At 39.2% G+C, this 576,716-nt stretch overlaps 2 protein-coding genes and 1 long non-coding RNA gene across 4 annotated transcripts in view; 2 read left to right on the top strand and 1 right to left on the bottom strand.

Moving 5' to 3' along the window:
* LOC101177612 overlaps positions 1-80 on the top strand; it is an 11,471-nt gene extending 11,391 nt beyond the window's left edge. The window contains exon 4 of the long non-coding RNA XR_178545.2: positions 1-80. This exon is cut by the window's left edge and continues 178 nt beyond it. This is a non-coding gene — a long non-coding RNA (uncharacterized LOC101177612).
* Positions 81-93,037: 92,957 nt separating this feature from the next.
* Positions 93,038-106,852, bottom strand: ZNF330 (zinc finger protein 330). 2 transcript variants are annotated; one of them, XM_003257746.3, is made up of 10 exons: positions 106,638-106,852; positions 105,277-105,402; positions 103,255-103,274; positions 103,084-103,154; positions 100,923-101,002; positions 98,053-98,179; positions 97,480-97,584; positions 96,259-96,305; positions 95,100-95,217; positions 93,038-94,025 (listed from the first exon to the last, which is right to left on the bottom strand). In XM_003257746.3, exons 2-10 carry the CDS (start codon positions 105,394-105,396, stop codon positions 93,751-93,753), a joined length of 963 nt encoding a protein of 320 aa, XP_003257794.1. In that variant the 5' UTR covers positions 105,397-105,402; positions 106,638-106,852; the 3' UTR covers positions 93,038-93,750. The 2 variants fall into 2 exon arrangements, with proteins under 2 accessions (XP_003257794.1, XP_003257795.1); XM_003257747.3 differs by lacking the exon at positions 103,084-103,154 and having other exon boundaries at positions 93,042-94,025.
* An 87,251-nt stretch (positions 106,853-194,103) lies between these two features.
* Positions 194,104-479,277, top strand: RNF150 (ring finger protein 150). Its single transcript, XM_003257744.3, has 7 exons — positions 194,104-195,258; positions 370,730-370,980; positions 387,923-387,994; positions 389,563-389,645; positions 411,122-411,218; positions 422,904-423,114; positions 470,797-479,277. The coding sequence occupies exons 1-7, from the start codon at positions 194,775-194,777 to the stop codon at positions 470,913-470,915; spliced, it is 1,317 nt and encodes a 438-aa protein (XP_003257792.1). The 5' UTR covers positions 194,104-194,774; the 3' UTR covers positions 470,916-479,277.
* Positions 479,278-576,716: the final 97,439 nt, after the last annotated feature.

Here is a 576,716-nt window from a genome sequence, read left to right as displayed (position 1 = left end):
AATCAGTATAACTATAATGTTACATTCATGAATAAGACAAAGGCTGGGACCCAAAAAGTGAGATAATTCACTCAGACCTCTTCATTGTTTTCCCAGTTGTCATCCTTTGCACCTAGTTCTGTAATTAAGAGAGTCTTCTCAGCTTTTTCTTAAATCATGTCTTTTCCTCTAGTATGGCAAATTTATAGTATTTTCCCCCACTTGAAAATGTTTCCTCTTTTTTCCCACTGTCCAGTCCCCCCATTAACCCAACCGTCTCTCACATACATACCAATTTTAGGACCCAAACCTCTCAGATCTCACCCTATTCACAAATCAAAACTTTATCAGACAGATCTAAAACACTTCCCCTGAAGGCATTTTTAATCACGAATAAAGTGTTATCACTTTCAAGGATAGTATAATTTGAATGGACATCAAAGTCTTAAGATCAACAATACACTCTGCTATCAAAAAGTTTTAACCATAAGCTAGTGGTTAATACAGTCTTAGAGGGAAGAGGGTAAGGAAAGCAGACATTGTCTTTCCTCTTTCCTAAACTTTCCCCAGTTCTAGATCTACCTTCTATCAATTTTGCTACTTTGGTAATCAAACTCTTAGCATAAATTCTACCAAAGCACACTTTGGTTTTTAACTTTCATAGTATAAGGGATAGAACAAGTATCTCTTACCTAATAGAAATCCACTTAATGGAATTTAAAATCAAAGAATGTGAGTGAGCCACCAATTACTTAAATACCAACTTGAGTATACTGAATGTAAACTTCCAGTGTTGCCATGTGGACTCTGCCATCTTGTCCCTATTGCAGGTCCCTTATCTATCAATGGCTTAGAAATGACCAAACTCTTAACAATCAGAACTTTGCAAATATTAAATAAAAACTGTTTTACAAACACCCTAAGAGACATTACAAATCAAGCAAACTGAAAATCATTTTATAGAATGCGTAACCCTCCATGGTCCCAGCAGAAAACAGGTGGCATGCTAAAATTGGGCAATTTAAGGAGGATTTAATTAAATCCTAGGATTTAATTACAATCCTATTTGTAAAGATGTGGGCAAGATATATGGGAAACATGAAGTTTGATGCAGAACCAGCAGTTAGTAACTATGAAGTGCTTCTACCACCTGTAGCCTGAGGGGCAAGGTAAGAGAATGGTTATCAGAACCAAGACGGAGAGAATTGTGTAGACAGGGTTCCCTTACCAACACTATGATCTTCAGTCAGGATGCAACAAGCTCCTGGAAATTCCAAAGGTAAGATAAACATCCTAACCTCTGTCTCCTCCCTACTCACTATGAAGTATATCCCGTAGGCTAATCTCAACTGGAAACCAGAAGGCTAGAAATCTTATTGATGTGATGTCCAGGGATACAGAGCATATGAAGGATGCAGAGAGTGGGTCAAATGGAAGGAATGTAGCAGAACGTGTAAATTTGAGTAAGTATTTGATCTCTTTGAGCCTACGTTTTTCAATATTTGGATTCCAACAGCCAGCCCAGTGCTGACAGAGTCAGCAAGTTCTTGAGTGGGATTGTGTCCATTAAATAATGTATATAAAATAGACAAGCTCTATAGCTCCTTTCAATTACAACCTTCTCCAATTACTGTTTTGTTGATTGTCCTCAAATATTATTAAATAATCATGCCCTGACCATAATAAAGAAGACTTCATCATTGCTGAGGATGAATTTCACACCCCAATCTTTAACTCTATGTTCTGCTATCTCTTCCATCTAAAAATACAAAAACTAATTGTTCAGGTGTTACACAATGAGATGTCTAAAGAGAAGAAAGACTAAAATATTTAGGTGAGGACATGAATGCAGGATAGTAGGGGAGAAAAATTGCTTTGATCGTAAAGTCAGGCACATTAAGGATATTTGAAGGTCATAAAAGTTTAACCTATGATATATCATAATAAGGAGAGATGGGAATAACTTCTAGAAATATTCCTTTAATTTTTCAGTTCCTTATTTCAGTAAATTTTTTGTGTACTGCTCTTGGTACTCAAAATGGTACTCATAGTAGATGCTCACAACAGTTTATTAAATTGAAAATTACTGCAAATATTTTATCAGAAATACATGATTTTGCATTTACTTATATAATTTAAAAATTGTGCTACTTATTTTATTTTCCCTCAATGTTTAACTTAGACATTTTCAATATCTCCCTTAATAAAAGATTGTATTTTTCTAGCAATAATTTCATTTCTTAGCAATTATTACAAACATAGGTACAAACTGTATTGCATAGTGTTGTTACAGAAATAAGCCAACAAGAGCCCTGTACTTCTTTCCAGAGAGTAGTTTCAAAACAGCTTTCTCCTCCTTAAGCTCCTTCATTGGTAAAGAAACACCACAAAAACGTTTTGAGTCATCCAATTCACTTTGTAATCAGGTCTCCAGTGCCATAAACTGTGAGTACTTGCTAATTTGCCCCTGAAGATTTATTCATGAGATATTTTTCCTGAATTTACCCCATTTGATCTTGTCCTTTTTTTCCTCAACAAGCCAAATCCATCTGTTCTCTTAAAGTGCCTGTAGCTGTTAAGTGTTTGTATTTTGGGGAAAATCCTCCCTTAAAACTCCTTCAATTGTTAATACATCTATGACTACTTTTCTGCTTTTTTGTTCCCCTTTCCTACTCTTCTTTCCATTTATTTATTTGTATTCTTTAAATAAATTTTCTTTCTGCAAGTCCTCAAGGCAGTACTCAATAACATAAAGGGTATATAATTAATTGGTAGGACTGTCAGAATTTAACAAATTTGTTCCAATATTTTTTCCATAGAATACTTTTCTCTTCCTCACTCTTTAAACTCTTGCTCTCAGGAACTCCCTTCTGATGGGAAAACGATGTTCCAAGAAACCTAAAATGACTTTCTCTGGCTCTCACTGCTATTTCAGTTGCACAGCTGGGATTAGATCTCAGGAGCTCTGACTTACAATTAGGCAATTTAACCTCAATTCTATCCCTTATAGTAAACAGTAAATAAGACCCATATTTCACTTAAATATTCCAATCTGAAAAGAATAACATGCCTGATATTGTTTCCTTGAAACACTTGGTTTATAAAAACATGGGAAGGATTTTCTATTCTGAGTGAGTGTGTCAGCAGCTCTGAAATGAGAGCTGATAAATTGTCCTTTGAAATCATTAAAAATGCTGTTAAAAATGTATATTTGACATCTTAATAGGAAAATGACAAAATAAAATGTCGTATTCCTGCTTGTCTACCTAAGGTTCCGTACGGCACACTCTAAATGATGGTGACTAACACCTGCTGTCAGGCATTGCCTTCATATGCTACAAAAATAACTTCTCTAAATATTCTAAAGAAAGTTAGAAGTGTGTGTCAGCCATCTGTCTGCCTTAATTGGTTTTTCATTAGAGTCCTACCATTTCTTTGAGTTGTTATTCCTATTTTGTCCCTCTGTTTCCTTAAACTGACCTTTGGGTAGGTTGGGAGGGCCAGCCATGGGAACACATCTAGTGCACTGGTAGCAATTGCAGCCAGGCCCAAAGTTAATGCCCCTTTCATGTGCACATTCAGAGTCCCTGTGTGGAGCTTTGCACACTTTGTTTCTCCAGAGTTTTGCAAAAGAACCGGCAAGGGTCGGATTCAACTAGCACCTCCCGGCTAATCAAGCATCAGACCCCCTGCTAGGTGTTTCCCATGAGATGCCATCACAGTCACCATAAATGGAAAGAGGAGGTTGAGCAGTAGCAAACTTTTGAACTCTGTATCCAAGGGAGTCAATATGGCAATCCATAGAAGTATCACCTGGCTGTGCAAATATAAGGTCTATTTCTCATGTCTCCTCCTGGCTTGCAAAAGTACTTTCAAACCTCTGCATCCTTAGTGCAGAAAAGATCAAAGATACTCAGATTCAAAAGATCCCTGATAATCTGAAAGTGAAAACAGACTTAAGAGAAATAATGAAGTTAGTAATCAAGAACTTAAAACTATCCACATTTGATATAAGGTTCCTAAAGTAGAACCACAACACGTGCAACAGGAACAGTGTGAAACAGTGCAAGGATTCACAACAGCTAAAACATAGATCCTTAACCATACTGCCAAAGGATGTGTCATCACCAGTTTCCTACTGAAGAGGAATAAGAAACTGATATCCCAATCCATTGTGTTTCCTTTGTAGTTTGGTCTATATAAGCATACACAGTTCTCTTGAAAGGCTGATATTCCAATGTTCTCAATAAGTCCTTCAGTGGTCCTTGTTAAGTTCATTATAAAAGATCCTCTTAGTATTGTTACAAAGAGACACTTGCTATTGGAAGAACTAACCTGAATATCTTACCTGAGTATTAGACATAAAATTCAGGTGACCAGTGTGGACCAATCCAGGCCAACGCCTCAAAACTGTCTAGATGCTACACATTTATGCCACTCTACTGAAGGAAATCAGGGATAGAACCAGGCTACTTTTGTCTAAACAATGTTTCTTCTCTAGTACCAAAGAGAGGAAAAAAACAGCACAGCTCTCATTGCATGGCTCTTCCTGGCCAAGACACTGTGGTAAGATGGGATAATTAAAAATGGAGAGAGGGAGAGAAAGGGAGAGGGAGAGAAAGGGAGAGGGAGGCTGAAGAGGTCTAAAAGTAAGTAGTCTGGTTTATGAGCAATTTTTAAAGATAATGAGAGGGATTCTTGATGAAAAGAGAGACGAGAGGCATTTTACACTTTTAAGTGTTTGAACTTAAAGAAAAGGTATTTAATAAATACATGATGGAGTATAATCCAAACCTAAAAGACTGCAATGTTCTGGAAGAATTCACCCTCATAAATGACTATATATTGCATTTTAAAGTGTCTTACCAAAGCCTACAGACTAATATATTTCAAGTTAAATGTGCAGTTGTATGAATTGCAAAATAGCCATAAATAGGAGAAATGGATTTTGACTTAAGTTTTATGGCAGTGAGGGGGATTGATCTAGCCTAACACATCAATACCCTTTTCCTTCTGCACTATACAAAGAATGGATTACATCCATCTGCTGAAAAGCAATGGCAGTATCAAGAGTCAGACAGGACTGCATTCCAAAAACTCTACTACCTATTAGCTGTAAGCATTGGACAGGTAATTTATCATTTGTAAATAAAAATATCTACTTTCTAGGAAGAATTAAAGCAGATAATATATGACATGGCTCATAACACCATGCCCAAACATGGTAGTTCAATACATGCTTTTCCTTTTCCTTTTAATCTCAGAAATTCTTAAAAGAGAGAGAGACTAATCAAGGAGTGAGCAATGCCTTATGTTTCTATAAACTTCAATTCACCAATTACTTACTGAGCTCTCAGGAGGTGCCCTGCCGTGGGACTCTAGAGACTAAAGAGTAATGTTAAGTGTAACAAACATAACCCTCTTACTAGCTTGGGTTACAAATATGGTTGGCTTGATCCCATATACCCACATTGGCAGGATGCCCAGTAACTCTCTCTGGAGAATTCTCCTCAGCGCCAACCTAAATTGCACAAGCATCCTAGAGACTTACTAATTTCAAAAGTGGTTAGCCCAGCTTCCAAGCCAAGAAAAACACTGAAATGCCTGATCAAATCACTGATAACTATTGATCAATGGTCCTACACAACTCAAAGAATGGGCATCATTTTTGGTAGTCATGCCAATGCTGCCAGACTTCTGCACAGCCCATCACACCTACACCCCAATGTTACAGTCCTCTCTCATACATGAACAGAAGCCAATGTTTCTCAAAATACAACACCATGCCAAGGAGTATTGGATTCATAAGCACTCTGTGTGCGCTATCTTCTATTTCAGAGATCAAAGGTTTATAGTAAGGTCAACAAACAACCTTATAGTAAGGTCAATAAATAACAAATTGGTAGGCCAATTCTGGCTCACCGTATGCTTCTTTATGACAACGAGCTTAGAATGATTTTTACATTTTTAAATGATTTTTTAAAATATCAAAAGAAGAATTTTTTTTAATATTGTACTTTAAGTTTTAGGGTACATGCGCACAATGTGCAGGTTTGTTACATATGTATCCACGTGCCATGTTGGTGTGCTGCACCCATTAACTCGTCATTTAGCATTAGGTGTATCTCCTAATGCTATCTCTCCTCTCTCCCCCCATCCCACAACAGTCCCCGGAGTGTGATGTTCCCCTTCCTGTGCCCATGAGTTCTCATTGTTCAATTCCCACCTATGAGTGAGAACATGTGGTGTTTGCTTTTTTGTCCTTGCGATAGTTTACTGAGAATGATGATTTCCAGTTTCATCCATGTCCCTACAAAGGACATGAACTCATCATTTTTTATGGCTGCATAGTATTCCTTGGTGTATATGTGCCACATTTTCTTAATCCAGTATATTGTTGTTGGACATTTGGGTTGGTTCCAACTCTTTGCTATTGTGAATAGTGCCACAATAAACATATGTGTGCATATGTCTTTATAGCAGCATGATTAATAGTCCTTTGGGTATATACCCAGTAATGGGATGGCTGGGTCAAATGGTATTTCTAGTTCTAGATCCCTGAGGAATCGCCACACTGACTTCCACAATGGTTGAACTAGTTTACAGTCCCACCAACAGTGTAAAAGTGTTCCTATTTCTCCATATCCTCTCCAGCACCTGTTGTTTCCTGACTTTTTAATGATGGCCATTCTAACTGGTGTGAGATGGTATCTCACTGTGGTTTTGATTTGCATTTCTCTGATGGCCAGTGATGATGAGCATTTTTTCATGTGTTTTTTGGCTGCATAAATGTCTTCTTTTGAGAAGTGTCTGTTCATGTCCTTTGCCCACTTTTTGATGGGGTTGTTTTTTTCTTGTAAATTTGTTTGAGTTCATTGTAGATTCTGGATATTAGCCCTTTGTCAGATGAGTAGGTTGCGAACATTTTATCCCATTTTGTAGGTTGCCTGTTCACTCTGATGATAGTTTCTTTTGCTGTGCAGAGGCTCTTTAGTTTAATTAGATCCCATTCATCAATTTTGGCTTTTGTTGCCATTGCTTTTGGTGTTTTAGACATGAAGTCCTTGCCCATGCCTATGTCCTGAATGGTAATGCCTAGGTTTTCTTCCAGGGTTTTTATGGTTTTAGGTCTAACATGTAAGTCTTTAATCCATCTTGAATTAATTTTTGTATAAGGTGTAAGGAAGGGATCCAGTCTCAGCTTTCTACATATGGCTAGCCAGTTTTCCCAGCACCATTTATTAAATAGGGAATCCTTTCCCCATTGCTTATTTTTGTCAGGTTTGTCGAAGATCAGATAGTTGTAGATATGCGGCATTATTTCTGAGGGCTCTGTTCTGTTCCATTGATCTATATCTCTGTTTTGGTACCAGTACCATGCTGTTTTGGTTACTGTAGCCTTGTAGTATAGTTTGAAGTCAGGTAGCGTGATGCCTCCAGCTTTGTTCTTTTGGCTTAGGATTGACTTGGTGATGCGAGCTCTTTTTTGCTTCCACATGAACTTTAAAGTAGTTTTTTCCAATTCAGTGAAGAAAGTCATTGGTAGCTTGATGGGGATGTCATTGAATCTATAAATTACCTTAGGCAGTATGGCCATTTTCATGATATTGATTCTTCCAATATTGATTCTTCCAACATTCCATGAGCATGGAAAGTTCTTCCATTTGTTTGTATCCTCTTTTATTTCATTGAGCAGTGGTTTGTAGTTCTCCTTGAAGAGGTCCTTCACGTCCCTTGTAAGTTGGATTCCTAGGTATTTTATTTCTTTGAAGCAATTGTAATTGGGAGTTCACTCATGATTTGGCTCTCTGTTTGTCTGTTATTGGTGTATAAGAATGCTTGTGATTTTTGTACATTGATTTTGTATCCTGGGACTTTGCTGAAGTTGCTAATCAGCTTAAGGAGATTTTGGGCTGAGACAATGGGGTTTTCTAGATATACAATCATGTCATCTGCAAACAGGGGCAATTTGACTTCCTCTTTTCCTAATTGAATACCCTTTATTTCCTTCTCCTGCCTAATTGCGCTGGCCAGAACTTCCAACACTATGTTGAATAGGAGTGGTGAGAGAGGGCATCCCTCTCTTGTGCCAGTTTTCAAAGGGAATGCTTCCAGTTTTTGCCCATTCAGTATGATATTAGCTGTGGGTTTGACATAGATAGCTCTTATTATTTTGAGATATGTCCCATCAATACCTAATTTATTGAGAGTTTTTAGCATGAAGTGCTGTTGAATTTTGTCAAAGGCCTTTTCTGCATCTATTGAGATAATCATGTGGTTTTTGTCTTTGGTTCTGTTTATATGCTGGATTACATTTATTGATTTGCATATGTTGAACCAGCCTTGCATCCCAGGGATGAAGCCCATTTGATCATGGTGGATAAGCTTTTTGATGTGCTGCTGGATTCGGTTTGCCAGTATTTTATTGAGGATTTTTGCATCAATGTTCATCAAGGATATTGGTCTAAAATTCTCTTTTTTGGTTGTGTCTCTGCCCGGTTTTGGTATCAGGATGATGCTGGCCTCATAAAATGAGTTAGGGAGGATTCCCTCTTTTTCTGTTGATTGGAATCGTTTCAGAAGGAATGGTACCAGTTCCTCCTTGTACCTCTGGTAGAATTCGGCTGTGAATCCATCTGGTCCTGGACTCCTTTTGGTTGGTAAGCTATTGATTATTGCCACAATTTCAGAGCCTGTTATTGGTCTATTCAGAGATTCAACTTCTCCCTGGTTTAGTCTTGGGAGGCTGTATGTGTCGAGGAATTTATCCATTTCTTCTAGATTTTCTAGTTTATTTGTGTAGAGGTGTTTGTAGTATTCTCTGATGGTAGTTTGTATTTCTGTGGGATCAGTGGTGATATCCCCTTTATCATTTTTTATTGCATCTATTTGATTCTTCTCTCTTTTCTTCTTTATTAGTCTTGCTAGGGCTCTATCAATTTTGTTGAACTTTTCAAAAAACCAGCTCCTGGATTCATTAATTTTTTGAAGGGTTTTTTGTGTCTCTGTTTCCTTCAGTTCTGCTCTGATTTTAGTTATTTCTTGCCTTCTGCTAGCTTTTGAATGTGTTTGTTCTTGCTTTTCTAGTTCTTTTAATTGTGATGTTAGGGTGTCAATTTTGGATCTTTCCTGCTTTCTCTTGTGGGCATTTAGTGCTATAAATTTCCCTCTACACACTGCTTTGAATGTGTCCCAGAGATTCTGGTATGTTGTGTCTTTGTTCTCGTTGGTTTCAAAGAACATCTTCATTTCTGCCTTCATTTCGTTATGTACCCTGTAGTCATTCAGGAGCAGGTTGTTCAGTTTCCATGTAGTTGAGTGGTTTTGAGTGAGTTTCTTAATCCTGAGTTCTAGTTTGATTGCACTGTGGTCTGAGAGACAGTTTGTTATAATTTGTATTGTTTTACATTTGCTGAGGAGAGCTTTACTTCCAACTATGTCATCAGTTTTGGAATAGGTGTGGTGTGGTGCTGAAAAAAATGTATATTCTGTTGATTTGGGGTGGAGAATTCTGTAGATGTCTATTAGGTCTGCTTGGTGCAGAGCTGAGTTCAATTCCTGAGTATCCTTGTTAACTTTCTGTCTCGTTGATCTGTCTAATGTTGACAGTGGGGTCTTAAAGTCTCCCATTATTATTGTGTGGGAGTCTAAGTCTCTTTGTAGGTCACTCAGGACTTGCTTTATGAATCTGGGTGCTCCTGTATTGGGTGCATATATATTTAGGATAGTTAGCTCTTCTTCTTGAATTCATCCTGTTACCGTTATGTAATGGCCTTCTTTGTCTCTTTTGAACTTTGTTGGTTTAAAGTCTGTTTTATCAGAGACTAGGATTGCAACCCCTGCCTTTTTTGTTTTCCATTTGCTTGGTAAATCTTCCTCTATCCTTTTATTTTGAGCATATGTGTGTCTCTGCATGTGAGATGGGTTTCCTGAATACAGCACACTGATGGGTCTTGACTCTTTATCCAATTTGCCAGTCTGTGTCTTTTAATTGGAGCATTTAGTCCGTTTACATTTAAAGTTAATATTGTTATGTGTGAATTTGATCCTGTCATTATGATGTTAGCTGGTTATTTTCCCCATTAGTTGATGCAGTTTCTTCCTAGCCTCAATGGTCTTTACAATTTGGCATGATTTTGCAGTGGCTGGTACCGGTTGTTCCTTTCCATGTTTAGTGCTTCCTTCAGGAGCTCTTTTAGGGCAGGCCTGGTGGTGACAAAATCTCTCAGCATTTGCTTATCTATAAAGTATTTTATTTCTCCTTCACTTTTGAAGCTTAGTTTGGCTGGATATGAAATTCTGGGTTGAAAATTCTTTTCTTTAAGAATGTTGAATATTGGCCCCCACTCTTTTCTGGCTTGTAGAGTTTCTGCCGAGATATCTGCTGTTAGTCTGATGGGCTTCCCTTTGTGGGTAACCCGACCTTTCTCTCTGGCTGCTCTTAACATTTTTTCCTTCATTTCAACTTTGGTGAATCTGACAATTATGTGTCTTGGAGTTGCTCTTCTCGAGGAGTATCTTTGTGGCGTTCTCTGTATTTCCTGAATCTGAATGTTGGCCTGCCCAAAAGAAGAATATTTTGTGACATGTGAAAATTATATGAATTTCAGTGTCCATAAATAATGCCATATTGGAATACAGTAATACTTAAAAATTGTTTATAGCAGCTTTGGTGCTACAATGGCAAAGCTGGGTTTTGAGTTATTGTGACAGAGATCATATGGCCCACAAGTCTAAAATATTTACTACCCGGCTCTTTCAAGAAAACGTTTGCTGACCGACCTCTAGGTTAGATACTTAGTCCCTTTCCTTTCTATAGGCCCCTAGGCCCCTTATTCAAACTAGCTCATCGCTCTCTCCTGAGAGTTCTGCAAACCTAGGGAAGATAGAGATTTTGATAGGCATGAACATCACAGAAGTAGGAGTGTTACACTATTTGCCCAAGACAGACATACCAATCCACCTCACATTTGCAGAACGAAAAGAGTCAGTAGTAGGGACTATAGAAGTGTTTCAAGGGTGCTTACAGTCTCTGCTTACCTAAAGAAGCAGACAGCAGCTTCCTTGAAACAATATGTTGTAAGTGTTCCCTTGTATTAGATCCCTGCCACTTCTCATATCCAAACATGAAATATGAATTTCATGTAGACTAATGATACTAGAAAGGGCCGTGAGCTCACCTAAAGAGAAAAGCTGGGCTAGCCAGCAGGAAGACCCTTAAAGATCCTTTAGTTTAATATAATCCTAAGTTAAAAAAGAAAAGATTAAGATAAAAATATGTTCATCATAAAGTTTATCACTAAGTCCTGCTGCTGATGCTCAGTAAATCTCAGTTGAATTCGGGAGGTCTCATTCATTAATTCCTTCAGCAAATGTATTTGAGAAACTACTCACATCAGACACTTTACTAAATCCTGAAACTCTAGCAGTTACTCAAACAGATTAAGCAGCAGAAGAAATCACTGCCCTCAGAGCTCATGTTTAAGTTGAGGAGCACAGAAAATTTTATATATAATATATACATTATATATATATGTGTGTGTGTGTATATATATGTGTGTGTGTGTATATATATGTATATATAAAAAATATAAAATATGTTAAATGGTGACCAGTGCTGAGAAGAACAATAAAGGAAGAAAGGGGAAGAGGAGTGAGAAGAGTGGGTGCAGCTTTAGAGCGAGAAGCCCATATCTGAATAAGGGCATGAAGGGAGCAGGGATGAATGGAGAGGATACCTCAAGGAGAAGCATTCCAGGCAGAGGAAAAGCAAGGGTAGAGACTGGGGCAGAAGCTCACCTGGTGGGAATCTTCTAGTGGAAATGTGTGTTCCTATTCTATAAACAGCAGAGGCCAATGCAGCTACAGCAGAGCCAGGGAGGCATAGAATCAGTGTATGATCTTAGAGAGTTAGGATGGAGGAAATAGGAGAGAGAACAGGTCAGTCCCTGAGAACCACTGGAGGATTTTAGGAAAAAAAAGTAGGGACATTATGTGAATTATATTTAACAGGATCTTTCTGGCTGCAGCTGACTGTGAGAAGACCAAGAGTGAAAGCAAAAAGATCAACTGGGAGACTCCTGAAATAATCTAGACAATGCTTGGGGGTGGCTTAGACCAAAGTAGAAGCAGTGAAGATAACTCAAAGTCGTTGAATTGTGGACAGATTTCAAAGGTAAAATGGATAAGATTTGCTAATATGTTAAATGTAGTACGAGTGAAAGAGAGAATTCAAAGATGACTCTAAGTTTTTTTGCCTGAACAACTGGGAAAATGGAATTCCCAGGGAATGAGATGGAAAAAACTTGAGGTTTGGGGTAACATTGAGTTTAATTTTGGATATAATAAGTTTGAAATGTCTATTAGCCATCTGTGAAGAAATAATCAAATACACAGCTATATATACAAACCTGTGGTTCTGGGAATAGTTCCATCCTGAGGGTAGACGTTTGGAAGTCAGCTACATGGAGGTGGCATGAAATTCTTGAGATCAGAAGAGATTATCCAGGGAGTGACCACAGATAGAGAAAGGAGAGGCCACAGGTCTATGTCCCAGTTTTCCGGCAGAACACAGTGCAATGTTAAACCATTGCCACACCTCGCCAATGAAACTAGACCACACTTACCCAACAGCCCCAATTATTTGGAAAAGTCTTGAAATACAGAAAGGAGTAGAGCAGCCCTAGAAGCTGTTAAGGTGTCTCAAAATTTATTCACTGTAACTCCCAGGAAAGTTCCATGGGACATCACCCGGGGCTGGCTGCAGCCTTTCAGAAGCACATGCAATGACAGCAGCTAAATACGACTGACGAAAGTAAATCAGACACAGCTTAAATAACCATGAAAGCTAAAGTTTGGACTCCCTGGTGCTTAGCCCATTTCTCTTTCTGATAAATAGCTCTACCCCTTTATAATTGAGGTAGCAAATAGTTGTAGCCCTATCTGGGCTAGCCTGAACTGTGGGTCTGTTAGTGCTCCTTAAAACTACTATTTTGTTCAGGGTGTATTTAAGAGGACTGAGTACTCAGTGGGGAAATTTGCTAGAGGCAATACTCAGCTTCTCCTCAACTACCCAAGCAAATCTGCGCTAGCACCAAGCTCACACACTGGTTCAGGACCACCAGCACTGTGCAGGAAACCCTCTTCCCCAAAGGTGGTTCAGTGACCACTTAATGTTATTTCAGCATGACCCTTACATATGATGACCATGTGATTAGGTGTCTAACCTAGGATACTTTCTAGTGTCAAAGGGGATGCTATTACAACAGGTATCAACTGGGACTGTGTAGGCAGGAAAGGATTCGTAGTCCTAGCAATTCACACCCTCACTTACTCCACTCTCATTCCAGGAAGCTTATGAAAGAACTTCTTCCAAAAACATAAAATAGTGCCTGAGATGACTTCTGGTAAAAACAACTTTGTCTGAGACCATTTTCAGAAATAGTTTAGCATGTCTTACAGATGTGAGGTCCTGTACAAGTTAGTGACCAGCCATTCTTTCATCTATCTCTGCCTATATTTTACAGAGCACCTGTTCTGTCCCAGGAACAAGTGACACGGATTTATAGAAGGGAATCAGTATTGGTTAAGTTCACGTTTAAGTATGTTAACTCACTTAATTCTCACAAAACCAGTGAGAAGTTAACCCTCCTTGACCAGTGAATTCATGAACGCTCAGGGAGGTTATGGAATGTGGCTAAAGTCATACAGCTAGCGGGTGGCAGCAGCAGGATTTTATTTCATCACTGGCTGCTAAGCCTGTTCCTCTTTCCTTGTGCTACACTGAGGGGAAAGATGATGAAAGACTCATGAAGGACATGAAAGGAGCTCATGAAAGATGATGAAAGACTCCTGAAAGACAGGAGTCCATGTCCCACAAGATGGCTCAGGCTTTGGCACAGTGTTTCTTGCCACTTTGGGAGGCTGAGGCAGAAAAACTGCTTGAGGCCAAGAGTTCGAGACCAGCCTGGGCAGCAAAGCAAGAACCATCTCTACAAAAAGGAAAATCTTATTTCAAAAAAATGCGGTTGAGTCCACGTGAGAGACTACAGTACTTCCTCTTTCCTATTTCCATAACAAATCATTTCAACATACAATCAGATTAAGAAAACTGCTGTGAAAATTCACCATGTGACCCCTTCCCCACCACCCCACTAAAAATACAGGAAACCCTCCCTGTGTCTCCTAAAATATTCACGGAGGAATCTTTCAGATGGCACCATAGGCAGTTTGATCTGCAAAGACAAACCCACAGTCACTAATACCACCTTTTAACAGCCAGTAGTTTCTTCCCTAATTAAGAATGTACTCTCCCCACCACCAGATTTCTTACTAGTCTAAGGTTTAATCATCAGCCAGCATTTGCCAGTGCTGCCCTAAGGTGGCTGGCCATCAGAGCCACGTGGGAGCATCACTCCTCAGGCTTCACTGCCAGAAAGGCTGGCACCAGAGTTCTGGGATTGGACTAGGGAATCACTATTTTTAACAGGTCCCCAAAGTGATTCTGATGCAGTCAGACCACAAACATTTGGCTTTTGGAAATCAATAAGTACCATTAGAGAGAAAGTTTGTATGAAAAAAAAATATATCACAAGTGTGGTTCTTGCTATTTCTGCCAAACTGCCATTTTCTCCAAAGTACTTCTTTCTGGTAATAGAGGAAGACAGCTAAATCCAATTAAAACTTTCTGTGATGCTACTGAAGCCCATTGTGATGGTTAATTTTATGTATCAACTTGCCTGGGCTGAGGGATGTCCAGGTGGCTGGTAAGATATTATTTCCAGGTTTGTCCGTGAGAATGTTTCTAGAAGAGATTAGCATGTGAATCAGTAGACTGCATAGATTCCCTCACCAATGCAGGTGAGCATCATTCAATCTCTTGGGGGCCTGAATAAAAATGTGCTCTCTCTCTTTGAGCTGGGACATGCAGCTTCTTCTGCCCTCAGACATTGGCACTTCTGGCTCTCAGGCCTTTGGTCTCAGACTGAATTATACCACCAGCTTTCCTAGTTCTCTGGCTTACAGACAACAGATTGTGAACTCCTTGGCCCCTGTAATATCATAAGCAATTTATATAATAAATATCTATATCAATACAGATATAGATAATTAGTTTTATTTCTCTAGAGAACCTTAACTAATAACATCCATTGATATTAAAATCATTATCAACCTGATATATATTGGTAAATTAGAGTATGTCTCATCATATTATAGCATAATGATAAAGTCTTAATGCATTTTCTACTTTGGCAATTTGGGGTCTAGATAGCCTTCTTACAACTCGATGTAGGACATAGTTTAGATTCTTGTGTGCAGATAAGCCCTTATCACCTTTTCAAAAAGTATTCTTTATAGCATTAAGTAACAGATGACCTAAGTATTTTTAAAGTTTATAATTTACCTTTAAATCTGTAATTTGTACATTAAAAAGTTCAGGAATTATAAAGGCCCTGGAATTAACATAAAAACAAATATATTTTTAGAATAGGGAACAATCTCTTGATTATGATTAAAAACAACCTTATTTTTATCTCTCATCATTTTATTGTGCCTTGAATTCATGTGGGATCTTTAAAGATGTTAATGCCTAGACCCTACCCTCAATGATTCTGATTTATTTGGACTGTAGCACAGCCCGAGCATTGGGATTTTTGAAAGTTTCCCAGGTGACATTAATACACAGCCAAGATTGAGAAGTGTGCTTTGCACACGATGGAGTGGGAGTACTCTGCAACTGAACCAAGGCGTGGGCAAGTCCCTAACTTCCCAGCAACTCTCAGAGGATGCAACCTTCTGCTCACCTGTGTGAAGCACAGTCTCAATGAGGAAGTTTGACAGTCCAGTCTCTTGGAGAAACCCAGCCTCTAAATTTCTCTATTTATCTTTGTTTTTAATGTCCTCTCCAGCTCACATGGCTCAGGTGGTGGAAGAGTGGCCAGTGAGCCCAGTCCTGCTCTCTGCTCTCTCTGCTCATCTGCTCCCACAATACAGAATCAGTATTCTGCTTGGTGAAGGCTGGGCTGGGAGATAAAGAGGTGCGCATAAAGAGAGAAAAAAAGTTAGCAAAGTTACTTGGCTGGGAAGTTTCTTTGGGCTTTGGGGGCCTACCAGATGGTTAAAGCTGAAGTCTTGGCTGAGTAGACAGATGCTAAGCTATCCCTTTCCTAAATGAGGCTCTTTCAAGGTCTCTTCAGAGATTTCCTTGTTGGGACTTCCCTCACCTGCAGTTTCCTTGGTTGCAACTCCTTTCCTGGCTACTTTGCATGTCCACACTAGCAGTCCCTACTGGCCTCTTTTTTCTGTGGTCTCTTTTCCTCCCTGTTGGTCCCCAGGTAAAATCTCTTCCCCCTGGCACACATCTGGTCCAGGGAAGCACTGGCGCAGCCCTTAGAGCATGCTCTCAGGGCTCTACCTCAGGAACACTTAGCCCTTTCATTGTTCTTCCCGGTTCCTGGACCCAATCAGATTCAGTGCATTCTGTTAGATTTATCAGGCTTCCCAAAGTAGGGGGCACATTTCAGAGCCCTCTGGGACATCTACTTGAAGTCCCTTCACTTTCTCAGGTTGATGTGTTTAGAGCTAAAATGAAGCCAGTGGGCTGAGAGGGGAGGGTTGGGGCAGGAAGAACAAGAAAGTCTAGTTGGATATGATGTCTCAGGGGAAGAGGTCAGTGTGTAAAGGGGCCTAATAAGCCAAGGTACCTGCAGGGGGTGCCCACTAGAAGGCTTTCTGCAGAATGAGATGTGATCTAATTATGATTCAAAGAATAGTGTGGACAGTAGGCAGACAAGAGCAGAATCAGATATAAGGCATCACAGATACCTGCTCCCATGGCCCCTGCTGATGTGTAGGGCATTTCCCCAAACCTCTTCTACAAGTCAAGAAGACTCTTTGCTCCTTCCTCCTTCCTTTATCCTAACCCTCTGCCCAAACCTGAGAAAAATATGACAGAGGCCCATTGCAGTTTAGAAGGCCTTTATGCTAACCCCAAGATTCTCATTTAGGAAAGAGTCCGTAATGGTTTCACTGGAGTGAAGCAAAGGCAACCGTACAAATATAATCAGCCCACTGAAGGTTTTGGCCTACAACATAAGAGTTTCTTCTGTTTAGCACCATCAAACAGTCTCATGACTGCACATATCAATAACCTTAAGAAGTTACCTTCTCCCCACTTGGACACAGGGTGGGGAACATCACACACCAGAGCCTGTCATGGGGTTGGGGGGAGGGGGGAGGGATAGCATTAGGAGATATACCTAATGTAAATGACGAGTTAATGGGTGCAGCACACCAACATGGCACATGTATACATATGTAACAAACCTGCACGTTGGCACATGTACCCTAGAACTTAAAGTATAATAAAAAATAAATAAATAGAAGTTACCTTCTCCCTTTTTGGAGGCAATTTGACCACATCTATTAAAACTTTAAGTGCTCATAAAATTTGACCTTGCAATTTTACATCTGGCATCCATCCTACAGAAACACTGAAGTTTGTGCACAGAGTTACAAAGCACAAGAACATTCACTTTGCATTATTTGTAATAGTGAAAATTGAAAACCTTAACGTTTCATCAGTATAATGGTTACTTAATTCATGATAATCCATATTACAGATAGTTATGCAAAAGAAGACCAATTTGAACTCATATTAACAGTGACAAGATTTATGGTTAAGTGGGGGGAAAAACTAGTTTCAGGATAATATGTATGGCAAGATCCCATTCTTGGAGAGAAAAAAAGATATATGTGTACAGTGTATGCACCTGTGTCTGCAAATGCCCACAACAAAGCCATCAAACTATTAACAGCAGTGGCCTTTGAGAAAGGGAGTGTGAGTGGAACGAAGAGGCCAGAGAGAGAATACAGACTGCTCAGCACTTCATAGTGTGATTAAATCTTTTGTAATAATAATGCATTTGTACATTTCCTATGTGTCATTTTTTTAACTAGAAAAAATAAACAATGACAACAAAAAAACAAGAAATACAGAAATGTGGTTGGCCTAAAAATCTTGGGTATTACTTCTTAATTTTAACAAAAATGTTCTTACAATCCTAGTCTGGTTGCTATTCCAGCCTTTCTAAATTCCTGACCTTCACTGCTCATCAAATTCTAATTAACCTTGTGGTTCCCCAGAGCCTTGCAGGTGTCCGGACCGGCTGGCGTCTCCTGGAGCAAACCAGCCCTCCTTCTTGTGGTAGGCAACTGCCTGGGTGCTAACTCCTCGGTGTCAGCATTGTAAATGATTCCATTGGTCTTCTAGGAGGCAGGAACTTCGTAGACCTCAGTGAACAATAACAAAGTCAATGCTTAACAGGACTTGTCATGCATGGAAGGAGCTGCGGTCGCCACCACAGTGGTCACAGGACCCCAAGTGTGAAGGGCTGGCTCCGACAGTGATTGCTCTCTAAAACAGGTCAGGGTTTGTTCTGCCTCAGTACAAACAAACAGTGCCCTCTTCTGCCCAGCAGCAAAACTTCTCTTCAAAACCATCACCTTGTCAGAGTATCTGGAACTTTCACCCTGTCAGGTTGTTCACTGCAAAATGAGCCAAAGAAACTGGAAAATAACACCAATGAGGGAGAGGTCATCTGTCGGAAAGCTGTCACTCTGATTCTGCCCTAAATTCATGTCCCAATTTTACAAGTATTCTATTTTAGCCACAGAGAAGATGAAAAGATTTAAATAATAGAGTAAGTTACATCTATCAAACTGGCCAAAAAAAAAAAAAAAAAATTTGAGTGCTTAAACTTTGTATTGCTGTGATGAAATATTATCCATGGCATGGAATATCAGTTCAAGCTTTCTGAGAAACAGTCTGGCAGCTGGTTACCATTTTAAAAACATCCTTTATTACGTTTTAGTTCAATAATTATTTATTTGGTAATATTTCATGAAAAAAAAATAGACCCAAAGACAATGAAGTAATTTACATAAAGATGTTTAGAGCCATGTCATATTTCATTATTATATACTGAAAAACTGGAAAAACTCAAGTACAAATGGCAAGCAGTAAATAAATTGTCATATGAAGTACAACATAGTATTACAATGCTTTACTATAAAGCCGTTATGAATTGTAATTTCAGGCCAGGCGTAGTAGCTCACGCCTGTAATCCCAGCACTTTGGGAAGCCGAGGCACGTGGACTGCTTGAGCTCAGGAATTTGAAACCAGCCTGAGCAACATGGCAAAACCTCGTCTCTACAAAAAATACAAAAATTGGCCGGGTGTGGTGATGCACACCTGTGGTCCCAGCTACTCAGGAAGCTGAGGTGGGATGATTGCTTAAGCCCAGGAGGTTGGGCTGCAGTGAACCTAGAGACGACCAATGCACTCCAGCCTGGGCGGCAGAGTGATACCCTATCTCAAAACAAACAAAAAAAGGTAATTTCAGGGACTGACATAATACATTTACTGTGTATATGATACTGGAAAAACATAGAATATAAAATGATGCTCATACTCTTACTATAATGCAAGTGTATACAATGATACAGGATTTTAGAGTAAACAGAGTTTAGTATTCACTCTTATATCTAAAGATAGTTCAGTATGAAGCAATAAAGAAAGGTAGGAGAGGGAAAGAAGGCAAGACAGAAAATAAAATCTATTAGCTATTGTTTCATGCCTCATTTCTAACTGCCTCATCTCAAAGTATCATTTTCTCTGTTTTGGAAGCCAGATAAATCTATTTTACTTCACTAATAGTTTTTAAAGAGAGAGCATATCACTTATTAATATATAAAAAAGCAAAAATAGCTTTAGAAAGGGCTGCCAAACTCCCTTTGTCTTCTCTTAAGCACACTTCACACTTTTGGCTCATACAGATAGAAGCTTTAAAATATTCTAGGTTCAATTATTAGTATTTATAATCTCTAATCTAAAGCTAAAAGACAAGTTTACTCAGAAGTTTCAGGAATATGAAAATCAATGTAAAATGACAAAAAGTTTCATAAAACCCCTGATAAGGCTAAAATATGACAGCTTGATGGAGACATCTCATATTGAGAGTTCAGGCAAAAACAGTGAGCTTTTGTAATTCTCACTGTTAAATTCACAATATATTCTCAATTCTAGCCTGAAGATATTTAAAGTATGGGCTTGAAATCTCTAACAAGACACAAACCTTTGCAAGAGCTCAGCACTCTCTTCCATAAGGACCAGGGTCAAAATTTACCCCGTGTTAAGAACCACACAAGGAGTTTGTTAAAACCTCATATTCCTGGGCCTCCTTTGCCAGAGATTCTATGTAGGTCTCTGACAAGGCCCAGGAATCTTTTTTTTTTTTTTTTTTTTTTTTTTTTTTTTTTTTTTAACGAAGGCCATGGGAGCTTCTGATGCAGCTGGCCCCTGTACTTGGATAACTATTGGTGTAGTAAACAGTAGGGTTCCTTAATTAACCTCCTTGAAAATTTGTCAGTCAGTCCCTTTGGAGCTGGGATCCAGACACTATGTTAGAAAACACAGAATTCAACCAATTCTTAACACCCCTGTTACCGGATCCCTAGTCCATGCCCCACTGCCTCTCGCCTGGCCCTTGTGATGGGCTCCTCACTGGCCTCTGGTTCCTTACTCTTGCTCGTCACACAACAGTCAGAGCGGCCATCTCAAAGCCCAAGTCAGACCATGTCACTCTTACGGATTCCTAACTGTTATTTACAAGGCCCTGCATAATCTTATCTCTAGCTACTTTCCTACCCTCATTGCCTCTTCCCTTTTCTTTCTCTACTCCAGCCACAGTGACCTTCCTGCATTACTTCAACGTATTAAGTGTGCCACAGACTCAGGGACTTTGCACTTTCTGATCCCTTTGACGGGAATGCTCTCCCACTCCTGCTTGTGCTTTCTTCTCACTGGCACCCTGAAGAGAGGCCCTCCTAGTCCCCTAGTCCGTTATCCTTTGTCCTCTTATTTTTCTTTTAGGCGTTTGCCACATGATGCATGATATTTTTAATTGTATCTTTGTGAGAGGTGACTTTATCCATTTTATGCATGACTCAGTCTCAGCAGGTAAAGTGGTGTGTGCCATGTAAAAGGTGCTCAGTAAATATCTGATGGATGAATAAATGTAGGAATTTCACATGTAGAGTCTTTGGGAAACAAAATATAGGTAGAATCTTTTGGAGTCTACTTGTAGAATCCAACTTTACATAAAAATAAGAAACGCATAATTTGCCTGATCTGTGACATTTCTAGATTCCTCATTGGGATTTTCGTTTTAAAAAGGAGGTACTCACTCTGGGCTACAGAAATCGACATTCACATAACCCTATTCCTGTTCTGAGTCATCTTACTGTGCTGGAAACTCAAGTGACGCATATTAAAAAGAAGAAAAATTGTCCAACCTCTTTTTCATGATTGCTGTGGTTTGAATGATTGTGTCCCCTCCAAATTTTGTGTTGAAATTTAATCCCTAATGTAACAATAGTAAGAGGTGTTACCTTTGAGAGGTGATTAGGGGACTCTGCCCTCATGAATGAGGTTGGCACCCTTGTGAAAAGGCTCAGGGTTGGCCAGGCGCAGTGGCTCATGCCTGTAATCCCAGCAGTTTGGGGGACCAAGGCGGGAGGATCACCTGAGGTCAGGAGTTTTGTTTTTTTTGTTGTTTTTTTTTTTTCTGAGACAGAGTCTCGCTCTGTCTCCCAGGCTGGAGTGCAGTGGCGCAATCTCAGCTTACTGCAAGCTTCGCCCCCCAGGTTCATGCCATTCTCCTGCCTCAGCCTCTCTGAGTAGCTGGGACTACAGGCGCCCGCCACCACGCCCAGCTAATTTTTTGTAATTTTAGTAGAGACGGGGTTTCACCGTGTTAGCCATGATGGTCTCGATCTCCTGACCTTGTGATCTGCCCGCCTTGGCCTCCCAAAGTGCTGGGATTACAAGCGTGAGCCACCGCGCCCGGCCGAGGTCAGGAGTTTTGAGAGCAACCTGGCTAACATGGTGAAACCCCCTTTCTACTAAAAATACAAAAAATTAGCCAGATGTGGTGATGTGCACCTGTAATCCCAGCTACTTGGGAGGCTGAGGCAGAAGAATCTCTTGAACCCTGAAGGTGGAGATTGCCGTGAGCTGAGATCACACCATCGCATTCCAGCTTAGGCAACAAGAACTCTGTCTCGAAAAAAAAAAAAGAAAGAAAGAAAGAAAAGAAAAGAAAAGGCTCAGGGTTGAAGGAGTGCTCTCTTAACCTTCTATCCCTTCTCCACCGTGTGAGGAAACAGTGTTCCTCCCCTCTGGAGGATGCAGCAACAAGGCGCCATCTTGGAAGCAGAGAACAGCCCTCACCAGACATCAATTCTGCAAGTGCCTCGATCGTGGAATTCTAAGCCTCCAGAACCATGAGAGATAGATTTCTACTGTTTATAAATTATCCAGACTGTGATATTTTGCCATAGCAGCATAAAAAGACTAAGACAATTATACATCCTCACTCTCCAGGTTTAAAATAGATAAATTCAGAAAGAATTTCAAATATGATTTTTTTTAATGTTTAACAGGTTTCTTGATGCTGCTGTTTTTTTACAGTTCTCTGAATGACTATTACGAAGGTATATGAAGAGGTAGATGCTTTAGGAAGCTAGTGAAGCCAAAACCCCAGAGCTTCTCGCTTGCGTAGACTCCTGTGAGGGCTGGGAATTTCTGTCATGGAATGTTCCAGATGAGGAGGGGAAGCCCAGCTGCACTCAGGACACATTTCTATGTAAGCAATTCTAGTACATTGTGCAGAAATATCTAGAAGCAAGGCACCCAAATCTCCGAGCTTCCAATAATTTATCAGAATTTTTCTTCTGATGGTGAGTATTTACTCTTGTCCCCAATTTCGTATTTGTTGTTTTTAAATTCATTTTTCTAAAGGGGGCCTGTGTTATATACAGTTTTTATGTGGCAGTTGATCTTGCCGTCCTACTAAAGTTGGAAAGTCCTTTGGGACTGAGATTGTGTTTTATACTTTCTCTGTTTCCCATGCCTGGGATACAACTGAGCTCATGGAGGAAGCCAAGCTAATGTTCTGGCCTTCAGTTCCCTGCATGGATAAAAACTGGTTTGGGAGGTTGTAAAGCTTTTAGGGAAATTACTTGTCCCTTTGTGGTACTTGAGTATTTAGAGTGCCATACCAAACATACTGCTTTAAAACTAAAAGAAGGTTTTTTTTTTCTTAATTGTCAGTATTTGCATTGTAATATTTATTTTGAAAGATTCTGCACTTTTATTTCAATTAAGGATTAAAAGTGTGGTTCTTCTGATTCCACAGTTATTTATTTTGAGTAAATATATATCTACAAGGTAAATTATAGAAAAATATCCAGGGGCTGGGCACAGTAGCTCATACCTATAATCCCAGCACTTTGGAAGCCCTAGGCAGGCAGATGACTTGAAGTCAGGAGTTCGTGCCCAGCCTGGCCAGCATGGAGAAAACCTGTCTCTACTAAAAATTCAAAAATTAGCCAGGCATGGTGGTGGGCGCCTGTAATCCTAGCTACTAGAGAGGCTGAGGCACAAGAATCGCTTGAACCCCAGAGTGAGCCAAGGTCGCACCACTGCACTCCAGCCTGGGTGACAGAGTGAAACTGTGTCTCAAAAAAAAAAAAAAAAATAAGGAAAAATATCCAGGAAGATTCATTTTTTAAGAAGTGAGAAAAAATCAGGAATTTTTAATGAAGATCTAATTTGCACTTAGTTCTTTATAATGGAGACTTACTGGCTTACATCTCTTATTTTATATAATTTTACTTACCAGTAATAAAATAATGTAAAGCATTGTTTTGATTCCAAAGGAGCATGAAGCTGTTTAGAATCAAATTTGGAAGAAAAAGGTACTGAGTCTGTCTCTGACCATTCATGAGAGGTTCAGTCTATGCTATTAAGATGCAGTTCTGGAGCAGGTGTGATGGCTCATGCCTGTAATCCCAGCACTTTGGGAAGCTGAGGCAGGAGAATTTCTTAAGCCCAGGAGATTGAGACTAGCTTGGATAACATGGCAAAACTCCATCTCTACAAAAAATACAAAAATTAACCAGGCCTGGTGGCACACACCTGTAGTCCCAGCTACTTGGGAGGTTAAGGTGGGAGGATCACCTGAACACCTAGGGAGGTCAAGGCTATAGTGAGCTGTGATCACAGCATTGCACTCCAGCTTGGGCAATGTAGTGAGACCCTGTCTCAAAAAAAAAAAAAAAAAAAGATCCTGTTATGTAGAAGCATTAGTAACTCAGTGTCAATTAGGAGTTTAGAAGTTCATGAGACTTAGACCTTGTGTATACAATCCACAAAGTCAAAGGCTCTGTAAACATCAATAAATGCTGCAAACAATCTTGTGTCAATCAGTCCTGCTAGATTTCTCCTGCTACCTTTCTCTACCAGGAGAAATCTAGCAGAGAAATCACAAGGAGATAAATGCCACAGCAATGATCAGTAGTGAGAGAATTGTGACTAAAATTCTCTATACTTCTCGTGCAGACTACCAATACAAAAAGCACATACTTGTAATTTCTCAAGGAGGACAGTGGCATAGATTGTTGACTAAAAGCTAGAAATTAATAGATCAATAATATGGAAACTTGGGGATAGATTCCACAGATTCCATCCAGATGGAGCCATACACAACAAGAAACTGATGAGAGAAAAAAAATTGTAAGAATTAGAAAACTCCAGTCAGAGATATGGTGGCATGAAATCTTCCCTGATTGTTTTACTGGGGCTCAGTTTTTCCATCAGCTGTTTCACATGACAGCACATTACTAGGAGATCATTTGAGAGGGCCTGGATCAAAGAAGCTTGTGGCAATTGCTGTTGGCAGTCTCTATTGGCATTTTGAAATGACAGCCTCTCTGGTAACTGTCAAAATCTGGGTTCATGTCTACATTGTTATGTTTAAGCCAAAGGCATTCTTAACCCAAACTCGGCCCTTGTCACCATCTCTATTACCAAGGCCTCCCACAAGTTTTATTTTACTGAAGGGTTTGGAAAGGCATTCACAAACTTATAAAGACATTAGTGTTTCATAAGCTACCTGGTGACTTCTATAATATTTCCATCTGCCATCTACCTCTGTAACCTGGCCAAGGAATTTTCAACCAATTGCCTTTTCAAACAAGGAATTCTAAAAAGCAATGATTGTAACTGTTTAATATACAACTGACAAAACAGTAGCTTTCATTTTTTGTCAGTCCACTGATATAAGAAGTGCATGTATGTATATGTGTGTGTACGCAGGCATACACACACGTATATTTCTCAGAAACAAAGTCACTAATGAAATTTGACTACCTCCATTCCACCCTGCTGTTTTCAATTACACAAACTCATTAGCTAAATTATAAGGACAAGATAGCTCTAGAATTGCTACAACGATGATTAAAGTGAAGGTCCTGTGTTCACGAGGGTTTGGGGTAGGAGGAAATGGCCTGATAGAGTACTGGTGTGAATAAAAAAATTGGTATTATCACTCTCAGTACAATGTGGCAATATACATCAAAAAATATAGAAGTATGTGTACATTTGACTTACCTAAAATACCAATTCTCGATATTTACTTTAAAGAAAAATTAAATATATGGACAAACATTATCTACATTACTATCTAAATGTCTAACTATATAGTGACAATTAAATAACTAATAGTACATTCATATAATGAAACAGCACTAAGTTATTACAACATTGGTATAAAGAAATATTTATTAACGTATACAGTCATGATATATTAAGTAAAATGAGAAGATTACAAACATATGCATAATAGAAACCCTTTTTATTTAAACACACACACACAGAGTTCTGGAAAGATATAAAAAATGTGTTAAAGTTATCTTTGGGTGAGAAAATTATACTTTCTTTTTTGGGAGGACTTTGTGTGTGCCTCTATTTCCTAATTTTTTACATTAAAAACATGCTGCTTTTATAATTATGGAAACAAAAGTGATGGGATCAGGACAAATACATTAAATCCTAAATATTTTTAATCCCACCCTTCTTTCACCTCCTAAGGAGAAGCAATAATAAAAAAGAGGTGCCATGTGAGAAAAGCATCTAGAGAGGCCCACCAAGCAGGAGCACAGCTAGGGGTCAACAGGTGTGGAGCCCACAGCAGGGCAGATCACCAAAGGCTTTGCAGGCTCAGAAAGAGGAGCCCTGACTTTCAAAGAGTCATGGGACCCTTCATAAGCTATTCTAAGCCTTCCACATCCAGGGAAAGCATTTCTTACAGAGGAAAAAGATAACAAAGGAGCTCAAGGAAAAGAGGTCCTGAGGAAGTAAAACTCCACATTAAAGATGAGGCTGTCCTCAACACAGCCAAAAATGATTTTTTGAGACATCCTATTAGATTATGTCACTCTTCCATTCTAATCTCTCTAACAGCTCGTCTTTCAACCACAGTGAGCCAAATTCGTTACATGGTCCCACAAGGTCTGACACCTGACAATCTTTCTGACTTTTTCTTCTTCTGCGATCCCTGTCTCTTACTCCACTCCAGACTAGCCTCCTTGCTATTCCTCTAATATACCAAGCACAACCTCACCCTGGAGTTTATGCTGGCTGTTCCCTCATCAAGAGTGTTGTTCCACTCACTTCCATTTGGTTAACTTCCTCCCTGCCTTCAGATCTTTGCTTAAATGTCACCTTTAACAAGTCCCACTTTTACCACATTTAAAGATGCAACCGTCTTTCATATTAACCCCATCCCGTACTTCCAATTGCCCCGTCCTGCTCTATTTTTTTCATGGCATAATCACTTTCTATCTTCCAACTTATTTATTATGTTGATTATGATTTGTCTGTGTCCTTGCTACCAGGGCAGAGCTTTTTGTTTATATAAGCGCTGACATATCATAAATATCTAGAACAATGCCTAGTACTCCATTGTTCTTAAAAGATAATTTTCATTAAATAAATGAGTGAATAAAGCTGCATGCTTATTTCAAGCTTCAACTTTGAGTTAACTTAGAATCTGGTTACCTTTAGGGAACCATGTAAATTAAGTATAAGAAAATCTAAAATAATTATAAGGCTTCAGAAAGGTTCTGCTGGGGTATTTGGAGTTATAATAGCAAATAAATATTCAAACTGTTGTATGCTATCCATTAGTGTCATTCTTAAGCTCTCATCTCTAAGATCTTATGTTGTAAAAAATAGCTTTTAATTTGATATCTAGGTTTTGGTTTCATCATCTGTAAGATGAGGAGATTGCACTAAATCATCATTATAATTTCTTCTAAAGGTTTGGAATTTCACACTTAAGAATTTCAGGTATTTGTCCCAATATTATGGACTGAAATATTGCCAGTCATAGCCCCTCACAAAATATATTGACTAGCCTTTTTTGGTATAAAACTGCCTTTCATTCATATTCTCCTTTTCTGGATTCTTCTAGAAAACACAAAAATTCAAATGTATGTTTATAAATACACAAAAGCAAGAAAAAAAAAATTGAGAGACTTCTCTTAATCTGAAAAAACCTCTGAATTTTGGAAATTATTAAAAATGCTAACAGGACAAAACACATTCTTTCTTAACACCATTTGAAAACAAGACTGTTAAGAAATATTTCATATGACAACATTTGCATGTAGTGAGTTTGAAAGAAGAGGGATTCTCCTTTTTTTCTCCTCTCCATCAACTTCTCTTCTGAAAAAAATTAGTACTTTCACTATTGCATAACCTGGTAGAGTTTATGAAAGTACAGCTTCCATCATTTTTTCCTGTTTTTTACTATTACTTTGAAGGTTTCTTCTATTTTCAGGTTTTGATGGCTTCACAGTTTCATAAAAATGTGAAGACATATTAAATTCCTAAGTTCAACAGCATTTAAATCCTTTCAGAATCATTGCAAATTCATTAAAACTAGAGAAAGAAAGTGACTAATCTGTAAATTCAGCATTGTTTGAATTTACAAAGATTATACTTTTAAATTTAATATATGAGAAAATATGATTTTATGAGCAAACCACACATAGATAATATGCCTTTAATTTTCCTAAACTATGAAGGTAAACATGTCAAAAAAATGAGTTAAGTTTTACATATTTTAGTGTTAATCTTCCTCTGTCTTTGCCACTCAATCTAACTAGGAAAAATACTTCTACGCCTCAAAATTCGATGAAATATTATGTCTTTAAATATGAACACATCAGTGTTACTGCTTCATCAATGAACAATTAGATGTTTAATATGTTACAATGATCTTCACATTAATTTGCCTGGAGTGAAAACAGGAGCTCCACACAGGATTGATCAAATGACTTTTAAGTTCCCCAATACTAAATTGTTTCAGAATACAAATGGAAGTGCATTATAGCCACATGAGCACTCAATGAATTCCTAATGAGCAGATGCCATCAGAGTGATTGCAATATATAATGACATTACCTGCAGATGAAAGAAGCACCCAGCACTCTGTATTTGAAACCTGGCATTGCAATGACATTCTTTGCTGGATCAATTCAAGTCTCATTTAGACTGCAAATGAATGTGCTCTAGAAGAAGGTATTTTATAAATGGATTAAATGGATAGCTTTTTTTTTTTCCAAAATTCTTAAATGTCCCTTATTTTCCCTCAGAAATAATCTTTTCTTTAACTGGGGAATGCCAGACTAAGATTTCCAAAAACCTGATAAAGCTTCACATCAAATGAGCCACCATGACCTCTCCTCCTCCCTAAAGTGCCTTGAATTTCTTCTTTCAGGGGCCACTTTAGTACAAGGGTTATAATGGCGTAAAATAAGCCCTGTGAGAGAGAGAATTTCAAGGAAGTGTCCACATCAAAACAAGAACTGCTTCATTCACTGTAATTTTTCAAGAACGGGGATTTCTAGAGTAGAGACAATGTCAAATCTTCAGTCATTGTTTATCAAAATCGGACACACATAGTATTTCCTAACGTTTATTGGGCTTTTTTGGTTTGTTTATTTGTTTGTTTTCTGAGATGGAGTCTCGCTCTGTCGCCCAGGCTGGAGTGCAGTGGCGTGACCTCGGCTCACTGCAAGCTCTGCCTCCTGGGCTCAGGCCATTCTCCTGCCTCAGCCTCCCGAGTAGCTGGGACTACAGGCACCCACCACTACGCCCGGCTAATTTTTTTGTATTTTTAATAGAAGCGGGTTTCACCGTGTTAGCCATGATGGTCTCGATCTCTTGACCTCGTGATCCGCCCGTCTAGGCCTCCCAAAGTGCTGGGATTACAGGCGTGAGCCACCGCGCCCAGCCGGTTTTCAATTTTTATAGCAGCTCCAAAGTCCTTTTCTGCTGTGCAGTTGGGATCCCATTCACTCCTTCTGTAGTGTACCGTGTTCACCCACAAAATCAAACAAATGGGAAAATGTCCTCCCAATGCTTCAAAAAATTATCTTCTTGGAGCCAGGACAAGTAGATTAGAAAGCATTGAACCCAGACATTATGTCCAGTGCATTTCATCTGAGATGGTGCAAGTGAAAAAGGGGAAAGGTGCCAAAGCTTCACAGTGCTTAGGAAAAAAAAGAGAGTTAATTACCAAAAGGCAGTGCAGTCAAAAACATGTGTGGAGGGCAAAACAGAGTGACTGCCTGTTAAAGTACAACGTAATTAGAAACAAAAGTGGTATGCATGGATATCTGTCAGAACTGGTTGGTTTATGCTGTAGTAACAGAAAACATCACCATAATATCAGAGATTTAGTGCAAAAAAGTGTTGTTTCTCAGTCACCCAAAGTCCTTCATACACCCTGAAAATGTGTGTCCTGAAGGCATGGGCTCTGCTTCGATTAGCTGCATTGATTACATGGCACTATCCTTATAGTAGTGCTCCCGAGGTCACCACAGCAAAGGAGTGTGCTGGGCAGTCTCATGTGGATAGTAAGTACTTCTGCACCGAATCGTTGCTTGTCACTTCTACTCAGATTTTGTTGGCTAAATTGAGTCACAAGATCACGTCAATCTTCAAGAAAGAATGGAAATACAATCCCTTTCCCACCAATATCCCCCAACTTTGTGTGCCTAAAAAGAGTAAAACCAGAAACACTGGTAAGCAACCCAAACATCTTCCACACCATGGAAAATCAAATGAATCAAATTTTCCTTCTAGATGTCAAGCTACATATTCCCCAATCTACGCTGACTTTGTCCTAATCATTTATTTACAAAGAAACTTATGTGGAATTATGGAATATAAATTGTCATGGACATATGGATGCAGCAGTTAAGTAAATTAATATTAGTGGAATTAATCATTACATAAAAGATGGTTAAGATTATTTTATCCTTAATGTCAAAGCAGATAAAACAAATAAGAGATATTTATTTTGAACAAATTTTGATAGGTAAAATTATACTCATTTATTAAAGTGAACTAAAGAATGACTACATTGACTACTGCAGCCACTGCCAACACCAGCACAGACCACTTGGAAGCCAATATATTATCTTGCCAGTGCCACAGCCATTGACCCTACCATGCCTGCTGCCCAGGGGCTCAAAGACCCGCCCACCCACCTGGCTCACTGTGGCCATTGCCAGCACGTGAGCAAGCTGCCTGGAGACCTAAGAATTGGCCTGCCCAGACCTGCTAATACCAATGCCAGTATATGTCACTCTGGGGCCCAGTTAGCCACTCAGTACAACTTCAGTCCACAACTGCCACATCCCCATCCCCAGAAAAACTTCACAACAGCCTTCACTAAAAACTTCACTCTAAGCTACTGAGGAAGTCATGGACACTACTGAAGCTGTCTGTGGGTTAAAAAATTATACAAAGACTACATTACTGCATGCCCCCAGAATTAAGGCCAAAGTGCCCTATCCAATACGTCATAGATATATCTTAAGGAAAATGTCCTCCCCTATGAAAGCAAATTCAAAAACCTGGAAAAATTGACTTTACAACAGATGTGCAGATATCAACTTAAGGACACACAAAAAAATTAATAAGCAATGAAATATGACATTTCCAAAGGAACACAATAATTTTCCAGCAACAGATTCCAATTTTTTAAATTACGAAATCCTGAATGAAGAATTAAAAGTAATTATATCAAAGAAGCTCAATGACATACAAAACAATTTAAATAAACAATACAAAGAAATCAGAAAAAATAATTCAGGATACAATTGAGAAATTTACCAGAATAATAGATGTCATTAAAAAAAAGAAATCTGAGAACTAATTAATTCACTAAATAAATGCAAAATATATTTGAAAGCTTCAGCAATAGACTGGATTACATGGAAGAATTTTGGAACTTGAAGACAAGTCTTTTGAAATAACCCAGACACAAATAAAGAAAAATGAATAAAAAGAATGAACAAAGTCTGCATGACAGATGGTACACAGTAAAGTGATGAAATATTTGAATTATCAGTGTCCCAGGAGGCAAAGAAAAAAATGAAAGGGATAGACACCTATTTAATTAAACAATATCTGAAAACTTTCCAAATCTAGCAAGAGATGTAGACATCCAGGTACAGGAAGCTCATAAATCTCCAAACAGATACAATTCAAAAATGTCTTCTCCATAGCACATTATAGTCAAATTATTAGAAGTCAAAGACAAAGAGAGAATTCTAAAAATAAGAAAAAAAGCATCTAGTCACATTTAAGGGAACTCCAATCAGTATATTTTTCATTAGAAACCTTACAGGCCAGGAGAAAATTGGATGATGTACTCAAAGTGCTAAAAGAAAATACCGCCAGCAGCAATGTCCTTCATAAATGAAAGAGAAATAAAATATTTTCCAGACAAACAAAAGCTAAGGGAGTTCACAACCACTAGACTGGCCCTATAAGAAATGCTGAAGGGAGTTCGACATGTGAAAGCAAAAGGACAATATGTACCATAATGAAAACACATGACTGTATAAAGCCCACTGGTAGAGCAAACATACAAATGGGGATGAGAAGGGACTTAAATGTTACCGCTATAGAAAACCACTAAATGACAATGATAAACAACAAGAGAGAACAAAAAGAACAAAGGATATACAAAACAACCAGGAATCAATAAATAAAATGACAGAAGTAAGCCCTTACATATAAATAATAATTTTAAATATAAATGGATTACTTTTTCCATGTAAAAGATATGAACTTTCTGAATGTTATTTTATTTTATTTTATTTTTTTAGAGGGAGTCTCACTCCTTGCCCAGGCTGGAGGGCTGTGGCGCGATCTTGGCTCACCACAACCTCCACCTCCTGGGTTCAAGCAATTCTCCTGCCTCAGCCTCCTGAGTAGCTAGGACTACAGGCACACACCACCATGTGCAGCTAATTTTTGTATTTTTAGTAGAGACAGGGTTTCATTATGTTGGCCAGGCTGGTCTCGATCTCCTGACCTCATGATTCACCAACCTCAGCCTCCCAAAGTGCTGGGATTACAGGCATGAGCCACTGCACCCAGCCTTGAATGTATTTTTTAAACCCAACCCAACTATATGCTGCTTACAAGAAACTCATCTCACCTGTAAAGACACACGTAAACTGAAAGTGAAGGGATGAAAAAAAAATTCCATGCAAATAGAAACCAAAAATGAGCAGGAGTAACTGTACTTATATCCAAAAAAACAGACTTTAAGTCAAAAACAGTACGATTAGACAAAGAAGGTAATAAGATAATAAAGTGATCAATTCTGCAAAAGGATATAACAATTCTAAACATCTATGCACCAAACAATGGAGCACCCAGATATATAAAGCAAATATTTTAGATCTAAGGAGAGAGATAGAGTCCAACACAATAGTAATTTGGAACTTTAACATCTCACTCTCAGCATTAGACAGATCATCTAGACAGAAAATTAACAAAGAAACATTGGATTTAAACTGCACCTTAGACAAAATGGACCTAAAAGACATCTACAGAACATATTATCCAAAAGCTTCAAAATATATATTCTCTTCAGCACATGGAACATTCTCCAAGATAGACTATATGTTAGAACCCAAAACAAGTCTCAACAAATTTTTGAAAAATAAAAATTATATCAAGTATCTTCTCAGGCTATAATGGAATAAAACTAGATATCAATAAAAAATAAACTTAGGAAAGATATATAAATATAAGGAAATTAAACAACATGCTCCTAAATGACATTGGGTCAAATTTCTAGGAACAAATGAAAATTGAAACACAACATACCAAAACTAATGGGATGCAAAATCAGTGCCAACATGGAAGTTTATAGCACTAAAATCTACATCAAAAAAGTAGAAAGATTTTAAATAAGCAATCTAATGATCCACCACAAGGAACTATAAACACAATAACAAACCAAACCCAAAATTAGTAAAAGGAAAGAAATGATATAGATTAGAGCAGAAATAAACAAAATAGAGACTAAAGAATACCACAAAGGGTCAACAAAACAAAAGGGAAAATAAACTAAATTAATAAACCACTAGCTAATCTAACCATGAAAAAAGAGAGAAGACCCCAATAAACAAAATAACAAATGAAAAAGAAGACATTATAACTGACATCACAGAAATATAAGAGATCAGCAGAGACTATTATGAACAACTACACACTAACAAACTAGGAAACCTAGAGGAAATGAATAAATTCCTAGAAACACACAGCCTACAAAGGTTGAATCAGAAATAAATAGAAAACCTGAGCAGACCAATAATGAGTAATGAGATTGAATCAGTAATATAAAAATAAAATCTCTCATCAAAGAAGTTCAGGATCAGATGTGTTCACTGCCAAATTCTGCCAAATTTAAACTTCCAAAGAAGAATTAACAGCAGTTATCTTCACACTATTCCAATAAATGAAAAGGAATGAATTTTTCCTAAGTCATTCTACAAGGCCCTGCTATCCTGATACCCAAACCAGATAAAGACACAACAACAACAAAAGAAAACTACAGGCCAATATTCATGATGAACATAGATGCAAAAATCCCCATCAAAATGTCAGCAAGCTTAATGCAGCAGTACATCAAAAATATCATATGTCATGATCAAGTGGTATTTATCCCATTGATACAAGGATGGTATAACATATGCAAATTAATAAATGTGATACATTGCACAACAGAATGAAGGGCAAAAACTATATGATTATCTCAACAGATGCAGAAAAAGTATTTCACAAAATTTAATATCCCATCATGATAAACTCTCAACAAACTAAGTATAGAAGGAACATACCTCAGTATAATAAAAGCCATATATGACAAACCCACAGCTAACATCCACCGAGTGGGGAAAAGCTGAAAGCCTTTCCTCTAAGAACTGGAACAAGACAAAGATACTCACTTTTATGACTCCTAATCCACATAGTGCTAGATGTTCTAGCCAGCCCAATTAGGCAAGGGGAAGAAATAACAGCCTCCAAATTGAAAAAGAGGAAATCGAACTGCCCCTTTTGGCAGACAACTTGATGTTATATCTAAGAAAACCTGAAGATTCCACCAAAAAATTAAAACCCATCTTATATATGGCAAATATACTAAATGAAGTGGCAGGATACAATATCAACATCCAAAAATCAGTAGCATTTCTATAACCCAATAATGAACTAGCTGAGAAATAAATCAAGAATGCAATACCATTTACAATGGCTACTAAAAAAATTACCTAGGAACAAATTTAGCCAAGGAGGTGAAAAACCTCTACAATATCGGTATAAAAACAAACAGACCAATGGAACAGAATGGAGAACCTAGAAACAAATCCACATATTTATAGCCAGCTGATTTTCTACAAAGTTGCCAAAAACATACATTGAGGAAAAAAAACCCTCTTCAATAAATGGTGCTGGGAAAATTGGGTATCCATATACAGAAGAATGAAACTGGACCATATCTATCACCCTATACAAAAATCAACTCAATGCATTAAACACTTAAACCTAAGATGCAAAAGTGTAAAACTGCTACAAGAACACATCAGGGAAATATTTCAGGACATTGGTGTAGGCAATGATTTTATAGCTAAGACCTCAAAAATATAGGAAACAAAAACAAAATTAGACAGATGAAATTACATTAAACTAAAAAGCTCCTGTGCTGCAAAGGAAACAATCAACAGAGTGAAGAGATAACTTGGTGAACAAAGAAAATATTTGCAAACTATCTGACGAGGATAAATACAAGGAACTCAAACAACTCAACAGTTAAAAAAAAACCCACAAATAATCCCATTAAAAAGTGGGCAAAGGACATAAATACATATTTCTCAAAGAAAGACATACAATGGCCTGTGAGTCTATGATAAAAAGGGTTGACATTAGTAATTACCAAGGAAACACCAATCAAAACCACAAAAATATCATCTCACTCCACTTAAAATGGCTATTATTTTTTTAAAAAATGATGATGGTGAGAATACAGAGAAAAGAAAACTCTTAAATATTTTTGGTGGGATTGTAAATTAGTGCAGCCATCATAGAAAACAATATGCGGGTTCCTCAAAAAACTAAAAGTACAACTACCATATGATGCAGCAATCACACCACTGGGTATTTATCCAAAGGAAAAGAAATCAATATATCAAAAAGATTCCTGCACCCTCATGTTTATTGCAGCACTATTCACAATGGCAAAGACACAAGATCAACCTAACAAACATTTATTAAAAACAAATGGATAAAGAAAATGTGGTATATGTACACGGCGGAATACTACTCATTAAAAAGAACGAAGTTATGTCATTTGCAGCAACATGGATGGAGCTAGAGGTCTTTATTTTAAGTGAAATAAGCCATGCACCAAAAGACAAATATCGCATATTGTCATTCATAGTGGGAGCTTTCAAAGTTGATCTCATGAAGGTAGAACAGTACAACGTCGATGTCAGAGACTAAGAAGGGTGTGTGGGTTGGTTGGGGGTGGGAGCTGAAAGAGGTTGGTTAATGGGTACAAACATACAGTTAGGTAGAACAAATAAATTCTATTGTTTAGTAGCAGAATAGAATGACTATAGCTAACAACAATGTATGTTATATTTCAGAATAGCTGGAAAGGAGGACTTGAAATGATTCTAATACATAGATATGATAAATACTCCAGGTGATGGATACCCTAAATAAACTGACTTGATCATTACACATTCTATGCATGTAACAAAATATCACATGTACCCAGTAAATACATACAAATATTATGATCAATTAAAAATGAATGACTACATTGAAAAGTGTATGGAAATAAACATTTTAAATAAGATGTATGTTTCTATTTCTATATCCAAAGTTCTTATGATTTTTGCTAAAGTTCTTAACTCAATGTCAGACACTCATAAGAATGCCTGCCAAGATCACTTGTAATAAAAATCTAAAGTATATAATTTCACCACTAGAGCTAGCTGGATGCACAAAAATTTTTTAAAGCATAATTAACAACAGCAACAAAAACCCTTTTACATAATTCTCTATATCATCCAATATACTACAATTTGTTGCTTTTATTATTCAGCGAGTAGTCTTAGGGGATATAAACATTATATCATCTCATAAGTCGGTTTAGCAGATGAAAGCATTCGTTACTCAATATGGTGTGAAAACATAAGGTTAAATCAAAAACCAAAACATTTCACTGTGTACTGTGACAAAAATACCTGTAAGAATTAGAAAAGTTTGAATTTTAGCTTCTGTTGCTTTCTAAGGCAACAATGTTAAAGAAATCTACAATTGCCATAAAAGTGGGCAGAGCAAGAACTAAAAACAAAAAGCTTGAATGGGACAAGAAGGTAATAATTTGTTTGAATTTATGATTGATAAAAATTTAAAAATAACTAGACAATAAAGAGAGAAAATGAGAAAATTTAAAACAGAAATACAGGCTATACCTACAAATTGATTATTTTAATATACTAGTTCTATTTATCCCAGTGTTTATTCTCTTACAGCTGTCATATTGAGGGCTAGTATATTCATACCAGAAGCCTCGATTTCTCAGAGCCCTTTTGGATTTATTCTTTTGAAAAATGTCAAGTGCAGTGGAAGCAGAGATATTACTGGGCCTGAAAATCCCACATTTTCCTCAGTCCTGATTTCATCACATTAAGAAGGGCATTGCTAAGCTGGAGCTCATGGAGACAAGGTAGAATGGGAAAACAGAGGATTAACAAGTATGCTTTTATGAAGAATGGATAAAGATCCTGGGGATATTTAACCTAGAAAAGAAAAGCCACAGGAACGACATGATAGCTCCCTTGCAATATTTGAAGAGCTATATTCTACAAAGGGGATTTGATTTATCCTCTGTAGTTAAAAAACACAGACTGTTACAGGAATATTGATAAATATAAAAAATATTGGTAACAATTACAACTGACCAAAAAGATATTATTTGGTAGTAAACTTCCCTTTATAGAATAAATTCCAAAAGAAATATATCAGATACTTACCTTTTGGGAATGGTATGAAAGAACATTTATATTGAATGGGAAGTTAGATAAAAATAAACCCCAGTATTCTTTCCAATGTTCTGATTATTATAATCTATGCATTTAGGGCTTGGACACATTTCTTAGATATAAATTTGATTTTAGGGAAACAATCGTTAACAGTCAAATCTGGTGATTTAAGTGGGCAACGAAACTACATTATGCCAAAATAAATATTTTATTGTTTATTGTATTGTTTGAATGAATTGAGACCTTAAAAATAATAAACGAACTTTCACATTTGCTTTAAACTGACTCTGACTAGAAAGCCCAATGTAGTTTTTGTGCAGGTTTTGTTGTTTTTCTAGATGTACTGTATTTCTAAAATGTATTTTTTTACCATAGAGATATTATTCTGTTCTTAAACGTTTGAAAATTAATGTAAAGATGAAAAAACTCACAGTCCTGTCAGTATAGTACCACCACTGTTATTTTGAGTTGTCATTTTTCCAATCTTTTCCTTTTGTATGCAGTGCTTACATACAGTCTATTCTCATTATTCATGATAGCTATTTTCTATAAAGTTACCACAAACACTGATTTAGTGAAAAATGAGCCACTGTTCCTAGGAGAAATGCAGTATTAGGCTCCTGTGAGCCTCTGTTCACATCTTCATCAATTAATCAATATATAACCTTGCTTTTTGTATGTTTCTATTCAAAAACGCTTTATTTTTATATATTGTTGATTGTTTCATTAGCATTGAACTGACAGCCAACACCACTATAACTAACTCATGCCTGAACAAAGTTTATCTAACACATTTTTTTCTCCATAAGGCATACCACAGCCTTTTTTGTGCTGAGGAACACAAGACAGCATGTTAGAGACACATCTGGAGACTATTTCAAATAGTAAAATCATCAACAAGAAGCTGAAAAAAAAGTCATTAAATAAACAGCCAAAGGACACTCATTGATAGTATGGGAGCTAAAACAAAAATGCAGAGTACAACCTTGTTTAACTTTAGTCAGGAAATGTGCACATTAGGTGACTGAAATGCTTGCTGCATTGCATATGGCTGCAAGTGACTGAAAAAGTGCCGTGGTATTAATTTGGGTGTGCACAAATAAATTTTAGCAAATGGAAGAATTTGCAAATATGGAATATGCAAATAATGAGGCTCAACTGTATTTTGTATCCTGTCTCTTACTACATAGCTTTCATAATAATGACTTTTAATGACTACCTTCTAGCCTATGAGTAGTTCCACCAAACTTTATTCTCTCCTTTTTAGATTGTTGCACCCTTAGCTCTCTTGAGTTAGGAGCCTGGAGTTGCAAGTGACAGACAATCCTTCATAAACAGATCAACAAAAAGAAAACCTCTTAATTTACAGAACCTGAAAAGCCCAGAAATACCTCTTCCTGTCTTCAAACATGGTGAACTTGAAAGTTCAAGCAATGCCACTGTAACTCTTTTCTATCACTTGTCTCTTCCCTCCCCTGTGTGGTTTCTGTCTTAGGCTTCTCATGGTAGATGATGGCAGCAGCTCCAGACCCTAGTCTCTCCACTTTACATAAAGCATGGAAGAGAGATGGCCCTTCCCAGAAATCCTACTAAAATTCTTATTGCATATTTTCGGCTATGATTAAGTCATACGCCTGCTTCTGAGGCAATCACTATGGGAATTAGGTGTTCTGATCACCTAAGCGTGGGTCATGTGCAGTATCTCTAGAGTTAAGGAAGGTGTGGTCCCCAGGCCACATAAACTCAGAAGGGGAAGGTAAGCAGAGGGTGAATGTGTGCTGGGAAGCAAAGCAGGAGAGATCCACGAAAAGAGGATTATTTTTCACTCTTTTTTTTTTTTTTTGAGACGGAGTCTCGCTCTGTCGTCCAGGCTGGAGTGCAGCGGGTGCCAACTCGGCTCACTGCAAGCTCCGTCTCCCGGGTTCACGCCATTCTCCCGCCTCTGCCTCCCCAGTAGCTGGGACTACAGGCACCTGCGGCTAATTTTGGTTTCATAGAGATGGGGTTTTACCATGTTAGCCAGGATGGTCTCAATCTCCTGACCTCGTGATCCGCCCACCTCGGCCTCCCAAAGTGCTGGGATTACGGGAGTGAGCTACCGTGCCTGGCCTTTTTTCACTCTCAAATGTAACACTACTGGCAGGTCGCAGTGGCTCACATCTGTAATCCCAGCACTTTGGAAGGCCAAGGTGGGCAGATCACCTGAGGTCAGGAGTTCGAGACCAGCCTGGTCAACATGGTGAAAGCCTGTCTCTATTTAAAACACAAAAAATTAGCCAGGCGTGGTGGCGGGCACCTGTAATCCCAGCTGCTTGGGTGGCTGAGGCAGGAGAATTGCTTGAACCCAGGAGGTGGAGGCTGCCCTGAGCCCAGATCATGCCATGGCACCATGTTCATCTTTCTGCAAATAACCCCAAACATAATTTTAGTAATAAAATCTCAATTTCAAATACTATTGTAAAATATTGAGACTGGGAGATCGCAAGGGCTTCCTCTAATCCATCTACCAATCCAGTGAGGAATTCCCTACACAATTTTCCTAGCTAAAAGTTTCCAGATTTGTTTGGAAATCTTCAAAGACTGTAAAATCCACCTTCTGACTGTAGTTCAGCCTGGTGCAACAAGACAATCCTTTGCATAAATTCTGTTGCCATTGTGTCCTCAAGGCTTCTTTTCTTCAGGACAAATGTGCAAATGTTCAACCTTTCCTCAAATGCCATTCCAGGCTCCCTACCATCCTTGGAATAGTTTTTATTTAACTTATATTCCTTTTAAAAGGTGAGGCCCCAGATATTTTGGTGATTAAAGTGGACCCTCAAGCTGGTAAGAACATTTCATATACATGCTCTCCAACAAAGAACTGAGTGCAGCTATTTCAGTTCCCCAGCTGGATCCTGGATTCCTATTTAGTGGGCTCATTTTCCTGCTAGAATGCTCTCACCATCATCTCCACCTGAATAAACCCTACCCATCCTTCAAGACCTGTCTCATTCGCCTCTCCTCCAGCAAGTCTTTTCTAGTTAAATCGAACTGGATCTCTCTCACCTTTTAAACTCCTATCTGGTTTGTTGTTAATGCTGTTGTTTATTGTTTGTGTGTTTGTTTTGTCTCTCTCTTGTGGAATATACCATATATTATTGTCTTCAGCAATCTTATCTCTTATACCAGACTGTAAGATTCTCTTCTGAGGATGCTTGTATTTTACTTTTCCTACCCATGCCTAACACTGCTGAGTGTTTAATGGGTACATCTTCTAAAAGGAACTATAGAACGTGTGTTCTTCTATAGTTCTATGCTAATAGAGATTCAGTAATGTAGGAGTTGATTAGTACTACCGTAACTCTGCCTTACCTTAACGTTACACTGTCTTTCTCCAAGCAGTGGACTGAGCCCTTCCTTCAAAAGAGAATCCCATTTTATTGATCCCATTTTGTTAGATTTCATAATTTTGCAAATTCTAGCTGCAGTTTTCCTGATAAATTTACAAGTTCCTGTTTGTAAAATGTAAGATTCATGAAAAAAGATATTGGGTAGATTTTATTCACCACTTCATCTACCATACTTAGAACAATGCCTGATATACAGGAAATTTGCAAAAAAAAAATTGTTGAATTAATTGTATTTATAATTGGAACTTATAAACCGACTCTTTTATATTTATACTGGATTATGCGCTCTCCCTTAAATGTTTTATGCACCTTATATATCAAACTCTAGATGCAAACCCTTTTTTTCTAGAGACTTACATAGAATAATAATGTACTTATAATAAAATGTGCTATACTATTCAAATATAGAAATAATGGTAATTAATTGCTAATGTCTTCATTTGCAAGAAACTAGATTTTTTAAAAAGGACACCTTTGCATATATAATATAATATATACCTTTGTAAAAGTTTCAGGCATTTAAGTTTTGATATTTTCGTCCTTCTTTCTCTACCTATTTATACAAACTTTTAAGGTGCATAATGAAGAGATGAAGTAGGTATTTCATCTGTAACATTTAGTACCACACAAATGTGAGCGCTCCACTCACATTATAGATGAGTTACTGCATATTCAAAGACATATTGTAACTTGCTCAAGGTCACACAGCTAGAGTGTGACAGAATCAAATATTTAAGCCTGAACCAAGATCTCTCTGACTACAAAACACAAGCCACGTCCCCTCTGACACACACCTCTTATGTTGCCAGGACTTCAGCCTTTTTATGGGGATTTTATACAAGTTAAGACATTAATGGACACGGTTTAAGGCTGCTTTATCTCTTCTTACTATATATTTTTGAGGCTGAGTAAATATGCATAGACTAAAATGTAGACGTCTTATCAAAGTCCAAATAATATTATCAGAAAATTGCTCACATTTTTTAAAAAGTTACATAAAACATAAAAGTTCTGATTATTGTTTAGAATTTATTGTCAAAAGGCAAAATTACGTTTTCAAAGCTCTGCTTCATAGGCAAGATTATACAAAAATTTTTGAATCCCACACTTTTAGCAGTTTTAAAAGAATACTGAAAAACAGATTGGTTGGCTCGTTGGTAAATTTCAGAAAGCTCTCTCAATTCCATCTATATAAACATCTGAATAGTTTAAAACAAATGGATCCCAAAGGAGGATTCAAATCAAATCTCACTAAACTTGTCATCTGTTTTTTGTACATCTTTTGTCACAACACAGCACACAATTTCTTTTCCATGGGCAACATATGGATGTTCATTTTCTTCCACTTCCTTCCACATTTAACCACTATAATAACAGTCATTAGAGGCTCATTATGGTACTACACGCTTCGCAGTCCCACAGTTCAGGAGGCTACATACACAGCCCTGTAATTTACCTGAGGCTCGCAGTTCTGGTCAAGAGAGATACAACAAAATGAGATTTAAGAATGTTTATTAAGGTGGACAGTTTAGGCTCTGACACCAGAGTGTATCATTAATTGAATGGTTAGCATTACCTTCACTGCCATAACATTCAGCATTGAAAAAAATGGTTCTATTACTAGCTTGGTTGGTGCATCTCAACTTACTGAGACATATACATGAAAGTATTATAATGTGCCAGGAGTCCACCAATTCAGCTCTACAGGAACATACCCTCAGTGGGCTAGTTTATGGGCATCTCAGTGTGCTTCCATAATTTTTCAGTGATTTTAAATAATTACGACAATTTCATTTTAGTAAAAAGAGGTCATTTTCTCCATTTCCGAACTTCAATCCATCTTATGGACCCTGCTTCCCTGGCTGCTAGAGGTCCTTTATGAGACTTGGTTGCAATTTCTGAGCCCTATAGCTCTTTGTCTCACGTTAGTGTAGGCCGCTTGCAGTCTTATGTATCCTCTGTGGCCTCCCAACTCAGGCCCTTCGCGCTCAAGCAGGCTCTGTGCTCTCCTCCCCTTGAAAAAGAAAACTAAGGAAGGCACCCTTCTCCCTCTGTCAACCTAACTGTGCTCCCCTATGCTCTCTCCCTAGTACTTTTTGTTGGGATTCACTCAGGATGGTGGCAGAAATATTAAAGGGAAATATTAGGGAAAGTTATAGGGAATGGTCACAAACCTTTTCGGAAGGCCGAAAGGTTACATAGCTTGTAATAATTGAACAGGCTGAAGGCAGCTGGTTCTTACCTTAGAGCATTAGGTCATAGGGTAAATACTAGGGACAATAGAGGCTTCCCCAGTTAAGTCTGTTTACCCTACCTCCATTAACTAACCTTTAAGCCAGATGGCCCTCTCGGGGGGGGGTCGACCAGGGATATTGCCCCTTAAACCATTATTTACTTTAAACCGTGGTACCTGAGCTCTAATCATTCATAGAACTATTCTCTTAACCATGTTAATTATCCACAAGTGTGTTAACTCAGAACTTCTGTTGCTAATTGTGTACTAAATAAATGCCTGGAGTGCAAACTGCTCTGGGCCGGTCGGCAGTCAGTATAACAAACCTCTCTTGGTGGGCAGGCGGTCGGACACTCAGCAGGACTGGCAAAACAGACTGTGTGTCAGTGTATGTTTTATTCATCTGTCGTTTGGGTCAGCGTCTGCAGGGCAGACCCCCGCAGCTAATGCCCTCTTGTGAGCAGCAATACCTCACTTTTTATCAGCCTCTGGTTGCAGAAGAGCAGGACCACAATCCTGGAGACTCAGCAAACATCCCATTGTGTCCGGAATTGGTGGGTTCTTGGTCTCACTGACTTCAAGAATGAAGCCGCGGACTCTCGCGGTGAGTGTTACAGCTCTTAAGGTGGCACGTCTGGAGTTGTTCGTTCCTTCTGATGTTCAGATGTGTTCGGAGTTTCTTCCTTCTAGTGGGTTTGTGGTCTCGCTGGCTCAGGAGTGAAGCTGCAGACCTTCGCGGTGAGTGTTACAGCTCTTAAGGTGGCGCATCTGGAGTTTGTGTCTTCTGATGTTTGGATGTGTTCAGAGTTTCTTCCTTCTGGTGGGTTCGTGGTCTCGCTGGCTCAGGAGTGAAGCTGCAGACCTTCGCGGTGAGTGTTACAGCTCTTAAGGTGGCGCGTCTGGAGTTCGTTCCTTCTGATGTTTGGATGTGTTCAGAGTTTCTTCCTTCTGGTGGGTTCGTGGTCTCGCTGGCTCAGGAGTGAAGCTGCAGACCTTCGCGGTGAGTGTTACAGCTCTTAAGGCAGCGCGTCTGGAGTTGTTCGTTCCTCCCCGTGGGCTCGTGGTCTCGCTGGCTTCAGGAGTGAAGCTGCAGACCTTCGCAGTGAGTGTTACAGCTCATAAAAGCAGTGTGGACCCAAAGAGTGAGCAGTAGCAAGATTTATTGCAAAGAGCAAAAGAACAAAGCTTCCACAGTGTGGAAGGGGACCCGAGCGGGTTGCCACTGCTGGCTCAGGCAGCCTGCTTTTATTCTCTTATCTGACCCCACTCACATCCTGCTGATTGGTAGAGCCCAGTGGTCTGTTTTGACAGGGCGCTGATTGGTGTGTTTACAATCCCTGAGCTAGACATAAAGGTTCTCCACGTCCCCATCAGATCAGTTAGATACAGAGTATGACACAAAGGTTCTCCAAGGCCCCACCAGAGCAGCTAGATACAGAGTGTCGTTGGTGCACTCACAAATCCTGAGCTAGACACAGGGTGCTGATTGGTGTGTTTACAAACCCTGAGCTAGATACAGAGTGCCGATTGGTGCATTCACAGACCCTGAGCTAGACACAGGGTACTGATTGGTATATTCACAACCCCTGAGCTAGACATAAAGGCTCTCCACATCTCCACCAGACTCAGGAGCCCAGCTGGCTTCACCCAGTGGATCCCGCACCGGGGCTGCAGGTGGAGCTGCCTGCCAGTCCCGTGCCGTGTACTCGCACTCCTCAGCCCTTGGGTGGTCAATGGGACTGGGGGCCGTGGAGCAGGGGGTGGTGCTCGTCGGGGGGGCTCAGGCAGCACAGCAGCCAATGAAGGGGGTAGGAGGCTCAGGTATGGCGGGCTGCAGGTCCTGAGCCCTGCCCATTGGGAAGGCAGCTAAGGCCCGGTGAGAAATCGAGCGCAGCGCCGGTGGGCTGGCACTACTGGGGGACCCAGTACACCCTCCGCAGCTGCTGGCCCGGGTGCCAAGCCCCTCATTCCCGGGGGCCAGCAGGGCCTGCCGGCTGCTCCGAGTGAGGGGCCCGCCAAGCCCACGCCCACCCAGAACTCCAGCTGGCCCGCAAGCGCCACGCGCAGCCCCGGTTCCCACTCGCGCCTCTCCCTCCACACCTCGCTGCAACCTGAGGGAGCCAGCTCCCACCTTGGCCAGCCCAGAAAGGGGCCCCACAGTGCAGTGGTGGGCTGAAGGGCTCCTCAAGTGCCACCAAAGTGGGAGCCCAGGCAGAGGAGGCACCGAGAGCGAGTGAGGGCCGTGAGGACTGCCAGCACACTGTCACCTCTCACCATCAATGGTGAAAAATATGTTTCCTCTTCGTCCCACATAGAGTTTACAGATGATGGGTTTCCAACTTTCAGAAGTGGAACCAGCTGAAGAGAACATCCCACTCCCCGCTCCCCACCACAGAAAAAAGGTATCCTCCTCCTCACCCCCTGCATTGGTTTTCTACTGCTGCTCTAATAAAATTAATACAAAGTTAGAGGCTTAAAGCAACATGAATATGTTATAGTTCTGGAGGTGAAAAGACTGAAATGGGTCTCGTGGGGCTGAAACCAAGGTGTCAACAGAGCTGTGTTCCTTCTGAAGACTCTAGGGGGGAATCGAATTCTTGATGTTTCCAGTTTCTAAAGGCTGTCTGTATTCCTGGCTGCTGGCCCTGCATCAGTCAGACCTAGGCTTCCATTGCCACATCTCTAATGATCTCTTCTGCCTCTCTGATATAAAGACCTTTGTGATTATATTAGGCCTACCCAGATAATCCAGGATAATCCCCCTCTCAAGATTCTTGACTTAACATCTGCAATGTCACTTTTGCCATGCAAGGCAATATATTCACAAGTTCTGGGAATTAGGACATGGGCATGTTGGGCAGGGGGTGGTAATTCTGCCACACTCCCATTCTCCCCCTTGTATCAAAGGCCATCCAACCAATTTGGACTCTAGTCCAGAACCTCAGGCAACTAGAGTTCTTATAACAATAATCAGACCTCTCCAACTCAGCCTTGGAGACTTGCCAAGTCACTGTGGCATCCTGCTCCAGGGTGACCCCCAGTGATCCTTACCCCTGCATGCCTTTGTGTGTATCCCTGCCTTTCTGTGTGGGTTTTCCTACATTGAATCAGAGTATCTGTGTAACTAGTAGGATACAAGAATTGCCACTTCTCTCTTGGTCTTATGCTAGCTCTAGGGGAAACCCAGAGGACACTTGAGGAGCCCTGTGGGAGGCCCACATGGAAGGGAACTGAGGCCTCCTACCAACAGTCAGCACCATTTTGCCAGCCATATAAATGAGACACCTCTGATGTAGATCCTTTAGCCCCAGTCAAGACTTCAGATGCTGCAGCCCCAACTGAAATCTCAAAATCACGAGAAATACTGATCTAGAACTACCCAGGTGAGCCACTCCAGGAGTCTTGACTCACAAACACTGAGATAAATATATATAGTTTTAAGCCACTAGGTTTTGGATTATTTGTCATGCAGCAATAGATAACATGGTCATTCTCTCCACTGTAATCTCAGATCATCAGAGTCAATTCCTCAGGTCAGGAGAAAAGACCAACCAGTACTGAACTTTGTCCTATTACAGGTGATAATGACATAGCATTTTTATCATATCAAAATGCTTTCCTTCTGTTTGCTCTGCCACCTCCATCATGATTACGGAATTAAAAAGAACCAATCGGATGCATGTGTTTTGCTCACTCTTTTTTATACTTCAGCCATAAATAACTGGCCTTTGGAGACAATGAACTTGTCCCCTTACCAGTGCATAATGGCAACTACAGTATATGTGATTTTGGAGGCCTGGAGATTTGCTTGCTGGAGGTACACAGGTCTCCACAGTCTGAAAGGCCAAGTGGTCACAACTCTCTACCATATTCATACTCTTAAGTGGAGCCTTCCAAAAACAGATACCTTGCAAAATGGAGAAGATTGGGTGGAGGGACACAGTGCTCAGCACTTCCCTTTATCTTTCCCAGCCTTTAATATTTGTTGTTTTCAATACAGAAGGTTAGCCAAGAAGGTCAGTTAAACCACTGATTTGTGATTTCTTAAAGTAAGGTATGAGGCACTCTTGGTATATTGTACAGGGTTCTTTGTTGTATGAGGCTGTTCTCTTTATTGTGGGATGATAAGCAGCCCCGACCCTGCATAGTACACATCAGGCTCTTGCAATCACACACACACACACACACACACACACACACAAATACATATCCAAACATCCTTTTAGAAGAGTGACGTTGCCCACACTTGAGAACTATTGATAAAATGTGGACTGTAGTTCTTGTTACCCAAGATTGCTAGGCTGCGAGATACATTCATTCATTTAAAAAGTATGTATTATTTGCCAGGCACTGTGCTAGGTAGACACTAGGGATCATTTGATAAGCAAAACAAATAGACCACTCTCATTGAGCTTATATTGAAAAGATGAAGAGAGACAATAAATAAAAATAATCAAGATTAAGAATTGATATAAATGCTTTGAAGGAGGAGTATATATGTTACTATTGGCTAGAATCATAGGTAGATTTGAGCTAATTTTGATGATTAAAAAAAACTTACCTGAGGAAGACAGAGCTAAATAAAGAGGAGAGGAAAGAGAATCCCGAGAAGAGGAAACAGCCTGGGCAAGAGCCCCAATGTGTGAGGGACTGGCCTAGATAAGAGGCAAACAAAAAACAGCTTCTGTGACTGAAGTGGGAAAAACAAGGGAGAGAAGAATGTAAGATGAGAATGGAGAAGTATGTAGGGCTTGACATTAGCATGGATTTGGGGTTATGTCCTAAAAGCAAAAAAAATGCATGTAAAGCTAGGAGAATGTGGGGTGTCTTTAGAAAAGAAGGAAAGAGAATGTTTTTATGTGGAAAAGAGTTAACTGAATCACTGCTGCTAAGGAGTCAATTCAGATGATGCAGTGGCCAAAGCGACTCATTTCTCAAAAGAATACAAAGGGAGTGACACTGCATGACTTCCAGCAGCAGATTAGAAAGGAAGGTCCCAAGGCAAAAGCTGTGTAAGAAATCATGCTGTAAGGAAGCCAAGGAACTGCCTAGGAAGGCCACAGGTAGCTGTTCTAACAACCGATCCAACTGAGGTCTCAGCTCACAGCCAGCACCAACCTCCAGAGGCAGGAAGGAATGGGTCTTTGGGTGATTCTAGCCCTCAGCCTTGGAGCTTCTGCAGCAGAAGCTAAGTGGAGCAGAGAAAAACTTTATCTATAAATCTTTTTTCAAACTACAGATATATGAAGAAAATAAATGTTGACATTGTTTTAAGCCACTGAAGTTGTGGGCAGTTTATGCAGCAGTAGATAACTAGAACACGTATATTCCATATGGCATAGCCACAAGGAAGGAGTCATCTGACCAACATCAGACTGTACATTTGAGAAAGGAAACCTTATTGTCTTATGCCACTGATGTTCAGACTTTTGTATGTTGTGGAAGTTTGCATTAACTACCTTGACTGGTACAGATGGAAACTGGAAAACAGCAACAGGGCTTAGCAACATAGAAGTCACTGGTGATCTTAGGGAGAGTTATTTCAGTGGAGAGATGAATTAGGAAGCCAGAGGATGAGGAAATTAAGACAGGATTCTGGACAACTATTTCTGGCAATTTGGTTATGGAGAGTGGAAGGGAGATAGAGTGGAACTGGGTGGGGATCAATCTAGTGAAGCCTTCAGGGTTTTCTTGTATATCTAAACAGGAAAGAATTGGTCTGGTTAAAGCCAATGGGGAGAGCCTGCTGAGAGAGAGGGGTTGAAAGGAAAAGGGAGTAAAGGGATTCCTGTAAGGCTTGAAGGGATGGGGAGCAGGAATTAATCTTACATAGATGACACAAATTTTCATTTCTATGGAAGAAAGAGGAACAGACAGGTACATATATGGGTAGGTTCATATGTTTCATGTTAAAATATGAGACTTATTTTTCTCTATAAAATAAGAGCAAGTTTATCTGTTGTGAGTGAGATGGAGAAAAGTGTACAAATTTTAAGGACTGACGACAAGGAAGGGGAGCAACACAGTTTCCTGCACCTACAATTATGACAATTTTTCTCCCTGCCACAATTCTAAAACCAGGGCATCTGAGTTCACCTGAATGAACTCTGAATTGTTCATTTTTCCCAGTAGGAGAAAAATTTCTCCTTCATTCACACCTCTATCCTAGCCTCAAATTATCTAAATCTCCCATGTCAAAATCCTTCATAGGCAAACTATTTCCCCGCCCACAAACGTCAGTGTGCACACCCTTTAAATCCAGGACAGGCAGCCTTCACAGACCTTCAGCCAACAAAGTTTTCCTGAAGTTTCTAACAACAAGGGAACACTTCTATATTATTTAGGTACATATCTATCTCTTTGTTAGGGTAAAAAAATTTTTTTTAACTTTTATTTTAGATTCAGGGGGTACATAGGCAGGTTTGTTACCTGAGTAGACTTTCTGATGCTGAGGTTTGGAGTACAACTGATGCCATCACTCAGATACACAGAAAAACAGGTATCACCCCTTTTTCATTTTGTGTCTTCCATGACTCCCAGTATTTAGTAGGCTCACAATTGTCCACTTGAAAATGTTCATTAGCTGCCTTTAAGCTATTAGACACTCAAAATACTAAAAATCCATTCCTATTCCTTCAATATTTCATTGAAATGTTACAACTATGTTTTATTTCCATCAATAGTCCCAAAGAGGTAGAAGAGGCATCAATAACAGATTGGCTACAAAAGCCATTCATGTTCTACTCATGAAAAGAGAGGCAATTTCTTTTCTGGTTGTGCAGTCAAAGCCAGTCCAGCTGTATAATAAACCAGATGAAAACGGGGACTCTGAAAACAAGGAGCTCTGGGTTGGAATCTCAGATACAAAATTACTATCTGTCTGTTTCTTCAAATATCTTATCCTCTGTTTTCTAATCTGTAAAATAGAGAAAATGCTATATACATTTCAGGGCTACTGTGGGATATGGGAAAAAATGCATATGGTACCCAACAGCTAGTAGGGACTTAATAAATCATAGCTATTAGTACTCATTCAACAAGCATCTAAATGAGAATCAATAGGACTCAAGTCAATGTGCAATTCAGTATTAAGGAAAAGATTCTCATCTTGGTATTTAATTATATTTGCCCCAAGGGCATAATAATTATGTAAAAACTTGGAAGTTAAAGAGAAATTATTTCTTTAAAACTTAAATGTATTTTGTAAACACCATATAAATATTGAAAAAGCTGTGGGAAGAATTGCTAGCTCTGTCATTTGTGTTTGTATTCTTATGGTGATAAACCACACACTTGCTCTCTTTTGCACTGTATATGTTTGTTTGATTCAAATTTATATTAGAGTTCTTGTTGAAGAAGCGCTGCCCTAAGGCTTCTAGGAAAAATATTTCTCAGGACCACAGCTCTGTAAGTTTTAAGACAGCCTCTGAGATAACCCTGGGCTATGTTATTCATTAAATTCACTCTGATCTTGATAGCCTGTGACCTGTGCAGGTTGGTAATCACCATGAAGATAGATGTCTTGGGGCACAGTGTTGCTAAATGCATTCATATTTTAAAAGTAGACAAAATGAAGTATGTACATTTATTACCAACTCTCAGTTAACTGAAGTAATTTGGGGTACAGAAAAACAGTCTATCCCAATTCTTCTAACCCTACCCACTTGTGCTAATAAACTGAGCATCCTAAGGACTCGGTTTTTTAAAAACTAGACTCCTTTTTAGCTAGAAACAGTGATCATGCCAGTAGCAGTAAATATCACTAGCTCCCAGATTGTGGTTTCAAAATATTCCTTCCCACTAGAAGGTTTCTCGGAGAACTGGGCATTCTAGGTCCAAGGCAGGAAATGTATTAGAAAAGCCTGGAATATCTTATTATTCCACATAGCAAGGAAGCTATCAAAGAAAATTAGGGTTGTATCCAAAGGATTCAGGAGCCAAATTAAAGAAGTCTGCACTGACCAAGGATGGGACTCCTTGAACTTCAAAAACAATAAGAAATGCAATGAATTTAAACCTATAACATGTTTAAATCCAAAAGTTCACAGTGGTGTTTTTAAAAATAACTAAACTAACTGATTAAAGGATAACAGGGAATTAACTATTGATTTTGAGAATTAGAAAATAATAGGAAAGAATCAAGCATTTATCATGTATTTCTTGTATGAACTTTACAATTAGATAGCCGATACTAGAAGACAGAAGTATCACTTTATGAAACTATTTCAGTAAATTTAAAAAAGAATTGCAACTTCCAATGAATTAATAGACCTAGGCCATGTGTATGGCTGCTAACATCACCGAAAGAGAAACAACTGGATCTTATGTGTTTCCTGCTGAGAGAACATAAAATCACCCACAGTTTTGCAACAGGTATTAAATATTAGTCTGATCAAGACTTTGGATCCAGCTACCAATTTCAGGATGTATCAAGGACATAGGAAAACAATGAGTATGAAATGTAAGTATAAGATCAGAAAAATCTAGACTCCGTGAAACTCTACATGTCACATTGTATGAGTTCTTCAATAGATAAGGGATCAGCAAATAAAATTAATGGTGAGGGATCCTAGAGATTAAAAGACAATTAAAAGACATATCAAAGTTTTTTTAAAAAGGGTCAAGCTAAAATATATTATGGAGGCATGCATATTGAGATAATAAAATTAATCTTAAAAACACTAGCATTAGCTGAGCGTGGTGGCGGGCGCCTGTAGTCCTAGCTACTCAGGAGGCTGAGGCAGGAGAATGGCATGAACCCGGGAGGCGGAGTTTGTAGTGGGCCGAGATCGTGCCACTGCACTCCAGCCTGGGTGATAGAGCAAGACTCCGTCTCAAAAAAAGAAAAAAAAACACACTAGTGATTGCTCTAGAAGTCATGACAATGGTTATTTGGAAGGATGGCAGCAAGTTGCAATTAGAATGTGATACATGGGGGAGGACCTCTGGAGTGCTAGGAAAATGCTGCTTTTTGACGTGGTCGTTTGGTTGATAATAATCCACTATTCTGTATATTTTACTTGTGTGGTTTTCTCAATGTTATTTTAGATTTTTTATCTATTTTCCATACATATTCTGCTTATGTGTCAATATATGTTTTATTTTAAAATAATGAAGTTGGGTTTTTTTCTTTTCAAAGAGAGAAAAATATAACAGATACAAATGATAAAGAAGGAAATAGTCTCTAACCCTGGGTCCTTGAGTTAGATACTCTCAAGAAATACATATTCTCCCTCAGGACTTTGCAGACTACATGCTGTGTATTCAAATAAGAGACTGAGACTCAAACTTACCCCTCAGCTGAAGATAAGATAAACTTCTTGGACTGTCAAGCTATAGTATAAGAAAATCTGTAAGAATGGATTGGTGGCCAAATACATTCATTCTGAAAGATGAGCACCTTTTATTTGCTTATTTATTCATTCATTCACCCATTTTAGAAATTGTTAGAATTCCCTGTATGTTCTATGCACTAGAGATGTAAAGATTAAAACTCAACAATTTAAACAGACAACAAAATCATGAGTTACACCACCATAATTAATGCACACACACACACACACACACACACACGAATCTAAGGAAACACAGAAAAGTTGTCACTTGTTCAAATAAGGAAACAGGTCATGGAAGACATCTTAGAGAAAGTGATGCTTGAGTTTCACTTTTAAACCTGAGCACAAGGTAGTCCAGTGGCTGAGGAGGGAAAGAAATTCCAGACAGAGGAAACCTCTGGAGCAAACTCAAAAATATGTGAGAAATCATAGCGTAGTTGAGGAACTGTACCTAGTTCAACTTACCTGAAGGCTATTTGAAGATAAGGTGGTGGGAAAACTGAGGGAGTAGAAAAACTTAAGCGTGAATAAGGTTTTATAGATAGAAAAAAAAGCAATATGATGAAATGTCCAGTAGGTAGCAGGAGCTATTTGTTAGATGGATGCAGGATGGCTGGAAGAAAGAATGGATTGTGAACGGGTAGATGAGAAGGGCCTTGCTAGGAAGTTTGAATGTCATCCTGACAGTTTTCTACAGCTCTGAAAAGATTTTAAGCAGAGGGATATGAGCAGATTTACATTTTAAGAAATACCGCTTTGGCAGATGTGTGGAATGCAGAGTGGAATTGGAAGGTTGTAGAGAAGAGCGAAAGTTCAAGTGAGAAAAAAATCCTAACCTGAACTAAGGCAATGGCGGTGACGATGCAAAGGATAGAATGAATTTGAGATCAATGATAGATTCAAGAGAGGTGACTTTTGATATAGGAAAAGTTGATTTAAAAGACAGATTTATTTTCAGGTTTCTGCCTTGGAGTGATGTCATTAATATGATCTTGAAATTATAAAACAGAGTGAGAAAAATAACTGATAACGATTAGCTCCTTGGCCAAACTCTGTTCAAGTTCTTCTCAGCCTTCCTTTTGACTAGGCCCAACTTTAGGCTACGTGTCCTTCCTTGTGAAGTTCAGCCCCTAATGTTTCTCTAAGTAACTTCCCATCCACTGACTCCCACACTGCTCCTGGGCTATAATTTGCTATAATTTCCCACTTCTCCTTGTTGTATTAGAAGTTGAGCCCAATCTCTCTCTCCTACTACAAAACCACACTTTAGTAGCCACCGGAATAAAGTCTACCTTAGCATCTTTAACAAGTGTTGTGAATAATTTTTTCTTTAACAAATCAAGAAAGGTGACAATTTTAATATGGGGAAGGTTGATTAAAAGGCAGATTTATTTTCAGATATCTGCCTTGAAACGGTGTCATTAACATGATCTTGAAACTGTAAAAACAGAGTGAGAAAAATATTTAAAGTATATGCAGGACCAATCAGATCACAATTAAATATCTCAGAAGGCAAAGAGAAAAAACTCCACTTCATGCAGAAAAGAAAATTGGCTGAAAATACTGTGAGGGGTTAGCCAATTCATCAGATATGAGAACTAGGTAATTCAGGAAAAGGGACTTCAAGATGACCCCATGTGGAGAGCGTTAACATCAAAACTCGAAAGTTTGAACTGGCAGGTAGTAGCATAACAACAAAAAATTCACCTTCCATATTTACAATATAAGACATCACATCCAGGCAAACTGCTTTTTTATATTCGACCTCTGTCAGCTGAGAAGTTCATCACACAAATCACTTGGGGTGATAAGCTCAAAACTGTATGAGATGACATAATTATATTCTCAATTCCAGGAAGAGTTAAATTAAGTATCAAAATTATGAAGTAAAATCTATAATACTAATTTTTAAAAATTTTTGTGGATACATAGTATGTGTGTATACATATATATTCATATACGTGTGCACACGTATATAGTCATATATACGTGTGTATACGTATATAGTCATATATACGTGTGTATATATAAATTCATATATATGTATAAATATATCTGTGTGTGTATGTGTATATATATATATATATATATATATATATATATATATATCTCTTACATGATATGCTTTTTTGTTTCTTTAAGACAGAGTCTCCCTCTGTCGCCCAGGCTGGAGTGCAGTGGCGCAACCTCCTCTCACTGCAACCTCTGCCTCCTGGGTTTAAGCGATTCTCCTGCTTCATTCTCCCCAGTAGCTGGGATTACAGGCGCCCGCCAATGCGCCTGGCTAATTTTTGTATTTTTAATAGAGACGGAGTTTTGCCATGTTAGCCAGACTGGTCTCAAACTCCTGACCTCAGGTGATCTGCCCACCTCAGCCTCCCAAAGTGCTGGGATTACAGGCGTGAGCCACAGTACCCAGCCCATAATATGTTTTAATACAAGCAAACAATTCATAATAATCACATTAGGGTAAATGCAGTATCCATCACCTTAAGTATTTATCCTTTGTTTGTGTTGCAAATAATCCAATTATACTCTTACAGTTATTTTTAAATGTACAATAAATTACTGTGGACGGTAGGCACACTGTTGTGCTATCAAATAGTAGATCTTATTCATTGTATCTAACTATACTTTTGTACCCATTAGCAATCCCCTTTCTCCTCGCAACTACCCATTAGCCATCCACACTCCATCCCCCCACAGCCTCTAGTAACCATCATTCTACTCTCTATCTCCACAAGTTCAGTTGTTTTAATTTTTAGCTCCCACAAATAAGTAAGAACATGTGAAGTTTGTCTTTCTGTGCCTGGCTTATGTCACTTAACAAAATGTCCTTAAGTTTCATCCATGCTGTTGGAAAAGACAGGATCTCATTCTTTTTTATGCTTGACTAGTACTCCATTGTGTATATATATCACATTTTCTTTATCCATTAATCTGTTGATAGACATTTAGGTTGCTTCCAAATCTTGGTTATTGTGAACAGTGCTTCAGTAAATGTGGGAGTGCAGATTCTTGTTAATACACTAATTTCCTTCCTTTGGGGTATATATCTAGCAGTGGGGATTGCTGGAACATATGAGAGTTCAATTTTTAGGTTTTTAAGGAAACTCCAAACTGTTCTCCATAGTAGTTTTACTAGTTTACATTCCCAAAAACAGAGTATAAATGTTGCCTTTTCTCCACAACCTCACCAGCATTTGTTATTGCCTGTCTTTTGGCTATAAGCCATTTTAACTGGGTGAGATGATATTTCATTGTAGTTTCGATTTGCATTTCTCTGTTGACCAATGGTGTTGAACACCTTTTCATATACCTATTTGCCATTTGTATATCTTCTTTTGAAAAATGCCTATTCCAATCTTTTGCCCATTTTTTAATCTGATTATTAGATTTACTTTCCTATTGAGTTGTTTGAGCTCCTTACATTCTGGTTTTAATCCCTTGTCAAATGGGTAGTTTGCAAATATTTTCTGCCATTCTGTGGGTTACATCTTCACTTTGTTGATTGTTTCCTTTGTTGTGTGGAAGCTTTTTAACTTGATGTAATCCCATTTGTCCATTTTTGCTTTGGTTTACTCAAGAAATCTTTGCCCCTTTCAATGTCCTGTTTTCTTTTACTAGTTTTATAGCTTTAGGTCTTGCATTTAGATCTTTGATCCATTTTGATTTTATGTATGGCAAGAGATAGGAGTCTAGTCTCATTCTGCTTAGGGATACCCAGTTTTCCCATCATCTTTCCTCATTGTATGTTCTTAGCAACTTTGAAAAAATGAATTCACTGTAGATTTATGGATTTGTTTTGGGGTTCTCTATTCTGTTCCACTGATCTATGTGTCTGTTTTTATGCTGCTATCATGCTGTTTTCGTTACTATAGGTCTGTATTATAATTTGAAGTCAGGTAGTGTGATTCCTTCAGTTCTGTTATTTTTGCTCAGGATAGTTTTGGCTATTTTGGGTCTTTTGTGGTTCCATATAAATTTTAGGATTTCTTTCTATTTCTGTGAAGAATGTCATTGGTATTTTGATAGAGATTGCATTGAATCTGTAAATTACATTGAGTAATATGGATATTTTAATAATATTGATTTTTCCAATCAATGAACATGAAATATCTTTCCATTTTTTGTGTACCTTCTTTAATTTCTTGCATCAATGTTTCATAGTCTTCATCGCAGAGATCTTTTACTTCTTTGATTAAGTTTATTCCTAGGTGTTTTTTTTGTAGCTATTATAAATTGGATTATTTTATTGATTTCCTTTTCAGATTGTTCACTGTTGGCATATAGGAATCCTACTAATTTTTGTATGTTGATTTCATATCCTGGAATTTTACTAAATTTGCTTATCATTTCTAACAGTTTTTTCATTGAGACTTTAGGTTTTTCCAAATATAAGACTGTATAATCTGCAAACAAGGATAATTTGACTTCTTCCTTTTCAATATGGATGCCCTTTATTTATTTACCTTATCTCACTACTCTAGATGGGACTTCCAGTACTATGTTGAATAATAGTGGTGAAAGTGGGTATCTTTGTCCTTTTCCAGATCTTAGAGGAAAGGCTTTCAGCTTTTCCTTGTCCAGTATGATACTAGCTGTGGGTCTATCATGTATGGCTTTTATTGTACTGAGGTTGTTTCTTCTATACCCAGTTTCTTGAGTTTTTGTTTTTTTTTTTTTACCATGAAGGGATATTGAATTTTATCAAATGCTTTTTCAGCATCGATTGAAATGATTATATGGTTTTTGTCCTTCATTCTGTTGATATGATGTATCGCATTGATTTGCATATGTTGAACCATACTTGCATCCCTAGGATAAATCGCACTTGGTCATGATGATGACCTTTTTAACGTGTGGTTGAATTTGGTTTGCTAGTATTTTATTGAGCATTTTGCATCAGTGTTCATCAGGGATATTGGCCTGCAATTTTCTTTTTTAGATGTGTCTGTAGTTTCAATGTCAAAGTACTACAGGCCTTGTAGAATGAGTTTGGAAATATTCCCTTGTTTTCTATTTTCTGGTATAGTTTGAGTAGGAATAGTATTAGCTCTTTAAATATTTGGCATAATTCAGCAGTGAAGCCCTTAGATCCTGGGCTTTACTTTGCTGGAAGACTTTTTATTATGGCTTCAATTTCATTCCTTGTTATTGGTCTGTTCAGGTTTTGGATTTCTTCATGGCTCAATCTTGGTGGGTTGTATGTGTCTAGGAATTTACCCATATCTTCTAGGTTTTCCAATTTAATGGCATATATTTGCTTATAGTAACCTTGAATGATCCTTTGAATCCCTGTGTTATCAGTTGTAATGTTTCCTTTTTCATCTCTGATTTTATTTATTTGGGTCTTTCTTTTCTTTGTGTGAAGGTGTGTCCATTTTGTTTATCTTTTCAAAATTCCAACTTTTAATTTCATTAATCCTCTGTAGTTCTATTTCAATTTTATTTTTTCTGCTCTAATTTTTTATTGCTTATTTTCTTCCACTAATTTTGAGTTTGGTTTGCTCCTGCTTTTCTAATTCTTCAAGTTGTATTATTAAGTTATTTATCTGAAGCTTTATTTTTTTTTATGTAAATGCTTATTGCTATAAACTTTCCTCTTAGTCCTGCTTTTGCTGTACCCCATAGGTTTTGGTATGTTGTATTTCCATTTTCATTTGTTTCAACATGGTTTTAAAATTTTGTATTAATTTATTTATTGACCCACTGGCCATTCAATAGCATATTATGTAATTTATGTATATTTGCATAGTTTCCAAAATTCCTCTTGTTATTATTTCCAGTTTTATTCCATTGTGATGAGAGAAGACACTTGAAATAATTTCTATTTTTTTTTTAATTTTTAAATACTTGTTTTGTGGCCTAACATATGGTTTATCCTTGAGGGTAATCCCCTGTGTTCAGGAAAAGAATGCATATTCCGTAGCTCTTGGATGAAATGTTACGTAAATATCTGTTGGGTCCACTTTGCCTGTAGTGCAGGTTAAGTCTGATTTTTTGTGTGGGGGGGGTATTTTCTGTCTATGAAATGCTGAAAAGGATGTTGAAGTCTCCAGCTGTTATTGTATTGTAGTCTGTCTCTATCTTCAGCTCCAGTAATATTTACTCTATGTATCTGGGTGCTCCAGTGTTGGGTGCATATATATTTATAATTGTTATAACTTTTTGCTAAATTGACCCTTTTATTTATAAAATTATCTTATTTGTCTCTATTTTTTTGAAGACTATTTTGTCTGCTATAATTACTCTTGCTGATTTTGTTTTCTATTTGCATGGAATATCTTTTTCCATCCCTTTTAGTCTGTGTGTCTTTATAGGTGAAGTGTGGTTTTTGTAGGCAACAGATTATTGGGTCTTATTTTTTAATCCATTGAGTCACTCTATGTCTTTTGATTGGAGACTTTAGTTCATTTACATTCGCTGTTATTATTGATAAGTACGAACTTACTCCTATCATTTTGTTACTTGTTTTCTGGTTGTTTTGTCTTCTTCTCTTCATTCCTTCCTTCCTGTCTTTCTTTTAGTGAAGGTGATTTTCTCTGGTGGTATGTTTTAATTTCTTTTTTTGTTTGTTTGGTTTTCCTGTATCTGTTGTATGCTATTTTTTTTAATTTGAGGTTACCATGAGGCTTGCAAATGATATCATATAACCCATTATTTTAAACTGATGATGACTTAACACTGATAGCATAAACAAACAAACAAACTAGCAAACATCCAAAGAGAAAACTAAGAAAAACTCTGTACTTTAACTCCATCCTCCCACTTGTTAACTTATTTCTTGTTTCTATTCACATCTTATTATACTGTCTATGTCTTGAAAAGTTGTTGTCATTATTTTTTATAGCTTCATTTTTTAGTCTTCCTACTCTAGATGTGAGTAGTTTACAAACCACAATTACAGTGTTATTATGTTCTGTTTTCCTGTGTATTTAATCTTACCAGTGAGTTTGTACCTTTAGATGATTTCTTATTGCTCATTAATGTCCTTTTCTTTCAGATTGAAGAATTCCCTTTAGCATTTATTGTAGGACAAGTCAGGTAATGAAATCCTTTCGCTTTTGTTTGTCTGGGAAAATCTTTATTCCTCCTTCATATTTGAGGAATATTTTCACTGGATAAACTATGCTAGAGTAAAAGTTTTTATCCTTCAGCACGTTGAATATGTAATGCCACTCTCTCCTGGTCTATAAGGCTTCCACCAAGAAGTCTGCTGCCAATCATATTGGAGCTCCTTCCTATGTTATTTGTTTCCTTTCTCTTCCTGCTTTTATGATCCTTTCTTTATCCTTGACCTTTAGGAGTTCAATTATTAAATGCCTTGATGTAGTCTTATTTGAGTTAAATCTACTTGGTGTTCTATAACCTTCTTGTACTTAAATATTGGCATCTTTCTCTAAGTTTGGGAAGTTCTCTGTTACTATCCTTTTGAATAAACTTTATACATCTGTCTCTCTTTTTTACCTCCCCTTAAAGGCCAGTAACTCTTAGATTTGCCCTTTTGAGGTTATTTTCTTAATTTGTAAGCATGTTTCATTCTTTTTTATTTTTTCCTTTTGTCTTCTCTGTGTATCTCAAATAGCCTGTCTTCAAGCTCACTAATTGTTTCTTCTGCTTGATCAATTCTGCTCTTAAAAGACTCTAATGCATTATTAGTATGTCAACTGCATTGTTCAACTCTGGAATTTCTTCTTGATTCCTTTTAATTATTTTAATCTGTTTGTTAAATTAATCTGATAGGACTGAATTCCTTCTCTGTGTCATCCCGAATTTCACTGAGTTTCCTCAACACAGCTATTTTGAATTCTCTATCTGTCTCTCCATAATTGGTCACTGGTGCCTTATTAAGGTTTTTTGGGGAGGTCATGTTTTCCTGGATGGTCTTCATGCTTGTGGATGTCCATCGGTGTCTGGACATTTAAGAGTTAGCTATGTATTGTAGTCTTCACAGTCTGGGTTTATTTGTATTTATCCTTCTTTTGAAGGCTTTCCAGTTATTCGAAGGGACTTGGAAGGTTTTGGTTACTGCAGCTGTATCTACATTAGGGAGCACCCCAAGCCCAGCTGTGGCTCTTACAGACTCATAGAGGTATCACCATGGTGATCTTGGATAAAATCCAGAGGAATTCTCTGGATTACCAATCAGAGACTTTTGTTCTCTCCCAAGTAGAGTCTCTCTCTCTGTGTGTTGAGCTGCCTGAAGCTGGAGGAGAGGTGACACAAGCACCCCTGTGACCACCACCACTGGGACAGCATAGGGTCAGATCTGAACCCAGCACAGCTCTGGGTCTTACCCGAGGTCTGCAGTAACCACTGCCTGGTTATCACTTATGTTCACTCATGGTCCTAGAGCTCTACAATCAGTATGTGGTAAAGCCGGGTAGGCTTATGTCCTTTCCTTCAGGACAGTGAGTTTCCCCGGCCCCAGGTGGATCAAGAGATGCTGTCCAAGAGTCAGGGCCAGGGTTCAGAAAACTTAGACATCTTTCTGGTTCTTTATCCTACTGCGGCTGAACTGACACCCAAGCCGAAAGACCAAGTCCTTCCCACTTTTCTATTGTCTTTCCACAAGCAGAGGAGTCTCTCCTTGCGGCCTCCACTGCTCCAGGCCTGTAGTGAGTACTGCCTGGCTACCACTAATGTTCATTACAGGCCCATTCCTCAGTCAGCTTGTGGTGAATGCTGCCAGGCCTGGGACTCTCTCTTCAGGGCAGTGGGCTCCCTTTTGACCCAGGGCAAGCCCAGAAATGCCCTCCAGGAGCTAAGGCCTGTAATCAGGGACCCAGGAGCCTACTTCATGCTCTATCCCACTGTTAGCAAGCAGATACCCAGCTGCAAAACCAAATTCTCTTTACTCTTCCATATTATTTCTTCAAGCAGAAGGAGTCTCTCCCCACAGCCACCACAGCTGGGAATATGCTGGGTCACACCTGAAACTAGCACATCTCTGAGTCTCACCCAAAGTTTATGGTGAGTACTGCCTGAGGACTGCTGCTGATTATTCAGGGCCCAAGTTCTCTTAGTTAGCAAGTGATGAATCCTGCCATGATTGTTCCCTCCCTTCAAGGTAGCAACTTCCCTTCTGGCCCAGGGTATGTCTAGAAATGTTGTCTGGGAGCTAGGGCCTGGAATAGGGCCTCAACACTCTGCCTGGTGCCCTTTTCTACTGTGGCAGAGTTGATATCCAAGTTTCAAGACAAAGTCCTCTTTACTCTCCTCTCTCCTTTCCTGAAGCAGAAGAAAGAAGTCTCTCCTGCAGCTGTGAGCTGTGCTGCCTGGGGTCAGATGAAGGTTGACACAAACACTCCCTTGTCCACCCTGGCTGGTGTCTCACTAGGTCATGTGTACCCCAAGTCCACTGACTCTGAGCCCAGCACAGTACCAGGACTTGTCCAGGAATTGCGGTCCTTGTGTCCTAGACTGCCTTTCAAATTTATTTAAGACCCCCTAGCACTTTAGTCTGTGGTGGCAGGGCTTGCCAGAACTCAGGTTCTGACCACTGGAATGGGTTGTTCTCCTTTGGCTAGGGCTGGTCTAAATGCTCCCTCTGTTGGTGCTGGCTGAGTTCTGCCCCATGTTACTTTCTGCTGTAATGGGGCAGCATTGAATTCTAATGCAAAGTCCCACAATCACTGTGTTCTCCCTCCCCTAAGTGCACAGATTCTCTCTCTGCGTCACACAGCTATGGCCAGTGGATGGGGGAGGGTGATGTAGATGATTCCAGACTGTCTTTCCTACCCTCTTCAGTGCCTCTTTCCTTAATATGATGTTAAAACCAGGTACTGTGATTGCTCACCTGATTTTTGGTTCTTCTGAAGGTACCTTTTTTGTGTGGATAGTTGTTCAATGTGGTGTTCTTGTGGGAAGAAATGACTGCTGGAGACTTCTATTCAGCCGTATTGCTCCAGCTCCCACCTCAATATTAATATTTTTGTGTAAAGAGAACAAAACTGTGCATATTAGTTATTTTAGGTTTATGAGAATATTTTCCCTTTGATTATTTTCTATTTCTGGTATAAAATGTAAAAATTATAGTTGATTTAAACTTGTTACTTTAAAGTAAAATTTTATTAGGTATATAAACAATACTGCAACATTTCAGAGAACGTAAGACTCAGCATATGCATAAGTTTAATTTACTAGATTTTTAAGAATTTGTTAAGTAATTCTGATGGTGTTATTTGTTAGTGAGTCACATAAAGTGATTCTAAAAGAAATCAAGTACAATAGATATATAAATTAAATATAAGTAACTGGTTAAAACAAATTTAAAGGTGACTTAAATTGGCATATTAATAAATATAATCAAATTCACATATCAAAGAAAATGTAGCCTCTGAATAATCTTTTCTGGACCTGTAAGTCACCTATGAGAGCATTAAAAAAAATCACATGGACAGGTGATGATAGTCTTTGTCATAAGGGATACAGAAAAAAGAGTAATTATGGAATTAAATAATGAGGTGCCTATGGGACATGTGGATGAAATTATCAATAGACATTTGGAGAGCTAGATTATATTCTGAATGTTTGTTCTTTTAAAAAAATACATTAAATATATCATATCCCCTAAGCCCTGGAAATACAGTAGTGAACAAAATAGGCATGATCTGTACATATTACTGGAAAAGCCATATAGTGATCACAAAAAATATATAAGTATTGAGAAATGCAATGGACAGAATTAAAATAATGTGGAATTATAGAAGGCAGCAAGGGGTAACTTACACTGAAATTTTAATTATTCAAAAAGAGTCAGCCTTCCTACAATTAGAGGAAATGCTGTTCTATTCAGAGGGAAGGGCTAGAGCAAAATCCCTGTGACAGAAATAAGCTCAGTGAGTTTGAAATAAAAAAGCTCTCTGACCAGTGTCTAGTGAGCAAGGAAGGGGCTAGGTGATGAGGTCGAATAATTCACAAAGATCATATCTTGTAAAAAAAAAATAGGTAATAAGTTTGGATTTTATTCTGAGTGAGGTAAGAAAATTTTAGAGAGTTTTGGGGAGGGAAGAACATCTGATTTCAATTTTAACAAAATCACTTCATGAAGAATGGATGACAGAAGAGCAGGAGCAGAAGCAGCAAGATCAGTTGAAGATATATTGAAATTGTTCTGCTGAGAGATGATGGTGAGTTGGATGGAGTGACTCAGGGTACTTTTATAGGCAGAGGCAACAGAACTTAATGATGGGGTAGATGGAACAGGAGGAATGGGCAAGCAAAAGAGAGGAATCAAGAATAACTCCTAGATTATTGGCCTGAGTACATGAATGAATATTCATGCTTTGGTACTGTCATGAGAAAGATGTAAGGAGGAAGAGATTAAAGAAGTGGGTGCAAAATTCAATAGTTCAATTTTGTCCGTGATTGCTTGAGATACGTATTAGATATGTAAATAGAAATGTCTAGTAGAAGACTGGAAATAAAACTCTAGAATTCAGGAAAGTAATTGGGGTTAAAGATATATATTTGAGGGCCACTGGCATATGTCATATACACCTAAAAATAACATTGTATGTTTTATTCTTGAGAATGATCCCTTAGAAAAGAAGGAGTTCATATACTTGAGTGTCTCCTGCAATGCGGCATAATAGCAATTATATCAGTAGACTGACCTTATAGGTTGTTATTATAAGTTACTCAAGAACATAAGAAATATGTAGGATTCAACTGATAAAAATATCCATAAGAATTCAAGGATCCAGAAATTATAGGTAGGAATAAAAAGATTTCATCAAATTCAAAGATCTTTAAAGTTAAAGAGAATTCCTATTTCTATTCCTCAGGATTCTGAAAAGGCAAAGAAATGAAAAATTTAGTCAAGTGACAAAGCTGAGTAGGATGTGCTAACTTCCATGACCACAAAAAAGAATTGTATAGTATGTATAATATGAATCCAAAGAAAAAGGCTATGTGTCTTAGATTTACAGTTATTGACAGAGCAACTATAAATAAAGTTCGATGTAACCTATTATAGTGACTGACAAGAATTCAGTCAACTTCATGGCTGGGATTCCCTAGTTGTATATAAATTCAGTTAATTAGGATGGTAATTGTCTTCCTTAATGAGAAGCATCTTTTGCTGGTATATTTATATCTGTAATTTATTTAAAATTGTTGAATATATCTAATGTGATATAAATTGTTAGCTCATTTCAGTCTATACATAGGGGAAGCCAGTTACTTAAATCAGGAATTTACGTTTCTGGTATAATTAGCTAGCATTTAATTGGAAAGGTCACACTCATGGGGTGGCTAATAAATAAGTTTCAGCTATGTTTAGCTTTTGGCAACAGTTGGGGCTTTCATAATGCACATAATGAGTGGATGAAATAGGTTTCTCATTGGCAAAAATTAGTGATACCCAGGATAAGTTTAGGGTTGTTTAAAATATTATTTAGATTGTTAGAATTTTAGAGAGGCATTTCCTCATATTTGGACAAATGAACATTTAAAGTTCTGTGGCCTGTATTTTTAAGTATAGCACCCCAGGCTGCATCCTTAAATGATCCTACGTTCAACTGCTGGTTCTGAGAATTCTTAGTTGACTGTTTCCAGTAGATAATTGACCAAATTCTGACACAAGAATAATGCTGAATTTGCCTTAGATAAATCTTTCATATGAGAGGCTGTTGAGCATCTAAATGAACAGAGAGCTGTAACTTCAATAGGCTTAGTCAATGGGTTACATCTCTGTGATATGGTTGCTCATTGGTGTGGCAGGCAACATCTAGCCTGACACATGTTTGCTTTGCTTCCTGGTTATGAGGAGATGCAAGCTTGCACCTACTTATTAACTATAAGTGGCAATAAACATTTACCAAAAATAATAAATTAGCTTCTGTCAGTTCACAAACCCAGGTAAAAATTCATGAGCCAGGCCCCCAGTGTGACAGGGGTATAAACTACCTCCAGGATATACACCCCCACTGGGAAACCCGGTAATCCTGGCCACAGAGGAAGGCCTTAACCCTACCCAGTGCTGGAGCTGATTTAGCTCCAGTGGGGAGTGTACGAGAAGAGCAGCACTAGAAAGTGCTTTGTATGCAATCCCAGTCTCCAGTAAGGACGGAGGGAAGCTATTTCTGATTCTACCTCACAGATGACCACATAGATGTCTGTCAGCTGACTCAGGCAGCAGTCACAGGTTAAAAGAAGTTCCCAACTGAGATTTGCAATATAATCTCAATCGAAGACAAACTCCCTTGGCCAGAACCAAGGGGCAACTGGGAAGTGTGCTATAGCCACAAGCACAGGAGCTGTTTGCAGGTGGACTGGGAGGGACATGGCCTGAAAGCCATCGTTGCTGTCTCCCTAGGAAGGCTTATGGCCTGGGGCAGTTTTGAGTTCTGAGCACAGGCTGACAGGAACCAAGCTAGCTGTTGCTAATGGAACACTATAGGTGTGAGACCTGCCTTGCCAAGTGCATGGGAATTGGCTTGGGCTTACTGATGCCTGCTACTCCCCACTTCCCAGGCAGACTCTTCTGTGCAGCAGAGGCAGCTGTGCTCCTCCCTGGAACATTACTCCAATGGCCAGATAACCACCTTTTGACCCCAACTGGGCCTCCTGCTTGCCCCACAAGTGGACAGCCAGAGCACAGACATTCAAAACCCAGCCCCCATTGACTTTGCACCTCCACCCCTCCTGGTATCTGAACAAAAAGGACAGAAACTTTTAGGCACCCTATGGCCCCACTCATTGCCAGAGACACCAGAGTACCTCCCCTGGATAACATAAGGCAAGCACAAATCTCACCACTGCCACTGCAGCTGGTGCTTTTTGCAAGCACCACCTGCTGGCTGGAAGCGAGCCGACACAGTCCATTATAGCATTGCCAGATAGAATAGCATAACACCCATGAAGGAGAAAACATGTGTGACCTCAGCTATCAGAATGCCTGCAGCATCCTGGCTAGCTAGGAGGTCCTGAGTCTTTCTATGTGACCAGTTCATCATTACTGCAACCAGTATTGGAGAAAGCCAACACACTAAGACTATTCATAACCAAAGAAATCTCACAGTCTGTGTCACTCTCCTCTCACCCCCATCAGAGCTAGTGCTGGTGTCCACTGCTGGGAGACTTGAGGACAGGGCATATCACTGGATCCCTTGCAGACATTCTCCAGAACCAGCCTGGAATGTGGCAGCCCTCTGGGCAGCTGGACCCAGAGGAGCAGCAGCACACACAGTAGTCTGCCTCTCAGAGGTTCCTGTTCCTAGGGGAAGGGAGGTGGCACCGCATCAAGGAAGCAACCTTGTGGGACAAAAGAATCCAGACAGCAAGCCTTGAGTCTCAGAACTTTCTGCTTGTGGGAAGTTTATTTCAACAGAGGGCACAGGCACAGTGCTGGGCTCAGAGAGGAAAGTCTGTGGCTCTACCGCAACAGGCAAGCAGCCCTTGTGCTTGTGAAGGATCTTGGAGAAGGGGACTTCTTTTTCCCTTCATCCACCACTGCAGACACAGCTGGGGCTTCTCCCGTGGGAGCTCAGCATGAGTATACCTGTAGATAGCCTTTCTGGAACACTTCAAAGTGACTGCAACCTCATGGCAGGAGTGCCCTCCAGGTCTGTCTCGCATAAAGGGTAGAGTCATGATCCCTCTTTATATGGAATATCAAAATAAAAATAAATACCTGTCTGATATGAATAGCTGAAACACAGGGTCAGGAGTGTGACTGGGAGATAGTTCACTTTCCTAGTAGCCTGGCAGGGGAGCTGAGGTGGCTCCCACCCTTCCCCCTGATGAGACCTCAGCAAATTTCACCAAGAGGTCCCCAATCACCTCTGTCAAGGCTGGGACCTCAGTGCCCCATTAGGTATTGCATCGACCCACCTGCTTTAGCCACAGCCAGTTTTAACCCATGGACTCCTTCCCTATTCATCTGAAGCCTGAACTATTCAACCCAGAAAATAAAATACTAGGGCATAAATAAATAAATAAGTGCATACCACAGAGGAATGAGATAAGTTTTAAGAGACCTCTGCCATTCCAACCTCATAGGAGTCAGTGAACTTGCTCACACACTGAGCACATTGCTACTATAGCCAGCTTCTAAGAAAGCTATTATACAGAGACTTATAAACAAGGAACTCATATAGAGCCTTCACCCCTGAAAGCACCAAACCCAAAATAGCTAACAATGAACTGTAAACATTGAAGCCACATCCTTCAAGGGGAAAGAAAAATAAAATTTTTAATTCAAAAAAAAATACAGTTGAATCAAAAATAAATTCAAGAATAGTTAGGAAAAAATGAGAAAGAACCAGAAAAATAATTCTGGCAATACGACAAAACAGGGTTCTACAACATCCCCCAAAAGATCACAGTACATCTCCAGCAATGGATCCAAAGCAAGATGAAATCTTTGAAATACCAGATAAATAATTCAAAGAGTTGATTATTATGCTACTCAAGGAGATATAAGAGAAAGGTGAAAACCAACATAAAGAAATGTAAAAAACAAGGATATGAATCAAAAATTTTCTAAACAGATATTTTAAAGAAAAATCAATCATAACTTCTGGAAATGTAAAATACATTTAGGGCATTACAAAATGCAGTGTAAAGTATTGTTTGTTTGCTTTTTTTTTGTTTTTTGTTTTTTGGTTTTTTTTTTTTTGAGAGTCTCACTCTGTTGCCCAGGCTAGAGTATGGTGGTGCAATCTTGGCTTACTGCAACCTTCACCTCCCAGGTTCAAGCAATTCTCCTGCCTCAGCCTCCCGAGTAGCTGGGATTATAGACGCCTGCCACCACGCCCAGCTAATTTTTGTATTTTTAGTAGAGACAGGGTTTACTATGTTGACAAGGCTAGTCTCGAACTCCTGATCTCAAGTGATTGGCCTGCCTTGGCCTCCCAAAGTGTTGGGATTACAGGCGTGAGTCAACTTGCCACTTGGCCAATGCAGTGTAAAATTTTAACAATAGACTGGAATAAGTAAAGAAATAATTTCAAAGCTCAAAGATAAGGCTTTTGAGCTAACCCAAGCAGACAAAAATAAATAAAAAAGAATCAAAAGAAATGAACAACGTCTCCAAGAAATATGGGATTATGTAAAATGTCCAAACCTAAGAATCACTGGCGTTCCTGAGGGAAAAGAGAAACAAAAAGCCTGGAAAACTTCTTTGAGGAAATAATTGAGGAAAACTTCCCAGGTGTTACTAGAGATTTAGATTACCAAATACAAGAAGCCCAAAGAACTCCTGGGAGATTCACTGCAAAAAGGACATCATCCAGGAATACAATCATGAGGCTATCTAAAGTCAATAGAAAGGAAAGACTTCTCAGAGCAGTGAGATAAAAGCATCAGGTAACCTATAAAGGAAAACCTATCAGACTAACAGAAGACTTCAAGGCAGAAACCTTACAAGCCAGAAGGAATTGGGGTCTTATATTTAGCCTCCTTAAACAGAATAACTTTTAGCCAAGAATTTTGTATCCAGCAAAACTAAGTTTCATAAATGAAGAAGAAATAAAGTCTTTTCCAGACAAGCAAATGCTGAGTGAATTTAGCACTGCTAGAGCAGTCCTACAAAAATGCTAAAAGAAGTTCTAAGTTTTGAAACAAAAGATCAATATGCACTGAAATAGAACCTCTTGAAAGCATAAAACTCACAGTTTATAAAAACAATAACATGGCCGGGCACAGTGGCTCACGCCTGTAATCCCAGCACTTTGGGAGGCCAAGGCAGGTGGATCACCTGAGATCAGAAGTCTAAGACTAGCCTGACCAACATGGTGAAACCTCATCTCTACTAAAAATACAAAAATTAGCTGGGCATGGTGGTGGGCTCCTGTAATCCCAACTACTCAGGAGGCTGAGGCAGGAGAATCACTTGAACCTGGGAGGTGAAGGTTGCAGTGAGCCAAGATTGTGCCATTGCACTCTAGCCTAGGCAACAGAGTAAGACTCTGTCTCAAAAACAAAAACAAACAAACAAATAAGAACAGTGAAGAAAACAAAGTAGGTAACAATCAACATGATGACTGGAACAGTATCTCATATCTCAATATTAACACTGAATGTAAATGGTCTAAATGTTCCACTTAAAAGATACAGATTGGCAGAATGGATAAAAAAAAAAATCACAAATCAAACATCTGCTGTCTTCAGGAGACCTAACATGTAAGGATTCTTTTTTTTTTTTTTTTTCTGAGACCGAGTCTTGCTGTGTCGCCCAGGCTGGAGTGCAGTGGCACAATCTCCACTCACTGCAAGCTCCGCCTCCGGGTTCATGCCATTCTCCTGCCTCAGCCTCCCGAGTAGCTGGGACTACAGGTGTCCGCCACCATGCCTGGCTAATTTTTTGTATTTTTAGTAGAGACGGGGTTTCACCGTGTTAGCCGGGATGATCTCGATCTCCTGACCTCGTGATCCATCCGCCTTCGCCTCCCAAAGTGCTGGGATTTACAGGTGTGAGCCACTGCGCCCAGCCCATGTAAGGATTCTTACAGACTCAAGGCAAAGGGGTGGACAAAGATATTCTCCACAAATGGAAAACAAAAGCAAGCAGGAATAGTTATCCTTATATCAGATAAAACTGTCTTTAAAAGTTAAAAACAAGACAAAAAAAGGTCAAAACGTATGATAACAGGATCAACGTAACAAGAAGATATTACAATTCTGAAAATATGTGCACCTAACTCTGTAGCTCCCAGGTTCATAAAACAATTACTACTAGACCTAAGAAAAGAGATAGACAGCAACACAATAATAGCAAAAGACTTGAGCACTTCAGCACTCCACTGACAACACTAGACAGATCATTAAGGCAGAAAGTTAACAAAGAAACACTTGCCTTAAACTACACTCTAGAACAAATGGACCTAATAGATATTTTCAGAACATTCTACCTAAGACCTGCAGGATATACATTCTTAGCACATAGAACACTCTCCAAGACAGCATATATGAGAGGCCACAAAAAAAGTATCAATAAATTTTTAAAAATAGAAATCATATCAGGTATATTCTCAGACCACAGTGACAAAACCTGAAATCAACTCCTAAAGAAAGCTCCAAAAGTATACGAATACGTGGAAATTAAACAATCTGCTCCTGAATGATTTTTGGGTTAACAGTGAAATCAGGATGGAAATTTAATTTTATTCAAAATGAATGATAATAGTTACATACAAGTTAGCAGAACTTCTGGGATACAGCAGAAGCGATGCTAAGAGGAAAGTTTATAGCACTAAATGCCTATGTTAAAGTCTGAAAGATCACAAATTGACAATGTAAAGCCACACCTCAAGAACCTAATGAAACAATAACAAACTAAACCCAAAGCTAGCAGATGAAAAGAAATAACAAAGATTAGAGTAGAACTAAATGAAATTAAAATGAAAAACTATATAAAAGATTAATGAAACAAAAGGGTGGTTATTTGGAAAGATAAACAAAATTTATAGACCATTAACTAGGTTAACCAAGGAAAGAAGGAAGAAGATTCAAATAAGCTCGATTAGAAATAAAAATGGAGGGCTGGGCATGGTTGCTCACACCTCTAATCCCAGCACTTTGGAAGGCCAAGGCAGGAGGATTGCTTGCAGCCAGGAGTTTGAGAAATGAAAATGAAGACATTACAACACCACCACAGTAATGCAAAAGATCATTTAAGACTACTATGAGCACCTCTGTGCACACAAACTAAAAATTTTGAGGAAATGAATAAATTCCTGGGAACATACAACCCTCCTAGATTGAATCAGGAAGAAGTAGAAATTCTGAACAGACTAATAGCAAGCAGTGAGATTGAATCTGTAATTTTAAAATTGCTAACAACAAAAAGAGGCCAAGGCCCTGATGGATTCACATCCCAAATTCTACCAGACCTTTAAATAAGAATTGGTGCCAATTATAGTAAAACGATTTGGTTACAAGAACCCAGGGCACCAGTAGCAAGATCATGTAGGTGCACAATCTTTGTGCATGTAGAAAGTGCACAATCACACATTTGGTTGCACCATTTAGATTCAGCATTTAAAGGAGAGAAAGGAAGTGAAGCCAGCAAAGTTCTCTAAGAAGGAGTGGCCAGTGAGGTAAGAGGAAAGCTGGAAGAGTGCGATTTGGTGGAAACCAGAAGAAATATGTTTGAGGGAAAAGATAGTAGCAACCTGTGTAAAATATTGAGGAGAGGGTATGATACTTGGGGGCTGATCCTTGGATGTGGCAGCATGGAGACCACTGGTAATCTTGATGAAAGTAGTATTTGAGTGAGTGGCCTGGTCAGGTAGAAGCCAGAAAAATAGATGGAAAGGTGACTGTGCAGACTGTAAGCCCTCTTTCAAGTATTTGCTACTGCTCCCAAAAGCTGCATGTGTGTCTTCAGCTCTACCAACCATTTCTGCATAGGATTCAAGCTTCATCTTGCAGCCCTCCTAGTGGTGCAAGGAGCTCTGCAGGAATCTTTCTCTTCCTCTTCTTGTGGGTGGCAGACACTTCTCACTCTCTGCCACAGCCATGTTGGTTTTCTTTGTTCTCCCATATCTGTTAAGACCAAGATCTCTTTACTTTTCCTTTAAAAATAGTGTGTTTATCATATAGTTTGCTCATAAAGTAGTGGGCTCAGTGGGTGCTATGAGGTCAATTTTTAGACTTTGCTCATAGCTGAAATATAAATGAAGGTCACTGCACTCCAGCATTCTGATATTAGAAGACATCAACATACTGAGGAATCAGGAATTCTCTGAAGGCCAGCCAAATTAAGTGCCTTTTTAAAATGGAAACTGAGTGAATGACAAATTCCAGGAAAAAAAAGAGCTGGCTTTTATTATTTATACTGTATTATACAAGATGTAGTCTAAAGTTATACACAAATGCATTTATTTGACCACACACAATTATATTATTACTTATTAATGGCTATATTAGTAGCTAATACATCTTTCCTAATGATGACTTTTCAGTTAGCATAAAGCAGAAGCTCATAGATTAAGTTGTTTGATTTAAAATCAGAATATTCTCACTTCTTTTCGTGTGTGTGTGAAACAGGGTCTGGCTCTGTCACCCAGGCTGGAGTGTAGTGGTGCAATCTTGGCTCACTGCAACTTCCACCTCCCAGGCTCAAGCTGCCCTCCCACCTCAGCCTTCCAAGTAGCTGGGACTACAAGTGCTCACCACCATGTTGCCTAAGCTGATCTTGAACTCCTGAACTCTTGCCATCTGCCTGCCTTGGCCTCCCAAAGCACTGGAATTACAAATGTGAGTCACCATTGCAGGCCAGAATATTCTCACTTCTATTTTAACAAAAATTAAGGCAATGTCAGAGGCCTGCTATTTAAAGTTAATCCCAGAGTCAGCAAAGGTCACTTACAAAGGTTCAATTATCCTTGTCATTTTATGTAGACTCACATGACACATTTTAATAAGCTAATTTCTTCATTATTCTCCATTATGACTAGAGATAATTTGTGTTCTCTATTATATCTCCTCTTACCCCCATCTATACATCCTACTTTCATGGAAGAGAAATGCTGAGTGGGCATTTCAGGTTGGAAGCACTTAGGAAAGAGGTTTTCTCAGGTTTCAGCCTAGGTCACTAGGGTCCTTCATTGGACTAAAGCAAAATCATCATCTAGTAATAAAGTATAAGTTTTCCCTTTTTCTGTATATTTATTTCATGCAATAAGGAGTAGTTACAGAGCTGGAATCTGGTACTCTTTGGTCATTTGAGCAAATAACATCATTTGACAACAAGTATGGGTTTTTGTTTCATTACAAGCGTATTTTGTAATCCATGGATGACTTTTAAGTTTCTTAAGTATCAAACACATAACTCAGTCACGCTGGCTGTGTCAGTTAATCTTTTAATGAGTATTAACCATCGCCATGCATAAGGGCCTCAATGCATATTTGTTCAATGAAATGAAATGTTACCTTTGAGTATTTAAGCCTCTAAGTGAAAAAAGTAAATCCAACACTTTCTTCTATTACTTCCAAACCACTATAGGAAAAGTAAGATTTTAATGAGAAATATTTTTTGGATGCCAACTTGGTGGGGTAGACACTTAAGAGGATGTTCAAAGGTTAAACAAAAAAAGACTCGTATCATACTTGTAAGAGCTTTACCTTTATATAACAAATTGACAAGCACACTTAAAACAAGGAGGATTTCAAAAAAGAAGAACATTCTGTCAAGTTGAAAGACAAAGAAGATCAAATATTTTCTTTAGACTCAAGTTCAAAGCTAGATTGAGAGGCCTGGGTGGCATTCCAGACCGAAATTTGGAGGAAAAAAAATATTTTTTAAACTTTGCTTTTATTCAACAACAAGAGTTTCCAGGCAAACAAAACTTCAATAACACTAGTCTTTTTTTATTATGATGATTGTCTGATAGCATTAAGTACATTTCTTTTCTGAAACAGAGAAATACTATCAACAAAGTAAGATAATTTGATGAGCTCATCAGGTATGTTACATAGTAATGGGCTGACAAAGCACTTGGCACCAGAGGCTTAAAGGTCAAAGCCATATAGATGATGCAAACCTTGCTTTCATTGTGTTTTCTTCTCTTGGAGGCTAAGAAAAACTTGCGTCATGTAAAAAGAGGACTTTTTATACTAAATTTGTATAATAAGGAATATATATATAGCATATATATATTACATATATATTTCTTACAGAAATGTTACACAGAATACATGTAAATCTCAAAATGTAAAATAACAATGTGTGTGTGCCTGCCCTTCATATTTATAATTGTGATTCTACTCTACAGTAGTCATTTCCTTGCATTAACTATGTAAAAATTACTTTTGCTTCAGAGTTGCATGAGCTATTTAAAGAGTCTGTTGCTATTTTATTCTGACTTTTATACCTCTGTTGAACTCATAGGTTTTTCTCAAAAAAGCTATGTTCTCTTAACCAGTACATCCTGTGGAATCCCAGGAATTCACAGTTGCTTTCTCAGGACTGTGCAAGCTTTCAAATTTGAAACACACTTACAGAGCATTTCTTCTCTCTCTTTATGGTTTCTTACATTAACTCAAATGTGGAATCCTTAGTCTTCATCTAGCCCAGGAAAGTTGCATTCTAAAGAAATGTTACTGTTTCAATGTTTAGAATAAGTTTGCTCTGTGGTTCCATTAATGACTTGGTCCTCACTGATGTAAAAAGCTTGTAGGCAATGTTGAATAAACAAACCAAGAGACCAAATATAACATTTATGATGACTTCCAGTAACAATTATTTGGCATCTTTTGTTTCAATTATAGCCTAGTGACAATATCCCAAAGACTATAGAGTTTCATATTTCATGAGTCAGTTTAGATTTCTTCCTTAATATAAACACTATCAGACAATGTGCTAAGTACTAATATTGTGAGACTCTGTTAGTTCACTTTCTACTTTTTCTCTTTGAGGAGTTATAATGTGATTAAATTTCTGCACCTCAGTTATGGCTTAGCTAATACATACTTCAGCAATAAACTCTGGCAGCATTTCAATTTTGTATTGAAGTAATAACTGTTTTATGTAAAATCATTCGATCCTATTGTCATATGAAACATGCCAAAGTGTTTACTGAAGGGCGACAGGCTAGTCAGAGACGACACCGGTGGCAGCCAAAAGATCTTTATTGGAGAGGTAGAGGTCAGGTCACGTGGGGGAGAGAGAGAGAGAGCTGCTGGGGCTGAGTATTTATGTCCTTTAGGGTGATGTGGTGATTGGTGATTGGTCAGAGGGCGGGACCTCGGGGCTAGCAGGAGGTGTTTCCTTTGATTGGGTGCTTATATGGCGGGCTGTGCTTGGCGGGTTTAGGAGGCGCCAAGTGGAGGGGGAAGAACCCGGAACCGATGCCTAAGATGGCGTCTTTGATTTATCCAACATTCCTCCCTTTTTATTGGTTTAAAATGGAAAGTGGGTGTCATCATCTATCTGGCTGCTTCCTGCTGAGAAGGGGCGTTGTGAGGGGGAAAGTGGAAGGGAGTTTGGCTTGGGAGGGTTGGGGTATAGTAGGAGTATGATTCCGAGCAGTAGGGATGAAATTTCTTGGGGTGCGCCTTGTAGGTAGAGGTCGTTGAGTGCGGTGAGCCACCCTACAGGTAAGGTTGGGTCATCGATGAGCCAGCTGTTGGTGCAGAGATTGGTCAGGAACTGATGGAACCGGTTAGTATCCATCTTTAATAGCCTGGGGGTGGGCTATGGAGCTGTAGGAAAATAAAATGACAGTTTAATTTAGGGTGTGGGTTGTAGGAGGCTTTAAGCAGACATACCCTTGTAGAGGCAACTTGTGAAGGCGAGCTGTTGATGGCTGGGGTGTCAGCACTCTGTGAGGTTTTCTCTAGAGCCAGTTGTGTCTTCACACGTTGCTAGAAGTTGGTAGTTTCTAAGGAGAAGCTGGTTGAACGTTTGGTTAAATATTGAACCTAGTAAGGCAAGGGAGTAGAGCATAGAACGCTAGGACCCCCAGTAATGGGCCTAGGAAGGAAAGAAGCCAAGCCATGAAAGGGGGTTTAAGAGTGTCCCAGAGGGAAGAACATTCATGGCGGTGGGATTTTAGGCTTCTGGAATGGGCAGAAGGGATGGCACTTTGGAAATGCGGAGTTTGAGAGGGCTGTGAGGTATGGGTGTGCAAGTATATTTTGTGGAATGTGAGGAGGTGGCTAGACTTCTTGTTTGATCTGGGTTCATGGCTGGTTTTAACCTGGAAATGTGAAGCCAAGGAGTTAGATGCCCTGGTGATTCTTGGAGCTTAGCGGCAGTAGGGGTGCAAAGCACAATTTGGAGGGGCCCTTTCCACTTTGGGGTTAGTGGGGCTACTTGTGTGTGGCTTGGTAGAGAGTAGAAAACCCATTCTCCTGGCTTGAGGGGAAATGGAGGTTGTGGGTTGGTGGCATCAGGAAGGAGGCAGTCTTGCCTTTTCCATAGCTCACAACAGATGAAGGACAGGAGGGGGCAGCTGATGCCTGCTGGGACTATTTTTGAAGTGGGCTCAATGCCAGGTGGGAGTGCCAGGCAACCGTACATGATTTCAAAAGGGGACATAAGGGAAGGCATTTTTGGCAGAACTCAGAGTCGGAACAAAGCTGTAGGCAATAGCTTAACCCAGTCTAGATGTAATTCTAAGGAGAGTTTGGTAAGGATCTCTTTGAGTGTGCAATTGGTTCGTTCAACTTTCCCTGAGGACTGGGGGTGATATGGGATATGGAAGTGCCAGGGGATATTAAGTGCAGTTGTTATGTCTTGTGAAATGTGGGAAGTGAATTCAGGGCCGTTGTCAGTTTGGAGAGAGGTTGGGATTCCGAATCTCGGGATAATTTCTGATAAAAGGATAGAGGCAACTGTGCTGGCTCTTTTGTTTGTGGTCAGGAATGCTTCAACCCACCCGGAAAAGGTATCTATGAGGACTAAGAGATAGCTAAGTTTTTTTATGGGGGCCATATGAGTGAAATCTAGTTGCCAATCACTTCCCGGAATATGTCCTCTGGATTGGTGAGTTGGGAAATGTCCTGGCCTTAGTGGGGTTTGTGGGTTTGTACACTGACAAATGGAGCAGGTAGATGTGAGCTATTGGAGGAACTGTAGATCCGAAGAATCGAGGGTGAAGAAGGAGCTTAGAAATGTTTTTAATGATTGGGGGCTTGTATGGAAGATAGAGTGGAGGTATGAAAGGAGGGTGTGCTTTGGGAGGTTAGGTGGCTGTGAGTGTTGTGGAGGGTCTTGTGTGTACTGTGAAGGGTTTGGAAGTCTGTTTGTTGTTATCATGATTGTGCAGGGCAGAGACGACAGCGCTGCCTGTTTTGCCTCTTGGTCAGCTTTATTATTGCCTTGCGTCATTGGGGACGAGTCGGCTTGGTGGGACTTGCAGTGGACTATTCCTATTTTGGTAGGAAGTAGAGAGGCTTGGAGAAGGCATGTGATGAAGGTGTTCCTTTTGTTGTGAGTAGTCCTCTCTCTTCCCAAATAGCAGAGTGGTAGAGTAAGATGTGGAAAACATATTTGGAGTCTGTGTATAGTGTGAGTGAGGAGTCTGCTGCCAGTTGGAATGCTCAATGGCTGCAATGAGTTCAGCTTGTTGGTTGGTAGTTTGGGAGGGCAGGGGCTTCACTTCAATGGTCTGGGTTAGGGAGACTATAGCGTACCCTGCTAGGCACTGTCCGTTTAATGAGAAGGAGCTACCATCGGTAAGCCACATGTGATCTGGGCTATCTAAAGGTCCTTCAGAGATGTGGCTTGGACATGGTAGGAGGGACTCTAAAGTCTCGATAAACTTATGTAAAGGGGGGGGTTTGTGAAAGAGGTAAGAGGGTGGCGGGATTGAGGGGTGTGCAGGATTGGAATGAAACAGTAGGATCATGTAGGAAAGAGATAAGTAGTGACAGGACGCGGCGGTGGGGAGTGTTTGCAGGTTCTTGTATGTTAGAAGGTCCTTTAGTTGGTGGGGGGAGGTGATGGTAACGTTGGCCCCAAATGTGAGTTTTTTAGACTCTACGACCAGCAAGTAGGCAGCCACCAAGGCCCAGAGGCAAGGGGCCCACCCTCGCACGGTGGGGTCCAGTTGTTTGGACAAATATGCTACTGCAGCGAATGTGGGTTCTTGCATTTGTCCCAAGACTCCTAGGGCTAGGCCACAGTGCTCATGGACGTATAAAACAAAAGGTTTTTCTAAGTTTGGAAGGTGTAGAGCTGGAGCTCTTAACAGTGCTTGTTGAAGTGAATGGAAAGGTCATTGGGCTGTGGAGTCTATGGGCTCGGATGGGGCTCCTTGAGACAGGTCGTAGAGGGGTTTTGCTTGGAGGGAGTAGTTAGGGATCCATGTTCTAAAGTAGCCTGCTAGTCCTAAGAATGAGAGGATTTCTTGCTTTGTTTTGGGGACAGGGAGGTTTTTGATGAAGCTTTTGCGACCTAGTGTGATGGCCTTTGAGTCTTGAGAGAGAAGGACTCCTAGATAGGTGACTTGTGTTAATGAGAGTTGGACCTTTTGAGGGGATACTCGGTAGCCTTTGTCTGTGAGGAAATTGAGAAGGGAAGTAGTGTCAGCCTGGGAGACAGCTAGAGAAGGACTGCACAAAAGGGGATCATCTACATATTGCAGGAGGACAGATTAGGGAAGTTTCAGTGTTTTTAGGTCTGAAGCTAGGGTTTGGCCAAAAATGTGAGGGCTATCTCTGAACCCTTGGGGAAGAACGGTCCATGTCAGTTTTTGTGACTCTTTGGTGTCTGGGTCAGTCCAGGTGAAAGCAAAGAGATCTTGTGATTGGGGGGAGAGAGGAATGGTGAAGAAAGCATCCTTGAGATCGACCACTGAGAAGTGTGTGGCGCTTGGAGGAATTGAGGACAAGAGAGTATAGGGGTTGGGGACTAGAGGGTGAATGGGTTTAATGGCTTCATTAATGAGCCTGAGGTCTTGAACGAGGCAGAATGTGCCATTGGATTTTTTTACTGCAAGAATGGGGGTGTTGAATGGCGAGTGGGTTGGTCTAAGGAACCCCTTCCTGAGGAGATCGGAGATAACTGGTTGTAATCCCCTCAGACTAGAGGTGGGGAGAGGATATTGGGGTTGGCTGGGAAAGTGATGTGGATTTTTGAGGGAGATTTGTATGGGGGTGCATAGTGCTAACGAAGGGGTGGTAGTATCCCAAACTACAGGATTGACACCTGTTGGGAGCGAAGGCAGAGGAGGAGCAGGAGCCTGGTATATGGAATCAGCAACTAGGGCAATGAGTGAGGTGGATTTTTGGGGGGGTGGCTGGATTAAAGGTGATAGAGGTTTTCAATTTAGAGAGGATATCCCTTCCTAGTAGGGGAAGGGGGCATTGGGGCATGACTAGGAACCGGTGAGAAAATATGTGGCCAGAGAAGGTGCAGGAGAGAGGAGGGGTGGCTCTCGGACGTATGGTTTGGCCTCCAACCCTGACTATAGGAGAGCCAAAAAGGGAAGTGACACCCCAGAATTGCCTCAAAACCGAGAAGGTAGCTCCGGTGTCAAGGAGAAATGTGATGAGGCATCCATCTACTGTTAACGAGACCCTGGACTCCTGAGCAGTGATGATTTGTGTCAGGAGAGGAGTCCCAAGGCCCCATCAATCTTCGATGGCCAGACCTAGGAGGTCGGGTGTACAGCTGGAGGCTGGCCCACCTCCCCTTTGGGGGCCGGGGCAGTCTATGGCCCAGTGGCTAGACAGGTGGCATTTGGGGCATGGCTTGTTGGGGGGCCTGGGATTTGGGCACTGCTGGGCCCAATGTCCCTCCTTTCCACATTTAAAGCAGGGCCCAGGGGGCTCGTGTGTGGGCCGATGACCAGACGACGCCTTGTGGCTGTGTGATTTTATTATGGGCTGAGAAGGGGCCTGGAGGGCCTGTGCTAATAATTGGTATTTTTGTTTTCTTGCCTTCTCATCCTGGTTATGATAAACCTTGAATGCCGTTGCTAGTGTCTTGGATTGGGGAGTGAAGGGGCCTCTGTCTAGCTTTTTTAATTTGTTTCGGATATCAGGGAAGCTTTGGGTGAAGAAGTGGGACATGAGGAGTTGTCTACCGTCGGGGGTTTCGGGATCTATAGTGGTATATTGTTGAAGTGCCTTTGTAAGACGGTCAAGGAAAGTGGAGGGGTTTTCATGTTTGTCCTGAATTATTTCATGAAGTTTTTCAAAACTGACTGCCTTCTGAGCTGCTTTACAGAGTCCAGCTATTAGGCAAGTGGCGAAATGGTCTCTGGCTGCTGTGCCGTTTTGTGTGTTATAGTCCCAGTTGGGCTCCTGTTCTGGCACTGCCTGTGACCCCAGTGGCAGGGCTGGGCTGTTTGGTGGACCTCATCTGCATGAGCGTGAGCATGTTCCCAAACTCGCCTATGCTCTTCAGGAAGAAGGGTGTTAGAAAGGACTGTGTAGATGTCATGGAAGGTGAGGCTATAAGCTTAGCAAAGGTACTGAAATTCTTTGATGTATGAAGAAGAGTTAGAGGTGTAAGAACCTAAACGTTTTTCGATTTGAGATAGGTCAGCTATGGAGAAAGGGATGTGGATGCAAACGATGCCCTCTGCCCCGGCCACTTCTCTGAGGGGGGTGAGAACAGGGTGGGAAGATTTTGAGCGAGTAATGGGAGGGCTAAATGACGAGGAGAGAGCGGGCAGTGAGGAGGGTGAGGAGGCAGAAGTGGGGGGAGGGGAAGCTGTTGGGTGTTGGGGTTGGGCGGCAGCCGGAAGGTGGGGCGGAGGGTGGTGGTATGGCGGGGGGCTCGTTGGCTGGGTTGAAGGCGGGGGCAGAGGGAGGGGTTGGCAGTTTAAGAGCAGCAAGGAGCTGTTGGGGTTTGCAAGGGAGGCAGAGGTTAGGTCTGTCCCGTAGGAGGAAGAAGCTGTGAATATATGGGATCTCTACCCATTTTCCTGTTCGCACACAATAGTTGTAGAGATCCTGAAGAAGATTAGGATCGAGAGAGCCATAAGGAGGCCATTTGTTTTGGTTGTCTAGGGGATAGGTGGGCCAATCTTGAGTGCAAAATTTAATTAGGCATTTTGGTTTGATGTCTGAGGCGAGGCCAAGGGCCGACAAATTATTTAAGAGACATTGTAGGGGGGAAGTCGGCTGGCAGGAATGCAGAGCCTCCCATAATGAGAGGAAGGAATAGATGGCGACGAGCTAGGCAGGGCGTCCCCTGCTAGCCGCTTGCCGTGGAGTGAGTCAGAGCCTCCGGATCGATTGTCACTGAAACAGAAGGACTGAGGAGCCTCTGAGAGGCGGGAGGCCGTGGGTCACCTGGTACCAGGATTTTAATGAGCGAAGGAGAGGGGCCGAGGCCGGAGATGCGAGGAGGAGAGGGAGAAAACTCCGTTCCCTGCAGGCCGAGGTGGAAGTGAATGATAGGGGCCTACCACTGCCATAAGGGCATCGGGCAAAATGTGTCCGTCACGGGAGCGGCTAGGGCCTGGCGATTTGCCCAAGAGGTAGGCCCGGGAGGGGAAAACTTACTGAGATGAGGCCGGTGGTGGGCGAAGAGCTCGGCGAACAGGAAAATGGGTGGAGGCTGGCCAGAGGTCTAGACTGAGCCTGGGAAGGGGATCGGCGTCCCACCTAAAGGTGGGGAATCCCGATCCGAGTCATGGCACCAAAATGAAGGGCAACAGGCTAGTCAGAGACGAAACCGGTGGCAGCCAAGAGATCTGTATTGGAGAGGTAGAGGTCAGGTCATGCGGGGGAGAGAGAGAGAGAGAGCTGCTGGTGCTGAGTATTTATGTCCTTTAGGGTGATGTGGTGATTGGTGATTGGCCAGGGGGCGGGACCTCGGGGCTAGCAGGAGGTGTTTCCTTTGATTGGGTGTTTATTTGGCGGGCTGTGCTTGGCGGGTTTAGGGGGCGCCAAGTGGAGGGGGAAGAACCCGGAACCGATGCCTAAGATTGCGTCTTTGATTTATCCAACATTTACACTTTCATTTAAGGTTTGGGAGATAACTAAGTGTATTCATTTCCTATTGCTGTTATAACAAATTATCACAAATTTAGTGGCTTAAAACAATGCACATTTACTACCTACAGTTTTGTAGGTTAGTAGTCTGACACAGGCTTCATTGGGCTAAAATCAAGGTGTTGGAACGCTTGTATGCCTTTCTGAAGCCTCTAGGGGAGAATTTGTTTCCTTGCCTTTTCCACCTTCTAGAGGCTGCCGTATTCCTTTTCTCATCATCCCCTTACTTCATGTTCAAAGAAATCCTAGTCATATTGGGAAGGTAAAGACCCAATTCCTCACACCTCATCACTTCAGTCTTCTCTACTGCCTGTCTTCCACCTTTAAAAACCTTTGTGATTTAAGGTCACGTCCTACATTAGTCCGTTTTCACACTGCTGATAAAGACACCCAAGACTGGGTAGAAAAAGAGATTTTTTTTTTTTTTTTTTTTTGAGATGGAGTCTTGCTCTGTCGCCCAGGCTGGAGTGCAGTGGCGCAATCTTGGCTCAATGCAAGCTCTGCCTCCCGGGTTCATGCCATTCTCCTGCCTCAGCCTCTCTGAGTAGCTGGGACTACAGGCGCCCGCCACTACGCCCGGCTAATTTTTTGTATTTTTTAGTAGAGACGGGGTTTCACCGTGGTCTCGATCTCCTGACCTCGTGATCCACCCGCCTCGGCCTCCCAAAGTGCTGGGATTACAAGCGTGAGCCACCACACCCGGCCTAGAAAAAGAGATTTAATTGGACTTACAGTTTCACGTGGCTAGGGAGGCCTCAGAATCACGGCGGGAGGTGAAAGGCACTTTTTACATGGCGGCAGCAAGAGAAAACGAGGAAGAAGCAAAAGCGGAAACCCCTGATAAACCCATCAGATCTCATGGGACTTATTCACTATTGTAAGAATAGCAAGGAAAGACTGGCCCCCATGATTCAATTACGTCCCCCTGGGTCCATCCCACAACACGTGGAAATTCTGGGAGATACAATTCAAGTTGAGATTTGGGTGGGGACACAGCCAAACCATATCAGGTACTTAGCAAATTTAATTCCATTTGCTACTTTAATTCCCCTTTGTGATATAACACATTTGCAGTTACCTGGAATTAGGACATGAACACCCTTGGGAAGCCATTATTCTGCCTACTACACTAAGATAAAAATTTCCCCCAGCTTTATTCTGTTATAATTAACAAATAAAAACTGAATATACCTAGTGTTCAACATGACATTTTAATATATGTATACTTGTGAAATGATTAAATCAAGATAGATATTTAATACTGCCAAAAATCTCTGTCCATGAGCCAGGATCTCATAAGCCCATCAATTTAAACCTTAGGTACATATGATCTAGTTTATAGAGTTTATTCAGTACAATAATCTTCATTTCCTGTTAAGATGCAACTATATGCAGTTATAGAAAAACAAGAAGCACAGCCTATAAACAGTTTGGATAAGCTGAGTTAGCAAAATCCAGAAGACCCCTGAATTAGGTAGATAACTAAACCAGATGATACTCAGCATTTTCAAACTTTGCAAATCTGCTAAGGACCTGCAGAGATCTATTCTTCCCGTTTATACCTTCTCAGTCACCATGAAGCAATAGAGGCTTAACTTTTATTAGGGTACAGATATTAGTAGGAATAAAATGTTTTCTCATCAAAACTATAAGATTCTTACAAGTTAGCCTTGAACTTCTCTGAATATAGAACTGTAACTTTTAAAAATTAAGAAAAAAGAAGGATCACTGATTGCCCTGGTTTCTCCTGACAAGCAAAATCTATACTTATATTAAACCTCCAATAACAATAATTTTTTAAACTTATAAATATCTACTAAATGTAAGGGTGGTAATAAGAATTATTTTTAATTTACTGATGGAAAACCACTGACAAGATTTTTTAAGGCAAGTTTACTAATATTACTAAGTTTACTTTGTTAGGAATAGATACACACTGTACGGCAAGTAGTTTATTGCCATGCATTTTTTTCTTTGGTGGATTAAAAATACTAAAAGAATCTTTATAAATGTGGATGAAAAATAATATTCCAAAGGAAAGTCATGTCTAATGGACTAGTTTCTAAGCATTAAAATATACCTGGATCACAGCTTTCACCTCAGCCAGAATAAAGTAGCATGGACAAGATTTACTCTCCCACTTGAAAGAAATTTAAAAACACACAAAATATATGAAATGACAATTTTTAAGATACTGGGTATCACGTAATTCAAGAGACAATAATTTCTAAAAGATGAAAAACAAATAGAGTGAGTCTTGTAATTACCCGAACTACTTACTACCTTAAGAGATTTTGCAGGCCACAGTGTAGGGTGGTGAAACCCAGGTAGAGCCCAGTGGACTCCCTGAAGAGAAAGAATGGAGTCTGGGTGGACTTGCAGCTAGGCTTATTAACGTGGTGTGGAGTCTATAATTTATGTAAAACGTAAAGCACATGACAATAGCATGACTATCCAGAGGCGAGAAATGGGAGAAAAAAATTATAAATTTACAAGAATTAAGAATGTATAAGGCTCTTGTACAGTATATGAGATGTTAAAATATCACTTGAAGAAAGGCTGTGGTAAGTTAAAGATGTGTGTACTATAAACTCTAAAGCAACCACTAAAACGATAAAACAACGAACTATAGCTTATAGGCCAACCAAGGATATAAAATGAAATCATAAAAAAAGTAGTTAATCCAAACAAATTTTTTTAAAAAAGAGAATATAGGAAACACAGACAATATGGGACAAACAGAAAACAATAGCAGGATGATAAATATAAGCCAAACTATATGATAATCATATTAAATATAAATGACCTAAACACACCAATTAGAAGACAGATTATCAGATTGGATAAAAATGCAAGGCCCAACTACATGCTGCCTATAAGAAACTTACTTTGAGTATATAGGCACGAATGATTAAAAGTAAAAGGCTAGAAAAATATAAACCACATTTAAACTAATCAAAAGATAGCTGGATCAGCTATAAAAATATCAGATAAAATAAATTTCAGAACAAAGAATATTATTGGGGATCAGGGTGAGGGAGTTATTTTATAAGGATTAAAGGCTCAATTGTAACATAACAATCCTAAATGTTTATTGCCTAATAGCACACCCATTAGAGCTAAAATTAAAAAGATTGCATACCATGTGCTGGCAAGAATAAAGATAAGTTGACTGGAAATGTAACAAGATACAGTCATTTTAAAAAACAGTTTGGCAGTTTTTTAAAATATGTTCTAGCCTTTCCACACCTACATATTCAACCTAAAGAAATGAAACCATATATTAATACCAAAACTTGTATGTGAATATAAATAGTAGTTTTATTTGTAATAGCCAAAAACTGGAAACAACCCAAATGTCAAGAAACAAGCAGATGGATAAACAACTTGTGGTTTATCTATATACAATGGAATGCCACTCAGCAAAAAAGGGAACGAACTACATGGGTAAATCTCAAAATAATTAAGCTCAGTTAAAAAAAAAAAAATTCCAAAAAACAATAATGAGTACATACTGCAGGATTCCGTTAATATAAAATTCTAGAAATACAAACTAATTTGTGGTGACAAGAAACTGATTAATTGTTGCCTGGGTCCGGAGTAGATGGGAGTTGAGAGAAGAGACTGGAGAGAGGGATTGCAAAAGAAAATTTTTGGAGTGATGTTTATTGTGGTGATGATTTCATGGATATATACATATATCAAAATTTGTCAAATTGTACACTGAATACATCAATTATACCTCAATATAGCTATTAAAAAAGAGTGAAGGCCAGGGATAATAATTTCAGTAGACAGCATAGACTGCAGGAAGCTGTAATAATTGAGCTGTCTGGCAGCCAAATCATATATACAGAGAGATAAATTTCAAACCATTCCTCTCTTGTAAAACCACCACCACAAACACACTGGCCAAATTTCCACATGTATTAAAATAGCAGTACCATCTTAGGCTAAGATCATTACCCTCACACACGGACACCCGTAGCACAGCATGATTTTTGCTGACTCATTGGTTAAGTTCTAAGTTTCTGCCCTATCAGAGATTTAACTATGAGCTATGATGTATTATGCCTAAAATAGTGCTAAAGAATTCAGACACACTTATCTAATTTAATCATCAAAATAGCCTTCTGAGATATTACCCTCTCCTTATAGATGAAGAAACTTAGGGAAAGATCGCAATATTTAAGAAGCGATAAACCCAGAACTTGAAGCTGTATTTGATCCCAAAATTAAAAATGAATCAGTAAAATATATGCAAACATATCAGTAATTTTATATTGAAAATATATGCTGCTCCTTTGCAATCAGTTGGGAAAATGATTAATTTATTCTAAAGGTTCTGCAAGTACTTTTGAAAAATATTCTTTTAGAATTACACACAGGTATCTTCAAAATGTAATAAACCCTGATTTTTCAAACATTCCTACATTTATGTAGGAAAGCTAGGAATCATTTGGAGCCAGTGATGCTGAGCTAACAAAGTAAAATCAATTTTGAACCAAAATTACGGTATGCCTACAAAAGTCAAATAGCTTCTAAAGAAAATATTGAATAACAAATTTCATCAAAAAATATAAATCACCTTCAAGATTATTTATTGATTTAAATAACACATTCTGGGTTTGTTTACTTGAAAAAATGTTTCCTTTGTTTAGTGTGATTCATACATAGCAAGTTCCTCCCCGTGTAGAATATCATGTTTTTTTCATTGTCTCTCTCTGTCACCCAGGTTGGAGTGCAGTGGCGCGATCTTGGCTCACTGAAACCTCTGACTCCTGGATTCAAGCAATTCTTCTGCCTCAGCCTCCAGAGTAGCTGGGATTACAAGAGCCCACGACCATGCCTGGCTAACTTTTGTATGTTTAGTAGAAAAGGGGTTTGCCATGTTGGCCAGGCTGGTCTCGAATTCCTGAGCTCAGGTGATCCACCTGCCTTGGCTTCCCAAAGTGCTGGGATTGCAGGCGGGAGCCCTCGGTGTCCAGCCTAGAATATCCTTAAATCCTTCCATGGTGACCCTAGTTTTTATTTCTACCTTTTTGCATTCTACATTTTCTTTGTACTTTTCTTGAGCACACATTCAGTCTGGTATTAGTAACTTCTACCTACATTAGCCCAGTTTCTTCAGAAAATACTAAATGTGCGGTCCCACAGAAGCAGGAGTAAGTGAAAGAGAAACAAAGTGGTGAAGAGGGGAGAGAAACCTCACAGGGTAGGTTCCTGTATGGCCAGAGTCTGTGACAAGCCAATTCCATGATTTCACAGGACGCCTTCAGAGAGAACATTTGAAGTTACCGTGAAAGAGGAGAAGAGGGAATAAGTTTATCCACTAATTTCTGTTTCCCATTAGTTAGAGGTCACACCCGTGAGGTTTTACTATGCCTGCACTTCTCCATTACAGGAAAGTGGACCCAAAGCAAATCCAACTGTATGTCATACCTCAGTGGCAATAAAAAAGCCCCAGGACATGTGACCAGAGATGCTGTCAGGTTGTACCCACAAGTGACAAGAGGCAGTGGTCTCCACTGGTGCAGCGGATCCTTTAGTTTGTAGTGACAGCAACAGCAGCAACAGTGCTGTGGTTCCATGACCACAGGAGGAGCACAGGCAGTTTGCTACTAGAACAGCTCTAGACAGAGCAGGGTGAGGAGACTGGCCTGGCTTGCTTAGGGAGCTAAGTACTGTACCCTACCTCTGTTGTGAGAATTCAAAGCACCTATGCAGGTAAAGCAGCTTGGGCAGTACAGAGAACACATAGCAAATGTTAGCTACTATTAACCTTGTATTGCATCTTATTTTCTCAAATAACATTTAAGCTTGAACAGCTTGCATAATACTGTATTTACCTTTAAATCTTTCATCTATCCTTTTTGATGACAGGTATGTAGCAAGTGCTAACTGAATTTTTACCTGGATTTAATGTAAAAGTGCTGCTGTTTAGTGGCTAAATTGAGTTATACAAATTAGCAAATTGCAGTTAGCATATTATTTTGCTTTCCCACCAAAGCTCTTTATCAAAAATTCCCAGGCTGGGCATGGTGGCTCATGCCTGTAATCACAGCACTTTGGGAGGTCAAAGCGGGCAAATCACCTCAGGTCAGGAGTCCCAGACCAGCCTGGCCAAAATGGCGAAACCCCATCTCTACTAAAAATATAAAAGTTAGCCAGGTGTGGTGGTACATGCCTGTAATCCCAGCTACTTGGGAGGCTAAGGCAGGAGAATCACTTGACCCCCGGAGGCGGAGGTTTCAGTGAGCCGAGTTCAGGCCACTATACTCCAGCTTGGGCAACAGACTGGGATGCCATCTCAAAAAAGAAAGAAATAAAAAAAGCTCTTGCCTCCATCTACATTGTATTTCTTATTTAAAATGCTTCCATATGCCTGATTTAGCACTGTGCTATGTCCAGTTCCACAAAATATTATTAGGGCTTAATATATTAAGCTTCATTCTTTGAATTATTCCCATTAGGCAAATAAGTAACCAGTCATTCTCTAAAGCACAGGTGAGCATGCCACATGGTCTATTCACTTTCGAAAATGGACTAATATATTTTGCATGAGCAGAAGCTTGTAGGTGACTTATAAAAGTCAACCTTACATACATCATTACAATATTCCAACAAGGAGTTTGCCAAACCATGACCAAAACGCAGAGGAAGAAGCGTATTTACCCCCATATTCTTAAGTGTCAGCTATTAGATTCTGTATAGGGATAGTAACTTCATAGCTATTTGTCATGATGGGCCGTGTTGAGCTAAATTAGCCAGACCAGTCACTTAGTCACCAGATGCATGCTGTGCTCCGGGAAGGATCCAGTTTCAGCCAAGGCAGCTCTCTGAAGCTGGGGCAGGTCCTAAAGTTACCTGACGACTACCACCTCTGCTAGTCTTGGTAGTTATCTGGTGGCATGACCCAAACCCTCATCCCGAAGCGTCTAGTCACTATGCCCTTCATAGCCTGGGGCTGTTGGCTTTGTCCATATATGTTCATTTATCGCCACAAGTGGGCAAAGGAGCACCTAGAAAACTCAAGTGAGTTGCCTGGATTCCACTTATAATCCTCCCTATCCCCATCATGTGAGAGCAGCCCTACCTCCTTCTGATGAAGAAAGGCATATATCTCTGCCAACACAGTGATTTCTCTTCTTTTAGTCCCTAGACATAAAGAGTCACAAATACCAAGGTGGCAAGCATAGCTTATCATCCAATGGTGGCACTTATTGGGTCCCCTGAAGAAAGGTATCCCCTCTGAGGACATAGAATTCTAGTTATTCAGAACCCAGGAGTGTAGAGATGGGAAGCATAATGTTCCCCAGTGAATCACTGGAAGTGATGGCAACTCCTGCTTCCACCCCTAATTCCCATGGCATATTAGCTTCCTAGCATTGCTATAACAAATTGTCACAAACTGGATGACTTAAAACAACAGAAAATGTATTATCTTGCCATTCAGGAGGCCAGACATTCAATATCAAGGTGTTGGCAGGGTTTATCACTTTTAGAGGGTCTGAGGGATAATCTGTTCTATGCTTCTCTTCTCACTTCTGGTGGTTGCAGGCAATGCTTAGCATTCCTTGGCTTGTAGATGAATCACACCAATCTCTGACTCCGTCTTCTCACGGCTTTCTTCCTTGTGTGTCTGTGTGTCCTCTCATCATCTTTGGATATGAGCCTACCCTAACCCACTGTGACTACATCTTAGCTAGTTACATCTGCAGAGACCTTACTTCCAAATAAGGTCACATTCTGACATTCCAGAAGAACATGACTTTTGGGGTGACACTATTCAACCTGCCACACATGCGTTTTATCTGTTGGAAACACATTGGAATAGAAATACCTGTAAGTCAATGCATATCTGTAACTTGAAGGATGGTATGAAATTCTTGTGGAGTATTGCCTCTGAACTGCTGCTTCAGTGTGTTTTCAGCACACCACTGCACCACATCATCAGGGAGGAAGTTTCTGGGTGGTGCACTATATGATACAGTGAATCCCATGGTCACAGGCCTATTACTGCAACCTTCTTTACTTTAAAGATGATTCCATGGCCTGACATGTATTATGTGGGATTTCATGCCAGTGAATCAAACATTCCATAAGTCCCCAGGTACCAATGCTGGATGAGGCCCTGCAGGAAGGAAAAGTAAGCCCATTTCAAGAATGTGGATCTATTCCACTAATAATGAACCACTAGCCTTTCTGGGGTGGCCGCTCTGATTTGTCTCCCAAAGTGATGATACCCCATCAAGGGTACAGCAGTTGCCCCTGCTGCTGACAGGTGACATTTGGCAGTGGTGGTAACTAGATAAGCCTTGGTAAGTTGGACACCATTCTGTCTGCCTCTGGGAGTATATGAATCTCTAAATGCAGATGGCATAAGTTTCCTCTATAACCCAGAGATGAGCATTGTGACTCTCCTACTGCAGCTTGCTACAACACAACTTATCTCATCACTAATACCTCCAATATAATAGCAACTACTCTATGGCCTAGAAAGCAGGGCTACTTCCACTGCAACCTAGACCAGCTGCAGAACTCTTTCCTGCTGGGGGCTCCACTTAAAACAGGCAGCCTTTTGCAACAACTGTTACACTGGCCAGGACACTATCCTCAGGTGTGACATATGCTGCCTTCAGAACTCAGGATGGCTCACCAGGCATTGTGCTTCCTTCCTCAGAGTAAGAGAATACATGTAGTCATTTGCTTTATACTTTAGAGCAGATGCACCAAACTGTCCCTCACTATTGGAGCCCTGAAAAATTTATGAGTATGGCAAAAAGTTTATAAGGTTTATCCACTGAAAGTTCATAAAATTTATCTCCTCCCTCTGGAACACGTCTCCTACCAAGTTCTCAATGTTCTAGCCACTTGTTCATCCAGCCTCAACATAGTCATTATATAACAGATCTATGTTCTTTAGGATAAAGTGGCATAGTTTACAAAACTATAAATATATATTGTTGCCCATTCTGTGTGAATGCAAATTGTTTCTGATTTCCTTCTCTTATTGAAAGAGAAGAATACATTTGCACTAACCAAGATGATATTCCATATACTTGGGTCACGTGTATCTGCTCTAACAAAGATATCACATCTAGCATAGCAGTTGCAATCAAGGATATTACTTCATTGAGCTTGTCTATAGCCATCTTCTAGGATCCATAGTTTCTGCAGGGGCCAAAATGGCGAATTAACAGATGTGATGAGACAATCATCTCTGCATCTTTTAGATCCCTAAGATGGTACTGCGTCCTGCCAAGTGATACTATTGTGTATTACTATCTGGCTGAAGTCAGAAGATACAAGGGTAGGCAGTGTCAGAGGCTTCACTTGGCCCTCCACACATGCTGTGAAACCACTGTAAGCTTAAACTTGCCCAGGACTCCTGTTATAACCCAACTCCTCCCTCACCCCCTACAAAGAAGCAACAGGGACACTGAGTATCTGGATATCAATGTCAATTCAGATTCTATGTTCAACAATCCTTGAAATCCCTTATATTTCCCCTTTCCTAAGCTTAGAATTACCAGAGCAAATGGCTATGGGTCCCTTTGAGTTAACACCAAAGAGAATCATTACCTTGTACAGATGCCATGGTGTCCTGGCTTTCCTCCTGGGACCCAGCCACCTCTTCAGTCTGGGCTCCAGGTCTGAGGAGTGACTCAGGTCCAGAAATTGAGCAATGAATGCTTTATTTTTATTGGGGTGACTACCCTTAGCTTCCATGTAATCCATCCTTAATTTTATCTAATGGGACAAACTGAGTAGTATTCTCATTGGCTACCCGCTTGCTTTGTCCCTAAAGTGATGTGTTACATTAGCCTTCTCCATAACTCTTTGCAGGTTAGGACCCCTTGACTACCACTCTCACTTTCTCATTAACTGTAACCCCCTGACTTTCGGCAGTTGGACACTGCCACTTTAGCCACTATTTTTCAGAATCGTGTCATACATTGCCATTAGCAAGCTGAACTCTGTTTTCTTTTCCTACTGTCTGATATGGCCTACCATGAGCTGCCACACGTTTTTAGAGATGCTTATACCCCATCATCAGTGCACATTTCTATGGCACTGTTAAATGGTGTGTCCACTGAGCCTTCCCATGGAACATAATCATCTCATCTTCCAATCCATTCCAGCACACCCAATTCCCTTAACCTTTTAAATCCATTCTTCCACCATGTCACGGTAATCCCAGTGTTTCGACTTTGCTCAGAAAGGACCATTACTTTTTCCATACTTCATTACCATCCTGGTAATGAGTTCATACCATCTCACAGGATCCTAGCCAGGGTATTAAAATCCTCTAATTTAAGATAACTCTTAGCAATCCAAAGATCCAGTGTCAGGGCTGCCATCAAACTCCTCCCTAATTTTATGTTTTGACCCTCTTAAGCACTGATTCCAATCTCAAGCATATTCCTCCAACTCTTCCTAATTCTTGCAGTTCTTTTGGGGTATAGTCTTGTTTCCTCCCACTTCAGTTCCAGCACCTCAACTGAGTTTTGCTTAACTTTATCTACACTTAACCCTAATTTTAGGCCTGGAGATACTAACTATAATGGCCTGGAGATAGGGCAAGTCATGAAGAGAGCATGTTTCCTGAGGAAAGAAGCCTCTGCATTGTCATTCAGCCTGAGAATGAAGCGGGGAGTGCTTGCCCTTAACATGGAGGGGTGGGCTATGACTGCAAGCTCAGAAATTCAGGAGTCTGGGGAGTAAAAATCTCTAGCACCATCGATTCAGATGTCTCCATCTTATTTGTCAGGGTCACAGGTTTTCCCAAGCAGTTTGCCGATGCTGGCATAATAGACTTGCCTTGGCTGGCAACTGTCTTTGAAGTTTATCCTTTGAAACTATTAAGTCTTGGGCTTGCTCCTCAGTTTTTTCGAGCTGTCCTACTGCAAAAGGTGAAAAGCTTTTTCACGTGCCACCAGAGGCCCTCTAACTTTGACACCTGGCTTTCTATTGCCTGTTATTGTCCTTGGCTGTTAAGTATGCTTCTACAGAACAAAAATGGCTTAACAATGGCCATCCAACCCTGTTATCCTCATAGCTACAACTTTCTCTATACATCTAAAATGTCAGGCAATCAGATACTGTCTTTCCTTCTACAACTATCCAATCCCTATTAACTGCCAGTGTAAGTTGTAACAACTGGGACTTGTGACAGGACTGTCCTCCACCTATCATCAATGATGGGGTCTGGGCTGCTTATCTTTAAGTGTATACCACAGTCTCTATTACCTATTTGCATATGTGTGAAAACTGAAGCAGTTTGGAAAAAAATTAGAATGCTTTCCAAAACAAACTGAAAATACAGAACAAAAAATTAAATATAATGTCAAAAGTATTTAAGTGAAATAATAGATTTATTCAAAGAGAAATAAAATGTCCTGGGTAAAGCTTCTGTAATAATACTATTTCTGATACTGTATCTCTGAAAAATGGCTAACTAGTCACCTTATCAATACATTTAAGGCATCAATAATAGGTACCACTGAGGACATACATTGTGAAGAAAGAGAAGAATAAGTCAAATACTAAAACATACTTATCATGACAACTCAAGGTGACATGAATATTTAATGAAAATTTAGAATATAACAACATATGACTCTCATTCTGTGGACATAAAAGGAAAAATACAGTAATTCATTTTACTCATTACATTTTACAAAATCAGACAAATGAACAAAGCAGTATTTTTTAATAAAAACTAATTTAATTTCAAACAAATGTATTACCATCCTATTCCTTTATCCTGTATATATGTATCTAATTGGCAAAACATACTACTTTACTGAAATCAGTAACAGTCCAATCCATGATACTTCAATTGCTTTGCTCAATAAACATCTTAAATTTGAAACTCATTTTTCTTATGCCATAAGCCTGATTATCAGTTCTATAAAAATTCTACACCCTATTGCTTGGCCCATTAAGTGTAACTAGTCTTCTGCACAAGGCTAAGCGGCTAAGGTACTTTTGAACAACCACACACAATTCATCAAGCACACACACTCACTCCTGCTCCTCTCACACACGGCCACCAGAGCAGCTCCCCTAGTTCTCTTGTTCCTCATAGTGAGCATAGCCACTAGCATAGGTCCTTCCTAAATTCAAATTAGTAAACAAATCTGATGACTCTGTGTCTGAATCCTTTCTGCCTTCATCTTCTTCCTCTTCATCATCCTCTGCTTCATACTCATCCTCCTCCTCATCGTGGTAGCTGGTATCACCATACTTATCAGATGAAAGGTTCTTCCAATAAGCATCATACCCAGAAGCTCCATCTCCCTCTTCACCTCCAGTCTGCCTGCCAAATTTCAGGGAGCGTGCTATAGAAGACAGACAAGTACAAGGCATTTTGTTAGTTCCAGTTCTCTATATTCTCATCTTCCTCTATAAAATTTCATGAATTTCATTGGCTGCTTCAATCCCAAATGAAAAAATAGGTCATATTTTCCTAATTTTTTCACCTGAGTCTATATACACACCATAAAAAATAAAAATTACAGTGTCATTTCATTAAATCTAGAAAACAATTAGACCAACAGACCACTCCAAAGGTATTAAGGCATGTTTAAAACGAAAATACCTTCCGTTTGGCCACTGACAGTTTATTTTCAAATCACATAAATCACAGAATACAGTTGATTTCGTATCAGTACATTTTTCTTAAGACAGCTATTTTACAATACAGATGCCCTTAAAAACAAAGCCTGTCATTTCTTCTGCCTTAGTAGTGACACAAAGTTCAGTGCAGAAGATCAGCAAAATCATCAGTCTCACCTCACCATGGAACTACATCTATGATTAAACAAAGCAGTCAGTCACTTAGAATTATGGTTCTATTCTGATATGTTTGGTTATGAGCCAAACTTCTCTTTAACAAAATTGGGAGCTGCATTACTATAAGCATGCTTATTCCTTCACAAAAAAAGTTACATAAAAACCATAAAATAATTTCCTATAGTAGTGCTATATTACATAAACAAACATAGGTGCTCAAATACCACACACCTAAGATAGCTTCAGAATGAATTTGACTTCTAAGTACTTAAGATTACCACCACTTTAATATTAAGGAATTATAGCTACTCAACTATTTAACAAGGAACCCTCAACAAAAATTAAAAAAAAAAAATCACTCTTTATCTTAAATTTCAGTATTTGCTGTCATTAACTAAGGCAAATACCAAATATCAAAATGAATATTGGTATATTTAAGTAAAACTGAAAAACTTTACCCACATATTTTCCTAAGCTGTAAAATTCCACTTGCTTAAAAGAACACATTCATCTTTTCAAATAAGAGGCAATAAGAAAAATAGACCAAAAAAAAAAAAAAAGATAAACTTTGTCTAAGTATGAAAGCAAAAATCACTTCCTTAGTATTTTAAGGGCCTTACTTGACATGCTAAGGTCCTTAGTCTCCTGAGTTTCATGCCCACATTTAGGACAAGGAGGCTGTTTTCCTTTTTCTTGCTTAAACACTTTGCTCCTTGTATGATCATCACAGAAACAAGCCTATACAGGAGAAGCAAAATAAAGTAAATAAATAAAAATGTAAAAATATACAAAAAGATAGTATTCAGTGTTTTAAAGATATAGCTTTGTTAAGGCAGTGAGATTAAGAATTTTGTTGGGACCAGTCACACTTTTTATTTCATTTTCTTAACAGAAATGGTTTTTTCAGGACCCTTCTGAACAATGATCTAACAAAAGGCAGACTAACTATATTGAGTATGACATGTAAGTACATTTAGCCGTTCACAAATATTTCAGTACTCATCAGGTCCCTGATGAAATGAAATAATGGTGAACAGCCTATTTACTCTCACACAGTGTATGGTCTAACTAGGGTTGGAGACAGTGAAAAGGCAATTACAAGACACCGAGCACTGAAGGGGAAGTGCAGAAGGAAGGGCACTAAAGCAGACATGGGATTTGGGAAAGGCATCTTAGAGACACAAAGTCTTAATCGCCATATGAAGAATGGGAAGGCAATAGGGTAAGCCAAGATGGAAAAGTATTCCAGACAAAGAAAACAGCACAGATAACGCCTGTACATCATTTGGTAAAACTAGAACAGTTAGAAGATAAATAAGACATAGGGTTAGGAATATAAGAACTAGAGAAACGCTTCTGAGAGGAAGGGCATTGGCTGCATCTGTTTAGTAATCTTTGACGAACAAATGCTAGGGACTAGGCCTAAGGACACACAAAAATTTGGAAATCTTTACCCAAACTCTTCTAAGCAGGTACATTTTGACCTTCATTAAAATAGACTCTCATCATCTTGGTCAGAATGTTCTCCACTAAAAACACAGAGCCAGGATTCCAGAGAAATATGCACTAGTCGCAACTCTACTACAAAGTGACTGGATGACCATTGGAAAGTCATGTAAGCTTTCTCAACTTCAATTCCAGTCTCAAAAATAAAAGCATTAGACTATATAATTTTAAGGTCCCTTATAAATTAATTATAGCTGCATATAATCCAAGGACTGGTGGAGGGGTATAGAAATTAAAAACAAAATCTAGAAAGAAAAAAATGCATTGGTATACCTTACAACGGAGACATGAGTGCTGACCAAGCCGATTGCATGAAACACCTGTGGGAAATAGATTAATTTTAAAATCCCATTATTTGGTTCTTAGAATTTTCTTTTGTCTTTTATCAAATCACTAAAAGCTTGCAATGGAAATATAGCCTTATAGACAGCTGCCTGTCTTTTGGGTTCAAATGCTATAAAACACACAAAGCTCCCATGCTGCAAATAAAATAATTAAATTTATTATTATGCATTCTGCAAAAGGCGACGAAAGGCTCAAAAATGCTATATACTTCAAGATGCTCTTTTAATCTTTGAGAATTTTATATATAAATATTACAAGAATTATATACACATGCATACACATTGTGTGTCTATGTGTGTGTAGTATGTATGTTGTATGTATATCACAGAGATGACTTATCTACTTTAAACTTATAAATAAGTATAATAATTAGGATTTCATACCAGAACAAGAACCAAATTAAAGGAAGAGAATACCTGGGGAATTTCAGTCTTTTTCCTATAATAGTAACTACTATTTAAAAAGGGCTTTTTAAATGCCAAGTACCACATACTATTGTTTTATATGGTGTCTCATTTCAATGAACCTTCCAAGAAAGAAACTATGTGTAAAGATGATACTATTACCCAGTCAGCAATGCTGGCTCTCAACTGGAAAATACGTGAGAATTTTGTGTATAGGTTAAATACAGGTGCCTGGCACCCACCACGGACTTAAAAGGTAGAATCTCCAGGGATGAGGCCTGGACATCTACATTACTTTTAAAACCTCCACAGGTATTTTTGATATACAGTCCTGTCTAAGAATCACTAGAACCAACTAGCAGAAACAAACAGGGTGGTATCTCTTATGAGACGGCATTTGCAAATGGGAAGGAAGGAGGGTGAGGTTTGGTTTTCTATAATAATTTGAAGGTAAAAATGTCATGTGGTACTCTGAACCACGAAAGGTATAAGTCCTGCAATGCCTAATCAAATCAAGCCTACAAAATGAAGAACTGGCCCAACCAATATGCCACTGGCATCCCTGCTGAAAAATTTACAACTATATTCTGACTGTTTTGTTTTCTAGAAACAGAAAATAAAGACTGAGTTAAATTACAGTTCATGAGAAGCAGTATAAAAAAACTTGATTCCTTTTTCATTAAGATTAATATTTATACTGTTCAGAATCTTGGGTATAAAGAACATCTAATATTTAAAAACTTACATTTAAATGTTTCTGCCTCTAAAACCTGGCAGCTGGCCTGATGCTCAAATTGATCATCTTCACAGAGAAAGTTGTGGCAAAAAGAACAACTGAATATTCTGCCTCCTATTGGATTAAAAAAACACAAATGTAATTAAGATAAACTTTAATTTAAAAAAACTCGTATCTATAATACTGCTTAGAAGAGATGGTAAGTTACTTTGGAGATACACCAAAATTGTTCAGCCATTTTTATTCTGATAAAAGCTAAAATGAAAACTGTTGAAGTCCTTGAAACTGAACTGAAACTGAAAAAAGGGGGCTCTTACTCTCCACTAGCTACCCATATAACACTCACAACACTCAAAGAGACTACCTGCTCCACCACAACTTCCCTCCATGTTTGGGTAAACAATACTAGCACTGACAATAACTGACAGTATAGATCCCTTCTCTAACTACACTGATAATCAAAACAGTACCAGTAGTTAGGATTGACAGTATCCTGAAAAAAATCTCAAAAACAGCATTCAAAATGTTTCAAAGTCAACCTTCACCTATAACAAAGCTCATTACTTGTGTCTAATGACTCACCATGGTCCCACACGCCTCGCTCACATTCAACACACTCAGCATCGGTAAGAGGGCAGGCACAGGCATGTGTACTGAGACATTTCCTACCATGGCAAACCCAAGCTTCACAGAAGTCACATATTGCACCCTGTAACCAAGGAACAAGAATACATAATCATTATCACCTGACCACCTGCAACCATTGTTTAACCATGGCAACCATCAAAGTTGTATACATTTAGCAATTTATCAACCCTCAATGATAGTAGGCAGCTTCATTTAAACATTTTACTACTCACTCTAAGCCAAAAATAAAAAGGGTTCTCTGAAAAACAACTTCTTAACAGCTATCCACGATATACAAAACTTGGTTACATATCAAAAGAAAAAAAGGTAAACTGTACACTTACCCTAATATTATTTAATTAAGCCAAAGAGATGGAAGTATTTTCCTCAAAATCAATTTAATTCAAATAAAGTTTGAAGGAACCAACAGTTTAAGCTTTCTTGTCTATAATAATTCCTGTAACTAAATTAAATTTTTAAATACTACCATTTCTGATTTTTAAAATACCTTCTTATCTATATAAAATAATTGCATAGCTTTTCTAGAATTACTGAGAAATACGAAACTTCTGCCAGCTTTTTTTTCTCTTATGACAACTTATGTTTTAATAATAATTACACTTCTTTGTGGAAAAAATTTAAAGTAAAATATATGGAACTAAAATACAGGGTAAGATTCTCCAATTCTGTATCAAGAAAAGACAGTAACAACATGTTTCAATAAAACATTGACACCTATCGAATATTAAAAGCTAGAAAGAATCTTAAGAGAGTAGGATCAGACAAACTTTCCTTTATAAAGGAAAAGCATGGGGCCCAAGACTAAATCCAAGTCCCCGAGTTGGATTACAGGTGAGGTGAGATTTAAAGCCAGGATTTCAGAATCTCAATTCAGTATTCTATTATTCAAGGCTCTGAAACAAATGTAGTAAACAACAAATAGGAAGAATGTTTTTTGACTTGCAAAAATGGGTTATCAGTATAGCCAGCAAATCATCAACTATATCTCTTGTATCAGCCAGGCTTCTTGCAAAAAAGAGATGGTACTCTCAAACTAGGTAATCTAGAAGAGTTTTAATAGAGATAATTTGCAGAGGACAGGGAAGTTCTTAGGACAAACAGGAGAGGACTACCTGGCCATATAGAGAGAACGGTGGTCCTTAGAGAAAGGATAAAACCAAACCAGGATAACCTGGTAGGGAGTGAGATGAAGGAATAAACACCCAGATCTTATTCTCCTGCTATTCTCAGGGGGAATCTGGGGAGGCAAATAGAAGATATCCAGAAAATCACTTTTCTAGAATTTACAACTAACGATATATGACTCTACTTAAATGTTTTCTTTATGTAAGAAGAAATTATTCACATTCAAAAAACACAGTGATTTTAAAAAATGAATTTGGCTGAACTTAAGCTACCAAGGAAGACTGAAAGTGTTTTTGAATGAAGATAACTTGACAATCCTATACTTAAAATAAAGAGCAATTCACAAGATGATAATTCTCGCTCCTTGCTTCTATAATATATGCACATATGAAATATATCATAGGTCTCCCTCATAATAGAAGTTTACATGTTCTTGGAAATTTACCATAAATAAAATATTCCATTTGACATAAATATAGTATCATTTTCCTCATGGACTAAAATTTGAACAAAATTTTATTTGAACATAAAATCATACTACAATACAGTAAAACTGGTTAACTCATATTTAAAAGGAAAACATGTTTCAGGAAAAAGAGCAAAATACATCACATAATCCAATTGGTTTTATTATTCAAAAAGCTGAATTTACTTAAAAAAATCCTGTATGTAATGAAGAGGTATGTTAAATATATACACTTTTTTGAAATGTAAAGTTTTAAAGAACACTATTATCCTAGGTTCGTTTGGAACTAAGTTGCTTATTTAACGAAAGGCTTAAACGTTGGTTAAGCAGGGCTTTCGGTACACTAAATACTGTTTTGTGAAGTCTGGTTAAGAGATACTAGAACGATATCACTGAGTATATACCCAAAGGATTATAAATCATGCTGCTATAAAGACACATGCACGCGTATGTTTATTGAGGCACTATTCACAATAGCAAAGACTTGGAACCAACCCAAATGTCCATCAATGATAGACTGGATTAAGAAAATGTGGCACATATACACCATGGAATACTATGCAGCCATAAAAAATGATGAGTTCATGTCCTTTGTAGGGACATGGATGAAGCTGGAAACCATCATTCTCAGCAAACTATCGCAAGGACAAAAAACCAAACACCGCATGTTCTCACTAATAGGTGGGAATTGAACAATGAGAACACATGGACACAGGAAGGGGAACATCACACACCACACATCAGGGACTGTTGTGGGGTGGGGGGGAGGGGGGAGGGATAGCATTAGGAGATATACCTAATGCTCAATGACGAGTTAATGGGTGCAGCACACCAACATGGCACATGTATACATATGTAACAAACCTGCACATTGTGCACATGTACTCTAAAACCTAAAGTATAATAATAATAATAATAAAATAAAAAATAAAAAATAAAAGAAAGGTACCACTGAGAAATGAAATTCTGTTTAGATCAGCATGAAAAGTTTCCATGCTTGTATGTTTCCTAATAAGAAAGAAAGAAGCTGCTAGAAACAAGTGGGTACTAAGGGAAAATCATACAAAAAGCATGCCACTGATAATCCAGATAACTACAGATTGATTGAAACAAGGGACAAAGCAATGATATTTAGAAAAAAATAACCACTGATCAGAATGACATTTTCTTATCCTTGAAAACGTACTAGTCTAAGAGATAATAAGAAGCTTACCACCATCGCAAGGCCAGTACTGTATACACCAGCATGCTTTATGACACAGTCTGAAGACTTCATCATGCACTTTGTTTTCCCTAATGAAGAAAAACATTTGCACTGTTAGTCTTGCAAAGGAATACATACCAGTACTCACGAATTCCTCCTTTTATCCAGCCCAAGTTCCTGAGGAAATAATTTAAAACTAATGAAACCGAATCAGTATTTACTGCTTACATAACTAAAAAGAGAAAATGGATATAATTTAGACTTCATTACTCGAATCACTTTTCAGATTACACATTTACTAATAAATCTGTAAAATGAACTATACAATAATATATATGCTAATTTGTTTGTACTAAATCAGAAATTGCAGGTTATGCCTTGTAATCTAATGATCATTTTAACAGTTTAAAAACTTATCAATCTTCAGATTATTCAAAACAATTTTTAAAGGAATGCTTTTTATAATAAGTTTTACATTTTATAATTCACAATAAAAACTGTGGTTTGAAGTTATTTCTTTCCACAGAATATCTCAAACCAAACCAAATAATGATTATGTAACTTATCAAGTTAATGTAATTTTATCCAAACATAAAAATTTACAACAAAGCCCCCAGTTAAACATTTTCCCAACAAAATTTTGAAATACTGCCCAAATAAGCACAATAAACAATACGGTGATACAGCTACAAATCACGACACAGCCACTAAACCTCTGATCTAGAAGCAAATTAAATTATCAACTCAAAACACTATCAGGAAATTTGTTTATCAGATATTATGTGAGAATTAATGATGACATTAATCATCCATCTGAGACTCCACAAAATGGAACACAAAAGAAACAATTTTCCATTATCTTGATTTCCTAAGGAACAAAGTTAGTAGGAAATGGGAAGAGAAACTGGAAATGAGAGGCAGCAGCTACCCAACTGTTCCATGTCCAACACTAAGAATCAGTAAATGAGAAATGTATCCATCTAACAACACTACAAAATTTAAGCCCAGAGACACTGAAAATACGGGTAAGTCTAGCAAGAACTTACCTCTTAATCTTCCACAAACTCTATTTCCTCACTCTACATTCATTACTTTTTGCAAAACAAGGCTATAAAAACTACCATATGAGTGTTCCATATGGGCCAGTTTTCTCTTTTTCATTAATTGTAGAATTGAAAAGATATCTTCTTTGAAAACTAGAACTACACTAGAAATATTCAGGGATATACCCCTAAACACTACTAACTTTCTGGACTATTATTACATATAAACACATTTAAATGAGCATATCCCAAATTGTTCTACCTGAAATTATTATTATTATCTCATAAATAAAAGCAATTCTTGTTCATCAAAAGTTGGGGGGATGTATATCTAGAGTAATAAAGTTAATTGGGTTTCTTTGTTGCAAGTCTTCAGAACTTCTAACATAAATATATAATAGAAATCTCCCAGATGAGAATGAGAGGAGGATGCATGCAGTATTTCTCAAACGTATATCCATATATATTTTTCAAGAAATATCCATTAATATTTCAGCAAGTCTGTGGAAGACTATTCGGGAAACACCCATCTTGCTAACATTTAGTTTTATTTTGTGTAATCATTTTGGGGTACAAGTCTCCACCTATACTTAAGAACTGGGCACATGACTTAGGAACTCTATTTCAATCACTTGGGAATACATGTGAGGAAACTCATGAATCATATGGTAAGCATCAAACACAAAAACTACTGATCATAAAATAAGTACCAGGTAAATGTGGAATAAAATTATTCCCAATGGTCTAACACACTGCAGGTAATATCAGCAGGAATCAAAATGTAGATAAGTGAACAAACAGATACTGACAAGACTAAGGTAGTATAACTAAAAGTTCAGGATCACCAAATGTTATGTCTGAAATCTGATCTTTCATTGTTTAAAAAAACTTATTGGTAACCTGTATCTAAATTGTACCTTAATTATTTTCCAGCATTACATCAAAGAGACAAAACCAACACTTGATAGTTTTTTGGTAGGCAAAATCACACGTTTTGTTATTTTGTTAATGGTCATAACATTATAAACAATTGTAAGCACTGTAACCAATAGCAACAAACCCACCCAAGTTCAAATTGTTGAACTATCAGTTGATAAAAAGCATGTCCTTAATTATTACATACTTACCACACTGTGCACAAATTGGTAACTTCTGTACAGAATTACAAAAGTAGCAAAATGCTCTATTCTTCTGCCGCCTTGTCACGTAAAATAAAATTTTAAAATATGGTCAATGTCAGATAAAAGGTCAGAGGGACAATTTTATTAAAGGTAGATAGAAAAAGAAGTAAAATTTACCTCTGACACTTGTCACATTCCTGTAACATATAAAAATATCACATTAATTTTTCTGCTGACTGAAAACTGCAAATTTACTTGTATTACAAAGAATAACCTGCTTTTCAGGTTAAAATTTAAGTGACACTACACCAAAGCCCCAACTCCACCCACTACACAAGCACCTACCCATGCTTAAATAACAAAGGTATGCAAGAGAGAGATACTCCAGGTATATGATTGCCGGAAGAAGTGGCATTATCACAAAGGAGGCTAAATACATTGGTAGTTTGTTTTTCAATTGTTTGTAAGGAATAAAATACCACAGAGTGAACACAAGAACTATCCTTTTGATAGTTAAGCACATTCTAAGCCTTAATGAAACGTTAAGCACATATTATTCCAAATGAAGTGGGTGACCCTTAAAATAATGCATTTATCTAAGGCACCGTTCCAAAGAGAATACAAAATAATAAAGTTCACAGAAAATCCAGATTCCTAAACATGGTTTTAAAAGCTCTCCACAATCTGGCCCCTAACCACTTTCCAAACCTTGTTGGCCTATTCTTTTTAGACTCAAGTCACTAATGGTCAGCCATTCCCCAAATATGTCTTATATTCTCTCTTCTCCATGTCTTTACTTATTCTAATACTTTTCCCTGAAAAGTGCCTCCTACCTGTTGAAAGTTCTGGTGAAAATCTCACCTCCTCTGTGAACTGTACCCCTTCCACACACAGTCAACTTTATCACCTCTTAGCCCTAATAAATACATTGCACTTCCAAACTCTAGCTGTCATTATATATATTTAGGCATGCCAGTCATTTATTGTTTTGTCTGCCCAGAACCTCTCTTCCCTGGAAAGGACTCTTAAACACAGAAGAGAGCCTCACTGTCACATCTGTGCTATGTAATCTGGCCTCCCCAAACCAACCCCAATAAATGTTAGCCCTGGGACAGGCACTGGGTGAAGTCCAGCCTTTCAGAGTTCTTTCCTTCTCTGAGGAACAATATGTGATGTGAGACATGCAAGCTACCTGTAACTATGAAACCCAACAAATGGAGTAAGACAATATGAAAAAATGGAACTAATAAGGAAGCAGAAACAAAAGCAAAAGATAGAACTCCAAGTTGTTTCAGGTTCCAATTGTCCCCGAGTCCCAGGTATATCCTTCCCCTTCCCAGCAGTATGAGATTTTCCATTATCCATTCAATAAACTGTTTTTCCCTAAGATTAATTTAAGTTAGATTTCTGTCATTTATAAACAAACAAATCCTAATATACAACATAACTGAGCTATAAACTTCTGGAAATAGGAACCATGTAATTCATCTCTGTATCACCACCCATAGTGTCTGAAATAATACCTGGCACAGAGTAGATGCACAATAAACGTTTGCTAAATTAAGCTACATTAAACAATTCATGTATGTTTGACAAAACAAAAGGAGAAGGAAAAAACAGGAACAGCAGGAAAAGAAAAACGAAGAAAGGAGTGGAAATAGGGAGAACTGGAATAACTCTACAGTCAATGAAAGGAAAGAGGTAATGACGACCTAATTGTCTGCTTTTTCGCATATTTCAAAAAGCATATTTCAAAAGCAGCAACCATTCAAAGCAGCCCAGAAATTATCAGGACTAACCCACTTAGCACAGGCAGATAAGGTAATAGAACAAGAAGCCAACAGATGTTAAGTAGGAAGTTCAGAAAAGAGAAATGAAAGAATTGCTAAGAAAATATGAAAACCCAATAAGACTAAGGCATTAAAGAAACTGGAAAATAAAGTTTCTATTATCTATTCTTGTCCAATATCTACCTTTATTAGCAACAGTATGTAAAGTAATATGCTAAGTTTTACAAATAATATAAAATCCAACAATCACTGCTACTCAGTGAAATCAACAGACGTGCCAGAGATACTAAATTCAGCAACAAAATATATGCAAAAACACTGTCTTCACTAAAATTTTATTCAGGTGTACTTCAGATAAAATAGTATATAGTTTTTTCAACTACCAACTGATATCAAAAAAATCTGATACCATTGAGGCATTACATGGATGTTTAGCTAAATCTATAGTGCTTCTTGATGCTCTTAGTTGTTTTTCACGTTCTCGGCGGTTCTCAGCCTTCTTCCTCGCACCAGTCTTTTTTTTAGGCATTTTCCCCTATTTTGACACAAGAGAACAGAAAAGATATAATTGACTGACTGCATTTACTATTTTAATAAACTAAGAAATAGTATAACAAAGTGTCCTTATTCTTGTTAAATGTTAAACTCTATCCTTTTGATAGTTAAGCACATTCTAAGCCTTATGAAAGGCTAAGCACATATTATTCCAAATGAAGCGGGTGACCCTTAACGCATTTATTGACACTAACGATTCTAAAAATGTAAACGTCAAAAAAATTAATCCTAAAAGACAAACTAGTTTTCTTTCCCCACTAAGAAAAGTTTCTCCAATGATAAAGTATTCTGCACCTCATTAAAACAAATGAATCATGTATCATTAGCAAAAAAAAAAAAAGCGTTATTTACCCAGTTTATATCACTTTTTTGAGCTATATATTCAGAAGACCTGACGCTGCCAACACCTTAAGTATAACAAGTCTAATTTTTCCTATGTAATATGTAAACAAAACATCTAACAGTCAACAAATAACACTATTTATTAACTACAAAGTCAAAACATTCTGAAGATATTTAAGGTATTAGTTGCTTTGACTCTAACAAATGCTCTTCCCTCTACACGCAGTGAGCATGTAATTTTAACGGGGTTCAAATTTACGTTTAAGAGTATGTTTAATTTTCATCATTTAGTTGAAATACAAGATTTTTCTAAACTGAAGTTTTCTGAACTGAATGCTCAAATTAAAAAAAAAAAAACAGAAAACAGGTGGTAAGCAGTACGGTAGCAACTGAAAAATAGCCAGATTTAATAGGTGGTTACTTCGGTAACGTAACGCCCAGACCACTAAGGCACCACTCCAATATGTAAAATGACAAAATCTAGAGGGCGTGCTGCCCTGGCCAAAGCACCTCAGAAAATAATCACGAGGTCATCATGCGGATTAACTTTCTGCGTCCCCAGAGATATCCTTTGAATCCTCTGATAAAGTTAAATCTCATTTTTTTTTCCTCCAGTTTGTTCTGCACGCTCAAAAGAGTGAATCTTCTTCTCAGCCTTATATGGGTTCAAGCCCTTTTCCGGTAACACTCCAACTTCTTGCGTGCACTGCGCGTGTCACCAAGTGAGGAAACAGGCACGGGGCACTGCGGCTTTAAGGGTCCAGCCTGGAGCTGGAGGACCCAGTGGGGTGGAGGGGCGTCCACGGGAGAAGTGGCGGAGGTGCCAGGCGGCTCGGGGACCCGCAACCGTCACCCGCCCGCGGGACACCCTACCTCGTGCGCGCTCCGGGCAAACCTCGCTCACTTTCGCCGGGAGACCGGACTCACTCAGGGAGCCGAGGGACAGGGAATGGCGTGAGGCCCACCCGCGACAGCAGTAAATCCAACTCGTGGACCAGGACTCCGGGAAAGAACGTACTAACAAGCCAGGTAGGCTGACAGCCGGTTGCAGACACTAGGAGACGGACCGGACGTCCTTTTACGACAGCAGCGTCCTTACGGCTGACGCCACAGGACGGGACCCGCCCACCTCTGTTCGCTCCGCCCCTTCCCCGCCCACTCTTGCGGGGGCCAATGCCCCATTCCTAAGCAGAGGATCTGCAAGAAAAGGAAGGGAATGCGAGGAAAAATAGGGAAGCAGAAGGAGGGAAAGCAGGGGAAGGCCCCCTCAGTTTCACTTTTTTAGAAAAAGGAGAAATCTAAAAGGAAGAGGAAAATGAACTCACAGACTTGGTACTGGATCAATTGACTCAAACAGCAAATTCATGCTTAATTCTGTTGGAAACCTTTTCCCACCTCTACATCTTCCGTGCCTCACATCCCACCTTGTCTTGATTGCTGCGCAAACTGTGCGTTCAGTTGCCTGATGAACTTCCGTACTAGCCTCCCGTCTCTTATTTCTGTTATGCCGTCTGGATTCCATTCCTTTGTGAACAAATCATCCCACATTCTCTACCTCTAATGTGTGCTCTGCCTGCTTTTAACTGAAACCTGATGATCCTCCCCCTGCATCAGAATCTCCTTCCGATCAAGCACCTCGACCTTTGCATAGCCGACCAAGCTGGGTTTCCTAATCTCTTTTGGAGCTCTGCCGCACTTAGGATTCAGTACCAGGCCTATTCCTGTGCTTTTCCTGCCATCCCCCTGCAGGAGATAAAAGCCTCTTTGTTTGCTACCAAAGAGGCCTTCTGGAATTTACTCTTAGATTTTGATAGACAACTAACCACTCTCAGCTTTTTGCTATTTTCAAAGAATCAATTTTACTTAGCAAGAACAGTCAATGCCACTGTCATTAAGGTTACTATTTCCCTCATAGTTCTCAAATGCCTGATACATTTTACCTACTCGTTTATAACCTTACATTAGAATACCACCCCAGTTCATTACTGATGAAAGTTTTAACTATTGCACTGTTACCTTGTGCCGAGGTCTGTCTGTCCTATACCTACCACCCAGGGGGTCCTCATTGATAGTCACATGGCCTGTGATTCAAATCATAAATCCCATCTTAGCCTACTATCTTGAACCACTCCTGACACCAACTGTTTTAGGTTGGCTTCCCCAGGAAGCATACTCTGAGTCAGAGAAGAGTATAATGAGTATGTTAGGGAATGCTTTGGGGAACAACATCTGCAGAAGAAATGGAAGCAGGATTGAGCAGAGGGAAGAGTTGACCTGCAGTGAAGTCTCAGTGAAGGCCTCGTTTTGAATCTGGGATATCCCTTCAGAGTTGTCTTGAGTTAGGGGAAGTGGGCTGGGCCTTTATACACCTATGACAGTTAGTCACTGGATGAACGCTGCCAAAGGAGAAGAGTGCAACCTTGGGTTAAAGGACTCCTGAAGAGGGCCAAAAGCTGGATTGTGTTGGCTTGCTGCACTCTCAGCAGCTCAAGAAATAAGTCTTTCATTGAGGAAGAGGGATCTGGGTAGTGCCTGCCAGTATTCATTACCAAGAGTGATGGCAAAATAAATATTCTGACAAAGACAAAGAACCTTGACTACTCACAGATACTCAGTGAAAGAATTTCAAAGGGTGGTCTTCACAAGATGAAAATGGAATTTAAAAGGCAGGAGGGGATACAAAAAGTAATAATAATCAATTTATTTAATATATAGGGTAAATCTAAAACATTATATAAAACAACAAAATTATAATAAGCAATTTGGTATGTGAAAATTATAAGAAACTGAAATATTCTATAAATTCAATGCAATTCAATTCAAATCCTCATATAGTTTTTTTAATGGAACTTGGTTAATTGCTCTCTCAAATTCATAGGAACAATTAAAGATTGAAAAGCCCAGACCATTTTAGTTATACAAGCAGAAGGATACTTTTATTTATTATAAAGCTCTAGTAATTAAAACAATATTGCATAGTTTCAGGTGTCAGCAAATAGACAAATGTAACTGAATAGAAAGCCTAGATACAGACTCACATACATTGGGATATTTGGCAAATGGTATGGGTTGCATTAGCATCAGTAAGAAGACAGGTATTATTCAACAAATGAGGCAAAGACTATTGGTGATCCATATGGAGGAAGATAAAATTAGATCCCTATTAACAGCACATATGTAATAAGTCCCAAGTGGTAGAACCTAAATATACAAAGCAAAAATAAACTATTATAAGAAAACATAGGAGAATGCCTTTATGATACTAAAGTAGAACGATTTAAGACACACACAAAAAACAAAAAATTTAATGAACAATGAATTCAATAAAATTTAAAAACTTCAGGATGACTAAAGACATTATAAAGTAAAAAGGCAAATGAAAATGAGGGGAATGAATTCTGACACCCATGTAACTGACAAAAGATTTATATACAGAATAAATGACACCCATAAGATTGTCCAAAATGTAAAAGCCTGGCAGATCAAAGTATAGGTGAAAGGCAGATAAACAAATTTTAAGCAATTCTACTGGGAGTATAAATGTTAAACCTGTTTTGGAGAACCACATGGCAATGTTAAGTAAACTTAAATATGTGCAAAACTAAAGATTCAATCATTATCCTTCTAGGTCTCTACCATAAGAAATTTGCGTGCAAATATACGATACCATAGCGCAGTTCAACAGCAAAAATTTTTAAGCAACCTATCTTTTATTAGGAAAAGGAACAAATTGCATGCTATCTATATAGCAATTAAAATTCATAGACTTTGTAAGTATCAATATGGACTAATTCCTAAATTTGGGGGAGATATTTCGTGAAAAATCAAACTGGAATGCTGCATATGTAAAATTGTAAAACAAAAATCAGTTGTATACATTATCATTTACGAATACACACACACACACACACACACACACACACCTTGTAAAAGTACCAAAAGATGCCTGGAAATGTTACTAACTTCAGATTATGGTTACCTCTGGGGAGGGAAGAAAAGATGTATGATGTGGAGTGTTAGCCATACTTTCAGTTTTCAGAACAATACTAATTTTAGAACATATATATTAATAATCCTCAACAGCCACCAGAATGGCTAAGATTAAAAGACTGGCAATACCAGCGACCAAGTATTTGTTTATTTGTAAAGACGTAGGGTAACTGGAACTCTCATCCAGTTTTGGGGGTTGTAAATGGACTACCACTTTGAAAATTATTTAGCCTCATGTGTTAAAGGATATCTATATCTATATCTATATCTATATATCTCCAAAATGCATACCTGTATTTACTACAATATATGTAAAATAGGCCAGGCATGGTGGCTCACGCCTGTAATCCCAGCACTTTGGGAGGTGGAGGCAGGAGGATCACCTGAGGTCAGGAGTTCGGGACTAGCCTGGCCAACATGGTGAAACCTGTCTCTACTGAAAATACAAAAATTAGCCAGGTGTGGTGGCAGGTGCCTGTAATCCCAGCTACTTGAGAGGCTGAGACAGGAGAATTGCTTGAACCTGGGAGGCTGAGGTTGCAGTGAGCCGAGATCCTGCCATTGCACTCCAGCCTGAGCAACACGAGCAAAACTCCATCTCAAATAAAATAAAATAAGAAATATATATGTAAAATAGTGTTTATGGTAGCACTATTTGCAACATCTCCAAAACTATAAACGACACAATTATCCCTTAACAGGAGAATGAATGAATGGTGACATATTCATATAATAAAATATTAATTATACACTAACAAGAGTGTACAAACTACAGTCTCATATAACAATATGTATGAATGTCACTAAAATAATGTTAAGCAAACAAACCTCACAAAGAAAAAAAGAACACGATGATTTAATTAAATAAAGTTTAAATATAGTCAAAATTAATCAGATGAGAAGTCAGGATAGAGGTTACCTTTGGGTGAAGGTAGTGACTTCAAAGGCTCACAAGCAGGGTTTCTAGAGTAAAGGTAATGAAAACATCCTAGTTACGATGACTGTGTTCAATCTGTGGCCTTTCATCAATCTGTATTATAATTTATGTAATTTATGCATGTTGCATTTTGCTACAAGGCTTTAAAAGAAATATTAAAATAGAGGCAGGAAAGTATGGATGAAAGCCTTAAAATAAGCCACCCAAACACTTACTTGCTGTGACATAAATAGAAAATAATACTTACAGGTCACACAGGGAAAAACAGGACAGGTCTGTTTATTACGAAAGGTGACTCTGTAATTTTCTTCCCCTTTTCATTTTTTTTCTTTTTGTGGAAAGGTAAAATCTTTGTTCATTTATCTTTCTGAAAAGTATTCTTTACTTGACAGGCACTTCTCACATATTATTCTTAGAAGCAAGAGGATTTTTTTCATTTCTGGGCCCTGACTCAGGTCCAGCCACACTTGTGACCTACTGGCAGCACACAAATGTTCCAGGACGTTTTGGAGAGCTCTGGAATATAGGACTCTTTAACTTGCTCATTTAAATGTATCTCAGTTTGGCTTTCTTTCAGGAATTAAAGTTTGTTTATTTCTGCAAATAAAAATTCCTTCTCTAATGTTATCTGTTGTGTGTGTGTGTGTGTATATACACGTATGTGTATGTATATATAATGCAATATTCTTCAGCCTCTAAAAAGGAGGAATTTCTTCTTTTTGTTAAATAAAATAAATAATTCCTGACATACACAACAACCTGAAGAACACTTAAGAACATTATGCTAAGGGAAATAAGCCAGACACAGGACAAATACTACAAGCTTCCACTTAACATGTGGGTATCTAAAATAGTCAAACTCACGGGAGCAGAGAGTGGAATGGTGGTTGCCAGGGTCTGGGAGTAGAGGGGAAATGGAGAGGTGCTAATCGGCAAAAAAATTCAGTTATGCAAGATAAATAAGTTCTACAGACCTACAGCATTGTGCCTAGAGATAACAATACTGTGCTGTGCACTTAAAAATCTGTTTAGAGGGTAGCCCTTCTGTTAAGCATTCTTGCCACAATAAAATTTTAAAAAACTTCTAGCTCATAAAAGCACTTCCTAAATCCAGACACCTATGTTGTCCATCTTTTGAGCATTCCACAAATAATAATTGTGGTTCGTAAAATAAGTGCATAATAGATTTCACCTCAGTACCTTTAAAGCATCACATATTCAGACTGATAAATGATCTTTCAACAAATGGTTTGTATATTTTGGGAAAACCTTATATTGCTCATAACTGTCTAGCAACTTATTTCTCCTTTTTATCCTAGTTATCACACCCTATTATCCACTGGACCTATGTATCATAAGGAAGACTCTGAGTACCTCTTTTTACCAATTAGCTTTGGGGAAAGAAGAAGGATTTCTAAGTTTCCAACACCTGCATAGCCCTTTATAGACTACTAAGGTTTTCACATTCAGTATTACATTTAATATCAATAAAAACTCTATTGTAAAATAGATACTTCTTCACTTTACAAATAGAAAGCTGAAAATTAGTTTTATCTGTTGACAAAATGGGTTTTTAAAACTGAATTCATCATCATTCCCCCAAAACTGATGCCTCTTTCTTGGTGTCTTAACTCAATGAACAAAGGGCACTAATTCATCTGTTGAATCCAGAAATCTTGGAGTCAATCCAGACACTTCCATCTTTCTAATCTATCAATCTAATCACTAAGCCTTTGTAATATGACCTCCAAATTATCTGTCAAGTACATTTCCTCAACAAAGTCCAGATCTCCATTTCTGGTAAGATGTCTGGAGAAATTCTGTAACAATAGAGCACACATAACACTGGATAAAACAAAACAAAAGCAAACAGATCAAAGACATTTTCTAGTGCATGACTAAACTGGCAGGAAAATGGTGAAAGTTCAAGGAGACCAGAAGGACTGTGTAAGCAGGAATCCACACAGTAAGCAAGCTCTGGAGCTGGCATTTGGCTGGGACCATCTGAAAATCCCCAGTGAACTACAACTTGGATTCTACTGAGAAATTTGTACACTGGTAACATTGTGTCCAGAAATGGTGGGTTCTTGGTCTCGCTGCTGACTTCAAGTATGAAGCCACGGTCCCTCGCAGTGGGTGTTACAGTTCTTAAAGATTGTGTGTCCGGAGTTCGTTCCTTCTGATGTTCGGACGTGTTCAGAGTTTCTTCCTTCTGGTGGGTTTGTGGTCTCGCTGGCTTCAGGAGTGAAGCTGCAGACCTTCGGGGTGAGTTTTACAGCTCTCAAGGCAGCGCGTCTGCAGTTGTTCATTCCTCCCGGTGGGGTCGTACTCTTGCACCTTCGCAGTGAGTGTTACAACTACAGCTCATAAAGGCAGTGCGGACCCAAAGAGTGAGCAGCAGCAAGATTTATTGCAAAGAGCAAAAGAACAAAACTCCCACAGTGTGGAAGGGGACCCCAGCAGGTTGCCACTGCTAGCTCAGGCAACCTGTTTTTATTCCCTTACCTGACCCCACCCACATCCTGCTGATTGGCCCATTTTACAGAGAGCCGATTGGTCCATTTTACAAAAAGCTGATTGGTCTGTTTTGACAGGGTGCTGATTGGTGCATTTACAATCCTCTAGCTAGACATAAAAGTTCTCCAAGTCCTCACCAGATTAACTAGACACAGAGCACTGATTGATGCGTTTACAAACCTTTAGCGAGACACAGGGTGCTGATTGGTGTGTTTACAAACCTTGAGCTAGACACAGAGTGCTGATTGGTGTATTTACAATCCTTTAGCTAGACATAAAGGTTCTCCAAATCCCCACCAGATTAGCTAGACACAGAGCACTGATTGGTGCATTTATAAACCTTGAGCTAGACACAGAGTGTTGATTGGTGCATCTACAATCGTCCAGCTAGACATAAATGTTCTCCAAGTCCCCACCCAACTTAGGAGCCCAGCTGGCTTCCCTAGTGGATCCCACACTGGGGCTGCAGGTGGAGCTGCTCCTCAGTCCTGAGCTGCGTGCCTGCACTCTTCAGCCCTTGGGCTGTCGATGGGACCAAGCACCGTGGAGCAGGGGGTGGTGCCTGTCAGGGAGGCTAGGGATGCGTGGGAGCCCACCGCAGGGGGCTCAGGCATGGCGGGCTGCCCGTCCGGAGCACTGCCCTGCAGGGAGCTGGCTGATACCAGGTGAGAATTTGAGTGCCACAGGGGCAGTCCGGCAGTGCTGGGGGACCCAGCGCCTCCTCCTCCGCTGCTGGCCCGGGTGCTAAGCCCTTCACTGCCCAGGGCGGTGGTGCCAGCCTGCGGCTCCGAGTGTGGGGCCTGCCGAGCCGGCGCCCACCCGGAACTTGCACTGGCCCGTGATCGCCAGGCACAGCCCTGGTTCCCACCCGCGCCTCTCCCTCCACACCTCCCCCTCCACACCTCCCTGCAAGCAGAGGGAGCAGGCTCCAGCCTCAGCCAGCCCGGAGAGGGGCTCCCATAGGGCAGTGGTGGGCTGAAGGGCTCCTCAACGAGGCCAAGGAGGCATTGAGAGCGAGCAAGGGCTGCCAGCATGTTTTTACCTCTCAATATGGCTTGGCTCTGTGTCCTCACCCAAATCTCATGTTGAATTGTAATTCCCAGCATTCCAGAAGGGAGGTGATTGGATTATAGGGTCGGATTTCCCCCTCGCTGGTCTTATGATAGTGAGTGAGTTTTCATGAGATGTGATTGTTTAAAAGTATGTAGCTGGCCAGGCGTGGTGGCTCACACCTGTGATCCTAGCACTTTGGGAGGCCAAGGTGAGCGGATCACTTGAGGTCAGGAATTCATAACCAGCTTGGCCATCATGGTGAAATCCCGTCTGTACTAAAAATACAAAAAATTAGCTGGGCATGGTGGTGCATGCCTGTAATCCCAGCTATTTGGGAGGCTGATGCAGGAGAATCCCTTGAACCCGGGGGGTGGCGGTTGCAGTGAGCCAAGATCATCCCACCACACTCCAGCCTGAGCGACAGAGTGAGACTCGGTCTTAAAAAAAAAAAAAAAAATAGTGTGTAGCACTTCCCCCTTCCCTGTCTCTCTATCCCGTTCGGCCATGTGAAGATTGTGCGTGCTTTCCTTCCATCCCTCTGCCATAATTGCGTGTTTCCTGAGACCTCCTGTACAGCCTGTGGAACTGTGAGTCAATTAAACCTCTTTTCTTCATAAATTACCTAGTCTCAGGTAGTACTATATAGCAGTGTTAGAACGGACCAGTACAGATGGAGACAGAGGCCCTGTGGCCAAGAAGAGTAGGAAGCTGGGTTGCAGACTCTTGCATAAAGCTGGGCCCAACAGTGGACAATAGCCTCAGTGTAGAAACAAAGTTAGAAAAAAATCTTGCCACACAGAAGAAGCTAGTAGGAATGGTTTTCTGTGTTGCCTTTGTATCTAAGTAGGGTGGGAAAAATCAAAGATAAAAAACACCACAAGGGAATTCCTACCCACAAGCCCACCTTCAAGCATATGTTTAGTTTGTTTGATTTGAAGGTCTTCACTGCTGTATTCTGCAGTGGAATAAGAACAACAGATAAGAGGAAGCTGAAGAGGCTCAAGAATATCCATAAAGTTTGATGTCTTTGGTATGCAGTTACTAAGTCCATTCTTCCCAGGTTTACTGAGAGGATTAGGTATGATGATACATATAAAACACCTAGCACAGTGCCTGGCGCATGGGAAACATTAAGTGCTAATTCCTTTTGTTGCTACCCAGCTCTTGGAGATCCACAGCTCCCTGCTCATGGTTTAGCCTCCTATTTACCTTTGAATCCTGCCTGCCTGCTTCTTGAGCCTATAGTCATCCAGTAGTCTCCAGTGGGTCCTCCAGATTATTCAGTGAGATACTGTCTTGGTAGCACCTGGAACTCTGGAAGCACTGAAGTGAGACATTTAAATCAGATTGAGTAGTTCAAGGTTATCCCGTGAAGCCTCAACTCGAAGTGGAGAAAGCATCCACTTTTTTCTAGTTTCCTCTTCTATTTATTTCTTTTAATTAAATTCTATTCTTCTATTAAATTCTTTCCTTCACTTTAGGAATGATTATTACAACTCTGCCTGAGGATAGAACTTGAGATGGAATGAGGTTTTTTCAGTTGATTAAAATATTGACAGTAAAGATTATACAGCAAAGTCAAACTGCCCTATCTTCCAAACCTGAAAAGTCATTTACTGTTAATTTTGAATATGGAATGTGAGTTTTATCCAGTATGGCCATCTGGATGACAATAGTTACCAGATCTCCAAAAAAAATCAAAGTAAGTTAAAATAAATGAAATAGTTAAGGGATAGTCAATTCTATTACTTTCCTTCTTAGCAACAAGTGGAAAAACAATGTATAAATAACCCTTAGTGCTTTTAAAGCAGACTCAATATGATACGAATTAAAGTCCATTAATAGTTGTACTTGGAAGAAATAATAGGGCATTATTATAAATTGAATCAGATCATTTTCTAACTGGGAATGTAAGATGTGTTCATCATGAAAAATATCTACTATCAGATAATAATTATTGATTTAAATTATACTTTCATTTTTCTTAGAATTAGATCAAATTATAGCTTCAATAAGGTTTTCTTGAAATAGCAAGCATAGGTGTATCTAATACCATCTGCTTCTGTAATTAACCACAATAAAGCAAAACACTTTAAATTACCAAACATATAAAATAAATGTGATTTGCTACTGTGATTTTTTTCTAAAACCTACTTAAAGATATTTAGACACTAAGTAAACATTACATCAAAATCAGATACCAAATATATCAGTCAGAAAATGCATCCAACTATATGTAACTGAAAACCTAATTAATGATGGATTCAACAAGGTGGTATTTCTTTCATCTACAAGAAGTCCAAGACAAGGACAGTGATGCTAGAACTTTACTACTGAAGTCTTTGGGATTCTTTTACCATGCTCTCAATCATAATCACAGTTAACTAACCTTTTAGGCAAGAAAATTGAGGAAGGGAAGAAAGGACAAAAGGACACACAAAAACAAAGTCAACCTCTGTCAAGAAGTTTTCCTGAAACTTCAAGCAAATGACTATGGCCTCAGATAATTGACCAGAATTGAGTTACATGAGCGTGCCTAGCTGCCAGAAAGACTGGCAAATGGAGATTTTTTTTTAGCTGGACACTTCAAGCCAGAATAAAATTGGAGTTCTGTTATTAGGAAGAAATGGAAAAATGGATATTAAGTAGGAAACCAGAAGTGCTGGCCACACCTTGATTTTTGATAGTCCACAAGACAAGAAATTTCAAACTGTAAGGGTGACTTAAAAAAAAACAATGGGGTCAAATGAGAAACAATGTTTTTAAAAAATCCCTTCCAATACAAAGCACTTAGATTCTGTATAAAACATACTTTTTAACATGTTGCTTAGCTAATAGGAAGTAAGAAAAATCTCTTATCACCACTGCCCTCTCCCTGGAAAAAAAAAAGCTGAAACTGCAGCCAGCATGCTAAATTTAAGCTAACATGTAAGGAGTGTGTTGTCTGAGGGCAAGATCAACGTCAGCATTGTAAAAAGAAAACTAAGCCTCTCGCCAGCAACCACTTCAAGGAGCTTAATCAGTGGTTCAGGTTCTAACCTGAAACCCTGAAGGTAACTAAAGTGGTCCCGGATCTGTGGTGTTCCCTGACTCCAATGAGAAGCAAATATAAATACCCACTGGTGGAAAGAATTGTCAATTTAGGCCTCCAGATTGTCCACAGATTAAAACCAGCCAAGCATGAGAGATCACAATAAAAGATCATCAAATACACACAGAAGTGGTCTCATAGAAAAGCAAAACAAAACTACAAATGTGATTCATCTTACCATTTCTAATAATTTTTCCACAAATAATTTTGGCTTTTATAATTAGACAATTACATCATCTATGACTAATGACCATTTTCTTTCTACTTTGTGTCTCCTTATATCTTATTTCAATTTCTTGCCTTATTTATGCGGGTAAGACTTCCAATACAATAGTTAATAGAAACCATGATACAGAGCATCCTTGTTTGGTCCGTTTAAAGAAAATGCTTTTATTATATTGCCATTAAAATAATATTAGAAATTATAGGGTTTTTTTTTGTCTTTTAGTGATGGAGTCTTGCTATATTGCCCAGGCTGGTCTCAAACTCCTGGCCTCAAGAAATTAGAGTTTTTTTAATAGATACCCCCCCGTTTTGGGTGGATGGGGAATTAAAAATGTTACTTTCTATTACTAAGAGATTTGATTTTAACTATGAATCCATTATGAAATTATGAACTCTTAATAAATTTAAAAAGAGAAACAACCCAATCAAAAAATGGGCAAAGGATATGAATGGAGAATTCGCAGACAAGAAAACACAAATTGTGAATAAATACATAGTTATTTTTAGCCTCAATAATCAAGTAATTTCACACCTAATCAGATACTCTAGGGAAACTTCTAAACATAGGTAGCAGGAAATACATGCAAAAATATTTATATTAGCAAAATGGAAAAAGACTGCAAATCAGCTCAACTGTTTGGCAGAAGAATGGATTAATAAACTGTTACATATTCACCTAATGCAGTGCTATATAGTAGTGAAAAGTGAACTATAACAACATGCAGACTTGTAGGCAAATTTCAGAAATAGAAATAGCATGCACATATAGCATGTACAATAGTATATTAAACATACTATTTTGCATGTCGTAAATATGAAATACTTTTAATTATAACTGTGAATGCCTGCATATCCTGCAGTCCTCCCTTTCTTGGTGGGTGTCGGGAGACGCAATTTGCCTTTGTCCTTCAGCTGCATATTCTTGCTGTTATGCCAAGAATGCAAGGCCCTTTAGTTGGGCCATTGCTGTGATTTATATTTGCAGTGAGCAACCTTGAGGATTGAGGTAAGGTGTCTCACCAGACAAAGAACAAGCTTGCTTCCATTTGCTGAAAAAAAAACAGTTAATTATTCAAACTTACTGTTCCTTGACTGTGATGCAAACCTACAGTATGTATAGTATCTGCTCTGGCCACTGTTGTCCCATGAGTACTGAAGTCCTTTGTCTCTGACCCAAGAGTCTTGTGTCTTCTGCCAGTATCCACAGAACAGTAGCAGGCTAACTTTAATCCCATGAGTACTGAAGTCTTTTGTCTCTGACCCAAGAGTCCTGCGTCTTCTGCCAGTATTCACAAAACAGTAGCAGGCTAACTTGTTAGTCTGCAAGTAGTATCAAATCTCAGACTCTGTAGAACTTGACAGTAAGTTGGGAAATGAGAAAGACTTCAAAAGACCTTAACCCTGTTTAGTTACTAACTAGCTATCTTGACTTGAAGTATCTAGTAACCTCAGTAGACTCTCCATTCCTTTGTAAAAAGAGCAAAATTGAAAAGGAAAGAATTAAGGTATAGCTGCTAGCATTACATGATTCTGTATAAACACACAAAAAATATCCGGACAGAGTGATGGCACTCATCCAGGTAGAATGGAGCTTGCAAAGAAGAAACTCTTTTGCAATTTCACTTTGTAAATGTCTGAATCTGAAATCGCTAAGTGCTTTGGTGGCTGGTGTTCCTTTTCTTGCCTTTTTTTTTCCTTGCTTAATTTTCTGCCTGTGGTTATCGATGCAATGCAAACAATGAGATAGAGGAATATGCTAGCCCCTCGGGGCCATATTTCTCCTTCTGTGCTCTTCTCTGTAGTACAGGGGCTGGAAGCCTGGGATCTGAGTTAGCTTCCACCAATGAAAGGCAGTCACATGAGATCTGGAAAGCAGAACAGAGGAAGAAGCCATTATTATTCTTCCCGCAGGGCAAGGCAGGAATACCGCAGACATGAAATTTTACCAGTGGCTTCCAGACATTCCCCTGATGATCACTCATTGTGATGCCACAGATAACTGAGATCATCAGTGGTGATTCCCTGTGATTCTTTCAACTTCCATATTTTGTGAGGCAGTTTTCCTGACTTTTGTTTCCTCAACCCTTGTTTTTGTTTTCTGTTTATAAAGTGCCTAGTATGTTGTGTTAAATCTTTCCTGCTTGAAATACCTGCAATGGTTTCTTTTGTCCTGACTAAACCCTCCTGATAAAAAGAAAGTAAAACGTTGAGAAAAGGCTACCCCAAGTGTGTTTTAACCTTTAGTGGTAAAAATAGAACTTCTGATTAGAATCCATATCTCTATATGTTACTTTTCTATGCTGCCAAAACAAATTACCACAAAATTAATGGCTTAAAACAACCCAAAATTTGTTATCTCACAGATTCTGTAGGTTGGAAGTCTGGGTAGGCTTTCTCTTCTTTGGATTCCACAAAACCCAAATTATGTCAGTAGGGCTGCGTTCCTGATTGGATGCTGTGGAGAAGAATCCTCTCCGAAGTTCATATAGGTGGATTGTTCAATTCAGTACCTTGTGGTTGAGGGCGAAGGCTCTTGTTTCTGTGCTGACTGTCATCCAGGGGCTGATCTTTGCTCTCAGAGACTGTCCACATTTCATCTCCTGCTTTCCATTTGACCCCCTCCAGGAACAGACTCATGGGGTCAAGTCTCTCCCACATTTCTCATCCCTCTGATTTTTTTCCTTCTGCTGCTTCTCTCTAATTCCAGCCAGAGACAGTGCTCTGCTTTTAAGGGCCCATGCAATTAGATTGGGCCTAGATAAATAATCCAGGATAACCTCTCTATTTTAATTTATCTCTAATTAATCTGTGTGGTGGTTAATATTAGGTGTCAACTTGATTGGATTGAAGGATGCCTAGATAACTGGTGAAGTATTGTTTCTGGGTGTGTCTGTGAGGGTGTTGTCAGAGGAGATTGACATTTGAGTCATGGACGGGGAGAGGAAGACCCACCCTCAACGTGGGTGAGCACCATCCAACAGGCTGCCAGCATGGCTAGAACAAAGCCATCAGAAGAAGGTGAGACTGGCTGGCTGCTTTGTTCTTACCATGCTGTACACTTGCTTCCACTCTTCCTGTCCTTGGATATCAGACTTCGGGTTCTTCCACCTTTGGGACTTGCATCAGCAGCTTCTCAGGGGTTCTCAGGCCTTCAATCACAGACTAAAGGCTACATTACTGGCTTCCCTGGTTTTGAGGCTTTCAGCCTCCAACTGAACCACTTACTGGCTTCTCTCTTCCCCACTGGCAGACAGCCTATTGGGGGACTTTGCCTTGTAATCATGTGAGCCAGTTCTCCCAAATAAACTCACTTTTATATATACATATATCCTATTGGTTCTGTCCTTCTAGAGAACCCTAATACAACCTGCAAAGTCCCTTTGCCAGGTCATATAACACAGTCACAGGTTTCCAGGATTAGGGCAGTCACACAACTGGGGGGCATTCTGACTACTTATTATCTATAACATTTTGAATCTACTTGTATCTAATGTATTTGTTATATTTTCTTCATCTGACATCCTCATTTGAAACCTTTATGACCTGTCCTTGACTATGGCAATCTTTCTGAACTTGGTGTTTTGGTTTGGGAACACTCTTTTCTTTTTGTTGTTGTTGTTTTTTTTTTTTTTTTTTTTTTTTTTTTTTTTTTTTTTTGAGATTGAGTCTCGCTGTTTTCGCCCGGGCTGGAGTGCAATGGTGCAATCTTGGGGCTCACTGTAACCTCTGCCTCTCAGGTTCCAGCAATTCTCCTGCCTCAGCCTCCCCAGTAGCTGAGATTACAGGCACCCACCACCCTGCATGGCACATTTTTGTATTTTTAGTAGAGATGAGGTTTCACCATGTTGGCCAGACTGGTCTGAACTCCTGACCTCAGGTGATCCACCTGCCTCAGCCTCCCAAAGTGCTGGGATTACAGGTGTGAGCCACCACGCCCAGCCAGGAACATTCTTTTAAATAAAAGAAAGAAAAGATGGAAGGAACTGCCAATGCAAGGAAAGAAATGACAGCAAAGCAGACTCCAAGGTGGCTTTAGGAAGCAAGCACTGCAAGGGTGATTATGAGTGAATTTGGAAAAAGAGTGGATCATCTTATAGAGAAATCAGCTTAATTATTTCATTTCAAAAAATTAAGATGCTAGATCCACTTCACCCCTTATCAAGCAATCATACATGTTAACTCTTTTTAACTGAACAACCTCCCTTCTAACACAGGCACACAGACACACACACACACGCACACGCACACGCCCTGACCAAAATTAGGAAATGTAATAGTTTCTTAAAATTAATTTTGGCCAAATGCCTCCTCTGAGATACAGAGAAAATTTTGAATTGTCCCTTAGAACCTAGAAACTAAGAAGTTATTCTGTGGGATACGAAGGTATTGCCAGCTCTCTTTAAATAAACAAAATATGGGTTTAGCTTTAAATTGGGATAAAGTGTATTCCCTGCTATTTGGCACCCAAGAAGAAATATTTCTTATCATAATGAATACCCACTCATGCACAAACCCTGGAACATATTTGTGCTTTGATGTGGAACAAAAATATTCATTAGAAGAATGACTGGATCTTTTGTCCTGCCCCTGTAAATCCATCATCTATCTCAATAATAAAAACTATTTTTCCTCTCTAATTTTGCCTTTCCAAACCCAATTCTCATTCTTTTTGTTTCCTTTATTACCTGTGAAGCATAGTATGGAAAAGGAAGAATGAAACATGCAGAGATTTATAATAGCCTGAAAGAATCTTCTGTTTTATCATCTTAGGTCCTCAAGTTTATTTTTAAAAATGGGATATGAAAAACATCTTACAAGCATTGTATGTGAACAGCTTATGTACCTGTACTAGATGCTTAGGGTATAACAATGACTATGAAAACTCAAAATGAGTTAATATGATTTCTTAATACTTGAGATTTATATAATAAAATGAATGCAGTGAATTTTAATTCTAGTTATTGGTGAAAACACGTGCATCAATATTCTGTTAATATTCTAGCCTTGTGTCAAATGACCTCAAAAAGCATGTCAATATTTATTTGATGTAAGATCATTTTATTTTAAGAATGTTTATCCCAAATGGGTTAACTATGCTCAGAAAAAGACCTCAAGGCATGCATTTATAGAAATATATCAGATGATCTTGACAAAATTTTACACTCAAAAATACTCCTGAGTTTTGCTTATATGAAAAAGGTTCTTTAAAATAATGAACAGTCTTAGATTGCAGTTATGCTGTGGTAAGATTTGCATATCTGACCCTCAAAATACTTACTAACATTCGACCAAAGACCGAGAACGAACTCAGCAAGTGTAAAATGTGCAAAAAAGCATAACAATAATTTTTATATTTGTATCGAAATGTATAGCTTATTGAGAATTTTATCTTAGCTATCTTATTTGGATAATGTACGTCAAAGTTGGCACTGTGAGTCCCAAACGCTGCTTCCAGCTCTACCCCTGACAGTAACCTCAGTTTGTCTTCTTTAAAATCCCTCTCCACCCTCAGGGGGCAAAATTGATCAATTTAAATGGCACATACTCATAGGAAAGGGAGGAGATGGGATGCAGAATATTTGTACTTCTTTAGTGTCTACTATATAATAAGCACGAGAGATGCAAAGTTAAATAGATAAGGAATTTTGTCTTTTTGTCTAAGGAGAACATGAAAGCAATGAAGGCATTTTAAGCAAGGTGAGTGGATTATCATAACTACTTTTTGCAAAGATTTTTCTTGGTACAATATGAAGAACTCCTCCTTCTCTCTCAATTCTCACTTCCAATAGATTATGACAACTTTTATTCTGTTCTCACTGCTCCTGCATAAGCTCAACTGTCTTGCTTTTCTCACGTGGAATATTGCTGGCTCTCATCCCTGCTTCTGATCACATCTGCCCATATCTATACTCTAACTCCAAGACTGATTCTTCAAAACTGCAGCTTATTCATATTGATTATCTATTTCAAATGGACTCTGTAATTTACATTGTGAAATCCAAATTCCTTAACAAACCAGGAAATTTCCTGGCCCGACACTCCGGTCTTTATCCACAATGAACTGCTTTCAGTTCCTGAATGGCTGCATTTTACACAGTGTTACCTTGGCTTAGATTTCTTTTCTCTCTGCTCTCACCTGCCCTTCTGCTGGGTCCTACTGATCCTTCCAAAATTCTTAACAGAAACGTTACCCCTCTGGGAAGGTCTAAAGAAGAACTTTTTTTTTTCTTCACTGTGCTTGGGAGGGCATATTTCTGTTAACTCTCCTTACCAAAAGCCAAGATGACATGAGCTGACTAGATGCTGTTGCTGCTGTTGCTGCTGTTGTTTTTGTGCCCAAACCCATGCCTTTCCTTCTCAGGGGGACTTTTCTCTATCCACCTCAGAACCCAAACAGCACTGTTGGCAAAAATGAAGACGAAACAAAACAACTTCCTTGAAGGCTGTCCTAAGCTAATTAGCAAAGACACAAAAAAGAATACCCTGAAAATTACAGGAAGGTTGAGAATAACTTCCCCAGACCTGGTGCCATTGGGGTATCTAGTAAATTAAGTTGAAGTAATCTTTATCTATCTAAAGGCTGAAGGAGGAGGAGATGGTGACTGGAGCACATTACTTCCCAGTCACACAGAATGATCAGAGTCCACATTTTTTATTATAATCGTGTATTTTTGCCTGCATAAATATGCCATATATATATAAAATCTCCAAGATTATATATCTCCAAGATATATATATATATATATGAGATATATATATGAGATAGATATATATGAGATATATATATATATGAGATAGAGGAGACCCAACTCATTGGTCATGTAGTCAAAATATATATCATAAAACAAAATTGAAAATAAATCTTTCAGCATTTTCACAAAAAAACAAATTTTAGTTTTAAATATGTGGCAAATCTCATACTCTTAAGGATTTATTGCCACTATATTCTTTATAGCCAGTATTCCGTTTTATGGAATTGCATGCAGTTTTAGAGTAAAATATTGTTTGTTAATTTTGTAGCGGTCTGACCCCTAAAGACTTTTGAAATTTTTTTGTCACTATATATTGAATAACTTTCCATTTTTCCTTTTAAGACAAATGCTAATGATAAAACATTTGACTACAGACAAAAAAATTATTATGTTTTTATAAATTAATAAGAATAATTCTATTGTAAAACTCACAAACTGGTTTTGAAAGCATTTATATACAAAATTCCAAAAGGCTTTTAAATATTTGAAGACTACTTTAGATTATGACTTCCTCCTCCAAAAAAATAATTTGAAAAATAATCATTCTATGTTAACTTGGTATAAATTTTTTTAAAAAGTCTTACTTTAAACTCACACCTAGTAAAACATGAATAAAAGTGTCTATAAGAATATACCAATTAACAAAATACCAGGATTCTGACTGAACTCTGGTTATGTTTAAAACAAGAATGATTCAGATGTTTTGGTGAACTCAGCTATTATTTTTCAGCAGTCCAGGAAGTTCTCCTATCTCCCTTCCTAAAGAAAGAAACTTGCTCCCCTGATTTCGTTTGATCCTAGACTTGAATTCATGTGCCAACAGTGAGATGGCACATGAGCCAGACAGGGAGCATCAGGATTTTTCCTGGGATTCTGAGAGGGAAACAAACAAATAAAAAATAATTATATTTACTGGAGTGTCTTCCTCCATTTGGGCTGTTATAACAAATACCTTACAGTGGGTAATTTGCAAACAACAGAAACTTATTTTGAAGGCTGGGAAATCCAAGCTCAAGGTACTATCAGATTCAGTGTCTGCTGAGAGCCAATTTCTCATAGATGGCACCATCTTGCTGTGTCCTCACATGGCTGAAAGGGCAAGCAAGCTCCCACTAGCCCTTTTATAAGGGCTTTAATCCCATTCATGAGAGTGGAGACCCTCATGGCCTAATTATCACCTGAAGGTCCTGCTTCTTAACAGTATGACATTGGGGATGCTGTTCCAACATGTGAATTTTGGGGAAATGCCAACATTCAGACCACAGCACAAGGTTTCTAAAGTCAAGCTGTTTGCTGGTAGCCATCTTCCAAACTGTAAGGAAGGAACATTAGCAAAATCAAGCCAAGCAGAGATTGAGCTATAGAAAGGATAAGAAAGAAAGAAAAAGAAAGAAACTTCTTGGTGAGGTGGAGTCCCTGATTTAAGAGGTCCTTGAGGCTTTGGTTCCAAGAAGAAAATAGCTGCAAGACTACACCCATTCTCTCCTTTTCATGGAGACATTGAGGAGGTGGCACATCCAGAGAGAAAAATGAGAAAGGTGACCTGGAAAAATTTCTTTGTAAACCCGTGAATGGCTGACCTTCTGGAAGACACACCAATAAAAATTACAAGGAGAATCGTCATTCACACAATGTCTTCAGAAAGATATACTTGGTCTGTGTAGAATCACTTAAAGTAAGCAAATTTGGAATCTATGGATTTATGAGGCATGGCTATCTGGAAAGTCTCATGTAAACCATATAACTTAAAACTTCATTTTATATTTGGGTATAAAATGAAAATGCTTCAGAACCAAACAACATTCTTCTGTGTGAGTAATGTGGCCTCATGCATTGTTTATAGTAATTGTATACCGATTTGGGCCAGAATGCATCCAGATATAAGAAAAGATGTGTGGACCTACATTGGTGGTCCCAGAACATTCCTCTGCTTCACCTATGTCTCATATTACTTATGTCTCTGAAATTATTGGTAAAGATTGACAGAGTAAGGTAACTAATTCATGTGAGTCTGATATAATAATCTGACCTATTGTATTATCTCAGTTTCCTACACCTTGCTTTTTCTGTCATCCTCTGGGTTCTGTGGGCCAGTAAATTACCCTACTGTTTAATCTAGTTGAGATTGGGTTTCTGCTGTTTGCAATCAAAGGAGTCCTAACTAGTAAAATAGATTTGATTTATTGGGAATTCCCAATACATATGGTAGTGGAACTTTTAGTGCCCACTTTTTTCAACTTATTTCAGGGTCAATGGTAAGCCAGAACTGAAAACGAAGGTTCTTCTTTAAAACCAAAAGCCAAGATTTACTTTCTCACTATTTGTAGATTTTTCTTGATGATGCTTTTGTACCTCCATGTGAGTTACCCTTAATCTTTATTTTCATACTTTTTTTGCGGAAGAGCCTGCAATGGACTGAATGTTTGTGTTTTCTCCCAACACACACACCAAATTCATAAAATGAAGCCCTAATTCCCAAAGTGATAGTATTAGGAGGTGGAGTCTTTGGGAGGCAATTAGGTCATGAGGATGGAATCCTCATCAATGGGATTAGTGCCCTTATAAAAGAGACCTTAGAGAGCTCTCTCACCTTTTCCACTATATGAGAATACAGCAAGAAGATGAAAGTCTGTATCCCAGAAGATGACAGTCTGTATCCCAATGTGATAGTATTAGGAGGTGGAGTCTTTGGGAGGCAATTAGTCTTTGGGAGGTAATTATAGACAGAAGATGACAGTCTGTATCCCAATGTGATAGTATTAGGAGGTAGAGTCTTTGGGAAGCAATTAGGTCATGAGGATAGAATCCTCATCAATGGAATTAGTGCCCTTATAAAAGAGACCCTAGAGCGCTCTCTCACCTTTTCCACTGTATGAGAATACGGCAAGAAGATGACAGTCTGTAACCCAAAAAAGGGCCCTCACCAGAGTCCAACCATGCCAGCACCCTGATCTCAGACTTCCCATCTCCAGAACTATGAGAAATAAATTTATCTTCTTTATATAAGCTATTGAGTCTACAGTATCTTGTTATAGTAGCCCAAACTAACTAAGCCTTATCAGTAATTTAATTAATTTAAAATTAATTTTCTCTGTTCAATCTTCTGTACTTCAAATGGTCAACCTGGATTTAGCACTTGTCAATATGTATATATGCACATATATATGTATAACTAAATAGTCCATACTCTTGTTTACCCACTATAAATATTGAGGGCATTCTACTAAAAATTGAGTTTATTTCCTTATGTATAATTTGGGGGAAGACACGAGAATGTAGAAATTCTACTGTTTTCATTTTTAAAATTTACATACAGTAAAATGTAATTACTGTTGTATATAGTCCTATGGTTTTGACAAAACATAGTCATCTTTATCACCATAATTATAATACAGAACAGTCCGTCAATCTGAAAATTCCCATTGTGCTGTTTCTTTGTAGTCAGCCCTCTGCCAATCCTCTGTTCTCTGTCCCTATAATTTTGCTTTTCCTAGAATGCCGCATAAATGAGATCATACATTATGTAGATTTGGGGGTCTGAATTCTTTACTTAGCAAAATGCATTTGAGAGTCATCCACATTATTGAATGTACCAGTAGCGCGTTTCTATTGCTGAGTACTGTTTCACTATATGGATGTCTCAGAGTTAGTTTATCCAGTCATCAGTTGAAGGACATTTGGATCGTCTCCACCTTTGGACATTGTGAATCAATGTATAAACATTCATATAAAGGTTTTTATGTAAAATAAGCTTTTGTTCTCTTGGATAAAAAGTAGTTTGATGGGTCATATGGTAAGTGTGTCTTCATAAGAAACTGACAAACTACTTTCCAAATTGGCTGTAAAATTTTGCAATCCCACCAGCAATGTGTGACAGTTCTAGTTGCACTGTATCCACTCAGTATTGTTGGTTTGTGTTTTTTTAGACATTCTAATAGGTGTGTAGTGGTGTCTCAGGTTTTAATGTGCATTTCTCTAAATGATTAATGATGTTGAGCATCTTTTCATGTGTTTGTTTGCTATTCATATTTCTTTGGTAAAGTGTCTGTTCAAATCTGTTGCTCATTTTTTTATTGGGTTGTTTGTTTTCTTATTGTTAAGTTTCAAAAGTTCTTTGTGTCTTCTGAATATAAGAATATTTGCCAGATAATATGATTTGCAAATATTTTCTTCCAGTCTGTAAATTGTCTTTTCATTCTCTTAACAGAGAAAAAGGTTTTAACTTCAATAAGTCTAATTTATCTTTTTTATTTGGTGAATTATGCTTTTGGTGTTGTAAAAGCTTACTTTTGTTTAGCTACTTAATTGTTCTACTTTAGCCTTATCTGATAAGATTTATTTTGAAGGCAGAGACAAGTAGGCTTGAGATGCTCTTAGCCCCAAACTGAGAAATAAAACTTTAATTGACTTTTTAAACTTTTTAAAAATCAGTGAGCTCATCTTCTGTGAATCTTTTTCTAACCCTAAAACCTTTCTGAAGTATACTTCTGTTTAGTCCTGGTCCTCTGAACATACCATTAATTGCACTTATCAGTTTTTGCTCTTATCATCATCTGTTCATTATTCAACTCTCTCAAGCTCTTTGAAGGCAGGAATCATGTGTTCAGCTTTTAGGTCAGCCCAATGTCCAATGCATAATAGATGTGCAACAGAACTTTATGTAGTGAATGAATCTGACTTCATGTAAACACTTTAGACAAACTGAGAGCATTTCTGGAAACAGACATTACTGAAAAATCTATGAATTAATCTCTTAGGAGCTATGCAAAGAGACAAATAAAGAAAAGTGGGCTAGGCCGGGCATGGTGGCTCATGGCTGTAATCCCTGCACTTTGGGAGGACGAGGCAGGTGGATCACCTGAGGTCAGGAGTTAGAGACCAGCCTGGCCAACATGGTGAAACCCCATCTCTACTAAAAATACAAAAAATTATCTGGGCCTAGTGGTGCATGCCTGTAATCCCAGCTACTCAGGAGGCTGAGGCAGGAGAATCACTTGAGCCCGGGAGGCGGAGGTTGAAGTGAGCCAAGATCACACCACTGCACTCCAGCCCGGACAATGAGCAAAACTCCAAAAAAAAAAAAAAAAAAAAAAAAGGAGTGGTCTAATACTTTGCAAGATAGTTCGTAGTGAATAAAAGCAAATCAAATTGCCTTGTTAATTGATACGATAAATATTTAACTAAGCACTTACTATGTGCTGAGCACTCTGCTTATTGAGGTCATTTCTTTTTTTTTGAGACAGAGTCTTGCTCTGTCAACCAGGCTGGAGTGCAGTGGTGCCATCTTGGCTTGCTGCAAGCTCTGCCTCCCGGGTTCACGCCATTCTCCTGCCTCAGCCTCCCAAGTAGCTGGGACTACAGGTACCCACCACCATACATGGCTAATTTTTTGTATTTTTAGTAGAGACGGGGTTTCACCATGTTAGCCAGGATGGTCTCGATCTCCTGACCTCATGATCTGCCCACCTTGGCCTCCCAAAGTGCTGGGATTACAGGCATGAGCCACCGCGCTCAGCCAAGGTCATTTCTAAATATTTGATTACTTGACTTTAGAAAAATACAAATTGTAAAAGGTGATGAAAGTAAATTTGGGGAGAAAATACAAAATGTGTTTTAGCTTAATTTTCTTTGTTATTCTGAAAATGGTTTATCTTAAAATACAATAAGTTACAAATAAAAACTATTAAGAATTTTAAAATAAATACATCGAGTGCCATTCATCTTATCTCATACTATATATTGAAATACTAAGATAATCTACTGCAAAAAATGGAGGAAATAGATACACTCAAAATTAAGAAACTATGTACCTAACATGTAAAACTAAATTTGTTATTGCGTAACTCAAAACAACACTAACATACATTCAAGTTATATTTTTTACAAAAACCAAATGAAGACATTCGAAATTGAATTGTAATTCTGAATTCACTAAAATTTTGAGATTGATTATTTCTAATAAAATAAAAATTTTAGCATGGCATTTGTACAGCAAACAAAAGCTACAACTCAGATAAAAAGAAATAGCACAAAGGAGTAAAAAAAAATTGTTAAAACACTTTGTCTTTGGGACAAAATTAATCCAGATCTTGACATCAAACACTGATCAAAAGATTAATTTATGTTCATGTTTTGTTAACTGGATATGAGCAAAACTTCACCTTGGCACTTACTGAGATAGAGGGACCATCATTTAATCGATCAGGAGATTTTGGATCAGCTGGCCACCTTTCTGGGACTTGTCTCTAAGGCAGATGCTGGGAGACGGGAAGTTAAAGGAATCAGTCACTTGTGCTGAGGCAGGGGAAGGGTGAGTCGCCTCTTATTAAAAGGGTCAATCTTTAAAGCTAAAGGAGATACTAAAATGCATGTCTTAGCAAGAAGTCAAGGCCAACTACGACTGCAATTCGCCACTAGTTCCTCAATCCAAAGCTATGCACAGTGGGATGGTAAAATAGTTACTAGAACTGACAGTTTTATGAGCTGTAACAAGAAATACCAACTCTTTCTAACTTTATATTTCTACCAAAAGCCTTCCTGACTTGAGAAACAGTGTAGTGGAAGCATAATGAAGCAATTCTCAAAATCAAAGGCAAACCCAAAAACTGGACTTGAAAAGGGCAGAACCCAAGGCAGCTCTGAGGATCTAGGTGGCAGGAACGAATTACTGCTGACACTGGGGCAATCAAATCTAACAGCTCCTTGGTATTTGCATCATCCCTCTCAAGAATCAAAGTCCTAAAAGGGGGAACCTAACTGATATAGTGTGGGTCATTTGCCCTCCTCCCTTTCCCATAGAAAGACAGGAAAACTTAACCAACAGTTTCATCAAGTCTCCTCAAATGGAGGAGACAGAAATCCCTCCATTTCAGGGATAAGGGGTTTTTTTTTAACAGAAGAAAGACTAAGAACTGCAGCATGGTAAAAACACCTGCCAGAACCTCCATACCTCTTTATTTTGTGTACATCAAATTCATTTCTATTTTGAGCCCCATCCAACCAGACAAGGGGAAAGCTTTACCTGTTGTTTCTTGGGATTTCTTCACCATAGGCATTTTGCTACACTTCCAAAACTTTAAGCATTGCCAAAGTACAGTGAAGGAGCACTTTGGATTTTGGTTTACTGTCCACATAGATTACTTGGAGAAGCCCATAATCTTTGTCCACGTGCCCCCTTTCTGCTGTTCTTTATCACTTCCAACCTGAGCTTTGCATGTGGAAATCTTTAATGAGGCGCCTATAACTCTAGTTTCCCAGACTACTTCACAGCCAATCCTCTCGAGAATCGTGATGCATGTTTCAACTTTATCAATGAACAATAATCAAGTCTCTTTTACTGATAAAACCCTCAGATTGCAAACCTTGTCACATAAAAATAGAATCTTTTTAAACATTGCATAAAATCTTTCTCCCCTTGTGTTTTTCTAAACTATCCTACTCCCATAAATTGACTTAACCTTTCTACCAATTTTACCACCCCTATAATTAATTATCTTGTGGGCTTAGATTTTTAGCAAAGAAAGTAGGTCATTTTGCAGATTACTGATGCTTTCTACCATAACCACATCCCCCAACCTTCTACCCACCTCCACCAGTCACTGAAGCCAGAGAGCTGAGATCAAGGTTCAGCTTGAATGGAGGTGGGGAAAGGAGAAAGAGGGAGAGGAAGGTAGTCAGGGGCATTGAAAAAGAAAAGATACAGGGAGAAAGCCACATAAATTAATATCTGAAAAGATTATCTAGTCATACCAAGATGAAGGATTAGCATTACTGGCAGATGGAAAGTGACCTGGAATAATTCCAGAAATGGAGTTTGGAGGCCTTCCAGGGGCTTTTTACATAATCCTAGCTCAGGTTTAGGAGGGCAGGCCAAGTTCATTTAAAGGGGCAGACACTACATCAGGATCCCCAGTGGGTAATCGAGTATTTTTCCTCGTAGCGTGTGAGGAACTTCTCTTTTTAGTTTTATGAGGGGTGTATGCTTGTGCACAGGTGTGTGTGTGTGTGTGTGTGTGTGTGTGTGTATTCATGTATCTGGAAAGGGGATGTGTAGGAGAAAGGGTAGAAAGGGCTTAATAGCCTTATATTTCGTGTTTCCTTTTTGAAGATCTGTACTTATCTTACATAATAGTAGCTACTATTATTGTATCCTTACCATGTGCCAGGCAGTGTTGTAAATCTTTTACATGTTTTAATTAACTCATTTAATCCTCATGACCAGCCTATGAGGTAGATAACACTATTATCCCATTTTTCCGAGCAGGCAACTGAAGCACAAGATGAAGTAGGTAGCAGAGTTAGGATTTGAACTCAGGCAGTCTGGCTCCATGTTTTTATGCAATTTACCTTTTAAGTGAATAGTGTGAAGATTACATCCTCACACCTCTGTTTCTCTAAGCCAACCTATTTATATGCCAGTTCTTTCATTAGTTCTACTCATATTGAGTACCTTCTATATATGAGGTTCTGGGCCCGGTACTCCAGCATTGTGTGAGGAAAAACAAGCATGGATAACAGTCCATCCCTACCCTGAAACAGCCTGCAGTTGTAACACTGTAATAGGCAGGATGCTAGCATGTATTTTTTTCAAATCAACCTAAAAACAATCTGAGATTCTCCATTTATACTAAAATTTGACATTATTATGGAAAACATCTGGCATTTACAAGGCAAGAATTCTATATGGCCTAACATAAAATAGGAAAATGATATTAGCTATTAAGTTTCAGTTATGTGTGAAAATACTGTATAGTTCTTTAAAATGTAATGCCTAAGTAACTAGATACCATAATATGAAGTTTCTAATCCTTTGTCCTCAGCTACAGTGTTAGTAAAAATTAATTTTCCCCAGAATACTTTAGCTATCTTTCAACACTTTGAATGTGTATAATACTATATCTCCAGTTGTATTCATAGTAACTGTTTCAATACATCAGCAATCCCTACAGAAAGACATTAGTGCAAGCAATGGGTACCTGTCAGATTTTTTCCATCGATCATTCCAGTTAACTTTCTGTGGGCATTTGCCACTGGAAATGTATAGTTTGTCATATACAATATGTGTGTTTCAAATGGCGTGTTCAAATGTGAGCAGTCAAGTTTTATAAAACCACGTGCATATGAGAATCGAAATGACAATGCTTCATTGCTTTTTATAGCCCACACAGATGTAGTCATTCTTCCTCAGTGGCCATTCTAATTTATCTAAGAACAAAATTAGAATAAAATAATCCTCTTTATCATGTAATTAGGAAGATAAACAGTAGTGGGAAATTGGATAGCCAGCTTGTGCTTATCCATAAATAGAGAATTCACTGGCCCCTCCCAGTTAAATAATTTCTTCTGCAGGGCACTTGCTAAGCATCTCTGTGTCCTTCTGGAAGATTTGTATCAGACAGGCTTCTCTCTCATTTCTTGCTCCCACATCCTGCTCCACTGTGCCACGTTTGGTGAAGCTGGCTGCTGTCGTTACTGTTGCATTGTGGCAGGTGGAGGCAGAAGATGTTTTTGTCACAAGATAGAATCTCGGGGAAAAAAAAAAACTTGGCTTAAAATCTAAAAGAGAGGGATATTGTCTTTCTTGCTACCATATCCCCAGTGCCCAGAATAGTGCCTGGTACATAATAACTGTTAAAGATGTGAAGAAAGGAATACAATTTGAATCACCAGCTAAAAACCCAGGAGATGTTTCAGATTGCTGGAGAATCTCACGCAGAGAGACTGGAATGACACGGACTAGGTTAAGCCCAAGATTGGGCACAAAAGGACTGAGGGAGAAGAAACTCCACGGTGCAGGGAAGAAAGCAAATCAACTGGACCGCAAACCAAACAGATGTGTCCAACATTCATTTATTCATTCAGCAAACATTTATTGAATGCTTATTATGTGCTAGGCACTATTCTAATTGCTAAGATACAGTAGTGAATGACATTGACAAAATCCCTTGTCCTTACAGCTTACATTACATTACATTACATGGGAGACAGGCAATAAATAAGATACATGAATGAAACATGTATTACATTAGATAAAGGTAAGTGCTAAGAAGAAAACTAAAAGCAGGAAAGAGTGACATAAAATGACAGACCAGAAGGAAATGGAGTTTTAGAGAAGGTGGCCAAGGCAGGTCTTATGAAGAGACTGAATTTTTTGAAAGAACTTAAAGATTGTGAGAAGTGATCTTTGCAGCTACCTGGCAAAAGTGCCTTCTAGCCAGAAAAAAGTGGCGTGTGCAAAGGCCCTGAGTTGGAAGCTTGCCTGGCATGCTTGAGGAACGTCAAGTGAGCAAGTGTGGCTAATTCAGACAGAATGAAGAGTAAAGAAGTAGAGCATGAGGTCAGAGATATAAAAGAGCACAAGAGCATTAGGTTGGCAAGCCAGTGAGGGATTATACCCTGGCAGGGTGTTGTTGGTGATAGGACTTTGGCTTCTGCATTGTGTGGGATATGAAGGCACTATAGGCCTTTTCTTACCCTCTTCCACCTTAGAACTCTCCTACATGTCTTCCCCCTATGCTTCGGCCAACATCCACTCATCTGAGAGTCTCTGTTGCGTCTCAGAGAGACCTTTCCTGATGTTCCTGTCTAAACTATTTCTCGCCACTGTCAACCCCATTCATTCTCTCCCCTACCAGCTGTTTTCCTTCAAAACACCGCAAATTAATATTATATATTTATTTGTATAATATCTGTCTACCTCAATAGGCTACAAACTCCATGAAGCAGGGATTGTTCCATTTTATTCACTATTGAATACTCTGTGTACTTTTAAGTAACAGCCTTAAAAATAGTCATATTTTCCTATCTTGCCTTTTTGGGTACCTGACTCTCTACCTGGCCTGAGGCATTCATCTGCTTATTGGAAATGAGGAGAAGATATTAAGATTATTACCTTAGGAATGGAGAGAGAATCAAATTAATTTTCCTTTTCTCATATTCAAAAGAGGGCTTTTTGCAGTAAGGCAATAGGCTGAAGGAGGTTAGTATTTTCTAAGTTCTTTAGCAAACCAAGAAACAAGCATTTAGGATTCAGATCACTGCTGCTCTAAGAGAGGAAGCCATATTAATGTTGGGTAAATCTTGACCAGAAAAGGGAGAAAGCCCAATTCATGCTCCATCGGATTCATAGGAATCTGGGGATGGGAAGTAGGAGCAGGTGGAAGCAGGGGAGTCTACAAAGCCAGTGAGCACCAAAGTGGCCCAAAGTGGCAGGAAGAATGATGAGGCCACAACCAAGCTGAGTAAGAAATGGACCAGGATATGCTGGTGTTAGGCATCAGGAGCACACACCTATAAGATGACCAGAAGCTGGACCATCAGCCCTCAGTGGGCACAAAGCCAGGGAGCATCCCTTGCTAAGACATATGTGTGTTATAAACAACAAAGAGCATTGTGTGTGCAGATAGATAGATAGATAATATATTAATACATCTACAAAGTATATTTATGTGTGTATGAATTAAACATTTTGTATTTATTGTCACTGTATTTATTATTTATGAAGCAGTGTATATATCCAGGCACACCATCTCCTCTTTATTGCTGAAGTCACAACATTCTCCAAATACATGACACCCTCTTTGACAAAAGCAATATGGAAATATGACAAAATGTACATTTTTACAAATAGATACTGTGTTATCCCAAAGAGCTGTGTAAATGATTGCACCATTTAAAGTTTCTCCAGAATTGAGGAATGTGGATGAAAGCTGAGCTAGAACCAGAGGTTCTGACATTGGATATACTTGGGCAAAGGATTGAGATGGGACACCTCAACCAGAGACAAGTGGAGGAGTCTCAGAAGAGGGGCTGAGTGAGGTGGTGTCAGCCAGGGATTACTTGAGGACCATGACCTACACCAGCCACAGATCATCAGCTGGCACCCACAGAAACATCAGGGATAGGATCAGTCCTAACTTAGTGGTCACCATCCAGAAAGTAGCCCAGGCCAACCACTTCACGGCTGACACCAGTGAGGGACTAGTGGCCACTGCATGGATTTAAGGACCCATCTCTTCTCCATTACAATGATTATATGGAAGGCTTAAGTCCTTACGATGCTAACCTGTGAAGTGGAGTGGGGAAGGTACACAGTGTTGAAATGTTCCTAATGGAGCTGGACTTCCAATTGGCTAAACACTTACATGAAATGAGAAGGTTTAAAACAAGAAGGGACTGAACTGATTTTAATTGACAATTTTAAACTTTTCACTCTATTAATTACTCCAGCTGGTGGAAGGCTTATGAAAATACAATCAGTTATACAAAATACAATAAAACCTAATTTTCTCTCCATATCCAAGTGCAGATTGGATTAACAGGACAGAAGACATAGTTAGTGTTCAATAATTATTTGTTAAATGTATGAATACTTAAGTCTAGATGTCTTAGTTTTCTAAGTAGTGGTTTAAACAATATCCTTTTATTTTCTGGGAGTTTTTTTGGGTCAGAAACCTAGACATAGTTTCACTGAGTCTGCTTAAGGTCTCACAGGCCTGCGAGCAAGGTGTCTCTAATGCTAGGCTGTCATGTGAAGCTCGAGAACCTTTTCCAAGCTCATTCAGGTTGTTGGTAGAATTTAGTCCCTTGTAGTCATAGGACTGTAGTTCCCAACTTTCTGGGTGACTGTTGGCCAGGGTTGCTCTCAGTTCCTAGGGATGTCCCCAGGTCACAGACACATGACTATCTCAAAACATGGCAGCTTACTTTTCTAAAGCCAGGAGAAGACTCTCTCTCTTAGGGCTCACCTCGTTAGGTCAGACTCACCCAGATAATCTCCACTTAGATAAACTTAAAATCGACTGATTGGGGAATCTGGCAAGATGGCCGAATAAGAACAGCTCTGGTCTGCAGCAACCAGCGAGACCATTGCAGAAGGTGGGTGATTTCTGCATTTCCAACTGAGGTACCTGGTTCATCTCATTCAGACTGGCTAGAAGTGGGTACGGCCCACGGAGGGCAAGCAGAGCAGGGTGAGGCATCGCCTCACCCAGGAAGTGCAAGGGGCCAGTGAACTCCCTCCGCTAGCCAAGGGAAGCCATAAGGGACTGTGCCATGAGGGACTGTGCTATCTGGTCCAGGGCCCCAGATTTTAAGCACAAAACCAGGCAGCTGTTTGGGCAGACACCAAGCTACCTGCAGGAGTATTTTTTCATATCCCAGTGGCACCTGGAACCCCAGCAGAACAGAACCATTCACTCCCCTGGAAGGGGGCTGAAGCCAGGGAGCCAAGTGGTCATGCTCAGTGGATCCCACTACCGCGGAGCCCAGCAAGCTAAGATCCACTGGCAAGAAATTCTTGCTGCTAGCACAGCAGTCTGAATTCAACATGGGATGCTTCAGCTTGGTGGTGGGAGGGGGTGTCTGCCATTACTGAGGCTGGAGTAGGCAGTTTTCCCCTCACAGTGTAAACGTAGCCACTGGGAAGTTTGGACTGGGTGGAACCCACCACAGTGAGGCAAAGCCACTGTGGCCAGACTGCCCCTCTAGATTCCTCCTCACTGAGCAGGGCATCTCTGAAAGAAATGCAGCAGCCCCAGTCAGGGGCTTATAGACAAAACTCTCATCTCCCTGGGACAGAGCTCCTGGGGGAAGGGGCAGCTGTGGGCACAGCTTCAGCAGACTTGAACATTCCTGCCCACCGACTCTGAAGAGAGCAGCAGATCTCCTGGCACAGCGCTGGAGCTCTGCTAAGGGACAGACTGCCTCCTCAAGTGGATCCCTGACCCCTGTGCCACCTGACTGGGAGATACCTCCCAGCAGGGTTTGACAGACACCTCATACAGGAGAGCTCCAGCTGGCATCTGGAGGGTGCCCCTCTGGGATGAAGCTTCCAGAGGAAGAAGCAGACAGCAATATGCTGTTCTGCAGCCTCCACTGGTAATACCCAGGCAAACAGGGTGTGGAGTGGACCTGCAGCAAACTCCAGCAGACCTGCAGAAAAGGGGCCTGACTGTTAGAATGAAAACTAAAAAACAGAAAGCAATAGCATCAACATCAACAAAAAGGACGCCCATGCAAAAACCCCATCCAAAAGTCATCAGCATCAAAGATCAAAGGTAGATAAATCTAGGAAGATGAGGAAGAACCAGCACAAAAAATGCTGAAAATTCCAAAAATCAGAATTCCTCTTCTCCTCCAAAGGATCAAAACTCCTCGCCAGCAAGGGCCCAAAACTGGACAGACAATGAGTTTGACAAATTGACAGAAGTAGGCTTCAGAAGGTGGGTAATAAAAATTTCTTCCAAGCTAAACGACATTTTCTAGCCCAAAGCAAGGAAGCAAGGAAGATAAGAACCTTGACAAAAGATTACAGGAACTGCTAACTAGAATAACCAGTTAAGAGAAGAACATAAATGACCTGATGAAGCTGAAAAACACAGCATGAGACCTTCGTGAAGTGTACACAAGTATCAATAGCTGAATTGATCAAGCAGAAGAAAGGATATCAGAGATTGAAGATCAACTTAATGAAAAAAAGCATGAAGACAAGATTAGAGAAAAAAGACTGAAAAGGAATGAAACAAGCCTCCAAGAAATATGGGACTATGTGAAAAGATCAAACCTACGATTGATTGGTGTACCTGAAGTGACGGGGAGAATGGAACAAAGAAGGAAAACACACTTCAGGATATTATCCAGGAGAACTTCCCCAAACTAGCAAGACAGGCCAACATTCAAATTCAGGAAATACAGAGAACACCACTGTATTTGATACAGATAGTCCTCAAGAAGAACAACCCCAAGACACATAATTGTCAGATTCACCAAGGTTGAAACGAAGGAAAAAATGTTAAGGGCAGCCAGAGAGAAAGGTCGGGTTACCCACAAAGGGAAGCCCGTCAGACTCACAGTGGATCTCTCTGGAGAAACCCTGCAAGCCAGAAGAGAGTGGGAACCAGTATTCAATGTTCTTAAAGAAAAGAATTTTCAACCCAGAATTTCGTATTCAGCCAAACTAAACTTCATAAGCAAAAGAGAAACACAATCCTTTCTAGACAAGCAAATGCTGAGGGATTTTTGTCACCACCAGGTTTGCCTTACAAGAGCTCCGGAAGGAAGCACTAAATATGGAAAGGAAAAATCGTTACCAGCCACTGGAAAAACATATCAAAATATAATGACCAACAATACTGTGAAGAAACTGCATCAACTAATATGCAAAAAAACCATCATGAGACAAGACCACATTCACACATAACAATATTAAACTTAAATATAAATGGGCTAAATGCCCCAATTAAAAGACAGACCAGCAAATTGGAAAGAGTCAAGACTCATCAGTGTGCTGTATTCAGGAGACCCATCTCACATGCAAAGACACACATAGGCTCAAAATAAAGAGATGGAGGAATATTTACCAAGCAAATGGAAAGAAAAAAGCAGGGGTTGCAATCCTAGTCTCCAATTAAACAGACTTTAAACCAACAAAGATCAAAAAAGACAAAGAAGGGCATTACATAATGGTAAAGGGATCAATGCAACAAGAAGAGTTAACTATCCTAAATATATATGCACCCAATACACAAGGACCCAGATCCATAAAGCAATTTCTTAGAGACCTACAAAGAGACTTAGACTCCCACACAATAATAGTGAGAGACTTTAACTCCCCACTGTCAATATTAGACAAATCAATGAGACTGAAAATTCACAAGTATATTCAGGACTTGAACTCAGCTCTGGAGCAAGAGGACTTAATAGGCATCTACAGAACTCTCCACCCCAAATCAACAGAATATACATTCTTCTCAGCACCATGCCACACTTATTCTAAAATTGACCATATAATTGGAAGTAAAACCCTCCTCAGCAAATGCAAAAGAATGGAAATCCTAACAATCTTTCAGACCACAGTGCAATCAAATTAGAACTCAGGAGTAAGACACTCACTCAAAACCACAGAACTACATGGAAACTGAACAACCTACTCCTGAATGACTACTGCGTAAATAACAAATTTAAGGCAGAAATAAATACGTTATTTGAAAGCAATGAGAACAAAGACACAATGTACCAGAAGCTCTGGGATACAGCTAAAGCAGTGTTTCCAGGGAAATCTATTGCACTAACGGCCCACATCAGAAAGTGGGAAAGATCTAAAATCGACACCCTAACATCACAACTAAAAAAACCAGAGAAGCAAGAGCAAAGAAATGCAAAAACTAGCAGAAGACAGGAAATAACTAAGATCAGAACAGAACTGAAGGAGATAGAGACACGAAAATCCCTTCAAAAAATCAATGAATCCAGGAGCTGGTTTTTTGAAAAGATTAACAAAATAGATGGACCACTAGCCAGACTAATAAAGAAGAAGAAAGAGAAGAATCAAATAGACACAATAAAAAATGATAAAGTGGCCAGGCGCGGTGGCTGACACCTGTAATCCCTGCACTTTGGGAGGCCAAGGCAGGTGGATCACGAGGTCAGGAGATCGAGACCATCCTGGCTAACATGGTGAAACTCTGTCTCTACTAAAAAAAATACAAAAAATTAGCCGGGCGTGGTGGTGGGCGCCTGTAGTCCCAGCTACTTGGGAGGCTGAGGCAGGAGAATGGTGCGAACCTGGGAGGCGGAGCTTGCAGTGAGCCAAGATCGCGCCACTGCACTCCAGCCTGGGCGACAGGGAGAGACTCTGTCTCAAAAAAACAAGAATAAAAGGATAGAAAAAGGATAAAGTGGATATCACCACCAGATCCCACACAAATACAAACTACCATCAGAGAATACTATGAACACCTCTCTGCAAAAAATCTAGAAAATCTAGAAGAAATGGATAAATTCCTGGCCACATACACCTTCTCAAGACTAAACCAGTAAGAAGTCGAATCCCTGAATAGACCAGTAACAAGTTCTGAAATTGAGGCAGTAATAAATAGCCTACCAACCAAAAAAAGCCCAGGACCAGATGGATTCCCAGCCAAATTCTACCACAGGTACAAAGAGGAGCTGGTACCATTCCTTCTGAAACTATTCCAAACAATAGAAAGAAAAGGATTCCTCTCTAACTCATTTTATGAGGCCAGCATCATCCTGATATCAAAATCTGGCAGAGACACAACAGAAAAAGGAAATTTCAGGCCAATATCCCTGAAGAACATCGGTGCAAAAATCCTCAATAAAATAGCGGCAAACCGAATCCAGCAGCACATCAAAAAGCTTATCCATCATGACCAAGTCGGCTTCATCCACGGGATGCAAAGCTGGTTCAACAAATGTCAAATCTATAAACATAATTCATCACGTAAACAGAACCAATAACAAAAACCACATGATTATCTCAATAGATGCAGAAAAGGCTTTCGATAAAATTCAACACCCCTTCATGCTAAGCACACTCAATAAACTAGGTATTTATGGAACATTATCTCAAAATAATAAGAGCTATTTATGACAGACCCACAGCCAGTATCATACTGAATGAGCAAAAGCTGGAAGCATTCCCTTTGAAAACTGGCACAAGACAAGGATGCCCTCTCTCACCACTCCTATTAAACATAGTATTGGAAGTTTGGCCCAGGACGATGAGGCAAGAGAAAAAAATAAAGTGTAATCAAACAGGAAGAGAGGAAGTTAAATTGTCTCTGTTTGCAGATGACATGATTGTATATTTAGAAAAACCCATTGTCTCAGCCCTAAGTCTCCTTAAGCTGATAAGCAACTTTAGCAAAGTCTCAGGATACAAAATCAATGTGCAAAAATCACAAGCATTCATATAAACCAATAATAGACAAGCAGAGAGCCAAATCATGAGTGAACTTCCATTCACAATTGCTACAAAGAGAATAAAATACCTAGGAATACAACTTACAAGGGACGTGAAGGACCTCTTCAAGGAAAACTGCAAACCACTGCTCAAGGAAATAAGAGAGGACACAAACAAGTGGAAAAACACTCCATGCTCATGGACAGGAAGAATCCATATCATGAAAATGGCCATACTGCCAAAAGTAATTTATCGATTCAATGCTATTCTCATTAAGCTACCATTGACTTTCTTCACAGAACTAGAAAAACCTACTTTAAATTACATATGGAACCAAAAAAAAATGAGCCTCTATAGCCAAGACAATCTGAAGCAAAAAGAACAAAGCTGGAGGCATCAGGCTACCTGACTTCAAACTATACTACAAGGCTACAGTAACCAAACAGCATGGTACTGGTAAAACACACACACACACACACACACACACACACACACACACACACCACACAGAGATATACAGACCAATGGAACAAAACAGAGGCCTCAGAAATAATGCCACACATCTACAACCATCTGATCTTAGACAAACATGACAAAAAGAAGCAATGGGGAAAGGATCCCCTATTTAATAAATGGTGTTGGAAGAACTAACTAGCTATATGCAGACAATTGAATCTGGACCCCTTCCTTACACCTTATACAAAAAATTAACTCAAGATAGATTAAAGACTTCAACATAAGACCTAAAGCCATAAAAACCCTAGAGGAAAACTTAGGCAATACCATTCAGGATATAGGCATGGGCAAAGACTTCATGACTAAAATACAAAAAGCAATTGCAAAAAAAGCCAAAATTGACAAATGAGATCTAATTAAACCAAAGAACTTCTGCACAGCAAAAGAAACTATCATCAGAGTAAACAGGCAACCTACAAAATGGGAGAAAACTTTTGCAATCTATCCATCTGACAAAGGGCTAATACCCAGAATCTACAAAGAACTTAAACACATTTACAAGGAAAAAAAACAACCCCATCAAAAAGTGGGCAAAGGATATGAACAGACACTTCTCAAAAGAAGACATTTATGCAGCCAACAAACATGGAAAAAGGCTCATCATTACTGGTCATTAGAGAAATGCAAATCAAAACCACAATGAGATACCACCTCATGCCAGTTAGAATGGTGATCATTAAAAATTCAGGAAACAACATATGTTGGAGAGGATGTGGAGAAATAGGAACGCTTTTATACTGTTGGTGGGAGTGTAAATTAGTTCAACCATTGTGGAAGACAGTGTAGCAATTCCTTAAGGACCTAGAATCAGAAATACCGTTTGACCCAGCAATCCTATTACTGGGTATATACCAAAAGGATTATAAATCATTCTACTATAAAGACACATGCACATGTATGTTTATTGCAGCACTATTTACAATAACAAAGACTTGGAACCAACCCAAATGCCCATCAATGATAGACTAAATAAAGAAAATATGGCACATATACACCATGGAATACTTTGCTGGTATAAAAATGAATGAGTTCATGGCCTTTGCAAGGACATGGATGAAGCAGGGAACCATCATTCTCAGCAAACTAACACAGGAACAGAAAACCAAACAGTGCATGTTCTCACTCATAAGTGGGAGTTGAACAATGAGAACACATGGACAAAGGGAGGGGCTGTTGGGGGGTTTGGGGCAAGGGGAGGGATAGCATTAGGAGAAATACCTAATGCATGTGGGGCTTAAAACCTAGATGACAGGTTGATGGGTGCAGCAAACTACCATGGCACATGTATACATATGTAACAAACCTGTACATTCTGCACATGTATGCTGGAACTTAAAGTATAATGAAAATAAAAATAAAATAAAGTAAAATAAAATATTGAGGACATTTTAAAAGTCAACTGATTAGGGACCTTAATTACATCTGCAAAATTCTCTCACTTTTGCCTCATACTGTAACCTAATTACATAAATAATATTCTATCATATTCACAGGTTTTTCTCTCATTCAAGGGAAAGTGATTACATAAGGCATATATACCAGTGGGGCAGGAATCATGGGGATAATTGGGGCCAATCTTAGAATTCTGCCTACCATACCTACTGAGTCAACAATAACAGGTCTACCACCATGATCACCTAAGCTTATGAAGTGTCCTCCACACTCTGACTGGTAATAGGTAGCCCTTTGAAGATAAGTACACAAACTCTGACTTTTCTACACATAACCATAATGAGCCACTGCTTCTTGGGGTCTTATGCCAAGAAAATTATATGTGGAAAAGTTTTCTTTCTCTCAACAGTTGTCTGACACCCTAGTCCTTTAATGAGTCTCTTTTCTTTTAAAATAATCAACACGTTAAGACCCACGTCTAAGTGCTTGAGAAGCCCAAGCTCATGTTAGTCCATCTAAATCCTGGGAAAATCAATATAGGAAAGACTTGGAGATTCCGGATACCTCTCCTTAGGTTGGAGCTGATAGAGCTAGAAGGTAACAGGTAAATAAACCAGTCAAGCTACATCCCGATTCACATTCCCCCCACTTCCAATTACTTCCCATTGTTGAATATAAAAATGCTGGGTCTGTCTGTATAAATATATTTTCCATTGCTATGGCATGAATGGCTTACCATTTATGCCCAATTACCATGCAGCACAATAACAATTATGCACATCATTAAATATGTGTCAGATAAACTTTTCTGTGTATTTTATTTGAACAGTAAACTCTGTTTAAATGAGCACAGTCTTCATATTTGTAGATGATATAGCATGGACATTTGATGACAGTAAAAAATTAGAGACAGCATTTGTATGCAAAAAAGAAAGTGTCATTGAGTAAATCAGTAGGAATGTCTATGCATGAGTGATTGTTTGTGCCCAATCAAAGAAGCAAACAAAAAGCAGAGCTGCAGGGTATTTTCAAAGAGGTCAAATGAAGGCTATCAAATAAATGAATTTCAAACAAAATTGCCCAGCTTTCAGAATACATTTATTATTAATTATGTACAGATGAAAAAATCTTTAAGTAGTTGAGGTCAATCAATTTATTCAACTAGCCACAATTATAGGAATATTATACATATTCTATTTTCTTTCTTTCATGTGAAAGGCTAACATATTAGGTAACTTTATACATTACACACTGAAATGCCAACCATTACCAACAACATCTGTCCATTTTTTTCTTTTCATTCTTAGTGAAGTGAAGGTGAATCCACTTGCCCTTCAGGGGCACTGGGTGACTTCAGGTACCACAAGTAGAAAGTCAGTCATAGATTATGTGCTATGAGTTGATGAATAAACCCCGAAAGACTGTGACTGAGTGAAGAGTTACTAGCATATGATAACATCTCATGCACAGACTTTTATTAAAATGTGTATTTTAGAAAAGCTGGGGACTTTCTATCTCATATCACCTTTTCAAAGAATAATAAATATAAAAAACTCACCATAATGATTCCCTTGAATATCTCAAATTATGAAATTACTGAATCTTGCTTTCTCCATATAAATTTAAAAAAATACTGTAACCTGGTGTAAATATCTATATTTATTACTCTAGGAATTGCAGTACCTGAGAAAGGTCCATGGAAAAAGGAAAACAACACCCTAGTGGGGTAATGGGGAGGAAAGTATTTGAAAATAAAAAGAAAGATGAAGTCTTTTGAAAATAGCACATGTTCTGCTTATCTGCTTAATGTACCATATGTATGTGTGATTTGCTCATTGTGTGCCATTCATTTTTAGGAAATTCAGATGAGGAGTATGGCACCAAACAGAGAAAAGGAATATCTTAAAGTTTGAGGAGAATGTCACCACCAAGAATGCAGTTTTGATGCTATAATATATGAGATTGCAAAAGACTAAGCAGAGTTCCAGATCAGAATTGATTGCAGACCTTTTTGTACCTATTCAAAAAACATCTCCAATTCCCTTATCCATTATCTGTCACCTACAGACAGAAGGGTTGGAAAACCTATTACTTATTATTATTATTTTTTAGCTGGGGTAGCCACGAAACCCAGTTCTGGCCAATGAAGTATAAGAGGAGGCAAAGGAAACTGGGACTCCTTTGGGGGATATTCCTTATTCCTGGTTAAAGGGGAAGGGAATGAGGTGTAAGCTCTCTGCTTGCTTCTTCCGCTATCTGAACTTGAACATGGATGTGTGAGAATAGGCTGCTGGGAACTGCTTGTGCTCTGGCAGCCACTTGGGAAGAACCGTGAGAATCAGAGACACCAACTCCAAGACCTCACTTTGTGAGCCACTGAATACACATCAGCAAACAACCACCTCCAGATTTCTTGTTATGTGAGAAAAATCATCTCCAGTTTAAACAACGATCAGTCAGACAGTCTGTTATTTGGAGAAGAATGCATTCCAAATAGAAACCGAATTATTTGAGATGCTGTGAATAAAAGAATAAAAGATTAATTGGATGGTTACCAGAGGTAACAGGAGAGCCACGTAAAGGTTTCTTGGTTTGTTTATTTAGCTTAGTTTTGTGTCCCAGGATACAGAACGCTAGAGTATGCATCTGGGGTGTGAAGCCCCATCTTCCTGACCAGTTGAGCCCACTGTGTGATGGCTTTTATTATGTTTTGTCATACTAAGAGGAGATCTTCTGGCTCCACAGTAATGAGTACTAATTAATCTGTCTAATCTTTCCCCTGCGGCATGGTACAGCGTAAGGATTGAGCAGCAGCTAGAGGGCTCTGGCCTGGTATCTATTGCTTATCTAGAGGTTGCCCTTAACCAGATTTCTGTCTGTGGCCATCCAGAAGCAAAAAGGAAACAAATCAGAAAACAAATCTCCCTAAATCTCATTAAATTGTGTTGTGGGAGTGACAGAAGGTGAAAGTGCCTGTATGGAAATATGAATGGGTGTAAGCAGTTGTGAAAGGCCACTGTCCTAGCAGTGCAAAGCCCCAAAACCACAGAGTATTTGTGAGAAAATAAGTTTTGCCTTCAAAAGAATACAGAATATTTATACAATCAAATGACCCTTTCTTTACAAAACAAATTACTATTGAACTCTTTTAAATATTAAATTCCCTTGGCAATGAACGAAGTATGAAACACATCCTAAATTGTTAAGGAATAATGCCAATAGAAAGTTGATTAGAAATGAAGTCAAAGAATCTCACAAATTCCAGGAGAAGAAAGTGAGGACATATTTACAGATTTATTAACTTGGGAAATACTGATTGACCGTCTACCAATCAAAGACCAGGTGCTTCACTATTGAGATATGGTGCTTGCCCAGCTAGAGCATGTGGTTGAATGTCGGAGAGAAACTTTTAACAAATAAGAGATCTTAATATATAATAATGCATTATATTCTTCTACATTTACATATATTTCTATACATATATTTCTTTGAAGGAAAGAAACAGGGTCCTAAGAGAGAAAAATGTAATGGGATCCTAATTTAGATTTAGGAGTCACATAAGCTTTCCTAGAGAAAGTCGCATTGAGCTTAGACCTGAAGAATGATTAGGTGTTAGTCAAATGAAAAGCCAGCATTCTAGGTGGGAGGAACACATATTCTAGTCATACTCAGCTTTGCAAGAATACCTCCACTGATGCAAAAATACATCATTCAACATGAACAATATTGAACTTGACATTAAGAAGCAGTTGGAGAACATAAACTAGCATCCACATGGATCCCACCTGCCCTGGCCCTTGTCAGCACCATTTCAAGCTTGGCTGTGTCTCCATCTTACCCACCTCCTGCTCCCCCACTAACCCTAAGGAACTTGTCTTCTTTAAGCTAAGGACAGTATATGAAGGAAAAGTGGGAATCTTAGCTGATAATTTTTAGCAATTGAGAAGTGGCACCCACTCTTTTGCACTAAAATTCTTTCAAAAATTGTTCTTCTCAATGTACCTCTCACATGGAAAAAAAAATAAAGAAAATGTACAGGAAACTCAACTTCTTTGAATCTGAAGCACGAAGATTACTCTTTCACTACTCATCTACAAAATTATTATTTTAACCTTGATATAGCTTTGCATCACAAGGCATGTGAAAAGACTCCATTATGCAAGCATTGTTAATTCAAGAGAATTAGAGAAATTCTGTTCTATAATTAGAGAAAATAGCATGTGCGTGCATGTGCATGCACACACACACACACACACACACACACACGCTCTGAGGGTGCAACAGACATTGAGAAAACATTCTGTCTAAGGTTCAGTCCTTATTCTCCTAAAAGAAAGAAATCCTTTTTCAGACAACTTCAGAAAGAGAATCCCTACAACTTTCCTAAGTGCTTTTTTCAATGCTACATTCTAGGGGTTTAATGAAATCTAGAGATTTTTAGTTTACTTCCTGCTAATCAAACTGACCAGATTTGTCAGTTTTATAGATATTTTGAGACCCAATATTGCAGTTTAATTTCTAAAGTGTAAAGCTGTCATTTCCCCCAAAGCCTCAATTACCATATTTGCCATTGGGTTTATTGTTTATTCAGTACCATAACAGTATGAGATTCTTTATGGTAAATTGAACATAAAAATAAACAAAAACAAACAAACAAAAATCCCTTTTCTCTAAAGGAGTTATCCACGAGCACCTCCTGGCCTCCCCAAGGTTTCAATGAAATGAGCTGAACAGTTAAGATGATAAAGCACCAGGGCTCTTAATTTATTCAGTTCCATCGATTTTCTTCTATAATGTCAGAGAAAACAGAACAAGAACTGAGTGTGAAAAATAATATACCCAGGAAAGAGAATGTCAGTACATACACCTGGATTGTGGAAATTCTCCTTAAGAAAAATTCTCTTCCTAGGAAAGTTTGACATTCCAGGATAATAAAATGCTCTATGCCATAGTTTCAGGCCTGATATTAATGTACATTGCAGGCTGCATTGAGGGAGAGAGAGAAAGAATCAATAATGCCCTGTATTTTCAAATATCTAAAATGTTGAGAGAGAGAGAGATAATCAAATTTACATTCTACACCAATGTACCTAATGTGTAATTCTGGCACGCTGCCAAACCCATCTATCCTCAGTAGAAACATGAACTTGGGCTTAGGATGTATCAGAATGGAGCAGCAAAGACCCGGGACTAGACTTTCGCATCTCTATATTGGGTTCACTGGAAGGAATCTGAAATACATTTTTTTTTAGAGATAAGGTCTTACTGTTGCCAGGGCTGGAGTACAGTAATGTGATTACTGCTCACTGTGGCCTGGAACCCCTGGGCTCAAGGGATTCTCCCACCTCAGCCTACTGAGCAGCTAGGACTACAGGTTCTTGCCATGACACCCGTCTTTTTTGCTTTCTTTTTTTTTTTTCTAGGGGACAGGGTCTTGTTATGTTGCCCAGGTTGGTCTCAAACTCTTGGCCTCAAGCAATTCTCCTGCCTTGGCCTCCCAAAGTGCTGGAATTACAGGTGTGAACCACCATGGCCAGCCAAAAACCCACTTTAAAGCGAGCATTGTAATCTTCCTTTTCATAGGAGTGTGTACTTCAAAGTTCTATGATATTAACCCTTTTGTGATATTCCTAATTCCATATGTAAGTGTAAATTAATATTGTAGGATTAACTTTTTGTATTTTAAATTTTTATTAGTCTTTGACTGAAATTAAAATAAAACCAGCAGACATGAGCATGTTCAATGGAGAAAACTTGGAAGACTAAGCAGCTTTGAGCTGGTGACATAAAATTTTGAGAGTACAAGGCACCAAATGAGTTATTATGCCTGTTATGAAGTTAAAAGACAAGGAAGTATTTATAAATTAGATTTCTGAGGATACTAAAAATATCATTCATAGTTGTGTGGTGAAGGGTGTTTTTCATCAGATTTTTACCTGCTTTGTGCTTTATTGTTAGATGAGTGGCTAAACTTTAGTTTTTTTATTTAAAAAAAGTAACAAAGCACTACCACTAAGGACTGGATGGGAAAGTTCTCTAATTCTGAGATTTAGTATTTCAAAGTTCATTTTTCACAGAGGACCAAGCCATATACTTAAATTTTGCTTTTCTCAGTATTAAACACTGAATGTCTGTGTCCCCCAGGATTCATATGTTGAAACATTATCCCCCAAGGTGATAGTAGTAAGAGGTTGGGCCTTTGGAAGGGAATTAGAACTAGATGATACCATAAGGTTGGAGCCCTCATGAAAGGGATTAGTGCCCTTTTAAGAATCACAAGAGCCTGGGTGTGGTGGCTCATGCCTGTAATCCCGGCACTTTGGGAGACTGAGGCAGGTGGATCACTTGAGCCCATAAGTTCAAGACCAGCCTGGGCAACATGGCAAAATCCTCTGTCTCTACAAAAAATACAAAAAAAAAAAAATTAGCCCACCATGGTAGCACTTGTGCTTGTAGTCTCAGGTACTCAAGAAGCTGAGGTGGGATGATCAGTTGAGCCTGGGAGGTTGAGGTTGCAATGAGGTGTGATCGCACCTCTGCACTTGAGCCTGGGTGACAGAGTGAGACCCTGTCTCAAAAAAATAAAGATAGAGTTACAAGAGAGCTTGCTTCTCCTCTCTGCTCTCTGTCACAAGAGTATACAACAAAAAGTTAGCAATCTGCATCCAGCAAGAGGAACTTCACCAGAGCCTGACCATTCTGACCACTTGATCTTGAACTTCCAGCCTCCAGAACTGTGAGAAATAGATTTCTGTTGTTTATAAGCTGCACAGTTATAGTAGCCCTAACTAAAACATTCAGTAATAGATCTGATGTTCTGAGTGCAATCAGTCGTGACCTCTTTGCCTTATCTTTCAGTTGCTTCTGAACTCAAGTAGGGAGGAGAGTGATAATGTATTAGGCCCTCTTAGACCCCAGCAGTGATTAAAGCAGATGGTTTTAGAAACAATGTAGAATCAGAACTTTTCTTTGGATGTTACAACTACTGGTAACCCTCTCTCTATCACCCTGCTTCAGTTTCTTTCCACTTTCTACTATCTGAAATTATCTTGTCATTAACATTGTCTTTTAAAGTTGTTTTCTTGATAATTCTCTCTCTTCTCACTAGAACTCAAAACTCTGGGCAGCAAGGACCTTGTTTTCATTTTTCTATTTTGTTATGTTTGCAATGTTGTCCCCAGTCCAAGAACAGCGCCTGGCAATATAATAGGAGCTCAACAAATCTGTGAGGAATGGAGAGATAAAGCAATTTCCCAAGGTTGCACAGCGAGTCAGCTTGATGCTGGCAATCTGGCTCCAGACTAAGCTTTATTGCCTGAAGACTTTCACGTGTTCGTTCCCACCGTCAGCACTCTGCCTTTCCCTTTTTCTCAGTTTGGTACTGGCCACCTTGAGGTCTTCTGAAACAACCAGTTTAATCTGGATCTTTTGCCCCTGGGCTGGCTTCCATCATCTAACAGAAAACTCTTAGCAGAAGGTGATTTTAAAAGACTTGGAGCACAGTTATCTCCTGCTAAGGCTGCCATTGCAGAATCAATGCTTACAACTCCTTCATTTGGAGTTGGTACAGAAGGGTTTTTTTTTGTTTTTTTTTTTTTTCTGATACAGGATTCTAGGTAACCACTCAGACAACTGAGATTGCAGATGCCAGGCAGAAAAGGCTGTTTTTAATAGAGCTATAGTCTCTTCCAACTTTATCCCTAGATTTTCTGGCCTGTGTTCACCTCTCTTGAGTGAGACTTTGCTACAGACAGCAAGAAGCACTTTCGTTAACATCATCCAGTTTCTCTTCCTTTTCCTTCAACCCTACAGCCTCTATCAATTTGTGGTCAGTCTGCCTTTCAAGGCAGAGTAGGGACCAAGGAACCAAATTTGGCTCCTGAACTTTGTAGCCAATAATATCTGATCCTTTGCTCTTCACCACCTAACTACTTCTGCCAAGTCAACAGCATGCGATCTGGTTCTGCTATTTGCTGCAATTCTGGAATTATTACCAGTTGCAAGTCACAGAAAACTTCAAAATAATAGTGGCTTAAGTAAAATCCAGATGTGTTTCTTTGTCAAGCAGAGGAAAGTGAACCAGAGCTAGTATGACACTCCATGGTATTAACACTTGGGCTTCTGTGTCTTACTGCTCAGTGTGCCTGGTCCCAGCACTGTGGTTGATGATGGTGTCATCTACATTACAGACAGAAGGATAGAGGAAGGCACAAAGAAAGAGAGACTCAAACAGTACACACCAGCCGTTTCTTAAAGAAGGGAACTGGGAGATGTCTCAGACACTTATATGCACATTTTTTGCCCAGCCTTTAGTCAAGTGGCCACAGCTAGCTGTTAGGGAACGCAGGAAATGTAACTTTATTTTGGGTAGCATATGCCCAAATAAAAATTCCTCTATCAATAAAGAATGGGGAAATGACTACTGAAGTCAACTAGAATTTACCACAGAAACATCTCCAAAATATAATGTTACGTAAAAAATGCAAATTGTAAAAAAAAAAAAAACAGGTATGATTCCTCTGCTGTAAAATGTACAAACATTCTCACATACAAGTAGAAACATATCCACATAAACTGTATTTATAAATCATAAGAAAATGTCTGGGAAAATACACACCAAATTGATAACAACAGTTGCTTCTGAGAAGAAAAGTTGAATGAGACATAGAAGTTTTGAGGAAGAACTTTCACTTTTTACTCGAAATATTTCTAAATTGTTTAAATTTTTATACTGAAAATACATTTATTATTTGTGTTCATCTAAAATGGATAGAAATAAAGACACCGTGGAGTTCCATGTAAAGGGGTTGTCCAAAGTGTAAAAAACACTATTTAACCAACTATAGGGCAGTTGGCTGGCTCTGCTCAATGTACTCAGTCTTCTCCTGCAGCCATGAGCTAGCTGGGGCATTTGCTTCTTGTGATGCTGGCAGAGGTGCAAGAGGGCAAATTGAAACTTAGGTACTGGCTATAGAGCCAGAAGATCCTGACAGCCATTTACCAATTATGTCAATTAGGTGAACTCCTTGATCTCACTGTTCCTCAATTTCCTCTTCTGTCAAATGGACTAAAAAGTCTCTACCTTTCAGAGTTGTTGTAGGGAATGTTTGAAATAATGTTTGTAAAGTACACAAGGCTCATCTCTCTTTTGCTTATCTCTGTTTTCTAACTTTTGCAACAAACATACAGTGTATGTATAATGAAAATAAATGCATAATCAAAAGTTTATAAAAGACACCCACTATAAAGTGAGTATATAAGCTACTGTTCTGAATGTAACAGGTGATAATTGATCAAGGCATCAAGGATTAACTAATAATAAGAGAAAGCCTTCTAAAGAAGGCCGACTCATTATAGACAGAACACCTAATGTCTAATACAAATGAAATAGTCATTGGAATCCCTCAAGGCAATGAGCTAGTGGAGGTAGCGTCTCTCTTGAAAACCATGTCTTCAGTAGCACTTTGCTGTAAACTAAGATGAATATCCTAGTTTTCTTTTTTTCTCTTTTTTTTAAGACGGAGTTTCGCTCTTGTTGCCCAAGCTGAAGTGCAATGGTGCGATCTCAGCTCACTGCAACCTCTGCCTCCTGGGTTCAAGCGACTCTCCTGCCTCAGGCTCCCTAGTAGCTGGGATTACAGGCGCCCACCACCATGCCCAGCTAATTTTTTTGTATTTTTCGTAGAGACGGGGTTTCACTATGTTGGCCAGGCTGGTCTTGAACTCATGACCTCAGGTGATCTGCCCACCTCAGCCTTCCAAAGTGCTGGGATTACAGGCATGAGCCACAGTGTCCGGCAATATCCTAATTTTCATAAATTCAGCTTTTGAACCAAGTGTAATTAATGCTCAAGTGAGTGTTGTTATTTAAGGCCTAGGGAAAAAATCTCCAACTCTGGAAGTTCAGCTAGGTGACTTGGTATCATGGGCACATGGCTCACCAGCTGGTATGGGCACAGCTGAGCCATATCTCATACAGGGTACAGGTTTTCAGGTCAACTGCTAAGTCCACAATATCTCAAAAATATTTTAAATCATTTATTAAGCATGGCAAATGTGTGTATAGGGAAAGGGGGTAACTTAGTAGATAAATTATTGATCCCAATTTTTCACCCCATCCACATTCATGCTCTTGCCAGAGTCTCGCTGTGAAGAGTGCACTGCCCTGCCTTTTGACTTTGGGCTTAGCTGTGCCCAATGACATGGCTAATGACATGTAGAGAAAAGGGCTAATGACATGTAGCCCTTGCTTTGGCTAATGACATGTAGAGAAAAGGGACTCTGCCAGTTCCAAGCTTAGGTCGTTAAGAGATCTCATAAGTTCTATTTGCCCTTTTGCACCTCTGCCAGCATCATGAGAAGCAAATGCCCCAGCTAGCTCACGGTCCCAGAAGACTGAGAAGTACACTGAGCAGAGCCACCGAGCTGCCCCACAGTCTAAAGCAGAGAAGTACCAGCTAACCAGCAAACTCATGAGGGAAAAATAAAACCCTATTGCTGTGTGCTACTGAAATTTTGTGGGGCTTTTCTAGAGAGCATTATTGTGGCAATAGCTAATGAAAACATTGATCTTACATATAGGTACAAAGGTATATGATATGTAGAATTATACAGTATATATAAAAGAGCATATAAAAGTATAAGTATTTTTAACTTACTCTAAGCATGACTACACGCTCACATAAGAAGAAGCACCAAGGTATGACAGGCACGATGCTCACTGGTGACAAGGTCTTCAAGGGGGCTTTGAGATGTATCTGAAATCTGAAGAAAATCATTGGCTCCAAAATATGGGAAGGGAGGAACTTAACACCATTTAATTAAACAACTACAAAATAAAACCTATGTCAACTAGTCAAGTTCAATTCAGTTCAGTTGTGCTATATGTACATGCACATGTATCTATATACAAATTGTGTATAATGTGGGCTATGGATACATTGTAGTACATTCAATTGAAAGTGAAGTGGGAGCTCAAAAGTAGCATTCATCCCTGTGCCTAGAGAATGTCTTCAAGCATCCCTCAGAGGAAACTAAGACTGAGGTAATGGAATCAGTTCCCCCATTCTGTGCTCACTCACTAGTAAGTAGTAAGAATCCCCACTTTCTCTCTCTTTCTCTCTCTCTTTCTGTCTCTCTCTCACAGATGCATCCACACATGGGTGCGTGCACACACACATGCAGAGCAAATGTGTTTTATGTAGCTTACAAATAAAGAGAATCCACTATAGGGTCCAATACTCACGCAGACTACTGTAAAGAAGGATAATCTCCCAAGAGGTGTGGCTGTTAGTGGAAAGTTCTCAGGGAAGCATGAGAAGGTCTAGGGTCCCGTCCTGATTCTGCTACTCACTGGGAACATAGACCATGCAGTGTGGGCTGGAGAGGAAAGGTAATCTTTATTTTCTAAGCCTCCTTATTTTACAAGTCATTCTTTACAACCCTATGTTGGAAGCTCTTTCTCCTTGCTTTCTAAACAGACTGCGTATATGTGTATATATTCATTATAACCTTAACATGACTGCATTGCAATGACAATTTTGCATTCTTCTCTTGTCCAGAAGTCTGTGATTTCCTTGGAGAAAGATTATCTCGTATTCTTTGTGTTCTCAGCTTCTAGCACAGGCCTTGGATGTACTGTGTATTAATACGTGTTATGGACGAAAAATCAGCCTTGGAACATCTTGGACACAAACTTATCCAACCAGGTGGAAGTAGTCACAGTGGAGACACTGCTGTCCTTTTGACACCACACTTATAACAATCACGTTCTTGCAAGAGTGAATGTTCAATTATTCTCTGGAACACACTGAAGCCAGTTGACATATGAGGTGATTTACGATTTGCTTTCTGTGGTCATTTCCAAAATGAGATTGTTTATTGACCATTTTAGTATCTCTGAACGGTAGCCTATCCAAGACTTCCACTATAATGGATGTATAATTTCAGAGGTTGAAATGAAAGTTATGACCCTATCTCAGAAAAAATAACCAGAGTAATTTTGACTGCTTTAATGATAGACTCTCCTTTGCAGAGACAGAAAAAAATTCTAATAGATTTCATTTTCTAAGCAGCATATGAACTATATCACAATAATAGAAATAACAATGGCAAATTAAAAGTTATTTTTTATTGCTTTTAATCTGTTGTGTAAAAAAATGGATTTTGACAGCTCTGATAATCTAAAGGCAACCTTCAGCCATTCAAACATTATGTGGTGATTCATGTTCCAATAAAAAATCATCTACAGGTGCCCCAAGACACGGAGTACATGTCATCTATATGATAAAGTTCCTCAAAATAACTGAGAAATTACAAGGTACTTGGTCCAAAGAGCATTCGCCAGTATGTTGTATATCATCTGACTTATAACCATTACAAATATTTATAATAATGGAATATGTTAACACGATGAAGTCTGAAAAGGCTCATTAAGTCTAAATTTGATTCAGTATCTCCATTTCTTTTCATTTGCAGACTCATGATTCCATAGTTCTGTAACATTATCTTAATTATACGAGCAGTGAACCACCCCTAAATCTAGATTCATGTTTAGTTTAGTGCAAGATAAATATTAATGTTGGGATTCTTATTTCTAAAATGCTTTTCTGAATAAATTCATCCACTTCCTATATTTTTCTTCTTGGGATTTCTAGACTACAGCACAAATTAGAAATTGTAGAGTCATGGAATTTTAGGAGGTGAGGACCTCTGAGATCAAAGAGATTAGAAAAAAAATGTGTTAAATGACTCATGACTCTGATAGGCTAAACTGTTGTTGTAAAATTAGCAGAACTATAATTAACCTCATAAATGTAAAAAAAAAAGAATGGCAAATATTACAACAAAACAAGGGCTAGACCTAAAAGGTGAAAATGAGTAGAATAATAAACAATTAGAAAGTTAAATTTCATAAAATAACTTGAAGTGAACTCAAGCCTGAAGAGATCAGCCAAATGAAGATGAAGCCCATGTCAGGCATCCTTCTTTAAAATTAAAAATTAACTTTGTATTGTGATTCTTGGACTTTTTCCTGTTTCTCAACATGTAAGTATTTTGTTTCTCCTTCCAAAGAATTGCTCTGATTCTCTGCCAAACTATAATTATTAAAAATTACTTAAATAATTATGTGTTGATTGTATTTGTCAGTTCTCTGCTATAAAGAAATACCTGAGACTGGGCAATTTATAAATAAAAGAGGCTTAATTGGCTCATGGTTCCTCAGGCTGTTCAGGAAACATGATGCAGGCATCTTCTTAGCTCCTGGGAGGCCTCAGGAAACTTACAATCATGGCAGAAGGTAAAGGGGAAGTAGACACATCTTACCGGCCCAGAGCAGGAAGAAGAGAAAAAGGGGGAGGTGCCACACACTTTTAAACAGCCAGATCTCATGAGAACTCACATGCTATACAGTACCAAGAGGGGATGGGGCTAAACAATTAGAAATCACCCCCATGATCTAACCGCCTCCCACCAGGCCCCACTTCCAACACGAGGAATTACAATTCAACATAAGATATGGATAGGGACACAGATTCAAACCATATCATTCTGCCCCCCGGCCCCTCCAAATTTCATGTACTTCTCACATTGCAAAATACAATCATACCTTCTCAATAGTCCCCCAAAGGCTTTTTAAAAATTATTATTATACTTTAAGTTCTGGGATACATGTGCAGAACGTTCACGTTTGTTACACAGGTATACATGTGTCCTGCTGGTTGGCTGCACCCATCAACCCATCATCTACATTAGGTATTTCTCCTAATGCTATCCCTCCCCTAACTCCCCACCACCTGACAGGCCCTGGTGTATGATGTTCCCCTCCCTGTGTCTATGTGTTCTCATTGTTCAACTCCCACTTGTGAGTGAGAACATGCGGTGTTGGTTTTCTGTTTCTGTGTTAGTTTACTGAGAATGATGATTTCCAGCCTCATCTATGTACCTGCAAAGGATGTGAACTCATTCAGTTTTATGCCTACATAGTATTCCATGGTGTATATGTGCCACATTTTCTTTATCCAGTCTATTATTGATGGGCATTTGGGTTGGTTCCAAGTCTTTGCTATTGTGAATAGTGCTGCAATAAACAAACCTGTGCATATGTCTTTATAGTAGCATGATTTATAATCCTTTGGGTATATACCCAGTAATGGGATTGCTGGGTCAAATGGTATTTATGGTTCTAGATACTTGAGGAATCGCCACATTGTCTTCCACAATGGTTGAACTAATTTACATTCCCACCAATGGTGTAAAAGCATTCCTATTTCTTCACATCCTCTTGAGCATCTGTTGTTTTCTGACTTTTTAATGATCATCATTCTAACTGGTATGAGATGGTATCTCATTGTGGTTTTGATTTGCATTTCTCTAATGACCAGTGATGATGAGCTTTTTTTCATATGCTTGCTGGCCACGTAAATGTCTTTTTTTGAGAAGTGCCTGTTCATGTCCTTTGCCCGCTTTTTGATGGGGTTGTTTTTTTACTTGTAAATTTGTTTAAGTTCCTTGTAGATTCTGGATATCAGCCCTTTGTCAGATGGATAGATTACAATAATTTTCTCCCATTCTGTAGGTTGCCTTTTCCTTCTAATGATGATTTCTTTTACTGTGCAGAAGCTCTTTAGTCTAATTAGGTCCCATTTGTCAATTTTGGCTTTTGTTGCCATTGCTTTTGGTGTCTTAGTCATGAAGTCTTTGCCCATGCCTATGTCCTGAATAGTATTTCCTAGGTTTTCTTCTAGAGGTTTTATGGTTTTAAGTCTTATGTTTAAGTTTGTAATCCATCTTGAGTTAATTTTTGTATAAGGTGTAAGGAAGGGGTTCAGTTTTAGTTTTCTGCATATGGCTAGCCAGTATTCCCAACACCATTTACGAAATAGGGAATTTTTTTCCCCATTGTTTCTTTTTGTCAGGTTTGTCAAAGACCAGATGGTTGTAAGTGCGTGGTGTTATTTCTGAGGCTGCTGTTCTCTTCCATTAGTCTATATATCTGTTTTGGTACCAGTACCATGCTGCTGTGGTTACTGCAGCCTTGTAGTACAGTTTGAAGTCAGGTGGCATGATGCCTCTGGCTTTGTTCTTTGTTTAAAATTGTCTTGGCTATATGGGCTCCTTTTGGTTCCATATGAAATTTAAAGTAGATTTTTCTAATTCTGTGAAGAAAGTCAATGGTAGCTTGATAGGAATACCATTGAGTCTATAAATTACTTTGGGCAGTATGGCCATGTTCATGATATTGATTCTTCCAATCCATGAGCATGGAATGTTTTTCCATTTGTTTGTGTCCCCTCTTATTTCCTTGAGCAGTGGTTTGTAGTTTTTCTTGAAGAGGTCTTTCACATCGCTTGTAAGTTGTATTCCTAGGTATTTTATTCTCTTTGTCGCAACTGTGAATGGACGTTCACTCATTATTTGGCTCTCTGCTTGTCTGTTATTGCTCTGTATGAATGCTTGTGATTTTTGCACATTGATTTTGTATCCTCAGACTTTGCCGAAGTTCCTTATCAGCTTAAGGAGATTTGGGGCTGAGATGATGGGGTTTTCTAAATATAAAATCATGTCATCTGCAAACAGAGACAATTTAACTTCCTCTCTTCCTATTTGAATACCCTTTGTTTCTTTCTCTTGCCTGATTTCTCTGGTCAGAACTTCCAATACCGTGTTTAATAGGGCATCCTTGTCTTGTGCCAGTTTTCAAAGGGAATACTTCCAGCTTTTGCCCATTCAGTATTATATTGGCTGTGGGTTTGTCATAAATAGCTCTTATTATTTTGAGATATTTTCCATCAATACCTAGTTGATTGTTTTTAGCATGAAAAGGTGTTGAATTTTATCAAAGGTCTTTTCTGCATCTATTGAGATAATCATGTGGTTTTTGTCATTGGATCTGTTTATATGATGGATTATGTTTATTCATTTCCATATGTTGAACAAGTCTTGCATCCCAAGGATGAAGCTGACTTGAAGGTGAGTGGATAAGCTTTTTGATGTGCTGATGGATTTGGTTTGCCAGTATTTTATTGAGGATTTTTGCATCAATGTTCAGCAGGGATATTAGCCTGAAATTTTCTTTTTCTGTTGTGTCTCTGCCAGGTTTTGGTATCAGGATGAACACAGAATGAGTTAGGGAGGAATCCCTCTTTTTCCATTGTTTGGAATAGTTTCCAAAGGAATGAATGATACTAGCTCCTCTTTGTACCTCTGGTAGAATTCGGCTGTGAATCCGTCTGGTCCTGGGATGTTTTTGGTTGGTAGGCTATTAATTACTGCCTCAATTTCAGAATTTGTTATTGGTCTATTCAGGGATTCAACTTCTTCCTGGTTTAATCTTGGGAGGGTGTATGTGGCCAGGAATTTATCCATTTCTTCTAGATTTCCTAGTTTATTTGCATAGAGGTGTTTATAGTATTCTCTGATGGTAGTTTGTATTTGTGTGGAATCAGTGGTGATATCCCCTTTATCATTTTTTATTGTGTCTATTTAATTCTTCTCTCTTTTCTTCTTTATTAGTTTGGCTAGTAGTCTATCTATTTTGTTAATCTTTTCAAAAAACCAGTTCGTGGATTCATTGATTTTTGAAGGGTTTTTCATGTCTCTATCTCCTTCAGTTCTTCTCTGATCTTTGTTATTTCTTGTCTTCTGCTAGCTTTTGCATTTCTTTGCTCTTGCTTCTCTATTTCTTTGAATTGTGATGTTAGGGTGTCAATTTTAGATCTTTCCTGCTTTCTCCTGTGGGCATTTAGTGCTATAAATTTCCCTGTAAACATCGCCTTCGTTGTGTCCCCGAGATTCTGGTACATTGTATCTTTGTTCTCATTGGCTTCCAAGAACTTATTTATTTCTGCCTTAATTCTGTTATTTACCCAGTAGTCATTCAGAAGCAGGTTGTTTCCATGCAGTTGTGTGGTTTTGAGTCAATTTCTTACTCCTGAGTTTTAATTTGATTGCACTGTGGTCTGAAAGACTGTTTGTTATGTCTTCTGTTCTTTTGCATTTGCTGAGGAGCATTTTACTTTCAATTATGTGGTCAATTCTAGAATAAGTGCTGAGAGGTGACAGCGTGCTGGCAGCCCTCACAGCCCTTGCTCACTCCAGGTGCCTCCTCGGCCTTGGCATCCATTCTGACTGCGCTTGAGGAGCCCTTCAGCCTGCTGCTGCACTGTGGGAGCCCCTTTCTGGGCTGGCCAAGGCTGGAGCCGGCTCCCTCAGCTTGGGGGGACGTGTGGAAGGAGAGGCACGGGCAGGAACCAGGGCTGTGCGCAGTGCTTGCGGGCCAGCTAGAGTTCCGGGTGGCTGTGGGCTTGGCAGGCCCCATACTCGGAGCAGCCGGCCGGCCCTGCCAGCCCCGGCCAGTGAGGGGCTTAGCACCTGGGCCAGCAGCTGCTGTGCTCGATTTCTCACTGGGCCTTAGCTGCCTCCCCGCAACCCCCCCTCCACTGCTGTGGGCTCCTGCACAGCCTGAGCCTCCCCGACAAGCGCTGCCCCCTGCTCCCCAGCGCCCAGTCCCATCAACCACCCAAGGGCTGAGGAGCGTGGGCGCACAGTGCGGGACTGGCAGGCAGCTCCACCTGCGGCCCCGGTGCAGGATCCACTGGGCGAAGCCAGCTGGGCTCCTGAGTCTGGTGGGGATTGGAGAACCTTTATGTCTAGCTAAGAGATTGTAAACACACCAATCAGCACTCTGTATCTAGCTAATCTAGTGGGGACATGGAGAACTTTTGTGTCTAGCTCAGGGATTGTAAACGCACCAATCAGCACCCTGTCAAAACGGACCAATCAGATCTCTGTAAAACAGACCAATTGGCTCTCTGTAAAATGGACCAATCAGCAGGATGTGGGTGGGGCCAGATAAGAGAATAAAAGCAGGCTGCCTGAGCCAGCAGTGGCAACCCGCTCGGGTCCCCTTCCACGCTGTGGAAGCTTTGTTCTTTCGCTCTTTGCAATAAATCTTGCTGCTGCTCACTCTTTGGGTCCACACTGCCTTTATGAGCTGTAACACTTACCACGAAGGTATGCAGCTTCACTCCTGAAGCCAGCGAGACCACGAACCCACTGGGAGGAATGAACAACTCCAGACGTGCTGCCTTAAGAGCTGTAACACTCACTGTAATGGTCTGCAGCTTCACTACTGAGCCAGCAAGACCACGAACCCACTGGGAGGAATGAACAACTCCAGACGTGCTGCCTTAAGAGCTGTAACACTCCCTGCAATGGTCTGCAGCTTCACTCCTGAGCCAGCAAGACCATGAACCCACCAGAAGGAAGAAACTCCAAACATATCCGAACATCAGAAGGAACAAACTCTGGACATGCCACCTTTAAGAACCGTAACACTCACCGCGAGGGTCCATGGCTTCATTCTTGAAGTCAGTGAGACCAAGAACCCCCCAATTCCAGACACAGTGTGATGCGGTGCTAAGAAAAATGTATATTCTGTTGATTTTGGGTGGAGAGTTCTGTAGATGTCTATTAGGTCTGCTTGGTCCAGAGCTGAGTTCAAGTCCTGAATATCCTTGTTAATTTTCTATCTCGTTGATCTGTCTAATTTTGACAGTGGGGTGTTAAAGTCTCCCACTATTATTGCATGGGAGTCCAAGTCTCTTCGTAGGTCTCTAAGAATTTGCTTTATGAATCTGGGTGCTCCTGTATTGGGTGCATATATATTTAGGATAGTTAGCTCTTCTTGTTGCATTGATCCCTTTACCATTATGTAATGCCCTTCTTTGTCTTTTTTGATCTTTGCTGGTTTAAAGCCTGTTTTATTGGAAACTAGGATTGCAACCCCTGCTGTTTTTTGCTTTTCATTTGCTTGGTAATTATTACTCCATCTTTTTATTTTTAGGCTATGTCTGTCTTTGCATGTGAGATGGGTCTCCTGAATACAGCACACTGATGAGTTTTGACTCTTTATCCAATTTGCCAGTCTGTGTCTTTTAATTGGGGCATGTAGCCTATTTACACTTAAGGTTAATATTGTTATGTGTGAATTTGATTCTGTCATTATGATATTAGCTGGTTATTTTACCCATTAGTTGATGCAGTTTCTTATAGTGTCAATGGTCTTTACATTTTCATATGTTTTTGCAGTGGCTGCTGCTGGTTTTTCGTATTTAGTGCTTCTTTCAGGAGCTCTCATAAGGCAAGCCTGGTGGTGATGAAATGTCTCATCATTTGCTTGTCTGTAAAGGATCTTATTTCTCCTTCACTTATGAAGCTTAGTTTGGCTGGATATGAGATTCTGGGCTGAAAATTCTTTTCTTTAAGAATGTTGAATATCGGCCCCCACTCTCTTCTGGCTTTTAGGGTTTCTGCTCAGAGATCTGCTGCTAGTCTGATGGGCTTCCTTTTGTGGGTAACCCAGCCTTTCTCTCTGGATGTCCATAACATTTTTTCCTTCATTTCAACCTTGGTGAAGCTGATGTTTGTGTGTCTTGGGGTTGCTTTGCTCAATGAGTATCTTTGTAATCTTCTCTGTATTTCCTGAATTTGAATGTTGGCCTGTCTTGCTAGGCTAGGGAAGTTCTCCTGGATAATATCCTGATGAGTGTTTTCTAATTTGGTTCTATTCTCCCTGTCACTTTCTGGTACACCAGTCAAACATAGGTTTGGTCTTTTCACATAGTCCCATATTTCTTGGAGGTTTTGTTCTTTTCTTTTCATTCTTTTTTCTTTAACCTTGTCTTCATGTTTTTTTTCATTAAATTGATCTTTAATCTCTGATATCCTTTCTTCTGCTTGATCGATTTGGCTATTGATACTTGTGTATGCTTCACAAAGGTCTCATGCTGTGTTTTTCAGCTCCACAGGCCATTTGTGTTCTTCTCTAAACTTGTTATTCTAGTTAGCAGTTCCTGTAACCTTTTATCAAGGTTGTTAGCTTCCTTGCATTGGGTTAGAACATGTTCCTTTAGCTTGAAAGAGTTTCTTATTACCCACCTTCTGAAGCCTACTGCTGTCAATTCGTCAAACTCATTCTGCATCCAGTTTTGTTCCCTTGCTGTTGAGGAGTTGTGATCCTTTGGAGGAGGAGAGGCATTCTGGTTTTTGGAATTTTCAGCATTTTTTCACTGGTTTTTCCTCATCTTTGTGGATTTATCTACCTTTGGTCTTTGATGTTGGTGACCTTTGGATGGGGTTTTTGTGTGGGCGTCCTTTTTGTTGATGTTGATGCTATTGTTTTCTCTTTATTAGTTTTCCTTCTAACAGTCAGAACCCTCTTCTACAGGTCTACTGGAGTTTGCTGCAGGTCCACTCTAGACCCTGCTTGCCTGGGTTTCAGCAGCAGTGGATGCAGAACAGCAAAGATTGCTGCCTGCTCCTTCCTCTGGAAGATTCATCCCAGAGTGGCACCTGCCAGATGCCAGCTGGAGCTTTCCTGTATGAAGTGTCTGTCAACCCCTGCTGGTAGGTATCTCCCAGTCAGGAAACATGGGGCTCAGAAACCCAGCTGGGAAGGCAGTCTGTCCCTTAGCAGAGCTTGAGTGCTGTGCTGAGAGATCCACTGCTCTTTTCAGTGCAGGCAGGTGGGAACGTTTAAGTCTGCTGAAGCTGTGCCCATAGCCACCCCTTCCCTCAGGTGCTCTGTCCCAGGGAGATGAAAGATTTATCTCTAAGCCCTTGACTGGAAGTGCTGCCTTTCTTTCAGAGATGCCCTGCCCAGAGAGGAGGACTCTAGAGAAGCACTCTGGCTACAGTGGCTTTGGTAAGCTGTGGTGGGCTCTGCCCAGTTCAAACTTCCTGGTGGCTTTGTTTACACTGTGAGGGGAAAACCGCCTACTCAAGCCTTAGTAATGGTGGGCACCCCTGCCCCCGCCAAGCCCGAGCATCCCAGGTCAACTTCAGACTGCTGTGCTGGCAATGAGAATTTCAAGCCAGTGGATCTTAGCTTGCTGGGCTCTGTGGTGGTGGGCTCTGCTGAGCTAGACCCCTTGGCTCCCTGGCTTCAGCCCCCTTCCAGGGGAGTGAACAATTCTGTCTGCTGGCATTCCAGATGCCACTGGGGTACGAAAAACACTCTTGCAGCTAGCTCAGTGTCTGCCCAAATGGCCACCCAGTTTTTTGCTTGAAACCCAGGGCCCTGGTGGCATAGGAACTTGAGAGAATCTCCTGGTTTGTGGGTTGCAAAGACCATGGGATAAACATAGTATCTGGGCTGGATAGCACTGTTCCTCATGGCACAGTCCCTCATGATTTCCCTTTGCTAGGAAATGGAGTTCCTTGATCCCTTGTGCTTCTGGGTGAGGCAACACCCTACCCTGCTTCTGCTTGTCCTCCGTGGGCTGCACCCACTGTCTAACCAGTCCCAATGAGATGAGCCTTGTACCTCAGTGAGAAATGCAGAAATCACCCACATTCTGCATTGATCTTGCTGGGAGCTGTAGACAGGAGCTGTTCCTATTCAGCCATCTTGCCAGAGGTCCCCCACAAACGCTTAACTCATTCCAGCATTAACTCAAAGTCCAAAGTCTCATCTGAGATAAGGCTAGCCTTTTCTGCCTATGAACCTGCAAAATCAAAAACGACATAGTTACTTCCAAGATACAATGAGGCGTAGGCATTGGGTAAATACTCCATTCCAAAAGGGAGAAATCAGCCAAATGAAAGTGGTTACGGGCCTCATGTGAGTCCAAAACCCAGCAGGGCAGTCATTAATTCTTAAAGATCCAAAATAATCTCCTTTGACTCCATATCTCGCATCTAGGCCACACTGATGCAGGGAGTGGGCTCCCAAGGCCTTGGGCAGCTCTGCCCCTGTGGCTTTGCAGTGTATAGCCTCCACGGCTGCTCTCATGGGCTGGTGTTGAGTGCCAGAGGCTTTTCCAGGCATCTGGTGCAAATTGTCAAGGGCTTCACCATTCTGGGGTCTGGAGGACAGTGGCCCTCTTCATAAAGCTCCGCTAGGCAATGCCCCATTGTGGACTCTGTGTTGGGGCTCCAATCCCACATTTCCCTTCCACATTGCCCTAGTAGAGGTTCTCCATAAGGACTGTGTCCTTGAAGCAGGCTTCTGCCTGGACATCTATGCTTTTCCATACATCCTCTGAAATCTAGGCAGAGGCTCCCAAGCCTCAACACTTGCACTCTGTGTACCCACAGGCTTAACAGCACGTGGAAGCTGCCAAGGCTAATGGCTTACACCCTCTGGAGTAGCAGCCTGAGGTGTACCTGGGCCCCTTTGAGCCACAGCTAGAGATGGAGCAGCTAGCATGCAAGGAACAGTGGCCTGAGGCTGTGTGGGACATTGGGGCCCTGGACCTGATCCATGAAGCCATTATTCCCTCCTAGGCCTCTGGGCCTGTGGTGGGAGGGGTTGCCACAAAAGTTCGTGAAATTCCCTGGAGCCCTTTTCCCCATTGTCTTGGCTATCAGCACTTGCTGTCCTTTTAGTTACACAAATTTATGCAGCCTGCTCGAATTTCTCCCTGCATAATAGGCTTTTCTCTTCTACCACATAGCCAGGCTACAGATTATCTAAACTTTCACAATCTGCTTCCCCTTTAAATATAAGTTCCAATTTTAGGTCATTTCTTTGCTTACACACATGCGCATAGGTTGTTAGAAGAAGCCAAGCCACATCTTGAACACTTTGCTGCTTACAAACTTTTTTCTGCCAGATACCCTAAATCATCGCTCTCCAGTTCAAAGTTCCACATATCCCCAGGGCAGGGGCACAGTTCAAACAGGGTTTTTTGCTAAAGCATAGCAAAAGTGATCTTTACTTGAGTTCTCAGTAAGTTCCTCATCTCCGTTTAAGACCTCATTATCCAGGACTTTAATGTCTATATCACTATCAGCACTTCAGTCACAACCATTTAACCAGTCTCTAGGGTGTTCCAAATTTTCCCTCATCTTCCTATCATCTTCTGAGCCCTCCAAACTCTTCCAACCTCTGCTCATAACCCAGTTGCAAAGTTGCTTCCATATTTTTGGGTATCCTTATAGCAATGCCTTACTCCTCAGTACTAATTTTCTGTATTAGGCCACTCTCTCATTGATATAAAGAAATACCTGAGACTGGGTAATTCATAAAGAAAAGAGGCTTAATTGGCTTACAGTCCCACAGACTGTAGAGGAAGCAGGATGCTGGCATCTGCTCAGCTCCTGGGGAGGCCTCAAGAAACTTTCAATCACTGCAGAAGGCAGTGGCAGCAGATATGTCTTACATAGCCAGAGCAGGAAGAAGTGGGAGAGGGAGGTGCCACACACTTAAACAATCAGCTCTTGTGAGAACTCACTCACTCTATAGTACCAAAGAGGGGATGGTGCTAAACCATTAGAAATCATGCCCATGATCCAATCATCTTCCACCAGGCCCAACCTCCAACAATGGGGATTACTATTTGACATAGATTTGGGCAAGGATAGAGATCCAAACCATATCATTGATAAATTAATTAATTTTGTTATTTTATGTTTTTCTATGAGTTGACATACTTTTAGATTATCTGTAAAGTTTCACAATGATACTTTGTAAAGACGCTTTATACAAAGTTACATACATTTAGGTTTATACAAATATACAATAATGATGCTTGGGATAAGATTTATCAGCCTACCAACCAGCATTTCCCCAGTAATGCAGATTTCTAATTCCTTCAGTCACTTCCTTCCTACAGACTTCATTTCCATACTTATTCTTGTAACAGTTGATTTGCCTTAGCCAGATAATCTATGATAACTTCCATTTTCTTTCCTTTCCTTATTTTATAGTATGTTAAAATTTTGATTGGAGCTATGTAATAGTGATTTTTCAAGTTTTAGCATGCATCAGAATACCCTGGAGGACTTGTGAAAACACAGATTGCTGAACAAGCTCAGTAGTTCTGGGGTGGGTCCTGACAATTTGCATTTCTTACCAGGTGCCAGGTGACCCCACTGCTGATGACCTGGGGCGGAGCTTCTAGAATCACAGCTGTAGAACCTTTGGGAATCAAGGATTGTTGCAAAATTATCACAATTGTTGTGAATTGTAACAGATTAAAGTAGGGAGTTTGAAAAAAAAAAACACCAGTAAGGATTGGCGTTTGACAATGGCCGAAATATTAAGTGATCAAATTAGAAAGAAGAAAGACAGGCTGGGTGCAGTGGCTCACACCTGTAATCCCAACACTTTGGGAGGCCAAGGTGGGTGGATCACTTGAACCCAGAAGTTGGAGATCAGCCTGAGCAACATGACGAAACCCTGCCTTTACAAAAAATACAAAAATTAGCCAGGCGTGGTCACATACAGCTGTAGTCCCAGCTACTTGGGAGGCTGCGGTGGGAGGATCACTTGGGCCTAGGTGGAGGCTGCAGTTAGTCATGATTGTACCACTGCACTCCAGCGTGGGTGACACAGTGAGACCCTATACAAAAAACAAACAAACAAACAAATAAAAAAAAAACCAATTAGGGGTCAGCAGACTCTAGACCACAGCCCAAATCTTGTCCGCTGCTTGTTTTGGTAGAGATTGTGAGCTATGTACAAAACTCATATGGCTGAGAGGTTTTAGATTTTAAATTGTTTGGGGAAAAACAAAAGGAGAATAATATTTCATGATGTGAAAATTACATTAATGTCAAATTTCAGTGTCTATAAACTGAGTTTTGTTGGAACACAGCCACATTCACTGATTACATGTTGTCCAAAGCCACTTTCAAGCTACAATGGCAAATTAGATTAGTTCCAACAGAGACCCTAGATGACCCGTAAAGCCTAAAACATTTTCTTATCCAGTTCTTACAGAGAAAGTTTACTGACCTCTGGTCAAAAATTTGGAAACAGCTTGTTAACCAAAATAATACCAGCTGTTGAACTTTTCTTCATTTAAAGTGATAATGTGGTTTTCTAGCTCCAAATAGGGGCTGTAGTTTGCAGCATTTTCCAGATTGACTTGACCGAGAAACACTTCCTTTTATGAAATGATTCACGCCACACATATTTTGAAGAACACCAAGTTGGGAACTGCCATTTCAAAGCACCCTCAAGATGGTAACATAAACTTAACAAAAAGGAATGAAGAACTAATGGCAAAATTTCAGATTATCTGTGAATAAATTGGAAGGATGGTTCAGGTAAAAAGAGGGTTTGAGTTCTAAATGTCTCATGAATTGTACTCACGGGAAATACTGATAGTTCTTCCCTGGAATTTAACAATGTGGCTTGGGGCGGTGGGGGCGGGTTAGGGATAACTTTGAGGAAAGAACCTTATCTATTAACACTTCCACTATCTGTACATTATAAAAATGAAATGGTAATGATAAATGAGCAGAAATGTCACAGAAAAATTTGACTACGTCAGTTCAGCAGAATGGTAAATGTTAATACGCTAAGGATGAGCTTTCCATAGTTGTAATTCCTAAAGCCTTGGGAAATCAGTAAATGTTATATAACAACTATTACTACCATTTCTCTTGGATTTTTAAAATAGGATTAGGCTAATTTTTTTTTTTTTTTTTTTGGAAGAGTAACAAGTTCTCCTTTTGTGAAATAATAGTGACCTCCAGTGGCCAACTGGTCATAGTACTTTATATTTTCTCAACCTCTCCTGAAAAAAGATTACAGAAATGATATGCACACTTCTCAGGTTTTTTTGTTGTTCTTTGTTTTGTTTTTGTTTTTAGATGGAGTTTTGCTCTGTCGCCCAGGCTGGAGTGCAGTGGCACTATCTTTGCTCACTGTAACCTCCGCCTCCTGGGTTCAAGTGACTCTCCTAACTCAGCCTCCTGAGTATTTGGGATTACAGGCGTGTGCCACCACATCCAGCTAATTTTTATATTTTTAGTAGAGATGGGGTTTCACCACGCTGGTCAGGCTGCTCTTGAACTCCTGACCTCGTGATCCGCCCGCCTCAGCCTCCCAAAGTCCTGGGATCACAGGTGTGAGCCACCACACCTGGCCTTCCCCAGTTTTAAAATGTTAATCAATTTATCTAACAAATATGTATAGAGTTCTGAGCACTACGAGGGGATAATGGAAAGAATATTGGGTGAAAAGACAGAGATCTGAGCCATAGAGCAAATGCAATAACCTCAAAGCTATTTGACTCTGGACGAGACACTTGACTTGCCTGAGCCTTGGTCTTTTCTCAACACTATTTTGAGTAACAGTGAACTGTTTGTAGAAGCCTTGTTTCTATATGTAGCAGGCTTGTTTATACTATAATGCACACTGCAAATAGGAGGTGGTAATATGTTATCATGTAAACTTCCTTAGAGTTTTTTAAACATGATAATAAAACCAAGACATATGGAATCAGTCTAATAAACAACAGAGGAGATCAGGCCCAAGAACAGGAGAAATAGAGTGCTAAAATGTGAAGCTAAAATATGAAGTCAACTTCAAATGGACTGGAAAAAAAGAAATGTAAAGTTTCCCTAGTCTGGCCAATTCACTGAGACAGACACCATTTCTTGCCACTTCCTTCCCAGTTCTCCCTTACTGACAGAGCCCTAGTTTTGCTCTGAGGTTCAACCTGCTATGTACTATGAATCACTGGTGGCTGAGTCAATCATAATTCTACTCTCCTTCTGAGGGATTGAATTTAGCCATGGTTATATATGATCAAACCCAGGCCAATGGGATCTGACAACTTCGTTGCAGCAGTATGGTTGGCCATTTTAGGAAGTATTTTTCTCACTATTTAAAAAGGGTTTCTAGGATGTGACACACCCCTACATTTTTAGGGGGGAGATATTGTGCACGTGACACCTGAATCCTGCAGCTGTCTATGACCATGAGAGGGAACACTGATGAAACCCTGAAGGTAGAAGAGCAAAGAACAGAAAGCATCTGAGTCTCTGATGACAGTGTTACACTATTGACTCACCCAATCTCAGAAATGTCTACTTATGTACTTCCTGTTATGTAAAGATACTAAGTTGATTGGTTTTCAAGCAACTTTTAGTTGTGAATTCTGATACTTGCAGCTGAAAGCATCCTTACATATTCAACACAAGGTGTTGCCACTCTCTAGGCTTGGAAATGCCTGGACCTTAATTGATTATTTTAATCATCTATAGCACATGATCAATTTTTTTTTTTAGATAGTCTCACTCTACTGCCCAGACTGGAGTGCAGTGGTGCAATCTCAGCTCACTGCAAGCTCTACCTCCCAGGTTCAAGCAATTCTTATGCCTCAGCCTCCTGAGCAGCTGAGATTACAGGTATGTGCCACCACACCTGGTTAATTTTTTTTTTTTTTTTTTTTTTTTTTTTAGAAGTAGAGATGGGGTTTTGCCATATTGGTCAGGCTGGTCTCAAACTCCTGACCTCAGGCGATCCATCCACCTCGGTCTCCCAAAGTGCTGGCATTACAGGTGTGAGCCACCATGCCTGGCCTGCACAAATATTTGTAATTAAATATAATATCAGTGAGGAGCAGTGACTCATGCCTGTAGTCCCAGCTACTTGGGAGGCTGAGGTAGGAGGATCACCTAAGCTCGGGCATTCAGGACCAGCCTGGATGACATAGAAAGACCTCGTCTCTAAAAAAAAGTCAAAAAATTAGTCAGGTGTTGTGGCACATGCCTGTAGTCCCTCCTACTCAGGAGGATGAGGCAGGAGGATGGCTTGAGCCCAGGAGATCAAGGCTGCAGTGAGCTATGATTGCACCACTACACTTCAACCTGGATGACAGAGTAAGACCCTGTCTCGGAAATAAATAAATAAATATACTATAATCTTCCTATGCGTGCAACAATAGAATTTAGATATGAGAAATAAAAATAAAATGTACAGCTCCCCAACTGACTAAATGGACACTCTCTTGGCCAAGGGGACCTCAGAGAAAGCTTAGAAACAGGTTTTCCAGCCATGATGGGATGGAAAGTCAGGCTTGCCTCTTTTTTCCTCCTCCCTCACTAACCACCATAGACTTTTCTTTCCTAAGAGTTAAACACAAACCTGTCCTTTTGAAAGACTTGTTCTGCTACTGATTTCAAACAACTGCCTGATACTGCAACCAGACTCCCCTTCGTTTTTGTGGTTTCGACACAATTGACCAGCATTCCTGGCTGGTAAGAGACCACGCACCATGGACTCGTTCTGGCTGTTTATAGGACTGGGCACCGCATGTCTTCGTCTTTGTGTCCTACATTTCACCTTTTGACATATAGAGCCTAATTTTGATGCACTTAAATGTTGTCTCCACCCCAAAGTGAAAATGGGATGTATATAACATTCATGTTTGCTTACTACTCATACTTGCATACCCAATTTTGTGATTATTCCTAGTCCTGCTATACCCTGTTTAAGTGTATACTTATCCAACCCATTCAGCATAAATTCCTGTCTCACCCTTCCTCCTTCAAAGTGCCCACTTTCAGTTTCTGCCAGAGTCTATGCTTCTTGGCCTGTAGGATGGCCGGCTTGCAGGCTGCAATTCTTTTTAAGGAATAAAGCTCTCAGCTGGTTGCGGTGGCTCACGCCTGTAATCCCAGCATTTTGGGAGGCCAAGGCGGGTGGATCATCTGAGGTCAGGAGTTCAAGACCAGCCTGGCCAACATAATGAAACCCTGTCTCTACTAAAAACACACACACACACACAAAAAAAAATCAGCCGGGTGTGGTGGTGCATGCCTGTAGTTCCAGTTACTCAGGAGGCTGAGGCAAGAGAATTGTTTGAACCTGGGAGGCAGAGGTTGCAGTGAGCCAAGATCGTGCCCCTGCACTCCAGTCTGGGCAACAGGGCATGACTCTGTCTCAAAATAAAATAAAATAAAATAAAATATAAAGCTCTCCTCTCCAAATGTATAGATCTCACAATTTTAAGTCGATAGACAAAAGAGGATTATTTATGAAGAAGGAGCTAATGGTAAAATATCTGACTCTGATGAAGGATGACATCACCAAGCATTTATTTTAGTGAATAGGCATACAGTTCCTGTCCCCTGTCATTATGAGTCAGGCATGAAGGTAATTACCTCTACCCATCTTTAGGGTTACTGATAAAACTAAATGAGACACTGCATTTGCAACATAGGTTGTTGTTGAATAATGGTTTCTCTCTTTTCCTCATCTCTACCAATTTGTGTTCTTCCATCCTTCAAACCTTCCTGAGAGCTCACCTTCTCATGACATGCTTTCTTTAAATTAAATTCAGCTGTTAATTTATGTTCTTTTTTGCACTCAAATATGTGGTCTGCATTTTAAGTACAGCTGCTTAAGTTTTCAGATGTGTTGCACAGGGGCATATTCTATCTCTTTAGAAACACACCAGAATTGCAAGGTGGTCAGCCAAGGCAGAGAAATTAGCCTCCACTTGTTCTCAAGTGTGTGTGTTCTGACTCTTCTCAACTCTTCCCCAGCTCCCAGCATTTAGCCCACTGATCCAAATAGAGTCATTACCCAACAAATTGTGAGAAGTGCTTGCCTAACAACCCCTCTAACTTAATAGCATTGTGCTACACAGGCACGCTAAGGAAGGACAGAATGACCTCTTTCATTATGCAGGCCTGTGATGTTCCTCATTAGTTTTATAAGAGCCAATTCCTTTCACCAGAGTGGGGAGGATCTGGCTACTTACATGGGAAGAACATAAGTTGGAAATTGGCCAAGGAACTGATAGTACTATCAACTGGACACAGAGTCTTTCTGCTTTATGTCAACTATTACAGCAGAGCTCCTCCTGTTGCACACTCTGTGGGCAGTCTTAAAATGATGTGTCTAATAGCAAAGTCTTACTGAGTGCCATTTATGTACCTGGAACTATTCTAAGTGCTTTTACATATATGGACTCATTTAGTACTCACAGCAAACTGATAAGTATAATGATTATCTGTTTTACACATGAAACAACTGAGGCACAGAGAGATGGAGAAATTTGCCCCAAAGCAGACAACTAATAAGTGGCATATCTGGGATTCAATCTCAGCAAACTAACTTGAGAGCCTGCTCTCTTAGCCATACATTACACCGTGGTGTGTGCTCACTGCTGCATACCTCCTCTATTCACTATGGATCAATCCTGTAGGCATACATCAACACCTACGAGGAAAAGTTTCAAAGACAGGTTAGACATCGTTTCTACTCTCTGTGGTCCCACAATCCAGTTGGGAAACAAATAGAAAAATAGGTAATGGAAACCTTATATCCTTCTGGACCATTTGAAACCTACTATATCATCTACCCACTCACTATCCTCTTTCTCTTTGGATAGGTGAATGCTCATCTGAAGATTTTTTACCACTATTTCTTTACTGTGTGGGTTAGTATACAGGGCTGCCATAACAAATTACCATAGATTGGGTGTCTTTAGACAACAGAAATTTATTTTCTCACAATTCTAAGAGCTCGAAGTTCAAGATCAAGGTGTCAGCAGGGTTGGTGTCTTCTGAGGCCCTCCCCTTGGCTTGTAGATGGCCATCTTTTCCCTGTGTCTTGACATGGTCTTCCTCTTACCCGTCTGTGTCCAGACTTCCTCTTTATGTAGGGCCATCAGCCATATTGGATTAGGACCCACCTTAATGACCTCGTTTTCACTTCACTACCTCTTTAAAACCCTTTCTCCAAACACAATCACTGTCTGTGTTACTGGGAGTTAGGACTTCAATAAATGAATCAATAAATGAATTTTGGGGGAACACAACTCAGTCCACAACACTGTATTAACCCTCCCTCCCCAAAAACTTCTCCAGAAAGTGCTCTGACATCTTTAATGACAGTATACTCCCAGCGCTTGAAAAAATTAAAAACTTTTCTCAGCCTGAGACAGGAGAAGAAAAAAATTATGTATATTGCAAGCAAAGTGCATAATTAAGATGCTGCGAATGATTCCTGGGAATACCCTTCTGGTTACTCAAAAACACTGCCAGCATCAGGACAAATAGGTAATGCATGTGGGGCTTAATACCTAGGTAATGGGTTGATGGGTGCAGCAAACAACCATGACACACATTTACATATGTAAAAAACCTGCATATTCTGCACATGTATCCCAGAAATTAAAGTAAAATTTAAAAAAACACTGCCTATAATTGCTTTCAAAGGCTAATTTAGTATTCTTCCCATTATATGATGTTACATATGTGTGTAAAGTGAAGTTAGATTGCACACCCCAACTTTTATCACCCAGAAGTGGTTAGTACACCCCAAACATCTTCTGGGGCAGGATAAAATTAGGAGTGAGTCCTTATAATGGTGATAAAGTAAATATAAGGGTTGAGAAGATCTCATTACGTAATTCATAGTGAGAGTCATTATCCACTACAATGAAATTGACAGAATGCTTTCTGTGAATAAATTTTACCTTTTTTCATGCAAATAATAAAATAATAAAAATAAATACATGGATGGCACTTTATGATTTGCAATGTGTTACATTAAAGTAACAAAGTCATGTCATAGGTCAAAATAATATTCAGATAGTCCATATTCATTTTCTCAAAAGAATGGAATATTCCCTCCTAACACTAGTTATTTTGCTCAATTCATCTCAAAAGTTAGTAATTTTGAAAAGGAATGCTTACATTTTCTTTTTATGTGACTGGACAAAATTCCAGTGTGGGTGTTCAATCCAACCTTCAGGGACAAAAGCAACATGGCTGAATTTTTAAGTGAATTGCTTTGTGGCAATGTCTCACCCGTTGATGAATCCTTGTGGCATAATATAATTCTGTAATAAAATTTCACAGCTCAATCGTTCATATATTTCTAATGATTCACAGCACAATTTCCCAGATTGCTTGAGAGGGATTAACAGATTACATAAAAGCCATTGTTAAAATTGAGTAAATGACAATTTTATCACTGTTACTAAACTCCACATATTTTTTTTTTGGCCTGTCAATGAAAGGTTTGTAAAAGAACACATGGCAGACCTACATCATGAATTTTTCCAAGAATTAAATATTTTCCAACCATAGCTATCTGGTAAATCAATTAGAACAGCTTTTCCATCTGAATGAAATTTGAAGCTGGTTTACTAAATAACTTTCCTGTGAATAATTTTATTTTATCCTGGGAACACATTTGCCTTCTTCAGGGAATTTCAAATTATTTATAAATTTAAATGTTATAAAGATTAGGAACACTTCCTTGCTTATAGAATTCAAAAACCCTGCCAAACAAGAAGACACAAAATAATATTTTTTTAAAAATCTCCCATAATTCCAGGAATTGTTCTATTCTAAGGTAAAATGTTAAATTAGATAATATTTACATTTTCTCCTAATTCTAATGTTCTTGGATTTTTCTGATCCTTTTAGATTACTATAAACCTAGCCAAAATAGTATATTTCAAATAATAAAGTGTAATAATTGTATATAACTATTTTAAAGAAAAACATTCCTATAGTTCTCAATATTGACTTAAATTTGTGTGTGTGTGTGCATGTGTGCATGAGTCTGTAGAGATGGGGTTTCACTATATTGCCCAGGCTGGTCTCAAACTCCTGACCTCTTGAGTCCCTGGGATTACAGTGTAAATTACTTTTATAATACTATTACTTAAATATATTTAACCATAAACTAGGCTTATTCTAACAACTCTTACACAACTATAAAAAACAAAACTTGGCTGGGCGTGTTGGCTCATGCCTGTAATCCCAGCACTTTGGGAGGCTGAGGCTAGAGGATTGCTTGAGGCCAGGAGTTATAGACCAACATGGGCAACAAAGTGAGACCCCATCCTCTACAAAAAAAATTAAAAACTTAGCCAGGTATGGTAATGTATGTCTCTATCCCAGCTGCTTGAGAAGATGAGGCAGGAGAAGCACTGAATCACTTGAGCCTGGGAGTCTGAGGCTGCAGTGAGCTATGATTGTGCCACAACACTCCAGCCTCCCTGGGTGACAAAGCAAGATCCTGACCCTAAAAAACAAAGAAGAAGAAAAGAAACCTTATTTGCCAATCAAATGATACAAAAAATTATTTTAATACACCAGATTAATCCATTCATTTCAGAATTGTTCATTGAATGTGTACTATATTCCAGAAACCAATCCAGGAGCTGGAGTTGCAGAAATAAAGAATGTGGATGAAAATTCCTGCCCTCTTAGGATTTACATTCTAGTAGGAGGTAGAGAGAACATGAAAAGTAAACAATATACTATGTTAAATGGAGATCAGTTGGGGGAAAAAGAGTAGAAAAGGAAGTAGGGCATATAAGAGGGACAGTGCCTCTTTTCCATTCATCAGGGGCCATATAGGCCAATCTCAAAACTCTGGCTTTTACTCTAAGAGAGATGGAATGCTACCGGAAAATTGAGGAAAGGAGTGACTCCACAAGACTTGTGTTTTATCATGATTACTTGGCAGCTGTGTAAGGGAGGCCAGGGTAGACTAAAGGACCAAGTAGGAAGCTATTACAATTAGCCAGGTGCCACAGGGTGATGGCTTCACCTGTGGTGAAGCAATGTCGATGGTGATTGTGAGAAGCCATCGGAATCTGATGTATTTGGTGAGACATTGGATATGAGTATGAAAGAAGGCAAGGAGTCAAAGAGAGCTCCAAGGTTTTTACCCTGGGCAACTGAATGGAAGAAGTGGCTATTATCTGATTATTTTGTTTTGCTGAAGCTAAGATGCTGCTTGCGATATGAATATGGTACCAATTGCTAAATATGTCAGCCCTTTTGGACTATTTTGTGATAGATTCACAAAATAGTATATTTTCCCACCATTTTTGTTCTTTCAGAATCATTGCAAAAACTTTATTAGCAAATGATGCTATGATTTTATTTGACCCCTCTTTAGTGATAATTTATCATTTATGCATTACACTTATTTCATTCTTTGGTCCTTAGACCAAGACAACTACAAAGGACTGAACTGCACCAAGGCAGTCAGAAATGCTGGTCCAAAATGAGGGCCCTTACTCACTCCTGCAAGAATGACCATAATAAAATAAATTTTAAAAAATAGATATTGGCGTGGATGTGGTGAAAAGGGAACACTTTTACAATGTTGGTGGGAATGTAAACTAGTACAACTGCTATGGAAAACAGTGTTGAGATTCCTTAAAGAACTAAAAGTAGATCTACCATTTGATCCAGCAATCCCACTATTGGGTATCTACCTAGAGGAAAAGAAGTCATACTTGCACACATATGTTTATAGCAGCGCAATTGCAATTGCAAAAATATGGAACCAGCCCAAATGCCCATCAATCAATAAGTGGATAAAGATAGTGTGGTATATATAAATACCATGGAATAGTACTCAGCCATAAAAAGGAATGAAATAATGGCATTTGCATCAACCTAGATGGAACTGAAAACTATTATTCTAAGTGAAGTAACTCAGGAATGGAAAACCAAACATCATATGTTCTCACTCATCAGTGGGAGCTAAGCTATGAGGACGCAAAGGCGTAAGAATGATATATTGGACTTTGGGGACTCTGGGGAAAGGGCGGGAGAGGGGCAAGAGATAAGAAACTACACATTGGGTTATAGGGTACACTGCTGTGGTGCTGGGTGCACCAAAATCTCAGAAATTACCACTAGAGAGCTTATTCATGTAACCAAACACCACCTGTTCCCCAAAAACCTATTGAAAAAAAAAGTGAGGGCCTTGAAACCTGTATCAGGACACTATTGCATGGTTGTAGGTTACCCAATTGATAATTAATATGCTTATATGTATTTTTTGATGATTCTTGAAATCCCCCCAAAAGGATAAAATTTAAAAATGTTCAGGGATAGTTTCAGACCCTAAAGAACATTTACTTGACTACATGAATGTTTGTCTCTCAGTACCACACTGTGAGCTTCAAGTTAAACCTTCTGTTCAGTTTTGTTCCCCACTCAATCCCCAAGGCAAGATGACTTCAATAAAGAGAGGCTCTATGGATGGACTACCAAAAGCCAAGAGCTGAGGAGGAATGAAAAACCCACCAGCTGATGGAATCAACCCCCTTCTGCAGCTTCTGAGCCTAAACTGAGTTGGACTGAGATAGAAGAAGAAAGGAGACCAAAAATTTGAAAACGGAATGATTAGACAGTTTTAATGCCTGGAAAAAAAAGAAACAGGGATGTGGTACCATTTAAGAGTGAAAAGCGCTGGGCACGGTGGTGCACGCCTGTAATCCTAGCACTTTGGGAGGCCAAGGCAGGTGGATCACGTCAGGAGTTTGAGATCAAGGTCAGGAGTTTGAGATCAGCCAGACCAACACGGTGAAACCCTGCCTCTACTAAATACAAAAAAAGTAGCCGGGTATGGTGGTGCATGCCTGTAGTCCCAGCTACTTGGGAGGCTGCGGCAGAATTGCTTGAACCTGGGAGACAGAGGTTGCAGTGAGCCAAGATGGCACCATTGCACTCCAATCTGGGCAACAAGAACAAAACTCCATCTAAAAAAAAAAAAGTGAAAAGCTTTAAGAACCTGCTAAAGCTATTGTCCAGGGGCAGTTACTGACAGAAATCAAAACATGTTATAAATTATTGCTAACAAGTCTAGCATATTCAATAAACTGCTTAGATGACAGTTTTCTTTTTAAAGGGAAGCATAGTTTATATTCTAGGTCCAGGGTAACAGACCACTGATGATCTGAACTAACTTTGCTCATGCTCAATCTATAAGAGGAAGCCATCATCCTATATATTATTTTATTACACAAAGATTTTCAAAAAATACATCCTGTATTTGACAAAGTTATTGAGACAGCATTTCAAAAGAAACACAAGTAGAGAGTCTCAAAGTTGTATTAAGGCTAATTTTATTAGTAATTTAAATAATCTTTTATTAATAATTTTAATAAGGCATTATAATATATCCTAAAATTAAGGAAAGACATGAGAAGATATTTTAAGGATATTACCAATATATGGTTTTAAAGAATAAATTAAAGGATGACATGAATTGGTTTAAAAGTTTTTATTCAACTCCTGGGAGAAAACTTGTTCTCTGCTCCTCATATTTCTGAGTAGGTGATTTTCCTAGAGTAGCACTTTGGGATTTTTTCTTCCTTCTTCAGTGATGAGATTGGAAGAAAAAATTAGTCATGTTCAATCAGCCTTTTCCCCTCCCCTCTGAAATCTGCCTGCCCACAGAGAGGGTGCATTCTGAGCCTCTCTCTCTCTCAGCTATGCTCTAAGCTTAGTGAGACAGATTCTACCCTTGTAGGAATGAGCTGTTATTTTTCAGGGGTAAGTGTGCCTAAGTTCAGGAGGAAATATTTGCAAGTCCACTTGGCTAAGATCTAGTTATTTTGGCCAAGACTGCTATGTTTTCACCAAAATCCATTCCCTCTGCCTTGTGTACATAGAGACACACTAAATTTGAAACTTTCCAAACCTGCTTTACAGTTAGGTTAGGCCATGTGACTGGGTTCTAGGCAATGGAATATTAACTTATGTACACTACTTCCAGATCTGCCACATGAAAACCTCCTGTGTAGTCTTTCATGCTCTCTCTTTCCCAGTTATTAACTGATGTAGAGACTTCAGCAGCAGACTTTGAAGCTCTAGGGATGGAGCCACATTATGGAAGGTCCACTGAATGGCCATGCTGAAGGCCACCTGCCAAGCAGGAACATCCTTACTGGACTACATATGAACAAGAAATTAACTTTTGTTCAGTCCCTGAAACTTTAGAGTTGGTTTGTTGACAAACCAGTATTACTTATCATAACAAACACAGTCACCAGGCTGGGCAACATAATGAGATCTTGTCTCTGTGAATAATACAAAAATTAGCCGAGTGTGGTGACACACACCTGTAGGCCCAGCTACTCGGGAGGCTGAGGTGGGAGGAGCAATTGAGCCCGGGAGGTTGCAATGGCCATAATTGCAACACTGCACTTCAACCTGGGTGACAGAGCAAGACACTGTCTCATAAACAAAAACAAAAGCAAAACACAGTCACATTCCCTAAAAAGAATTTTATTTTATATATATATATATATATAAAGCTAATATATTGCTGCCATCTGTTTGAGTCCTATCTCTCAATTTGCTCTAATCTTGAGAGTGGAAAGAAGGTATTGTTGATTGATTCCTTAAACCTCCAGCAGACTGTATACTTCTCTTAGTGGAGATAACAAAGTTGCCTTGAGTGGGATGTAGGACCTACAGGATGGGTCCAGCAAGGTCATTTGGTGGGCTTCATATCTGAGAGTGTTCCAAAGTTTGGCTAATATTCAGTGGCAACTTGGCAAAGGAATGAGAGTACAGTAACCTCATCATAAACCTTCTTTTTTTTACTCTTCAATTATGGCTTCCCCAAGTTTTTCTGTGAGACATATTGCTGATAATTACAGCAGTTGTTGCATATTACTCTTAAATACTCCCAGGAGGCAGTCCAGTTTCATAAATAAGAAGATGGCCCAACCTCTGCTTTAAGAGTAGTTGGCTTATGTTATGGGATCATACTCATATGCTGATTGTCTTCTCCCAAAGAATGCAATTAAAGTTATTTGCATAATGTAGTGAATGTTTCTTAAATTCAGCAAACAATAATTCTCTTGTGAATATTCTTTCTGGAAGATAGGATAAAAAACGTTGAAGAAGGTTTCAATCTGTGTAAGGAATGTTTCTCCTGCAGACATTTTTCCTCCCTAGGAAAATAGGGTCAAAGGCTCTATTATTTGGATCTGCAACATGACATGAATTTTAAACCTACTTTAACTTAGTCAATAGAACTGATCCTATTTCTGATTTATTAAACATGTATCCATCCCTAAGTAACAGAATGTAGTAGATCTCATTGTTGGTTAGATCACATTTTCTCTTCCCAAGTCCTGGAAATATTTAACCAGTCAAGTGAAATTCTTCCTTCTAATGTAACAGGAAAAGGGACCAATGAGAAGCTTGCTATGTCACAATGAACAGTAGGTGGAAGGCAGTGGGACACTGAACATGCTTGACTCCAGACACACACTGAGGCAGCTGTGTTTGATGCTATATCTGTCCTGACACAATGATACCCTAAGACACAACCTGACTCCTCAAAATCTGCACAAGATATAAAAGTGGGGAACCTGAACCATAGTAGAACTTGAGCATTGGATCTTCCATAAGATATAGTCTTTCAAGTAGGCCCTGACCCATGAGAGACTTCTGTCCTGGGTAAAGAGATGGGCCGGGCAATTGATACAATTTCTTTTTTGTTTATACATCCAAAAATGAGATTTTCTTTTTGTTTTCATGGCACCTCATTTCAAAGATTTTTCAATTTAATGTAGCCATGCCAAGTAAGGCAAGAGAAACAGGCTGTAAATCATTGGTGAGCCTACAGAACTTATTCCATGCTAAATGGTCAGCTATACTATTCACATGCATACACACATGTGCATATACAAGTCCCTACACCTACACACTCAATCCTGTTAACTGGAAATGATCTATGTATATTTAGTTATAGAGCCTGTTGAGATCCTTTTACAAAAATTTATCTTTATAATAGGTTTATATTTCTTTATTCCAGCATCATATTAAGCTAGGCTTCATAATGTTCTACATTTTGCTTATTTTATTCATCTTAATGTTATATTAAATAAAAATATTTCTAACTCAATTTGTATTTATTTCTTCATAGGTCAATGTTCATTTTCTTTGACACTTTGAAGACATTTTATAACTATTTAAATTCTACACCATCTTATTTGCCATTAAAAAACTTATGTAACACACTTAAGTTCAGGAAATTATTTAGCCAATTATAAACACTGACTAGTTTGGGAATTGAAGTGTTACTGTTATTACCCATTAATATTTTTTTAATCCTCATTTTTTCTGGAATAAGTGAAATGCAAATGTGAGGTAAATGTCTTAAATGACCAAGATTGTATTTTAATCTAGACGTCGGGGAAATTTCTAGACATGAAGTCCAGACCATGTGTTACTCTTTTACCTAAGATATCTGTCTTATAGATATAAATATTTTATTATCAAATTTAAATTATTAGCTGATGTCATAATTTTTGTTACTGGAGCATCTTGGTTCATTTAATCAGCATGCTTTTCCTTCCTTCCTTTTATGTTTATTGAGAATCTACTTCCAGGCCATTTAAGACTTAGGAAATATAACTAAAGTGCCTGCTTTCATAACACTTGTGTCTAGTATCTAGGAAAGAACCACAAAGCCCTATAGAAAATATTTTCCAAAGTAAGGATTCTTTTCCTACATTTCTTCTGATTAAGAATATTTATAATTAGCTCATCTTTACCTTTCCTCACTGAGGGGAGGAGTCTTTTTTTTCCTAAAGTTTCTGGAGTCTAAGAGCATTCATGCTCCTAAAAACATTAATAAACATCAAGAGCACATTGAGCTTATTAGCCACAAAGTCTGATTTCAAGGCAATTCTCCTGCACAGAATTCACGATCTCCCCACATAACTGGACTGGAATCCTCAAAAGCAAAGAGTAACTCAGGCCCAGACTCCAAAGCAAGTGAATATAGTTTGACAATTGCCAATAAAAGAATAATTCAACAAAACATAGTCTTTATCAGTGTGGCATAGCTTCTGGCAAGAAGATTGGAAAGCTTAGTCTGATACGTGCTAGGAGGATAAGGATTATATTTTTGGAATAATGACTGTTGAGCAAATTTATCAAATTACAGATCACAAAGTTTCATTTAATCAAATAGTGGTTGGAATTCACATCCAATCCATATTGGATATACAATAAATACTACCTACATCCAATATGATAGGGATTTTTGGGTTTCCCTCCCTAAAAGTTTTTTTTTTTTTCCCCAGCAACTTCTGCTACTTGGTTTATTATGAGCCAGACCATGATAAACATTGAGTATAAAGTTCTGAACCCTAATTTCAATAAATACCATTTCAGTGGCAGAGAGAATAAAAAGCAAGTGAATAGGGTATATAGGCAAAATAATTGCACGCTGTTATTAAAAGCTCTATGAGAAAAAATAAGAGTTGAAAGGAGATTTATTCTAGGGAGGGTGGTCAGGAAAAGTACCTCTTTGAAGGTGCCATTTAAAATAAAGGAAGAAGCATTAGTCCTTTGAAGGTTGGGGAAAGAGCATTCCAGACACAAGGAATGCCATGTACAAAAAGCCCTGAAGAGAGTGGAACCAAAGCTTGTTGCATGTGAGGATCTGAAAACAAAACAAAACAAAAACAAACCAGTGTGGCTGAGGTCAGAAAGAAAGCACCAGACTGAAGAAAAGGCAGGGGCATGGACTCACTTAAAGTGGGGGATTTACATTTTAAGAAGTCCACTGACTTGCTGTGTGGAGACTCCAGAACCAGGGAAGCCCTTAGTCCAGTTAGAAGACTACTGTATTCACTGTGACAAGCGAGCCTGGTGGACTGAACTAAGGTGGTAATGGGGAGATGGAGAGAAGAGTAGGTTTGAGATTTATTATGAAGATTGGATTAACATAACAGAGCTAGCGATGGGTTAGATATTTAGACGTGGGGCAGGGAGCAGTGAGGGAAAGCAAGGAATAAAAAACTCTTAGCTCAAGTGGGTGGCATTGCCATTTACTATTTGATGAAGATTGGCATGAGAATAAAGTTCAGTATTTGACATAATTTTGTGATACTCATAAATCATCAATATAGATATGTAAATTAGGCAGCTGGATAAGCGAGTCTGGGGCTCAAAGAAAATAAATTCAAGAATCATCAGTTTAAAGATGAGATACCTGACCAGGCGCGGTGGCTCACGCCTGTAATCCCAGCACTTTGGGAGGCCAAAGTGGAAGGATAGCCTGAGCTCAGGAGTTCGCGACCAGCCTGGGCAACACGGTGAAACCCCGTATCCACTAAAATACAAAAAATTAGCTGTGCATGGCTGTGTGTGCCTGTAGTCCCAGCTACTCAGGAGGCCAAGGCAGGAGAATTGCTTGAACCTGGGAGGCGGAGGTTGCAGTGAGCCGAGATTGCGCCACTGCACTCTAGCCTGGGTGACAAAGAGACTCCATCTAAAAATAAGAAAAAAGAAAAAAGAGAGATACCTAGAATGGGGGTAGATCATCTACATAATATAAAATGAAGAAAAGAGACCACAGCAATCCTTAGGTCAGAGCCTGAAGGAACCCCAGCATTTTCCTAGGAGTACAAGGAGTAGCACTGAAGAAATCAAGAGAGCAGAGTGTGTCAGACAGGAGGCCGTGGTCAACAGCATCAGATGCGGCTGAGAGGTTACATAAGGTGAGGAAAGAAGTGTTTCCATTGAATTTGACAAAGCAGCAGTCACCAGTGACCACAGAAGTTTCGGTGAGTGGCCTGGGCAGAAGCCAGAATATACTTGGTAAAGGACAGAAGAGAGTGACAACTACTATAGCCAATGTTTTTGAAAAGTATTGCTATAAAAAAGGAGGAGGAATGAAGTTGTAGTTGGAAGAAAAGGAAACATTCTTTTCAGGTGATACTAGAGCCTGTCTGTGTGCTGACAGGAATGTTAACAGTGAGGTTACTGATGTGGGAGAGGGAGGAGATCATGGTAAGGACTAAGTTCCTGAGAAGGCCAGAGGGGACAAGATTCTGAGCAAAAGTGAGAGTTGGCTTTGATAGGCTGGAGGGTGTCTTTTTCATTTAAACAACAGAAAAGGATACATTGGGGTAAAAGTAGATAATAGGTTTTAGGATCAGGTGGTGGGAAGATGGGGAGTTTGATTCTAAAGGCTTCCTTTTCTAAAGAAAATCTGGTGTGATATCATGGCTAAGAGTAAGAAACTAAAGAGTGTGGGGAAGGCATGACAGGAGGGAAGGTATGAAACATTCAAAGGAGGCATTCTAGGGAACCCATTAAAGAAACACAGTAGCATTCCTACAGCTGCCAATGTGAAGTTTACATCATAAATTTAAAATAAAACTGATCAGCTCAGTAGTGCCATCTTGGCTAATATAAAAATAATTATATGAATGTGAGAGAGAATTGTCCTTAACTTTTGTCACCCCAATGTTCTCCATGGTGGAACTGGATGACCTGATGGGCCACACTGGTGTCATCTTTCTCACAGTTTATTATTATTATTATTATTATTATTATTATTATTATTTTGAGAGAGAGTCTTGCTCTTTTGCCCAGGCCAGGCTAAAGTGCAGTGGCTCGATTGACTCACCGCAACCTCTGCCTCCTGTAACCTCCACCTCTCGGGTTCAAGCAATTCTGGTGCCTCAGCCACTGAGTAGCTGAGATTACAGGGGTGTGGTGACACCCAGCTAATTTTTGTATTTTTTAGTAGAGACAGGGATGTGCCATGTTTGGCAGGCTGGTCTCGAAATCCTGGCCTCAAGTGATCCGCTGCCTTGGCCTCCCAAAGTGCTGGGATTACAGGCATGAGCCATTCACAATTTTATTCTTAATAAACTCAAAGAGGAAAGATTTTTCAAAGAGAGAGGAAACCTGTTCTGTGTCAAGGGTATTGCATAGCTAGCTTCCTCAACCAGAAATTCCAAGTACCTTCTCCAGATTCGTTTGTAGACTCCAACAGAGTCAAGTCTAGCAGCAACAGTAACAGAAATGGAAATACAAAATTGTACATGACCTCATTAAGAGAATCACTAAGTCCACAGAATGTAAGTTTGAGAGGTCTTTAAACATGATCAATTTCAACACCTTCATTTTACAGAAGGGAAACTTTACAGAAGGGACTGCTCTACTAATTCAGTGTAGATAACAAACATGAAAACCAGCACAGGACCTGGCTTATGGGAAATAATAAATGCTATTTTCTGTCCCCTGTTCCTTCCCAGTGTCCTTACTATGTGGTGAGAGAATTAGTCAATGGAAATATATTAATGCTGTAGTCTTGTGACTGGCTCTGTGTGATTATGGCTCAGTGGATATTTAGGAATTAGTACCAATAGGAAAGCATGGCAAAATGAGTGATTAGTCATGCCGCAGTCTTGACGTAAATAGCAAATTAGGCACAGAGCTGGGATTAAAACTCTGACACCTGTGTTTGCAGTGCTAACACTGTCTCTCTCAATTGTCCTAGACTGCTGTTTACCAGCCTTGTGGGAATGGGCCTCATTGTAAAAGGGAAAGTATTTATGAAAACATCCTTCTAAACAACCAAATAGAAAGGGCAGGAAGAGGGCCTGGATTCTCTCCCCTCTGGTAATTTTAACACAGTACAGTTTACAGATGCTTGTGTCTAACAGCTGTCCGGCTCAGTCAGTGCGCAGTGCTCTGAATGTCTTGGCTTGTAGTTCAACCTCCCCCATTCCAGCTTTTTGGTGAAAAAGGACAAGATGATCTTTCAAAGAGCAGAAAAAGAAAAGCAGATAGTTTTTTAAATGTACTCAATGAAAAGTAATGATTTAGAACAAAAAAAAAATGAACAACTATGTGAAAAAATAAGAAGAAAAAGGAAACAGATGTATTGTGGTGAGAGTTTTCTGTGGGTTTTGGCTCAAGTCTCAAATGAGTTTTTCTAAGCTGACTTTCCATATCTAGCCTCCCAAAACATTTTATGACATAAAGTTGTTTGGAAGAGTTTATGATAAAAGGAAAGAAGCCCAAATGAAATGTCAAAATTGTATCAAAGACTGAAATAAAAAGAAGTCACTTGATAATTCAAAGGAGCAAAAAAAAAAAAAAAGGATATTTTTAGCAAGGTATCCTACTGTTCTGAAATTTAAGAAGTTAGTAAGAGAACAAAGAGCAAAGAAGTGAATATTATTAGTTTCATGCATACTCTCTAAAAAAACTTTTCCAAAACCTTCCATTTCCATCTGCAGTACTTGTAGCAGAAGCTGCAGGGGTTGCTGGACTCTGAAAGTTCATATACCTTGCCTGTACAGCAAGTACCTGGCCTCAGAGAAGCAACGCGCCCCACCACCAGTGCTAAGAAAACTTAACGAAAGCAAAAAATGAAGTGAAGACTTGAGAGCTGAGATGAACAAAGAAATTAAGCAGAGGAAAAAGAAGTGAAGTTCAAATTAGAGTCAAGTTAACAGACAAGATGGTGAATATCTAAGACAAAAAGACTACCAATGTGATAGTATAGCCCTTAAAATCATAGCCTGGAGTCAGACTTCCAGCAATACAACCCCCACTCTTATACTTGCTACTTGCATGACCTCAGGCAAGTCACTCCACTCTTAACTTTTTGTTTCTTCATTTTTGTAATGACCTCATAAAATCATCCTGAGAATTAATTAAGATAGTCTATGTAGTTAATAAAGTTCTTAGAACAAATAGTGCCTGCATATACATTAAGTGGTCAAAAACTGCAGCTGTTCATTACTATTTATTATTCAACACATTTATTGATACCTTCTATGGGCCAGACACTGCAGCAGATGCTGAGAATATAGTCATAAGTAGGACATCTTTCTTGAACAAGCTCTGCAAGTCTACTCCTTTGTAAGGCTATCTGGGCTAACTGTGATGCAGAATCGACCTGTTTCAATCATCCCTAAATGTTTTCATTTCTGTGTGGAATTACTACTCTCACTGAATTCTTATATGTGTGTTTTAAAAATGACCACACTCCACCTTCACAATTCACCTAGATGATTACATCTGTGATCATCTAAACTTGATTCTAAACTTGATGGGAGGAGCCCTGCCATTCCTCTGAGCATCAGCACAGGGCCTAACACAGAGATGGCAACCATATAAACATGAATGAATACCCTACTTTATTTTTTTGAGACAGGGTCTCGCTGTATCATCCAGGCTGGAGTACGGTGGCGTGATTGGTCATGGCTCACCACAGCCTTGAACTCCTGTGCTCAACTGATCCTCCTGCTTCAGCCTCCCAAGCAGCTGGGACTACAGGCACTTGTGCCACCATGCCCAGCTAAATTTTTGTCTTCTTTTTGTAGAGACAGGGTCTCCCTATGTTGCCTAAGGCTGGTCTTGAACTCCTGACCTCAAGCAATTCTCCTGCTTCTACCTCCCAAAACTGATATTACAAACTTGAGTCACCACACCCAGCCTAAATTGACTTTCCTTAAATATTTTTGGATATTAAAATTTTTAGACTCTGTTCCCTCCTACTCTTCTTGTCCTGACCACTCCTTGAAATCTCTTACTCTTCTATATGGCCAACATATGTGTCCTTTGGAATCTTCCAATAATCCTGGGAGATGTAATCACTCCACTTTAAAGAGAAGATTGTGGCTCAGCACAGTTAAAATTGCCCATGTGGCAGACCTGAGATTCTAATCCTGGATTGCCTGGCGCCAAATGTCCTGGTGCCAAATGTCCAACTCCACCACTACAGCACTGTACCTACCCTTCCAAACAAACGTGGAAGACCAGGAAGAGGAAATATCTTTAGGATAGGATATATGAAACTAAATGTCACAGTATGTTACTTCATGGAAAATTGATTTAAAAAATAATAATGCCAGCCTTTACACATAAAGTAATGTGAATTCTCTATTATATTTTGAGGATTTCTTTCCCTATTTGCAGTTATGTGGAATATATTTTGAGGAGTGTTCCCTCTTTTCAGGGATGGGGACAGTTATCTAGGAGCCTATTGTGAATAAAGGACATATGCTGAAGAATTAAACAGGCATCAAAAAATGCCTGATTGCATTAAAAATGCAATCCACCAATCAATTAATGAAAAATGAAAAATATAATGCAGATCAAACCCTGTATGTTGAATCTTCTCCACATAAAATTTTAAACCATTAAAATATGTAGGAGGAATTGTATTTTTAAATGTTATGATTCATTTTTTAGAAGTCTAAGGTAGAATTCCCCTTGAACATGCTGTGCACATTAATGGCAAGAAGCAAAAGCAGCGTCAAGGTTGAGAGTTTCTTAAAGAAAGTTCAATTTGCTGACACTCAGAGAAATGGGCACTGCCATTCTCTGCTGTGGCTGCTGTTGTTTCTCAGAAACATCTGCTGTATGTATTTAAGTCAAATCTGCCTCTACCTCTTATGAAATAAGATCTCTGTACACCAAAGAGCCCTCTGGAAGCCTACTATTTCCATCTTATCTGGGCTGCCTGGCTGCTGGAGAAAGTCCCCCACAGGCCAGGACTCACCACTAAGCTGTCTTCTGGGGATATTTCAAAAACTATTTTAGGTAGCTCACTTTACTTTGATGCATGGTGAGGCAAACCTTTGGAAAAGCAATTTGGCGATTGTGTATGTGTCGATAACTTAAAAATTATTCATGCACTTTCATTCAGTAATCTTTCCCCCAAGACTCAATGCTGAGGCAAATTACATGAAATTGCCATTTTGGATGTCTCTCTAGGAACCTTGAATAGAACCCGTTCAAACTCTCAATTCTTACCCCAATCAACTTCTCTTGCAATCATCTTCATCTCAGAAAATGACTATTCCTCCATTCTGCCAGTTACTTAGGCTCCAAACCGTAGTGTCTTTCTTGGCTCCTCTTCTTCTTCCATACTACATGTCAAATGCATCAGAGAATACTGTTTATCCCACCTTCAAAACATATTGAGGATTGAATCACTTCTCACCATGCTCATTGCCACCTTCCTGGCACAGGTCATTATCCTCTGCTTCCTGAATTACTGTTGAGTTCCTAATTGCTTTACTTGCTCCCATACTTGCTTGGATACAGTCAGACTAAACCTTTTAAAACACATCAGACCACATATACTTCCTCACTCAAAAATCTCCAAAGTTTTCTCCTCTCACTCAGAATAAAATGCAAAATGTTCACACCTTTGACTGCAAGGCCACATATGATTTGCTCCCCATCTTTCTGATCTTATTTTCTTCACTCAGTTTCTACTTTCATCTCCATCCTTAATGGTCTTAATGGTTTCTTTGCTGTTTTTCTGCATATCAAATACAATCTTGCCTCAGATTGTACTTGTGTTCATGGTTCCCTTTTCCTGGTAAAACCAGTCCCCCAAATAGCCACATAGAATCCTTATTTCTTTCAATATTCTGTTCAAAAGTCACCTCACAAAGCAGCTGACCCTGACAGAAAATACCTTATGTGACATAGGTTACCCTTCCATACTCTGTTGCCTTTTTCTTCATAGCAGATGTCATTATCTAACATAATCTAAAGCTTTTTAGAAATTTCTGTTTTTTTCCAACTCCAGAATGTAAACTCCATGAGAGCAAGAACCTTATTTGTTTAACATGTTTCAGTTGGATGCCCAGTGCCTGTAACACCAATGCATAACAGATGCTCGATAATTATTGTTAGATGAAGAAATGAAACATCTACAACAGTATTATATATTTGGGGGGTGGTATAGCAGTGCTCATTGCTCTCCCCAAATACCACTTGTCAGTTGTTCAAGAAGTGCTACTGGAAAAAAGAGTAGCAGGGTTGCCGCAAAATCATTAGCACAAAGCTGGAAGAATATTAATGTCCCCTCAACAAGTGAACTTTTGACTTATTAAAAGTATCATGAATTGAGCACAAATTCTCTGAAAGTGTAGCTAGTGGAAACCAACATGTCATAGATAATCATTTTTTTTCCGAACCATTTAAGTTGCAGAAAGAATGTCTCATCACTGCTTAAATTCTTCAATGTACATATCCCCCCAACCACAGACATTCTTCTACAAAACTACAATATAAATATCCAAGTCAGGAATTCACCATTGATAAAGTATACCATCCAATCTACCGATTTCACTGAATCTTTGCCAAGTGTTTATTTTTCCTTTCTGATCTAGGAGCCAATCTGGGATATTTATTGTATGTAATTGTCACGTCTCTTAAATCTCTTCAATTTGGATCAGTTCTTCTGTTTTTCTCTGTCTCTCATAAGTTTAAGAGTTTTAAAGAATATAAACTTTTCATTTTGAAGGGTGCCTCTCACCCTGGGTTTACCCATTGTTTCCTTGTATCTAGACCATGCCGTGTATTGTTCTTTTCAGGAACATGACAGAAATGACACTGTGATCCCAGTGCATTTCATCAGCAGGTACATGATAGGACTCATTCCACAGCTGGTGATGTTCACCATGATCACCTGCTCAACTTGGTGTCTTCCAGGTTCCTCTTCAATCAATTCACCACTTATTGAATTAGTAAGTATTTTTCAGAAGATACTTCAAGACTAGGCTAATATCCTGTTTCACATCAAACACCTACCCATCAGCCTTAGTATCCATTGATGACTCCTGCCTAAATCGAACAACACTCTTGTCAAATGGTGACTTTCTATATCCATTAATCCTTATCAGTAGGTATTTCTACCATAAGGAAGAGCTGTTCCTCCCTATTTATTTATTTACTCCATCATTTATCTGTATTAACATTAGCACAGATTCATGCTTTATTCGATAGGTTGTAATCAGTTACTAGGATCATTTATTTTATGTTCAGACTGTCCCAGATTTGGCCAGTGGGAGCCCTTTCCAGCTGGCTCTTGTGTCTTTTTGACATACTCCCATCATGCTTGGCGCATTTCCTTACAAGAGGTTATGGGCTCACTCTGTACTTTCCCAGTGTCAGCCCTAGAATCAGCCTGCTTGCTTTTCGTGGAGGATGCTATTTAGAAACCAAGATCCTTTGGCCACTTGATGTGCCTTTTGCTTTTGGCCTTTGAATGGAGAGAGCTATGGTATACATGTGTGCACACACATAAATATATATACATATAGTTTTTAAAAAATGATTTCATACTCATTGTTAATCCACCCTAAAGCCTCAAGGTTATTTATAGCTCACTTTCTTTCCATATTTGTAAATTCCTTCTCCAACAGTAAGAAACCTGGCTCCTATTTTACTCAATGTTTTACTTATTAGCCCAATGGCCCTGCAATTAAGCAATCTTCCAGCCATGCTATTTCCTTGACCCTGTCATATCTTTAGCACCTAACTTTTCCAAAGGAAAGAAGGGGTAAGGGATAGTCACACATTCTTAATAACATAGCTTCTCCAAGTCTTCCAGCTGGAGAAAAAAAATGCTAAGCGATAAAGAAGACTGGGGAAACACTGTGGGTTGCTAAAGGCAACTGCTCAGAACCTAGCCGGGGGTTTCTAGCAGTGGACTCCTCTCTCAGATCTCTGGTGGGTCAGGAACCAGCAGCCAGGTGTCTCCACTTTTGCCTCCTTGGCAGTAAGCGCTATAAAAAGCACTGTCCCAATTGCCTAGAAGCCTATTTTCTAAAATGAATAAGCTAGGAACACATACAAATTCAGCACATCAAATGCCATAGAGACAAATTCTTCTAAGTAGTTCTTCTTGTGCCTGCTTCTAATTTGGGTATAGCTGAGGCTCTTTGCCCTCCCTTAACAGCCACCAGCTGTTTGTACTGCTGCCGGAAAAAGAGAAGTTGTACTGGTGGACATTCATTAGCGAAGAGCTGTAAACATGTTAAAGTCCTGGGGAAAAGGCAGACTTTCATTTTTTAAATTTAAATCATGAATGGGTCCTGGGTTCTCTGAAAGAGCATCAGGTGGGAAACACAATGTAAATGACAGAGAACCATCACACAAATATTTTTAGAGACTATATCGCAGGCATCTCAAGCCAAGGAAAAGGATATCCACCACCCAAACGTCTAATTGGTAAGGAATTGTGCTGTACCACAGTTTTAAGAACACTACACTAGGGGGACTGTACTGTCTGCTGACTACTGTAATCTCTATGCACAGTTGGAGAGCGCACTATAAACAATAACCCAAACAAACCTCCCTTGCCTGTTGGTGCTGCGAGTCCCCCGTTCCCAGTCATGACAATCAGAATAAATACAGTCCAGAAATGTCTCACCCGGTTTATCTTCTTATAGAGTGATAAAACACCTATTCTATAAGAAAACGAATGTTACATGATTGCCTCCAGGTGGGCAGTAGGAAGCCTATTCTTATACCCACCTTAACAGAGTGGTTGTTAGACCAGCAGCATCAGCATCACCTGGGAACTTGTTAGAAATGCATATTTTTTGGGGCCCTACCCCAGATCTACTGAACCAGAAACTTTGTGGCAGGACCCATCAGTCTGAGTTTTAAAACTAAAGATTTGATAGCCACTGCCCTAGGTATTCCAGAGGTAGCGTTGGAAGGACCTCAATACCAAACCACCTTACACTTTGGCCCTAGGACAGGTAATCAGGGAGCTCACGGCAGTACTTCCAGCAAACGGGAGGGTCGTTTACGAGAGGCACATACATTTGCTAAATGTAACGCTCAGGAAGTTATTCCCTTACTCATAGGTCAGGGGTCGCTGCCCCTTTACCCCCACCTACATCAAGTCGCCGATTGAGGTTGAATTTGAGACCCGACAGGGGTCGCTGCTGCCCATAAAGAGAGACCAAGGGAACATGGCAAGAGAATCCCAGGGGCTTTGACATCACACTAAGCTCCTCCTTGCACGCACACATTATACACACACACACACAAACATACAGACACACACACACGGACCGCTTACTCCTCTCTGCCTGCTCGCTCCCACTGCCCCCAAGCCCGCCCCGCCCGCGACAAGTGCGTGCCCAGGCGCAGCCACCGGCGACATCAGGAGCGCAGCGCCCAGAGCCCGAGGGAACCGGCGCAGGGCAGCAGCGGCTGCCACGGCTGCAGCCGGATTCGCGCGCCCCAGGGCTCAGTGGCGGCGGCCGGGACACCCTCGGCAGCACCCCGCACCGCAGCACCCTAGACTACGAGCAACCGTGCCCGTCCCCGCCGGGGCTGGAGGGCGCAGGGCCGTCACCCTGCAAGTTCCTGGGCCCCCGGCCACCCTTATGAGAGAAGGCGAAGCCGGGCGAAGGAGCAGGACGCTCGGCAGCAGGACTCCTCCGCAAGCCCCGCGGGCCTTCTGTTCCCGCGTCCCCCGGGCGCTCAAGACGCAAAATGCAACCACCGCGCTACGGCTGAGAGGGGAAGGGGCCAGCGCCATCCGCTCGCCCGGAATCCGATCCCCGCGGCCGCTGCGCGTCCCGGCCGCGGCCCCTCCGGCCCAGGAGTGAGCAGTAGCAGGAGGAGAGGCGGCCGGCCCGGGGTTGGCCGGGGCTGGGGAGGAGGGACGGGACGGAGGGAGGGCGCGGGGGCGGGGAGGGGGCCCCGGCGGATAAAGATGGCAATGTCTCTCATCCAAGCGTGCTGCAGTCTGGCTCTCTCAACATGGCTGCTTTCCTTTTGTTTCGTGCATCTGCTCTGCCTGGACTTTACCGTGGCCGAGAAGGAGGAATGGTACACTGCCTTCGTGAACATCACCTACGCCGAGCCCGCGCCGGACCCCGGGGCCGGGGCGGCGGGCGGCGGCGGCGCGGAGCTGCACACGGAGAAGACGGAGTGCGGGCGCTACGGCGAGCACTCGCCGAAGCAGGACGCCCGCGGGGAGGTGGTCATGGCCAGCTCTGCCCACGACCGCCTGGCCTGCGACCCCAACACTAAGTTCGCCGCCCCGACCCACAGCAAGAACTGGATAGCCCTCATCCCCAAGGGGAACTGCACGTACAGGGATAAGATCCGGAACGCGTTCCTGCAGAACGCCTCTGCCGTGGTCATCTTCAACGTGGGCTCCAACACCAACGAGACCATCACCATGCCCCACGCGGGTGAGTGGCCCAGCGGGCGCGGGGGAGGGGAGCCGGCGGGGACGGAGGTGCCTAGAGGGATCCAGCGCCTGCCTCCAGGCTCCCTGTGGGAAGTCCGTGCGGCGCGGAAGACGTGTCTGGGTTCCCTGGACCGATTAAGTTTTGCTCCGCGTCACTTGGGGGGTTTACAAAGAGGAGAAGATTAACTGTACTGGGGAGGGGAGAGGCTGCCAGAGAGCTTGGCATAGCGCCGCTTGGACAGGGGTTCAACGTGGCGGGCTAACTTTTCCGAGGGGGACCTGGAAGGTGGGGTTTGGAGGGTAGGGCTCAGATACTGTTCTTGGTGAGTGACCGGCCCAGCACCTGTTTGGAACCAGTAGATCTGAAAACACAGCACTGCTCTTGGGTCTGTGCATCAGGTATACCCTGATGCAGGCGCTGTATCGGGAGAGGGTTAGGGTTACCTGCTGGCAGCTCACCACCGCGAACTTGCTCTTGAGGTTTCATCTCTTCGTGGGAGAGTTTCCCCTTCTGGGTTTACGCACTTCATTAATCATATTAAAAGTACTATGCTCTGCCAGGCTGTCATCCAGAGAAACTGACAGGTGGCCACGATGGTAAATAATAACAATCCTCAACAAGCCAAGAAGAGTGTGATGGCCCTAAAGTTGTAACTACTTTTCTAATTATTGCATTATCCTTTGCCTGATTGGGAGGATAAATATGCTGAAGGTTTTCTTTCTGGCTAGAATGAAGGGATTTCAGACTAGAGAGAATAAGCTTCTGTTAATGATCGCAGGTACCAGGACTAGAAATGCATTACTGTCCCGAAACTCAATACCGCATATGCCTGACATAAGCAATGTTTCCCTGGTGGTAGGAACACCCTCCCCCCAAAAAAGCCATCCCCAGGCTTGTTAACGTAAGTCCATAAGCCACTAGTTTTAGCAGGCTAGCCTCATTATGTCAGGGCTTGCCACTTGTATTTGTGTGCCTGAGAAGTGGGCCCTCCTTCCCCAGAGGGGTTTCTGCCGAAGACTGTGGCATCCAGTGCCCGGAAGAAGGGGAGAAAAATGACAGATGCATTTTCTGAGTGCAGTCTCCTAATCAAAAGCATTATTTTCTTTAAAAACCAAATTTGAATAAATAGTTACGCTGCTGAAATGGAACACCAAGCTCTGGCTACATTTGTAGGGGTGTTCTCTTTGGGGACAAGTTTCCATTCTGAGAGCTCATGTCACCTATCAGTGAAATATTCAATTGGTTTGCCTCCAGTAATCAACACCAGCTGTTTTAGTCAGGGAACTTTGTCAACCTTAACACAAACAGGTGGGGAGGGGAAATGTTCCAGACTTCTAAAACACAGGCCAGAAAAATGCAGTGTGTTAATTAATGAAGAGGAGGAGAGGCAGTTACTTAGAAAAGTTACAATACAGCACTTTCAGAATATTTGATATATTTTCTTGAGCTCAACAGTTTTCTAAGGGAAAAGATTGTACTCTAACCCTGAGTCTTAAGAGCACTACTGAAACTTTGATATTCAAGGATGTTAAGGACTACGGAAAGCACTTTAAGTCATGTAAAGTATCTTTAGATAAACATGTTACTTAATATTTAAAACCTCAGTGGAGGAGGGGTGAAGGAAGCTTTTTTGTTTTTGTTGTTCTTTAAACTCCAAGAAGATTGTTAGCTGACTTTGTGAGATTCTTTGTTTCTCTGTGCATATGCATGAAATCTTGAACTCAACTTCTTTGAACATAAAGTAAGAGGCATCATTTGTTCCTGTCTAAAAAGGTTCTCTAGAACTGCCAACACATTGGATCAATTAATGGCTTGCTTATTTTTAAAGAAAGCACTAAGCAGATTTCCCACACAAATGATGCTTAAGATAGTGGGAGTGGAAGGTTTAGTAATAATGTAGTTTGAATGTTACAGGCAAAAAAAAATTGGAAATTGTCTATTGTCTAATTGTTCTGTTTCCAAAAATGTATTCATGCTGTATCTGCCAATGGCCAGGAAACTCCCTATTATCTTCTGACATTTTGCCACATTAGGAGACTCTGTGTTCACTTCAGTCAGAGGCTAGCATTGATTTCTGCTAGAGTGTCATTATGAGCAGATACATGACAGGGTAGCATGATAAACCCTTGGCTATACTCTGAAATTCTTCTGCCTAAATCTCAAACACCGCCAGCACTTGTCTGGCTGTCGGTGTCTTCCATGTAGTCCAGATCTTGAAAGCTTTACTTTTCCTAGTTAAATTTGAGGTCAGATTTCTAAATTCAGTTTGAGAAACTGCACATTTTAGATGCTAATCAAATATTTTTATTTTGTGAACTTGGGATACCATACCAGAAAATCTGCATATTTGTGAACTTTTAAATTCAGTTTTCAAAAAGTTTTAAAAACTGCAAAAGCTGATGATATATCTATCACCTTTCCTCTAGATCCTTTATTTTTGGAACTGATAGATTTCAGGTGAGGAGAAGGTCTGTAGTTAGTGTTATGCAACCTGTCGTTTAACATCTATGCATTTGCATATCTTGAAATTCAATTAAATAGAAATCGTTTTCTCCTTTTCATATACGTTTTCTGTTTTTTTCTTTTCCTGCTTAAATAATTTTGATTTTCTGCCACTTATGTAACTATAACTTCTCATTCAAACAGACACCGCTTCTCCTGAGATAGACCAGTAGTTTTGCTTTATAACAAGTCACTTTCCTCCCCAGTATAACAGCTTTACTGAAATATAAACATACTCTGCAGTTCACTCATTTGAAGTATACATTTCAATGGCTTTTAGTGTATTGACTGAGTTGTGCAGCCATCATCACTATCTAGTTCTAACAAGAAACTCTTGTACTTCCCCATTATTCCCCAACTCCTAGTCACTCCCCATTATTCCCCACCTCCCAGCCCTAGGCTAATCTATATTCTGTCTTCATGTATTTAAATGCCTCTTTTGTACCTTTCATATAAATGGAATCATATAATATGTGGACTTCTGTGATTGGCCCCTTTGATTTAGCATAATCTTTCTAAGGTTCATCAAGGTTGTAGCATGCGTCAGTACTTAAACCCTTTTTATTGCCCAATAATATTTCGTTGTATGGATATATCACATTTTGGGTATTTATTCATCAACTGATGGAAAATTATGTTGTTTCTACCTTTTAATTGTTATGAAAAATAGTGCTATGAGCATTCATGTACAAGTTTTTGTGTGGACATTTCTCTTGATTATATACCTAGGAGTGGAACTTCTGAGTCATATGGCAACTCTATGATTTAATCTTTTGAGGACTTTCTAGACTGTTTTCCAAAACAACTGCATCATTTTGCATTCCCACCAGCAGTGTTTGAGGGTTCCAATTTCTCCACAGCCTCATCAACATTTGTTACTTTTTTATTTTGCCCATTCAAGTGGATGTGAAGTGGTATCTTCATTTTGTTTTAAATTTTCATTTCCCTGATGACTAATTGTTACTTTTTAACATAGTCTTCTTTTTTTCTGCTTTTCATTTTATTCCCTTTCCCCTTATGCCCACCATTATTTATTCTTTTCCAGACTTTCAACTCATACACTTTTATCCTAGGGAAGAGAGAGAGTGATTAATAGAGAAAATCTACTTCCCTCACATTTTATGTCTATGGACCAGAGATTTATATGTCCCCTATTAAGGGACATAAGGCTATATCTTTAGTGCAGGAGCACCAAGAGGGCCATAGCAAAAAGCTATAGAGAAATGCATCTTCCAAGTAGTAAAAGCCCCAGAAGTGAACTTTCAGCTATAGGCAAAGGCAGTGAGACCCAAAGCTGGTCTGATGCCTGCCTGTGAAGCTTCTTTCAGTGTACCCTAAGGAAAATGATGATGTTAGAAATTTCTAGAGGCAGTTTAGGGCACTAATTAAATAGGAGTGTAGCCTCTAGAGCCAACCACTTGGATTTGTGTCCTGGTGGCACTACTTTCTCACTGTGTATCTTTGTGCAAGTTAACCTCCCAGGTTTTGGGTTTCCTCCTTTGTGAAGTGGAGGATAACACCGTACCTCGACTGCTTGTTATGTGAATTAGATGGATTAATGCATGTACAGTGCTTAAATCTGTAGCTGGCACAAAGCAGTCAACAAATGTTAGCCCTTCTAAGCATTGGACTCAGTGACACACAATGACATGCAGGAGCCACACACTGGATCATCATACCTCTGAGGCTCACTGAGTTCCTGGCAGCCTTGGGAAAGAACTCCTTATTTACCCTTTCATACTGAAGAGGCCAGAGCAGTGGTGCCAATTTGTTTGTGGCTCAGCGAATTGAAACAGGGTGTTCCAGTTCCCTCTGATTGATGAACATTTAAGATTCTTCTATTGCATTTGTACTTTCTTCTGGCTTAAACTGAAATCTCGTTGCAGCAAGGGCATGTATGATAAACATGGTAGTCTGTGTATGCAGGCTGTTTGTGACTGAGTTGTGATGTTGAGGAAATGGTATGTTTTATTTTTTCTTTTTTAAAGAGTGTGTTTGATATCTTTGTTTGTCTATTGCTAGTACATAATCAACAGGAAATGAAACATCTAGCTGTCTAGGAAGAACTTTTGTGAGACTAGGTCCCTAAGAGCAACTTGGAGATGGAGGAAGGGAAGAAATGGTTGCAGTAACTCTGGAGAACATGCTAGGCCCTTGGAAAGGAGGAGCCTAGGATGGAGTATATCTGTGTATTCTAGACTTCTCCAAGGTCGGAGGCAAAATGTAGTAGATCTGCTGAGGCTCTTCCTCCATAGGTGGGTGCTCAGAGTTCAGTGTATGGATTCATGCTACCTTTATGGCCGTTACTTTGATTGCTGAAGTCTACCTGTGCCTGAAACTCTGTAAAGGACCTAGCTGCTTTAATTTAATAAAGTTTTCTTTTTTCTTCAGGACTCACTTTTTCTAGAATATTTATGTGTACTTTTGCTTTACATTTTCATTTAAGTGATAAGATTAGCTCTCTTTTTTTTTTGGAGTGCTGGGTAATAATAACATTGACCAAATAGTGCTTACTCTGTGCCAGGCATGTTCTAAGCAGTTTATATGTATATAAATTTAATTCTTACAACAACACTGTGAAATAGGTACGCTTACTGTCTCCGTTTGATAGATGAGGAAACTGAGGCAAACTGTCTAACTTGGTCATGCAGACAGTAAGTGGTAGATCTCGGCTTGCAACCCAGGCAGTCTGTCTGCTGGTCTGTGCTCAGAGCTACAGCTCTATATACCCTCTCAGCGTGAAAGGGTATTCTGAAGGCTAGATGTGGGCAGTGATTACTTAATCATAGATATAGGAAGCAATCTAAGGCTGATTTCCTGTTTCAGAGTATGTTAACAGATGCATCGTTGACTTGCAGGAATGCATCTCTATTACATAATGGGAGAATGGGACCTTCTGTTTGGGCCTTTTCTCTTCCAGACCTCCCTCTGATTCACCATTTGACTTTGAGTCAGTCACTTTTTCTCTTCTCACCCTCAGTTTTCTTATTTATAAAGTACAAGGTTTTGTTTAGTTGATCTCTAAGAGGTATTTCAGCTCTAAAATTTATTCTTTATATATTTAAAACTTAGAATACTTCTAGTAAAATTCCCAATTTCTGGCTTCTTGATCAGAAAACCCAGTAACTGGGGCCTGCATTCCCCCATGGAAAGAGTAGCTGGAGCTCAGCAGTGGCTGGCTGTTCCCATGTGCCCCCCGGTTGGTCTAAGTCTCCATCACTTTTTACCATCTGGTTCTTGCTCTGCCGTGTTGATTTGTATTTCCTACCTCAACCCCAAGGTCACAGTGTTTGGGACTCCGTCTTTATGGAGCCAAACTTGGGGTAGTGAGGAGAAGTTACGGAAACAGACTTGGTTCAGCTCAGGAAAAACAAATTCATAAGAATAGAAGTGTTTAGAAATGGAAGAGGTTTCCTTGAAAGGGTAAGCTTTCTCTGGCATTCGCGTTGAAACTGAGTGGGAACATTGTGGAATTGCTGATCCCAGGATTTAAGGATGGACTTCCAGTGGGTGACAGCTTTAAAGGCCTTCCCAAGCATTGAGAGTATGTGATTCTCTATCACTTAGATATTTAAGAAACATATTTTTTAAGAGCCTCAGTTCCCACTTGATTTTTCTCGTAAGATACATACAGTCTGGCTATCATTTATGCTTTGTCTTGATCTTCAATGCCAGAATAATCTCACCTTCTCACTTAGTATGCATATATGTGTGTGTGTGTATTTATTTATTTTGCACTAAACTGTAACTCTTCACCTGCCTGTCTACTAGCAGAAATTCCAATAGCCAGGAATTCTAGACTCTGTTATTAAAAGCCATAATTCATCAAAGTGTTAAATAACATTTTTGGCAGTGTAGCTTAAGATGACCCGGGCAAGAAACTGTATGACTTGTTTATACATTTTAGGTCATAGAAATACATATCTAGAGGATTGGGAAGGAAACTTACCTTCTGTCTTCAAATCTTTAATAAGAATTCAATCATCGTCTCTCCTAGTGGCTGTCTTAAAAATCTCCTGGCTTCTCAAAAAGGAAGTAATTTTATAACCATGAAATCTGGAAAGATCCAGAAAGAACCTGGAGCTTCTTATTTATAGCTCATTCTTCCAGTTTTCAGAAAACAGTGATTGTGCCTCTGATACGAAGTTAATTTGTTTAGAAAACCAGTCTCAACTTTTGAAAAGTTAACCGTTATTGTTGCTTAACCATTATTGTTGCATTTCTGGACATTAAGCGTAGCATATAAAGAATTTAATATTTTGATAGCCCTGAAGGTCTTCAGTTTATCCCTAGAAGAAATATTTCATCTTTTATATACTGTAAGGAGCATTTTACTTGTTGCTGAGAGATTGAAGTGATGTTAGTGTTGTGTATTTGATAATGTAATTTGACAGATGCTAAATTTAAATTGAAGTTCAAATCCTATGCAGATTATCTTAGTTCTTGAGGGTTTTGGTGGTAATGTAAAACCCAGAGAAACAAGGCAGTGCTGTGCTGTGTAATTCTTCTACTAAGTTGCAATTTACAATCGTTCTATTAAATAGAAACCTTGTCTACAGGTATAATATGACCTTTACTCTTGTTTTAAACTTTGAGGTATTCATTGCTTGGCTGTTTAATGTATGGTAGGATAAATGTGCTTTGTATATTGAAGCCAAAATGTTAATGACCATGGTTAGATCTAGGTCTCAGTTTTCTATAATAAAAGAGGAAAATTAAATTTATTTTACCATTTCACATTTGTGGTTATAAATTGCTTTCTATAAGTAGTCTTCACTTTTTTACTTCACCCATTCCATAATATATAGTGGTATTAGAAAAAGATTGTCACTAAAAGTAAGCATCGTTTGTCAGAGAATTTAAGCTTATGCATTGGCATGTTAGGCGTTTTCATATTCAATTTGTGAACATATATTTCATAATAGAGATTTTAAAAAATATTTTAGAAATCATTCTGTATTAAATGTTTGGTTTGTTCATGTCTTTTCTAGGCATATATTAGGTAAGAAGGATTATCAGGAAATGTTTTGTTTCTTAACCGTTTCCATCTGGAATCTCTGTTATAAATGGTGTTTTATGGGCAGAGTCCACTTACACACTATTGAAAACGCAAAGATTGGAGGTTTTTTTAGAGGGGTTGTCGGGAGGCATACAAATGCCTGTTTCCCCCTTTTTCTCTTTTCCGTTCCTCACTATCTACAGCAAATATTCATCTGGACCATTCTGTAGCCATGCACTGATGAAACCCACATCAGAAATGTAACTCCAAATGACCCAAAGAATAGTGGATGAGGAAAGATGTTTTCTCCTTCATTTATCAGGAAGATGCATGGAATGTTCTTCCTCCCAGAAATCCACAGAGCTGGCTGCCTCTTTAGTTCTCTTTGCTAATGTGATCTTATCAGGAAGGCACTCCCAGGCTAGTCTTCTCTGAACTAGTGGCGGCCTCCTCCTGCTGGTCCCCAGCACACCCCTGCTGCATGTTACCCACCATTAACATGTTTATTGTCTCCTCCCACCACAATGTAAGGGCCAGGTGAGGTGTCAGAGCCCTGGCATCAGAAAGTGGTAGACTTGTGGGGAGTAAGAATAACTTACTGACAACAGTATAGGTTTGAAATAAAAGTTTTATTAGAAAGTATGCTGCATAAGCAGCAGAAGAGTGCAGTGGGGTGCCTCAGCAAGAGAGAGCTGAGCACACCACAGTGGATTTTTCCTTTGGGGTATTCATGGACCTTAACGTGGGAGCTGAAGGGTAATTTGGTCCATATTAGCCATGTAGGTCCTGACAAATATTTTGGGACTATTCACAATAGCAGACTTGGAGCCAACCCAAATATCCATCAAGGATAGACTGGATTAAGAAAATGTGGCACATATACACCATGGAATACTATGCAGCCATAAAAAAGGATGAGTTCATGTCCTTTGTAGGGACATGGATGAAGCTGGAAACCATCATTCGCAGCAAACTATTGCAAGGACAGAAAAACAAACACCGCATGTTCTCACTCATAGTGGGAATTGAACAATGAGAACACTTGGACACAGGGTGGGGAACACCACATAGCAGGGCCTGTTGTGGGGTTGGGGGAGTGGAGAGGGATAGCATTAGGAGATATACCTAATGTAAATGACGAGTTAATGGGTGCAGCACACCAACATGGCACATGTATACAGATGTAACAAACCTGCATGTTGTGCACATGTACCCTAGAACTTAAAGTATAATAAAAAAAAAAGATTACATTTGTAGACATTTGGTGCCTTGATGTCAGCAAGGGTTGCACAATGAGTTTCTATATGCATGCATTCCAGAGATGTACAGAAATTCTAGTTGCTTATAAATTTTTTGGAGGGAAACCTGGAACCAGATGCTGGCTTTACATAATAGAGATCTCTAATTACTTCTGAATTCCTTAGATAAGAAGCTTTGTCTCTGGATGGACTGCTTGATGGTTACCAGGTGATCTTTGCTCGTCTCAGTAAGCTCCACAAGAGTGGGGCATTTAGATAATATTTTTGGTCCACAGTTAAGTTCCCCAAGCCTAGAGCAGTCCCTGGCATGCAGAAAGTGCTCAGTACCTATTACTAAATAACCTGGAACCTGGGAAGATGGACTATGTTAATATGTTCATCTCTAATTTCGTAAAAATATTCTATGCCATTAAATATTTTTTCTTAGCATTTGACTCAAAGTGGGGGAAGTTCTAATTTGATTCTCCCATTACAAATGTTTATTCATCTTGTAGCATGTGGCATGAAGTGGGTGCCTGGTTTCTGTTCTTGGTCTAAGGGGAAAAAGGTATACTAGTAATAAGCAGAAGGACATAGAGTGTCAAAAAGGTTTGTAACCAAATACAATTCTGTGCATGTGTTTACTGTCCTGCAGCTTTAAATATGTATTAATAAAACGTTTTTCTTATTTTAAATGAAATACATATGCTATATAGAAACATTTGAAAATATAGAACATTTAAAAAGAGATAGAACCATCCACACTCTAATATTTTTTCATTACATTTACTTTTATCAAATGGGTAATATATTGCCGGTGTGTTTTTGTAGCTTTTAAAAATTTAATCATACATTTTGAAATTTCCTTGGTTCTTCCAAGATATTTCTGTGATGTTTCCACTTTTCTCTTAAACAGTGCTGCAGTAAACATTCACATATAGCTAAACATGAGCGCATATCCATGAATACTTCCTTAGGTCAAGTTCCAGAGTATGGGATTAGTCAAAGGCTATTCGTGTGTAGCTGTAGAGCAGTTATCGTTTCTTTTATAATAGCCTGTATGATGAAGTCTTCAGATGTTCGCTCACTCAGGAGCATGGTGCTCCTTTGAAGGAGAAAAGACATCTGTTGGATATTGGCGGTGCTGCTGCTGTAGGGTCCCGTCACAGCTTTTTAGCATTACTTTGCTCCAAGCTACACTATTTTGGCAGCTGAGGCAAGACACCGAAGGTGGCGAATCAGGAGAAATGAAGCGTCAGAGATAGAATCATCACGATTACAGATGGTGAAACTCCACCTCCTCCCTTACACTCCTCTGCATCTGGGGGATGCTGAATGCAAATTGAACCAGCAGTTAGGAAACTCGGGTTTCAGTTGTGGCTCTCTCTCAAATTGGCTTTTCCATTGGCAAGTCACTTCCCTCCTCTGGGGCTCATTTTCTTTCATTTGAAAATGGTGAGCAGGAGGCTCCTGGAGGGGAACTTGGTTGAGATCAGTGATCTCCACCCTGACTGCATATTGGGATCACCTGGGGAGTTTAAAAGTTAGGGCTGCCCAGATCCCACCTGTAGAGATGCTGATGTAAATAGTCTGTTGCAGGGAGGGGACTCCCCATATGTTTCTAGAGTGCACTCAGGTCTGACAGCCACTATGCCGGATGAATCTGAAATCTCCCTCAGGTTCTTATACCACGTGGTTCTTTATTAGTTATTTAAGGAAGTGGTGTTTTTCCTTTGAAGGCATCAAAATCCTACGTGAATAAAGTTTTAATTTTTTTTAAATTTCCCGAGAACTATAAGGATCGAAATTATGAGAGCAGGGACAGTATTGCTTAAATCATGAATTAGTGATTCACCGGTAATAATGTTCTGGTGACCAGCAAGAAGGCAAACACATGACAAACACAGCAAGTACAGGAAAGCACACAAACTTCTGTAAAACAGTCAAGAAGAATACGATAATGAGTCAGAAGTGATTAGACCTTGTAATTTGATTGGGTAAAATTTTATCTGTATGCTAAATGTGGATTATTATAAGAGCAGTCCTCCAAGCTTAAGAGGTAGAGACACTGTGCTGTTTTTACCAAGTAGGAAGTACCCTCTTCTGCTCATTGTGGTTATCATTACCCAGTTTGGGAGGCAGAATAGGGTAATAGTGAAAAAGAAGATTCTGGTGCATGGTTGACCCGGTTCTGAGCCCTGATACAGTCACTTGTCTAGGGAGACAGAAAGCAGCATATGGTTGAGATAGCAGTCTGAAGTCATTTCCTTGGTCAGGATGAGCTTCCACTGTTCTAGGAAGAACTGCAAGTCCTGCTGGGCAGAGAGGGTCTGGGAGCTCAGGAAGCACGTGTTTAGGCTTTGGAGTCCTCGTCTGTAAAGTGAGCCTCCTTATGCTATCCATCATAGATGTTGTATGTGACCTCTTACATTACATAATGCAATAAAGGGGTGACTGACCATGTAATACATGAAAACTGTAATTATTGTCCACAGAAACACACCCTGAATCTGATCACATCTTATCACCAACTGAGTCCAAGCTATCATGAGCTCTTGCCTGGACTGCCACTGTCACCTCTAGCTGGTGTTCAGCTTCCCTTCCTGCCCGCTGCTATCTGCTGCCCATACAGCAAACAGAATGAACTTTTAAAAATATAAATCAAAGGCAATCACTCCTCTGCTCAAATTTTCCAGGGATTCCCCATCATACTTGGAACCAAGTTAAAGTTCTTGCCATTGTCCTCAGGGCCCTCCTCTGTGGTTTGGCCTCTGCTTCCTATCCAGTTGCTTTCCTACCCCACTTCCCCCACTTACTGTTTCCCAGCCCATCATGCCTTCTTGCTGGTCCTCAGATGCTCCCAGCCCAGGACCTTTGCAACCTCTTTTTCCAGATTTTTAAAAAATAGTTTTTTATTCACATAGCAAACCATCATTTAAATATCCCTTTATGCTTTTAGAATGATTCCGAAACAAGAAAGTCTAGTAGTCATTCATCAGTTTCTCTCATATTTAACCAACTTATTATTTTTAAAGTTCAGTTTGCTATTATGCCACTTGTACTCCAAGAGAAATATCTTCCAGCAAACTACAATTTGGCAGCGTTTTAGAATCATGGGGTTTTATTGCTCAAGTGAGCAGGAAGAGTATCCAGTCACCACCCTCGATTTTTTTCAGATTCTCCTATCAGTCTTATTTACGTCAGTCACCCTTTCCCATCATCAGTCACCCTTTCCCATCATCAGTCACCCTTTCCCATCATCATCGCCCTTTCCCATCATCATCGCCCTTTGCCCCCTTCGTTAGTTTTCTCTGGCCACTGTGAAAATATTTCATCTGCTGTTCGTTCTCTCTTCTCTTATTCTCCCTTATCTTATCACTACTTGAAATTTCTATATAATTTCATTTGTAAATTTATTCCATTATTGTCTGTCTCCCACATGGGAATATAAACTCCATGAGGGCATGGTTCTTGTCTTCTTAACGGCTGTATTTATAGAGCCTGGAGTAGAAAAGGCATCCATTGCATAGCTATTGAAAATATGAATGAATGATACAATATGTACCCTCCATAATTCTCAGATGTACTGCTTACTTAAGGAATGAAGTAATGAAGTTTTATTATATACACTTTTTCTGCCTTATATTGAAGGTATGGAAGGCAATATTTAATTTGAATGCTTAAAAACTTGATTCTATATCTTGTGCTTAGCAGAGCTATTCTTGCTGGGACTGTGGTAAGAGATTCATCTACCCTCTAACCTGACTTTAACCCCTTATAAGGTACCTCCTGTTAGGCCCTTACCAGCTGCTGAGAATAGAGAAGTAGGAAAAGGGTGGTGCCGTGTACCCTAAATCCTTGGGCTTCTCTTTATGGATGGTGGGAGGTCTGGAGCAGGAAGCCAGTCCTTATTTTTCTGAGATCTTCTATTATCATGCCAGTGTTTCTAAAGAGGCCTGGATGCCTACCTGTGAGTATTTACAAGCAAATACTTTGCTTAGGAGGAGCTTTCTTTTGGATGTCAGCGGGGGGACTTTCTATAGGTAACAGAATGGATATGTCCTTTGGAGTCAGCTGTTATCAAATACAGAAAGTAATCTGTGAAAAGTAGTTGAGCACAGTGCTGCCTGGATGATCTTACTGGGATTTGGGCATGCAGTAGAACAGATGCTTCAAGGGGCCCTGACTGTGGCTAGAAGGAATTGTATAGTTTGATAGTAAATCCTACCTGTCTAGATGTGTTGTATGAATCTGTCTCGGTGTATATGGACTGCTTCATTCCAGAAGAATGAAGAATTTAAAATCAGTGGGCCAGAAAGAGGATGTCAGGATTCCTCTAAATGAAGGAAATAGCAAACGACAAATGACCAGTGAGGTAGGTTGGGTTGTGACCTTTCGAGCAATGAGAGAACTATGAGAGAAATCTCAAGTTTTCTCCTTAAACCATAATGTCATTATTTAAAAGTAGCATTAGTCTTTTATAGTAATTGAAGTGTGCTCCAAAATGAATTTAATCTCCTGTGTATATGGCTGGGCGCGGTGCCTAATGTCTGTAATCCTTGCACTTTGAGAGGCCTAGACGAGCGGATCCTGAGGTCAGGAGTTTGAGACAGCCTGGCCAACAAGGCAAAACCCTGTTTCTACTAAAAATACAAAAATTAGCCGGGCATAGTGGTGGGTACCTGTAGTCCCAGCTACCCGGGAGGCTGAGGCAGGAGAATCACTTGAACCCAAGAGTCGGAGGTTGTAGTGAGCCGAGATCGAGCCACTGTACTCCAGCCTAGGCGACAGAGTGAGACTCTGTCTCAAAAACCAATCAATCAATCAATCAAACAAACAGAAAAACACATAGCTCAAACTTTAGCCCATGATTGGTGGTTTGATTTAGCAACTGAAATGGGGCATCACTTTGCAAAGGAATGGTGACCCTGAAATAGGCCATTACCTTGCCTGGCCAGTTTGGTAACCACCATATTGCTTAAAAGGAATGTTTTGTCACGCAGGTAGGCTGATTGGGCCTGATTGGGGCCCGGTGCTTTTGAGCATTTTTCTACTGCCATATATGACTAGGTAAGCCTCAGTCCCAAATTCCATTCATCTTTTTTGAGGAAAGGTAAAGCAGACATACTACCCTTCCGTTAATAGCAGGCAGTTTGAATAGATACCGTCTCAACACCATGTAGTAGGTCTTCCAGGAAGGTACAGTGTTTGCAGTTATTTGAAGTGCTCCAGCCTCAGAAAAACCTGAGAGAGAAGGACCCCAGGAACATTCAAAACCCATGTTCAATTGCCAAGGTCATAGGGCAGCAGCCTCAAATGCAGGTGGGTGTGATGTAACCTTCTCCAACTGCCAGTGACTGTTGTCTAAGCAGCCTACCGCTTGTCAAAGTCAGACCATGCCTCAGTATTCATGAGTTTGGGGCCATGTAGCGGGTCTGACACTAGCTCCCCAGGAAGCAGAGCTTGTGTGGCTCTGACAAGAGCCTTAAGTGAGATGACCAAATGATACTGGGGGAGGGGAGGGGGCTGTCAGCAGCCACTGTAAGGGACAGATTGGCAATTCTAAATAGCCATTGAGCTCTGCATCTCACACAGTCTATTTTCTCTTCTCTTGGGAGAACACACTACGAGGAAAAAGTTTTTCATTTTTTGAATAAGCCAAGGCATTCTTTCTACAAATCACCTTTCCGGTTCCAGACTTATTTATTAAATTCATCACCTTATTCACTAGAGGAACTCAGCAAATCTTTGTTGGATGGAATAAGTAATAGAAGGAAGAGAATTGCCATTTGTTCTGAATACACAGACTCTAGGCACTGCATTAGGTGTCTTCCATACTTCACTCACTTCACAGACCCTGTGAGTTGGATACTTGCCCAAAGTTACAAATGGTTAAAAGCAAAACTGGGATTTTAATCCAGAGCTATTTCTTACACAGTCATGCGTTGCTTAATGATGTGGACATATTCGGAGAAATGTATCATCAGGCAATTTTATTGTTGTGTGAACATTGTAGAGTGTTCTAGATGGTATAAATGATGTACAACAGACTATACCATATACATTTGTTCTAGATGGTACAAATCTAGATGGTACAGCCTGTTGCACATCTAGGATGTAGGTTATAGCCTATTTCTTTTAGGCTAAACACCTGTACAGCATGTTTCTACACTGAATACTGTGGACATTTATACCACATCTATAAACATGTCTAAACATAGAAGAATTATAGTAAAAATAGGGCCTAATACACTGTCTGGAAACATTGTTTGCCATAAAAATTAATAATTTGCCATTGTTATTAGATATATATTTGTAGCAATGCAATTCTTTGTGTTGCACAAGAAACACTTCTTAGTGTAAGTTATAAATTATTATGGATTTAATTATTCCACAAGTCAAGCCTTGCCACCTATGGATATGGTAATCTCTTTTGTACATATATATTTTTTTATTATACTTTAAGTTCTGGGATACATGTGCAGAACATGCAGGTTTGTTACATAGGTATACACGTGCCATGGTGGTTTGCGGCACCCAGCAACCCGTCATCTAATTAGGTATTTCTCCTAATGCTATCCTTCCCCTCCCCTAGTCCCCCCACCCCCTGACAGGCCCCGGTGTGTGATGTTCCCCTTCCTGTGTCCATGTGTTCTCATCGTTCAGCTCCCACTTATGAGTGAGAGCATGTGATGTTTGGTTTTCTGTTCCTGTGTTAGTTTGCTGAGAATAATGGTTTCCAGCTTCATCCATATTCCTGCAAAGGATATGAACTCATCATTTTTTATGGCTGCATACTATTTCATGGTATATATGTGCCACATTTTCTTTATCCAGTCTATCATTGATAGACATGTGGGTTGGTTCCAAGTCTTTGCTACTGTGAATAGTGCTGAAATAAACATATGTGTGCATGTGTCTTTATAGTGAAATGATTTATAATCCTTTGGGTATATACCCAGTAATGGGATTGCTGAGTCAAATGGTATTTCTGGTTCTAGATTCTTGAGGAATTGCTACACTGTCTTCCACAATGGTAGAACTAATTTACACTCCCACCAACAGTGTAAAAGCGTTCCTGTTTCTCCACATCCTCTCCAGCATCTGTTGTTTCTTGACTTTTTAATGATTGCCATTCTAACTGGAATGAGATGATATCTCATTGTGGTTTTGATTTGCATTCCTCTAATGACCAGTGATGATGAGCTTTGTTTCGTATGTTTGTTGGCCACATAAATGTCTTCTTTTGAGAAGTGTCTGTTCATATCTTTTGCCCACTTTTTGATGGGGTTGTTTGTTTCTTTCTTGTACATTTGTTTAAGTTCCTTGTAGATTCTGGATATTAGCCCTTTGTCATATGGATAGATTGCAAAAATTTTCTCCTGTTCTGTAGGTTGCCTGTTCACTCTGATGATAGTTTATTTTACTGTGCAGAAACTCTTTAGTATAATTAGGTTCCATTTGTCAATTTTGGCTTTTGTTGCCATTGCTTTTGGTGTTTTCGTCATGAAGTCTTTGCCATGCCTATGTCCTGAATAGTATTGCCTAGGTTTTCTTCTAGGGTTTTTATGGCTTTAGGTCTTACGTTAAAGTCTTTAATCTATCTTGAGTTAATTTTTGTATAAAGTGTAAGGAAGGGGTCCAGTTTCATTTTTCTGCATATGGCTAGCCAGTTTTCCAAAACCCATTTGTTAAATAGGGAATCCTGTACCCATTGCCTGTTTTTGTCAGGTTTGTCAAAGATCAGATGGCTGTCGATGTGTGGTGTTATTTCTGAGGCCTCTGTTCTGTTTCATTGGTCTATATATCTGTTTTGGTACCCGTATCATGCTGTTTTGGTTACTGTAGCCTTGTAGTATAGTTTGAGGTCAAGTAAAATGATGCCTCCAGCTTTGTTCTTTTTGCTTAGGGTTGTCTTGGCTATACAGGCTTTTTTTTGGTTCCATATGAAATTTAAAGTAGTTTTTTATTTTAATTCTGTGAAGAAAGTCAGTGGTAGCTTGATGGGGATAGCTTTGAATCAATAAATTACTTTTGGCAGTATGGCCAATTTCATGATATTCTTCCTATCCATGAGCATGAATGTTCTTCCATTTGTTTGTGTCCTCTCTTATTTCCTTGAGCAGTATAGTTCTCCTTGAAGTTCTTGAAGAAGTCCTTCATATCCCTTGTAAGTTGTATTCCTAGGTATTTTATTCTCTTTGTAGTAATTGTGAATGGGAGTTTATTCATGATTTGGCTCTCTGTTTGTGTATTATTGGTGTATAGGAATGCTTGTGATTTTTGCACATTGATTTTGTATCCTGAGACTTTGCTGAAGTTGTCTATTAGCTTAAGGAGATTTTGGACTGAGATGATGGGGTTTTCTAAATACACAATCATATAGTCTGCAAACAGAGAGAGACAATTTGACTTCCTCTCTTCCTATTTGAGTACACTTTATTTCTTTTCTTGCCTGATTGCCCTAGCCAGAACTTTCAATACTGTGTTTAATAGGAGTGGTGAGAAAGGGCATCCCTGTCTTGTGCCGATTTTCAAAGGGAATTCTTCCAGCTTTTGCCCATTCAGCATGATTTTGGCTGTGGGTTTGTCATAAATAGCTCTTATTATTTTGAGATATGTTCCATCAATATCTAGTTTATTGAGTGTTTTTATCATGAAGAGGTGTTGAATTGTATCAAAGGCCTTTTGTGCATCTTTTGAGATAATTATGTGGTTTTGTCATTGGTTCTGTTTACGTGATGGATTACATTTATTGATTTGCATATGTTGAACCAGCCTTGCATCCCAGGGATGAAGCTGACTTGATTGTGGTGTATAAGCTTTTTGATGTCCTGCTGGATTTGGTTTGCTAGTATTTTATTGAGGATTTTTCATGGATGTTCATCAGGGATATTGGCCTGAAACTTTCTTTTTTTGTTGTGTCTCTTCCAGGTTTCGGTGTCTGGATGATCATAAAATACGTTAGGAAGGAGTCCTTTTTCTGTTTCTTAGAATAGTTTCAGAAGGAATGGTACCAGCTCTTGGTAGAATTTGGCTGTGAATCTGTCTGGTCCTGGGAATTTTTTGGTTGGTAGGCTATTAATTACTGCCTCAATTTCAGAACTTGTTATTGGTCTATTCAGGGATTCAACTTCTTCCTGGTTTAGTCTTAGGAGGGTGTATGTGGCCAGGAATTTATTCATTTATTCTAGATTTTCTAGTTTATTTGCATAGAGGTGGTTATAGTATTCTCTGTTGATGGTTTGTATTTCTGTGGGATCAGTGGTGATATCCTCCTTATCATTTTTTATTGTGTCTATTCGATACTTCTCTCTTTTCTTTTTTATTAGTCTGGCTAGTGGTCTATCTACTTTGTTAATCTTTTCAAAAAACCAGCTCCTGGATTCATCAATTCTTTTTGAAGGGTTTTTCATGTCTTTATCTCCTTCAGCTCTGCTCTGATTTTAATTATTCCTTGACTTCTGCTAGCTTTTGAATTTGTTTGCTGTTGCTTCTGTAATTCTTTTAATTGTGATTTTAGGGTGTCGATGTTAGATCTTTCCTGCTTTCTCTTGTGGGCATTTAGTGCTATAATTTTCCCTTGAAACGCCTCTTTTTATCTGTGCCCTGGAGATTCTGATACTTTGTGTTTTTGTTCTTTTTGGTGTCGAAGAAGTTATTTGTTTCTGCCTATTTACCCAGTAGTCATTCAGGAGCAGGTTGTTCAGTTTCGATGTAGTTGTGCAGTTTTGAGTGAATTTCTTAATCCTGAGTTCTAATTTGATTGCACTGTGCTCTGAGAGACAGTTTGTTATGGTTTCTGTTCTTTTGCATTTGCTGAGGAGTGTTTTACTTCCAATTATGTAGTCAATTTTAGAATAAGTGCAATGTGGTGCAGAGAAGAATGTATATTCTGTTGATTTGGGGTGGAGAGTTCTGTAGATGTCTGTTAGGTCTGCTTGGTCCAGAGCTGAGTTCAAGTTCTGAATATTCTTGTTAATTTTCTGTCTTGTTGATCTGTCTAATATTGACAGTGGCATGTTGAAGTCTCCCACTATTATTGTGTGGGAGTCTAAGTCTCTTTGTATGTCTCTAAGAACTTGCTTTATGAATCTGGGTGCTCCTGTAATGGGTGCATATATATTTAGGATAGTTAGCTCTTCTTGTTGCATTGATCCCTTTACCATTATGTAATGCTCTTCTTTGTCTTTTTTTGATCTTTGTTGATTTGGGGTCTGTTTTATTGGAGACTAGGATTGCAACCCCTGCTTTTTTTTTTTTTTTACTTTGCTAAATATTCCTTCATCCCTTTATTTTGAGCCTCTGTGTGTTTTTGTACGTGAGATTGGTCTCCTGAATACAGCACACCGATGGGTCTTGACAAATTGACAGAAGTAGGCTTCAGAAGGTGGGTAATAACAAACTCCTCCAAGCTAAAGGAACATGTTCTAACCCAATGCAAGGAAGCTATGAACCTTGAAAAAAGGTTAGAGGAATTGCTAACTAGAATAACCAGTTTAGAGAAGAACATAAATGACTTGATGAAGCTGAAAAACACAGCACGAGAACTTCGTGAAGCATACTCAAGTATCAATAGCCAAATAGATCAAGCGGAAGAAAGGATGTCAGAGATTGAAGATCAACTTAATGAAATAAAGCGTGAAGACAAGATTAGAGAAAAAAGAATGCAAAGGAATGAACAAAGCCCCCAAGAAATATGGGACTGTATGAAAAGACCCAAACTACCTTTGATTGGTATAGCTGAAAGTGACGGGGACAATGAAACCAAGTTGGAAAACACACTTCCAGTTACCATCCAGGAGAACTTCCCCAACCTAGCAAGACAGGCCAACATTCAAATTCGGGAAATACAGAGAACACCACAAAGATACTCCTCAAGAAGAGCAACCCCAAGACACATAATCGTCAGATTTACCAAGGTTGAAATGAAGGAAAAAATGTTAAGGGCAGCCAGAGAGAAGATTGGGTTACCCACAAAGTGAAGCCCATCAGACTAACAGCGGCTCTCTCTGCAGAAACCCTACAACCAGAAGAGAGTGGGGGCCAATATTCAACATGCTTAAAGAAAAGAATTTTCAACCCAGAATTTCTTACCAGCCAAACTAAGCTTCATAAACAAAGGGGAAAATAACATCCTTTACAGACAAGCAAATGCTGAGAGATTTTGTCACCACTAGGCCTGCATTACAAGAGGTCCTGAAGGAAGCACTAAATATGGAAAGGAAAAACTGGTACCAGCCACTGCAAAAACATACCAAATTGTAAAGACCATTGACACTATGAAGAAACCGCATCAACTAATGGGCAAAATAACCAGCTATCATCATAATGACAGGATCAAATTCACACATAACAATATTAACCTTAAATGTAAACGGGCTAAATGCCCCAATTAAAAGACACAGACTGGCAAATTGGATGAAGATTCTTTTATATATTATAGTCCTCATCTGTATATTTTGGCTTAAAGAATAGTTATAGTTTTCATCGTGTAATTTATTCCTCTTAGTCAAAAATGATGATGTTCTCAGAGAATTTAGACAGTCACTTGCCTGCCAATGCTATTAAAGGGGTCTATGCAAATTTTTATACCACTAAATGTTATTTTTAGTTTTACAAATAAATCAGTTCTTTTGCATTTCTCATACTGTCATCATCCTAAATTTGCAGACTATTAACATTTGCAAACCAATACCAAATTCCATTTTCCAAAAATTGTTATTTTAAGGTCAAAATGAAAACACGACACTCTTACTGTTATTATGAGAATTTAAAATATGTCCATATACAGGTATGTAAAGTGTATATTTTGTTTAGAATTTTAACTGGCCTCAGGTGGTGCCCGATTCATATAACCCCAGAACAGTTTTACTTACTCATTAAACTGCTACAGCCTTGATTTTAAATAACATTTTCTTTAATTGCATTTGTGGTTCTTCATGCTCAGGAATTCATTTGTCTATTTTTAGTGTTCCCTTTTGTTGTGAGTTTAACATAAATCCTAGTACTTTCACTTGTAAGATTCTTATTAGAAAGCTTTAGTATTCCGTTGTTCCTCTGAACACAAGTGTGGATCTCCCCAGTTGCAAGTAAGCCAAAAAGGCCCTTGCAATGCAAGCTTATACATTATGGTTAATGGATTTATCATCTTTGTCCTGCCGGTATCATCGAAATTGTCCAGATAATACTTACTTTTTAATTAACCACAAAATTAAACCAGACTTTTACTGAAGGGAAAGATTTTAGAGCTAACCACTTTAGCCACTGTATTGGTTAAAAATAATGAATTAATTGTTTATTTTACCAATGAAAAACATGAAGCCCTAAAAGTTTATTGCCTTAGTCAAGGTTATCCCAGCAGGTGAACAATAGAGTTGGGAGGAAAACTCACTTAGCTGTTCTATGTGAAAGATATACAGACCATTCCTCAGGATCAATGGTTCTCAACCTTGGCACTGTTGACATTTTTTGTCCTGATAATTCATTGTTAACCTGTACATCATTCAGCTGTGAGGGCTGTGTAATTCCTGGTCTGTCCTTACTCTTAGGACATGGCTCTTCAGATGATTTACCAGATAACCCCCTCCTAGATGGGTCCTCAACAGCAGTTTTTGACCTGTAGTACACTCAGATTGCCGAAATCGCTGATTAGCTTTTTAGTCTCTTAACAGCTGCCTTCTGATTGAGTTCAAGGCATCTTGCCCTGATAATGAGTAGGAGTTGCAGGAGAAAAAATATAATTTATTTTCTTTACCTTTTTTAGGTTACTAGTTGAGACATTTTCCTGAAACAGAAGCCAAATTAACAAAAGATAAACAAATGGAAATTTATTAACACCTGCTGTACCCATCACTTGGAAGAAGCCTCAGTTCAAAACTGTTGGGCCAAGCAAGATGGTTCATGCCTGTAATTCCAGCCTTATGGGAGGCCAAGGTGGCAGAATGGCTTGAGGTCAGGAGTTTGAGACCATCCTGGTCAACATAGCAAGACCCCTTCCTCATAAAAAAGAATTAAAAATGTGGTGTGGTGGCATGCACCTGTAGTCCCAAGCTACATGGGAAGATCGCTTGAGCCCAGGAGCTTTAGGCTGCAGTGAACCATGATCACTCCACTTCACTCCAGTCTGGGTGACACAGTGAGACCCTATCTCAAAACAAAAACAAAAACGAACAAAAAAATCTCTCAAGGCAGTGGCTTAGGGGCCTTGCTTTAAAAATATTGTAAGAAAGAGCCGTGAATGCTGTGTAGTTACAAAACAAAGAGGAGAGCAGTTCTTGTCCTTTAAAGGGAAGATAGTAGAATCTGTTCCCAGATTCCCCTCGGATCTGCTGGTGCCTTCTCTGGGCCCATAAGCAAGTGCTGTCTCCAGTAAGGAAGGATTGATGTCCTGCCATTAGGAGGCAGACAGAGGCTGAGGCAGTGTTCCCCTGCATTTTCAGTGTCTTTGACATAACACTCCTAAATATTTTGGGGTGAAATATTTTGTTTCCTTCAAAGCCATCAGATGCCTCAAGAAGAAATTGCCTGCAGATTGTTCTTACTACTCTCTGGTTCCCTGTTATCCTGGTCCTTGGTCTCTCATATCCTGGCAGCTTTGATAGCCCTGAACTCCAATTTGTTTCTCCCCAGATCGGTAAGACTTCAGCAAGCCAGAGGCTACTGCTTTCTGTTTGGGCACTATGTTTGGAGACCTAAATTGGCAAAGAAACAGAGGTAAATACAGGATTCACTTTACTGTATTTTGTTTCTTTCTCGAATCTTGGCCTCTCATGTCCTTGTTTTCTTAATTGCTATCATGATCTTAAATAGCCGTTTGTTAGATTTTTAAATATTCACATTTTATTGTGGTTAATGGGAGGGTTATTCTGATATATGCTGCTCCATCACAGGTGGAAGAGGAAATCAGCCTGTTTTTGCTTATGAAGTTCTCTATTCTTAGGATTGCCTTAGGACCTGCCATATACTGTCTTCCCTTCAAGGCCCATCTTAAATTTTACCTCTTTTCTAAAGAATTTCCTTATGATCCCATCAAAGGGATGGGATATAACCTTTTCCTTATTTGTTCTCTGATTGCTTTTCTGTCTGGAGTTGTCTAAAGGCATTTATCATATTTTACCAAGAATCTTCTGCTTGCATATACTTCTCATTGCCCATTATACTTAAAGTGATATGAAGGCAGGATAATTCCTTATTTCTCCTTGGTTCCTTTGTACCAACTAATACAAAGAACAGGACTTTACACAAAGGAGATACTCAGAGTATGTTTCATGAATTGGAATGGTTTCAGAATACTAGCTAGAATAGGTGGTGAACTTCTCACTACATTTGGAATTGAAATTTTACCATACAAAATGTTGGTGCAATAGGAACAAAGAGATCATAGTAATGATATTGTATTATCTGGAATAAAATTGGGCAGGGGGTAAATGGCAAAACAAATCAAATCCGTTAGTTATTTCTTATTATAATTTATGAAATTGAAGTGACCACTAATGTATCTCTCATTGTGTTCTGAGTGTTAACATGGATTATCTCACTTAATCATCTCAGAAACATTCTGGGGTTACTGTCATTATTCTGACTTTATAGATGAGGTTAATACATTCAAGCAATATGCCCAAAATCATATATTTAAGTTTAGTGATAGAAATGGCACTTGAACCCCAGTGAAATTTCTGAGCCTGAGCTGCAGTGGTTAAGGATGTATATTATGGGATGGATGCCCTGTCTTTATGCTACAATGAACTGTTAGAAAGAAAATAAGTCAATAAAGTCTCTTATTGATGTTTATTTAGCTTATCATGTAAATGCAATGAATTTTGGGCAAATCCCTTAACAGACTCAACCTCAGTTTTTTTAACTTTAAAATAGGGGTAAATATGGCACTCACAAATTTCATTGAACCTAAATCACCACTGGTTTTAAGACGTAACTATATTTTATGTACACAGAAAAATATGTTATCACAACTTTGACATGGTATAGATTGTCAGAAGCATTCTGATTTCAGAGATGTTAAAATGTTTTTTTAAAAATCATCTTAGAAGTAATGAAATACAATGTCATAAGTTTGTGGGACTCTTATGTGATAATGTATATAAAGCACTTAGTATAGAACTTGGCACATGGGAAGTGCTAAATAAATTATTATTAACTATATAACTGTAAAATATTGATAATGCACCAGTACATATTCTAAGAAGCTCTATGTAGCTGACAACGGAGAGATGGAATTTATTGAATTGAATACATTATTAAACTAGAAGAAAAATTTTAAGAGAGCAATCTGGTCTTAACTGCATTATGTAAGAATTGTAGGAATATGTAAGAATTAGCCCAGTTATGAGAACTAGGAAGAATGCCGGTCTACCCCAATAGTTGTAATGAAATGTGCTCCTCTAAGTCTGAAGCAGCCAAGGGAGCTGCAGAGATGTGAGCTATATTTGGAGAGAGTGCTTTCACACCATTTCTCCCTGAATGATATGCTAAAGAGGGAACTGCGACATCTCCACTGTAAGAGAGGCACGCTTCGGAGATTACCAATGGGGAGGGAGAACCGAACAAGTTAATACAATGTGAAGCATTAGAATTGTAATAAAAAATGTAATCAATGTCCTGGATTTTGTCAAAGGACAACCAAAAGATATGAAAGAATAGAATTGGCAAATTCTCTAACTTTGTCTCAGCCCAGTGTAATGACATTTTAACGATGCAATCAAACTATATATATATTCTAGCTATAAATGCAGCCATTCAAATGGGATATATCCCATTTGAATGGCTGCATTAATAGCTAGTTAAAATGGTTTTCTCTTTTCTAGTTTTATTGGAAGATTTTAATATGGAGAGGAGGGTAGTATACAGATAAAATCCCCTTTTTTACAGAGTCCATATGGAATGGGAGCATTGTCAGGAGATGATGTAGCAGACCTCATGACAACTTGCATGTATCATCTTTGTTGCCTGAGCACCATTATGTACAAAAGGAAAGGAAACTAACATCTGTCAGTAATTCACTGTGGGTCAGGCGTTGTGCTACCTTGTCATATTATTTAGATATAGGCTATACAGTTTAGTGGTTAAGAGCCAGACTAGACCCAGACTGCCCAGACACAAATCACAGCTTGGCCTCATAATAGCTTTGCTGCCTTGAACAAGTCACCCAACCTCCCTGCTTCTGTTTCCTTGTATGTAAAATGCAAATAATAATAATAATAGGACCAATATATTTAATAGGATTCTAGTGAGATGTAAATGGGTTATATATATGAAGCATTTACACATATAAATAAATGCTATAAAAGCATTTGCTAATAAAGCAAAGCAATAGATAGCACTAGAATTCACACTTATTTTAATCCAAAGTCTATGTTCTTTATAATACTGTGATTCTGCATGCTAATAGTTAATATCATGATGTGATACAGATCACTTTAAATTGATGTCATCCTTTATTTCTAGGAACATTAGAATGTAAGATAAAATGTCTATTTTCCATTGTGTTTATATTTATCCTCAATTTGGACGTTGGCCTTAGAATCTTAACCTTGGATATTTTTCAAGTGAAAGAATAGAGATTTAAAGATTATACTCTAAGATTATACTAAATATAGCAGTATATATTTAACATAGTGCTTTCCTCTACCTGATTTCATTTGATTCTTAGAATAGAACATTGTAGATGGAAAAGATATATACACACACACACACACATATATACACACACATATATATACACACACACATATACACACACGCACACACGCACACACATATATATACACAAACACACACATATATATATATTTTTTTTGAGATGGAGTTTCGCTCTTTTCACCCACACTGGAGTGCAATGGCACGATGTCAGCTCACTGCAATCTCTGCCTCCCGGGTTCAAGCAATTCTCCTGCCTCAGCCTCCCAAGCAGCTGGAACTACAGGCACCCACCACCATGCCCAGCTAATTTTTTGTATTTTTTGTAGAGATGGGGTTTCACCACATCAGCCAGGCTGATCTCGAATTCCCAACCTCAGGTGATCCACCTGCCTTGGCCTCCCAGAGTGCTGGGATTATAGGCGTGAGCCACCGTGCCTGGCTGGAAAAGATATTGTTATGTCATCTTACACATGAAGAAATTGAAGTTCGCAGAGTTTGACTCCTAAACTCACATCTTCTTACTCTTAATTCAAAAGTATTTTTCACTGTGTCTATATATTTACTTAGTGGTTGTTAATTGAACACCTACTATGTACCAGGTGTGTGAAATCCTAGCTAGAAAAGACAACAAGACACCACTGTTTTCTTCAATGAGGTTATAATCTATTAGGGAGGAAAGAAACAACTGACAAGGGTACAGTGAATGTGTGATATTATTTGTGTGAACAAAGTACTGTAAGAACAACTGGGAGTGATTAAATGGCCTGGAGATTTGAAGGAGGCTTTGCAGATGCGGTGATGTTTTAAAATAAGTGGAGTTATCAGAGAAGTAGAAGATGTGAACACTTTGAGCAAAGGAAACAGTTTATTTGATTGTTGAAGGAAGGTGAGTGGGCCAGAGTGACAAGTAGATGGGTTGTGTGGTGAAGTGAAACTGAAAAATAGGTTGAGGTGGGAAGGGTGCTAAAGAGGTTGGGCATTTTCTTCTAGGTAACAGGGAAACATTAAAGGTTTTTGAGCAAGTATTGTCAGAGCTATATTTAAGAAATGGCTCTGCTAGCTGCACTGAAGAGTGTATATAGGAAACATTGGTTTTATGGAGTACTAATTACTGATAGCAATAGTCTGGAGATTTTGGAAATAATTTCTAGAAACTGGTGTTTAAATATGAGGGTGGATTGAAAAATAATTGATATTTTTGAATGAGTAAATGATGGGAGATGACCTAAAAGAATACAAGAAAGAGAGGATGTATGGAAGGAAAATGTGGATTCAGTGATGGGCATTTTGAATTTGAGATTGCTGAGGCTTGGCACAGGTATTGGTATTATTAGCATGGCTCTGATATGAGGATGGAGGGGACCAACACAGGAGAAGATGTAAGCTAAGGATAGAGACCTGGGCAGGGGAGAGCATTTGGGAGATTGGTGGCAGAAAGGAACATTTTGGTTAGAGGAAAGCTAAAACAAGTTAAATTATGGAAACCTAGGAATAAGAGAATTTCAGGAAAGGTGTATATTACAGTGCCAGTGCTGCTGAGAGGTCAAGAGGCTGAGGTGCTGGATTTGACTTGTAATAAAGTAGCTGGACTGGATGATACCAAAAATCCAATTCAGTTATCACATTGGCCCCTAATTTGAGAAGTTTTCTGTAGATTTTTGAAAGGGAAAACGATAATATGAGGTAAGTAGGCCAATTTGGAAAAAGCCTTTAATTCAAAAAATCATCACCAGAGGGCTATTCCCGCTTATATATGGGCATACATTTGGTACTGTCATTGTTAATTCTGACATTTAAATCTCTAGAAAGAATTTTGTGAATGGTTGGTTGTATAGAATATGTACAATTTGGAAGACTCTCTAAATTTAACCTCCTAAATAGGCATACATGATTGAGATTATAAAAATGAGGGCAAAGCATAGTCACTATGTTAATATTTGGATGTTAAATCACGATGGGGTTAATCAGTGTCTGGAGGCTGCAGTTGGGATATAAGAGGTAGGGATGTGTGTGTGTGTGCACAAAACAGAGAGAGAGAGAGAGAGAGAGAGAGACAGCCTCATCACCATGAGGGAGCTGGAAGTGCCAAAGTCTCTATTCAGGCCTTACTAGAATGATTTCAACTTATACATCCTTTCCAAACTCACAAATGTATAAACTGGTACTTTAGAATCTTCATGTTTTGAATGATTGTCAGTGTTTATGCCATTGCAAATACTGACATTTCAGCAGTCATTATTTTTCTGGCAAAAGGAAGTTGACGATTCAGCCTCCTCTTAATATGGCAACCAATTTGGATTTGGGACATTGAATAGAATCATCAATTGCTATTGTTATTCAGTGTATCATTTGTTGACGGCTTCAGAGATGGGGAAGCCATGTTTTGCACAACATTGAATGTACCAATCTAATCTTAATGTTTAAAGGGATGCAAATGTAAAATCTAGTCACTGGTACCTTGCAGTATTTTAATTGACTCCTTTCCTCCTCAAAGAATGAGAGCCTTTCATTGTTCTTCTGCCGTCAATTGCTGCTCAGCTCTTACTACCATTAGCTTTATTGGAGATGATTCAAAATGGATGAAAGAAAAAGGTTTCTGCACTGAGAATTTTGCCAAGTGGTGTTGTAAGCAATTGCAAAGATGGCTCTTATGGTTATGCTTGACACCCACGATGTAGGGATGGGTAGAAACCTTTTGGGATCTCAGCTACTGAGCCCTAATACATTGGAGTCATCTTCATTCTTCATTTGTGTTCAGAGCAGCAGCCTCTGAACATTCCCCACAGGGCTTTGGGGTGAGCCAATGAGTCAATATGCACAAATTAAGGAAACCTGACCTTCACTCGTTTCCCCTAGAACCCCAAGCCTTATCACCTCTTGCTTCTCTTTACAATCCCCGATTAGAACACACGATCTCCATTAAGTATATCCCTATTGCAAAACCTTAATAAATATGGGTTGACTCAGAATTGAAGAAAAATGAACTGCTTTTTCCCCTTCAATATGACTGTCTTGCCCTTTAATAAAAATTAAATGGGCATTCCTAGACCTTTTGTGTTTTGAATTTTTGAAAATAGAATCATCCTAGTGCCTAAAGGAACAGAATTTGACATCTAAAACTTCCACACTAGTGTTTCTGAGATTCCTTAGAAATAGATCAATTTAAATATATTTCCACCTGTCTCATTAACCTTTTATATTAGTTGTTTTTCTAACTGTAGTTCAAAAAAAATTCAGATGGTTATATAATACTTTAAAAAATGAAGTAGAGGAAACCATTATAATTCATTGCATGTGATATGGGTAGCTATTGTTCTGTGAAACTTTTGTTTCACACATGCTGACATGCGTGTGTGCGAGGTCATGATGGATTTAAAAACTACAGTCTTAGATAATATCCCAGTGATCCATGACAGTCTTTTCTCCATTCTATAAAAATACCCACAGTAGCAAGCATTATGACTTTGTATAATCCTCCCATGTTATCCAACAGTTAGGCAGCTGGCTGATACCTGCTGCGGCCACAATGTTTGCTAATAGAAGCTATTTTTCACTTTTATTGTTACTTATTATTTCTGTTTTTAGCTCATAGAAGCCAGCATTAAAAGGAAGGGCTCTTGGGTTAAGGAGGAGAGTCTTCACAACTTGGAGGCTAGTCTTTTCTGACATAAAGCCATGAAGATCTAAAACAATTTTCCTCAATTGTGCAGATGAAGGCTTTGATAGTTTTTATTGGAGGCCGAGGGCTATGGGTTCATACCGAAGAACGGTTTCTAGCAGTCTTTATCTCTCATGTGACCTAGCAAATGGGATCCACAATCTCTAGAGCAATATGAGTACAATTGATGGAGCCTACACAGTTACGGGGAGAGGCTATGCTTTCATCTCCAAACCACAGAGGATGGTGAGTCAAAGATTTTGTGATTGGTGTCTCCATTTTTGAAAGCACCTGACAGATGGAAGTGCATGAGTATATGAAAAGAATCGGAAGACAAGAAGAAAAAGCTGTGGCATCCATGACCACCCTGGCCCCTCCAGGCTCCATTTTAGTAATACCTAGTGAAGACCCACGGTAGTAACACTGGAACCACATTCTAATTATCTACAGTTGCTTTTTATACTTTTTATTTATTCAGTTATTTACTTTTGCTGGAGACAACTGCTTAGGAAACCATGTACAGTTCCTAACATGGTATGAATTAAAATCTTGCCCACAGCTGTGTAGATTTGGACATTAAAAGCCCTTCCTTGTGAATTATCAGCAGGCCTCCGAGCCGTGGTCATCTGTTGCGATAATCATGGTGCTGATGCCTGGTTGAGCAAGGGAAGCAGGACTGTCTGTAGAGTGGTTTGAGGATAAGGTTATTCTTGTTAATGGACACTGCCTCTTATGTAGAAATTTCCTAACCACAGGGTGAATGTGACATTATCTTCCTCTCTTTTAATATGAGCACAGCAAACCTGTAACTGCTCCCTGTGTTGCCAGGGAAAGTAGATGGTGACTCACTTCTTGAGTATTTGTGCTGAAAGGCTGACATGTTAATGACCTTTAGGAAAGGAAAGGATCAGGGAAAAATTATTTAATATGTGAGTTTATTGCCTTTCCTCCTTTCCTATGTCCCATGTCTACTGGCCACTCTGATTTTTTAGATGGGTAAACTATGCAGTGAAATCCTAATCAAGATTTTTTCTTCTTGTTAACAGCATTTGTACTGAAAAAAAGACTAAAGTGTGGTTTTATGTATATGCCTTCTGTGGATATACTTGAAAGCTTACTATAAATACGGTCATATGCCACATAACGACATTTTGGTCCGTGAAAAACCACATATATAATGGTGGTCCCATAAGATTATAATGGAGCTGGCTGGGTGCAGTGGCTGACACCTGTAATCCCAGAACTTTGGGAGGTCAGGGCAGGTAGATCACTTGAGGTCAGGAGTTCGAGACCCTCCTGGCCAACATGGTGAAATCCCATCTCTACTAAAAATACAAAAATAAGCCAGGCATGGTGGCACATGCCTGTAGTCCCAGATACTCGGGAGGCTGAGGCAGGAGAATCGTTTGGACCTGTGAGGCAGAGGTTGCAGTGAGCTGAAATTGTGCCACTGCACTCCAGCCTGGGCAACAGAGCAAGACTCCATCTCAAAATAAATAAATACATAAAAGATTATAATGGAGCTAAAAAATTTCTACCACCTGGTGACGTTGTAGCTGTTGTAAAGTCATAGCATAACACATTACTCACATGTTTGTAGTGATGCTGGTGTAAACAAACCTACTGAGCCACCAGTCCTATAAAAGTGTAGCACATACTATTATGTACAGTACATAATACTTAATAAAACTATGTTAAAGACTTATATATTTATTGTACTATTTATTATTATTTTAAAGTATACTCTTTGTACTTATTTCTAAAAGTTAACCATAAAACAGGCTTGGGCAGGTGCTTCAGGAGCTATTCCAGAAGAAGGCACTGTCATCACAGGAAATGACAGCTCCATGTATGTTATTGCCCCTGAAGACCTTCTAATGGGACAAGATATGGAGGTAGAGGATGGTGATATTGACTATCCTGACCCTGTGTAGGCCTAGGCTAATATGTGTATTTGTGTCTTAATTTTTAACAAGAAAGTTTGAAAAATAAAATGAAAGATTTAAAAATAGACAAAGTATAGAATAAGGATATTAAGAAAATATTTTTGTACAGCTGTACAATGTGTGTTTTAAGAAAAGCATTATTACAAAAGAGTCAAAAAAGTTAAAAAATAAGCTTATAAAGTAAAAAATTTACAGTAAGCTAAGGTTAATTTATTATTGAAGACAGAATAATTTTAAAATAAATTTAGTGTAGCCTGAGTATACAGTGTTTATAAAGCCTACAATAGTGTATAGTAATGTCCTAGGCCTTCGTGTTCACCCACCACTCACTCAAAGCAACTTTCAGTCTTAGAAGCGCCATTCATGATAAGTGCCTTAAACAGGTGTACCATTTTAAATCTTTTATACCATATTTTTACTGTACCTTTTCTATGTTTAGATACACGGATTCTTATCATTGTGTTACAGTTGCCCACAGCATTCAAAACAGTAACATGCTGTACAGGTTTGTGGCCTAGGAGCAATAGGCAATACCATATAGTCTGGATGTGTGATAGGCTATTCCATCTAGGTTTATGTTAAGTACACTCTATGATGTTTCCACAATGACGAAATTGGCTAAGGACACCTTTCTTAGGACCAGTCTCTGTTGTTATGCAACACATGACGTACATCTCCTTCCCTAGCGTACCTCTTTGTATAGTACCCTCAGTCAGATCCATCCCAAGTTAGACATTGCTGAGGCTGAGCGAATGTTAAAAATGGAAAGGATGCGATAAAACTGTTCCTGCATTGACTTTGCAATGTATTAGACCAGTCTACAGAATGAAAGTGTGAACGTCCTTGATAGCATTACATATTTAGTAGTAGATGTACAGTACTTGTGATCAGCAGTATTTGGGTTTACTGTCACTTGGATGTGGTAGAAAGAAGACTATTATTTTTTTCTATTTGTGAAATCCATTCCAGAATTTTGTCTCCAATTGAAGAGGAGAACTCCTTACCTGTTCTTCTGAGACAGAATTATATATTTAACTCTTCCTGGAAGTTACTGCTTTTCTTAGGAATGACTTAGAAGCAACTTAGAGATGTTGATTAAATATATAAGGACTAGAACATAATTACCACACTATAGAGCTAGGCAAATAGCATTTGGGTAAAGAAGCAAAATCTGGGTATCAAGTGGGAACTCCTAGTCCCTTGAGGTCTAGATTATGTTGAATTTTAACCTTTATTCTAGCCCTATAAAAGTTGAAATGTTTCTGTAAAATTTTTTTAGCATTCTAGGGGGCTTATATTTTCATGTTTATCAGTTATCAGGAGATCTTTTGCAGATATCTCTTTCACACTGCATTGATCAAAACCTAATCAGCTTTCAGATACAGACACACACACACACTCCAAACCAAAGACCCTACTAAAACATACACAGTCACAATCACAGTATCATTTGGTGTATAGAATTTTACTGAAAATCTGAGGGGTCACATCACATACTGTATGGCTCAATACTGCATTTTAGAGTTCCTTGTTCTTAAAGGTTTTTTTAATATATATAATTTGGATGTTTTGAGGGGCATATCCCACTCTTTGCCATCATGTCAGATCACTCCCTGGTCTAACCTTGTGTTCAGACTGACATCTCTAATCTCTTACTTTTCCATCTACTCCCTGAAATAAATATTGCCTCAAAAGTCAAAATAATTACTTTCTTATTTAGTTTCTCAGCAAGAGAAACTTTCCAGGGGCCCAATTTTCCTCACTTTTGGTGAAGATAGACATGGTTGGGGTGAAGCTTCCATGGTGGCCATGCAATACTTTGACCATTAGTCACCAGAAGTTTCTTTTTGCCCTTCTCCTGTGCAGAGTCCAATTTTGTTTTCCCTGGCTCCTCTCTCCTCCCTGTCTCTTCTCTTCTTCTGCTTTCTGAGCCAGAAAAATACCTTCTGATCCAGATCAATCTGATAGTAATATTGATACCTGATCAATATCTTCTGATCCAGAAGGTAAATAATTTCTCTCCTACTTGGTTGCAGAGCACTTTCTGCCTTTTTCCTGAAGCTCTAGATGTGTTGCTCTCGAGTTCTCTCATTTTCTGCCCCATCAAAGGCATTTCCTTCCTTTAGAGTAATTACAGTGCCAGCTTTTTGGAAAGTAATATTTTGTCAGCCTTTTATATCAGCAATAACGAGAAGCATTATCATCCTACAAAATCATATTAAAATTATAAAAAATAAATTGTGGGATTAATTTTCAGTATAACTATGTAAGAGTGGCAGAAATAATGAGATGGAGACAGGGAGAAGAATCACCAAATGGCCACGTTTCAGGAAGAACCACCTATTTGAGTTTGGTAATTATAGAATAGATTTTTTAAGGAGGTGCTCAAGGAACTCCATTCTTGTGATTGTTAAAAACAACTAGAAAAATAATTAGATGTGCTTTCAGAACCATTTTCTGCATTGGCTAAGGTAAGTGTGTCAGAAGTCTAATAAAACTTTCTGATGTCTCTATCCTTGACTTTCAAGTCAACCCAGTCCTTGTACAATGAGGAAGGAAAACATAAATCAGACTGTTACTGCTAATATAAGAGAGGCAATGTAGCAAAATGTTTTAAGAACAGCAGCTTTGGAGAAAGACACACCTGAATTTATTGTTGTTTTTATTATTGGGACAGCAAGTGTGTAGAGCTGGGATTAGATATGTTTAATAGAACCAGAATATAGGCATTGGAAAAGACCTTAGAGATCATGGGATTCCAAGTGCCCCCATCAAAAGATAAGGAAATTGGAGACTCAGAAAGGAAAAATTATTTCAAGATCACATCTCTAGTCAGTGGCAGAGTCAGGGTTAAGACCTGCAACTCTTGACTGCCAGTATGAGGCAAACACCCACCACACCAGTGGTCACACTGCACTTTGGGCATCATGACGTTTTGCATTATGGAGTCTTGGCTGTGCTTGTGTGCCAGGACTGTCCCAGGGATGTCTGATTGGCCTGCCCTAGCACTTGGAGGCCTGTGCACTGGCAAGGGCAGAGGCCGAGAGCTGGAGGGTGCAGAGGAGTAGCCATCAGGAAATATTTCTTATGAGATAGACTTTGGGTTGCTTCTGCTTATCACATTATTATATTACCACCAAGCAGCCTGTGAAGGAACCCAAAGTAAGTGCTGTCTGGGAAGATCTAGAACATTATTCTTTGGGAGAAAATGTGATCAAAGACAGGAAATTGGCTGTAGGTTTTTAGTGTTTTATAATTTTGAATATATACTGATGCTAATTGGAGTTATTTCTAGCTGTGTGACATATTTGTATGTGTATCATTCCTCCCACCCCATCTACAAGGGATTTTCCTAAGGGAGGGAGGCATCTGAAGGAGATTGGTAAAATTTGAATTCACTGGCAGCTTTTACTAGTTGAATTTGTCTTGAATCTCAAGAAAAACCACTACTAACAAAGTTAAAATGCTGGATAAACTGAGAAAAATGTTTGCATGCCATATATCAAACAAAGACTTAATATTTTTAATTAATAAAAAACTACCGTAAAAAATAGCAAGGACAAACATCCCAATAGAAAAACATCTAAAAATATAAAAATAAGCAGTTTACAAAAAGGAATATAAATGGTTCAAAAAATGAAAGGAAAAAAAGGCTATCCTCATTATTAATCAAAGACATATAAGTTAAAACATTTTATCATTTTTACATAGAACTGGCAATGATTAAGAAAAACAGCACAATATCTAGTATTAGATGGAGCTAGGGACTCTGGATTCTCTCTCATGGAGTCAAAATTACCGTAAATTTTAAGGCCCACCATTATTTGATGTATTATTAAGAAAAAAGTCACCAATTAAACTATGACACAAGGCTATCTTATTTCTTAGTATTTTATTTTATAGTTATTGTAAGCTATTTTCCGTATTTAGATACAGACTTTAACCACTGATTATGCCTAACTATATGTATGAAGAAAATATAAGTAAAGTTTGCAAAATGCATGGCTGGAAGGCTGAAAGAAATTAATTTTCTGAGCTGCAAAGCAGAGAAATGCATTCAACCAACAGCTGTCAGGACCTAGGGTGTTTCTGACACTGAACAAGGCTCTGGTGGTATGGAGATGCACACAAGAAGGTCCTTTGTTTTATGGAACTCACATTCTGTTTGGGCAGAAGTAAAAAAAATTCCCAAACAACACAGGTCTGCAGATTATGGTCTGTTTTGGTAAATAATAGTTTGATATTGCAGATGCTGTCTCTGATAAAACCACATGAAGACAGTAGTAATTGGATGATCATTTTTCCGTTGAGGACCTGGCTGTCTTTAAATGAAACCTGAAAGATTTCCAGACCTGGAAAGAGCATTAGAGAATATCAAGTCCCATATAAAGGTCTTCTCACTCTGGTTATCAGCCATTGTGAACAAACAAAGGAATTTCAAAGCCCATTTAGGGATAAAAGAAATACAACACTGGTGATTCTTGAAGTTTCTTGGAATTTTAGCCAAGTATTCAGAGCACTCTGTCCACTTGCTTAAGCAGGACTTTGAGGTCTCTTGTCTGTGTAATGGAATATGTGGTTTTGTAAATCACTATGTTACCTTGTTCAGAGTAAAAATAAAAGAGGGATTGTTTGATCACAGTAAACTTAAATGCCATCTTTTCTGAAGTGAATAAATATTAAAGTATCATTAGGTATGATATCTTTAATTGTATTGCATGACTTACATCTTAGCAAAATGAAAGCTATATAAACATGTTCATCCTTCGGAGGCAGTTTGAAAATGTAGTAGAAAAATATCTTCCTAAAATGGGTATAATTCATTGTTGTAGAAGCTAAAAACTCTTGGCTGGGCGTGGTGATTAACACCTGTAATCCTAGCACTTTGGGAGGCCAAGGCGGGTGGATTGCCTGAACTCAGGAGTTCGAGACCAGCCTGGCCGACATGGTGAAACCCCATCTGTACTAAAAATACAAAAAATTAGCCAGGCATGGCAGCGGGCGCCTGTAGTCCTAGCTACTCAGGAGGCTGAGGCAGGAGAATCGCTTGAACCCGGGAGGTGGAAGTTGTAGTGAGCCGAGACCACACCACTGTACTCCAGCCTAGGTGACAGAGTGAGACTCCATCTCAAAAAAAAAAAGCTAAAAATTCTCTTTGATATTAAAAAAAATAATATGAATGCACACTACTCCTGTGTTACCAAACGTACCAAAACAAAAACAGCAGCATATCAAATAAGAAGTAAATGTGGCCATTAATCCTCTCCTGCACCGGTAACTACTCGTTTCCCATCATAGAAGTAGGTAACTACTGTTAACACTGTTATATGTGTACATGCACAGAACTTTTAAAAAATATATAAAATACATCATGTTTGTGTAAGAGTGCATGCTTATGTAACACGTGAAGTTTAAAGACTAATGATAAGCAACTACAAATAAAAAATGTTCTCAGCACTCAGTATCCTAACTAAATTGTTAAGAAACAGCACATTAGCAACCCTTGGATTCCCTCAGTGATTATATTTCTCTCCCCTTCCCAGAGGCAGCCACTATCTTGAAGTTTTTAAATAATTCTTTTGGGTTGGTGTTTAATTTTTATATATGCAACCATAAGAAAAAATACATAAATACACATGTTTGTTTTACCTGCTTTATGTACTACATAAAAATGTGTGGGTATATATATCAGTGCTCTCTCCATAAACTTGATATGCAAATTGTATGCAACCAAACAGGTTAATTTTACATAATGGAATTATTTTGTATCTGATTTTTCCCTTAGAATTATGTTTTTGAGATTCAATCATTTTGATGCATGTAGGATATTCATTGCATGAACATGCCACAATTTATCTATTTTATCAATTCTCTAGTTGACTGAAATTTGAGTTCTTTTTTGTTGTTGTTTTTAATTAAGGCTTTTGCTCCTTATGAGAGAAGCACCTGGGTGAGGAGTGGGCAGCTGATTCCTTTCTCTACACAGGGGTTTCTTCCTGTCATATTCCCTGCCCTGGTCTTCTGGGAAGAACTCAGTGGACCCTCATGGAAGAGAGATTACTACTGAGTACAAAGCCATCTGTGTTTGGGGCCCCCAGCTATTCCAAACTGAGGTATCAGCCCACATTTGGCCTCCCAACAATTTCTTAAAATTGTAGCTGATTTCTTCTTACCCCCTCTTGGGGTGGGTGGCCCACCTTCGGGTGAGCTAGTTTGAACATCTCTTTTCTTCTTAGAGGAGTCTGTTCCTCCTTGGAATTCATTCTTTTTATTTGCTCTATGTCCTCAACTCTCAGCTCTCTGATAGGGTCAAGGAAACTTACAATTTTATAGTTTTTTCTCATTGTTAAGTGGGAACAGCACTCTTTCCTGCTTTTAAATCATATGCAGAAGCAGCAGCTCCATTTTCTAGCATTTTGGTTCTATTTATTTGCTTTTCATTGCATACATTAGATACATACTTTATTATATAGATAATGTTTATCTGCACTGTCACATATGTTTACCAATGCTTGATGACTTCTTGTATCTCAGACCATTTGGTGTTATTTTGCATCTTTTTGAAGTTTACTCTTGAAATTTCTCTACTGAGAGTCTGTGGGCAAATGTTTTTATTAAAATGCCCTTACTTCCTGACAGATAATTTTGTTGTCTCTTTCGGGGGCTGGCAAACTACAGCCATGTGGGCCAAATCTGGCCCGAGGACTGTTTTTGTACAGCCGCAAGCTAAGCATGGTAAAGTGCTATTTTTACTATTTTAAAAGTGGTATTAAAAAACCAATCCACTACCACCCTAACAACAAAAGAAGAATATGTTACAGAGATTGGCCTGCAAAACCTTAAATATTTACTATTTGGCCCTTAGCAGAAAATTTACTAATTCTTGGTCATATTCTATATTAATACTCTCAGCATTTTAAAGACAATATTCCATTGTCTTTCAGCTTCCACTGTTGCTGTTGAGAAATCAGTATATAGTTACTAGTCACTACTTGGTAGAATTATGATTTTTTTCTCTGGCTACTTTCAATATCTTCCCTTTGTGTTAGATGCCTTTCAGTTTCACTGTGAATTTATGGGTGTAAATCCCATTACTCAGGAAATCCCAAGTTATTACCTGAGGATATTGCCTCTTTGCACATCTGTCTGTATTCTTCTGATGAGTAAATGTTGGATATTTTCATTTTATCTTCCATTTCTCTGAACTTCTTTTTACATCTACATTTACAACATTTTCTCTGCATTCTGTGTGCTATTTCTGATCCATTTCACTAATTATCTCTTTAGCTGTATCTATATCATCTGTTGAGCCTGTCCATGGACTTTCAATTAGTACATATTTCATTTCTGCAAATTTGCTTTTTGTTCTTGTTCAACTCTGTTTAGTCAACTTTTATAGCCTCTTGACCTTTCCTCATATTTTCAGACTCTTCTTTCATTCACTTAAAAATAATATGCCTATTAATTTTATATTCTTTTAATATTCTCAGGCATTTCCTATTTGATTCTGTATTTTGTTTTTTCCAAGTCTCACCCATGCAGGCTTGTATTTTTCTGTGTTTAATGAATTTGGTTGAATTTATGTTCTTTAGAACTTTGTCCATGAAAATTTCTCAAGGCAGATGTTTATGGAGTTCTCCTTCTAGGAGAATATGGATTTGCTTCTGCTGAAAGCCTTGATGTACTACCCAGGACCACTTTAAAATGATCTGGGGAGTGAGGTGTTATGGGTTACCCCAGAGGGTCAACTTAAGTCCCATCCATGTAAATCTGTGCCTGTGGTGGGGAATACCCAAAGGAGATCATTTTTCTTTCTCTGTCATACTTAGCCAAAACTCAAAATGCTAACTCTCCTATTGGACAGGTTTTTTGTTTTTTTGTTTTTCTATTTCAGAGCAGCCCTTCTGGGGCTTCAGCTTCACAACTGTTCCCTTTCCCCCTATTTTTTTTTTTTTTTGAGATGGAGTCTCGCTCTGTCGCCCCAGCTGGAGTGCAGTGGCACAATCTCAGCTCACTGCAAGCACCTCCTCCCAGGTTCACGCCATTCTTCTGCCTCAGCCTCCCAAGCAGCTGGGACTACAGGCGCCCACCACCATGCCCGGCCAATTCTTCGTATATTTAGTAGAGATGGGGTTTCACCGTGTTAGCCAGGATGGTCTCAATCTCCTGACCTCCTAATCCACCCGCCTCGGCCTCCCAAAGTGCTGGGATTACAGGCATGAGCCACCGCTCCTAGCCACCAGTTCCCTTTTTTATCCTCCTATCCTACAAAGCCCCCAGGCTTTGTCTTCTTTCCCCCATGGGTCTGGCTGAAGGCCACTAGGAGTAGTAGATGCCCTCAGGGCAATGGCCCTTCAGTTTTAGCTTACCTGTATGGAATCATACTATCTTCTTGCCTTTTTTCCTACTCAAACATGTTTTACAAGAGATGTTTAATATATTCTCCAGCATTTTTAGGTGTTTTATATAGGAATTAGTTTCTTTACCCATCTAGTATAGGAATGGATAAGCCAAATCCTTTTGTATTTACCTATTTACAATATGTATGCTTTTATTCTTCTCAAAAAGGATAAAGCTATCTGACCCTTTAAAAATACAATGTGACATGATGGAAAGAAGATCGGATTTGGAATTAGAAGACTCTGCATTGCCATTTACTCACTTTATATCCTCTGGGACCCAATTTTCTGGTCTATAAAGTGGAAATATAATCTTTGTTCTACCCACCTCATGATGTATTATAAGAAAAATAAAATAATTTATCTCTCTGAATATAATAAATAATCAAGTACTCTATAAATACATAGTATTGTTTTTAATAAATGATGCTAAGGATAAACATTACACGTACCTAATACCAAAGGATTTTTAAAAAAGGTGATGAATACAAATTTTCTTAAGATATTGCACGTATTGCGCTTTTGCTTGATGCCAACAAAATAAAACATTAGATCTGAGAGTTGTTTCTTTTTTTCTTTTTTTTTTTTTTTTGAGACGGAGTCTTGCTCCATCGCTAGGCTGGAGTGCAGTGGCACAATCTCAGCTCACCGCAACCTCTGCCTCCCGGGTTCAAGCAGTTATCCTGCCTCAGCCTCCCAAGTAGTTGAGATTACAGGCACCACCACCACGCCCAGCTAATTTTTGTATTTTTAATAGAGACAGGGTTTTGCCATGTTGGCCAGGCTGGTCTCTAACTCCTGACCTCAGGTGATCCTCCCTCCTCAGCCTCCCAAAGTGCTGGGATTACAGGCATGAGCCACTGCACCCGGCCAGATCTGAGAGCTTTTATGGTCACCCTAGCTTGACTTAAGTCAGTATAATGAATAACAGCTTAGTATATACCTACTGAGATTGCAGTCAGATATGTTGGCCTTGGATATTGTGTATATGTGTATCTCTGTTTGGCACCATCAGGGAAACCCTTGGTGGTGATTCCTTTTTGGCATATCTGAATTACTGGCCTATTCTTGTAGTTCTTTTGTGTGTTGGTAGCTTGTTTCATATGAGTCAGTGGGTCTGTCTTGTAGGACGTCTGAGGAATTGAATGTATTTGCCTCCTTGTTACATCGTCACTGAAGTCTCAGGGTTGGAAAGGACCTTAGGTCATCTAGTTTGTCTAATTCCTACACCCACTCTAGCTCAACACTTGATCCCCCTCCTGTGTACTGGTCCAGTGGTTATCTAATTTAGGTTTACTTTCCTTCAGTGAAAAGGAAACTACCCACTGTTTTTGGAAACAGTGGAGTCTACTTAACTGTTTGATCATTTCTTTTTCTCGATCCAAATGTCTCCCTTTAACTGTTATCCACTGTTTCCCATCCTGCCCTTGGACCTCAGACACAAGGCTGAACGACCCTCACAGATATTTAAATATTTGAAGGCAAATATCATGTTGTCATTTGATTTTTTTTTACGTAAAGAAAAATCTCAAGTTCCTACAGTTCCTTATAAAACCTATTTTCGAGTTGTCTCACTTCCTGTTTAGCATAAAATGTGTTCAGCATGGGCTTAGCTCATTAACTCATTTAATCCTCACATCAGTCCTAATTGGGTAGATGCTAAAATTACTGCCCACATTACAGATAAGAAAGCTAGACCTTCCAGAGGCTGAGAAAATTGCTCGAAGTTACATTGCTAGTAAGGAACAGAGCTGGAATTCAAACTGTGTTTCTCCCTGACTCCAGAAACTAGACCTCAATTGCCTTTACTATTTGCCTCTATTTCTTCTTAAGATTTTTCCTTCAAGTTACTACCCAGATGTGATATTCCATGTGTGGACTCACCAAGTAGAATAGAGTGGAGCTTTTAGCCCTTGCCATCTGAAAGGTTATCTGAAAACAAGCAGCCAACAGACCTCCTATGGCTTCTTATAGTATCTGTAGTTTTTACTTAAAATTTTCAAATTAATAACCAATGTTTGGGAAAAATGGAGATGTTACATAGAAATCCAGATTTCCAGCTTCTCTGGGGAAAAAAAAAAAAAAAAAAACAAAAAAACCATTGGCCATCATTCCTGAAAAGCAACAATCACCAGGAGCTGAGCAGCTGCTCCATCTAAAGATAGGGCAGGCATTCACCAGTTACATTGTGTCTTCGTGACTTGCTCCCTGCATTTATAGACCTTGTAGCCATCTGAGGCCATGAACCCAGCATCTAGGTATCATGTTCTATGTGTGTAACTTGAAGACACATTGGCTCTCTGGGCTGCCACATCACTATTATTTTGATTTGGTGGTCATGAGCCTCTAAAATTGCTTTCTAAGTATGCTGCTAAGATAAGCTTCCATCTCCTATGCTTATATGATAGGCTTTGTGCATCAGTCAGTGTAGAGGTGGGTTTTTTCCCATCTATCCCATTAAATTTTGTTTGATTACATCAACCCATCTTTTCTGCTACTTAAAATTTTATGTCTTTTTATATCCTGATTTAGTTATCTACCATATTAGTTATTAGTCTTAAGCTTAGGTGCACTATAAATAACAGAAAATCCAAGTAATACTGACTTAAACCCAGTAGTAGCTTCCCTCTCATGAAAATGAAGCATAGAATTTTACTCTCCAGGGTTATTCCAGCAGCTTTGTGATGTTCAATGACCCAGGCTTCTCTTAATATTCTTCCTCTTCCATCTTCAATGCACATTCAATGCTCAAGCTGCCCCCCCCGGGACTAGTAAGAAGTCATATGTTAATATTGTCACAATTGCCTTTTGTCAGCACCTAGACAAGCACTGAGCTACAAATGCTGATTTTTTTCAAGATGTCCATGTGCCCAGGTAAAGATGTGCTGTATTGAAGAAAGATATTGCGTGAGCACCAGCAGCCCTGTCTCCAGTTTTTTGTCATCTATAAATACGACGATGGTGGCATCTATGTGTTACTAATTAAAAGCATGACGATAGGCCTGAGAGCAGAACTCTATGACATGTTGCTGTAGATTTACCTTCAGGTATCTTGAGTAAAGTAGAACAAAAGTAAGAGTTTGCCAAGAAGACAAAAAATATTCTGGGTGTAATTTGGTAAATATTCCAAGATTAGAGAAAGACAAATTAGATTATGGGAGTATCTTGTACTGTTTCTTCTAATAGGGGCACTCCCAGTGGTCTTCTGTACTTCACACGATTACAAGGAGTTTCTTCGTTATGCTTTGGGTAGATATCTACACAGTAGGCCTCATGCTGCCAAAATTAGGTCAGAAATGCCGTGAGTTATTAGAAAATTAGTAGGTCTTTTCTACTTGTAAGTCCCCAGGACATTTTTCCCTGATTATGTTGGTTTTCTTGACACAAGTCATAAGTTTTCAGTCACTTTTATTTTCCTTTTAGAGCTGTTCCTACTGTCTTTCTTACTCAGGATTCTTCCCTCTCCCCCAGTTGGCTGGGAATCCAAGACCCCTTTTCTCTGCCCCTCTCAACAACAAGCACCCATGCCCTTAACTAAGGTTAAACCAGAGTCTCTGGTCCATAGTTTCTGACTCTTTCAGAGGCAGTAGTAGTAGGAATCCTACCTGTTATCTCTGATTTGACGTGTTCCTAGTGGCAGACAGAGCCCACCAGATCTCGTGGTGGAAGAGCTCATTACCCACTTCTGCTGTCTGCCTGCTATGCCAGATTTATCTGTCTTGAGGTTTCTGGAGTCCAACCTAGGCAACACAAGAAGTAGCAACTAGCTTTTCTTCCTCTGTATTTCTGAGGGCCTCTGGGCCACAGAACACCTCACTGGACATTGCCTTCCTAGAGACCAATCTTCAAAGAGGTTAGGTTAGCAAGAAAATTCATGTGAGTGTTTCCTAGAGACTTTGTTAGCAATTATGTAAAGTACTAGAAGCTGAGATCTGGTTTTCTCCCTTGTATCTCAGAGAATTATGGAGCATGTTGTAGGAAAAGTTTTCATCCCTAAGAAAACATATACATCTAGCCTGGAAGGTGAAAACTGTGGTTCTGGACATGTAAGTGTGTTTTACTGGTGACCAGTGTGGAAGCCTAGTAAGGATTTATATATTCATATACTCTCTTGCCCCCATTTCTCCCCCGTTCAACCTTCCTCCCCTCTCTTCCTCTACTTCTCTCTTTTCAAGTGTGTGTGTGTGTGTGTATAAAAGCAAAGTGTTTCTACACCTTATATTTCTGAGGTAATATTACAGCAATTCTTGTAAACTGCAGAGTTGCCAAATTTGCAGGTAACCAATATTAAAAAAAGACGTAGTTGAATTTCTCATTGAATTGCTTTCCTTTATTTTACTTTTTAAATGCAATGCCTACCAAGCAAATTTCTTCTATGGTTTTATCAGTATTATAAGATAAGAAAGGACATTAAGTTGTCATGCTAATATCTAATATAACTTACACAAACAGGTTCAAGTTCTTTCAAGCCCAGTTTCTCCTTCAAGTTGGCTTTAACCTCCCCCAAATTTCTGATCATTCTGATAACCTAATCGTTTTATCTGTCCTCTTTTCCTTTCATGGAGTGAGAAGAAGAAATCAGGAGACTGGATCGCTCAGATGAGTTTCAGGACACAGTATATATGCCACTCATATACACGGAGTATCCCATTCTCATATATGCCAAGAATGGGAACAGCTACTGTACAATAAATGCCTGCTATGTGGTAGGCACATTATAGACATTAGGTAGCATGTTTGATCCTTACAATTCACTGAAAATGAAAAGTAGTTTTTGACATCTCAGTTTATATATGACCAAATGGAGGCTCAGAAAGTTTAATTAATTTGTCTATAGTTTACCCATCTAGTAAGTGACAAAAATGATATGAAAACCTACTCTGGTGGACTTCAGAGCTCATATTCCTTCCACTAAAGCACACTGCTCTGTAAAGGGCAGGCACATGTCATCAAATGAAGGGACATTGCCCACCACTGCTGGGACTCACTAGAGGATGCCTTGATTACCAGACTGAGGAATTCAGAGCTGATCCTGTAAGCACGTACTTTTTCCTGTTAATAAAAAAAAAAGTCCATGAAACAGTGTTATAAAAGATGTAACTACCCCCATTACAGACACATTCTTCCAGTCCAACTTATGTTGGGTGAGGAATTTTTTCCCAATACGAATCACTGACCCACAGTAAAAAAAAAATTAATCAAGGGCTATATGGAAGAAAAATAGTGCATTGTGATTTTAAAAGTAAACATAAACACTTGAATGATCTTAAAAATCAGAGCAGGACCTATAAAACATTACTTATTAGCTACTGTGCAACCAGCATTTTCAAAACAGATGTGATTTCATTATGTTGAAAGTGAAAAGAAATGGGGGAAAAAGAGAAAGAAAAGGTAGAGAAGTGAAAGAAGTCATTAGAGATGTAAGGTGAAAGTAGATAATTAGCCCCATAAAGTAGGATAAAGGAGAGGTTGGATAAAGATGGAGAGGGAAAGGAGGAGGTACAAAGGAGTAGTAGCCATAAAAATCATGGTCATGTGTTTTGTAGGAACATGGATGAAGCTGGAGGATATCATCCTTACTGAACTAATGCAGGAACAGAAAACCAAATACTGCATGTTCTCACTTATAAGTAGGAGCTAAATTATAAGAACTTATGAACACAAGGCAACAACAGACAACTGGCGTCTACTTGAGGAGGAGGGTGGGAGGAAGGAGAGGAGCAGAAAAGATAACTATTGAGCATTGAGCTTAATACCTGGTTGATGTAATAATATGTACAACAAACCCCCATGACACATGTTTATCCATGTAAAAAACTTTCACATGTACCCCCAAGCCTAAAATAAAAAATGTTTAATAAAAATAAAAAGCAATAGCTAGAAAGCAAATAAAACCTCTGAATTTTATTAACACCAAAAAAAGAGGAAAATATGCACATATAGAGAAGAGAGAAAGAAAAGGAAAGGTTTCCTGAAATACCACTCCTTAGCCTCCTGTTCAGCTGGGCTGTTGATTTTGTATTATTGTAACAAGGAAGTGTCGATTTTATTTAAAATAAATATGGTAGTTTATTTCTATAAACCAGGATAAAGAGCATAATTTCAACTCTGGCTATCTAATATAGGTATCTGTCTTCAATACCTGAAGAATTCTGTGTTTTAGTGGGGCATCAAAGAGGGGGCATTAACATTAAATAAATATTATAGATGAAGTACACAGATCTGATTTAGCAGTTTGAGTACAAGCCTTTATTTACTAAACCAGGAGGTAAGATTATTTGCATATAGTTCATCTGTAGTACTAATTAAGTTGACGTCAATGTACTGCTTTTGTACATGCACACATACCCTCTACTAATTAAAAGCAAGCTGGCCTTAACAACAATAGAATACTGAATAAAATTCAAATTACAGCAAAAGCATTAATAGGGATAAAGTCAGATATTATTATTAACAGGGGTGATCCACTAAGAAGATGCTCCAATCATGATTGTGCTATACCTACATGGTAGATCTTAAATAAAAAAAGAAAACCTAGTAGACTCACTATGAAACTTTTAGAAATCTATGCTTATAGTAGATGTTAGCACACCTTCATCAGAGTTAAGTAGATCAAGCAAAGTAAATCATTTGAAGGATGCAGAAAATTTGAACAACATATTTATTAACTTTATGTATAGAGAGAGCATGGGGTAAGCAAGGTGGCAAGGTAGGTTTCTTCTCCCACCCCTTGGCAACTGGTTGCCCTTTCTGTTTGTCCTGCTTGCCATTGGCACCTAGAAGGGGTGTGTGTGTGTGTGTGTGTGTGCGCGCACACGTGTGTAACTCTTCTGACTTATGTATCTTTTAAGCTCCATTAGCATTAAGCTTTATTGACTCTTCAAAGTCTTCCTATTAAATATATCTTCCCTCCTTCTCTTTCATCTCCTCCCACTGAAATGACATTAGACTAGGCCAATACTAGAATTTTTTAAAATGATTTTTCTTCTTAACTTCTTTCCTCTAGTGTCTTATACTCTGATTACAAAATCACCTTGCTTAAGAATCTAACATGATTTCTCATTACACCTTTTAGTCTGGTCATATATGAATTCCAATACTTGTCTCACCATAGGTGTGTGTTCCAGTTACTTTTGCTGTATAAACAACTGCCCCAGAACCTAAGTGCCATAAAACAACCAATTTTTTATGCTCACAGATTCTGTGGGTCAGGAATTTGGACAGAGCATAGTGGGGATGACTTATCTTTGATCCCCAGTATCTGGGATCTTAGAGAATACTCAAGAGCTTGGGATGATTTGATGGCTGGGGCAGTCTGGCACCATCTTCACTCACATGTCAGGCAGTTGGGGCTGACTCTCCACAGAGACCTCATCTGGGATGTTGATTGGAGCACCTCCATGTGGCCTCTCGGTATTGTCTGTCCACCTGGCTAGTTTGGAATTCCTTACAGCATGGTGGCTAGGCCCCTGATATGGTTTGACTGTGTCCCCACCCAAATATCATCTTGAATTGTAGCTCCCATAATGCCCACATGTCATGGGAGGGACCTGGTGGGAGGTAATTGATCATGGGGGCTGGTTTTTCCCATGCTGTTCTCATGAGAGTGAATAAATCTCACCAGATCTCATGGTTTTATAAAGGGCAGTTCCCCTGTACATGCTCTCTTGCCTGCCACCACGTAAGACATGCCTTTGCTCCTCCTTCACCTTCCGTCATGACTGTGAGGCCTTTTCAGCCATGTGAAACTGTGAGTCCATTAAATCTCTTTTTCTTTATAAATTACCCAGTCTCAGGTATTTCTTCATAGCAGTATGAAAATAGGCTAATACAGCCCCAAGAGTGAGCATAATGAGACAGCAAGCTATTTTTATGATCTAACCCTCAGAAGTTACAGAACATCACTTTGCCATATTATATTGGCAAAGGAAGTCACAGAGTTCTGCTCAGTCAGGTGGAAAGAGAGGGCTGTAGACCTCTCCTCTCTTTATGGGAAGATTGTCTTTGTCACATTGTAAGGAATGTCTTTGTAACATCCTTATACATTGAAGGATATATAAGATGGGAGATACTGTGATGACATTTGTCAAATACAATCTACCACACTGTCCAATCCAAATTTTGACGAAGTGAATCTTTATTTCACCATCATTTCACCTCTTTGTTCTCCAGGCTTATTCCTAAGTATGCACTCTAGTTCATATGACCTCTGTACTAGAATTGTCTGTGAGATGCTTCTCTGCTGATCAGAAGCCTACACGTCCTTTAGGACCAATTCAATTCTCAGGCTTTTGAGAGCAGACTTGCTGGGGAAAAAAGTGTTTCTCTGTTATTTTGAAGGTCCATTTTGTTTCCATGGTTGGCATAATTTAAGACTGTTAGAGTTAAAAGTTATTGACATTATTTTTGAAATGTTGTATCCCTAGTATTTACCTTTGTTTTGGATTAATCTATTTTCTCTGCAGATTTCCTCTTTTAAAAAGGGTAAAACTCTTTATTTGGTTTTGTTTCCTGAGAAAAAGTTATATCCTATATATTCATCATCTTTCAGAACATATAGCTTGAACAGATATTTTGGAATATATAATATTGCTACAAATCCGGGTGAATTACAAGAAAATGTTTTCAGTTATTTGGGAGAAGGTAATAGTACTCAAGGTCATGGAAATGGTTATCTGCTAAGCTGATATTGTCATTAAAATGATGAACATTCAAGAGTACTGAATGGTATTTGTTTGTCATTTATTTCTGGTTTGTGCCTAGGAATGAAATGGGTGTATTCTATTTGAATATGCATTCTACTTGAATTTAAATATCATGATTCAAATTAGGGACTGTATTACCCACACCACATTAAACTATTTATTAAGAAATAGAAATTAGGTGTATATGTACAGACATAGGATTGGGGGGGCAGGGTTATAAAATCTGTTAACTTGATTTTCTTTTACATTTCCAAAGAGCATAATTTTAATCTTTGTTCAGTCTCCATTTATGCATATTTTAGTAAAGCTTTATTCAATTGCCTTTGTAGTTTCCACAGATGCCCAAAAAGGAATCTGAGTCGTGTGAGGGATTTGAACCACGTAGCTTTGTGCATATTCCTGTGAATCGTGTGTACACATTCTGCCACTCTGACCAGTGGGCCTTACAACCAATGTTGTGGCCATTCTCAGGGGTTTTTTGTGCCTTTGGGGAAAAAAGGGAGAAACGGACTGTCTTCCTGTGACGTCAGTTTCCTACTGATCAGGGTTCTCATTTTGCCCTCCACACTCACGTCTTTTTATGATGCTGTGTCTTAGTTTGGTTCAACACCTCCTGTGACTTCAGCTTTATAATTTCCAAACAAGGTAGAGCCAGCATTCCTTACTAAAACCAACACCACCAACATGTAAATCAAACCTGTAGATAGTTCTGAGCCAGAGTAGAAAAGGAAGAGGAGGAGGGCAAGAGAAAAAAGGGCTTAATTTGAGATTGTGGTGTTGAGCCTAAAGAATTTCCAGTGAGAGTCATTTGATTTATTTTTGGAGTATGGTTATTGATGATGTTTTTCCTGTTGGGGAAAAAAGTCATTATCTAAAAATCCTATTTCCTAGTTATAGAAATGCAAAAGATTTGGCTCTCTCTGTATGCTTTTTGAGTTTCTGGGAAATCACCCTATGGTTGGAGGGGAAATTATGTAGTACTATTATTTGTTTCCCCATCTGTGATGAGCCATTCTGACAGTTCATTTGGAGTATGCCTTTCATGGCAGTGTCTTAAAAGTCAGAAAACATGGGATAAACTTATTTTTGGACAATATAATTAAACATCTTCAGAGGGTCTAAAAAGGTTTGAAAACACAAAGAAAGTGGTATATTATTATATTTACTGTACATATATTTTTCAGATTAGCTATTGTACCTGCTGTGTTAAACATAGAGTCCCTTCACCTGAAGATGGAAGAAGAAATATATTGGGCATGATACTTACAAATGTAGCTAACATACTATGTAAAAAATAATTTCATCCTGTGTTTCTTGACCCTGCTATATTAGGCTACGTTTCTTCTGCCTGCTCTGAGGTAGAAAGGCAGGATTAAGAGCACATTGAGGGCTGAGAACTGTCATAAAATCATTTGTCTCAGGAAATGAAGACCAGAACAGTCAGGAAATGCAAGGAAAACCAGTAATGGTGCATATGACTATTGAACAGGAACTGAATTGAATCCCTCAGTCACCTTGTGCATTGGTTTCAAAATTACGTTGTTGTTTCCAGGAAACATGGTCCATAACGTTTATAGCCATGACTCAGGAATCACTATTTAATCCCTCAGTTATTATGTATGTTGCCTTTAGGCTTTTTTCCAAAAAAAAATAAGCCTTCAGGGAATTTGGCCAATAATATGTGTAACTACTTTGGATTATTTTAGTCGCTTTTCTCTGAAGAGTTCAGAACAGCAGAGGAACTCAGAGCTCAAATTATTGCACTGCAGTGGTGCCTCTTGCCCATGTGTTGTGACTGTGCAATTAATGTAAATGGCCAAACTGAAGCATGCTTTTGGGAAGCCGACTGCATTTGCTTTCTTTGATACAAACACATAATTATACTTTGACAGTGAAACAGTATTCAATGCAGAGTGACCATAAAGTTCTGAGAGCCCTAGGGCACAAGTGGAACAGTTTACGGTTTTGAAAATTAAACTGAATTCTCCACAGGGTATAAACAAAACAACTAAAACCTTTTCTATTCTGTTGATATTGAATGAGGGTGTATGCAGGCACTGTTGAAGGAATCAGAGTAAGTTGTTCTTTAAACATACATGAAAAGTGTCTTTCTCTAAAAGAATAACTTTTCTTAAAAATCTATTAGTTAATTCTCTAAGTAGGTACACACACGCGTACTTACACACATTAAAGAATAGTTCAATTATTATTTCTCTGTTCTAAAATATTGTGGACCTCACAGACCTCTATTTTGTGTTTGCCTATATTTTTATATTCCTTTAACCAGTATTCAGGGTTTTTTGCCAATAATTTTTGGAAGATAAAAATTGCAGCTGTTTTAATAGGAAATTTTGTAAATGTAAAGCTGCCAAACATGAAACACATGAAATCCCACCCATGCTGAGATTTGGTTTGCAGTGCTGTTTTCTTGCCCCTGTCCAGTGGAAGCACTGGTCTTTAGGTTCTTCCACTTTGGACAGTGTGAGTTTCTTTTTGCCTCATTTATTTCCTGCTCTCTATCAGTAGCATAAGAAGCCCTCTTCTGTGTTTTCTTTGCTTAGAGTGAGTTGCTTGGCAGATGAAGTTAAGATGGAACACTGAGAAGGCACGGGAAACAGAGAAAATTTATCTAGCTTAAAGTAACAGTTCAACTAACATCTAAAGGCCATTTATTTCAATGACTGATAGGATTGTTTGTAAAATAAAATTGTCCCAATGCAGACATGTCCTTAGCCCTGGACTTCTTTTTAGAAATTTGAGCAGTACTGATGTTATGGCAGTAATGGCTGCTTGCATCTGACAGTGACTGTCCATCCATACTGGCCACTTATCCAAAAGTAACATTTTAGAAGTCCTGCTGCTCTGCAATGGTGACAACCGCATTGGACATGTGATCCGGTAAACAGGTTACTCCACCCAGAGCCGTACCTGCAGGTCTCATTTGGCAATCAGACTTCTCACATTCGGCCCACCGGCTGTTCCTTCTTTGTGGTAGCCCCCCTGCTTCTGGAATTCCTACTGATTTCCTGTCTCAGCCTCACTGTACCTTTGCCTCCAGTGGTGCCTTCTCTGGGGGACATGTGCAGCTCCAGAATCCTAATATCTCCAATTACTGTCATTCTGTCTTGAGGATTGATTCTAAAGCTCCATAGAGCTAAGCTTAGATGGTAACAGCTGACACATTTTCCCCTTGCCCTTTCTCACACAAATCTAATTAATGTCCTCAGAGGCTCGTTTAGAGACAGAAAAGAATTAAAAAAATGCAATTTCAGCTAAGCAGTTGATTTTTCACAGGAATAGACTTTTCCTAGGAGACGTTGTTGAAAGGGGATATATTTGAGAAAAATAAGGAATATAAAATGAAACTAATTAAGAAATTAGAAGACATGTTTTAAGCACTCACATCACTGCATTTTGACAATGATGAAAGAAAATTTAAACTGATTATAGCAGCCAGTATTGGGTTGGGTGAGGAAAACAGTGACTAGAATGCATACAGGTGATTGCAAATTCGATGATGAACCAGAGGTTTTGTTTCATATTTCTCATTGTAAAAAATACAAACAATAGTAATAGACTGGATGAGAAATTAGTGTAGGAAAAGGAGAATAGATGAATTTCAGAGATTACAAAAAGAAGAGGCAGTGGGATTTTGTGAATGATTATGGAGAGATTGATTTTGCAGCTGCAGATAAATCTTCCTGTCACAGCTGACTACTCTGGCTTCCCTAGGAAGAGGTTTTCTTTCAAGAGCAAGTACTTTTTACTTTTCTGTTTGTTTAAATGCTAAGTGTGTCTTTTTTGAATTAGGGATTTTTTTCCACTTTTCAGTGTAAGGCACACTGGCTCTTGGAGAATAGTGCCTGTCTTACAATTTTAAACAACGTTTATGGAGTCCTGACTATGCTTTTGGTGCTTTATTTCACATGGTCATCGTAGCAATGCTGTGAACTCCTTACCGCTTTTACTGCCATTTACTTATAAGAGAACTAAACCTCAGGAGGGTTAGCAATTTGCCCCAAGTCTCACAGGCGTCCTGGCTCCAGGGCCTGGAGTTCGGCCTGCTACCACACAGTGTTAGGACATAAATGCTAGACATGAAATCTGTCTATAACAGTCCTGCTAGGAGGTGTTACTAGCCCCATTTTTCAGATGAGGAAACTTCATGAAGTAAATAATTGGTAGGATTTAAAGTCAGGTCTGTCTGACCTCCCTCCAAATCATTCTTTCCATTGCTGTCTGTAGTGCTCAGCCAATGTTGGCTTAATAACAGCAACAGCAGCTGCTCACAGTTTTATAGTACTCACCTTGTGCAAGGCACTATTGTAAGCACTTTATGTATTATTTTTTACATGAGGAAATTGAAGCTCAGAGAGGCTAAGTGACTCGCCCAGGGTCACATAACTATGAAGGGATGGAACTGGAATTTGGGCCCAGGCAGTCTTACTCTACCAATTGATCACTATATATTCTTCTCAAAGAAAGAAAATGAGTGAAAGCAAAAATAAAAAAGGAAAAAAAGCAGTGTTTAGCCTTCTTAGGAGTTTTAATGACCTAATATTGTTCAGAATGAAGCAATGTTTAATTTGATCATTTAAAATCTGATAGCGTTTGTCAAATGCAGGTAACTGGAGTTGGGGAAGCAGAAAGCCAACATTCTTAGCCAAAAGACCTGACCTCTTCAAGCAGTCTTCACACTACGAATGCATCACAGCAGCTAAATACTCCTTATCACTTTTTTTCCGGTGAATTGGGCATATCTCTTCATGCATTGTCTTCATTAGAAGTTGGCAGAACTGATTATGCTGATGAAACAATATAGTTCTTCCGTAAATAGCACAATCCAACCCAATGCCATCACTGTGAGTTTTGCTGAGATATTTTGCATTTAAAGTGGAAAAAGGCTTTCTTATAAACATATATATATATATATATATATTTTTTTTTTTTTTTTTTTGAGATGGAGTCTCGCTCTGTCGCCCAGGCTGGAGTGCAGTGGCACGATCTCAGCTCACTGCAAGCTCTGCTTCCCGGGTTCATGCCATTCTCCTGCCTCAGCCTCCCGAGTAGCTGGGACTACAGGTGCCCGTCACCGCGCCCAGCTAATTTTTTTTTTTTTTTTTTTTGTATTTTTAGTAGAGACGGGGTTTCACCGTGTTGGCCAGGATGGTCTCTATCTCCTGACTTCGTGATCCGCCCACCCTGGCCTCCCAAAGTGCTGAGATTACAGGCGTGATTATGAACATATCTTTAATCTTAAACTCTTTTTTAAAAAAAACTAACACAGACTCCTCTGATTTTGAAAGCAAGCCTGGTAATAGATTAATATGGGATACAGTGAAATCTTCCTTCCCTTGCAAAACAGAGAAGCATGTAAATGGAGCCCCACTCCTCTCCCAGTACCCCGTTTCAAAATTGCTCAGTCTTCTGAGATTTTAAGAAGAGGGGAAGAGAGAAAAAGGATTGCAGCTGCTTTTATTCATTGAAGTCCCTGTTGGCCTAGGGCATCCCTGTCACCATTCACAATTTACCCCATTCACTGAGGGAATGGTTAAGTACAGGCATCTCTTGGTTGCACTGGGTCTCATTTTGGACAAGGATACATTCCCAGAGAATTAATTTATGCCATCGTTTTTAGAGCATGATGAAATTTTATTTAAAAAAATTTAGAGCAGACTACTCTGCTTCTCTTGGGACTCTTAGGTTTCAAGAAAAAAAAAATGATTCTTTTTCTTTCCAGATCAAAATCTCACAGATTAATACAGGCAACAGCTGCTGCATTTTTGCTTTGTTTTGTTTGAATGCTACTGCAAGAAAACATCAAAAGCTTCATAATTTAGATTAGAGAAACAACCATAGTGGGCAGAAAAGCAGGACAAAACCCCAAACAAAGGCCATCCCTGGCACAGGCATCCAGGGCCTCAGAAGTGGCCTGATAATGGGCGCAGGGCCAGGATAGCAAAACCTTTGGAGGTGCAGAATCCTGATTTGTTTGTAATCAGAACCCTAGGCTGGTTGGTCATTTAACCAGGTAGAGGAAACAAGGAAAAGAAGCCTGGAATCTCCCTCAAGTTATAAACAATGGTAGAATTTAGTGAAATGGTGGAATGTGGGTTGTGTTCTTGCTTCCACAGCCAGGAGGAGCCCACTTCATCTCTCCCTTCTCTCTCTCTTTTAATTGGCAAACAAATATTTTAACATTTATTTTTTATCTCACATATAATTAAATTTATTTTTTGTACAGGCCGATGAGTTTTCATAAGAGTTACATAGCACCATCACAGGCAAGATACAGAACAGTTCCATCAGCCCCAAAATGCTTTTGTGCTGCCCGTTTGCAGTCACATTCTCTCCCATCCCCATCCCATCCCAGACCTGCTTTCCGTCCCTGTTTGTCTTTTCCAGGATGTCATATAGATGGGATCATACGGTATGTAGCCTTTTGCATCTGGCTGCTTCTACTTAACATAATGTATTTGAGATTCATCCATGTTGTATCAACAGTTCACTCCGGAGTAGTATTTTTCTGTATGGATGTGCCATAGTTTGTGTATTCATTCACTCATTGAAACTATTTGTTGATTCCACTTTGGGGCCATTATATGTAAAGCTGCTGTAAACATTTGTGTAGAGGTTCTTGTGTGAACATATGTTTTCATTGCTCTTGGGTCTGCTCTCATTTTGAATGGGTATAACACATTGATTTCTATCCCCCTTTTTTGCTTCTTCTCCCCCAATATAATAGAAGGAGGTGTAGTGAGTAGAGCTGAAAAGTGCCACAACCCTAAACCAGGTGACTTTTTCAGGATCATGACCAGCCACTTCTCAAGCTTAACCCTTGAAACTTACATTTTAGGATTTGGGAGGCAAGAATAGCAATTCCATTGATATCAAGTGCCTGGAATGGGGATAGAACCAAAGCTGCCCTGCAAACAGGATCGTCTAGACTATGGGAGAAACTGCCCTTCACTAGCATAGGAATATATTAAATATTTAAAAATAAATACAACTTAAATGAAAAAAACTAAACTAGTATTTACTATTTGAAATATTTTTGTGAATAATATTTGCATTTAATGGGCAATGTGTTTTTATTCAGAGACAAGTAAAGGTCTCAAAAGGGCTGGTTATGTCAGTTTGATAGAAGTTTCAAAGATGGTCAGGAATGACCATCTTTTATAAGGGAGGTCAGAAATGGAGGGAAATCAGGATCTACCCACAAAGGTGCTGAAATTTAACAGGTAAGTATGTGCAGGAGGAATACTAGATGAAGAACAGTAAAAAGCTCAGTTTGAAGGCTTGACATTATGCTGAGCCTTGCATTATTCTGAGACACTTGGGGAGCCAGGCCCAGAGTGACTGGTTAAATCAGATCATATTTGCATGTGCTTTAGAACCTGTGGCCTGATCTTCCACTCCAGATCAAGGAAGAGATTACAGGCAACTGTTTTCAGAGAGGATGAAAAGGAAAACTGAATATCCTGATATAATTGTTTATTATTTTTTAAAAAGCAATTTAATTTAGAAATGGGAAATATGCCTAACTCAAGGGTAGTAGAGAGGCGAAATGAATTTGGAGCAAATGACAAATGGAGAAGGGCATTAGAACAAAGCTTGCAAGGTCTGGAAGATACTGGAAATGATTTTTCCTGTACATGTCATCTTTTAGAAAACATTTTCATGCAATTTTAGAAAACTTTACAGAAATCTTTAAAGAGTTGTTCCTGTTTGCAGTGTTATAAAGATATGTAATGTTTTAATGCATATTATGTCCTTATACATTTTTATTGAAATTATTGACTGGATAGTATGATCACTTATCTATCAGATCTTTAAAAATATGTTTTGAGAGAAAATTATCTTCATTTATTTTTATTTTATTTCACTAGTTTTGGGAGAACAGGTGGTTTTTGGTTATGTCAAGTTCTTTAGTGGTGATTTCTGAGATTTTGGTGCACCTGCCACCTGAGCAGTGTACACTGTACCCAATGTATAGTCTTTTATCCCTCACCCCACTGAGAAAATTATCTTCTGCTAGAGATTTTCCCAGCAAACCTCACTTAAGAAAAATTAATAAAGAATGACATAGCAATTTTAGTAAGTACAAGAAATGGAAATATTTTGAGAAGCTAAATGGAAAAAATTTAAGTCCTATTTCAGTTTTAATTAGCTGCATCTCAAAGGATGTAGAAAAACAGTATTTCAGAAGCTGCAGTGAATATAAAAATTGTGTTAAAAGAAACTGTGTTTATAAGAATTGTGTTAAAAGAGAGATTTTCTAAGTAATTTATGATAAATAATTCAGGGGAAATATAGTAATATTCTGAATTTTGATTAATAGACTGGGATTAGAGGCTATAATTCTAATTAGTAAACATAACAATGGATATCAGCACTACCCTCAAATTTTTAACTACTATTGCTACATTTTGAAAGTTACTTCCAGATAGGCTTTCCTTAGTTGGCCAACTTTGGTGTAGACCAAGGGTCAGCAAAGTATGGACCTGCCTGAGGACCAAATCTGGCTGTTTTTGTGAATAAAGTTTTGCTGGAACACAGCCACACCCGTTTGTTTAAGTATCACCTATAGCTGCTTTCACATTACCTTGCAGAGTTGAATAGTTGCAACAGATAATATGGCCCATGAAGCCTAAAATACATATCTTCTGATTCTTAAAAAAAAACTTGCCCATTCCTCTCTGCTTTAGAGTCAGCTCTGAAACCAGGGCTTCCCTTAGTTGGGTGACTTTGGTCTATATTCAGTTCCTCAGACCAAGATCTTGATTGCATTGAAGGAGATTGAATCACACTAACAAAATTCACAGGACACTATATTTAAGACAAAAGAGTTCCACTTTACTAATTTATAGTCAGAAATGTAGCTCCCAGGGGAAATAGAATATGTAATGTGCTGGTTAGGGAGTAGTTTCCATTCACATGGTATTTAGAAGGTGGTTTGTTGTGCAAGGTCAGTGCAAGAGGTTAACTGGATAACCCTAATGGCTAGAGTTTTGGTTGCCATCATATGCTAGTTTGCTCTCAGATCCATCCCTTGCCCTTTTCTTGTATCACAAACAGCATTACAGTCCCTCTTGCCAGCTGATTTCTGGGAAGGTTTGGCAATGGGGAGGCACTGATTGAACACAGTGGTAGAGGAGAAGCCTGAGAGCTGTATCCTGCTTTGGGTGGCGTCTCTGGAGTGGTTATGCCTGCCTTTTTTGGTCTAGATCCCACAGACCAGTCCCAGCCTCTGGGCTTTAGTACCATACCCCTTCCTTTTATTACTCTAGTCTTTTCGGGGTGGTAGAACCTCCTACTGATGCTAATCCCTAGGTTGCCTTCATCTCCTCTGTTTGATTTTTCAGTTTTTTTCTTGTGAACCAGTTTCCTTTGTTTGAAGTACTATTGTGATTTCTATTTTCAGATATGACCCAGACTGATACAGGCATCAAGCTTTCTGTCAAGAAGAATTCTGGAATCACTCTTTCCCATTCTGACTGTGATCAGAATTCCCCTTTATCTAGTGGCCAGGCACATCTGTCCTGTCTTATTAATACTCCGTGGTAATGCTACACAACCAACAAGGCCAGACTTGTGTGTCCATCATTGTGGTTGTGAATTGCATGGCACTGAAACTTGATTCTCTGCTCGCAGGATATTGCTTAATATCAGCCACTTCTGTGACTAAAAGATTTTATTATATATTTTTTAAAAGAATCTACTCTCAAAAGTTCAAGATTCATAATTACATTAAATTCTACCATGGTCCATATATATTGGTTATACCTTCCTCCATTGCCTTCAAACTACCAAATTCTTCTGCTGGCCCAGAAGTCCAGGATGGGGGATCTCAGGAGCAATCCTCTACCTCAGGAATTACCCCCTTGCTCAGCTGCTCCACCTCATGCTGCAGCCATCTGAGCTGAATGCCACATCTGGCTCCACTCCCCGCTCCCCAGTCCATTCCCCAGACCCTTTTCCTTCCCTCTCTGCCTGGACAGTTCTCTTTATCCCTTGCGTTTTAGGTAAGACTTAATTTTCTGTCATCTCCACCCTTCCTTATAGCTAGGATTGTAGAGATGACCAAGCCCAGCTGGTCAGACATAAAAACAGGAATTACATTGAATGTAAATTTTAAAATTATACTTGCCGGCCATTTTTCCCTAGGCTTTTCCCCTGAGCTTGATATTGTATTAATTGCTGGCCACTTAGGTCAATGTAGCAATTCAGGAAATAAATTTGAAAAGCAGTAATAAGAAGTATTGTGAGTAGTAAGTAATAGTGAATGACATAGTCCTTCCTCTTTCCAGAGTACTCTTCGCCTGTGTTACTATCTCATTTTATTTTGCATCCCCCATGAAATGGAAGTGGGGAGATTATTACTACTATAAAAATTTAAAAACTGAGGCACAGGGATCTCAGATAGCAGATAAGAGTTGATCTGTGATATTTTACTCCAGGGATGAGGCCTGTGCTGAAACCTTTATTTTGGATTGGAAACATGGGTTAGGAAGAAAGCAAAGGAGATAATGCCCAGTCAGATCTGTGGCTCACCCCTTGTGTTCCGGACTCTGGGATGGTCACTGCCATTTTCCATGACCCTTTGCAGAAAGCTGAGAAGAGACTGGCTGTAGCCATGAAGAGTCCTTTTCCCTTCATCCAAGCCTATTTCTACTTCTTCCATTGCTCCTTCTTACTCCTGTCTTCTACTTGGTACCACGTCCCTGGCTCGCCTGCTATAGCTGGGATTAATGTGATGGCTGATCAGGCAGCAGTGCCGTGACTAAATATGATGCCCTGAGGGATCACAGATAATGGAACTTGTGTGGGTACTTCCTCTAGTGATGGTTTACCTATCAAGCAAGGTAGATGACATTGACAAACTATAGCTGACAAATAAAGCATGAGGTGGGAATTTCCAGTGTAGAAAGCATAGTGATTCAAAAGAATATGAAATAATTGTTTTTAAATATGGAAGCCTTTTTTTGTTTTGAGACTGATTCTGGGAGGTGATTTAGCTAATTCAAGAAGCCAGACTGAATAGGATGCTATTCTGTTAATAAATTATAGTGGTGCATCAAGTACAAATAAGACTGAGAACTAAAATTAGTTTTCATAGGGATGGTAAATTAAATGTGCGCTTTTCACATCTATCTGTCTATGTTATAATTCACAATTTTCAAATATTTATACAAAAAGTTTTTAAAGATGTAATTATATTTGTGATTGCCTTTTTGTATACTACTTGATGCTGTGAGGATGTTTACACTTTTATATCACTTGCTACTATACAGTTAGAATGTTCCATAACAGCAACCTAGAAAAGATGAGATAAATTTTAAATATATATGTGAATCTTCCTTTCCTTTTGTCCCACTGAAAACACACATGCCCAAACCACAAAACACAATGGGCATTAGAATCTTTTTCATCATTCTGTACTCTGTACGTCTCTACTATCATATGGCCACCTGTAATAACTCTGCAAAGAACTTCAGCCACAGTCAAAGTTTATGGTAATGCAGTTTCTGTTTTTCAGAAGTGGTCAGTGGGTAGGAGATTGGTTAGTGGTCACAAAATTTCATCCTTTCGTTTTCCCTGGCTTTTTCATGATATAAAACACTTAACCTGTTGCAATAGTTCTTGTGATGCTGTTGCATGGTTGTAGGTGGAAAGGCCCTCAGTGCTCATGCACTGGAATTTTGCTGCTCACAATGTGTTTGTTCATGCAGCAGCAGATCATTATTCACACTCTGGGATCTTGTTTAGCATGCAAATCTGAGGCCCCAGACCTAATGCATCAGAATCTGCATTTTAACAAGTTTCCAGGGTGATTGATATGCACAATTAAGTTTAAATAGTACTGCCTTAGAAATTGCTTGAAAATATGGCAGAATCTCACATCTGCACTTGATTCTTTTTCCTCCACAAAGAATAAAAAATAAATGTTACCAGGACTTGACAATGCCAGCCTTGGCATTATAGCTTTTGGTCTTTGGGACTGTACAAATGCAGTGCTGTCAAGATTTTCTGAATACCTTTATTCTGAAAGAATAAGAGCTCCCATAGTTATCTCTTTTGATTCTGTCTGTGCTTCCCAAAAGTGTGTAGGTGGCTCTGTTACCCATAGAATTATCCCAGTGCCTCTTAACATATGTCCTTTCAAGAGCCATAGGATGTTGTATTTTCATTGGAGAATGTAATCACACTTAGAAACCACGTATTTAGATTTGTACCATATTTTAAATTAATTACATTCTAGGCCAAAATGTTTCATGTTTTTTCCAGCAACAAATTTCCTCCTTTGCTCCCTCCCTCAATCCCTCCCTGCTTGTTTTTATTTTCTTCCTATTTCCTTTTTTCTTGTGGATAATGTAAAAGTATTTGAGGTCTTCAACTCCTTTTTTTCAAATTATTTTTCATTTATTAAAATGATTGCATGTACTTTTCACATTTATCCTTTCATTATGGTGAATATTATTAATAGATTTTGGAATGCTTTTTTTTCTTTTTAAATTTTGTTATTATTATACTTTAAGTTTTAGGGTACATGTGAACAATGTGCAGGTTTGTTACATATGTATACATGTGCCATGTTGGTGTGCTGCACCCACTAACTCGTCATTTAGCATTAGGTATATCTCCTGATGCTATCCCTTCCCCCTACCCCCACCCCACAACAGTCCCGGAGTGTGATGTTCCCCTTCCTGTGTCCATGTGTTCTCATTGTCAATTCCCACCTATGAGTGAGAACATGCGGTGTTTGGTTTTTTGTCCTTGCGATAGTTTGCTGAGAAGGATGGTTTCCAGTTTCATCCATGTCCCTACAAAGGACACGAGCTCATCATTTTTTATGGCTGCATAGTATTCCATGGTGTATATGTGCCACATTTTCTTAATCCAGTCTATCGTTGTTGGACATTTGGGTTGGTTACAAGTCTTTGCTATTGTGAATAGTGCCCAATAAAACGGGTGCATGTGTCTTTATAGCAGCATGATTGATAATCCTTTGGGTATATAGCCAGTAATGGGATGGCTGGGTCAAATGGTATTTCTAGTTCTAGATCCCTGAGGAATCGCCACACTGACTTCCACAATGGTTGAACTAGTTTACAGTCCCACCAACAGTGTAAAAGTGTTCCTATTTCTCCACATCCTCTCCAGCACCTGTTGTTTCCTGACTTTTTAATGATGGCCATTCTAACTGGTGTGAGATGGTATCTCATTGTGGTTTTGATTTGCATTTCTCTGATGGCCAGTGATGACGAGCATTTTTTCATGTGTTTTTTGGCTGCATAAATGTCTTCTTTTGAGAAGTGTTTGTTCATATCCTTTACCCACTTTTTGATGAGGTTGTTTTTTTCTTGTAAATTTGTTTGAGTTCATTGTAGATTCTGGATATTAGCCCTTTGTCAGATGAGTAGGTTGTGAAAATTTTCTCCCATTTTGTAGGTTGCCTGTTCACTCTGATGGTAGTTTCTTTTGCTGTGCAGAAGCTCTTTAGTTTAATTAGATCTCATTTGTCAATTTTGGCTTTTGTTGCCATTGCTTTTGGTGTTTTAGACATGAAGTCCTTGCCCATGTCTATGTCCTGAATGGTATTGCCTAGCTTTTCTTCTAGGGTTTTCATGGTTTTAGGTCTAACATGTAAGTCTTTAATCCATCTTGAATTAACTTTTTTATAAGGTGTAAGGAAGGGATCCAGTTTCAGCTTTCTACATATGGCTAGCCAGTTTTCCCAGCACCATTTATTAAATAGGGAATCCTTTCCTTATTGCTTGTTTTTGTCAGGTTTGTCAAAGATCAGATGGTTGTAGATATGCAGCATTATTTCTGAGGGCTCTGTTCTGTTCCATTGATCTATATCTCTGTTTTGGTACCAGTACCATGCTGTTTTGGTTACTGTAGCCTTGTAGTATAGTTTGAAGTCAGGTAGCGTGATGTCTCCAGCTTTATTCTTTTGGCTTAGGATTGACTTGGCGATGCGGGCTCTTTTTTGGTTCCATATGAACTTTAAAGTAGTTTTTGCCAATTCTGTGAAGAAAGTCATTGGTAGCTTGATGGGGATGGCATTGAATCTATAAATTACCTTGGGCAGTATGGCCATTTTCACGATATTGATTCTTCCTAGCCATGAGCATGGAATGTTCTTCCATTTGTTTGTATCCTCTTTTATTTCATTGAGCAGTGGTTTGTAGTTCTCCTTGAAGAGGTCCTTCACATCCCTTGTAAGTTAGATTCCTAGGTATTTTATTCTCTTTGAAGCAATTGTGAATTGGAGTTCACTCATGATTTGGCTCTCTGTTTGTCCGTGATTGGTGTATAAGAATGCTTGTGATTTTTGTACATTGATTTTGTATCCTAAGACTTTGCTGAAGTTGCTAATCAGCTTAAGGAGATTTTGGGCTGAGACAATGGGGTTTTCTAGATATACAATCATGTCATCTGCAAACAGGGACAATTTGACTTCCTCTTTTCCTAACTGAATACCCCTTATTTCCTTCTCCTGCCTAATTGCCCTGGCCAGAACTTCCAACACTATGTTGAATAGGAGTGGTGAGAAAGGGCATCCCTGTCTTGTGCCAGTTTTCAAAGGGAATGCTTCCAGTTTTTGCCCATTCAGTATGATATTGGCTGTGGGTTTGTCATAGATAGCTCTTATTATTTTGAGATACGTCCCATCAATACCTAATTTATTGAGAGTTTTTAGCATGAATGGTTGTTGAATTTTGTCAAAGGCCTTTTCTGCATCTATTGAGATAATCGTGGATTTGTCTTTGGTTCTGTTTATATGCTGGGTTACATTTATTGATTTGCATATGTTGAACCAGCCTTGTATCCCAGGGTTGAAGCCCACTTGATCATGGTGGATAAGCTTTTTGATATGCTGCTGGATTCAGTTTGCCAGTATTTTACTGAGGATTTTTGCATCAATGTTCATCAAGGATATTGGTCTGAAATTCTCTTTTTTGGTTGTGTCTCTGCCAGGCTTTGGTATCAGGATGATGCTGGCCTCATCAAATGAGTTAGGGAGGATTCCCTATTTTTCTATTGATTGGAATAGTTTCAGAAGGAATGGTACCAGCTCCTCCTTGTACCTCTGGTAGAATTTGGCTGTGAATCCATCTGGTCCTGGACTTTTTTTGGTTGGTAAACTATTGATTATTGCCACAATTTCAGAGCCTGTTATTGGTCTATTCAGAGATTCAACTTCTTCGTGGTTTAGTCTTGGGAGGGTGTATTTGTTGATGAATTTATCCATTTCTTCTAGATTTTCTAGTTTATTTGCATAGAGGTGTTTGTAGTATTCTCTGATGGTAGTGTGTATTTCTGTGGGATCGGTGGTGATATCCCCTTTATCATTTTTTATTGCATCTATTTGATTCTTCTCTCTTTTCTTCTTCATTAGTCTTGCTAGCGGTCTATTGATTTTGTTGATCTTTTCAAAAAACCAGCTCCTGGATTCATTAATTTTTTGAAGGGTATTTTGTATCTCTATTTCCTTCAGTTCTGCTCTGATTTTAGTTATTTCTTGCCTTCTGCTAGCTTTTGAATGTGTTTGCTCTTGCTTTTCTAGTTCTTTTGTGATGTTAGGGTGTCCATTTTGGATCTTTCCTGCTTTCTCTTGTGGGCATTTAGTGCTATAAATTTCCCTCTACACACTGCTTTGAATGTGTCTCAGAGATTCTGGTATGTTGTGTCTTTGTTCTCATTGGTTTCTCATCTTTATTTCTGCCTTCATTTCGTTATGTACCCGGTAGTCATTCAGGAGCAGATTGTTCAGTTTCCACGTAGTTGAGCGGTTTTGATTGAGTTTCTTAATCCCGAGCTCTAGTTTGATTGCACTGTGGTCTGAGAGACAGTTTGTTATAATTTCTGTTCTTTTACATTTGCTGAGGAGTGCTTTACTTTCAACTACGTGGTCAATTTTGGAATAGGTGTGGTATGGTGCTGAAAAGAATGTATATTCTGTTGATTTGGGGTGGAGAGTTCTGTAGATGTCTATTAGGTCTGCTTGTTGCAGAGCTGAGTTCAATTCCTGCGTATCCTTGTTAACTTTCTGTCTCGTTGATCTGTCTAATGTTGACAGTGGGGTGTTAAAGTCTCCCATTATTATTGTGTGGGAGTCTAAGTCTCTTTGTAGGTCACTAAGGACTTGCTTTATGAATCTGGGTGCTCCGGTATTGGGTGCATATATATTTAGGATAGTTAGTCGTTCTTGTTGAATTGATCCCTTTACCATTATGTAATGACCTTCTTTGTCTTTTTTGATCTTTGTTAGTTTAAAGTCTGTTTTATCAGAGACTAGGATTGCAACCCCTGCCTTTTTTTGTTTTCCATTTGCTTGGTAGATCTTCCTCCATCCCCTTACTTTGAGCCTATGTGTGTCTCTGCACATGAGATGGGTTTCCTGAATACAGCACACTGATGGGTCTTGACTCTTTATCCAGTTTGAGGTCTTCAATTCTTAAAAATTAAGAAGGAAATACTACCCAATTTTCTTATTCCATTTTTAAAAGACCATAAAATTTACTAGTAATAGCCTGGGAACTACTTTTTTCTTGTTTGATCAACCTCAGTTCTAAAACTTGCTATATAATTTGAGTGATAGGAGCCACTTTAGTTCACTGAGAAGCATGTATCTTGGCTGGACATGGTGGCTCATGCCTGTAATCCCAGCACTTTGGGAGGCCAAGGCAGGCAGATCACATGAGGTTAGGCATTCGAGAGCAGCCTGTCCCGCATGGTGAAACCCCATCTCTACTAAAAATACCAAAATTAGCTGGGCATGGTGATGTATGCTTGTAGTCCCAGCTACTCAGGAGACTGAGGCACAAGAATTGCTTGAACCTGGGAGGCAGAGGTTACAGTGAGCCAAAATCATGCCGCTGCACTCCAGCCTGGGTGACAGAGTGACTCTGTCTCAAAAAAAAAAAGTATCTTGACTCTGTTCCAGTGGTAGAAAAAGATATTTTATATGTGATTTGTTTTTCATAGAAATACTTAATTTTTACCTCTATCCATGGATGATTGCAAAACCTTTCTATTTGCCTTCTTCTCTGGGCTTTTTGACATGTTTCCTATCTTAACATAAAATGTCTTTATGAGAAATTATCCTCTTTGAACTCAAAAATAGGAATCATAGTGGAAAGCTCTAAAAGACCACCTTTTGATAATTTATAGTCATGTCCTTTGGCAAATAACCAAATAATTATGAGGTGGTATTGATTGGTCGAGAAAACCAATGTAAATCATTAGGAACAAAGGTTTTTTTTTTCCTCAGCAATAGGAGATGATATGCCCTAAATGTTATCAGAGTACCCCATCTCTAATCATATAAGACAGGCACTAAATGCTTGGCCTAGAACTCTCTGGTTCTTTCATATTGGGCTGATTGTTTCTGCTGTGTAGGCATATCCAGCCACAGACTTTCATTTGTTGAGTCCAAGGAATATCCTGGCAACTCATTGCAGGAGCTACAATTAAGCTGATCCGTTTGGATTTTATTAACCCAGAGTTTGTGGACTTCTTTTCCTGCTGATTTGTACTTTCTCTGCTTTCTCTCTGAAGAAAAATTTGACTTAGCAATAGCTTAAGGATGATTTCACATTCTTGCAAAATGGTAGTTTTTTAGATAAGTTCAATTACTCTCTATACATGTAGTCTAACAACAGATTATCTATTCTTAAAGCAATTGCACATAAAATCTGAATTAGGCATGCCTTGACGTATTTGCAAGTGCAGTCCTGTGCCACTTAACATTTTGGTAACTACAGGCCACATATATGACAGTGATCCCATAAGATTATAATACCCTATTTTAATTGTACCTTTTCTGTATTTAGATGTGTTTAGATACACAGATAATGTTGTATTATGATTGGCTACCATATTCAGTACAGTAACATGCTATACAGGTTGGTAGTCTAGGAGCGATAGGGCGTACCACATAGCCTAGGAGTGTAGTAGGCTATACCATCTAGGTTTGTATAAGTACATTTTATGATGTTTGCACAACAACAAAGTCACCTAATGACACATCTCTCAAAATATAGCCCTGCTAAGTGATGCATGACTATAATTAATCTGAAGTTATTTAAAAACATACATGATATATTTTCAGTACATATTACTAAAAATTCAGACTTTATCTTAATTTACGTCAGTAGTCAAACAGTCTACATTATTTGTTTTGTGTTTTTGTGTATCTTTAGTGTTTGGGGGGAAATATGCTTTGCAAAATATTTTGTAGAAATATCATCAGCTTATTTCATAGCCGAATGCTTACTAAGGTACTATAGCTCTTTGCTTAGAAAATTGTAGAACATGTATATTGTTGATGTACACAACTCATTTAGTATCAAGACAGATTTGTATTTGTGTTTAAAAGTTATTAGAAGTGTAAACTCGCTGAAAAATTATATAAGGTGGCATCATTTTTTAAGATTAGGCTTCAGTGTCTAATATTGTTTGCTTATTTGTTCACAGTACAGTGATCTCTTTTGACACCCTCCCTGTTGAAAGGAAACATTGCTTGCAAAAACTAAGCTAATCTTACAGATGATGGAGATATATGCTTCTCATATTTAAAGTATAATTGATAGAGTGTGAAAATTACTGAGGAATGGATTTTTTTTTTGCACATATACTGAACAAATGATAGCTTTTAACAATTGCACCCTGTTCTAATGTTCTTGCATCCAGAGGGGAAAGGTCATAAGGAAAAAGAATTTAACAGTGGGAGGAGGAAGTTCTTGCTGATTCATCCCTCTCCAAATGGAACACACTGGGATCAGATGAATCAAATAGTGTTGAGGGCGAAGGGTTAGAAGACAAGTAGAATGAAAGGTCTGGGGATGTGAACCACCCATGCACAGAGAATGCCTGCAGTGTGTTACCACAACAGGAGCAGCTTCAGGAAGGAAGCCTTTTCTGATTTTACTGTATGAAGAGAGAGGATTCCAGTTGATTTCAACATCAAAATAGAGATAGATATGCTGATTCCACATCATCTCTATTTGGGGGATCATATGAACCCTCCATGACTGTGTGGGTAGACAGAGGTCATCCAAGTGGAAGGAGTTGGTATTTAGTAGACCGAGAAAGGTGAATGTTAATATCATACCGCACTGGTCTTGAGGACATCAAGGTCAGTTTTTCCTCATGACCAGAAATATTTATTATTATTAAGGACTGGACTCAGTAACTTAATAATTACGATGAATTTCGATGAATTTCTTCCTAGCACATATACAGCTCAACTTACTACCTTCTAAAATTTGCCTTTCTTAGGTTCACAGAGACTACACAATGTAAAAAAAAAATTAAAAATAAATAAAATTTGCCTTTCATTAGGAGCTATCACTTAAGTTAACTAAACAGCCCCTGGTAGAGAACACTTGAAGTATATTACAAATAGGAGGATTTTTTTTTCCCTCCATTTTGTAAACTCTTTCTAATAGTTTCATATAAATTTTTTAGTAGAGTCAGAAACATTCAGAAATCAATAATCTCAGAAAATTCCTTCATGTTGCACATTTCTCTCTGTCACTCTTCTTCCCTACCCCTGCCTCTCACGTGCAGATAGCATGTTTGTGGCCACATCTTAGATAGTAACCCAGGACGTAAGGGTTAATTGCTGATTGTAGAGAAGCAAGCTGATCTGGAGACATCAAGCCCTATGGCATCCTTAGAACTTATTTAAGAATTGTCAGGGCCAGGTGTGGTGGCTCATGTCTGTAATCCCAGCACTTTGGGAGGCCAAGGTGGGCAAATCACTTGAGGTCAGGAGTTCAAGATCAGCCCGACCAACATGGAGAAACCCCATTTCTACTAAAAATACAAAATTAGCCGGGTGTAGTAGCGCATGCCTGTGATCCCAGCTACTTGGGAAGCTGAGGCAGGAGAATCGCTTGAACCTGGGAGGCGAAGGTTGCAGTGAGCGGAGATGGTGCCATTGCACTCCAGCCTGGGCAACAAGAGTGAAACTCCGTCTCAAAAACAAACAAACAAAAATTGTCAGGCTGTTCAGCTTGTAGCTTATAAAGCCAAGTCATAGTGTCAAACCCTCTGCCTTACCTTTAATTCAACAAATAGTGCTTGAAGGGGTACTACCTCTCCCTTCAGTGATACCTACTCCCCTCCCTTTTCTGCCCATCACCAGGTTACCATTTTGTTTTTGTCTTTTATTTTGCTGTGGTTTTTAATATGAGTACAATGTAAACATAATTATCTTTTTATTTTTTATTTTTTTTGTTAGAGATGGTGCTGTGCTGTCCAGGCTGGAGTGCAGTGGCTGTTTACAGGTGTGATCATAGAGCATTACAACCTCAAACTTCTGAGCTCAAGTGATCCTCCTGCCTCAGCTTCCCAAGTAGCTGGAACTACAGGAATGCACAACTATGCCTGGTGATTAGTTTTATTGTATTGGAGAAAAGCCAAGCTGTGTTCAAGGCATTCTACACAAAACCATTGACCTCATAGTATTTACAAACTATAGGCCAAAGCAGAAACATACACAGACAATAATGGTTAAGATTTTCCAAGTGCCTGTCATATACCAGGCAGAGTAGTGTACATTTTCTTAGAGTCCGCGATGTTCAGATATCACCTTTGCCATTTACTAGCTTTGTGGCCTTGGCTTTGTCAGATGTAAAATGGGAAAATTAGTAGCACTTAATTCATAAGGTTGTTGCAAGCACTATATTAGTTAAGCAAATGTTCAATATATGTTTTATGATTATTAAGTAGAACTTTTAAAGTAAAAAGGAAAAATAAAAAAGAAATGTTGAACAGCTTTGATTTAACCAGGGGGTCTGTTTTTTAACTTTCATTATATCTGTTTATGAAGCCATCAGTCTGTTTTTTTTGTTTGTTTGTTTTGTTTTGTAGAACTTTTTGTCATTGATTCATTACAAAATGGTTCTTATAGTTTAGTAAGCAGGAGAGGCTAAGGCCAAAACCTTTGGCTAGAATAAAGGGTCTGACTATTGGTTATATAACTTTTGTAATTATAAACCCTACAACCATCACAAACACACACACAACCTGCATACAAATGCACAGACACACACACATACGGGCACACACATGAAACTGTGAGAATCTGTAAAATCTGCAAAGGAGGCAGGGCGCGGTGGCTCACGCCTGTAATCCCAGCACTTTGGGAGGCCGAGGCGGGCGGATCACGAGGTCAGGAGATCGAGACCATCCCGGCTAACACGGTGAAACCCCGTCTCTACTAAAAATACAAAAAATTAGCCGGGCGAGGTGGCGGGCGCCTGTAGTGCCAGCTACGCAGGAGGCTGAGACAGGAGAATGGCGTGAACCCCGGGGGGCGGAGCCTGCAGTGAGCCGAGATTGCGCCACTGGACTCCAGCCTGGGTGAAAGAGCGAGAATCCGTCTCAAAAAAACAAAAAAAAATAAAAAATAAAAAAAAAATCTGCAAAGGATTTTTGTATCCCAGGAGTCTAGCATAATAATTTGTGTGTAGTATGTTCTAAATAATCAGTTGGTTCCTACTGATAGACCCAGTTTTGTCTGGTCCTTCTTGAAAAGCTAAAATAAAACAATGTCCACCCCCAACCAGCCCTTTCCCAGGTGACTACTGGAAATGTAAGGTGGCACGATGTTTCAGAAAAACAGTTTGCTTATTTTTATCAAGAATCTTTTTTAAAGGTCCATATAATTTGTCCTACTAATTTAACTTCTGAGACTGTATCATAAGGAAATAATAGCTTTACCATAAAGATATTTATGTCTGTATCTGCTTATTCAAAAAGAAAAATTTTGACATAACCTAAATGGCTGTAAGAACAGAAAGGACGATAATTAAGTAAACCTTGGATGCTTCACTAAATTTGGAAATCCATGTCCTTTTGGAAGGAAATTCCTTCAACTTTGAAATTTTGTTTATTTATATCATTGAGATAACATCTGCTTAATTCAGATCCTTCTGTGAGAAGTTAAGATATGCTATAAATAAAAAAGTTGCTAAACGCATTTCATATTTATAGTATAAGTTTATAAATTGTTAAAATTGTCTTTAAAAAGATTCTTTAAACAATAAATATTATGTCATCTAAAAAAGGAATACAAAATGGTCTACAAAATAGAATCTCCACTATCTAAACAATGCATAGGAACAAGATCAACTGGCTAGATGTCATGTTGTTCAAAGGTGCTGCTCAACCATAAAAAAGAATAAAATCAGGTCCTTTGCATCAACATGGATGCCATCATCCTAAGAAAATTAACACAGGAACAGAAAACCAAATACCACACATTCTCACTTATAAGTGGGAGCTAAACATTGGGTACACATGACCATGAGGATGGGAACAATGGACACGGGGGACTACTAGAGGGCGGAGAAAGGGAGGGGTACAAGGGCTGGAGGACTGCCTTTTGGGTACTGTGCTCATTGCCTGGGTAACAGGATCATTCATACCCCAAATCTCAGCATAATGCAATATACCTATGTGACAAACCTGCACATGTATTTCCAGAATCTAAAATGAAGATTGAAAGTATAAAATTAAGAATATAAGATAATGTGATAAAAAACAGTAAGAAAAGAACAAATCCCTGCCTAGGAATCTTATGCAGAAGCTCTTGATAAGATTCACTGATATTTTCATATTCTGCAAGCTTAAAGCTTTCAGAGAATACTATTGTGTATTAAACTAACTTGTATATGTAAAGGAAAAAAAAAATAAAGGTGCTGCCTCTAAGTGGTAAGATTATGAGTGATATTTTTTCCTTCTAGATGCTTTATATGCATGTAGACCTTTCAAACTTGCTACTGTATGTGCATGTATGTGTGTATACATACATATACATACACATACATATATATACATATACATATGAGATATATATATGATACATGTTTATCTTTATATCGTGTATAATACAGAACATAAAACAATGACAATTTTACACAAAGACTCAGAAGGAAGAGTAATAATTTCATGCACTTAAGAAACAGATTTGAATATAGTGTTTCTTCCACATCTTATGTTACTTGAGCATAATGTATATAATTTCCTTGTTTTAGTTTTAATAAGGTTATTTCTCTGCTGTAGTATGAAAATGTGTCTCCTAAGTCTTCAAACTTTACGAAATCAAAAGATAACTCAGTTACAGGTTGTTTGGGAAAAGTATTTAGTGTACTTAAAACATTTCTACTTTAATTTTTCTGTCTCATAATTATCAGATTTGTTCTCTTTGAAATATTACTTTTGGGAGGCGATTCCTTCAATTTTGAAATTTATTTATGTCAGTTTAGGTAGGACCTACTTAATTCAGATCCTTTTGTGAATCGGTGGAATATGCTATAAGTTAAATCTGTGAATGACTCAAAGTCAGAGAAGATATTTTAAGTGTTATATTTTTATGAGTATATTAGGTCTTAATTTTTTTGTGTGTAGTTGCTGCTGTGCTCTTTAGGCAGAGTAAGTCTAAATTTGCAAGACTTCCTTGGAAGCAAAGGTAAGAATTTGACATTTTTCTTTGATATGCTTGTAACTAATTTTCTCTGAGAAAAGTCAGATATCTCTTGCAGTGAGTTTGATGGCATTTTCTCACTTGTGTGTATTGTGTTAATTTCTCCCATCTTTTAGAAGAGCAATATTGCATATTGTTTACTGAAGGCCTTACTGGGGTTAAATAGTGCATACCACTAGTCTGATTATTTTCAAGAATTGTTTCTGTTGCTATCACATAAATAGAAGCTAATATTTAGCATTAGTTGATGAATTCTGCTTCCAAGCATTCCTTTTTTAAAGAGCATATTTTATTTATCTCCAATGTATGAACAAATAGCTCAGAATTGTTTTCTGAAATGGTATGGAAAGAATAATGAAGCCTCCATGCAGTCATAAAAAATGAAAATTTAGGCTAGTATCTGCATGGAATCTTCTGCAAATATACATCCATGGAGTACCAGGATATCAGAGATGATATAAAGCATTTTTTTGCCTTGGGTTTTTTATGTATTTTTTTTTACTTTTTTTATTATTATACTTTAACTTCTGGGGTACATGTGCAGAACGTGCAGTTTTGTTACATAGGTATACATGTGCCATGGTGGTTTGCTGCACCTATCAACCTGTCACCTACATTAGGTATTTCTCCTAATACTATCCCTTCCCTAGCCTGCCACCCCACAAAAGGCCCCTCCCTATGTCCATGTGGTCTCATTGTTCAGCTCCCACTTATGAGTGAGAACATGCAGTGTTTGATTTTCTGTTCTTGTGTTGTTTGCTTAGAATGATGGTTTCCAGCTTCATCCATGTCCCTGCAAAGGACATGAATTCATCATTTTTGTGGCTGCATAGTATTTCATGGTGTATATGTGCCACGTTTTCTTTAGTCCATGATTGGTGGACATTTGGGTTGGTTCCAGGTCTTTGCTATTGTGGATAGTGCCACAATAAACATACATGTGCATGTGTCTTTATAGTAGGGGTTTTTCATGTCTTTTTATAATTCACATTGGTAGATAATACAAATGTAAAGCCAAAAATGAATAAGAACCTTTGTTTACATTTTACCCTTGATATCTATGTTTAATTTCAGATTTGACTATTTATCACATATGTGACTATTATCCACCATAACCCTTATTACACAGAATCTTGGAAGCCAAAATAAATTTTCTTTTATTTTCTTTTTTCTTTTTATTTTTTTTAGGGATAGAGTCTTGCTCTGTCACCCAGGCTGGAGTGCAGTGGCTCAGCCATGGCTCAGTGCAACCTCAACCTCCTGGGCTCAACCAGTCCTCCCACCTGAACTTCCCAAGTATCTGGGACTGCAAATGCATGCTACTACGCCTGGCTAATTTTTAAATTTTTGTAAAGATGGAGGTCTCACTATGTTGCCCAGGCTGGTCTTGAACTCCTGAGCTCAAACAATCCTCCCTTCTTGGCCTCCCAGAGTGCTAGGATTACAGGTGTGAGCCACTGTGTCTGAACATAAATTTTATTTAATAGTTTTGTTATGGCCACCTTTTTCAGTCATGAAGATGAATGTGTTTGCAATAAAACATGGAATTGTTTGAAATGAAATAGAAGCTATTTAGAAATAATATTTGATGGCTGTAGAAGCTGCAATCAAATGTTTTTAAAGTCTACATTTTTATTTCTTTTTTTTATATTTCCATCACCTAATTCATTTGGAGATAGAATTTACCTCTTCACATAGCAAAGTATATATTTAGAGTTTTATAGTATATAAACTGGGTTCTGTTGTGAATTTTAATTTTAATCAAATAGTTCTCTGAAAACTTTTTTTAAATGGCTGAGAATATTAGAAACCAGAAATATAAACACTAAAGACTGTTAAAGTTTTCTGTTTTATTCTAAGGAGGGATTACTTAGAAGGTGATTTTTTTTGTTATGAAATTCCTCAAATAGTCAGATTCTTTAAATCATACATTTTCAGGTAAATTGTCTCAACTTTCCCTGTTATTTTTTACAGCTAAAGCTAAATTTTTTTATTAGAATTCTTAATTGATGATACCAGAATTCTTAATGATTAATTGATGATACTCAATAGAAGGTTTTTTAATGTTAAGAAAGAAGTTACTGCAAAAAAAATAGAGAATTGCAACTGGGATGAATTCTAAAAAGAAATGCAGGAAAATTGGACCCTGGGGTAAAACCATCAAACTTCTGATTCAAGCACACATTCTTTTTGATTTTAAAAAATGTATATGACTTTATGGTTGAAAGCAAATAGGCAAAAGAACATTCCATTTGATGACTGATTATAGGCAGTCAACATTTTTTTTAACCTAGTATATTTAGACTTTGTGGATATGATGCAAAACCAAAATCATTGGAATGTGTATCTGGAAAAGACCAAAGAATGATAGAATTACATTCAAGCAGACATAGTGATTCGACTAAACATATGGCCCATTGGCTGTGTTGTTGATGGCCAACAAAATCTCAGTGAGGAGAGGACTGCTGAGAAGGAATGGGTCCTGTAGGAAAGACTTTGGAGCCCATATTTGGAGAAAGATCATGGATATAAAGTAGAGAGAGCAGAAGAACAAACCACAGGATACAGCATAGGGGCAAAATATTGTCCCCTGTTGCCCTCAGTTTTGTGAAGAAACCTAAGCTGACATGACATTCCTCTCTAAATGTTTAATGACCTTCCTCTGTTGTCTGAAACTGACCACTTAACTGGTAAGGGCCAGTTAACACAGTCATCCAGCCAGCCACTTTATTCGTCCGTTCATTCATTCAACACAGTTTATCATGTGTCAACTCTGTTGCACTGGGACCTATGTAAGGACACAGTTGGTGCCTTCAAGACACTTTATCTAGTCGGGAGTGGTGGGGGCAACTATGGCAAATGGGAAAACCTAATGGTTAACATTTATTAAGTAAATGATTGTACATCAAGCCCCATGCTAAATATTTTATCTATAACATCATACTTAATACTCATAACAATGCTTTGAAGTAGTTATTGGTGTTCCCCTATTTTGAAATGAGGAATTCGAGGGGTAGGACAGTACAATAATTGTCTAATGTGATATTGGTAGTAACAGATCAAGCCTGGATTGAGACACAGTACAGTCTGATTTAGCCCCATGCCCTGCCTACCACTATGTGAAGGTGGAATATTCGGCAACTATTACTAAATATGATGTCAGTGATTATGTATTGGCCAAAATATGTTCACAGAATATTTTGTGGGGAAAGGCAGACTAAAAATCAAAGGGTACACGTATTCTTAATCTTAAAAACCTACCAAAATTTTCACAGTCCCTGGATGGTAAGATTAAGGGTAAAGGATTTTCTTCCTTTTCTTCCTTTTTCCTTCTACCCCTCTTCTTCACCCTCCCCACTCCTCTTCATCCCTTTCTTTCTCCTCCCCTTCCACCCTTCTTTCTTTATGTATTTTCCAAATATTTATAATGTGTATATAGCAGTCTTATAATATGCAACATATTATTAAACGTTTACTTTAATAACACAATTCTGATATATGAGGAAATGAAATAGATATTTCGTCATTTTAACAGGGATGTATCCATTTGGTATATCAAGATCAGAATAAAAATTGTGTATATGCACTTTATTGGTAATATATATTTTAAAATTTTTATGCATGGATTTGCTTCATCCGGGAGTTCATAGTGCCCTAGCCACAGTAGCTTCCTATTAATGCTAAAGGCTTATTATTTTAATTTTATTAAGGAGTAAGCAGTGTTGCATTTCATTAGGAGAAAACCTCTTTGAGTTATTATGTCCAACATTGTAAAGTTTAGTCTTTATGCCCACCACTTTCAGAGCACAAGGGCTTCTGCACATGGGGTTTGGTCTTATCAATGGGACAGGGTGTCAACAGTAGGGTGTTGGTCTCTTGCCAAGGTTTGCTATGTGTGAGGTAAAGAAGAGCAGATACCAGAATACAGGGGCTCCAGCAAAGAGACAGCTGATGCATGTCAAAGAGGCAAGAGGTTATCAGGAAACCAGGGAAGTCCACTGGGAGGCTAGGGTAGGTATTTCTCACTCATAAGTGGGAGCTAAGCTATGAGGATGCAAAGTCATAAGAGATATGTAATGGACTTTGGGGACTCGGAGGGGAAGGTTGGGGAGGTGGGAGATGAGACTACTTACGGGGTACAGTGTACACTCTCAAGTGATGGGTGCACTAAAATCTCAGAAATCACCACTAAAGAACTTATCTGTGTAACCAAGAACAATCTGTACCCCAAAAACTATTAATTTTTTTAAATAACACCATGAACCTTTTTGCTGATATCCTTCTAAGTCATACCTAAATAATTTAAAATAGTTTTACAATTATATATAATATATAATTATGCCCATAATTTTAATTATGTAAAATATAATTTAGATATAACCTATTATATAAATATAATTTAAAAAAATAAGAATTAACATTTATTGAATGTTACCATGTGCCTGCCATATGCCAGGCACTGTTTTAAGTACTTACTGTCCCAAAATGAATCTCAGAAGCTAAAATTGGGGTCAGTGGAGCCTAATGGTATACTAGTTTATGCTTTACAAGTTCTTATCAGATAGTTACTAATTTTTACCTCCATTTTATAGATGAGGAAACCAAAACACAGAGAGGTTAAATAACTTGCAAAGAACATACAGCTAGTATTTGGATAGTCAAGGTTTGTCTTAGCCCTTCATTCTTAAGTAACTACACTATTATCAATCTTATATAATATTTTTAAAAAACAGTTATGCATTTTAGATAGTCAGATTTTCTTCTTTCCTCAAGCCCTGGGCCCTGTTGACTGTAATCATCAAATACTGCAAGAATAGGGAGTAAGGGAAAAGAGAGGAAGCCAAGAGGCATCAATAAGCCATGATTCTCCAACCTAGTCCTGAGACCAGGGCTCCCAGATGGGAAGGGGAAGAAGCTGAGAACAAGAGGCTTTTTTCCCTCACGCCTTCATGTCTTCAGCTACTGAGGAAAGAGCTGAGGATTAGGTGTAGGGGAGGAAAGGAATGCAGAGGCTATGTCTTCCTTCTTCTGTTGCATATTTTAGCAATGTGCTACAAAGGCCTCAAGCAGAGGAGAAAGGAGAGAAGGAACAACCTGAGACTCTAAAGTATAAAAAGACCGTGGGTGACCCAGCAAAGATTGTCAGTGCTGAATATTCAACCATCTCTCCCACCAGCCCACACCCCTGCCCCTCACACCCTTCTCTTTTAAGGACCTTGGGCAGGTGTTTAAGTATTTTGAAATTTATGTTAATTGTAAAAATAGCTACTATTTTTTAAAATAGAGATGGGAGTCTCACTATGTCGCCCAGGCTGGTCTTGAACTCCTGGGCTCTAGTGATTTTCCTGCCTCAGCCTCCGAAAGTGCTAGGATTACAGATGTGAGCCACCATGCCCAGCCAAAATAGCTACTTTTACGGATGTCTGTTTATATCTAGTTTATAGAAAATGTAATGTGCAAAAAATTACAATTAAAATTTGATTAATAGAATGATCCTCGTCTTTATCAAGGACCATATATAACAGGATATCTTAAAATAGGAATGTAATAAACTGCCTTTAAAATATGATTCAGTAAAAAATAATTTATGCAAAATTTGGAATCAACAGTTACCCTCTTGATGTAAAGAGAGGAACACCTAAATTATGTACTGCTCTGGCATGTTAGTACCTAGACTGGTTTATGGCCCATAGATATTTAATAAATGCTGACATAACATGCACTCCACTATTTTCAAAGTGCACACCTGTGTGTGGGTTATATGAATAAAAGTTTCTGAGGTGTGAATTCTTTTATCATTTAAAAAATGAGCATGATTTCTGTATAGCTGGATTTTCTTTTTATCAGTTGTAGAAAATCCTCAGATATTATACTTCAAATGCTGCCTCCCTTCCTTTCTATTTTATCTTTTCCTTTTAGGACTCTCATTAAATATACATTGAACCTTCTCATCCCCTGTCCTCTATATCTCTTAACCTCTTTTGCATATTTTCTTATCTCCAGTTCTCTGTGCTACATTCTGAGTAATTTCTCCTGATCCATCATTCAGTTTACTAAGTCTGTCTTTAACTGTGCTTAAATGGTTACTTAATCCTCAGAGTTCATTTTACCCAATTGTAGCATTTGAGTGTCTGTTATGAGTAATTCTAACTGCTCTTAAGAAGCGTGAGGCTTTTATTATTTCTTAGAGGTTTTCCAAAAAACGAAAAGAATTTACGAATTTTAAAGGAAAAAAACTCATTCTCTCTTGAAACTATCATATGGTTGCATTGGATCATTTTATCACTTTGCTCTTCTATGTAGATGACTTATAAAAATGACTTTAAAATATGAGCAATGAAAGGATCCACTGTGTCCAGATGATAAGCGGGGATGAATATTTTTCCAGCCATACTCTGGATTAAGCCATCAATAGAGTATTTTTAATTTCAATAGCTATGTTTTTTTCTAAAGGTTTCCTATTTCAATCTTCTAACTCACCAGTCTTCATTTGACATTGCCTGTATGAATCTAGACTTTGTAATTATTCCCAAACCTTTCCATCTTTATCAAGACATACCACTATTCCTTCCAAACCACTTTTTATTACCAATTTCTGAGCTAAAAACAATAGCCAAAGTTGTTTCACTTTAATTGTGTTCTTCAGTAATAACATTGACATTTCTTTACGTGTGTGTATTTTAAAGTAATGGCATTTTACAAAATGCTGCCAGTTTTTTAACCTCAATTTTTTGTTCTTTATCACATGTGCTTTAGCAATTTCTCTGGTACTCTGCATGATTGTAGTTTCAATTTGATATGTGCACTCACCTCATCCTTTTATTATATTAATACCTAATACAGTTCAGAGCCATGTCTTGCTCACATTTCTCAGTATTGGATAATTCGTGTTTATTAGATTTATAGGCCTGTAGATTCACTATTGCAGCTCTCTTGGGCAATTTATCTGAAGAGAGAGGGTTGCTATTTATGTCTTTACCATCAGCACATTAACTTATAAGAGGAATTGGGGGTGGGGGGAAAGACATGACTTGACATTCAGTTTTACTCTAATTAAAAGGCCAATTCATAGCACCCTTGTGGGGTCATAGAGCATTTTTAGAACTGAAGTGTGGTTTGGTATAAATCACACTCCAGGCTAAGTGTCTTTGGTGGTGCGTCCAAAATTCCCCCAATTTTCTTATAATAGCATTATAACCCATTCATGTTCATGTTAATATATATAGGCTAAGGGAGAATAAAAAGTTAATATATTTGTCTTCTCATTCTTTTGAATCTACAGGAAATAGTCGAACAACATTTAAAATAAAAATAAAAACTTTGTGCAAAATGATGCATATTTTAGCATTTTCTGTAACAGAAGTGAATGAACATTACTTAATTTCCCATATTAAATTATGAGGCATCAACTTGATTGATGCAGACATTTAAGTACTAGCGATAACTATAGAAACCTAAGGCAATATTTTGATACATGGCAAGTGAATAAAATGGAAAATGCAATTGAACGCACTCAACGATTATAACTAGGCAAATCTGTAGACTTATGGACGTAGATTAGACAAGAAAATATGAAAATAATAAGAATTGTGTTAGCTTTGGGAATTAAAGGTAATTTTATTCGTTTGAAATATTTCCCTTAGATGTCATTATGTGATTTTTTTACAGCAAATATGCAATTTTTAGAAGGAGTGAAGAAAAAAAGTATAGCCAAATATAGGACATCTCAATTCTCTCACAGATCAGGTGCTTGCAGAGTTTTCATACTCCCTGGTGAGAGATTTTCAATATGATAGTAAAAGGGACCATGTTTAAAACATACCCTTTGGAAAGAGAGAGAGCATTTCGAAGGGATAGCTTTAGCAGAGGAAATGAAGCTGGATCACTTATCTCGTTTTCTTTTTCATTTTTATCACTGTTCACAGATTTAATGTCTTCTCATGCCCAGCCCCTGAAGCTGATTTCACCATGCCCATATTCCCTTTCCTGAGGTATGCTTTAGCCTGTAAAACGCACGCTTCACTCAGTTTAATGACTTCTATGATATCTTCCTTAACTTCCTAATTAATTTTATTTCCCCATTATATCCCCCAATTTAAATAACATTTCTTGTCTTCTTTTGAGCCCTGCCTAAATGCTTGTTTTCCTGAAGAAATTACTCAGTGTGGCCTCATCCCACACTCTGTCCTGCCTTATAATCTATTGTACCAACTCATGTATCACTCCCTTCTCTTAATGATCCTAGTTTTTCTTATGATTTTGCTAATATCCATTTGGACATTTTTTTTTTTAATTTTGGTACATGTCCTTGGGTTGGTTTAATATACACTTACCCTGATTCCTCATTCTCATTTTATTGACAAGTGTAGGTACCTTGTACCTTCCTTTTCCTTGCCTATTTGCACAGTCCTCAGAGCAGTGATCTGTATGGAGTATGTATCAGGAAATACTGTCAATTGACTTAGAAGCTTTGATAGTTTTAAGTGGAGAGATGCCAAGTGCTTATTTTCGGCGGAAAACTGATCGGGAAAGTGGTAACTTTTCAGCACTTACTGTGTGACTAGCAGTAATTTAAACACTTTTCATTTATCTTTAATTTATTCCTACCCACAACCTTATTAGGTGGGTGTGGTTATTATTACCCCATTTTTATAGTTAAGGAATCAAGGAACAGAGAGGCTAAGCAAGCCATGTACATGTCTGAGAGGGTATCCCAGACTCAAAAATGATCCACCAAATGGTGGAAATTGCCACAGGATTGTGGAAAGATTTTATTTTATTTTAGTATTTCAAAACTTGGGAGATTTCAGATAAGCATGTGAGTTTTAGCTTTTCTTGAAAAATGGAGAAATCTGCCAACAATATGCTAGAGCTGAGTAGAATCTGTTCTTTTAGAGGGAAATGCACTCCTCCCAGCACATCTCAGTTGGCTCATGTCACTTAAAATGTTTTGTACTGTTTCATATTTAAAGATTTTGTTGCGACTGGGCGTGGTGGCTCACACTTATAATCCCAGCACTTTGGGAGGCCAAGGCAGGTGGATCACCTGAGGTCAGGAGTTCAAGACCAGCCTGGCCAACGTAGTGAAACCCCATCTCTACTAAAAATACAAAAATTACCTGAGCATGGTGGCACATGCCTATAGTCCTAGCTACTCAGGAAGCTGAGGCAGGAGAATAGTGTGAACCCAGGAGGTGGAGGTTGCAGTGAGCCAAGATCACACCACTGCACTCCAGCCTGGGTAACAGAGTGAGACTCCATCTCAAAAAATAAAAGAATAAAAAGTAAAAGATTTTGTTGCTAATGTGAAATATTACATATTTAGATGTTTATGATTGTTTAATATTTGCAATGTTGAGGATTATGGGGAAAAATTATTGTGAAATTCCAAATAGTTCAAGAATTTGAAGGTATTTGGTTCCTGATATGGTTTGGCTATGTCCCCACCAAAATCTCATCTTGAATTGTAACTCCTACAATTTTCATGTGTCATGGGAGGAAGTGGTGGGAGATGATTGGATTATGAGGGGTGGGTCTTTTCTGCACTGTTCTCATGATAGTGAAAGTCTCATGAGATCTGATGGGTTTAAAAACGAGTTTCCCTGCACAAGCTCTCTTTGCCTGCTGCCATCCACTTAAGATGTGACTTACTCCTCCTTGCCTTCCGCCATGATTGTGAGGACTCCCCAGCTACATGGAACTGTAAGTCTGTTAAACCTCTTTTTCTTCCCAGCCTCAGGTATGTCTTTATCAGCAGCATGAAAATGGACTAATACCATAAATTGTGACTGGGACTGAGGCATTACTGAAAAGATACCCAAAAATGTGGAAGCAACTTTGAAACTGGGTAACAGGCAGAGATTGGAGCAGTTTGGAGGGCTCAGAAGAAGACAGGAAAATGTGGGAAAGTTTGGAGCTTCCTAGAAACCTGTTGAGTGGCTTTGACCAAAAGGCCGATAATGATATGGACAATGAAATCCAGGCTGAGGTGGTCCCAGAGGGAGATGAGAAACTTGCTGGGAACTGGAGCAAAGGTGCCTCTTGTTAATTTTTAGCAAAGAGACTGGCAGCATTTTGACCCTGCCCTAGAGATTTGTGGAACTTTGAACTTGAGAGAGATGATTTAGGGTATCTGGCAGAAGAAATTTCTAAGCAGCAAAGCATTCAAGAGATGACTTGGGTGCTGTTAAGGCAGTCAGTTTTATAAGGAAAGCATAGCATAAAAGTTTGGAAAATTTGCAGCTGGACAATGTGATAGAAAAGAAAATCCCATTTTCTGAGGAGAAATTCAAGCCAGCTGCAAAAATTTGCATAAGTGATGAGGAGCCAAATGTTAATCCCCAAGACAATGGGGAAAATGTCTCCAGGGCATGTCAGAGGTCTTCATGGCAGCCCCTCCCATCACAGGCCCAGAGGCCTAGGAGGAAAAAATGGTTTCATGGACCATGCTGTGCAGTCTAGGGACTTGGTGCTCTGCATCCCAGTTGCTCCAGCCATGACTAAAAGGGGCCAAGGTACAGCTTGGGCCATGGCTTCAGCGGGTACAAGCCATAAGCCTTGGCACCTTCCCTGTGGTGCTGAACCTGTGGGTACACAGAAGTCAAGAATTGGGATTTGGCAACTTCCACCTAGATTTCAGAGGAGGTATGGAAACACCTGGATGCCCAGGCAGAAGTTTGCTACAGGGACAGGGCCATCATGGAGAACCTCTGCTAGGGCAGTGCAGAAGGGAAATGTGGGGTTGGAGCCCCCACACAGAGTCCCTACTGGGGCACTACCTAGTGGAGCTGTGAGAAGAGGGCTATTGCTGTCCTTCAGACCCCAGAATGGTAGCACTGACAGTGTGCACCATTCACCTGGCATAAACACTCAACATCCACTAGTGAAAGTAGCCAGGAGGGAGGCTGTACACTGCATAGCCACAGGGGTGGAGCTGCCCAAGACCATGGGAACCCACCTCTTGCATCAGTATGACCTGGATATAAGACATGGAGTCAAAGGAGATCATTTTGGAGCTTTAAGATTCAACTGCCCTGCTGGATTTCAGACTTGCATGGGGTCTGTAGCCCATTCATTTTGGCCATTTTCTCCCATTTGCAACAGCTGTATTTAGACAATGCCTGTACCCCCATTGTACCTAGGAAATAGTTAAATTGCTTTTGATTCTGCACATAGGCAGAAAGGTCTTGCCTTTTCTCAGATGGGATGTTGTACTATGGACTTTTGAGTTAATGCTGAAATGAGTTAAGACTTTGGCAGACTGTTGGGAAGGCACGATTCATTTTGAAATGTGAGGACATGAGATTTGGGAGGGGCCAGGAGTGGATTGATATGGTTTGCTTGTGTCCCTGCCCAAATCTCATCTTGAATTGTAACTCCCACAGTTCCCACATGTCATGGGAGGAAAACAATAATAATAATAAAAATCTCACACACACAACCAGTTTCATTTCTTCAAGCTCCCTACTGATTTTTGTTTCAAACTTATAAGTAGTTTTTATAATTGTAATATATGTACATATACATATATATACTTACATGTATATATGTGTTTCTACTGTTCTTTTGCTATTTTATAAATATTTCATATTTCGTTATTATATTTAGCTTTTTAGTGGGATAACAATCATATCTATAAATTTTAAATTAGTTTTGCTATTGCATATACACACATACATATATATGTACATAGTTGTACATATATTTCTACTTTTAGTATTTTTATAAATATTTTTCCACATTTCCTTATCACATTTATCTTTTTAGTGATGGCATACTATTCAGTTGTATCAGTATACTCTAATACACTTGGCTTTCCCCTAATAGGAGGCTTAAGTTGTTTATAGTTAGTTTTTATTGTAAGCATCACATACATTTAAAAATTTATATCTGTAGATGAATTTACAACAGTGGAATCACTGAACATACTGTTTTCTAATTAGCAGATATTCTCCAGATATCTTCAATTTATAATGTCATTGGCACTGAATGAGTCTACTTATTTTCCCCACCACCCCCTGAAGACTTTTGTCATTAAAAAGTTTTGCTGAAATATTTCCTTTCACTTATATTTCTTTTAAGTATTCAAAATGTGTTAATTTTTTTCACTTTCTGTACTTCTTTTTTTAATTTCCAAACCTCTTACCCACTTATCCATTGAAGTTTTGATAGTAACCATTTTTAAGATTTTTTTATTTTACTAGAAATAAACCCTTGTTATAGTTTGTATAAATATCTTTTCTTCCCTTAAGCTTTTTGACATTAATTTTATTGTCCTTCTAGCTCTATTTTTTACCATTTTCCTCTTGAGTATGTCACCTCCTTTTTTTTATCTCTGGATTCTACAACTTAAGTTTTTGTGTTTGTTTTTTTATTTTGTTGGCAAATGTCCTTATACTTATTTGTGCTGGCCACACTTTCCAATTACCATTTCTAGTACTCACTGGTAAACTATTGGTAATTACGGTTTCACTTTAAGCAAAATATAAACCTTTGAAATACCTAGTTTCTTCTTATTGCCCTATTTGCTTCCTATTACTAAAGCACTTTCATCCCTTAGTTGAGGCACACCTGGTATTAACAATATTTCATAATACTGGCTGCTCAGAATAGGCATACCCATGAACAACTGCACTGGCCATACCAGTGTCGAGCAGATGAACATCAGGCCTGACTGCTGCTCTCACTGCCAACCTTGGTGTCAGATTTTATCACAAAGGAGAGTTAGCAATGAGAGAAGTATTATGTTGGCTTCAATCATCTTGGTATACCTAGGTAGCTTCCACAAAGCTATATACATGTCTAAAAAGCTACTAGGCAATATATCTTCTTCTTTGTCATGTATTAATAGTTGCAACAGCCAATTCTTTCTCACTCACATACAGTTGTTTTTTGTTTATTTTTTAGAGACAGGGTCTCACTCTGTCACCCAGGCTGGAGTGCAGTGGTGGGACCATAGCTCACTGCAGCCTTGAACTCCAGGGCTCAAGGGATCCTCCTGCCTCAGCCTCCCAACTAGTCAGGACTATAGTCACACACTACCATGCCTGGCTAATTTTTAAATTTTTTCTCTAGAGACAGGGTCTTGCTGTGTTGTTCAGGATGGTCTCAAACTCTTAGCCTCATGCAGTCCTCCCACCTTGGTCTCCCAAAGTGTTGGGATTACACCCATGAACCACTGCACCCGGGCTCACATACAATTCTAATCCACCCTTGATGGCTGCATGCCAAGATGGATCTTCTTGTGGGCTTTGTTTCCCAGTGGTCCATTGCTGCATAACACTATTTTTGTATCATTTCTTCAGACATAGCCAAAGGGAGATGTTTCATTTCATTGTCTTTACAGAAGCTTCTTTTAGCTTACAGTCTAGCCATTGCTGCAAATCATCCTGTACTTCTTCCCCACTTATGCTCAGCCAAGAGATGGCATGTTACAGCAAACAGTATTTTACTGGTTTCATTCACGACTTTGTTTTCCATGGAATATAAAATAGCTTTAAATGTCATGGATGAAAGTGCCCTTGAATTTTGATTAGGCAGGATCTTTAAGGACCCGATAGGAAGTGGGACACAACCCCTGTTTGTTCACTTTTGGTCTGCTACTGATTCTCTCCATGATGCCATGGTAGCACACTCACAGACGTGTTCCCTAAGTGCCATACTCTCATTCTCCTATTGACTTTTCCTCTGATTAATTGCTGTATCACTACTGGTAGGTGTCTGCCTGGGTAATTCTTCATTGCAGGTGATAACTTTGGCAATCTTTGAGTGCCAGGAGAAAAATAATATATTCTGTAGAGATAAATGATCCATTAAGTTCATTGATTTAAAAAACATATATATACAATTTTAAAAGAAAGAGGGATGGAAAGAATCAGTGTGCCTCATAGATGAGGTTCTTTCAGCCTCAGCCACTACATAGCCTTAGTTGCTTTTGACTTGTGATCCCTGGAAAATCCTGCGAATGTGATTTGGGAACATAGTCAGTGGTATAAAGAAGTTGCCGGCATCCATTTTAACCACATTTAATAGGATTTTTGTGTTTGCGGAATATTTAAAAATTTTTATTTGGCCTTCATTTTCTGTGTTTCAAGGTAAAATGATTTATAACCAATTATCCTCAGATATATTTCTTAAATGTATTTATTTTTGATGAAAAGTTTATCCTGTGAGTCACCATCTGTGTGTGCGTCTGCCTTTGATCAGTTCTGGGAACGTGCGCATTTACACAAGACCAGATTCTTGATCTGGACCAGCCTCTGCCTGTCTCAGCTGCAAATGGAAATCCTGTTGACAGCGAGGATTGTGTGAGTGCAGGAAAGGGTCGAAATACCTTCAGTAGGAAAGGTTGAAGGCACTAGACACGTTCAGAATACTGTCATAGCATTTTAACATACGTAAAAAACTAGCAAGTAAAGCTAGTTTTTCTAAACTAGCTTTCTAAATGTTTTCAGATGCAGTAAAGCTGTGAAATATTAAAGCAGGGAAACACACACACACAATCTCTCACACATGTGCACTGTATTCCCGTGAGCCTGAGAAGTTTTGGACTGGATTTTGAAACTGAGTTTGAGCATTTATTTTTTTCCTTTTGGTGTGTCGGGGAGGGAGTGTCTAGAGCCAAAGTTAAGCCTGAAAAAATAAGACAGTGATAGACCCCCAAAATGTACTTGCAAAGAAGGTGAAACATGCAAGATACCTCGTTTTATCCTTATATCTGTTTCTAAAGAATTACAAACATACCTCCTCTTACCTAGGCCCAATAATTGGGAGACCATATGAGGGAGGCACTCTCTTGTAATAATTCCCTAATCAATGGAATAAATGTGGAGAAAATTGAGCATGATGAATTGCCTTTTGAGTTGAATTAATCCTCAGCTGGCAAAAACCGAAATAAAACAAATGGTCATGGGTACAGAGCAACACAGATGTTCAGAAGCTGAGGAGGCAATCAGCAGTTTGAAAAGGACTCCTCATACGCCATGCTTCTAAAGATATGGAACCAATGACTCATAAAGTGTGAACTTCAAGTTTGGCCCTGGTGGGTGTCAGTAAATAACAGTTGTATGAGAGCAGAGTCTACTCTGCAGCTTCCTCCTAGACTCGTGGTTGTGTGTTTCCTAGAATGCTCCAGTAATAAGTTTACATAACTTGCCCCAAACTTTGGCAACTGAAGGATATACTCTAGTCCAGTCATGAATGTGACTAGCAGAAAAGAATGCGGTCTATTTAAAAAGGAGTGTTAGTATCTATGTAGGTAGAAGACAGAAAATGTGAAAGCTTTGTAGAAGTGTAATTCCTCCATCTAAGGTCATGGAAGGAGAGACGAAACTTCATCAGCTACCAGTCAGACCAAGCTTGTATTTGACTACTTTTTATTTGTCTAGCTGAATCTTATCTTGGGATCATAATTTCAATATTTCTATAATTATAAAACGTTCCATTTCTGTCCATCTTCTATATGTCAACCTATACAATTTAGGCTCTTCTCTATGGCTTTCATATGAAGTCACTTTTCCTTTATATTTATCATTTATTACAACTCAACCTTATATGTGGAGACCTTGACCAAGAAGTGCGTCATGTCTAAATCTCAATTTCTTATAAAATGTATTGCATACATATTGATATGTAAAGTTAAGAAGATCCGTTTATTGGGATTATTTGTCTAAAAGTGTTTAGAATAATTAATAAGAATGTGTTCTTAGGCCAAGCGCTGTGGCTCACGCCTGTAATCTCAGCACTTTGAGAGGCCGAGGTGGGTGGATCACCTGAGGTCAGGAGTTCGAGACCATCTTGCCAACATGGTGAAACCCCGTCTCTATTAAAAATACTTGAAACCAGGAGGCGGAGGTTTCAGTGATGTGAGATCATGCCACCGCACTCCAGCCTGGGCAACAAAGAGTGAAACTCTGCCTCAAAAAATAAATAAATAAAAATAAACAATAAAAATAAATTTAAAAAAAGTGTTCCTAAATATAAAAAAAAAATGTATTCCTAAATTTAAGAGTTAATAAACCTGTGTAGATTACTACATCAGCATAATTGCTTGAAACCAGGGACCTTACTTATAAATGCTTATTTTCCACAGCAGAGTGCTTTAGAGGATAGGAACCTAGTAAGTGTTCATTGAGTTAAATTTAGGCTTTGTTATATTTGTGAAAATCGTTTTTGCAGTACTTATCAAACTTCTCAGAAATAATGCTTATACACATTTGAGAGTGAAGGGGTTGGCATGACCTTCCAGGTGTTTCTGGTATTTTGATTTAAAATTGTTGGCATTCTACTTCATTACATTAATGTTAGGAGTTTCAATATACCTTAATGGTTCAGAACATGACTTTGCAGTCTAGAACTAGCACTTTTTAGCTAAATGTCTTTGCACAAGTTTTTTAACCTCACAAGGCTGCCAGTTTTTTTACATATATGATGGGAATACCATTGGGATGTACCTCATATGGTTGTTGTAAAAGTTAAAAGACATAATGCTTGTAAAATACTTAGCTCAATGCCTTGGCACATGGTAAATGCTCCATAAAGAAAAACTAAAAATAAGTACATTAATATATTAAACTAACAAATTGTGCTATTCCCAAACCAAAACAGATGTTGAGATCAACTGATGCTCCAGTAAGATGTGCCATGGTTTTCAGTTTTGAAGTTAAGACCCTCCCAGGCTCACATGAATTGTGTGTGTGTGTGTGTGTGTGTGTGTGTGTGTGTGTGTGTGTGCGCATGCTGCACACCCACATGCATGAGCTCTTTACTCCAACATGTGTAGGGATTGGCTTTAAGTCCTGATATTTAGATGTAAACTAGTTGAGGGGGTACCTGGCTTCTGATCTGAGTCATAATGGACTTAAATTTCTTTAGTCTTCTAAAACTGACTGCAAAAACAGTATTTTCCAGTCCAAGACAAGGTTTTTTCCTGCCATTTTCCTTTTCACTTCTAAAATAATAATGTTATGTAAATATTCAGCATAGGTGATTGAGAGAATTAAAATGGATATAAAAATTTTATGTATTCATTTTTTGTATATTAATGTTTGCATTACATGAAATTGGTAACTATTTCTCCATTTCCAGGATTTTGATGTAGACCCAGAGTTCCTTTATAAAGATTACCATTTTGAGAATTTGAACAGTGCTCATCTATAGAATTTGCAGCTAGGAAGTACCACTGAACTCAGTTCTGTTCATGGGCTACTAAGTGGTTAAGATAATGACAATACATGCTGCTTGAAGGATGTGCTTTAATTAAAAGATTTACATTTAAAAACTAGTAAGACATTCAGCTAACATTATATATGTAGGTGCATGCCTTCCCCCTTCCAAAAGGCATCCTGTCTAATGTGTTTGATATATCACTTTCAATGTTAATGCATCATTTAAAAATATGTATAGATGCTTTGCCTATGTGTATTTAAATCACATGAAGAAGAAAAGGACATTTTGATAGATATCAATAGAATACATTTACTTCAACCCTATTATACACCATTCAAGGATGTTGTGAGTGTTAGATGAGACAATATATATAAAGAACCTAAGTGCTTCATCAATATTAGTTCCTTGGATTCTCTATGATCCTTCCAGATAACCATAACACTGGTGTGCATTGGGTAGGGAGATAATCTGTTTTAGAGTCTGAAATCAAGGTTGTGATCAATGAACACTGAGTATTATTTTTACCTCTGCATATACTTTCTCTTGTAGGATTACCTCTTTAACTCTTTCCCATAATATAGAAGGGATGATTACAAATACCTTGTATTCAGAAACGTGCTGGTATTCGTCCCACCCAATTGACCTACTTAGCTATTCCTTTTAAAGTGGCTTCCCTTAATTTTACGTGTATATGGCTAGCCTGGTTAACAAAACAAGAGAATAGAAATCCAAAACTGGACTCAGATAGCAGCAACATATTTATGAGAAGAAAGCACTTACGTGTTTTTAGTCTCCCTATATAGAACTTCTCTCGACAAGATGTTAAAACTCACTTGTGAGTAATTTAGGCCTTCTCTTTCTAACACTACTAAGTCTTTCAGAAAAAATGTTTTTGCTCAGCCATTTTGCATTTTATGAATTTTTGCATAGAGAAACAGTGACCATTCCTATATTAATAGCGAAACTCCTTCCGGAAACCCTTCTGTGTTGTCATCTAGGTACGGACTGGTATCTTGCTTTTATCGGAGATTCAGAGGCCAATTCTCTCTGTGGCCCACCCCTCTCCTTCACAAACCTACCATATTTTGTATGTCTGAAAAATGATACTTTCCTGTTTGCTAATTACCTACCTATCCTGGGGAAGATTTCAGTTTTCCCTTTCAAATGGGTCAAATGTTAATTATTTGTAGACTTACTACCCAAAAGAAATTATACTTGAATTTTTTTGTACATACTGACATTCATATTATATTTTTCAATAAAAATAAGTCAAGGAATTTCCCACAAATGACTTGATCACTGAAATACATGTTAAAACTAAAAAAGATTGTCATACAGCTCTACCAAGTTTTCCCTGAAGTATTAGGTTGGTGTAAAACTAATTGCAGTTTTTGCCATTAGATATTTAATCCTTCTGACAGTTTACCTAAAATAGTATGCCGAAGACAAGGTTCAAGAACCATAAAACCTCCCTGAAGGTCTTTGTATGTGTGCATTTGGAATGGAGGTAAAGACAAAAAGACAGATATAACCCCACCCCCAGAACACATGGGCGGAAGCGGAGAGAGAGAATAAGAATGAATGTGTGACTACCAGAAAATGAAGTAGAATATCTATCCAGGAAATAAGAAGCACTACCCCTTCAATAGAAATTGATTTTTAGTGTTCAACTTATATATTCTGTTGTTTACTTTTCTGTTTGGTATTGGTGGCACTTGTTAGTATCTTTTGTTTTCCTAGCAATTTTGGGAGTTGGTTTGTTTAGGGGCATAGTGAAAAATTATGGATTACAGTAATGGAACTAAATTGCATTTTTTTTCAGACACATCTCATCTTGCATAGAGAAAGCCTCAAGGAAGGAAGACCAATCTGAATTAAACTAGTTGAAATTTTAGAATGTAGCCAGTTTTTGAAATGCCTCAGAGAACTTTCAGAATAGTTTATTCCATTGTAATTATGTCAAAGGAATTTGATGTCAAAGAGACCTGGAAAGTTGATTTGCCCTTTGTTTAAATTTGTTGACTAAGTTGTATTTGTCTTGAACAATCTAATCCTTTAGATAAACGAGTCTCACATTTTATACAAGGAGACTTACAATCTCCAAATGTAAAATGTGTCTTTTAACACGCTGTTAAGTAAATTGAATCTGATTCACTAGCAATTGTTCGGTTTATTGATTTTTTTCCTCACTTTATTATAAACAGGTGAGCTACAAATGTCAACTGCGAGAGCATGTCCAATAAGTACATGTTTAATTTTTACTGATGATTTTATATTCTTGAATCATCAACTTTTCATTGAGAAAATAGTCATCTTTCTAGTACTGGCCCCAATGAGACCTGTGATTATATAATTCCTTAGTTATAAAGCTACAGGTTCCTGAAGCATTCTTGGAAAATAAGTTAGATTGTGTATTTTCCCCAGCATCTGCCATTTCCTAAAAATAAGATGTACTCACAATTAGTTCTTTAGGTATAGTTCATGGTAGCTTTGTAGATGGTCTAAGGCTTGATCTCATATATTACTTTTACTGTTCATTTACATAATATAGTGATATGCTCAAAAACATTCAGTTCTTTTATATTTTCTTACATTGTATTTGATTCAAAGCAAATATTTTTGGATATATCATCAAAAGTAGCAATATACTATTAATTATTTCTAGTGGCAAGAAAAAGTAATCTGTAGACCCTTTTTAGGCAAAACAGCCCATAGAAGAAATATATGTGAAAAATTCTCCTCCTGGTCAGAGATTTTCCAATTGTATTTTATAGAGTCTTGGATTCTGGGAACATTTGGATAGATGCAGCTCTGTATTTGTGTAAGAAGTATGTTTTTTTGTGTGTGATTTAAGTAAGGAGATGATTTCTGAGTAATTTGTTCTCTTCCTCTGTCTGCTTTTGTTTTCATGGATGGTTGTATTTCTGCCATCCTATGGCATTCTCTTCCCCTTTTGTCCTCTTCTGACCCCCAGTTGGTCATTCTACCCTTTATGACCTCAGAGCTCTGTGTTTACATTGCATTATTGCCTTTGCCATGGTATGTTGTGATTTATCTGTTTAGATAAGACATGCATAGGACTTGCTGCTTGTACTTACATCACAGCACTTAACACAGTAGGTTATAATAATTTGTTTATTTTTCTCCCTAACTAGGCTTTGTGTATCTCAATGTGTGTATCACCACATTCCAGTTTTTAGCTGTAGGCTTAGTACTACCTAGTAGAGACTTAATGGTTTTTTTTTTTTTTAAATGAATGTTTATAGTAATAGCCAACATTTACTAAACTGTTTGGTAAATATTTCAGATAACAGTGACCAAAAAGTGAATAAGTGCCAACACTTTTAAAAGCTAAAAGTTTTCCCAACCAGGCACGCATGATGCTGATGGTATTCTTAGAGCCATTGATTGAGAAAATACATGATGATAAAAATCTATCGTGAATTTTGTAATATTAAAGTATATTTGAATTTTGTAAAACATATTATCTATAGACATTTTAAAATTAATGCTACATATATAAATGTGTATATTATGTTTCCACCTACTGACCATCCTTGTTGAGCATTTGGATTGCTGTAGTTGTAATAGTATTCCTGTGCCCCACTGTTTACTGCTCATAGGTAGGAAACCGCTGATGTGTTATTTAACACTTACGTGTAGAGGACCAGATTCCTTGGTTTGCTTTGGACTGTCCCAGTTTATGCCTGTTCTAGTATAATAATTAATAGTTTCCCGCTTTTCTTGCAGAAGTGCCTTGATTTGGACAGTAAGTTATTTGATCATCCTACTTACAGGCAGATATTTGCATTGCATTAGTTTTATCATGGCTCACAAAAAAATACATAAAAGAGAATGTTAGAAGTATATTATTTCCATCTCCAAGGAATTCATTACCATTAGTATTGTTATAATTTTGATTTCAGTTCTCCTCCTTGTTGTGCACAAAGTGATACACCTTTTGCCTTTTTATTTCTAGCTATTAAAATATTAGTACTTGACCAAATACGTGTTTATGTGTGTATTCCATGATTACAGTGTTAGAAAATACCTATTCTGAGATCACATTTAGTTAATTCTTATTTCTTCATCTTCTGGGATAGCCTGATAGTCAACAAACCTTATTGGTTTTACCTGATTTTGCTCTACAACGTGTGTGTGTGTGTGGTTGTGTTACCAGCATCTGGGGTTCTTGCAGTCTTCCAGGATGTAAATTGAGAGAGATCACCAAACATAGCAGTAAAGGTAAGTTTAAGTTTATTCCAGCTTGTGCATAAGGGAGATAGCATGGAGAAAGGAAAAAGGAGCGGACTTCTCTCTGAGGCTAGTTTATGGGTTCGTTTTCTAGGGTTTCTCTATATGGGGAAAGGTTGCATCAGGTCACCCAGGGGAGGAGTTTTTCTAGCACTTGAGCATTGGCTCAACATGCTTCCTCCTACATTCCATGTAGTAGTAGCATTTTAAATCTCCACCTCTGGGCATGAATTTTAGCATTCAGAGGAGTAAGAGGTAGCTTTAAGTTGGAGTTTTAAGCCTAACTGCTCATATGGGACTCTGGGGAAATCATTAGCCCCCTGAAATAGGAGCTTGCAGTTAATAGCTTCTCGGGTCTCTTGTTACAGATTGGCTGAGAGTTAGCTAAGCTAGAGCTTGAGTGAGAGGCGTTTCTCCTTTTCCTCCAGACCATCTTAAAATAGGGAATTAACCACCCTGCCTGTCTTAATTAGGGATGTGTGCACGTGCAGATTTTAGGAATTTTTACAAAGGATTCATCACCTATTTAATTTTATAATACATTCCCACTTTTGCCACGACTCAGTTCCTAAATGTATGGCCTTTCTATAAATGAATCTATGCACTCCCTGTGCCCTAACTCTGCTGTCACTCTCTTGCTCCCTCTTTTCTCCTCTCCCTTTTTTCTCCTCCCCTTTCTTTCTCTACCTCCTCCCTCCCATTTCTTTCTCGACCTCCTTCCTCCCCTTTCTTTCTCTACCACTTTCTCTTACTTTCCTTCTTTCTCCTGCTAAAGAAAATTGTCCACTCACTTTCACCAGTTAAACTAGTCTCAAATTATCACTTACTCCATACCAATTTCTAGAATGTTGCATTCTCTACTTAGATTTCACCTACTTTTCATGAAAGAGACTCGTAAATTCTTATGTCCTCTTATAATACCCATTCTCAGCCCAAACACAGGTATTCTTCCTGAGACCTCTGCCTTATTTTCTGAATACGTTACTCCCACACTTTATTTCCCACCCACTGCACTTGGGCTTTTACATCCTTCCCAGGAGTAGCCTGTTTTCTTGGGAATGCTTGGTTACCAGTGACAGGCGGTTACCTTAACCTCTTGAACTGTCAGTCTATCAGCCACATTAGACCTTCAGGCTACCACCCAGAGCCTCCTCCCTTCTCCCCAAAGTCCTGGCTCTTCTGTGAGGCTATTGCTCCTATCTGCTCTGGGTCATGTTCTTCCTTTTCTGGCATTACAGGGCCTCACTTGAGGACCTCAGCCTGGGGTGAGTAAAGGTAACCTCCATGCCTGTTCCTCCTTTCTGCTTCTATGATCAACGTCCCTGCCTCTCATTATTGCTCACTGTTCAAGTAATTCTGTTCTTGTTGCCATAAAAATGGGAAAGAGATTCTTTTTTTTTTTGAGGGAGGGTCTTGCTGTCTTGCCCAGCCTGGAGTGCAGTGGCACAATCATGGCTCACTGCAGCCTTGACCTCCCATACTCAACCAATCCTCCCACCTCACCCTCCCACGTAGCTGGGACTATAGACACATGCCACCACGCCTGGTTAATTTTTTAAAATTTTGTAGAGATGGGGTCTCACTATGTTGCCCAGGCTGATCTCGATCTCTTAGATTCAAGTGATCCTCCCACCTTGGCCTCCCAAAGTGCTGGGATTACAGGCATGAGCCACCAGGCCTGGCCGAGATTCTTTTTTTATCTATCACTCAACCCCCAGAAGAAGCTGTCAACTCTGTTAATCACTTAGTTTTCCTTCTTGATTTCTTGGATTAAGTCCTTTGGGCAAGTTGAAGGATATTTAAGTGGTACTACCCAAGGTCACAGTCTGAGGAGTGTAGCATGCGCACCAGCAATCTCCTGCACTTTCCAGAGATTGAGGGCAGTTTTTGATTTTTGTCTTGTTTTGGAATCGTATTCAGGACCTGAAAACCAGCCAAGCATTCTCTTCACCTGGAGCCCTTTAGGGGTACACATGTACATAGGACATAGGACTAATTGTTACTAACCTGGTATCTTTCTCAGAGTGAGAATACAAAATGGGGTCCCCCTTCTCTGCATATGATTATTTTATGTATCATTTAAATTCTATAACCTGTGACTACTTTAACTTAGTGAATAAACAATCATATATATTTTAACATGTTAGTGTATATGATTGCATGTTAGCTGTTTTAAAATGTAAATTCCTCTAAAATAGACATATCTGGGTGGGAATTTGAATATTTTTATGACCATAGTTAAGTCTGTAAGTGTAGGTGTACATAGTGCCCCATTAACTGATTTGTACTGTTAATCTTCCATTGATTATCTTTTCTTTCATATACAAATGACATGAATTTAGCTACTACCAGCTTTCCCAAGAAAAATGAAATCTGCTCTTACAGCTGGAGATAATTTAGTCCTTGGCATCAAGCTTTTTAGCTTTCTAACTTGGGAAAAAGGCTCTTTTGATCCAACAGTTTATTGCAAAACTGATTCAGGCTTCTGTTTACACAATGAAAAAACAAAATAAATGATATTGTTTTATTGGGAAACTGGGACTAAAATGCCTTAAAAGTAATTTGGAAATTCTAACATTTTTTGAGCAATTTCATTTCCTTCAGAAGAAAGTGCAGATTTAATATTCTCAACAGATTATATTTATGTTTTCTGTCTTCTTCCAAATTTTAAGGAAATTTATTCTTCTCATTGTTATTAGCTTATCCTCACATTAACATAAATATTCCCAGTAAATATTATGCATTGGTTTCTTAAAGTCCTTATAAATTACGAAGTATTGACATAAGGAAGGGTAGTTTAATTTACACTGGCTATTTGAGTGATTAATGGAATGAATTTATCGGTGCTATATTTTATGCTTTCTAAAAAGCTAAGGACAATTTGGTAGGGAAATGCCTAGAACCTTAGGTGAATATCACATTTTTTAAAAGAAAGAGAATACTGTGTACTTTAGAATAAATAAGCCATCTATAATTTTCTTCTACAGTCTACCATCATGTGTATTTTATGCCCTAATAAAGAATAGCATGCAAAATATAAATGAAAAGCTGAGGAGTCTGTGTTAAATATTGGATCAAGGCCAAGGGAGTAACAGGGTGAAAGCCTGGAACTCAGTCTGTTGGAGAATGGAATGCTTGTTAGAAATACTCAAATCAACAGTCCATGACTTGCAGCAATTTTGAGCTAAGGGCCTTTCAGCATAACATAAGTAAATTGCAGTTAAGGATATGTTTGAGTTGTGCTATGCTGTTAGATATTAGGATATTTTTGAGTATTTTTTTAAATATTGAAATGAGTAAGCATTATCAGTATATTTCAGATAAATTTATATATCAACAGTTTTTACATATGTTACAGTTAGGATTTACTTTAAAACAGAAAATAATCTATAGTCTAGTCTATTCACTGTACCAATCTACTAAACACCTAATGGTTTTCCCTTCGTGCAGCCCACTGATGCTTTGGCGTACCCTTAGGTTACTTCCCAAAATGCAAGAAAGCCTTCTCAAAAAATTTCAGGAACACGTTATTACCCATAGAACAAAATCCAAATTCTGAATGTGGAGTCGTTCAGTGAGTATACAGTTTCAGTTTTGCAGTCTGAAAAAGTTCGAGATCTACTGCACAACAGGATGTATATAGAGTTAGCACCACTATGCTGCACACTTAAAAATGGTTCAGATGGTCAATTTTATGTCATGTGTTTTTACCAGAAGGAAAAATAAAATCTAAATACCAAGCCTAGCGTTGGAGGGGAATTGTGATCTAGCCCCTCAACTATCTTTCTGGCCTCATCTTTTGCCTATCCGTTCAACAAATCTTAAGTACCTATTATAGGCCCAAAACATATAAAGCGCAGCAGTGAACAAGACAGGCACAACCCCATATGCAGAATTTAAAATAAACTATTGCTAGAGTGGAAAGGGAAACTATATTTGTTGTTGCTCCTTATGCTTTTGCCATAGATATCTTTAGCAGTCTCCACATGTCTGTCACATTTATGTACTTTTGACAGCTTTGTTTATGATGCTCTCTTAGTCATAAAGGCCCTCCTGGCTTTCCACTGTGGTTCTCAATCCTTCTTTCTTTCTAAACCTATTGATAGTCCCTTTATCTTTTAAGACGCTATTCAAGCATAACCTCAGAGATGCAGCTTTTCCTTTGACTGCCATGCTATGTCGTGTTATTTCATTTTTCAAATCCCCCACCCCAGGCCTGGCCCCAGTGTTTAGGATGGTGTTTTACACAGTAACCAATATTAAAGAACATTTGTTAAATTGAAATGACACCATTAAAGTATCTTGAAAAGTCTTTTCCACATACCATTATTTTAATATTCTCTTTTTTGGCTGTAAAGCTTCAACAGCACGCCACTAAATATATATACGTGTCATCATTATTGTGTGGACTTAGACTCACAAGCTTAGGAAGGAGCTGAATGGGTACAAGGACATAGCCTTCAGCAGGGTTATTAATGAAGGCCACTGCCTTGTTATATCGTGTTCTGATAACTAATACATTTCCTGAAGTGATAGTGTCCTTGCATGGGATTTAGATTTAGTTTACCACTTGTGGCATAGGATCACATACATTTTTTCCCCACTGATATTAAATGCATAATTGACTTCTGTTGTGTCCTCTTCTCCATTTATCCACTAAGTCATAGCATTCTTTTTAGGGTAAACTGTAATGAGGACCCTGCATGCCTGATGTTGAAGGCTGTGAAGGTGAATCCGGTAGCGCCAGCAGAAAGGAGCACTTATTTGGAGCCTTTTTCATTCTGGGTCACACCAGCAGGACTCGTAACATATGAACAAATGTAACTTCATGCATTCCTCAGACCCAGAAGGAACAACCTAATTTTAAGTAAACATTTCAGTATGTCCCTTGATTCTTCAGTCAGCTTTGGAAGGAAGAATGCCTACTGACTTTGAAGTCTTTAAAACTTGTTGGAGCTATGTCTTTTTGAGTTAAATTGTAGAGAGTTTGTAAAGGGAAAGATACTGTAATTATACAAGTATACCTATTTTTGCTTTGTTGCACTTTGCAAATATTGCATTTTTTGCAAATTGAAGGTCTGTGGCAACCTTACATCAAGCATGTCTGTCAGTGCCATTTTTCCAATAACATTTGCTCACTGTGTGTCTCTGTCACATTTTGGTAATTCTCAAAATAGATAAAACTTTTTCATTATTATATCTGTTTTGGTGATCTGAGTTCAGTGGTCTTGGATGTTACTATTGTAATTGTTTGGGGGTGCTGCAAACCATGCCCTATATATAAGATGGTGAACTTAATTGGTAAATGTTGTGTCTTCTGACTGCTCTACTGACTAGCCATTTCCCCATCTCTCTCTCCCTCTCCTTGGGCCTGCCTGTTCCTTGAGACCCAAAAATATTAAAATTAGGCCAGTTAATAACCCTACCATGGCCTCTAAGTGTTCAAGTAAAAGGAAAAGTCACGTGTCTCTCACTTTAAATCAAAAGCAGGAAATCATTAAGCTTAGTGAAGTCAAAAGCCGAAATGGGCTGAAAGCTAGGCCTCTTAAACCAAACAGTTTACCAAGTTGTGAATGCAAGGGGAAAGTTCTTGACAGAAATTAAAAGTGCTACTCAAGTGAACAAATGAATGATAAGAAAGCAAAACACCATTTTTGCTGATATGGAGAAAGTTTGAGTGGTCTAGGTAGAAGATTAAACCAGCTACAACATTCCCTTAAGCCAAAGCCTAATCCAGAGCAAGACCCTAATTCTCTTCAATGGTAGGAAGGCTGAGAGAGGAGAAGAAGCTGCAAAAGAAAAGTTTGAAGCTAGCAGAGGCTAGTTCATGATGTTTAAAGAAAGACACAATCTCCATAACATAAAAATGCAATGTGAAGCAGCAGATGCTGATCAAGAAGCCACAACAAGTTTTCAGAAGATCAAGCTAGGATAATTGAAGGGAGTTTCACTAAACAATAGATTTTAAATGCAGATTAAACACCCTTACACTGGAAGAAAGTGCCATCTAGGACCTTCATAGCTAGAGAAGAGAAGTCAGTGCCTGGCTTCAAAGATTGAAAGGACAGGCTGACTCTATTTTTAGGGGCTAATGCAGCTGGTGACTTTAAAATGAAGCCAGTGCTCATTTAGCATTCTGAAGATCCTAGCCCCCTTACAAATTATGTTAAATCTCTGCCTGTGATTTATTCATGGAACAACAAAGCCTGGATGACGGTGCATCTGTTTACAGCATGGCTTACTGAATATGTTAAGCCCACTGTTGAGATCTACCACTCAGAAAAAAAGACTCCTTTCAAAATATGATTGCTCATTGACAATGTGCCTGGTTACCCAAAAGCTCTGATGGAGATAGGGAGGGAGATAAATGTTGTTTTCATGCCTGCTAACACAGCATCTATTCTGTAGCCAGTGGATCAAGGAGTAATTTCAGTTTCCAAGTCTTCTTATTTAAGAGATACATTTTTTAAGGTATCGCTGCCCAGTGATTCCTCTGATGGATCTGGGTGAAGTCAATTGAAAAACTTCTGGAAAGGATTCACCATCCTAGAAGCCGTTAAGAATATTTGTGATTTATGGGGGGAGGTTAAAATGTCAACATTTACAGGAGTTTGGAAGAAGTTGATTCCGATACTCATGGGTGACTTTGAGGGGTTCAAGACTTCAGCGGAGGAATTCACTGCAGATGTGGAAATAGCAAGAGAAATAGAATTATAAGTGGAGTCTAAAGATGTAACTGAATTGGTGCAATCTCCTGACAAAACTTTAATGGATGAGCAGTTGCTTCTTTTGAATGTGTAAAGAAAGTGGTTTCTTGAAATGGAAACTGCTCCTGGTAAAGATAATGTGAACATTGTGGAAATGACAACAAAGGATTTAAAATGTTACATTAACTTAATAAAGCAGCAGAAAGATTTGAGAGGATTAACTCCAATTTTGAAAGAAGTTCTGTTGTGGAGAAAATGCTGTCAAACAGTGTCACATGCTACAGAGAAATCTTTGGTGAAAGGAAGAATCAATTGATGCAGCAAACTTCATTGTTGTCTTATTTTGAGAAGTTGCCACAGCTTCCAACCTTCAGTAACCACCACCCTGATCAGTCAGCAGCCCTCAACATCAAGGCAAGACCCTCCACTGGCAAAAAGTTTGTAACTCACTGAAGACTCAGATGATTGTAAGCATTTGTAACAATAAAGTATTTTTAATTAAGGTATGTACATTGTTTTTTTAGACATAATGTTATTGCACACTTAATAGACCCCAGTATAGTGTAAACATACATTTTATATGCAGTGGGAAACCAGAAAACTTGTATGACTTGCTTTATTGCGATATTTGCCTTATTACAGTAGTGTAGAACTGAATCCACAGTATCTCTGAGGTATGTCTGTACCTTAAAGGCCTGTGTTGCCTCAAGGTTTTCTTTGATCAGATGAAAACCAACTAGCACTGTTCTTGGGAGTCCAGAAGTTTCTTTTTCTTTTCACAGAGCTTTATTTAGATATAATGAACAAATAAATGTTGTATGAATTTATTATATATAATGTGATGTTTTGGTATACCATTTGTGAAATGATTACCACAGCCACGAAGGTAACATATTTATCACCTCACTTAGGTAGTTCCCTTTATGTGTGTATGCACATGTGAGTGTGGTGAGAACATTTAAGATCTATACTCTTAGCAGATTTCAAGTACACAATACAGTATTAACTATAATCACCATGCTGTGCATTAGATCACCAGAACTTACTCCTTCTATCTAACTGAAACTTTGTACCCTTTGACCAACATAATCCCATTTCTCTCAAGTTCCCTAGTCTCTGGCCATGATCATTCTACTCTCTGCTTCCGTGAGTTCTGCTTGTTGTAGATTCTACATATAAATGTAGTCATGCAATATTTGTCCTTCTGTGCCTATTTTACTTAGTGTTATGTCTTCCAGGTTCATGTATGTTGTCACAAATGACACAATTTCTTTCTTTTTTAAGGCTGAATATTTCACTGTGTATGTATGTGTATGTGTGTGTGTGTATATATATATGTGTGTATATATATACATATATACACATACTACATCTTTTTCCATTCATCCGTCAGTGGATACTTAGGTTAATTTTCTATCTTGACTATTGTGAATAATACTACAGGGAACATGGGGGCGCTCATCTCTTCTATTTCATTTCCTCTGCATATGTATCAAATGGGATTGCTAGATCATAGTTTTAATTTTTTAAAGAACTTTGTACCATTTTCCATAATGGCTGTACTAATTTACGTTTCCACCAACATTGTACAAGGGTTCTCCCTTTCTCCACATCATTACCAAAACCTATCTTTCATTTTTTTTATAATCGCCATTCCAACAGGTATGAAATATTACCTCATTATGGTTTTAATGTGCATTTCTCTGATTATTAGTGATGTTGTAGCATTTTTATATACATGTTGGCCATTTGCATATCTGCTTTTGTGAAATATCTATTTTTTTGCCCGTTTTTTTTTTTTTTTTTTTTTTTTATATTTAGGGTTTTAGGGTACATGTGCACAATGTGCAGTTTGTTACATATGTATCCATGTGCCATGTTGATTTCCTGCACCCATTACTCGTCATTTAGCATTAGGTGTATTCTAATGCTGTCCTCCCTCCCCCCACCCCACAACAGTCCCCGGAGTGTGATGTTCCCCTTCCTGTGTCCATGAGTTCTCATTGTTCAATTCCCACCTATGAGTGAGAACATGCGGTGTTTGGTTTTTTGTCCTTGTGATAGTTTACTGAGAATGATGTTTTCCAGTTTCATCCATGTCCCTACAAAGGACACAAACTCATCATTTTTTATGGCTGCATAGTATTCCATGGTGTATAGGTGCCACATTTTCTTAATCCAGTCTATCGTTGTTGGACATTTGGGTTGGTTCCAACTCTTTGCTATTGTGAATAGTGCCGCAATAAACATACGTGTGCATGTGTCTTTATAGCAGCATGATTTATAGTCCTTTGGGTATATACCCAGTAATGGGATGGCTGGGTCAAATGGTATTTCTAGTTCGAGATCCCTGAGGAATCGCCACACTGACTTCCACAATGGTTGAACTAGTTTACAGTCCCACCAACAGTGTAAAAGTGTTCCTATTTCTCCACATCCTCTCGAGCACCTGTTGTTTCCTGATTTTTTAATGATGGCCATTCTAGCTGGTGTGAGATGGTATCTCACTGTGGTTTTGATTTGCATTTCTCTGATGGCCAGTGATGATGAGCATTTCTTCATGTGTTTTCTGGCTGCATAAATGTCTTCTTTTGAGAAGTGTCTGTTCATGTCCTCTGCCCACTTTTTGATGGGGTTGTTTGTTTTTTTCTTGTAAATTTGTTTGAGTTCATTATAGATTCTGGATATTAGCCCTTTGTCAGATGAGTAGGTTGCAAAAATTTTCTCCCATTCTGTAGGTTGCCTGTTAATTCTGATGATAGTTTCTTTTGCTGTGCAGAAGCTCTTTAGTTTAATGAGATCCCATTTGTCGATTTTGGCTTTTGTTGCCATCGCTTTTGGTGTTTTAGACATGAAGTCCTTGCCCACGCCTATGTCCTGAATGGTATTGCCTAGGTTTTCTTGTAGGATTTTAATGGTTTTAGGTCTAACATATAAGTCTTTAATCCATCTTGAATTAATTTTTGTATGAGGTGTAAGGAAGGGATCCAGTTGCAGCTTTCTACATATGGCTAGCCAGTTTTCCCAGCACCATTTATTAAATAGGGAATCCTTTCCCCATTTCTTGTTTTTGTCAGGTGTGTCAAAGATCAGATAGTTGTAGCTATGCGGCATCATTTCTGAGGGCTCTGTTCTGTTCCATTGATCTATGTCTCTGTTGTGGTACCAGTACCATGCTGTTTTGGTTACTGTAGCCTTGTAGTATAGTTTAAAGTCAGGTAGCGTGATGCCTCCAGCTTTGTTCTTTTGGCTTAGGATTGACTTGGCGATGCGGGCTCTTTTTTGGTTCCATATGAACTTTAAAGTAGTTTTTTCCAATTCTGTGAAGAAAGTCATTGGTAGCTTGATGGGGATGGCATTGAATCTATAAATTACCTTGGGCAGTATGGCCATTTTCACGATATTGATTCTTCCAACCCATGAGCATGGAATGTTCTTCCATTTGTTTGTATCCTCTTTTATTTCATTGAGCAGTGGTTTGTAGTTCTCCTTGAAGAGGTCCTTCACATCCCTTGTAAGTTGGATTCCTAGGTATTTTATTCTCTTTGAAGCAATTGTGAATGGGAGTTCACTCATGATTTGGCTCTCTGTTTGTCTGTTATTGGTGTACAAGAATGCTTGTGATTTTTGTACATTAATTTTGTATCCTGAGACTTCGCTGAAGTTGCTAATCAGCTTAAGGAGATTTTGGGCTGAGACAATGGGATTTTCTAGATATACAATCATGTCATCTGCAAATAGGGACAATTTGACTTCCTCTTTTCCTAATTGAATACCTTTTATTTCCTTCTCCTGCCTGATTGCTCTGGCCAGAACTTCCAGCACTATGTTGAACAGGAGCGGTGAGAGAGGGCATCCCTGTCTTGTGCCAGTTTTCAGAGGGAATGCTTCCAGTTTTTGCCCATTCAGTATGATATTGGCTGTGGGTTTGTCGTAGATAGCTCTTATTATTTTGAGATACGTCCCATCAATACCTAATTTATTGAGAGTTTTTAGCATGAAGGGTTGTTGAATTTTGTCAAAGGCCTTTTCTGCATCTATTGAGATAATCATGTGGTTTTTGTCTTTGGTTCTGTTTATATGTTGGATTACATTTATTGATTTGCGTATGTTGAACCAGCCTTGCATCCCAGGGATGAAGCCCACTTGATCATGGTGGATAAGCTTTTTGATGTGCTGCTGGATTCGGTTTGCCAGTATTTTATTGAGGATTTTTGCATCAATGTTCATCAAGGATATTGGTCTGAAATTCTCTTTTTTGGTTATGTCTCTGCCAGGTTTTGGTATCAGGACGATGCTGGCTTCATAAAATGTGTTAGGGAGGATTCCCTCTTTTTCTATCGATTGGAATAGTTTCAGAAGGAATGGTACCAGTTCCTCCTTGTACCTCTGGTAGAATTCGGCTGTGAATCCATCAGGTCCTGGACTCTTTTTGGTTGGTAAGCTATTGATTATTGCCACAATTTCAGAACCTGTTATTGGTCTATTCAGAGATTCAACTTCTTCCTGGTTTAGTCTTGGGAGGGTGTATTTGTCGAGGAATTTATCCATTTCTTCTAGATTTTCTAGTTTATTTGCATAGAGGTGTTTGTAGTATTCTCTGATGGTAGATTGTATTTCTGTGGGATTGGTGGTGATATCCCCTTTTTCGTTTTTTATTGCATCTATTTGATTCTTCTCTCTTTTCTTCTTTATTAGTCTTGCTAGCGGTCCATCAATTTTGTTGATCTTTTCAAAAAACCAGCTCCTGGATTCATTAATTTTTTGAAGGGTTTTTTGTGTCTCTATTTCCTTCAGTTCTGCTCTGATTTTAGTTATTTCTAGCCTTCTGCTAGCTTTTGAATGTGTTTGCTCTTGCTTTTCTAGTTCTTTTAATTGTGATGTTAGGGAGTCAATTTTGGATCTTTCCTGCTTTCTCTTGTGGGCATTTAGTGCTATAAATTTCCCTCTACACACTGCTTTGAATGTGTCCCAGAGATTCTGGTATGTTGTGTCTTTGTTCTCGTTGGTTTCAAAGAACATCTTTATTTCTGCCTTCATTTCATTATGTACCCAATAGTCATTCAGGAGCAGGTTGTTCAGTTTCCATGTAGTAGAGCGGTTTTGAGTGAGTTTCTTAATCCTGAGTTCTAGTTTGATTGCACTGTGGTCTGAGAGACAGTTTGTTATAATTTCTGTTCTTTTACATTTGCTGAGGAGAGCTTTACTTCCAACTATGTGGTCAATTTTGGAATAGGTGTGGTGTGGTGCTGAAAAAAATGTATATTCTGTTGACTTGGGGTGGAGAGTTCTGTAGATGTCTATTAGGTCCTCTTTATGTAGAGCTGAGTTCAATTCCTGGATATCCTTGTTAACTTTCTGTCTCGTTGATCTGTCTAATGCTGACAGTGGGGTGTTAAAATCTCCCATTATTATTGTGTGGGAGTTTAAGTCCCTTTGTAGGTCACTCAGGACTTGCTTTATGAATCTGGGTGCTCCTGTGTTGGGTGCATATATATTTAGGATAGTTAGCTCTTCTTGATGAATTGATCCCTTTACCATTATGTAATGGCCTTCTTTGTCTCTTTTGATCTTTGTTGGTTTAAAGTCTATTTTATCAGAGAGTAGGATTGCAACCCCTGCCTTTTTTTGTTTTCCAGTTGCTTGATAGATCTTCCTCCATCCCTTAATTTTGAGTCTATGTGTGTCTCTGCATGTGAGATGGGTTTCCTGAATACAGCACACTGATGGGTCCTGACTCCTTATCCAGTTTGCCAGTCTGTGTCTTTTGATTGGAGCATTTAGCCCATTTACATTTAACGTTAATATTGTTATGTGTGAATCTGATCCTGTCATTATGATGTTAGTTGGTTATTTTGCTCGTTAGTTGCTATAGTTTTTTCCTAGTCTCGATGGTCTTTACAATTTGGCATGTTTTTGCAGTGGCTGGTACCGGTTGTTCCTTTCCATGTTTAGTGCTTCCTTCAGGAGCTCTTTTAGGGCAGGCCTGGTGGTGACAAAATCACTCAGTGTTTGCTTATCTGTAAAGTATTTTATTTCTCCTTCACTTATGAAGCTTAGTTTGGCGGGATAGGAAATTCTAGGTTGAAAATTCTTTTCTTTAAAAATGGTGAATATCGGCCCCCACTCTCTTCTGGCTTGTAGAGTTTCTGCTGAGAGATCAGCTGTTAGTCTGATGGGCTTCCCTTTGTGGGTAACCTGACCTTTCTCTCTGGCTGCCCTTAACATTTTTTCCTTCATTTCAACTTTGGTGAATCTGACAATTATGTGTCTTGGAGTTGCCCTTTTCGAGGAGTATCTTTGTGGCGTTCTCTGTATTTCCTGAATCTGAATGCTGGCCTGCCTTGCTAGATTGGGGAAGTTCTCCTGGATAATATCTTGCAGAGTATTTTCCAACTTGGTTCCATTCTCCCCATCATTTTCAGGTACACCAATCAGACGTAGGTTTGGTCTTTTCACATAGTCCCAAATTTCTTGGAGGCTTTGTTCATTTCTTTTTATTCTTTTTTCTCTAAACTTCCCTTCTCTCTTCATTTCATTCATTTCATCTTCCATCAACGATACCCTTTCTTCCAGTTGATCGCATCTGCTACTGAGGCTTCTGCAATCTTCGCGTAGTTCTCGAAACTTGGCTTTCAGCTCCATCAGCTCCTTTAAGCCCTTCTCTCCATTGGTTATTCTAGTTGTCCATTCTTCTAATTTTTTTTCAAAGTTTTTAACTTCTTTGCTATTGTTTTGAATTTCCTTTCGTAGCTCAGAGTAGTTTGATCATCTGAAGCCTTCTTCTCTCAACTCATCAAAGTCATCCTCCATCCAGCTTTGTTCCGTTGCTGGTGAGGAACTGCGTTCCTTTGGAGGAGGAGAGGTGCTCTGTTTTTTAGAGTTTCCAGTTTTTGTGCTCTGTTTTTTCCCCATCTTTGTGGTTTTATCTACTTTTTGTCTTTGATGATGGTGATGTACAGATGGGTTTTTGGTGTGGATGTCCTTTCTGTTTGTTAGTTTTCCTTCTACCAGACAGGACCCTCAGCTGCAGGTCTGTTGGAGTTTACTAGAGGTGCACTCCAGACCCTGTTTGGCTGGGTGTCAGCAGCGGTGGCTGCAGAACAGCAGATTTTCGTGAGACCACAAATTCAGCTGTCTGATAGTTCCTCTGAAAGTTTTGTCTCAGAGAAGTACCAGGTTGAATGAGGTGTCAGTCTGTCCCTACTGGGGGGGTGCCTCCCAGTTAGGCTGCTCAGGGGTGAGGGACCCACTTTAGGAGGCAGTCTGACTGTTCTCAGATCTCCAGCTGCGTGCTGGGAGAACCACTACTCTCTTCAAAGCTGTCAGTCAGACAGGGACATTTAAGTCTGTGGAAGTTCTTGCAGAGTTTTTGTTTGTCTGTGCCCTGCCCCCAGAGGTGGAGCCTACAGAGGCAGGCAGGCCTCCTTGAGCTGTGGTGGGCTCCACCCAGTTCGAGCTTCCTGGCTGCTTTGTTTACCTAAGCAAGCCTGGGCAATGGCGGGTGCCCCTCCCCCAGCCTCGCTGCCGCCTCGCAGCTTGATCTCAGACTGCTGTGCTAGCAATTAGCGAGACTCCGTGGGCATAGGACCCTCCGAGCCAGGTGCGGGACACAATCTCCTAGTGTGCTGTTTTCCAGGCCCGTTGGAAAAGCGCAGTTAGGGTGGGACTGACCCGATATTCCAGGTGCCGTCTGCTTCCCCTTTCTTTGACTAGGAAAGGGAACTCCCTGACCCCTTGCGCTTCCCGAGTGAGTCAATGCCTCGCCCTGCTTCGGCTCGCACACAGTGCGCTTCACCGACTGTCCTGCACCCACTGTTAGGCACTCCCTAGTGAGATGAAACCAGTACCTCAAGCAGAAATGCAGAAATCACCCGTCTTCTGTGTCGCTGGGGCTGGGAGCTGGAGACCGGAGCTGTTCCTATTCGGCCATCTTGGCTCCACCCAACTTTATGTTCATTTTGCCCGTTTTTTAATTGAGTAATTTGGTTTTTTCCTATTGAGTTGTTTGAGTCCCTTATATATTTTGGATATTAACTCTTTATCAGATGTATAGTTTGCAAATATTTTCTTTCATTCCATAGGCTGTCTCTTCACTCTGTTGTTTCTTTTGCTGTACAGAAGCTTTTTACTTTAATGCAATTCCATTTGTCTATTTTTGCTTTTGTTCCTTGTGTTTTTTAGCTCTTATCCAAAAAATTGTTTGCCTAGACCAATGTCATGAAGTTTTCCCCATGTTTTCTTCTACTAGTTTAATAGTTTCACATCTGAAACTGTTCAAAATCCCTTTTGAATTGATTTTTGTATATGGTGTGAGATAAGAGTCTAGTTTCATTCTTCTGCTTGTGGATATTCAGTTTTCCCAGCATCATTTATTGAAGAGACTATCCTTTTTCTATTGCATGTTCTTGGCATCTTTGGCAAAGATCAATTGTCTGTAAATGTGTGGATTTAATTATGAGTTGGAGCCGCAGGGTTCTAATGGAGTTTTCATAACTGTGGTGGTTTCTTAGACTGGTCAATAGGATTGTTTGCCAATAGGATTGTTTTTTAAAAAATATTTTTAAAATTTTTAATTGCGCTCAAAAAGCATATAACATAAAATTTATCATCTTAACCATTTTAAGTGTACATTTTAGTAGTGTGAAGTATATTGACATTGTTGTGCAACAGATTTTTAGAGCTTTTTTATCTTGCAAAACAGAAACTCTATACCCATTAAACAATTCTCCATTTGCTTCTCTCCCCATCCCCTGGCAACCCCCATTCTGATTCTGTTTCTATAAATTTGACTACTTTAGATACCTCATTTAAGTGGAACCATACCATATTTGTCTTTTTGTGACTATCTTATTTAGTATAATCTGAAGATGCATCCATATTGTAACACTTGACAATCATGTGTTACATCTGATTTCCTTCATTTTTAAGGATGCGGAATAGTCCTTTATATGTGTAAAACACATTTTATCCATTCATCTATGAATGGACACTTCGGTAAATTTCATATCTTGGCTATTGTGACTCTGGCTGCAGTGAACATGGGTTTGCAAATATCTCTTCCAGACTCTGCATTCAGTACTTTGCAGTGTATACCCAGAAGTGGGGTGATCCCTGGAGCATATGATAATTTTCGATCTCTTGGGAACTGTCAAACTGTTTTCCATAATGGCTGTACAATTTATATTTCCATCAACAGTGTACGTTTTTAATTTTATATTCTCACCAACATTTGTTATTTTCTGTTTTTTTTTTTTTTGATAGCCATTATAATGGGTATGAGGTGATGTCTCATAGTTTTGGTTTGCATTTCTCTAGTGATTACTGATACTTGGCTTTTTTTTTTTTTTTTTTTTTTTGACGGAGTCTCACTCTGTCGCCCAGGCTGGAGTGCAGTGGCGCGATCTCAGCTCACTGCAAGCTCTGCCTCCCAGGTTCCCACCATTCTCCTGCCTCAGCCTCCCAAGTAGCTGGGACTACAGGCACCTGCCACCACACCTGGCCAATTTTTTGTATTTTTAGTAGAGACAGGGTTTCTCTGGGTTAGCCAAGATGGTCTCAGTCTCCTGACCTCGTGATCCACCTGCCTCAGCCTCCCAAAGTACTGGGATTACAGGCGTGAGCCACCATGCCTGGCCAGGCATCTCTTTATATGCATGTTGGTCATTTGTATTTCGTCTTTAGAGAAATGTCTATTTAAGTCATTTGCCCATTTTTTAGTTATTTGTTTTTTATTGTTGAATTGTAGGAGTTCTTTATATATTCTGGATAGTAATCCCTTATCCAATATATATGATTTGCAAGTATTTTCTCACATTCCATAGGTTGTCTTTTCACTCTGTTGACCAATAGGACTGTTTTTGACATTTGATTCCGTAATTTGTAAAGGAATTCCCTTTGGCTGCTCTATTGAGGCATAACCAGTCATTCCTTCTGCCCAAATTGGCATTGACTTTGAGGTCCAGTTCTGTATTATGGTTATCCCATTCCCATAAAACCAATAACAATAGTAAGGGCAATGCTTTCAACTTTTTTGTGCACTAAAGTTTAAATAAGAAACATATCTTACTGTTAACTGTACTAGTATATAAAGTATACTCTGATTTAAGTTCTTCATAAACTGAACAAGAGTTGAAGAGGGGAGAGATACAGAATGGCTGTTTGACCTTATGTCTCATGTGCCAAATCCTGAGTTTGTGAAGGAGAATGTCTGGTTTTTCATGATTCTTGAAAAAATATAAGGTATACCAGCAGGGACCATCTGGAAGTTGCTTGGAATTGAATTGTGATGGGGCCTGTTTCCATATATTATCAATGAAATGATATACCAAGTAACCAGTATAGAACCTAAGGAAAATACTTGCTTATTTTCTAGGAAATATATGCATTCTGTAGTTTTAACAGAACGCTTCATCTCCGGGCATATCAATGTATTCACAAGTTATATATCGTTAACTTCTTCATTAAAATGCAGCCAGATCTTGGGTGACGGTGAGAATAGCTGTAAAAATATCTAGGCCACCCATTCTTAGACTCAAGTGTTACTTTACTGAGAAAACAAATAGTTTTTAATGATTATAGCATATCTTAATAAATGATGTTGGTTTTGGTAAATATAGATGTGAGTTTTGATTGTTAATTTCTGAACCTTTTCTGTATTAATGTTACTGTATCAAAGAAAGCTCAATAAATAATTGGGCTTTTAGTATGTGAGTTTTACTCTCAAGTTTTTTAAAAACATTTATTTTCACTATTGGAAAACATGAAATAAAGTGAGATGTCAGAATCACCTTTGGAAATAGTATAGAGTTTTAAATTTAAGAAGCACTTTATTTTTATCATAATCCTAGCACCAACACTAACATTCAGAGCCTCAAATACTCATCTTGCTTGAAAATAAATTGCAAAGTCATAATCAATATTTAATTTTAAAGAAGAATATTAAAGAACATGATATATACTACATTGATGCTTTCTTTTCTTACTTTGTTTTTCAGTGTTCTCTACTGACAGTAAAATTCATACTCCATTTGTCTAAGAGGCATAAATCTGGAATTTACTGAGAGCACTGCCTATAATGATTATGGCAAAATTCCAAATTTTTCCAGTAGGGAACAGGCTTTTATTCTTTTTTAAACTGTCAAGCTGTTGGCAAAAGCAAGCACTCTAGTTAAATGACTAAGCAAATGGTTTATGAGATATGTTCCAGTCCTTAAGAAGGATCCATATGAAAAAGCTGGCTAAGTGACTGAACACCATTTGTGGCCATGCATATCAAAGATTAATCACCTAGGATTCTGACTAATTTTAGCCACTACTTCCTAATGAATGCCAAATGTGAACCCATCAACCATTTTGCACATGACATCAGTAACATTTGAATGGAGCAGTTGTCTAATGCTCTACGCAGTAATATGATTAATTCCACAGAGGGGCTGTTTAGTTCCAGCTTGTCCCAACACTGTGTATGTAGTATGCAAAGTGGTATTTCAACAGAATTTCCATCAGCAGCAGAGTATTCTCAGCCCTGAAATCCATCATCTGCTATATCCTAGCTTTAAGTTCCTGTCAGATTTTCTCTGCACTAGATATACATCTTGATCCAGCAGGATTGTAAAAAAAAAAAAAAAAAAAAAAAAAAAAAAAATTCCAAGCTCATTAACTATCTAATGATCTTTAAGAACACTAGTGCAGGGAAGATTGAAAATCAATGTTGAATCCAAATGTCCTTGAATAAGAGACTGGCTTAATAGATTAGATTATATTCACACAATCCAGGTCTACTCTGCGCCATTCAGTCATTGAGGGGCTAAGTCTTATATAGGCCTCCCCTTCCTTATTCCACAGCTTCTGAGGTTGCTCTAGGTGTAAACATTCAGCTGGAAGACAGGAAAAGGAGGGAAGATGCAACATGAGAGATTTTTATAGGCCAGACTAGGAAGTGGCACATACTCCCCTGACCAGGATTTAGTCACACGGCTATATATAATTGCAAGAGAGGTTGGGAAATGTTGTCTGTGTACCAAGAGGAGTAAGCAGTTTTAGACACCAGCTACAAGTACCTGCTACAGAGGTGATAGGAGCTTGGCAGAGGAAGAACAAGAGCAGGACTGAGGCTTTTCACTGTGTAGATTTGTGTGTCTGTGTATAATTTGAACAATGTGAATATATAACATATTCAAAAAACAAAATATATTTTTTCAGATAAAAGTCATTGTTTAGATAACACTTAGAACCTATATCCTAAATCATGCATTCCAGGAAATTTTGTCCTGTATCGTGACTTATGAACATACTGTATTCCTTTTCAAGCAAGAAGGTTCCAGAATCACAGACACTTCTCCATGACCTGGATTCACTGCATTTCGGGAGCCTTTTTCCTTCTTCAGTTGTCTGTGACTCCTCTCCTTGTAGTTGGCAGACCCACTGAGGAGGAATGATTGCATTGTCAGCCGACAAGAGCTGAGTTGGCTGTGCCTGTATTTAACTGGGAGAAAGCATCAACCAGGCCCCTAGAAAAGTCGCTGTAAGGAACCGCTCTTCAGTCTGGTTTAGCGAGTGGCAGCCTAACACCTCATAGCTTCATGTGGCCACATCTGAAGCCAAAAGGCATTACTCTTCACTCCCCCTCCTCAGGTATCTTCAGAGCTTACTTACTGTGTTGCTTACTATTGAAAGATCCCAACTTCTTAGCCTAACAGACAAGCCTCTGGTCTGACATTTGCCTGTGTTTTCAAATGTCACATTTGAAAACACATTGCCTGTGTTTGCCTCTTGCCATTTCCTTTGATTTTTCCCTATGACTGAAACCAGAGTTTCTCAAACTGATGTTCTACTGACTATTTTTCAGGAAGGCATTAAGAGGTATGCTATAGACAAAAAGTACTCAATGAGCAAATACATTTGTGAAACATTATACTACATACCATATTACCCCTAGGAGTATATGTGTGTTGAAGGGTCTAAGAAGCTCTGCAGCTTAGATGCTTGTTTAAGTTTGTTCATCCTAGTATTTACCTCACTCAACTGAAAGCAGAAAAAATGCTTTGCACACCCCACCTAAATTCCTTGGCCACACCAATATGCAGAACATCAGGTTGGGAGCCCCTGTGTGATCCAGTGTGGTCACCACTAGCCATAAGAAACTATCAGACACTTAACTTGTGCCTCACATTACATTTCTATTCAATAGCACTGCTATGAGATTCGTTGTTAATCCTTGCCTGAAGTTTCTATGCAGAATAAATCATTCTCTCCAATATATACTCATTTTTCTTTTCTCAATGCGTCTTTTCTCATTGTATCATAAATATTTCTCCTTGATCTATTCATTCTGGGGATTCCTGTGTCTTGTACAGTACCTGACATGTAATGTTATCCTTGGGTTTACTTTGTCCCCTTGTTTACATAGACACATAAAAGCACCATAGACTGGATGGCTTGAATAATAATTTATTTCTTGCAGTTCTGAAGTCTGGAGAGTCTTAAGATCAAGATGTCAGACAATTTAGTTCTTGGTGAGGTCCCTCTTCCTGGCTTGCAGACACAGCTTTCTTTTTTTGTACTTATATGGCAGACAGAGAGGAAGCAAACTCTCTCTTTTCTTATGAGGATGCTAATCCAGTTCATGAGGGCTCCACTCTCGTGATCTAATCATTGTTGAAAGGCCCTACCTCCAAATATCATCACATTGGAAATTCAGGTTTCAACACAAAAATTTTTAGAGGACACAAACATTCAGTCTGTGGTACCCCTGTCTCCTATCTTCATGCTTTAAAGATAAAAAGTTTTTTCAATGTTTCATTTGACCCTTAAAATTTTAACTTACATATCTGACTCTTAAATGTAATGCTAATAAACGTCCTATTCCTAGAAGAAATTTAGAATGCTTTAACTCTAGTCCTCTTTCTCCTATACTATTTTTTTTCTGGTCTACTTTTTATATATCTTCCAAGTAAGTGTTATTATTATGCCTGTTTTAAATAAATTTATTTCTATGTAAACTCAAATTTACCAATTTCTTCCCCATTCCTTCTCATTTTTCATTTTTTTTTCTGCATTCAGCTTTTTTCTTTCTAAATATCTTTTAGTACTTTTTAAAGCAAGGGTCTTATAATAGAAAACACTGCAAATCTTTGACTGAAAATGCTCTTATTTCAACATAATTCTTAAATGATAGTTTATCTAGTTATGGGATTACACACCATTTACCTCCTGCTCAGTAATCTTCTCTTCAAATTTGATTTAGGTAACAATTTAGTCTAGTTACTGAGGTTATTTAATTGAATAACTGATTGAATGACTGTATTCATCATTTCGGGTACAATTTGGTTATTTGTTTTCATCTGCCTGGTATTTGTTCTTTTCTTATGTTTTTGGCATTTCCTTTTACGACTTTAATTATTTTAGGTGTACATATAGACTCTATGATACTTCTGTAATCAGAGTTTCTTGAAGAGTTCTAATCCTACTATTTATTTGCTTTATCAGCTATGTAAAAATAAAATTTCAGGACCTTCCAAATTTATTATGCCAAAGAAAAAGTTAATCCCTGAAACTTGATTCACACAATACAACTGTTTTTCTTCTCTGGTGCATGACTTTTTTCTTTTGACTTTTGCATTGAGATGTTAGACATTAACCAGACTCCCTATTCTTGATTCAGACCTAGAGTAAAAGACATGGAGATAGAGATTCTTGTAACTGTTAGCTCTTTAGAATAGAATGTTAAACACCCTCCTTAGAGTGTAATTAATAGTAGCCAATCAAATCTTATATCTTTATGTTAGCCTTTGTATGGAAAATGTTGTACTTCTGTTCAGCACCTCCGTTTTGCCTGTATAAATGATCCTTATTTTATCCCATACTGGGAACACTGATCACCATTCTTTGCTGTAGCTCTGCTCACTGGATTGCCACCCTCACACTTTTCACTTGAATAAACTCTCTTTTGGATTCTGACCCTTTTGATTATTTAGGTTGAAAGCTTATTCTTGCTCAGAATGCATTGTTTTCTCATTTTGTTTTTAATTTTGTATTATGAGTTCATGCTCTGTGTTTAACTAGTGATAATTTGATGTGCCCTGGGATGAAGGTATATCCCCCATGAGATGTCTGTGCTTGCTTCTGCTTTCTGGGAGTTACTAGAACACATGTGTGTTTACATGGTTAATTAAATTTCTAACATGTTAGTGCAAATTGGAACTCAAGCCTCAGTGGGGAGAGACCCATAGATAGGAATTTTAAGAAGAGATTTTTAAATCTCTTCTTAAGACAGTCTTCTTAAGCTAAGACAGTCACCCTTATCCTTGTCTTCCATGATAGAAGGAGAATTTTTTTCCCGATTCATTATTTCACTGTGGTAACACTATTCTGTAGTCCCATTGCTAGAGACAAATCTGAACTCCAGCTTAAATCTTGAGTATCTGACAAGCTGTATTTCTTAAAATGTGAAAACCAAGCTTCTCAGTTGCCTAGGACCAACCCATTGGCAGCTCAGGTCACAGCACCTCCAGCCCCATTCAGTTTTTAGTTTCCTCTTTAGCTTGGCTCTGGAAATTTTCTTTATGTTCCTATAATCCTAACAATGCATTTCAAAGAATATTCGTTACATTTTAGCAATAATTTCTTAGGGTTTCATTAGAAGAGTATTGCAAGCTAATTATCTTGCCATATTGCTATAAACTGAGGTTTAATACATGTTAAATGAATGAATGAATGTATGGATGAAGCATAAGAACATTTTGGCAGAGAGAAGAGAGTAAACAAATAAAGAAGGTAGGAAAGCACCATGAAGTTTGTTATTGTTCAGTTTGTCCAGAGACATGCTGTCCAACATGGTAGCCACTGGCTGTATCTAGCTGTTGAGCACTTGAAATGTGGATGATGCATTGAAAGTATAAAATACAAGCTAGATTTTGAAGACTTAGTATAAAAAGAGAATGTAAACTGTCTCAGTAATTTTTATGAATTATCTATTGATATAATATTTTGCATATGTTAGGTAAAATATAAAAAAATTAATTTCAGCCAGGTGCGGAGACTCACGCCTGTAATCCCAGCACTTTGGGAGTCTGAGGCAGATGGATCACTTGAAGTCAGGAGTTCAAGACCAGCCTGACCAACGTATAGTGAAACCAATAACTACTAAAAAAATATATATGAAAAGTAGCTGGGTGTGGTGGCACATGCCTGTAGTCCCAGCTACTTGGGAAGCTGAGGCAAGAGAATTGCTTGAACCCAGGAGGCAGAGATTGCGGAGAGCCAAGATCACGCAACTGCACTCCAGCCTGGGTGACAGAGCAAGACTCCATCACTCAAACATCATAATAATAATGATAATAATAATAATTTCACCAGTTTCTTTTTTATGTCATTACTAGAAAATTTTAAATTTTATTTGTCACACACATATTTTTATTGGTCAGTGCTAGAGTGCATTGTAGATGCACAACAAATACTGATTAAATAAGCTAATAAAGGAAGGCACGTAGTACACTCAAATTGTTTCTCATTATTTCTAAACTTGGTGTATAATTATGAATTTCACAAGATCTACAAACACTTCTCATTCGGTATCTACTAAGGATCAGATTCTTACACTTATGAAGGTATAAGGTGAAAAAATAGAATTTAACTCACTGCAGTGTGGCAAATTTAGATGGAAAGTAGTTGGGGGAAATGAGTTTAGCTGAATGCTTTTGACAATTACTTGAGTAAAGCAACATCGTCAATAATACTTTTCCAGAAAATTTTTTGTGACACTTTGTTTGGTGATATAGAAAAGTTTGGACATGACATATATGCACTTAAAAAAAAGAAATTTCAAAAATGTAATAAAAATACTTTCTCAACTTGATGGTAGTTTTTCTCCAACATTTTAGTCAATCTACTTTCCTAAATGAGCTTTCATTCATTCGTCATTTAGACACATAGAATGAAAAAGAAGGTGTTAGAATGAGGAAAATGCCATATGCTCAAAGTATTTGTTTTATACTGAAGTTTTTAACTTGCTTGGTCACTAAATGGTATTTTGCCTTTGGGTTGAGAAATGAGCTGTAACTGGCAAAGTCAGCCAACCAAATAAAAAGTTTTCAAAGGCATCACCTTACTCCCATCTGTACAAGGCCATTAAGCCAATAATGTGACATTTTCAAGGGTTCTTTTGCATATTTTGCCTTTGTCACTCTATACATTCCACAACAGCCTCTCAACAAAGTCCATATGTTCTTTTTCTAAGTGAGGCGGGGTTAGAGGGGGGATAAAAATCATGAAAGAGGAACATAAGCTGACAGATTTGAGGCTTCCAGAGAGCTGTTATTCCACCAGCCTTCAGGGGAAAAAAAAAAAATCCCCAGTGCAAAGAGATTATAAGATTTGGTTCACGTTGTGTACCAGCTGACTGTCCCCAGAGACCATTTTTGCTTGTGTAAAGAGGCCTTTCTTTCCTGTCACCCCTTATTCTCTTAAATTGGCACCAATGTCTTTGCACATTTGCTGGGCCTCCAATTGCTATGGCCACAGCAACTGCTGTCCCAGCATCTGCTCCAATGAGGCACGGAGCATGAGTTGCAGTGCTGATTCTCCTGTGTACATTGGTTGCAGGGGAAAGCAAGCTATGTGGATTAGCTAAACACTCATGTTTTCCCTTTTGATTTCTGCACACTGCCACAAAAGTTTATTTGATTCACTGTTTCTCACGTGTGGAGTATTGAGGCATCAGGGACAGAGGGGCTTTGGCATGGGGCATGACCAATAGCCTGATTCCCACATGTTGGGCTTCTACCTGTAACAATGGGACACATCTGTTTCTCCAAGGGCCTGTGTTGGGGAGACAGGCATACAGACCAAATGATTAAAGCATTTGGAAATGGAAAGCATAGCTAACTTTGAAGTGGAATTATCTGTAACTTTTGTCAGATGTCCTCCTGATTCAATCCATATGTTTAGTGTTCCAGTTTGCAGGCACGAGATTACCCATATACCTTCATTGTTAGCCAGGGGAACAAAATATCTAAACAGCTAAGTGGAGGGGCACATTGAGTGATTATGCCCCTTTTCCTCTGTTACCTTCTGACCCCTTAGATTTCTGATGTCATTCAGTAAGTGTTTGTGAGCAGATAGCAATACTTCGCTGGAGAACAAAGCCAGACTACAGGGATGAGAAAGTGTTTTTTTCTGTTTGGTACAACTGACAAAGATTCTCTCCTTGACCAAACTCAACTCTATTCAGGCTCCCCTGAGCTCTTTTGCAACTAAGCCTAGATTTTTTTATTTCTATCATCGTCTCTGCATTGTCCTATTTTTAGCAAGAATCTTGTTACGTTGGCTTAGCCAGAATCCCCTGCTTGATATCTAATTGGGATCCTCAGCCTCTACCATCCCCGGCTGATATCTGATCACCCTGGCCTGCTTTTAACAAGGATCCTGTTAGGTGGTTTTATCCAGAATCCCACCTTACCCCTGATGTTTTCTCTTAGTAATTTTCCATCCGCTGACCTCCAGTTAGCTCCTTGGCTATAAATTCTTACATTCCCATGTGTGTTTGGAATAGAACCAAGTTTTATTCTGAGGTCTCCTTTCCTCTATTGCAGTAGTCCTGAATAAAATCTGTTTTTACCACTTTATGTTGTTTTTAACAGCTCTGGTTCTCCTTCACACAGCCTAACCACAGTGTTTATTTATTTTCACGTCCAATGCAATGGGTCTAGTTAGCCAGGATCTCATCCTCAACCCTCTATGGATTTTACTCAATAATCTAACCAAATGAAACAACTTAGATCATGAAGAGGTTCTGAAATAAACACATCATGAAATGGCACATGGTCTAGCGTCAGCCTGACTGTAATTGGCAGACTGAGCTGAGGAGGTAGGAATTGTATGGTTGGCCATAGTTTATAGGGTTTGCCATGTTTTCCTGACTGTTTAGAAAGATCTTGATGAAGATGCCCATAGCCTTTTTTTAGGTCCTCTGGGCAGTAGAAAAGGGACAATAAACAGGACAAACAAAAGAACAGTGTTTTCTAGAGCCAGAACACTTAGGAAGGTGCCTCTGGGAGAATTCAAAGAATTCCCTGGACAGAACCAGCTCTGTGGACACAAAGCTTGGCTAGCAGAGATTAAGTTGGATTCTAGCACTCATTTGCCCCTCAGCCTGGTGTTCTCGTGCAGGTTATACCACCTTTACTTTAGCTTAGAATGTGGAGTTGCCTTAGCTTAGAATGTGGAGTTGCATCACATTTGCATGTGTGCATGTGTGTAAATTACCCAAATGAAACTCTTATTGGGGAAGAGGAATAAGAGAAAAATATCTTTTAATATTTCCACTGACCAGACATTCAGTGAAAGTACACCATAGGCAATGGAGCAGTCAAGCTAAAACAGTTAGAGAAACCTACAAAATGTATGTATTTTTCTTCAAGTTGACCAAGAAAACAAAGTAAAATGAAAAAAAAAAAAATCAAACCAAAAAAAAGCTCCCTTGGCTAAAGAACTGAGAAGAGAGTGCTGTGTGGATGAACAAGCTGAATAAATAAGACTGTAGAGAAACACTATCTAAGAGTTAATAGAGGTGATCCAATTTTTCAAGCAAGCGGTACAGTAGACACAGACCAGTCGTTTGTATTGTACTTCATGAAGGATTCAAGGAGTGTGCTGGGTAATTTTGATTTATAAGCTGAATTAGATCCTCACCAAAAAATGCTAAACTATAATGTTTATATGTTTAAAGCTGCCTTCTCTGTCAATTTGAGAGGTCCATCAGAGGACCAAAAAAATAACCTTGCTGCCGGAAACATCTGTAACTTAAATACCTGTTGTTCTGAAAACCATTTGAATTGGTTAGCATTAAAGGCACGTAAAAGAGATATTTGCTCTTACCAGACTTGGAAATGTGGAAAGGTTTTCATATGCATTTCCAGATGGCAGATATTTAAATCTCAGTTTAGTTCTTAAACATATGCTGAGAATTTGGTGGTGGAGGGTGGGAGAGGTGATGGTAATAATGAAAATTTAGCACATACTTCTAATCCTGAAAACAGCTCAATTAAGAAGTCATTTCAAACACTGTGTCTGGTTCTGAGATTTTCTAGTTCTGATTGTTTATTTTCCTCATCTAATAAGAATTAAATATAGTCTTTTAGTCAAAGACTCTTAAAAAGAATGACAGTGATACTTTAAGAAATATTTTCTCATACCTGGAAAAAATAGTTTTAAATCAATTCCATAGAATTAGAAAGGTATCAGACACAAATACCTAAAATTATTTTCTTGATGATTATAAGGTATTTTATATTTGACTTGGATCTTTTTATTCTAGAGCTTAATTTTATTTACATTCTGTGATTCAAGAGTATGTGTCTTTTCATAAACAAGATTAAAATGTTAATGTAGTCTATACAGAGCAAGTAATTATGTTTCAGGAAATTCTGAGCTCATTTTATTCATTGCCATGCATTTCTTTTAACATTCTTTTGTGTAAAGTTCTTTATATATATATATTTCTTTGCAGTAAGATTGCCTTCAAAGAATTTTTCTGTAACTCTACAGATAAATAGGAGGAGAATAAACCCCAGCAATGTTTATAATTAGGACAACCCTAGGAAAAAACCTGTGTAATATTTCTGTGAATTTACTGATCTTCCCTCCTTATTTCTTTGAATCAAAAAATAAGGCCCGTAGTTTTAGTGGCAATTTTACCTCCCTGCTTTTTATTTTTAGTTTATGTATGATCATAACTGCAGAATGCTAGGAAAGTGATTTGTGGCATTTTGTAAATTCCCCCAAATCCTTTTGTGACTACACTGGCAAGCAATGGACAGCTGGGGACCCTTTCTGAGCACACTCATCCTCTGGGCCTCCTGGATCTGGATGGAAGCTCTGTGCTGAAATCAGTCAGTGAAAGGAAAGGTGACAGGAAAGGGCCTGCATGGCAGAAGACTTAGAATCACAGGCAAGGCCTATAAGGCTAGGGGTATTACTGTGACTGTTTATGATATAAACAAATTTACAGGGACTAGAGGGAGGTATAACCATCCAGGCTGAATGGCTTCAAGTGCCACAGTGAGGCATTCGGGCTTTTTTCAGTAAGAAAGAAAGAAACACTGTGGATTTCACAAGCAGGAATGTGATGGTATTGTCTATTTAGACACTGTATAGTGTAGTTGAGGGCGTCAAGAGGGGTTCTTATAGACCAGGAGAAGTGTATCTGATTAGGAGAGTGTGGTGAGAGTTCATGCAAAGAACAAGAAGTCTTTCTGAATCACACTGGTGGCAGTGGACGTGAAAGGGTGAATTCAAAATACAAAATACTAGGACTGACAACCTAGAGGGATGAGACAGATGTTTAAAGAACTTGAGTCATTGCTCTTCTGCCTCCATGCTGTGTGGCCTTGGATGAGCCCTTCTTATCTTTGAGCCTGCTTTCTATTAATGGTTAGGAAATTATAATACATGCGTCAAATGATAGTATATTTTAAGTCTTTCAAGCCCCTAACTGTTATACAGATTTTTATTATGGGATGTGAGGTTTATAGAGGACTTAAGAGTCTAAAACCTTCACACAGATGTTTACAGCAGCTTTATTCATAATTGCCAAAACTTGGAGGCAACCATGATGTTCTTCAGTAGGTGAATGGATAAACAAATTGTGGTACATATAACCAAGGGAATATTTTTCAGCACTAACAAGAAATAAGCTATCAAGCCACAAAAAGGCATGGAGGGACCTTAAATGCATATTGCTAAGTGAAAGAAAGCAATATGAAAAGATTACATACAATATGATTCCAACTATATAACATTCTAGAAAAGGCAAACTATGGAGAGAGTAAAAAGATCAGTGGTTGCAACTGTTTAGAGAGAAGAAAGGATGAATAAATAGAGGGCAAAGGATCTTAGGACGCTGAAACTCTTCCATATGATAAATGGTAAATATATGTCATTATACAATTGTCAAAGCCTGTAAAATGTACACCAGAAGTGAACCCAAATGTAAACTGTGGACTTCAGTTGATAGTGATGTGTCAGTGTAGGCTCATTGATTGTAGCACATGTACCACATTGATATGGGATGTTGATGATGGAGGAGGCTGTGTGTGTGAAAGTGGGAAGAGTGTGTAAGGGGGAGTATGTGGGAACTCTCTCTTTCCTTCTCAGTTTTTCTGTGAACCCAAAACTGCTCTAAAAAAATAAATTATATTAATTTAAAAGATGTCTAAGGTGATCTCAAATCTTAAGCCTATGACCAAAATAATAGTGGTACCTTTCACAGAAGTAGGAGTTTAGGAAAAGAAGCTGGTTTTTGAGAAAGTTGACAAATTCCACGTGAGGTATTTTAAGGCTGAGGGGCTTGAATAACAATCAGGTGGAGATGTCGAGCAAGCAATTGAAAATAAAGAACTAGATCATAATAGAGTTGACTTTCTTCTGGTACCTTACAGTTTTCCAAGCAGGGTAGCACATGTTCACGTGTTTTACAGAGTAGAGAGGATTCACACGTGGAGTAAAGGTATTGAGTAAATGATTTCTAAGATTTCCTTCAGTTGTGAGATTTTGTGACCTCCAGGGAAAGGTTGGATTTGGGGTAGAAATGGAAGATTCATTTCAAGGTAACTGTTGAGGCATTGACAGTGAAGAGGATTTCCAGAGGGAGCAGAACTGGGCCGAAAGAAGAATCTGGACAGACTCCTTAATGTAATTAATGGGTGGAAGAGGAGATTTAGTGGGGGGCAGTTAGAGAGGAGAGGAGAACCAAGGCAGCCAGGGACAGGAAAAGCAAAGGCAAAGAGAGTTTCAGGCAGAAGTAGATTGTCAGCCAACTACAGAGATATTAAACAGGATGAAAATTGAGAAATGTCCAGATGATTTGGAAATTAGGTTATGTTTTTGATACAGGGCAGGTTCTTGGCTTCACTCGGGAAGGAATTCAAGAGCGAGCCAGTTGTAGAGGAAAACAGCTTTATTGAGGTGGTGACAATAGTTACAGCTCTGTGACTGCTCCCACAGAGCAGGACTACTTCCGCAGAGCAGGACTACTCCATATAGGCAGTGTGCTGAGAGCAGCAGCTCAGGAGCAGGTCTGTGGTCATATTTATACCCACTTTTAATGACATGCTAATTAAAAGATGGGTGATTCACAATTTGCCAGAAAATGGACTGGTAGCTCCCAGGTGTTGCCATGGCAATGGTAAAACTGTCTTGGTGCCAGTGGGTGTGTCTTATAGAGAGGTGCTTTCCATGCCTCTTCCCAGTTTTGGTCAGTCTTCAGTCTGGTCCAGAGTCCAGTCATGTCTGCCTCCTACCTGATTTTCACCTTTGAGAAATCTGTTGTTTTCAATGGTGAGAGCAGGAAACACAACGTTAAGGGCTGAGTAAACAGCAGGTGTTGTCAGGGAAGGAGGCAGTAGAAAGAAATGGACTAAAGGGATAAGAAGGTCATTAGAAGGTGGTTTTACAAGGGGGAGAGATTGAAAACAGAAGAAACCAGTGGAGAGGTCACATAACAACATTGGAAGCAAGGAGAGTGGAATGTAGAATTCAGGACGTTGAGAGTGATATCAGCAATATGGCAGAATAGGAGTTCCTTGGTTTCACACCCCCCACTCCCCAAAATGTAACTAGCAATGACCTACAGGCAAAAAATACTATCCTGAATATCTCAGAACTCTGGAGTGAGACTGAGATACTTCCTTGGACTGCACAATAACCAAGAAAAACCACAATCGAACAGTAAGAGAAACAGTTCTTTGACCACGTCATCCTTCTAGTATACTAGCCAGAGCAATTAGGTAAGAGAAAGAAGTAAAATGCATCCTAATAGGAAAAGAAGAAGGAAAACTGCCTCTATTTGCTGATGACATGATCTTATATATAGAAAACCCTAAAGACTCCATGAAAAATTGTTAGGACTGATAAATGAATTCAGTAAAATTACAGGACACAAAATCAGCACCCAAAAATCAGCATCATTTCTATAGACTAACAGCAAAGTATCTGAAAAAGAAATTAAGAAAATAATCCCATTTACAATAGCAAAAAAATTAAATACATAGGTATAAATTTAACCAAGAAGATAAAATACCTGTTTTCTGAAAACTATAAAACACTAATGAAATAAATTGAAGAAAACACAAATAAATGGAAAGATATCCTGTGTTTATAGATTGGAAGAATAAATGTTGAACAGGTGTTCATACTACCCAAAGCAATCTACAGATTCAATGTAGTGCCTCTTAAAATTCCAGTGTCATTTTTCACAGGAATGAAAAAAAAAATCCTTAAATTCATATGGAATCATAAAAGATACAAAATAGCCAAAACAGTCTTGAGCAAAATGAAAAAGTCTGGAAGCATCATGCCCCCTGATTTAAAAACATTATGAAGCCATTATAATCAAACTGCGTGATACTAGCATAAAAGCAGACACATCAATCAAAAGGAGAGGATAGAAAACCAAGAAATAAACCCACACCTTTATAGTCACCTTATTTATGACAAAGGTGAGGAACACAAATTAGGGAAAGGACAATCTCTTCAATAAATGGTGTTGAGAATACCAGATATCCACACGCAGAAGAATGAAAATCGACGCTTATCTTACGCCATGTCAAAAAAATCAGCTAAAACCAGATTAAGAACGTAAAACCTGAAACTGTAAAATACTAGAAAAAAAAACATAGGGGAAAAGCTCATGACATTGGTCTAGGCAATGATTTTTGGCTATGATCCTGAAAGCACAGGCAACAAAGGCAAAATTAGAATGTGGGATGGCATCAAACGAAAGCTTCTGGACAGGAAACAATTAACAAAGTAAAGGAACAACCTACAGAAAATATTTACAAACTGTACATCTGATAAGGGGCTAATATCCAGAAGATATAAGGAATTCAAACAACTCAATAGCAAGAAAACAACCTGATTTTAAAATGGGCAAAGGACCTGAATAGACATTTCTCAGAAGAAGAGTTGCAAGTGTGGCCAGTTGGTACCTGAAAAATGCTCAGTTTCACTGATCATTAGGAAAATGCAAATTAAAACTGCAATGAGGTATTACCTCACACCTGTTAAAATTGCTTTTATCAAAAAATGAAAGATAACGTGTTGGAGAGAATCTGGAGAAAAAGAACTTTTATACATTATTGGTGGGAATGTAAATTATTACAGCTATTATGGAAAGCGGTATGGAGGTTCCTCAAAAAACTGAAACTGTAATCACTATGTGACTCGGTAACCCCACTTACAGGTATATATCCAGAGGAATGAAAATAAGTATGTGGAAGGAATATCTGCACTCCTATGTTCATTGCAGCCTTATTCACAAATAGCCAAGATATGAAAACAATCTAAGTGTCCACCAACTGTTGAATGGATAAAGAAAATATTGCATATACGTACATAATGGAATACTTTTCAGCATTAAAGGGGGAGTGAGAATCCTGTTACTTGCAACAATGTAGATTAATCCAGAGAACATGATGCTAAGTGAAATAAGCCAGGCACAGAAAGACAGATACCATATGATCTTACTTATATGTGGAATCTAATAAAGTTGAACTCATAGGAAGAGAGAATAAAACAATGGTTACCAGTGGCTGGGCTGGGGGCTCAGGGGAGGGAGAGAATGGGGAGTTGTTGATCAAAGGGTACAAAGGTTTAGTTAGACATAAGGAGTGGGTTTTGAGATGTATTGCACAGCAATGTGAATATAGTCAATAATAATGTATTATATATTTTAAAATAACAGTAAGTTTCAGATGTTTCAGATGTTTCACCACATAAAAAGGTATTAGTAAGCAAGTTAATGGATATGTTAAATAGCTTGATTTAATCATGCCACGTTGTCTCCATCTATCAGAACTTCACGTTATATCCTGTAAGTGTATATTACTATAATTTGTCAATCAAAATTGGTATTAATGATAATTTTTTAAATAATTCAGCGTGCTTTTCTCTAGACTGAGGATTGAGGAGAGGTTGCATTGGAAAAAAAGAAAAACTTCTTCAGAGACTAGAGTGAAGAAAGAGCAAATATTTGAAGATACAGAGAAATTTTGTGTAAAGAGGATAGTGTAGAAAACTTAGAAGAGCCACTCTTTGGAATGCAGTTTGGTGTGAACTCAAAAGAACTTTCAACACTGGATCTGTGACCTTGGGCAAGTTATTTAACTTATAGACACCTCAGTTTCCTCATTTGTAAATGAGATTCCCTCCTTTAAAAAGCTTTCTATTTTGAGGGCTTCTAAACATACAACATATATAGAAAGAACAATACCTCTTATCCCCATAATACAGCTTCAGAAGTTATCAAAATACCATCATTGTATCATGTATCCACCACATATTTTTGTGGGGTAGAACAGTAGTAGAGTATTTTACTGTCCATCCAAGCCATCACATAATCTCACCTGTCAATATATCAATATGGATCTCTGGCTGGAAAGGACAATTTCAAAAAGATACAACCACCATGACATAATCACATTTAACAACTTTTTGTAAAAAACATGCTTTAGTATCCTCCAACCCTTCATGTCTTCTGGACAACTCATATTCCATTTTCCCCATTTGTCTCCAAGATGTCTTTTTACAGGTAGTTTGTTTTCAATCAGGATTCAGAGAAGGGCCAATGGTTGCATTTGGTTTTCTAGGACTGATGAAAATTAGGGAGCATGAATACAACTAGCCCAGGTCTGCCACTTCACAGGCACTCAATTAATATTACTTCCCTTTCTTACACCTGCTCTCTCCGGGCAGCATATTGGCAATTGAAGGTGGGAATAGGGAGCACAAGATTCAGTAGGGGATGACTTTTTTTTTTTTTTTTTTTTTTTTTTTTTTTTTTTTTTTGAGACAGTCTTACTCTGTCTCCAGGCTGGAGTGCAGTGGCACAATTTCAGCTCACTGCATCCTCTGCCTCCCGGGTTCAAGCGATTCTCCTGCCTTGGCTTCCTGAGTAGCTGTGCCTACAGGCATGCACCACCACTCCTGGCTAATTTTTGTATTTTTAGTAGAGATGAGGCTTCACCATGTTGGCCAGGTGGTCTCAATCTCTTGACCTCGTGATCTGCCTGCCTCGGCCTCCCAAAGTGCGCCAAAATCCCTCCCAAAGGGATTACAGGCATAAGCCACCACGTCCAGTCGGTAATGATATTTAATATATATGTATGTGTTTATGTATTCTCCATTTTTCATGTGAATTTTTACATTTTGCTGAGTTGATAAACACACATACACACACACCATATTGTAATAGTACAAAGTGGGGGAAGTCCATTTATTTATCCAGTCCTAACCAGAGTTACATGTAGGGACAAGGAAATTGAATTCTTGCAACTTCACAGCCAGCTGCTTATTGTGACCCAGCCCTGTCAGGACCAGCAGCCTCCACCTCCACTTGCCCAGGATGGGCAGGAATCTGTCTGTGTTTGCAGGCTGCTTTCCGGCAGTTCTCCAAGAGAAGCAGCTGCCTTGGGAGCTTTCATAAGCTCTTTGTAGGGCCCTGTGTTATGATGTGAATTGTGGCTTTTTGAAAGAAAAGATTCTTTATTTCACAATAATTTCAATATGATTGGCAGTGATTAGTGAAAAAGTAATTTCTAAAAAGAGTAGCTGTACTCAAAAAAGAATGAGATTAACCAGAATGCAGCTATAAACTTAGAATATGAAGTCTTAGAGCTCAATTTAATATCAAGAGTGTTCTTTGTTCTTCAGCATTACCCAGTACATCCCTTGATAAGCTCTCAAAATACTTTTCACTCTAAGGAGATTTTCGTGCATGTGAATCTGAAGTTTGGTTTTATATATCGTAAATACAGAATTTTATAATCACCAAGTGAATGAAAGTCACTTATATTCTAATTTATGACTATTAATCTACTTTTTGTGATGACTTAGAAATTTGAGTTGAATGCAGTGGAGAGGAATAGAGGGGAAAGGAGAAGATAATGAATTTATTGAATGTCTTGGTACTGTGCCAAGTTTTTTTACATAAATGGTTTCATTTAATCTTTACAAACTTAGGAGCTTTGGGGTGTTACCCAAGTCCATGTCACACAATGATAAAATGACACCTAAACTGGAAATCAAATATACTTGACCTTAATGTTTATTTTTGAGTTATTTAGACATGCTGTCTGGACAGGAGCTATATAAGGTGGTATATTATACCTTTTGTTTTTCTCAAAATAAGTTAAGTAAATAAATCTGATATTCTGACAGCTGTGTTTCTAAGGTGAATTTAGAACTATTGAGGAGAAGAATCTCAAGTGAGGGGTAGACATTCAACTCAATTGTTAGGGAAGGGAGTTTCAGGTGAAGCTTCGTCAGTGACAACTCATCCTCCAGTTGATCATAGTGGCCCATTATGGCATAATTTTCATAAAAATCTACAGTTTTTTTTTTACTTTTGCATTAGTCTGAATGAGATAAAAATGGCAAAAAGAATACGGCTTTCGGAATTATGGCGGGTAAAAAAGTAAAATTGCTTGCTTTCCAGTAACTATTTATATATCAGTATTATAGCCAATACTTAAGTTTTTTCATTGTTGAGAAGAGAGTAATACCAAAATTTTGTTTAATAATATCATTAAATAGGAATGCCAATGGGTCATATAAATCAGCACTTCTAAATACAATATCTCGAGATAAAAGTATTCCATTGTTATACATATTATAAGAAAAGTGGTATCAGTACTACTCTTAGACTCAGGCAAGAGGGAGCCTGCACTTTAGAAAACCTTGTTCTGGTCTTCTTCAAGCTACACCCATTTCTATGAGACGAGAGGAGCCCATGCAGAACCCGCAGACTTCTTTTCCTCAGGATCCCAGACTTCCCAATGTCAGGGCCCGTGCAGCCTCCTCCCTGGGTCCATCTTCTGGAGGGTGAGCCATACTGTCTCCATGCACTCCTCTAAGCTCAAAGGGTGCTGTTAGTGGCAGGTGTGGATAGAACTTCGATGTATGGTCTGGGCTGTCCACACATGCTCACACAGTCCCTCAAGATGAGGGTTGGAAAGAGAAGAGAAGCTCCATGCCATTACAAGCTGGCAGAACAACGAGGAGCCTGGCTACTAGGTCTTTATGAAGGGAAGAAGATAAAAAATATTTAGCAGTTTGTTACCTTAATGTATACCTGATAAATATAGAAACACATATGGTATGAGGCCCCCATTTGTACTGTTGCCTGGGGGCTTGCAGAGTGGATGGCCTGAGAGATATAGGCCCACTGCAAAATAAATAAAACCTTTGGCATAAGTTGGTCTTTGGTTTCAACCAGAGTAAATCAAAACTCTGAGATTAAAAGCCTGAGGCTTTCTAGCCACAAACTCAAAACTGAGCCCAACATATAAAAATCCAATTCTCCTGTGTTAAATCCCCTAAGGCAACTACTGCTTCAAAAATCATATTTGGAAAATCTCCATCTACTTCAAATTTTCATAATAAAGGCAGGTTTTACTGCTAATCACTTGTTCCACTTAGCCCAAGTATTTTCATGCCAGTATTGAAGCCACTTTCCTGAATCTTGGTGCAATTGCTCATTGTCTTTCTATTGAATCACTAAGAAACTGTCTATTGAGTTTAAGCACTTAAGAGTAATTCAGATGACAAGCTTTTTGGAAAGCAAACACATCAAGTAACATTTCTCACAGGCATCCAGCAGTCTCCCTCCCTGATTCAATTCAATAAATGCAACCAACATCTATTGACCCCTTAAGTGCAGAACACTGGGCTCTAGAGGAACAGGCAGAGGAGCAGAGATACCTAATTTTGGGATGCCTGCAGTCCAGAGGGGCAGGCAAAGACCAACAGAATAACCCAAAATCAAAGTCAAATATAATAAGGATGAAGATAGAAGATTAACATAAAGTTGGTGGTAGGGAGAGAGGGAAAGAAACTAGATGTTTATCAGAATTAATATTTTCACCTCCTTTATCTGGGAAAAAAATGACATGGAATAGGTGCAATTTGAATTAAGTAGACTTTGAAAAATAAATAAGATGACAATGGGTAGAAAATAATAATAACTAAGATTTCTTGAGTCCTTACTAATTTCCAGTCACTGTTCTTACATGGGTTATCTTAGTCCTCCTAGCAAGTAACCTTATGAGGTAGGTAAATATCATCCACCCTGTTATCCCAGTTTGCAGATGAAAATAATACACAAGATGGAGACAACACACACTAATCATTTTGTCCACATGAGACATAGGGAGATTAAATAGTTTGCCTAGCATCACACGGACAGTAAGGTAGAGCTGGAATATAAGCATATGAACGGAAGCAGTCTGACTCTAGAGCTTGTGCTTTACTCTATGCATAAGAGAATATCTTATGCATAGAATGTCTTTCCTTCTCCAGTGTTGCTGGACATGGAATAACATGGCAGATCAGAGTGAAACCACTGGGTGAAGTATAAGCATATGTTAGTCTTAACAAGAATCATCAAATATTTTTTCAAAGTAATTAGATCAATTTGTTTCATAGCCACGCAAGAGAGTTCCAGTTGCTTCACGTTCTTGATAACATTTGACGTTATCTGTTATTTTCTTTTATAAATTCCAGCCACTTTTGGTGGGCATGTAGATACTGTATAGATTTCATTTATCTACTAATTAATTATGGTAATTCTTTCAAAATTGAAATGTTGACATAATAAAATCCCAATGAAAACCCAAGCACATCATGCATATATAAATATGTGTGTAAATTGATCATCTAATGTTAAATTTATGTAAAAATGCAAAGGGCTTAGGATACCCTGGATAATGCTGAAGAAGAAGAAGAAGAAGGAGAAGGAAGAAGAACTTACACCACCAGATATGAACACTTAAACTAAAGTCACAGTAATGAAGACAGTGTGATATTGGTGCAAGGGTAGACAGAGGGAACAACAACATGGCAAAGAATCCAGAATCAGAGCAGAACATACATGGTCACTTAATTTGAACTGTCTTCACTCCAATACAGAGGAGAAAGAATGGAATTTTAAATGAATTGTGCTAAGTCTGTTGTATATTCATGTGGAACAAAAGGCTCCTTGAACCCTACCTCATGCCATATAAAAAACTAAGATTATAAATCTAAATGTGAAAGCTAAAACAATCAAACTTTTAGAAGAAAGTGTAAGTGTATATTTTGTAACCTTAGGATAAACAAAGATTCCCTAAATAGGAAATAAAAAACACAAACCATGAAAAGATTAATAAATTGGACTTAATTAAATTGAAAATGTTCACTCAAAGACTCCATTAAGAGAGTGAAAAGACAACCACACATTAGGAGAAGAGATTGCAATACATATATCCAATAAAAGACATATACAGATTAAAGAATGAATACAAATTAGTAAGAAAGCCAACCCAATATAAAATTAACAAATGACTTAGGCACTATATGAAAAATGATAAAAATTAGCAAAAAACATTTGAAATGATGCTAATAGAATTTTCAAGTATATATTGAAACTTACTTCTTTATGAACGAATCCAGAATCTGAGACTCCAAAGCAGATAGCTACAGAATATGTTTTTTTTGTAGTAGGAGAGCCAACCTAATGGATAAGGATCTTCCAGTACATCTCCAATCCAGCCAGGATTGCTGAGCACTGCTGGATTTTGTATGGAGGACTAGACCTGCACCATCTCCCCATTCTTATTCACAGTCTTCATTGCCCAGGATGTCCACATAACACAGAGACTTCACTGGCTTCACTTTGGCAAATGGAAATGTACTTATACTCACAAAAATTTGGAGAACCCTTCATGCAGGGATGCCTACTGTTTGGTTGTAGGAATGGAGATAGTGGTTATGTATCTCTCTGGGATCAACCAGATGCACCTGTGGGACATTTGCTCCATGAAAACCTAGGAGAGTGTAAAATGGGCAGATTTTAATGAAGAGCAACTCATTTCTGTTAATCCTACTACATCAAGAAGTGGGAACCGTATCAACTTTTGAATCTGCCTTTGGTCAAATAAAACGTTTAGATCTTTACTTTGATGAAATAGTTGGGAAATTTTACTTCAAAATCAAATTTTACTTTCTAAAGTAAAATAATTTAAGTACATGAAGAATAAATCAGACTGCCTTTCAAGTGCCCAAGATTATTGGGACTCCCTAAGGTTGTCAAAATCAACTGAAACATAAAATATAATTATAGACCTGGCAGAAATTTTAAAGATTATCTACATAGTCCGTTCACCCTGTGATAGAAAGAAGATGAGTTTCAGAAATACTTACTAATTAGGCCAAAGTTATATATCTAACAGGGCGTAATTAAGACAGAATTAGGTTTCCCATATCCTTGCCTGGTGGCCTTTCACTTTCAAGGAGGAGTATTTTCAGAGATTCCTTACAGAAGACCCTCACCACCACTACATATGGATAAACTTGAGTGTTCAATAAATCTCTATTATATTGAAATAAGAAAGAGAGCAGGCTGCCTTCAAGTTCTTTCTGTATTTCTGGTGTGTGGATATGAATCTTTTAGTCTCTAAAAAGAAGAGGTGGGGATTTATTAGTGTCCCAATTCCTTTCTAACCTTTGGAAATCAATATTTTACATTGAAAACCAAAAAGTAATACAATGCAAAGACTGAAAATTTTGAAATGCCTTTTAGGAGCTAGCCTAGTACAGATAACTTTTTTTCTCATTAGGGATTAACTTTTCCAGACGTGTAGTTTTCTTACAGATATCTATATTGTAGACCAACACTATTTTATCAATTCAATATAAATGCAACTATATATACATTTTGCTTTAAAGGAGAAAATATCTAAATTTGGTTTTTTCACCATGTTTGATACTCTCAAATACAATTCTGAAACTTTTAAATATATGGATTTAAGAGAACTGCAAGTAGATAAAAAGAGATCTGTTAATATCCAAAACAGTTCTTAATATTTAGGGAGAACATGCTATTTAAGTAGACTGTTAGGTATGAATGAACGTCACAGCTGGAAATTCAGAGGCCCTTCTTTATCAGTGCACCTCCTTGTCCCTTTGAAATAGATAAGGATTTTGGCAGTGCCACAACTTCAGATTTCCTAATGTCAAACAAAACAAGCATCTATTGCTTAATCAGCCCTGTCCAGTTCAACTGTGTCTTACTGAGAGGATTAAATTTAAAGGAACGTGACATTTGTCTATGGCATTAGCTGTATTCCCTTCCATTGTTCCTTGTTGCCAGATGTTACTTTCCCAGGGATCTTGTTGATCAATTCTTACTGCTGTCACACAGAAGGAATAGTTCAATTAGTTTATAGGAGATTATAGAACTGACAGCTAAAGTGGTCAAAGACAAAAGAAAAATGCACAAGAAATGGAGAAATGTATGTGTGTGTATATCTATATATGTATATATATAGATATATATGTATATATAGATATATATGTATATATAGAGATGAGATGTATATGTATATATATAGATATATATGTGTATATATAGATATATGTGTATATATAGATATATATGTATATATAGATATCTATATGTATATATATAGATATCTATATATGTGTATATATATATATAATTTCCTTCCTACTCTTCATTCTAGCTTTTAAAAATAGAAATTCAGGCCGGGCGCGGTGGCTCACACTTGTAATCCCAGCACTTTGGGAGGCTGAGGCGGGCGGATCACGAGGTCAGGAGATCGAGACCACGGTGAAACCCTGTCTCTACTAAAAAATTACAAAAAAAAAAAATTAGCCGGGCGTGGTGGCGGGCACCTGTAGTCCCAGCCACTGCACTCCAGCCTGGGTGAAAGAGCAAGACTCTGTCTCAAAAAAAAAAAAAAAATAGAAATTCAAATTATAGCACATTCCAAGATTAAAGTGGTATTAGAAAAAAATAGTTCCATTCTTTCAAAATATTTCATATCTAACTAAAGTAAAACGTGTTCCTCTGTCATAGTACATGATATACTCAAATTACAAAAGGGCCGTATTCCAAAAAATCAATTTGTAAGATGGGTTGGTTAACACTCATTTTGTTTAGCCACATTTCTCATAGGTTTTATCTGCAATTCAGGAAAAATATTCTAAGTACTTGCACAGTGCATAGACCCTCATACCACCTTAAGGAAGCTTACTTATCCTACAATTCTAGTCCCTGAAAACAATGCTTTCTGTCTTAGCAGGCCTAATTGTAGCATTGGTCTTGCCTGGTTTTTCCTCCTGTCTTTTGGGTATATCTTTTCTGACTCATCTGTAGGCTCCTTCTCCTCTGCTTAGCACTGAATATGGAATTCCTCAATACTTGATCTTAAGCCACCTTCTCTTTTCTCTTTATTCCATTTGCCTGTTCAACCTCATCCACATCCATGCATCAAGTGATAGCTTCAAATTTACATCTCCCCTCCTGAAATTCTCTACAGATTCATCCACTCAGTATCTCTACTTGGAGTTCTCAAAGTCACCCCAGACTTAGCACGTCCAAAATATATCTTCTACTCCAAATGTGGATTTCTTCTATGCTCCCCAACTTAAAGAATGGCTCCTCTACCATCTGTCCCAGTGGTCAAGTCAGAAATCATGGGGTCATACTTGACACCAACCCCTCCCTCATTCCTCCTCCCTCATATCCTGTCTCCTGCCAAGCCCTGTCAGTTTTACTTCCTAATCTCCCCACTTCTCCCCAACACTCTCTGAACATGCCATGCTGTTTCTTGGCATGGAGTCTTTGCCCATGCTGTTTGCTGAAACAAGAATCTCTTAATTGAACTTCTCTTTTTTTTAATAAAAAAGGAAGTAATCCATTGTAGTTACTGATTTGTCAATTCTTTCTGGCCTGGATGGAGACATGTAGAGAGTAGATATTTGTTAACTTCTGTTAACTTCCTAGTTGAAAGCAATTTCTAGTGACAACCAGGATTAATGGTTATGTTATGATGGCACTAACCTTGAAGTCCATATGTCTCAAAGACAACTTCTTATAAAAATAACCTAGTGGGGATGATTTTTTAGTTACAAAATATGTAAAGGATTATTATAAGATATAGAATTGATGACCCAAGGGTCATTGGTCAGAATCCTGTCTCCATACTCACCTGTGTCTGTAGCCTCTTATGGGAGTGTTCTCACCAACAACTGCATTTCTAGAACATTTTCAGACATAATTCCGTTAGCAATGTCTAAATAAGATAATGTGGAAAATTATAGACTTTAGAGTTCGAGAGGTTATAATTTCCTGCCTCTTCATTTTTCTTCTGCTTCCCACTCCCCCATCTCTGCTGAGAAATCTCCTACTCATTCTTCTGAGCTCAGCTTTAGTGTCAGTTTCTCTCCAGAGCCTTTCTTGACTCCTAACCCTACATCAGACTTCTTTGTAGAACATTGCCAGGGAATCTCATTCCATTCCTTCTTGTTAGTTGTCTCAGTTTGTAATTGTACATTTATTGGTGGAGATTTTTTTTTTACTAACATCTGTTCTTCCCACTAAAGTTTAAACCCCCATGAAAGTAGAAATCATGTGTTTTTGTTGTTGTTGTTCGCCATTGTAGCCATAAAGCCTAGCATGGCACCGTGTAAATGCTCGGTAGAAGTTCGTTAAATGCTCTTGAATGAGTGAACTGAAACCAGTATAGAACCACTGTAGCAGGTATAATTTTTTTAGTAGACTGAATTCAGAATCTGACTTGGTTTCTGGTATACAACTTCCTAACCCCAATCCTTCCACTCACTTGAAGAATTGTCCTTCCTCTCCTGATGCGAGTGGGCTTCTCCTAACTGCAGGCCATTCTGAAATCTTAGCTGCTGGTACTATTCAGATGGTCTAAGTCAAAGACTCACTCAAGGAAGATGAGAGTGAGGAAATCTGTAAGGAGAAGAGAATGTAAATAGAGTGCTGGGCAAAAATGGGGATAAAATTCTTAACTTCCATCATCTGTAGTCCTCACCAGGATTCTCCTCTCTGGTAGAGAAAAAAATTCAGTTTTGCAGCTCTTCTCTTTCTCTCTCATGATCAGCAGATGCATCTATGACCTTCCGCCTCTTCCCTTGGATTTCAGGGATTGTGGGGAGAACAGAGTGTGTGCACGTGTGTGTGTGTGTGTGTGTGTGTGTGTGTACACGTGCTAGGGATCGGGTGAATGTTGAGAATTGGAGTGTGGGAAATGTTACCAAAGTAGAGAAAGGCAGTGGGAAACGTAAGAGAGCAAGAAAGTAGAAGCCATTTATGTTCTTTCTCTTACTTTCTCATTCTTGATGCTATCAGTCCACTTGATGGACTTTGGCAAACAGTCTGAAGTTGTGTGCAAGGGTTGTAGTTCAGTCCAATATCAGTATGTGTTGGGGTGGAGAGGCACTGCCTAAGTTAGTCTCCTGTGTATCCTAAGAGTACATGTACTTTTCTACAATGTAAATTAATCCTGAAAGCAAAGCTAGCACCATTGTAGTACTGTTTTGTATCATGTATTTATTCTCTAAAAATATTCCCATGGCCCTTTCCTCTCAAAATTCAGTCCTTTATTCATTATTTTTACCTCTCCTACTTGGCCCAATAAGTAATAAGTAGTTTTTTGTTGACTCAAGAAATATCTTTATCAGGCAGAAAGAGAAGCTGAGTCTGTAAATTAATTACAATCACTTTACAGTAGTGGTGGCAAACCTACCTCTTTGTTAATTCTTTCAGCAAATATATTTTAAGCATTTGCTATGTGTCAGACAGTGCTATAGGCACTAGCTGTACAGTGGTGAATACTTCAGGTAATGTCCTTAACTTTTGAAATATAGAGAGCTCTCCTCGAAAAGCTTAAAAGTCACAGAACTAGAAGAGACCTTAGAGATAATTCAAGCTGACTTCATTATTGTGAAAACAATGGCTCAGTGAGGGAATGTGTGCTGCCCAGGTTGGCAGAGCTGAAGCTAGAACAAGAACACAGGTCATTTTGTCCGGGATTCCCCCTGCAGCTCGTCACTTCTGCACTATATCTGGCTTGGTTATAAGCTGCAGGCCCTGTTCAAATCATAATCATAGTCATGTCTCTTGGTGCACGTAGCAGTCCTTCTTAAAAGGTTTAGCAATTTGTCAGTGGTATTAGGCCAAATGGTATTATTTTTAAGGCAAGACCAGAAAGGAGATGTATTCTGTCAGCTGTGAAGCATATTGAGCAACTCACAGGGGAAGTATTTCCGTAAGACAGAAATAGTGAGTGTTTATATAACCACATCATTTTGACCCAAGCTCTTAATCGTTCAGTGTGGCAAAGCTTAAGATAGTGAGGAGAGGAAGAAGGTGGGGGAGGCAGATGGATTAAGGGTTGACATCATAGATCTGTTCTTAGAATGAGAGGCTGTTGATAGAACTCTGGTAGGAGCCAGATAACCTGTCCTGATGTGAGCTTAATCAAGTACAGTAAAGACTGTGTAACATACTACTTTGCAAGTAAAAAAAAAAAAATCTAGGAAAACCCTGGTAAAAAGCATTTCTATGGCCATCAGAGAAATGCAAATCAAAACCACAGTGAGATACCATCTCACACCAGTTAGAATGGCCATCATTAAAAAATCAGGAAACAACAGGTGCTGGAGAGGATGTGGAGAAATAGGAACACTTTTACACTGTTGGTGGGACTGTAAACTAGTTCAACCATTGTGGAAGTCAGTGTGGCGATTCCTCAGGGATCTCGAACTAGAAATACCATTTGACCCAGCCATCCCATTACTGGGTATATACCCAAAGGACTATAAATCATGCTGCTATAAAGACACATGCACACGTATGTTTATTGCGGCACTATTCACAATAGCAAAGAGTTGGAACCAACCCAAATGTCCAACAACGATAGACTGGATTAAGAAAATGTGGCACATATACACCATGGAATACTATGCAGCCATAAAAAATGATGAGTTCGTGTCCTTTGTAGGGACATGGATGAAACTGGAAAACATCATTCTCAGTAAACTATCGCAAGGACAAAAAACCAAACACCGCATGTTCTCACTCATAGGTGGGAATTGACCAATGAGAACTCACGGACACAGGAAGGGGAACATCACACTCCGGGGACTGTTGTGGGGTGGGGGGAGGGGGGAGGGACAGCATTAGGAGATACACCTAATGCTAAATGACGAGTTAATGGGTGCAGGAAATCAACATGGCACATGGATACATATGTAACAAACCTGCACATTGTGCACATGTACCCTAAAACCCTAAAGTATAATAAAAAAAAAAAAGCATTTCTAATACTCAAAATTGTAACTCTTTAATTAATGCTTCTTTGACTATATAATAATCTGTAATGAAATTATTTGATTTCTCTAAGCAGAACTAAGATATTTTATTTCCCTAAGCTAAATTGGGAACTCATACCGTGAAATGATTTCAGGTGATATGTGGACCAATATTATAAATATACATAGATAGATATACATATATACATACACATTAATCACATCAAACCCATTACTCCACAAATGTTATTCACTAATATGAAAGTAAAAGTTAAAGTGACTTTAAAAATTATATGAGCTTTTCTTGTAAATTGCTTAAAATAATTTTTACTAATAAGCATATACAAGTTATTTAACAAAATCTGAATAGATTTAAATTGATATCCTTTTTAAAATTTTGAATTATGCTTTTAAAACATCCTGATTTTTCAAGAGGCTTTCCCAATAAAAAGAGAATATGTAATCCCTATTGCTCCTTTTCCATTTATTTCCTCCATTAAACATAATTACTCTTTGTGCTTACATCTAATACAAACAGCATGGTTTGTATTAGATATAAGCACATGGTACAAACCATGCTATTTGTATTAGATGTAAGCAAACGGTTTTGGACATGGTTTTAAACTAGAGGCAGGAAAATATATTCTGTCAAGAGACAGCTTGTAAAAAGAAGACCCCCAAGACCACCGATCATTCAATTTGGTTTTATTTTTAATCCTTAATTTATCTTCTTTTATAATTAAAAATAGAAAGCACAAGTCTTTATTCAGTAATGACTAAAGCTGAACAAACAGGAGAGAAAGGAGTAGAGAAGACAAATGAAGAGGGAGGAAAAGTACAAGAGTAGGGAAAATGGGGAAATGTAAGGAGATTGACAATGATGAACAAGAGAGGTATACATAAAACAATATCCAGAGAAAAGAGGGAGAAAGAGAGGTTTTGATGGAATAACACACAATTCAATTTATTATGAGGTACTACATTTCCAGTTAGACATTTAAAGATGTATTCCATTTTTACAACAATAGGCATAAATGGGAAGATAATCTTTTGAAAGTTTTCCATAAACCTGATCAAGTACAGATATGGGAAATATCTGGCTTATAACTTAATGTGTTGAATCTGTGCATCTCCAACATCTATTCAACATTATTTGATTTTAAGTAAAATTACGCTGATTTGTATAATTCTTTTTCTCTGTAGCAATTTTCAAAGACCACAAATAAATTAGCTCTAAATGAGCCATTCTATTCAAAATTATTTTGACATAGGACTTATAAAACTCAGCTGAAAAGGTTTTATACTGTCATACTTATTTATATTTGGTACCATTTGTGATTCTAGCAAGTTGAAAAAACTTCCAAATGAGGATGCCTGTCAAGGAGTTAACATTTACGTGGCCTCCCTCCCAACAAAATCCACATTGAAATATGACATTTTAGGCAGCAACATTTTTGGCATGTGAGGAGACACATTTATAACAAATCCCATTACCTCTGCTTTGACCTAAGTGTGTGCCAAGAACAAAGTCAAAAATTCTAAATCAATGTAGGCAGTTATATTCATCTTGAAGTTTATATCCTTCTCAACATTCCTTGATTTTGACATAAAATGTCATTGCATTTACTTGTAATATTCCAAAGGAGTTATTAGCCTATTACCAGCATGACAATTGGGTGTTGCTCAAAACTGAATATATTTGTTGGTAAACTAGTATATCTTTGTATACATACAGTATGTAATAATGACTCAGGGGGAAACCATTCTTCCATTCAGAGTTCTAGATTCCAAGATTAAAAACTTTACCGAGGAATTTTCCTTATACATACCGACCCAAGAAATCTAGAATATATTTATGAAATTTGTGCCTAGATACATTACCATCTTGTTTTTAAAATACTTCTGCATATAAGATTCTGCTCTGCATTCAAAACTGTCTTCTCTACACTGATTCCTTGAGGAGGCTTGCCTGCTTTTCAAAACTGATTTTCAAGTCTATTGCAGCTCCTGAACTGATAAAGCTCTTTCTTTAGCTTTGCTAGGAACAAATATGATGGAAATGTTTTCTTCTTCTTCTTCTTCTTTTTTTTTTTTTTTTTTTTTTTTTTTTGAGACCAAGTCTCACTCTGTTACCCAGGCTGGAGTGCAGTGGCGCAATCTCAGCTCACTACAACCTCTGCCTCCCAGATTCAAGAGATTCTCCTGCCTCAGCCTCCTGAGTAGCTGAGATTACAGGTATATGCCACCACACCTGGCTAGTTATTGTATTTTTAATAGAGATGGGGTTTCACCATGTTGGCCAGGCTGGTCTCAAACTCCTGACCTCAGGTCATCCACCTGCCTTGGCCTCCCAGAGTGCTGAGATTACAGATGTGAGCCGCCGCACCTGGCCTGGAAATGTGTTCTAAAGTTAAGTACAAGTTCAGTTATCTGAAATAGTCACCTACAATTCTGGGTCATACTTTCTTTTGAAACCATGTGCCCCAACTTTTTGTAACAGACAGTGCTAACTTCATTGTCATTAAAGAAATTATTGCATGCCTAAACTGTAGATATCTGTTCCTAGATGTTGCTACATCATGATGATAAGACTTCAAACCTTTGACTGAAAAAGAAATGCATCAGTGCTTCAGCTAGGCTTCTACATATGGCTATTTCATTATGATGTGATACTAAAGGTCAAAAGCAAGAATATTCATAGGGCTTTCTCTTTCAAGTGCTGGATCTGCTCATCAGCAGAGTTGATTCCTTCTTTGGGATGAATGACACTGGAGAAATGCGTGTTTTAGTTTTTTGTCTTAACATCACCTCTCTCCCTTTAATAACAACAGGAGTTGTCATAGTTTTGTTTGCTTGTGAGATGGGATACCTCTTCACTGCTTTTTTGGAGTGCCAGGGTTTCTAAAATGTGGATTTTCAGAGTAATAAATTATCAGAGGAGACCATGTTCCACCTTCCCTACTTTGAGAATCTCAGCAAAACTCAGAGTGTGAGGAAGATTCTGTGTCAGCAGCAGCAGCAGCAGCAGCCTGCTTTGTGAGGCTTTGAGATCTAAAGTAGATTTAGTCTCACTGATTGGGAACTCCTAGGTTACAGGCTGCTGTTTTTCTTCCACAAATATGAAGCTGCACTATTTTTGGAAGCTAACTTGACTCTTGGTAGTGACATATTTTGCAGTTTGCATGTTATAGATCCTGGACTCAATGAGCTGGAAGGAACTAAGGAAGCTGAAAGGATTTGAGACAGATCCTGCAGAGTTCACGTGATAGTTCAGGTCACAGTCAGGAATGGCTTTGCAGGAACTAGGACCCTGGACTCCTCATATCCACTCTGTCGGTCTGAATTAGTGGCATGTTCTTGTGTTACAGTGGTGTTCCTCTGCAGGCCAAGCAGCATAGCTCCCACTTTAGCTCAGCTTATCTCTGGCTGGAGGACTGTGCTTCTCCACAAGAGTCCTTGATGGTAATGGTATTAATCTTCTCAGGCTGCCATGACAAAATGCCACAGTCTGGGTAGCCTAAACAACAGACACTTATTTTCCCACAGCTTTAGAGGCTGGAGATCCAAGATCAAGTTTCCAGCAGAGTTGGCTTCCTGTTCCTGGCTTGTAGATGACCACTTTCCCACTGTGGCCTCATGTGGCCTTGCCTCTGTGTGTGGCACTCCTGATGTATCTTCCTCTTCTTAGAAGGCCACCAGTCCTTTTGGATTAGGGCCTCACCCTTATGACTTTACTTAATCTTGATTGCCTCCTTAGAGGCCCTGTCTTCATGTACAGTGACACTGAGTGTTTGGCTTTCAGTAAATGAACTTTTGGGGAACACAGTATGGTCAATAACATGACCCAGCCACTCAGTAAAATCTGCAGGCAACTGGACTGAACTCTGTGCTGGGAAGCTGTATTTTGCATTACCTAACTGAAGCAATTTCAGTTAAAGGATGTTCAGAGAACATTATTTATTGGGGCTTCCTAAATTGAAGTCAGTGTGCAAATTTATCTGGAGTCTGTGAAAGCATTGGGCCACCAGCTAATACATTTAAAGTAATTTTTGGATAGGTCATACATGAGTATAATATGGAATTCAAAAGTATATACAGTGAAAAGTATGTCTCCCTCTCATTCCTCTGTCCTAATCTGTGACTAGTGACTATTTTTGTACTGTTGTCTATGCATTGACAAGCACTCTGTATGGACTCTTTTATTTTCTTTTTACATAAATATAGCATACTTCTAGACTTTGCTTTTTTCACTTAATAAATTGAGATAATTATTCACTATCCTTGCATATGTAGCTAATATCTTTTTATACACATATATATGTGTGTATATATATACATATATATATATATATGTAGTTTGAGACAGAGTCTCGCACTGTTGCCCAGGCTGGAGTGCAGTGGCACGATCTTGGCTCACTGCAACCTCTACCTTCCGGGTTCAAGCGATTCTTCTGCCTCAGCCTCCTAAGTAGCTGAGATTAAGGGTCAAAACCAAGAATATCCTTAGAGCTTTGTCTTTCAAGTGTTGTATCTGCTCATCAGCAGAGTTGATTTCTTCTTTGGGATGAATGACACAGGCGTGTGCCACCACACCCAGCTAATTTTTTGTATTTTTAGTAAAGTTGGGGTTTCACCATGTTGGCCAGGCTGGTCTCAAACTCCTGACCTCGTGATCCACCCACCTTGGCCTCCCAAAGTGCTGGGATTACAGGCATGAGCCACCGCACCTAGCCAATACCTTTATATATTTTACGCTTTATAAAATCTGTAAAATATTTGATTGTATGTATACCACAATTTCCTAGCCAATCTCCTATTGATGGCATCTTAGATTATTATTTCTAGATTATAAATTATAGTTTTCTCACATATACAAACTGGGCTGCAGTAATCATCTGTATACATTATTTCACATATGTGTATATACACACACTCACTTCCATCCGTAGTCTAAGTTCCTAAAAGTGGAATTGCTGTGTCAAGAGGTATTTTTCTACTGGAAAAGAAGTTACTATATTGTTCCCCCTTGTGGTTTGTAGGACAGAATTCTTCAGTGGGTCTGAAATATGAGAGAGTTTCCTGGAAGCAGAGAAACCACACAGATTTACTTCACACTGTCTCTATGTATTGGCTCATGAATCTCTCACATTCTGGAATGTTCTCCTAGTTCCTTTCTGCCTCATTACTTCCAGCTCACATTCTTCTCTCCTGTGAAGTTTTTCCTGATGACTGCTTTTCTCACTTTTATACTTGGTCTGTACCACACAATGAACATTTGCCACATGGCATTAGGAAACCTAGACTACAGCACTCTCCAATACTTTGCTAAATAGTTTTGCTCTTTGAATACTTCTTGTACAAATTTTTTCCCTAACTAGATCATAAGCTAGAAGCCAAAATTTTTTATCTTGCTTCTCTAGTGGTAACAGATAATTTTCGTAATGTTTAACAGGATAAGAAAGCACATTTACATCTATATTTTATTCTCTTGTCAACCCTTTGAAGTAGCCAGAGCAATTATGATTCTAGCACAGAGGTGAAAAAGCTGCAGGTTAAATGCCCAAGTCACACAGCTATGAAGTGGGAAAGCCAAGACTTTAACCCAGTGTTAACTATTCCAAATCAAGTTTTCTTTCTACTCTATCATGCTACCTCTTAACATTTAGTAGTGCCGACATTCAGTAAAGACTTGTAGAAGGGATTAATAAACAATGTACAAGGAGCTCAAACAACTAGATAGGAAAAAAAATCTAATAATCCAATTAAAAATGGGCTAAAAAATCTGAGTAGACATTTCTTAAAAGAAGACATACAAATGGCACACAGGCATATGATAAAATGCTCAACATCATTTATTGTCAGAAACATGCAAATCAAAACTACTATGAGATATCATCTCACCCAAGTTAAAATGGTTTCTATCCAAAAGACAAGCAATAGCAAATACTGATGTGGATGGCGAAAAAGGGCAGCCTCATACAGTGTTGCTGGAAATGTAATTAGTATAGCCACTATGGAGAACTGTATGGCGGTTCCTCAAAAAACTAAAAATAGAACTCCCATATGATCCAGCAATCCCATTGCTAGGTATATACCCAAAAAAAAGGAAATTAGTATATGAAAGAGATATCTGAATCCCATGTTTCTTGCAGCACTGTTTACGGTAGCTAAGATTTGGAAGCAACCTAAGCATTCATCAACAAACAAATGGACAAAGAAAATGTGGTACATATACACAATGGAGTACTATTCAGCCATAAAAAATGATGATATCCTGTCATTTGCAACAACATGGATGGAACTGGAGAGCATTATTTTAAGTGAAATAAGCGGGGCACAGAAGGACAAACTTCGCATGTTCTCATGCATTGTGGAAGCTAAAAATAAAAACAATTGAACTCATGGAGATGAGATAGGAGGCAGGACACAACTCCAGAGGCAGGGTTCAGACACCAGACCAAATTGAGGATTAGCTAAAACAGGGATGGGGCAGAAGCAGCTTTCCATAAGACGTGTCCACCATTGTGCCATGTCAGTTTACCATTCCCTAGAATGGCAACACCTAGAATTTACTGCCGCTTTCTATGGCAATGACCTGATGACCCAGAAGTTACCACCCATTTCCTAGAAATTTCTGCATAATCTACCCCTTAGTTTGTGTATAACTAAAAGTGGTTCTAAATATGACTGCAGCACTGCCTCTGAGCTGCTACCCTGGGCACACTGCCTCTGGGGTAGCCCTGCTCTGCACTGAGCCGTACCTCTGCTGCTGCTGTACGTTGCCATTTCAACAAAAGCTGCTAACACCACTGGCTTGCCCTTGAATTTTTTCCTGAGCAAAGCCAAGAACATTCCTGGGCTGAGCTCCAGATTTGGGGTTCACCTGCCCTTCATCATAGATAGAGAGTAGAATGATGGTTACCAGAGGCTGGAAAGTAGTAGGGTAGGAGTGGAGTTGGTTAATGGGTACAAAAAATATAATTAGATAGAATGAATAAGTTCTAGTAATTGATAGCACAACAGGGTTATTACAGTCAATGATAATTTATCATACATTTAAAAATTAATAAAATAGTATAATTGGAATGTTTGTAACACATAGAAATGTTAAATGCTGAAGTTATAAATACCCGTTTACCCTGATGTGATTTTTATTAAGCATTGTATGCTTGTATCAAAATACCTCATGTACCCCATATAGATACCTATCATACTGTGTACCCATGAAAATTAAAAATTAAAAAAAGACTTATAGATTGAACATAAACTTCTATCCAGATGGTCCAGGGAACACCAGAGGAGTAGCAACTTGGGTGGAAAATGCTTCCTGCCCTTTACTCTAGTGAGCCTAGCAAGCAAATCATTTCATCCTTCAGTGCTGCCCGTGTTCAGGGAATGTGTAAAACCTTTTTTCATTTTGTTATAGCCTAGATTTCCTCATTCTTCAGATCTTACTTTTGGTCTTGATGCCTTTTAAATGTGGTTTTTGTTGTGTGGAGAGCCACCACAATGAGGTCACTGTTCAATATTAGCCCCTGGCTTTGGTTTGTTAGGGCTGCTTAAATAGGCAGTGGTGTGTGCATGCATGCACACACACACACAGCAGCCCCACAATCAATATTTATCATAAATAACCCTCCTGATCATTTTACTATCACCTTCAACCTGTGCTCATGGTCAGATAGGCACACAGATGGGCTGGGACTTTGAGCACCCCTTCTGTCATATCCTTTGGGCCTTTGCCTTCAAGACAAACTGGTAACTTTTAATGTGGAGAGATCTGGCTGCCGCTTTCTACACTTTACCCTCTTTAAACTCTTGCAGGATTTGACTGAGCTGTTTTGAAGCAGGCATGACCTTGGATTTCCACTCCAAACATGGTTAATCTGCTGCTCTTGTTTTTATTCTTTCCATGAGCAGTTCTCTTGGAGGGACTGGAAGCATACATGTTTCTGGGTAGCCTGTGAAGGTCTAGAGGGAGCTAAGTTGAAGTGGGTAATTATTTGGAAAGCTGTGCATTCTCAGATGTTGATGGAGGCTATTTTTAGGTCCTAGGAGGCAAATTATCACTGTTATGTCAACAACACCCACAAACACCACTTTGTTTCATGCCACAATGTGCCAGGTCCCCCATCCTTCCTGGGCAGTGTTTTCCGATGAGTGGGTGTCACCACCTTACTTAGAATTCTCTCCCCAAGATCTCTCTTATGACTGAAAGCCTAACAGTGCACTGAGATTTTCTTTTCTTGTTTGGAGGTGGGAAGATGGAGGTAGAGTAAGGGGAAAAAAGAGATAACCCTCCTTATCATCTTTGAGAAATCATGGCTTTAACATGTATCAAAATAAGTTCCTAGCTGAAGACAATCTATTCAAGCTGCATGAAGACCTTAGGGAAATGATAAACTGTCTTCGTTCTCCAGGCTGCATAAACAAGGCCATATAAACAGCTGGGCATGCTGGGGGCCTTCACTATGATCAGGGAAGACCTGGCTGTAGTTGCATGCCCCTGGAGGCCTACTCCAGAAATGTCTGTCGCTGGCTGCTTTCACTATGGGAGGCAGAATAATTGCTGCCAAAAATGTCCAGAACCTGTGAATACATTACCTTACATGTCAAAAGGGACTTCGCAGATGTGATTAAGTTGAGATCTTGAGATGAGGAGATTATTCTGGGTCATCCAGTGTAATTATAAGGATCCGTATAAAAGGGAAGCATGAGGGTCACAGAGAGAAAAAGAGATGATGAAGGAAGCAGAGTCTGAATGAGGTGGCTACTGGCCAAGAAATGTGGGCCATTTCTAGAAGCCGGAAAAGCCAAGGACATAGGTTCTCCCTTAGAATTCTCAAAGGAATGCAGCCATGCCAACACCTTGATTTTTGCCCAGCAAATCTATTTCACACTTCTGATCTCTAAAACCGTAAGATAATTTTGGGTTGTTTTAAGGCCTGAGTTGTGGTAATCTCTCATAGCAGTGATAGGAAACCAATGCATCCACCAAGACGGATCTTGACACCCCAAAGGAGTATGTGTGACTCCCGAGGGCGTTGTTTTCCCGTCCTCTCCCGTGGATCCTGGGGAGGAGAAGTGATGCCACTGCCCTTGGTCACCTGCTGCTCTGCTCTAGGGTGCCTCCCTTGGCTCCTGAGCACAAGGAAGAGGCTATCCTGCCATTGTTATTAGACTTCAGTTGCCCTCTTCTGCACCAGCCCTTGACATGCCACCAAATCCCAACTCTTTTCCCCAGGAAGCAGCAGATATCCTCTCCGTCTAGGATGGCCAACTTCACAGTTGTCCCTAGCATGAAAGGGGGACGAGAATGGCTCATGACTGTGCCCAGCCCATTCTTTGAAATAAGTACAGTATTTCTGCATGCCCCTTACCCATCAGGGAGGGCCAGGGTTAGAAAGCCTTGTCATATCCAGGAAAGCTTCACTGAGGGCTAAAGGTAGAGGACACTGTGACGCTGCCTCCACTGCTTTTGCTCAGTCTGTAGTGCCTTTCTTCTCTCCCGCTAACATCAGTGGGAGCAAGGCCCAGCTGACTGTGCGGCCACCTGCTTCATGTCTCCCAAGCCTGCCCTGGAAAGAAAGCAGTACTGTTCAACATTCTGTTTTATTGCTTTTTTTTTTTTCCCATTCCTTGATTAACTCTTTTTTAATTTTATTGTTATTATTATTATTATTTTGTAGAGATGGGATCTCACTCTTTCACCCAGGTTTGAGTGCAGTGGCATGATCATGGCTCACAGCAGCCTCCAACTTCTGGACTCAAGTGATCCTCCTACCTCAGCCTCCCAAAGTGCTGGGTGCATTACACGCATGAGCTACCACACCTGGCTCGTCAATTAACTCTTTATCTCATTATCCCTAACAAGTTTGTCTTGAAATTCCTGTGTACTCAGATAGGAATTCTAAAGGCTAAGGACAAGGTATATAAAAATAAACCCAAGTATATTAAAGTTTTATATAAAGACAACTCAGGATAGTATGTTACTCCACATTCTTTTTTGATAAGGAATGTAAGAACTTGAATTTTTCAGATATTATTAGTAAAGTCTCATCCTTTTAGAAATAAACCAGATTTACTAAATTGTATGTCTTTTCAGAAGACATTTTATATTATTTTAAGAATTTTAATTATTGAGTGACCTTGTTAAGATTTGGACTATCTGAAGATAAGAGTATTAACATGATTCCAGTTTTTTCACGTTTTATATAATTCTTCTATCATTACACTGGGAAAAATCAGCCAGGCTTTTCTCTGCTCTCTAAATATATCCTTTAGTTAATATTATTCACATATAAATTATTGTTTTAAAATTTCATATAGAATATACTTCATATTTAGAAAGATGCTCTGTCAGTTGCTCAGCAACCCAAATATGTAACTGTCTTTTGCCTTAATTAGAATCTTATTTAAGGTTGAAGTCTTGACATTCAGAGTTGTATATTTCCAGTGAGGAAATGAAGTTTTATGGTTGTAATGTGTTGGCATGGTTCTGAGGCTCCAGAAATTAATATTTGCAAATGATCTTCCAAACAAAAATTAACTCAAGATAAAGACATAAATCTAAAACCCAAATCTATAAAACCCCTAGAAGAAAATCCAGACAATACCACCACTCAGGATATAGGCACAGGCAAAGATTTCATGACAAAATCACCAAAAGCAATTGCAACAAAAGCAAAAATTGACAAATGGGATCCAATTAAACTAAGGAGCTTCTGCACAGCAAAAGAAACTATCATCAGAGTGAACAGGCAACCTACAGAATGGGAGAAAATTTTTGCAATCTGTCCATCTGACAAAGATCTAATATCCAGAATCTACAAGGAACTTAAACAAATTTACAAGAAAAAAACAACCCCATTAAAAAGTGGGCAAATGAAATGAACAGATAATTCTCAAAAGAAGACATACATGTGGTCAACAAACATACGAAAAAAATAAAAAAGCTCAACATCACTGAGCACTAGAGAAATGCAAATCAAAACCACAATGAGATACTATCTCACACCAGTCAGAATAGCAATTATTATTAAACAGTTGAGAAACAACAGATGCTGGTGAGGTTGCAGAGAAATAGGAACACTTTTACACTATTGGTGGGAATGTAAAATACTTCAGCCATTGTGAAAGATGGTGTGGTGATTCCTCAAAGGTCTAGAACCAGAAATACCCTTTGATCCACCAATCTCATTACTCGGTATATACCCGAAGGAATATAAATCGTTCTATTAAAAGATACATGCACACGTATGTTCATTGCAGCACTATTGACAACAGCAAAGACATGGAATTAACCCAAATGCCCATCAATGATAGATTGGATAAAGAAAATGTCATACATATACACCATGGAATACTATGTAGCCATAAAAAGGAACGAGATCATGTTCTTTGCAGGGACATGGATGGAGCTGGAAGTCATTATCCTCAGCAAACTAATGCAGGAACAGAAAACCAAACACTGCATGTTCTCACTTATTAGCAGGAACTGAACAATGAGAAGACACAGGGAGGGGAACAACACACACTAGAGCCTGTCAGTAGGTGGGGTGTGGGGAGGGAGAGCATTAGGAAAAACAGCTGATGTATGCTGGGCTTAATACCTAGGTGATGGGTGCAGCAAACCACCATGGTATACGTTTACCTAGGTAACCTGCAGGTCCTGCACATGTACCCCAGAACTTAAAAATTAAAATTAAAAAAAGAAAGTTGTGAATGTGAAGAAAGCTATCATTTTATTTTACTTCAGAGTTGTTTACAAAAGAGAAAATAATGGTAATTTCTCGAATAAGCAAAGGGAAACCATTAGGACCAGACAATGAATATTCTGCACTGGTTGTACAGGCACTTATGGAAAAAGAGCCACAGGTGTCAGAAGAGGCCTTTCGCTCCTGGGTGTTGCAGAATGCAGTCTGTGGGCATGTGTAAGCCAGTACTATAAATATAAAATTACGGTGCATTAGCAGGGTTGTCTTGAATAACCTAAATATAATTTGGATCTTTCAAATAGATGCTGAAAACAAGTCCAAAGGAAAGAAAGAATATATTTTTTTTTTAATTTTGGTTACTGGCCAGTCTTTTTATGCAAGTAAGTCCATGCTTTCAGCATATGTCTAAGGCAAGTGTCTCTCTGAACAAGAATTTAAAATGCTCTTAATTTATCTGTTCAGTAACTACTGTGATTAGCTGGGTGGAACCAGCCTGCCAGCATTTGCTGCAAGTAGTATCATCTTCAGAGCCAGACTGTAAATAATTAATAAGTCCTTAAGATTTGTGTTTTATGTGATTCAGAAAAAAAAAAAGCAAGGTGAAAGGATAGTGATTTGGTCCTTCAATTTACACATTTTAGTTGTTATAATATTACCGGATAAATACCCAAGGATTAGAATTATTGATACGAATATTTAAATGATTTTGCCTCTTTCCGGAAGATTAGTTTCTGCAAAATGACATCAGTTTGTAAGGTCATAATGTATCTGTTAGCAATCAGTTATTTCTATCTTTCTAAATGTTTTAAAGACCTACTTATAGGCTGCCACCCACTGTCTTTTTGTCTTGGGTGAGTTCTTAGGCCTCAGTTTTTTCTTTTTGCAACTATGGAGGTTGAACTTGGGGAGTGCTTTTTGGCCAGCTCCCAGAAGTAGTTAGTACTCTGTGGTCTGTGGCAGCTTGTCACAGCACTGTCTACATCTGACATCTCTTCGGTGATCGGCTTAACATTGGTACTTTTTTTTTGGATGAGCAGAGGCCAGAAAATCATTACCACCACCACAATAATAAAGCCCTGCTTTTAGATTCTGCCTTGTTGTAAAAGTCTTTCAATCCTATTTTCCAACAGGGATGTGCCAAACAGTTAGGAGTTAAGCACAGGGAACCCTTGAAGTATCACTGACACCAGCTTCTGTGTACCACAGACCTTACAGTCACTTTGGAAGCAACCAGGTTTTAACTACAATGAAGCTAAACTGCTACAGTTTGTGGTAGCATTTGCTGGAGGGGCAACCAAAATGCTTCGAATAAGGACAATCTTTTTCTATAATATTAATTAAATTAATACCTGGTGTGTGATGTTCCCCTTCCTGTGTCCATGAGTTCTCATTGTTCAATTCCCACCTATGAGTGAGAACATGCGGTGTTTGGTTTTTTGTCCTTGTGATAGTTTGCTGAGAATGATGGTTTCCAGCTTCATCCATGTCCCTACAAAGGACATGAACTCATCATTTTTTATGGCTGCATAGTATTCCATGGTGTATATGTGCAACATTTTCTTAATCCAGTCTATCATTGTTGGACATTTGGGTTGGTTCCAAGTCTTTGCTATAGTGAGTAGTGCCGCAATAAACATACATGTGCATGTGTCTTTATAGCAGCATGATTTATATTCCTTTGGGTATATACTTGGGGTGGGGGGGGAGGGATAGCATTAGGAGATATACCTAATGTAAATGACGAGTTAATGGGTGCAGCACACCAACAGGGCACATGTATACATATGTAATCTGCATGTTGTGCACATACACCCTAGGACTTAAAGTATAATTATATATATATAAACAAAAAAAATTAAAAACTCCCAACTAATATTTTAAATGTGGAAGGTTTGGTTGTGGTATGGCAGTACTGTTTTGCTGTTATTTAATATATGTCTGCAAAATGCAAATAAGAAAGATAGTTTAAAGTTGACTTGAGGAATAAGATTTTTTCGTCTCTAGATTACCATGTAAGATGAGCTCCTGCATGATAGCCTCACTGCTGGCCTCAAGGCAGTCAGTCCACATTGGAGCAGGATAACAGTGGATAGCAGGAGGGAAGCGTCCCAGTCAAAAAGACAAATGGAACAAATGTGTTTGAGGAATATAGAATAACTGTTTGGTAGGCATATGACAGAGATATAGTAGCATTTGGGGAAAAAGTAACAATGAAAATACTGAAAACTAGGCAAATGAAAAAATAATGCTATTATTAACTCCAGGGAAAACAAATACAAGGTTCATAAGTTTTTTTTAAACAAGCTCAAATATTTTTATTTTTCAATAACAAAAACAAACTAGATTCAACAGACATAAAATTACTCTGTCAAATTGCTGTAATCTTTCTAAATGTTCTCAATTGCTGTCTCTTAACATTTCATGAGGAAGCAGATACTTTAGAGATCAGTCCATGAGCCACACTGTCAATGCCCACAGTTATTCTTCCTCCACTTAAAAATTTTCACATCTTATACCATCTCTGTCAATCTCTCTGCACAGCTAGAACCAGGATCATCTACATAATTTGCAGGGCTTGGCGCAAAATAAAAATGCAGAGCCCCCTTCTCAAAAAGCAGAGAAAAAAGCAATCTTAAAGATACTAAAACATAAAACCTGTTCTTTTCTTTTTTAATTTTAAAATTATTATAAATTTAACTTTCGGCCGGGCGCGGTGGCTCACGCCTGTAATCCCAGCACTTTGGGAGGCCGAGGTGGGCGGATCACAAGGTCAGGAGATCGAGACCATCCTGGCTAACACGGTGAAACCTCGTCTCTACTAAAAATACAAAAAATTAGCCGGGCGAGGTGGCGGGCACCCGTAGTCCCAGCTACTCGGGAGGCTGAGGCAAGAGAATAGCGTGAACCCCAGGGGGCGGAGCCTGCAGTGAGCCGAGATGGCGCCACTGCACTCCAGCCTGGGCGACAGCGAGACTCTGTCTCAAAAAAAAAAAAAAAATTTAACTTTCATTTTAGATTCAGTGGGGGTACATCTGCAGCCTTGTTACATGGATATATTTCATGAACCTGAGGTTTGAGGTATCAATGATCGCATCACCCAGGTCGTGAGCATAGTACCCAATAGGCAGTTTTTCAACTCTTGCGTCCCTCTCCCACCTCTAGTAGTCCCCAGTGTCTATCGTTGCTACCTTTATGTCCATATGTATCCCATGTTTAGCTTAGCTCCCCCTTATAAGTGAGAACATGTGATATTTGATTTTCTGTTCCTGTGCTAATTCGCTTAGGATGATGGCTTCCAACTGCATCTGTATTGCTGCAAAGGACATGATTTCATTCTTTTCAATGGCCTAGCATGCTATGGTGTAGATGTACCACATTTTCTTTATTCCATCTGCTGTTGATGGACCCCTAGGTTGATTCCATGTCTTTTCTGTTGTAAACAGTACTGAGAGGAACATACCCATGCATGTGTTTTTATGGTAGAACAATTTATTTTCCTTTGGGTATACCCAGTAATTGAATTGCTGGGTTGAATGGTAGTTCTGTTTTTAGTTCTTTGAGAAGTCTCCAAACTGCTTTCTACAGCGGCTGAACTAATTTACACTCCCACCAGCAGTGTATTAGCATTCCCTTTTCTCTGCAACCTCACCAGAATCTGTTATTTTTTGACTTTTTAATCACAGCCATTGTGACTGGTGTGAGATGGTATCTCACTGTGGTTTTGATTTGCATTTCTCTAATGATCAGTGATGATGAGCATGTTTTCATGTTTGTTGGCTTCTTGTATGTCTTCTTTTGAGAAGTGTCTGCTCATGTCTTTTGTCTATTTTTAATAGGATTGTTTTTTGCTTGTTCAATTGTGTAAGTTCCTTATAGATTGTGGATATTAGGCCTTTGTTGGATGCATAGTTTGTGAATATTTTCTCCCATTCTGTAGGTTGTCTGTTTACTCTGTTGACAATTTCTTTTGCTGTACCAAAGCTGTTTAGTTTAACTATGTCCCAGTTGTCAATTTTTTTGTTGCAATTGCTTTTGAAGACTTAGTCATAAATTCTTTCTCAAGGTCAATGTCCAGAATGGCATTTCTTACATTTTCTTCTTATTCTTATAGTTTCAGATCTTATGTTTAAATCTTTAATCTATCTTGAGTTAATTTTTGTATGTGGTGAATGGGAAGGGTCCAATTTCAGCCTTCTGCATAGGGCTTAACTAGCTATCCCAGCACCATTTATTGATAAAGAGTTGTTTCCCCATTGCTTATTTTTGTTAACTTTGTCAAAGATAGATGGCAAAAGGTGTGCATCATTATTTCTGAGTTCTCTATTTTATTCTACTGGTCTATGTTTCTGTTTTTGTACCAGTTTTTGTACAGTTTGGTTACTGTAACCTTGTAGTATAGCTTGAAGTCGTGTAATGTGATGACTCCAGCTTTGTTGTTTTTGCTTAGGATTGCTTTGACTATTTGGGCTCTTTTTTCGTTCCATAGAAATTTTACAATAGTTTTTTCTAATTCTGTGAAAAATGATGTTGGTAGTTTGATAGGAATAGTATTGAATCTGTAGGTTGCTTTGGGCAGTATGGTTATTTTAATGATATTAATTCTTCCAATTCATCTACACAGAATATTTTTTTATTTGTGTCATCTCTGATTTCTTTCAGCAATGTTTTGTAGTTCTCCTTGTAGAACTCTTTCACCTCCTTTATCAGATGTATCCTTAGGTATTTTTGTCTATGTGGCTATTGTAAATGGGATTGCATTCTTGATTTGGCTCTCAGCTTGAATGGTATTGGTGTATAGAAATGCTGCTGATTTTTGTACATCGATTTTGTATCCTGAAACTTTACTGAAGTCATTTATCAGGTCTAAGAGCCTTTTGGCAGAGTCTTTAGAGTTTTCTAGGTATATAATCATAACATCACTGAAAAAAGATAACTTGATTCTTTTCATTTTTGGATGCCTTTTATTTCTTTCTCTTGCCTGATTACTGTGACTAGGACTGCTTCATAATTGTAATATACTACCTGGCTGTACAGTGAACAGTATTTGCATAGAAAGACTATTGATGTACCTATTCATCCAGTGAAGGATTAGGAAATAAGGAGGAATGGTAGGGGTGAGTGTGAGTCAAGTCCTCATCTACCATGACAGGATGGCAGTAGAAAATGTCTAAAATTGATAAACCAAGAAATATTACTATAAACATATTACTTAAAATATAGAAGGAGATATGCAGGGAGCTATCAAGAAGAGTTGATGGTGGATGCATCTGAGAGCTGCTGGTTCAAATATGTGAGCTTTGCAATGATGGAAAGTTTATTTCACTAGTGGGAATATAAATTATATTTTTGAGAATTTCTTTTCTTTTCTTTCAGAAAGAACAAAACCATTTCTAACCTTAAATAAGCCACCTAACCAGGCTGAGACTCATTTTCTTTCTCTGTAAAATGAAGGAGTAAATGATATCAGAGTAGATTGTGTAACCCCCTTGTAGTACCTAATTGCCTTATTCTGTCTTTCCGTTCAGATTCTGGAAAGCGGACGTGGGCAGAACATTTTCTTCCTTGTTTAGGCAGAGCAAGTTTTGTGGGCTTTTAAAGAGGGTAACATTGTTTCTTAAATCACTTTCTGTAATTTAATATAAGTAATCTATTTATAGAAAAGAACAGCCACACTCCCTGAGAAAGTTTTATATGGCTTTACTTTTTAATTTTGCTTTTAAGCTTGGCTGCAATATTATTACTGAACCTGTGACACTCCACTTAAAATGTCAAATCCTTTAGTGGAGAGGGTGTTATTTCCTTGCCTTAATCTTTTATACACCAGTGATTGTGCCCCCTAGGCTAGCAAACAAAATCTGCCAATAAACTGACTGAACAGTTCTGTCCAATAGAAATACAATGTGAGCCACACATTTAATTTTAAATTTTCAGGTGGCCACATTTTTAAAAAAGGAAATAGAAGCAAGCAAAATTAAAACTAAAATATCTTATATAACCCATATATCCAAAATGTCATCATTTCAAAATTTAATCAATATAAAAATATATGTTTATAAATATCTCATTAGTAACAATTATTTAGATTTTTATACTAGGTCTTCAAATTCCAGTATATATTTTACACTTCAGCACATCTCAATTTGGTTACTACATTTTCATTAGTAATACTTGATCTATATTTAGATTTCATAAAGCTCAAGGTTGAAAACTAAATTTTCATACCTAATTTGTTTCCATGTGGCTAGTGGCTACATTAGACAGAAAGCTTTACAGAATATCTGATGAGTTTAGTAATCTCAGTGAATGCTCTCTCTTTAATACCCAAAATACCCAAAAAATGTCATTCTCTCATAAGGTCAGAGGTGGAAGAGAAGAATCCTTGACTCTCCCTTCAGATAGGCAGTTTGGTGGTTTTCAGTAGCTGTGTGTAACTGCAACTATTTTTGTATTAATTGGGCATGAGACGGTATCAAAGAAATGATTCTAGAATACTTATGCTGAATGATTCTCCTTTTTAAGTTAAAAATGGGAGGGGCAAAATTCATGTAATTCATGTTTTTGCATTCGCTGTTTTCTTTCTCTTTGTAAACAAATTATTAAAGAGTGATATTTAGGAGGCAGTGTAGTGTCACTAAGGCATGAGCCATTATAGCTGGTATTTAGGACATCAGAGAACTATGAAGAAAGAAAAAAGAAGTAATTTTTGGCACAGTCTTGGTTTGGGTTTATTTATAAGCAGAACTGAGACAAAATTCAGGGCCAAGCCATTTATTTGAGAGTTGATTCCAGGAAACACTTGTTTGGGAGTGGAGAAATGCAACAGGGAAGGAAAGGAGCCAATAAATGTTACGTTATCAAGGAAGTAATGAAGCTTAATGCCACTGGGGAGTTCTGGGAAACAGTGCAGAAAATATGCAGCAGAGTTTCACTAGCACAGTGAGGGAGGAAGCTGAGGTATTTATACACCCACTTTTTTAGTCATTAGTTCATGGCTGCTCCTAGGTGGTAGCAATTCCTCCTTTTCCTTGGCCCACACAAAGTGAGAGTGATAGTTAGTGGTCAAGCAAGTCACTTAAGCAAAGAAATCCAGGTGCTGGCAATTGAAAATCAAGACAATGTGCACTAAAATGTATAGGATAGGGGAGTGTAATGGACAGCATCTGTTATAGACACTTTTTGATTTACAGTGTAGACTGTATCAAACAAAGGACTGGAAGATATGTTTCAGACCTTTGAAGCTTTTTCAGAATACAAAACTCAGTTGCCGAACTCTTCTTCCCATCCTAGACTTGAGATCTTCCTAAAATGCATCCAATTCTACCTGCCCTAAGAATACTGATAGAGAGAATAAAGACAAAGAAGATTTATAGACTCTGTTCACTTACATATTAGTCTAAAAACCTTTTCATACCAATGTTTATCAGAACTCATCCCAATAATTTATGTATCAAGCCAAAGGATATGTAGTGTTTTCCACTTATTTGGAGCTTGAGCTCTGATCCTTAAGAGGCCCATTTTTTGTCTGCCAAGTTACATCATCAAGTTCTATCCTGTTTTTGCTATTTCACTCAAGATATTAATACAGGTTAAGTGTCCCTAATCTGAAAATCCAAAATGCAAAATGATTCAAAATTTAACATTTTTGAGCACGGACATAACGCTGCAAGTGGAAAATTCTACATCTGACCTCATGTGACAGGTCACAGTCAAAATGCAGTCACACGGCTGGGCACGGGGCTGACACCTGTAATCTCAGCACTTTGGGAGGCCAAAGTGGGCAGATCACTTGAGGCAAGGACCAGCCTAGCCAACGTGGAGAGACCCTGCCTCTACTAAAAATACAAAAATTAGCCAGGCATGGTGGCACGTGCCTGTAGTCCCAGCTACTCGAGAGGCTGAGACACGAGAATCACTTGAACCTGGAAGGCAGAGGCTGCAGTGATACAAGATTGTGCCACTGCACTTCAGCCTGGTCAACAGAGTGAGAATCTGTCTCAAAAAAAAAAAAAAGAAAAAATGCAGTTATACAACATACAAAGTTATTCACCATCTCCAAAGGAAAAAATACTTTCTTACCCCCTTTAGCTTCAATCTCTTTCCACACATGCCTAGATTCCCCCCACAAGCATGCCCAGGAAGGGTAATAAAATGGCACAGGTGCAGGCCAGATTCACCAATGGCAGATTCCCTGAAGTGCCCTACATGAGGCCAAGATCTACATGCATTACACACTGTGTTATTTTTGCTTATTCTTTGCTCTATGGTATAAATATATTGTTGAAAATATCAAAAAAGACATGCAGTTACCTCTGTGGGTAACAATGATAAGAAAAGGAGGATGAATTTATGCTTATCTATAGTACAGAAAGCCACACTGTTGGAGAAACTGGACAGCAATGTAAGTATGAGATGTCTTACAGAAGAGTATAGTGTTAGAATGACCACCCCATGTGACCTGAAGAAACAGAAGGATAAATTGTTGAAGTTCCGTGTTGAAAGTGATGAGCAAAAGTTAATGAAAAATAGAAAAGCACTGCATACAGCTAAAAATGAAGAGCTTGAGTATGTACTGAGTGGATCTGTCAGCTTCACAGTGAACATTGGCCACTTAATGGTGTGCTGATCATGAAACAAAGATCCATCACAATGAACTGAAAAAGGGAATTGTGAATATTCAACAGGCTGATTGCAGAAACTTAAGAAATAGCATTAATTTTTTAAAGATTTGTGGTCGTAAAGTTTCTGCTGATCACAAAGCAGCAGAGGAATTCATTGGTAAGTTTTACAAGGTCATCACTGATGAAAATTCGATGCCAGAACAAGTCTACGATGCTTATGAAACTTTGCAGTTTTAACCTTATTGCCCCAGAAACACACTGACTACAGCTAATGAGATAGCCTGTACAGAAACTAAGTATGCCAAGGACAGAATCACTGCTGGGATGTGCTAATGCAGCAGGCATGCATAGTTGTAAACTTACGTGATAGGCAAAGGCTTGTGTCCTTGATGTTTCAAGGAGTGTTTCAAGGTGTTAATTTCTTATCAGTTCATTGTTATTTTAATAAAATGGCATGGATCACCAGGGACATGTTTTCTGACTGGTTTCATTGATTGTTCCAGTGACCCATGTGCACTACAGAGAAGCTGGACTGGATGAGGACCTGTGAGGTTTTGTTAGTCCCTAACAATTGTTCTGCTCATCCTCCAGCTGAAAAATTCTCACCAAAAAAAAAAAAAAAAAAAGTTTGTGCCACATACTTCATTAATTTAGCCATGACCAGTGCTAGATCAAAGAAGAATAAATATAAAAACACTTTCTTGAACAGCAGACTAGCAGCAGTGAACAGAGGTGTGGGTGTGGAAGGTTTTCAAGAGGATGAAGGATGCCATATATGCAATTACGAATGCTTGGAACACAGTAACTAAAGATACATTTGCCTATGCCTGGCTCAACCTCTGGCCTAAAACTCTGTTCAGTAATGATGATGAATAAGGTGGTGACTTTGAAGGATTTCATATGTCAAGTGAGAAAAAGATGATGTCTGACCTCCTTACATATGCAAAAAATATCTTCAGAGTCCATCAGTAAATTGGAAGAAGTGGATATCAAAGAAGATTTTGCCATTGATGAGGCTCCTGCCGTATATTCATTGACCAATGATGAAATAGCCAAAATGGTTCTGAATCAAGGTGATTGTAATACTAGTTATGGTGAAGATGATGTTAACACTACAGAAAAAGTGGCTATAGATAACATGGTGAAAAACATGTGATGGGCTTTTTGAAGGTGTAAGGACTAGAGCAGCATGCATTCATAACAAGATGAAATCATGTTTGTGTATGAAAATCAATGAGAGCATTCTAAGACAAAAAACATTGTTAATGAGGCCGATGACTCTGGAGGAAACATTTTAAAAAGACTTCCAGCAGAACGCTTCCTCAACCTTAGAAAACCTACTCCTGGTTCCTCAACTACTTGTGATGTTCTGTCTCACCTTAAAAAATAAAATACAGTGCACTGTAACCTTTTAAACAAAACACGGCATCACAGGTGGAGACCAAAGTCCTGCTTTTGTTTGTTGCTGCTATTCAACAGCTGATACAGGCACCTGGTGATGCTACTGTGCTGCTTAGTTACCCCAAACACATTTTTTTCTCCGTATCAATGGTATGTCATGTTTTTTATTGTGAAGTACCTATGTGCGAATAAGTATTAAAAAATTATTGCTTTTTGGTAGCATATAAATTCTTTTTTATTATTATTATACTTTAGGTTTTAGGGTACATGTGCACAATGTGCAGGTTTGTTACATATGTATCCATGTGCCATGTTGTTTTGCTGCACCCATTAACTCGTCATTTAGTATTAGGTATATCTCCTAATGCTGTCCCTCCCCCCTCCCCCCACCCCACAACAGTCCCCAGAGTGTGATGTTCCCCTTCCTGTGTCCATGAGTTCTCATTGTTCAGTTCTCACCTATGAGTGAGAACATGCGGTGTTTCGTTTTTTGTCCTTGCAATAGTTTACTGAGAATGATGGTTTCCAGCTTCATCCATGTCCCTACAAAGGACACGAACTCATCATTTTTTATGGCTGCATAGTATTCCATGGTGTATATGTGCCACATTTTCTTAATCCAATCTATCGCTGTTGGACATTTGGGTTGGTGAATAGTGCCGCAATAAACATATGTGTGCATATGTCTTTATAGCAGCATGATTTATATTCCTTTGGGTATATACCCAGTGATGGGATGGCTGGGTCAAATGGTATTTCTAGTTCTAGATCCCTGAGGAATCGCCACACTGACTTCCACAATGCTTGAACTAGTTTACAGTCCCACCAACAGTGTAAAAGTGTTCCTATTTCTCCACATCCTCTCCAGCACCTGTTGTTTCCTGATTTTTTAATGATGGCCATTCTAACTGGTATGAGATGGTATCTCACTGTGGTTTTGATTTGCATTGCTCTGATGGCCAGTGATGATGAGCATTTCTTCATGTGTTTTTTGGCTGCGTAAATGTCTTCTTTTGAGAAGTGTCTGTTCATGTCCTTTGCCCACTTTTTGATGGGGTTGTTTGTTTTTTTCTTGTAAATTTGTTTGAGTTCATTATAGATTCTGGATATTAGCCCTTTGTCAGATGAGTAGATTGCAAAAATTTTCTCCCATTCTGTAGGTTGCCTGTTCAATCTGATGGTAGTTTCTGTTGCTGTGCAGAAGCTCTTTAATTTAATTAGATCCCATTTGTCAATTTTGGCTTTTGTTGCCATTGCTTTTGGTGTTTTAGACATGAAGTCCTTGCCCACGCCTATGTCCTGAATGGTATTGCCTAGGTTTTCTTGTAGGATTTTAATGGTTTTAGGTCTAACATGTAAGTCTTTAATCCATCTTGAATTAATTTTTGTATAAGGTGTAAGGAAGGGATCCAGTTTCAGCTTTCTACATATGGCTAGCCAGTTTTCCCAGCACCATTTATTAAATAGGGAATCCTTTCCCCATTTCTTGTTTTTGTCAGGTTTGTCAAAGATCAGATAGTTGTAGATATGTGACATTATTTCTGAGGGCTCTGTTCTGTTCCATTGATCTATGTCTCTGTTGTGGTACCAGTACCAAGCTGTTTTGGTTACTGTAGCCTTGTAGTGTAGTTTGAAGTCAGGTAGCATGATGCCTCCAGCTTTGTTCTTTTGTCTTAGGATTCACTTGGCAATGCGGGCTTTTTTTTGGTTCCATATGAACTTTAAAGTAGTTTTTTCCAATTCTGTGAAGAAAGTCATTGGTAGCTGGATGGGGATGGCATTGAATCTATAAATTACCTTGGGCAGTATGGCCATTTTCACGATATTGATTCTTCCAACCCATGAGCATGGAATGTTCTTCCATTTGTTTGTATCCTCTTTTATTTCATTGAGCAGTGGTTTGTAGTTCTCCTTGAAGAGGTCCTTCACATCCTTTGTAAGTTGGATTCCTAGGTATTTTATTCTCTTTGAAGCATTTGTGAATGGGAGTTCACTCATGATTTGGCTCTCTGTTTGTCTGTGATTGGTGTACAAGAATGCTTGTGATTTTTGTACATTGATTTTGTATCCTGAGACTTTGCCGAAGTTGCTAATCAGCTTAAGGAGATTTTGGGCTGAGACAGTGGGGTTTTCTAGATATACAATCATAGTCAAATTGTCCCTGTTTGCAGGTAGCATATAAATTCTAAGTCAGGAATGATGGTGGTGCCAAACAACCACAGGTTGTCCAAGTGAGTGGCCTAGATAGTGACACCTTTGCTTTCTGATAGTTCAGTGTACACAAATTTTATTTCATGCAAAAAGTTACTAAAAGTATTATGTAAAATTACCCTCAGACTATTTGTATAAAGTGGATATGAAACATAAATGAATTTTGAGTTTATACTTGGGTTCTCTCGCCAAGATGTCTCATTATGTATACGTAAATATTTCAAAATCTGAAAAATTCCAAAATCTGAAACACTTCTGGTCCCAATCATGTCAAATAAGGATACTCAACCTGTAGTTGGTCTTTTAACTTGACCTTAATGCTTGTTGAATTTATAGTACACGTCATCTTACTACAGGGAAAACTGTATGGGGATTTCCAGCTTCTAGAAACCAAAATAGTAAACTTTAATTGGACTTAAAAACAGGGATTTTCCAATCTGAGCCTTTAATAAAGGAATCTCTCACTTCTACTTTCAAAGACTGCTGAAGACAAGTTGTTGAATACTTACACATAGAAATTATTAAGCAAGTAAAGGTAATGAGACAGTTGGTAATTATACAGTAAATTGGGAATTTCCAGATAACTTCCGCCAAACAAATAACCAAAAATTTTTAAGAAGAGGTATGTATTAGTCTGTTCTCATGCTCTGTAAAGAACTGCCTGAGACTGGTAATTTATAAAGGAAAGACATTTAATTGACTCAGTTCCATAGGGCTGGGGAGGCCTCAGGAAACTTACAGTCATGTAGAAGGGGAAGCAAACACGTTCTTCACATGGCATCAGGAAGGAGAAGAATGAGAGCTGAGCAAAGGGGGAAGCCCCTTTAAAAGCATCAGATCTCATAAGAAGTTGCTATCATGAGAATAGTGTGGGGGAAACTGCCCCCATGATTCAACTACCTCCCACCCAGCTCCTCCCACTACACATGGGGATTATGGGAACTATAATTCAAGATGAGATTTGGGGGCAGGGGGACACAGCCAAACCATATCAAGGTGCTTCATCTATATTTTCCCATTCCAATGGTACAGAATGGTATATCATAAATATCTAGAAGTTCATTGGATCCATGATACTGTGATTGTTTTTTAATTGTAATTCTAGGTTCTTGCCATGTATTGTTAAAAATAGCCTAAAGGGGATCGGGCATGGTGGCTCATGCCTATAATCCTAGCACTTTGAGAGGCCAAGGCAAGCAGATCACCTGAGGTCAGGAATTCGAGACCAGCCTGGCCAACATAGTGAAACCCCATCTTCACTAAAAATACAAAAATTAGCTGGGTGTGGTGGCACAAGCCTGTAGTCCCAGCTCCCCGGAAGGCTAAGGCATGAGAATCACTTGAACCCAGGAGGCAGAAGTTGCGGTGACCCAAGATCGTGCCACTGCACTCCAGCCTGGGTGACAAAGCAAGACTCCGTCAAAAAAAAAAAGAAAAAAAAAATGAAATAGCCTAAAGGGGATTCATTGTAATTTTTCCCAGTAGTTCAAAGCAAAAAAAACACAATTGCATGTTTTCTTTTATTATGTGACTTTCAGACTAAAAATTACACAATTTTTATTTTTCACTACCTTAAGAGAGTAATATGAATTGAACCATTAATTGCTAATCTAGTTATTCATGTTTTACTTTGAAGATTGATTTTGCATTCACTGGCCTTCGAGTTTCCGTTCATTGACCAAAACAGGTGGAAAGTTTACCTTTTAATGTTGCAGAAATGGCAACTTGCCCAGTTTGGGCTTCATGGTCCCCAGCTGTTTTCAGAGGTCCCTACAATATCCAGGTGCTCTCAGTTGTCCATAAGCTCATTCTTGTCCCTGGACCCCAGTGGAAACCAAGGTTAGTGTGCTCCTTCCCACTCTACCTCCTTTGGTCTAAATGCAGGTTTCATACTATATAGAATGCTCTAAGTATTTATTTGATAAATGTTGATGATAATAATAACTGTTAATACTTACTGAATGTAATGTGTGTTCTAGGTTCTTTGTGTGCATTCTTTCATTTAATCCTTACTCAGCCCTTTCGTTTTGGTACATTTCATATGAGAGTTGTGAAAATAATGAACCTGAAGCCTCAAGGTTTAATAAATCTTCCAAAGTCACCCAGCTAGAAGTTATGGTAAATGATTCTTCTATTTAATTTCATTTATGATATTATTATCAAGATTGAAATACTGGGAAATTTTGGTCTCTCATAGTCTCCTATACTGTGATTCCACTAGTCTGCTCCTTAATGAGACTTACATGTACAGTTGAACCTTAAACAACAAAGGTTTGGTCTGTTGAGATGCAGATTTTTTCCAGTCAAGTACAGATTGAAAATAGAATATTCCTGAGATGTGAAACCCGCATATACAGAGAGGCTACTTTTTGTATACACAGGTTCCTCAGGGCCAATTGCGGGCCTACTGAGTATGGGTAGATTTTGGTATATGTGGGGGTCCTGGAAGCAATTCCTTGCATACACCAAAGAATGACTATATATTGTTTTTTGTCCAGCAAAAATTAGAATTTAAAATATTTTATATATAAGCAGAAAGTTATTTAAGCATTATTATTTGCTCTAATAGAAACTGACTTTAATGAAAATGGAATTATTGTAAAATCAATTTAGTATTCTATGATTTGTTTCATTTCAGCCTGGACTCTATCATATTATTTTTAACCATTTGAAATGCTCACAGAACTAGCAGTAGGTTATTTTTTAAGGCTGATTTACTGAATATTTTCTAAGAAAATCCTACAGGTGAGTCTTTAAATACAATGCCTTATTCTATATTCATCACTCCCCATACAGTTATCACAAATTCATAAATAATTCTATATTCATCACTCAATACTGTAATAAGTCAACATTCAATAATTCTTATTCTACATTCATCACTCACCCTACAGTTACCACAAATTCATAAATAATTCTATACAGTTGTAGAATAGGAATGTCTACGAACTTTCAAAAAAGTATGAGTCATTGATCACCTCAAGTATAGCTGAGGAATTGACATCAGTGAGATAATTTTTACTAGAGCCATTCTAAGGAAAATAAAATTGGCTATTGTTAGCATCTCCTTTAAATATGTTTTTAAATTCCGTAACAGTTATCTATAACTGTAATGACAAATTTACACTGAGAGGATCTGTTGTGAAATTACAGTGCACTTCAGGAACATCAGCATTTGACATATTTCAAGTTGGCAGCAGAGTATTGGGGGAGCACAGATTAACCAGTGTTCATTCAGCAACTTAGATGAGCCTTACATATTTTGAGCTTGGAGGTCTTCTGGAGAAATCAAGTCAATTGGTTGGCTCTACAGGTTATCAATTTGGTTCCTGAATGATAAATTTTCAAACTCCTAAATTAGTCCTATGAATTTAAGTTTTTATCCCTTGGGAAGTATTTTTATTGTTCAGACTAAGACTGTCTTCCATACAGCACACTTCCCATCTTCAACAAGTATGGTAATACCATGAGTTTCAGGAAAGATACATATTTCAGGATAGTACTAACTTCTCCCTAGAGTAGAAAAGCTGATAGAACATACTTTGGAGCCATATGGAATGACTGCTTATTCATGATCTAAGATGACTTTGGAATCGTATGTGCAAGGCAGATAGTAATAATTTAGCGTAATATGGATATTCTTTTCTGAAATGTGTGAAAACACTAATGGTGAATTCGAATGTGAATTCAAATAAGTTGATTGAAGTAAAATTAAATTATAGACCACCTAAGAAATTGCATGGGAGTATAATGAGAGGTTCAGTGGCTCTGGTTGGTAATTCAGAAGACCTTGATTCATTTTTGTGTGTGTCACTACCTGGTTATACAATATGGACGTAAAGTGCAGAAAATTCAAACCAAACCACTTCAAGCAAAATAACTGTAAAACCCAATGGTAGACTGACTTCAGATGTGGCTTGATCAAGGCTCAAATCATGTCATCAGGTTATTTATGGCTCTCGTCCTTCATTGCCAGCTCTCTTCTTAGAATTTTCGTCTCATGGATTGAAAGTGACTCTCACAACCACAGATGCTCCAGTTTAAGACCAAAAGAAGGCCTTTGCTTCGTTATAACTCAAATGAAATCCTTATGTGCCCTGCCTCTACCTGAGCAGTAGTGACTGTGACAGGTGAGAGAATCATACTGATTGGATTAGGTCATTATAGTAGAGGGAAATTGGACTGAATTGTGACAAGAGAAGGAGGCACAGATGCAGGCCGATTTGTGTATTTGGCAGTGGTAAGACAACAGTAATGATACTAATAAAAGTTAACATCTATTTCATGGGTTCTTTATGGAAAGCCCTGTGCCAAGTAATTCATTGTGAATTATCTCATTTAATAATAGGACAGGATATTTGCCTCTTGTGGGTATTTTTTCTCAACGACTTCTGTGGTAACATCACTGATTTAGAATGTGGGTGGGAGGGGGTGTGGGAGGTTCCCAGAGAGACATAAAGGTATGAGGTCATCATTTGGACAAAGCGGGAGTGAGTCCAAAATAGAGGAAAGCAGGGTGATAGCAGGTGTTCAACTGAGGATAGTGATCATAAATTTCAAGTGAAAAAAAGGTGACTTGTGAGATTTCCCTCTTAGCAATGTTCACATGAAGAGGTGGAAGCATAGAAAAAGCAAATTTTGTAGGGCAGGTTCTATGGAGAAATAGAAGTGCAGGGGAGCTAAGGGTATTTTAAGAAGAGTTTATAATGATGGATCATGGAATGTGGGCTGGTAGGGAGAGAAGGGAGGCCAGGAGAGGGTTGATGGATAGAAAGTAGAGGGGAGTAATGGGGTGGGCATGACTGAGCAAAGAGATCTGGAAGAAGGAAGTGGCACTGGAAAACGACATCTTTGAAGTCAGCATTCCAGAGGTGGTGCACTTTCTAGTGGTGACAAGGTCCAGGATACAACAGTGGGAACATGTGTCTAGGGAGCAGTGGAGGCAAAGGTCAACAGGGAGGAGAGGAGCAAGCAATGGACAGGCTCGAGTACTGGCTGGGTCATCCTCGCAAACACTGAGATTCTGATTTGAGGAGGATGAATATTGTGAGCTAGGAGCTAACTGAGGGAAAGAGGAGATAACAAGAGGTTGGCAGATGGTGGCAAGGAGAGAGGGGACAAGGTTGTAAATCCAAGTGAAAAGAATATCAAAAGATGAGTGGCTTTTGAAGGAGGATGGGATGGGGCTAGAAGTAATGATCTGGAGGTACAAGATAGAGCGCACTCAGCAAACCATCTTCTGGTGCTGAGGTATGTGGAATGAATATGGCTTAATAAAAATAAATTTAATTTAAAAAATTCTTTCCTTCACCATAATGCGGAGAAATCAATGTCTTCATAGGAAAGCCGAACCAATCAAAGCAAGAAGGTTAAGGATCAAGGAACTGAAGGGATTATTCTAACACCAGGGCTGTTAGGGAATTTGTTAACCAGAGGCTCAAATTTCTAACAGTCACATAGGAAGGGTTTGAAAAAGGAAATTATGTTGGATTCGATGATCGAATGAGGATCTGAGTGAGAACTCATGACACAGAAGGCCGGAACTTCAGCAATGCCTCAGGCAAAAGGTACATGGGGTCATCTGAGAGGAGGGTGAGAAGCCAGTAATACTGCAGAGAGCCTGCCCTCATGGGAAGCCTCATTGATTGTTTCTTGGTGCTTGGGGCTGTCTAAATATACTCAACTCTGTTCTGGATCTTCTGGAGGAACAAGACTAAGACCTCCACCTTGGTTTTCCCCAGAAAATAGGATCAGGCAGAGAAACTGGTTCTATCAGGGGAACATGAGCTCATTAGGAAGTTATCAAGACAACTGAGGAATCCCACCGTTATTAAAGATAGTACCAAATAAGTAGATACCACCTGAGAAAGAATGGTTTAAAAATGGACCACAAATATTAAGGGAAGATTCTATGCAGCAGGAACTAGAAGTTATTTTATAAAACACACACACACACACAATGGGAAATATTTAGTGTGAAAAATACAATACAGTCTTGCCTCCGTCTTCCCTGGGGATTGGTTCCAGGACCACCTGCAGATACCTGCACAAACTCAAAATCTGCACAAACTCAACTCCCACGGTCAGCTCTGCAGAATCCCTAAAAAGTTGCCTTTCGTATAGCTGGGTTTCAAATCCTGCAAATACTGTATTTTATCTTTTTGTTTTTCTGAGACAAGGTCTTGCTCTGTCACTCAGCCTGGAGCACAGTGGCACAATCATGGCTCATTGCGGGCTCAACCTACCAGGCTCAAGTCATCCTCCCACCTCAGCCTCCCAAGTAGCTGGAACTACAGGAGCATGCCACCATACTCAGCTAATTTTTGTATTTTTTGTAGAGGCAGGGTTTCGCCATGTTGTCCAGGCTGCTCTCGAACTCCTGAACTGAAGCAATCCTTCCACCTTGGCCTCCCAAAGCACTGAGATTACATGTGTGAGCCCCCATGCCCAGCCTCAGATGCTGCATTTTTTATCCACATTTGGTTGCAGATCAAAGGGCCAATTATATTCATTGAAAAAAATCCATATATTAGTGGACCCATGCATTTCAAGCCTGTGTTGATCAAGGGTCACCTGTAGTTTAAACAAAGAGCACTAAAATATGGGATAAAATATAAATGGATACAATAAAGACAAATTTATGAGCTGGAAGATCAGCTTCAAAAATTATGTCACTCAGAATGAATGAAGAGATACTGTAAAGACACAATGCAATACCTTTGTACACCTCTCAGGATGGCTAAAATAAAATAGTGATGATACCAAGTCTTACCAGGATACTAAGAAACTGAATCATTCATACATTGCTGGTGGGAATGTAAAATGATACAGCCGCTCTGGAAAACAGTTTGTCCATTTCTTAGAACACCAAATGTTCAACTACTGTAAAAGCTAGCAGTTATACTCCTTTGCATTCATCCCAGAGATATGAACATTTATATTCCTCCAAAAACTTGTATACTAATGTTCATAGCAGCTTCATTTGTAATATCCAAAAACTGGCAATAATCCATATGTCCATCAATTGGCGAATAATTAAACTGTGGTGTACCACATTCTCTACCATGGAATTATACTCAGAAATCAAAAGGAATGAATTACTGATACATGCTTGTTTGGATAATAAGGACATTATGCTGAATGAGAAAAAGCCAATCTAGAGGATCACATACCATATGATTCCGTTTATGTAACATTCTAGAACTGACAAAATTAATATGGAGAATATACAAGGCTTAGGGAAGGGAAAGCAGAGAATGAGGGAATTTCTTCTTGATGGTGGAATATGTCAATGTCTTAATTGTGTTAGTGGTTATATGACTCTATATATGTGATAAAATTTCATAGAATTAAACACAAAGACATTTAAAAATGTTGTACATGCAAAAACTGGTGAAATCCAAATAAATTCCATAATTTACTTAATTATATTGTGCCAATTTCCTGTTTTGATAATGCACGATAATTATATAAGATGACATCATCAGAGGAAGCTGGGAGGTTGGTTCATAGGACCTCCGTGTACTGTTTTTACCTCTTCTTTTTGTTTTTGTTTTTGTTTTTTTTTTAAAACTGAGTCTCACTTTGTCACCCAGGCTAGAGTGCAGTGGTGTGATCTTGGCTCACTGCAACCTCTACCTCCCAGGTTCAAGCAATTCTCCTGCTTCAGCCTCCCAAGTAGCTGGGATTACAGGCACGTGCCACCATCCCTGGCTAATTTTTGTATTTTTAGTAGAGACAGAATTTCATCATATTGGTCAGGCTGGTCTTCAACTCCTGACCTCAGGTGATCCGCCCACCTTGGCCTCCCAAAGTGCTGGGATTACAGGCATGAGCCACCGTGCCCGGCATGTTTATACAACACTTGTTATTAGTCTATAATTATTTCAAAATACAGGTTTTTTTTTCAAATGAGAGGGGTATAAGAAATATGGAGGAAGAAAAGGAAGTGCTGCCCCAACAGGATAGTAGGAATCACAGGAGAGAAAAAATTTAGGAGGAAATATTGTAATAAAATATGAAGAAAAATGTGTCAGAATTAAAGATAAAATGAAATACCTCCGATTGAAAATGTACATGTATTACAAATATAACTGAGTTCTCTCATAAACAGACATTGTGACATCGTCAAGACATTGTAAATTATCAATTCTTAGTAAAAGTAAGTAAACCACAGATTACTTACTTGTTTTACTGCTGTTGAATAATTTATTTCTTTCCAGTTTTTTCACATTTTTCCTAGCTTTACTGATGTATAATTGACAACATTAAATTGTATATATTTAAGTATTCTCATCACTTACTTGATGGTGGGGAGGTACAGTCTGCATTTGTCAATATGGATTCCCCTCTGTAACTTCTGAGAAGAGTCCTGAATGGTTTTCTAATTTTAATAACATAATTATCTTGTCTTTTATACATGGTCATCTGATACCCCAAGTAATGATAGTGTGTGCTCTTCTTTCCAAGACTTAGCAGTCCAATTTCTTTGTCTCTTTGCACCAAGTATAACTTCTTACAATGTTGGCTCAACCTGTCTTATTCATGATTTTAACTGAAAAACTTCTAGTGCTTTTCCTCCATTTAATGGAATATTTCTTAATGATACTTATTATCACATTAAAGAAATTTCCTTTTATTACTCATAAAAAGAATCAGGAATGAGTTCAGTTCTCAACAGATGGGTTCCTTCTCTATGAAGCTGGCTGCTCATGTCTCTCCATCTGAAGTCAAAAGGAAGGGAGAGAAGGGACCTGGAGAGCCCATACTCAGTTCTTTTGTAGATAAGTTCCTGGAGTGGCGAGTATCGTCTGTACTCACACCTCAATGACCAAATACTAATCACACACCACACCCAGCTGCAGGGGAGCCTTTTCACTGGACAGCCTATGCCTAGCTAAAACATTCATACTGTAGAAGGAAGAAAGGCCCGATATTGGAGGACAACTAGCTATGTAATATAATTATATGCCTTATTCCTTTAATTTGTTAATGTACTAAAATGTACTAATATATTTTCTAATATTAAATCATCTTCACATTCCTGGGATAAATCCCACTTGGTCATGAAGATTTTTTTTTACTGTATTATTGGATTCTGTTTGTGAGTACTGTATTTAGGATTTTTGCATCTGTGTTTATTAAAAATATACTTGTTGATGCAAAAAGTAGTAATTACACTTTACATTTATATGGTATTTTGCAGTTTTTAAAATAATTTCATACACATTCCTCCTGAGAATAAATGATCAACAAGAGAGGACTATGGTTTTGAAAAAGTAGATATTAAGTGTAGAAATAGAAAATATCTACAAATGGGACAATGTAAGTTTTTTTTTGTCACCTGAGGACTATAGTTTTGAAAAAGTAGATATTAAGTGTACAAATAGAAAATATCTACAAATGAGACAATATAAGTTTTTTTTTTTTTTTGGTCACCTAAGTTCTAGAGGGCCAACAGTGAGACTGAGATTGAAGTAAAGATTAGTGGAGAGAAAAGAATACAGGAGGTTGAAAAACTATTTTTGATCAAATGAACCCAGGGAGAGATGCTGTCACTCTCCAGGGTCCCAGGGAAGAATGGGATTATAGGCTTTGTGAAATGTCTAGCACTGTACTGGTATTCTAGATATTTTATTAATACAATGTCTAAACAACCTGGTTTGAATTTACAAGTAAAGGCTTTCCTAGTTATTAAACAATATTTGGCTTTGTGAACTTCTGTTTTGATTCCGTATTAATCTGCATATACCAAATTAGATCCTGGCAATGGAGCACTCTCATGGGAAAAGGAAGCACTAAAAATACAGGATGCTCCTCTGCTGTCGTCTGGCAGCCAGGTCATATGTGTCCTGGTCACACATTTTCTCCCTGACTGTAGAGCTTTTCTAGAGCACACAATAATTACATAATAGCAACTTCTCACCACTCACAAGTATAAAGTGCCTTTGGGAGGAAAATAGATAGTAGGCTGATATAATTTTGCAAAAAGAGGCACCCTGTGTCACAGTAAATAGAATTGCCCAAATAGCAGGACCTCCTTGTGGGTTTTCCCATACCAAATATGCTATTTGTTAACTTCTTTTCCCTGAGCCTTGGAATGTCATATATACGTAGTAGCTACTTAAGGCAGCATTGAACTCTCAGATCACTGTGCTGGGCTTGCACCACTCCCCCTAGCCCCCCCCCGCCCCTTTTTCTCCTTCTCTGCCTCACACACACCCACAGAAGCAAAGCATATCCTAGTATACTTGGGAGAACCTGCTGGCTTCTCCCTGACACTGTAGCTGCAGATTCCAAAATGAAGCAAAGATCAGGGAATTTGATACTCGTATCAGTGCAAATGCCTCAGTTGAACAATATAGATCCTGGAGGAGCATTTTGCCCTGGATTTTGTGCATTCATCAGAATAAGATAATTCATCCAAATCCACTTTGCTTTGTGTCTTTTTTTGGACACCCTAGATACCTAAATTCTTAGTGACTGTTTCTATTAGGATAAATACATATCCCTAGTATCGCTTTTTACCATGCACAATAGACTAAAGCACACCAGAATAATCTCCCAAAATCTCATCTGTTTTTACCATGATGAACTCTAGAAATGTATTATGAATACTGAAAATGAATGAGGTTGAAGTTCAGATGAACAGGCCCTCCCCACTGCCATTTGTACTGTTTGTCTTTCTGAGTGGATGTTACATGTCCTGAAGGCACAACAGTGACACAGACAACACAAGTGGTGTAACTAAGCACTAAGTTTAAAATAAATGCTTTAAAATAGTTAATTATACTTTACCCTACAGGAAGAGAAAATGTTTTATGAAGTCCCTCAAAATGGATGATGAGTAGTTTAAAGCTTTGTGGAGATCTAAAATTTGGTTACCTATTTTTAAAATGCTGAACTGGGATTTAAAACAAGCTGTCCAGGTCCAGAAGCCAACTCTGTTAGACTCTAGTTTCTTAACTATAAGTAATTAATAGGAATATTGTATGAGTCGGGGAGGGGATAGTGAAGGAAGAGTTAGGCTACCAGATAGTAAATACGTTAAAAGCTATACAACTAAAACAGCCTGGTACAGGTTCAGCAAAAGATAGGTCAACCTCACAATAAGAGCAAAACAGTGCAAAATTGACCCAAATATATCTGATAATTTAGGGGAAAAAGTTGCATCCTAATCTTCCTTCTTTCTGCTTATCACATTATAAGAATTCAATAAATATTGTTATTAAATCGCAGATTGCTCTAGATTTAAATGTAAAAAGTAAAGCTGCAAGTTTTGAGAAGCTATTTTAGATGAGTATTTCTATAATCTTGGGTGGAAAATAGTTTCTAAATAGTTCTAAAGAGTATCAAAACTGGAAGCCATAGAGGAATATATTAGTGAAATTTGACTACTAAAAAATGTAAGTGGGCGTGGTGGCTCAGGCCTGTTATCCCAGCACTTGGGGAGGCCAAGGCAGGTGGATCACTTGAGGTCAGGAGTTCAAGACGAGCCTGGCCAATATGGCGAAGCTCTGTCTCTACTAAAAAGACAAAAATTAGCCAGGCATGATGGCGCACGCCTGTAGTCCCAGCTACTTGGAAGGCTGAGGCCTCTAAGAATTGCTTGAATCTGGGAGGCAGAGGTTGCAGTGAGCCGAGATGATGCCACTGCACTCCAGCCTGGGCGACAGAGCAAGACTCTGTCTCAAGAAAAAAAAAAAAAATGTAAAACTTGTGCATTTCTGAACATCCAAAGCCTCATAAATAACCTCAAGATCCCGTCCCGAAAAAAAAAAAAAATGTACTTCCAGAGCTTTAAGTAAACATGCCAAAATAATATAAATAAGGGAATAAAAGAAATGAAAAATTATTATTCTGCCATTACCTCAGTAACTCTAAATAGCTGCAGCACCAGGATAAGCCTCACTAGGCCAGATTAGTCCAATATACAAAGAAGATCATCTTTCTTTAGAGACAAAACCAGCCAGCAGCCTTAATCCCCCACACAACCTCAGACCACATGTAGCCATTAACCAAAGTAAAAATGAAAAGAAAAGGCATGTCAAAATTGCCAGTAAATTCTTCAGAGTTGAAAATTGAGCCACCAGTTTCAGTTATTCCCAGAAATAACAGTCAAACCCATGCTATGGCTTTGTGATTTTACAATTGGATTTGCAAAATTTCAGAAATTTTTTAAATATATAATTGATGTAGCATACACAGACACTTTAATATGTAGTTTTAAAGTAGTTGTTCAGCCTAAGTGAAACACCATCAAGGAATTTAAGATTGAAAACCTGCACAGAGATCAAGGTCAAAGGAAAGCCCTAAGTAACATTCTAAGAAACTTGGAACAGCCTGAGCAAAGGTAAACTGGTAGTTCCATCTAACTGATCTCAACATGTGAATACAGCCAGTGTTAAGCAGCTGTAGTGGGGTTTAATTTTGCCCTGAATCTACAACATCCCTGTTGCAGATTTCCTCCCTTTAATTTGTAGTCACTCTAGGTAATGGGATATTTCCATGTGGATGTGAGGCCTCTGTGCCCTAATCATCTTGCATCTTTCTCCCTAGATTTGAATTGGGGTGATTCCTGAGAACATACCCTAATGAAATTAATATAAATATTAATATTAATGTTTGAATCTGGTATTTGAATCTGGTATGATATTACTGAAGAACTCCTTGTAGGGGCCCCAGAACTCCTCACCAAGAGGCTTCACTTCACACAGTGTCATGATGTGTAAGGACAATGACCCATATATACAAAAGTGGACCAAGAATAAATGGCACTTTTGCTCCAAGCTGTCTAGTAACTGGGGCAGCCGTGGTGGGAGTATCTAAGAGTGGAAGTGAAACAATCCTGGAATTATGTGTACTGCTTCCATCGTCTCCGTGCTTGGTATGTGCCTTGTGGTTCAGTGGAAACATTGCACCATACTTCTCTTTGCTTGGTACATGGTTCAGTGGAAACATGCTGTTTCCACTGAATTAGGTAAAATAAGCAGAAAATAGTTCTGGGACCATAATTTCATGTTGGCAAATCATATTAGAGCTTCTTAAGAAATGTTCTTTTTTGGTTGCTCGAGTACTCACTATAGGAGAAAATTGCCTTGGAAATACTATAGGGAGATCTATAGTTGAATATTCATAGTGTTTGTGTGGGGGAGAGAGAGCTCTCAGGTGGCATAAGACAGGACATTTTACCCTTTTGTCATGGAATGCAAAGTCCCATTCCCTTCCTCAGGGGAATCTAGGGAATGCAACATAGAACTGTAAACTGGGCTGGTTGGGAAGGGTCCACCTTTACCAGACCTGGGGTCAATGCTTTGGAGAGTTGAAAAGGGCATTGCAAGATTATGACTTCACTGGTACTAAAATCATGAATGCATTTTAGGTACTTTTTTCACATATAAAACAGCAGCTGAAGAAAGCTAGGTAGCTGAAGAAAGAGAAAATTTGACTTGGTTTGTAAGTATTAGGTCTTCTTAGCCCAGCACAGAATTCTCAAAAGTACTGTCCTTATTTGGTTTCGTGTTACTGTGTCCACACATCTCACTGGGATCCCCCACATTTTATCCCCTAACCTTTATTGCCGCTTCCTTCCCCTCTCACCACAGGTGTAGAAGACATCGTGGCCATAATGATTCCTGAGCCAAAAGGGAAGGAGATAGTAAGCCTGCTGGAAAGAAACATCACCGTGACGATGTACATCACCATCGGAACCCGGAACTTGCAGAAATATGTGAGCCGTACTTCGGTTGTGTTTGTCTCCATCTCCTTCATTGTCCTGATGATCATTTCCCTCGCATGGCTCGTCTTTTATTACATCCAGAGGTTTCGATATGCAAATGCCAGGGATAGGAACCAGGTGAGTAGCAAAAAGTTAAAAAACTTTTAAAAATTGTTACAAAAATGTTGTTAAACATCTTTGAACATGACAGAAAATACCAAGCCAAAACCAAAATATCCCCGCTCAAGATAAACACTGTTAACATTTGCTGTATCATTTTTCAGATATTATCCAAATATATCTATTTTGATGTTTCACTATATTTTTATGTAAAATGGAGGTGATTTGTCCTACATTCCCATTGCTTATGTTTTTGACATTTGTTTATCCACATAATGAGGGGAACAAAAAGAAGTGCTAATAGTGTGAAGATACTTTGGAAAGAGCCAAGATTTCCTCCTTGTGAACAGAAGAAAAAAAAGGAGATAAAAACCAAAAGCTATTTTAAATAGCAATTAAACATATCATGTATACCCATGGTACAAAATGCAAAAAGTATCACATGGCACATAATGAAAAGTAATTGCCTTCCCATGTGTGTCTCTCAGCTACCCAGTTCCTCTTCCTGGAATATCTTCCAGGGATATTCTATACACTTATAAACACATATATACCCATATATTTAAAAAACAACAACAACAAATGATAGCACACTTAACTCTGTACCCTTCTGTCTCACTTCATCTTGCAGATTAATTTACATCAATACATAAACCAAGCTTCATTCTCACTTCTAATGACTGCATAGCATTCCATTGTCTGTATGTGTCACATCTATTTAAACAGCACCGATTAATGGACGTGTTTTCTTAAGAGAACATGTACACATGACACTTAGTACATTTGTAAGTATATCTACAAGGTAAAATCCTGGAAGTTTAGTTGCCAGGGCAATGGCATATACATTTTAACTATGATAGATACTGCCACATTGTCTGCCAAAAAATGTTGAACCAATTTACACTTTAACAAACTGTATATGAAAATTGCTGTTTCCCCATATCCTTACCAAAAGAATGTTATCGCTTTTTTTTGTTGTTAGTGATTTGGTAAGTTAAAAATGGTACCACATTTTTCTTATTACAAGTAACGTTGAACATCTTTTCAAGTACAATAGAAAAAGTGAATATTTTTGGTGAAGTAACTACTTTTATTATTTGACTTCTTTTCAATTGAGTTGTCATTTTCTTATTAATGTGTATAAACTCTTTATTAGCCAAGGAAATTAACCCTTTTTTGTAGGGTAGGATTCCCCTCCCCACCCCTCAGCTTGTCATTGTCTTTTATTTTATCCTTGGTCTTCTTGCCATGCAGAAATTTTTGGTTTTTACGGAGCTACATTTAGTATCTTTTTTTCTTGAGATGGAATCTCACTCATTCTGTCACCCGGGCTGGAGTCCAGAGGCATAATCTTGGCTCATTGCAACCTTTGCCTCCTGGGTTCAAGAGATTCTCATGCCTTGGCCTCCCAAGTAGCTAGGATTACAAGCATACACCACCACACCTGGCTAATTTTTGTTTTTTTCAGTAGAGGTGGGTTTTCACTATGTTGGCCAGGCTAGTCTCAAACTCCTGACCTCAAGTAATCTTCCCACCTCGGCCTCCCAAAGTGCTGGGATTACAGGCGTGAGCCACTACACCTGGTGTATTAATCTTTTTTACAAAAATATTTTATTGTATATAGTTGAAGTTTACAATACGACTTTTGGGGAGTCATACAGACAGTAAAATGGTTAATATGGTAAAGCAAATTGACATACCTATTGTCTCACATAGTTTTTTGGTGACAAGAGCAGGTAAAATCTACTTATTTAACAGAAATTTCTAATACAATACAATTTTTTAGCTGTAGTCATTGTACATTAGATCTCTAGACTTGCTCATCATACATTCTGCTACTTTGTATCCTTTGACCTAAATCTCCCCATTTTCTCTCCACTCCCCCACCCCAGTAACCACTGGTTTGTTCTCTATCTCTGGACATTTGACCTTTCTTTAAAAATTATATTCCATATATAGGTGAGATCAGTATTTTTCTTTTTATGTCTGGCTGATTTCACTTAACATGATGTCCTCCAGGCCCATCTATGTTGTGGCAAATGTCAGGATCTCCCTTGTTGAGAATAAACAATAATAATCCATTGTATGTGTGTATGTATATACGTTTTCTTTGTCTGTTCGTCCTTCAGTGGACACATGAACACTTAGGTTGCTTCCCTGTCTTCACTATCGTGAATAATGTCACAATTAACATGGGGGTGCAGATATCTTTCCAAGGTGGTGATTTTATCTCCCTTGGGTGTATACTCAGGAGGGGGATTGGTGAATCTTCAATGGTAGTTCTGTTTTTTATTTCTTTAGGAACCTCTGTACTGTTTTCCCTAATGGCTGTGCCCATCTACACTCCCACCAACAGTGTACTAGGATTCCTTTTTCTCCATACCCTCACCAACACTTGTTAGCTCTTGTTTTTTGGATGATAGCCATCCTAACAGGTGTGAGGTGTGATCTCATAGTGGTTTTAGCATTTCCATTCCATAATAAGATTTTCTATAGACCAAGAGTACTGAAAAGCATTCATGTTTTCACCCTCTACTTTTCGAATTTCTTTTTTCTCATTAAATCTTTAATCTGTAGATAACTTATTTCAGTGTAAAGAATGAAGTAGAGAGCCAACATTATTTTTCTTCAGATGGCCTACCACTTTTGTAACTGGCATTTATTGAATAATTAATCTTTCACCCCCTCATATGCAGTATCCCCATTTAACATATATTAAATACCCATATATACTTGTTTCTATTTCTGTGCTTTCTAAACTGTACCATGAATCTAGGTCTCTATTCATACTCCAGCACCATCTTGTTTTTAGTACTCTAGAATTTATAATGTCTCATGGCTGTTCATGCTGTCTTCTTTATTGCTCTATCTTTACTCTTTTCATGTTTATTTCTGTATTTAGAATCATTATATGAGTTTTTAAACTTATAGGATAATTTAGGAGAAATTTGTAACTTCATGATGTTTAATATTCCTAAATATAATGTTTTCCCCTTATTCAACTCTTCTTTTTATTTCCAGTAGCATTTTTCAGTATTTATTAATCTTGTACACTTTTCTTCAGTTTAGTTCTAGGTATTTAATCATTATGTTGCTATTATAAATTAAATTCATTTTTTCATATTGGAAACTTTGGATTGTTGTATATTTTGTATATTATTAACAGCCTCATTGTTATAACCCTAATTGTAATAATGTATAGCATTTATTATATGCTGTAGGCATGTTCTAAGAGCTCTCTTGCTCTATTTACCTACTTTCACCTTAGTAGATAATAGTCCCATAATAAATAATTTTATTGTCCACATTTTACAGAGTTGGAAGTAAGCACAGAGAGTTTAAGTAATTTGCCCAAGGTCACACAGCTGGTTACTAACAGAGCCAGCAATTGAACCAGCAGCAGGACTCCAGAGTCCGTGCCCTTAACCACTACTTTGTAGTATTTGCGATTATTTTATTAGTGTTGCAGAACTATATTAATAATGCTCACAATCAGGGATAATTTACCGCTTTCAAATGTTAGACATCCTGTTTTTTCTGTTATGTAATTTCATTGGCTGGAATCTCCAGAAAAAACTAATCATGGTTACAGTGAACATATTTCTCTTCATTGTGTATTTAATGGGAACATCCTCAATTTAATGGGATTGTTTTTATCATTTCTTCATTTTATTGTTTTCCCGTGTAGTCTTCTAGAGTGAGATATATATTTCATCATGTTATAAAATATATAATGTCAGAAGTGTCAACTTAGTTCTATCTTATTAAGAATTTTTTAATCAAGAATGGATGTTTGATTTTAACAAATGCCTTTCCAGTGGCTGTAGCCTAAGTTTTCTCTTTAGATCTATTAAAATAAATGGATGATATTAATGGATTTCCATTATGAACCATCCTGAATTTCAGCTATATACTATTCCTCTAATATGTGTGAGATTATATTTGCTAGTGTTTTATTATATTATTTTTTGCCTTTATATTCATATACGAAATCTGTTCATAGTTTATATTTTTATTATGTTTAGATAATGATTATACTGTCTTCTAAGAAGAATTTGCAAACTTTTCTCCATTTTCTGTAATCTAGAGCTGTGATGTCCAACATGGTAGTCACTACCATGTGTGGCTATTTAAATTTAAATTAATTGTAATAAAATAAACTTTAAAATCCTGTTCCTCAGTTACTAGCCATATTTCATGTGGCCACCATATGGCAGTGCATGTATAGGACATTTTTATCATTGCAGGAAGTCTTATTGGGTAACACTGCACTCGAGCATTTTAAATAGCACTGGAATTAGCTGATTCTTAAAGTATTGGTAGAAATTTTCTGTAAGTTAATGAGGTCTAAGTTCGTGAATGTTTTAGGAGACATCTCTTCTTTTTCTATTAATTTCATTGCAAATTCTCTGCTTAAATTTTCTGTAGCTTCTGGGAAAATTTTTAAAAACATTTGTATTGCTTATATCTGATTCTCAAAATGATGCATGCTTATTTTAGTAAATTTGACAATCATAGAAAAACTCTGAAAAAGACAAGTTACCCACTACCCCACTAAATTGTCAACAGTATATTCCCTTTCAGATATTTTTAATTCTCTCTATATATGTTAAATTTTCATTATATGTGTATCTATGTATGCAGGAGACACAAACATATCCATATATGTTTTATGTTCTGCTTTTTATTGAATAGTATGTCCCTCTATCATTAAATAATTTTCAAAAACATGATTTTTATGGCCACATAATAATGAAGTTCCATTGCTTACCCAAAATGGGAAACTTACTTAATTTCTTTATTCATTGTTTTTCTGAACTAAATGGAATATACCTTTCTCTTATGGTCACTGTGAAGATTAAATGGATTAATGTGTATTACTTTTAAAGCCACTGAGCCTGGCACTAATCATTCAGTCAGCACTCAGTGAATGGTATCTTTTATTATTATCATATAGGTTCTTTGATGACTGCTCACAAATTCAATTTTGCCACTTTCATTAAATATTCTGGAATTTAAATGGATAGACTCTCAAACACAAGGCAATGAAAATGAGATGTAGAACTAATATGCTTCAGTTGGTTCATATGGGGCTACATATGAGAAACTTTTATATATATATGTGTGTGTGTGTGTGTGAGATATACATATAACATATATACGTATGTATGAATACATATGAAGAAATATATATATACATTTTCATTATATGTGTGTGTATATATATATGTCTTATATATGCACATATGCACTGCCGTATGGTGGCCACATGAAATGTGGCTAGTAACTGAGGAACAGAATTTTAAAGTTTATTTTATTACAATTAACTTAAATTTAAATAGCCACACATGGCTAGTGACCCACCACACTCTAGATTGAAGAAAATGGAGAAAAGTTTGCAAACTCTTCTTAGAAAACAGTATAATCATTATCTAAACACGATAAAAATGTAAACTATATGTGTTTCTTCATATGTATTCACATATACGTGTGTGTGTGTGCGCGCGCGCGCATATAGAGAGAGAGAGAGTAGAGAGAGAGAGATGTTAATCAGACAATGATATTAGAAATGGCATCCCTGTATTTTTGGGCCTGTGATAATTCAAGCAATTATTAGGCAGTAGAGAGATGGATGAAATATTAAGCTTGAATTAGTTGAGTAATGACTTCAATCATTATGTTACTTTGTGCAGGTAGATCTAGCTTGCATGTTTATCTAGACACATACTGTGAGGTATATGAAAAACAAATTGAAAGGTAATGGTATGAAAGTGGTTCATGGGGTTTAAATTTTTATTCTCCTCTCATTTTGTTAACTTTCCTTGAATTGTAGGATGCTACCATAGGGTCACTCAGTGAATTGTGATCATGTTAAAAGTTAACATTCCTTCCTGATCAAATGAACACTGTACTTTAGCCCTTTGATGGATGGAATAACATATAATTTCCCTTAGAAAAATATTTCTCCTTTAATGGTCAGTATTCCACTCCATTCAACAGAAAGTTATAGCTGTACAGGCCATAGCTATAATAAGCATCAGGTTAACTTAAACCATTTATTTTTATTAAAGCATTATTGTCCTTCAGAAAGAGTGACTTTCAGGTTAGATGAAGGCTCACAGCCTGAAATGGAGCATCAAAGGCATTTATTTTACATTGTCAAAGTATCCAACCACTCAGGTATGTGAAAGAGAGACTGACCTTGAATTAGCCAGATGAGCACCTCAGTCTCTGCTTGGCTTTGTGCAGATCACAATTAAAAGAAAGTCACCAGCATCTTACATAATCATGGCCACTTTCATGTCACATGTACCTGGAGAAGATCATTTCAATTCAGTTTCCCATGAAGTAATATTTGCTAAATGTTCTTCACATTATAAGCCTCCCAGCAAGGTCTTTTAGATGGTAACATGGAGAATAAGGGCTACAACTAAAAATGGAGAGGAAGATTTGGCTGGTGTGCCATGTTTCCTAAAGATTTAACCAAGTTAAATCTGGTATAGGGCAATAGCTAAAGATACCAACTTTGGAGTCAGTTGGGTCTCGATTCAAATCTTTGCTCTGATAATTCCTAGTGGTGTGACTTTGCACAAGTTACTTCACCTTTCTATGCCTAGGCTTCCCCACATGTAAGGCCAGCCCCATAGGCTTGATGTGAGGATTGAATGAGAAAATATGCGTGACATATTATTAAAGGGTTGTTAAATGGGTCACGTTTAGTGGATAAAGCAATGCTTGGAAAATATATTCCCCACCTTCCCCCCACCCCCGTGCAAATAGTAAATAGCTCAGTTCTTACATACCTCACATATAGTTTAGTCTACATATGGCCCTTTTAGCTCTATTGACACAATTTGAAACCAAATGGAATCTTCCATCTTTACTCCAGAGTCAAGGAAAAGCTCTCTGAACCCTATCCTTTGGGATTTTTATTGAGGTTTCATCATATAGGCATGACTGATTAAATTATTGGCCATTGGTGATCAACTCAGCCTTCAGCCACTCTTCCCTCCCTAGAGGGCAGGGGTAGAAGTGAGGGAATCTGAAAATTCCAACCCTCTAATCACAAGATTGGTTCCCCATGCAACCAGACCTTTTTCTTAGGAGCTTTCCAAAGTTACCTCATTAACATAAACTCAGGTGTGGTTGAAAAGGGTGTCTTAGGAATTACAAAAACTGCCCTTTCACCTTTATCACTCTCATCACTTAGGAAATTACAAGGATTTTAGGAGTTCTAGCTGGGAGCTGGGATGAAGACCAAAATATAGATAGTCTTTATTATATGTCACAGTATCACACAGCCTAATTATTAATAACTCCCCAATTTACTCTCAGAATTGTTCCAGTTTGGATGATAAGTTCTATGGTTACCATATGTGTGAGAGAAAGAAAGGAATCAAGGACACATTTAGGTCAACTCTCATGGCGTTTATTGGAATAGGAAAGATGGATAAAGAAGAGATCCAAAGGGCTAGAGTATCAAGAATTTGGATTTGACAATGCTAAATTTAAAAGCCTTTTAGATATTGAAGCAGAGATGCCACGTAGGTATTTTGACGTGTAAGTCTGGAGCTCAGGAAAGAAGACAGGAATGGGGGTACTAATGTGGGGATCATCAGAATACAGATGACATTTAAATTGTCAGGACAGGATGAGCTCACTTGGGGAGAGGGTATTGCAGAAGAGCTTTGGAGCCTGAGCCTGAGATACTGTAATACGGCCTCACCTCTACCCCAGCCTCTCTCCCGCAATCATATCATTTTATGTTAGTTTCTTTCCTTCCCAATTCTTACCACTATCTGAAATCTTTCTCTCCTTGCCTTACACCTTGCCTTCCCAGTGCACAATGACACTCTGAGGGAGTTGAACCAAGGAGGCTGATTTGCAGAGACCAAGGACAGCCTCACATGCCATGTGGAGCCATTGCTTCCCTGCTCAAGGTTAACTGTTCCGCAGCCACCCTCTTCACTCGCGATGCTTGTTTTTCCTGGTAGCTCCATCATCTTTTCTTGAGACCATTTTCCTTTGGAGACCTTGGTCTGTCAGCTGGTCTATATGTGCCTGAGTCCAGTGACTAATTGTTTCAAGCTCTCTCTGCACAGAGCTCAGGGAGGTGAATGGACTCCTCATTCCCCTTCAAGCCCTGTGACACTTAAGAGCATGTGGATTAGGATGCGGCTTTACTCAGAGCACACACAGCACATTTAGGAAGCCAATTTCCTAATGTCATATTCCAGCCCAGTGGAATCTTATCTCTGACCAAGCCCACAATACTCTTTAACATAATCAGACATAAATGTCGCACCCCCAGGCAGCTAGATGGGGGTCAATGTTGGGGTTTTAGGAGCTGGGACCACATAAAAGTGAGTAGGGTTTATATCTAACAATGGTTTGGATGCAAAGTAGAATCAGAGTCTTGGGCAGGCCAGGGTTATGAGGCAAGAGGACAACCCAGGGTATTAAGTACGTAGGACCATGTGGAGTTAGGAGCCAGATTTATCATAAAAATGGGAACGGTGGTCGAGCAAGGCAGAACAAAGCAGGCCAGGTTGGGAGAGGAAGCTGAGGGAATGGTTCTCAGGTGAAGGAAACCTTTTATATCAGACTCTTCACCTGTTAAAAGAGCAGGGCACTGGTAGAAGCCCTGATAGCATGGAAAGAGAAGTTGCAAACCACAACCCACTTGTCAAAGAAGGAAAGGCCCTATAATGATTAGAAAAAATATCTTACTGGCCATTTAACACATGTTGTGATGACTTTTAAATACCATGACAGACCTCTCTCTCCTCACCAGCCCTGATCATGCCCCTGGATGAGTACTTTAAGAAAATAGCCCATCGATGCCACCAGTGTGTGGACTTCTACACCATGTAGCCTGGACACTTCTCAGGTCAGCCCTGAGAACCCATGTACCAGAGGGTTGCAGAGAGGAAACCACAGTCATGGGAACTGGGAGGCAGAAGACACCTGGCTGTCATTTCACTCAAGTATTTGAGAATGCTGATTGCCTGATCCTAGAATTATAGTTTTTAGAAGTTAAAGGAACAGTTGATAGAATGAATTTGGGAGAGAGAGATATAAAGTGATTTTCTTTTCAAGGGCATGCAGCCAGATTGATGATTTCAAGTCAAAATGTTTTCCACCAGACAAAGCCAACTCAATGGCATTGAGGTGCAGAGACCTAACCCTTGGGGCGGGTTGCTAGTCTTTGCCTCAGTCATAGCCATAAAATGAGCAACTCCTGACCATTCAACACTGAGCACTGGCCCTTTCTGGCTTTAGAAGCAAGGCTGTCATGTTAAGTCCTTCCTAATAAAGTTATCCCTCAGCATCCATGAGGAATTGGTCCAGCACCCCCCTCCTACCCATGGATACCAAAATCCACAGTCCCTTATATGAAATGGCATATTATTTGCATGTAACACATCCTCCCATAAATGAAATGGCATATTTGCATGTAACACATCCTCCCATATACTTGCCTTCCCAGTGCACAATGACACTCTGAGGGAGTTGAACCAAGGAGGCTGATTTGCAGAGACCAAGGACAGCCTCACATGCCATGTGGAGCCATGGTATTAAATCATCTCTTATTTACTTATAGTACCTAATTCTAGTACCTAATGTAAATACTATGTAAATAGTGGTTATGCTGTGTTTTTTATTTGTATTATTTTTGTTGTATTGTTATCTTTTATTGTTTTTTCCCCCAAATGTGTTTAATCCATTATTGGTTGAATCTGCCATACAGAAAGCTGGCTGTGTCTAGTTTAAGATTCCTCACCTTAAGGGGCTTCCCAGAGAATACTAATGATTCATCTCTATTCTGCCTATCTAATGACCTACCATCTTGTGATCTCTTCTTGACCTTTGAGTTGGGAGGCCAGATTCATGACAGACTCCTGATCCTGAATACCAGTGTGCACTATGGACAGTTCTCCTGTCCCCACCAGAAGGCCAAGTATCCCCTCATTCCCTAGAGGTGCCACTTCTGCTGCCATTCACTGATTCTTACCCTACATATGAAAACCCTGCAGGATGGCAAGGCAAACAGCAAGCGGTGTTCCTGCCATAGCCATGGCAGGTATCCCTGTCTTCTGTGATGTCTTGGAATATTGTCTCACTATCTGCTAGGACATCTCATCTCGGACACAAGGACTGGGTCTGTGACTTGAAAAACACACAATTCCCAATAGATGGTAGCTTATTCAAATATGGACAGATCAGATAAACTAAGTAGGGATCTTTTTTGGTTTTCATAAACAATATTGCCTTTGAGGCTAATCCAGGGAAACCAGATCTGTTTTGATTTGCTTTGTTTTTATTTGAGGCCTGGTAATGACATTCAGCAAAGTTTTCCTGAAAGATTTCTCTCTCCCTGAGAATAACTTTTCCTAATATTTACATGTACATGGCCCATGTGCCTTTGATTTCTTTTGCATGCATTGCATATTGATATTTAAACTATGTTGGAATAAAAGAAGTAATGAAATTTAAAATAAACATGAACTTCACAAAGAGAAACAGAAAGGAAAGGAGTTTGCCAAGTCTCAGCCACCAAGGGAGAGTCTAGGCAGAGATGCTTCTGTCTCCTAAAGAGTGAGGACTAAAATTGTCCCTGAAACTGCTCTAGAAGAAAGTACAAAGCCCTCAGGGGAACAGAAAGGCAAAAGCGCATGTCATATCCATGTAGTCTTCAGTGAGGTAATTAGCCCTTGATTTGCTTTTTTTAGATTATTCAGGTTTCAGAGCACATTGTCTCCCTATTCTTTTGTGCATGGATGAAAATCATGAGCTGGTAAAGCTAGAGATGGCATTACTTTACATACCTTATGTTATTAATAAGGGGACAGAGGGCCACAATGTTTAAGTGACTTGGCCAAAGTCACACAGTTAGCTAGTGACAAAAATAGGACAAAGAGCTGGGTCTTCTAACTTTGAAGCCATTATTTTCTGCTCTACAACACCTCCAACAACAACAACAACAAACCCTGATGTTTCTACCACACATTGTGTGTTCACAAACAGATTTATGGCATCACTCTATGAGGTCATCACAGCTATCAAAATAGTCAAATTATGTTATCTATTTTTCTAGATTTGTGGAGTGGTGATCCACATCATGGAAATTTATTGAACTGGCTGTGCTATGACATCTATCATATCAACCAGTCCTGGAAGGATCATTATTATGTATTAGAGTGCATGAGGAAAATGTTTGAGTCACTCATGATCATGTGAGGTTTTAGACAACTGGGACCAACTCTGTTTACTTTGACAGTGGCCTCCCTTCACCTAGAACTTAAGAACACTTAGTTATCTTTCTACTTGGTGATGATGACAAGAAACATGATGATAAAATACAGCTGTTAGGGAAAAAAAACAAATATGATACAGACTTATCCAGTCAAATGAGATAGGAAGAAAATAAACTCAGTTTTTATGCTATGTTTTGGAATCCTTATGTTCCAAGTTTTTTTTTTTTTATCACTTTCACTGCATTTCTATTTATAACACAGAACAGAGGAAGAGGAAAATTTCTTATTTTTCTCACTTTCTTAAATATTTAGATTACTAATTTATGTGTCTCGGGTTGAACTGGAGTCTGTTGTTTACTGTTCTTGTTAGAATTTATGTAGGACTTTATTCTTTTAATACATGGCTCTGTACTTATTTTCCATAACAGTTTATCTTCACTATTGTCAAGAAACCAATAACCTTGGTAAATATATTCATATCTGTTTAGATCAAATAGATGGATAAACCTAATTATTACGATGGCCTAACACCTAACAAGCTTTAGTAAGAAGCATGATTTTGGCCAGGTACGGGTAGCTCATGCCAGTAATCCCAGCACTTTGGAAGGCCGAGGCAGGCAGATCACTTGAGGTCAGGAGTTCAAGTGATGGTGAAACCCATCTCTACAAAAAATACAAAAATTACCTGGGTACAGTGGTACACACCTGTAGTCCCAGCTACTCAGGAGGCTGAGGCATGAGAATCACTTGAACCCAAGAAGCAGAGGCTGCAGTGAGCCAAGATTCACGCCGTTGCACTCCAGCCTGGGTGACAGAGCACAACTCTGTCTCAAAAATAATAATAAGAAGAAGAAGCATGATTTGGGTCTGGTTAGATTAGAAGGAATCCATAGGAGTACCCTAGAGAAAAGAGTGGAATCCCTACCTGAAACAAAAGACTGACTCAAACCTGAGGTGGTTCCTCAATCCACCTGAAGTGGTCCCTGAGTCTTCCGTTAGCATCACTTTACTCTGCCTTTCTGAGAATGACAAAGGAAAGAGTCTGTTTTGTAATAGACTTCGGGTTCCAATCCCTAGATTCTCTATTCATGTTGCGTACAAGACTCACTTTGAGCAGGGCCTGTAGTTTTCCTTCACTCTTCATACTGAGTGCAATCAAAAACCCAAAGACAGAAGAGATCAATTAAAAAGCAACAGTAAGTAGCCTTATTTGGGCCATTTCATTAAGAATGTTTATGTTTTATCTCTTTAATTTGCATTTGGAAATCCAATAAAACTAGTTTGAAAATTATTGAAAGTGAGATTTTTTTAATATTGAAAACTTTTTTTTAAATATTGTAAGTGGTACTTTTTTTCTTTGTGTAATTTTTTTAATGGGGTCTTCTCTGCATGTGTGTAATTTTCATGGTCACTTAGAAATAAGCATGCATATACTGATAATACTTGTTTACATGCATATGGAAATCATATTTTTTCAAAACTTTGTGTTGCTTTTTCCCTAATTTTGTTAATCCAGAACTCTTACAGAAAAAAAAAAAAAAATCTTTTATTACATGGTCCCATATCATCATATACATCTCAGAAGCTGATTTTCCTTCCCCAGGTATCTGGACCATCTGTTCTGCCCTTGCCAGGGAAGACTTTCATATCCTTTATCCGCCGCTGCCAAAATGCTATGTTTTTCCTCAAAAGAGGAGAAAATATGTGTATCATTCATCAATAACATGCATAATGAGGCTTGACTCAAGGAATGTCACAGGAAAGGGAATGGAAGAGAATACCATTATATCATCTTTTAGAATGATTAAGGAAAATACGTCTTCCTACGTTTGTGAATCATTTGATTTCTCAGGGCTTCTAGGAGGAAGGCCTCAAAGACTTGATGTTGAAGATGACTTTATTACAGTCATGCACTGCATAACTACGTTTTGGTCAAAATGGACCACACATATGACAGTAGTCCAATAAGATTATAATATACTGTTTTTACTGTATCTTTTCTATGTTTAGATACACAGATCCTTACCATTGTGTTACAGCTGCCTACAGTATTCAGTACATGCTGTACAGGTTTCTAGCCTAGGAGCAATAGGCTATACCATAGAGCCTACATGTATAGCCAGCAGTATCATCTAGGATTGTGTGAGCAATCTTCCATGATTTCACACAGTGACGAAATCGCCTAACAATGGATTTCTGAGAATGTATCCCTGTCATTAAGCCATACATGACTGTACTTTCTCTTTTACTCTCTTTCCCTCAATCTATTAATTCTGCTAATTTGGGAAGCCCATCTCCTAAATGACTTAATCCTCTGCTGAACTTCTTTAACCTCTCTAGGGCCCAGTCATACAAATGCCAGTAATGGAATTCGTCTTTTTAATTCCCTAGCCATTAACTTTACTGTTAGCTAAAATCCCTGTCACCTTAACGTCAGCTTGCTTTACATTTCCTCAACAGACCTGCCATTTTTAAAAAAATAAAGGCAGCCTGCATTATTTTAAAAGGGCATGGAAAGGGTTTTTTCTCTAGAAGAGACTGAGGGGATGTTTTAAAAAGCCGTCTATTTTTATTCAGATGTAGCCAACTGTTAAGTTAAATACACAGCCAAAGTTTAATGCAGTCTTTGAACTTCCCCTACATGCCCGCATTTAAGAAGGGCACATTTCATTTGCTAAAAAATTATGTTAAAAGAAATTGAATTTTGAAAACATATTCTAGTTCACCTGCTTTTTAAAAATGTTGGCTCCCTGGTCGGGCACGGTGGCTCATGCCTGTAATCCCAGCACTTTGGGAGGCTGAGGTGGGCAGATCATGAGGTCAGAAGCTCAAGACCAGCCTGGCCAACGTAGTGAAACCCATCTCTACTAAAAATACAAAAAAATCAGCTAGGTGTGGTGGCGGGCACCTGTAGTCCCAGCTACTTGGGAGGCTGAGGCCAGGGGAATCACTTGAACCTGGGAGGCAGAGGTTGCAGTGAGCCGAGATCACACCACTGCACTCCAGCCTGGGTGACAGTACGAGACTCCATCTCAAAAGAAAAAAAAAATTATTTCCCTTTGAGTATAATCTATGACCATTGTATGAACATGTATTTTTCTACTTAATTACTCTGCTTAGTCTTCAAAAAAAATTTTTTTGAGTGATTGAATTAGGTGCAATATTATATAATGCCAGTTAAACACAATTGCAAAAATATCTGAGTTCTTGACTGAAAAAGAAAAACAGTATTTGTTTCTTTGGGATTCAGATGCTTATTCTAAATACAATATTCTACAGGTCTATGGCATTTACTCCCAATAACTAGTAGCCCTTTCTCAATACCTTTCAAACCTTGCCCCAGGGTCCTTCAATGGAGAGCAGCTGTCAGGTGATACTGGCTGTGTTTGCCAAGCCAGGACCACAAGTTTGCTTACCTTACAACATGTATCACTTATAGTTTGTCCCTAAATATTCCCGTTAACTGGCTAAATTTCTCAGGTTGTTTTCTGTGCAAAAAAAAAAAAAAAAAAAAAACAACAAAAAACCACTCGGCTTAAGATTTTATTAACTTATTATTTACAGTTTTCACTAGATTATAAATTAAACTACAGTTGATAGGAGTGTGTGTGTGCATGTGTGTATGCGCACACGTGTGTTTTCGTTACCATTTTTTAAAACCCAAAGCTATACTTGGCACAGAATAAGAAATCAAAATATGTATGTTGAATGATTGACTGCCTATTATTGAAGGCAGCTTTATTCTATTAATATATGCTGGGGATGTAGGGGACAATGTGAAGCAAAAAATAAGCACAGGCTTGCCCTCAGGGAGCATATCTGAGGGCAATCTAACAGGAATTGATCATAAAAACAAATTTCAAATTTCAAATGTGACAGTGCAGAGGTACAAAGTGCTATCAGCGTCTAGATGAGAGGGATCTTGTTGGATACATCTAGGAAGGGCTCCTTGAAGAAATGATTTGAGCTGAAGTCAAAGGATGAATAGATAATAACCAGAAGAAGAGGAGAGGAAAGTTCCATCATGTTTAGTTCACCTCAGTTCAGTTCTTTTTCTCTCACTCTTCTGTTTTTCCTTGGTATTTATCACTAAAGACTCTTCCTGTTTTTGCCTGCTGCCTTAGTTTGCTAGCTACTCATGGACCTCTGCATAAATCTCAAGGGCATAGGTCTCCTTTTAGGAAACAGCCAAAACCTACCCTTCTGATAAAAATGTCAACATTATTTTAGATATGAAGGACAAACTATCAAAGAGAAAAATGAATTAACAAGGAAAACATCTCCTTTTCTGCTAATTACTTTAACTGCTGTGTACTTAGAGAAGTGCCACGTGCTAAATACTTAGTTATTCCAATTGGCTGGATGGTTGGTTGGCTGGTTAGCTGGCTAGCCAGATGTTGGATGGATGGCTGACTGGCTGGCCAGCTGTTAGATGGTTGGCTGACTGGCTGATTGGTTGACCGGGTGGCTTGGCAAATAAAGGTGAGGGTGGTAGATAAGCTTTGATTTTAAAGTCAAACTTAATTTTATTCAGATTCTGACTTACCTTTCACTAACTCTATGATATTGGACAACTTCCTTAAGCTCTGTTAGCCTCAGTTCATTCTATTAAATAGTGCTTTTCTCAGTTATTATAATATCAAAGGTGATAATGCATATATAGCTTTAGCATGGCACCTAGGATATATTAACTGTTCACTAATATGTGTTCACCATTTTAAACAAAAGCAAGAAGCTTGAGTGCTTTTTCCAAAAGGAACAAAATTAGTGAAAGCAAATCATTAGTCTGCGTTTAAATGTTAACTCTCTTAATCTTAGTCCTTCTAATGTTTTACTACAACAGATACACATCTATTGCAGACCAGAAATAGATATACCTACGAAGAAGATAAAACATGTAGAAAACTCACATGCAATTTTTTGCTTGACAGATTAAAATTTAAGTTACTCACCACCCTATCCTTCTCCCAGTTTTCCTCATCACCCTCTGATTGCATTATTGCGGGGCTCATTAGGATGGTAATTTTCTCTACCAAAAATGGGAAGAGAATGATATATTATTTCTTGACATGGATCATGGTGGTTACTCCGGTGTTTGCTTTATAATTATTTGCTAAACTGAACATTATGTTTTATGTATTTTTCTATATGCACACTCACACTTAAACATGCATAAAGGAGGTAAAATTGCCATGTGAGAATGTGATGGAATAGGATAGAACAGACCAAATTTAAACCAATGTTATGCCTATATGAGCAGATTGGAAGGAATATCCAAGCAATGAACCCTGATTGTCAAAAAGAGGAGATGACATTTATTCCAGCTACTCCAGATTGGCTATCTCTGTGTCACAAATTGAGTGGCTAGAGTGGCAAATTACTAAACTCCTTTTTTTTTGAGCGGGGGGAGTGTATGCACATATAACCTGCGCTGTAGAACTATAGGGCAGGATCTATGTCACATGCCACTTGCTTAACACTAGGCATGAAAAACTTCTATGGCAGAAGTCTTTTATAGACCTCAACTGGTAGAGCTCCCTTGCACAAATGCCACTGCCCCGTCTTTTCTAGTCATCATTGTTAGCATTCATACCACATATGCATGATTTCAGAGCTAGCTGCCCTGGTGTATTAAGTGACATCAGAAATGAAGTCGAGAATTACAGATCTTTATTATTAACAAGCACGTTTTGGTTTTTCAGCGCCGACTGGGGGATGCAGCAAAGAAAGCCATCAGCAAACTCCAGATCAGGACCATCAAGAAGGGTGACAAGGTAATAGCCTCTTTTCTTTTTGGTGAGGGGCTATTCAAAGAAGCTTCTAACTTTTCTTATAGCCAGGGTGGAAGAGAGGAAAGGATGGGAAAGGGAAATATATGCTAACAGTTGTCCTATCAGTATCTGTTATTATACTCTTCTTAATTAAACAAAGTTTCTTATAAAATGTATATGCTATGATAATAAAATAGTTGTATGGAAAATATGAGAAACTGATAAGTGTATAAAAAATAGATGAAGCCAGAATGAAATTAGTACACAAATGGATTACCTAAAATTTGTAGTAGAAATGGGTCTCAAATTTAAGTTGGGACTTTCTAGCTGCCAGTGCAAAGGTAACAATATTCACGTAATATTTAATGAGTTTATTCCAGTGTCCCATGAGATAAAATCAAAATGGTTGTTCCTGATGTTATGACCTGAGAAAGTTTTTTCACGAATCTTTGCAAGCAAGACAGCTTTATGTGCTGAGCTATGTTCTCCACTTAAATCTACAGTATAAATGCAGGAAGTATATTCAATCCCTCTGAAATCCAGTATTCAGAACCCCAAGGTTGACAGGTGGTGTGGCTCATGCCTGTAATCCCAGCACTTTGGGAGGCCAAGGTAAATAGATCATTTGAGGCCAAGGAGTTCAAGACCAGCCTGGGCAACATAGCAAGACTCTGTCTCTATAAAAAAAAAAAATTTTTAAATCAAAACACAGAGCCCCGAATTCATTTCAGTAGTCTCCTTCGGTGTAGAATGATGTCATAAAGCCAAAAGCAATAGTATATCTTGAGGAGGAAAAGCAAAGCAGTCCTGCCTGGGTTTACGGGCTTCTAAGGGTCTTCATTATTCCCTAGGCCAAGTTAGAGAATTGGATTACAATACATGGGTTTGGAGCTCCTTGGGGCAATGTAAGGGATTTACAACTCCACATATAAGCAGGTATTGTCTCTAATCTGAATAACTGATTTATCTCACAAATTATGTGCTATTATTTTTCAAGTATATAAAAATGCCATTGGGCTTATAAGATAAAATTTATTTAAAGGCATTACTAAATTTAAAGTACATTTTGGTGAGTATGTTATTTCCCCTCAATCATACAATAATAAAAGTACAAGGACTATTACGTAAGCACTATGTTATGAGGCATTAAAAGAGGTTTACATACTTGAAAAAAATTGGAACTAACATTTTGTGTTAATATTTTTATCTTATACACTAGATTCCAGAAGAATGGATAGATTAAATATCATTTGGATGATTCACCACAAATATTATTTCTCATCCTGAAAATTTTGATATGTTGCCTCTAATTATAATTAATAGCATTGTTAGTAATGCTACTTTAGAAAATGGTTTTCCTCACAAAAGCACTTGCAGTGGAACCTAGAAACAAAAAGTAGAGGTTGGAAGGAATGGAAACTAGTCCAACTGATGGTACATTTGATTTAAAAACTGGCACCAGCACTGCGGAAAGCTGTGCTCCAGGCGAGCTCTCCGTGGGTTTTGGCTTGGATATTTACACAAGAGATGAAGCTAAGAAAACAGGCTCATCTCTGCTTCCTCTGTTGCAGGAAACAGAGTCCGATTTTGACAACTGTGCAGTTTGTATTGAAGGGTACAAGCCCAATGACGTTGTCCGGATCCTGCCCTGCCGGTGAGTCCCTAGGCTGCCTGCTTTTGATTGGGTTGTGTGTGTGGAGCGCGCCTGCGTGGCCTCCCTGGCCCAGACCTGCTGGGCACAGTGCCGCCAGGTCAGTCTGCCTCAATGTGTCCATGTTCCCATTGCAGACAACCCAGACATTCTTGTTTCTGTATAACCTTTGTCCTTGAAAACACTGTATCATGAAATATTTTTCTGATCCCCTATCCCCTTTGCATCAAAGGAAGGATACTGCTATGAACTAGGACTTCATGATACAGAATTTGATGATGTGGCCGCCAAGTACAAGTTTTCTTGAACAACAGGTCTATGATGTTCAGAATCAATTCTGGCTTTTACCAGTACTATTTTAATTAAAATAATTAACTCTGAAAAATATTTTGTGAATGATCATGAACAGTGTGGTAATTAGAATATGGTCAGAGGTAAGTAGGAAGCCAAGGACAGATCCCATGCCCTTTCATTTTTTTTTTTTTTAAACTAACAGAAAGAGAATGTGACACTCAAATTCCCTCAAAATTCTTGCATCTAGGGGAGGATGCCAGGCATGTGTAGTTGGGGAAACTCCCCAGGTGATTCTTATATAACCCTATTCCCTCTCCCTAATTGAAATTCACTGAGAAGTTGTCTGAATTCTTTTTAAATTGTTAAAATTAAATAAATTTAAATACTTTAATGAAATCAAATCTTTTTAAAGTCATGTAAAATCCATCCTCCTTCATTGACAACCTTTTTTAGTGTTTTTTTCATCTGTGTAAATGTCCCAAAAATAAAAATGAAATTATGTCTTGTTGGGAGACTCTTCATTTAGAAAGATTGGCTTTCAATATTCTTAGACACTTTAGGCCAGGCATGGTGGCTCACACCTGTAATCCTAGTGCTTTGGGAGGCCAAGACAGGAGGATCACTTGAGACCAAGATTTCAAGAACAGCCTGGGCAAAATAGCAAGACTCTGTCTCAACAAAAAAAAATTAAACATTAGCTGAACTTGGTGGTGCTCAGGACATAGTGGCACCCGCCTGTAATCCTGGCTACTCAGGAGGGTGAGGTGGGAGGATCCCTTGAGCCCAGGAGTTCAAGGTTATACTGAGCAATGATCACGCCACTACACTCCAGTGATCATGCCACTGCACTGGGCGACAGCGAGACCTTGTCTCAAAAAAAAAAAAAAAAATTCTTAGAGACTTTACAAGTAAAGTAGGAAAACATATACCACAAAGATATAAGACAATCACATATTCATGAAACAATGTAAACTTAAGGACTGTTTACTAGAACTACAAAAGAAACAAAAATTACTTCAGAGGAATGGCTTAATAATCCCAAAATGACGAAGAGATGACCAAAAAAGAAGTGACAGGATACTAAAATTGATGAATAAACTCCCAAGGGAAACAGACCTTGGTTGAAATGTCCATAGGCAAATTGATCATTAGGAAAACAGGCATTAGGGAAGTACATCCTGGTGGCCCCAGCCAAAGCCTTCAATTGTGATTCACTTTCCCTTAGTTTGTAGACACCTATATCTAAGACGAAATCATAAAAAGAGATAACTGAACATTTGGTACTTTCCTTCATATGAGGATTCGCTATGTAAGTTCTTTCTAGTTATTACATACACTTAGTATTTACTCAGTGATTTCCAGAAACACGGGCAGACAAATGCAGTATGTGAACTACAGAATGCCTCTTGGAGCAACAGCTTTTATCTCTGCAGTATTTTATTAAAGGTTTTATAAAGCCTCTTAGATATAAGCAAATAAAGTGCTTTCTTTTATTTTTTTCTTGAAGATTATTTAGATCCCTATGTGATTACTACTAATAAAAAAATTCAGAGCCAATTAAAGTTAAATATCTACATTTTTCTGAAAAATCAAGACATTTACAAATGTAAATTAAGAAAATCTGTTTTAAAAATTATATACATAGCATTACTTTAGCTCTACAATTCACACAGTATAAAATAGTTTATTTACTTAAAGCTCTGTCATGAATAAATTTCATGTTACTATATATATATATATATAATTGCTAGAGACTGCATAATATCCAAGTCATAGATGTACCACAATTTAATTTTCCATGGCCTTATTTGGGAACATTTTTGGCTGAGTTCAATTTTTATTTATGACAGATTGCATTGTTTTAGCAGTGTTTAGATTTTCATGATGTATTATTCCAGATCTCCTTTTATATTGTGATTTTTTGGAAATACTAACCAAAAAATAGCATTTTAATGTTTACCACAGAAAATAAAACCTTGGGGATTTTAATATACATTAGCCCTTGCTCTTGGCTAGTTTAGTTTGGCTTCAGGCTCCTCCTTGTTTAAATGATTATTTGATTCTTAGCTCATTCCTTGATTTTGTTTCATGTTCCTTACTGTCCATCTACTATTATTTCCATCCTATGAACCCTGCTTTAAATAACAAAATGCATTTAAGCATTTTCAAATACAGCTATAGTTAATTACTGTTTGATCTTATTCTAGTCACACATATCTATTCTGAATAGCTCATACATTTTTTCCATGCAGGTTTTAAAATCAAGATATTTTTATGCCTGTTGCTATTTTCTGCCAGACAGTTTGCACTAATGGATATTATCAAACAAATGCACTGGCGTTTGCTTTTTTCTACATAATTTTCTCTGGGGTATTATTAAGCCTTTGCTCCTATGAACTTTATAGACTCTCTTTCCCTTTATTTCCAGGCTGACTTATCCACAGACTTCTTTGCATCTTCTTGGCATAAAAACTGTTTCAAAAAATGTTCCAGTTTATCATCTGCCTTCACTCACACTTTTTTCTGTGGCCTCATAACTGCTGACATTCTTGGTGCCTCTCTTCACTATTGTTTTCATTTAGGATGTCTTTTCAAATTATACTCTTGTGCCACAACTTTTTCAAAATCATTTTATCACTTGTCTCTTTCTGAGACCCATGAACAAATTATGATGAATTATTAATAAATGCTTTCCTCTCTTTATTTGTCGTAGTGATTACTAAAGTTAAGTCATGCACATACACACCTACCATGTCTTCCCCTTCATCCTTTCTTCATCCAGTCCCTCTCTAGCACATGAAGGTGAGGCCCCCCAGAGTGAGCCTGGATGTGTACATCTACCATGAGGGACAAACCCCCCCTCAGCCCACAAAGCTGCTCAGCCTCAGACAGGTCTAACTTCTGTGGTCTGGATTTGATCCTAATACACCACTGAGACATTACTCAAGACACTTCGGTTTTGCTACCTCATACATATGCCAAAATATGCATTACACTATATATAAGGGGTGGTTTTTGTATCTAAGGTTAGTATTTGTGATTATGATTTTTAGCCACAAAAGATGTTTCATTTTATTATTGTCTCTTGCACAGAGAGTAAGTTAGCCTCTCTGATTATTCCATGGCCTTTATCACATGGTGTCCCTACCGTTCTTCAGGGATTATTCGTTTCAGCCTGTTTAGCTTCTCAATTTCAAACACACAGTGTCTCAGAAAGAATATGAATTCCTTAGGCAGGCCAAAAGTCCTTATTTGCCATTGGTTTAAACCAAAGCAATAGATACACCATTTCTCTACATTCCTATAAAATTCTCTCCTATCTCTAATTTATCCCTATAGCATTATCACCAATTAGGGAAGATACTAGTTTCTACTACTGTTTTTTTCCTTTGATTTTTGCAAACTCTCCTCCACAACTGAGGACAGATGTAAACCCTGTCTAGTAACAAGCACACCCTCTTGATAAACTTTTAGTACCTAAATGCTTCATTTGGAACAAGAAACATTTTGTAGCAACTGTGTGCTAGGAATAGTGGAAAGTCCCAGCCATGAGAAGACAAATGGCATGATGCATGTTCTAAAGGAAATAGTCTAGTGGGAGAGAAAGGAATTTAAATAAGTATTCATGATAGAGAATGGTATGTGTAACAATAATGACACAATGTATAAAAATTTTGGAGGAATTAATACCAGACACAAGGAAGTTAAGAAAGATTCCACAGAAAAAAAGTAATGTTTTCATATCTTCTAACAATAGTTTGTATTGTCCATTGCATCCTCATTCTAGAAAATTTGTAAAATGGGTAAATATTTAAATATCTATCTAACTCCTTCATGCAGGTAACTACTGATATCATTGTTATATATTGTCTTTTTATTTCTTATGCTTATTTTGCAACTTTAAGATACTATTGTCAATATCATTTACTATCCTGTTCTTTTCACATACACTGTAAGAATTTGCTAGAAATGGTATTAGATTATTGGGGGTCTTTTTTAGATTATTTGTGGCTCATTTTGACTTTTCTTTGGCCTTTGATACTATTGACAGAAGCTGATCAAGCTCTAAGGTGCATAAACCGACCAAAGACCCTGGGATGTTGGTGCTTATATAAAACTTACTCCTCAAAGGTCAGGGTCTTTTTCTGAACCAATCAGAATTTTCTACTGAGATAAAACAGGGAGGTGTCCTGGCCCCCTTTAGCTTATTTTATAATATCCTTTGATGAGTTGTTTGCATTTCACCATCCTGCCCCACTACAGAAGACAGAGAAAAGCAGCTTCTCATCTTTAAATGCTTAGTTTGATTATGTGGCGTGTAGGGGCAGCATGTCCTGCTGGGTTATTATTGTCAGAGTTGGATTACAGACAAAATTCTCTAAAACTCATGTTATCATCTTCGGTAGATGCTACCCAACTTTTAACTTGTTCATAAACAAATTACAAGTTTAGTATACGTAGTCCAAAAATCCAAATCCAAAATGCTCCATATCTGAAACCTTTTGAGCACCAGGATGGCCAAGGGAAATGCTCATTGGGGCGTTTTGAATTTTGGCTATTTGGATTAGGGATAATGCAAACATTCCAGAAACTGAAAAAAATTCGAAAACACTTCTGGCCCCAAGCATCCCCAAGCATTTTGGGTAAAGGATGTTCAACCTATACTGCATATAGTTCCATTTTGTAAATAATGTTCCCCAGAGGATACACCAAGGAGCGGTGTTGTCAGTGCCATCTGGACTTAAATGAGGTCTTATTTGGGAGTAGGGGGAGGTGGTTAAATCAAGTGAATACCTAACAACACCTATCATAAAATAGTTCTTGTGGAAAAGTGTTGCACTGCTGCTGTTTAACATCGGCACACTGAAGCAGATTCCAGCATTAGAGAGCAGCACTGCCTTCTCTGAGCAGCCTCTGAGGCGGGCTCCATCACTGGCTCTGCAGGCTCAGGTTTTGCAGGCCTCAGTCTTTACAGCAGAAGTTAGTTTCGCCTGAGCGAGGTTACCTGTTAGATCAGATAACCCTGGAGCTGTGAAGGGGTTGTGTGTATGTGTGGTGTTTGTTTTTCGTTTTTTGTTTTGTTTTGTTTTGTTTTTTTGTTTTGGTAAAATGTATATAACATAAAGTTTACCTTTTTAATCATATTTAAATATACAATTCAGTGACATTAAGTACATTCGCCTTGCTGTGAAACCATTACCACTCTTCATCTCTAGAATGTCTTATCCTCCAACATGAAACTCTGAATTCACTAAACAGCAATTCCTCATTCCCCTAGTCTGGAATTTTGTGTGCGTTTTATTTTTAATTTGAGCTTTACTTTTATTAACAGAAGAAAATGTCAATGAAGGAACTTAGATTTTGATTCAAGAATGCAATTAAAGTTGGCTAACTAGAAATTGGTATTTACACACTCAAAACCCTGACAAAGTGATAATTTTATATATTTATATTATTATTGCTATTGCTATTGTTATAATACTCAGATGATATTATTCTTGTCATTATCAATGGTACTATTCTGGTTTCTGTGACCATTGCTAACATTCCCACCGTTGCTTCTTCCCTGGCTTTCTGCAGTAGCCTTCTCACTAGTCTCCCTGCTTCTACTCGTGCTCTTTAATTATTCATTCTGGTAAGTCTATTTTTAATTGTCAAGCTAGATTAGCTGGCTTTAGTTACTTTTACAGCAAGTACAACTTCAAATTCATTAAGTTTAACAGAAGGGGGACTAAAAAATTATTCTTCAAGAAGATTAATTGGAATGTAATTAGGTCCTTCTGTTTTTCTAAATTGTACTCCTGAAACAAGGTAAATTCACAGGAAAACTAAAAACATGCACTATTTCATATTTGCTCCCTACAGGAGATTTGGGTTGGCTGTTGCAATTGCCACTGTTTTTATTGGAGATTACTCTAAGAAGCAATCTTAGCAAACTTGCTCTTGTGTCTCATTCGGATTTTGCACTCTGACTTCTTCGTGGGGACTCACCAGGATACTTCATGTGTGGAATAACTGTATTTCTCTCAAGCAAGGGGAATGTTTTTATATTGTAGATATTCAACTGTGTTCTGGATTTTTTCTGTTTGTTGACAGAAATCTAAGAGCCAAATTTGTGGCCTACCTATAGCCAAAAGGTGTTTTTAGCCCCATCTCTTACTCCGTTTTATGTCTCAGTTCTTATTATTTTTTTCTTCTTTTGCTTTTACAATGTATTTTTGGGTACTTGCATCTGCCAGTCACTTTTTTTTGAAGCAGGTGTACCCCAAAATTGGGGCTTAGCTCAGGAGGGTTCTTGGCTTCACTCAGAAAAGAATTCAAGAGCAAGCTGGCAGTGGCACAAAGCAAGTTCTATTACAGCCACAGTGTACAGCAAAATGGCTGCCCCATAGACAGAGCAGGGCTATCCCATAGGCAGAGTGGCCCAGAGTAGCACTCGTGGATTGCCAGCTAGCTAAATTTATACCCATTCTTAAACAGATGCTAAATAAGGGGTAGGTTATTCATGAACTTTCTGGAAAAGGAGCAGGGAGTTCTTGGAACTAGATAAGGTTATTTCCAGATCATTGCCATGGCATCATTTATAGACCATCAAGTAGAGGTTGCCCTTGTTGCTGGTCTTAGCTGGTTTTGGCCAGTTTCTTGGCTACATTCTGATTTGATCAGAAGGGTCTTGACCAAGACTCAGAAAACAAGTCTTGCTGATCTCCTACTTCATTTTCTAGAATAAACATGTGTTTTCCATGTCTTCCAAAAGTTTGTCAGCTTCATTTTTAATTAATATATAATATCCCATGTGCCATAATTTATTTGCCTAACTATTTTGGACACCTCAATTGTTATACACACACACACACACACACACACACACACACACACACACACTTTTTCTGCTATTATAAATAAGGCTGTGATAAGTAGTTCTATGTATAGACCTTATTTCACATTTTAGATTAGTTCCTTGTTTCTAAGGTTATAAATTTAAATTGCCAAATTATATTCCATAAAGTTGTATACAAGGAGCTTTCCAGACAGAGCTAAGAAGAACATTCCAAGCAAAGATAACTGTGGTGACCTGGAATTGTTAGAGTGTGGTGCTTGTGTTGGCTATGGGGCTGGAGAGGAGGCACCCCAGATCCTTCAGGGCCCAAATGTCTGGCTGAGGGGCCTGGATTATAACCAAGTGCTGGAGGACCCACTGTGAGGGGTTTGGTTTGTGCTTTATACACAACACACTGGCAGCAGTATGCAGCGTGGTTAAGAGGGATCTGCCTGGAGTCAGAGGGACCAGTGAGGAGACTATTGCAAAGTCCAGGTAGGAAATGCTGGAAGTCAGAATTGGAGCGCTGGCACTGTGACGTAGAGAGATAGACGTATTCAAGAGAGATTCAGGGGTAAACCAGATGACTCAAGGTTTGGAATAGTTGAAAATGGCTGCCTGTTTCTCAGGTAGGTAGCTGATGGATACATATGTATTTGTTTGCATTTAAAACATGCTCATGTCTTTCCATTTGAATTCTAAATAGAAAAAAAAATAGCAGCTTGCAAACTATCACTCAAAAGCCATAACACAAAAAACAGATTTCAAGCACTGAAAAGAATTTCATCACTCAAACACACACACACGCACACGCACGTACACACACGCACACACACGCACACAAACTCCACTTGAGGATCAGCCTTGGCTTATCTTTTTAAGCCTTTCTTCAGAGTTATCCAGCCCCAAAGCACTCTCACAACCCGGTCTCAGAAGCAAAGCTCCATTCTAAATAGATAACTGATTCTATTTGTAAACACTGTGTTACCCTTCCTCTCTCTCTTCTTTCCTTTTAGGAAATAAGTTTAAATTTCTGTATCAGTTCCAGAGCTCCTCTTTGTAATTTGGGACATAGAATATATTATACTGTTTACTTTTTTAAAAATTTGCAATGTAAGGCTATACTTTTACAAACACCAGAACATAACTAAAAGCCTTAGTGTTCAAAGAGATGAAGTGGAAATTTTTTAAACAGTTTCATATGAGACCAAAAATAAAAAAACAGAATAAATGGTTCCTGATACAGAGCAGTAATAGTGAAAGGAGAAATGAAGTTTGTTTGTATAAATTGTGGCAATAGATACCCTAACTTGCAAAGGGATTTCTAATGACATTTGAGTATCTGAGTCAGACAGAAGAACCTAAAAGGGATAGACCTGGAGACTTGGAAAAGGACTTTTTTGAGGGCTGCTGAAAAATCAAAACCCAAATATGGTCTACTAGTTTTAATGAATTAGTTGTTATTTTGTACCATGTGTCAAGAATTGACACAACATTCACAAATCATCCCTGTCTGTCTAACCAGACAGCTGCTTTCCTGTCTCAGTTAATGTGACTGATGTATATTTTTAACATGGACCTCATTATTAATTGACTCGTTAAGTACTATATTCCATGAACTCCTGTCCCCAAGGACAGATGGCATTTTTCCCCTGCCAGAGAAGCAGCACTGGGAGACATTTAGTGTAAAGCACGTGAGAAATAGTAAGGGAATCAATTGGTAAAGCTTTCTAAACAAGCACAGACTCTAAGGTTCAGAGTGACTTGCCTACCTCCTTAAAATTGATTTAGTAAGGTTTACTGAGCTAATGTAGGTGAGAGCACAGTGCCCACACCAAAAATGTCTTATTAACAGCATCTTGAGTCTGACAGGCCTTGGAAGGTTGTTTGTTCATTAGGTCCCAGAGAGCTTCCTTATCCTCATTGGACGGAAATGCCCCTGGTAGTTCATAGCCTCCTTGCTTCTCCCTAAACTCAGATATAGGATTCATATCTTGAATCCTTAATGACAACCGAGGCAAAATCAAAGTTGGACTCTGATATTCATTTGTGAAATTCCCTCTTTAGGGGGCTAGGGCAGCCTCTCATTCACTCTCTGTGCCAGGGATGACATGATCATGATAAATAGCATAACATGAGGAAGAATTATGTTAAAAAAAAAAAAAAGTGAACATCATTTTAGTATTTGAAAACTTAGTGTTACCATCAAGTTTTACTGAAATCACTGAAAAAAGACACTAGCCCCTTAACAGTTTTAAACCCAGGGATCAGTCCGATTTTAAGATGAGTCAAATGAATTGAATGTGTACACAGAAAATTCCAAGCTCTTTATGAGTTAAAAAAAAAATGTTTACAGAATGCTGTAATGTGATGAGGATTCCGATTATGAGTCCTATAACTCGTGAAGTCGAAAACAAAAGGGCACTTTCTAGCCAGACAGAAATGGCCTGTCCTGATTTTACCCTGCCGTGCCTGTTACATAGGCTTGATTAGGAACAGATTTTTTCCAAGTTCCTTTTTTTGGAAAAGAGCGACGGATATTAGCAGACTTTCATAGGATTTGACTTACTCTTTTATGTCCGTGTTATGAATTGGTCAATCTATTTATAGCTGTTTTCAAATGTGTTTTTTAAAAATAACTTTCAAGGTTTCACTGCTAATTGTGCAAAATGCTGAAAACAGAGAAAAGTATAAAGAAGTAAACAAAAATAATCTGACCACCCAGAAATAATCATTATTAATATTGGCATAGTTAATTTTTATAATATATATATAAATGTATGTTTTTAAACACTGTAGAGTCGAGCAATTAATATTGTTTTTCTTCTACTTTCTCATTCAACAATAAAAAGCATTTTTTAAAAACTTTAGAAATTATTTTAAATTTTTTGGCTGGGTGCGGTGGCTCATGCCTGTAATCCCAGCACTTTGGGAGGCCAAGGCGGGCAGATCACTTAAGGTCAGGAGTTCAAGACAGGCCTGGCCAACATGATGAAACCCTGTCTCTACTAAAAATACAAAAATTAGATGGGCGTTGTGCCGGGTGCCTGTAATCCCAGCTAACTGGGAAGTTGAGGCAAGAGAATCGCTTGAACCTGGGTAGTGGAGGTTGCAGTGAGCCGAGATCGCACCATTGCACTCCAGCTCGGACAAACAGAGCAAGACTCTGTCTCAAACAAACAAAAAGAAATTATTTAAAATTTTTTAGTAGTTGCATAATGGTTCATTTTTAGAGTTTATTTAACTACCCTCCAACATTGTTCAGCATTTAAATTGCTTCCAGTTTTTCATCATTATAAAATCATGAGGTTAGTTGTTTATAAATTTATTCTGTATTTATCCCTTCAGATACATTCCTAAAAGTGAACCTACTAGATTGAAAGGAATTTTAAAGGATCTTGAAAAATTTTATCCAGTTGCTTTCCTGAAAGGTGGTAATGATTGACACCTCATTAGCAGTATGTGAGAGTGTTAATGCTAGCATTCTCTCAGAACCATGGAGTAGTAAATTTTTAAAGCATCTTTCTCATCTGATAGCCAAATATAAAGTTAATTTAAATTCCCATATGTTTGATTTCTTTGATATATTACTATTGACTAACACAAGTTCTTTTTATATCATATCATATTTAATATAAATTATCATTGATTGTAAGATATTTCCTAATTTTAGATAGGTTAAAATGGAATGAAGAATGATATGGCCTAGAATTGATAAAATGTGATACTATTTTTAACATTTTGTTTTAGTGTTTTTGGTGAATCATTTTTTATTAAGTATTTTTATTTTTTATGATGCTTTTTAATTAACAATTTAAAATTTATGCTATAAAATTAATGAATTTGTGTTCTTATCTCTTCCTCCTTACTCTAATCCTTCCCTATCAAGAAATAAGGTAACTGATCAATTAACTACTCTTTTCAAATTTATGTGAAAATTTATGCTGGTGTATGACATCTCACTCAAATAGTTTATAAAAACTATTTTTTAAACCCATTTTTCCAAGAACATAATTTTAAATACTTGGCCAAATTAAAAGTTATGCAGTGTAGTAGGAGTTTAAAATAGCACAACAACTTTGGAAATTTGTTTGACAGTTTCCACTAAGGTTAAATACACCCTACCTTGTGACCTAGCAATTCCGTTCTTGGATATATACCTGAGAGAAATGAATGCATATATTAACAGAAAGACTGATACAAGAGTGGCCATAGCACATTTAGTCATAATAGCCAAAAAATTAGGACAGTACAGATGTCTAACAATGGAAAAACCTGCAAACAAATTGGGGTACACCCATACAATGGAATACTACTGAGCAATAAAAAACAAACTATTGATGTACACCAAGGCACAGATGAATCTGAAAACCATTATTTTGAATTTAAAAAGCTAGACAAAAAAGAATACGTACTTTATGATTCCATTTGAAATTCAATAACAGGAAAAACTAATATATGGTGTCAGCCGTTAGAATGATGGTTACATGGCAGAGAGTGGGTGTTGACTGGTAAGGGGCACAGGAGGACTTTGTGGGGTGACAGGATGGTGTATCTCTTCATCTGGGTGGTATGTACGTAAACATATACACACTTAAGAAATCATCAAGCTCACTTAAGGTTTATGCATTTTGCGGTACATTATACCTTCATTTAAAGTAATGGAAAAAAACTTAAGTACCAAAGAAGCAATGCAATAGAATTTAAAAAACAATAGTTCACTCTACACATTAGTAAAAATTACACAGTATTTCTAAGTTTGAAGTTTGCTAAGTGTTTTCTTATCATTTTTCTTTGATTACTTCAGATTTTTATGTGTGCAACATTATATGTGTAAAAGATATTACTTAATTAAGGGAATAAAGGAAGGGAACATGAAAGAGATGGCAGTGCTGTAAATGATGTTTTTCAACACAGCAAATGCCGCCTTAGGACAGAAGTCTTGCACTGTAATAACCTCGTTAAATATGGCATTCTGACTTCAAATGTCCTGATCCCCAGTTATATTAATCAAGTAGACACACGGGATGAATGCCAACTAGCTTTGCTGCCCCAGCCAAACGATATAATTAGACCAGAGTCAAGTTCTAAGCACAGAGCCTCCCTCTGCCAGAAACCCAGGGAGCGAGACACATTATAAAATGAGGGTCCTGCAATTCCTCCCAGCTTGCGTTCCCAAAGTAAAAATTTCTTCCATTGTAGTTTAAAGAGAAATTGATGTTAGTAGCAACAGGATCTGATATAGTTTCTTTGTTTTTTTAAGTTGTTGGTTTTTCTTTCATGCTATAAATCTAACACAATGCAGAGCTGTGTGGAATAAATGGTTCTTTATTGTAATACTTTAACTTTCAAAAGCACTCTACTCTTCACAAAGCACTTTTGCATATAATGTCTAATTTTAGCTCAGACCAGCCTGTAATATAGATAGGACAGATATCAATGATTGCCCCTTTATTTTGTTAAAAGAAAACTTTAACTCAAGTTGCTCCCAGGGCCCAAAGTAAAGCCAGGTTTTCTGACTTCCGGGCCAGCGCTGTATCACTGGCTGTGGAGTTGACACCACAGCCACACTTATCCCTGCTCACTGCTCGAGGAGGATGCCCTGCTGTACTTTCATACCTCTGGGGATATGGTTTTGGCTAAAAATCTGCTTCAGAAACCCCCTCTCACTCTAAGCAAAATGTCTAAGCACCTCAAGGAAACTAAATCAAATTTAGCCAAGTTTTAAGAATTTTACTTCCTCTGTATGTTCTCTGGATATTACTTTCCAAACTTGTTACTGTGAGCCTGAAAAGAAAGCAGGCTTTTCATAGAAGGACAGTGCTTGTGCGGTGAGCAGCAATTTACTTTATTGCATTTTTTTTCTTTTTTGCTCTATCACATGAAACTGCTATCATATTTGCTCGCCAAAACAAAGTTGTTATGTTTATAACTACAGCCAGAATATGGTTGCTACTCGTTCTATGTTACAGCTCTTTTTCCCGTTTGTTTGTTTTCTTTTTTAAAAAATGATGTTTTTAGGCTGGGCACAGTAGCTCACACCTGTAATTCCAGCACTCTGGGAGGCCACAGTGGTGGATCACCTGAGATCAGGAGTTCCAGACCAGCCTGGCCACCATGGCAAAACCCTGTCTCTACAAAAATACAAAAATTCGTCGGGCGTGGTTGTGTGTGCCTATAGTCCCAGCTACTTGGGAGGCTAATGTGGGAGAAACACTTGAACCTGGGAGGCGGAGGTGGCAGTGAGCTGAGATCATGCCACTGCACTGTCCAGCCTGGGCAACAGAGCGAGACTCTGTCCAAAATAAATAAATTTTAAAAATAAATAAATATGATGTTTTAAAATAATTGGCCCAACCATTTCAGATCAAGCCCATTAGCAGAATTTTCCCCACAGTGTGGCACTAGGTCAGTGGGATTGAGGATATGGTAGGATGAGACTGGTGTCTACTTATTTGACTTAATCAACACCACATAGCAAGTGGTGACTAGATCATCCCCATTAGAAGGACTTCCTGTATAGGAGACACAGAAAGATGGAAAAGTACAGAAGGAAATAACTTAATGATGTGAAGTTCACCATCACAAGGAACAGGGAAAAGCATGGCTCAGGTCCATGATTATTTTCTTCACCATTCATACCTCTTTCCTAGATTATTTCAGAATGTTGATTTAGAGTCATATTTTCCAACTTCATTTTGTGTTCGTCCACTTAACATAGCCTACATTTCAACCCATACATATCATAATACAGGTTGAGTATCCTTTAACCCAAAATGCCTGGGACCAGAAGTGTTTCGCATCTCGAATTCTGGAATATTTGCATTATAGTTACCAGTAACCACCCCTCATGTGGAAATCCAAAATCCAGAATGCTGCAGTGAGCATTTCCTTTGAGCACCATTTTGGCACTCAAAATTTTCCAGATTTTAGAGCATTTCAGAGTTTGGATTTTCAGAGGAGGGAAACTCAACTTGTGCTTCTATATGTTGATTTATGTAAATCCCTTCTTTTTGAATGTCTTTCCTCCACTGTAAACGCTTCAAACTTCTTCCCATGCTTCAGGCTGTACAAAAGGCCTTACCATATCCCATAGCTTTTTAATTTCCTCACAAACTTCTCCGTTCGCTGAATTCAGTAGCAGTTTTATTTGTATTTATGACCTGTCACTGTGCATGTTGTACCAACATCATTTAAAATAGTTAATATTACTATTATCCCCTGAACACTTACTAACGAAGCACTTTACAAACAAGCATTTAACCTTTACAACAGCCCCATAAGTTATTTTACTAGTCAGGATAGGTGAAGCTTTGATGCAGTAACAACAACAAACCCAACTCTCAGTGGCTTAACACAGCAAGGATATCTCTCACTCATGCTTTGTGTCCACTGTGTGTCAGCAGAGGGTATCTTCTCATGGCAGTCAGGCTGACAAAGCAGTCACTATCTCAAATATTGTTAATTGATAGGTCAAGAATTAAATGCCATGACCTGAAGTGAAATCTGTCATTTCTCTTTATAATTTATCTGCCAGAATTAGTCACATGGCCATAGCCACCACCAGGAGAGCTTGTCATCTCCCCATATGCTGGAGAGATGGAGAGCTGACATACTGGATGACAGTATTGGGTGCCTCAGGTAGGTGCTGTTGTTATCCTGATTTTATCAGTGAAGAAACTAAGGCTCAGAGAGGCTAAGCTGGAGCAAAGAAATACACTGGGAAAGAATAAAGGTTTGAATACCTCCAACTACCCGCCTTACCTGTGACAGCTTGAGGATGGGGTGAGGAGTATAGAGTGGGTAAAAACACTGACTGTCAGTTGGAGTTTGAATCCTAGCTCTGCAGCAGACTAGCTCTTCAGATAATTTAATGAGCTTCAGCCTTCTCTTCCGTAAGACAGAAATAATAATTTCTATTTCATAGGGCTTTTGTGATTTAATTATGTATGTAACATGCCTGGTACATAGTAGGGATACAATAACTGGTAGATACTGTCAGCATTCATTAATTACTGACATGAATGTCAATGTTCATTAATTTAAAATTCACTCTTTATTGACAGTTTTGCAAATAAGATTCAGAGGCTCTGCAGAAACATTTCGGGTATGCATAGAAGTACTAGGTATCTTTTTAAAATAGTTCTTGTTGCCTGGGAGTATGGGATTCTCAGGCACCTGAGTGATACACATTTTTTAATAACCACTTCACTAAGGAGAATGAGACAGCTTGCATTGGTGCCAAAGGAAAACCACAGGGTCCTAATCTCACTTGCAGGGTGTTAGGGTCCAATGGTGTTTACAAAAGTGAATGAGATGGAAAACACAGAACAGCCTTTTCTCTCTCCAGCTGGGGAAAAAAAATGTCATTAAATTGGGGAGGGAATCACACACATAGGTGAAAGAACAGCAGAAAACAAGAATCAATAGATGTGGAAATTAGTTTAGCTTGGTTTGTCATTACTGCCAAAAAGTGTGAGAACTTATTATTCATCATCATCTCTGCATCATTATGCAGTTGTCTGCATCCTCTTTTGTCGGGTGTTTGAAGAACTCTTTTTAAAATGTTTGCTTCCCTTTGGTGAATGAGGAAAGAAAAGTTTTGGCCAACTCTTTGTTGTATTTCCAATTTGTCGGGATTGTTAAGAGATGGATTATCTTGTCTTCTGTGTGTCCTTTCTCACTCAGCACTTGTTAAACCATGGGAAGGTTCACTGCTATCCTGTGAATCCTGCAAAAAAGATGAGATGGACTTTGCCTTGGAGATGTTTACCAACTGGTGCATTTCACAAAACTCCAGATCCTTTCCCTATGCTTTTGTTTGTTTATTTAGTCTGTTAACTTTTACTTTTCTTTCCACTTAGGAGAAAAAATACTGCTTTCCAATCCCAATTATAAGGATAAAGTTTTCATATTTGATGATCAATATGGTACCAAAAAGAAATGATTGTGAATTAATAATAAGCCTGACTGCCCTATGTGGCATTTCAGCAGTTTTTCTTTTTTGCCCTTAGTTCTCCTTCTGATTTTTTTAAAATTTGTAGTTATTTGCTTTCCGTGTTAGGAAGGTTACACAAAAGAGTAGAAATAATAATAATCACATAATATCTTTAAAATAAGATGTAATACAATGCTATTAATAAGATTTATGGTAGTTTACAATTAAGGAGTACCAGGACTTACCTTTTAAGCTTTGTGAGTATTATTTATTCTCTTCCCCCACCCCTTCTCTCTCCCCACACCCCAAACACACACACACAGGCTCATTCACTCACGAAGCCCATACCTATAAGACAAAATTTCACTGATGAGGAGCTGAATCTTACAGAGCTAAGGTAACCTGCCTAGAACAATTAAAAAATAATAATAATAAAGACCCAGCAGATCCAGGAGTGCAACCTTTCCACGGCCTTTCCATTGTCATTAACAGTGAATCGCTAAATGACTGTGGTGCTGCCTTGAAGGGCAGGGCCTTGTCTTATTCATCTTTGTACCCAGCTCTCAGCACAGAACAGAATGGAACACGGGGGTGACGTAACCAGTGCTATATTTTAGGAAGATAAATCTGGCAACAATGAGTGGGATGAAGAGAACAAGAAAAGACTGGCAGTGTGGAGAGCAGTTTTGATGCCATTGAAGTGATACAGAGAAAGAGATGATGAGCCAATGCAGGAGGGAGCCGCACTGAGAGAAGAAAAGTCCCGAATGTGACAGATTCAGGAAGAGTGCATGAATGAGACTTGACCATGTGGAGGCAGGGAGGCGTGCTAGGTCCTTGGGTAAATAAATATCTGTTCATGCAGCAAATGTTTCTTGAGCATCAGCTGTGTGTCGGGAACTGTTCTAGGTCCCGGAGATGCAACAGCGAATTGAGCAAACCAGAATTTTATTCTCCTACAGCTTGTGTCCTAATTGGAGGGATATGTTGGTCAGGATTCTCCAGAGAAGCAGAACCAGCAAGAGATATGTAGAAATGGAGATATAGATACAGGTAGAGATTTCAAGGAATTGGCTTATGTGATTGTAAGATCTGGCAAGCCTGAAGTCTGCAGGACAGGCCTATAAGCCAGAAACTCTTGGCAGGAGCTGATGCTATAGTCTTAAGCAGAATTTCCTCTCAGAGAAACCTCAGGGTTGGTTGGTTGGTTGGCTTTGAGGCAGAGTCTTGCTCTGTCACCCAGGCAGGAGTGCAGTGGTGTGATCTCAGCTCACTGCAACCTCCACCTCCCAGGTTCAAGCAATTCTCCCATGTCAGCCTCCCAAGTAGCTGGAATTACAGGCACACACCACCACGCCCAGCTAGTTTTTGCATTTTTAGTAGAGACAGGGTTTCGCCACGTTGGCCAGCCTAGTCTCAAACTCCTGAACTCAAGTGATTTGCCTGCCGCCTGCCTTGGCCTCCCAAAATGCTGGGATTACAGGCATGAGCCACCATGCCCAGCCAAAACCTCAGTTTTGCTCTTAAGATTGTTCAAATGATTGCATAAGGCCCACCCAGATTGTTGAGGATAATCCCCTTTATTTAAGGTCAACTGATTGTAGATATTAACCACATCTACAAAATGCCTTCATACCAACATCTTGACTTGTGTCAATTGAATAACCGTACTACAGCCTTGCCAAACTGACACATAAAAACTAAGCATCCAGGCCGGGCACGGTGGCTCACGCCTGTAATCCCATTACTTTGAGAGGCCAAGGCAGGCGGATCACGAGGTCAGGAGATGGAGACCATCCTGGCCAACACGATGAAACCCCGTCTCTACTAAAAATACAGAAAATTAGCCAGGTGTGGTGGTGGGTGCCTGTAGTCCCAGCTACTCTGGAGGCTGAGGCAGGAGAATGGCGTGAATCCAGGAGGCAGAGCTTGCAGTGAGCCGAGATCGCGCCACTGCACTCCAGCCTGAGCGACAGAGCAAGACTTCACCTCAAAAAATAAAAATAAAAAAAAAACAAACCAAAAAAAACTAAGCATCCAGAGGAGGTGTAAGAATGACAAGTGCTGCATATGTGACATATACATATGTAACAAACCTGCACGTTGTGCACATGTACCCTAAAACTTAAAGTCTAATAATAATAAAATAAAAAAAAAAGAATGACCAGTGCATAGAGAGAAATAACTGAGGGTGTTTGGGAACAACGACCAGTGTCTGTGGATCAGAGACTCCGGGGAAGGCTTTTCTGCTGTAGTAAATACTTCTCCATCCTACAGACAGGCCACTGAGACTTAGGGATATTAATCATCTTATTTGAGTGCTAAAATTGCTAATGAATGGCCCTGCTGTCATTCTGACTCAGCCTATGTGCAGAAAACAGCAGAGCCCTGCCTCCAGGGAGTGGTCAAAGGACCAGAGTGTTTGCCTTTTTCCCAGGAGCAACACCAGTTGGTGAGCAAGTTCAGATTAGGAACTTGAGCATCAACTGTGTGCCAGGAACTGGGGATGCCAGGGATGCAACAGTGAATCAAGCAAACAAGGATTTTGCTCTCATAGAGAGCAAATCCTCCACTCTAATTGGAGGATATATTGGTCAGGAGTCTACAGAGAATTAGAACCAGCAGGAAATATGTAGGAATAGAAACAAAGATACAGGGCCGGGCACGGTGGCTCACGCCTGTAATCCCAGCACTTTGGGAGGCCAAGGCAGGTGGATCACAAGGTCAGGAGATCGAGACCATCCTGGCTAACACGGTGAAACCCCGTCTCTATTAAAAATACAAAAAAAATAGCCGGGCGTGGTGGCGGGCGCCTGTAGTCCCAGCTACTCGGGAGGCTGAGGCAGGAGAATGGCATGAACCCAGGAGGCGGAGTTGTAGTGAGCCGAGATCGCGCCACTGCACTCCAGTCTGGGTAACAGAGCGAGACTCCATCTCAAAAAAAGAAAAAGAAATAAAGATATAGGGCATAGATCCTGAACATAGGGAGGTCAAAATTGCTTTTTGGAAGTGCAAGGAAAGGAATGGCTTTATCCAGCTTGGGTGCCAGATACCCCCTTCTCCTTGCTCCCCCTCCCTCCCTGAGCTCTTGCATGAGCCATTCCCCCTTCTTCCACCTCCCCTTCCCCTCTATGTAAACCGTGACCCACATAGCCCTTAGGTTTCACCTTTGTCACTTTGTTAGGGAGCCCTTCCCTGAACACCCCAAGTAGGATAAATCTCCCAGTTATAAGCACCTCCTCGCCAAGCTCCCTTTTATTCTAATGTAGTACTTAACACTATTGTCACTAAGTACTTTATTTCTGTATTATTTTATTAATGTCTGCCTCTCCTGCTGTGCTTCCTGAGGGAAGGAGCCAAATCATCATTGTGCTGATCCTCTCTGTTAAGCACAGTTCTTAGTATATACTACTTGTTGCATGAATGCACAGATAAAGGAGTGAATGGATGAGTGAATGAAATATACTCCTTCCAGGTAGTATGTATTAGTCTGTTCTCACACTGCTATAAAGAAATACCTGAGACTGGGTAATTTATAAAGAAAATAGAGTTAGGCCAGGCCTGGTGGCTCATGCCTATAATCCCAGCACTTTGAGAGGCTGAGGTGGGCAGATCACTTAAGGTCAGGAGTTCAGGACCAGCCCAGCCAACATGGCAAAACCCCATCTCTACTGAAAATACAAAAACTAGCCAGGCTTGGTGGTGGGCACCTGTAATCCCAGCTACTTGGGAGGCTGAAGTACAAGAATCACTTGAACCCGGGAGGTGGAGGTTGAAGTGAGCTGAGATTGCACCACTGCACTCCAGCCTGGGCAGCACAGCAAAACTCCATCTCAAAAAAAAAAAAAAAAAACACAAGAGGTTTAATTGGCTCACAGTTCCATACACTATAGGAAGCATGATGCTGGCATCTGCTGAGCTTCTGGGGAGGCCTCAAGAAACTTACAATCATGGCAGAAGGCAAAGAGGGAGCCAGTACTTGACAAGGCTGGAGCAGAAGGAAGCAGGGTGGGGAGGTGCCACACACTTTTAAACGACAAGATCTCATGAGAAATCACTGTCACAAGAACAGCACCAAGAGGGAAATCTGCCTCCATGATCCAATCACCTCCCACCAGGTCCCACCTCCAAACTGGAGATTACAATTCAACATGATATTTGGGCAGGGACACAGACCCAAACCATATCATAGTAAATCTGCAGGGCATCTTCAACAATAATCTGGAAACATAATAACACATCCTTGTTGCTACAGTCCTTTTTTCTAATCCCCAATCTGATCATATCCTCTATGCAGCCAATCTCATCTCTGGCATTGGAGTTCTTCTAATTTCAGTTTAAAAGGTAGCAATTCCTTGAACTCTTCTCTAATTTGGAGACACTTTTTAAGCATTTGAGCCCAGCACCCTCTAACACAAAGCAAATGAGGTTTCTGGAACTATTAGAACAAAAGGAGGTGCAAGTGAGAGAACAGAGTAGAAATATTCAAGAACATTGCTCCATTGCAGAGGGGTGACAGGCAGGGAGTACAGAAAGAGAGTCAGGCATGCATGGAATGTCCCGAGGAAGTCCTCAGCCTTAAAACAGATAGTTCTTTCTCTTCTTGCCCCAGGCAGAAAATTCTGACTACTTCTGCCTGTGGTCTGGAGTCTTGGGAGTTAGAAGAAAAGCTTCTGACTCAAGGAGTTCCTGACATCTCTGAGTGGACTCTTTCAAGCCAAGTTCAGAGAAAGTTCAGTTAGGAAGCCCCTCCTGTAGCCACCAAATGCCCCTTCTGCCATGAAGATAAAAGCTAATAATGACTGGCACATGGGAATGACCATGTAGTTGAGTGAATCAACTGCGCAGATATGACGGCTACCCACGTGAAACCCCAGAGCCTTTTACTCTGGCTTTTGATTTGACAACCAGAAGCCACAACAACTTAAAATGGCATTGATGTTACTGAATGCTTCCAGGAGCTCTTTTGCCCTTTTGTGTTAGATCCCAAATATTAATGGAAATCAGCCTTTACTTTGCAGTTTTCTACTGACTGTGGGAAAAGAAATTCTGCATATTTTTTTAAAGTAGCATCAATCAAGTCATCGTACACGGTGTGTACAAGTTTCCCCACTTGCATTATTTTCATTAGAGCTTCTTCCTATTGAGAACAAGAAAAATCTCTCAGTTTCTGCATTCTGTACATTTTCTGAAACTTGGAAAACTCCATTGCAAATTATATAGGACAGTCTTGGGATCCAGACAGATTTTGACTGTAACACCACAGGGTATAACAGGAAACACTTTGACCCACAAGTTAGGGATGGAGGTTTGAGTGTTGGCTCTGCCACTGAGCAATTGTGTGACCTTGGACGAGTCCCTGGGCCATGGTGGACTAGGTAGTCTCTGCAGTTACTGCCGCTCTAAGATGTATGGTTCTCATTGCAGGCATCTTTTCCACAAGTCCTGTGTTGACCCCTGGCTTCTAGACCATCGTACCTGTCCCATGTGCAAGATGAACATTCTTAAAGCCCTAGGGATCCCGGTAAGCACAGCACAGCCTACAGAATCATAATGTCTGTCTTTCTGCGTTGCCTTCAAAGCAGGGAGAAAACATTATACTTGGATGTTCTGTGTCCCCTCAGTCACACATAGCAGTCACATCATCTTACAAGGCTCCAAGAGAACTCCTATGTCTGAAAGCATTTCTCCCCTCACTTTTTCTCTGAGGACATCCCAACCTTTCACCATGTCCATTGTATTTGTCTGTGAGTCAAGGTATCACTTGTGCAGCTCATCGGCTTCTCTTCTGGGCTGCAGCGTGGGAGGGCAGGTGGGACGGCAGCAGATACACCCCGGGCCAGTTGCACACTGAGCACCTCTTGCATCATCGTCACCCTTGTTTGGCCATCAGGGAGATCCGTAAGCCACACTTTGCCCCACGATCACCTGGCTTTCAGAGGGAGCAAGCACCTTCCGGCAATGGGAGGGGAGGACAGAGGCTGAAAGTCAGGCTCAAAGCCTCAGCTAAACTCAGATCTCTGTAGAGACTTTGAGTGAACAGGAAACCAGAGCCAGAGCTACTTAATGCTAGCACTTAGTTCTTAATTTAACGGGTTCCCCCAGTTGACTCCCCCAGAGACTAAACGTTTTCTAAAGTTTAGTCTCTCCCTTGTACAAAGAGAATCAGCCAGCTGGCTTGATGCTCCAGGGAGACTTTCCCAGAACTGTATCAGGTGAAGCCTGCAAACTGGTGGGTGGTGAGACACCAGCTGCTATGTGTTCTCACCTCTCAGCAATGAGGGCAGGAAGCAAGGCAGGCCACCAAATCCAAGGACTACACTGAGAGATGTGAGAAACCATACGGTGCTGTGTAGAAGTCAGACAAACGAAATGCAGATACCAGCTCCCCCTCAGCCCCTCCGCTTTGCTGCCACCTGCCTATTGTCACTCCTCACTGCTAATGGCAGAGAATAAAGAGAATGTTAATAGTCCCAAGATGTTACTGAAGAAGGATCAGATCCCGTATCAGAGGTTTACTTTAATGCCAAAGGACTCATTATCTTAGGAATATCAGAGTGGCTCTGGTGGAGAAGGCACACCCGAAGCATTATGAGGACAGGCATTGGCTGAACTTTCTACCCTGTGCCAGCTGCCTCCATGCCTGCTGTATGATTTGCATGGTTGATACTCTGAGCACAAATCAACTTGTGTGACTATACCTTTGAGCTAGATTTTAAAGATGATGCATTAAATTTTCAGACCAGTTATAAATGCATAATGCATTCATGATGAAAATCAATTACAGGGAACATGAAACATCAGTAAAAACCCAACAGCTCTACCAGATACTGGTGACTTAGAAAGCTGAGCTCAGTTTTTGCACTGTTCACATTTCTGTCTGTAACTGAGTCTTTCCGGGGAGGGGGAAATGTGTGTATGTGTGTCTGTGGTCTCCAAAATCTTTAGAATCCTCACAGTTCTCACAATGAAACAGAGACAGTTGCATCCTTTGATGTGTTCCTATCGTTCAGGATATTTTTAGAGATATTAAGTGCCAATCCCACTGCTCTCTGGTCAGGAAATGTAACCTAACAAACATCCATCGTTCAATTTTGTACTAAAGAGTATTTGACTCCAGATTTTTTCAATGGAGGTATAAGGTCTGCAGAAGCTACTTGTAAATAAGTTGCAAATATTGCTATTAATTATTTTTAGAAGAATTATTGGGTGGCCTTTTCTCTTATTTCCAAGATGAATAACATTTTAACTTTTAGCATTTGGGCATTCTGGCCATGGTTTGATGCCTACTAAGTCTGGATAGGATTTTACTTAGCACAATGAACTGTCAGAAAAATAAACATCTTTTGGATTTGGTAAAGATTTTTTTTTAATTATACTTTAAGTTTTAGGATACATGTGCACAACGTGCAGGTTTGTTACATATGTATACATGTGCCATGTTGGTGTGCTGCACCCATTAACTCGTCATTTAGCATTGGGTATATCTCCTAATGCTATCCCTCCCACCTACCCCCACCCCACAACAGGCCCCGGAGTGTGATGTTCCCCTTCCTGTGTCCATGTGTTCTCATGGTTCAATTCCCACCTATGAGTGAGAACACGTGGTGTTTGGTTTTTTGTCCTTGGGATAGTTTGCTGAGAATGATGGTTTCCAGCTTCATCCATGTCCCTACAAAGGACATGAACTCATCATTTTTTATGGCTGCATAGTATTCCATGGTGTATATGTGCCACATTTTCTTAATCCAGTCTATTGTTGTTGGACATTTCGGTTGGTTCCAAGTCTTTGCTATTGTGAATAGTGCCGCAATAAACATACGTGTGCATGTGTATTTATAGCAGCATGATTTATAATCCTTTGGGTATATACGCAGTAATGGGATGGCTGGGTCAAATGGTATTTCTAGTTCTAGATCCCTGAGGAATCACCACACCGACTTCCACAATGGTTGAACTAGTTTACAGTCCCTGCAACAGTATAAAAGTGTTCCTATTTCTCCATATCCTCTCCAGCACCTGTTGTTTCCTGACTTTTTAATGATCACCATTCTAACTGGTGTGAGATGGTATCTCATTGTGGTTTTGATTTGCATTTCTCTGATGGCCAGTGATGATGAGCATTTTTTCATGTGTCTGTTGCCTGCATAAATGTCTTCTTTTGAGAAGTGTCTGTTCATGTCCTTTGCCCACTTTTTGATGGGGTTGTTTTTTTCTTGTAAATTTGAGTTCATTGTAGATTCTGGATATTAGCCCTTTGTCAGATGAGTAGATTGCAAAAATTTTCTCCCATTCTGTAGGTTGCCTGTTCACTCTGATGGTAGTTTCTTTTGCTGTGCAGAAGCTCTTTAGTTTAATTAGATCCCATTTGTCAATTTTGGCTTTTGTTGCCATTGCTTTTGGTGTTTTAGACATGAAGTCCTTGCCCATGCCTATGTCCTGAATGCTATTGCCTAGGTTTTCTTCTAGAGTTTTTATGGTTTTAGGTCTAATATGTAAGTCTTTAATCCATCTTGAATTAATTTTTGAATAAGGTGTAAGGAAGGGATCCAGTTTCAGCTTTCTACATATGGCTAGCCAGTTTTCCCAGCACCATTTATTAAATATGGAATCCTTTCCCCATTGCTTCTTTTTGTCAGGTTTGTCAAAGATCAGATGGTTGTAGATATGTGGCATTATTTCTGAGGGCTCTGTTCTGTTCCATTGTTCTATATCTCTGTTTCGGTACCAGTACCATGCTGTTTTGGTTACTGTAGCCTTGTAGTATAGTTTGAAGTCAGGTAGCATGATGCCTCCAGCTTTGTTTTTTTGGCTCAGGATTGACTTGGTGATGCAGGCTCTTTTTTGGTTCCATGTGAACTTTAATTTTTTCCATTTCTGTGAAGAAAGTCATTGGTAGCTTGATGGGGATGGCATTGAATCTATAAATTACCTTGGGCAGTATGGCCATTTTCATGATATTGATTCTTCCAACCCATGAGCATGGAATGTTCTTCCATTTGTTTGTATCCTCTTTTATTTCATTGAGCAGTGGTTTGTAGTTCTCCTTGAAGAGGTCCTTCACATCCCTTGTAAGTTGGATTCCTAGGTATTTTATTCTCTTTGAAGCAATTGTGAATGGGAGTTCACTCACGATTTGACTCTCTGTTTGTCTGTTATTGGTGTATAAGAATGCTTGTGATTTTTGCGCATTGATTTTGTATCCTGAGACTTTGCCGAAGTTGCTTATCAGCTTAAGGAGATTTTGGGCTGAGACAGTGGGGTTTTCTAGATATACAGTCATGTCATCTGCAGACAGGGACAATTTGACTTCCTCTTTTCCTAATTGAATGCCCTTTATTTCCTTCTCCTACCTGACTGCCCTGGCCAGAACTTCCAACACTATGTTGAATAGGAGTGGTGAAAGAGGGCAGCCCTGTCTTGTGCCAGTTTTCAAAGGGAATGCTTCCAGTTTTTGCCCATTCAGTATGATATTGGCTGTGGGTTTGTCACAGAGAGTTCTTATTATTTTGAGATACATCCCATCAATACCTAATTTATTGAGAGTTTTTAGCATGAAGGGTTGAATTTTGTCAAAGGCCTTTTCTGCATCTATTGAGATAATCATGTGGTTTTTGTCTTTGGTTCTGTTCATATGCTGGATTACGTTTATTGATTTGTGTATGTTCAACCAGCCTTGCATCCCAAGGATGAAGCCCACTTGATCATGGTGGATAAGCTTTTTGATGTGTTGCTGGATTTGGTTTGCCAGTATTTTATTGAGGATTTTTGCATCAATGTTCATCAAGGATATTGGTCTAAAATTCTCTTTTTTGGTTGTGTCTCTGCCAGGCTTTGGTATCAGGATGATGCTGGCCTCATAAAATGAATTAGGGAGGGTTCCCTCTTTTTCTGTTGATTGGAATAGTTTCAAAAGGAATGGTACCAGCTCCTCCTTGTACCTCTGGTAGAATTCGGCTGTGAATCCATCTGGTCCTGGACTTTTTTTGGTTGGTAAGCTATTAATTATTGCCTCAATTTCAGAGCCTGTTATTGGTCTATTCAGAGATTCAACTTCTTCCTGATTTAGTCTTGGGAGAGTGTATGTGTCGAGGAATTTATCCATTTCTTCTAGATTTTCTAGTTTATTTGCGTAGAGGTGTTTGTAGTATTCTCTGATGGTAGTGTGTATTTCTGTGGAATCGGTGGTGATATCCCCTTTATCATTTTTTATTGCGTCTATTTGATTCTCCTCTCTTTTCTTCATTAGTCTTGCTAGCGGTCTATCAATTTTGTTGATCTTTTCAGAAAACCAGCTCCTGGATTCATTGATTTTTTGAAGGGTTTTTTGTGTCTCTATCTCCTTCAGTTCTGCTCTGATCTTAGTTATTTCTTGCCTTCTGCTAGCTTTTGAATGTGTTTGCTCTTGCTTCTCTAGTTCTTTTAATTGTGATGTTAGGGTGTCAATTTTAGATCTTTCCTGCTTTCTCTTGTGGGCATTTAGTGCTATAAATTTCCCTCTAAACACTGCTTTGAATGTGTCCCAGAGATTCTGGCATGTTGTGTCTTTGTTCTCGTTGGATTCAAAGAACATCTTTATTTCTGCTTTCATTTTGTTATGTACCCAGTAGTCATTCAGGAGCAGGTTGTTCAGTTTCCATGTAGTTGAACTGTTTTGAGTGAGTTTCTTAATCCTGAGTTCTAGTTTGATTGCACTATGGTCTGAGAGACAGTTTATTATAATTTCTGTTCTTTTACATTTGCTGAAGAGTGTTTTACTTCCAACTATGTGGTCAGTTTTGGAATAGGTGTAGTGCGGTGCTGAAAAGAATGTATATTCTGTTGATTTGGGATGGAGAGTTCTGTAGATGTCTATCAGGTCTGCTTGGTGCAGAGCTGAGTTCAATTCCTGGGTATCCTTGTTAACTTTCTGTCTCATTGATCTGTGTAATGTTGACAGTGGGGTGTTAAAATCTCCCATTATTATTGTGTGGGAGTCTAAGTCTCTTTGTAGGTCACTCAGGACTTGCTTTATGAATCTGGGTGCTCCTGTATTGGGTGCATATATATTTAGGATAGTTAGTTGTTCTTGTTGAATTGATCCCTTCACCATTATGTAATGGCCTTCTTTGTCTCTTTTGATCTTTTTTGGTTTAAAGTCTGTTTTATCAGAGACTAGGATTGCAACCCCTGCCTTTTTTTGTTTTCCATTTGCTTGGTAGATCTTCCTCCATCCCTTTATTTTGAGCCTATGTGTGTCTCTGCACATGAGATGGGTTTCCTGAATACAGCACACTGATGGGTCTTGACTCTTTATCCAATTTGCCAGTCTGTGCCTTTTAATTGGAGCATTTAGCCCATTTACATTTAAGGTTAGTATTGTTATGTGTGAATTTGATCCTGTCATTATGATGTTAGCTGGTTATTTTGCTCGTTAGTTGATGCAGTCTCTCCCTAGCCTCGATGGTCTTTACAAATTTGCCATGTTTTTGCAGTGGCTGGTACCAGTTGTTCCTTTCCATGTTTAGTGCTTCTTTCAGGAGCTCTTTTAGGGCAGGCCTGGTGGTGACAAAATACAGCATTTGCTTGTCTGTAAAGTATTTTATTTCTCCTTCACTTATGAAGCTTAGTTTGGCTGGATATGAAATTCTGGGTTGAAAATTCTTTTCTTTAAGAATGTTGAATATTGGCCCCCACTCTATTCTGGCTTGTGGAGTTTCTGCCGAAAGATCAGCTGTTAGTCTGATGGGCTTCCCTTTGTGGGTAACCCGACCTTTCTCTCTGGCTGCCCTTAACACTTTTTCCTTCATTTCAACTTTGGTGAATCTGACAATTACATGTCTTGGAGTTGCTCTTCTCAAGGAGTATCTTTGTGGTGTTCTCTGTATTTCCTGAATTTGAATGTTGGCCTGCCTTGCTAGATTGGGGAAGTTCTCCTGGATAATATCCTGCAGAGTGTTTTCCAACTTGGTTCCATTGTCCCCATCACTTTCAGGTACACCAATTAGATGTAGATTTGGTCTTTTCACGTAGTCCCATATTTCTTGGAGGCTTTGTTCATTTCTTTTTATTCTTTTTTCTCTAAACTTCTCTTCATGCTTCATTTCATTCATTGGATCTTCCATCACTGATACCCTTTCTTCCAGTTGATCACATCGGTTACTGAGGCTTGTGCATTCGTCACGTAGTTCTCGTGCCTTGGTTTTCAGCTCCATCAGGTCCTTTAAGGACTTTTCTGCATTGGTTATTCTAGTTATCCATTCGTCTAATTTTTTTTCAAAGTTTTTAACTTCTTTGCCATTGGTTTGAACTTCCTCCTTTAGCTTGGAGTAGTTTGATCTTCTGAAGCCTTCCTCTCTCAACTCGTCAAAGTCATTCTCTGTCCGGCTTTGTTCCATTGCTAGTGAGGAGCTGTGTTCCTTTGGAGGAGGAGAGGCGCTCTGATTTTTAGAGTTTCCGGTTTTTCTGCTCTGTATTTTCCCCATCTTTGTGGTTTTGTCTACCTTTGGTCTTCGATGATGGTGACGTGCAGATGGGTTTTTGCCGTGGGTTTCCTTTCTGTTTGTTAGTTTTCCTTCTAACAGTCAGGACCCTCAGCTGCAGGTCTGTTGGAGTTTACTGGAGGTCCACTCCAGACCCTGTTTGCCTGGGTATCAGCAGTGGCGGCTGCAAAACAGCGGATATTGGTGAACCGCAAATGCTGCTGCCTGATCATTCCTCTGGAAGGTTTGTCTCAGAGGAGTACCCAGCCGTGTGAGGTGTCAGCTCGCCCCTACTGGGGGGTTCCTCCCAGTTAGGCTACTTGGGGTTCAGGGACCCACTTGAGGAGGCAGTCTGCCCATTCTCAGATCTCCAGCTGCATGCTAGGAGAACCACTGCTCTCTTTGAAACTGTCAGACCGGGACATTTAAGTGGAATTGGTAAAGAATTTTAAAGGCCAGCTGAACAAGAACATGATACACATCCAAGCTTGCCCCACAAAACAGAACATCCTCCATGAAGAATAAGTCACTTTCGTGCCACTTCTCACAAAGCACGAAGGCATATGGATACCTTCTGTGCCTCCCAAGCCTTTTCTGTTTTTCTCCTAGGGAATGACAAAGTCAGGATCTGGGAGGAATTTTGGATTTTGTTCCCCTTCATCCTTCTACCGTTGGGTAGCACTATGTCTTAATTATATCAACAAGATGACTTCTCCATTCTTAAATCTTTCCATCTCACTGGGCAAGCTCACAGCCTTCTCAATTAGAAAATACTTGCTATATTGAACTGAAACCCTTTTTATGCGGCTTAAACAAATTGTCTTATAATTTTCCTGTGTTCCATGTATTCCATTTCTTCTTATTCAAAGAAAATTGAAAAGAGCTTATCACTCTCTGATAACTGATGTCTGTTGATGCTTAATCTCTGCATTCCTTACATGTGCTAAGGGCTCAATAAATGTCTATGGAATTACAGCCCTTCGGAGCCTTGAAGGCTGGCAGTTACACAATCGTATTTATGAATTTCATCCTGATTCTCTTTTGAATAGTATCAACTCGCAAACAACTTGGTTGTAATCCTGATCTACTAGATTATTCAAATACAGGTGGCATATTATTTTTGGTTTTGGTTTTGGTTTTTGTCGTTTTAACAGAGTATCCTCGTATCTACCCGTGGTATAAGACAAATAAATTGAAAGTCAGAAACTGAGGATGTTGTTATTTTCTAAGTGATTTCTCTACAATGAACTAAAGAATGAGAGCACAGTTCACTGATCATGAAATTCCCATAACAATCGGTATCATTTTCCATTATATTTTGCCAAGGGAAATATAATACTGAATGCAAATAGTGGGGAGTCCTTTATTATCAGAAGCATTTTGATCTACATTACAGTGCTTCACCCTCCATTCTATCCAGTCAGGTGTAGATCTGTCTTGATAGAATGACAGAATACAGTTTCAGCGAATCCTCTTCTAAGATACCATATAACCTGGGACTTTCATATGCCAGCCACCACCTCCTATCACTATTATCCTCATAGGAATAGGTTGATGATTTTTATTGAATACAAAATCCTGCTGTATACCTGGTGTATTCACAAGATTTTATTTAGCAGTTGCTTTATTTGAGAGGTTTCCCATGCTAACTTGAATTTAAATACCTGTGCAGTTTTCACTTGTAGATAGCATTTGACATCTTGTTTTAAACTTTATGATTGTGACTTCTCTCAGAGGTATGTAGATTTGCTTTCTTTTCAAAATATTATTCCACTTGATGAACCATGTAGAGTGGATATAATCTGTGAGGTTCTGTAAACTTGGTCTATTAAATATTATATCTAAGCCAAATTATTTGTGCTTGCTACCATTGACAGTTTCACTGTGCTAATTAGCTCTTTTGCCCTCCACCCACTCTGTTAAAGATACAGCACTATTCCTACTATCCCACAAAATGAAGAACAAAAAAAAACTGCATCAAAATTAAGAAAATATACAAAGAAAAATATCAACAGCTAGATCAACATTTTCAAAAATATGTCCATTATTATTGCATATGATTGCATTTACATATTTATGGCCAAAAGAACAACCTGCACAGTACCCTCTTTGTGAAATCTTTTCCTCCTGAAAACCTCTCCCACAGTTAGTTTTGCTTAATAAACACCTGTATATAGCATATCTTACCTTTGAATAGAACTTTGCGGTTTTTCAAGTATTTTCTCAAATCCTACCTTAATTGATTTAGGGCAGATATTAACATGCCCAAGCTTCCGGGGCAGAAATCTGAGACTCAGATCAAATTTCCAAGTCAACATTTACTGAGCACCTAGTCACTGTCAGTGGCACTACTAGGGGCTTGGAATCCAGTGTCAATATAGTGTGGTTGCTTCACTTTACAATGTTTGGGGACTAGCAGAGTGAGATCAGCACATTAACAATAGCCATACAGCATGGGAGAAGTACCTTATGAAGTGCTTGCAGGATCAAAGATGCCTTCCTGGGAGGGAAGATGCCTTAGAAAAGGGGACACTGGACCTGGGAATTAAAGGGTGATTAGGAATTCACCAGGGGCCAACTTGAGACCTTGAGATAGGAAAAAGAGGGTGATTGGATCAAATGTCATCCTGAGCACAGGGACAATATAAGCTAGAGTGTTGAGAGGAGGGAATGTATGGTGTGCTCTGTGTCTCCAAAGGCTGAAGGTGAGGCCAGAAAAGTAGGCTGGGGCCAGGCTCTAGACCATCTGCCTCTGTCATGCCAGGGAGCATGTAATTCCTTCGTTGGGAGAAGAGAAGAAACATACCCATGGTTTTTGTTTTGTTTTGTTTTGTTTTGTTTTCTTGAGACAGAGTCTCTCTCTGTCGCCAGGCTGGAGTGCAGTGGGGCAATCTTGGCTCACTGCAACCTCTGCCTACCAGGTTCAAGCAATTCCCCTGCCTCAGCCTCCCAAGTAGCTGGGACTACAGATGCACACCACCACACCTGGCTAATTTTTTATATTTTAGCAGAGACGGGGTTTCACCATGTTGGTCAGGATGGTCTCCATCTCCTGACCTCATGATCTGCCCGCCTCGGCCTCCCAAAGTGCTGGGATTACAGGCGTGAGCCACCGTGCCCAGCCCATGGTGTTTTTGTTTGTTTTTTTTTTTAAATGTTCTGATGAGAGAGTGCAGACTGAAATAAACTGGAGAAGAGATTGTAAGTGGATAGAGAAACTGGTAATGGGGAGAGAATGTTCATAAACCCACTTGCTCGTGTCCAATGTCAATCAGTAAATTTAGTAAATTCAGTGAATTGGTCATTCTATGAATCAACTTTTGACAGATTAAGTTTCAGTGAATTGGCTCACTTCCAATACAGCTAAAGAGGGCAAAAAGAAGAAAGAATACAGGAAAGAAATGAATAAGCTGAATTTGATGTATTTATGGAATGGTAGAGCTCTCCAGAGGACTGTTAGGACACAGGTGTGGAGCTCAGGAGACTGGCATTACACAGCTAAGAGCAGAATGCTAGGACAAGAGCCCAGCACTTTGCATTTCTTGCTTTGTGTTCCCTAGGAGTCCATGAGTTGTAGGTTTTCTGTTCTGATGAACTTGGAAAACAACAGTCATTGTGATGTTAATTCAATCATTGTCAGTCCAGAGTTCTCCTCACCTAATCCTGACCATCATGTTCTGCCTACTTTGGGAGTGTAAAACCATGTAATTGTCATCTTCAAGACAAAGCTGAAGTTCAGACCAGAGCAAAAGAAATTAACAGCTTAAGACAATATTCCTGCACCACCGCCTTTTAAAAAATAATTTTGAGTTTGTGTAGAGACAGAACAACTAAAAGTAATTTGAAAAGCTGTTTGTGGAAGAGATAGATATATATTCTTTTTTACTTCAAACCAGCGGAACTGAGACAAAAGAGTAAAACTTGCAAAGCGTAAGATTTTGCCCGATAATAATAGAGTCCAACACTGCTGGCCAACACAGAGCGCCTTGCAAAGCAGAGAGCTCCCATTGCTATGTTCTTCAAGGGAAGCCGTCAATGATATTGGAGAGGAAAGCGTCCTGTAACCAATGGGCAGTTGAACAAGGGGGTCTCACCATAGACTTGTGATTCTAAGAATTTAATTTAGAGGATTTGACTAATGTATGATCAATACCATATTAAGGACATAGGGATATTTTTCTATAGCTGGCTTTAGGCTTATGTTTTTCTTAAATGTAGCCTTACCCTGTGCTTTGTGTGTGTTTGAGGGTATGTATGTATCTTTAATGAACAAGCCATAATGACTCAGATTCTATCCTCCCTCCCACTCTCATATCATTAGTATATTTGTAAACAACACATGAGTTTTAAGGGACAATGATCAGGCTACCAGCTACATTCTAGGTGTGGAGTAAATAATACTATATGTAAGGAAGTGCCTTCATTGTAAATAAATTTCACATATTCCCCCTAAGTGATTATTTAAATGTAGAGATTTTGCTTATCTTGAATTAAAACTTTAATTTTTAATCTAAAGATTAAAAAGGAATCTTTTCAATCTAAAATGAACCTTTGGAAAGGAAATTTTGGAGGATCTTTTTATGTTAATCTTATAGAAACTATATATAGAATGTTTTTAAGTAAAGTGGCTCAAGAAGTAAACAATAAAGAACTTAATTTTTTCATGGAGACAAAATGTTTAGGCTATAGACATTTAATCTCTAAGTGGATGATATGTACTGAGAACAGATCCTTTTCTGCCCCATCAGCCCAATGCCGACTGCATGGATGACTTGCCCACTGACTTCGAGGGCTCTCTGGGAGGTCCACCCACCAACCAGATCACAGGCGCGAGCGACACAACAGTGAATGAAAGTTCAGTCACTTTGGACCCTGCTGTCCGGACTGTGGGAGCCTTGCAGGTGGTCCAGGATACAGACCCCACCCCCCAGGAGGGAGAAGTCATCTTTACTACTAACAGTGAGTTCTGCCATACTTAACGTGACATAGCCAGAAGGGCTGTTGCCTTGTAGGAATTGGAAAAAAATACCTTTCCTCAAAAAGAAAAAAATATTGAATGAGTACATCATTGCTAGGTTCATCAGTTATAACTGCCAGCTGTTAAAAGAACTGCCCTTCCTAGAGCCAGCAGGGCAGACAGCCCACCTGACTCTGTGTGCCCATGCTCCTGCCTGCCCACACACTGACACCAGGGCTCACACATCACAGCACTGCACACTCTCCATGTCCGCTTCCCTGTGGTACCTGAGGCACATAGGGTCATGGATCTGAAGCCTCTCAGACTGGAGGGCAGGTGAGGGGAGCAACTACAAGGGGTGCTTAGCAGGACTGGGATAGGGCACAACCACACCCACTCATGTGTGCATGCTCGCATGTGTGTACACACACGCACTGGAGCCCCCTGAGTGTGCGTGTGATTGTATGAACTAGTCTGGACCATGCACAAGAGGCTGCTTTCCTTGTTGCTGTAGGACGTGGATGTGAATGGCATCCCTTTAGATGGCCATATTTGCAAGAGACACTAAACCCCTGTGCACAGTGGCCCTGCATACTAAAATACCTTCTAGATATTTTCCCCCATCTCATACATAGACAGTCACTAAATGCTGTTCTGTTTGATGGTAGTTTTCATAAAAATATTAAATTATGTATATTAACATCAAGATTGAAGTAAAAATCTAAAGTACCTACTATTCAGTCTAATATAAGAGATAAAAGCTTCAGGAGTTCTAAGAAAATCAGATGCAGATTAGCTCAGGTTTAAGGTTAAAAGAGTGAGTGGATATTGCAATTTTTAAACAAAGTATATTTCTTTCTCTTGATAGAAGTAACCTATTCACTGTAGAAATTTGGAAATGTAGAAAAGCAGATCGAAGCATTTGGGAGTATTTTCTTTGAAGTTGGCCTTTCTTTTATATATTTGTGATTTTTATAAAATTTATGAAAGCATGCTAAAATGTAAAGATACGTATTTTTCGGATGAAAAAACTTCATTGTTGAAAAATTGAGAGATAAAGAAAAGACTAAAAAAAGAATGAAAAAATTGCTGAGGCCTCCACTACTTGGAAACAATCACTCTTAACCTTTTGGTTTATTTCCTGATCATCTTTTATGATATAGTTGAGATAATCCCATGGGATTTGAACATTGAATATTGTAACCATACCATTTTTACAGGACCTTGACAGAAGGTGACTTGAAAAGGAGCTTAGTGAGAAATATCTGCACATGCAAGGTTTATTAGTTTTTGATAAATAGGACCTTTAACTTGAGAAACTTGACTTTTACAGGTATAAAGATCTCAGTATTGAAATGTTGACCATTAGACATTTAAAAGCCATTAAAGATGGATTTTGATCCCTTTGTTTTGAAGGTTTAGACCGGTGCAGCCCGATATTAATATAATGTAAGTCATGCATGTAATTTAAATTTTTCTATGGCCACACTAAAACATTAAAAAATAAATGAATTTCATTTTAATTAATAATATATTTTTACTTAACCCTGTATATCCAAAATATTTTACATTTTTTGGTACTCAGTCTTCAGAATCTGGTGTGTATTTTATTTACACTTACAGCACATTTCAGAATGTTTTTAAATAAAGTGGCTCAAGAAGTAAACAGTAAAGAACTTAATTTTTTATTGAGACAAAATATTGTCTCCAATATTAAAACTACTGAGACAATATTTAAAACTATTAAGACAACATAAACTTATGTTTATCTTCAAAGTTAAAACTATTGAGACACTATGAAACTAACTTTAGCCACATTTTAAATGCTTAGTAATCACATATGCCTAGTGGCTACCATATTGGAGTGCATAGATCTAGAATACTAGTACTTTAAATGGAAGAGAACATTAAAGGTCATTTGATTCTTACCAAAATATACTTCTAATTTTTGTCATGAGAAAATTGTGCCCCAGAGTACTAAATGTCTGACTCAGGTCTAATGGTAAGTTCTCTTTTTGGTGTACCAGGTGGTCTCAGAATTTTTCCATTTATTGGACATCTTTGATTACTGTCACACATGTGACCATAAGTGACCTTAGTGAAATATATTGGAAGATGTGATAAAATTTTGCCAGCAGTTGAAAAACATTTAAGGCATGAGCTTGCTTTTGTGAACGAAAACATTTGTAAAGGATCGTTATCCTTGCAAAAGAATGACCATTTGGTTTTCAAGAGAAGATACGTCATCTGTCAGATTCCTTATTTTGAAGAGTGGGTACATACTTCACAGATCTTTGTAAAGCCAAGATGACAACTGAGAAAGCATTTTAATTTAATGTGGGTTAAATTGCATCCAAAATAAAATATATGTAAATATATTGTGGGTTAAAATACATCAAAAAATAGAAAATTATGATCTATATCCATGTAATTTGTAATCCCTAAACTGTTTTTGCATAAAGTAGACTCAGAGTGTTTAGTTCATAGTGACCATTCTGTAGATGTTTATTGAATGACTTAAGGTAAACATGTTCGACCTAAGCTTGAAGTGAAGACCTTCTGTTCATAACAGAAGAAAAGAAAGCCAGGCAATTTCAAAGGAAGCTACTGGTAAAGATGGGATAAAGAAATAACAGTGATATGACAATACCTATAGTCAGAAGACTGATGGCATATATGAATATAGCTATCAGTTTCTTAGTATAGAAACTAAATTTTTCACGAAATATTTTTCCTAAACCATATATTTCTGGTTAGCTTTATTTATTAGGATTTCTCAGAATTTTACAAACATGAACACTCTGGTTATTTGTTAATGGTTTATACCATTAACTAAGTGGCTGTAATTCCTTAGGAGAAAAAGCCTCTGCTCTGTACAGATTTTTTTAATTGCCTAATGACTTCCTTACTCAAATAAAGATTTAATTAATAAATGAACAAACACAAATGCATGACTAAATGAGTCAAAAGATTCAAGTTTTCATCAATATTATTGTACTCAACTCTAAAGATATTCAGAAATCATGAGGATATAGACATAAGTGTAGTTTGATATACAATATTGCTATAAATTGCAAATAAATAACCCAGTGGAGGTTGGACATGCCTTTCCTCCAAATTATTCTTTCCCCTCTTCACATCTCCACAGATCCAGGAAATTACCAAAAAGGAAGAAATCACAGCAGCTAAGAAATACGTTGTACCTATTACATACCAGGCACCCTTTTAAGCCTTTTTCATATATTAGCTCACAACAACCCTATGAGGTAAATATTATTTTGATCTTCATCTTACTGATGCAGAAATGGAGGCATAGAGAGATTAATGTCACTGATACAAGGTCATAAGTGACAGGTGGGGCTGGAACTCACTGGGCCACTGGCCCCAGAGCCCAGGCTTAGTGACGCTGTGCTCAGAGACAGAACAGGGGGGAAAAATTAACACAGTTGCCTACTCACTTTTCATTTAATTTGTTCAGTTCTTCCATTTTTCTAGATCTCTTAAAAGATCAAAAATTTGTTTACTTCCTACTTACACTCTCATTCCAACCTCTATTCTTTCTTTCTTGGCCCATGTGCAATAGATTAAATGCATGTCAAGGTCATTTCAGCACTCATGGAGCAAAGATGTAAAACAGATTGCCTTCAGAGTGAAAGTGGAAAAATCTAGCATTAAAGGATCATCTTCAACTCCCAGGAAAAAAAAATGAAAAACATTTAAGAGCCAAGGAAATTCAAACTTGTTGCAAGTCTGACATTGGAAGAAAGATGTTCTTAAGTACATATTTTTTAATGTTTCTGACATTTCATCTTTTAAAACCTCACATGGCAGTCCCAGAACAGTGTTTCTCCTCCACCTTCATGTGAGGGGTCATTTGTATGAATGCCCACACGTCACTCACCAGTCTTTATCTGTAGGCCTGGTCATGACAAAAACACACTTTGCCTTTAACTTCTCAAGCTCAGGCTGCAGATTGTTGGGTTTGCTTCCACAGGGGAAAAAAGTTCCTTAGAACCAAAGGAAAACACAGTGAAACAGACAGCCCTGTATGTTTGGAGACTCAAGAGAGAAGCTAGAGAAAGACACAGAAAAGATGACTTTATTATCCCTTCTTAAAAACATTGAGTGCCACTCCACATCTCGTGGGGGTGGGGTCTGAAACCTTCCTGTGATTTTTCAAGGAGGTTGTTGACCTTGCCATTCATTTCCTTATTCCCCTTACTGAGTCACTACACAAGTCCTCTAGCACTGCCTGCAGATCATTACCCACTTGGCCCTTCTTCCATCTCAGACTAGAAGGAACCAACTCTTGGCCCCTGGAGGGTGGGAATGGCAGAATCAAGATATGGCATATCTGCCCCATACATTCTGAAAAGCACTTGGCATGATGTGTCTGGCCAGGAGACTTGGTCTTCAAACTTTCAGAAGGAAGCAGTACACATGAATTAATGTAAAGGCTAAAACTTGGCCAGTTGAAATGAAAAATGATATGGATTTCCTCTGGGAAAATTTCCTTTGCTAACTTCCCATCAACTCTGATCCTTGGGGAAAGAGGAGTGTATCTAATGTGTTGAACAGTCATCCCTTGATACCTACAGGGAATTTGTTCCATGATACCCCCTTTCCCCCAAAGATACCAAAATCTGAGAATGTTCAAGTTTCTTATATAAAATGGTGTAATATTTGCATATCCTCCATACTTTTAAATCACCTGTAGATACTTACACCTAATATTATATTTGTTCTAGCATATTGACTTTTTATTTGTATTATTTTTGGTTTTTTTTATTTGCATTATTCTTACTGTTTTTTCCTTGAATATTTTTGAGCCATGGTGGGTGGTAGACCCAAGGCTCAGGCAGATGTGGGGGACCATTCTAAATGCATCTTTATTTTTGCTACATTGACACTTAAAATGTATTGAGTGATTGTCAGAGTTCCTTGCCCCTGGATGAAAATTCTAGCAGGCCCAAGATTTTTCTACCTACTCTTATGTAACTGATAGTTCTAAGAGTACCTTTAAGTTTGAAGAGTCCCTTTAAGTTGCAAACACATACCCCCCAAAATTTTTTTTCTGCTGGGCACTTTCCCTTGTAATTCCAAAAACTTGGGACAGATGGGTCTCTCTTGCTTACTTATGAGCATCCTGGGCGCCCAGGAGTACATTTTCAGCCTCTGTCTCCTAATTTCTCCTCACCTCTCCAGGAACTCCTTTTGGGTAGGACCCACATTAACCCCATTCACCTCTAGGACACTCATACATCACCTGTCCTGACAGTCATCTTCCAGGACAGCAGCAGTCTCCAGCCTTTGACCCCACGAAGGTCTTGGGCCTCCTCTCAAGGTTGCAGGCAGGAAGGAGACTGAGTCCACAAAAGTTTGAGACATTTTTGCTGAGTCCAGCCTACAGGAAACATATTTCAAAATCTTATTGCGGATTCCCTTGCAGCAACCCCTCATAGGCCTGGGATTGGGAGGTGCCCGTCTCCACCCCTTTCACTAGAGGAGCAGGATTCAGCATGACATCGCTCTGTGCATTGACAATGTCTTTACCAATTACCCCATCTTCTTCCCCTTCTTTTCCATTTTTATTGCCTCAAGATGGGTGATGGGGTCAAGAATTACCGAACAAGTTCCCCTTTATACATTTCATTGCACATCTGGCAATGGGGCAGAGGGCAGAGGATGGGTAGGGGAGGGAGAGTCTGTCTCTTGCTTGTTATTCACATCTCTTCAGTAGAAACTGAGGCAGAAAGAGTCCCATGAAAGTGCAAGAAAATTAGTTCCTGAATGTCTTGATGGTCTTCAACTAAGGAGTACATACTTGGCTGCTATCTCTGCTAAATTACAGGCCCTTAAATGGGTTAGCCTTTTTGGAAAAAAAAATATATATATGTATATATATGCATATATATATGTGAATACTTTTCAAAATGCACTTACAAGACAAAATTGTTAAAGCACAGCTGAAGCTGCAGCACAGAGAAAAGTGGTTTTCATGCCAGCTCTGACACCTACCACTGCAAACCACCCAGGAGCTTTCCAGGGATACATACTCCAACTCATTATAGGAAAAACTTCCAAAGAGTTCATTCAGAGGTTTGTGTTTAGTCTCTGCAAGGATTTGCCTTTTTTTATTTATTATTATTATACTTTAAGTTTTAGGGTACATGTGCACAATGTGCAGGTTTGTTACATATGTATACATGTGCCATGTTGGTGTGCTGCACCCATTAACTCGTCATTTAGCATTAGGTATATCTCCTAATGCTATCCCTCCCCCATCCCCCCACCCCACAACAGTCCCTGGAGTGTGATGTTCCCCTTCCTGTGTCCATGAGTTCTCATTGTTCAATTCCCACCTATGAGTGAGAACATGCGGTGTTTGGTTTTTTGTCCTTGCGATAGTTTGCTGAGAATGATGTTTTCCAGCTTCATCCATGTCCCTACAAAGGACACGAACTCATCATTTTTTATGGCTGCATAGTATTCCATGGTGTATATGTGCCACATTTTCTTAATCCAGTCTATCGTTGTTGGACATTTCGGTTGGTTCCAAGTCTTTGCTATTGTGAATAGTGCCACAATAAACATACATGTGCATGTGTCTTTATAGCAGCATGATTTATAGTCATTTGGATATATACCCAGTAATGGGATGGCTGGGTCAAATGGTATTTCTAGTTCTAGATCCCTGAGGAATCGCCACACTGTCTTCCACAATGGTTGGACTAGTTTACAGTCCCACCAACAGTGTAAAAGTGTTCCTATTTCTCCACATCCTCTCCAGCACCTGTTGTTTCCTGGCTTTTTAATGATGGCCATTCTAACTGGTGTGAGATGGTATCTCATTATGGTTTTGATTTGCATTTCTCTGATGGCCAGTGATGATGAGCATTTTTTCATGTGTTTTTTGGCTGCAGAAATGTCTTCTTTTGAGAAGTGTCTGTTCATGTCCTTTGCCCACTTTTTGATGGGTGGGGTTGTTTTTTTCTTGTAAATTTGTTTGAGTTCATTGTAGATTCTGGATATTAGCCCTTTGTCAGATGAGTAGGTTGCAAAAATTTTCTCCCATTTTGTAGGTTGCCTGTTCACTCTGATGGTAGTTTCTTTTGCTGTGCAGAAGCTCTTTAGTTTAATTAGATCCCATTTGTCAATTTTGGCTTTTGTTGCCATTGCTTTTGATGTTTTAGACATGAAGTCCTTGCCCATGCCTATGTCCTGAATGGTAATGCCTAGGTTTTCTTCTAGGAATTTTATGGTTTTAGGTCTAACATGTAAGTCTTTAATCCATCTTGAATTAATTTTTGTATAAGGTGTAAGGAAGGGATCCAGTTTCAGCTTTCTACATATGGCTAGCCAGTTTTCCCAGCACCATTTATTAAATAGGAAATCCTTTCCCCATTGCTTGTTTTTGTCAGGTTTGTCAAAGATCAGATAGTTGTAGATACGTGGCATTATTTCTGAGGGCTCTGTTCTGTTCCATTGATCTATGTCTCTGTTGTGGTACCAGTACCAAGCTGTTTTGGTTACTGTAGCCTTGTAGTATAGTTTGAAGTGAGGTAGCATGATGCCTCCAGCTTTGTTCTTTTGGCTTAGGATTGACTTGGCAATGCGGGCTCTTTTTTGGTTCCATATGAACTTTAAAGTAGTTCTTTCCAATTCTGTGAAGAAAGTCATTGGTAGCTTGATGGGGATGGCATTGAATCTGTAAATTACCTTGGGCAGTATGGCCATTTTCACGATATTGATTCTTCCAACCCATGAGCATGGAATGTTCTTCCATTTGTTTGTATCCTCTTTTATTTCATTGAGCAGCAGTTTGTAGTTCCCCCTGAAGAGGTCCTTAATAGACGCAATAAAAAATAATAAAGGGGATATCACCACCGATCCCACAGAAATACAATCTACCATCAGAGAATACTACAAGCACCTCTACGCAAATAAACTAGAAAATCTAGAAGAAATGGATAAATTCCTTGACACATACACCCTCCCAAGACTAAACCAGGAAGAAGTTGAATCTCTGAATAGACCAATAACAGGCTCTGAAATTATGGCAATAATCAATAGCTTACCAACCAAAAACAGTCCAGGACCTGATGGATTCACAGCTGGATTCTACCAGAGGTACAAAGAGAAACTGGTACCATTCCTTCTGAAACTATTCCAATCAATAGAAAAAGAGGGAATCCTCCCTAACACATTTTATGAGGCGAGCATCATCCTGTTACCAAAGCCTGGCAGAGACACAACCAAAAAAGAGAATTTCAGACCAATATCCTCGATGAATATTGATGCAAAAATCCTCAATAAAATACTGGCAAACCGAATCCAGCAGCACATCAAAAAGCTTATCCACCATGATCAAGTGGGCTTCATCCCTGGGATGCAAGGCTGGTTCAACATATGCAAATCAATAAATGTAATCCAGCATATAAACAGAACCAAAGACAAAAACCACATGATTATCTCAATAGATGCAGAAAAGGCCTTTGACAAAATTCAACAGCCCTTCATGATAAAAACTCTCAGTAAATTGGGTATTGATGGGACATATCTCAAAATAATAAGAGCTATCTATGACAAACCCACAGCCAGTATCATACTGAATGGGCAAAAACTGGAAGCGTTCCCTTTGAAAACTGGCACAAGACAGGGATGCCCTCTCTCACCGCTCCTATTCAACATAGTGTTGGAAGTTCTGGCCAGGGCAATCAGGCAGGAGAAGGAAATAAAGGGTATTCAATTAGGAAAAGAGGAAGTCAAACTGTCCCTGTTTGCAGATGACATGATTGTATGTCTAGAAAACCCCATTGTATCAGCCCAAAATCTCCTCAAGCTGATCAGCAACTTCAGCAAAGTCTCAGGATACAAAATCAATGTACAAAAATCACAAGCATTCTTGTACACCAATCACAGAGAAACAGAGAGCCAAATCATCAGTGAACTCCCATTCACAATTGCTTCAAAGAGAATAAAATACCCGGGACTCCAACTTACAAGGGACGTGAAGGATTTGCTTTCTGTAATTTGGGGAGCTCAATATAAACTTCTCTATGGGATTCATTGCTCCTAAAGATGCATTCTCTTAAAATTAGGCCAGAAATGACATTTATTCTTATATTTTTTAAGTTGCAAGTTTATTGAGGGGGCAATTGATGAAGCATTTAGAACATCTCTATTCAAAACTTATAAATGCCTGTAGACCTACTCTGACCACAGCCCGAACAGGAAAACAAGAGAAAGAATGTGCATTCAGGACTTTTTCAGGGAACCTCTGTAAATCAAGACAGTTGAGAGAAAAAGGGAGGGTTGGCATAAACTTCAGATTTCTGTTTCACATGTGCAGCTACACTTTGCTACATTTGCAAAACAGCAATGTCCAGGTTTTATGTGACTACAAAATATACTGGTGCACTCAGAAATAAATACATTTAGATCAACCATTCCAATATTGATGAGGGAGTTGCAAGAGTGAGTAGCCATGTCTGCTTTTTTGATTTGCATTAAAGCCTGAAATGGCAAAGTCTCTGTTCTTGACTACGGATAAATATGCCAACTGGAACCAACCAGGAGAATGATCTCCCTTGGTGCCTATAAGATTCACATTAGCCCTGGAAAGATGATTGCTTTGATTTGTGAGGACATTCCATTGTGGCAGGCAAGAGAATTAGCCAGCCATTTAAGATTTTAGGCCCCACTGTCATCTCCCCTTCAGGAAATAGTTAAGCCACAGTGACTACTTCTATATAAAACAAAGCATTTGAAGATTGTAACACTATTCCAGACAATCGTTTCCATGACTCCTAACGTGCCAGGTCCCTGGAGCAACATCACCCCCTTGCTTCTGAGCCCTCTAGCTCACCATCTCCATGGCAGCTTCACCAGAGGCACAGCTGTTCCAAAAAGCAAAGATCCCTGCAATAAGCACATGCCTCCATCGTCAAGCTTTGCAGATGGCAACTACCCAATCCACGATCCACAGGGTTTTCCACAATAACATTTCTCCTCCATTGAAAACACTTGCCAATCCAAGAAAGCCCACTCAAGGCGAGACTGCCAGGGCTTTCCTGTCTTATGTGCCTGGTACCTCTGACAGGGAAGGTTGAGGATCTGCAGATTCACAAACGGCCTGTGAGAGAATCAGTCAATTTAGACCACAGATATGTTGCTACTTGGAGCATTCAGCCTGAGTATGACACAACCACTCACCCAGAAGAAGCTTGTCTTCCTGAACTGAAGTAACTCAGCCAACAGATTAAATCCATTCATTCATTGCTGGGAGATTGTCTCATATGCCCTGAGTTACTCATTGATAGCACCATCTCCAGTTGATTAATTCCTCACAATGATATCTTGCTTTTGACATGGCTCAGTAGCTGTTACCAGCTTGAGCCGGGCAAAGGGCTGGGGGACAGACCTGCAGTTTACCAGACACTGACACACTGTGCATGGATCTCAGCAGTGAGGCAGCAGCTGATGGTAGGAAACACAGCTTGCAGGTCAGCACTTTTTCAATGTCTGAGGAGGGTCTCGTGTAAATAAGATAACATTTGTGTTTGCATTTCGATTCTAAAGCAAATCATGGGGAAGTGCCATCATTCAGAGATTAAAAAAGCAGGAGCAGCTGAAAATACCTCTTGGCTCACATAAGAACTGGCTTTGGAAATTCGGATTCTGAGGGTTCTGTAAGTCAAAATATTTCAGAAGTGAAATTCAGTGGTTCAGAACAAAGGAAAGTGTCACTATTAGAACACTATTGGAGCTACTTGAGGTAAGCTAATATCATGGAAACACCACTAGCCAGAAGCAGGAAATTTGGGGTCTTAGTCCTGGTTTGGCCTCCAGTTAGCTATGTGACCTTGAACAAGTCACTTACCCTTTCTGCATTTCTGTTAGGTGATTTCTAAGATCCTTTTCAGGCCCCTAGCTCCGTGATTAAAGTTAGAGCCCCTGTCTTAGCACCTTTCCAAGTCTCACTAGAAAGGTTCAAGCTCTTGCATCCTCACTTACAAGCCCTTCTCGCCACCTTTCTCCTTCCAGCACCACTGAGCCAACCTAGCAAGGAACTGTGCCCTCAGCTTTCTCCCCGAACCACATTCTTAAGACTAGTGAAGGTCATTGTGAGATCCAGCATCTGTCTATCTTCATTTCAGATGAATGGCTGAGAAGACAGTGGGTGGAGGAGGCTGGAACAGCAGCACAGTTGGCCTCTGTCCACAGCTGTAGCCTGGTCTCCTTCTGGGATTCCTATACGCAGTGGACCCTGTCTCCAAACATCATGGTCCTCTGCTCCCAAAATGCTGTTAAGCAGTATTCACCTGGTTCTTATACAGACTTTAGTGTAAATTTTAACAATAATAGCTATGATAGCATATTATTTAAGCCAAAATATTATGCAGAAATAAATATTGAAAAAAAAATTTGATCTGAAAATTAAATTTAAAAAATAAGGAAAAACCAAAAAGGTCCATTGACATGCCATCAAATAACTAATTCACTAGTTCAACACACACTTTGCTTTAACATCCCCTGCAAAAATGTGCTTTTCACTACAGTGAAAATTATGCCTTTGCATGGTATACTTCGCTTCAGAAAATGTGTGCCAAATTGTAAAGAGTGTTTCCTTTTTCATGCTATATTTGCATTACACTAGCATATAGGTTCATTTTATAAGTTAGTGACTTTTGTTTTTACAGTAAAATTACTTCCCAGTACTCAGGCTAATAATTTGCAGCTACCCTATATTTTTTCCATGCTATTGTCCTCCTTAGTGAAACAATCACCATCCCTGTTCATTCTGCCTTTTAAATATCTCTCCATGTGCCATTTCCCTCTGCCACTACTATAGTTCAAGCCCTTATCAGCTCTTATCTCCCTGTGTCTGGTCCTACCATCCTCCAGTCTGTGCTCATCCTGCTTCCTGGGTAATCATTCATAGAAATCTGTTTTTGTCAGTGTTTTGCTCCAAACATTTTTATTATCTATGGGTTACAATCTCCATCTGCCTAATCTAACAAAATCATTAAGCATTTGGCCTCTGCATCTTTCTCCCTGACTCTTCCCCACTCCCATCTGGCTCTTTACACAGAAGCATTTTAAGCCACTTGTGGTTCCAGGTACACTGTCCTCCCATGCTTCTCCCTCCACCTGCCAAATCCTATGTATCCTTCAAGCACATGTCATCTGCTGTATTCTCTATTTTCTCTGCTCCTCCAAGCAGAATCTGGTGTTTCTTTTACAATTATCTACTTTCAAATAGCTATCTCTGATACAATTTCTTGAGAAATCGCCAGTTACCCCCTTAAATGTACAGATCCTCAAAGGCTTGGACTGTGTGACTTTTTACCTTTATGTTCTAAAACCCAGCACAGTTTATGGCATACAGTTAGATTTAATAAACATCAGTTGGATGAGTAAATGAATATGTTGAATTTTAAGGGAAACCAACAACAGTAATGGAAGGTAAAGGAGAATGTATTGCGATGTATATTTGTATTTTGGCTGCTAATGAAAATAATAAATATATCTTCCAATGATATTCAGGCTGGACCAAGGCACTAGCAAACAATTCTCTGTATGGCCAGTTTCTCCAGAACGATAGTATGACCCTACCCCCGTGTGAAAGAGGAGCACAGTGTTAAATTGGTCCCCCATCACAAGAGGAGAGGGAGACTAATGCCTTGTAGAAATGGACTGATTATTTATTATTTATCATTATTGATATTGTACTATGCAGCAGAAATGGAATTAAAAGCATCAGAGAGAGATGAAATAGCGGAAACAGCAGCAAAGGAAAATGTCATGGAGAAAGATTCTAACGTCTAACTGTGCATAAATTTCTGCAAATGCCCTGCTAATGTCATAAAACCAAATGCCCAGAAACCACTGAAGACTTAAATGCAGCTTTTCATTTTTGTTTTATACCATCTACATGACCTTTACTATTTTATATTAACCCATGATAAATAAAGATGACCCTACTGTGAGATAATGTAGGTTTGAGAAAACTGAATGACTTTGGAGTCAGATCTGGACTCAAATCTTCGTCTGGCCACTTACTTACTAGCTGTCACCAATTCACTTAATATCTCTGTGCCTCAGTTTCCTCTTCATGAAAATTGTCAAAATAGAACCTACCTCATAGGTTTGTTGTGAAGGTTAAATGAATCGAGATATATATATATATATATATATATATATATATATGTAAAGTTCCTAGCTTGGTGCCTGACACTTAAGAAATTATAAATGTTACTTCTCTCCCCACCCCACACACCACCTCTTCATGAGAATGATATTGGTCAGACACGTCATGGTATATATTGATGAAATTGAAATTTCTAGATATAAAAATATCTGCAAGGTATCTTTGTCAGTTTCCAAGATGTAGTAGTGTCGAGGCCTGAGAGCTCTAGATTGTATCCTAAACCATCTGCCTGTGGGGATGAAAACTGACATGACCTTGCTCTTCTTCAATTACCAGAACTACTTCAGTTCCTGAGCAGAGTGGCTTGCTTGCTTGTAGTTATTTATCTTTTTCACTAATTGATCATTTGAGTGTTACTGAGTTACTAGCTATAGTCTTTATGACCATGATCTCATATAAAATTAAGAGTGTCCTTACAACCTTATTTCCAGAGAAACCTCTGAGGTTATCAGCGTCATCACTAGTCAGCCCATCAGTAAATTGGCAACCCATTAGTGTCAATTCCTAGAAAGTTGTAATTATGCCCTTTCTACGCATGGCTCTGTATTGGTTATATTCAACAGATAGTGGCCCTGCCAGTAACCTTAGTGTTTTGAGCATAATGACCTATAGACAACTGCTCTATGAATAAAGCAGCAATTTCAGATTTCTAGGTCTTGATGATCTTTTTGTTTATAAGTTCAACCTCAGGGGACAACTTGGAAGAAAAATTTTGGAAATATCCACTGCTATTAGGTTGGTGCAAAATAAATTGCCGTCATGGCAGAAACTGCCATTTCTTTTGCACCAACCTAATCTCCAGGTTTGCAGCAAATGGGATACACACACACAGAGAGAGAGAGAGGAGAGAGAGAGAGAGAGGAGAGAGAGAGAGAGGAGAGGGAGAGAGAGAGAGAGAGAGAGAGAGAGAAAGTGAGAGAGAGAACCTACTAGGATACCTTTGAAAATACAGAAATATCTAACTCACTCACCAGCTTCTCCTGTGGTGGTCCTCACTGCAAGATTTTCCCCACCTTTGGCGAAAAATTTTAAGGGAAAACTTCTGGAGAAAAGAAAATATATTGCAGCTTAAGTGATTTAGCCAGATTCTCCTCCCCACATCTCTCCAGGACACAATTGTTATCAGTTAGGACACTCTTCACTTTGTTTGGATAATTCTGAGCGTGCAAGGATGCTTAGAAGACAGTTCTTCCTCCTCGCTCCGTAGGCTTCGCAAGGAGCACGCACCAGGACGTCAGGATGAGAGTCAAGCCAGGTTCCCTGTGCACACACATTCACATGCATACACTCATGCACACACACACCACCACCACCAATCTCCAGTCTTGGCTCATCACCCAGAATGACTGGATAGAGTTAGATGTAGAATTAGATGTCTAGGAATTTCCTGGATTATTCTAGGTAGAGGTATCAAACTGGTGCCACCTGTGACTCTGCCTGCCTACAAATGAAATGTGTTTGGTCTTCAGAATGCTTCTGATAAAGTTCAGTTAGGAGCCCACATTTAAATATGGCAAGGTTTTACATAGAAACCTGAATTTTCAATTTGGAAAAGCTGGAAACTGCAGCAATCCTGGGCCACATTTCCTTATGGTGACGCTTGGTTCAGCCTTTTTGAGGCAAAGCACGTCCTCTGTAGTTCACTGCAGCCTTGCAATCCCAAATTTAGGGACAGTTTCAGGGCAGCAGTACTTCCTTCACACACAGTGCTAAGATCAATGTTTTGAATGTTCCTATTAGATCTCATTTAAAAAAAAAAACCCCTATTAGTAAAATCATACAGAGAAACAATATGCGTGCCTATGAGCCAACAACATGCACAGTTAACACACTGTCTCGTATCTAATGTTCGCAGCAGGGAGGAACAATTAGTAGATTTATAGACTAGAGTTCCATCAAAATTTTTTTGTCAAATCACTCATTTCTATAAATTAAGATTTATGCCTTAATCAGGGCTGTCAGCACAAGAAAGTATTGGCTGCACTTACACTCCTGCTGTGCAACAAGAACAGTGGAATGAATTTTTAAAAGAAAAATAATCCCATAATAATGCTGCTACTGTTATTTAAATAAGGAGTTAGAAAATAGGATTTAGAAATCAGAGTTTAAGCATGAACTCAATGATTAAAACGCATATCTTCCTTGTTAAAAAATTGAGATAAAATATATGTAGTTGGATACATAAATGCTTGCATACACAAGCACATACATGCATGCATATGTGGAAGCATATGTGCCTGTGCACATCTGTATACCAAGCGTGCCCATGCACCTACGTAGGAACATAAACCTATAACATGTTCATATATGCATATCATATGTGTCAGACATTTGTACCTAAAGCAGTACTTTGACACACATGCACATCTGTGCTTTTATCTAGCATAAATGCATGCCTGCACACATACATACATGTTACTCAATACCATCAACTTTATGTAATAGTAGTTAGCCATGTCTCAGCAGGGATCATTGAAATTTCTGGTCATGGGTCTCCTGATTACTCCTAGAAATGAAACTGTAGTTGCAGCTTACCTCATAAGAGAAAGAACAACTTAAAAAAAAAATGTGTGCATCATTTTTTTTTGTTAAGTGAACCTAAGGCTCTCTAATATCTGGAAAAATTAAATATGCCCCTACAAGTAAGGTAGTTCCTAATTTTAGGAATAGTATATTCCTAGCATCCAAGCCCTATGATAGAACAGCACCTTTGGGGCCAAATATAATTGTCATGTGTCCATCCATACTGAGTGGTAGTAGTCTCTTCATCTGGTGGGGCATCAAGGAACGTGATCAGATGGTAAAGGCACTATAAGTAAAGTGTAGGTCTTTGTTAGCAGAGAGAGGTATTGAAATTTCCCATCCCTAATTTATGTCCCTGAAAATAATGTACGTTCTTGGTAGTAAAGCTAGGTGAAGGCCCAGCCCTGCCACCTGCTATCTGTGTAACTTTGGACAAATGGCTCAACCTCTCTGTACCTCTAGTTGTCATCTGTAAAATGAGGTAATTTAGAGAATACCTACCTCGTGGGATTAAAAGTAATGCAATAATCCTTAGAAAAGTACCTGGTCCATAATAAGCATTCAAAAAAATGTTATTGTATACAAGAGAAGGTGAAGAGGCTCAAACACTATTAAACTTTGTGCCAAGAATCTTACAGAGAGCTTTACATATTTTATTTAACCTTTACAATCATCACTCTTTTATATCTAAGAAACTGAATTAGAGAGCAGTCTAGGAACCATGTCAGAGGTCACACATGGAGTAAATGGCAGGGCTGGAGTAAAAACACTTGTCACTCTCATCAAAGCCCAGATTCTTTCTCTAGTTTCTCAAACCAGTTTCTAGCTATGGTCTGAACACCCACCTGGGCTGTAGTTGGAGTGCAGATCCGTAGGCTCGTCCCCAGATCTACTCAATCACAGCTTCTAGGGGTAGGCAGAGAATTACCACTTCTATCAGGCTTCCTGAGCAATTCATTCTAAAGCCAGAGTTTCAAAACGTATGCCCGGAAAACATCATTCTCAGTAAACTATCGCAAGGACAAAAAACCAAACACCGCATGTTCTCACTCATAGGAGGGAATTGAAAGATGAGAACTCATGGACACAGGAAGGGGAACATCACACTCTGGGGACTGTTGTGGGGTGGGGGGAGGGGGGAGGGACAGCATTAGGAGATATACCTAATGCTAAATGACGAGTTAATGGGTGCAGCAAAACAACATGGCACATGGATACATATGTAACAAACCTGCACATTGTGCACATGTACCTAAAACCTAAAGTATAATAATAAAAAATTTAAAAAAAAAAAAAACGTATGCCCAGCAACCCCAGAGTACCTGCCTGAGGAAAACAGAACCCAAGACAATGCACACATTCTAAGTGGTATCCCTACAGCGTCTTGAAATTTTCTCATATTAATTGTATGCAGGGGTACTGGAGTTAGAACATTCTCTTCAGTCAAACTAACTTTACCTATTTCTTGTTTACTCTGCTTTGAGAATCTCCCCACTGAACACATAAGTGCAATTGTATGTGCTTGATCCTTGGAGGATCCTTCTTAATAGACCCATGCTGTGTGTTGATACATGCAATAAAGATGACCACTGGATCCTTACAGCACTGGTCCAAATCCCAAAATACAATTATAGAAAATACAAGTAGGTTTTTACTTAGTCATGCCTTACTTGTGATCTTGATAGAGGTTTAATCCTAGCAGCCAACACTGCTATCTGGGGAAGGCTGCTGCCTTTTGATTGTTATAATAATGGCTTCTTTGCCCATGAAACATCCCCGACCTGATGTGTGACCTACACACTGTGGTGCAGGCATTCTCTTACATTGTTAGCATAAGCCATAATTCTAGAATCATCTACTAGAAAAAGGAAGTACTTCCTGTAGAAAAAAAAATCTTTAAAAATCTTAGATACTAAAATAAGTCCTTGAACGAGCAGATCAAAAGATAAGTTTTGAAAGAATTACCATTGGTTTTCTCAGATGCAAAATTTTGCTGAGGGAAGAATTCTTTGGTGTCATAAAATTAACTACTATAAGAAAAAGGATAAGGCAATAAGGTTACATTTTATAGTTTCTTTGGGTGCATTGCAGCTAAGATCTGCAACACAGAACTAAGAGTTGGTAACTGCTAAGCAGAATGATCTGCCACCAAAGTTAAGAGTATAGACAATGTGTTCTGGGAGCTGATAATTGGCAGGAGGTAATAATGGTAGAAACTCTATTTTTCTTTGTTTTTATTTTCCTATCTTGATGAACAATTAGAGTTATGGAACATATGGAACCATAGCTTTGCTCTTATAATGTATATAGGCTAATTTCCTACAGAGACATATGTTTTTTGCTTCCAAGGCATATTTTGGGGACTTTGACTTACATTGATGCATAGCTATGCTTATAATATGCCCATTTTCTACTTCCAGGGCTGTCTCAGTGCCTAAATATTCATCTTCCCCCTACAGAAACCCTGTTTCTAAAAATATAACCATAAAATAGAAAAATATACTCACTTGTGATGCTGGAATTCCCATCAAAGTTTTGAGGGAAAAATGTTCAAACAGTTTCAGAAATCCCAATTAGCCCTCCTGCTACCTGTGCCCCCTGACCCTCTCCAGGAGATTTTCTCTTAAAGGGAGTGAGAGAAAACCAAAGGTGACCTGGGATTTAGTCTCTAGTGGGTTAATGAAAATGATCCACAAAGGTAATGTTCTCAAGGACCCTCACTTCTTTTTGCCAGGCTTGCAGATTCCTGGGGCAAGAAAGAGTCTGCTCTCCCTGAGAGTTCCCTGAATTGAAGATGCTCCCTTGGTATCCATGGAGACTCAGGCAGCTCAGCCCCAGATGAGCAAGTTATATGTGACTTGGAGATTTATGGATTTGTTCACTCTGCACCATACTTACATTATTGACAAGGCATCTACATTACAGGAAACTGACGACATAGTCTCAGGCAGCCTTCTTCATAGCAAAATAATATATAATATTTGCAGGCTGGACAAAAATAAACATGAAGATCTATTCAGTGGTACCTACTATTTAGGACATGGGCCATGTTTGTGGCTGCAGATTTTTTAAGAATACAAGTTCAAAATTTGCATCGATTGTGTGCTACTGGGAAGCATTGACAAAATGTTAAACAAAGCGTACACCAATCAAAGGAGGGGACCCAGGAGCTCTATCATGGACAAATATTTAGAGTTATTTGTCTTAAATATTTATGGAGTTTAAAAAGTGGAGGATGGGACTCATTATAAACATCAGTAATCATCCCAAAAAGCGGCAGCATGATCCTTTAAAAAGAAATAAAAATTCAGAAACTACATGGGCCACATGTTAAAATGACTTTCTGTTGTGGAAAGGTCACAGAATATATTAACAATAACTAGGGAGAGAAAACATTATAAAACGCTCTGAAGATACCTAGAAGACCTCATCGGAGGTTAATCTGGAAGTCCATTTCATTCATTAAACACAGCTATTTGACCAAAAGATGTTGGTGATTTAGCATAAGATTTATTAATGCCTATTTTGAGCTAGGATGACATTGCCCCTCCTGTGAAGGAATTTAGGTTTGAACAGATGTGAAACAGATGTATACAAAATAGCAGTTACTTTGCCAAGTGCTGTTTCTTAAGAACAGATCTCATTTGCCAGATCTACTAAAAGCTCTGTCTACATAAGGGATTTGCATAGCTTTCCTGAGTTTAGAAAGAGACAGAGAAAGGAACCATCACTCTTCAGCTTGTGGAGGAAATACTAAAACCTTAACCTCCATGTTAAATTCCAGGAATTCCCTATGGCCTTGTTTAGGGAATTTGGCCTTTTGTACATATAGTGGAGAATATTAGGATGAAATGCCTCTGTCTTAGATTTTGCATTCCTAATACTAGAAAATTGCTAGTTTTTGTTTTAAAATTTTAAGAATTTTCCTAATTCTGTGTTTATTATGTACATGTTTAGCCACTCATGATAATCCAACTCTAAACGATACCTTTTCAGTTCTTTTCACGTCTTCATTTTTAAGCTTCACAAGCCCCCTGCCAGAACAACTGGCTTATTCACACCCCCAACACTGCCAGCTTCAGGGACAATTCCACACAGGTGGCGCCTCTTCTTAGGGAGGTGCTGAGCATGGTTCTAAAAGAGAAACAAGGAAACAGAAAATGATCTTAAAAGGTACCCAATAAGGTGGAGTTGGAAAGAGCAGGAATGAGATTCCTGGCCCATAATAAATGAAACACTTGAGCTCGCTGCTCAGTCTAGGTCTCGTTTCTCTCAGCCTACTCTATGGTTTTGCCTTGATTCCTTAGCATGATGTATTCCACATAGCACTGATATCAAAAGAGCATAAGTCCTTCCCCAGTGTTTTATCCTTTCAAAAAATCAACCTGATGTCTTCAGATTTTCCCATTTATTTATTCAGTACATTCAAGTGATAACTTTTGCATTTCTTTTATTTCTATAGCATTAGAGGTGGAGTCTTGCAAAATAAGCCCCTGACCCCTGAGAAATTACAGTCTGCTCTAGTTAGGAGAAAAAGCATCCATGGGTGGAATATTTAAATAATGAAATAAGGCAGTGGTGTTAATCACATGCCTGGAATATTGTGAATAAAAGTGTTCTTTGGAGAAAGGCCGGGGGGTGGTCATGGTGGCAGCACTACCCTCAGACCGTTTTTTTTTTCTTTTAAGAGATGGATCTCATTCCATCTCCCAGGCTGGATTGCAGTGGTGCAACCATGGCTCACTGAAGCCTCAATCTTTTGGCTCAAGCAATCCTCTTACCTCAACCTCCTGAGTAGCTGGGATTACAGGTACACACCACCACACTCAGCTAATTTTTTAGCTTATTATTTTTTTTAAGAGATGGGGTCTTACTATGTTGCCCAGGCTGTTCCCAAACTCCTGGCCTCAAGCGATCCTCCTGCTTGGGCCTCCCAAGTGCTGGGATTACAGGCATGAGCCACACTACACCAGCCTCCACAGACCTTTTACTCTAGGGTACATTTTGGCTACATCCCTCCCCAGGGGGAAGGAAACTGCAAGGCCAAGAAGTCACCCAGACTCCCTGTCCCACTTTCTGGAGACAGAGTTAGCAGGATACAAAATTGCCATTTTATGGAAGGCCTGAATTGGCCACACCTTTGCCTTTGAGTTTTTAACAAAATTCTTTTTCAAACCCAATATTTGTGTACAGCTCAAATGTAATCAAGAGATCAGCTTAAACTCATGGTTTTTTAAGCTAATAAATACATGAAAAGCAGCCAGCACAGGCTGGTGAAGTATAGGTCCTTCCCCTCCCTTGTTGTTGCATCACTATAAGCGGAGGCATTTGGCGGAATTAATTTTAGCCATCAGATGCTTGTTTTGTTTTAGCTTTTCAGGAAACAAAGATCAGATTAGCAAAGGAACTATAGATCAAATTAGTGAAGTAAATGAGGGGGTTCAACAACTGCAACAGATTTATTACACTATTAATTAGTCATCTGCCCTCATACATTGCTATATAGGTGTCCCTCCATCCAACTGCATATCAAAAAATATTCAGGAAAAAAAATCTCAATCCAACAGTAGAAAATAGTACCAATAAAATATACAGTACAATAACTATTTAGGTAGCATTTACATTATATTAGGTGCTATAAGTAATCTAGAGATGATTTAAAGCAGCAGTATCCAACCTTTTTGGCACCAGGATCCAGTTGCTTGGAAGAGAATTTTTCCACAAGAGAGGTGGTCGGGGGAACGGTGGTGCTTTCGGGATAAAACTGTTCCACCTCAGATCATCAGGCATTAGTTAGATTCTCACAAGGAATGCACAGCCTAGATCCCTCATATGCACAGTTCACAATAGGGTTCCTGCTCCTATAAGAATCAAATGCTCTGCTGACAGGAGGCGGAGTTCAGGCAGTAATGCTCGCTCACCCTCCGCCCACCTCCTGCTGTGCGGCCCAGATCCTAACAGACCATGGACAAGTATCAGTCGGTGGCCCAGGTTTAAAGTGTACAAAAGGATGTGCATAGATTACATGCAGATTCTACACCATTTTATATAAGGGACTTGGGCATCCTCAGATTTTGATAGGGGGCAGTGTCCTGGTACCAATCCCCCACGAATACTGCATACTGAAGGACAACTGTGCTAAATGCTAAGGGAGAGGGAGGAATGGAGGGGTTTGGAAAGAACTGTCTCAGCTGGGCTTGTTGCAGTTATTATTGTCAGCTTTGTCATCACCACCATCATTTTTCCACCACTGTCCAGCCTTCCCAGTTCTTCCCACGGTGGTCCTTGGGGTGCTCTGTGGACCTGTATGACTTCATGGAGCACCCTGAAACCTACCGGAGCAAGAACAGAAGAGCTAGGTTCAAGTCCTCGTTCTGCCACTTACTACTGGCTCTTTCTGATACTTTGAGAAAGCAATAGCCTTTCTGAAAGTCAGGTAGCCCGCTGTAAAATGGGCTCAATTATGTGCAAGAACATTGGAAACTAAATCAAATATAATGGATGGTGATGATGGTGATAAAATTATAATAGCCACTGTTATTAAAAAAAAGTGTGCTAGAACAATTCTTGGCCAAATCTATCATTTTCTACCAGTGCTATTCCCATTCGCTCATCCCACCTTCATTGCCACCTGCCATGAGCATGGAATATAATAATAGGTGCAGACAGATGACTAGCTATTATTATAGTTAACCTTTAGTGAGATCAGTGATTTAAAATGGTACTTTACACCTCTTCATTTCTCTTATTAATTTGACATTTATTTTCTGGAAAGCCAAAACAAGTGGTAGCATCTGGAAGCTGCATTAAACTCCTCAAAAGGTCCCTTCCTAGGAGAAGCAAGTGATTTTGTACTCTTAGCTCTGAAAACAAGGAAGGGAAAAGGAAACTAACATTTTTGGAGAACTTGCTAAAAGATACATTGTATTAGTCTATCAGGCTGCTATCATCAAATAACATAGACCTGGTGGCTTAAAGAACAGACATTTATTTCTCACAGTTTGGGAGTCTGGAAAGTCCAAGATCAGGATGCCTGCAGGGTTGACTTCTAGTGAGATACCTCTTCCTGGCTTGAAGATGGCTGCTGTCTCTCTGTGTCCTCACGTGGTGAGATGAGAGAGTGAACTCCAGTCTTTTCTTATAAGAACACTAATCCTATCATGGGCACCCCAACCTCATAACCACATCTAAACCTAATTACCTCCCCAAACCCCCACCTTCTAATGTCATTATATTGGGGTTTAAGCTTTCAACATATGAATTTGGGGGAACAGAAACATTTAGCACACAACACATGTACAGGGAAAAATTGTTATAATAGTGAAAAAATACTGTAAATAACCTAAAGGTCTCTCTGTTGGGGAAAGGACAAATAAAATATAGCATATTCTTAAATGGACTAGTTTTTTTATAGCAGTTAAAAAGAATTAAACACATAATGTATTAAATCTGAAAACAAGATAAGGAAAAATAAGTACATTGCAGGATAACACAAATAGCAAGCTTTCTTTCGTATAAAAAATGCTAACACAAAACGTTATGTAACTTGTACATTGATTTTTTTGTTACCTGCACACATACACAAACACTGATTTGCATGAAAGATACTGGAAGAATTCATATCAAATCAGAGTGGTGGTTGCTGTGTTGGGGATATAAAACTAGTGGTGAGACACAAAAGGAGCTAATGTGGGGGTTTTTGTTTTTTGTTTTGCTTTAATTAAAAAGGCAGGCTTAAATGAAACATCATTCATTCAATAAAAATTTATTCAGAACCTAGTATAATTCAGATCCTCCTTTCTATGCTGGGGAATCTTGGGGCAATGCAGGCAGTTCCTGACTTCATAGAGATTACATCCTATTGAATAAGATAAGAAATATAGAATATAATGTCAGGATTCAATTATCAAAAATAAAATCAAAATGAAGCCAAGTAAGGAGTTAGAGAGTGACCAGGGACTATTAATTAGGGCAAGCAATCAAGGAGGGCTTATCTGAGAAAGTGACATTGAACAGAGACCTGAGTATCATTAAGCATTGACACTTAGTGATGGAGACACCACCGTTTGGTTTGCTATGTTATTCCCTGTACCTTTGTAGCATTTTTAAATATCTCTTTCCGCCCAACAGAAAAAAATCTGCTTCAGAGTAGCATGAGATTTTTAAGGAGGTACCAACCCCAGATGAAGCATTTATGGATTGCAAACTTTTGAATCAATGATTGGGGTTAGGAGGAATGTGTATAGAAAAACCTCACATAAAGTAATGACTTGGTTTTATAAGTGAGAAACAAAAAATGCAAATTATTTTTTAAAATACCAACTCCAAAGTTCAACAAAATCTTCCTGATAGGTACGGATTCAGGAAAAATCACAGTACTTCTGAAAGATGTGAGAATAGAGGTGTCAAACCTTCACAGGGAGGGATAAGATTTTTAATTTTATCAAAAGGGAATGTGACTCTTGAAGTTTGAGAATCTGCTCCAGAAGGGAAAATAAATAGTTTAAATGAATTGTTTAAGCCAGGTGCAGTGGCTCATGTCTGTAATCCCAGCACTTCAAGAGGCTGAGGCAGGAGGATTGCTTTAGCCCAGGAGTTTGAGACCACCCTGGGCAACATAGCAAGACCCTATCTCTATTTTTTCATTAAAAAAAAAACTGTTTAAGGAGTTAGAAGACCTAATCTCAGCACTGACATAGTAAGTATTATCCCATTTGACCAGCATGAGATGCTGGGGTTCTTATCTATCTCCTTAGTATGAAGTGAATGGGATGGGTTAATATAACCATGAACAACTAAATAGCTTCAACTTTATCATGATCACCAAGAGCCTACTTTTTATTAAGGATTTCTTTGAGCCAGAAACAGGGCTAAATGCTTTATATTCATTGTCTTATTTGGTTGAGAGAAGGATTGAGTAAATAATCTCTAAGTCTCTTTCAGCTTTATCAGCCCAGTAAGGAAACATGAAGAAAGCACAAGAGACTGCTACATGAGCTGTGGTTTCCATCTGCAGGGGCAAAATGGAAGACAAATGTCGGGCTCAGCTCAGTCCCCCTTATTCCTTTTGCCCTTTCATGTATCCTTACCTTGTTGAGCAGCTTACCTCATTTGTATCTCTTTTATTTTCACCCTAAACTCATAGCAAGGAATTCTTGTTGCAAGGACAAATATTTATTACAAATTCTGTTTTTTGTTCTAAACACGAAGAGCTGAAAATTATGTTCTGTGAGCCAGAGGAATGGGTAGGGTTATGATCTTATAACATGCATGACTGGACCATTGCTCTTGTTACTATAAGCTTTAGATAAAATCCATTAGACTGTCCGGGAAGGCATGTAAACACACCAGTCTAGGTGAATTTCAGTAATTTATTGTTGGGACATCAACCCAGGCTCTGGGTCAAAACATCAAGCCTCTTTTCTGTAGCTAAGAGTGAGTCTGTCACCTTTTCAGAACTTATTCATGCCACCACTTTGAGCCATCCCCTCCTGCCCATCCCCCAACATACCAGTTATGACCTGCTTTCAAACCAACTAAAGGTGAATTATGCAATGTTTATTGGAAGATGAGCAACCAGAGATTCTTCTAAACAAATTACTTACAATCCTTAAGGTTTTTAATCAGGCTTCTTCACGTGCTTTCTGGAGAAACAGATAGTCAGAATCGTCAGAAATGATAAAAACCTTAAATAGACTGGAAGTCAAACAGGTTGATGTAAAATGATGCCAGCATAATAAGAGCCAAGCGTGCTCATGTCAGTGTTTGGTCTCCAGTTATCATTGAGCTGTTTACCTTATAATGTGTTTATGATCTTCCTGAAGACTATATATTTAGGCACATTATTTAAAATGCTTCTTTCTTGTTGAAAATGCGGGTGTAAGAGAGTATGTTTCTATTTCTGTTTTCCTCTTCCCAACCCCTCTCAGAGCAAAGTAAAGGATTCCCTACTTTGCTGTGTTCTGCAGCTTGACCTTTAAACCAGACTTTGTGTTTCCATCAGAGCCCTGTTCTCTAGTTTCTTCTGGCTCTTGTGTTGTGCTGTCTTATAACAGGGTGACACTTGTACAAGCAGTAGGGATAAGGCTGTCACATGGCGAATGAACTCTTTATGAAATGTTGATGCATCGACCTACATCCAACAACACTGAAGAAATAGAATATTACATAGACAGTGGGATGATAGCCAGGGAAAGGAAGGGTATACTTTGTCACCAGCACATTAATGGGCAAAGAAGGAGCCCAGAAAACTTAGGGGAAAGAGTAAAACAGATTTTCAGTAAATATACTAAATCCAATATTAGCTGAATATTATCTGGCATAGCGTATAGTGCACATCCTGCATAGCATTGTGTGTATGTGTATATGTGTGTGAATTTATCAAATCTCATTAGAGGCTACAAAAAATGTATTATTATCAGTACTTTACTGATGAGGAAGCTGAGATTGTTTGCAAGTATTTGTCAAGTATCAACATAATATCATACATGTAAGTTAAATAGAGCTCTGATAATTTAGCCTGGCATTCAAATCCTTCTGCAATCTGAATACCACCTATCTTTCTAATACCATTGCCTGTATTGAGTTACATCAGTCAGGAAAATGGAAATCACTCTAGGGATTTCAAAATAAGGAAATTTAATTCAAGAACTTAATTACAAAAATTTGGGGAGAAAATGAACAATTCCTACTTTGCACCGTACATTAGCTTGAAATGAGTCATAGATTTCAATGTAAAAGCTAAAACTATAAAAGTTCTAGAAGAAAACATAGGAGTAAATGCTAGCAACTTTAGGATAAGCAAATATTTTTTAGATAGGACTTAAAAAGCGAACCATTCACAAAGTTGATACATTGGCCTGTATCAAAATTTAAAACTTTTAAAATTAGCTAGCTGTGGTGGTACACACCTGTAGTCCCAGCTACCAGGGAGGCTGAGGTAGGGGGATTGCTGGAGTCCAGGGTGTCGAGGCTGCAATAAGCCAAGATTGTGCCACTGCACTCCAGTATGGTCAACAGAGTGAGACTGTCTAAAAATAAATAAATAAAACTTTTGTTCCTTTAAGGACATCTTTAAGAAAATGAAAAGTCAGTCCTCAAGCTGAGAGAAAATATTTGCAATACCTATGTCTAACAAAGAATTTGCATTCAGAACATATAAAGAATTTGCATTCAGAACATACAACTCAGTAAGAAGACAACCCAATTTAAAAATGGGCCAAGCATGTGGGTGACCTGCCTTATGTCACCAGTGAGCATTGTGGGATGCCTGGTTCAGCTTTTCTTATTTATTTCCTGTTTTTCACTACTACCCACTCCACTCAGCTGAACACAACCACATACACACGTGTATGCACACTCCTCTATTCCAGAAAAATGTGGAGTAAAAGCAAATAAATAAAAGCTAACATTGACCTGAACATTCACTTTCCAAAATAGATGTACATACCTTTTTTTTTTTTTTTTTTTTTTTTGAGATGGAGTCTCCCTCTGTCGCCCAGGCTGGAGTGCAGTGGCGCTATCTCAGCTAACTGCAAGCTCCGCCTCCCAGGTTCACACCATTGCCCTGCCTCAGCCTCCCGAGTAGCTGGAACTACAGGTGCCCACTACCACGCCTGGCTAATTTTTTTGTATTTTCAGTAGAAAATACAAAACAGGGTTTCACCATGTTAGCCAGGATGGTCTTGATCTCCTGACCTCGTGATCCACCCGCCTCGGCCTCTCAAAGAGATGTACATACTTCTTAGAACATATATGAAAAGAAGCTCAAGCTAGGTGCTGTGGCTTACACCTGTAATCCCAGCACTTTGGAAGGCTGAGGCAGGCAGATCCCTTGAGGTCAGGAGTTCGAGACCAGCCTGGCCAACATGGCAAAATCCCATCTCTACTAAAAATATAAAAATTAGCTGGGCATGATGGTACACACCTGTAATCCCAGCTACTTGGGACGCTGAGGCAGGAGAATTGCTTGAACCTGGGAGGCCGAGGTGGGCGGATCACCTGAGGTCAGGAGTTCAAGACCAGCCTGACCAACATGGAGAAACCCCGTCTCTACTAAAAATACAAAATTAGCCCGGCGTGGTGGTGCATGCCTGTAATCCCAGCTACTTGAGAGACTGAGGCAGGAAAATCACTTGAACCCAGGAGGCAGAGGTTGCAGTGAGCCGAGATTGCACCCCTGCACTCCAGCCTAGGCAACAAGAGCAAAACTCTGTCTCAAAAAAAAAAAAAAAAGATATGTATGTATGTATATATATAAATTAGCTGGGTGTGATGGCACACACCTGTAATCCCAGCCACTTGGGAGGCTGAGGCAGGAGAATTGCTTAAACCTGGGAGGCAGAGGTTGCAGTGAGCTGAGGTCACATCACTGCACTCCAGCCTGGGTGACAGAGCAAGCCTCTGTACTCAAAAAAAAAAAAAGATTGATGTTGGAAAAAATGTAGAGAAACTAAAACTCTTGTACACTGCTTGTAGAGATGGAAAAACAGTACAGCCATGTTGAAAAAAACTGTTTGGAAGTGACAGCAGGAAGACGGCATAATAGAAAGCCCCAGATCCTCCTTCCATGGAGATACCAACGGACTTAAAAAATATATATAGACCAGTTGTCTTTGGGATAAATAACAGAAACAAATTAAGAAGTTCCTGCACTCCAGGCAAGGACAAAGCCAAGTGCTTGGAAGCCCAGGAGGAAAATTCATGGAACCCACGCATTCACCAGAGCCCCTCCCCTCTAGTATAGCATGGTGCCATTGGAGAAAACTTCCAGCTCAAGAGTTCTCAGGCAGAGAACGAGAAAAGTGATTGTAAAGTGGGATGTCTAATATTCTGACTTTTGGAGGGGGTGTTACCTAAGGGACTGGCTTCTGTCTTGCCTAAATCTAAGCACAGACAGGAACAAGGCAGCAGGTCAGGGGCCCAAAAAAAACAAAGGTGATGAAGAGGACTTGGTTGAGCACGTGTCTCAAAGATAAACACAAGGGGGAGCTCCAGTACCACAGCTTGCTATACAGCACCAGAAAGGCTTCAATGATGCAGACACTGGGGAAGCTTCTGAGTAAAACTGGCAAACCTCTGCAATTAGATTACATATAAAAACCCAGAAAGCACACATCCTCAGAAAAGGCTTGAGAGATCTCCAGAATTTCTAGCTGGGCTGGTTGGCGAACTACCTGTATCTGTATGAAACCAGACTGCAAAGACTGGGAGAAGAGGCAGATAATTCAAATACTGAAGTCCCAACAAAGCATGAAAACGAGTACAAAGAAACAGGAAAATATGGCCCAATCAAAGGAACAAATTAAATATCCAGAAATTACCCCTAAAAAATGGAGATATATGAATTATCAGATAAATCGTTTCAAAAGAATCATCTTAAAGATGCCCAATAAATTAAAGGAGAGCACAGATAGACAGCTGGATATAATTAGGAAAATGATGTATGAATAAAATGAGAATATCAACAAAGAAAAACTATGAAGAAGAAACAAACAGAAATTCAAGAGTTGAAGACTACAGTAACTGAATTGAAAATTTTACTGAGGGAGATTAACAACAGACTTGATTAAACAGAAGAAAGAATCAGTGAACTTGAGGAAAAGTCACTTGAAATTATCAAGTCATAAGAGCAAAAAAAAAAAAAAAGTGAAGTACAGTAAAGAAAGCCTAAGGGACTTATGCTGTACCATCAGGTGGACAAATATGTGCATCATGAGAGTTCTAAAAGAAAAAGGGAGAGAGAAAGGGTCGAAGAGCTTCTTCAAAGGCATAATGGCTGAAAGCTTCGCAAATCTAAGGAAGGATATGAACATCTAAATTCAAGAAGTTCATTGAGCTCTAAATATGGTAAACCTAAAGAGGCCTACACTGAGACACATTACAATCAAATTGTCCAAAGTCAAAGACAGAGATAGAATCTTGAAAGCAGCAAGAAAAAATTAGCTTGTCACACACAAGGGAGCTTACATGATTATCAGCAGATTTCTTAGCAGAAACCTTATAGGCTAGAAAAGAGTGAGATGATATATTTAAAGTACTGAGAAAAAGGGAAAAAAATGTCAACCAAAAATACTACATACTGAAAAACTGCCCTCAAAACTGAAGGGGAAATAAAGGCTTGCCCAGGTTAACAAAAGCTGAGAGAGTTTGTCATCACTAGACCTGCCTTACAAGAAATGCTAAAGTGAGTTCTTTAAGTTGAAATGAAAGAACATTAGATAGTAACACAAAAGCTTATGGCACCATGAAGCTCAATGGCAAAAGTAAATATGTAGACAAATACACAATACTGTAATAGGGTGGTGCATAAATACTGTAATGGTGGTACATAAATCACTTTTAATTGTGGTATAGAAAAGGACAAAGGTGAAAAAACTATGTTAATGGATGTAAAATATACTAAAGATATAATTTATAACATCCATAACTTAGTGTAGAAGGGAATACATAAGAGTAGAGTTTTTATATATGACATTATCTGCTTAAAATTGATTATTATAACTCTAACATGTTTTATGTCATCTCTGTAGTAACCACAAAGAAAATACCCAAAAAAGTACACAAAAGATAACTGAGAAACGAATCAAAGTATATAGCACTACAAAAAAAAAAAAGAACAAAACTAACAAGAAGGCAGCAAGAGAGGGAAAAAGAGAGATAACTGCAACATAGAAAATGATAAAATGAAAATAATAAGTACTTCCCTATCAGTAATTACTTTAACTATGAATAAACTCTCAGATCAAAAGACTAAATAAATGAAAAACAAAAGGCAACTATATGCCATCTACAAGGCACTCACTTTAGATTTAAGGACATATCTGAGCTAAAGGGAAAAGATGAAAAAAGATTTTCCATGCAGTGGTAACCAAAGAAACCAGGTGCTCATATCGGAAAAAATAGACTAAGTAAACAACTGTCACAAGAGACAAAGAATGTCATTATATAATGATAAAAAGGTTAATTATTCAGGAAGATATAACAATTATTAATATATATTTACCTAACAGAGCAGCCAAATATATGAAGCAAACATGTACAGAATTTAAAGGGAAAATAGTAACACAATAAGAGTAAAAGATTTCAATACCCCATTTTCAAAAATAGATAGAAAACCAGACTGAGAACAATAGGCATAAGTAGAATACAGCACTATAGATCAGTTGGATCAAACAGACATATACAGGACACTCCACCCAACAGTAGCAGAATACACATTTTTCTCAAATGCACATGAAACATTCTCAAGGATAGATCACGTTAGGCCACAAAACAAGTCTTAAGAAATTTAAGAAGATTGAATGGCTCACGCCTGTAATTCCAGCACTTTGGGAGGCCGAGGTGGGTGGATCACGACGTCAGGAGATCGAGACCATCCTGGCTGACATGGTGAAACCCCGTCTCTACTAAAAATACAAAAAATTAGCCGGGCGTGGTGGCAGGTGCCTGTAGTCCCAGCTACTTGGGAGCCTGAGGCAGAAGAATGGCATGAACCTGGGAGGCAGAGCTTGCAGTGAGCCAAGATTGCACCACTGCACTCTAGCCTGGGCGACAGAGCAAGACTCTGTCTCAAAAAAAAAAAAAAAAAAAAAAAAAAAAATTTAAGGAGATTGAAATCATACCAAATATCTTTTCCAACCACAGTGAAATGAAACTAGAAATCAATAGCAAACTGGAAAGCTCATCAAAATGTAGAAATTAAACAACATCCTCTTTTTTTAAAGAGATGGAGTCTTGCTTTGTCACCCAGCCTAGAATGCAGTGACATGATCATAGCTCCCTGCAGCCTGGAACTCCTGGGCTCATGATATCCTCCCACCTCAACCTCCTGAGTAGCTGGGACTGCTCACTACGCCTGGCTCTTTTGCTTTGGTTTTTCATAGAGATGTAGTCTCATTATGTTGCCCAGCCTGGTCTCAAACTCCTGAGTTCAAGCAATCCTCCCACCTTGGCATCCCAAAGGGCTGAGTTTACAGGCATGAGCCCCCATGCCCAACTAACACTCTCTTGTATAACCAGTGGTTCAAAGAAGAAATCACAAGATAAATTAGAAAACGTCTTGAGACAAATGAAAACAAAAAGGTAATGTACCAAGACTTATGGGAGGCAACAAAAGAAGTACAAAGGGGCCAGGTGTGGTGGCTCATGCTTGTAATCCCAGCACGTTGGGAGGCTGAGGCAGATGGATCCCTTGAGCTCACAAATTTGAGACCAGCCTAGGCAAAATGGTGAAATCTCATTTCTACAGAAAAATACAAAAATTATCCAGATGTGATAATGTATGCCTCTAGTCCCAGCTACTCGAGAGGCTGAAGTGGGAGGATGGCTTGAGCCCAGGAGGTGGAGGTTGCAGTGAGCCAAGATCATGCCACTGCATTCCAGCCTGTGCCATACAGCTAGACCTTGTCTTAAAAAAAAAAAAAAAAGTACAAAGGAAAGTTTATATCAATAAATGACTACATTAAAAAACAAAGATCTCAAAGAACCAAACTTTATGCCTCAAGGAACTAGATAAAACAAACCAAATTCCAAATTCAAAATTAGCAGAATTTCAAGGGAATAATAAAGATTAGAGCAGATATAAATGAAATAGAGAATAGAAAGACAATGGAATAAAGCAACAAAACTTACAATTTGTGTTTTGAAAGGATCAACCAAATTGACAGAACCTTAGACTAATTAAAATAAAGAGAAGACTTCAATAGTTAGACATTAAAGAGGAGACATTACAACTAATGCCAAAGAAATAAAAAATATTATAAAAGACTACTGTGAATAACCTAGAAGAAATGTATAAATGTATAAATTCCTAGACAAATGCAATCTATTACTACTGAATCATGAAGAAATAAGAAATTTCAACCGATCTATCACTAGTAAGGTGATTGAACCAATAATAAGAAGACCTTTTGTTAAAAATAAATAAATAAATAAATAAATAAATAAACAAAACACCCAGGACCAGATGGCTTTACTGGAGAATTATCCCAAACATTTAAAAAAGGATTTATGACAGTTCTTCTCAGACTCTTCCAAAAAAAAAAAAAAACAAAAAGACTGGAGAGGAGGGGACACTTCTAAACTATTTTATGAGGCCTGTATTACTGTAATACCAAATCCAGACAAAGATACTACAAGAAAATTACAGATCAATATAACCAATAAATATTGATGTAAAAATCTTTGACAAAATATGAGGAAATCAATTTAAACAGTACATTAAAAGATTATATACCATGACCAAGTGGGATTTATCCCTGGTATGCAAGGATGGTTCAGTATACAAAAAAAATCAGTCAATGTAATATACCACATTAACAGAACAAAGAATGAAAATCACATGATTATCTCAATTGATGCAGAAAATACATTTGAAAAAATTCAACATGCTTTTATAATAAAAATATTCAACAAACTAGGAATAAAAGAATTCCCTCAACATAAGAAAGGCCAAGTATGAAAAGTCTATAGCTAACATCATACTAGATGGTGAAAAACTGAAAGCTTTTCTTCCAAGATCAGGAACAGAACAAGAATGCTCACTCTTACCACTTCTGTTAAACACAGTACTGGAAGTCCTAGTCAGAGCAATTAGGAAAGAAAAAAATCAATAAAAACCATCCACATTGGAAAGGAGGAAATAAAATTATCTCTGTTCACAAAATGACATGATCTTATATGTAGAAAACTTTAAAGATTCCACGTTTCAAATGCTCTTAAAACTAATAAACTATTCAGCAAAGTCAAAGTTTCTAGGTACAAATTTTTTTTTCTTTTTGAGACGGGATTTTGCTCTGCCACACAGGATGGAGTACAATGGCACAATCACAGCTCACTGGAGCCTCAACCTGGGCTCAAGTAATCCTGCTAGCTTAGCCTCCCAAATAGCTGGGTCCACAGGCATGTGCCACCATGCCAGGCTAGTTTTTTTTCATCTGTAGAGGCAAGATCTTGCTATGTTGCCCAGGCTGGTCTTGAACTCCTGGGCTCAAGTGATCCTCCTGCCTCAGCCTCCCAAAGTTCAGGGTACAAAGTTAACATAAAAGATTAGTTGAATTTCTGAACAGTAACAATATGAAAGGAAATTAAGAAAACAGTTCCATTTATGATAGCATCAAAAAAGTAAAATGCTTAGGAATAAACTTAATGAACAAGGTGAAAGATTTGTACACTGAAAACTATAAAACATTGCTAAAAAAAAAAGTTAAGACATAAATAAATGGGAAGATATCCCGTGTTCACGGTTTGGAAGACAATGTTGTTAAAATGTCCATACTACCCAAAGCAATCTGTAAATTCAATGGAATCTTTATCAAAATCCCAGTGGCATTTTTTTTGTGTGGAAACAGAAAAACAGTCTTAAAACTCATATTACTCCAAATAGCCAAAACAATCATGAGAAAGAAGAACAAACTGAAGGCCTCACACTTCCTAATTTCAAAACATATCACAGAGTGATGGTAATCAAAACAATATGGTACTGGCATAAAGACAGATATATAGACCAATAAAACAGAATAGAGATCCTCATGTATATGGTCAAATAATCCTCAACAGTGAGCCAAGACTACATAGTGGTGGAAGGATAGTGTCAAAAAATGGTGTGGCGAAAACTGGAGGTCCACATTGCAAAAGAAAGTAATTGGACCCTTATCTTAGAGCATAAGCATACAAAAAAATCACTCAAAATGAATTAAATACCTAAATCTAAGACCTGAAACTGTAAAACTCCTAGAGGAAAACAGGAGGAGGAAAGCTTCATGACATTGTATTTGGTAAGGATTTCTTGGAAATGACACCAAATGCACAGGCAACCAAAACAAAAATAGACAAATTAGACTACATTAAACTAAAATCTTCTGCACAGTAAACAATCAATGGAGTGAAAAGACAAGCTACAGAATGACAGAAAATATTTGCAAACCATATATTTGATAAGGTGTTAATATCCAGGATACACAAAGAACTCCTACAACTCAAATTACAGAATAAATAACCCTATTGAAAAATAGGCAAATGGCTTGAATAGATAATTTTCCTAAGAAGAAGTACAAATAGCCAACAAGCATAAAAAAGATATTTAACATCACCGATCATCAGGGAAATGTGAATCAAAACCACAATGAGGCCAGGCACGGTGGTTTATGCCTGTAATCCCAGCACTTTGTGAGACCAAGGGCAGGTGAATCAACTTGAGACCAGGAGGTCGACATCAGCCTGGCTAATATGGTAAAACCCCGTCTCTACTAAAAGTACAAAAATTAGCTGGGCATGGTGGTGCATACCTGTAATCCCAGCTACTCGGGAGGCGGAGGCAGAAGAATTGCTTGAGCCTGGGAGGCAAAGGTTGCGGTAAGCCAAGATTGTGCCACTGCACTCCAGCCTGGGTGATAGAACAAGATTCTGTTGAAAAAAAACACAATGAGGTATCACCTTAACCTGTTAGGACGACTAATATGAAAAATAAATAAAATTTAAAAATAAACACAAAATAGTAAGTGTTGATGGGGATATAGAGAATCTTTCTCCCTCTGATCTGATTGAAACCACAGCCAACACTTCAGGAGCCACAGTGACCTGTCTGAACCATTCCACATCCTTCATACACTCAGCCACAGGCAAGTCAAACCATCCACATGCCTTGAAATTTGCTTTGATGATTGCTATAGTCATGCTGGCCCTTCTGGAATGAATTCCATTTCCCCTTACCTCCATACTTCCCAATACTAATCAGATCCTCACTGCCAGCCTACATGTAACCTACTTCATGAATCCTCTTGGTTACCCATTTAGAGGTGATATTTTCCCCACACCTTTGTTTCCTTAACATTTTATTTACACCTCTCTTTTAGCACATGTCACCTTGTATTACATTTCTATAGATACAAATCTGATCTCTTTTAGTAGACCAAATTCAACTTAAAGTCAGAGCCCGTATTTAGGTCATCTTTCTTTTCTCCACACGGTTCATCAGCAGTGCTGTGTACCTAATACACACTCAATAAACACCTGTTGAATAAAGATTAAGTGAATTGTTGAATGAATAAATGGGGTCTATAGATAATTTTATACAGTTTCAGAAATGGATAAATATGTATGAACTCTGCCTATCTCTCTAAATCCATTTGGCAACTTTCTCTTTTACACTCCTTTTTCATACCAATCATATTTACATTCATCAAAAGTCTTTCATCTACTAGATATTATGCTTAATGTTTAAGGTTCTTTATAGGTGGTACTAATTGGGCATTGTAAAGAAACTGTTGACAACACAATGTGCACTAGATTTTGCCTCCTTCCCTGCAAAAACAAATGTAAAACTAACGTAAAAATCACATTGCCTCTTCTTTTGGCACTTAGCAAGGAATGACTCAATGAATGAACTGCCAAGGAAATCAGTAAGGAATCTGAGCAGTTGGAGAAAATCTTTCCCCTGCTAGGTGAAGTGTCACAGGGAAAGAAAACCAACAGCAAAGAGATAAAAGCAAAGTGAAATCCTAACTATGTGATCTAATTTAATATACAGGGAATTCTCCTTCACCAAATCCAAATAAAAACAATGTTTTAAACTTCCCCATCTGAAAGGTGAGAAAGAATTTTCCTAATTTGACCACAAGATGTATATATTTGAAATTATGGAGCGGGAATTGAAAAGGCAAAAGTGTCAGTTATATCTGAACAATTCTAGAAGTCACTTGGCCAAATGGATGAATTTGTATCATAAGCCTGCTGGGTTTCCAAATGTGGCTGAGTCTTGTCTGTAAGAGCAACACAGCAGCCAAATAGAACTCTAGTAGCTCTGCCATTCCAGAATAGTGCAACTGTCAATTTCACTGACTCGGGTTGAGATCCCATTTCTTCCATCTTCTATGTGCTCACCCTCACCTATAACATGTGAAGCCATCATAGCGGTATTATTGTGAGGGTGACGTGTGATATATTTAAAGGCATAGCAAAATGCCTGGCATGTAGGAAGGAGCCAGTCCGTCCTAGCTATTAGTATCCACCCTATTGCGTACCCTCTGAGGAAAGCGGTCCAGAGACCTTGCCATTCTCACATCAGAGGCCACTCATAAATGGGAAAACATAAACCAAATGGGAAGTAGTTTATGTCCTTAGAAATTCTTGCTAAGCAAAAGAATTCAAGGGAATGCATTTCCTTATTGCAAACATGCTGCATTTAAAGTCTAATTAACTTTCCCACTAACATACTGATAGGCTATATAGACACTGCCCCAGCCTGAAGGGAGTTTCACATTCTGAGATGAAAAGACAGCAACATTATAATTCAACCAATGTAGTTGAAAGTGCCTTCCCTATGGTGCTCTTGTACAATACAGGGTTGATTGGAAATTATGCCCTATTTTCAAGAAGATAAGCATCAGTAGCAGTGGACAGAAAGATGCCATTTTTCTTTGAAACCTTACTTTTCAAGTACATGAGGAAAAATAAGCTTTTGTGTAATGCAGAGCAACTCCCAGCATGCAAACACCAGACCTCCTGGAGAATAGGCCACCTGGGGGATTATATTCACCACCACCTTATTTTCTCTCAAAACAGAGAGCACTTATTCTGAGAGCAATGTTTGTTAATTCCTAACAGAAGAGGACTTATGCCAGCCTGCTACTGGTCTGTGCCTTCTTTCATAAGACAAGCAGTAGAGTGAGTAAATAAACCTCATTCAGGGAAGGATAGTTTTCTGCTTTAGCTTTGAATAACCACTATAAAGAAACAATTAAGTAGGAAAGCAGTGACTTCATGTGAAAACTATCATGTCAAGTTAATAGAACACATAGCTGTGGAATGTAAACCAAAATATGCATTAAAGAAAAAAACACAAACAAAACCAAGCCATTCTGTTGCTTACTGTAATGTGTTATCCAACTCACCAGGGATGCAAAATCATTTAAGTGAATGGTTCTTAGCCTTTCATAAGTTTGAGAATCTGATGAAAACTACTGGGAAAAGGCCTATATGTAGCTATAAAAGTGTGTATGTAATTTTAAATGCCTAATCCTCCAGCCCCACCCTACAAATCACTAATCCTTAGGTTAAGAATCTCAACTCAAGAACAGATTATGGGCCAGGTATGGTGGCTCACCCCTGTAATCCTGGTGCTTTGGAGACCAAGGTGGGAGGATGGCTTGAAGCCAGGAATTCAAAGCCAGCCTGGGCAACATCGTGAGACTCCATTTCTGTGAAAAAAAAATATTTTAATTAGCCAGATATGGGTGGTGCATGCCAACAGGTAGCCCCAGCTACTTAGGAGGCTGAAGTGAGAAGCTTGCTTGAGCCTAAGAGTTCAAGGTTGCAGCGAACTATGATCACCCCACTGCACTCCAGCCTGAGTGATGGAGCAAGACCCTGTCACTCACAAAAAAAAAAAAAAAAAAAAAGTAATTATGGTCAAGTTCATGGACTCTGGAGTCAGATAAAACCAGGATTTGCATTCTGTTTCCAACTGTTACTATTATGTAAGCTGTGGAATTTTAAACCTTTTTGAGCCTTGGTTTTATTACCTGAAAATGGAAATAGTAATACTTTCCATGTCATAGTTAATTAAGAATATTAAATTATTTAAAGAACTCAGCATAGGCTGGGCATGGTGGCTCATGTCGGTAATCCCAGCACTTTGGGAGGCCAAGGAGGGAGGATTCCTTGAGATCAGAAGTTCAAGACCAGCCCAGTCAACATAGTGAGACCTTGTCTCTACTTTAAAAAAATAAAATAAAATCAGCTACTCAACAGACTGAGGCAGGAGAATTGCTCAAGATAGAGGCTGCACAGGTGTCGTGGCAGATGCCTGTAGTCCCAGCTATTCAGGAGGCTGAGGCAGAAGAATCGCTTAAACCCAGGAGGCAGAGGCTGCCGTGAGCCAAGACTGTGCCACTGCATTCCAGCCTAGGTGGCAGAGTAAAACTCCAGTGAGCTATGATTGCACCACTAAGCTCCAGCCTAAGCGAGAGAGCAAAACCCAGTCTCAAAAAAATAAAGCAGAGTTCTTGGCATGAACTAAGTACTCAGTAAGCATTAATACTGTTACTAGCTCTTAAAATAAAAAACTTTCCTATGTGGCCAGAAAGCAACTACAATTTTATCTCAGTTCTAGAAATATTTACCAAGTGCCTCCTCTTTATGAAGAAATGCAGCAGGATCCTGACATGGGAACATTGATAATGGAATGAGCTTGAGCCAGGGAATTGATAAAGGCCCTGGATATGCCCAGCACTGAACAGGGCAGATTTCAGAGTCTTGTCTTCTCAGGGTTGGAAAGAACTTGAACAGTCATGGGGCCCACTGTTATCGACAATTATATCAAAACCACAGCAGAACTACAACTGCAATGCCTGTTTCACAAAGGGAAACTTGTGAGTCTTTAGGTAACATTTTATGTATTTAAGAGTAAAGAGATAAACCAAAGATATCAATAATTTATGGACTAAATGGAATTAATAAACCCCACCACTGAGAATTATTGGTTAACCACAGTTTAGGCTACTGATGGATTTTACTCAGAATTAAAGTGGAAATATATTAAAGCAATAGTTTTGAGAACAAAGTAGGTCACAAAACTCCATTTAAAATAGAATAGGCCAGGCATGGTGGCTCGTGCCTGTAATCCCAGCACTTTGGCAGGGCAAGGCAGGAGGATTGCTTGGGCCCAGGAGTTCAACACCAGCCTGGGCAACAATGAAACCCTGTCTCTACAAAAAATACAAAAATTAGCTGGGCGTGGTGGGACACGTATGTGGTCCCAGCTACTTGGGAGACTGAGGTGGGAGGATGGCTTGAGCTGTGAGGCAGAGGGTGCACTGAGCTGAGATCATGCCACTGCACTCAGCTTGGGCGACAGAGAGAGACCCTGCCTCAAAAATAAAATAATAAAATACAGTATTTTCTGCTCCATCTAATCAGACACTCTGTAACACTGTGATAAGAAGATTGAAGACAGAGAATGAGACGACTTGGGATCACTCTTTAAGTCCACCCTAGCCAATCCAGTAATACTATAGTCTCTCTTTTCCTTGGGTATGGATTTTATTTATAAAAGATGAAGGAGTATATTTAAAGGAAAATGAGGAAATGAATCAATGACACTATATTCTTCTAGTTTTCCTGTTACCATCCCTGGCCATTTTCAGGCTCTTTGGGGGGATTACCTTCCTCTGCTGTTCTTCTGCTCTCCTCCTAACTATGAGATTTCAAACTCAAATAAATGTCTGCACAGGCCAGGCAAGCAGTGTGAACCACTGATGTAGCCCATTTGGTGACTGTGATGACCTGGAGCCTGTGTTCCTTGGGCTAACGGCACAGCTCTTTCTCAGCTCCCACCAGTGGTGTCCATCTGGGAATCAGACAGGTATTACCGTATCTTCCTTTTTCAAAGACAAATTTCAAATATAAATTTGTATGTGAAATGTCCTGACTTGCAAATATTGGTAACTAATTCACATTTGAAACAAAACAAAACATTGTCCAGGCCAAACAAAACAGCATCAAGGGTCACCAGTTTGAGTCTTTGGCTCTAGGTGTTTGGGTTTCTTCAAGTTCTGTCCCTGGCCTTATCTTCTCATGCTACAATCACTTCCTATTAAAAAAAAAAAAAAACTATCATCTCTTTTGTGGTTTAAAATACCTTCTCTGTACTGAAGACTTCCAAATGTATTGGGAGTCACGGCCTCTCCTCTAAACTCCAGACTCAAGTATCTAGCTGCCAACTCCACATCAACCTTGGATGTCTTATGAGCATCTCAAACATACCATATTCAAACCTGAACTCTTGATGTAATTCTAACACCTGCTTCTTCTCCAGTTTCTCTGGCTCAATAAATGGTATCCGTATTCCTCGAAAAACATGGGAAATTTTCCTCTACTTTCTCCTCTTTTACTGCCCTTGGCTAGTCCATCATTTCCTGTGGATCCTTCATCCAAAATCATTCTTTGATTTGTCCCCTTATCTCCACCCTTATCACCACAACAAGCCACCATGTTTCATCTGTTCTGCTGTAATAGTTTCCTAACTGGATTCCTTCTGCCCATTGTAGTGCCAATATTTTTCTTGTAACAGCAACAGTGACCTCTTAAAATGTTAGGCAAATCAGATTACCTCCTGTTTAAATCTCTCAATGTTTTACAACATGTGACAACCAAAAGAAGACAGTATATCAAATAGATATGATCCTACTATGTCAAATGGACTAAGAGTATTTTTCATCTATCAACTTTAATTAAAATACCTACATCAAAGAGTGATTGTATCAAATGAGGGCTAATATTACTTTTACATTAGTTTTTGTTAGTTTTTGCAGAGAAGGAGGCAAATTCAGTCGACATTTATGTTGTTAATAGCTACTTATAGTCCCCAATTAGTACCACCTACAGAAAACCTTCTCAATATTTTGCTGACAAAGTTTTCATTCGTATTATTGTAGCCTCAAACTAAAACATCTGCCTTGATTAAATGATAAAAACTGTTAAAAATTATGGAACAAACCAAGTTTGATTAAAAACATAGAACATACTTAGAATAATTTCACATCCTCAGATTATTTTAAAAACAAGTTTTTAAATGGAAAATGATTAGATGATATTGGTGCAATGTTATATCATAAAAATTGAACCATTTTTGTAAATTTCTCTATTTTCATTTACTTGAATTCACCTTTGCCTTGCACTGTATAGTAAAGTCTTAATTTCCAAAGTAGCACCATGATTTCAGCAGCTCATAGTTACATCAGTCCCTGTGGCCCCTTTTTCTTTCAGTTCACACACTCCCATTTAGAAAAAACCAAGGTGTGAATGAATCTATGGAATCTGCTGAGGCTGGTGGCTGCAAAGCCAGAATGAAGGTGAGAAGCTGCCACTGTAGGTAGCAGTGAGTTCTGTTTCTATAGAACTGTAACTAAGTCAGCTCTTTATCTGTGCTTTTTTTTTTTTTTTTTGCTGGACCCATATGAAAGTCATAAATTCATTCCATGATGAGCTCTTTGGTTGACTTCCAGTTTAATTGTGAGCTGAAAATTTTGGCTTCCTGTGAGCCGAGTTGATTGATGGGCCACTGCAAGAAAAGAAGTGGAAATTAAATTCCCTGTAAAGTACAGCTCTCATTTTTTATCTCCAGGAATAAGATTTCAGCTTTCATTACACCTCCAAAGTGGGAATTCTCCCATTCGTGCCTACTTGTACTAAATATACAATAGCAGCCCTTTTTTATTAAGAAAAAAATTGCAAAAATAAAAACAATTTGAAAAATTGTAAAAAAAAAAAAAAAAAGGCAACTTTGTTTCTCAGTGGTCATTCTATCTAATAATTATTCATCAGGAACCCACTAGGTAGGAGGCCCTGTACTAGATTGGCATCAACACATAAACATGCATAAACAACAACTGGAAAGGACTCTAATGCATCCAGTCCAAATTCTCATTTTCTAGACAATTAAACTTTAGCCCTAAAGGAGAAAAACAATTTTTACAAAATAACACCTGCAGTTACTAATAGCAGATGCTAGAATATAGTATTAAGTAAGATAGATTCCCAGTTCTCATAAGTATAAAGTGTGTGGAGATATATATATATATATATATATATATATATATATAGAGAGAGAGAGAGAGAGAGAGAGAGAGAGAGAGAGAGAGAGAGGGAGAGAGAGAGAGTTCTTACTGTAAAAATGATGTTTAAGGAGTGCACTGAGTAAAAAGAGTGGACCTGCCATATGAAGTCACTCCCACTCTCTCCTGAAATTCCACAAAAACCACAGAGAAGGGATTTTTTTTAAAGACAGAGCACACCATGGACAGGGAAAATGCAAGAAGAGACAATAACACAATTTAGGCAACTGCAATAAACAGATAAATGGCCCATGACTTAGTAGACTGCAGACACAGCAAGCCCCTGCATCCGGCTGTGTGGGTTGTGTCCTGCCCCACTTCAGGAGCCACTGCTCACTCAGACTCCAGAGTGAAGCTGTGCTCTGGAGTGGTGCAGTACACACCCTGCACAACAGCACGCCACCACCCTGCTGAGAAAACAAGCACAAATCAGCCATGGGGAAAGGGAGAACCACCACAGTTTGCACTTGAGAATTCCCCTAAGGTCAGGGATCAAAGGCACCAGGTGGCTCTGGAGAAGATAAATGAAAAGGAAGTGCACACACACGCACACGCACATAAAATGAAGATGGGAGATCATATATAGCCAGCTTAGAATGTATTTTGTAGTGAAGTGTGAGGCACAGATCCAGTTTCACTTTTTTCTAAACGACTAGTTTTCTTGACTATTTGTTGAATGCCACTGTTTTTAAATACCAAAGACTTGTATCTTTATAGAGCTGCTTCCAGGATTTCCATTTAACCATTAATCTGTTACATTGCTATGAACTTCCTGCAATTATGGATCTAGGAAACAAATAAGAGCTAAGTCTTTAGGTTGGATATTTCCCTGTGAAATACCCCATTTCTTTTTTTTTTTGTGGTTGGTTGATTTTTTTTTTATTATTATTATACTTTAGGTTTTAGGGTACATGTGCACAATGTGCAGGTTTGTTACATATGTATCCACGTGCCATGTTGTTTTGCTGCACCCATTACCTCATCATTTAGCATTAGGTATATCTCCTAATGCTGTCCCTGCCCCCTCCCCCCAACCCACAACAGTCCCCAGAGTGTGATGTTCCCCTTCCTGTGTCCATGAGTTCTCATTGTTCAATTCCCACCTATGAGTGAGAACATGCGGTGTTTGGTTTTTTGTCCTTGCGATAGTTTACTGAGAATGATGTTTTCCAGTTTCATCCATGTCCCTACAAAGGACATGAACTCATCATTTTTTATGGCTGCATAGTATTCCATGGTGTATATGTGCCACATTTTCTTAATCCAGTCTATCGTTGTTGGACATTTGAGTTGGTTCCAAGTCTTTGCTATTGTGAATAGTGCCGCAATAAACATACGTGTGCATGTGTCTTTATAGCAGCATGATTTATAGTCCTTTGGATATATACCCAGTAATAGGATGGCTGGGTCAAATGGTATTTCTAGTTCTAGATCCCTGAGGGATCGCCACACTGACTTCCACAATGGTTGAACTAGTTTACAGTCCCACCAACAGTGTAAAAATGTTCCTATTTCTCCACATCCTCTCCAGCACCTGTTGTTTCCTGACTTCTTAATGATGGCCATTCTAACTGGTGTGAGATGGTATCTCATTGTGGTTTTGATTTGCATTTCTCTGATGGCCAGTGATGATGAGCATTTTTTCATGTGTTTTTTGGCTGCATAAATGTCTTCTTTTGAGAAGTGTCTGTTCATGTCCTTCGCCCACTTTTTGATGGGGTTGTTTTTTTCTTGTAAATTTGTTTGAGTTCATTGTAGATTCTGGATATTAGCCCTTTGTCAGATGAGTAGGTTGCAAAAATTTTTTCCCATTTTGTAGATTGCCTGTTCACTCTGATGGTAGTTTCTTTTGCTGTGCAGAAGCTCTTTAGTTTAATTAGATCCCATTTGTCAATTCTGGCTTTTGTTGCCATTGTTTTTGATGTTTTAGACATGAAGTCCTTGCCCATGCCTATGTCCTGAATGGTATTGCCTAGGTTTTCTTCTAGGGTTTTTATGGTTTTAGGTCTAACATGTAAGTCTTTAGTCCATCTTGAATTAACTTTTGTATAAGGTGTAAGGAAGGGATCCAGTTTCAGCTTTCTACATATGGCTAGCCAGTTTTCCCAGCACCATTTATTAAATAGGGAATCCTTTCCCCATTGCTTGTTTTTGTCAGGTTTGTCAAAGGTCAGATAGTTGTAGATATGTGGCATTATTTCTGAGGGCTCTGTTCTGTTCCATTGATCTATGTCTCTGTTGTGGTACCAGTACCATGCTGTTTTGGTTACTGTAGCCTTGTAATATAGATTGAAGTCAGGTAGCATGATGCCTCCAGCTTTGTTGTTTTGGCTTAGGATTGACTTGGCAATGCGGACTCTTTTTTGGTTCCATATGAACTTTAAAGTAGTTTTTTCCAATTCTATGAGGAAAGTCATTGGTAGCTTGATGGGGATGGCATTGAATCTATAAATTACCTGGGGCAGTATGGCCATTTTCACGATATTGATTCTTCCAACCCATGAGCATGGAATGTTCTTCCATTTGTTTGTATCCTCTTTTATTTCATTGAGCTAACAGGCTCTGAAATTGTGGCAATAATCAATAGCTTACCAACCAAAAAGAGTCCAGGACCTGATGGATTCACACCCGAATTCTACCAGAGGTACAAGGAGGAACTGGTACCATTCCTTCTGAAACTATTCCAATCGATAGAAAAAGAGGGAATCCTCCCTAACACATTTTATGAGGCCAGCATCGTCCTGATACCAAAGCCTGGCAGAGACATAACCAAAACAGAGAATTTCAGACCAATATCCTTGATGAACATTGATGCAAAAATCCTCAATAAAATACTGGCAAACTGAATCCAGCAGCACATCAAAAAGCTTATCCACCATGATCAAGTGGGCTTCATCCCTGGGATGCAAGGCTGGTTCAACATACGCAAATCAATAAATGTAATCCAGCATATAAACAGAACCAAAGACATAACCACATGATTATCTCAATAGATGCAGAAAAGGCCTTTGACAAAATTCAACAGCCCTTCATGCTAAAAACTCTCAATAAATTAGGTATTGATGGGACGTATCTCAAAATAATAAGAGCTATCTATGACAAACCCACAGCCAATATTACACTGAATGCACAGAAACTGGAAGCATTCCCTTTGAAAACTGGCACAAGACAGGGATGCCCTCTCTCACCACTCCTATTCAACATAGTGCTGGAAGTTCTGGCCAGGGCAATCAGGCAGGAGAAGGAAATAAAGGGTATTCAATTAGGAAAAGAGGAAGTCAAACTGTCCCTGTTTGTAGATGACATGATTGTATATCTAGAAAACCCCATCGTCTCAGCCCAAAATCTCCTTAAGCTGATAGCAACTTCAGCAAAGTCTCAGGATACAAAATCAATGTACAAAAATCACAAGCATTCTTGTACACCAATCACAGACAAACAGAGAGCCAAATCATGAGTGAACTCCCATTCACAATTGCTTCAAAGAGAATAAAATACCTAGGAATCCAACTTACAAGGGATGTGAAGGACCTCTTCAAGGAGAAATACCCCACTTCTATAAAACTGATTCTTCAGACCATAATTCTTTGTTAGTTCTCTTGTCTCCTTTAAAACATCTGAGGAATTCACTGTCCTCCTTGAAACTCAGGTATTTTTCTTAACTGTGCCACAACATGAAAAAATTACATTAGTGATTATCAGAACAAAAGTATTATAACCATTATTATTCTTTAGTACTTATACATTTTTGTTGGTTTTTTTAATTGCATATTTCTTCTGCAAAGTAAGAGAAAGTACAAGACCTTTTGGGTTGAAAGCTGCCTTTATGCAGCTTGCAGCTCAGCTCTCTGGCCTCCTCTGTCCATATTCCCTAGCTTGACTCTGCATTCCAGTCAAATTAAAAACCCTCTGATATCTGCCTGCCCACAGCTCCCTATCACCTCCAGCCATCTGTACATGCTGTTGCTTAAAGGATTATTTCTTCTTATTCATCTGGCTATAATACAGATTATCCTTTAGGACTCAGTTTAGACATTGCACCCAGTATATGGTTACATAGCCCTCTTACCTGCTCCTGTAATACCTGGTACATCTTCCATCCTGGTGCTTATCTCACTGTGTTGTAATTGCCTAGTGAATGGTCAACCTGCCCACCAGACAATGAGCTCCTTCAGGATAGGGATCGTCTTGCTCTCCCCTATATCCATAACCTCTAGCATAATCCTTAGTGTGCAGTAGGGACACAGTAGATAATGTCTTGAATGACTAAGTGATATACGTTCATTGAAGAGTATTTGGGAGAACTGAAAAAAATGTTAAAAGAAAATGAATATAAATCCCAACACTAGAGATGACTCTCGTTAGCATTTTTGGTTTCCTTGCTTCCATTTAACTTTCTCTGTTGACCCCACTGCATACAACGTTTTAAATATTTCTGTTTTCACTTAACAGTATACTGTGAACATCTTCTCATGTAACTATAAATTCTTTGAAAACGTCGTTTTAATGGTTATAACAACATTGTCCTTTAGAAGTAATAGGTTTATTCAGATATTCTCTATTGTTGGACTTTAAGTTACTTGCAATGTTTTGCCACTGTAAATAATGCTTAATTGAATAGTTTTGCATCTCCAGTTATTTCTCTATAATACATCTCGGAAATTACTGAGTGAAAATTTCACAGTTCTATGTGCAGTGTATCATGTACCTACCTACCTCAGTGTACCCTTAACTGTAATATTATCTTATCTTTTTTTAAAGAATGAAGATTACATAAGACAAAAAAGGATATCTTGTTTTTACCATATATTTATTGGTCATTTATATTACACTCTTCCATGAATTGTGTAATGGTAACCTTTGTCCATTTTTCTATTGAACTGTTTTTCTTATTGATTTAAAAGCTTTCTGTATGTTAAGAATAGAAACCTTTGTGAAATTTTTTGCAAATTCCTGAGTTTGATATGCCTTTTGATTTTATTTTACGTGTGTTTAACATTTTTAAATGTTACGCATATGTAACAATCTTTTCTTCTGTGGATTGACCAATTACTTTTCTAAATAGAATTTCTTGGCCAACTTATAGTAGATATATATTTTCCTACTAAGACATATCCTTCGAGGATATATTTTATTCTTCTAGTTTCTTTTGTTTGCATTTAACTTTTTGACCCATGTGACATGAGGCTTTAACTAGAGTTTTTACAGAATACCCAATTTTTATAATACCTTCTCTTGGCCTTTAAAGAAATATTATTACAAGCAATTGTACTGAAATAACCAGCATGCAAAGATATAGCTTGGTGTTCACTGTGAACTTTGCTTTCTCCTCCCAGGTGAGCAGGAGCCAGCTGTAAGCAGTGATTCTGACATTTCCTTGATCATGGCAATGGAAGTTGGACTGTCTGATGTAGAACTTTCCACTGACCAGGACTGTGAAGAGGTGAAATCTTGAAATGACAAATCCAGAAGAAAAGAGATAGTAGGACCCAAGGGGAAGGAAGGGAGGAGTGCTCCAAGACTTGGACCAAGCACACACACACCTCCAGATCACCTTGGCAACTCCAGGGCGCTCCGTTCAAGAATGCTGACGAAAAGCAATATCCAAAGTCTTGTCAATCAGGATGCAGTTTCTCCATCTGTATGGCAGTCTGTGGCCTTGGCAGCTGGGAAGTTGAAAGCTGATTTCCACTCCCATGTCCATTAGACATACATTTCAGAAGCTCCTAAAACAGAGACTGAAAGGCCACCTTTAGGATTTCTTAGTTTCATTTCAATTCTTTCCGTGTCTTATTGTTCTTGTTTTTGGCATGTTGTTTGATTTCTTTGGCAATTTTTTTAAAGATTATTGTACTTTACTTTCCATCTATTCCTTTGTTTTTCCTTTGATGCACTCCAGCTTTTGTATAGGTTCCTGTTTAGAAGCACCAGTTCTTGCTATGATCAGTTTGTATTCCATCTCTGAGATACGTGGTCTTGACTTCTCAGCATGAAGTGTGCATGGCTTTGAGAAGTGCCTCAGCACCCTGAAATGGACTAAGGCCAGCTTTCATTAAGAATCTAAGTTCTTCTAAGTGGGCCTTTAAAAACCCCAGCTGCCAGAGACCCCAACACTAAGCTCTAAATCTGCTGAGGCCACTGCTGGTTATTTTAAGCCACATCACACTGGCTTCCACTTGCCGGGCTTGATTAAGGGCCCATGTGACATGAGAAGGGAGCTCTAGGGAAGCCGTTGCATTCTTCTGGGTCTTACAGTCTTTGGCTGAAATTCTGAACTCAGAAGTCCCCTCCAAGGCATCCAGTCTTTGGTGATTGTAAGGCTGGTTTTAAAACCGGATACCACGTTTCCTTCCCATTGAAAACAAAATGCCAGTTGCATTGGTTTCCCCTGGGCTAGAACAGCTTTTTTCTTACCTCTGTAAGTGGGTTCTGTAAAAAATGGAGTCTTTAGAGAAAAGCCAATCATTTTTAAGTCCAATAGCAAACACAGTGGGGGCTGCAGTAGCACCTAGCTTTTACCTTAATTTCAACACACTTCTGTTGAATCTCACAAGACCATGTGGGAGGATTTAGGTGAATCCCTAGCAGATTGCTTCCCAGGGCTCCCTGAGTATGTCCAGATACCAAGTGAGGAATGAGGTGTGATTTGCTGTATCATTTGAACCAAAAAGTGTGCAGCATAAGAATTTGCTAGATCAAGTTTATCCTGACTGCAATAGACAAAGAGGGAAAGGAAAAGAGGTATCAAGTAAATACTGAAACACAATGGTGTTTTTAAACTGTTTCTGTTTTTATTCATTTTTTGTAACTATGACAGAAATGTGCTATTTTTTCAGCGGGCAATTTTGTAATATATTCAGACTATCTAGATACAGAGATGACTAAGGTCATTGACAACGTCTCTGAACAATCAGATGGATCACCTTTTCTCTACGCAGCTGGCAAACACCAGGCTGCGGCTTGGATTAACTAGGAAAGAAAGCTTTTCTCACTGAGTTGTTTTTATGTATTGATGGGGACTTTTCCACCTCATTAGACTAATATTCATTCAAAAAGAGTTTGGTTCTGCTGTAAATCCTTGCCGCCTGCTGAAACATGGAGTGCAGGTCAAGGGAGAATACTAGCTGCTCTTTTTTCACCACCTTTACCAATTTCCTATTTGATGGTTTATAAGTAGACAGTAAGGAAAGGCAGATGATTATTACCCTCAGAAAGGTCTCATCTCCCTAGGAGTCCAATGCTTCCTGTAATGAAATACACTCTCTATGTGTGGGAAAAGAGGCAGGAGGAATGAAGAGAGCTCTGAATTGAGAATCCTAGATGAACCACACGCTTTACTAAGCCTCGGCTTCTCCGTCTATAAAGTGAAGGGTTTAATAACATGAGTCCCCAAGCTCCTCTGGCTGTAGGACCACAGATGAGCCTTTCAGAGGCAGGATCAATTTTTGCAGATAGCTATGACTTGTGGCAATCAGGCTTCGTAGCTTGGGGAGGTAGAGTTACTTGACATGTACCATGTAATAACAGCCTTTGATACTTGGCACAACTATGGTGCTGAGAATAAAAATCTAAATGATTGAAGTTTTAAGTCCAAGTAGGAGTTGGTTTGTTTTGCCTTGTTTAAAAATTGCTGTTAGTCACGGAGTTTGCAATCTCTGGATACCTTCAAATCCTCGCTCTCACTGTGGGATTCTTGATCTCAAAGGTGTTTATTTTTCACAGTCAGCATAGGCTTGTGCCACTGAATCCTCCTTCAGTCGGCTTTGCCCAAAACAAATTTTAGTATTACTGGTATTAACTTTAGTCCAGTGGAATTAGAAGGATAATTCAATAGCAAGAGAAATATAAATTATATTCCATTCCCAGGGAGAGAATGCGCGTTGGATTGTTTAGTCCTCTGATTAACGAGTATTTTCTCTTCCTGCCAAGAACTAGGTGAATCAGGAATGGATTGCATATGCAAGCCCTGGCCACAGCTGCACTTACAGGATGCCTCATAGACGATGAGAGGTCTGAAAGGCCAACCCGAGGCTTGCAGATCTGACCCCAAGAAGGTCCTGCTGCAAACCCCCTGAGCTTTTGCCATTCACTACTTACCAAAGGTTTGTTTCTGGAGGCTTTTCCTGTAGCTTTGATAGTTTAAGAAAAAAAAAGAAAAAGAAAAAAAAATGCTTAACCAGAAAGTTTCTCTTTCAGAAGAAAGGGGAACAGCCCTTCCTTATAGCCTTCTTTACCTCCCACAAAGAGACTGACCTGGAGACCCAGTAGTCTACAGATGAGTGTCAGAGGGTGTGTGTACCCTCTAGAAGCAAATGCAAACTGTATGTGTATTTGCAGATGTGCATTTTTCTATAGCAAGAGTCTAGGCTAGCACTGTCCAACAGAAACGTAATGCAAGTCAGACATAATTTTGAATTTTCTACTAGCCACATTTTAAAGTGTAAAAAGAAACAGGTAAAGATAATTTTAATCATGTACTTTAACCTAATATTGTTTCAACATGTCACTAATGTAAATTAATGACATGTTTTACATGCTTTTATGTACTAAGTCTTCTAAATCCATTGTGTCTTTTACACTCACAGCACCTCTCAATTTGGATAGTCACATGTGGCTAGTGGCTGCCAATTGGACAATGCAGGTCTAGAGTTCCTCCAGTATTCTCACAAGATCCCCTGACCCTTACAAAAGAAAAGAAGGTTAATACCTTAATTACCTCCAGGGAGAACTGGACACCACCCAAGTCGCCTAATGAGAGGCCCAGAGGTCCATTTATTTTGTAGTGAATAAAGATTCAGGCAACCCTTTCTAAAATTTCTGCTTGAACTTTCTAACCATATCACTGATGTCCATGACCATTTGTTGTTACTCCTCTGACCAGTTGTTACTTAAAAGTCACACAAACCATGCTGATTTGGTGCTGAAACAAAATTATACCCCTCACTTCTATGGCAAACCCTTGGACTGATATGTGGCACTTAGGAGCCAAAGAGAACTCCAGACTGAAATCACCCAACTTTACCTCAACCCCTTCTTCTTCTTCTTCATGGTTGGTGAAAGTCCTTTCCCAATGTCCCCCAGTCCCACAGCTGTAGTGAAAACTCACGAACTTGGGAGGAAAGAATGAGAAATATTGACTCCAAATGCAAGACTTTATGTGGCCTTATTGAAAAAGAATCTTTGGGGGCCTGTGATCATCCAGTCTCTACTTGATGAATTATGACCACCTCCAATAGCCAGCATTTTACTCCAAGTCAGCATCCACCTGCCACCCCAGTGCAATGGGGAAGAAAAGGAGCATTTGCATTCACTCAGAATAATTTAGGGTCACCTTCAGGAACTGCTACCTCCTGTGTGGCTAGTCCCTTTGGAAGAGCTGAGCCCTGACTATGAATACAGCTTTTGAACATTGACTTAATCTCTAGGATTAGATATCCCCTGGAGTGTCAACTCTGGTCATCTACACAGGGAGAGGTAGAGTCTGGAGAAGGTAGAAAATTAAAAGCGGCAAAGGTACCTACCCATTTTTGACATCACATGGTAATGATCAGAATCGTGGAGGCAAAGCTCTGTCCAAAAATGTTCATTTGTTTTTTTGTTTTGTTTTCTTGTTTTTAACATTTCCTTCATCCTGGTGAAATATCCTGGAAATTCATAGATCTGGGTTTGGTCATTTCAAAACTCACTATGCCCAGTGGCCATTTCAGTTACTGCCCTGACATCCCTGAGGCTACCATACTCTCAAAACCAAATCAATGCCAGTGATCTAACATAGGATTCTTATTTATGAGTTTTGTTTAGATGGATATTTTTGCAGAGCATAAAAAATTAAAAGACATTTAGTTATCCATTTAATGTATCACCCTGACTTAAAAAAAATCCTTGGATCAAAACTTTTTCAAAAAATCTGGGATATGGAGTCACTCCCTCTGTGGAGCCAGAGCCCAGTCTTTTCTGGTACTAAGGCCACAGAGGCAATTTCCAGTAGCACTTTTATATCTTCTCTCACTTAGGTTTCTTTTCCTTTTCTGTCTATATCTGTTTTTCTCTGACTGCCTATATCTTACCTTGTATACCCGTACATAAATTATTTTCCCATCTTCTCTCTCCCCCTTTTTTTCTAATTTGTTTTCTCTCTTGCAAGAAACTCTGAAATAACCTTCAGAACACAAAAAAAACTGGAGGTTCTATACCTACAGAGTTATTGTCATTATCATGGTTACCATTGTTACTGTTGTTGGTGTTTTTCTTCTTTATACTGTGTAACAATATCCATATTCACTTCTGATGAAGCAAACCAGTTTACTATAAACCAATGCCCTCCCTAAAAGAGTCAGTTTCATTTTCACTTCTCATATCACCAGTTGTATCGCAACCCATCTTACAACCATTGCCATGTTTTCAGGCTTCCTTGCCATAAATGTTTTCTGGGCAAATAATGGCAAAGCAACAATTCCAGAATGCTGTCTAGATCTGCTTTCTCCCACCCTCAGCATTTGACCCTCCTCATTCGCCTGAGCCCCCAGGGTTAGAATTTCTTGGAAAAACTTGTATACTGTACCTGATGGAATGCCCATTCTTCCTAACTTCTTAGCACAAGCGCTTGCTCATCTTAAGTGACCTGAGGGCCACTAATTCCTGAAGACTGACAGACACGAAGAGACTACCCTCTAAGGTGGGGATGCATGGTTCTTCATGCAGTGCTCTTGGCCACCGAGATCCCTCATCCATGCCATTGCATGGATGAATACGTTTGATGTTGGCAGTTAAAATGGGATGGGAGTGTCACCCTGCAGGAAGTAAGAAAAGAGAATGGCAGGATCTCTGATCAGGGAGCTGGTCAAGGCAGGGCTGGAAAGCTTCTGTGCTTAACAAAATGTGCATACTGTCCCCAAGTAAATACTCATCCCTAGGTTTAGAGCTGACCTGGGTTTTGGGGAGTTTGTATTTTTAAGGAATTAAATACTCATGAGTTAAAATAGTCATGATTGCAAAGAAGGTCTGGATTGCCTGAAAAATAAATTAATTCTAAGAAGCTAATATGAGTTTCTCATCATCCCTTAGCTCTTCCTTTTCCCTCCTTTTGTCCTCACTCAACCCCAGACCCTGTGTAATAGGAACATTAATTTTTAAAGACCCACAGATCAATAGCCACACTCTTCCACTCTACACCTTTTATTGACACTAAATTATCATCCGAGAACTCACGAAGCAAGTCAAGATGCTAGACGTGGCCCCTTAATACTGAGCAATTTGATTGCAATCCTGCTTGTTCTACAAGAACCTGCTGAGGTCAATCACATCTCTCTTCACCTGCCTTGAGTGCTTCATAATCAAGTGGCTTTTTCAGGAATTTCAGTGATCAAAGATCTTCTAATCCTGTGCTACCACTGACGTTTGCACTTAATACAGAGCCATTTGCTCTATGGCCACCTGATAAATATTTGCCGATGATAATGATAAGACAAAAATATACACATCTATTAAGAGGTCTGCAATGTCTGAACACAGTGAGGGAGAAAAATCCTTAGAGAAGGTCGCTTAATCTGAATTACCCAAAGTCATTGCTTGGCAGAATATCTGTGGTCTGTTATCCTTAGTGAAGTGACAGGCTTGGAGAAGCAGGGAAAATGTGGGGACCATGTGTGCTATATAAACCAAAGACTGATCACCATCCAAATGAACACATGTTTCTTCCATTGACTAGTTGAATTTTCTCCTAATGTTCTCATAAATAAAAGTGCAGGTGGGTTGCATGGTTGAATGAAACCATTAAACCTTATGGGGTTTTCTCTTGCAGACTGTTGATTGACCTTACTAAATCCTGAAATCGAAAAAATGAATTGTGGCCTTAGTACCACACCATCTTTAAAGTCTACTGTTTAGTCCCCTTTTCCTTCAAAACTTTCTGACAAATCTAGCGCTTTACTGAACTCAGAACATTGTTCTCTTTGAGAATGTGAAGATTTTAAATAGCCAAAGAATTTTCATGTATAAGAGCTAGCTAAATATAGTACATCCTGCTCTTTCAAAGAAGATACCAAACTGTTGCCTGTACTAATGGGTATAGTAGAGCAGTTGAAGAACTAACACATACACGGACTTTTCAGTCTGAATTTGTGTTGGCATCTATGGTACTTACTGTTCAGTAGGATGTTATTGCAAGGGGCCGAGTGCCCTCTGCTGGAGCAATCGCAAGTATTCTTTCAGCAAATTAATTTGACTTGGGTCACGAATTCAACAACCAGTTACTTGCCTTTCATCATACAATTTCTTCGGTAGTTGAGAATTTGGTCTACGTTTATCAAATGAGGAAAGAATGTCACAAACTCTAAAAAGTTGAAGGAAACCCCACAGATCTTCTCACTGTCGGCAGCCCTTACTTCTGCAAAATGTTGAAGAATAATGTTGCCCTGTTTGCAAAGAAGATGCCTCTGGCTAGAATGTTCGTGCAGTTATAAGCAAGGGACTGCTTGTTTTTGTAAGTTATTTCAACTTTATTCTTGTGAAATTGCAAAGGAAGATCAATAAAAGGACTTCTTTCATATGAATGTAAATGGTGTGAAATACTGATGTGTTTTGTACATGTACATAATATATTTACTTCCTGCTTTCACATTAGTAATCTGAGATGGTTCTACCATTTTATAATTAGAAGGAGATGTAGGGGTGGGAGTGGGGAGGGACTGTTATTTTTATAGAGGGGTGTCCCTTACATTTAGAAAATGAAGTAATTTTGTATGTGTGAAAAGTTACATTCCATCCATTTTCTGGAAAAAAAATGGTATTGTTCTTTAAAATGTTCATGAGCTGGGAGGATGATTATTCTGGTTTCCAGGGGAAACTCTCAAGCAGTACATATGTGATACCCAGTTTTGTAGACTGCAGACCATAACCAGCAATTACCAGTTATAAAAATGTGAAAAAGAAATAACTTATTTTAACTACTTTGTACAGCACATTATTTCCCACTAGAAAAAAATCTGCAAATAATGAATTTACAATTATAAATAATCAGACATGACATCATAAATCAATCTTCCTCCCTACTAGCAAGAGGAAATTCCAATGGCTTTTTTTCTATCCTAACACAAATTACTTTTATTGTAAACAAATGCTTCCAACAAAATGCTTTTGTTGTAAAATGATTGATGTTGGGGTAAAGTCTACTTAGCTTCCCCACAAGGTCTTTCTGGCTAGTCTGCAGGTCGTAGATGATGGTCCCATCTTGGCATTGTCTGTCCTCTCCATATTCAGACTGTGTGACTGAGCTTCCTTGATTTATATAGCATCTGACCCAAAATCACAAAAAAGTCACTCCTGATGACATTTGCATGGGGAGTCTTTAATTTGGACTTCAGTTAGTTCTTAATTGCCGAAATAAGTCCTAGTGAATTATGTAGTGTTTTTACCCAAAACTAATCTTCTGTACAAAGTTGTATGCGTATTGAGATGATTAGTTAAGGCAGTGTAGTTTAATTTTTTCTGTATAAATTTCTTTCCTTCTTCCCCACCTCAGGCACCTACCCTACTCCTTTCAAAGCACTTTATATCCCTCTTGAAATACAAAGAAATTGAAAAAAAAAAAAGTAACTGTCTTTAAATGAATTTGTCTTCTATTAGGAGACACAGACTTTTATTTTGCTTTATTCTCTTTGTACTTGGAGAGCATAATCAACTTGTCTCATAATGGGCTAGTGATGAAACAAGGATGATAGTTGCAAACAATCATTACAACATGGTTATTTTTGTTATATAGAAGACTATCATGTAAATAAGTGCAATCGTGTTCTTACGTACTGGCTAAAAAAAAAAAATATTGCAACTATAAGGATTTTTAAATGAGGGTTGTGAATTCCAGGAAATTTCACTGCAAAATTTCTTTTGGTTTTGTTTTTTAATAAAATGGAACCAGATGCTTGTGTTTGTGTCATCTGTATTCCCTGACTTTGTTGCCTATCCCTGAGTTGCAGAGGTGGTGCTATGGATTTCAAAACATCATATTTATTGTTAAATCACAATTATGTCCAAAGACCAAGGATAATAATAGCTTCCTTATTTTTCTCAGGTAAGTCAAGTGGCAGGCACCAACCTTCTCTTAGCTCTGCTGTTCTAAGGGAATTAAGAGATTTGAGCAATTCTGAAGAAGAATGGCTGTGAAATGAGCTTCAGGTGCAGTCTGGCAAGAACTGAGCACTATGCTTATGGACTATCTCAGGCAGGTTTATACTAGGCAGAGTTATACCATGGGGCCTGCCAGATGGGCTGGGGCAGACAGATTTCTTTTTTATATTTACTAGTATATTTCTAAAAGATTTTAAATGGCAATTCCTTGGGATTCACAAGGGAACATGAAGAAAATTTAAAAGATGGAGGCTGCTGGCCTGGGAAGGTGGAAAAGGAAGGCAGGAAAGGAGAATGGCTCTCTATTCATTGGCATCACCTACTGGAACCTGGCAGACCTTTGGGTGTGGCCTAGCCCCCCGCGCCTGGCCTAGCCCCCCGTGCCTGGCCCAGCCGAGACTCCTGACACATGCTCTTGAGAAGCAGCCAGGATTGGACATGGCCAGGCAGGAGCTGTGGGTTTCACAGAATTTGCTAGCAAAAAGAAAATGCAAACAATATTGAGTGCTGTGGCCTCCTGGAGCTGCTGTAGATAAGGAAACCATTAGTGCCCAGGAGGCTTTACTCAGGGCCAGTCTATGCTTAATTTGTAGGCAGGAAGATACTCTAAGGGGATTGTTGGGAACATTCATAACTATGCCGTATTAGAAGGCACTTTAGACTTTGTTTATGCTTCCATTATTGCAATGTTTATCTGCCCAGACACTGTGGGTATGAAGCTATTACCTAGGACATGGAAACCATCCCTCCCAACTTCAACTTCCATCATCTTTCTACTAGACCAGGGATCCCCAAATGAGGAAATGTGTTCTGTGGGATGGGATATGTTAGAATTTACAGCAGGCTCCCAAGTTCAATTAAGTTGGGATAAGGCTTCATACAATTCATATTAGCTATTAATAACTTTTTTGTTTGGTTTGTTTTGTTTTGGTACAGACAGGGTCTCGTTTTGTTGTCCAGGCTAGTCTTTAATTCCTGTCCTCAACTGATCCTCTCACCTTGGCCTTCCAAAGTGCTGGAATTACAGGCGTGAGCCACTGTGCCTGGCCGCTATTAAAAACTTTTGAGAAGTCTTCAGTAAGGTCACTGATTTAACTCTATAATTCAGCTTTTCCTGAAGCTGATTGACAATAAAGCCCCCTTTTATCAAGGGTTATGTTTTTTCACACTACACTGGAGACCACTATGTGGAACATGTTGGTGTTCAGACTTTAAAAAAAAAAAAAAGCTACCAGACATCATTTCCTGTAAATCTTGCATATTCCACAGACCCTTGCCTCTCTTGTCCCTGTTCCTAGTTGATGAGGGGAAGGTCAGGTGATGCACAGTGGGCAGTATTAGCCTGGGGCCTGCTTCACCTGGGGTGGGTATGACCTGGGGAGAGATCACTGGGCACTTCCCAGAGTCACACGCATGCCAGGGAGCACAGGGCATCAGCCTGGCTTACTATCATGCTGTGCCTGAAGGTGGAGGCCCCATCCCACCTAGAAACTCCACTTTGTGGGCTTTTGTTTTGAGACGTCATGCAGCATATTCACACCTTTGAGAATGGAACGTTTACAACCCCAGATTTTGACAAAATTAAGTAGCTAAAAAAAAAAAAAGAAAAAGAAAACTCCCCACAGCTTTGTAATGGGCCAGCTGGGTCAGCTTTGCCGCTCAACTCTTATTCTGTTAATACCTATGTTTGGAGGACTGTAAGCTAAACCATCATTCGGAAGACACAGAAGTATATTTAGTTCTGTTTGCTGTTGTTGTTTTGTTTTTAGTTTTTTTGAGATGGAGTCTCGCTCTGTCACCCAGGCTGGAGTGCAGTGGCACAGCCTCGGCTCACTGCAACCTCCGCCTCCTGGGTTCAAAAGCAATTCTCCTGCACACAGCCTCCCGAGGAGGAGCTGGGATTACAGGCACCCACCACCACACCCGGCTAATTTTCGGAATTTTAGTAAAGACGGGGTTTCACCATGTTAGCCAGACTGGTCTTGAACTCCTGACCTCTATTAATCTGCCCACCTCGGCCTCCCAAAGTGCTGGGATTACAGGTGTGAGCCACTGTGCCCGGCCTAGTTCTTTTCTAAGTCTAATAATTCTTTAGAAGCCGGTGTTAGTAGTGCTACTCATCTCCTTGAATAATGCATTGCAACAAATTGGGGAACAAAGGGTAGGGAGAGAATGAGTCATTTTTGCTCTGTGGTAATTACTATCTATAGAAGAGTGAATGCCAATTAAGAAATCCAGGTGAGTGAGAGAGGTCTCCTCTTTATGAGACATTTTAAAACACTAGTTCCATCATTCTTAGTGATCCAGCAACAGAAGCGATTTGACCTCTTACTTCATCACACTCACAGGTAGTAGAGAGCCTCCATCAAGTCTCACTGTAAATCTTTGTTCTTGGCTGTGAGAAGAATCAGGGACAAAGACCTTTCCACTAAGCCACCAAAGATACCATGGGGACCCTCTGCTCACTGTGATTGCATCTCCCCTCGTTGGCTTTCAGTCACAGCACCCTAGCAAAAGAAGGTGCCATCCTAAATCTCCAACCAGTGGTAGCCTATATCTTCTGGCATACAGGGAGGTACAAATTAAACGCCCCAATCTCTTCGGACCTTCCTATTATGGAAGACATGCCCCACCCTCCCCCACAGGGAACATGCCTGATTAGTCATAACCCCTAAACTAATCACTCCCGCTGTGCCTCCCTCTAACATTCCCACCTTCTTTGTTCTTAAGGACATTTACTAAATAGGCAAGGGGGAAAGCAGAGCCAGGTTTCATTGGCGGACAACTGCACTTGGTTGCTATGAGAGCTGTATACACAACACATGTCATTGACATTATAGATCTAATGGGAGCCAAAGGTCTCAAATCTCTAAGGAGAAAAACATAATTCAGAGCTTTGGCAATGGTATCCATGTCTATAAATACATGTGAGAGCAGAGAAGTGAATTAGAGAATGTTAGAACACAATAGAGTTAGACCTGAGAATAAAATTACACCACTCTGGGCCTGCACCTGATGTTTTTTATGCCAGAAAAACTCCCAGTTAAGTCTAATTTCAGGAGACCTTCACCTGAGATTGAGGTATAATGCCAGGACCTAAACACACACAGGACCTGACTCACAGAGCTTCCTTTATGATAGGGAAAGTTAAAAGTCCATTTGCCTCTTACCATATTTTATTTCCCTCTTTATTATCTCCCTTGTTTGAAACAAAAAGGAGGAGAGGAAAAGGGAGGACGTTAATGAGGGATGGACTTAGGACTAGAACTTGGGTTTCCTGACTCCATTACCAGAGTTCTTGGGGCAGCACCATGCCGCCTTCATAGATGGGTAAGCACCTCCTGACCACTCAAAAATGTCAGGAATGGAAAGCAAGAAAAGCTGCTGGGCATGGTGGCTCATGTCTGTAATCCCAACACTTCGGGAGGCCAAGGCAGGAAGGTTGCTTGAGGCTAGGAGTTTGAGACCAGCCTGGGCAACAAAGTGAGAGCCCTGTTGCTAGAAAAACATTAAAAAATTGTCCAGGCATGGTGGCATGTGCCTGTAGTCCCATCCACTCAGGAGGCTGAGGCTGGAGGATGACTTGAGCCGAGCCAGGGATGTCAAAGCTGCAGTGAGCTATGATTGCACCACCGTACCCTGGGTGATAGATCAAGACCCTATCTCTATAATAAGAAAAGAAGAAGAAAGAAAACTGAAAGTTTATGTATAGGAAGATTATGTATAATCAGGAAAGACTCCCTGAACAGGAACAAGTCTAGTCTGGAAGTAGAATAGGATGATGCAACCATCGTATATAAGCAGGGACACCTGCAAACACACACACACACACACACACACACACACACACACACACACTACCCACAAGGTGAGTCCCCACAGAATGCTAATTTTAGCTATGCAAGGAAGCTCATTATTTTAAGATCCCGACGCGTGTTATTTTCTAGACTCACCCCTTCAAAATATGATTAGTCATGGAAATACTGGATAGAAGAGGGTGGTTTCCCCAGCAAAGGTACCACCCTCAAGCCTGAATACCTGCGGCCCTAAATAAGGACAGACATTCCTGTTTTTGCACCCAAAAGTTGCCTTCTGGCCCACCACACCCCCTGTCCTGTACCCATATAAACCCCAAGCCCCAGGCTGGGAGAGAAGAGAAGGAACTTCAGGAGAAGTTTGTCTGGGGATGGTCAGAGATCAGCAGCTAGACAGCCAAACTCCAAGGAAAGATCATCTCACTCCATCTCCTGTCCAGCTCCCCATCCATTCCACTGAGAGCCATCACCACCACTGAATAAAACCCCCACATTCAGCTTTCAAGTTCGTGTGGGACCCAATTTTTTTGGGATGGCTGGAGAAGAGCTCAGGATACAGAAAGTTCTCATGCTGGCCCCCTGCCCTTGCAAAAAGGCAGAGGGCCCACTGAGCTGGTTAACCCTTAAGCCATCCATGAAGGGCAAGACTAAAAGAGCACACTGTAACAGGCACCCACCTGGGCTTTGGGAGTCACAGACACCCACCCCTAGACACTGCCGTGGGGCCAGAGCCCCAAAGCAGTCACTCTGGTTCCTGCACCTGCCGTCTGCATGATCCCCCTCCCATAAAAGGGGTTTGAACTCACCAGAGAGCCACACTCCTGTCCACGTCTTGAGAAGGGGTGCAAGGGAACTCTCCCATTTCAATTATATCATACTTCCCAACACTGGCTCACAGGCCAGTGCATAAGAAGGCCTTCCCTTCTTATAGCCCCTGCTATGGCACTGAGACTTGCTCGACAGGAAGTAAAGAGCGAGGATTCTTTTTCATATACTACAAGGTGCTCAATGTCCAAGGAACCATCCAAGTAGAGAACTCCTAAAAACAATAGATAAAATATTAAAACCTCCTTTAAGACAAAGAGCTAAGCTGGTAGGAATGTAAGAGAAATTCCTGGACACCAGAAACGGTAAGAAACTACTAGTCTATTCAGAGGGGCACAGGACCATCAGAAATAGTTTGCCCTGGGTGCCTATGTTTAGCTCTCATGATCTAGGGGTCCACATTTATTTTTATGAAAAGATACAATTTTAAAGATAATATTTTGGGCTTTGTGGGCCACATATGATTTGTCACTTACTTCATTGTTGTTGTTTCTTAGCAACGGTTTAAAAATGTAAAAGCCATTCTTAGCTGAAAGGCCACATAAAAACAGGCCCCAAGAAGGGCGTGTGCTGCTCCTACAGGAGCAGCTCAGAGACAAAGCTCAGGCTCAGAATCAGAGACTCCAGCACAAAGCCAGCACCCAAAAGACTTGACACCCTTCGTGGGTAAACTGGAAAAAATATATATATGCTTACCAGAAGGAACTGATATAAGTGTTTACCAGTGTTGGCCTTGGTTCTACTTAAAAAGGGAAAAAGATAAAGTCTCTCCCAACACCCCAAGATGCCTTAGCCACAGACAAGCCTTCTCATGGGCTATGTATCAGAATCCAAGTACTTCCATGACCTAAAAACCCAAAGTACGAATTTAAAGTTATTGCAAACTGATAGTCACATTCAATGTTTAGTAGAAATGCATGCATATATCCTCACTAGAGGAATACTGTTTAAACCAGGTCTCAAAGGAATTCTCACAAACCAAGTTTGAAGGAATATAAACTCACCATCAAAAGCTCAAAATACATAAGGAAACAAGTCACAGTGAGGAAGAGGGTGCAGAAAGATTGACGATACGAGAAAAAATTGGTTCAAGTATAGGGTAAGTGTTCTAGGGAACCCTACAGGTGATTCTAATGCGCCTTGAAGGTGTTACTGTTTTTAGAGACAGGGTCTCACTCTTTCACTCATGCTGGAGCACAGTGGCACGATTATAGATCACTGCAGCCTCAAACTCCTAGGCTCAGGTAATCCTCCTGCCTTAGCGTCCCAGGTAGCTGAGACTATAGACCCATGCCACCATGCCCAGATAATTTTTAATTTTTTTTTTTTTTTTTTTTTTTTTTTTTTTTAGAAACAGGGTCTCACTGTATAAGCTGGTCTCAAACTCCTGGCCTAAAGCAATCCTCCCACCTCAGCCACCCAAAGTGCTGGGTTTATAGGCATGAGTCACCATGCCTGGCCTCACCCTAAAGTTTGAAAACCACCATTCCAGTCACTTCAGAGCTCAATAGCACAACTACCAAAATCAAAGTAGGAAAGCAGGGACAAGTAAAATCGTTTATTTGGTTGGGCTACTTTGATCTTGTGGTAATGAACTTGGAGGAGACTAAATTTCACCTATAAAATGATGACTTGTGACTAGAGAAGCAATAATCAAGCTTGTCCTTATACTTTACCCACAGGGCCCCATAGGAACCAACCCTGACCTCTGTCTCCCACTCACCTCTGTCTGGACACTCCACCTGACTCACAGGGCTGCAGCCACACTGTGTCTGCTGGTTTAACCATGTATCCTGGGGACCTAGAAGGATCTCAGGGAACATCGTTAAACTAGTAACTGAATGAATGCTTGAGGCTCAGCTTTTTAGCCCAAAGCACCAAGTCCAGGCTGGCATATTAATGGAAAGAATTGCCTGCTGAGGACTTGCTGGTACTGACTCTGAAGAACAACAGTGACACTAAAATAAATGCATAGTGCTTATCATCACTGCTGTCATCTTAACGTTAGTAATAATAGTGAACATCTGCATGCTTACTATGCACTAGGCACTAGGCAAGTGCTTTGCATGCATCATATCATTTCGCCCTTACCATAACCCTTTGAAGAAAGTACTATTAGTACCCCATTTTACAAATTCTGATCATGAAGCTTAGAGAGTAGCTTGCCCAAATCACACAGCCAGTAAGGGGCAAAACTGCTCATTAACCCAAGTTTTCTGGCTCCTAAAAGCTGCTCTTCACCACCATAATATATTATCCTCCCTCATCTGAAAAAAGAAGCTGACAGGTTTCTGTCTTTGTCTCTGTAAAATAAGATGAAAGATATTTAAACTTAAATTTAAAAAAACGAGTCTGGTGTGGTGGCTCATGCCTGTAATCCCTGCACTTTGGGAAGCCCAGAGAGGAGGACTGCTTGCAGCCAGGAGTTTGAGACCAACCTAAGCAACATAGTGAGACCCTGTCTCTACAAAAATAATAATAATAATAATAATAATAATAATAATAATAAAATAGCTGGTGTGGTGGCACTCACCTGCAGTCCCAGCTACTCAGGAGGATCGCTTTAGCCCAAAAGTTTGAGGATCCAGGGAGCCATGATCACACCACTGCACTCTAGGCTGAGTCCAGAGCAAGACTCTAAAAAGCAACCACAACAACAACGACAAAGCACCTTTGCAGTAGAGAAATATAATAAACACTATCTCAGCCAGGTTGTCAAAATTAACATCAACAATGATACATACATAAGTATGTAGCCTTGACATGATGTGATGAGAATGTTGCTGAGGTTTTCCTCCCAAAAACCCATAACATAATCCTGGTAGAACCATGATAAAAACATCAGACAACTCCACACCGAGGAATATTCTACAAAATACATGACCAGTATTCCTCATAAACTGCTAAGGTCATCAAAAACAAAGCAAGTCACAGAAACTGTCAGAGACCAGAGGATCCCAATGAGACAAGGTAATTAAATGTAACGTGATATCCTCAGTGAAATCCTGGAACAGAAAAAGGACATTATGGGAAAAGCTACAATGATAGTGAAATCTCAGTAAACTCTGGAGTTTAGTTAATGGTAATGTACCAATGTTGATTCCTTAGTTATGACAAATGTACCATGGTAATGTCAGGTGTTAGCAACAGGAAAAACTGAGTGATGGAAATACAGGAACTCTCTGTACTGTCTTTGTAAGTGTTCTGTAAATTTAGAACCATTCTAACAGGAGTTTTTTTTTTTTTTTTAGGAGATACTATTATCAAGTATAAGAACCTACTGGATTATTAGAAGCGAAGAATTCATCTCTGATGACATTGTGGAGTGTCCTCCCTTGGAAATTTTAGGAATAGAACAGAAAGCTCAGTATTCTGAAGAATTTAAATGTTAGTCTTCTTGAAACATAACACTGAACCAAATTATTTCTTGACATCAATTCTATTTTAAGACTATACATTTGTGATTTTTATTAATTGTTAAAATGACTCTTCAACACTAATTGGAAAATTTGCCAAATGAAAAGTTAATATTTTGTAATTATATGTCAGAGTTATCACAAAAATAATGAGTAGGTGTCTCGGCTACGGCACAGTAATTACATTAAACATTGGCTGGGTAAAAAACCCAATGTTACAGAACACTTGCTATTTGTGTTGGTATTTATGTAGTTGAGCTGTTTCTCCCAGTAGGGGGCTCTGTTGACCATCAAATGGAAAAGATGCCCTGGCGTTAGGGAATAGAGTTGCTTGGATTCAACTTTGATTAGCGTTTGTAGGGGTAACTTTGAGGAAGAAAAACCTTTCACAAATCTTCTCCAGTTAGAAAGGAAGATTAGACAACACCAACTACTGTGGTTGGGGTAGAGGATGCTTCAGGGAAGAAAGAAGGTATATTGGACCATACCAGAAAACAGAGACCTTCAGAATGTTCTTAGGCCTAGATATTGCTGAAACCATATATGCTCAAATGAAAAGCAGGTTTGAAGTGATAAACTAGAAATGCCATATCCCACTTTCAGGATATGTGTTCCTGAAGGTGATATTGAAATTTATAGCACTAAATGCCCACAAGAGAAAGCAGGAAAGATCCAAAATTGACACCCTAACATCACAATTAAAAGAACTAGAAAAGCAAGAGCAAACACATTCAAAAGCTAGCAGAAGGCAAGAAATAACTAAAATCAGAGCAGAACTGAAGGAAATAGAGACACAAAAAACCCTTCAAAAAATTAATGAATCCAGGAGCTGGTCTTTTGAAAAGATCAACAAAATTGATAGACTGCTAGCAAGACTAATAAAGAAGAAAAGAGAGAAGAATCAAATAGATGCAATAAAAAATGATAAAGGGGATATCACCACTGATCCCACAGAAATACAGTCTACCATCAGAGAATACTACAAACACCTCTATGCAAATAAACTAGAAAATCTAGAAGAAATGGATAAATTTCTCGACAAATACAACCTCCCAAGACTAAACCAGGAAGAAGTTGAATCTCTGAATAGACCAATAACAGGCTCTGAAATTGTGGCAATAATCAATAGCTTACCAACCAAAAAGAGTCCAGGACCTGATGGATTCACAGCCGAATTCTACCAGAGGTACAAGGAGGAACTGGTACCATTCCTTCTGAAACTATTCCAATCAATAGAAAAAGAGGGAATCCTCCCTAACACATTTTATGAGGCCAGCATCATCCTGATACCAAAGCCTGGCAGAGACACAACCAAAAAAGAGAATTTCAGACCAATATCCTTGATGAATATTGATGCAAAAATCCTCAATAAAATACTGGCAAACTGAATCCAGCAGCACATCAAAAAGCTTATCCACCATGATCAAGTGGGCTTCATCCCTGGGATGCAAGGCTGGTTCAACATACACAAATCAATAAATGTAATCCAGCATATAAAGAGAACCATAGACAAAAACCACATGATTATCTCAATAGATGCAGAAAAGGCCTTTGACAAAATTTAACAGCCCTTCATGGTAAAAACTCTCAATAAATTAGGTATTGATGGGACATATCTCAAAATAATAAGAGCTATCTATGACAAACCCACAGCCAGTATCACACTGAATAGGCAAAAACTGGAAGCATTCCCTTTGAAAACTGGCACAAGACAGGGATGCCCTCTCTCACCACTCCTATTCAACATAGTGTTGGAAGTTCTGGCCACGGCAATCAGGCAGGAGAAGGAAATAAAGGGTATTCAATTAGGAAAAGAGGAAGTCAAATTGTCCCTGTTTGCAGATGACATGACTATATATCTAGATAACCCCATTGTCTCAGCCCAAAATCTCAAGCTGATAGGCAACTTCAGCAAAGTCTCAGGATACAAAATCAATGTGCAAAAATCACAAGCATTCTTATACACCAATAACAGACAGAGAGCCAAATCATGAGTGAACTCCCATTCACAAATGCTTCAAAGAGAATAAAATACCTAGGAATCCAACTCACAAGGGATGTGAAGGACCTCTTCAAGGAGAATTACAAACCACTGCTCAATGAAATAAAAGAGGATACAAACAAATGGAAGAACATTCCATGCTCATGGGTTGGAAGAATCAGTATCATGAAAATGGCCATACTGCCCAAGGTAATTTATAGATTCAATGCCATCCCCATCAAGCTACCAATGACTTTCTTCACAGAATTGGAAAAAACTACTTTAAAGTTCATATGGAACCAAAAAAAAGCCCACATCGCCAAGTCAATCCTAAGCCAAAAGAACAAAGCTGGAGGCATCATGCTACCTGATTTCAAACTATACTACAAGGCTACAGTAACCAAAACAGCATGGTACTGGTACCAAAACAGAGACACAGATAAATGGAACAGAACAGAGCCCTCAGAAATAATGCCACATATCTACAACTATCTGATCTTTGACAAACCTGACAAAAACAAGCAATGGGATAAGGATTCCCTATTTAATAAATGGTGCTGGGAAAACTGGCTAGCCATATGTAGAAAGCTGAGACTGGATCCCTTCCTTACACCTTATACAAAAATTAATTCAAGATAGATTAAAGACTTACATGTTAGACCTAAAACCATAAAAATCCTAGAAGAAAACCTGGGCATTACCATTCAGGACATAGGCATGGGCAAGGACTTCATGTCTAAAACACCAAAAGCAATGGCAACAAAAGCCAAAATTGACAAATGGGATCTAATTAAACTAAAGAGCTTCTGCACAGCAAAAGAAACTACCATCAGAGTGAACAGGCAACCTACAGAATGGGAGAAAATTTTTGCAACCTACTCATCTGACAAAGGGCTAATATCCAGAATCTACAAAGAACTCAAACAAATTTACAAGAAAAAAACAAACAACCCCATCAAAAGTGGGCAAAGGACATGAACAGACACTTCTCAAAAGAAGACATTTATGCAGCCAAAAAACACATGAAGAAATGCTCATCATCACTGGCCATCAGAGAAATGCAAATCAAAACCACAGTGAGATACCATCTCACACCAGTTAGAATGGCCATCTTTAAAAAATCAGGAAACAACAGGTGCTGGAGAGGATGTGGAGAAATAGGAACACTTTTACACTGTTGGTGGGACTGTAAACTAGTTCAACCATTGTGGAAGTCAGTGTGGCGATTCCTCAGGGATCTAGAACTAGAAATACCATTTGACCCAGCCATCCCATTACTGGGTATATACCCAAAGGACTAGAAATCATGCTGCTATAAAGACACATGCACACGTATGTTTATTGCGGCACTATTCACAATAGCAAAGACTTGGATCCAACCCAAATGTCCAACAACGATAGACTGGATTAAGAAAATATGGCACATATACACCATGGAATACTATGCAGCCATAAAAAATGATGAGTTCATTTCCTTTGTAGGGACATGGATGAAACTGGAAACCATCATTCTCAGTAAACTAACTGGAAACCATCATTCTCAGTAAACTATCGCAAGGACGAAAAACCAAACACCGCATGTTCTCACTCATAGGTGGGAATTGAACAATGAGAACACATGGTCACAGGAAGGGGAACATCACACACCGGGGACTGTTGTGGCGTGGGGGATGGGGGAGGGACAGCATTAGGAGATATACCTAATGCTAAATGACGAGTTAATGGGTGCAGCACACAAACATGGCACATGGATACATATGTAACAAACCTGCACATTGTGCACATGTACCCTAAAACTTAAAGTATAATAATAAGAAAACACAAACAAAACAAAAAAAAATACATGTGACTTTCATTTTGTCTTCTTTCTACTTTTCTGCTTTTCTTCAATTTACATTAACAAACATATTTTACTTTAAACCGGAAAAAATAAATATCAATTTTTAAAATTGAAACAGAAAATTTGAAATGAGCTTCCAGTGCACCCAGGTTTCACACAGGGTTGGATTGAGTGTTTGATTCTGCGTCATAATACTGTGTCTTCACCAAGCACTTCCAGCTACCTAAAGAGAGCTCCCACTGCTAGAGTTAGAGATTTTGTTTCCATTCAGGTTTATATGGTAGGAGGGATTCTTCTCCCATTTCACCTTCTTCTTGTGAAAGGACACATCTGCTTTATTTCCAGGTTCTGTCTTGTTCTTTAAAAAAAAAAAAAAAAAGAAAAGAAAACATGAAAAGAATTCTTGATAAGGCACAGAAAAGAAGAAACATCTAGAGCTGTGCTAAGGTGTGGTTAATTGTACCACTAGCAAATCTGGACCTCAAAGGTCCTTTTTGCTTCACCCCTTTTTTATCTAGATGTGACTTGAAGCCACTTTCAAGGGAATACCAGATGAGCTGAAATAAATGAATGACAACCTGGGTCAGCCAGGAAGAAGCAGAAGTGAGACCTTCAGGGTAGACAAGAGAGAAAACATGGGGAAACGGCAGTGGACAACTCCTTCCTTCCTTCTGAAGTGGACTCTGTGTGCTCTAAAGCTGCTGGAGAAAGGCAGAAGCCTGATTTTCATCATCCTCTGGTGGTATGTGTCTGAACTTAGTTCAGTAACAAAAGTAGAACTTTTGTAATGGGCTCCCCATCCACCAAAATGCTAAGGGCTTAGCTAAAGGATTATGTTTAATTCAAAACCGTCAAGCATTAAGAGTAAGACACAAGTCAGAACAAAGTCAAACCAAAAAGGTGAGGTCAGCCAGAGTAACTTCACTTCTCATGATCACTTCCTATTATCTGCAAGGCCTGGAAAACTTGCAGCATTAAACTTTCTGAACTGCTGCGGGAATGCAATTGTTGCTTCCCAGCATCTCCTCATTCTTTGGGGGATAAAGGGTAAGAGCTGCTGATTTTGCTCCAATTAGACACAATTCACTCCAAATCACTAGGCAACCCCCAGCTTCCATTACAATGCCTGCTCAACCTGCATGTGCAAAGACTCATTAAAACTGAGTGAAAACCAGACAGTTGTAGGTTTGACTACATGGAAGAAAATCCATTCATCACTGACTAATTTGGCATCTATTAATCACATCTCATTTCTCAGCTCTATGAACAAATTAAATCTAATTCCCTTTTTTGGAATCAATAGCCACAGCTAAGAGCATGGCCGGTTTTCACTACATCTCTATTCCTTCAAGAAAAAATTCTCCCAACTACAAAGTAGGGTCTAAAAAGGCAACCTGACCTGGAGGGACTCAATTCATTTATTCAACAAATATGTGTCGGACACCTCCTAGGTGCCGGGCACTATTCTAGATTTGGGGGACAGAGTAGCAGAAGAAACACAGATGAAGATCCTCACTCTGGAGATTAGATCCAAGCAGAGGGGAGACAGAATTGTGTAATAAAAATGATAAGTACATTATGCTGGAAGGTAAAAAGTGATATGGGGCAGGGAGAAAGAATAGGAGAGGTTAAGGGGGATTGAGAGTGGATGTATGAAAGCTCTGTTTGCATTATTAAGTAGAATAGTCAAGATAGGCCCTATTGAATAGGTAAGCAAAGACTTGAAGAAGATGAGGGAGTTAGGAAAGTAGTAGCCCTCCAGCTAAGGGCTTATATCAGTTCAGATGTTTCCCCTAGGACCTCTATGACAAAATAATGAGGGTGCAATAAAGTTTGGCTTCTCGTCCCAAAAACTAATTGGGAAACCATTTCAAGCTCATAAGGAAAATAATTACTACAATGTAGGCTCCACAAAAGCAGGGGCTTCCTCTTCTTCATCACTGTGTCCCTAGGGTCTGGTACATAGAAAGACCCCAATTAGTCTTTGTTGAATGACTAAGTGATCGTATGCTATACGTGAATAAAGCACAATTCAAGATGGACAATGGCAGGAAAGACATTGGAGCAACATAGGAAAGACATGGAGCAACCCTACATAGGTTGTGTTGACTTCCTTGGCTGACCTCACCTTCCTGCTCTGTTCCATAGATCAGGATGCCCAGTGTAGAACTGCAAATTGCAGGAAAGCATTTGGGAAAACTTATCCTGGTGGCACCTATTCTATCCACCTCAGGGGTGACAGGAATTCTGTTCTTTTTAAATCAATTTACTACCACCTCTGGAGCACCTGCTTTATGTCAGCCAGGACTAGGTACTACAGGGCATCAAAGTTGGCAACATGTGGTGGTAGGCAGCCTCTTACGATGGTCCTATGATCCCTGCTTCTTGTTATTCATGTCCTTATGCAAGCTGTTTTTCTCTTTGACTGTGGGCTGAATCTAGTGACTCCTCTCTAACAAATAGAATATGGCAAAAGTGATGAGATACCACTTCTAAGATTAGATTACAAAAAGACTGTAATCTCAATCTCTCTCTCTCTCCCCACTCCCCCCACCCAATTCTTGCTCTGGCATGTTGTGAGTGGCCCTGTGAAGAGGTCCTCATGGCAAGGAACTTATGTCTCTGGCCGAGTGCCTTTGAGGGCCTATGGCTGCCAACAACTGGGTACATGCTTGGAAGCAGACCTTCCCTGATCCAAGTCTTGAGAGGATTGCAGCCTCTGGGAGCCCTGGGAGCTAAAGACCCGGCTGAGTTGTGCCTGAATTCCTGACCCCTCAAAAACTGACAGATTACATGTTTGTGGTTTTTTAAGCCACTAAGGTTTGGGATAATTTGTTATGCAGCAATAAATAACTAATAATATGCATGATCTGCCCTCAAAACAAGGTATATAAAGAGTGCATATGAGCAATAAAAACAAAGTATTTGGGATGGAGAAGATTCACAGGATTAAGAAATAGGTGACTAGGAATTATAATGACTCAAACTTACAGAACTCTTTAAAATTTACCAAGTGCTTCTGACACAATTGTCTCATTTTATCTTAACAATAAACTTGTGTAAGGATGGTATTATTTTACTTACCCAACATTAAATATTAATTGATCTAATCATTCAATGAAAATTTTGTGTCAAATATGTACCTGTAGTGGATACTAAGGAAACTTAAGGAAGTCATAGTAACTGCCCTCAGGAAACCCCCAAATAATAGAGCATAGGTACATTAAATAAACAAGAAACAAGCCTTGCAGTACAGTGTATTAAATGGCATAATAGAAGTATGTACAAGGTGTGTGCTAACTCAAAGGTGGGGATGACAAACTCTTCCAAGAGTTACAAAAAATACCCCAAATGAGATTCTAGAAGAATGAGTCTTTTCTACTCTTTCTCAACCTCCCTTCCTGATTTCTCTTCCTCCACCATGATAAAAGAAAATCTTCAGCCAAATTAAATTTAAAGGAGTTTAATTGAGCAACGAATGATTTGTGAACGAGGCAGCCCCCAGAATCACAGTGTATTCATAGAGACTCCAGCACAGCCACATGGTGGAAGAAGACTTATAGACAAAATAAAGGAAATGACTGAAGAAATCAGAAGTGAGGTACAGAATGGCTGGATTGGTTACAGCTTGGTGTTTTCCTTATTTGAACACAGCTTGAACACTCAGCAGTGTATGAGTGGTTGAAGTACGGCCACTGGGATTGGCCAAGACTCAGCTATCATTACAGGTGCATACTCCCAAGTTAGGTTTTCAATCTTGTCTACTTATTAAGCTAGGTTACAGTTCATCTACAATATTTCAAATATAGAAATATGGAGTCCTTCTCAGGCCATATTTAGTTCACTTTAACAACCATAAGGTGTGATGACTGTCAGGGCACTCCAGAGAAACAGAGCCAATAGCATATATATAGATCTGTAAGAGGAGATTTATAATAAGAATTGGCTCTAAGGAGGATGAGAAGTCCTACAATACACCATTTGCACACTAGATACCCAGGGAAGCTGGTGGTGTTTATCAGTCCAAGTCCAAGGATTTGAGAACCAGTAGAGCTGATGGTGTAGGTCCCATTGGTCCCAAAGGGTCCAAAGACCTGAGAACCAGGAACTTTGATGTCTGAGCACAGGAGGATATGGATACCCAGACTTAAGAATAGAGAGGTTTTGCCCTGCCTCTACCTTTTTTGTTATATTCAGGCCTCAAAGGATTAGATGATGCCCACCCAGGTGAGTTACAGCAACCTTCTTTATTCAGTCCACCGACTCAAATGCCAATCTCCTCCAGAAACACCCTCATACCCACACCTAGAAATGATGTTTACCAGCTGTCTGGACATCCCTTAGCCTGGTCAAGTTGACACATAAAATTAACCATCACAGTGATCACCACAGATCTTTGGACACAAATCAGAAGTTAGAAAGAGGCTCCAGCCAAAGCTCAAGTAAGTTTGGATGTGAACTGATGGTCCAAAATGGGATAAAGAGGTGGTGGTGAGAGAGAGAGAGAGAGAGGTAGAAAGGGAAGGATGGAGAGAAAGATAAGCAGCTTGAGGGAAGGGCAGAATTAAAAGACAAATTGCTTGCAATGTGGGAGAGGTTAGAGAATGTTTGTCGGCAGATTGTAAGGAGCCAACTCAGGAGAGATTTGCATAGGATATATTAAATGAAGAAAGAGATAACCTAAAGGCCTCTCAAGATTCCAAGAAAAGAAATCAGTTCTTAATCTGTCATGAGATTTGAGAGAAACAACAACAAAGAAATGGAGTCTTTAAAATGATGTACCAAGGTATCCCCTGATATGATGTGATAAGAAGAGTAATTTATCTCTGCAGTAGTCTTCACCATAAGCCTATAACCCCATTCTAACCATTTGTTGGACAATTTGTCTGATGGACAAATTGGGGAACATTCTACAAAATACCTGACTAGCACTATTCAAAACTGTCAAGACCAGTCTTTGAGAAACTGTCACAGACCGGTGGAGACTAAGGAGATATGATGACTAAATGCAATGTAATAATATCCTCAGTGGGATCCTATAACAGAAAAGGGGCATTCATGGAAAAAATTGGTGAAATCCAAATAAAGTCTGCGGTTTAGTTAATAGTGACATATCAATGTATATTTTTAGTTTTGATAAGTGCACATCAGTAATACAAAATGAAAACATTAGGGGAAACTGAATCTGGTAAGAGTCACATGTGAACTCTTTGTATTTTTGCAACTTTAATGTAAATCTAAAAATGTTCCACAATTAAAGGTTTGTTTAAAAAAATGATAGGCCAGTAGTAAAGTCTACATTACGGCTTATAGAAACCAATTTTTCCATTGGCTTCACCATTTGTAAATCAGCTTCCACAATCCTGCCTCTTGGATGTATCCTTTAGGTAAAGAGGTAAAGGGACAGTTCTTTGAGGATTTTCCAAAAGATTCCTAATTTAAATGTTATATCAAAAGCAGGTTTGACATGGGGGAATATAAAGCACTTGTAAGAGCCTCATATAAATGGTCACTGAAAGAGAATATAGAAGTATTGAGAGACTAAATGGAAAGTAATGGCACCAGTCTATAGACCAGAGAGGCAGAGCCTATATTTAATCATCCTCCCTGGCTCCCAGGCTGTTGCCTAAATAAAGACATTTTTCAGAGAGAGAGAGAGAGAGAGAGAGAGAGAGAGAGATAGGCAGACAGATAGATACTGAGAAAGTTTACTACCAATAGGCCCTCATTAAATTTACTTATAAAAAATAACAAAATTATATAAATTGGGAGAGGAGCGGTTAATGTTAAAATATTCAGCAGCTGTTCATTTATTTCAGAGGGAGGGGAAGATATTGATTTGCTTCAGATTCTGTTAAAGAAATTGTGTTCATTAAATTAATTTTGCACAATAAAATTTCAAGGTAAACCTGTGACATTCAAACCTAAACTTCAAGGGGAATTAGACTGAAACATGGGCTCCTCCCTTTTCTCTGTTCCACTTTTCATTCTCTGCTTCTGCCTAGAACTAGAGAATTCTCAGGCCCATGACAGGTGTTTGTTGCATATGAGGATCAAAAACTACGTGAAACAAAGAAACAGGAAACTGTATATAATAACCTAATGAACTGTAGATTCAAATCCAGTGGCAGCAAGACTGGAGTCATCCTCTTAGGCCACTCCAAAGTCCTAGGGAAGGAGATGTTTCTCAACCCTCTCTATCCTCCAGCTGCACTGGACTACTGGTTATTTCTCAAACACATCATGCTTTTCCATGACTCCATTACTTCCTCCATGCTGTTCCTTCTATGGAATGCCCTTGCACTATCCTAGTTCTTCCTCAAAGTCCAGTTAAAGACTCACCTCTGAAAGGCTTTCCCAACCCCTAGGCAGAGTGAGTTTTTCCTTCTTTAATATTTCCCTAGTGCCCTATTTACATCTCCCTGTAACACCAACCCTATTGCAGAGGTCATTTTTTCAGCCTGTTTCTCAGAAACTGTGAGCTCCTGATGAACAAAGTGCCTGACACACAATAGGTGTAAAAAAAAAAAAAATGTTAAGTAGGTTGATAGATGGATAAGTGAATGGATGGGTAGGTTGTGGCAGAAAATAGTCAGATGTGAAACAAATCCACTTTTCCTTTCTCTTGAGCATGCTTTTAGATTACATTTCCCAGCCTCTTCCATCTAGAAGAGGCCGTGTGACCGAGTTCTGGCCCATAGAACATGTGCAGAAATGATGGGTGCCATTTTCAGGATAGTCCTCTAAAATCTCCCACACAACCCTCCACATCATCTCTCCCCATGTGCCAGGCAGATGCACAGGACCAGTAGAAGATGCCAAGGCCCATGGCAAAGAAGCCAAGTGGAAGAAGCCTGGGTCCCCAAACAACTGAATGGGGCAGAGACTCCTTGTCCTGAATCAGATGATGACATGAACAAAAAATACACCTTTATTGTGTGAATTCACTAAATTTGGGGATTGTAAGACCAGTTAGCCCAGCTTGACTATACATGAATGAATCTAAGAAACAACATAGTGAGCGGGCTTCTGGTTTTCCAGGAAACATCATTAGCTCCATAAAGTCCACTGGCTCATCCCTAGACCATAGAATTGTTGCTATTGGTGTTGTCTTGATTAAAAGAAACAAGCAAATAAATAAAACCCTTTATGATGAAGGTGACCTCTAGCTTCTGGGGAGTCAGGAAACATTCTCCTTTTTTGGCAGACCTGCCCCTAGAACACTGAAAATCCCGTAGGTTATATTGCTGATTGGACAGTGGCTTAAGGAGGAAGTCATGGGAGAAAAGGAGCTGGCTCCACCCACTTACACTATAAAACAAACAAACAAACAAACAAAAATGCTTGTGGCTCCCCACCACTCCAGAAACCATCCACATTTCCACAGGGATGGGTCTCAGATATGCACACCTGACCAGCCAGAGACAGTCAGACTTCCAGGAGATTCTATGCTTTGAGGGTGGCTCACTTTTCTCTAGGATTGGGAACTACCCAGACCCTGTAACTCTGGAGTGGCAATCTTCCCATTGTTATAAGCTGAATTGCCCCCCTGCCCACCAAATTCATATGTTGGAGTCCTAACTCCCAGTACCTCAGAATACGATCTTATTTGGTGATGCAGTCTTTACAGTTAAAAGTAAGATCATTATAGTAGGTCCTAATCCAATAAGATTGATGTCTCTATAAAAAGGGGAAACTTTGGGCTGGGCGCGGTGGCTCATGTCTGTAATCCCAGCACTTTGGGAGGCCGAGGCAGGTGGATCACGAGGTCAGGAGATCGAGACCATAGTGAAACCCCATCTCCACTAAAAATACAAAAAATTAGCTGGGCGCGGTGGCGGGTGCCTGTAGTCCCAGCTACTCGGGAGGCTGAGGCAGGAGAATGGCGTGAACCCGGGAGGTGGAGCTTACAGTGAGCTGAGATCGCACCACTGCACTCCAGCCTGGGTGATAGAGTGAGACTCTGTCTCAAAAAAAAAAAAAAAAAAAAGGGGAAACTTTGACACAGACAGAGAGAGAGGCATAGAGGGAAGACAACGTGAAGAGACACAGGGAGAAGGCAGCTGTCTAAAAGCCAAGGAGAGAGGCCGGCAAAAGACTCTGCCTCATAGCCATAAGAGTCTTGTGTCTTGATCTTGGACCTCCAGCCTCCAGAACTGGGAGACAATAGATTTCTGTTGCCTAAACCACCAGTACATGGTAATTACAGCAGCCCTAGCAAACTAATACATTGTCCCTTAGAGAGGGCATCTCTGAGAATGAAAACAACACAGAGGAAAACAGAGGTGAGAAGCGGAAAAAGACAGAGCCAGCATGTAGTCTACCCAAGACCTTTCACGAATCTGAACTAGTCAATGCCTTTTTTCCTGAAGATATTTTGAGTTGATTTTCTTTCAATGAAAGATTCTTGACTAATAGAAGTGGAAACGCTCCAAACCCAAGCCTTGCCTAGGATAATAATATTCCATAATGCCACCCCCTTCTTTCTAAAAAGTGCTGCTCAGTATGTATTTCCTTTTTTATTTAAAAGAAAAAAAAGGCAGCTAAGATTGCCTTTGTTTTGAGAATATCGTGATTTGGCTATAACCCGAAGTGCTACCAAGCCATGTTAGGAAACATAGTTTTTAATTAGACATTCTTCTTAGGGAAATCTAGGTATGTGAGAAAGGGAATATAAGAGAGCACATCAATCAAAGAGGAGCTTTAAAATAGCTGAAGAAGATTATACTACAAAGAGATATCTTGATGCATTGGAAAGCAAATTAGGTCTAAAGTCAGAAGACCTCAGCTTCCTTGAGCAAATCACCTAAGTGATATGGTAGAAAGACCCTGAGATTTGGAGCCACAGGATCCTGAGTTTATATCCAGGTCTGGAACTTTTTCTGTATCCTTGAGGAAAACATTTACCTAACTGAGCAATTTAGCATCAGATTCTTTGTCAATGAAATGAGATTAAGGTCTGATATCCAAATCAGTGATCATATGAATACAGCAGTGATTACCATGACTGGTACCTAGTAGGTACTCAGTAAATGGTAACAAAAAGCAACATTTGTTCTTACTCCTTATTTCTTATCCCTAGGTTTCTCAGTTTCTCCATTTGTGAACTCTGGATAATAATCCTTCCTGACAACAAGATTCTTATAGAAATCATAATATTTAGCAACTGGAAAGTGCTTTGTAACACAGATATCAGATACAAATGTAAAGGCATTCTTATCATAAAGCAACTGATTAGGAAGTTCATGGTACCTCCATTTCCTACACCTACCTATGGCTCTCCAGAGCAGCAGCTTTGAGTGAAAGAACTAGCCACCCTTAAGCAAGTGGACACCAGCTCCAGTAGGACAAGTTCAGGTCCTATCCATGTCGCCCAAACCATGGGACAAACCCCTGCAAGATCCAGACCTCCAGCTCACTGTTAGGCATGCCCTGCACAAACTGGAACCAAATTAGAGGAACCAAGACAACAATAGCCAGAAAAACAAAAGGTGCTCTACACAGTACACAAATGTGCATTTTTCATATATTATCCGTGCTTGAATATGTCAGAAACTGAAATAGTGCGTCTGACACTGAAACCATGTGTGCAGGAAAATTACACCTGTCCTCACTCAGCTGATGTCTTGAATTATTCTTGGTTACCACCTAACTGGTAGGAAATTCTCCTGCTCTGCACCGTGTCTTGCTGTTGGCCCTAACAAAGTTCTAATACATTGCCTGTAGTCTCAGCTACTCGGGAGGCTGAAGCAGGAGAATGCCGTGAACCTGGGAGGCAGAGCTTGCAGTGAGCCGAGATCACACCACTGCACTCCAGCCTGGGCAACAGAGCAAGACTCCATCTCAAAAAACACCAAAAGAAGTGGGTGGAGCCAAGATGGCCAAATAGGAACAGCTCCAGTCTACAGCTCCCAGCATGAGTGACACAGAAGACCGGTGATTTCTGCATTTCCAACTGAGGTACTGGGTTCATCTCATTGGGGAGTGTAGGAGAGTGGGTGCAGGACTGTGGTTGCAGCACACCGAGTGTGAGCCAAAGCAGGGCAAGGCATTGCCTCACCCAGGAAGCGCAAGGGGTCAGGGAATTCCCTTTCCTAGTCAAAGAAAGGGGTGACAGACGGCACCTGGAAAATTGGGTCACTCCCACCCTAATACTGCGCTTTTCCAATGGTCTTAGCAAACGGCACACCAGGAGATTATATCACGCGCCTGGCTTGGAGGGTCCTATGCCCACGGAGCCTCACTCATTGCTAGCACAGCAGTCTGAGATCAAACTGCAAGGTGGCAGTGAGGCTGGGGGAGGGGCGACTGCAATTGCCAAGGCTTGAGTAGGTAAACAAAGCAGCCAGGAAGCTCGAACTGGGTGGATCCCACCGCAGCTCAAGGAGGTCTGCCTGCCTCTGTAGACTCCACCTCTGTGGGCAGGGCATAGCCAAACAAAAGGTAGCAGAAACCTCCGCAGATTTAAATGTCCCTGTCTGACAGCTTGGAAGACAGTAGTGGTTCTCCCAGCATGCAGGTGGAGATCTGAGAACAGACAGACTGCCTCCTCAAGTGGGTCCCTGACCCCCGAGTAGCCTAACTGGGAGGCACCCCCCAGTAGGGGCAGTCTGACCCCTCACATGGCTGGGTACTCCTCTGAGACAAAACTTCCAGAGGAACGATCAGGCAGCAACATTTGCTGTTCACCAATATTCGCTGTTCTGCAGCCTCTGCTGCTGATACCCAGGCAAACAGGGTCTGGAGTGGACCTCCAGCAAACTCCAACACACCTGCAGCTGAGAGTCCTGACTGTGAGAAGGAAAACTAATGGACAGAAAGGACTGTTTTCCATATCAAAACCCCATCTGTACATCACCATTATCAAGGACCAAAGGTAGATAAAACCACAAAAATGGGGAAAAAACAGAGCAGAAAACCCGGAAAATCTAAAAATCAGAGCACCTCTCCTCCTCCAACGGAACCCAGCTCCTCACCAGCAATGGAACAAAGCTGGATAGAGAATGACTTTGATGAGCTAAGAGATGGCTTCAGATGATCAAACTTCTCTGAGCTAAAGGAGTAAGTTCAAACTCATGGCAAAGAAGTTAAAAACCTTGAATAAAATTAGACGACTGGCTAACTAGAATAACCAAAGCAGAGAAGTCCTTAAAGGACCTGATGCAGCTGAAAACCATGGCACAAGAACTACCTGACAAATGCACAAGCCTCAGTAGCCAATTTGATCAACTGGAAGAAAGGGTATCAGTGATGGAAGATCAAATGAATGAAATGAAGCAAGAAGAGAAATTTAGAGAAAAAAGAATAAAAAGAAACGAACAAAGCCTCCAAGAAATATGGGACTATGTGAAAAGACCAAATCTATGCCTGACTGGTGTACCCAAAAGTGATGGGAGAATGGAACCAAATTGGAAAACACTCTGCAGGATATTATCCAGGAGAACTTCCCCAATCTAGCAAGGCAGGCCAACATTCAAATTCAGGAAATACAGACAATGCCACAAAGATACTCCTTGAGAAGAGCAACTGCAAGACACATAATTGTCAAATTCACCAAAGTTGAAATGAAGGAAAAAATGTTAAGGGCAGCCAGAGAGAAAGGTTGGGTCCGATCAGACTAACAACTGATCTCTTGGCAGAAACTCTACAAGCCAGAAGAGAATGGGGGCCAATATTCAACATTCTTAAAGAAAAGAATTTTCAACCCAGAATTTCATATCCAGCCAAAATAAGCTTCATAAGTGAAGAAGAAATAAAATCCTTTACAGACAAGCAAATGCTGAGAGATTGTGTCACCACCAGGCCAGCCTTACACAGCTCCTGAAGGAAGCACTAAACATGGAAAGGAACAACTGGTACCAGCCACTGCAAAAACATGCCAAATTGTAAAGACCATTGAGGCTAGGAATAAACTGCATCAACTAACCAGCAAAATAACCAGCTGACGTCATAATGACAGGATCAAATTCACACATAACAATATTAACCTTAAATGTAAATGGGCTAAATGTTCCAATTAAAAGACACAGACTGGCAAATTGGATAAAGAGTCAAGACCCATCAGTATGCTGTATTCAAGAAACCCAACTCACGTCAGAGACACACATAGGCTCAAAATAAAGGGATGGAGGAAGATCTACCAAGCAAATGGAAAACAAAAAAAGGCAGGGGTTGCAATCCTAGTCTCTGATAAAACAGACTTTAAACCAACAAAGATGAAAAGAGACAAAGAAGGCCATTACATAATGGTAAAGGGATCCATTCAACAAGAAGAGCTAACTATCCTAAATATATATGCACCCAATACAGGAGCACCCAGATTCATAAAGCAAGTCCTTAGAGACCTACAAAGAGACTTAGACTCCCACACAATAATAACGGGAGACTTTAACACCCCACTGTCAACATTAGACAGATCAACGAGACAGAAAGTTAACAAGGATATCCAGGATTGAGCTCAGCTCTGCACCAAGTGGACCTAATAGACATCTACAGAACTCTCCACCCCAAATCAACAGAATATACATTCGTTTCAGCACCACACCACACCTATTCCAAAATTGACCATATAGTTGGAAAGCTCTCCTCAGCAAATGTAAAAGAACAGAAATTATAACAAACTGTCTCTCAGACCACAGTGCAATCAAACTAGAACTCAGGATTAAGAAACTCACTCAAAACCGCTCAACTACATGGAAACTGAACAACCTGTTCCTGAATGACCACTGGGTACATAACGAAATGAAGGCAGAAATAAAGATGTTCTTTGAAACCAGTGAGAACAAAGACACAACATACCAGAATCTCTGGGACATATTCAAAGCAGTATGTAGAGGGAAATTTATAGCACTAAATGCCCATAAGAGAAAGCAGGAAAGATCTAAAATTGACACCATAACATCACAATTAAAAGAACTAGAGAAGCAAGGGCAAACATTCAAAAGCTAGCAGACGGCAAGAAATAACTAAGATCAGAGCAGAACTGAAGGAGATAGAGACACAAAAAACCCTTCAAAAATTAAATAATCCAGGAGCTGGTTTTTTTGAAAAGATCAACAAAATTGATAGAGCAATAGCAAAATTAATAAAGAAGAGAGAAGAACCAAATAGATGCAATAAAAAATGATAAAGGAGATATCGCCACCAATCCCACAGAAATACAAACTACCATCAGAGAATACTAGAAACACCACTACGCAAATAAACGAGAAAACCTAAAAGAAATGGATAAATTCCTAGACACATACACCCTCCCAAGACTAAACTAGGAAGAAGTTGAATCTCTGAATAGACCAATAACAGGCTCTGAAATTGAGGCAATAATTAATAGCTTACCAACCAAAAAAAGTCCAGGACCAGATGGATTCACAGCCAAATTCTACCAGAGATACAAGGAGGAACTGGTACCATTTTTTCTGAAACTATTCCAATGAATAGAAAAAGAGGGAATCCTCCCTAACACATTTTATGAGGCCAGCATCATCCTGATACCAAAGCCTGGCAGAGACACAACAAAAAAAGAGAATTTTAGACCAATTTCACTGATGAACATCAATGCAAAAATCCTCAATAAAATACTGGCAAACCAAATCCAGCAGCACATCAAAAAACTTATCCACCATGATCAAGTGGGCTTCATCCCTGGGATGCAAGGCTGGTTCAACATATGCAAATCAATAAACATAATCCAGCATATAAACAGAACGAAAGACAGAAACCACATGATTATCTCAATAGATGCAGAAAAGGCCTTTGACAAAATTCAACAGCCCTTCATGATAAAAACTCTCAATAAATTAGGTATTGATGGGACATATCTCAAAATAATAAGAGCTATCTATGATGAACCCACAGCCAATATCATACTGAATTGGCAAAAACTGGAAGCATTCCCTTTGAAGCCTGGCACAAGACAGGGATGCCCTCTCTCACCACTCCTATTCAACATAGTGTTGGAAGTTCTGGCCAGGGCAATCAGGCAGGAGAAGGAAATAAAGGGTATTCAATTAGGAAAAGAGGAAGTCAAATTGTCCGTGTTTGCAGATCACATGGTTGTATATCTAGAAAACCCCATTGTCTCAGCCCAAAATCTCCTTAAGCTGATAGGCAACTTCAGCAAAGTCTCAGGATACAAAATCAATGTGCAAAAATCACAAGCATTCTTATACACCAATAACAGACAAACAGAGAGCCAAATCATGAGTGAACTCCCATTCACAATTGCTTCAAAGAGAATAAAATACCTAGGAATCCAACTTACAAGTGATGTGAAGCACCTCTTCAAGGAGAACTACAAACCACTCCTCAGTGAAATAAAACAGGATACAAACAAATGGAAGAACATTCCATGCTCATGGGTAGGAAGAATCAATATCATGAAAATGGCCATACTGCCCAAGGTAATTTATAGATGCAATGCCATCCCCATCAAGCTACCAATGACTTTCTTCACAGAATTGGAAAAAACTACTTTAAAGTTCATATGGAACCAAAAAAGAGCCTGCCTCATCAAGTCAATCCTAAGCCAAAAGAACAAAGCTGGAGACATCATGCTACCGCACTTCAAACTATACTACAAGGCTACAGTAACCAAAACAGCATGGTACTGGTACCAAAACAGAGACACAGATAAATGGAACAGAACAGAGCCCTCAGAAATAATGCCACATATCTACAACTATCTGATCTTTGACAAACCTGACAAAAACAAGCAATGGGGAAAGGATTCCCTGTTTAATATGTGGTGCTGGGAAAACTGGCTAGCCATATGTAGAAAGCTGAAACTGGATCCCTTCCTTACACCTTATACAAAAATTAATTCAAGATGGATTAAAGACTTAAATCTTAGACCTAAAACCATAAAAACCCTAGAAGAAAACCTAGGCAATACCATTCAGGACATAGGCATGGGCAAGGACTTCATGACTAAAACACCAAAAGCAATGGCAACAAAAGCCAAAATTGACAAATGGGAGCTAATTAAACTAAAGAGCTTCTGCACAGCAAAAGAAACTACCATCAGAGTGAACAGGCAACCTACAGAATGGGAGAAAATTTTTGCAACCTACTCATCTGACAAAGGGCTAATATCCAGAATCTACAAAGAACTCAAACAAATTTACAAGAAAAAAACAAACAACCCCATCAAAAACTGGGTGAAGGAGATGAACAGACACATCTCAAAAGAAGACATTTATGTGGCCAAAAGACACATGAAAAAATGTTCATCATCACTGGCCATCAGAGAAATGCAAATCAAAACCACAATGAGATACCATCTCACACCAGTTAGAATGGCCATCATTAAAATGTCAGGAAACAACAGGTGCTGGAGAGGATGTGGAGAAATAGGAACACTTTTACACTGTTGGTGGGACTGTAAACTAGTTCAACCACTGTGGAAGTCAGTGTGGTGATTCCTCAGGGATCTAGAACTAGAAATACCATTTGACCCAGCCATCCCATTACTGGGTATATACCCAAAGGATTATAAATCATGCTGCTATAAAGACACATGCACACATATGTTTATTGCGGCACTATTCACAATAACAAAGACTTGGAACCAAGCCAAATGTCCAGCAATGATAGACTGGATTAAGAAAATGTGGCACATATACACCATGGAATACAGCCATAAACAATGATGAGTTCATGTCCTTTGTGGGGACATGGATGAAGCCAGAAACCATCATTCTCAGCAAACTACGGCAAGGACAAAAAACCAAACACTGCACGTTCTCACTCGTAGGTGGGAATTGAACAATGAGAACACATGGACCCAGGAAGGGGAACATCACATGGACCCAGGAAGGGGAACATCACACACCAGGGCCTGTTGTGGGGTGGGGAGAGGTGGGTGAGATAGCATTAGAAGATATGTAACAAACCTGCATGTTGTGCACATGTAGCCTAAAACTTAAAGTATAATAAAAAAATGAAAGAGGAACTTTCTCACAGTTAAAAAAAAAAAAAAATTCTAATACATTACTGAACTGACAGTCATTCCTCCAAAAATAGCAAGTTAACTTGCTTTAGTGCTAAGGCGATCAGTGACCAGATGCCATGCTTTCAAACACTTTACTCATATCAATCATGTGAGCTTTTTACCTCAGGACAAAATTGAACTCAAGTGGGTTTTTTAAGCAATATATTCTAGGAAGAACATGCAAAATCTGTCATTCAACAAGAGAAACGGTTTTTCTGCCTAAACAGAGCAAATGAAATCATGTGGCAGCCCCTAATATATTCAAATGAGGGACATTGGGTAAAATTGAACACTAAAGGGAAAATGAAATCAGAAAAGGTAGAGTTTTGAGGGATGACCAAGGGAGAAATGTGGGCCATGCCCACTTTGCCTTGTGGTGTTTTACAAGAAGACGGCTTGTAGTTTTAACAGCTTTAGGCATATTGTTGCATCAGCAAGGGGTGACTCTGTGGTCTCCTTGTGGGCTTTCCTGCAGCCTGCCCAGATTTCGAATGAGGAAGACAGGGACAAAAGAAGACAGCAGTTTATTGTAAAAGGGAGCAAGCCCTATGTTGTATATTCTATATGAGAGATTAGTGCATCAAGAAAGAGCCACACCGCACACTGCCCAACATTGTACTGGCTAACTTCTATTGGAGAAACATACACCAAAATTACAACTTGAGATTCCTGAGAAATTTTCTTCTTCCCATAGGCTGCATTTTGGTCAATTTTCTCAATTATGTCAAAGAGAGGGAAAACCTATCATTTTCTCCGGCTCATCGATTTGGTTGACAAGGTCTGGATAGAATTACATTTTAGAAATGACTTATAAATAACACTTACTGGTAGTACAGTATCCCTTTACATAGCAGACAGAATACAGCTGTAAAGCCAGGAGGCCCAGCTTTATACAGCATCTGTCCCATTAGCAGCTAGTCCTTGAAGACAATATTCGAGTTTTAGTTTTCTTATCTGTAAAATGTAGCCCATAGCTTCTTGTGAGAAGAAAATACATTAAAGTGTTAGGTTAGTGTGTTCTGTGAGCTTAACAGCATTACAAAAAATGTACAATTATTAGTAATAGAAAAGGAGAATGCTTGGTAATTGCTGACAGTGACCCCTGAAGAAGTCTAGATGATAGCAGATGCACACATAAAATAACTCTAGCTCATCTCGAGGTGTGAAAACCTCCTTCTTAAGAAGCCAAAAAACAATAAAATAAAACAGTCATAATCCAAGAAAATATGAAGTTCATCTTTTAAGAGTTTTATCTTCATAAGAACACTTAGGTGAAAAATCAAGATGCATCTTTGCAGTCTTTTCTTAGAAGAGCAAATTTACAGCTGTATGTAGAATCTTTGTTGATACCTAACAGGACTGTGTCAAATGAAATCCACAAGCCTCTAAATTAAATTGGGAAAAGAACAGCAAGTAGACTCTTAGCAATGTCATGACTTAGGATTTGGCGTAAGTTGAAAGGTGTTTGAGACACTTTATTTTGGTGATTTAATATAACACACTTATCTGGTTCATTTCCATCCACTTGGGTGAGGCCTCCTGCTCCCCTTTCTCCAACCTTCCTGGGGTAGTGGGAGAACCTCCCAAACAAACATTTACTGCCAGGCCTGGACACATGTTCTTTCCTTTTCTTCTGCTCTGGCGCTCTTTCACCAATTTTGCTGACAAAGTCAAATCAAGATGCTTCTTCTCTACCACGGGGATTGGCCATCAAGGTCACTCTGAGCCAATACAGATCTGCCTTAAAACAGCCCTCCCACTATATTGAATATTGACCAAAAAAAAAAAAAAAAAAAAAAAAAAAAACCATCCCAAAGTGGAGAGCATGCCTTCCCCTACCATTCTGTCACCATGATTCCAGGGCAGACTTGCCTGGGTTCCCAGTGCCCAACAGTGAGCCATGTGTGAGAACCACTCTTTGCTTTTCTGTTACTCATCCCTTCCACTCTAGGCTAAGGCATAAGCCCATGGAACTGGCAGAAAGAACAAACTCTCAGACAGATGCAATACTGTCATCAAAATTCTCATTTCCTTGCTTCGATTTCAACTGTTTTCTCACATCTTCTGACGGGTCTATCAGGGCCACGTTTCCACCATTTCTCCATAATCAATTCACTCTCATAAAGTTTCGTGCTTCAGCTGGGTACAGTTGCTCATGCCTATAATCCCAGCACTTTGGGAGGCTGAGGTGGGCAGGTCACTTGAGCCCCAGAGTTCAAGACCGGCCTGGCAACATGGCGAAATCCTGTCTCTACAGACGCACACACGCACAAATGGAAAAAATAGCTGTGCATGCGGGGCACACCAGTAGTCCCAGTTACTCAGGAGGCTGAGGTGGGAGGATTACCTGAGCCCAGGGATTGAGGCTGCAGTGAGCCGTGATCACACCACTGCCCTCCATTCTGGGCAACAGAGTGAGACCCTGTCTCAAACAAACAAACAAAAAAGCCAAAAAAAAAAAAAAAGCTTTAAGTTTCACTACAGCGATAGTTGCTGAGTGTTTAGTCACTCATTCATCAGCTAGCATCCTACATTTGGTACACTGTCAGTAGCCTATGGCAGAGGTAGTATCACCAGAGACTGGCCAGTTTCAGAAAGAGTGCTAGCCTGGATGCTAGCCCTAGTCTACACTCTCTAGGAAAACTAAGACAATCCTGCCTTATGTGTAAGATTTCAATCATTTATAGGATTTTCTTCCAAATATTCTCCTGGTGCTAACGCCTAAACCATCCCCATAAGCATGATATTCTCATATTCTGAAAATGGTTCTCCTAACACACTTTGCCACAGCTGATTCCAATTCTGTCTCTCTCGCTGTAATCAAAAGTATTTATGGAGTTCTGCAAGCCCAAGTGTCCAGGCTGATCAAATACCCCAGCATGAGAATAATGCTCTGAATGATGTGAGAAAGTTCTTTTCTGAAAACAATTTAGAACATATTGGAAGGCACACCAGTTGTGTTTTTAAGCCACACAATGATATTATCAAAGCTGCTGCGGCAGGCCACGAATTGCCCTCACCCACCACCCCAGATCCATTCTCTCTTCATAGTCTTCATTACGACCAAAAGATGAAGAAGGGAAAAGTAAGTGTTAGGGTGAAGAGTGCATGTGGGAAAACATTTCGCTGGCCCTATAGCCCATTCTGTAATCCAGAATGGATTCCACTTGTGTCTAAAGGACACTGCAGGTGTGTTATCTGCCTTCAGTGTTCACTGGATATTTGCCACATGCTCCATCGTCACTTCCCCAGGCTGTTTATCACCAGCAGGGAAGCTCTGTGGGGGAGACATTTGCGACCCGGGTAAATGCTGATTCTGCTGCCTTCCGGAAGAGCTAGTTACTGTCAGGAAGAAGTGGGGCGTACCAAGTGGAAGAAGCAGGGTGAAGGATTCACTTGGTTCCCACTTTCTCATCTGACACCTCGCTGCCTCTTGCGGACATCAGAATGCTCACACCACTCCAGCCTGCCTCAGACGCTGATTTTGGTAATTCTTAGAGGAAGCTCCTCAATGGTAGAGACTAGAGTTTAATTTGGTTTGCTTTGGTGCTGTTTTCCAATTAGCATCAACCTTCAGAGAGCCCAACACACTATCTCTTCTAAAGGTATGTTATTACTGTTAGCTGAAATGATGCTCTCCATACCCAGTTTTCAGCTGGTGAATCTGTGGTTCTACAAGATAAATGAGTTTGCCAAAAATTATTGTTTTTAATTTTTTTTTTTTTTTTTTTTTTTGAGACAAGGTCTCACTCTGGAGTGCAGTTTTGCAATCTTGGTTCACGGCAACCTCCGCCTCCCAGGCTCAAGGGATCCTCCCACCTCACCCTCTTGAGTAGCTGGGATTAGAGGTGTGAGCTACCATACTTGATTAATTTTTATACCTTTGGCAGAGAGACAGGGTTTTGCCTTGTTACCCAGGCTGGTCTCAAACTCCTGGGCTCAAGCAATCTGCCTTCTCAGCCTCCCAAAGTGCTGGAATTACAGGTGTGAGCCACCACACCTGGCCTGCCCAAAATTAAATGGTCTGAAATGCTGCTTGGATTTGCAAACTTCTTCTGATTTTCAGTGTCCTTTATATCTTTCCTCACCATGAAGACACATTATGTGCCACGTTATTCCCCATTGCAGGTCCATCTCTCCAAAAGAAATGTCCTGCCAATGATGCCAGACAATGGCAATCACTCCTGTTTTCTTACCCCTTACTGTACTTATGGGTTTTCTTACATATTTCAGGTAGAGGGACTAGCATGAAAAAGGATACAGGGGTAGGACTTTATAAGGCATTTTGGGGAAATGCCAAATAGTCAAAGCATTAGACTATGAGTTACATAATTGCTGATAGTGGGAGAGGATAGCAAAGAATAAGCCAGAGTGTGATGATTATTGATTATTCTTGCCAAAGAATTTACAGTCTCCTAATGGCCATGGAAAGCCATAAAATATATATATATATATATATTTTTTTTTTTAAAGGAAGTAACAAGCTCAGATGTGTGTTGTAGAAAGCTGCTGGCTGAAGACTAGAACCAATAACACGATACTGCCAGAGATAATTCTTTTTAAGTCTGTGGCAGTGATAGAAGAAATAGCGAAGAGGGAATGGATCCCAAAGGCATTGCAGTTAGAAATTATAGGAATTGGGCCAGGTGTGGTGGGTCACACTTATAATCCCAGCACTTTGGGAGGCCGAGGCAGGCAGATCAGGAGGTCAGGAGATTGAGACCATCCTGGCCAACATGGTGAAACCCTGTCTCTACTAAAAATACAAAATTTAGCTGGGTGTAGTGGTGTGTGCCTGTAGTCCCAGCTACTCGGGAGGCTGAGGCAGGAGAATTACTTGAACCCGGGAGGCAGAGGTTGCAGTGAGCCGAGATTGCACCATTGCACTCCAGCCTGAGGACAGAGCGAGACTCCATCTCAAAAAAAAAAAAAAAAAAAAAAGAAATGATAGGCATTGATTGTTGAACATTTAGATTGTGCAGAGGAGGGCGAAAAGGAGGAGAAACAGCAGAGTGCAAACTTTCTAGCTTATAGTATAGATGACAATATTCTTCATTGAGAGAATACAGAAGAAGGAACCGATTGGCAGGTCAGATGACAACTTCAGTTTTAAGCACATTGCATTGGAGCTAGCTGTAGGACATTCTGGTGGAGATGCCTGATGGGTACCTGGAAATTTTTGGCTGGAATTCAATACAAAATATGAATCTGGATAGAGAAAATGTGTGTGAAAATGAATGAGCTCACCTGGAAAAAGTGGAATAAGAAAAGAGGATGAGCAGTAAAATCTTGCAGTTACTGAAAAATTTTGGTGGGAAGATGTACAGAAAAACAATAGTTAAAGAAATTGAAAGGCCCGGCGCAGTGGCTCACACCTGCAATCCCAACACTTTGGGAGGCCAAGGTAGGCGGATCACCTGAGCTTGGGAATTTGAGATCGGCCTGACCAACGTGGAGAAACCCCATCTCTACTAAAAATACAAATTAGCTGGGCATGGTGGTGCATGCCTGTAATCCCAGCTACTCAGGAGGCTGAGGCAGGAGAATTGCTTGAACCCGGTAGGTGGAGGTTGCGGTGGGCCGAGATCGTGCCATTGTACTCCAGCCTGGGCAACAAGAGTGAAACTCTGTCTCAAAACAACAACAACAACAACAAAAAAAAAACAAGAACAAAAGAAAAAGAAATTGAAAAAGGATGGCTGGAGACAGATGAAAACAAAAACCCAAGCCTGGTGCGAGCACCAGTAACTGTGTTAGGGACAGGGTGGGATACTAACAAAACTATATTGCTAAACCATTTAAAAAATAATGTTATATAAAATATCAGTTCTAATGCTTACTTATTCTCAACCAAAGAATTTATAGTTTTCACATCACACATTTTCCAAAGGGTTTCTCAGGCCTTAATTTTTATCTACTAATCAGATTGATATTTTTTTTAGGAACATTTCTAAGAGTGTGTAATGGGAGTAAACTAGAAAAATGTTATTTACTATACAGGCAACAGAGTTGGAAGATATATTTTTTAAAAATTAAAGGAGACCTGGTTTTAAAGTATAACCATATTAATGCTATGTTGCTTGATACATACAACTAAGTTCAAGTATTTATTAAAGCAACTGGCAAAAATGCATTTATGGCTTAGCTCTTTGGATGTAAAGTCAGGGGCTGAAGTGATAGGAGACACCTCTCCCTTCAAGAGCTATACAGTATAATCATAGTGGTAAGACGTTGGAAGGCACACCAGTTGTATTTTTAAGCCACACAATGATATTATCAAAGCTGCTGCAGCAGGCTATTAATTGCCCTCACCCACCACGCCAGATCCATTCTCTCTTCATAGTCACGGTATAATTCTGGCCCTGCACAGGCTGTCAAGCTAGAGGCTATCTCCCAGCTTTTCTGGAGTTAAATATGGCCATGTGGTTAATTTCTTACCAAAGATGACAGCTTCTCTGTCACTTGCTTAAAGTCACTTAATCCTAGATTTCCTCTTTCCCCTTCCCACTGGCTGGAACATAGACCCCACAACAATCCCCCTTCAACTTCGTGGATGGGGACAACACCCTAGGATGGCAGAGCAACAGGGGGAAGGGACCTGGGATGCAACTTATCTGGTAATGCAGAGCTGCCTTCTCAGCCCGGATCATTCACAATGGACTACTACATGAGGGAAAAATAAACCTCTCTCTTCTTTAAGCACGGTACTAGGGACATATATATTGGCCTTAAATCTAACTGGTAGAGCTACTATTTATTGAATGATTAACATGTTTTCTATACATTAGCTCAACAGATCTGTATACAATTCTGTGGGGCAGTTATTTCATATTCCCATTTACAGATCAAAAAACTGAGATACAGACAAACAGATTAAGTAATTTGCCCTGACCAAAAGCTAGCAGGTGCTGGAGCCTGGAATTCATGTCTGCATGACTCCAAAGCCCACAGTTTTAACACAGTGCTCTTACCATTAATTATTCTTATTTTAGTAAGAACAATTTTGTGTTAAATCCTTAATTTTTAACTGACAAATAAAATGGTATATATTTACTGTGTACAACATGATGTTTTGAAATATGTATACATTATGAATGGCTAAGTTGAGCTCATTAATGTGCATTACCTCACATATTTATTTTTTGTGGTGAAAGCACTTAAAAATCAATTCTCTAGGCCAGGCATGGTGGCTTATGCCTATAATCCCAGCACTTTGGGAAGCCAAGGGGGCAGATCACTTGAGCTCAGGAGTTTGAGACTAGCCTGGGCAACATGGTGACACACTTTCTATATATTTTTTTAAAAAATCTATTCTCTTAGTGATTTTCAAAATAGATTATTAACTATAGTCACCATGTTGTACAATAGATCTCTGGGGCTTATCCCTCTTAATCTAAATTTTTTTTTAGCCTTTAACCAACATCCCCCAACTCGCCACCCCCCATACAGTGCTCTACTTCTGTGAGTTCAGCTTTTGTAAATTCCATGTATGTGTGAGATCACGCAGCATTTGTCTTTCTGTGCCTGGTTTATTTTGCTGGACATAATGTCCTCCAGATTCATCCATGCTGTCACAGATGATAGGATTTCCTTCTTTGTTAGGTCTCAATACACTGCATTCTTTTCAAATATTTCAAAATAACTAATAATTTTTATTTAATAAATAATCATTTTAAGTATTACTAAAGTGACTTCTGTTTATTGGATGACTGATATCTATCAGACTCTATACTAATTGTTTTACGTACACTAACTGATTTCATCTTTATAAAAACACTAAGGGATAGTCATTATTTGTATCCCCCTTTTGCAGGTCAGGAAACTGAGTGGTAAAGCAATCACCCAAGGTCACTGTTAAGGGCAGAGTTATGCCCCACCCACCTGCCAAAAAAATTCCGAGTTCTGTCCCCCTCTCAGTACCTCAGAAGGCGACCTTCTTTGGGAGATAGGTGACTCAGGATATAAGGGATTACGGGTAAATAAGTTAAGACAAGGTCATTAAGGTTGGCCTAAATTCAATATGACTGGTGTCCTTATAAGGAGGGGAAATTTGGACACCAAATTTGCATGTGCAGAGGAAAGACCATGTGAAGACACAGGGAGAAGACATCTGCACATCAAAGAGAGAGGTTTCGGAAAAAAACAGCTCTGCTCACACCTTGATCTTGGCCTTCCAGCCTCCAGAACTGTGAGGATATCAATGTCTGTGGTTGAAGCCACCCAGTCTGTAGGACTTTGGTATGGCAGCCCAACTTGACTAAGACAGTCACGCAGATAGGTAGATGTCATCTGTTGAAGGTGTCAGTTCAGAGCTCAGAGTTAATTGCTGCAACAATGTCATGGAGGAGAAATAAATGTCAGCTAGAGGATTCAGCACCAACCTCGCTGTAGAGATTGCAGTTGAGCAGGGCCTTAAAGAACTATAGAGGTGTCCTCCAGGATAAGAAAAGTAAAAAGTGCATCTGCAGGGAGTGGAGGAGGAGAGCCCAGGATGCACGGTCTCTGCAAAGTGAAGTGGGGCATTGCTGGGGCTCCAGGGGGTGTGAGCCCACTGTCTGCCCCAAGCCTGCTTCTCTGGTTGAATCCCCTGGGGAGGGGGCACAGGAACCTGCTGGCCGTGGCAGCCAGTGCAAAGAGAAGCTCACCAGCTGGATGTGGGAGCTGGAAACTGCCCCACACAGGGAGGCTCTTCATCTCCCTCAGCAGCTTCGGGAGCCTCAGCCTCCAGGGAGAGGTACCTTCTGCTCTCACCAGGAGGCTCCCATCTGCTCACCACACTGAAACTCCATAGCCAGGACCTGCATGATGCCTCTGCTTTTTGACCTTTCCCATGTAGAGAGCTTAGTTTATTTGTTTTCTAGTCTAATTATAAGATATTTCTAAACGGCTCATCCACTAAAACCTCCGTTTGTTAGTCTAGCAGGTGGCGAAGCTCCCCTGTTTAAAATAAAATGTACTTCTGCCTTTCCCCCACTGTGAGGGTTAATTCTACGTGTCAGCTTGACTGGGACACAGTGCCCAGATATTTGCTCATTTTTCTAGATGTTTCTATAAAGGTACACTTTTTGGGATGAGATTAAGATTTAAGTCTGTGGACTTTGAATAAAGTAGGTTACCCTTCACGATGTGAGTGTGCCTCATCCACATTCTAGTGAATGGGAGGGAAGGAGGAAAGGAGAGAGGGAAAGAGAGGGAGAGAGAGGGAGAGTGAGGAGTGGAGAGGGAGAGGGAGAGAGAGAAAGGGGGGGAGAGAGAGAGAGAGATTGATTGAGAGAACTGACAAGGGCTGTGAAAGATGTTTAGCATGAAAAATTACTAAAAAAAAAAAATCAGAAGGGAGAGTTTTGTCTTTACATTTTCCTAATTAATTACCAAGAAATAAACCACACCTGATCCATCAAAATAGAAAATGACTAAAGAGGGTGAAATGTGTCTTTCAAGTGATACAAATCTGTGCATAATCAGTATGAACAATAGCTAATCCAGATGGTCAGGGAGACCAGGTAGGTACGATGGTGTAGTTGAAGTGGCATTGTCAGCCGGGTGCAGTGGCTCATGCCTGCAATTCCAGCACTTTGGGAGGCTGAGGCAGGTGGATTGCTGTTCGAGACCAGGCTAGGCAACATAGCCAAACCCTGTCTCTACAAAAAGTACAAAAATTAGCCAGGTGTAGTGGTACATGCCTGTAGTCCCAGCTACATGAGAGGCTGAGGTGGGATGACTGCTTGAGCCCAGGAGGCAGAGAATACAGTGAGCTGAAATTGCACCACTGCACTCCAGCCTGGGCAACAGAGCGAGGCCCTGTCTGAGAGAGAAAGAGAGAGAAGAGAGAGAGAAGAGAAAGAGCGAGAAGAGAGAGAGAGAGAAGAGACAGAGAGAAAAGAGAGAGAGAGTTGTCATGTTATATCGCAGAGCATTTTTTAAAAATAGATATTTCCTATACTGTTGCAAAATGTGTATTTTTTTTTTTAACTCTGAAAGAGAAGAAATAGAATTGTGGCTTATGTTTCAGGATTTCTGCAAGTGATTCCAAGTACAATCAGGTCGACAATAGTAGAATCTGTTTTTCAACTAGGAAGTTGTGGGGAGGAAGATGAAGTTCCTGTATTCCTTTTCCTCTCCCATGAGGCTATGTTCGTACTGGATTATATAAAGGAAGCTGCAGGCTGGTCAGCCTCCATCTCAGAGCTGTGACCTTGCTGGATCTTGCTGCTTTGTGGAGCAGTGCTTAACATTTAGGGGCTTAAATTGAAATCAGGCACTCGAACAGATATTTGTACACCCTTTTTTTTGTTTTTTTTGAGAGGGAGTCTTGCCCTGTCGACCAGGCTCAAGTGCAGTGGTGCGACTTCGGCTCACTGCAACCTCCAACTCCTGGGCTCAAGCAATTCTCCTGCCTCAGCCTCCCAGGTAGCTGGGATTACAGGCATGTAGCACCATGCCCAGCTAAGTTTTGTTTTTTAGTAGACATGGGGTTTTCGTCATTTTGGCCAGGCTGGTTTCAAACTCCTGACTTCAAGTCATCCACCCTCCTCGGCCTCCCAAAGTGCTGGGATTGCAGGCATGAGCCACCGCGCCCGCGCCCGGCCTGAACACCCATCTTCATAGCAGCATTATTCACAATAGCCGAACGGTGGAAACAACCCAATCCACAGATGAATGGCAAAACAAAATATGATGTAGAATAGACATACAATGGAATAGTATTCAACTGTAAAAGGAAGGAAATCCTTGTAAGTGCTAAAACTAAGCGAACCTAAGTGAAATAAACCGGACACCAAAGGACAACTATTGTATGATTATACTTATATGAGGCACCTAGAATAGTCAAATTTATGGAGATGGAAAGTAGAAAGGTAGTTACCAGGGACTGGAAGAGGCGGGAATTTGGAGTTGTTTAATAAGTACAGAGTTTTAGTTTGGGATGATTAAAAACTTCTGCAGATGAATGGTTGTGATAGTTGCAAAACAATGTGAAGGTACTTAATGCCACTGACCTGTACGCTTAAAAAAGGTTAAGATGAGGCCAGGGCACGGTGGCTCACCCCTGTAATCCCAGCACTTTGGGAGGCTGAGGCAGGTGGATCACAAGGTCAGGAGATAGAGACCATCCTGGCTAACACAGTGAAATGCAGTCTCTACTTAAAAAAATACAAAAAAATTAGCCAGGCGTGGTGCCGGGCACCTGTAGTTCCAACTACTCCGGAGGCTGAGGCAGGAGAATGGCGTGAACCCGGGGGGCGGAGCTTGCAATGAGCTGAGCTCCTGCCACTGCACTCCAGCGTGGGCGACAGAGCAAGACTCTGTCTCAAAAAAAAAAGGTTAAGATGGTAAATCTATGTGATGAGACAAAAACTTCAGCTGAATTAAATTTAAAGAAGGTTAATTGAGCAATGAACTATCCACAAATCAGGCAGCCACGTGGTGGAAGATTCACGGACAGAATAAGGAAAGTGAGGTTCGGAAACAGCTGGATTGGTTACAGGTCTGCATTTGCCTTATTTGAACACCGTTCGAACAGTTGGCTACATTTCACTGGCCAAAACTTGGTGATTGGCACAACTGTAGGCTATGGTCTGTTTACACCTCCACTTATTACAGTTTACAATGTACAGCAAAACCTTTAGGCTGAACTTAAAATATGTAAGGAGGCAGCTTTAGGCTAAACTTGATTTAACATATGTGTCTTTTACCATAATTCTAAAAGAGAAGATTTAGGGCTTCAGGGTTAGCCCAATCTGCGTTCAAATTTATGTCTACCACTGACTAATGATACTGCTTTGACCTTCACCAAATCTGTCAGGCTAAGAGCCAACTTCCCCATCTCTGAAATGGAGATGATAATATCACCTGCTTTACAATGTTATTGTAAGGGTAAATAGCACAACATATGTAAAACTCTGAACCCAACACTCAGCAGATGGAAATGTTGAAAGAATGTTGTTTATATTATTAGCTGTTATCTTCTGGGAGAAGAGAACTGAAACCTCTAAGAGGAACTAACAGGTTGCAATGCTCTGCTTTCTTTGGCTGAAGTTTTCATGACCCTCTGCATAAATAAATGAGTTTAAGAAAAAAACCTTCTCAGTTATGCAGATGTTCCTTTCCAAATATCCAAGTTACTCTAGGAAGCAGGAGAAAACAACTCCAAATCAGAGAAGACTGGACACATGAGTAGAACAGGAATAAAGTAAACATATCTTAAAATGCAAATAAACATTATCTGCAATAATGCAAAATGAACTTGCAACCATCTCGATTAAATGAGGGAAGAAATCCTGTAGAGTCTAACAAGCAGGAGGTGGTACATGGCGATTAACTGTCCAGCACCCTTTAACTTAGGCTGGGTTTAATGCTACTAACAGTCTATTTAGTTAGTATGCCCTCCACTGTTTGAGTTTAGAAAATGTGACAATATTCATAAGTTCCACAAAGGTTGTGGAACTTATGTGGAAAAGTAGTTGTCCTACTTTTCCCATAAATCCTGTTACCCCACCATGGAATTTCCTACTACTTTTTAGGCTAAAGTTTCAGGAAAATAACATTTAAGTTTTATGGAGGGAATTTTGTTGTATCATTGGTTACTTTCTAAGTGATTGTTTCTTCCCAGTACATTTAATTTAACTGTCACCAGTTACACTTGAGTAACAGAGAACTCTGTTTTCTATCTGCAATCTTCCCTTTGACTGTATCAAACAATGCAGATCTTCAGCTCTGCCTCTATGCCAATATCTCTCAGCTCAATCCTTGGTCTTCAACAAACAGGATTTCCACTTACTTGCTCTAACACCTGAGGATAGATAAATATTTTCCTGCTTACCCAACATACTTTGACCCAAAAAACCAGTGTCTTTGCTAATCAGCTCACCTATGCTGCCTGGACCTCCCGTTTCCAGGTGGGAAACCAGGACTGCCATATAGAACCAATGGCCTGATGGAAGCACCTGGCTCAGCTTGCCAAGCTCTATGCCCAGGAAGGTGACTTTATCCAGTTTTCACAAAAGTTCTGCCCAGGTTGTATATGGTCTAGTGGACAATCACAGATACCGCTATCTGTAGAACCTCTCTTTGCCATCTGGGTCACAACCAGTCGGTTGCTAAGTCCTGAAAATTATACCTCCTTATTAATTCCCACATTTGTGTTCTCTGAAAAGCCCTAATCAAGCCCTCAATATTTCATGCCCTACACACAAAGTTCTAAATCACAGAGTATCAAAATGTTCTATGGAGCTTTATAAAGTGCACACTCCCTAGCCCCACTTCTGGAGACTGTAAATCCACAGATCTGGGATGGGGACCTGCCATAGTTATTTTTAAAAGGTTCTACAGACAATTTTGATGTATGACTCTCTCTGGTTGAAACTATAATATTCAGCCTCTGGTCCCTCAACCCCCTGCCTCCCAACCATAGTTGACCATTTAAACACTGCTGCCCAGTGCATCTTCGCTGTGAAGATGGTACTGCACTCTTGATCTTTGGGACAGAATTTAGAATCAGAACAATAACTAGAGCATTTACTCTTTCCTCTTAAAGATCGCAAGTGATGAGGTTAATGATGCAGTTGGGGCCGGGCGCGGTGGCTCACGCTTGTAATCCCAGCACTTTGGGAGGCCGAGGCGGGCGGATCACGAGGTCAGGAGATCGAGACCACGGTGAAACCCTGTCTCTACTAAAAATACAAAAAATTAGCCGGGCGTGGTGGCAGGCGCCTGTAGTCCCAGCTACTCGGAGAGGCTGAGGCAGGAGAATGGCGTGAACCCGGGAGGCGGAGCTTGCAGTGAGCCGAGATTGTGCCACTGCACTCCAGCCTGGGCAACAGAGCGAGACTCCATCTCAAAAAAAAAAAAAAATGATGCAGTTGGAGAAAATTCTGGTCTGACTAACACTTTCACTAGAAACTTGGTTGCTCTGCTTGGCTGGCTAGGTGTTTGTTTCTCAAGCTTCTCTCCATCCTGGCCATTGCCATCCTCTATCACTAAGACCATTGCAATAACTTTCTAACCGGTTTCCCAACCTTCTGTTTTACTTCCTACTCTGCACTGTCACAAGTGAATCCATTCTCTGCACCGCCCACAAGTGAAATCATTCTGGACGTAAATTTTAGCAAAACATTAATTATGTTTAAAATTCTACAGTGATTTCCCAGTACCTTGAGAGAAATTCCGTACTCCTACCAAGGCCTTCCCAGAGCTGGCCCATCACTAATTCTCTAGCCTTATGGCTGGCCTTTATCCCTGATGTCCACTAGGCTCAAGGACCCAATAAAGTTCTTGTAGGTCCACAAATGCTTTGTGCTACTCATCCCTGCACCTTTCTTAATTTTTTTTTTAAAATAGGGATGGGGTCTCACCATGTTGACCAGGCTGGGTTTGAACTCCTGGGCTCAAGCGATCCCACCTTGGCCTCCCAGACTGCTAGGATTACAGGTGTGAGGCCATCACACCTGGCCATCCCTGACCTTTCAACACACTGTTCCTCTATCTAAGATATTCTCTCCAACATCTCCATATCCCCTTTCCCTTTCATCTGACCTATTTACCACTCATCTTTCAGCTTTCAACCTTCAACACTTCCTCACAAGTCCTTCCCTGGCCTTTTTTTAGGATCCGCCCCTTTACAGTGTGCTGGGATGGCATCCATACTTCTCTTATCATCTCATCATCTTAATGGCTCCTTTAGTGTCTGTTTCCCCCATTAGACTGCAAACTCCCTGAGGGTAGGACCATGTGTGAGTTTATCACTGCTCTACTCCCATGTCTGAAGTGGGCACATGGCTTGTGCTACATACATGTTTACTGGAATAATAAATGTTGAGATCAGCAGAGAAATAAAATATCTTGGTAAGCATTTTTATGTGAAACAATTAAATAAAGAGTATATACATCTATTGATCCAATACTCTGTGCTAGACATTTTTCTAGGGCCTTGAAAAACAAAAGAACAAGGTGGGTTCTCTGACCTCCTGGAGCTGACAATTTAATGCAGGAAATCAATGACTACAATCCAAGTCCACTGTAGCTTCAGTAAAGGTTATAAAAAGTACTTATAGTTTTATATATTGACTCTGGAAAAAAGCAGTGCTATAAATATCTAAAACAATGATTCTTGAAGGTGGGCTCAAACTATCCCATAGCCTTCCATATGTATTCTTTAGGGGCTGCCTGGGTTCCTCTCCAAGCTCCACTATTTTTTATCTGTGCAACTTGGAGCAAGTTACTTAACTTCTCTGTACTTTAGATTCATAATTTCTATCAGTACAAGGATTAAGACATTAATGTATTAAAGTGTTTAGCACAGTGCTTGTCACATACTAAGGGCTCAAAACGTGAGTTTTCATCATTATTATCAAGACTTAATACAGGTGGGTGCCGGTGGCTCACGCCTGTAATCCCAGGACTTTGGGAGGCCAAGGCAGGCAGATCACTTGAGGTCAGGAGTTCAAGACCAGCCTGGGCAACATGGTGAAACACTGTCTCTACTGAAAATACAAAAATTAGCCAGGCATGGTTGCATGCACCTGTAATCCCAGCTACTAGGGAGGCTGAAAGAGGAGAATCACTTGAACCCAGGAGGCAGAGGCTGCAGTGAGCGAGATCACACCACAACACTCCAGCGTGGGCAACAGAGCATGACTTCATCTCCAAAAAAAAAAAAGACTTCATAATTACAGGAAGTTTCTAAGAATAAAATTGGATATTTGTTGGTCAGGCGCGGTGGCTCATGCCTATAATCCTAGCACTTTGGGAGGCAGAGGGGGCGGATCACGAGGTCAGGAGTTTAAGACCAGCCTGACCAACATGGTGGAACCCCATCTCCACTAAAAAATAAAAAAATTAGCTGGGTATGGTAGCAGGTGCCTGTAATCCCAGCTACTTGGGAGGCTGAGGCAGGAGAATTGCTTGAACCCGGGAGGTGGAGGTTGCAGTGAGCCGAGTTTATGCCACTTCACTCTAGCCTGGGTGACACAGCAAGACTCCGTCTCTAAAAACAACAACAAAATTGATGTTGTACTGAAAAATTAGCATATTGTAGAGTTTATTAAGGACTTTAATTCAATATTCTACTCAGATGACTCTGCTAGGCAATGCTTGCTAATGTATCAAAGTTCCTATTGCCCATGCACCCGCTCACATGTGGGTTGGAATTCCTGAAGTTTTCATGAAGCGCTTCTTGTCATTAATGTTGTCCTGAGATAGTTATATTTTTTATTGTGGCTCTCTTTGTTCTTTTAGCTATCAATTCCCATTAGTTTAGCTTCATTGTTACCTATTTATTTTATTATTGGTGATCTGGCTTAGAAATTATTAAATAGATGCATCAACAATATTTTCTTGGATTATAATTTTTCAATAATTATACTTTTATAAAAGTATACCTTGCATTTCAAACTTAAGTGACTGCATTCCTATTGGAAACACAAATGGAAACCCTTCCTTTTTCCCTCTCAATTGTTTTTATAATAACTTTTCATTTCTATTACTAAAATAACTAAATTATTTTATAAATAGAAAATTGAAGTAGGTGTTGTAGATGGGTGAAGGAGTCTCTTGCACGTTCTAAGTAGACCTAGGTCAAAAAGCCTTGGACTGGCCAGGCACAGTAGTTTATGCCTGTAATCCCAGCACTTTGGAAAGCTGAGGCAGAAGGATCCCTTGAGCTCAGGAGTTTGAGACCAGCTTGGGCAATATAGCAAGACCCCATCTCTTAAAAAAAAAAAAACCTAGCTGGGCATGGTGCACACACCTGTAGTCCCTGCTATTTGAAGGTGCTGAGGTGGGAGGATCACTTGAGTCCAGGAAGTTGAGGCTGCAGTGAGCCGAGATCATGCCACTGCACTCCAGCCTAGACAACACAGCAAGACTGTCTCAGAAAACAAATCCTGGCTGGGCGCTGTGGCACACGCCTGTAATCCCAGGACTTTGGGAGGCCGAGACAGGCAGATCACCTGAGGTCAGGAGTTCGAGATCAGCCTGGCCAACATAGTGAAACCCCATCTCTACTAAAAATACAAAAATTAGCCAGGTGTGGTGGTGCATGCCTGTAGTCCTAGCTACTAGGGAGACTGAGACACGAGAATCACTTGAACCTGGGAGGCGGAAGTTGCAGTGAGTCAAGGTCACGCCACTGCACTCCAGCCTGGGTGACAGTGCAAGACCCTGTCTCAAAAAAAAAAAAAGAGAAAAAGAAAAAGAGAAAGAAAAACACAGATCCTTAAAATAAGAAACAAATGATTCACGTGAGCACACACACACACAAATATACTTAAAACAATGTCTAGCATATAGAATATACTATATAAGTGTTTCTGTTATTATTTAGCACAATAGCTTTTGACCATTTAAAAAAAAAATAGAACTCTTTCTGTGGTAGGCTGAATAATGACCCTCAAAGAGATCTACACCCTAATCCCTGCAGCCTGTGAATATTACCTTATACGGAAAAGGGGTCTTTCGAGATGTGATTAAATTATAGCTCTGTGACAAGGAGATCATCCTGGATTATCCAGATGGGCCCAAAATGTAATCAAAGGTTTCCTTCTAAGAAGGAGGCAAAGGGAGATTTGACACAGAAGAGAAAGACAGAGATGTGATAATAATAGAAACAGAAAGGGGTTTGAAGGTGCTATACTGCTGGCTTTGAAGAGGGAGGAGCTGCATGTGGTGGCATGCACTTGTAGTCCCAGCTCCAGCTACTTGAGAGGCTGAGGCAGGAGGATCCCTTGAGCCCAAAATCTCAAGGCTGCAGTGAGCTATGATCCCACCACTGCACTCCAGCCTGGGCAGTAGAGCAAGATCCCATCTCAAAAAAACAAACAAAAAATAAAAGAGGAAGGAAGGGAACATGGGACCATGAGCCAAGAAATGCCACCAGAACTGGAACCACATAGAATTTCCAGAGGGACACAGGCCTGTGACCCTTTAACTTTATTTAGCCCAAATGGATTTTGGTCTTAGGGCTTCTAGAACTGTAAGAGAATAAATGAGTGATGTTTCAAACTAACAAATTTTACAGCAGCCATGGGAAACTAATATAGGTCCTTTCTTTCTTTAAATTTTATCTGAAAGGTTATTTTATATTATTATATTTTATTACATCTCAGTAACAATCAAAACTTTAAAAAATTACTGGAAACAAGATTAAGCTGTGGAAAGAAAGGTCAGAACAGGTCTCAATTGAAAAAACTGCTACTACTTTCTCTTTGATAAGGGTCCTAGGAGTCTCTTGGGGGAAAGCTTTAAACTGTAGTAAATGCAGTTTGGAGGAGTTGTGGTGTAATAAAGTAACGCAGCTTCTTACTCCAAAAGCAGGCACTTCAAACTTGCAGTTACAAAATGAGTAAGCTGGAGACCTAATGTGCTGCGTAGTGACTATAATTAATAATAATGTATCGTATACTTGAAATTTGCTAAGAGAGTCGACCTTAAGTATTCTCATCACACACACACACACACACACACACACACACACACACACACAGGTAAGTATGTGAGGTGATGAATATGTTGATTAGCTTGATTATGATCATTTCACAATGTGTATGCATATTAAAATATCATGTTGTATAATAGTTTGCCAAGAGTAAAAGCAAAAAAAATCACTTTGCATACCTTGAATAGGTACAATTTTTGTCAATTACACTTCAATAAAGCTGAAAAGGTCAGACGCCATGACTCATGCCTGTAATCCCAGCATTTTGGGAGGTGAGGCAGGAAGACCATCTGATGCCAGGAGTTTGAGACCAGCCTGAGCAACACAGAGAGACCTCATCTCTACCAAAAAATACAAAAATTAGCCAGGTGTGGTGGCACGTGTCTATAGTCCCAGCTACTCGGGAGGCTGAGGTGGGAGGATCCTTTGAACCCAGGAGATCGAGAGTGCAGTGAGCCACTGCACTCCAGCCTGGGTGACAGAGCAACACCCTGTCTCAAAGAAAAAAAAAAAAAAAGCTGAGAAAATAAAAATAAGCCAAAAGGTATGTATTTGTGTGCTTCAGGATTAAATTTTGAGATAAGACTAGCTTACACACTGCAGGAGGACTAAATAGATTGTACTTCCCTTATCTAATACTTTTATTATAATGTAAACGATGATGGTATACATCTAATGTCTGAAAGTACTATTGCCTTACGATATTAACAGAGTAAATAATGTACCCATTCTACACATGAGGAATCCATTTTTACCCAAACGGAGAAAGTGATGTGACTTGCCCAACATCACAGAGGTACCAAGGGATGTGGCTGGAAATCTCCTTCTGCTAAAATGCTCAAGAAGGATGTGACCCAAAATGTATTCATGGCTCCCTTAGACAAAAATCCTTTCCAGAGAGGAAGAGCACCTGTTTTTACAGTGAAGGGGAAGGATGTAGACATGTCTGGGCAGGGAGAGGGTGCGGAGACGGTTTTCACTTCCTCATTCCGTGTGAATGAGGGGGCAGCCCACACAGCAGACATTCTGGGAAATGTTCAGCCGCCCAAAGAGCTGTCCCCTCTCCTGCGTTCCTGTCTCCCCCATCTGCAGTCCCAACTTAAAGTTGAACCAACTTGTGTGTTTTCTTTGTCCTGACAAAACGAAAGGGAACTAATCCTCATTGGCGCCATCTTCTGTGCTAGCATTTGGCATGAGTTTTCTTACTGGTTCTGGAAGGCCAGGCCACATCACAGCAGCTATTTAGAAATCCAGGTCTGGAACTTGAAATAGTGAATTTGGTAGCCATTAGCATGGAAGAAAAACATAAAGCCATGAAACCTCCTTTAAGAGAGAAAACTAGGCAAATTGCTAGTGTCAAATTGCTACAGAGAAGTGCAATATATATATATGATTGGGAAAGGTCAGAAGATTTGGAGTGCATAATAAAATTGGAATGACCTAAAACCCATCTGTTTTGTGGTGTGGTGTATAGTGGATTAAGCTCATGGGCTTTGAAATCAGATGGTCTGGGTTTACCTGTGTATTCATTCATTCTATAAATATTGATTTGGCATCTACTATTTGCTATTCTCTGTACTCATGGTGTTTATATTCTAGAAGAGATAGATAACAATCATGTAAACAAGTAGATATATAATAAATACTATTGATTAATTCATTCTCCCAATACATACTACAGTTATCTAGGAGATAGGGTCAGAAAGGCAACCAAAGCCAGAGAGTTTAGGATCTGGTAGTCCATTGTGAGGGCTGTGGCTCTTACTCTAAATGAGACAGGAACCTATTGGTGGGTGTTGAGCAGAAGAGTGACATGATCTGACTCATATTTATAAAAGATCACTTTGGCTGTTATACAGAGAATAAGCTGAAGAAACCTAGAACAGAAGCAGGGAGATCAGTGAGGAGATTATCACAATAATCTCGGCGAGAAGCAGTGATAGTGATGAGGCTGGGGGAATCCCGTGGAGGCAGTGAGAAGTGTTTGGAGCCGGGATCTAAGTTGAGGGTAGAAAACAGGATTTCCTGACAGATTGGGCAGGAGGAGTGAGAAAAGGAGAGAAGTGAAAGGTGACCCTAAACTTTCGCTCTGAGGGATTGGAAGACTAGAGGTGCCATTCATTGAAATAAAGAAGGCTGCAAGAATAACAGATTGAAGGAAGGCAGGAGGAAGATCAGGGCTCAATTTTGTAAGTTTGTGGTAAACTTGAGGAAGTTTATAGACAGCCAAGTGGATATGTCAAGTTGGAAATTGGTTATCACAGCTTGGAGTTCAGAAGAGAGGTCCATGGACTAGGTGTGAGAGCTCATGCCTATAATCCCAGCACTTTAGGACGCTGAGGCAGAAAGACTGCTTGAGGCCAGAAGTTTAAGACAAGACTGGGCAGCATAGCGAGACCCTCATCTCTACAAAAAATAAAATAATTAGCTGGGTGTAGTGGCATGCAGATATAGTTCCGGCTACTTGGGAGGCTGAGGCAGGAGAACTGCTTGAGCCCAGGAATCCAAGGCTGCAGTGAGCCATGATTGAGCCACAGCCTGGGCAACAGAGTGAGACCTTATCTCTAAAAGAAAAAAAAAAGAGGTCCAGGCTGAAATAAACAGCTGCTAAACTAAAAGGAAAAATGAGGCAGGCTGTTGGAGATAAAGATCAATAAGGGCTAAGGATGCCATTCTAGATAGGAGAGCTAAAGACCTCACTGAAAAGAGATATTTGAACAGAGACCTGGTTGAAGGGAAGGAGAAACCCACTCAGTTATCAGAGGGAAGGAGAGCCCAGCAGAGGAAAGAGCATACTCAGGACTAGTGGAGAGCGTGCTTGGCTTTGAGAGGAAGAGCCAGAAGTTCAATGGGGTCACCAAGAGATGGCCTGGTAAGGATATAAAACCAGAGAAGTAGCAAGGGATTACATCATGCATTCTAGTCCTCGCTCTGCCACTTGCTAAGAGTACACCCTGGCTGGGTACAGTGGCTCATGCCTGTAATCCCAGCACTTTGGGAGGCCGAGGCAGGCAGATGGCTTGAGGCTAGGTGTTTGAGATGAGACCAACCTGGCCAACGTAGTGAAACCCCAGCTCTACTAAAGATAAAAAAATTAGTCAGGTGTGATGACACACACCTGTAGTCCCAATTACTCGGGAGGCTGAGACAGGAGAATCACTTCAACCCGGAAGGGGGAGGTTGTGATGAGCAGAGATCGTGCCACTGCACTCCAGCCTGGGGGACAGAGTGAGACCCTGACTCAAAAAAAATACAAAAAAGAGTACACCGTTAGGTAAATTACATACCTTCTCTCAGCTCCATTTTCTTTATAAAGGGGTAGTAATGGAACTTACCCACTTAGGATATTGAGAGAATCAGATGAGATCATGTTCACAAAGCATTTAACACAGTGCCTGCAGCATAGGTGAAATTTCCTGGGTATTCACTAAGTACTTTTAAAAGTGTCCTACAGTATCTCCTGTGTGGTTTCTGGGGGAGTAATTTCATCTCTCTGGGAAGTTTGGGTTTTGTGGTTGGTGTTAGGCTCCTCAGCTCCTCCGTTTCCATTTTGCTGGTCCTGCTGGCACAGTCATCCATCTGGTAGTTTGTCCTCGATAACCACAGCTCCTCATGGGCACTTTAGGATGGGCAGGGGAGTCTGGGAGGTCCACAGTCACTGACTTGAATTGCAGATGGTGTGACTTGGTGCTCACCCACAACCTCCGGCTCGTCGGTTCTAACACTGGGTTTCCCCTCCACAAGGGTTACTCCAGGGTTGGCAAGACATCCAGTTAAGTCATCCCACCCACAGACAGGCTCTCACCAACCTCTTGGCAAGAAACCCAGTCACCTCTGGCCTTGATTAACAAGATTAGTCTTCACCCTGAATCTCAAGGGAGCAATGTCCCAGAGGCTTCTACTCTGGATGTTCCTTCTACTCTACTAAACTGGCATGGAAAGCGGAGGGTTAGAACACAGAAGTTTGCTCTACTTAAGCATAGCTATGCTGGGAAAATGCATTTCATTTCATACATCAAATATAAATTAAGACCCCCAACACAATATCCTGGGAACACCCTGAGGCAAAGTTAAAGGGGGAAAACTGTAAAGATTGAGAGAAAAAGGAGAGCAGATGAAATGAATTTTTATTGAGTCTTACCTAACATTGAGTCAACCATTCAGAAAAAAAAAATCAGATAATATGCTAATGACTACAACCTAGCCAGATGCTAACACACACCCTCTATTGTGCTTCAGAGTGAACCAGGTTCATCCTTTCTCAGGAGAGTCTGACCATTGCTCTTCCAATTTTCAGTATGAAAATGTGATAAGGAATGAGACCAAGTCAAGGGCTACGGAGAACAGGAAAAGATGAATGCGAGCAACAGTCTGACTGTCAAAGACGAACTGAGTTGGACACTAGCTAAAGCCTGAAGGACAGATTTCATTCAGTAATAACTATCGCAATAGGGAAGGAGTCCAGCAGGAACTGAACTTAGCTTCACTGAAATGGAAGGAAGATACTTTTTTTTTTTTTCTGGACAGAGTCTTGCTCTGTTGCCCAGGCTGGAGTAGAATGGCGCAATCTCAGCTCACTGCAACCTCTGCCTCCTGGGTTCAAGTGATTCCCCCGCCTCAGCCTGCCAAGTAGCTGGGATTACAGGCATGTGCCACCACGCCTGGCTAATTTTTATATTTTTAGTAGAGACAGGGTTTCGCCAAGTTGGCCAGGCTAGTCAGGTCTCTCCCTTTCCACAAGACCTTTCTGCATGATCTCTCTTGAAGGGTGGCCTGACTTCTTAAATGGCAGTCTAGGGTTCCCCAAAGTGCAAAACTTTAAGTGCCAGACCTTCCTAATGCTTAGGGCCAGAAATGGCACAGCCTCACTTCAGCCACATTTTATGAGTTAAAACAAGCCTCAGGCCCAGCACAGATTCAAGGGGAGGAGACTGATCAGGTGTAGCTCCTGTGGGGCATGGCACATTGGAGGCCACGGCTGGAACTGATTATGATAAGATGTATGTATACTGAGTATATGTATTTGTTTGCTAGGGCTGCCATACAAAATACCATAAACTGGGTGGCCGTAAACAAAAGAAACTTACTATCTCAGGCTGGGTGCGGTGGCTCACACCTGAAATCCCAGCACTTTGGGAGGCCGAGGTGGGTGGATCACAAGGCAAGGAGTTTGAGACCAGCCTGTCCAATATTTGTGAAACCATGTCTCTACTACAAAAAAAAAAACCATAAAAATTAGCCAGGCATGGGCTCCAGTCTACAGCTCCCAGCATGAGCGACACAGAAGACAGGTGATTTCTGCATTTCCATCTGAGGTATCGGGTTCATCTCACTAGGGAGTACCAGACAGTGGGTGCAGGACAGTGGGTGCAGTGCACCCTGCGTGAGCCGAAGAAGGGCGAGGCATTGTCTCACTCAGGAAGCACAAGGGGTCAGGGAGTTCCCTTTCCTAGTCAAAGAAAGGGGTGACAGACAGCACCTGGAAAATCGGGTCACTCCCATGCTAATACTGTGCTTTTCCAACAGGCTTAAAAAACAGCACACCAGGAGATTATATCCCGCATCTCGCTTGGAGGGTCCTACACCCATGGAGTCTCACTGATTGCTAGCACAGCAGTCTGAGATTAAACTGCAAGGCGGCAGCGAGGCGGAGGGGTGCCTGCCATTGCCCAGGCTTGATTAGGTAAACAAAACAGCCACAAAGCTCGAACTGGGTGGAGCCCACCACAGCTCAAGGAGGCCTGCCTGCCTCTGTAGGCTCTACCTCTGGAGGCACGGCACAGACAAACAAAAAGACAGCAGTAACCTCTGCAGACTTAAAAGTCCCTGTCTGACAGCTTTGAAGAGAGCAGTGGTTCTCCCAGCATGCAGCTGGAGATCTGAGAACAGGCAAACTGCCTCCTCAAGTGGGTCCCTGAACCCCGAGCAGCCTAACTGGGAGGCACCCCCGAGCAGGGGCAGACTGACACCTCACATGGCCGGGTACTCCTCTGAGACAAAACTTCCAGAGCAACCATCAGGCACCAGCATTCGTGGTTCATGAAAATCCGCTGTTCTGCAGCCACCGCTGCTGATACCCAGGCAAACAGCGTCTGGAGTGGACCTCTAACAAACTCCAACAGACCTGCAGCTAAGGGTCCTGTCTGTTAGAAGGAAAACTAACAAACAGAAAGGACATCCACACCAAAAACCCATCTGTACATCACCATCATCAAAGACCAAAGGTAGATAAAACCACAAAGATGGGGAAAAAAAGGGGTGAAAAACTGGAAACTCTAAAAAGCAGAGCGCCTCTCCTCCTCCAAAGGAACGCAGTTCCTCACCAGCAACGGAACAAAGCTGGATGGAGAATGACTTTGACGAGTTGAGAGAAGAAGTCTTCAGACGATCAAACTACTCCGAGCTACAGGAGGAAATTCAAGCCAAAGGCAAAGAAGTTAAAAACTTTGAAAAAGAATTAGACAAATGTATAACTAGAGTAACCAATACAAAAAAGTGCTTAAAGGAGCTGAAGGACCTGAAAGCCAAGGCTCAAGAACTACGTGAAGAATGCAGAAGCCTCAGGAGCCGACGCGATCAACTGGAAGAAAGGGTATCAGCGACTGAAGATGAAATTAATGAAATGAAATGAGAAGGGAAGTCTAAGAGAAAAAAGAATAAAAAGAAACAAACGAAGCCTCCAAGAAATATGGGACTATGTGAAAAGACCAAATCTACATCTGATTGGTGTACCTGAAAGTGATGGGGAGAATGGAACCAAGTTGGAAAACACTCTGCAGGATATTATCCAGGAGAACTTCCCCAATCTAGCAAGGCAGGCCAACATTCAGATTCAGGAAATACAGAGAACGCCACAAAGATACTCCTTGAGAAGAGCAACCCCAAGACACATAATTGTCAGATTCACCAAAGTTGAAATGAAGGAAAAAATGTTAAGAGAAGCCAGAGAGAAAGATTGGGTTGCCCACAAAGGGAAGCCCATCAGACTAACAGCGGATCTCTCAGCAGAAACTCTACAAGCCAGAAGAGAGTGGGGCCAATATTCAACATTCTTAAAGAAAAGAATTTTCAACCCAGAATTTCATATCCAGCCAAACTAAGCTTCATAAGTGAAGGAGAAATAAAATACTTTACAGAAAAGCAAATGCTGAGAGATTTTGTTACCACCAGGCCTGCCCTAAAAGAGCTCCTGAAGGAAGCACTAAACATGGAAAGGAACAACGGGTACCAGCCACTGCAAAATCATGCCAAATTGTAAAGACCATCGAGGCTAGGAAGAAACTGCATCAACTAACGAGCAAAATAACCAACTAACATCATAATGACAGGATCAAATTCACACATAACAATATTAACTTTAAATATACATGGACTAAATGCTCCAATTAAAAGACACAGACTGGCAAATTGGATAAAGAGTCAAGACCTATCAGTGTGCTGTATTCAGGAAACCCATCTCATGTGCAGAGACACACATAGGCTCAAAATAAAGGGATGGAGGAAGATCTACCAAGCAAATGGAAAACAAAAAAAGGCAGGGGTTGCAATCCTAGTCTCTGATAAAACAGGCATTAAACCAACAAAGATCAAAAGAGACAAAGAAGGCCATTACATAATGGTAAAGGGATCAATTCAACAAGAAATGCTAACTATCCTAAATATATATTCACCCAATACAGGAGCACCCAGATTCATAAAGCAAGTCCCGAGTGACCTACAAAGGGACTTAGATTCCCACACAATAATAATGGGAGACTTTAACACTCCACTGTCAACATTAGACAGATCAATGAGACAGAAAGTTAACAAGGATGCCCAGGAATTGAACTCAGCTCTTCACCAAGCAGACCTGATAGACATCTACAGAACTCTCCATCCCAAATCAACAGAATATACCTTTTTGTCAGCACCACACCACACCTATTCCAGAACTGACCACATAGTTGGAAGTAAAGCTCTCCTCAGCAAATGTAAAAGAACAGAAATTATAACAAACTGTCTCTCAGACCACAGTGCAATCAAACTAGAACTCAGGATTAAGAAACTCACTCAAAACCACTCAACTACATGGAAACTGAACAACCTGTTCCTGAATGACTACTGGGTACATAACGAAATGAAGGCAGAAATAAAGATGTTCTTTGAAACCAACGAGAACAAAGACACAACATACCAGAATCTCTGGGACACATTGAAAGCAACGTGTAGAGGGAAATTTATAGCACTAAATGCCCATAAGAGAAAGCAGGAAAGATCCAAAATTGACACCCTAACATCACAATTAAAAGAACTAGAAAAGCAAGATCAAACACATTCAAAAGCTAGCAGAAGGCAAGAAATAACTAAAATCAAAGCAGAACTGAAGGAGATAGAGACACAAAAAAACCCTTCAAAAAATTAATGAATCCAGGAGCTGGTTTTTTGAAAAGATCAACAAAATTGATAGACCGCTAGCAAGACTAATAAAGAAGAAAAGAGAGAAGAATCAAATAGATCCAACAAAAAAAGATAAAGTGGATATCACCACCGATCCCACAGAAATACAATCTACCATCAGAGAATACTACAAAACACCTCTATGCAAATAAACTAGAAAATCTAGAAGAAATGGATAAATTCCTTGACACATACACCCTCCCAAGACTAAACCAGGAAGAAGTTGAATCTCTGAATAGACCAATAACAGGCTCTGAAATTGTTGCAATAATCAATAGCTTACCAGCCAAAGAGAGTCCAGGACCAGAGGGATTCACAGCCGAATTCTACCAGAGGTACAAGGAGGAAATGGTACCATTCCTTCTGAAACTATTCCAATCAATAGAAAAAGAGGGAATCCTCCCCAACTCATTATATGAGGCCAGCATCATCCTGATACCAAAGCTGGGCAGAGACAAAACAAAAAAAGAGAATTTTAGACCAATATCCATGATGAACATTGATGCAAAAATCCTCAATAAAATACTGGCAAACCAAATCCAGCAGCATATCAAGAAGCTTATCGACCATGATCAAGTAGGCTTCATCCCTGGGATGCAAGGCTGGTTCAACATACACAAATCAATAAATGTAATCCAGCATATAAACAGAACCAAAGACAAAAACCACATGATTATCTCAATAGATGCAGAAAAGGCCTTTGATAAAATTCAACAACCCTTCATGCTAAAAACTCTCAATAAATTAGGTACTGATGGGACATATCTCAAAATAATAAGAGCTATCTATGACAAACCCACAGACAATATCATCCTGAATGGGCAAAAACTGGAAGCATTTCCTTTGAAAACTGGCACAAGACAGGAATGCCCTCTCTCACCACTCCTATTCAACACAGTGTTGGAAGTACTGGCCAGGGCAATCAGGCAGAAGGAAATAAAGGGTATTCAATTAGGAAAAGAGGAAGTCAAATTGTCCCTGTTTGCAGATGACATGATTGTATATCTAGAAAACCCCATTGTCTCAGCCCAAAATCCCCTTAAGCTGATAAGCAACTTCAGCAAAGTCTCAGGATACAAAATCAATGTACAAAAATCACAAGCATTCTTACACACCATTAAGAGACAAACAGAGAGCCAAATCATGAGTGAACTCCCATTCACAATTGCTTCAAAGAGAATAAAATACCTAGGAATCCAACTTACAAGGGACATGAAAGACCTCTTCAAGGAGAACTACAAACCATTGCTCAATGAAATAAAAGAGGATACAAACAAATGGAAGAACATTCCATGCTCATGGGTTGGAAGAATCAATATCGTGAAAATGGCCATACTGCCCAAGGTAATTTATAGATTCAACGCCATCCCCATCAAGCTACCAATGACTTTCTTCACAGAATTGGAAAAAACGACTTTAAAGTTCATATGGAACCAAAAAAGAGCCCACATTGCCAAGTCAATCCTAACCCAAAAGAACAAAGCTGGAGACATCACACTACCTGACTTCAAACTATACTACAAGACTATAGTAACCAAAACAACATGGTACTGGTACTAAAACAGAGATAGATCAATGGAACAGAACAGAGCCCTCAGAAATAATGCCACGTATCTACAATCATCTGATCTTTGACAAATCTGACAAAAACAAGCAATGGGATAAGGATTCCCTATTTAATAAATGGTGCTGGGAAAACTGGCTAGCCATATGTAGAAAGCTGAAACTCGATCCCTTCCTTACACCTTATACAAAAATTAATTCAAGATGGATTAAAGACTTACATGTTAGACCTAAAACCAAAAAAACCCTAGAAGAAAACCTAGGCATTACCATTCAGGACATAGGCATGGGCAAGGACTTCGTGTCTAAAACACCAAAAGCAATGGCAACAAAAGCCAAAATTGACAAATGGGATCTAATTAAATTAAAGAGCTTCTGCACAGCAAAAGAAACTACCATCATAGTGAACAGGCAACCTACAGAATGGGAGAAAATTTTCACAACCTACTTATCTGTCAAAGGGCTAATATCCAGAATCTACAATGAACTCAAACAAACTTACGAGAAAAAAACAAACAACCCCATCAAAACGTGGGTGAAGGACGTGAACAGACACTTCTCAAAAGAAGACATTTATGCAGCCAAAAAACACATGAAAAAATACTCATCCTCACTGGCTATCAGAGAAATGCAAATCAAAACCACAATGAGATACCATCTCATACCAGTTAGAATGGCCATCATTAAAAAGTCAGGAAACAACAGGTGCTGGAGAGGATGTGGAGAAATAGGAACACTTTTACACTGTTGGTGGGACTGTAAACTAGTTCAACCATTGTGGAAGTCAGTGTGGCGATTCCTCAGGGATCTAGTACTAGAAATACCATTTGACCCAGCCATCCCATTACTGGGTATATACCCAAAGGACTATAAATCATGCTGCTATAAAGACACATGCACACGTATGTTTATTGCGGCACTATTCACAATAGCAAAGACTTGGAACCAACCCAAATGTCCGACAATGATAGACTGGATTAAGAAAATGTGGCACATATGCACCATGGAATATTATGCAGCCATAAAAAATGGTAAGTTCATGTCCTTTGTAGGGACATGGATGAAACTGGAAATCATCATTCTCAGTAAACTATCTCATGGACAAAAAACCAAACACTGCATGTTCTCATTCATAGGTGGGAACTGAACAATGAGAACAAATGGACATAGGAAGGGGAACATCACACTCCGGGGCCTGTTGTGGGGTGGGGGGAGGGGGGAGGGATAGCATTAGGAGATACACCTAATGCTAAATGACGAGTTAATGGGTGCAGCACACCAACATGGCACATGGATACATATGTAACAAACCTGCACATTGTGGACATGTACCCTAAAACTTAAAGTACAATTATCAAAATAAATAAATAAATAAGTAAATAAAAATTAGCCAGGCATGGTGGTGCACCTGTAGTCCCAGCTATTCAGGAGACTGAGGCAGGAGAATCGCTTGAACCCAGGAGATGGAGGTTTCTGTGAGCCAAGATCACACCACTGCACTCCAGCCTAGGGGGCAGAGTGAGACTCCATCTCAAAAAAAAAAAAAAAAAGAAAAAAGAAACTTACTATCTCTGGAGAGTAGAAATCCAAGATCAAGGTGTCTGCAGGCTTGATTCCTTGAAAGCTTTGAGAGAAAAAAATCTGTTCCAGCCCTCTCCCCTTGGTTTGTGGACTGCCATCTTCTCCCTTTGTCTCCTCGTGTTGTCTTCCCTCTGTGTGTATCTCTGACCAAATTTTCCCCTTCTTACAAGGACACCAGTTGTACTGGATTAGGTTCTACCCTAAGGGCCTCTTCACTTTAACTTGATTACCTCTACAAATATCCTATCACCAAATAAAGTCACATTCTCAGGTATTGGTGGTGAGGACTTCAACATAGGAATTTTCAGGGTGCATGATTAGACCCATAACACTGAGGAACAACTAACAGGCTTTGATAAGCTTTGCAATACATTAACCTTTTACTTCCCTAGAAATACGTTGATAATCATTTCCTCCTTGCATTGCACTTTTTACTATTTCTTGAAAAAAATTGGACATTTAAAATATCTTTTCTACTTTTTGCCTGGGTACGTTATCTTATACATCAAAATTGTCATTGGCAACATAAAGTTCGTGTCACAAAAAGGCAGAAATATTCAGTTCCAATTTTGCTCTGTCTGTTCTGTTAAACAGCCTCATACTCAGTTTAGAAAGAAATAACAGGAAGCTTTAGCCTAAAAACAAGTGAGACAATTTAAGGGAAAACTTCAAGACCTCTAAATCAATATCAGGGCCCAAAGGAATTAAGTTTTGTCATTCTAAGAAAATACGAAAAATAAAGCATCCTGTTGCTATAGAGTTACCTGATTATATCAGGTCCTCCTGAGCCTGTCATAGCAGATGATGTACCCAGAAACAACATAGGCTGGGCACGGTGGCTCATGCCTGTAATCCCAGCACTCTGGGAGGCAAGGCAGGAGCATCACTTGAGCCCGGGAGTTCTAGACCAGCCTGGACAACAAAGGGAGACCCCATCTCTACAAACAATGATTTTAAAAAATATTAGCCGGCATGTTGGCACATGTCTGTAGTCTCAGCTACTTGGGAGGCTGAGGAAGGAAGATTGCCTGAGCCCAGGAGGTTGAGGCTGCAGTGAGCCATGATTTGTGCCACTGTATTCCAGCCTGGGTGACAGAGTGAGACCCTATCTCAAAAAACAAAAACAAAAACAAAAGCAACATAAATCCAACTCCAAAAAGTGAAGATGCTACACTGTGATGTTAGAGTCATTGGTACGATGCTTTTGAAAGCAAATCAACAAAAGTCAATTCAGCAGCATCATACGTTTTTATAACAAGAATTAGCTCTTACATGATTGATAAATAGGATACTAAGGTCAGTATAATGCAGGAATTATGTTGGATCATACATAGTTTTTGCTAGGCAAAGAAACCTGGGAGAGTGGAAGTAGAATTAATATTCTTCTATAAGAAAGATGCAAGTTCTCAGATCAGGTGTTGCACATAGACCAGAATCCTTTCAGCTTTATTCAAATAAATAACATGAGCCCCTGCTCCTCCCTTCTTCCCTAGAGAGGTGCATCCCACCTTTGCATGGCTCTGGGCTTGTGGCAAGTTGCACGCCCTCCGTGTTCACCCCAAAGGCAGCCCCACTGGCTCAGAGCTTTACTTCCTTATATGCTGTCTCAGTGCTTAGAATCCAGCATTTCTAGTGTTTCTGTGCATTTTTAATATCCCCTTTAGGCAGCCTCTGGCCTTGATGAGCTGCCTTCCTTGATTGTCTAAGTTATCTCTGCTTGGAGATGGTTCTGAGTAGCCAGGCTAAATTTACACCATAACAGGCTGAAGGTCAGGCCTGGAGCAGGACTGGCTGAAGAAAGAAAATTATTGCTTTTGTTAGTGCTGTGATTACAAAGCAACACAGATTTTTAAGGGATTTGCCCAAGGTCATTTTTTTCTCCATAAGTGATATTACTTGGGGAGTATGATTTTTCAGAAGACAGGAAGTCTCAGGAATGTCTGTGTCTACTAATGTGCACAAAATGGCAATTCTACAAAAATTTTAATATACAGTGTATATGACCAAGCATGCCTACTTCTTGTAGTCTACCCCTGTAATACTCAACTGCACACACAGGAAATATGTACAAAGACAGTCACTGCTGCTGCATTGTTTGAAAGAGCGTAAAATAGAGGGAAAAGCCCTAAATGTTCCATTCTCATTAGGGGTTTGCTTATATAAGACATAATGTATCTGCACCATAAAATAACGCAGCAATTTTTTAAAATGCAGCTGTATTATATGTAGACTAGGAAGATCTCCAAGACACATTGTTGAGTAATACAAAACAAAAAAACTAAACACACAAACAATATGTATTTTCTACAATTATATGTAATGCATATACATATATGTGTGCACATATATGTATGTGGATATATATTTGTACTTACATACGTGTGTGTATATGTGTATGCACAGACATGTGTGTATACACATGCATGAAAATACATAGGAGATAAAAGCTGTGCAAAGATATGATTCTCTTTAAAGAGAAAAAGAGCCAGAATTGAGGATGGGGAACAGTCCAGAAATGATTTTGTTTATTTATAATGACTTAATTTTTTTACCAGGGTATTATATTCATTTTTATATGTTTAATAAAGATCTAATGTAAAAATGTAAGAGAAGCAACACAGCGCAGTGGCTAAAAGCATAGACACAGGAGCCAGACTATGAATTGGAAGCCCAGATTTGTCACTTTCTACCCATGCGACCTTGAGCTATTTATTTATCTTCTCTGCATCAGTTTCCTCAATAATCAAGGAAGAATAACATTCCTACTTCAGAGTGTTATTATGAGGGTTCAAGTATTTTTAAATAACCTAGAAAACCCCTGATGCACAGTAAGCATATTTGTTAGTTTTTAAGTGTTTAAAATGATCGATTAAAAATATTTTCTGAAATAGAAAGGACGATAATGGGATTTGCTGAATGAGCGTGATTAGGATATGGCCATTGGGAGAAGGGATAGGAAATCATAACACAATACACAGCAAGATTATCTAAAAACCCTCTTCACATTTGACTTGTTTGTTTAGTTCTCCCCTGCCCCCGCTTCCCTGCTGAATTTTTCTTCCTGATCCTTTTCCTATGTGGAGGGATCTACCCGCACCAGGGTTCCTTCAGTTTGGCTTCTCTGTTCAGTATTGCAAAGGCCTGGCCACCAAGGAACAAAGGATCTCAAGTAGAATCAAAGGGTAAGAGAAAAGGGAATGTTGCAGATACACCTCAAGTTCTTTCTTTCACCTTGACATATTGATCGTTTTTTTGCCTTTTCCAAGAACAGATGGCAGTTGCCTCAATGCCAAAGGTGACAGAGCAGATAGCGAAGCTTCTGCAAATGCTCAAGACGGCTATAAAATTAAGCCCTGTCCAGGTCCTACCTACCTGCTGGTGGAGTCCCCTCGGATGCACGGGGAAGGGTGTGGGAAGGGGCAGAGCTTCCACCTGAGCAGCATACACACATCACAGCCTAATCCCAGAAGGAACAAGGCCACTGTCTGCCCCTCATCTACCTCTCAAGTCTCCAACAGCCTGGTGGGGAGATGGGGGTACCATGGGGGCCTCCTCTGCACAGAACAGGACAATCCCTCTCCTATCTTACCGTGCATGGCAAGTCAGGCTGATGCTCCCCAAATCTCTCCTATCTGTTGCAGAGGGGGCTATAAGGGAGGCAGGATGGGGATAATGAGACTTAGGGAAGACCCAGTTCTAACCCCTTCCCTTACTCTTCATCTCTTCCCAGGGTACCCATATATTAAAGAGAAACTAGCCATTGCCAGCAGTGGCCAGAAGCCATTTAATCTTTTATGTTTTAATCATATATATAACCTTTAAGGAATAACTTTAACCTATTTTACATCATTTAATTTTATAATTTTATATTTATAGGATTTTAAAGCTAATTTCTTTTTTTAAACTAATTTCTTATATCAGAAAATACTATTAAGGTAATCTTAAGAATTATTTATGGTTTATCTTACTGGATAATAGTCATTCTTTAAGTACTGCATGCACTTTTTTTTTTTTTTTTTTGAGAATGGAGTTTTGCTCTGTCACCCAGGCTGGAATGCAATGGCTTGATCTCAGCTCACTACAACCTCAGCCTCCCAGTCTCAAGTGATTCTCCTGCCACCATGCCCAGCTGATTTTTGTATTTTTGGTAGAGATGGTATTTCACCATGTTGGCCAGGCTGATCTCGAACTCTTGACCTCGTGATCTGCCCACCTCTGCTTCCCAAAGTGCTGGGACTACAGGCATAAGCCACTGCACCTGGCCTGCATACTCTATTTTATTATCCTTATCAGCTCGTTTGAAATTTCTGTTTATCTCTTTTCACATTGGAAACAGAAGGTGGTGTCTTTAGAAATAAGCAGATACCAGCATGTGCCTCAAACCTGGAGATATACCTTCTCTCTGCTAGTTGGCCTTAAGCAGGCCCTTTTTCATACTTTAAAACAGATTACCATGGTGATCTCAATTAAGACCTAACTGTAGTCAGACAGGAAAAACTGAAGGCTGCATTTTGAACCATTCAGGTTACTTAGGAGATGCTAAGATCAAATAACCCCAAATAAAATCCATGGAAACATTCAAATGATGTTGCTATCTTGTTCTCAAGATAATTCTGTCTCTGTTTGGAGATTGTCTTATCTAGCCAGACCAAATATACATCATAATAGGCTGGAAATAAAACCTGGAGAAGGGATAAGATGAGGAAAAGAAAAGAATAACCAAACAGAAATGGGAATTTCACTCTGGATTATGGATGGGTCTCTAGCCGCTCATTGGCTTTGGGGCTGCCAAGCCAAGACCCTCACTCAGATTGTCAAAGTGGCAGGGAACTTGGGCTGGTTGTAGAAGAGGCCTCCAGCATCTACGGCCCTTCTTGGCCAACAGAGCTCAGACTGCTCCTTTAAAATTAAAGACGGCTGGGTGCGGTGGCTCACAGCTGTAATCCTAGCATTTTGGGAGGCTGAGGAGAGAGGATTGCTTGAGCCCAGGAGTCGGAGGCTGCAGTAAGCTGGGATAGCACCACTGCACTCCAGCCTTGGTAACAGAGGGAGGGAGACCCCATCCCTTAAAAAAAAAAAAAAAATAGAGCCTTAGAAAGAGTAGTGATTCGTAAGGAGAAGCGTGAATGCATTTCTTCATGTTCCCTCTAAAAAAACAGATAACTGCCTTTATACTGGCTGCCTTCTGAGTCTTGGAGGGGTTTGGTAATTAAAAGCAATTTTGTAAAATCTGAGCACCAGTGTTGAAAATGAGCTTAAGCACAAACTAATTCATCACTTAGTGAGATAAATACATAACTCATAAATTTTTCATTACATCAGTGAGAGTTTCATCTTTTTAAACTAGCTTTTTGCCATGTTCACAAATTTTGATTAAAGAATCCTCTGAGTATTATAACATAGAAATGTCTATATTTTGAATGGGCCTTACTGCTAGCCTTCAAAGTTCTGGAGCACAAATGAAGAGTCCCCCCAGATAGAATTCTGAATTCATGAGGTTTATTTCTGTTGGGTGTGCTACATGTCACAGATACTCCCCTTATTGGGAAGCTGGTGGCCTTTTGGCTAGAGAATGTCTTGACACTCTAGGGTACTCATTACTGGCAGCCTTGATTTGCTCTTGAAAGAAATCACAAAGGCATGACACCTCTTCCCTTTGCACTTCTCCCCACCCAGACCCCAAAGAGGAACTGAAAGAGGAACATGCACTGTTGGAGTAGAGACGGACAAGTGAGCACGCGTGCAGGCCTCAATACCAGCCTACAATACCTGTATGTACATTCTCTGGCCTCAAACCAGTGTCCTCAAGTCATGATATGTGTTCTGTCTCTTTGTTACTCAAGACTAAGCAGTTAATATACTTCACAAACAGGGATACCTGCCACTTCACTGAGTCACAATAGGAGTTGATATTACTGAGCTCTTCCTGTGTGCCAAAACCTATTCAAAGTATGCTCTAGCTGTCTCAAGAGAAGTTAAATAATTTGCCGATAGTGACATAGCTAATAAGTGGTCTAGCGGTGACATGAACACCAGCAGTATTACTCTAGAACCCAGATGCTTTTCCTGTTTATGCCATTCCTTCTGCCTTAACTTTACCTCAATTTCTTCTACCTTATGTAGAAGGATGTTGCGAGGATTCGAAAAATAATAGAATACTCAATACAGTGCCTCACACAGGGCAAACTCTCAATGCCCTGTTAGTTGCTATGGCTAGTTGAGAATTTGCTCAGTCACAGTGCTAAGTGGCAACTAGGACCCCCATCCTAGAGCCTATTCCCAGAGTTCACTCTAACGCCAACCCCTCCTGCAGCTCTGCGTCAGTGACAGCACAGACAACAAATCAGCACAGTTACTGGCAATAATTGAGCACTCGGGAGATGTCAAGCTTGTTCCTCTCCCACATCTCCCTCCTTCTCCTCACTGAAAGACAGAGGCACAGGAACACATTCTTACATAAGGTAATGACCAACTTCAAAAAGAGAAGCTTGATTCAATTGCACTTTATACTTCCTTTCTCACTTTTCATGCAAGATGAAAAGTAAAGCCCATGAAATAGAAGACATGATTTTTAAAAATGTGTTCATGTATTTGGGCAACAGAATGAGACTGTCTCAAAAAATACACATATCTCTCTCTCCACGTATTTGGCTTCGTTTTCCTTCCCCATTATTGTCATGCTTCATGCTATTGAAACTGCCAGGACCGAATGTATCCTTAGTTAGTCATGACACCTCATATGCCTCATGTCAAACATAACGCATAGATTAGTCACACACTGACAATGCCATACATTAGGCACACTGTGCGTTTAATTGTGCAATGACATTTGCTGTAAGCATGAACATTCAGGTTTCAGTTTTGAAGGAAATTGGCAATTACTTGCTATGTCTTTAGCAATAGAATAGTGCACTTTTCACTTTTTGCTTTTTCTCCTTAGAAATCTTGTACTGTACAAATTGTGGAACACAGTCATCTGACTTTGTCCTGTTTTTCTCCTGCTGTGAATGCTATAAAGTTATCTTTCTTTTCTTTTTTTTTTTTTTTTTTTGAGACAGGGTCTCACTCCCATCACCCAGGCTGTAGTGCAGAGGTACAATTATGGCTCACTGCAGCCTCAATTTCCCAGGCTCAGATGATCCTCCCACCTCAGCCTCCTGCGTAGCTGGGACTAAAGGTGCGTGCCATTACACTCAGCTAATTTTTTATGTTTTTAGCAGAGATGTGATTTTGCCATGTTTTCCAGGCTGATCTTGAACTCCTGATGCTTGAACTCAAGCAATCCACCTGCCTTCGCCTCCCAAAGTGTTGGGATTATAGGCATGAGCCACTGTGCCTGGTCCCCCGGAGTTACCTTTAAAATCATGAGGAGATCACGCTGCCCCTCTTGGCTTTTCTTGATTAGAAATCAAACTTTCAATATTTCCAAAGAAAAATGTAGGAGCTCAGAGTATTTCCAGGGGGAAAACAGCACATGGTTCCATTCCTCACCACCATCTGGTCTCTCTTCCTTCTTCCATTGCCACCTCCAGGTTCAGTCAGGAACATCTCTGGAGTTGTGAAGATCTTTCTGGTGTCCCCCATTCCCAGCAACTCTGAATATCCTTGTTTTCATGTTTTAAAAACATGCATCTGGTGTAAAAGCTTTTATCTGGTACATCTCAGTACTTGAAACACTTCATTTCACTCATTACATGTATATCTATCTCTACCAGAGACCATTTGACCTCTTGAGAGTGGAGGCCAATATGTTTGTCTTTGCATATACAGATCCTACACTGGCCTAGCATGTGATAAAGAGATATGAAATGCTGTTGAATAATGAATTATATGCCCAGAACCCATGTGGCTCAGTACTGGTGGTATCATGTTTAAGAAATACACTTTAGAAAACCCCCGTCCAAGATGGCCGAATAGGAACAGCTCCAGTCTACAGCTCCTAGCGTGAGCGACACAGAAGATGGATGATTTCTGCATTTCCAACAGAGGTACTGGGTTCATCTCACTGGGGATTGTTGGAGAATGGGTGCACGACAGCGGGTGCAGGGCACGGCGCATGAGCCGAAGCAGGGCGAGGCATCACCTCACCCGGGAAGTGCAAGGGGTCAGGGAATTACCTTTTCTAGCTAAGGAAAGGGGTGACAGATGGCACCCGGAAAATCAGGTCACTCCCATCCTAATACTGCACTTTTCCGATGGTCTTAGCAAATGGCACACCAGGAGATTATACCCCGAGCCTGGCTCAGAGGGTCCTATGCCCACGGAGCCTTGCTTATTGCTAGCACAGCAGTCTGAGATCAAACTGCAAGGTGGCAGTGAGGCTTGGGGAGGGGCACATGCCATTGCTGAGGCTTGAGCAAGTAAACAAGTGGCTAGGAAGCTCGAACTGCGTGGAGCCCACCACAGCTCAAGGAGGCCTGCCTGCCTCTGTAGACTCCACCTCTGGGGGCAGGGCATAGCCAAACAAAAGGCAGTAGAAACCTCTGCAGACTTAAATGTCCCTGTCTGACAGCTTGGAAGACAGTAGTGGTTCTCCCAGCACACAGCTTCAGGTATCAAAACAGCCAGACTGCCTCCTCAAGTGGGTCCCTGACCCCCGAGTAGCCTAACTGGGAGGCACCCCCCAGTAGGGGTGGACTGACACCTCACACGGCCAGGTACCCCTCTGAGACAAAACTTCCAAAGGAACGATCAAGCAGCAACATTTGCTCTTCGCCAATATTTGCCGTTCTGCAGCCTCCACTGCTGATACCCAGGCAAACAGGGTCTGGAGTGGACCTCTGGCTAACTCTAACAGACCTGCAGCTGAGGGTCCTGACTGTGAGAAGGAAAACTAACAAACAGAAAGGACACCCACACCAAAAACCCATCTGTACGTCACCATCATCAAAGACCAAAGGTAGATAAAACCACAAAAATGGGGAAAAAACAGAACAGAAAACTGAAAATTCTAAAAATCAGAGCGCCACTCCTCCTCCAAAGGAATGCAGCTCCTCACCAGCAATGGAACAAAGCTGGATGGAAAATGACTTTGACAAGTTGAGAGAAGAAGGCTTCAGATGACCAAACTTCTCTGAGCTAAAGGAGGAATTTTGAACCCATGGCAAAGAAGTTAAAAACCTTGAAAAAAGATTAGACGAATGGCTAACTAGAATAACCAATGCAGAGAAGTCCTTAAAGGACCTATGGAGCTGAAAATCATGGTACGAGAACTACGGGATGAATGCACAAGCTTTAGTAGCCGATTCGATCAACTGGAAGAAAGGGTATCAGCGATGGAAGATCAGATGAATGAAATGAAGCAAGAAGAGAAGTTTAGAGAAAAAATAATAAAAAGAAACAAACAAAGCCTCCAAGAAATATGGGACTATCTAAAAACACCAAATCTACATCTGATTGGTGTACCTGAAAGTGATGGGGAGAATGGAACCTAGTTGGAAAACACTCTTCAGGATATTATCCAGGAGAACGTCCCCAATCTAGCAAGGCAGGCCAACATTCAACTTCAGGAAATACGGAGAATGCCACAAAGATACTCCTCAAGAAGAGCAACTCCAAGACACATAATTATCAGATTCACCAAAGCTGAAATGAAGGAAAAAGTGCTAAGGGCAGCCAGAGAGAAAGGTCGGGTTAACCAAAAAGGGAAGCCCATCAGACTAACAGTGGATCTCTCAGCAGAAACTCTACAAGCCAGAAGAGAGTGGGGCCAATATTCAGTATTCTTAAAGAAAAGAATTTTCAACCCAGAATTTCATATCCAGCCAAAATAAGCTTCATAAGTGAAGGAGAAATAAAATCCTTTACAGACAAGCAAATGCTGAGAGATTGTGTCACCACCAGGCCTGCCCTAAAAGAGCTCCTGAAGGAAGCACTAAACATGGAAAGGAACAACGGATACCAGCCACTGTAAATCATGCCAAATTGTAAACACCACTGAGGCTAGGAAGAAACTGCATCAACTAACGAGCAAAATAACCAGCTAACATCACGACAGGATCAAATTCACACATAACAATGTTAACCTTGAATGTAAATGGGCTAAATGATCCAATTAAAAGACACAGACTGGCAAATTGGATAAAGAGTCAAGACTCATCAGTGTGCTGTATTCAAGAGACCCATCTCACATGCAGAGACACACATAGGCTCAAAATAAAGGGATGGAGGAAGATCTACCAAGCAAATGGAAAACAAAAAAAGGCAGGGGTTGCAATCCTAGCCTCTGATAAAATAGACTTTAAACAAACAAAGATCAAAAGAGACAAAGAAGGCCATTACATAATGGTAAAGGGATCAATTCAACAAGAACAACTAACTATCCTAAATATATATGCACCCAATACAGGAGCACCCAGATTCATAAAGCAAGTCCTGAGTGACCTACAAAGAGACTTAGACTCCCACACAATAATAATGGGAGATTTTAACACCCCACTGTCAACATTAGACAGATCAATGAGACAGAAAGTTAACAAGAATACCCAGGAATTGAACTCAGCTCTTCACCAAGCAGACCTGATAGACATCTACAGAACTCTCCACCCCAAATCAACAGAATATACATTCTGCTCAGCACCACACCACACTTATTCCAAAATTGACCACATAGTTGGAAGTAAACCTCTCCTCAGCAAATGTAAAAGAACACAAATTATAACAAACTGTCTCTCAGACCACAGTGCAATCAAACTAGAACTCAGGATTAAGAAACTCACTCAAAACCGCTCAACTACATGGAAAATGAACAACCTGCTCCTGAATGACTACTGGGTATATAACGAAATGAAGGCAGAAATAAAGATGGTCTTTGAAACAAATGAGAACAAAGACACAACATACTAGAATCTCCGGGACACATTTAAAGCAGTGTGTAGAGGGAAATTTATAGCACTAAATGCCCACAAGAGAAAGCAGGAAAGATCTGAAATTGACACCCTAACATCACAATTAAAAGAACTAGAGAAGCAAGGGCAAACACATTCAAAAGCTAGCCGAAGGCTAGAAATAACTAAGATCAGAGCAGAACTGAAGGAGATAGAGACATAAAAAACCCTTCAAAAAATCAATGAATCCAGGAGCTGGTTTTTTTAAAAGATCAACAAAATTGATAGAGCGCCAGCAAGACTAATAAAGAAGAAAAGAGAGAAGAATCAAATAGATGCAATAAAAAAAAGATAAAGGGGATATCACCACTGATCCCACAGAAACACAAACTACCATCCAAGAATATTATAAACACCTCTATGCAAACAAACTAGAAAATCTAGAAGAAATGGATAAATTCCTGGAAACATACACCCTCCCAAGACTAAACCAGGAAGAAGTTGAATCTCTGAATAGACCAATAACAGGCTCTGAAATTCAGGCAATAATTAATAGCTTACCAACCGAAAAAAGTCCAGGACCAGACAGATTCACAGCTGAATTCTACCAGAGATACAAGGAGGAGCTGGTACCATTCCTTCTGAAACTATTCCAATGAATAGAAAAAGAGGGAATCCTCCCTAACTCATTTTATGAGGCCAGCATCATCCTGATACCAAAGCCTGGCAGAGACATAACCAAAAAAGAGAATTTTAGACCAATATCCATGATGAACATTGATGCAAAAATCCTCAATAAAACACTGGCAAACCAAATCCAGTAACACATCAAAAAGCTTATCCACCATGATCAAGTGGGCTTTATCCCTGGGATGCAAGGCTGGTTCAACATACACAAATCAATAAATGTAATCCAGCATATAAACACAACCAAAGACAAAAGCCACATGATTATCTCAATAGATGCAGAAAAGGCCTTTGACAAAATTCAAAAGCACTTCATGATAAAAACTCTCAATAAATTAGGTATTAATGGGATGTATCTCAAAATAATAAGAGCTATTTATGACAAACCCACAGCCAATATCATACTGAATGGGCAAAAACTGGAAGCATTCCCTTTGAAAACTGGCACAAGACAGGGATGCCCTCTCTCACCACTCCTATTCAACATAGTGTTGGAAGTTCTGGCCAGGCCAATCAGGCAGGAGAAGGAAATAAAGGGTATTCAATTAGGAAAAGAGGAAGTCAAATTGTCCCTGTTTGCAGATGACATGATTGTATATCTAGAAAACCCCATTGTTTCAGCCCAAAATCTCAAGCTGATAAGCAACTTCAGCAAAGTCTCAGGATACAAAATCAATGTGCAAAAATCACAAGCATTCTTATACACCAATAACAGACAAACAGAGAGCCAAATCATGAGTGAACTCCCATTCACAATTGCTTCAAAGAGAATAAAATACCTAGGAATCCATCTCACAAGGGATGTGAAGGACCTCTTCCAGGAGAACCACAAACCACTGCTCAATGAAATAAAAGAGGATACAAACAAATGGAAGAACATTCCATGCTCAGGGGTAGGAAGAATCAATATCGTGAAAATGGCCATACTGCCTAAGGTAATTTATAGATTCAATACCATCCCCATCAAGCTACCAATGACTTTCTTCACATAATTGGAAAAACTACTTTAAAGTTCATATGGAACCAAAAAAGAGCCCACATTGCCAAGTCAAATCTAAGCCAAAAGAACAAACCTGGAGACATCACGCTACCTGACTTCAAACTATACTACAAGGCTACAGTAACCAAAACAGCATGGTACTGGTACCAAAACAGAGACATAGACCAATGGAACAGAACAGAGCCCTCAGAAATAATGCCACACATCTACAACTATCTGATCTTTGACAAACCTGACAAAAACAAGAAATGGGGAAAGGATTCCCTATTTAATAAATGGTGCTGGGAAAATTGGCTAGCCATATGTAGAAAGTTGAAACTGGATCCCTTCCTTACACCTTATACAAAAATTAGTTCAAAATGGATTAAAGACTTAAATATTAGACCTAAAACCATAAAAACCCTAGAAGAAAACCTAGGCAATACCATTCAGGACATAGGCATGGGCAAGGACTTCATGACTAAAACACCAAAAGCAATGGCAACAAAAGCCAAAATTGACAAATGGGATCTAATTAAACTAAAGAGCTTCTGCACAGCAAAAGAAACTACCATCAGAGTGAACAGGCAACCTACAGAATGGGACAAAAGTTTTACAATCTACTCATCTGACAAAGGGCTGATATCCAGAATCTACAATGAACTCAAACAAATTTACAAGATAAAAACAACCCCATCAACAAGTGGGTGAAGGAGATGAACTGACATTTCTCAAAAGAAGACATTTATGCAGCCAACAGACACATGAAAAAATGCTCATCATCACTGGCTATCAGAGAAATGCAAATCAAAACCACAATGAGATACCATCTCACACCAGTTAGAATGGCCATCATTAAAAAGTCAGGAAACAACAGGTGCTGGAGAGGATGTGGAGAAATAGGAACACTTCTACACTGTTGGTGGGACTGTAAACTAGTTCAACCATTGTGGAAGTCAGTGTGGCAATTCCTCAGGGATCTAGAACTAGAAATACCATTTGACCCAGCCATCCCATTACTGGGTATATACCCAAAGGATTATAAATCATGCTGCTATAAAGACACATGCACACGTATGTTTATTGCAGCACTATTCACAATAGCAAAGACCTGGAACCAACCCAAATGTCCAACAATGATAGACTGGATTAAGAAAATGTGGCACATATGCACCATGGAATACTATGCAGCCATAAAAAAGGATGAGTTCATGTCCTTTGTAGGGACATGGATGAAGCTGGAAACCATCATTCTCAGCAAACTATCACAAGGACAAAAAACCAAACACCACATGTTCTCACTCATAGGTGGTAATTGAACAATGAGAACACTTGGACACAGGAAGGGGAACATCACACACCAGGGCCTATTGTGGGGTGGGGGTACAGGGGAGGGATAGCATTAGGAGATATACCTAATGTAAATGATGAGTTAATGGGTGCAGCACACCAACATGGCACATGTATACATATGTAACAAACCTGCACATTGTGCACATGTACCCTAACACTTAAAGTATAATAATTAAAAAAAAAAGAAATACACTTCAACTGGGAGAAATAATTACAAATATTTTTAATTATTTCTTTACTCAAATATCTTATAGGACATTTTTAAAAATTACAAATACATGGTCCATAGCAGCTCTTGCTAAAACCCCCTTTCTTCTTTTACTTTTTTTAAAAATATTATTGTTATTATTTTTTAGAGACATGGTCTTGCTACATGCCCAGGCTAGAGTGCAGTGTCTATTCACAGATGACCATCATAATGCACTACACCCTCAAACTCTTAGGCTCAAGCAGTCTTCTTGCCTCTTAGCCTCCTGAGTAGCTGGGCCTACAAGTACGTGCTACAGTCCCCAGATCTTATTTCTTTTTTTCATACTCACAACTGCTCCAGCTCAGCCTTCCTTAAGCCCTCCCTCCAGAAGAAAAATACTTTCCCTACCCTCAAAATACCAAACGTTTTTCCTTTTCCCATCTTTCTCAATAATTTATTAGGTAGATAGGTTTTTTTCTTCTGGCCTAGCCAGAAGAAATTCTTCCTGTTTTTAAGGGTACAATACTGAAACTGGGTTGAAAATGATAATATTTTTTCTAGGGCTTTGGAGAAGAGAGGAAGTATGTCAAAACTCTTACATTCATAATTTTATCCCATTGCAGCTGTAGTAATAAAAGGTCATCAATCCAATAGGAGGGGAAGCAGGAGGTGAGTGGTTTGTCTCTACAGCCAGTGAAGAAGACCTTGGCACGTGCTTGCCTGTGACTGTGTTCAATAGCTTCAAACACATGAATTTTCTAAAACTTTTACCAATGTGTATCTCTTTTACATGTCCTTGGAGGAAGAAGACATTTCTTAAATCTTCCCCATTGCAGGGAGCCAAGGTCATGCCACAGCACTCCAGCTGGGGCGACAGATTCACATACCCTGTCTCAAGAAAAAAAACCAAACTCCCTGAAGAGGACTTTTCTGAATGCAGGAAGTTTACATTGGTTCTGATATGCTGTATTCTATATAAACATTAACGGCCAAAGGAAAATTCCTTTCATCAAGAAACTGGCCATCGTCTCCATTATCTCCCATTGCACACTCCACTCTCAGTATTCACTAAACTGGGTTAATTCCCACGGCATCATTGTTGGATATGTCTTTGACTAGAATGGAATAAGGAGTGGGGGATATCCTGAGAATCCACAAGCAATTTCTTTGGCCCTGGTGGTAGATGAGGAAGGCAGTGTTAGGTCTCCATGTTTTAGAATTAATAGATAACAGTACACTGTGTTAGGTCATGTAGGTTCTAAAGACTGTGCAGGCTAAGTATGGTCACTTTCATGCTTGTTCAAATATTTTCTTTTCTTTTTTTTTTTTGAGACAAGGTTTTGCTCTGTCACCCAATTACTTTTGGTGCAAAAGTAATTGCTGTTTGGCCATTAAAAGTAATGGCAAAAACCACAATTACTTTTGTATACATATATGTATACAATACATATATATTGTATATATATATGTACTGTATATAGTATATATGTATACAATACATATATATTGTATGTATATGTACTGTATATAGTATATATGCATACAATACATATATAGTATATATACGCATACAATACATATATAGTATATATACGCATACAATACATATATAGTATATACACACATATATATATATACAATACATATATAGTATATATATGTATATAGTATATATATATGTATATAGTAAAACAAGGATAGTCTGTAATCCCCATAGTTTCAGTTTAGCAGGGAGGATTAAGACAAGCATACCAATGAATGGAGAATGGAGACCACAAGGTCCACAGTATAGAAGAAAAAACATTTGAATTAAGGGTGTGACTTTGGACATGTTAATTTAAATTCTGATTTTTGTTCCCTTATATCTAAAACTGGCTAATAATGCCAAATTTACATTGTACAATGTTTAAAAATAGCCTACATGAAGTAACTTTGTATGCAGTAGAGACTTATAAAAACTTGCTATCATATACTACATGCACATGTATTGCTATCATACAAATATCTATAGACATTACATGTATACAATACATATATATACTATATATGTATATATGTATGTATACATACATATACTATATATGTATACATACATGTACTATATATGTATACATACATGTACTATATATGTATACATACATGTACTATATATGTATACATACATGTACTATATATGTATACATATATACTACATATATAGTATATATGTACTGTATACATGTAATGTCTATAGATATTTGTATGATAGCAATACATGTGCATGTAGTATATGATAGCAAGTTTTTATAAGTCTCTACTGCATACAAAGTTACTTCATGTAGGCTTTTTTTTTTTTTTGAAACATTGTACAATGTAAATTTGGCATTATTAGCCAGTTTTAGATATAAGGGAACAAAAATCAGAATTTAAATTAACATGTCCAAAGTCACACCCTTAATTCAAATGTTTTTTCTTCTATACTGTGGACCTTGTGGTCTCCGTTCTCCATTCATTGGTATGCTTGTCTTAATCCTCCCTGCTAAACTGAAACTATGGGGATTACAGACTATCTTTGTTTTTTATTGAAACTCACTGCAGCCTCAACTTCCTGGGCTCCAGTGATCCTCCTGCCTCAGCCTCCCAAGTATCTGAGACCACAGGGGTGTGCCACCACACCTGGCTAGTTTTTTTTTATTTTTATTTTTTGTTGAGATGAGGTTCCACTATATTGTCCAGGCTGGGTTCCAACTCCTGGGCTCAAGTGATCCTCCCATTTCAGCCTCCCAAAGTGCTGGGATTACAGGCTTGAGCCAACATGACCAGCAGGTTACAGACTCTTATCTTTTACACTATGAATACTCAATAAATATTTCTTGGTTGGTCTGAAGGTAGTGAATTGTTACCATTGATTGTCCAAGATCAAGCTTCTTGTTCCACTCTTTCCCCCCATTCTTGCTACTGCATTTGGCTAGTCTAAAAAATAAAAAATGAATCTTTAAAAAAATATTTCTTGAATTCTTAGCTATATTTAGCCCTCCAGTATTTTGTGTGCTATTTTATGGTGTATCTGTTTGAATACTGAATACACCCTTTTGCCCTTTAAAATGGACTAGCGTCTCTTTAGAAACAGAATAATAGTGCCAGATATGAAAGAGATCATCTCAGGAGTTAGTTGTTCTCTCTTAACTAGTAGAAGAAAGTAGAAAAATTAGCCACATTATACTAGATGAATAAACCTCCAAAATGTGAAATCTTTAGTCAAACTGACCGATTTCCTGGTTGGTTAGAAGTGACTTCATAGTGCCTAGAAAGGTACTGATATTTAACAGACCCTTTAAAAAATGTTGGCTTCATTAATTAATGAACTTCCTTAGTTGCAACTACTAAATACCAAAGAAAGAAGTCAATTTGGCCAAATGTTTTAAGCAATAATTCAGTTAAATGAAAAGACATTTATTTAAATTAATTTGTTGTTAGATTGATAAGAATGAGTTTATCAGTCAAAACATCTGATCCACATGTAAACTCAAGAATGGTTTGAAAAAGATAATCTCATTCACAGCAAATACCCTTTCAAAAGTTGTTGACATGGTTTCAGGGTAAATATGGGACTTGCTAACATGTACACTTTAAGCATTATTAAAAGGCATGAAGTTGACTCCACTTAGTTTTAGGAATAACATTTTATTTTATAAAGTATTAATTTTTAAAAAGAAAACCAGATTTACCATTTGAATTATTTATGAAATCTGATTACCAGACTACATTTCATTAGATCACTCTGACCTTTAGATTCTATTGAATGCAATAACTATTGACGGAGAAATTTTTTGAAGCCAGGGGAGCATGTCTGAGTGAACTTAGTACTTACTATTCAAGTTCACAGACTGTTCTAGAAGGAAAACAGCTGTCTAAGTATAGGGCAGAATTGACCAAAGATGTTGCTGTTTTAGTCTTTAACAAGGTGTGCAAGTGTGCCATTTCTCAAACAGTTAAAATGTCACACATTTTGAAAGTACACAAAGTACATTTGTCAAAGGAAAGAAATCTAATTTCCATAATGTAAGATTTTCCAAATTTGCACAACTGAAACTCAATAGTCATTTTGCTATATGTTCACAAATTGCCTAGTTGAAACTATTCAAAACAAAGTATTTTTACTATGCTCCTATGGCATAGTAGGTCAGATGGCATTTTTCTGTGGGGTAAAAAGGAATGTTGTTATCTGCACTTTATTTAAATGCTTATATTCTCATTTATGCTTTGCTTAAAGTGAGGCATGCCAATGAGGTAGGACTTGTCTCCCCTTGTGATGAAGAACCACACTAAGCAGAGGAAAGACCTGGAGGCTTGGTGCAAGTATCTTTCCCCTAATCTCACCACGCTCAGGCAGGGATGCCAACTGGCTTATATTCCCCTAGCTGCATCATGGAGCTTTCCAGAGACCAGAGCCTGCCAGAATAGATAGGTGGGGTTACATTTTTTATTCTCTAGAATCAAGAATATGTTTCTTGAAGAAGGTGTGGCCTACATTTTAGGGTTGGATGACTAGCCCTAAACTATACTTTAGGAGAAAAAGTCTCCTCTTTAGGAACAAATATTTACATCTCTAAATCTGGTTAGGAGTCTGATCTTTTTGGACAGAAAAGAAAATGCTTTTATGCTGAAAATGAAATCTTTGCTTTATTGCTATTTTCCTCATAAAACCTCTCCTACATGTCTCTCTCTTGCCCAGAAACAGCTTGATAATTTCTTTCATTTTGATTTTTATTTGTTAATATTTAATGTATTTATTAGAGATGAGGTCTTGCTCTGTCGCCCAGGCTGCAGTGCGGAAGTACGATCATAGCCAGGAACAGTTTTAAGATATTAGAAATATACTTATCACAGTGCACAAAAATTACAGCGATATTGCAAATTTCCTTTGCATGTGTTCTCACAAATTACTATGGAACATATTTTCCTTATAAAATACAGTACAGTGAAAATTTTAATTACACTCAGGAATATATTGAGTACAATCGCGATTTTGAGAAAATAATAATAAAGGAAATTAAAGCCAAGATACGCTTAGATGTTGAGGTGTTGGTTAACCTCACTCACTAGCTCAGAGTTCATTCTCACACACGGGCCACAGCACAAAAACAAATCACTGCCAATCATGTGCCTTCTGGTCAAAACAGTAAATGCTTGAAGAGAAGGATCAGCTGTGTTTGTTTACACATCTATCAGCCAAACAACATTGTGAGTTCCGGGAAACCAGGGTGTGTGTCTTGTTTCCTGCATCCAGCACAAGGCCTGCCTCAAAGTGAGGCTGCAATTTAATGAACAAATGAATGAATGATAACCTAGATGATACAGTTAGCACTCTTGGCTCTTTCAACTGCTTTCTTACTGCTCACATTGTGCTGTGTTTCTCTAGTGTTACTTCCAGAAAGCAAGCAGACAGGCAAGCTGGCAGTCATCCTTGCGACCTCCTAGTGAGGAATAATATCGTATGTAGAAAATCCACCGTGAGTCTCCAAACTAGTCTTTTCCAATCACGAGTTTAACCAGGAGAAAATCCTGAGTGCCGAGAACCAACACCAGACTCGTTAGGAGACGCACTGTTAAAGTTGCACTGTTCAATTCAACATGCATTTTGTTAATACCTGCTGTGTTCCAGGCAGTGTGCCAGCTGCTTAGGGTACAAAAGTAAATTATACATGAGAGAGAAAGAGAGGGAGGAGGAGAGAAAGAGACACACAGACAGAGAAACAGAGAGAGGAAATGGATAAACAGCAAAGAGCTAGTACTTTGCTGTGGATCTCAAAGAGGCCTCCCAGAGGTGAAGAGGCTTGTGCTGAGTATTTCAAGATAAGATAGATGTATCAGGACAAAGAAATGTGGAAATGAAATTGATTATTAATCACTGATCATTGAGTAGAGGCAAGGAATGAAGAGTCAGCATGAAGAGCGGGGGTTTTGGCAGGTGGAGCAGCTCCGTATCGTGAGATAATAGAGGATGAGGAGGGAATGTGGGAATGAGGCTTAGAGGAAGATGGGAGCCAGCTTGTGAGACCCTCATAGACCATGCTAAGACTTTACTGGGAAAGCTGTGGTGAAACACTAATGGATTACAAGTAGAGCCCGTTGCACCCATCTCAATTGCCATGAGACCAATGACTCCTCCTTTGACCTCTCTTTCCCTCATCCTTTACCTCTGTGTGTTTCTTATGCATGCTGGGTATCCTCTACCATGCTTTGGAAAGTACCATAAGCAAAATGATTGTCAGCTTAGACAATCTAGTCATCTCTTGCAGAGACTTTGGAAGTGATTATACGGGACAAGACCACTTCCAGCACATTATGGCACAGTCTAGAATGCTTCAGTAAAACCAAGGACATTCAGAGGCAGGATGCTGAAAGCATCCACAATTACATTCAAAATTTATGCCTAATAATTGACTTAATTCCACCAAGATCCAAAATGGAGAAAAGAAAAGGAAGTTCACTTGAAAACCAAGACAACTCTTTCAGGACACTGCTTTATTTCACGAATTATCTTATTTTAGATAATCTTGTACTTTCTGGAAGCCGTGAAATAAACGGTGATTTTTGATTAAGTGTCCTCAGGTGATTGTTTTGGGTCCTAAAATGGGAAGGGGCAAGGAGTGGTGATGATAAAAAAAAAGGAAGGCCACAAGTAATATTAGTTCTAGAGTTGATAGCAAACTTCTTCACCTCAACAGTCTCTTGTTCTAGTTCTTACCTCCTTACTTCCTTCTATGAGTGCTCCAAGGAGCACAACCTGAGGGCTGTTGGTGGATGAAAAGGCCAGGCTGATTCATAGTAGACTTGTGCTTTGAAGTTCACTTATGAGGTGTTATAAGCTCAACTGTGTTTCCCCCTAAATTCATATGCTGAAGCCTTAACACCCAATGTGACTGTATTTGAAGATAGGGCCTTTAAGGAGGTAATTAAGGTTAAAAGAGGTCATAAGAGTGGGGCCTTAATCCAACAGGACTGGTGCCCTTATAAGAAGAGGAAGAGACACCAGATCTCTCCGTGCCTTTGTTTCTCTCCTCTCTCTCTTTGCACATGCACAGAGGAAAGATCATGTTAGGATGCAGTGAGTAGGCATGATCTGCAAGCTAGGAAGAGAGGCCTCATCAGAAACCAACACTGCTGGCACCTTGATGTTGGACTTCTAGCCTTCAAAACTGTGAGAAAATAAATTTCTGCTGTTCAAGCCACCTGGTTTGTTATATTTTATGATGACAGCCCCAGCAGGCTAAGATACATGAGATTTGAGGAAGTTTTAAATTCTTAATTAGCCAGGCATGGTGGTGCATGCCTGTGGTCTCAGCTACTTGGGAGGCTAAGGTAGGAGGATTGCTGGAGCCTGGGAAGTAGAGGCTACAGTGAGTCATGATTGTGCCACTGCACTCCAGCCTGGGTGACAGAACGAGACCCTGTCTCAATCAGTCAATCAATTCTTCTCACTCCAGATCGTTGCTTCCACAGTCTTCCTTTCCCAGTGGCAACCACTAGAAAATATTGCTATTAATATACTAGAATATACACAGATAGATATAACCACCTTTTTATGTGAGTGAGGACATTCAACATATATTGTCCTGAACTTTGTTTTTAACTTATCGTTATTTCATATAAACTCATTTCATAGTAGATATACATGTAGAGGGGCCTCATATTTTAAAAGTTGTGTCTAATACAATTGATAAGGATGTAGCACAATTTATACAACTTGTGTTCTGTTGAGAGGACATTTAGATTTTTATTTTTAATTTTAATCAATGTATGGATTTTTTTTTGAGTCAGAGTCTCACTCTGTCACCCAGGCTGGAGTGCAGTGGCACAGTCTTGGCTCGCTGCAACCTCTTCCTCCCAAGTTCAAGAGATTCCCCTGCCTCAGCCTCCCAAGTAACTGGAACTATAGGCATGTGCCACCACACCTGGCTAATTTGTGTATTTCTAGTAGAGAGAGCCTGGTCTCGAACTCCTGACCTCAAGTGATCTGCCTGCCTCAGCCTCCCAAAGTGCTGAGATTACAGGTGTGAACCACTGTGCCCAGCTGAGGACGTTTAGGTTTTTGCAATCTTTGTGCTTCAATACAAATGATTCCATAATAAAACATATGTGCAGTCATCTTTGGCACATACACAAGTATATGTGTAAGATAAGTTCTTAGAAATCAGATTCTAGTTCAAAAAATATTTTCATTTTAAAATGTTTTATTTTGTAAGTATTACCAAATTCAGACCCTCTTCCAATTTTTATAAAAATCAGGAGGCATTTGGTTGGCTACATGGCTACACCTTTCCATTATGTCATTATCAAAGGTCTTTCCTAAACAACTCCATACATCTAATACTATATAATGATACTCTTCCTGAATGTCCTTCTCACTTGACCTAGGGAATAATCCTAGAATGGTGGGTCACCAGCAAAGTCATCTGATATGCTGAACAAACAGCATATCCCTCTGTTACTACCCATGGCCCTGGGTCCTTTTCTTCTTCACTCTGCTGCCACGGATATTGTTTTGGCTCAACTTTTCAGATTCTTCTTGGTTTCTACTAGGAATAGAAAAGAAAGGAAACGGAAATAGAGGGCTGTATTTTATTACCTGACACTAGAGAATATGTTTACACTTGTTTAATAAGCTTTGGAGAGAGGAGATTATTTTCTTGAGGAAATGTTTAGTGTCTTCATGGACACTTTGAACACGGCTAGACTGCATCTGATGATAACATCAGGTTTGCTCAAGTGAGTCAAAGGTATTTTAGCTCTTTCTTTATTCTCTTAGAGGAGGGATAGCACAAGAAACTTTTGCACTTGTAAACTCTACCAAAACACATTAAAGTGTGAGGATTTTCCCAATGTTAGCTGGATATTTTTCCTAACAGAAGTAGATCTGCTAGATAAGTGAGAAATAAACCCTAATCAATTCTCACTAGTGTCATATGATGTTTTAAACTGTTAGAAATTTGGTATGGGGACCCAAAGTATAAAAGTATCAGGAGGCAGGTGTGGTGGCTCATGCCTCTGATCCCAGCACTGTGGGAGGCCGAGGTGGGCGGATCACTTGAGGTCAAGTGTTCAAGTCCAGCCTGGTTAACATGGTGAAAACCCATCTCTACTAAGAATATGAAAGTCAGCCTGGCATGGTGACGAGTGCCTGTAATTCCAGCTACTTGGGAGGCTGAGGCAGAAGAATCGCTTGAACCTGGGAGGCAAGGGTTACAGTAAGCCGAGATCACGACACTGCACTCCAGCCTCGGAGACAGAGTGAGACTCTGTCTAAAAAAATAATAATAATAAAATGAAAGTGTCAGGAGATTAGTTATTTATAAAGATACCATACGTTCTAGGTCATTCAACAATCCACAGGGCTGCCTGAGCTTTTAGTGTTGTAGCTGAACATTTCTTCTCTTACTAAAATTATTTTTTATTTAATGTTCAATTATCATTTGAAATATCTTTTAGTGGGGATTTTTGTCCTTTGGCTCTCAGCTTAAGCATCAGCTTGGGGAAGAATTTCGATTATGACCATGACTAAGTCAAATCTCTGACTTTAAGATGAAAGAACACCACCATGTCCCTCTTTTTAGCACTTACCACGGTAGACATTTACATTTATTTTAATTGTTGATTAATATTTGATGCCTACCTGCTATAAGCTTCATGAGGCTACAGATCATGTTTGCCTTTTTTCAACAACACATTCCTACAGTGCCAGGCATCTAACAGGTGTTCAGTAACAATTAGTGAATCAATGTGTTGCCTTTAAGTAGAGTCTGTCAAGTGAATACAGAATCACAAAGATAATTTGGGACCCAATGTAAAGCTGACAGGTGAGTTTAGATCATTTCATTAAAGCAGAGTCGTGACAAGGGATAAATCAACCCAGGGCTAAAGGCTTAATACCCAGATCCCATGCATATATTTAAATAAATCCATGGATTATCTAAAAAAGAACACCCAACTGAGGCACCCTTGGGCAGATTGCCTAAGCTCAGGAATTTGAGACCACCTGCACCAGTGGTTCCCAGAAGTGTGGTCCTTGGATCAGTAACATCAACATCACCTGGGAGCTTGTTGGAAATGCACATTATCAGGCCTCAAACAGACCTACTGAGTCAGAAATTCTGATGGTAAGACCCACCATTCTCTCTTAACAATTTCTCCAGGTTGTTTTGGCGCGTGCTAACATTTGAGAACCACTGACTTACACAAATATTACCACTGTCAAATAATGGAAAAGGCAAACCAATGAACAAGTGGAGTCTAAATTTCTTAGTGGAAATTTGAATATAAATGAAGGAAAGAACTGGTGACTATTGTCCATGCAAGATTTCCTAGCTGTGTTCAACAGTTACCAGCTAAAAGTGCCTTTTCGAGAATAACCCTACCACATTTCCTTTCTTGCTATCATTTCACCGTTTTTGTAGAATTTCATTCAAGTCTTGCCTATGTGCATACAAAACACTTAAAGCACCAATGGCGGTCTGAAAATGATTCCATCATTTAATGAGGTTTAGTAAGCAATAATATTGGGACAACTATGGTATGAAATCATAATTACAATAAACAATATTTATAGGAGGCAAGTAGCATGATGACTGAGAGTATAGGCTAGATTTAGACTGCCTGGTTTAGAATTTTGACTCGGCTACTTCCTAGCTGTGACTTTGGTGAAGTTACTTTACCTTTTTTTAACTTGGATTCCTCATCTAAACATGGAATTCAATAATTGAACAGTCAATCTTTACCTCATGGGGTTGCTGTAAAGGTTAAGTGAAATAATTTTTATGGCCTTGGCACATAATTAATGCTTAATAAATATCAATCATATAATAAACAGAATGGGTGAATATATATATATACATACATACATACATACACACAATTGGTTATTTGTATCTGCAGGTTCTGCATCTGCAGAATCAGTCAACCATGGGGTAAAAATATTTAGAAAAAACAATATAACAATGCAATAGCAAAAAACAATATAAATTATAAAGGAATTCAGTATAACAACTATTTGTATAGCATTTACACTGTGTTAGGTATGTAAGTAATCTAGAGATTATACAGGAGGATGTGTATGAGTTATATGCAAATACTACACCATTTTTATTTTTATATATTATTTTATCCCTAACCACTAGCCCACCGGGTACTACACCATTTTATATAAGAGACTTGAGCATCCACAAATTTTAGTTTTCACAGGGGCTCCTGGGACCAGTGCCTTACTGATATCAAGGGATGATTGTACACACACACAAATGCCATCATGTTGAAGCAGCCATAACCCATAACTTATGTCATATCTGTCGTGAGAGCTAACTTCCTAACTGAGAGAAGCAGAGAAAGGTCCAGAAATTTCTATCTTCCCTTCTGCAGCACACCCATCACCAATAAAGAATAAAAATTACCGGCAGGCTGGAAGGGTTCTTTTGTTTTGTTTTTTCGTTTTTTAAGAGATGAGATCTCACTATGTTGCCCAGGTTATTCTCCAACTCCTGGCCTCAAGTGAGCCTCCTACCTCAGCCTCCTGAGTAGCTGAGATTATAGGCATGAACCACCATGCCCAGCTATGAAGTTCTCTTGATTGGGAGCAGGGGAAGCCTCATCAGAAAGGTGTGGAGAGAGAACTCTAGGGCTGGGTGGGGAGCTACCTGCATCTCAGTGGATCACCAGCACCAAGAGCCAAGTGGGAGCTGAGACCATCCTGGTGGAGAAAGTCTGGCTGCCATTTGAGGGACAACCCTAAAAAGTGGAAGAACATTCAGAGGATGAGCAGCCAAAAAAACTAATATGCACTCTGAAAATCATGTACAGTACCCCCTTGGCAATGAAGGAAAATCAATTCCTCTAGCAGTACCATGGTTGACAAAGCCATATTTGACAAGATAAAGCTATCACAGCAAGTAAGTTAGGGGAAAAACATTTAAAATGGCATTACAGGCCGGGCACAGTGGCTCATGCCTGTAATCCTGGCACTTTGGGAGGCTGAGGTGGGCAGATCACCTGAGGTCGGAAGTTTGAAACCAACCTGACCAACATGGAGAAACCCTGTCCCTACTAAAATACAAAACAATTAGCTAGGAGTGGTGGCGCATGACTGTAATCCCAGCTACTCGGGAGGCTGACGCAGAAGAATCACTTGAACCTGGGAGGTGGAGGTTGTGGTGAGCCGAGATCACGCCATTGCACTCCAGCCTGAGCAATAAGAGTGAAACTCTGTCTCAAAATATATATATATATATATATATAAATAAAATGGCATTACACACCTATTTTTAACTGTACAAAGGAGTTCTAGAGGACCTTAGTTTTTCAAGTATGTTGGATTCATGAAAACATTATGAAGAAGTTATTCTAGTAGGTGACACTTCTGCTGTTTAGGAAACATTTGTGTTGGCAGTTGCTGAGTAGAGTTTACCACAGATTTTAGAAAGGAAGTGTGCACCTCTTTTGAAGGGGGAAATTTAGAATCATTTGCATTGTCCTCTACTTCAAGTTTGAGCAAGATGCTGGGGTAATCACTGACCTTTCCACACAGAGTTATGATTCATCTCACGGCCTGGTCTACAAATACATAAGCAAGTGGTGCATAAACAGACCTTCCTCCACCTGATCCCCGGACCTGTCCAGGAGCTCTAGGAGAAAGGCTGCATAATTGCAGTCCTCACCTTTAGTTTAACTCAGTCTACATAAAGAGCATCAAAGTTGTCCTTGGAATACAGATGGAAAGTCATGTTATCTCAGAACAGCACTTAGCCCAGGAATAAAGGATGTCTCCTTGTCCATATATGTTAATATGCACAGATTGATATGTGGAAGGTCAGTTGTTAGTTCTAAGTGGTGATATTTTGAGGAATTTTGCTTTCTCTTATGCTTTTCTATTTTGCTAATTTTAATAATAAACACAATTTTTATAATCAGAAAACAAAACTATTTTAATCTTGGAAAATTGTATAACTATGTCATACATTGAAATTAGTAAAATGCAATAAAAATGCAGAGTCATATTATCATTTCCACCCAGAAAAAACAGTGACAGATATTTTCATGAAACAGATGAGTCTGTAGAGAACCAGGTGCTGTCTTATTTATTGGAGGAAATAATTGGTTACATTCTTTCTGGAGCAATGTATATCAATAACATTAAAAGGTATATTCTAGATGGCCCAGAAATTCCACTTTTAGGAGTCTATACTAAGAAAATAATTAGATAGGCCAGATGCAGTGGCTCACCTCTGTAATCCCAGCCGTTTTGGAGGCCAAGGAAGGAGGACTGCTTGAGGTCAGGACTTCAAGACCAGCCTGGGCAACAGGGCAAGACCCTGACAATATAAAAAAAATACAAAAAAATTAGCTGGGCATGGTGGTATGTGCCTGTAGTCCCAGTTACTCAGAGGGCTGAGGTGGGAGAATCACTTGAACCCAGGAGTTTGAGACTGCAGTGTGCTGTGTTCATATCACTGCATTCCAGCCTGGGGCAACAGAGAAAGACCCTGTCTCAAAAAAAAAAAAAAAAAAAAAGAAAGAAAGAAGAAAAGAAAATAATTAAACATACAAAGATATACAGTTAAATATGTTCATCATAGATTTGTTTGTAACATCTTAAAGATGCAAATAATTGTGGCAGATAAATGAAGGTACATCATATAATTAAAAAATTCACAGCCAATGTAAGTAATGATATAAATGTACATTTTTTTAAAAATCTGAAAATATGTTCACATTATTGTTATGTAATAAAAACAATTACAAAATTTTGTAGGTTTGTTTTATTTTGAGATAGGATCTTGTTCTGTCACCTGGGCTAAAGTGCACTGGTGCAATCATAGCTCACTGCAGCTTTGAACTCCTGGGCTCAAGTGATCCTCCTGCCTCAGCCCTCATAATTAGGACTAAAGGTACATGAGACCACACACAACTAATTTATTTTTATTTTTTGTAGAGACAGTGTCTTGCTATGTTGTCCAGGCTATGTTACAAAAGTTTAGGCATAACATGAACTCTTTTCTGTTTGAGAAGAAAAACACTACATACATATAGATTTGGCATCTTTCCTTTTTGCTTATCTGTATTTTCTAATTTTTCTAGAGTGAACATTATTTAGTTGTATAATTAAAAATAAAACATCAGGAGAATTGGAGATGTTTAAATTTGTGAAATAGTTCATGTGCTCCCCTTACACAACACACACACACACACACTTTTATATACAGGTTGTTCCTGGTTCTAAGAAAGACTGTATATCCTCTGGCACCAGCTTCAAGGGGTTCCACTGCAGACTTAAACATAGCTACATAGGGTTGATTTAATAAAATGTAGTCTTTTCATTTTTATCTTTGTTTTTATTCAAGTATGATTATTTTTCTCTTTTTACTCAAGTATGATTAAAATGTAACCTTTATTACAGCACTGTTTCATTTAACCACCAGTCAGCTAACTTTATCTAGAATTCTGTGATATTCTATTGGCACATCTAAAAAGACTTTCTCATTTCTTTCAAAAGGCTTCTTACTTGAAACTTCATATTTAAATTTGAGGGCCACAGTTTGTAGAGAAGGATAAAGTCAGTAGGCATTTATTTTTGTTTTCATTATATGCCTTCCTCTTCAGTGTCCTTTAGGTGAATGATGGTTGGCTCCGTGTAAGAGAAGAGAGAGGAAATTATGTTTTAAAAAGTTTCATTCAGGGACAGAATGTCAAGCTTCCAATTTGATTGACTGAGTCATGCCCACTAAAAGCAAACTGTAATTTTCATTGGAATAGAAATCAGTGTGATTTAACACATTTCCTTTTTACGGACAATTACATTTCACAGCCTATAAGGGGATTGCAAATGACAAAAAGAGCAAAATTCTCACCAGTACAACTTTATGATGAAGATGTCGATTTAGGTTTGTATTTTATAGAAGTAAACGACATCACTGAGGGCAAAGATTCTGCAAAAGAAAACTCAGCAGTAAATGCCTAAAGAGAGGGTGTTGAGAGCCTCAAGAACAAATAAAAACCGAGTCCTTTTTTTTTTTTTTTTGAGATGGAGTCTCGCTGTGTCACCCAGGCTAGAGTGCAATGGTGTAATCTCAGCTCACTGCAACCTCCTCCTCCTGGGTTCAAGCAATTCTCCTGCCTCAGCTTCCCAAGTAGCTGAGATTACAGGCATGCACCACCACACTCGGCTAATTTTTGTATTCTTAAAAGAGACGGTTTCACCATGTTGGCCAGACTGGTCTTGAACTCCTGACCTCAAGCGATCTGCCCACCTTGGCCTCCCAAAGTGCTGGAATTACAGGTGTGAGCCACCATGCCCAGCCTGAGTCCTTTTGGGTTTTTTTTTTTTTTTTTGAGTTTTTATTAATCCTGGTAAAGATAGCCTGACATCCAAGTCTCATGTTTAACCTTTGGGAGTTTCTCCTTTGATGAAGTGAATACTTTTTTCTCCCCTTAATGTTTTATACTTCAGGTTTTCCAAATATTTGGGATCTTCAGATCAAATTCTGTTCTATGAGTTATAATCTTGTTTGGAAATTCTGAGGGGCTGGAAATAATGAGATAAGTGGTTTTATATATAGTTGATAAATTAGAAGGTTTGTGTGGTAAGGTGTTATTTTGTATTGGTATTGATGCCTAGATATTCTTTCTTTTAAATCATTTAGTAAAACACACCATAAAAATGTTTTAAAGAGCCAGGAGTGGTAGCTCATGCCTGTAATTCCAGTACTTTGGGAAGCTGAAGTGGGTGGATAACCTGAGGTCAGCAGTTCAAGGCCAGCCTGGCCAACATGGTGAAACCCTGTCTCTACTAAAAATACAAAAATTAGCTGGGTGTGGTGGCGCATGCCTGTAATCCCAGCTACTTGGGAGGCTGAGGCAGCAGAATCACTTGAACCTGGGAGGTGGAAGTTGCAGTGAGCCAAGATCATGCCACTGCACTCCAGCCTGGGCGACTGAGTGAGACTCCGTCTCAAAAGAAAAAAATGTTTTAAAGATTTGAGATTTATAAGATAAATATAGTATTTCTCTAATGAGAATGTTGTCAGTATAATAAAAATTATTACACTGTGTGATATTCTGTATATTATACTGCATAAAGTATATCTAAAAATACACCACATTAAATAGCTTTTGTCTTTTTTTTTTTTTTTTTTTCCAGACTAGAGTGCAGTGGCACTATCATGGCTTGCCGCACCCTCAACCTTCTGAGCTCAAAGATCCTCCCACCTCAGCCCCAAAGGTAGCTGGAACGACCGGCATGTGCCACCATGCCAGACTGTTTTTCATTTTTTGCATAGACAGGGTCTCACTATATTGCCCAGGGTGGTATAAGAGCTTTAGTCTTTACTGACATGGTTGACTGGCTTGTGTTAAACAACAAATACTTCAGACATTTTTCAACTAGTATAGCATTTGAAGGCAAAGTGATGGGACACTTTTAGTGAGAATTTGTGAAGTACCAGTTGCACAAAATATGCATACTCACATAGATGTCATATCTTGTTAATCTGACCAAATTGTTACCAGATGGAAAGTCTTGACTGTGAGTTGTCCAGGTTCTTGGCAAGTTGAAAAAAGAAATAAAAAAAACTCACAAACAAAGCAACAAAAGAAGCAACTAAAGCACAGATTTAGCGAAGCAAAATTACACTCCACAGAGTGAGAGTGGGCTCCGGCAAGCAGCTTAAGATACCTGATTACAATGTTCTTTAGGGTTTTTATTAAGCTAAAAGAATTTGGTAACACCCCCAGGTGCTCTTTAGAGGCCTCCAATTGGTTACACCCTATGAAGGATTGGCCCACAACCAATCAAATGCTGAAGTAGAGACTTGGCCTGCAATCAATCAGAGGATGAAGTGGAGACTTGGTCCGTGGTCAATCAGAGGCTAAAGTGGAAATTCCTGTCTTGTTATCACAGGAGTAAGAATGTGGCCTGTATACTGCCCTATCTTGCCTAGAACTGGTTGCACCTGCTGTTCTTTTGCTTATATCTTAACCCTTGGTTACCCTATTTCCCTATTCTTCTGCCTCAAGATGACAGTCAGTTATAAGCAATACAACAACCTTGATCTTGGACAAAAAGATAAGCTGAACCAACTGATGTTCCTCATGAATTATAGCTAAGAAATACCTACCTAAAGTATTCAGAAAATAGCCAAGAAATGTTTCTTCTTTCCTTGAGAAAACTGACTGCTGGGAGCTATAGCTTGAAAGTAACAGAGAGATGGAATCAGAGAGGCTATGATGGTTCATATGTATGCTTAAATTACAAGGGATCAGATACCATTGTGAGCAAAGAGGCTGATCAGTGGAGAAAGACACTAAACCAAATGTACAGACAGAAGCAGAGATTCAGAGAAGGGTTTGGGTAAAGAGAAAAGCACTGGGCCAGAGCCTTTTTTTTTTTTCCCAGACAGGGCCTCCCTCTGTCATCTGGGCTGGAGTGCAGTGGCACAATCATAGCTCACTGCAGCCTCAAACTCCTGGGATCAAACGATCCTCCATCTCAGCCTCTCAAGTAGCTGAAACTACAGACATGTGCCACCATGCCTGGCTAATTTTAAAATTTTTTGTAGAGACAGGGTCTTGTTATGTTGCTCAGGATGGTCTTGAACCCCTGGCCTCGAACCCCTGGCCTCAAGCAATTCTTTCACCTTGGCCTTTCAAAGTGCTAAGATTACAAGTGTAAGCCACTGCACCTGTCCTGATCTGAGAGCTTGCTAAAGGTCTCTGGTACTAGTTTAGTTTATCTGAACCTTTGCAATAATTTCTTTTCTTTAAATATAAAAAAAGAAATTAATGGGGGGAGGGAGGAGGGACAGCATTAGGAGATATACCTAATGCTAAATGACGAGTTAATAGGTGCAGCACACCAACATGGCACATGGATACATATGTAACAAACCTGCACATTGTGCACATGTACCCTAAAACTTAAAGTATAATAATAATAAAAAATAAATAAACAAAATAGACTGAAACAAAAAAAAAAAGAAATTAAGTAACTCAAATGACTTCTGACCATAATTATCAAGAGTCAAACCACTAGGTTTGTTAGCAGAAAACAAAACATGTTATATTCATGCAATATCGAATTACTTTCAAGAAGATACAGTCACCAAGAAACAAGTTGTCAATAGTAGGTTGTGTAGTAGACCTCTGTCACATAGGCTTGCCCATGAACCTGTCTCTTTATTCTCATAGTTCTCCGATTTTTTCCTTGGGGACTATTCCTCACACACTGTCCCCTCTCCTCTGCCACCACCTACACCAGGGCAGTCATGTGGCTTAGATCTGGCCAATCAGTGGATAGGTCTCAACATCTAGACCACAGTGATAGGTAATGGCATGAAAGCATTATATAAATATAAACTGAATTATTGAGGAAAAAAATGTGACATAATGCGTAAAGAAACAGGGAAAAGTTGCAATTTGTATTCAGGTTCTTCATAGTCTTCTAAATAAGACCAACTTCCAACTTTGCTATTAATTATCCAAGTGACCCTAGTCAAGTGTCTTCCTTATTCTAGGCTTTCATTCCTTTTATATAAAATGAGGAGCTCAATATAACTATGTTCAGGGTCTCCTAGGGGCTTTTTCTTCTAAATCTGTAAACATAAGTTTAGAAATTCAGTAGCCCTGTGAACACCAAAAGAACACCAACAAAGAGGGTCCTGGCCCTCAGAGAACTTGCAGTAGATAATTTTGAAGCAGGAAAAGTGTTTCACCACCCTGCCCTTTGTTCTAAAGTCTCTACCTTATTTATCATTCTTTCCCAATCACTAAAACTGGCCCTTAGGTTTGGCTCTTTCATGAAAAGACAAAACAAAACAAAAACACAAAAACTTGCCCTATTTGATGACAAATAGTCTGAAAATAAATCTCTGCTAATGTTTAGCTTTATTCTTCCCTCAGAGAGGCTAGGGTCTTCTTTCCTTCCTTTGTTCTAGGAACACAGATACATTTGACAGAGGTCATTGACCACAGTGTTCCCAACATAGAAAGAAATAATGTTTTGGCTGGGTGCAATGGTTCTTGCCTGTAATCTCAGCACTTTGAGAGGCTGAGGCAGGAAGAGTGCTTGAGCCCAAAAGTTCAAGACCAGCCTGGACAACATGGGGAGACCCCATCTCTACAAAAAATTTTTAAAAATTAGCTGGATGTGGTGGCACACACCTGTAGTCCCAGCTACTCAGGTGGCTGAGGTGGGAGAATTGCTTGAACTCAGGAGGTTAAGGCTACAGTGAGCCATGTTTGCACCATTGCACTCCAGCTTTGGCAACAGAGCAAGACCCTGTGGAAGGAAGGAAGGAAGGAAGGAAGGAAGGAAGGAAGGAAGGAAGGAAGGAAGGGAGGGAGGAAGTTTCATTTATTATTTCCAGAGCATCTCAGAATGTAATAAAAAGTGTAATGATTTAATGAATGGATGCAAGGTAGCACTGTTACAGTAAAAGCTATTTTGAGGAATCTTTTCCCTTCAATCATACTATAAGGATGGTCCTGGCTGCAGAACTGTTCATTCACTTAAAGCTAAAATAACCTAACTGTGGCTTCTGTATCAATTATCTCTATTACTTGCAGAGTTGACAACGTGGTGACTGGTTGATCTAGTTTCTCCAGCTGGTTCAGCAACTCAGATCCACTATGAAGATCTCTATATTGTGATAGTTAATTTTAGGTAGCGACTTGACTGAGTTAAGGATTACCAAGAGAGCTAAGAAAGCATTAATCTTAAGTGCATGTGTGAGGGTGTTTCCAGAAGAGATTAGCGTGTGAGTCTGAGTGAACTAGGAGGAAGGATTTGTTCTCATTGTGGAGGAGAATACCATTCAATTGGCTGAGGACCTAGAGAGAAATAAAACAGAGAAAAGGTGAATGTGTATCTGATATACAGATCTTCTTTTCCTGTTCTTGGACATTTTGCTGACCACATATTCTTCTTCTCTATGCTTGGACATCAGAACTCCAGGCTGATTCTTCTGAAAATCCTCTCATAGTATATAGCGTATTGGTTCTGTCTCCTTAGAGAATCTTGACTAATACAGATTTCAAAGCAACTGCAAAGTATTGGATCTTCAAAGCAATATTACTCTTTGCTATCCCAATTGGTCATCCTTCTTCTACATCAGTGGGTATAAGAAATTCCAAATAGCCTACTAGAGCTACTGCCCTTCCAGGTTGGATATCAAAGATAGGGGAATTAATTAAAAAAAAAAAACCCTTGTTAAAATGTTATCTTCAGATAGGAGGCCTAGGGGAGTTCTTCCAAGGAAGCATTAGCACTTTATTACTCTGCTGGGTGAATTCTCTGCTGAAACTAAAACTGAATTTTCTACTGGTTGACCACTCCTGGGACTGCTGGGCAGTGCAATGTTTTTTGTTGTTGTTGTTGTTGTTTGTTTTGAGACAGAATCTCTGTTGCCCAGGCTGGAGTGCTGTAGTGCAATCTTGGCTCGCAGTAAGCTTCGCCTCCTGAGTTCAAGTGATTCTCCTGCCTCAAACTCCCAAGTAGCTGAGATTACAGGCACGTGCCACCATGCCTGGCTAATTTTTGTATTTTTAGTAGAGACAGGGTTTCACCATGTTGGCCAGGCTGGTCTTGAACTCCTGACCTCAAATGATCCACTCACCTCAGCCTCCCAAAGTGCTGGGATTACAGGCGTGAGCCACCGCGCCTGACCTGGAATGGTTATTAACACCCGTGTTCTGCAGCCTTTGTCCCGTTGCTTCTGGGAGAACTGAGCCATGAAGGAGCAGACACTGCAGTTGGGAGGCGGGATGTGTGGGCATAGTGCTTCCGAGACTCCATGCTATTTCCAAAGTGGGGCAAGTCCCAAGAAGATCAAGCAGAGGACTGAGTGGGAGAGGAGTGTGGATAAGGAGGAAAACACACCACTGTGAAGGTGAAAAAGCAGAAAAGGAGGGCATACTGCAGAAATGGGGGTGGAAATTGCCAAAGACTAACTAACTACACTTGGAATTTTGCCTCAGTCAGATCTGCCCACTAAGCAATACATGGATTAACTGCTCAAAGGTCAAACAGTCAGAACCCTATCAGGGTCGGCCAGGCATGGTGGCTCACACCTATAATCCCAGCACTTTGGGAGGCCAGGGCGGGCAGATCACCTGAGGTCAGGAGTTCAAGACCAGCCTGGCCAACATGGTAAAACCCCGTTTCTACTAAAAATACAAAAATTAGCTGGGCGTGGTGGCTCACACCTATAATCCCAGCTACTTGGAAGGCTGAGGTGGGAGAATCACTTGAACCTGGGAGGCGGAGGTTGCAGTGAGCCAAGATGGCGGCACTGCACTCCAGGCTAGGTGACAGAGAGAGACTCCGTCTCAAAAAAAAAAAAAAAAAAAAAATAGGAACCCTATTAGGGTTGGAGGGGAGAGTGAGAGATCTGAAGGACAGAAAGACAAGGCTGGGCGCAGTGGCTCACGCCTGTAATAATCCCAGAATTTTGGGAGACCGAAGTGTGTGGATCATGAGGTCAGGAGTTTGAGACCAGCCTGGCCAAGATGGTGAAACCCCATCTCTATTTAAAAAATACAAAAATTAGTAGTTGGGAAGGCTGAGGTAGGAGAATTGCTTGAACCCAGGAGGTGGAGGTTGCAGTGAGCCAAGATTGTGCCACTGTACTCTAGACTGGGTGACAGAGCAAGACTCTGTCGAAAGAAAGAAAGAAAAGAAAGAAAGAAAGAGAAAGAAAGAAGAGAGAAAGAGAAAGAAAGAAGGAAGGAAAGAGAGAAGTGAGGGAGGGAGGGAGGGAGGGAGGGAGGCAGGGAAGGAAGGAAGGAAGGAAGGAAGGCAGGAAGGCAGGCAGGCAGGCAGGCAGGCAGGCAGGCAGGCAGGCAGGCAGGCAGACAAAGACATCATCTACCTCTACCTTATCTAGGCATCTGTTGAATGCTTTTCCTCTTCAGGTGGTCTGAGACTATCCTAGCGCTTAAAACCAGTGAGAATAAATTGAAAGCTAAAAATAGTCACTATTTCACAGAGGAACTAGTTAGATTAATTAGGTTCTCCTTGTGTCATTTCTTGTCTAGGTATATTTGATTGTCTTTTTTTTTTTTTTTTTCAAAGTCACATTTAATTGAGTAGGTAGCACTATGGGACTGGAAAGCCACCATAAACTCCTTATAGTTTCTCTAGTTTTTTGCAATGTCCTTTTACTACAGGTTATCACAAGTCATGATAATAATGGCAGTCCTGATTTCCTGGAGAGAATCTGTGCTCTAAATCTTCCAAGAAACTAGAAAATGGCTAAGGATTTTAAAATGTTTCTTCTTTCCTCTTGGTGTCCAATCTTGTTCTCAAAGCAAATTTTTATAAGCTTGTTTTGGTTACATTTTAATCTTCACAAAAGCAGGGACTTTGTATGTTTTGTTCACTTTTTTTCACTCTGTCATCCAGGCTGGAGTGCAGTGGCGTGATCTCAGCTCCCTGCAACCTCTGCCTCCCGTGTTCTAGCAATTCTCCTGCCTCAGCCTCCAGAGTAGTCGGGACTACAGGTGCATGGTGCCACGTCTGGCTAATTTTTTGTATTTTAGTAGAGATGGGGTTTCACCGTGTTGTCCAGGCTCTTCTCGAACTCCTGAGCTCAGGCAATCCACCCGCCTTGGCCTCCCAAAGTGCTAGGATTACAGGCGTGAGCCACCACGCCTGGCCTTGTTCACTTTTTATTCCAAGGCCTAGAGTATAGTAGGTATTCAATAATTATATGTTGAATGAGTGAATCAATGAATGAATGAATGAATGAATTTTATAAGTAAATAGCATTTGGTACCAGTATATAAAAAAGGCCAAAGTAACTTACATTTTGGGGCTAGGGTGTAGGTTTTGGTGTAAAAACACAACTTTAAGCAGCATGCCAAGGGCATGCCAAAAGATTGTTGTAGGCCGGGCATGGTGGCTTCTGGCACTTTGGGAGGCCTCGAGGCGGGCAGATCACTTGAGGTCAGGAGTTCAAGACCAGCCTGGCCAACGTGGTGAAACCCCGTCTCTCCTAAAAATACAACAATTAGCTGGGCGTCATGGCTCACACCTGTAGTCCCAGCTACTCAGGAGGCTGAGGTGGGAGAGTCACTTGAACTGGGAGGTGAAGGTTGCAGTGAGCTGAGATCATGCCACTGCACTCCAGCCTAGGTGACAGGGCGAGACTTTGTCTCAAAACAAAAACAAAAGATTGTTGTAAGGGAAAAGGTGTGATATCTTTCCTTCCCATAAGGGTCATAGCCAACACACCTATAACAAAAGACAGGTTAACAAGAGAAAAGCATAACACATTTGTTTAATCAAAGTTTTAGGTGACATGAGAAACTTCAGAAATGAAGATGGAAAGACCCAGGGAAACCTGTTTTTTTTTTTTTTTAATAGAGATGGGGTCTCTCTGGTTTAATAGAGATGGGGTCCTCCTGGCTCCGCCTACCAAAATGTTGGGGTTGCAGGCGTGAGCCACCATGCCCAGACTGTTTATTTTTTTGAGACAGAGTCTCGCTCTGTCCATTTTCGTGCTTAGGTTCAATGAAGAGTGGGCAGCCATGTAGATGTGGCTGGACAAAAGGGTAAGATCCAACGGTAATAGAACAGACCCAGCCTGTCTGTTCAGATTCTTCTTGGCCTCTCCGTGTAGCTTTCCCTCCTCCTAGGTTTACAGCAGGACTCCTTTGGAAAGGGGACCTACTATCCAATAAGGCAGGGTAGATAATTTCTTTATTTCTCTATTCTTTACACCTGCTCTTACACAGAAAAGTGAGGAATGGTAATATTTCTAGGTTTTGTAGCTTGCTTTGGGGAGAGGGGTTTTAGTTTCTATGACTTGCCTTTAGTTTCCATGACTCACTTTGGGGAGAAAGAGAGGTGGGAGACAGGAAGGCAGAAGGAGGTCAGAGAGAAACTGCTTCTGAGGCCTTTCAATCTCCTTTAGTTCAAAGTACTCAGCAAGCCAAAGCACCATGCTTTGTGGTATCATTTTCCAAACCCCAACATGGTATTAAGGCACTTAGGGTTTTAAAAATACCAATTATATCAAGTAAAAGAATACCTATGCAAACACTTCAAAAATATAAAAGTTACATGATATATTAATATAATTTTTACATATGTATTACTTGTAATCTTATTGTTTGCTTTTTATTTGTAGATTTTGTGACTGACGGCACTGCACTGTGACCAAAAGTGCCAAATGAGTTTTTTGAGTCTGTGTTAAATATATGAGGTTTCCACTGATGCCTGGAAGAGGCAGATCAGTCTGTGTGGTAACATCAAGGGAAACTTCCATTCCTTGAGAGCCCAAGGGGTAGGAAGCGAACAGATGCAATGGCAGTCTCATTAGAATGGCTGGTGATTTGCTCATTCGACTAATTGAAGGAATTCAACAATTCAAGTCGGAGCTACAAAAGTCACAATTTTGAAGCCCACACAAGAAAGTCTCATTTGAATCTTTGCTCATTTGGAAAGGGAAAAGTCCCTAGGATTGTCCAGCATCCACAACAAAGCAGAGTCTGCTAAATTCCCATCATTTGGGAAGAGGAGCCTTTTTTTTTTTTTTTTTTTTTTTTTTTTTTTTTTTTTTAGCTGAACTATCCTCCGGATCTCCTGGGCGGGATGAAAAAAAAAAGGTTATCAGATATGTAGGCAGATGGGCTGTGATCACCACTGGAAGCTCAAAGTATTTGGGGAAACTGAAACTGTCTAGGGATAAAGCTGCCCTGGTTTGTGTGTTTCTGGTTTCACTGATTAAAAAAAAAAATCCATCTACCAAGCGTGGATAAATTTTAAAATTCTGCCATGCCCAGTTTTCGAAGCCCCAAATGCGATATAGGAACAGCTGTGGTGTGAATTAGTTGGTCTAAGCTTTTGGGCCGCTTCCAACTTCTCTATTGCTCACGCCCTACAGGTCAAGGAAAGAAGTGATGTAATGCACTTAGCTGGGCCACTTTAATTACAATGGAATGGAGAGGGGGAGGGGTCACAAGCGGTGACAAGTTTAGCGCATGACTTGCCCTGGGGATGCAGGAAACAAAAACATCGACGACCATTGGCTGCGTTGGCTTCCGACCCGGGTCTCTAACCGAGCTCCAGGTCTGGAACCTTGAAACACTTTTCCTGGGAAAAGGGGTGGCGCTATCCCATAGAGCGTCAACCTTAAACACAAACAGCACACACGCACCCACGCAGGCTGGCTGCGTCCTCCCTGCTGGGATGGGCGTC

This window comes from Nomascus leucogenys, chromosome 7b, assembly GCF_006542625.1.
Source record: "Nomascus leucogenys isolate Asia chromosome 7b, Asia_NLE_v1, whole genome shotgun sequence".
NCBI classification, from domain to species: Eukaryota; Metazoa; Chordata; class Mammalia; order Primates; family Hylobatidae; genus Nomascus; species Nomascus leucogenys.
Note: the sequence above shows the minus strand (reverse complement) of the source record. Positions and strands in the feature narration are given on the sequence as shown.

Bases quoted from the DNA above. Each gene is read 5' to 3' on its own strand.
- ZNF330 (XM_003257746.3), bottom strand. From the start codon at position 105,396: ATGCCTAAAAAAAAGACTGGTGCGAGGAAGAAGGCTGAGAACCGCCGA. The intron at 103,155-103,254 runs GTAAATTTTACT...TTACGTGACAAG, and splicing joins GAATGTGACAAGTGTCAGAG to GCGGCAGAAGAATAGAGCAT. The intron at 97,585-98,052 runs GTGAGTCATTAG...TTAATCCAATAG, and splicing joins GCGAGGCGTGTGGGACCATG to GAGGCAGAATATTCAGTTGT.
- RNF150 (XM_003257744.3), top strand. From the start codon at position 194,775: ATGGCAATGTCTCTCATCCAAGCGTGCTGCAGTCTGGCTCTCTCAACA. The intron at 411,219-422,903 runs GTAAGCACAGCA...CTGCCCCATCAG, and splicing joins TTAAAGCCCTAGGGATCCCG to CCCAATGCCGACTGCATGGA. The intron at 423,115-470,796 runs GTGAGTTCTGCC...TTCTCCTCCCAG, and splicing joins AGTCATCTTTACTACTAACA to GTGAGCAGGAGCCAGCTGTA.